At 54.2% G+C, this 495,490-nt stretch overlaps 8 protein-coding genes and 3 long non-coding RNA genes across 31 annotated transcripts; 5 read left to right on the top strand and 6 right to left on the bottom strand.

Annotated features, from left to right (window-relative positions):
- Positions 1-51,848: 51,848 nt before the first annotated feature.
- Positions 51,849-53,934, bottom strand: LOC125960526 (uncharacterized). Its single transcript, XR_007470269.1, has 3 exons — positions 53,885-53,934; positions 52,163-52,249; positions 51,849-51,995 (listed from the first exon to the last, which is right to left on the bottom strand). It is a non-coding gene; the product is annotated as an uncharacterized LOC125960526 (long non-coding RNA).
- A 25,941-nt stretch (positions 53,935-79,875) lies between these two features.
- Positions 79,876-143,758, top strand: TSPAN11 (tetraspanin 11). Of its 2 annotated transcripts, XM_033404258.2 has the most exons (10): positions 79,876-79,995; positions 81,923-82,056; positions 106,173-106,267; positions 117,677-117,868; positions 132,225-132,299; positions 133,352-133,456; positions 136,045-136,203; positions 136,536-136,622; positions 136,771-136,862; positions 142,544-143,758. In XM_033404258.2, the coding sequence occupies exons 3-10, from the start codon at positions 106,184-106,186 to the stop codon at positions 142,554-142,556; spliced, it is 807 nt and encodes a 268-aa protein (XP_033260149.1). In that variant the 5' UTR covers positions 79,876-79,995; positions 81,923-82,056; positions 106,173-106,183; the 3' UTR covers positions 142,557-143,758. The 2 variants fall into 2 exon arrangements, with proteins under 2 accessions (XP_033260149.1, XP_004279057.1); XM_004279009.4 differs by lacking the exon at positions 136,771-136,862.
- LOC125960527 (uncharacterized) lies at positions 121,553-125,001 on the bottom strand. The gene is made up of 3 exons (XR_007470270.1): positions 124,975-125,001; positions 121,793-121,877; positions 121,553-121,591 (listed from the first exon to the last, which is right to left on the bottom strand). It is a non-coding gene; the product is annotated as an uncharacterized LOC125960527 (long non-coding RNA).
- Positions 143,759-147,468: 3,710 nt separating the features above from the next.
- TSPAN9 (tetraspanin 9) lies at positions 147,469-331,449 on the bottom strand. Of its 2 annotated transcripts, XM_033404257.2 has the most exons (9): positions 331,357-331,449; positions 324,336-324,402; positions 226,457-226,536; positions 154,993-155,184; positions 154,561-154,635; positions 153,313-153,414; positions 152,565-152,696; positions 152,157-152,240; positions 147,469-150,773 (listed from the first exon to the last, which is right to left on the bottom strand). In XM_033404257.2, the coding sequence occupies exons 3-9, from the start codon at positions 226,517-226,519 to the stop codon at positions 150,702-150,704; spliced, it is 720 nt and encodes a 239-aa protein (XP_033260148.1). In that variant the 5' UTR covers positions 226,520-226,536; positions 324,336-324,402; positions 331,357-331,449; the 3' UTR covers positions 147,469-150,701. The 2 variants fall into 2 exon arrangements, with proteins under 2 accessions (XP_033260148.1, XP_004279056.2); XM_004279008.3 differs by lacking the exons at positions 324,336-324,402; positions 331,357-331,449 and having other exon boundaries at positions 226,457-226,932.
- A 16,858-nt stretch (positions 331,450-348,307) lies between these two features.
- On the bottom strand, positions 348,308-416,491 carry TEAD4 (TEA domain transcription factor 4). Of its 3 annotated transcripts, none has more exons than XM_049694775.1 (13): positions 416,427-416,491; positions 415,848-415,962; positions 387,899-388,153; positions 374,923-374,987; positions 374,510-374,572; positions 370,809-370,937; positions 369,784-369,827; positions 369,268-369,323; positions 366,904-367,043; positions 365,692-365,865; positions 354,337-354,477; positions 353,357-353,509; positions 348,308-353,196 (listed from the first exon to the last, which is right to left on the bottom strand). In XM_049694775.1, exons 3-13 carry the CDS (start codon positions 387,903-387,905, stop codon positions 353,083-353,085), a joined length of 1,086 nt encoding a protein of 361 aa, XP_049550732.1. In that variant the 5' UTR covers positions 387,906-388,153; positions 415,848-415,962; positions 416,427-416,491; the 3' UTR covers positions 348,308-353,082. The 3 variants fall into 3 exon arrangements, with proteins under 3 accessions (XP_049550732.1, XP_049550731.1, XP_049550730.1); XM_049694774.1 differs by lacking the exons at positions 387,899-388,153; positions 415,848-415,962; positions 416,427-416,491 and adding exons at positions 357,357-357,507; positions 372,123-372,181; positions 387,346-387,789 and having other exon boundaries at positions 354,337-354,473; XM_049694773.1 differs by lacking the exons at positions 374,923-374,987; positions 387,899-388,153; positions 415,848-415,962; positions 416,427-416,491 and adding exons at positions 357,357-357,507; positions 372,123-372,181; positions 374,188-374,328 and having other exon boundaries at positions 354,337-354,473.
- Positions 416,121-420,922, top strand: LOC125960520 (uncharacterized). 2 transcript variants are annotated; one of them, XR_007470262.1, is made up of 4 exons: positions 416,121-416,512; positions 417,180-417,308; positions 419,955-420,164; positions 420,713-420,922. It is a non-coding gene; the product is annotated as an uncharacterized LOC125960520 (long non-coding RNA). The 2 variants fall into 2 exon arrangements; XR_007470261.1 differs by lacking the exon at positions 420,713-420,922 and having other exon boundaries at positions 419,955-420,532.
- A 4,657-nt stretch (positions 420,923-425,579) lies between these two features.
- Positions 425,580-468,620, bottom strand: TULP3 (TUB like protein 3). Of its 5 annotated transcripts, none has more exons than XM_033404237.2 (12): positions 468,419-468,620; positions 467,788-467,815; positions 449,959-450,010; positions 440,608-440,767; positions 439,717-439,893; positions 434,297-434,430; positions 433,724-433,921; positions 431,058-431,170; positions 430,656-430,770; positions 428,667-428,765; positions 428,127-428,298; positions 425,580-427,567 (listed from the first exon to the last, which is right to left on the bottom strand). In XM_033404237.2, the coding sequence occupies exons 1-12, from the start codon at positions 468,603-468,605 to the stop codon at positions 427,434-427,436; spliced, it is 1,569 nt and encodes a 522-aa protein (XP_033260128.1). In that variant the 5' UTR covers positions 468,606-468,620; the 3' UTR covers positions 425,580-427,433. The 5 variants fall into 5 exon arrangements, 4 of the variants coding, with proteins under 4 accessions (XP_033260128.1, XP_033260130.1, XP_033260131.1 ...); XM_033404239.2 differs by having other exon boundaries at positions 467,687-467,815; positions 468,419-468,533; XM_033404240.2 differs by having other exon boundaries at positions 467,698-467,815; positions 468,419-468,533.
- LOC101272787 (rRNA N6-adenosine-methyltransferase METTL5-like) lies at positions 458,011-459,596 on the top strand. The gene is made up of 2 exons (XM_004279006.3): positions 458,011-459,147; positions 459,382-459,596. Exons 1-2 carry the CDS (start codon positions 458,664-458,666, stop codon positions 459,525-459,527), a joined length of 630 nt encoding a protein of 209 aa, XP_004279054.2. The 5' UTR covers positions 458,011-458,663; the 3' UTR covers positions 459,528-459,596.
- Positions 468,621-469,456: 836 nt separating the features above from the next.
- Positions 469,457-477,293, bottom strand: RHNO1 (RAD9-HUS1-RAD1 interacting nuclear orphan 1). 9 transcript variants are annotated; one of them, XM_033404247.2, is made up of 3 exons: positions 477,198-477,293; positions 471,753-472,004; positions 469,457-470,685 (listed from the first exon to the last, which is right to left on the bottom strand). In XM_033404247.2, exons 2-3 carry the CDS (start codon positions 471,918-471,920, stop codon positions 470,131-470,133), a joined length of 723 nt encoding a protein of 240 aa, XP_033260138.1. In that variant the 5' UTR covers positions 471,921-472,004; positions 477,198-477,293; the 3' UTR covers positions 469,457-470,130. The 9 variants fall into 9 exon arrangements, with proteins under 9 accessions (XP_033260138.1, XP_049550733.1, XP_049550737.1 ...); XM_049694776.1 differs by having other exon boundaries at positions 471,753-474,612; positions 477,133-477,241; XM_049694780.1 differs by having other exon boundaries at positions 477,133-477,241.
- A 91-nt stretch (positions 477,294-477,384) lies between these two features.
- On the top strand, positions 477,385-491,244 carry FOXM1 (forkhead box M1). 4 transcript variants are annotated; one of them, XM_033404234.2, is made up of 10 exons: positions 477,385-477,537; positions 477,805-477,881; positions 479,329-479,877; positions 480,455-480,606; positions 482,275-482,505; positions 483,484-483,612; positions 484,217-484,261; positions 484,808-484,877; positions 485,025-485,200; positions 489,275-491,244. In XM_033404234.2, the coding sequence occupies exons 3-10, from the start codon at positions 479,376-479,378 to the stop codon at positions 490,283-490,285; spliced, it is 2,316 nt and encodes a 771-aa protein (XP_033260125.1). In that variant the 5' UTR covers positions 477,385-477,537; positions 477,805-477,881; positions 479,329-479,375; the 3' UTR covers positions 490,286-491,244. The 4 variants fall into 4 exon arrangements, with proteins under 4 accessions (XP_033260125.1, XP_049550729.1, XP_033260127.1 ...); XM_033404236.2 differs by having other exon boundaries at positions 477,387-477,537; positions 482,275-482,475; XM_049694772.1 differs by lacking the exon at positions 484,217-484,261 and having other exon boundaries at positions 477,386-477,537; positions 482,275-482,475.
- Positions 491,245-491,312: 68 nt separating this feature from the next.
- TEX52 (testis expressed 52) lies at positions 491,313-494,488 on the top strand. Its single transcript, XM_033404180.2, is given in 4 exon segments — positions 491,313-491,900; positions 491,903-491,949; positions 493,544-493,862; positions 493,865-494,488. Coding segments are annotated over 4 exon segments (621 nt in total). The 5' UTR covers positions 491,313-491,878; the 3' UTR covers positions 494,098-494,488.
- The last annotated feature ends 1,002 nt before the right edge of the window (positions 494,489-495,490 follow it).

The raw sequence follows: 495,490 nt of genomic DNA, 5'->3' as shown, positions 1-495,490 counted from the left end.
AAGTTTCCAGTCCTGTAGAATCATGGCCATGACTTGGGTGGGGAAGAAGGAGATTGCACCCATGAACTACTGGACTTTCTCTAAGCAGGACCAAGGGCTCCTTTCCTGTCCTGGGATCAGAGGCACTTTTGTCTATCAGCATCTCAGGCAGGGCTCGGCTGGTGTAAGAGGAACTCCAGTATAACCAGGCCACTCCACCCTGTGTCACAACTAAGTAACAAGGGTCCAAAGTTCCTCTTCTTGAAACTTCATGTGACAGAGAATCCCTTATAGTGCCCTAGCCCCCGAAGACCCTCCTAAGGGTCTCTAGGGGACCCTGCAGGACCACACTGCGCGCACTCACGCTGAGTCTTCTTCTTCGTCTCTGCTCCCCTTGGTCAACGTCCAGTGACCTTGAACTTGCTTCCGGAGCCTTGCCGTGGCCCGTGTTGTCAACGTCCCTCAGGAAGCTGCTGATGGCCGTGGAGGCTGCTGTCTGTGCACCTGGCAATTCCCGATGTCGTGCAGAAGCTGGGGCAGATCTGCCGAGCCCCCAAGCTCACTTCTCGTGCTCTGAGTCTCACTGAGCCTTCTGGGGAAACGGCCCTTTCCGTTTCTGACCCTAACCCTTCCGTTCGTCTGCCAGGACACGAGGCCCCGCGTCAGGGTGGAACACAGATCACACCCCATCCCCTCCGCCGCCTCGGTCTCTTCGCCTGGCTTCCAATCACAAAATAACGGCACAAGCACCTCTGTTCTTCAGCCATGGATGGAAGCGCCCATGCAGGTGAGTCCCTGCAGACGATATACCTGGGGGAGCAGAGGGGACCCGCCCCAGCGTCGACGGCTCGGGCTGGGCGTACTCAGAGGGCAGATGGCTGGGCAGCCCTGTCTTTCCCTTTCAGTTTCCAAACATTTGCTCACGCCTCGGTGACAGGAATTTCCCACCAGTGTATCAGGTCATGTTCTGCCCTACAGGTAGTGGGCAGGCGGGCGGTAGCACGTATGGAAGGTCCACAACAGGGAGGACCTGTTCTCACACCAGTCCCAGCTCTGTCCTCCTGCTTCAGCGAGTTTCATATCTCTCTGCCCCGCCTTCCCCTCCACCCCTACCACCATCAGCTATCACCTCTCCTGGAGAAACAGCCCAAGCCGGTTGCTAGCTGTCAGCCATGGGTGGCCTTCCCAGAGGTATGTAAATTTCAGGAGGAGACTCTGGAAGCCGGCCTCACCTCCAAGTGACAAAGGAATGAATCTCTAATGGTGGAAGGTCAAGCATCAGTTCCACGCTGATGAGAGCATCGTTCTGGGGTGGAAGTTCACCCCGCACCCTTCCCAATCAGGTTACACCGGGGTTTCATTCTCCTGCCTGACGGTATAAGTTGTGCCCTGGCCGGCAGGCTGCAGAGAAAGCATGGAGTTCTGGGGAGGGGGTTGTGGGGGGAAGCACTGAACTGAAATCAGGAGTCTCAAATTCTAATCCCAGCTCTGCCCCAAGTTGCTGAAGACCCTGGGGAGGGAGTTATCAAGAGACAAGTGGGAGGGCGTGGCTAAGGTCTGTCCCGGCGCTTCGAGTCCCTGGCGTTCCCGGTCATCTTCCTCTGTAGAGTTTCGACGAGCTGAATCCGTGGGTCACTCTCAACTCTCCATTCTGTCGTTGGGAACCCGTGGTGGCATCCAGAGGAGAGGTGCTTCCCCAGCTCCAAACAAATGAGGAAAGGAAAGAAAAAGTACTGGGAAAGCTTGTGCTCCGAGGGCTCCAGCACGTGGGCCACAAGAACACCCAACCCTACCTATCTTCAAAGTGGTTTTTCTGTTTAAAAAACACGAAAGCTTAAATGCCACCTCTTCCCCCTGAGGATCTCAAATGCTCATGGTCTCCCAGTAGGAATCATCTGTTCTAAAACACTGCATCCAAGTGAGGCTTGCAGAGAGGGTCTCTCTAGCTGGGAATTTATGGAGAAACATGGCAGCCAGGGTTCCGCATTCTCCGTGCCCACGCAGAGCATCCGTGGACTGGGACCGCTGGGCGTCTGTTTGCAAGGCAGCCACAAACGGCTTCCTGTTCCTCTCCCATCTTCCCCACCACCGCTGCCTCTTCCTCTCTGCCCCCACTTCCACAGTGTCCTCCACTTCCATTGAGATGCTTTTAAATGAGTGGATAGTGCCTGAAGCATGAATAAAGAAACCGGAGGGCCGAACCCGACGCTAACAGGTAACATGTAAAAACATGTAATACGTAATATATGTAACGTACACAGCAGGTTCCAAGAGGCCTCCTCATTCCGGGGCAAAGATGCCACGAGACCATGTGTGTCCAGCGTTCCTCGGGGGTGGGGAGAGCCCTCAGGCTGGTCCTTCCCCTGAGCCCAGTGGGCTTGCACAGGAGTGATTTAACCTTTCTTGGCCATCAGCAAGTGAAAAGCAGGAAAGCCTTTTCAAGAGATGTCACGGTAGCTGTGTCTTTGGAGGTTTTTTTTTTTAAGCAATGAAGACAGTTATCTAAGGAAAACGGTTTAAGTCTAGTGATGCCTAGAGCCAGGGGGCAGGACATAGGGCTTCAAGGGCCCCCCACGAGATTGCACAGTCTAGGACTATAATAAAAACACTAGCCAAGTTCCTGGGGCCCTTCTGAAGACAGCCAGTTGGGCAAGGCTGGTTCCCAGCCTCCCCCAACCTGGAGAGCCAGGGAGAACCCGGGCCAAGGCCCATGCGGGTGAAGGAGTCTTGGGACCAGCTCTGGCCCACAGGGAACCAGGCCGAGCCACGAACAGCGGCCACCAGGGAAGCACAAACTCATGCTTGGAACATGAACCCCGCTTGGTTTCCACAGGCACAATTATGCGGAGGAGAGAAATTGGAGGGAGAAGGTTACTTTAATAACATGAATTTTTAAAGAGCTTCCAAGACTTTCTCTGTGGAGAGGCCTGCCAGGGGCTCCAGCCAGGACTGGCTATGCCAGCTCAGGCTCCGGGGGCCTTGGGGCAGCCCCTTACGCCTCCTCTCCCACCCGCCAGGCGTCCTAAAGCAGCACCCTGTGGCTTCGCCTGGACTTCTAGTGCCTGTAACCTCCTACAACAACGTTTATTTCCTTCCTTCGTTCCTCCCCAAAGCCCTCAGGGCTGCTTCCTGACGGATCTTCCCCCTCCATCCAGCACAGCTGTCAGTCTCTCCAACTGGCCAGGCCACCGGGCAGACCTCCCAGTCAGGCACATGCCTGATGTTCTTAGCAACCTAAGTCTGCCATCGCACTGCTTCCAATGGGTAAAGGTCACACAGGTGTGTCTACTGCCACCCAGAGCATCAGGCTGGGAGAGAGAGACTCTCCCAGCCTCATCCCCTCTGAACACTCATGGGATGGATTTGAGAATTAAGAGACAGCAAACACTTCATGGGATGCTGGCAGCCCCAGCCAGGTAGCCATGCCTCTTTAGGCTCCAGAGACAAAAGCAAAGGCTCTGATGGGGGTTGAGAGGAGATCGCCGGCATCAGGTCCATCGCACACTTTACCATGGTGACCGCGCAAAGGCAGCCAAAGACCTTCTATAGCGGCAGTTGTTTCTGTTCAGCCAGCTGTCCTGGGGAGATGATGAGTGAGTCCACTCACCCCCAGCTCGGAGCAAACTGTCTCTTTCTGAGACAGAAGTGTGTGCCGTTGGCCAAAAGGAGGTTCTTCACTCCCTCTTTTATCCTGCTTTTTGTGACCAGTTTTAATTTTTTTAGAGGGAGCCAGTGGATGGTAAACTCTTTGAATCCCTAATGTCCAAAATGACTCTTTTCCCCGACACACTTGAAGGAGAGTTTTACTGGGGACAGATTCCTGCTCACTGTCTTCCCCATCCCCGAGGGTTCATGCCCTTGGTTCCACTGCCTTTTTGCATCTAGTGTAGCCAGTGAGAGGTCTGTTGTCCTTCTCACCCTTCTCCTGTTTAGATCATCTTTTTTCCTCCCCTCTTTCTCTCTGGAAGTTGTTAAGTTTTTGTTTCTGTTTTTTCTAGTAGTCTTCCTCTAACTTTGCGGTTGTGCTGTAACTAACTATAGGTGTTTGTCACTCTCCCTACTTGGCCCTTGGTCATGCTATTTAATCTTGGGATTTTGTCTTAAATGGTTTCTTTTCTATCTCCTGGTAAATTTTCTAGCAGTGTTTCTTTCCTACTTTATTCTTTCCATTCCATCCTTTCCTTCCTTTGGAAACTTCTTGTGGACAGAATGTGTCCTCCACGTCTCAGTGTTTCTTTCCATATCTCCATCTCGTGGTCCTTTAGACCGCATGCTGCAGAGAACTCCTCCAGTACACGAATTTCTCTTCAGTTCCATCCACTCTGCTGGTCCAGCCCATTTGTTGATTTTTACATGTCGTTGTGAACATTTTTAGTATCCAAGGTCTCTGGCTGAGTTTTTACAGATCCGACAGCTGTACTTATTCCAAAGGCTCTGGAAAAGTCCTATTCTGCTTACACCGTTAGCATTTCCCTGAGTGTGAACTTTTGTGTGCTGCAATCAGTACCTTTTGCACATCTTTTTGGTGAATCCTGGAGGCACACTCATTTTTTGTATCAGAAAGTCCATGTGGGCCTGGTCAGCAGAGGGAAGGATCTGGATATATGCTGGGGCAGGTTTTACCCCAGCCTTTCCAACATCAGCAAGGGAAAGCCCCTGCTCTTGGGAGAGTGAGTGAGCAGGGAGTGTAGAAGTGGACATCTTCCTGGGTTGTGTCAGCCACCCGGAACACTGCTCTGCCTCTCTCACCCACGCATCCCAGCAATCTCTATTGCCCACTGCCTGCCCCATGGGGGTCAGATGTGGAGGTGTGGAGGGGTTCACCTGCCTGCCTGATCCTCCTGGTAACCCCAACTGCTCACCCTCTCACGTACTCCTGCCTTCCCTCTGCCCCATGTCTGCCACTTCCAGTCCCGGGGTCCATTTCTTAGTAATCCTTCTGTAGGGACATTTGAAGCCATGAGTTCCTTCATCAATCTGATCTTGACTACTTTCCACCCTTCAGGGATTCGTCCATTTCTGATGTACCAGGGACATCCTTTTTTGATTTCTGGCACTGCTTATATTTTTTTAAAGTATATATTCTGTCATTTCTGGGAGTTTGGGATGGAAGGGTGAGATTGCCAATTTTGCTGAAACCCTCACCTTGAAGCAAAGAAGTGATGTGGTCTCAATAAAGAGTGGTTAGATGAATGAATGGATTCTAACGCCTCACTCTGCATTTTATTTTAAATTTTCCTGCGTTTGAAAAATAGTTGTTGATTATTGACAGTGACTGATTTCAACAAGCTCCCCCTCCCATTCTAAGTGGATGGACAACTGGCCATCTATTGGAAGGGTCTTAGGCCCAGTTGAATGGTGGTTGTTTTTTTCTTTTGTTTTTTTTGCTTTTCCCTATTACTCTGGATTTCCCAAGGATTTACAAATTGAAAAAGGACCCTCACGCTTTTCGTCAATAACAGGTGCGCACATGAGCTGATACCCACTGGGGGCTCCTGATTCCAAGTGCAACTTTGTCATCCTTCCGAAATATTAGGGAAAGTTGGATTCTAGAGAAGGGGATGGGCCTTTGACAGCACAAGAAGGAGATGAAACCAGCCCTCTTCCTCCTCTGCCTTTGAAGCACACATGGAAGCTCAGTGATGCTGTCCCATGTTTTGTCATTGGAGTCAAAGCCGGGGGAACAAGTTTCTCTCCTGTGATTCACATTCACAATCCAGGCAGCACCTGTGGCCAGCAAATGTGCCACTGGCTCCTGTGGAACGCGGAGGGGCCCAGGTTCTATAGGATAAATCCCTGCACGGCCTGCGGGATGGAGGATGTGGCACCACGTAGAGCCTCATGAAGAGTTATGTGTACGTATCCTGAAGATATCTTGATTCCATTGGAGAGTTCAGTCTATCCCTTCTCAATAATGTAGCCGCCTCCCCTCGACTCCCCAAGGCCCCGTCCCATTCCCGAGGTCTAGCTAACTTTCCGTCCCATAAAACGTTTCCTGTGGCCTCCCAGCCCCAGGGGAATCTTTTTTTTTCTTTAAACTCTCAAAGTATTATACACCACGTCACTCACGTTGACACAGCATCTTACGGAGTTTTGTCCTACTTTAGTCAAAAGTTACATCCAGCCACTGTAAGTCTGCAGAACACAGCTTAAGGCAAGGAAAACGCTCTCAGAAGAGTACGAGAACCGTCATCGCACTGTCCCTGCAACACCCCCATCACCAAGCCAAAGCTGATCACCTTAGGTTGAATACGAGGCTCAGCTTTGCTCATTAAACAAAATAGCTTCTGTCCCTCCTCCAGTCGGTCCTCGGTCGGTAAGGGTGATGGCCGATTAGGGTACCACAGCGGCAAAGCAATAACAGGCTGGGGGACAGTCAAGGGAAGGGAAGGTTAGGACCAAACCTTTAAAAAGAGATGAAGTTGTGTTCCATGGGTTCCGTTGCCTCAGGCAGAGGGTGGTGTCCTTTTAAAGATCTCCATCAAAAGTGCTCAGATGAGATGTTTCCGAACTTAAAGGCCATAGGAATATCCCCCGCAGGGAAATCCAGGTACCCGGGGCACCCCACGTCCCCCCCTCCGGTCCAAAATGAACAAAGTGCAGCTACCTCCCAGTCTTGTGCTGCACGGGGGCTCCGTCGTGTCCTGGCCGTGCCTCTCAGTTTCCCCACCGTGAGCCCCAAGAGCACGGAGCCAGACCTTCTGTGTGTCCCCCTCTCCGTGCCTGGCCCTACTCTGTGCTGAGCACACAGAAGGTGCTTGTACACACTAGTCGAATGAATGAATGAGTGAGTGAGTGAGTGAATCAGTGGCCACACCCCAGTTCTGGCCCCTCCCCCTAACCCTTATTTTCGGGCTCACTGCCTTTCATTATTCTGGAGCAAGATTAGGAAGCAGGTTTTTTTTAAATAATTTTTGCACAACCAGGTAATCTTGTAAACAGACCCCTGCAGCCCCACAGCCCTCGCGACCCCCTTTCCCCAACCTCCTCACATCCAGCACCACCGGAGGCAACTTGGTTCCCACCTACAGCCAATCACACTCCAGGCGGACCCTACAAATGCAAGTTCCTGCAAATATACATACACGTACAGGATGCTGATTCACTCGAGATGCTGCCTGGTTTCTCCAAGACACAGGGCTGGCCTCCCTCCCCCGTCCACAAGTGGACAGACTCCAAGCCCTGTCCCTGTTTGGTTCACAGCCCTGCTGCATGCTTGGACGCTCACGTCAGAACCTGCAAACAGCTGCAGACCTTCTGTCAGGCAGAAAAGAGGGCAAGAGGCGGCCGTCAGAGCTCTAGGGCGACCATCCTGATGAACCCGGCTGGGAGGGCTCCACCGGAGAAGGCTGTTTTGCAGGGACTCATCCAGTCTGCCTCTTCTCCTGACCTGCCTGCACAGCCCTGGGCAAGAAGCCTACCCCAAGAGAGGGAGGGGCGAGGGAGGGAGAACACGTGTCTGCGGCCGAACCAGGGCTGAGGCTCGACGGGAGTCCTCCAGGGCCTGTGAGTGCGGACGCGCTCGCAGGCGCTCGCCCGATTCACTGTTTATAAACCTGCCACTAGCAGAACCTCTTTCACGCGGAGAATCAGACTTGAAAGAAGACGTCTTCATTTCCGCCCGCCTCGCCCCACAGGCTCACGTTTCTGTCACTGCACGTGGAGGAGGGCTTGTCCCCTTCCAAAGACTTTTGGAGGCGAGGACACAGGCTCCCTCATTCCTAGACACCCACCTCCTAGCAAGAAGGGCTGCTGTGTGCCTGGCCTGACCCACCCCCACTGCCGGCTGAAGCTCCCCTCAAAGTTGCTTGGCTCCCAACGGGGCCAGAAAACATTTGGGGCTCTGCTCTGGAAACTCCAGTCTTTGGAGGGAAGATTAAGGAATTTTTATTAAAATCGGTCTTAGGACCAGTGACCCAAATGAGGTCTTCCCTCTACCAACATGCCTAGGTTTTTAGCAGACAAAGCACATGACTCCTGAAGCTAGGCTGAGTCCCCAGCCCAACCCCATTCTTGGCAAATTATCAGAAAGCCAACTTTAAAAGCTCTACCATGGGAAGATATGTCTAAAACACAGAACTAGAGGCACGAAGTTCATCGCCTTTCAGACCCCCGTCCTCCACACACATCACACACCCACAGGACAGGGAAGAGAGTGATCGTTACAAACAAGGGTGTTCTGGGACACAGGGCTCTCCCAGGACTTGAGCAGAGCAGCTGCCTGTGCCTCCCCACCCCAGCATCAGCCTCCCGGGACCCCAGAGCTGGGACCCCTGGCCAGGGGGAAGAGGCAAGCTCGGCTTCCCAGGGAGGCCGGAGGGGACAGCCGCTGCTCGCCCTGGCAGGACCACCCTTAGGGAGGTTTGCGCAGACTGCTCGCCTGCATTCCACCTCCACCTCTGCTAGAGACCAAAGCAATGCGTACCCCAGGAGCGTAACAACTCGGGAGGTGGCCGCAGGCTGCGGAGCCGAGGAGGACTTGGCCGGCAGGGGGCCGGCAGCTCAGCCCAGGTCATCAGGCAGAAGGAACCCCCAGGATCCCTCGCAAGACAAACAGGCAAGTTCGCTGGTTCACCTGGTGGCAGGTGACACTCAGAGATGCTCTGACCGGCCTGAAGCCGATTTTAAAGCAAAAGCTGAAACCATTTGGGTGGGGAAAGGTCGGTCCCTGGCTAATGGTCCCCAGGTCCGATGTCCAGCGCCCTCCCAGGCACCCAGGCCTCGGCTCTGCACACCCCCCAAATGTGCTCGGCCCCATTCCCCCACTGCCACCTCTCATGAGCCGGTGCCTCGGGGACAGCCACTGGGTTTGCTCTGCACAAAGTGGGAGAAGGACGCGGTCTCCCCACGTGACATTTCCCACCTCTCCGAGGCCGGGCAGTCGGCAGTGCTGATGAGGGTCACCTGTGTGCTGACGGCACCACTCAGACAGGGACCCTGTCCTCAGGCAGCTTACAGTCTGATGGCCTGACAGCCCCTACTCTCCAGAGGAACACAAACAAACAAGAAGGAGAGCATTATAAACGATAAATAATGAAAGGGAGGATTCCAGTACCGCCCGGAGACAACTCCGTTCCACAAAGGTTTACGGACAACCTGAGGTGCCGGGCTGAGCACTAGGGATATAAAGATAACGAAGACATGATCCCTACCCTCCGGGGCTGCATCAGTCAGCCAAGAGCCCTCGAGGAGACGGGAGCTGAGGGCCTTGACGGGACGAGGGAAAGACTCTATGGAAACATCTGGGAGCCACAACTAGTCTAGGTGTGTGCAGGGGAAACTTCCAGCCGGTGATTCCCGAGAAGAACCCTAAACAGTGGTGAGGAGTGTTAAGCAAATAGAAGTGGAAGGCGCCAGGCCCCGGCGCGGGCTGCAGACAGTGGCAGTGGCGTGGAAACAAGGAAAGGATCGGATAGGGGCGGCTTCTGGGGAGGACACAGCTCAGGAGCCAGCGCGGGGGCACCGGGCGACTGTCGGGGGGGGATAAGCTAATGGTCCAGAGACAGAGCGGGCGCTGGTCCAGGGCAGGAAACAGTGGGCCCCACTGGGAGCACACCTGACCTGAGATAAAGATCAAAAGACAGCTACAGAAACAGACTCAGCCCCCAAAGAGCAGGCGTCACCTGCCCCCTCGCCAACAGCTGGACACAGAACACAGAGGCTCACAGAGGTTAAGTAACTTACTCAAAGTCACACAGCAAAAGTGCTGTCGGGACTTGAGCACCAGTCTCCGGGTCCCACTCGCCACGCTCATCAAGACCACTGGATGTGGGGGGCCTTGGACACCCTGCTAAGGAGTTTGGACTTTATCCCGGAGGCACTGGAGAAGCCGTGAAGAATTTTAAGTGGGAGGATGCAGTGTCGCATTTGTAGACGCTCATCCCGGCCACTGCGTGGAGAATGAATGGGAGGGGGCGTGGGCGGGGCACGGAGGCTGCATAAACCCCAGCAAGAGATGCCAGGGGCCTGGAGGACACCGTGGCAGCCAAGATGAAGGATGCACTCCACCGACAGGGTGAGGGCTGGGTTTGGGCGCAGAGCAGAAGGACCCACGGCGCAGAGCAGGCAGCCGGGTGGGCTGAGCACAGCTGGGTCTCGTGCAGTGGTTCATCTGGCCAGTGGGTGGCTGGGGACAACATTTACCCAGATAGGGAGCCAAGGAGGAGCAGGCTGGGCGTCAGGGAAGGAATTCAGTTTGGGGGTAGCCAGGAGGAGGTCCCCGTCGACAGGCGGTCCTCGGGAAAGACCTCTGGCCGGGCGCCCACGCCAGCTGGCAGTCACGTGTACCACGATAACATTTGAACTCGAGGAGAACATGACAGTTGGGAACGGCAGAGGGAGACACGGAGTTCTGGAAGACCCCAATCTTTAAGTGGGGTGAACAGAGGAAGAGGATCTCAGCAAGGAGACTGAGAAAGCAGGGCTCGAGAGACGGCACAGTCAGGGAAGTCAGGGCAGCAGGGCATCTCGGGGGAGGCGAGGTCAACGGCAACCCTCGGAAGAGCCTTGGAGGTACGGGGGGCCTGGGAGGGGTGTCCACTGGGCTTTATAAGCGGAGGTCAGCAGTGATCTCAGCTGAGTGGTTGCACAGCATCTTCAAGAGCAGAGGTGGGCAGTCTATGAGAGCTGGATTGGGAGGGTTGGCAGGTGAGCAGGAGGGGATGCCGGTAGAGACAGTAAACACAGACGGTACTTTCAAGAACGCTGAACTGTCAAGAGAAGCGGCGACCAGGCCCCAGTTTCAGAGGGACCTGGGGTTGAAAGAGGGTTTTGTCGTAAATTGTATAGAGCCAGGAGCGAGTTGAAACACCAAGGGAAAGGAGCTGGCGGTGAGGAAAAGATTCAGGCAGGGAGAGAACCACCAGACATGGAATAAGCCCCCCAGGCAACAGGGAGGGGACGGGACTCAGAGGCGAGGCGCGGGGCGCAAGCGCCCTCCACCAGTGTCGTGGGACGAGGGGCTGCCAGGAGGAGTGGGCAGAAGGGTCCTCCCACGTACTGAACTTCACTTTCACCTTGAAGTACAAGGTGAGGTTGCTGGGAGCTGGGGCTGGGGAGGGGAAGTCAGCAGGAAGCAGAGCTCAGGGAGGCAGCTGAGGGTTTGGGACGGTACTTGTGGGGACCAGGGATGAGGGTGTGCGGGACCTTGGGGCCTCATCAGGGACGGCACAGCTGGGAAGCCCCATGCTGGCCTGAAGCCGGGAGCTCGTGTGGCCTTCAGCCGCTCTCAGCCGGCCCAAGGAGGAGCACAGCAGCCACCCAGCGAGACTGAGCCCAAGTGGCTCCCACAGCGGTGGCTCAGCCGGGCAGACGAAGAGGCCGATGAGGTGACGTGCTTATTGCAGGAGTGGTTGACACGGCGGGTCATAGCGAAGCACGTGACAACGCGGGGGACTTACTAGGAGTCCTGGGAGGAAGACTCCCAGGCCCTTGATGCTGGGGGACTGAGGGATGAGAGGTCGGGATGCGAGAGGCGCGGGCAGGTGGGCCCGTGACGGGTGGGGCGAGGGGGACGGTGATGGGGACGGCTTGTCTCCACCAGCGCACAGCAGCCACCGGCCGCGAGGGGTTCCCCCGCTGGGGCTTCTCTGGGCTCCTAGTGCCTTTCCCCGCCCAGACCCTCCCCCCCACCGTCCGCACTGCATCACAGACTCAGACTGTAAGAGCCTGCCTGGCATCAGGCTGGCGCTCGGCGGGCTCAAGGGGCGTTCCCGGCCTCCGGTCAGAGGTCATCCTCCCGGCAGCCGGTGTCTCCCCCCAGCCCCCAGCCCCGGGGCTTGCTGTTCTCTGACCCTGCTGGCTCTCGGCTTTTCCATTTGCCCATTCACCCCCACCCCCCCTGACCCACGGCAATGGGTCTCTGGCCCCTAAGCCTCCATGGACCCCACGGCACCACTGGTGGTGTCACCCCTATGCTGGAACCAGCTCTTGCCGGGCTGGGACACGGCCCGCCCGCCTCACTGGTAGTCTAGCCCTGGTTGGAAGTGGACCGCAGTCCTGGCGGCCTTGCCAACTCCCTGGGAGTGAGGAGGGTTCCAGCGGCTTGGGACTGGGCCTGGCCTTCCCTCCCCATCCACAGACATGGCCGGGCGGCTGATTTCCTGGTGGGCTCGCGCCCCCTGCCCACCAGCCCCCTGGAGCCAGCCTGGTCATGAGCACCTCGCCTCAGGCCCTGTGCTGGGAACCCCATGGTCACGGCCATGCCCCAAGCACTTAGCCGTGGGCATAAGCCTCACCTTACAGTTGAGGAAAGGCAGGCTCAGAGAAGTTAAGTGATTTGTCCCCACGTCACATAGTTGGCAAGGGGCAGAGCCAGGATTCAAAGCGAGGCCTTTCTTCTACCAAAGTCAGACACCTCGACCCCCTCCCAGCCAGCCCTCCTTGAGGGTCTGATGGCTTTCATGCATTCGTCCATTCATTCATTTACCAAACATTGAAGGACTCACTAGCCTCCAAATCCTACTTTGGAATTCAGAAACGTTCGGTTTCGTGTAAAAAGGAACAGGTTCGGATGGGCCGAGGCGTCAGGTAAGCAAGGGCAGAGTGGAACCCGTTCCTTAGGGCAAACTGAGAATTATCTCCTGTAGCCAGAAAGAGCTCTGCAGACCTTCCAGTCGCCTCTGCTTGTTCTCACTTACAGGACCCAAAAAAGGAAGAGAGAGTTGGGAACGAGACAGCACTTCCCAGCCTCGCTCGGGGAGACCTGACTCGGGGAGAAAGAGCTCTGCGGGCAGGGCTGTCTCCCGTGTGCACTAGCTTCATAGTTTGTATCGCTGGGACAAAGTTCAGACAGGTCAAGTCTTAGGAGACCTGCTACTCCCTCATTCGACACGCCCCGCACACACACCCATCCCACCACCAGCACGAACAGTCTGCATCCACCTAGGACACCCGGCTGTCAGCTGCGATTCTGTTATCCAAGCTACAGCCGACAGGACCGGTGGACATCTCACTTCACGACGGCCAGTGTATCATTCCCAGAGGTGGCCTCGTGTGAAAGTGGCTAATGACAGGGGTCATGGTGACAATGGTCTAATCGAACTCTTTCCAGAGATTTGAATTCGAGAGAAAAGGCAGCTGGTAGTGTGACTAGAAGCTAAAAGGCACAGAGAGAGAAGCGCAAGTGAGCCTCTCGGGGCCGAGAATAAGCGGAAGCAGGTGGCTGAGAGTGGCAGAGTCAGGGCAGGGGGCCCGAGGACCAGGCGGCGTGGTCCAGGGGCTCCATCTCGCCAGAAAGCCGGGATAAGCACGACCCCTGGAGCTGCTTGAGATCCAGAATCCTGTTCACACTCCTGGAAGCCAATCTGCCCTCAGCGTTTGTGGAATCTTTCCAATTTCCAGAAATATCCTTACGATAAATCCCCATTACTGACGGTCACCCCAGAGGGCCTCTGTGCCCCTGATAGAGTCTGACTGACCCCCAAGCTCCTTAAACCTGCGGGGGGTCACGGGGAGAGGACGGAAGAGGGCTGGGGGCTTGGGAGAGTCTCCACACTCAGACGCCTGCTGCCTTTCACCCCATCCTGCCCTCCCGGACTCCTGCCCAAAGCCCAGCAAGTGGCAGGAGCCCGGGGTCAATCACTCCCCTCTCCCTCTGCCTCCACGGTCCCCTCTGAAGCCACCCGGGCCACAGCTGTCCGCCTGAGGCAGTGATTTATAGCAGTGCGCGGTCCTTCCTTCTGAGAGATACCAGTCCCAGGTGGGCCCTCCCTTTGCACCTCCCCACCTCCTTCCCCCGGAAAACCCTGGAGGTAAAGGCCCACACGGATCTCCACTCGCTGAGCAAAACTGCTGATGTAGAGCCTGGAGAACGGGGTTGGGGGGAGTTTAATCAGGCCTCCCCTGAGCGGCCCCCAAACACAGCCCCCATTTCCTGGGTCCTCTTTCCCTCCACTACAGCCTTCTGTGTTCTTGGCCCCCTGAGTGAGAGGCACACGGAGTCTTTTGGCAAAATAACAAAAGTTAGTACAACGGGGGCAGCTGCTGTGAGATCCCAGATGCAGGAGGCTGGCGGATTCGGAATACATGGGAATCACCGGGGTTACCGAGGTCTGTGGGGACGTCTGCCTTTCCGCAAACACAGTGAGCATCCCGCTTCTCTGGGAAACGAGCCATTCCACATGCCTTATCTTTCTAGCTCACTGACACTGGACGCCAGAAGTTTTCATATTTCTTTAAAAGGCTAGAGGTTTTAAAAGAAATTATTGTTTTTACAAGTTTATTACCGATGACCTGCTCCCCTGCTTCTTAAACTAAACATTTTGGAAATAAGGCAACCTTCTCTTGAGGGGCTCATCAGTACGGATGCCCACTGCTGTGTGGGGTGTCACCCCTCCAGAGCACAGGGATCATGTCTTAGTCGTCTTTCTATCCCTTGGCGCCCAGGTCCGCAGGTGGCCAACAGGGACGTGGTGTCCATTTGTGGGGTGGCCTTGGTGAAGCCGGCAGAGGCTGCAGGCAGAGCTTAGGGCTCTAGGTGGCTCTGCTTCTGAGTAAAGCTCTCCTTGTGTCTGAATCCTCCTTGCTATCACATTACCAGGCTGCCAGATCTTCTTCAATATAACATTTTTTTAATCGAAATATAGACTACCTGTCACAAAATGTACCCTTTTTTTTTTGCGGTACGCGGGCCTCTCACTGTTGTGGCCTCTCCCGTTGCGGAGCACAGGCTCCGGACACGCAGGCTCAGCGGCCACGGCTCACGGGCCCAGCCGCTCCGCGGCATGTGGGATCCTCCCGGACCGGGGCACAAACCCGTGTCCCCTGCATCGGCAGGCGGACTCTCAACCACTGCGCCACCCGGGAAGCCCAAAATGTACCCCTTTAAGGTGGTTTTTAGTATATTCTCAAAGTTGCACAACCATCACCACTATCTAATTCCAAATATTTTCATCCCCCCGACCAAAGAAATCCCATACCCATTTAATTGTCACTCCCCATTCCCCTCCCCCCAGCGCTGGAAACCGTTACTCTCCCGTCTGTCCTTCTGGATTTGCCTCTTCTGGACATTTCTGTAGAAATGCAGTCCTGAGTATCTGGTTTCTTTCATCAGCATAATGTCCTCAGGGCCCACCCGCGTCTGACCGTTCCCGGCCCTACCCCCTTGCATTTCTAACCTACTGTGAGCATGATAACAAAACTAGTTAGAATGTGTGCCAGACAGAACGGATCGGTTTTGCTCCTGTAAAAATGCGGGGCATTGCGGGATTTATTTCAGGTGCTTAGAAGCACGGCCGGCTTGCTTCCAATCTCTTGGTTGTTTTCTCAGTGGCTAAGGCTTCTGCATAAGCGACTCCCAGATAAGGAAAGTATCAGCTTAAGAATTGTTCATTTCCCTCGTGCTGTTTATTTTTACACATCCTTCCGCAGTTCTCTGTTTTGAGTCTCCCGGCAGTACTGAAGAATTGGTCTCTATGACAAAGAGAAACGCAGCCCCAGACCTTCAGGAACTGCCCTGTTGCCCACAGGTCGGCCTCGGTTTGTCAGGGGTAGGGCGGGCGCTGGACCAGGGTGTTCTGTCGGACATAATCTCCCAGGACGCCAACGTCAGACACAGTCACTGACCATAAGGGAGACAAAAGCAAGACTACTTCATTATCTGGTCTAAGCAGACGCACAAACGTCAGGCGTCTCCCCATCCTAGGGATACGCCCAAGCGTCTCAACTTCTAGGTGACAATTATTAAGATCCACGGTCAGAACCTCCCACCTGCTTCCTGATTAATATTCAACCCAGAGAGAGACCCCACCATACTGAACTACACCCTCCCCAGAATCACCCGACACAAGCCCAAACCTCAAAGTTTCTTCTGACAACCCCTCCACAGGTGAGCGTTCTTCCCCTCTTGTAACAAGTCAAAAAAAACCATTTTTATTCAATTGCAGGCGCGTTCTGGGTGGGTTTTGACTGGAGGCAATTGGCAGAAATGGAGGTTCCCCTGAAGAGTGAGCTTAGCCACAGCTGAGAAGCCTTGTTTCCTGGAACCCAGAGACTCTGTTCTCTGCTGTGGACCTCACATCCGACGCCTCCAGGCCCCCCACCAGCTGGCCCATGGCTGGAGGGGAGCTCGGCCCAAACTGAGTTCCAGGATCACCTTGAGGCCCTTTGGCTCTGAGCTCATTCTGTTCTCCTAGGAATGAGATGCTGCGGGAATTCTTGGTTGTCTGGTCAGACTTGGGTTGCTCCCTGGGGAAACTGTTGTCTAGCATTCTAACTGCTCTCCTACGTCTGTCTGTCTGTCTAATGTCTTAAGTGCTGTTTGTGGAGAAGTCGACAGGAAGAGCACAGACACAGTATCAAGTAGTCCGCCCTGGCACTGGTCTCTGGGATGCAGGAGTTCAGGAGATCTCCTCAGACCAGCATCCTTTGGGACCAACTTTATCTCAGGTTATTGATTCGAAGCCTTCCAAAGGCGCCTTGCCCAATCTCGTCTTTGTGTCTTTCTAGGGTACTGCCTTCTTTAAGGTTCCATCTGCCTGGAATCCGGAGGATTCGGGTCAGCCCCTGACCACTGACGACCAGCCGTTGGCCTCTGACCACGGTCCCGAGACACACAGCCTCCTTCCTGAGTCTTCTGGTTTTCTCAGGGTCTTTCTTCTTAACCTGAAACGACACTCTTCTTGGCCTCACACCTGCTGCTTCCACATTCTCTGTTGTCTTAACCCATTTCTCAGTTCTCTAACACAACGTGAGAGACAGTTTGGAATTGCACTGGCCACTTGGGGGAATTTTGGCAAGAACAAGGTGGTTCATTTGAGAGGAAGATCTGTCTTGTCTAAGACAGAGATTATCTCATTTAATACAGGAGACACAACCCCCCACCTTAGTTTCCATACTTTGGGGATAAATAAGTGTTGGCTTTTTACCATACAGCTCGATACAACTGTCAAGGGCCCATGCTATTGTCTAAAACAGTGTGAGGCCACTCTTTCGAGTGCATATGTCAAATTCTGCTTTTCTATATCTAACCTTCCTTAGCTCTTCACGCAGAAGAGACTTCGTTAGCCTTATAATGATAATTTCATGTTACTGGAAACCAGTTTCCTCTAATTTTTTGGTCTCTAGCCCTCTATTTTTCCCTCTCTTGGAAAACTAAAGATAACTGACCAAAAATATCCCTCAGTAGTTGTGTGTACATTCCAGGAATATCTAGAGCCCAGATGAACAGTCAAAAATGTCTGAAAGGGAAGTTATTCAGTTGTGTTTCTTTGCGTGGACGCTGAGAAGTATACTTACATAATAGTCTTTTTATTTTTACTACATTGTTGAGATACTTAGAAAAGCCTTCAGCTCCGAGGTAGAGTCTTGGGCTTGATTCAGGGTCTTCAAAAATAAGTTGCCCTATACAAATAATGTCAGCACAATATTTTGCTTTCAATGAGGCCATGGTTCAAATTCTCATGATTCAACCTTCCTAAGTTTTCTATACTGGTTTCATGATGTAAGTAAGTTCTGCCGTTTCCGTAACTTGTTTAAAAAGAAAAATTATATATATGCCATATTATATTCAACTAAATAGAACAGTGATAATGGCTCATGTAGGGGGTGTGCAAAGCCCTTGAGATTCTCGTTCATGTGCGTGTCATCTACTGCTTATCGCTGTGCTTTGCTCTCTTTGCTCAGCACGAGCTCCCTTACCTTCCTCCTCCTGCTACTTGACTCCCTATGTTCTTCTGCCACTTAGGAAAAACCAAAACTCGTGTTTTTCTTCAAACTTAGCTCTTGCTCTGAATTTAACTGATTTCTGACAAACTCTAGTAATACTTCTTTAAACACTTAAGAAGGTGGATTTCCTTCTGTGGGCCCTTCTGGCTTTTAAGTTTCTCTCACACTATTAACTCCAAATTTGAGTCTTTAAAAATTGAAATTTGCCTGCACTTCAACAAGATGTTTCTGCTGAGGTTATTACAACCCTATCAGCAAAACCTAGTTCACCAGGAAGGGGAACTAATACTGTGGCTCTTCCAGCTACAAGAGTCCATCTGTTCTTGCTTTGCAGGAACTATTTGAATCCACTCAAGGAATCTGTCCACCTTGAGGGACAAAAAGTTGGCTCACCCCTACGGTGCTAAACAATATTCTCCTAGTACGGTATGTGCCCCACGAGGGGATTACTTCTCCTGTGGGCATCATGCTTACACCCACCTGCCATCACACTAACGTACTCTATCTCTTCAGCATAGCTACTGGAGACTTTCAGATGCTTCAAGTGACCACCCCTCCAAGTTTCCCTGAAGAGTGTACTCAGAGACCTCCAAAAGAGGCAAGCACAGAGCACATCACGCACTCTGAGAGCCACAGTTCCCACGGGAGGGGTTAACACGACTGAGAAAGGTGGTCCAAACTTGTCTCTGACCCTAACAGACATCATAAAAAACAGCACCCTCTGCCCTAGAGATCCAGCAGGTCAGTTCAAACGTCATTAGCCAGAGTTAGTTCCTGCTGGATAATCACAGACCCCTCAGTTTCTTCTTAGGTAGTCAAAGAGAAACTGATGTTACAGCAAACAGGTCTTGCTATCTCTATACGTCAATACTTCAGGACAAGTAGGACAGTATCTGACCAGGTACAAGAGAAAGCCACCTGGCTCTCTAAAGCAGACCCAGATGGATTCTGGGACATGTTTTCACTGTCTGAGGTTTATCTAGGCCCCCTGGCTTTGAGACCAGTCACGAGAACTAAACATCCTTTTGTTTCCAATGGTTGCCTGTGCTGCAGTTGGTTGATATATTCTGTCCAGGATCTTTGATGCTATTCTGCAGTCATTAGCAAGTCTCAGGAGCCAGCAACTCACCTTGCAGCAAAGGAACCAGAAGGAGATTGACCCCCTAGGCCAACTACACACTACGTTCTCTGGAGCCCCTCCTAATCTTGACCTGCAAAAATTCAGCAATGGGCGAGATCTGGATGTCAGAGTTGAACGTCGTACAGCTTGGCTCTATCTCCTTTGGCCAAAAGGAAGAGTCTTTGGCTGGAGGACATGGATACATGAATTTACCCATTTTTTAGAAAAGGAAACAGAGATTAAGTGACTTGCCCAAGTTCACACTGCTGACAGATAGCAAGGCCAGAACTCGAACTCAGGTTGTAAGACCTGGCCGGGGATCTGGGGGAAAGTACACCCTGCTGAGTTGTCTTCCTCAGCACCAAAGAGGGGGAAGAGACACTTGGGGACCCCACATGCCATGCCAGAGGGACCGCAGCCTCGCTCAGTTCCATGACCCACAGAATGTCAGAGCTCAAAGGAAATTTAGAGACCATCCAGTCTAACCTCTCAGTTTACAGATGAGGAGACTCAGGCCCAGAGAAGAAAAGCAACTTGTTCAAGGTCACACAGCAGATTAGTGGCAACGCTCAGACTTGAGCCGAGATCACCAGAGCCTGGCGCCCGCAGCGTCCCTCCCCTCCCTCATCAACATGCATTCATCCTGGTCACCAGAGCCTGTTATCGTGTCTGGCTTCTGTGCCCCCCCCCCCCCCATAGGAAGAGACATCTCCCGCCTGGGGGAACCAGTTCCTCCCATTCAGCATTTCAGACACGTCCTCTAGGTTTCTCAATTGTCTATCTCGGCCACAGAGCGAATTACAAAAGAATCCAGCTCCCCTTGGTACACATGCATAGTTCTCCATGCCAAATAAAGAGACGCAGCAAGTATGACACTAGTGGGCGGGCAACCCCAAACTGCTGTTCCCTTTCAAACATTCTCAAGTCACCTTAAATCCACCCGTGCAATTATCTTCTAGGTTCATTCTCAAAACTGAGATTCCAAATTTCAGGTTCTATTTATAGCCAGACCATCCTACTCCCCTGCTCAAAAAACTTGTTACTCCTTGTGCCTTAAACATAAAGTCACAAAGCCTTAACCCATTATCCAAGGCCACCTGTGATCTGGTTTAAGCCCACCTCTGGTGCTAATGCCCCCTATCTCCCCATCAGGCACTCAATGTACCCCTAGAAGCTCAGACATACTAGAAACAACTGCGCCTTTTCTTACCCCCAAACCTCTTACCTCTCTCTTGACAAATCAAAGAGAGATGCTGGGGTGTACGCCTTTTCTTCCCCAAGGGCAGGGTCTTTTTAGTTTATTTTTGTTAATCCCCACCTAGGAGAGAGCTCGGGAGGTGACAGGTCTTAACAGTGAGTAAATGAATGCGTGTGTGCTTCGAAAAATTACATTTATCCTCCCCCACTCCACGCCCGGGAAAAAATCAACTGCTACTTTAGAGAAAACAGATAATGTCTTGAGATTTTCTCAACAGAATATAAACAGAAAGCGCAAATGAGATAGCAAGTTGGAGAAAGTGTGACGCTGCTTTATTTTTAGGGTATTTTTTTCTTTCTTAAAGAAGTACACGGAAGAAACACATTGCATTAGCAGTTGAGGAGACGGTATCGGCTACCTTTGTGGCTTGTGTGCACTTTTTAACCAGAATTCATGGCTGGGGAAACGAAAGAGCCTCTTTGCCTGTGTAATTGTGCTCCCTTCCTTTATGGCTTTAAATAGGCAGGCTGTGGTTTGCATCCTTTCACCGCTAATGTTTGCTTTGTGTTTCTGAACAAAAATAACTTGCCGGTTCAGATGGCTCTCAAAGGCTGTTAACTACCCCCTCCCCCTTGTACATGCCACTCATCCGTAACCCAGGTATTGAGTATTGCTAATGGAGGCTCCCCCAGCCCCACATCTTCTGGGATAAAGCAGTAGGTGGTAGGGCCCGGTGTGTTAAACCCCAGGTAACAGCAGCGTCCTTTAACCTATGAGAATCCTCAAGCTGGAAGGATCATCCTGCACATATAGCTGCTCTAGGCGAGAACGTGCACCAATATCCCAGGGGCATAAAGATCATCACCGTCACCACTGTCAGGTGATGACAGCTCTTTACAGTTTACAGATCTTTTTCCTGGTTGTACTCCCTCTTGACCGTTAACAGTCTCCTGCGAGATAGCTGTTACTCTCTAGAGCACCGCCCAAAATGGTGAACGGCTTGTCCTAGAGCACACAGCCTGGCAGGGCCAAGATTCAAATTTAAATCCAATGCTTTTCCCTCTATGCAGCTGCAAACCTCCACTAGAGTTTATGAAAGTCCAATTTCTTAGAGAAATGGAGAAAAAGCAACTATAACCTTCCTTGATATTCTAACCTAGCTAGCAATCTTCAGCCAGAGAAAATCTTCCAAAAGTCCAAGACAGATAGGTCCATGTGTATACCTGCAGGTGTATACGTTCACCCACCAGCCATAATCTTACATCTGAAACCAGAAACTGGAAATTCTCAGGATAACATTGTTTCAGTCATAAATCTCACTTTCAAGGGCAGTTCTGATTCGGGTTTCTAGCTCCATCCTTCCAGATGTCTCTGATTTTACCATAAGCAAACCCTGAATCCTAGGGCCTTTCTTCTGCTAATTTCACTCCTTCAACACACACTCTTGTGACCTCCACCACTCACCACTCTCCAGTAGGTACTGACCCCTACACTCATGCAGTGACGTATGCTTCGCATGTCTTTTCCATCTGCCTGTATCTCTGCTACAAGATCTCAGGGGAAAGGGCCAGTCAGATCTTTCTAACAGATACATTTCTGTGACCTCACTGGCTTAAGACCAGTTCAGCCCAAAGCGTTTTGATGTTGGCTGCAGTCAGGGGGCCGCTGACCCTCCTCGAGCACTTTAATTCCCTGGCACACCTTCTCCTTGGCTTGTCTTTGGCCCTGCCAGCAGCTCTTCCTAGGACCAGTCCTGAAACTCATACGTGAGCACACGATGGGCTTTGTCATGAGGGAAAATAAGAGGCCCAACTCCCTTCTCTGTCTGCAGCCTGGACTGCACGTGAGAGCACTTCCTGCTCCGAGACAGGAGGGAGGCTGTCTCAGAAGAAGGAGGAGCTCACGTCCGCTGAGGACGCGCTTCTGCCCAATGAGGTCAGGGCGGGGCTGTTGACAGCTTCCGTTAATTCCGTTGGGGCAGGTGAGTGGCAGCCGGCAGTTAGCGCTGAGGCTGCGCTGAGGATGCTGGGATGGCTCTGTCTCTGCGTCCTCTCTGTCGCCTGGGGCGGCAGCTCAGACACGATTGAGGAGAGAACCCCTGGTGGCCAGGTGGGGCTGCTGCCCTAAAGCCCCCACCTGGCGTGCATGGAAGCACCCACACCTCAGTGAACGGCCCTGTCTTTGTTGTGGGTGCGGGAGGATTTGGTCCAGTTTCGGGAGGGGGCACAGAAGCAGAAGTAAGGGCAGCGCCCCACCCCTCCTCCAGCTCCCCTGCTCCCCTGTCCCATCTCAGGGCCCTGGTCCTCTGGCTCTACGCCTCCACCCCCAGGCTTGGAGGCCCCTGCCCAGCCCCGCTCCAGCTCTCCCCTGCCAACCTGCCGGTGGCAAAAGGCAAAGGCGAGTGGGTGAATCATGGCTGGGTTTGGGTGAGGGACTGGGACCTAGCTTTCCCTGGCCCTGGCCTACGCCTCCTCGGATGCTAAGCCGTGAACAACTTCCTTTGAGGTGGCTTCCCTTCCTTTCCAGCCCCCATCACCCCTCCTCTAAAGAGCTTTCGCATAATGTGGTCTTTCATCAAGATTGGTGATTCACTTCCCATCAAACTGTAAATACGCTCCTCTAAAATGAGTAATCCTGGCTCTGAAAGGAGCAGCCTGGTCCCTATCTGGTTCCTGCTGCCGCCTGCCTTTCCCATTTAAAGCCCGGAGGGGCAGGTGGGAGATGCCTTGGTGCCCGGGGAGGGGAGGGGGCTGATGCAGGCGGGAGTCCAGGAGACTCAGCACCTGAGCTGGAGGCGAGGCAGCTGCTGCACTGGGCCCCCCGACAGTCCTTTCCCATCCCACTTCATAGGGGTCTAGGAAGGGCCTTTGGTGGGCACGTATGAGGACCTCTAATAACGTGGGGAAGTGTCCCTGAGGCTCTTCCCGCGCCGCCCGGGGCCTTTGACCACAGCTTGCAGCTCTCTCCTCACCCCAGGCCCCACCACGGGCTCCCCTCAAGCACGCGCCCAGATCTCAGGAGGGCATCCATAGGCCACGCCTCACATGCGGGTCACCATGCTTTGTACCCTGTGACACTACCACCCTGGCCGCAAATGTTGGACGTAGGATTAATGCCTGAGCCAACAGTGGCCACCTTGAGGCCAACCAGCGGCCCAGGACGTGGGCTTGCTGGGGCCCCAGCCCCGAGGGCCCAGCCGTGTCCTCCCTCTTAAGGACTCAGAGGAAACTTAAGGAGATACTGACAGAAGGACAGAGAACTCAGAGCCTCCGGGGGGCAGGCGGTGGCCTCAGGAGCTGAGAGAGATGCAGATGAAATGCTGGAAGCAGGAAGCAGTCTCCAGGCGAGATCAGGGGCTGGGCCCCCGTGAGCGTCCAGGGCTCCACGCGGCTGAGAGCCAGAGGTCGCCCGCCTTGGCCGTGTCCTCATGTAGCCTTACAATAAGCCCCCATTACCTGAAGCCACCTGAGCCTATCACTGCTTCCTGAAAGCTGAAAGAGCCCGTCGTAAACTTGCCGCGAGAGACACGGGCGACCCCGTCGTCCCAGCCCTGAAGACGGTGCTCCACCAGAGGCCGGAGGACCCTCCCCGCCGGGAGCCCAGGCTTGGGGGCTGGGCCTGAGAAGGGGGTTTCCGTGAACGAGAGCACCAGGGTACCACACGAGCTGAGCCACATCCGGACCTGGTCACGGTGGGCCTGATGTGAGCCGTGCAGGGTGCAGCCCAGCGGGGCTGATCTGAGCCAGCCGGGTGTGGAGGCCTGACCCAATCAGGACTGGGTGCAGCGCCCTCGGGGCGGGCTGCTTTAGGCCGGTCCTCTCCAGCTGTGCAGGGGTGGCTCCGAGAAGGGAGCTCGCTTCTAAGGATGCCCCCTGACTCTGTGCTCCCCCCCCAGTCGTTGAGCCAGACACATCACCCCCAGGCCCACCTCGAGGTCACCTCGGTGTGGAGAGTGTAGCCTCTGGCCTTTCCCAACAGAAAGCAAGGTTTCGGAAGTCAGAGGCCACGTCCAGCACCTCACCTACGGACCCTCACCCAAGAGCACGTGCCAACCACCACCCTCAGGGCGCAGCGCCAGGCCTGTGGTCCCGCCCGCTGAGGCCTTAGGCCCCAGCAGTCCTGGAGGGGCTCTCGGATCACATGAAAACATGACCCCATCCAGTTCTTACGTGTCTCCCCCATCAGGTTGTAAGCTCTGGATAGGCTGGAATGTCTTTTGTTTGATTTTTTTCTCTTGAAATGCCAACCAAGCTGCACTCTGCCCACAGATACATAAGGTTTGCTGAGCGGTCCTCTGATTGGCCCCTCTTGTACCCTCCTCGTGCCCCACCATGTCTTAGAGATGCTTGCCTCTCGGGTCTTCAGATGTTTCTATGGCAGCCTTTGGCGGGGGGTGGGGGGGGCAGCCTTCCCACAGTAACCGGGGCTGTGGCTTGAACATTCCCCAGCCCTTCAGGGGCCCCAAGACGAACCAGTCTTGCAATCCAGGGCTCCTCCACCTTGGGAAGCCTGACCCCAGAATCCCACCCTAGGGAGGCAGATGTCCTGGGAAGAGGCCCAGAAGACAGCAAGCCCCGTTCCTAAGCCTGGGGGTGCGGGCAGGCGGCAACAGGGTTGTCTATGAAACAAGGGGCTTCCAGGTCACACAGCTGCCCTTCTGGTACATCCTTGGATGTGGGCCCTCAGTTGCCAGCAGCGAACTGCAGGAAGGGACCAGCAGAGGCTACCTAGCCCCCCCTCCGGCCCTGGACAGGGGGACCCCAGCCCAGGGCAGCTTCTGAGGAGACCACTCGGGACATGAGCTCTCAGAGTTCTCTGCTGGGGAAAAGGCAAGACACGCATGGCTGGAAATAATTTTCAAGTTCCGTTTCAGATTCTCCTAAAATTTCCTGTGCTCTGGCATCTGGCCAGAGAGGATGTATTCATCCTCTCTCCGTGGTGTTTGAATGAAGCCAAGAGGAAGGGGGGCCCCATTTTCTCAGCTCAACCGCCCGAAGGCCACACAGGCCTGGCGCTTTTTTCCTAAAGAAAATTGCAGGTCACCGGGAAGATGTTGTCATCTTCACCGTCATTAATAATGTTGACTCGGCGTCCTGCAGCTTACTTATGGGGAGAAGCCACATCTATCTTCCCTACTCGCCACCTGCCGGACAGAGAAAAACGGCTACAGTTTTGTCGTGAAACGGCACGAGGCACAGTAGGTCAAAGTGATGGCTGGGATCAAGGAAATGAGCAAAAGGTCAAGGCGAAGGAGCCAGGGCAGCTCCCCCGGAAAGTGTTCCAGAGGCTTAAGTGAGCCAAGGTGCAAGGTGGAGTCCTTAGGTAATCATACTGTGATGTGACCTAATGGAGCAGAAAACTCCACAGGGTCCTCTTGGCTAATCGACTCTGAAGGGGGCGTGACTGCCAGAGCACAGAGGCATCACTAAGCCCCCTGTCCACCTGTAGCCTGGTAGGCCAAGCAACTGTCAGATGCTGCTGGGCAAAAGGAAACTTACAAAGGGACAGTCCATATGTAAGTATCAGGAAGTACGGTCACCCCGCGTTTTGCAAGCATCCTTTTGCTGGTGGACGTGTGTTAGAGGCCCCACGACTGCTTGAGAACGAACGGGTGTGGTAGAAAGAGCACTGGACTGGGAATCAGAAGACCTGGGTTCTAGGGCTGGTTCTGCCACAAGTAGCTGTGAGACTCCGGGTCAGTTACTTGCCCTCTCTGGGCCTCAGAACGCTCATCTGTAACCCGAAGGGGCTGGATCAGATCACCTCCACGGGCCCTTCTTTAGCACTTCCCCAGCACATCACATGAACAGCTCCTGTTTGCTCAAGACGGACTCCTGCAGTGGTTTCACTTCACCATCAAAGCAGAACAAGGCTGGTGCAGACCAGAGGGCATCCACTGGTCACCCCTGGCGTCCCCCAAACCCCTCAGGGCTCAAAACTACCGTCATCGTAAACCTGAGGTGCTGTGTACCTTTGCCAATGTGTTGATACTTGCACCGATGGTGCTGAGTGTACGGTGGGTGCATTGCTGGGCCCCAGGGCCAGCCAAGGCAGGGCTGGTCATTGCGGTCGGCACGGGGCGCTGAAGGTGGGGGAATGGCAGAAGAAAAATAGCTAGTTTCCCTTAGGAATGCCCTTGATGAAGCAGCAAACGTGAATTTTATTGCATCTCGACTCCTGATACACTTTGTACAATATTCTCTGGGATGCTGAGGGAGGTACCCAGAAAGCACTTGGGCTGCACAGCAGGACGAGGTGGGGCGTCAGGAGGAAAAGCCCACGTGCCGGTGAGTCGTGGGCCGAAGCAGCCGCTTTCTACACGGAGCAGTATTTTCACTCAAAAGAACAATTTATACTACAATTATGTAGACTCTGGTACTTGACAGACATTTTTTTCAAAAATCAGTGAGCCGGTCACTTCAAGAACAATTCACAGTATTTTTCTGGCCAGTGACAAAACTGGATCTTTCCAGAGGAAACTAGAATTTTGGAAAACTTGGATCTGTCGTTGTGACCTTGACAGCTACCCAGTACTTAAAAACTTTTCTAATAAGATTAGTATGAACACATATAATGTCTTTTATAAAGAGATGTGTCAACCTTGAAAAGACCTGCACAAACATTTTCCAGAGAAGTTTAATGTGTGATGTTCCAAAAATCTCACATGGGGGCTTCCCTGGTGGCGCAGTGGTTGGGAGTCCGCCTGCCAATGCAGGGGACACGGGTTCGTGCCCCGGTCCGGGAAGATCCCACATGCCACGGAGCGGCTGGGCCTGTGAGCCATGGCCGCTGAGCCTGCGCGTCCAGAGCCTGTGCACCGCAACGGGAGAGGCCACAACAGTGAGAGGCCCGCGTACCGCAAAAAAAATAGATAAAATTTAAAAAAAATAAATAAATAAAAGAATCCAGCTGTCTTCTGTAAATCAAGACATCAAAAAGATTTGCAAATGTAAAACAGTGGTTCTCAACCAGGGTGAGGTTGTCCGCACTGCCCCCGGGGACATTTGGTTGTCATAACTGAGAGGAGGGGTGCCCCTGAAATCTAGTGGGCAGAGGCCAGGGATGATGTACAATGCACAGGCCAGCCCCCCAATACCAAGAATTATCTGGTCCAAGATTTCAAGAGTGCCATGGTTGAGAAACCCCGATATAAAAATAACACTACCCCCTCACTCAAGTTTTTTGTTTCACAAAAATTTACGTGAGCATGTAATGGGCGTATTATTGTTATGTTTAATTTAATAGATTTTTTTTAATTTCACAGTTTTAATTTGTAACACAGGAACCATCAATAGATGTAACCCACCTAAACAAAAGCTCTTTGGTGTCCTTAGTGACTTTCAAGATTATAAAGGGGTTCTGAAGCCAAAACGTTTGAGGATTCCCGAGACAGGCAGGAGAGGGTACAGATTACAAAACGAAATTTGCTGAGCAGGTCTACACATTGGCCACCATAAAAATAAGAGCCCTTCATGGCAGGCCACACCTCTAGAGCGAGGCCAGGTGAATAGGCGAGTGCAGGGGGAAGGGTACCAACATCGGGGTACCCTGTGACGTGTCAGGGTTTGGAATCACTGCGAGGGAAGCGGCAAGGACTGAAATGCATTCACTGTTCCCCAAAAGCTTACTGTCTAGAAGGGAAGAGAGACACATGAACCGCAATTGTAACTAACATATGGGTAGGAAGAAGCGAAATATATGCACGGGGTTAGTGAGATCAGCGGGCAGGAGCCTATGGTTAGGGGTTGGCGTCAGGGCCGGGGAGGGGCTGGGCGGCGGTGGAGATAAAGGAGACAGGGACGGCTCCCCCGAGAAAGTGATGTCTGAGTTGACTCTTGAAGGATGAGTAGGAATTTGGTCACTGGGCGTGGGAGGGGGCAGTGCAGCAGGGGCCCTGCAGGAGAAGGTGGCCTTCCAGGCACTGGGAACAGCACAAGCAAAGGCGCACAGGTACGAAACGGCACAGGAGATTTGGAGAAGGTATGAAAGGATGAGGAGAAAACGAAACCTGGACTAGATATGCCCCCCCACACAAAACAAATGCAATGCCACCAATAAAACTAACATTAGTAAATCAAGAAAGGACAGCTCTGATAATATCAAATATCTATTTTTAGAAAAGAATCAGCTGGTTCATCACTTAGGTATTCTGATACAAAGTACCTATTTGGGAAAACAAAAATGAGACCTTGCTCTCTTGTCTAGACACAGCATAAAATGCTCTGGGCGCCCTTCACCCCCCTCACACATCCTTCTCTGTCTTTACACTCTCTCCATCTCGGGTCCACCAGGGCTCACCAGAACGTTCACTGTGGGTCATCAGATTCTGCTGAGAAAGGGCAGCCCTCACCCTCCCAGCTCATTGGCACGGACGCCCCAGAGTTCACTCCCCATTTTCCAGAAAGGGTCCTCCTGGTTAGTTTATTCAAAGACACGCACAATTGTTTTTCTTACCAAAGGAATCAGTCGAGGTGGTTGCACGTTTATTTTTGAAGCAGTAAATCAACACCATTCTAGAAAACGGGGCCAGCCCACTGCACTGAAGCACACGGAGGTGGGAGGAGGCCCTGCTAGCTGCTTAAAATAAAAGAGGAACGGGAAGAGAAAAGCACCATTTTCTAACAGCGGCATTGCCCATCTATTCCCACCAACAGCCTCCATCAGAGGCCGAGCTGATGGGAAGCGCATAGCTTCCCACTTCCCAGGCGTTGGGGGAGAGCCAGCCCTCTCCAACAGGCATTGCTGGCTGCACAGGAAGCCTCTCTGACACACATCTGGGACGCTGCTTCCAGTACAAGTCTGATTGGTCCCCCTTGAATAAAAGAGGTCTAGCCGGTCCCCAGCCCGGAGCCTCGGCTCGCAGAACCCGCTCAGAGGGCCTAGGCAGGGTGGCGCGGGGCGACCCACAAGGGTCAAACCAGGATGGGCGTCTGCCCAGAACAGCAGGCAGCCTACGCAACACGGCCAGAGTGAGCCTGTGCAGGGGGTCAGGATGGGGGAGGGAGGTGTTGGGAAGGAGGGCCGGGGATTCTACGAACAGGAGAAGGAAGCTATCACGCGGGGCAGAGGCCCAGCCGCAGCTGAGATGGGACATTTAGGGCAGACTGGGGGCGAACAGCAAAGGCGTGAGGATGCCAGCGGCGGGTGACGAGCGAGTCCCTACTTATGAACAGACAGCCTGACTGCAAGGGTCTCACCCTTAGACGCCTCGCTTACACCCCTCTGGTCAGTAACCCAGGAGTGGAGAATCACTTCTGGACTTCGTGAACATCCATGGGCCCAGGCCCGGGAGGCCTGCGGGCAGTGCGCGTGCCTGAGGAGGTGAGCTCGGCGAGGAGGAGGGGGCCGTGCATCCCCAGGAGGGCCGCGGCCCCTCCCACCATCCCGGGCCAGGATGCAGGCCTAGAGTGAAGGCTTATCAATGGAGTCTCTAAATCCAGGTGGAATCATACAGGAGCCCCTGTTGGTGGGACCAGGAGGTGCAGGGCTCAGAGGTGCTTGTCCTGAGGGACCGACGGACCTCACACCCGACCGCAGGAAGCACCCACCATCACGGGTCCCGCGGATGGACGGGCAGGCTGCACATGCATGTGTGCTGGGGCCATCGCTACGGGGGGATTCCAGGCTGGCGAGCACTTCATCCACAGGAGGTTCCAATGTCAGGTGTTAGGTCAGAACAAAGAGCTGTGTGTGCCAGCTACTATGGCCACCTTCCCCCTCCCAGCCCGTCAGAGCCATCAGACCAGCAAACAGAACCATCGGCGCTGCCCCAATGACCCTCGAGTAACCCCGAGATGCGCTCGTTTACCCAGTTTATCAGAAGCTAGTGGCTGAAACACCATAGCTGCTATAACAATAACAATGAAGGCTCAAATAATAGCTAACAGTGCCAGGCTACCACGTCGGTGCCCCTGCTCTCACCCCTGGAAGCAGGCCAGCCCATCGCTGCATCGCCTGGGTTTCTCCCTGTTTTGCTCTCTTGCCCCAGGAGATGCAGCGGCACCCACACTCTGCCCTGAACATACCAGCCTAGCTCCTGTCACTGAAACGGTGCTATTGGCACGACCTGGATGCCTAGCCCTTCCCGCCGAGGCAGATTTGACCTCTACATTTCCCCTCTGACCAAGACGTTCACTCAACACACACTGATCACAAGAAATATCTAGAGGGAACTGAGAATGTGGCCAGAAAATCAGATTTTGCAAAAAGACTAAAAGGGGGCGACTTTGGGGGAAATGTGCTGGTCTCCCTGGGACTTTGCCCTGGGAAGGTGAGCTCCAGGGCCGCCAGAGACCGTGGTCCCAAGGCTGTTGTCTGGACCAGGCATCCTTCCCCTTGTTCCCATCCCCTTAGACATCAACAGGCCAAAATAGTACAAGAAGCAAGGTGCCAGAAGGGAGAAGTGCCCGGGAGGGTGATCGCCATGAGGTCCAAGAAGGCATCGCATGTAGGAGAAGAGGGTTCCCAGCATCTGGGAATTGCACTCTCCTTGACCCAGACTGGCCGGGAAACAGAGCTCCATAGCACATCTGATACGAAAGGAAATTAACCCAAATCCTCGTCTGGGTTCCAGGCTAAGGAGGAATAGGACAACAGCCTTCTCACTCCTGGCCACTTCCATAGATGTATGGAAAAGCACAAAGACTTTGAGATCACTCTGTACATAATATATTGAAAATATCACAGGGAGATGCGAGAGTGAATGGGTGGGGCCGGGGGAGGGAACTTTGAACCGGGTTTAAGCTGAGAGCAGGCTATAAAAATAGATTCAGTTATAAGAAGATTTGGGGTAGTGTATCATGGGAAGGGAAACCAATGCAAGTCTCTAAGGTAGGAACAAAGTTGGGGAACAGAAACAAAGGCAGCTGTGGCCGGGGAGTACCAGATATCGGGGGGAAAGTCAAGGCTGACACTGACCAGGTTGGAGGGGCCGGGTTGTGTGTATAAGTCAGGAGCCCCCGGGCCAGGGAAATGGGTCTGGATTTTATCACAAGTCGGATGGACAGCACTTGGAAAGTTTTAACCAGGAAGGGTGGTGCGGTCAGTTTATGGTTAAAGATAACTCCGCATGGTAGCGCTCCTGGTGGGAAATCATGAGGGCTTTGACCAGGGTGGGAGACAAAGCTGTACCGGTTTGGGAAATGTCTTAGAGGCAGTCTGGACAAGACTTTATGGTAGATTGGATGTGAGTGGGGGGAGAAGGGAACCGAGGACGACCCCTAGGGTTTTCCTTGAGCAATCCTAGGTGGATGGTGGGCCACTTAGACGGAGGGGAAGGGGAAGCAGGTTTGGGAGTCGTCATTAAGAACGCTGGTTTTGGACATGTCGAATTTGAGAATTAATAGCTTATAAAATGTAATGCTATCATAGGACCCATAACACTTCCCTGGAGCTGCGGCTTTTTCCCTGGGGTTTTAAGGTCTACAGGGAGGAACACCTGCAGGGCCCACAGGGTTATATATCATCCTCAAGGTCATCAAACAATGGCTTTGTCCTTGGACGACTCATTCATTCATTCATTTACCCCACAAACACACACCTATGTCCCAGAGAGAAGGCCTACACTTTCCTCAAGCTTCATAATAATCCAACCCATAAAAGACTTTGGACCTAGAATCCGTCATTTTACTTTTTAAGAATTATCTTTGGTAGCAGATGTAGGCACAGAACAGTACAGATGAGGCCAAAGTATGGCCTCATATCCCCCAGTAGAGAGTGCACCCGAGGGGATTCACAACAGCTCCAGGACCCACCTTGGGATCCCAGCCACACTGTAGGTCCAAATGGGAATTTCCTCTTTCCCATCCCCCCAGCAGGGACTGGGCAGTTGACGTGCCAGGGGAGGGGAATAGGTCAGGGGTGGGTAGGCTCAGGAGCCTTGGACAGAGCTGCCACCGGTTCCCGTCTCTCCCCCACTGCACAGCATTCTTGAAGGTATGCTCTGAAAAGTCATTTTCCTCTCTGTCTTTGGTTTTTTATTCTTTCTCATTTTCACTTTTGTATTTCTGCCTTCTCTGTTTAAAAGAAAAAATAATAGCCACCCTACAATTTGCTCTTCAATTATTTTATCAAGTCTTCAGATTTTCCGAGCTCCAAAACGGTTTGTTTCAGTATTATTTCCATTGCTCTGCTTTCCTTGTGTTTCTTTTCTCCATTTCTAACTTTTTAAGCTAGATGCTCAAGTGTCCAATTCATTACCACACTTTCATTTTTAGTTTAGTATTAAATGCTATGAATTTTCCTCTTTGTATAACATTGGCTCTATTCCACTGATCTTGATATAAAGTGTTTTCACTGTCAGTATTTTAAATAATTGTGCAGTCTGGGTTTTTGTGATTTTTTTTTTCTGATTCAAAGTTTATTTAGAAGAGTTTTGAGATTTCCAGAGCTGTTTTTAGATTTCTGTGACTTGTTTTCTAAATTTACTGAAATGTGATTATAGAAAATTTTATTTTTCAAACAATGTTGAGGTCTTCTTTGTAATTCAAAGGGTAAATTCTGTGGAATGGTTTATGGTCACCCAATGTTGGACATTTGTTAAATATTTTTAATTATATTACACAGATGTTTTATACCCAGGGGAATTTTAAACTCTTTGAACAGAACCGTCTGCTGAGCCAGCAGAGCTTTGTGTGTGAGTCCTCAGGGACAGCCAACAATAGATTTTCCCCTTCTTTGTGCATTTATTCCACAAACATGGAGAGCGTTGAGCACCCACTTTGTGCTAGGACTTCCACAGGGCCCTGGGAACACAAGAGTGAGGCCTGATGGTTATGGATGGACACATGCTCACCACATGGTCATGAGTCCAAAGCCTTTCCCGGTAGAGGGGACAGTGAGAGTGTCACCCTGTGATGGAGAAAGACCAAAGCCCAGGAGTCCCTAGAAGCCTAGACATGCCAACCTTGAGATTTGGTCCATCACCCAGCTTCTGGGAATATTCAAAGCAGATGATGACTTGGAGCAAAAGGGGTAACTGTTCCAAAGCAAGAGGCAAGGTGAGCCATGCAGATGAAGTGTTGGAGACCTACAGAGGGTGACTACACGACCTTGAAGAAAAGCGGAGAAGAAGCGTTTCTTCTTCTCAAAAGCCCAATTCTGTCCAGTGAGCTGAAAGCTCTTGATGGTCCGCTGGGGGCTCGGGAGGCTGACAGACACCTCCTCGTCTCTACACAGGGGGCTGCTGATCTGAGAAAATGAGTAAGTGAAGCAGTGATTAAAGTCAAGCTCCTGGAAGTGAGTCCTCATGCATTTGGGAATCCAGGTGGAGCATCTGACAGAGAACATTACTCCCCAATCCCTGGGCACAGGGTAGAAGGCCTGGCTCCCACCCTCCAGAAGCCCCTCTTAGCTGCCATGACTTCCTCCCCCTCCCCGCTCCTGCTCCTCCTTCCCTCCACTTATCCCCCAATCCTAAGTTTCCATGGATACAAACTCAAGGAAGCTGGGTGGACCACTGCCTCCCCAAAGCAGGCTCCTGTCCAGGCTCAGTGGTTCACCCCATCCTCCCCTGGGGCTGGGTCTCCCCTGGACCCCCTCCCTCAAAACAGGAGTGAGTTCCCTCCCAGGGTCCCCAAGCCTCCACGAGGCCACACTCATCAAAATCACGAAAGACCAAGAGGACCTTAAGACACTGTTTGTTTCTCAAAACATTTTTGTATTATCTGCATTTATTTTTCATTTAGAAAACTTCTAAATGGCAATTGTGCTTTTGCTCTACTTGCATCTTGATAGAATTATAAATTTCAGGACAGTTTTAGAAAACAGAGATCACTTAAGATGCTCCCATTTTATTATCTTTTCTAGAAAATATAAGTAGTAAATTTTCATTTAATAATTCACTCCACTACTCGCTGAAAATATATAGCATGTCTGAGCGGTTCAGCAATAAAGGACATTTGAAATAGCAAAACCCGTATCCCTCTGTTAATGTTTCTGTGTTCTTCAGTGACAAAAAAGTGGAAGTTATTTGTTGATCGCAATAAATTATGATTGATCTTTTAAAAATTAATGTTAGATGTTAGATCCTGATATACCCCTCCCAAATGTTTCCTCCTGTAAATGTGGCCTGGCTTCTGAAGGAGAGCCCAAAGAAAACATCACAGCCAGAAGATTGCCCCACAATTGCCAAATTCACATCCTTACCCTTCTTTGATGGGATATCTCTATCAATGAAAATCCTGGGTCACACCCCCAAACAGGTATTTCTTTGTATATAAGTTATATGTGTGTACCTCTGTATTAATATATTTATTGTAAAGCAAACAGAAAATGCTTTTTGAAAGAATGCCATGAAAAATTTTAAATGTTCCCAATATATTTAAATTTACTTATTAATTATGCAAAATGTTTGCTCTCCTTAAAATGCTAGCCACAACCATATTTTTAGTGAGAGCAATGTGGTAGAATTTGCTTAATTTTTTTGAAAAGAACTTTGGTATTATGCTTTGACATACATCAATTCAAATATCTCAGACATCAAACTTTTAATACATCAATTCATGCTTGCTTTTATGATCCTCAGAGCTGAGAAAGGTAACTCACAAGGGCACTACGGACTCCCCACACAGTCTATGGCCATACCACCCTGAACGTGCCCAATCTCGGAAGCTAAGCAGGGTCGGGCCTGGTTACTTGGGTAACCAGTACTTGGGTGGGAAACACGCCACACAAAGTGCATCATTAGCAAGAGGAAGCAAGTCTGTATTTTTAAAGCCTAGAGAATTGGGGGACGGGGGGTTAAGTCAACTTCTTATCCAATTAGCTCATAATGATAGTGATGGAGAGATTGCTCCAGGCACAGAAGAAGGGTTGATTCTGCTGTTTTTCTTGCTGTTTTCTTGTCTTTGCAAAATCACTGTTGTCTTTAATCCATGCATTTATTCGAGGAATCTTTAAGTCACTCACCCATTTTAAGGGTTAGTTTGGTTCAAGCTAGATAATACACTTTAACGTGGCTTGGGGAAATGGCAAAACCTTGCAGCGTGCTGGAAGCTCACAAACCAGTAGAGAGGCCACTGCCAGCACCTTTGCATGATGAACCTCCTCCTTCCCTCAGCACCCTACAGGGGGCGCCATACAAGGGGCTGGCACAGGGCTCCAATCACTGTCCAGATAGATTATTTTTAAAGGTAAAATAAGAATCAACACAAGGTCTAATATCTTCATCCTGTGCCTCAACGGTTTGTGTGGGCATCCCAGTAGAGGCCACCCTATTTGTTTTCCAGATGCAGAAAGACGAGGCACATGCAAGTGATGACTTGCCCCAGGTCACACAGACATCACAGTCAGAAGAAGAGCTGGCTACACCAAACACCCAGGGCTCTCTCCACACCACATGGCACCTAAATCTTCTGCCACACCACCCTCTCCATTCCTGGCCCTGTTTGGGACGCCTAATTCCCACAGAGAACAATGAATGCTCCAAAATTAAGGCAACAATTTCACGCATGAGAGCAAACGGGTGGATGAGAGCAAGCTTATCTGGGCAACACAGAAAGCACCACTTTTTATGACTATTGGATAAATGTGAGGTCCCAGAGAGTCACCCCCATCTTTACTTCCCATGTGGATCACTCTGAGTCAGATGGTAACAGTAGCTGTCGCCAACGGAAATGATAACACATTGAATTAGTGTCTATTGGAAAGTGTAAGCGTCAGTAGCCGTTGCTGAGAATGAAGGCTGTAACCGTGAGCTAACAGTGGAGTTTTACGCCAACAAGTCAATCAGGAAAGACGCTGGGATGGAAGCTGAGAAAAGGCGAATCTAACATTTTAGAGAAATAAGGAAGTTATCAGAAAATACATCAGTTTTTGCTTTTTTAAATCGATCACAGATGACAATGCCCTCAGCTGTGTCGGTGACATCACCCTTAAATGAGGTGTGACACTGGGGCCGATGAGCCTGTTCCACTGAGACCTGCGCTACCCAGGAGAGGGGGCAGGAGAGGCTACCTAGAGCAATGTCTCCAGGCATTGGGATTTAGCAGATAAGGAAAATTCTGAAAGTTTGGGACTCCATAAAGGATTGCTTGTTTTTTGATCTGTCCAAATAAGGGCATAAAAACAAATAGGCGCGTTTCCCTGGTGGCGCAGTGGTTGAGAGTCCGCCTGCCGATGCAGGGGACACGGGTTCGTGCCCCAGTCTGGGAAGATCCCACATGCTGCGGAGCGGCTGGGCCCATGAGCCATGGCCGCTGAGCCTGCGCGTCCAGAGCCTGTGCTCCGCAACGGGAGAGGCCACAGCAGTGAGAGGCCTGCGTACCGCAAAAAAAAAAGACATTGAAATTTAAATGAAAAAATAACATACAAATTTGAGATAAACTGTAAAAGAGACTTGTTTTTCACTGCTTTATCTAAATTGCAAAATGAATATGAATATATAAAATGTAAACGACACATCAAAAAGTGTGAACCATAAAATTAAGTGACATATGACAAGCTGGGATACTTTTGCGAATATTTTCCTTAGGGGTTGATGTTTTTAAACTCTAGACTATTTTACAAATCAACATGGAAAACGTTAATGCCCAGTGGACATATGGGCCAAGTTCTTGAACAGAAAAATCACAGAAATTAAAATATCACTGAAAATTAAATGCTCCCAATTGTCGAAAAAGAAATGACCACCATTTTCAAAAGGACATTTTAATGCCAAAAAGGTAATCTCTCCATCTCAGAGGGTAAAGAACAGTCCTTGAAACTGACTGTGCCCAGTATTATGAAAACTCACCACTCTTCTTATTTTCCTTATTTCACCATGAACCAATGACGAAAACCAAGGTGGGGGCCACTATTTGCATCTCTGACCTAGAAAATTCTGAGTACGTGGCAAGCCTGTACAAAATTGATGGAGGGTCCCAAACCGCAGGGACACCCAGGGGTTGCTGGGCTGTCAAGGAGGCCACTGGGGTGCATGTGTCTGATGGCCCTGGAGCCCCCAGAGAGAAACAGTGGAAATACTCAGGAACGACCCCAGTGGCCCCAGGACCCTGGAACGAAGAGGGTCTACAAAAAACCACGTCAACCTCTTGGTTGGGGGGCAGCGGGGGGGGGCAGCCCATGAACGCAGGTGTGGTCAGGAGAATGTTCTGCCTTGAGACCTGTTTGTTGGACACAAGGGGCTGACAGCCAGACCCTGTGTTTTCTCAGTTTCTCATCACAGGAGGCTGACGGTTCGAGACCCGCTTTACGGCACTTGTCAGCTGCAGCCACTGAGAGCTGAGATAAATCAAGATAAACAACAACAGCCCTTGGGGAGAAGCACGTGACATTCACACAGGTGGTGGGAGTCACTACTGCAGCTGAAGGAGCTCGCCTGCCACGTGGGTGCCCGGCACCGGGGCTGAAGCAGGGGAGGGACCTTGCGTGAGACCCCCTCTACTTCTCTGGACACGACATACCAATCTGGGGTGATAGGGAGCCTCAAAGGTGTTCAGCTCACAGAGCAGAGGCAGGAGGCCCAGCTCCTCCCTGGGGTGTCCCCAGGCTCCGCTCCCCCAGAGGATGCTGTGTCTTTATCTGCAGGTATTAAAGGGTTGGCATAGCTAGCTCTGCATTTCCCAGACCCTGGAGAGTCCTAGCCTTCGATTACAGCAGTAAGAAATCAGGCAAGACGGACAAAGACTTCCAAACCCACAGGTACCCCTGACATATTCTGAGCACCCACACGTGTCAGGCCCTTCATGTAAGCACTTGATCTGGAGCATGTCCTGTGAACCTCACCGAATCACTTCAGGCTGTTCACTGGCCCCATTTTGCAGCAGATGACACTGAGGTTAGAAGAGCTCAGAGACGGTTCAAAAGCTCACACAGTAAACGGCAAAGCTGAGATTCACACCCAGGCCTGTCTACTCCCAAAACCCCTGTTTTAGGCACAAACACTCCCAGAAAGTGTTTCTGGGAGTAAAAGCTAAAAATAACCTGGAAGTAGATTAGAAGGAGAATGATTGAAGAAACCGTGCAGTCCCCATAGTGTAACAGGGCAGGACGCTATGGGGCCTTCCCGGACCAGACACCCACCCCCTATGTCCTCCACCTGCCTCTTGTCTATAGAAAACCTCTACCCTCCTAGGCCTTTCCTGAGTTCCAAAGAGTAAATCTAATCAGAGAAATGAGAAAATGCAGAAAGAAAGAAAAACAGTCAAGCAAGACAAAATAGTAATAGTTTAGCCATTAAACAAAGTCAAGGACCTTTAGCTCCTCCTCAAGGGCTATAGATAACATCCTGAGCCAAGGCCTTCGAGCTGTTTTGCAGATACTGAAGCCCCCACTGGGCGGGAGAAGTTAACGGTATGCTGCCCACAAGCACATAGACCCCAGACCGGTTGGAACCAGAAGGCTGAAGATGCTGACTCCCGATTACCTCATCACCAACCAATCAGAAGAATGTCCACGAGCCAATGACACATCCCACGACACCCTTCCCTCACCCTGTCTTTAAAAACCTTTCCCTGAAAGCCTTTGGGGATTTCTGGTCTTTTAAACACAAACTACCTGGACTCCTTGCTTGGCGCCTACAATAAACATTGCACTTTCCTTCACCAAAACCTGGTGTCAGTAGATTGGCTTTACTGCTCCCTCGGGGGAGTGGACCCAAGCTTGGTTCAGTAAAAACAGTGTGTGATTGTACGCAGCTATTGAACAGAAGTGAGCCAGGTATTTATGTATTAACCTAGACGCTTTGTTATATGGTTAAGAGGGGGAAAAGGAAGTTACAGAAAATACACATTGTATTATGCCATTTTTGTTTTGTTTTTTTTTTTTTGTGGTACGCGGGCCTCTCACTGTTGTGGCCTCTCCCGTTGCGGAGCACAGGCTCCGGACGCGCAGGCTTAGCGGCCATGGCTCACGGGCCCAGCTGCTCCGCGGCATGTGGGATCCTCCCGGACCAGGGCACGAACCTGCATCCCCTGCATCGGCAGGTGGACTCTCAACCACTGCGCCACCAGGGAAGCCCCATTTTTGTTTTGATAACATTCCTACACGTGTGGCTGTGTTTGCAGAGGCATAGAACCCCTACGGAAGTATACAGTGCAAAGGAACCTTGGATACCTCAGGGAGGTGGTTGAAGGGGAAGAGGACGCTTATCATTTGAATTGTTAGAACACGAATATTTAAGGTCCATAATTTAAAAGCAAAAAGAAGACCCTTGTTTTTGTGTACTTTGGACACAGTAGGAGCTGAGTAAATGTTTGCTGAATTGAATCAAGTTGAGCCGATTGAACCCTCCAGTCTGCTGGACCCCCCACCTGTGAGGCAGGCTGCTCAGATCAGGAACAGGGAAGCTGTACTCCCAGAGACAGAGGCTAGGGCAGCGGTGGAGAGCATGGGCAGCCTCACCTGCTGAATCCTTCTCTCCATCACCCGGGCCTCAGTGCTGCACCTGATCAGCGGCAAATAACTTCAGCCTGATGTTTAACTGACTCATGGCTTTTGCATTCCCAGGCCGCACGATCACATGAGCAGCCTCATAACCCAATTACGGCCGCGCACCCAGCCAAAACTTTGTGCAAAATGGGACAGCCGAGCCTGGCCTGCATCATTGCCTCCTCTTAGAAAAACCACCAGCAGCATGAAATCTTTTAGGCTATTAATAGAGATCTCCTGCACTCTGACAGTAGCAGCTCATAAAAAGAGAAAGCCGATATATGGGTTCCAATGGATGAAACTGGAATTTTGTCACAGTGGCTCAGCCCCCGGCTTACCTGGGGCTGCCAGCGTTGAAAAGATGGAGAGCTTTTGCCTTTCAAAGGCATGAACTTGAAAGTTACCCAGCGTTCCTGTGGAAACCGTATTAAGGTGTTTTAAAAGCAAGTGAGTGTCAATGACAAATGTGACGGAGCCATGAGGCAAGAAAAGCCTAGTATATCTCAGGACTTTAGGTGAACTCACTGCATAGCTGGATCACGCCCATCCTCACCGAGTCGTGACTTTTTATAGGTGGGTAAGGGGGACTCAAGGAGCCCAATAACCTTCACTCAAAGTCACAGGGCAGCGACGGCCTCGCCTTAGACCAACCTCAGCACGGTGTGGACTCTGGTCCTGGACCCATCCTGTCCGCACCCCTCCTTCCAACCACCATCACTCCTCCTAAGAAGGAATCAGTCGGATCTGGGCCTCTGTTGCCTTTCTGACACTGAGTGGTATCTGAGACCAAGCACTGGGTTCCCTACAGGTGACATGTAACGACTTGAATCCCACAGCTAGGACATGGAAAGAACCCACGAGTCTGTGAGGTTCGAGAAGGTGCAGATGAAAACGTGATGTTATCACAGGAAGGAAAAAATCATCTTCAGCGATACAGTGCCGTGCGGTTTTGAAAGCACGCTGCAGGTGGAACCTCACGAACCTTGTATGACAAGCCCCTCCCCTGTTGGGTGGCAGGACTGGCCTAATTATCCCCACTTAATACAGGAGGACATTGGCGCAGCGGGGAGGAGGCAGAGCCCAGACCAGGGACTCTGCTACTCCCTGGCCCGGCTCACTTTCTGCACCATTTACAGAGCAAAGTAAAGAAAACCTCTCTAGACATGCCTCTCCCTGGGACACCTCGGCCCTGCCCCAGAGCGAGGAATCCCACCAGCCGCAGCTGGGCTGGGGCGCTTCCCCAGGACCCCCCAGTTGGTCCTGCCCTTTCATCATGGATCACGTAAACCTCCAGACCCTGCGGAAATCGCAGCTGGAAAGTGAGCTATTAAACAAAAAAAAAGAGATTCATCCCTGCTCACCATCCCCCCAACACACACACACACACACACACACACACACACACACACACACACACACACCCCATGTCACACTGAACACCTGCTTCTATGCTTCAGTGTCTGGAAATACCTTCAGCTAAATTTTCTTGGAAGCTCCTTTGTGACCTGTCCCATTGTGAGAGGGGAAAACACGGATGAAACCACCGAGAATCTGGACGCAGTGCTACTTTATGGTGTATGTGTGGGCATGGGTGGGTGTGGGTGTGTGTGCTGGGAGGGGGAGCTTTCACTCAGGTTATGTTAAAATTAGTCTATCCGGGAAATGGCAAGGAGAACGCAGGCCTGCTTTTCATTTTGCGCACGTGAGAAACTACAAAGTGAATATGGTACTTGACAAAAATCTCCTGTTCCCTACGATCTTTCCTTGCAGGTGCCGAGTAGCCCTCGGTGAGTGGCGTCAATGTAGGGGTCTCTCTGGGGCACGTCGGTGTCAGCCTTCTCCTCTCGTCCCGAATGGGTTTTAACAGTGGTGGTTTCCTTTTTTACTATCTGGACCTCTGGGACACAGAGTTTGTCGTGCTCCAGGTCAAGACAGACAACGGTCATTGTTGTGTGTAAGGTCCCTCATTTTTCCTTTCATGCCCCCTCCTCATTCACCCCACACACTGTGAGGGAAGCTTCCATATTCTTTAACCTCTACAGCTCGTTCCAAACTCCTCTGCCCTTATGGGAAAATCCCTGCTCCTTTAGTGCCCCCAAGAGCATCCTGTGTCCCTCCTGGGTGCTGCCGGCCAGCACCTACTGCTAACCCTCATTTCTCCCAGTTGTCCCCCAGGTGTACCAACGTGCTCAAGCACCACCCCCACCCCCACCTAGCCAGCCCCCCTGACTGTGACCCTGTGCCTCTCTCTCCCTTGAGCTTCTGGAAACAGCAGACTACAAATTCTCCACTTGCTCATCCCCAATCACTCCCTGTCCCATGGTTCAGACTCTCAAGGGAAACCGTTCTTGCCAATATCACTAGTGACCTTGACTTTGTTCATTTAATTAACATCTTTCAGCCCTAATCTTGCTTGACTGCAGCCTTTGATTCTATGTACCCCTCCTTCTTGAGGCCTCATCTTTCCCTGATCACTGGGACTCCATTCCCTCGTGGTTTTAATCCTCTGGGGTCCGCTCCCCTCTGCCAACCTTTAAACTGGAGTGTTCCCCAAGTCCCAAACTTGCCCCTGCCCCCTCTGATTCTCTGAGCCTGACCTCCACGGCTTCCCCTTTCCCTCCCCCGCGACACCATCATCCCCCCCCCCACCCTCCCGCTCCACCCCCTGCGGTGAATGACGTCACCTGCCACCCTGACTCAGAGGCCTCTGCCTCCTGGAACTCTGTCTGGGTCTTTGCTCCTCCTTAAGCCCCACATTCAGAGGGTCACCAGAGCTGGTGATTCCACCTCTGCACCCTCTCTGAGGTTGGCCCCGGCCCCCTGCCCACGGGCGGGTGCTGCTTTGACCAGGCTCCCATCCTTTTCAAGCTGAGCCTCCCAACTGGCCTTGCTTCTGGTCTGACTTTCTCCCAACTCGTTCTCTGAAATGCAGGCGGAGGGATGTTTCTAGAATAGAAATCTAAGTCAGTCCCACGGACTTCAAAACCAAGTCTAAATTCCTCGGCGTGGCGCCCAGGGCCCTGCAGGATCTGGCCAGGCCTGGTCTCTAAGGCCCTAAGTCTCTCTAACTCCCCTCATCCCTCAGGATTCAGCAACCCACCCCCGGGCACCTTCCCTGCACCCACGTCCCTGCTCCCGGCTGGGTTCTCTTTCCTCGACCTCCCACCGCTCCTGGTGCTGTGTGGGATTATCCGCGCCCCCTCCACTAGGCTATAAACACCTCGTCTTTTGCTTCTGTGTTTTCCAGTGCCTGGGCCCCAGTGGTTGTTCCGGAAACGTTGGGTGGATGGACAGGTAGCTGGATGCAAAATGTTCTACTCTCTGTGGGTCAAACCCTGCCTCAAGTATATTATATTATGGTTGGTTCTTGGTGCCAAAATGGACAGGTTCAGATAAAGTCAACCAGTGCAATGAAGTGACTTGAAGCTATGTCACTTAAGATTTTTAAAGGGGTGGGAGTGGGGTAAGGGAAAGGGACCTAATATTTATTGAGTAGCTACTTATGGCTTCTTAGTGGGCACTTTTTAAAATGTGATCTCATTTAATCGCCATGAGAATAACCTGAAATCAATCTCATGTTCCTTTTCCGGATCCGGAATTAAGGCACAGAAACACCAACGTGACGGAGGCTACACGTCTAAGTGGGAAAATCCGAACTGAAATGCAGGTCTCCGTTTCATTCCAAATCCTGTGTTCTCTCCACCAAGATCTGCCCAGACAACAGTGAAGGTTGGAATGAGGGGGGAGGAGGTGGGGACCAATGACAAGACTGCGGTGAGTGTCCTGGTGAAAGACGCCAACCACCTGAACCAGCACCGTGACCGTGGGAATTCGGAGACGGATGTGGATTTAAAGGCTCCTTCGAAGGAGCATCACACAGCGTGATGCTCAGTTGGACACGCAGACGAGAGAGCGAAGAGTGGGCGTGATTTCTGGGGCAACTGGATGGACGAAGGTGTCCCAGCAGAGAAAGATCTGTTTTCTGTGACCTTCAGAGCGACATGACAGGAGTCAGATTCCTGCTCTCTACAAGGACGGACTCTCTGGCCGGGACGAAAGGGGACAGAAGTGGAGGGTGACGGACACGGGCTCGGTGCCCCTTGGCAGGGACACGGGGGACAGTGGGCGTAAGGGTCAATAAGGTGGGGCCTGAAGGGAACGCCCTTGAAGCCGTGGCTCTGATCCACTTCAACAGGTGCTGAAGGGGTTGGAAAACAGCGTTGTTTCTTCAGCTTTCCCTCAACCTGCACAGGGGTACGAGGACGGGGCTTCCTGCAGGTGGAGAGGAAGGACCTACAAGTGGAACTTCCAGCTCACAGGCACGTATGGCCCTGACTCCCTCCCCCTTCACCACGAGGCTCCAACAACCCACTTTACATTGTCTGGTTTTTTGCTTGGAAGGAAACATGCAAACTATCATATTAACTTCCTTTAAATTCAATGGTACTCTGTGTGTAATCAAACTTATTTGGTTAAAACGGAACATTTTTGGAACAGCTTCTAGGTTTTTTTGTTTGTTTGTCTGTTTTTTGGGGTTTTTTTTTTTTGCGGTATGCAGGCCTCTCACTGCTGTGGCCTCTCCCGTTGCGGAGCACAGGCTCCGGACGCACAGGCTCAGCGGCCATGGCTCACGGGCCCAGCCGCTCCGCGGCATGTGGGACCTTCCCGGACCGGGGCACGAACCCGCGTCCCCTGCATCAGCAGGCAGACTCTCAACCACTGCGCCACCAGGGAAGCCCACTTCTAGGGTTTTTGCTTCTGCTCTTATTGACTAATTATTTTAAGCCATCCAGCTGTGCTCACTGGCTGCCTCGCCCTTGGATGGTCTGATATCTGGGATGCACAGGCAGTGACTTGGCCCAGCTCCTCTTATCCATTTGATCTCAGCTCACAGCGGGTGGCCAGTTCATTTCCAGGTAGGACACAAGGACCTGCTTCCCCATCTCCCCTTGTTTATCACTGAGATAAACCCAGGCAATCCCAGAGAGGAGGCCTCTGTCCAGTGGTGGGGCGGGGGAGGGCGCAGCTTTTGTTCTTTCCAACGGTTGATAACGGAGAGACTGGCTCTGGCCCAGACCCCAGAACCGCAGCCCGGCAGTCTGACCCCTCAGAGGCTCATGGGAAATATAGACCACAAGCCATCTTTGCATCTTATCCCCTTGTCTTACAGATGAGGAAACTGAGCCCCACAAAGCTAAGGGAGAGCCGGTTACGAGCTGCTTGCACCCCCAGGCAGCCCCACGCCCCCTCCAGCACCCCAGCTCAGAGCCCATGTCCCCAGAGCCCCACCAACCCTCTGCCCGCAAAGGGCCCGAAGGCTCCACGCAGACTTCAAGCGCTGAGGACGCAGCCAGGACGCCCTGGGCAGCAGCACCCCGGCGAGGCCGGCAGAGGCCACGCCTCCCACAGAGGCAGAGACATGGGCCAGCCCCCCAGCAGCAGCCTGGGCCTGGGTCCCTGGGCTACTCCCTTCCTTTTCTGTGATGTTAATGTCTCCGCTTTCACATCCATCTGCCTGACAACTTGCTCTTTCAAAATGTAAAAAATCTGGAAATACTGTAATCAAGTACTGTGCCTTCAAAGTGCCTCTTTCCTGGAGGTGAGTTAAGGGGCATGGGTCCCTGGGGGAGGGCTCAATGGCCTGTCCTTTCTGTCCCCCGGGGCAGGTTTCGGGCTCTTGTGCCCAACCTTGTCCAAAGGGGAGGAAACGATAGCCCTGCTTTCTGAGGACCAAGGAACTGAACTGAGGGAGCTCAGGACCCTCCCTGGGCACGGGGAGGGCTGAGATCAAGTGCATAGGGGGCTGCCCCCCAGGTGAAGCCCAAGCCGTGGTGGGCAGCTTCTAAGTCTCCAGCACTGGGGGAAGCCGGGCCCTGCTGCTTGCAGGGCTGTCTTTCCGGCCTGCGCTCTGCTACAGAAAGGTGACACAGAGACGGCCACACTGGACCCAAACCTGTGAGACATGGTGTAGAAATAAATCCCTGCTCCTGGGTGCTAATGGTCTACTGAGGGGGACCCATACCGCTCTCCATTTTTTTTTCTTTTTTGAACAATTATATTTTTAAGCTAAACTGAAGGCACAGAGGAGTGGGAGGGCCCTCACTTGGTAAGATAAGGAGAACGTCTTACATTTTCCTTGGCCTTACAGAGCATTTTCACAATATCTCCACCTCCCAAAGGATGCCTGATATTTGACATGATTTTGACCGTTACGATTTCAGCTTTCTGTAAAGCGCGTGCGCTGTAATCCCAGGCCCCCACCCCTTCCCACTGAGCTGCACTCCGAGGTCACTGAGGCAGCTCCACTGAAACGTCCTGCTTGATCCCAACCACCTATGAAGGAGGTGGGGTTTTGAGCCAAGACTCTTGGTTCCATCTCCAGAAACAGACTGGCCAACAGAAGAGCATGAATGGAGTTTACTGGGAGGGGACGGTGCCGCTCCCACAGCGTTATAGAAGGCAGGGAAGAAAAGAACTAAGTTCCCGTTGCAGGGAGAGTCTGGGCTGGACACCCCAGTGACAGCCTCCGCTGTCATTGTCACTGCTCCTCCACTGCCTCAACCGTACCTGCATCTTTGCATTATTCTCGAGATCCAAAGACCAAGGCAGGAGCATCTCGCTCCCTTGCTGCCGGGGGTCGGTCACAGTAAACGGCCTTTTCAGCTTCCCAGGGAGAGGCAGAGGCTCACACAGAGGAGGATTCCCCCAAATAGAAAGGAGAAAAAGACATCCACACAACAGGACAGCTATCAGTCCCATTTCCCAGATGAGGAAACTGAGGCTCACAGCCTCATCACATTAAGTGACTAGCTCGGTGTCACACGGCCGGGGAGAAATGTCCAGACTCTTAAGGGTCCCTGTGGCCTACTCACCGAATCAGGACATGCTGCCTGGAGAGACTGGGCTTTGAGTTTGCAGCCTCCCTTTGGCAGATCCTACCCACCTCCGAGCCCAATGGCGGTGCTCTATAGGCTGAGAACACCCCACACGAAGGGATGGTTTCATGCTGTCCAGTGGTTCAGCAGAGCCTGGACCCAGGGTCCACGCCATCCTCTCTCTGTCTCCCTACAGGTTCCTGTGACCTTTCTCTGTCCCTTTCCAGCCCCCTCGCCAGAGTGCCCACAGCACAATGGGCTCAGGGGACAGAAGTGCCTTCTGGCTGGCGAGCAGAATGCAAGGCGGGGCAGGGCCGAGTCTGGAGAGACCAGCAGGGCCTGCGATAGGTCTTCAGGAGCCTCAGAGGGGCTTCCAGCAGGAGAGAGACATGGTGACACTCCAGGCAGCAGGGGAATCAGAGGGAATAAAGAGCGGGCGCAAGGAGGCCAAGCAGTAGGCTGATGTGGCTACGGGTGTTCGGAGCGGGATGGAGAGAAATAGAGGGATTTGGGAATTTTTAAACACGTGGAATTGAAAGGTTTCAGTGATGGATTAAACACAGGGTGGGTGGGGAGGGGGGAAAAGGCAAGTGGGTGGTCCATGGTGGCCCTCTCCAGGACAAGCAGGTGAAAGTGTGCTGTGAGGCTCGGAGCTGAGAATCCAGGCAGGAAGCTGGAAGCTTGAAGGTCAAATACAGCCTCTTGGTCAGCGTGGGTCGCTCCTCGCCTGCCTCCCGGGTCTGGTGTCTGAAGGCTGTGGTGGCTTCAGCGCCCTGCACGGGGCATCGACAGGCAAGTGCACGGAGCCAAGTGACAGTCCCTGCAGATAGCCGCACGGTGCAGGGGGACCTGGGATCTCCCAGCAGCTCTGCCACAAACTCGCCTTGCGACCTTGAGCAAATCGTTTGTCCTCCTGGGTCTTGGTCTCCTGGCCATCACTAACACGCCAGGCTTTCATGGATGAGTATTCCAGGCGGTGAACTGCCACGTAAATGTTTTCTGCTGATGACACACCGTCCACAAAACGTCTACGTATCGCCTGGGCAGCCCAACAGCTTTAAAAATCATAAGTGGCTCTTGTTCTTCCAATGCATCACGTCCTATGCATTTAACTTGTGGAACAAATCTAGCCCTCAAAATATCTTGGTACATTTTATACCCACCGCTTAACATTTAATTCCTCTGTCTTCCATACCACGGCACCATCTCTGCATCACCTATTGTCCCAGCACATCCTCATCCCTTTCCTCTTCAAGCAAGGAGCCCAGCACCACCCATCCTCCCTCCAGAAGAGACAAAAGCCACCAGACACACTGCGTCGCTTGGTCTGCCCAGCCACCGCCCAAAAGAGAAACCAGCAGAGCATCTAAAAGAAAAAGACCATGGGCGGGGAAGGCAAGGAGAAGTTAGGACCTAATGAAGGGAGGGGTGGGGTAGTTAGATTCACACTGGACCAAGTAAACACACACACACACACACACACACACACACACACACACACACACGAGTCTCCTTGAAGCTGCAGGATCAGGGAAGGTCTCAGTTTCAGCATCCATCTCGAGCCCTTCTGGTCACTGGCTAGATCACTGGCATCATCAGCAGTGGGGCTGGGCCAGCCTGGAGTCCCAGCCCATCCTATTGTTCATTTGGACCAGAAGCTCATCAGGAAATGACCAGAACCAAGGTTTGCACCGCTCTGTCAGAAGCATTGGCCGTAGCCTCCCTCAATCTGCACCACTTGCTTTTTTTTTTTTTTAGCAGAAACTGCCTCTAAAACGTCCAGCAACGCCACGGCATTGCAGGGTGAGCCGTGAAGGGGGCCGGAGAGCAGAGGTTCAACAACCCCTCCTAACGGATGACCGAATCCAACGTGTGAGATTTTGTTCCAATGAGGTTTCTCTTAAAAAACACTCAGCCCGGGTTTCCCTTCTCCTGTGACCTGTTTGTGGACGTGATTTTCCTTCCCCCTTCTGACTACCTTCCCCAAGTCCCCATTTCCTTTTACCAATCACAGGGGCCGCAGAGCATTTCAAGTGTCTGCAGTTGAGAAGCAGAGGGAACGTGCAGCCTCGCCCAGGCTCTGTCCCTCAGGACAGCAGCTTCCAGCATCCAGAAAGCTCGGAAGAATAATGACAGAAGTGGGGACTGAGCCCTTCCTAGGTGCAGCAGCTCTTCGGAGTGCGCTATGCATTGCAAGAACGCTATGAAGTAAATACTCTTATCACCTTCATCTTACAGATGGGAAATCAAAGCACAAGAGGTTAAAGCACCGGCCCCCAATCCCCGAGGCAGAAGCGGCAGAGCCCGGATTTGAAACCAGGCAGGCGGCTTCTACCGGGGCCTCTCTGAAGACAAACACACCTGTGTGTCTACGTCCAGGGCCAAAGAAGTCACGTGGGTGGCATTTCTGTCTCCTCGTCCCACCTCTCCCCCGCAGGTGCTGTTCGAAGCCCCTACAGTGATGGGAAGAGGATCCCGTAAGCCTCTCTCGAGTAGAGAAGGGATGAGAAGGTGGAGTGAACGCCTGGTGGTAGAGTTTCCAAGCTCGTGGCTTCTGAGAACAGGGGTATTTTAAGCTGGGGTCAGATCATCAGCCCCTTTAGGGTCTATGATGCTACTTCAGTGGCACAGTGCATCCTGCCCCAGCGCTTCTTCCCCCACCCTCCCCAAACATTTATATCCAAAATGAGACATTTAAAGCGCCCCTTTGAAAGCTACTTCCAAAACCCACAGAGTCCTTATTTGTAAATTACGTGAGCACTGGATGGTCTGCATCCCCTAATTCCCGGAATTAGCTGGTGTTGCCTTAAGGATGAGCTCCCTGAAAGTCTACTCCTTTGAGCCTCGCCTCTGAGAATCTGTCAACTCCCCCAGCCTAGGCAAAAACGAGAGTCCCTCTCTCGCCCCATCCCTGCACTACTGTCTGGCTTTTGATTGTTCCATCAGCTAATCCTAATGTGATGGACTTCAAACCCTTTCCCCCAAAGAAATCTCAATGCTGCAAAGAAGAGACCCCAAGATGCATGCACTCCAAATCTCTCATTCAAACATCCTTGGCGTACAAGTCTCCTGGACTCCCCGTTCAGTTACACACCTCTGCTCAGGCACCCAATGGGAGCCGTCAAAGATGTGAAATTTTGTGCCGCCATGATCTAAAAGAGGAAGGAAACCAAGAGAAATTAACCCAGAGTCGGGTGCCTCTCTACCCCTCAAAGCAGAAGCTGGATCCCATAAACCAGGCACTTACGAAGAGGCTGAGCGACCCGTGAGCTTTCTGCAGTCTCATGGGGCCGGTATAACCAGAATGCAGCTCCAGGGAGGAGGGGGTCCAGTAAATACCACAGGAATTCAGATGGGACCCCAAAGGGCTAGGCTCTGGTCGCAAGAGTTAACCAGACTAAAGAGTAAAGCCCAGTTTTAAACGATGTCAGTTCCTGATGGAATCAACACGACCTACCCCGATGCTGGCTAAATGCCAGCAAGGCTCCGTCCTCTCTGGAGGAAGGTAACCTCTCCCAGGACCTCAAATTATCTCTATAATCTTTTCAAAGCACAACGTTGGACAGCGAGGCCTAGAGGACTTTTAGTAGCGAGTGGGATGGAGTAGACACGGCCGACCAAGGCACCAAAGAGTGCAATTAACAGAGCAGATAAAATGCAAACACCTCGCATGAGGGCATCAGAGAGCCTGTGGGCTAGGCAGGACCCTACAGGATGTGATTCCAGGGAGGGGAGAAATGCAGAGGAAGCTGAGGACCCGCAGCTACGGCTCCTTGGGGGCCTCTGTCAATCCTGCGAGCAGGAAAAAGGCTGAGGATGCTTTGCCCAGGTGGTGCGTCACCCAGGGGACTGAGAAACCTCACAGAGCTTCAGAAGTCTCATGGGATTTAAGTGACAAGAACTGGAGACCTGAGAAGCCTTAAAAATACGCCGGCTTTTGCCCCAGTACCTTTGCCAGATTCTGTAACTGCACAGGGCAGGAGGCCAAAATTCCAAGTAGGCAATTTCTGGTAGTTTTGTGGTGCAGAGGAGACAGAGATTATTAGTGTTTGGGACCTGCCAGGGAAAAGGGGCCCAGTGAACATTCCAGAGACTCAACAGAAAACGCTGGAGGTCTGTGCCCCAGTGTCTGGAGGGAACCAGAGGTAGACGTAGCCTTCCTGAGCTGCACAGTCCTGACTCGGCCGAGTCCTTGAAGAGACCAAGGTGATCAGCTCCCACTCTACCCATCTAAGAGACGAAAGGATGAACCCCCTCTAATGTTGATAACAACTTCCAATGTCTCTAAAAAAACGTTATACATAATAGTCCAGAATTCAATAAAAAATTATAAGGCATGCCAAGAAATAGGACCAGAGGGCCAAAAGCCATGAATAAAAACAAATGAAAGGAACAGACCTACAGCTACCCAGATATTGAAGTTAACTGACAACGACCATAAAATAAGAATAATTAGTGTCTTTTAGGAAAACAGAGGCGAAGATGGTGAAAATAAAGGAAAGGATAAAGAACTTCAACTGAGAAATAGAATCTATTTTTTTAAAGAATCAAATAGAAATTCTAGAACATTATATTGAAAAAATATAATATCTGAAATTATGGACTCGATATCTGACATGAAAAACTCACCAAACTTTTTCACAGCAACTTAGACACAGGAGAAGACTGAGGTAATGAACTTACAAACACAGCAATAGGGACTTCCCTGGTGGCGCAGTGGTTAAGAATCCACCTGCCAATGCAGGGGACACGGGTTCGAGCCCTGGTCTGGGAAGATCCCACATGCCGCGGAGCAACTAAGCCTGTGCATCACAACTACTGAGCCTGCATGCTAGAGCCCGCGTGCCACAACTACTGAAGCCCGCGTGCCACAACTACTGAAGCCCACATGCCTAGAGCTCGTGCTCCGCAACAAGAGAAGCCACCGCAACAAGAAGCCTGCGCACCGCAACGAAGAGTAGCCCCCGCTCGCCGCAGCTAGAGACAGCCTGCGCACAGCAACGAAGACCCAACGCAGCCAAAAATAAACAAATATATACATAAATGAATTTTTTAAAAACACAGCAATTAAAAAATATGCCAAATAAGATAATTTTTAAATGGGAAAACATACAAAAGAGCACAAAACAACTGGGAGTTACAGTTAGAAGATTTAACATACATGAAAATGAAGTCCCATGAAGAAAAAAAGAAGAAACAATTTTTGAAAAGATAATGGCCAAGAACTATTAAAGGATGTCAACTCACAGACTCCAGAAGATATGTGAATCCCAAGAAGTATTAATATAAGTCCAGGCAGATCTCAGAGCCATTGTAGGTTCAGTATCAGACTACTGCAATAAAACAAATATCACATAAAGCAAGTCACACAAATTTTTTGGTTTCCCAATACATGTGAAACTTATGCTCACACTACTCTGTAGTCTATTAAGTATGCATTATGTCCAGATAGCATTATGTCTATAAAATGTCCATACATTAATTTAAAAATACTTTATTGCTAAAAATACTTTTTGTAATAGTAACATTACTGATCACAGATCGTCATAACAAATATAATAATAATGAAAAATTTTAAATATTGCAAGAATTACCAAAGTGTGACACAGAGACACGAAGTGAGCAAATGCTGTTAGTAAAATGGGAGTCAGCAGATTTGCTCATGCCAGTTTGCCACAAACTTTCCACTTGTAAAAGCATGATATCTGCAAGTCGCAACAAAGCGAAGCACAATAAAACAAGGTGTGCCTGTATAAATAGAACCTCGTCTAGGTGCAGCACAGGAAAGCTACTGGAAACAAAAGAGAAAAAATCTCAGGTGATTCAGAGAAAAGCAGGCACATTACCTTCAAAGGAGGAATGATAAGACTTACACATGACTTCCCACAGAGATGATGGAAGCCACAGAGCATGGAAAGCTGGCTTTAAAGTGTTACAATGAAATAACTGGCAACCTACCATCCATACACACCAAAACTTGTCCTCAGAAACGAAGGCAATGTAAAGACATTTCAGACAGAAACAGAGAATTTGTTACCATCAGACCTGCCATAAAAGAAACATGAAAGGAATTTATTTAGGCAAAAGAAAGAGGAACCCAGATGGAAATACAGAAATGTAAGAAGAAAAGAAGAATAAAAGAAAAGGTAAAAATGTGGGAAAATATAAATGAATATTGACCTTACAAAAAATAATCCTATGAACATAATACGGGGTTGAAAGTATATGTAGAATTAAAATACATGAAGACAATGACACAAAAGGTAGGAAAGAGTAAATGAAGATAAAATATGATAAAGTTTAGCATTAGTAGGAGAGTGGTGAAAATAATAGTTTGTGTTAGACTGTAAGTCAAGGATGCATATTTTAGAGTAACCACTAAAAGGACATAAAAGAATGTATAACTGTCAGGTTAAAGCAGAGAAAAAAAATGAAATAATCAAGATATTTACGTCCTCAAAAGAGATGGCATAAAAGGAAAGAAAAGGGAATAGAAAATAGGTAGTTCACATAGAACACAAATACAGTAAATGGTACACGTGAACCCAAATACGTTAGCAATTGCATTACATACAAATAGGCAGAATACTAAATATAAATAGATTAAATGTAAATATAAAAGTACTAAGGTTGTAAAAATGGATTTTTAAAATCCAACTAAGTGCTGCTTACAAGAGACATTCTTTAAGTGCACAAATAGGATGAAAAGGAAAGAGTGGAAAATACGTGCAGACATTACCAAATGAAAGCTAGTGTAGCTATTCTAATATCAGAGAAAGTAGACTTTAAGGCAAAACACTGCTTGATAAAGATTTCATCCTTTCAAAGGGGTCAATTCACCAGAAAGCTACTAGATCTATATGCATGCAATAACATAACTGTGAAATATTTAAAGCAAAACTTGACAGAATTAAAGGAGAGACAACAAATCCACATTCATAGCGAGAAGGTTTAACACATCTCTCTCAGTAGCTGACAAATGGACCCCAAAAATCAGTAAGAAGAGAGAAGATCTGAACAACATAATTAACAAATGAACTAACTGGCAAATGTAGAACACCGTGTTTCCTTTTATATAATTTTTAAAAACAAGCAAAATGATGCTATTAGAAACCATGACAGTGGCTATTTTGGGGGTGAAACAGATGGCCAGTTCCCTGCCCTCATGGAGTTTATCACCCAATGAACAATAACAAAGTAAATGAACAGGATAAATTATCTGTCGTAACAAGCGCTAGAACTCCTGCCCAAGTCACATCCTCCTGAGACTAAGAGGCATTGTGGCCTAGTGGATAGCAGTGTAGGCTCAGAAATCACACTGCCTGATTTAGTCCTGGTTGCACTATTAGCTGTGTGACCTTGGGCAACTTACTTACCCTCTCTGAGCTCCAGTCTCTTCCTATGCAAAATAGGAATCTTAGTGATACCTAATTATCTGGGTTACTGTGAGGATGAACTAGGTCATCCATGTAAATACCGTAAAACAGTCTGGCATCATAAAATGTCATGTAGTTTCAGGTTGTTGCTGACTTGCTAAGGGGAGAGGAGCCCACGGCCGTGCTGTATGAAGTCATTAGGTCAGCTCACTGAGACATCAGCAGCTGTCTCCTAGCTGGCCTGAATCATTGGTCAGCGGCAGGAACAGAAAAAAGCAGCCCAAACTTTTCACTGCCTACGTACACTTTGGTCTAATCAGCACCAAATTCCTTCCTTCCGGCTTGTGATGTGATTATTCCCTGTGCAGAATCAGATTCAGGCTTAGTCTGGAGCCCATAACTAAGTGTCCATGAGGCACTGAGCAGGCGATCACAGGGCCTCCCGCAGCTGGACAGCAATTAGTGACCTCAGGGCAATTGTGTCCCTGGTTCTCAGCATCCTCACCACTCCCTCCCCCAGCTCCCTCCCCGGTGCCTGCAGGTCAAACAGCTCTGGAGGAGCGGAAGCTCTTGTCTAAACCTTTGAACCCAGTGGAGCGATAACCTGCTCCAGGCTGTTAATGGCCTGCGGGACTTGCAGCCACACCAATGACTCCTGAGTCCCTGATAGGATGTGTTTCTGGGTCCCTTCCAGAATCCTCTCATCGCGCATCTACCAAGCTCTGCCCTGCCCTGCTTTTCCTTCCCATATTTTCTTCCCCTTCCTTGGGAGGTCACACCTGTCTCAGCAAACTCCCACACGCCCACAGAATGTCAAGGCATCCGTCCCTTTGCTGTGTCCCAGGAGCACCAGAAGAGCAATGTCACTGCAGTGCTTAATACTTAATATCACGGTTGTCAGATTGCATCCCCTGCCCCAACCTAAACCATGACCTGCTTCAAGGCTGACACTGTTTCTTTTTGCTCTGTGCCCCCTGTGCCTGGCACACAGCAGGAGGATAATAAATGATGGTGAGGAATGAAGGAACCAATGAAGGAAGGGAGGAAAGCACGAGCAAACGCCTTCCAAAAAACAAATCTGAGAAGGGAAAGGATGGGAAAGGACAGCAGAAAAACCAAAGGCCGGGCAGGCTGGCTGGTGTGGTTGACCTTGGGCAAGGGTGCAACAGAGCATAACCTTAGTGAATCTGCAGCAGAATATGCACGGAATCCCTAGTTCCGGCCCCAGATCTGTGGGTCGCCAGCTATGACCTTGGACGGTCCACTTACCGTTCTAGGGCTCAGATTCCTCATCGACAAAAGAAAGGAGTTGGCCTGGGTGATCTCTTGTAGTTTTAATATGTTACCATTTTTTTTGTTTTTGTTTGTTTGTTTGTTTTATGCGGTACGCGGGCCTCTCACTGCTGTGGCCTCTCCCGCTGCGGAGCACAGGCTCCGGACGCGCAGGCCCAGCGGCCATGGCTCACGGGCCCAGCCGCTCCGCGGCACGTGGGATCTTCCCGGACCGGGGCACGAACCCGTGTCCCCTGCATCGGCAAGCGGACTCTCAACCGCTGCGCCACCAGGGAAGCCCCATGTTACCATTTTTTAATCCAATTCTTGACTGGCAAGTTTGACACTAATAGAAAAATATATCCCCTGCATCCCCAGGACCCCTCAAGCCCCCCTTTCTGTAACCCAAGAACACCCCAGATGAGCAGTGTTCCTCTGGTGCTTAGCACATAACATCATGGGTGTTGGACTGCATTCCTCCCACCTACACTGACCCGGAGAGAAGCCCCCTGAAACAATCTTTGTGGATTTAGGCAGTGGTCTTCCTCTCCCTCTGATGGACCATTACCATATGTGATAGCATCAGCCCCAGTATGGTCCTGGCCAGCGGTCTCTCCTGGACACCACAACAGCAAATCAAAGTAGCATGCCAGAGTCCAGGGGCCACTGGACAGAAGCGTTATTTAGTCACCACGTTTCAGGTGATAGTCAGTGAAAGGTGAACTAAGAGGCACGAGGCTTCAGCAGAAAAAAAAAAAAAAAAAGCGCTTCGGGAATAAGAAGAAAGAGATGCCGGAGTTGAAATGAATTGTGTCTTATGTGATCTTAAATATCACTTTTTCTTGTCTCGCCTGGAGCAAAAGGGATGCGATATCCACCTCCGGACAGATGACTGTAGTGAGTAACAGACAAAGCATTCGAGGCTGCCGGACCTGGCTTGAAAGCCCAGCTCTGTCCCTTACCAGCTCTGGGGCCCTGAGCAAGCCTCTTCACCCCTCCAAGACTCAGCCTCCTTATTGTAAAAACAGTGGAAACAGTATCTGCCTCACAGGGTTATTATGGAAGTTTAAAAAGATCATGTACAATTATGACCTATGATTGCTAAAACCGCCGGAGTGAAAGAACTGAGGCGGGGGCGGGGGCGGTGGGGCGGTGGGGAGACATGCCACAACCTTCCAGAAGCACCCTGCAGCTTACGCGCTAATTACAAAGGAAAATAGCATCTCCAGTCTCCAGGCAAACGCCGCCCCAGCTGGCCGAGTGATCGTAACATCACCAATGACAGGACAAACTGACATTGTACAACCCCTGATGGGATGAACTGAGAAGCACACAGCATCATTTGTGCAATTATTCTTGCCAACAATATTTACCCCGAATCTTTCCCTGAGGAAATATCAAACAAATCTAAAATTGAGGGACATTTTGCAAAATAACTAGCTTGGCCTCCTGACAATGAAAGAAGAAAGGGGGCTGAGAAACTGTTCTACATTAAAGGAAACTAACAAAGTATGAAAAATAAATGCAATGGGCCATCCTTGGTTAAATGCTGGAAGGAAGGAAGGAAGAAAAGAAGGAAGGGAGGGAGGGAGGGAGGGAGGGAGGGTTGTTATTAGGAAAATTGGGAACATTTGAATAATGACTACATAATAGATAATGGAATTGTTTTAGTGTTAAATTTCCTTGGTGTGAAGGTTATATTTTTATTTATTTATTTATTTATTTATTTTTGGCTGTGTTGGGTCTTTGTTGCTGCGCGTGGGCTTTTTCTAGTTGCAGCGATTGGGTGCTACTCTTTGTTGTGGTGCACGGGCTCTAGGAGCGCGGGCCTCAGTAGTTGTGGCTTGTGGGCTCAATAGTTGTGGCTCATGGGCTCAACAGTTGTGACTCATGGGCTTAGTTGCTCCACGGCATGTTGGATCTTCCCAGACCAGGGCTCGAACCTGTGTCTCCTGCACTGGCAGGTGGATTCTTAACCACTGTGCCACCAGGGAAGTCCCATGAAGGTTATATTTTAGTTATGTAGAAGAATGCCCTTGTTCTGAGGAAATATATGCTGGTATATTTAGGACGGAAGAGTCATGATGTCTGCACGTAACTCTGAAATGGTTCAAATATATATATAGAGAGAGAGAGAGAGAAATAAAGCAAAAATGTGAAACAAAGTATAAGAAACTAGGTGTAAGAAATAAAGCAATTAGTGAAACTCAGTGTTTCATTATATATTCTTACTACTTTGTGTAGGTTTGAAATTTTTTCAAAATAAAGATTTTGGAGAAAGAATAACACATATATAGACCTCGGCACTTAATAAGAGGTCCATAAATAGTAAATCTGATATGCTGGTGATGATTATATCTTGATTTGATGGAAACTATTAAAATCTAACAGTGCCTATTTTATGCCCACATCTCAGTTCCTGACTTGCCCCGTGAGATGGCTCAGCCCCTAGGCCATTGGGAGCTTCAGTTTTTCCATCCGTAAAGCAGGAGAGACATCAGATCCATATGTGGAATACCGACAAGAAATGGGATGCTGAGAGAGAGGAGGGTAAAGATTAGACATATAATGAAGCAATCAAATTCCTCTCAGGGACTGGGATAAATCCGTCCACATTACTGCAGTCACGAGGATGACACTCTCTGATTGTTCATATGAACTCTGTCCTGGTTTATTTTTCTCTTCACACTCTGATGAAATTATTGTCTCTTTGTGCTTTTTGAATGTCCTAGGAAACTTAAAAGGGGAAAAGGAATGCCTGTTTTAGAAGGTTGAGGAGGCGGCAGGCCCTGTCGGGTGGATAATGCAATTCTGCAAACGCTGATTGAGTACCTTCCTCTGTGTCAAGCACTAGGTGTAGAGAGCAACAAGACCCTTTCTTGTCCCTGCTTGAAGGGTTCATACCCTATCAGAGGAAAACACACGTAATCAAGAAACCAGACAAGCCACATGAACTCTTTATTAAACGTATGACATGTGAAATATAGTAGGGCTATTATAAGTAGGCGTTTAATAAATCATTGGTGAACGAAAGAATAGCTGAGCGGATGGATGGATGGGTGGGTGGGTGGGTGGATGGATGGGTGGATGGATAAATGGATGGATGGATGGATGGATGGATAAATGGACGGATGGATGGATGGGCAAGCAGAAAAAGGAATGGAGAAGTGAGTCATGAATAACTCTCAACATAGGCAAAGTAGAAATGCCCCCAGGAAGTGCTCCCTTAAGGAAGTGTCTACACCAAAGCTGCCAGTGTCTGGTTTTGGTTCCTGGAAGCCTGGCACAAACAAAATAGCTTTCCAATGCCTGGAATCGTTGAGAAAATATAAACGCGTAAAGAAAGCCAAAGCTTAGATATGCAGCAATTGAAAACAATATCTGAGGAAGACAACTTATACTCACTGCCATATTTTAATTTTGTCCTAATCTTATCTTTTATTAAGAACTGTAAACCCTAGATTACAATTAAGGCATACCGTAATAGTTAAACTGTTGTTTTAATGACTAGTTTTCCTTTTAGAAAAAGCAAAATAAGGCTTCCCTGGTGGTGCAGTGGTTAAGAATCCGCCTGCCAATGCAGGGGACACGGGTTCGAGCCCTGGTCCGGGAAGATCCCACATGCCACAGAGCAACTAAGCCCATGCGCCACAAGTACTGAGCCTGCGCTTTAGAACCCGTGAGCCACAACTACTGAGCCCACGTGCTGCAACTACTGAAGCCCACGTGCCTAGAGCCCGTGCTCCACAGAGAAGCCACCGCAATGAGAAGCCCGCGCACCACAATGAAGAGTAGCCTCCGCTCACCGCAACTAGAGAAAGCCCGCACACAGCAACAAAGACCCAGCACAGCCAAAAGTAAATAAAATAAATAAATTTTTTTAAAAAAAGAAAAAACAAAATAATATGGCAGAATCGTGCTCCTCCTCTCTTACCCCTTCTCCATCATACAAAACTAGAGTAAATTTATTCATCTTCCCTCTACATTCCCTCCAACTGGTAGGGACACACTGCAATTGTGGGCACAATCTAAGAAGAATTGCCAGGCTTCTGGAGAATGCCATGCTAATCCACCCAGAATAAATGACAGCAAAAGACAACAAAGGTTTATTTTACTGGGGAAGTTGTACAGTGGACCAGCGAATCATGGCGATTCTGGAATCAGACCTCGGGCAACTTCTTTAATCTATCTAAGCCTCAATTTCCTAATCTCTAAAATGGGGACAATAAGAGTATCTATCTCATAAAGTTGTTTACAGATTAAAATGAAAAATGATATAAACCAATCAGTACACTGTGTCTCATAGTAAGCCCCCAGTGAGTATCAGGTATCACCAAGAGATGAAATAAAAGAAAAACCAATAATTGGGAAATACAGAGTATTCATCTGAACCGGTCCTGGCTTGGTCATTCACTGGATGACCTTGAGCAAATCAACACCACTCTGGGTCTCAGTGTCTTCACCTATAAGATAATTTTCATGAGCTCCAAGGTCCCTTCCATTCTAAGATTTGTTACTGTTAGAACAAGAGCACAGAGAGAAAAAGAGGTGAGCATGGTTCTCTCTCCCATTGCAGTCTGTCTCCATGTGGCCAAATTGGTGGGAAGGCTTGGAGGTACCTGATGGCAGAAAAGGTAAGTCCCACTAGATTTGGAGACCCTGAGAGAAACCATGGGGCCTCTCTGGATCCACCTGGATCCAACTATGCTTCTGGTTCCACTTAAAGATACTTCTTCCCCTCCAATGGCTGACACAGTTGGCTACCTATTCAACAGCCATCTTCTCCTTCTTCCTTGATCTCTGACAAAGTGAAAATAGGCCTTGGAGTGAATCATGATGTGTTTAAACCAACAGCTCTCAGGGGGAAGTGGTGATGGCTACATAACACTGTGAATGTATTTACACCACAGAACTGGACACTTAAAAATGGCTAAGATGGTAAATTTTATGTTGTGTGTATTTTAACACAGCTTTAAAATGGGGGGAAGGCATAAGTTTGGAAAGAAGAAAATAAAACTTGCCCTATTACATATGACATGATTTTCTATGTAGAGAATTCCAATAAAATCTACAAAAAACTCCTAGAACTAGTATGTTGGGCAATGTTGCAAGATACACAATAAACACACAAAAATCAATTATGTCAATACAAGCAACCGAAATTAAAAATACATTACCGGGCTTCCCTGGTGGCGCAGTGGTTGAGAGTCCGGCCTGCCGATGCAGGGGACGCGGGTTCGTGCCCCGGTCTGGGAGAATCACACATGCCGCAGAGCAGCTGGGCCCGTGAGCCATGGCCGCTGAGCCTGCGCGTCCGAAGCCTGTGCTCCGCAACGGGAGAGGCCACAGCAGTGAGAGGCCCGCGTACTGCAAAAAACAAAAACAAAAACAAAAAAAATTACCATTTATAATCACTCAAGAAGAGGGAAACACAACATGTACAGGTCTTGTATGCTGAAAGCTACAAAACACTGTTGAAAGAAATCAAAGATCTAAATAAAGGAAGAGACATACTGTCTGCATAGTCTGGAAGACTCAACATAGGAAAGATGTCAATTTTCCCTCCGACTTATATATAGGGTTAACACAGGTCTTACCAAAATTCCCACAAATGTTTATAGCTATAGACAAGATAATTTTTAAATTTATATGGAAAGGCAAAGGACATAGAATAGTTAAAACAATGTGTGAGATGGAAGAATAAAGTGGGAAGAATCAGTCCACTCAATTTCAACACATTGTATCATAATACATCCCTTTGGTAAACAACACTGGATGGTCTTGGTGGAGGGAGAGACACAGGGAACACTGGAACAGAATAGAGAATCCAGAAACATGGAACAGAATAGAGGACCCAGAAACAAACGTGTGCAAATACGCCCAAGTGATTTTTGACAGATGTACAAAAGCAGTTCAATGAAGGAAAGATAGACATTTTAAGAAACGGTGCTGGAGCAATAGGATATTTACAGGAAAAGAAAAAAAAAAGGTCCTTGTCCTAAGTCCTACACACAGCGTACAAAAATTAACTCGAAATGTTATTACGTACTTCAATGTAAAACTATAAACCTTTTAGAAAATAGCACAGAGAAAATCTTTGGGATCTAGAATTAGGCAAAGAGTTCTTAGACTTGACACCAAAAGCACAATCCGTGAAAGAAAACTTGATAAACTAGACTTCATCAAAATTTAACACTTTTGCTCTGTAGAAGACCCTGTTAAGAGGATGGAAAAACAACCCACAAACAGGGAGAAAATATTTGCAAACCACATATCTGACAAAGGACTGGTATCTAAAATACATAAGAACTCTTAAAACTCAACATCAAAAAACAATCCTATTAGAAAACCAGCAAAAGATACAGAGAAACATTTCAACAGAGACGCTCTACAGATGGCAAATAAGGAAATGAAAAGACACTGGACGTCACTGGCGATTAGGGAAATGCAAATTTAAATCACATTATGATGTCATACGCACTGACCAGAATGACCACAATAAGAAATAGTGGCAACATTAAACGCAGATGAGGATGTAGAGAAACGATGACTCACACGTGGCTGGTGGCCATATCAAATGGTACAGCCACTCAGGAAAAGTCTGACAGTTTTTCAAAAGAACTAAATATGCAATTATCACATGACCCAGCAACTGCACTCTCGGTATTTATCCCAGAGAAATGAAAACTTGTAATCACACGAGAAACCTATACACAACTCTTCCTAGCAGCTTTCGCCCCAATAGCCCCAAACTGGAAGCAACACAGGTGTCGTCCAGTGAATGAATGCTGACAAATTCATGCCAGGAATACCACTCAGCGATAAAGAACTACTGATACTTGCAACCATTTGGATGAATCTGCAGAGAATTATGCTGAGTGAAACAAACAGTCTAGACGTCTACATACCGCGTGAGTCCATTTACATAGTTTTCTTGAAATGACAAAATTACAGAAGTGAAGAATGAATTAGCGGTTGCCGAGGGAAAAGGCGGGGGTGTAGTGGACGGAGGGATGCAGGCATGGCCATAAAAGGGTAACAGCAGAGATCCCTTGTGATGAGATGCTCCACATCTTGAATGTTATCAGTCCGTATCCTCCACGTCCTGCTTGTGATACTGCCTATAGTTTTGCAAGATGTTACCATGGGGGAAACTGGGTAAAGGGGGCGTGGAATCTCTCTGTGTTTTTTTTGTTTTCTTGTTTTGTTTCGTTTTTTTGTTTTTTACATCTTTATTGGAGTATAATTGCTTTACAATGGTGTGTTAGTTTCTGCTTTAGAACAAAGTGAATCAGTTATACATATACGTATGTTCCCATATCTCTTCCCTCTTGCGTCTCCCTCCCTCCCACCCTCCCTTCTCTGCGTTTTTCTTACAACTGCATGTGAATCGACAATGAGCTCAAAATAAAAAGTTTAATTTTTAAAAATTGCGCCAGGGTGCGATCGACAGATCTGTCGAGCCAGGAAGCCCAGAGCCATGTGGTGGGTGTTGGAAACAGAGACTAGAGCAGGCCCCGCAGATGCATAAGAGGGAAAAAGCCAACAGCCCCATGGGGGGTCAAGACAAACACACACTGATATTCCACTTGCAGGAGCAAGAAAGGAAAGGACCGGCCATATGGGCGGACTCACAGAAGAAACCGCTTTCAGCCTGAATCCCTCTGAAGCCAGAGGCACGTCCGAACAGCACATCCCCACCCCTGGCCGACACACGTGGGCCCCTCTGACACAGACGTGGAGATCTGCTCCATTCACACCGAGTCAGCACTCTGGGACATGTGTTTGCAATCGGAGCCTTCCTGTGAGGTTCGCAGGCCCTGCATCCCATGTCTTCCGGGATCTCCGTGGTTTGGGATGCCAGCCCAGCCTGCAGTTGGACTGAATTTCTGGCTGAGCATAAGCAAGGGGTCTAAAGGTCAGTTCTCCAGCCAGCAGGCTGGGCCTTGGGGTGCAGAGGGGAGATGCTCTCAACGGATTTCCTCGGAGGAAGATCATTTATCTGTGTTCCCCTCATGTCAGAGAAGGAAAGCTCCACAGTACTGTCCCACTGCTCCCCTCCTACCTCTGCTGGGGAGCCAGAGGGTGTGGCACAGAGCCTCCTGCCCCGTTCCCACCCCCCGCCCCACGTCCTCCTCTCCAGCCTGGAGGGAAACGCTGGCAGGCAGACCACACACCGATGCCTCGCCCCTCCCCACGGCTGCCACCCCCCCACACACACACTCACCCTGGCTTCTGCACGGGGCATTTTTGCACAAGTCACACCCGGAGGAGCAATTCTTTTCCTAATGTGCTTCTTAGGCATTTCAAGGGATTCCATGAGCCGTCCTCTCAAAAATCATGTTCTAAGGTATTAGGGGGATCGATATCCCATTTAATCTGCCCTTACTGCTCTCAGCCCATTTTACAGATGGGATAATGGAGACCTGGAGAAGCTCATTCTTTCTTACTTAACTCTAACATCCTTTCAACAATTTCTCCTCCCCCCATCTGCATCAGGAAACAAAAATCAGGGCTAGGTGAGAACACGTCCAGGAATTCCCTGGTGGTCCAGAGCTTAGGACTCCAAGCTCTCACTGCTGAGGGCCCGGTGTTCGATCCCTGGTCGGGAGCTCAAATTCCACAAGCCGTGTGGCGTGGCCCAAAATAAATAAATAAATAGGTGAGAACACTTCCTTAAGCTGTAAGCACACGCTAGGCCTCCGTCCGGCTTTGGGGCAGAATCCTGAGCCCCCTTCCCCCATCCAAGGTCTCCAAGAGGCTGTCCCCAAAGGCAAAGGAAAGTGGCTGACGAATTTGCCAGCAGCTCTTCTGCAAACGTCCTTTGTCATGTGTGGCCTCTGGAAATAAATCGTCAGCCAGCCAGGGAGAGCATGAGTGTCCTCCATGCGCACATGGAAATTTCTCAAAGCCTATGCTTTTGTTCAATCGGGGGTGAGGTGGGCACAGAGGAGAAAAGTGAGAAAAAGGACAAGGAAAGCTGCCCAAATGACTAAGAAACTTGGTGCCAGAACGGTTTTCAGACTCTGAGGTCCTGGCTCTCAGGTCCCAGGATCAAACATCGTGTCCTGGTGGGTTACAGGGCAGGGTCCCCCAAAGCAGGAGGCCAGGGGCCAGGGTGTAGCTGCAGAGCTGCTGATCCGCCCTGCGGTCCATGTACACAGCAGGAAAAGCAGTGGAGCAGGTCAGGTACGGGGCAGAGTGCAGTCAACTGGGAGGCCCCCGAGTGGGCTTCCAGTGTGTGCATTACATGCTCTGCAGTTCTTTGTCCTCCTTCCTAAGATAGAGATATTAACACCCATCTCAGGAGGTGAATGTGAGGAGTGAACTTTAGGAATGTGTTTTGCCATAAATAACAGCCCGACAACCACGCCTAAAAGAATTAGGAGTTTGTTGTTCTCACATAAACCTAGAGGTAGATATTCCAGGGCTCAGACACCTGTTCAATTCTCATCGATTCTAAGACCCCCTTTCCTTTTTTTATTTTTTTCACTTTTTAACGTCTTGGGAATCTGGATGTGCTTTACAAACAAGTTGGGTTTTCATTAGCACCACTTATCTTTCCTAATGGCACTTAAATAAAGCTGTGTCTTACAATATTGATTGTATTTCAGTGAAAGACAGTGTGTTCTCAGGAGCGAAACTCTTACCCTGGGGCATTCATCCTCTTGCCTTGCCTCATGGTTGCGAGATGGCTGCCCCACCTTCGACCATCACATCCAGGTTACAGGCAGGAGGAAAAGAGACGTGGGAAGGAAATGAAAGGTTTTCTCTTCTGGAAACTTTGTCTTTTTAGTTAGGAAGCGATGCTCTCTCCAGCAAGTGTCCACTTTTATATGGTTGGCCAGAACTATGTCGCTCAGAAGGTGAGTTTTAGGTTCCCAGGCTCTATAAAAGGGGCAGGCACGGGAGGAAGAAGGTGGTTGGTTGCTGAGTGGGCCAACCTATGATGTCTACCCCAGGAGGTAAAACAAGAAGCCCAGTCTCTAGCATGTAGTAGGAGCTCCCCAAACAGCAGCTCTCTACCTCCACACGCAAACAAAAATGCAAAAGTTCTGTGTCAGGGATGAGGGAGGCCAGCCCACCAAACAACCTCACTTCTTGGAACACGACCAACACTCTCTAGGAATGCAAATGAGCTTTGCTCAGGAAAGAGTGATACACAAGCGGTTCTGCAGAACCATCTCTGCAGGCTTACACATCACTAGTTTCTGGTGCAAAATAAATAAACAAGCTGTTTTGCTTTTCTCACGGATGATTTTTTTGGGTTTCCTTCACTGAGTGAAGCCCTTTTCCCGCCCTCCTTCTTGGGTAGTCTGAGCCCGGCCGCCCCTCCCAGCTTCAGCGGGAACAAGCTGGGCTGGCCTGTATCCCAAGCATCTGGGCCATCCCGTGCACGCGATCGGCCTTCTCAGATAACCGGAAAAGAGCCGATCTCCCTTCAGTTTCTCACAGAGCAACTCACGTAATCCTCTCGCAAATCTGCCAGCAGGGTATAAGCGTTCCTAGTTGCCAAAACTACAGCTCAGATAAGTTAAGAAAATGTTCGGAGTCATCAGCTGGGAAGCAAGGAGCTGAGACGCAAACCTGGTCCGTCTGGTGCCCCTCCCCTCCCCCTCCCTCCCCTCCCCCTCCCTCCTCAGTGCTGCCTGCTATTTACCTCTCAGTTTTAGGCCAGAAAATGCAACATCAGGAGCCCGTGGAAAAGGGGAGGTGCTGCAGCTGCGGGGGCCCCCAGGACCCCGAGACCTCCGCTCCTCTGCCTGTGCTGGGCGGGTAGCAGGCGAGAGTCACAGAGACGGCCGGAGGTCAGCCGATGCAGTTCCGTCCCGAGGCCCTGAGGACTTCAGAAGAAAAGGGGCCGGGACTCAGGCCACAGCCTCTGGCCACTTGCTTCTTCCAGCTCTGTCTTCTAGCTCTCAGACCGCCTCTCCCCCTCAGGCACAGGCCGGGCTGAGAAGCTGCCCCAGCAAGTCTCCCAGGTGGATTTCCATTCGTTCATTTCACAGATATTTCTAGAGCCAGGACCACGGGCCTGGCAGTGTTCCGACGGCTGGAAATGCAACAAACAAGAGTTAATGACCCCATTCTCGCAGAGCTTCTGTTCTCTTGGGGCAGACAGAGATGTTATGCAGAGCGACCAGGGCTGCACTTTAGAACTGGGGTCCGTCCGGGAAGAGATCTCCTAGGGGGTGACACTCAAGCCGAGACCAGAATGGTGAGCAGGAAGCAACGGACGAAGGTCTGGAGGAAGAACGGCCCCGGCAGAGGACACAACGGGCGCAAGGCCTTGAGTGGGGAGAGGGTTTGGCTGTGCCAGGGAAGAAGGGAGGTCGCTGGGGCCTGATTCAGAGACAGAGGAAAGCGACCAGGCGGGAGAGGAGGCCAAGGGCAGGTCCGGTAGGGCCCCGGGGGCCGGGGAGGGGAACTTTGCTTTTGTTCTCAATACAATGAGAGGTCACTGGAGGGTTCGCATGTGAGTGCCATGAGTGCCGTGCTCTCACTTCAGCTTTGAAAAGATCATTCTGGATGCCGGGGAAAGAGCAGAGAAGGGGCGAGAATAAAAAGAGGCAGCTGAGTCGTCAAGCAGTGACAGCAGTCCTCAGGGCATATCCTCATTAAGCCGTGAACCTGGGGTTTTCACAAGGTACCCCAACTCCAGGGGTGCCCGTCACCTAATCGAAATATGGACAGCATCCTGGTTGCTTTAGTCCCTTAAGATTCTGAAAGACTCTTACGACCCTGACACAGTCATGTCAAAGGGGCAAAATAAAAACCCCTTTAGCACCATTTTTCTACAGGAAAGTAAGACAAGCCACAAATCACTCTATCTAGGACCGGATCATTAATTATGCAATGAAGTAAATAGGAGGAACCGTAAAATCTAAACTAATCTTGTGCCTTTAATTAACTCATATCCATTGGAAAATATATTAATCCCTTGGTTATCCGCCCCAGCACTTAGGAGAAGAATCACGGATGATCCAACAAATTATTTCCGTAACTGTAATTGGTTTAAACATGCACCTGATGACAAGGACTCACAGAGACACGCTGCAGCTGCTCCACGGGCAATGGCGTTTCGGTTCCTATCATTGTCCAAACTGAATCATGAATGTTCAAAAACACACAAATGGGTGGGAATGTAAATTGATACAGCCACTGTGGAGAACAGTATGGAGGTTCCTTAAAAAACTACAAATAGAACTACCATACGACCCAGCAATCCCACTACTGGGCATACACCCTGAGAAAACCATAATTCAAAAAGAGTCATGTACCAAAATGTTCATTGCAGCTCTATTTACAATAGCCTGGAGATGGAAACGATCACAGTGTCCATCATCGGATGAATGGATAAAGAAGATGTGGCACATATATACAATGGAATATTACTCAGCCATAAAAAGAAACGAAATTGAGCTATTTGTAATGAGGTGGATAGACCTAGAGTCTGTCATACAGAGTGAAGTAAGTCAGAAAGTGAGAGACAAATACTGTATGCTAACACATATATATGGAATTTAAGAAAAAAAAATGTCATGAAGAACCTAGGGATAAGACAGGAATAAAGACACAGACCTACTAGAGAGTGGACTTGAGGATATGGGGAGGGGGAAGGGTAAGCTGTGACAAAGCGAGAGAGAGGCATGGACATGTATACACTACCAAACGTAAGGTAGATAGCTAGTGGGAAGCAGCCGCATAGCACAGGGAGATCAGCTCGGTGCTTTGTGACCGCCTGGAGGGGTGGGATAGGGAGGGTGGGAGGGAGGGAGACGCAAGAGGGAAGAGATATGGGAACATATGTATATGTATAACTGATTCACTTTGTTATAAGGCAGAAACTAACACACCATTGTAAAGCAATTATACTCCAATAAAGATGTTTAAAAGAAAAACAAAACACAAACGTTTGTTCATTCTCTCATCAAATATATGTTGAGAGCCTGCTGTTCTACTCCAGGCACTGCCGGGCCCTGGAGCAAACAAACAACCCGTATGTCCCCTGCCTTCGTGGACAGACATAAAACAAAAAAAATACACAAATAAATAGTTAAGATTTGTAACAAGGCCTATAAGGGAAAAGAACAGAGAAGATAATGGGGGGGGGGTGCCTCCTTTAGATTGTAAGGGTCAGGGAATGCATCCCTACTGGACCTTTAAGATGGCCAAGGGCCACCTGGGCCATTACACCCTTCCATTACTCCCCGACCTCATTCCTCTCTCTCTCTCCTCTCTCTCTCCCTTGCTCCCTCTCTCTCTTCAAACAAATATCTGCCCAGGAATTCACTCTCTTACCCCGTTATTCCTCCCTGCCAGCCCCACGCCCCCCAAGCTCCGTGACCGCCGTGCAAGCAGATAACCCTTAGAGCCAGCACTTCACATCAAGGTGTTCTCGGAGGGACAGCAGTGAGGGGTGGCTTGAAGCAAGATCTTAGTTCCCTGCCCAGGAATTGAACCTGGGCAGCCTGGATGAAAACCAGGAATCCTAGCTGCTAGTCTACCAGGGGCTAGAGGCTAGAAGCAAAGTTCCCCTGGCTCTTGCCCCATTGAAAAATGCCTTTCTCAAGGAGGCAAAAGCAGTAAAACCAGGTACAAAGTTTATTATTAGAGACACAGCACAACAAGTGGGAGAACTCACAGGGAAACAGTTGGTTTATTTAAGACAGAAGCGAGGCAGAGATACACAGCCGGAGAAAAAGGGCGTGGACATCCCCCCTAGCAAGGAGGAGCGCAGTAAAGAGGTGGTTAAGTCATTTCTACAGGGCAGTTCTTCCAGGTCTCTGTTTACCTTTGGTCAATTACCTCATTTCTTTCCCACATCTTACCTGTCCTAGGGCCCTCCCCTATATGCACGCACAACTTTTTGCCACGATGGATTCCAGCCCACAAGCCTGTAGGAGGTTTGACAACACCTATTATGGGGTGGCGCCCCTCCCTTTTTGACCCCTGAGGAGCCTTCCTGTGTACGTGCAGTCGGGGAGGTCTCCTTGACCTCAGAAGTGGTCATGTTATCTCTTTTCCAGCAGAGCTCAGCTCCTGCCATTAACTTTGTCCTTGGACTGTCTGGGTGGGAACAAAGCTTCAGTTTCCCCCTCTCAGCAAACTCCAGCTGCCCTGCCCCGGGGCTCATCTAGCTCCTACCTCGAAGGAAGCCCGGAACTCCTCGGTCTGGTTCTCGCAGGGTCTCACTCTGTTCGTGACCTTTGGGTGTTGCCGCCTCTTCCCAGAAGTGTCAGGACCCCCATCTGTCAAGCGAAAGGAAACACAGCCCCCAGAGTCCCCGGCTGAGCCCCCCAGGATTGACTCTGCTGCCCAGACGGCCTTGGAGGCCCACTGCAGGCTGGCAGACAGATTCCCACACCAGCCTGGGATCTGAGGGGCAGACAGCATCACAGAAAAGCCCTAACTCCTGCCGGGTCCTCCAGAGGCCCCCAGCCTCAGGCAGGGCCAGACCCCACGCACAGGCTCCCCCAGTCTCCCTCCCAGCCCTGGGAGGGAGACATCTTTGCAAAGCCTGCACGCTAGCCCCATGGTGCTCCCTGCAAGGTTTCAGAAACAAACACTTAAGACGAGGTGAGGAAAGTGGAGAACTTCCATGAGTGAAGAAAAGGCGCAGATTTTCTTTCTAGGCGCTGTGTCTGACGTGAAGCCGGATGTCAGGAAGTCGGTCACCACACCCGGCTGCTCATTGGCCGACCTCCCCGTCATCTCCCGCCTCTTCATCAGCACAAACCCGGCATCCGGGTGAGGTCTCCAGACCCGGGCCAGCTCCTGGCACGGCTAGAAGGGGAGGAGGTCACCTTCTTGCCGTGCCCTGTTCTGGGTCTCTGGGCAGGCTGTGCCACCTCTTAGAGCAGAACTAGGGCATGGCCACGGACGGTGGCCCACGGCGGGGCAGTGGGGCAGGGGAAGTCTCTGGACCCGGACAGCGGGAAGGAGTAGGAGACCCACAAGTGGCCTCCAGGAGGGAGGGCTTTCTGACCTGGGTTCCCACTGCTGGTCTACCAACAACGGACTGTGTGACATCTCGTCCCCTCCAGGTCTCGGGCCCCTGATGGTGAGTGGGGTTGAACTAAGTGACCTCGAAGCCATCTTCCAGCTCTAGGATTTGTAAATTCTTGATGAGTGCTAATTCCTAAAGGCGTGCTCATCACATATGTGCTACGTGGGAGGGAGACTGGGGGATTCCTGTTTGATGGGGGGATGGGGCACTTGGTGAGTGATAACGGAGAACTGGACACAGCCCCGGCAGGGGCGGGGCTTCTGTGGACTTCGGCACAGCCGTGAAGGCTCCAGGGCTATGCGCGCTGCTTGGGGCTGCGGCGGGGACAGCTGGAGCTCACCGCATCACATGAGTGAATCCAGCCTACTTAAGAGCCACTGCCCACAGCAGCTGGATTTGGGAAATGTACGTTAACCACGTTTTAGACGAGGCCCAAATCACGCTATCAGCAGAGCCTCCTGATCGTTTCATAATTTATCCCGCAGGTATTAAGGTCTGTTACTGTCTGGCACTGTGCTAAGAGCTAGAGAAATAAAGATGAATGGAATCCAGTCCTCTCCCTGGGGCGTCCTAAGCTAGAGCACCCATTAGTCCAAATGGTACCTTTTACACAAATTAGGAAAAGGGACCCCCCCGCACCCAACCAGGCCGATGCAGCCCGTTGGCACACAGTCTGACTAGTGGGCGGAGTAGAGCCGGCCGCTGGTCTCCGTTGGTGTTTATTGGAACATAAGAAAACGTAACATGTGAATTAACATGTGAAATACACAAGAGGTCACATTCAGAGCAGCAAACCGGTATTAAAGGCGACCAAGTGACAGATAGAGTGGGAGCTATTATAGTCCCTGCGGGACCCAGTTATACCGCGGCAGTGACCGCATTGTAATTATTCTCGACTTATTTAATGTGTTTTTAGTATTTTAATGCCTTGCAGTGTGTCACACACACACAAAGGTTGGAAGCCACCAGTCTAGTGGAAAAGAGATGTAAAGAAAAGAATGCCAGCTTCCTGGCTCAGTTCTTACTGGAGACCTCAGGTCAAGAGGACGCGACACGCAGTTCTACCCAGAGAGGCCAAGGAGGGCTTCGTAAAGGAGGTGAGCACACAGACAGCCTTGAAGACCGAGAAGGAGCTTCCCAAGCAGACGGGTGGGGAGCACCTTGCGCAAAGGTGTGAAGAAAGAACAAGTTTGGGGAACGTCCTGCCTGCACGCTGTGACACGGCTGGAGGGGTAAGTATGAGTAAGCAGGGCGCAAGAGGTGGGGAGAAGCAGCTCACAAAAGAACACTAACGATGTTAGTTCTCCTTCCCCAGTTGAGCCTCCCCACCCCGCAGGAAAGGTAAGATTAGTGTGAAGACACAGGTGATCGCGCTTTCTGTGGGGTCCAGGCGACGCCACAATCCTGCATCTTTGACTCGAGTGGAAAATGCATAACACCCGCTGAGGAATTTGCAGAAATATCAAGGGCCAGACCCTGCCAAATAGAAGCCTATCTTCAGAATCGGTGACACAAAATGAAAATGCAGGGAGTGGGGAGCTTTTGTTCGAAACATTAAGAATTTCAAGACAGCATCAGCAGGGCAGTAAATGAGGGGTGAGCCCTTTCTAAGCGGGGGACCGTATGTGACTACCCAGGGTGCGCACCCAGAAAGCCAGACCTGTAGCCGAGGGAGGCCAGGAGGCCTTATTAGAGCACTTTCATCTTTAGTGGAATTGGATTTATTTCTCTGGGTAAGAGAGGAAGATGAGGTGGGGTGGGGTGGAGGGGGAGAGAGAGTGTGTGGAGAGAGACTGGGAGGCCAAATCAAGGCAGTCAAAATCCTTTTTTGACTTGGAAGCAACCTAAATGTCCATCGGCAGGTGAATGGCTAAAGAAGATGTGGTACGTATATACAATGGAGTACTACTCAGCCATAAAGAAAAGAATGAAATTTTGCCATTGACAACAACATGGATGGACTTGCAGGGCATTATGCTAAGAGAAATAAGTCAGACAGAGAAAGACAAATACTATATGATATCACCTATATGTGGAATCTAAAAACTACAACAAACTAGTGAATACAGCACAAATAAAAGGCAGACTCACAGATGTAGAGAACAAACTAGTGGTTACCAGTGGGGAGAGGGAAGGGGGGAGGGGGAATATAGGAGTAGGGGATTAAGAGGTACAAACTATTAGGTACAGAATAAGCTACAGGGAGATATTGCACAACACTGGGAACATAGCCAATATTTTATAGTAACTATAAATGGAGTATAACCTTTAAAAATTGGGAATCACTATATTGTACACCTATAACTTATATAATATTATACATCAACTATACTTCAATTTTAAAAGTTTTTAATTAAAAAAGAATGTAAAATTTCTAAGTCAAAATATCACCTTTATCTGTTTATTAGTAATCTATTAATTACTTATTAATTATATTATTCAAATCCCCTTCAGTGCTGTCCAGTAGAAATGCAATGTGACTCACACATGTTATTTAAACGTTTCCAGTATTCATGTTAAAATAAATAAACAGAACTGGTGAGATTAATTTTAATAGATTTTATTTAACCCGATATATCTAAAATATGATCTTTTCAACATGTAATCAATATTTGAAAATATTCCCAAGACATCTTACCAGATTTTTTGTACCAAGCCTTAGAAAGCCGACATGTGCTTTATACTTACAGCACATCTCAGTTTAAGGGCTCAACAGCTCGGTGGTTATTGACTCTACTATGTGGCTAGGGGCAACTGAATTGGACGATGCAAGTAATTAAATCCTTGGTTATTTTTTGTCTACTTGAGCTGTCATTTTTGCTTTATACATTTTGAAACCATGCACAAAGATTTATGAGTGGACAAGAACAAAACAAAACAAAAACCCTTTTCTCGGACCATTAATTCTTTGGCTTTGAATTCCATTCTATCTGGTGTTGATACTGGCACACCTGTTTCCTGGGGTTAGTGTTTCCTTGGTTAATAATCTTTTCCATTCCTTCACTTTGCAACTTTCTGTGCCTTATATTTTTGTATCCCTTTCAAACAACATTTAACTGAACTTTGTTTTGTTACCCAGTATGAGAGTTGTGACATTATAATGGAGACTTTGACCAAATCACATAAATTTTGAGCATTGATATATGTGGACTTATTTTGTCCATATACTTGTATTTTCTATTTACTGTGCTTTCTTGTTTCTTTTCTTTTTTGCATTTCTTACTTTTATTGGATTAATCAGGTTTTAGGTGTTATGTTTCCTTTTTCTTTATCAGTTTACAGTTTATGTATCCTATTTCTATTCTTTTTTTTTAACCTCTCATTTTTCTTCAGTAGAAGAAAGCGGACAGTTTTACTTCCAATGCTGTGTGATTGTCAGCTAACTACTTTATCTCGCCCTTTTTTGTTGTTGTTATCTTTAATTTTAACTAATGTTAAGTTACATAGATATTTTCTCCTTGTGAAAAACAAAAACGTTATAGATTTGGTCAAATTCCTCATTGATTACATCCCCAATCCCAGTCCCCTCTCAAGAAGTAATGACCAGGACTTCCCTGGTGGCACAGTGGTTAAGAATCCGCCTGATGATGCAGGGGACACGGGTTCGAGCCCTGGTCCGAGAAGATCCCACATGCCGTAGAGCAACTCAGCCCGTGCGCCACAACTACTGAGCCTGTGCTCTAGAGCCCACGAGCCACAACTACTGAGCCCGCGAGCCACAACTACTGAGCCCACGTGCCTAGAGCCCATGCTCCGCAACAAGAGAAGCCACCACAAGGAGAAGCCCGTGCACTACAATGAAGAGTAGCCCCCGTTCACCGCAACTAGAGAAAGCCTGCATGCAGCAATGAAGACCCAATGCGGCCATAAATAAATTAATTTAATTAAAAAAAGAAGTAATTACTATACTTATACTAAGTTTAAAAGATATTCTTCCAACTTTTTCCATGCATTATATTATATATACATATATGTATATATCCATAAAAATTGCGTTTTCTGCGATTCCATTTCTAGAAATTTATCATGAAGAAATAACTGAATAAGTAGGCCAAACTATATGTGAAAAAATGCTTCATAACCACACTGTGAATTTTTAAAATTAAAAACATTCTAAATATTCACCCATAGAAGATTGGTGAATAATATAACATATACAGATGTTATAATTTTGAAAATATTAAAAACCTTTTCCCAAAAGGTAAATCTTTTTTTTTTTTTTTCTGTTACGTGGGCCTCTTACCGTTGTGGCCTCTCCCGTTACGGAGCACAGGCTACGGACGCGCAGGCTCAGCGGCCATGGCTCACGGGCCCAGCCGCTCCGCGGCATGTGGGATCTTCCCGGACCAGGGCACGAATCCGCGTCCCCTGCATCGGCAGGCGGACTCCCAACCACTGCGCCACCAGGGAAGCCCCAAAAAGGTAAATCTTAAATAACATAAATGCTCCAGGAATATTTGCCATGTTTATCCAAAGGTTTCCCCTCCTCCCTGGCGTATGACCTTTGAGCCTGGGAGAGCCTATGCCCCAGTTATAAAAGCAACCTCCGAGCACTTGCAAAGTAAGAGGAGAGAGGACTAGCATTGCGTGCCATGCATACGAAAAAATTCCAGTTGTAAAGAGTCAGTGTCATTCTGCACGTCGCTGGTACATTTGCTCAGCTATCTGTCCTTATGTTTTCTGAACCCTAGGTGTGTTTTTCTATGTTTTGCCTTAATATTCTTCTGGGAAAGAAGCAGGTTGTAAAGCCCTTCATGAAGAATGCCAAGAGCATGGCAAGCAGTCTAAGCAATGCTTCTGACACTGTTAATGAAGATCAGTAATTATTTCAAGCACTAATTAGCACAACTAATGTTCGTGGTGTCATTGGAAGTGTGCCTCGCAACAGCTGAAAAACTCCTACTCCTGCTGGGACGTCTCTGTCGTGGGAATAATCCCTGAGATTGTGAGGTTTGGTGCCGCAATCATTTCGTTACCACCTCCTAAGAAGCACCAGGAATTGTTGCAAAAAGGAGTAGCTTGGTCATCAAGCTCCCAGCGAAACGCAGGCTGAAGTCAAGCTGATCCCAACTGATCAATATTTAACATCTTGTCCTTCCCCAGGCCTCCTGGAAGAGGGAGAAGTGCTGACCAGAGGCTCCTTTTCTCTATTTGTCATATGAAGAAACCGAGACCAGCCCCCACGCTCAGAGGGTAGCAATAGTCTTAAGATGAGTTGCTCCTCATTTTAAAGATGGGGAGACCGGCTGAGCCACACAAGCTATAGGATGCACACGTGGAGGGCAGTGCCTTCTACCTGGGTGGGTCCACCTGCAGGAATGTGGCTGTTCTTCCTGAGACGGGAACTCAACAGAGTCTATACAAAGAGGTTTCATCGGGGCCGCATCAGGACGACAGCTTAACCAGCAGGAATGTCCGGAAGCAGCAGCAGAGGTTGTCAAGGGAAGCTTCATGTCCTTGCAACCCTCCTGGGTACTAACTGCAAACTGTTTTGGAAGACAGGCTTGTACTTAGAGGATGGAGAAATCCAAGGTTTACATTTCCTGACCTGTGATGGTTCACGGTCCAACCTGACCGCTAAGCTGATGCGCTGAACGTCCTGGGGATGGGGATGCCGACTGTGTGTGTGTGACTGTGTGTGTGTGTGTGGAGTGTGTGTGTAACCTTCCACCCAAAACAAAGGTGTTTTCTGTGACTCCACCTCTAGGAGTGGACATAGATACCGTCGCCAGGAATTCAGGATATCAGGTCCCGTGCTGGCATGAAGGGCACCCCACGAGATCTACCCTGTACCTCAAACAATGGGTGATGGTCAGTTGAGATCTAAGGGAAGAAGTCTAGATGTTATTATTACTTTTTACATTTCTAAAGGAGTCTCTGCGAGTCCCATCCCTCCAGCATCCGCGATGCATCTCCGATGTAAGGCAGCAAATGGTGCCAGAACACAGACTGGAGGCAGGGGCTGCCTGTCCCCAGCCAGGGGCGGCAGATGTGCCGCAGGCCGGGATGAGAAGCACAGATCTCCCAGTCCGGGACTAAAACTCCTCCTTCACTGTAGCTTCCTGTTGGGGATTTCACCGGCCCTCCGTTTTTTGTTTGTTTGTTTTTTCCCCAAATGAAGGAGTACTCTTCCCATTTTGCAGATGAGGAACTGAGGCCGAGACCCAGAAGCCAAGCCCAAGCGTTTGTGACTCAGTCAGTGCTCAGAGCTGGGGCAGGGGTGGGGAAACTATGACAGTGCGGATCCTGACAATGAGATCTGTCCTCTGAATTATCAGCTCAGCCTTTGGAGGAGCCAGTGTGACCAGGAAACCATGGCCTTCCTCACGAGAACGCGGGAGGAGGATGGGAATGGAATATGTCCAACTCACAGCTCACTTCCCTCGCCTTACCCAGGGGATCCAAGCCAACCCCCAGTTCCTTTCCCACAGATGCTGGATCCTCACCCGCCAACTTCTCCAAGTGTGAAATAAAATGGAACAGATCAGGATCGTGTTAGTGGAGCAGCTCTTGGGGCGGAGAGGGGGCAGAAGGTCCATTCTTTCATAGAAGGTGCGGACGACACAAAGACCAAACTCTGGAAGTCTGGGGTTTCACATCCGTGAGGTCTGACATGGGAACACTGGCCATTCATGGCTACTGAACCCTTGCAACGTGTAAGTGCAACAGAAGGACCAAATTTTTTATTTCAACAAGTTAATTAACCTAAACTTAAATTTTTTTTTTTTTTTTTTTTTTTTTTTTTGCGGTACGCGGGCCTCTCACTGCTGTGGCCTCTCCCGTTGCGGAGCACAGGCTCTGGACGCGCAGGCTCCGGACACACAGGCTCATCGGCCATGGCTCACGGGCCCAGCCGCCCCGCGGCATGTGGGATCTTCCCGGACCGGGGCACGAACCCGTGTCCCCTGCATCGGCAGGCGGACTCTCAACCACTGCGCCACCAGGGAAGCCCTGTAAACTTAAATTTTAAAACTGATCACTCGACGTGGTTACTGGAAAGCTAAGTGTGTATAGAGCAGCTTAGGTTTATAAATCTACTTCTTCAATCATAAATGTTATGAAATCCAGGCACTCCCAACGTAGAGGCAGCATCTGAATTCAGATATGCTGTGCGTATACAATACACACAGGGTCTGAAGACTTAGTTTGAAGAAAATGTAAAACATCTCTTTAATAACTTTTTATATTGATTCATGTTGAAATGATCACGTTTTTAGATATATTGTGTTAAATAAGATGTATCATTAGAAGTCATTTCACCTGTTTCTTTTTATACATTTTTTTAAGGGGGCTACTGGGAAATTTAAAATTGCATATCACATTTCCATGGGTTCGCTACTCTCGATGTTAATGTCGCCAGGGATAGTGCTGGAGAGCGGACATCCTGGCTCAGAGGTTCATTTGTCACCGGCCCTCTCATATTGCTAAAGGTCCCTCCGGAGTACTTTGCCCTCTCCCTCCTAACTACGGTTTCAACAACACTAAGTTTCGTGAACACGCATTTCCCCTCATCCTCACCCCACCGACGGCCTCTTCTCCCATTCAGGTCTCCTCCACCCTTCTCTCCTCTACCCCTTAGAAAACCATCTTCTACCACCGTTTCTCAGGCTTTTCCTTTAACACCACCTTCTCCGGCACATCTGTGACTTGAAACTGCTTCATCAGAGGTTGAGGTCCTCCCCAGAGGTCCAGGTCCTCCCCAGAGGTCTCATGGAGGGGCCCTCACATTCTGTGCTGCTCTGGCCTCTCTCCCACCACAGGCTCGGCCTTCACCCTGAATGCGGTGCCGGGGGTTCATGGCCTCTTCTCTACCCCCAACCCACCTTTCCTTCGTTCAGCCCCCTTTCTCACTGACCCTCTGTCTCAGTCTGGATTTCTGGGAAACAGACCACGCACGGAGACGGAGAGCCGGGCGTCAATGGGAGGGACTCTTAGGGACAATGCCTGTAAGAAAGCAAGAGATGAGGGCTTCCCTGGTGGTCCAGTGGTTACGAATCCGCCTGCCAATGCAGGAGACACGGGTTCAAGCCCTGGTCCGGGAAGATCCCACATGCCACAGAGCAACTAAGCCCGTGCACCACAGCTACTGAGCCTGCACTCTACAGGCCGCGAGCCACAACTACTGAAGCCTGCATGCCTAGAGCCTGTGCTCTGCAACAAGAGAAGCTACCGCAATGAGAAGCCTGTGCACTGCAACAAAGAGTAGCCCCCGCTCACCGCAAATAGAGAAAGCCCGCACGCAGCAAAGAAGACCCAACGCAGCCAAAAATAAATAAATAAAATAAATACATTTTTTAAATTCTATTAAAAAAAACAACAGAGATGGGACTTCCCTGGTGGTTCAGTGGTAAAGAGTCCACCACTGGACTTACAGTACGGGGGACGCGGGTTCGATCTCTGGTCTGGGAACTAAGATCCCACATGCCGCGAGGCAGCTGGGCCCTCGCGCCACAACTGCTGAGCTCACATGCCTCAACTAGAGCCCATGCGCCACTGCTACAGAGAGAAAACCCACACATCACAACTAGAGAGAAGCCCGCATGTCACGAGGAAAGATCCCGCATGCTGCAACTAAGACCCAATGCAGCCAAAACTAAATAGAATAAATAAATAAATAATCTTAAAAAAATAAGTGAGAGAAATGGGACAGCAGAGAGTGAACTTGAACTGGATGCAGTTTCCCCAGAAGCTGATCCCTCAGGAAACTCCGGAGCTGGGATGGCCCTTCAGAGGCCTCTGGAGCAGAAGTAAATCACCCGATCGGGTCCGGATGCCCCCAACGAGGGGGACCTGGCTCATCCTGCCCCCACTGAGGGACCCTCTCAGAAGCCCCTGAGGAGCGCCTCATCGCCGAGTCTAGCCCCGTTTCCTTGGGCGCCCTCGTCTTCGGCAGCCCTGGAGCCGGGCCCCTGCAGGACCGCCCTCTCCTCCGTGATGCGGCACCAGGCACCGCACAGACCCCCGCCAACCGGGGAAGCTTCTTTCACCCGCCCTCTCCCTGCTTAGACCGGGTTCTGCCCTCAGCCCGGCCTGCCTGCCTGGTCCACACTCGTCCTTCATCTCAGCTTCTCGGTGCTCCTGTTGTCTCCCTCTCCCCCAGCGCCCCGAAGGCCTCCTTCCTGAGACCCTCACCCCAAGCAGCTCCGTAGACCCGCCTCTGCTGCATCTTCCCCAGTCACCCCCCATTTCAGTGCTTCCTCCCCAGGGACTATTGCCGTCACCTCCCTCAGAGGCCCCCATCCCACCTCCCCTCTGCCCCCTTTCACAGCCCGAGGTGCGGGGAGGACGGCTGGCAGCCCTGGACCAGCAGCCTGGTAAATGGGTAACGGCGCTCTCTGTGCTCAAATTTGAAAAGACCACGGTTGGGTAAGCTCGGGCCTCTGCTGCTTTGGCAGGTAACAGGAACCATGAGGCCCCACCGGTTGGATCCAGTTCAGGCAGCTTTGCCCCTGCTCTGGGCCAGGGCGGGACAGATGGGCTGTGTCGACTCTTGCTTTCTTCTCCAGTCCGGGAGGCGACCTTGACTCCCAGAGCCCAGGAAATGGAAAGCTGACGGCCCACAGGACTCTCAGAGGGACAGGGCTGGGATGGGGTCTTCCTTGTGTACGTGGGTCTGGGGGGAAGCGGGGAGGAAGGGGACGCTCTTTGTGATCACACGGGCCGGTCCTTAGAGTCCCCGCACACCCCCACGGCCAGCTTCCCCCACTACCCTGAGGGGTTTCACGCCCCACTAGGGGCCCACTTGGGGGGACAGGGAGACCTCCGGGAGGCCCGGGTAGGGTGTCTGCAAGCCGCCCGACTTCCATCCATCCACCCATCCATCCATCCATCCATCCATCCCCCCTCCTCGCAGGGACCCCGGGGCCACCGCACAGCTGCCCTGACTCGGACTGGATTCGCTTCGTGCGCTCTGAACGGGAGAAAGGCCAACCCCTAACAAAGACGGGCGGCCGGCGGGGCGGCGGGAGAAGGAGCCCGGGTATTGGAGGGGCCGGGGGTGGGCGCTCAGGAGGCGGGGCGCAGCCGCAGGAAGTGCAGAGCGAGCGCGGGGCTGAGCGCAGCTGCGGTCCTCACCCGCTGGCCCTGCAGCCCCGCCCCGGCGCCGGCGGCCTTCGCTGCGGAGCCCGCGACCGGTGAGTGCGGGCGGGGGCGCGGGAGGGGGCCCGGCGGGGGCCCGGCGGCCGCTCGGGGCTCCCGCGGGAGGGGCTGGGAGTTGCGTGGCCGAGCGCGGCCCGGCGGGCCCGGGCAGCCGGCTCCCGGGAGGATGGGGGCAGGATGGGGCGAGCACGCACCGCTGGCTGCCGTGTTCCCATCCGTCCTCCGGAGACTGCCCGTCTGCACTTAGTGTCTCGGGAGGGAGCTCGGGACCTCAGTGCGCGTCTGTCCCTCCTCCAAACGTCATTCTCTTTGTCCACCTGGACTTCTGGTGGCTCTTATGCACGGGCCCGAGGTGACAGGCCCAGAGCCATCCTAACTAGAATGGGTACAGCCCTTGGTTCCGTACCCCCGGCAAGGCCTTGCCCAGTGTTGGCAGCTGGCGTGTCTCCTGTGCGGGCACAGGATCGTTCTCGGTGAGTCCGTCTGCCTGCCAGGGTGGTCCACAAGTTTCATGGGCGCATCTGTGCATTTGGGGGAACCCGGCTCTGCAGGCCCTGTCACCTGTGTGTCCTCCCTGTTCCTGTGCCTGCAGCTGGCTGGCTTGGTATAGAAGGACAGGAGGTGTGGAAGGTTCTAGGTGTATTGTTTTCACCAGCTGTACGTTCACACACATGACTTGGCTGGAAATATGAAAGGGGCATCTCAAGCTGGGTCTCAGTTGCCGAGGGTGCGGGGGTGAGTGTTGGCCGTCTCAGCACATGGGCACCCACTGTGGGGCAGGGTGGCGTGGAGAGAAAAGGGAGCTCCTGGAAAAACCCCAAGTGCACCCTAGGGCCTAGGGTAGGTGGCCGTGTGGGAGAGACCTGGGTGGTGTTCGGCCGGAGCGGGTGGTCTGTGGTTAGCTGTGGGCAGCTGGATTAGAGGTGGAGTTGGAGACCTGGGTTTGAACCAGAACTTGGTGGAGGGTCACCACGGCAGTAGTGTGTTCCCTGCGCCTGTCCCCCTGGGACTCAGTTGCTTCGTGTGCAAAATGGGACTAATGACTGCTGTCCTGCCCACCTCGGGAGGTGTCTGGAGGCTCAAGTTGGCTAAGCAAAGTGCTTTGACAGCGGGGAGGCTCCAGGGACAAAGGGTGAAGGCCAGGCCCACGGGCGCGCCGATCGGGCTTTGGGGAATGCCTCGGGGGCCAGGTCTGTGGGCTGCAGCAGCAGCTGTCTTCATACCGCTCCCTAGAATATTCCAGAGATAGGAGTGTCTGCCCGGTGCCGGGCCTCGATCTCTTGGAGCGTGAGGTATTCGCAGGCCTGCCTGGTGCTGCCCCTTTGGTGTGGATGCTTCCACAGCACAAGAGGACAGCCGGCTTGGCAGGTCTTCAGATCATAGCCCTGGAGCAGCTCAGCTGTGCAGAGACCCTCCTCCAGGTGGGCTGGGACCTTCACAGCCACCGGCTGGCTTTTCTCTGCTTGTCACCACCACCAGAAGCAGTCAGGCCACAGTTCAGGCCAGGGAGATGGCAGAGGAGGGAGCTCTCTGTCCCTGGTCACCAGCCTCAGGGTTCCATCTTCCGGTCACAGGGCATCCTCTAGAACCAACGCTGTACCTGCCAAGGAGGGCAGGGAGGGCGTCAAGAGTCCTCACAGCCCCAGACGCCGGGATGTGGTTGTGGTTTGTCACCCCTGGATGTCACCTGTCACCAAGGCTTCTTGGCCCGTAGTAGCTGCTTCGTAAAGCAGCCCTAGAAACCCGGGTTCAGTGCAGCTCGGCTTCCTACCCGCTGTGTGACCTGGGGAAAGTCCCTTGGCCTCTCTGGGTCTGTTTCCTCGTTGGTCAAAATCAGCATCTTTCCAGATTATAGTTCTGGTCTCAGCTCACATTCCACGTCCTCAGAGAGGAGGTGACCCTCTATCCAAAGTGGCCACCTCCCGGCCTCCGTCACATTGCCCTGATCTGTTTCCTTCCTAGCACTCTCCGCACCATCTGAACCGCTGTCAGCTGCATCCAGCCACGCTGAGAGCTTTGCCGAGGAGGGACCTCCTGTTACCTGCTGGCTCACCGCACCTGGAGCCTAGTAGGTGCTCCGGAGAAGCTGTCAGTGAGTGAGTAACTCAATAAGGGAGAGGGATGCGCGTCTTTCACATCGTGCTCCTGGGAGCTTGTGAGGGGGGAGCGGGCCCATAGGCAGGGCCCTGGGCTCTGCACACCCCAGCTCGGGACTGATGTGAGTTAGAGGCTGGCTTCCATATAGGACTTCCTTTGAAGAAAGGGCCCTCCCATTAAAATAAAACTAGAAAGCCATTGCATCCGAAGACGATGGGGCCTTTTCAACTCCAAGTTGAAATAACAGTACTGGGATGGGGAGTAACGCACACTCAGCCTTCGGGGATGACCAAAGGCTATGGTTCAGACATGCAGAGCTGTCATCCCATCAACCATCACTGCTTGGCCGTGGAATTCATGATATGGTTGCTTTTTTGCAACTGGTTTAATTTCCTGAGCTTTGGGTCAAGATTAACGTGAAGAGGATTCTGCATCATGGGGTGTGCGGGGTTCTGGACCAGAAGGAAGCAGTGGACATCACAGAGTGGATAGGAGACACGCTGATACTGGTGAGCTGCCTGTGCGGGGTTCCCGTCTGCCATCATCCTCCTTTGGGTGTGTCCCAGGCAGACTGCCCAGATGCACGTGTCTCTCCCCAGTAGTTTGCTCCGCCTGGTTTTTCTCAAGTAGTTGGTAGTGGAGGACGCCCTTCTCTCTGAGTGATTCCTGAGCCTGGAGAGCCAGGTGGATGGCATGCCACGCCCTATATTGAAGCAGCCACGGAAAACATCCCTCCTTTGTCGCTTCTTGTAAATTCATTTGTGAATGGCGGGGTGACTCCCCTGTCCGGTGCTGTGCCCAGGTTTGGGGCACAGAATACAGTTCATCACCACCTTTGCTAAACCCCAAGGGCTGGGCGTCAGTAGTCCGCCCAAGGACGGGGAAGGAGGTTGAGTTGTTTGTGGGGTTGTTTTAGGTGGCTGGTTGAGGAGAGAGACGGGAGAAGTGGACAGAAGGGACTGAGTGCAGGACACAGCCCTCTGCTAGTTGCTCTGACGGTTGACCTTGCTTCTTGTACGCGTCCCTGCTGGGCTGACGCTTGTGCGTTCCCGGGTCCAGAAGCTTTAACCTTCCAAGAGGACACAGGCAGAGGGCAGAGCCAATAGAGGTGGTGGAGGGGGGAGAGGGGTTCGGGCAGGGGGTCAATATTCTCACGTTCCCTGTGTGCCACAGGCCTGAGAATAATAAAGACCCAGCCCTGACCTCCGAGCAGCCAGTTGTGAAGGAGATGAAACTCACTTCCCGGAGGAGAGGCGAGAACAGCTGAGTGCAGACTGCAGCGGGGGTGGGGGTGGGGGGTCTCACCCAGGCCACAGCTGGAGCTCAGAGAAGGGTCTGGAAAGTGCCAGGGGACAGAGAGCCCGGGGCGGTCAGCTGTCCAGCCTGGAATCTGGACTCTGCCTTCTCCTGAGCGCCTTCCGTGACCCTTCCTGCTCTGTAAGCGGAGGAGACGGTCTCTAGGTCATAGCCTGGCTTCAGGTCCCCGAGGCTTCCCCCCACCAGGCCAGCCCCGTCCCTTACCTCCTCTGGGTGTCCTTCCAACTGGGCCATTCCCCTCCCCACCTGGCTGTGAGAGGAGCTGGCTGTATTCCAGAACTTCTGCCATCCGTGCTCACTGCCCCCCTCCTCGGGGGCTATGCACATGGCCCATCTGAAAGGCTTAAGGAGCTTTGCTGTCAAATACCAAGAATTCAAGACTTGAGGATGTTACAGAGGTTGAGGAAACGTTACGGGAAGTTGCTCGGCTGGGTCCCCGATCTGCTGAGATCACGAGCAGGGTACCCAGACCCTCTCCAGTGGTAATGTGTGTTGGCGGGGGGAGGTAACCCAAAGTGGTTCTCACCTTGTCCTGACATATGGGTTCTTCCTCTTGTTTTTAAACACGGACCCCGTGTTTTGAAAGTTTTTTATCAGCCAAATTTCAACATAAATGAAAATTTGTTTCTCCATCTGAAAAAATGATTCAGAGCCACAAAACTGAAAGGGATCCACTCTCCAGTGCCCACCTTTCTGGTTTGTATCATTTACATTTTTTCAGAATCAGCTTATGTTATTTACTAACAGATTCTAGCGTGTCTAAAAGGCTCAGAAGAGAAAAAAGACAAAGGACAGGAGTGAGCTGTTTGTGTCGGTTTGCCTGAGGTCTGGAACCGATTGCAAAATTTTAATAAAAAAGCATTACCTATCCTGGTTGACCGTGTAGAGTGGTAGCTGAAATCTGAAGCATTTTTGACAGGTAAAAGCCCAAGTTTCATGAAGTATCGTAAAGAGATTTCCCTCTCAGAAGCCCCTTTACTAGACACGTACGAGGGTTCTGACGTTTGGAAAAAATGTCCCATACCCGGGTTTCAGAATGGTATACCTCACCCCTGCTGGAGGATGGAAATTGACTTTCTTTTCCTGGCAACCAGCACGAAGCTGGGCGAGCGGTAGGGGTTCAGTAAATGTCCACTGGGCGGATATTTCAGAAGCACTCCTCAGCCATGCCTAAGTCTGTGCCTGAAAGAGAAATCCCTACGCCCGCGCCCTTAACTCAAAAAGCAGGACAAAGTGCCTATAGGTACTGAAATACAAAGCTTTTTCCTTTCTTCCATGGCCTCTTTATTGACTTGTCATGATGTGGTTTTTTTACTTGCTTTTTAATGACATTGTAAGTAAAGAAAAATTAAAGTTTTGAATGACTTGCATGAATTTTACATTCGCCTTTATATTGTGCAACGCCTGTTTTAAATGTAAATAGATGCGCATTTCACTCATACGTTGAAACACCAAAATGACACGATTCCTATTTCACAGCTCGTATGTGCACGTGTATTTTGTTCCTACCAGGACAGTAGACATGGGGCAAGAAACTAACTCAGGTGTTTTTGTTTCACTTCTTGATACACACACGTTCCATCAACACACACCACCTTTGGCCTAGTGGTGAAGGAGGGACAGAAGGGAAAAGGAAAAGGCTGTCCTTCCTTTCCTCCTGTGTCATCATTTTCAGTGTAAGTGGGTGAGTAATGCAGGAGGTAGCAGAAATCGGGAAAGACAGGCTATCCCAGGATGCCCTTGGTTGTTGGCGTTTCTCAGAATGCACAGCTTTCTGTCGGCTTTGAATCAAGCTCGGGTTCCAGCAGGGAGCCTGGCCTCCCGGGCTGCTCTGTCATGGACGTGACTCCTTACCTGTACTCTCTCTGAGGCTTTCTGAACCCCGCGCATCAAGGATGCCCTGGGATTCTGTGCTCCTGGGGCATCAGGAGCACCAGGTCAAATGCGGCAGCAAGGAACAGTGGGTCCATATACTGTGTGTATCTCCCCAGCTCACATTCATGCCCACCGTCCCATGAGACTTCACTTACAAAACACAGGTTCAAAGATAAATTATTAAGAATTCTGAGATGAAACAGCCGAGCATTAAACCAGGCACGGGGCCCTGGGAGGCTAGACTTGTTTTTGGCCCAGGAAGCCAGCGAGGACCCTCCTGTGGGTCACAGTTGTGGATGGTGGCCCAGTTAGGGCAGAACTAATCCTTTAAACAAGTGGGCTGGGTAAGTGCCCTCGGATCCCTGCTTGTGATTTATATCTTTGGAAAATGCTGGAGGCTGCCGTTTCCTTTCCAGGCCTCCACCCTCCTGCTTTAAATCATTTACATTTTTTAAAAGTCAGCTTAGGTCATTCACTAACAGGTTCTAGGGGTTTTTAAAGGTTCAGAAGAAAAGAACAAAGGAAAGGAGTAGAGGTGGGTGTTGTCCATTTCGTCTGAGGTCTGGAACAGATTGGAAAGCACAAAGCCTCTAGGAGTTCTGAGGCCCGTTCAGAGACGCTCACCAGCTGCTCCGGGTACGATTATTTTTATGCCCAAACTGAGCAGATAGGTTGGGACAGAGGAGGGAGTGGCCTAGTGACCAGGGACCCAGGGCTCTCAGGGTTGGAGAGGAGGGGGAGGGGGAGAAGGGGCCACGTGCAGGTGCCATGTGACTCCACAGTTTGGAGTGGGCTTTGCACACACAGAGGCTTAGGGAAGCCAGGAATTTTATTCCAGAAGAAAGAAACTCCTCTGTCTGTGGGCAGAGAGGGTGAGACAGGAAGTTAGAACCAGGAGCCCTGGGAGAGAATGAAATACTCAGAAGGCAGTTTGCACTTTCTGACAGCTCTGAGCACGTCGCTGAGGGCTTTTAAGTTGCTGGAAACCGAAAGTTCCAAGCAAGTTCTAGGAAGCAGGTACTGGTACCGTGAGCTGGAGGAGGGTGGAAGGAAGCCCACCCGCCCCCTTTTTTTTTTAACATCTTTTTTGGAGTATCATTGCTTTACAATGGTGTGTTAGTTGTTGCTGTATCACAAAGTGAATCAGCTATACATACACATATATCCCCATATCCCCTCCCTCTTGCGTCTCCCTCCTCCCACCCTCCCTATCCCACCCCTCTAGGGGGTCACAAAGCACCGAGCTGATGTCCCTGTGCTATGCGGCTGCTTCCCACTAGCTATCTATTTTACATTTGGTAGTGTTTATATGTCCATGCAGCTCTCTCCCTTCGTCCCAGCTTACCCTTCCCCCTCCCCGTGTCCTCAAGTCCATTCTCTACGTCTGCATCTTTATTCCTGTCCTGCCTCTACCACCCCCCCTCCCTTTTTAATGTAGAAAGAAAAACTGGGTTAGAAAGAAACAGCGATGATAACAAGTAAAAGATTAGCAGGAGAAACCATGTTTACATCGTACATTTAGTCCCTTTGAATCGGTCTGCCTTCTACCTTGGTTTTAATTTACTGTATGATTAATGCTGATTGTGAGTTGCTGTTTCCATCATAGATTTAATAATTGCATAACGGGCTGTTCTCCAGGGCTCTGCAAACTGTTTTTGGATGACCTGCAAGCTGAGGATGATTTTTACCTTTTTTTTTTTTGCGGTACGCGGGCCTCTCACTGCTGTGGCCTCTCCCGTTGCGGAGCAGAGGCTCCGGACGTGCAGGCTCAGCGGCCATGGCTCACGGGCCCAGCCGCTCCACGGCATGTGGGATCTTCCCAGACCGGGGCACGAACCCATGTCCCCTGCATCGGCAGGCGGACTCTCAACCACTGCGCCACCAGGGAAGCCCCGATTTTTACCTTTTTAAAGGGCTGAAACAAACAAAAAACAAAGAAGGACATACAGCAGAGGCCAGAGGCCCGCAAAGCCTGAAACATTTGTACTGGTCCCGTGCAAAAATGGTTTGCTGGGCCATAGCCGTCAGCCCCAGGCTGTGACCGTGGACAGCTCAGCGCACCCAGGGCTCTGGATGTGGGCGCTGCGGCTGGAGGGAAGCTTAGCCTCTGAGCCAGGGTCTCTGGGCTGCTCCCCTCTGAGATCCCGACCGAGTTCACCTGGGGTGAAGCCTGTAAATGAGGGTTTTTACATTCCTTGGCGGGAGGGGTGGGGAGGGTGTCCTAGTGCAGCTAAGGTTGAAAATCACTGCCCTAAGGCAGTAATTCTCAAAGCGAGGTCTTCGACCTGCAGTGTCTGCAGTGTCAACATCCCCCAGCTGGTTAGAAATGCAAAATTCAGGACCCCACCTGACCTGCCAACTCAGGAACTCTTGGGGGGAGGCGGGGAGCAAACTGCGTTTTAACCAGCCCCCCAGGGGATTCTGATGCACCTCAAGTTTGAGACCACTGCTCTTCGGCTTGGCCTTTCAAACCTAAACCTTCCTGTTTGCAGGCGAACGTCAGAGATGGTTAGGTGGAGAAGGCAAGACAGGAGGAAGCCAGCAGGAGGAGATAGCAAGGCCTCGAAGGTTATTTCAAGGCTGGACATAACTGTAGTTGTTATTTTATACACAACCAAGGCCCTGGGAGGTGAAATGGTTGCAGGAAGCAGAGCTTGGGACTAGAATAACACTACCACCTACAACAATCATGTTATCCTTAACAGATATCATAAATAGCAATTTTAGCTTTGGGCGCTATTTTCCATTACTACAGATATGATTGTCTTTTAGTACATTAACTTATAGAAGGTACCCATTTGGTAAATGCAGGGATTTAAGCACACTTCTGAGCTATCTTGAAATCATTTAAATGAACATTACATGCCTGGGAAGTCGGAAGGCTGTATTGCTGACCATCACCTCATAACTGAGGGTGAATTCTGTTCTCCCAACCACTCCCTCAAGGGAAGGCAGATCCCCCCAGGATACTTCACCCCAACTGCTGGCCCTCCAACAATGTAGCCCATGGGGCATTTGTAAAAATGTCACAGGGATTAGAACCTACTGATGTCCTGCTATGTGCCAGGCACTGTGATAGGCTTTAACATACATTATCTCCTACAGTCATCGCAGTGCTCTTATCCCCATTTTATAGTTGTGAATGTTGAGGCTCAGAGAGGTTAAAGACTTTCCCCAAATCCCGCAGCTGACAAACCCGGGGATGTCTGGCCTCAAGATCGGTGGAAGTGGAGGGGAAGCTTGCCCACAGTCAGGCATGATGTGGCATTTCAGTAAATCTAAGCTGGGGAGCCTATGAACATGTAAAGCAATTACTCCCAGTTCTCCCAAGCCTTGCCCAGTGTCCTGGGTGTCCTTGGAAGGGTGTGATTGCCGATGTGCTATCTTAGAAAGAATTCAAGGGCCAGAGGCACACGAGCATCCAGGGATAAAGACTCCATCTGGGTTGTCAAAAATGCAGTTGCTCCCCACAGAGCTGGCTGGGTTCTTAAATTCCTCCTTCCTCATTTGGAAAATTAGCAGCTAAATTGATAGATTTTACATATTACATACTATCATCGCCATCAGTAGTAACAAGGCGTCCTTTTAGAGTTTTTGCGTCTCCAGGGCACTATACGCTCCTTAGCTCCTGCTGTTCTGGTGTTGGTGGCCTTGGTTGTGACCAGAGGCAGCAAGAGCTCAGAGATCATGACCGTGGGGCAGCGCTGTGAGTCTGCAGCTCCCCGCAACCCCCAAACTAGGACTGAGGACCAGAGATATGGGTTTGAGTCCCAGCTCTTACCTGGTGAGAGTGGAGAAATGGCCTCCACCCTCTGGGCCTCCCTGGCCAACACGTGAGGGTGAACTGGTGTCTAAGAAGTCTCTTCGCCACCTTCTAGACCTGGGACATGCGGGCAGCTTTCCAGACCTTGGGAACAATGGGTAGTGATGCTCCTGGTGATGATGTAATTGGTACCCGACTAGGGAGCCGATGTGGGCAATAGCTAGGATATTCTGATGCCAAGTCCGTTTCTATAACATCCTCCCTCTGGAACTCATGGAACTACAGTTCTTTTTTGGAAAGAATTAGGGTAACAGTGCGGGGGTTGCTGGTTAGTTGCCATGTGCGTACATTATTTCCTTGCCCAGAAAGGTCAAGTATCTCTAAAAAGACAAGTTTCTGTATGCTTGGCTCTCCTGCAGGGGGAAGATTCTAATACTTTCCAAGGTGGGGGGAGGTTTCTAAGTCCGTAGAAAATATGTTTTCACAGACCTGGGATGAAGAAACATGGCTTATTTATCAGGGAGCTTAGCAGCTTCCAAACTCTCTTTGATAAATTACATCATCTCCTGGACTTAAGACCTAGCAGATTTACATCCAAGACCCAAAGTGAAAATTGGAGTTTAGAATTGGATGCATGAACGTCCTCTCCCGCAGCCTTGCACACACACGCACATAGGTACACCATCCGTGTGTCTGGCAGAAAGCAAGTTGAAGCGGGGTCTGGATACCCGGGACACCTGGCTTCCTCCCCAGCTTGGCCTCTGCTGCATCCTTGGGGCCAACGGGGTCTCTGAGCCTGTGTCTAAGACACAGCCCTTCCCGTAGGAGTTCATAGTTCAGGTCTTATCTGTACCTACCCAAAGAAGGAACCTTAACCTTTTTGTGGAGCAAAGTCATAAACCCCTTTGGGGATGTGCTAAAGCCTATGGGACCCCAGCACGTAAATAGTAACATTTTTCCATATAGTTTCAGGGGCCTCCACGTCATAACTCCTTGGAAGGAATGGTCTTTCAGGCTTACTTCTCAGCCATGGTGTCCCGCTCCAGAGACAAGACAGGCACTGTTTTGAAAGCAAATGAGAAATTGTACCAATCATCTCTGGGAACAGAGATGAGTTTTTGTGTCATTTGGGCTTTTTTTTTTTTTTTTTTTTAATTTCCCGATGCCTGTAAAGGAGTGTCTGTGCCTTTCTGACTCCCAGGAGCAGGTTGTGAATGTCCGTAAGCCAAAGTCACGTGCACCATGATATAGGCTTCTCCAGGGCCCCTCCTGCCCGCCAGAGCATCGCCCCTGCAGCCTGGCTAGTCCCTTAGAGCCACAAAGCCTTCAGACCGCCATCGATCATCCCCTCGACGGAGGCACTGCTGCTGCTGGTGTGATGGGGGGAGGGGCAAGCTGCGCTTCACCCACACTTCCTGGCCTTCATGGTCACTGTCTCGGAGGTCCGCACCCTCTTACCCCTGGAGGGCGGAGGGGGAGACTGGCTCAGGTACTTGGGTGACCTACCCAAGGTCACACAGCTGGTACGGGTGACGTTAATTTTCCCTCCGTGTATGTGAAAGCCCAAACCAAACATCAGAGAACCATGCTGGGGGCGGGGGTAGCAGTGTCGTCAGAGCGTCCATGTCCGGGGACTTGGGTCCCCGAGTCAAGCCTGGTGGCAAGTCCTTCTTGAGTCTGAGGGCTGGGACCATTGTTAATGGGCCCCGATTGTTTCCTGCACCATCTGGACCGGTGGTCCCCAACCTTTTTGGCACCAGGGACTGGTTTCATGGAAGGCAATTTTTCCATGGCCGGGTGGGGGTCGGGGGGCGGGTGGATGGTTCAGGCGGTGATGCGAGCGGTGGGGAGCGGCAGGTGGACGGTTCAGGAGGTGATGCGAGCGGTGGGGAGCGGCAGGTGGACGGTTCAGGCGGTGATGCGAGCAGTGGGGAGCGGCAGGTGACGCTTCGCTCGCCCGCCCGCCCACCGCTCACCTCCCGCTGTGCGGCCCGGTTCCTAACAGGCCACAGCCCCGGGGGGTTGAGGACCCCTGCTCTAGACTATGAGGAGTGTGTCTTACCCCTTCCCTGCTCAGTACCCACAACGGAGGAAGTGCACCCTGGTCTCTAAGAACAGCATCACCCCCAGTTCCTCCAGCTCCATTGTGAGCCCCGAATCCAAGCTTGGGAGGCCCACAGGCCCAGACTGTCCCCCGCTTCTGCCAGGCTCACTGGAGGGCTGTGGGTGTGGGGGGGTTCCCTCCACTCTCAGGGTCATGTTCACCCAGCCCTTCCAACCTTCTCTGATTTCTACAAGGCACTAGCACCCGGGTGTCGGCTGGACCACCGATGGGTGGATGGCGGAGTGATGGGAAGACCTGCTTCCGATGCTTCCAGCCTAACCTGCACCAGCGGGGCTGGAGCAGAACCGCCTGGCTGGCATCTCTGGCCGCCGCCTCCTCTGGGCCTGTGTGCGGTTGGCAGCCTTTTTGCCCAGCCCTGGTCACATGGCCTCAGCCCCCAGGGTCCCGGTGCAGCTTCCAAAGACCCAGCCCAGGCTCAGGCTCCCTGGCTGAGTCCAGGGCCTGGACAGTGTGAGTCAGATGCACTGGGAGCCGCCTTGGGGGGAGAGAAGGGGCCAGTCCTCCTGACCCGGGGTCCCCAGGCCCAAGCCGAGGGCACGGAGCAGAGCAGAGCAGAAGCCTCCTGGCGGAGATGCTCTCACCATCAGCCGGGAGCTGGGCACGAATCAGCGAAGCCCGATGCCACGGCCAGAACTGGAGGGCAGCCCACATAGTGAACCGGCCCGGCAGGACCCAAACCAGGACGTGCTCCTGGGGGACCCGGCACTGGGAGCCTGGGCAGGACGACGTGCCACGCTGTCTGGGAGACGGGGGAGCAGCACAGGGAGTGGATGAGGAGGTGGATTTGTATTTCAGACTGGCTCGTGTGCCCCCCAGTGAGTTTCCTTGTCTGTGGGCTGGGGGCGCTAAGAGCGCTGGCCTCTCGTCCTGCTGAGAGCTGCTCACCCACTGGCCTTATTATATATCTGTGCAAGTGACCTGAGGTAGTGACAGTGGTAAAGTTTATGTTATGTGTAGTTTGCCACAATAGAAAGAGAAAGAGAAAGAGTAGGGTGGGGTTGAGGCCAACGGGGACCATCACACGCCGAACCGTCTGTCAAGTGAAAGACTCCTCAGATGATCTCGGACGTCACTTTCAGTTCTAGAAATATCTTCTGGGTCTATGATATAGATTCCTGGGATTTAGACCCCCCCCCCCGCCAGCTCTCCCCTGGCTCATCTGACCATGGACAGTGCAGGGTGGCTATGGAGTTAAAGCATAAAGAAGCTCATGCCTGCATGGTCTCAGAGAGCGCTAGAGCGGGTTTCTTTGTGGTTCGGGCTTTGGGGGAGTGGGGAGGGGAGACAGTGATCGAGTGAGCTTGGATGGGGAAGGGGCTTAACACACCCCTTCTGCCAGAGAAGCTGCAGTTTATCTGTTTTATATGTTGAGGTTCTACCAGAAAATTTACTTAAAAGAATGTCCTGTTAGAACACCAGCGTCCTCATTGTGTAGATAAAGACAGAGGCACACAGAGGGGTAGGGACCTGCCCACGTGCTGGTGCACAGCAAGGGGCACCCTGAGTTAGATCCCCTGGGCCCTGCCCTCCCCCATCTGCCGATGCCTCTGTACACACCACACCGTGTCCATTAGCGGACATTCCTAGCATCACTCTCTGCGAATCACGGGGAGGACAGCCCTCGGCGCCTGTCCCTCGCCTGGGGTCCAGGACACATGTTTTCCCCAACCCAGTCCCCCTCGTGCTGAACACCAGCCTTCCCTGGGGGTCATGGCCAAGCAGCCCCCCGCGCCTGCACAGGGCCTCACGCGTGTGTCTCCACGTGGGTGATGAAAAGAGCAGCTCTTTCTTGGTGGAAAGCTTAATCCATTCATTCAAAAAGATCAGGGAAGTTATAATATAGATCCATCTCTGAGTGTGGGAAAAATTATAGACTGTGTTCTTCGCTATAATTAAGCTGGTTTTAGTGGGAGCAGTAAGTACATCTGACAGCAGTGCATTGTTCTTTTTAAAGGTACTTTTGAGACCCAGTGTATCAGAATTAAAACCCTGCGGTCTTAGTTCAGAGCGGCGGTGATTTTCCTTGGTGGGTTTAGGGCCTCACGTCTCATCAGCTTCCGCTGCTCCCCTAGCCCGGTCCACCTGTGCGGGCCGTGGCGGCTGCAGAAGGACTGGATGAGGACGCGAGGCTTCAGACCTTGGTGGTGAAGAGAAGGGGATCTGGCGATAATTTGATTCAGGGGAACATGCGAGACCTGGGAGAGAGCATGCATAGCGATTCGGTCTAGTTTGGGAATCGTACACCTGAGATTGCATCCTGGCTCTGTGTGTATCCGATCAAGGAGGAATTTGCGGCCCCTGGAGGTGGACTTGGAACAGAATTTTTTTCTTCTTTTTCAATGGGATGTCATACAGAGAAGAGTGTCACCCCTAGGATACAATTCAGTTAGAGGCAAGGCTGAATGGCTGTATCAGACACCTCACAGGACAGTGGCTTAAAGAACAAAATGTGTTTTTCTCTCTTGGAATGGTCCAGGGTAGGCAGGCTGTCCTGCTCCATGAGGTCCTGCAGGGATCTTCTGTCTCAACCATCCCCACGCGCAGTGTGTGGTCCCCAGACCAGCAGAAGCTTGTTGGAAAAGCAAATGACCAGGGCGGGGCCCCGGGGGTGGGCCCAGAAACCTGTGTTTGTAAAAGCCTTCCAGGGGATTCTAATAGACTCTACAGTTAAAGAACCATTGCTCTGAGGGGCTGTCCTCGTCTGTGTGGTTGAAACTGGGTTTCAGGCACATCTGTGGCCCAGTTCTTGGGAGGGGGGAAGATGGTGGAGATGTGCAGGGGCAATATTTTAAGGCTCAGGCTTGGAAGTAGCATTTCTACTCACGTTCCTCTGTCAAAAACTACTACACAGCCAGATACAGCCACTTAGACGGTTGGGAAATGTAGCCACTGGTTCAGTGGCCATGTACCCAGCTCCAACTCCATTATAATGGAAGGAGGGGAGGACAGCTTTTGGTCGAACACTAGCCGTCTTGACTACCTGGTGAATCAAACTAAAGTAAGTTTCAATGCACCTCTCCTCCTCTAGAAAAAGGGGAGGATATCTGCCTACAGGTCACAGTTTAGTTTGTATGTTTAAAAGGATCTATGGGGTGGGGAGTAGTCAGGTGTACCAGCCCCCACACGTCTTCCCACCCTCACTGCCCACCCTCACGGGGCTTGGGCAGCCCAACCCTGAGACACCCACCCCACTGCCCTCCCACTGTGTATTGTGCTGCCCAGTCCCTGCCTGGCTCCAGTAAAAGTCAGGATTTCACCCAGCTGGTCCCTTGAGAAGGAGGGCACCCAGGCTTGGCAGGGAAGGAGGGTGGTAAGGAGCCTGGTTTACGGGAAGGGAGAGAGAGAAGGCAGGTGAGCAGCTTGTTAAGTGAGCAGCCGTGCACACCTGCTCGGTCCCGGGGCAGCCACTCATGGGGACTCTGATGTGTGCGGCTCCCCTGGAAGTTGGGTGACGCTCTGTCTCTGTCTCACCCCCACGTCCCACCCTCTGCTGAGTCCCGGCAGCCTGGGCTCTCAGGACTCCCTGCTGCCACTGTTCCTTGCCTTACAGATCCTGAGCTCGCCCTGCATGGGCCACCTCTGAGCCTCCGTCCTTGCTATGCAAGGCTTCTCGGGAGGTGCCCCGAGACAGGACAGGAAAGTCAACTCCGGATGGAGGTGACTTACGGAAAGCTCAGACCTGAGGAGCCCTGACCTTAGCTTCCCTGACACCACGACCTGATGTTTCGGTGTGCCAGGGGAGCCTCAGCCTCCCTGTTTATAAAATAGAGGTGATAGCACTGGCTTCGCTGAGCCGTTGAAGACCTGGCCCCAGTGAGGGGCCCACCGCTCTTCACTGGCCGAAGTTACAGGGGGCTGGGCTTTGGGGGCTGCCGGCCAGAACCTGGGCAAGGCGCTGGGGCTGGAGACGGCTTCTCTGTGCCCTCAAACGTCTCGTCTCCATGAGTGGGGAAGCACACGTTTCTGGCGCAGAGCAGAACGACCTGCCTCCCTCGGGTCTGGCGTTTGTTTATTTCATGAGCTACTTTCAGACCCAGCGCGTGCACACGCCGCCGCGATGCTGAGCCTTCTGTAGGAGGAGGGGGAAGAAGCCAGTGTATTTTTCAGCCCTGAGATCCCCCTGGGGCGGCCCTTAGGGGCTGTGGGCTTTCCCATCCCTAAGGGCTGGAGCCCACAGGGTGCATGGGGGTCGGAGGAGGGGCTGATGCTCGTTCATTTTCAAAGCCTGTGGTTTCTTCTGAGGTCGGGCTTCTCTAGGGAGCACCTGTGTGTCCAGGTGTTTCCCCCCAGTGGAACCGTCCTGGTCCCATTTGTGCCTCATTTGTTTTATTTTCAGAAGGGTTTTTCTACTTTGATGTACCATGGACATAGGTCTGTGTTTCTCACCTGGGGCTGGCCTTGAAAGATGAGGGGAAGAAGAGGGTGGCGTGGAGAGGACAGAGAAGGTCCGTGGGTGGCTTGGGCAGGACGTCCCGGGAGGCCTGTTGGGAGGTGCTGAGCCTGTGCTGAACCCTCCACGCGAAACGTCCTCCACACTCGCGTGCCTCGGGCCGAGGAAAGGATGGTGCAGGTTCTGCTTCTCTCCTTTTCATCACCTCTGACCCAGGTGTCCTGGGGAACTTGTGGGAAATATTTCTATAACTCTTGGAGCGCGCAGGGGCTTTCACGTGGCTCTCTGGTGCATATGTTCATCCGTTCATTCATTCCTTCCCTATCCCGTGACACCCTCAGGTCAGGTGCCGAGGGGCATGCTTAGGATACAGGCTGAGCTCAGGTCTTAGCAGATGCTGTGGTTAAGGGAAACACCTTATGCTTCTCAGTAGGGTTGGTGACCCTGAGTGTCAGAGCATGTGGGTTGGAGAAACCTATAGTGTGTGGAGGGGATCGGGGCAGAAAGAGTCAGGGGCTCGAGAAATATTGAATACTGTTGACACCCAATTTAAGATAGTGGTGAAGAGCCAGGACTGAATGAACATCCAAACCGGGATATTTTTTTAAGTGAAAAGGTCCCTGCAAATAGTCATGCCAAGACAATAGGTGTGAACCGGGGCTGTCCAGAGAAACTGGCATTGGGTGGGCAAAGTGGAGCATATGGTCCCCCTGAGAAGAGTCCACTTTGAAGCCAGTCTGCATGACTCTGAATCCCACCCCCTCCTTACTGACAGCCTGGCCCAGGCAGGCTCTATAACCTTTGTCTCCCTTTCCTCATCTGTCACGTGGGGTGATGCTCATGTCTGCTCATGGGGTTACTAGGAGAATTAAAAGAGGGGACCGTTCCAAAAGGCTTAGGACCATACCTGACATGTGGTACATGATCAATAAGTATTGGCCCTTGTTATTTGTAGGCACACGATCACACACACGGAGCCTCAGGTGATGCAGAAATTACGTGACAGCAGTAAGTCCTGCAATGGAGTTGCAACTTTACCCATCTCAGTAAGGGAGACAGAGTCATTGCAGTTTTATAGATGAGAAAAACTGAGGCCCAAAGTCACAGAGCAACTTAGGAAACAGAAATGGGACAAGAACCCAGGTCTCTGGATGCCAAGCCCAGTCCTCCTTAAATCCTGCATAGGGGCAGAGGGGTTATGAGAAGGGAGGGAATGGGTAGGGGCGACATCCTTCACTCTCTGGGCTTAATGACCTCATTAGCCCTGCTTTGATGGCAGAGGGCTAGCCATGCTATCCCATGGAGCCCCACCCACAGGCCCCCTAGGCAGCAGCCCTCCCCTGGAGCCCCTTCTCCCACCCAACAGAGGATGTTTCTTTCACAGCATCTTGCCGTATTGAGAACTGAGATGAGGTGCTTAATGTTCACCAAAACCCTTTCCTTTTTCCCCCTTCTTTTTTTTCCAGTAGGAATATATGTTTTAACGACATACTTAACAAAACTGGAGAGTATACACTCTTTTCAACACACATGGAACATTCACTGAAAGAAACAGTTTTCTGGGCCATAAAGCAAGTCTCAACAAATTTCAAAGGACTGAAGTTATACAGAGCATATTCTCCAGCCACAGTAGAATACGCCAGAAATCAACAAGAAAAGCACAACTAAAACATTCTCCAAATGTCTGAAAAATCAATCAACATACATATAATCTTGGATCAAAAAAGAAACTGCAGTGAGGGTTAGAAAATACTTTGAAATGAATAGTGAAAATATGACAAATTAAAATGTGCAGAAAGCAGCCAAAGCAGTACTCAGGGGGAAATACATAGCCTTAAATGCATGTATTCACTTTGAAAAAGATCATCAAGCTATACACTTAAGACCTCTGTGCTTTACTATATATTTATTAAACTTCAATATTAAAAATTTAGAAAAATAGGAAATCATCCGATTTAACAAATTCACACTAAAATACCACAAATGAGTGATAACATTCATCTATTTCTACCTTTTAAGAAAAAGGTATAGAAAAAATGATTTTTGCCATACTTTCAAGCAAAATGCCAGTACAAACTGGAAAATTTCAGATGACCAATGTAGGAGAGTTTAGAAGACTTTCAAATGAAACTTAGACCAACCCATCTAGCAGAAGGTTATACAAAAATTGCATTTTAGAGACACATTTGGGTGAAACAGAACTTAGAAAGGGAGGTATTGATGAATGATAAAAAGAAAGAGAAGACTAGGAAAAATAATGTCCAAATATATATTTTACAGTTTTATACTTAAACATGGTAAATAGACACCTACATGGTGTCAACTGCACTGTTTCTAGGATAACCCTTGGTAAAGGTCCCCGGCAGCTCTCAGTTGCCTTCTGATGTATAATCTCAAATTGATTTCCCTGTAATTCTGTAGAGAGTATAATTCTTTATCATTCTTACCTTGCCTTCTTCCACAACTGGTTAGTTGGTAGGTTCTCATGATTTTAAGGTTAATCTCAAGATTAGCCTTAGTTAAATATCATTAATATTTGTATCCGCCCTTCTTTTAAAATGACTATCCTGTCTGAACCAATCTACTTTTTTAAAGTAAGGTCTTGATCTTCTGCAGTTGAATTTTTCCTGGTCACCTGGGGACAAGGTCTCCTGTCATGGCCATCTAAGTGGAGTCCACGAGTAGGCAAGTGGGCTTAGATACAGAGGCTTTAAGACTGTATCCCCAACGATCGGATACATGGCCTCTGGCTGATGTATTCCATAGAGTTACCCACACCTTGTTCTTCATTCAAGGACCTCTTGGGGGTTGGTTGTAATAATGCCTTTACCCTGGCATGGCACTGAGGCTGTAAAAACCAGTACACACAGTTCTTGCAAATTCTTCAGCCCATTTGATCCTCACAGCCAACCTGCAAGGGAGGCAAAGTTGGACCAGCATCAGCTCCATTTCACAAAGGAGGAAGCTGAGGCCCAGAGGTCCTGTGACTTGCCCAGGGTCACGCTGCTGTAGGTGACAGCTGGTATTCACACCAGGATCTTCTGACCCACTGACTAGAACTGTTTTTGTTTGTTCACTCATTCCTTTCATAAGCACTGGGGAAGCCCTCATTTCATGGGTCAGACTGAGATTTTTTTAAAAAGGACCCAGGAAAAACAGCAGAGGGTGATACTCGCCTACAGGCAGAACTTCCAAAGACTCTGTGTATGTATAAATGTAGAGAGTCAGAAGGCAGCGAAACCACCTGCCTCAGGTTCTGAACACAGCCCTGACTAATTCACTGAATGCACGTTGGCACCTGCAAATGAAGCAAAAAATAGTCCCGTACTTAGGAAAACATGAATCTCTGGGGATAAAGACTAAGAGTTCTGGGTGCTGAGGGTTTTCTTTTTATTTATTTATTTTGCGGTGCGCGGGCCTCTCACTGTTGTGGCCTCTCCCGTTGCGGAGCACAGGCTCCAGATGCGCAGGCTCAGCGGCCATGGCTCACGGGCCCAGCCGCTCCGTGGCATGTGGGATCTTCCCGGACCGGGGCACGAACCCGTGTCCCCTGCATCGGCAGGCGGACTCTCAACCACTGCGCCACCAGGGAAGCCCCTCAAAATCCTATTGGTGGCCATGGAGACAGAAGGCCAGCTCCCTGTCCTGCCACTAATCTGCAGTGTGACTTTGGCCCCAGTGTGTCACCCCTACCCCACCCCCAGAGCCCGGCTTCCTCAGGGCCGAGCCAGGGATGCTTCCCCTTCAGCTGTCCCATTCAGAGGCCCGAGGAAGCCTCACTTCTCTGACCCCTGCAGAGGGACTCTCCACCCACCAGGAATAGGGTCTCAGGCACGTGGAAATTAAACAGAGGGGCAGGAGAGCAAAGAAGGGGCACACATGCGGGGATTGCAACCAGGGTTCACTTGAAGCCTAAATTCAGTTACGGGTTAAACCACTTGGACTGTTTTTTCCTTTCCACCTCTTTGACCGCCACACAGGCCTGGCCTCTTGTTGACCAAGAACCCAGAGGAGGAAAGTGGGACTTATTTAACTGAGGGGGAGGGTGGAGCTAGTTTTTCCACAGCAAATATACTGGCTTTGTCTTTATTTTAGAAACACCAAGCTCCCCCTCCACCCCCGAGTATGGGGCAGTCCGCCCTCAGGGCATGAAGAGGCAGGGCACCCGCAGCCTGAGCTTGTGCTAACCGGAGCAGGCAGAGAACAAGAGGTTGGTGAGAGCCCAGGAGTAGAGAGCGTGTGGGGAGGGAAAAGTCACACCGAGTGCGGCCAACCGGATTGACCCCTGGCCCCTGACCTGACCTTCTAGGATTTTCTGCTGCCGCAGTGTCCTGCCTCTGCTCATGCTGTCCCCTCTGGCTGAGCAGCCTCCCCGTGCGGAAGCCCTGCCTGTCCTCAAGGACCAGGTTTAATGCCCCCCACTCCGCCCCCATCACAACCTGGCAGGATCCATGTGCCACTTCCTCTGGGCCACGGGCAGGGTCTGGAGGTTATATGTGTGCCTGCGCCCCAGCCCCACGGCTGCTGTCAGCTCCTTAAGGGCAAACTCCAGGGGTTCTATGTACAGCTCCTGGCACACGGTGGGGACTTGATGCGTGTCTGTTGAATGAGCAAAGGATGCAGCTGGCCCAGGGGCCGACAGAGCCTCGTATCTATACGGTCAGGTCCCAGGCACCCGCCTGCCCTCTGCAGCCCTCCCCCAGCGCCCAGCGTGGTCCACTCTGCTCTGGTCTCTCCCTCTGGCTGAGCCCTGCCCTGCCCACCGGGACTTCGGCACATCCAGCCAGCCGACGGGGTTCTGCCTACGTGTCCCTCATCTTCTCTGCACTTAGAGACTCATTCTCTCGGGGGGGGGGGGGGGTGGCGAGAAGCCGTAGAAGAGACGATGCCCCCCAGGTCTCAGGGCCAATAATTTTACGTATCCGGCCTGACGCCGGTCCCCAGATCCATCCTTCACCATCAAGGCATTTGAGGCAGCCTTTCTGAGATGTCCTACAGCACAGGCCCCCAGGCCTGCTGGCTCTCCCTGAATCCCAGCTTTGTTCTGCAGTCAGAGCTTTGGCCTGGAGACCCGGCGCCCCGAGGCTGCATCACCAGGCTGTCCGGGAAATCTTCGTCCTAAATGTGGACTTTGTGTGAGAGGGTGCACCCACCCTGGGGCTCCGCCCCACCCGCTCAGTTACGTCTGTTCAGATGCAAAGGGTAATCACAGGGTAATTACACTGTGCAGGCCATGGACTTGGAGAACTGGAAGGGGCTTTGGAGAACACCGACTCGGAGTGTGGTCCCCAGACCAGTGGCAGCATCTGGGAGTCGGGTGACCACCCCCCTACTTCACTCCGGGTGGTCCAGGTTCAGCCCTGAAAGTCCAGCGTTCCGAGCAATCCCTCAGGCCTGGGCAAATCACATAGCTGGTCGTCCTGCCCGGGAGTCTGTTCTCCAGGGTCCCACCCCAGTCCTGATGAGTCGGACACCCTGGGCTGAGCTGTCCCTGTCGACCAGCCCTCCAGATTCTGATGCTCCTGAGAACGGCTGCCCCGCCCCACAGATGGGAAAACAGACACCCAGGGGAGGGGGGCTGCTTGCCTGAGCCTGGGAGACGGTGAAGGGACAGAGCCAGGAAGTGTCCAAAGTCAATCAGCCTGTTCGCAGCACAAAAAGGTACTAATAAGGACCTAGACAAACTGCTGCGGTCAGTGGGCAAGGTTCCAGATTCAGGGGCGGGCCCGGGAAGGGGCCGGGGGTGGGGGCAGCAGGCCAGTTACAAGGCCAAAGAAGAGACGTCCTTGGCTGAAATGGGGCTCATGACACTCCTCAGAGCTCAGGGAAAATGGTCCTGGAGGGTGATCCGAAGCCCTGGTTCCTCCAGTCCCTTGGTGGGGGAGATGGAGGTGGGGGAGAGATAAGGCCAGTCAGGCAGCTTGGGTTCACTTTCCCCTCTCCCGGGGCTGCCGTGGCCATTCCCTCCCTCCTACCCCCCACCCCCCGCCCCTGCCCCTGCTCATAATCACAGGGAAGGGCTGAGGAAAACTGGGGTGAAAGAAGGGCCAGGGGAGGAGAATACATGAGGATGGCTGCCTGCCAGGCCCCATCTGGAACCACTTGGGAGAAACGGGCTCTTCTGCTCCCCCCACCTTCAGCCGGTCCACTCATCCCCAGTCACTAGGCAGGAGGGTTTAGTGGTGGCTGGGAATCTTTCCCAGTGAAATGAGCATGCAAATCTCCCTTCTTTCCAATGCAAAGACACTTCTCAACCTCAACTAGGCCTTGTAGCTGCTTCCCTCGCCTTCTCATTTGTAAATATCTACCTTGGGTCTCCAGATCCCGCCCCCCCCCACCGCCCCCACTCCTGGGTTCCTGACCCGAGTCATCCTCCGCTGATGCTGCTCTGGAAAAGGTGAGCCCTGCCACGCTCTGTGATTGGCTCTCTCGGCAGCCCGTGGTGCTGTGGCCGGCCCCGCACTCGCCTGTTCTCCTCCGGCCCGCTCGCTCGTGCATGCGTCTCCCCAAGGCTGATGAGGTCTTTCCTGCTTCTCCTCCTAGCTGTACACATGGCCTGCCTGTCCATGTCTGTCCCCTGCTCTCCATCCCGCTGCCCCGGGCCTGGTTCAGACCCCCCTGTCCCCTTCTTGGACATCAGCACCAACTGTACCAACTGCTTAACTGGTCCCCAAGCACCCAGTTGGCCCCAGCCCTGTTCTGCCCCTGCCAGGGAACTCTTTCTGAAATGCAGGTCTCATCAAGGGACTGCCTCGCTGCGTGCTTTCCTGTGGTTCTCATCACTTGAGGACATGAGTCCAAGTTCTGGGGCTTAGCTGCTCACGATCTGACCCCTACCTACCTGTACACTTCTCACCCCTCCATTTTAAAGCCTGCATCAGTTGGCCCCAAAGTGGAGACAGACTATCTACTTAGAATTCCTCTTCCTAATTATTTTCATCTTAAAAAAAAAAAAGCAAAATTAAGCTTTTTGATGAATTTGATGATGTTTACCATATAGATCTATAATAGTACATGAATAAAATTTATAAATAAATATACATATTTATGGGGTGTGCTCAAAACATTTTAGTGATCGAGTGTAAAGTTAAAAGAGCCTGTGGCCACTGCCCAACATCACCACCCGTCCTGGCTGCCCCATCCTCAGTGCCCCTGCTCACGTGCTCTGGCAGACCTTTGTACCCACCACTCCATCTACCACATCAGGGTGAAGTTAGCTATGGGTAATAGAATATTCAACCATGTACCTTAAAGAAGCTACAAGTTTTTTGTTCTCTCATATAAACTAAGTCTGGAGGTGAGCAGCCCATGGATGGTGTGGCAGCTCCAAAATCATCTGAGATCCAGGTTCTTTGAACTTATTGCTCTACACTTTTCAAATCATGCTTTCCAGCTCATGCCTCAAAATGGCTGCTGGAGCTCCAGCCATTACATCAGCATTCCAACCAACTAGAAGAAGGAAGGGGTGAAGAGAGACATGCCTCTCCTCACTTTAAGGATATTTCTGATTATTAGAGACAGAGAATGACATTTACTAATGATAGAGATTGATCCACCAGGATGATATCACAACTCCAAATCTAAATGTACTACATAAAATAGCTGCAAAATATATGCAGCAAAAATGAACAGAGTTAACCAACAGTATAGCACAGGGAACTATACTCCATATCTTGTAATAGCCTGTAATGGAAAAGAATCTGAAAAAGAGTATATATATAATGGAATCACTTTGCTGTACACCTGAAACTAACACAACATTGTAAATCAACTGTATTTCAATAAAAATTTTTTAAAAGAAAAAAATGAACAGTTCAAGGATGGATATACAAATTCATGGTCCTAGTGGGAGTCTGATGTACTTTTTTCAATAGACAGTAGAACAAGCAGACATGAAATCAGCGAAGATGTAGCTGTGAAAATTGCAGTTACCAAATTTAACCTAATTGACGCCCATAGAACTCTGCTCCCTACAGTGACAGGATTCACCTTCTCAAACGCACACGAAACATACACCCAAAAATGATACCTTAAGTTGCATACACTGCTTCTGCTTCCGTGCCTTTTGCGAGCAGTTAATCCTGGCTGTACCCAGAAGGAAGAGAGGCTAGGGAGTGTCGTCTGCTCCAGGGGGCCAAGTACCCAACTAAAATGGGGGATTCTTGTCCTAATCTAGAGGGGAGAACAGCTATTAAGGAAGTCAGCAACCTCGGTCCTCCTTGCTCCCTCCCCCTGGCAGCTCTGGTCCTGAGAGCACTGCATGGTGGGTAAGAGCTTGGGCTGAGTCAGAAGCTCCTTGTTCTGTTCGGGCTTTGCCACTTACTTGCTCTGTGACTTGGACAGCTTATTTAACCTGTGGGAGCTTCAGTTTCCTTATCTTGCAAAAGGAATGGGAATAACCCTACTTCATAGGGCTGTTGGGAAGCTGGAACAAGATGGCCCGTGTAAAGCACTTAATCGTGGGCTTGGCACGTAGTAAGTGCTCAGTAAATTAGCTGCACAGAGAAATTAAGTAACTTGCTCAAGGTCACACAGCCGGGAAATGACAAGGTTCTGACACTTCTTTGGGGGCCTCTGCCAGCCCTAGCATAGGGCCCCACGTATGGTAGGGTCCTGTGTAAGGAGCACAGAACAGGGGGTCAGGCAACCATTAGCCATGTGACTTGAGAGAGGTCATTTGAAAATGAGTCTTAACTCAGACACGTATTAATTTCCTCATTCCTTCTGCAGAAGGTTGGATTAAGTGAGTCCAGAGGTTTTTGCTGACCCTGCCATTCCACAGCACCGTGGGCTTCTGTCTTCTCTACCCCTCAGGGCCGAAACTTTACCATTAGAAATATGTTTCTTTTGTTAAATCCTGTCATCTGCCTGAACTCTTTTAAAAATACAGTTTCCTTCAGAGGGTCCTGACCCCTTGGTCTGCAGGTCTAGAGAAGGTTCTGGTACATGAGTCCAGTGGGCCCCGGCTGGGAGGGGAGGGCCAGGCAAAGGGAGAAGAGAATGCAGACAGGAGGGGCTGGGCCCCAAACAGACGGTCAGTTTACCAATGGCCCCAGTGGCCCAGAGGGTCCCTCGTCAGGACCTCGTGCACAGTGACCTGCACAATGACCGTGTAATAGCTCCCGGTCCAGTCGCCTGGCTGACCCCATCTAGCACCGCTTTTTACACTTTTTATAGGGCTTCCTTTTTTCTCCTTCTGTATTTTTTCCACCACCCTACCTCTCAGACTAAATCGGAAAAAAATGGGTTTTGTCTTTTTTTACCAAGAAGACAAAGTCTTAAATTACCTTCTTCAAGGTCTGCAAATAGAAATCCCAAATAAGACAGCCACCTCTTCTTTTCTGTCTTCCTCTCGCCCTGTCTCAGGAGCCCATGAGCTTGAAATAAAACTCAGCACGGTGGCTCCAGGGGAAGTAATCTGGGCCCGGCCAGCACCAGCCGCGGAGAGGCGGGGCAGGGCAGTGGCGGGGGCCCCCGAGCAGACACTGGTGGGAATGGAGGAGAGGGAGATGGAGGTGGGCAGAACCAAGGCCTGCTTGCTCTGGGTCTGGAATAAAAGAGGTCCCCCTAAAGGGGACGGTTCCTAAAGGAGCAGCTACGCTCCGAGTGTCAGAGCGTGTGTGGGGGGGAGCCCAGGGAATGAGAGAAGCCCGAGGAGAGATCTCGGAGGCTGCTTTGGGATTTAGATGCAAACAGGATCACCGGGCACATGAACCCCCATCTTCTCATCCCACTGACGCCACGGTTCCCAGAGAGCCCACCAGCGGGCATCGGGACAAGGGGAAGGAGCATGGTTCTGGGGCAAAGGCTAGGAATTTTAGGGCTGGCGCTCTGGGTTCTAACCCCTGCCACATGTAATATTAATAGCCAACAGTATAGAGCACTTACTCCGTGCCAGGGACTGTGGTCAACACCTCACGTAGATCATCCCATTTCATCTGCAAGACAACCCTGCCACGTGGGCATCATTATTCTCTCCGGTACAGAGGAGGGCACGAGGACGAGAGGTTACGTAACTACCCACATTCTCACACACCTTGTGACAGATCAGGGTTTAAACCCCGGGAGCCAGACTCCAGGTCTTGTCATCCTACTGCCAGACCACTCGGTCTACCGACCTGCTTCCTCCTTTGGAAAGTCGAGGTGCTGGGGTGGCCTGGGGATATCGAGGTCCCTTCCAGCACAGATGCTCTGATTTGGGGCTCGTGCCTCACCTGCGCATGCAGAGGTCCTGTTCAAATGATACAGGATTCCACCGCAAGGCAGGCACGCCGAGTGCGTGTGTGTGTGTGTGTGTGTGTGTGTGTGCAGGACAGGTGAACTTGTGTCCTGCCACCCTGCTAAGACGGGGGCAGAATAAGAACACAGTAGCACAGTGCAAAGTCTGTAGGAAGACTTGCAGGTTAGTCCTGCATCAGAAGGGCCAAACCAAGATCCACAGCGCTAGAAAATTCTACGTGGTTCAGCTCCATTCTGTGTCCAGTGACCTTGGCGTTTCTCTGCTCTTTGCTTGGGGCTGCACACCCCCAGTCTGAGAGTCCCCGGCCAGACAGGCTAGGATGCCCTTTGAAGGGAACCTCGCCTGGCTCTGGGCGGGCGAGGTCGCCTCCGTGGACCCCTGGTCACACGTGTGTCTTCTTTGCAGGCCCAGCAACCATGGCCCATTACAAGGTCGATCAGGACGACTGGCTGACCATCTACTTGAAGTATTTACTCGCTGTCTTTAACTTCTTCTTCTGGGTAAGTGAACCCGGCACGCGCCACCCGCTTCTCCAGCACCGCGTGAGTCAAGCCGTCTTTGCTTTTTGTGAGTCATCTCTCTGGAGCTGATTTTTTCCACATCAGAGACCACCCAGGGGCTAATTCTGCCTACTTGAAAGCAAACGTGTACATTTGCTACTGAGGGGGAACCTAAGACTCGGCCTGCAGGTTGGCGTGGAGTCCGTACCGCACAGCAACCAGGCATCGCCATGAGCTTGCGTCCCGGCCTCAGTCCGCAAGGTCTGGCTCTCCCTCCCCTGCTAACTTGCGGCTCCAGTGCCTGGTGGGAAATGTAACGGCCTCAAATAACTGCTTGTTTTCCTCCGAAGCCCATTTGCCTTTTATGATTCACATTCTCCAGGCCCGAGGCAGAGAAACATAAGTCCTGGGGGGCCCAGGGCTGCCTCTGTGCATTGGGAATGGTCTCTGTAGCGACTCCCTGCCGGGGAAACCACCCGGGCTAGGTCATCCAGGAAGAAAAGAGTCTGTCCACTTGAGGCAATTATCCAGATAATTGGTAGCAGAATACCACCAGGTCCCAAAAGAGCCAGACACTGGAATGTGTCTGGAGAGGCAGAAGGGGGCTAACGGTGCAGGCGTTGCCGTCAGCAGAGGCAGAAGGGGGCTAACGGTGCAGGCGTTGCCGTCAGCAGAGGCAGAAGAGGGCTAACGGTGCAGGCGTTGCCGTCAACAGACAGGCTCTGCCGTAGGCAACTCACCTACGCTGGCTGAGCCTGTGTCTCCAGTTAAACGAAAGCTATTTGGCAATGACCAACCCGCTGTTTTGCCTAATATAACTTCCTTGTTCCCAGCCCTTCTGCCTAGAAAAGTCTTTCGTTTTGTATGGCTCTCGGAGCTCCTTTGCATCTGCTAGATGGGATGCTGCCTGATTCAAATCGAGTTTTGTTCAGATCAACTTAACATTTTTAATGTGCCTCAGTTTATCTTTTATTTTTTTAATTTATTTATTTATGGCTGCGTTGGGTCTTCGTTGGTGCGTGCGGGCTTTCTCTAGTCGCGGCGAGCGTGGGTTACTCTTCGTTGCAGTGCGTGGGCTTCTCATCGCGGTGGCTTCTCGTGCTGCGGAGCACGGGCTCTAGGTGCGTGGGCTTCAGTAGTTGTGGCACGCGGGCTCAGTAGTCGTGGCTAGCAGGCTGTAGAGCTCAGGATCTGTAGTTGTGGCGCACGGGCTTAGTTGCTCCGTGGCATGTGGGATCTTCCCGGACCAGGGCTCGAACCCATGTCCCCTGCATTGGCAGGTGGATTCTTAACCACTGCGACACCAGGGAAGTCCCTCAGTTTATCTGTTAATAGTGTATTTCAGAGACGCCCTGAAATGGTGTATGTGAAGTGCTTAATTCCGTCTCTGCACACAGAAGGCATTCAGTAAATGCAGTCTTTTGGGTATATTAGCTGTAGAAGGCCCCAAAATGCCAGCAGATCGACCTGCTCGTAAGGCAGGGCTGAGTCTCCTTGTTGCCATGGCAAAGGATGCGCTCTCAGAAGCCTCTCAGAAAGGCAGAGGCAAAGCTGGGCTGTGTTTGCCTTTTCAGAGTCTTCCACTAAGATTAATGAAATTGCTTAATACTGGGAAGGATCATGGTATAGTAGTTAAGGATTGGTACCCACAGCAAGGCAAGGGTTTAGAAGCGTCTTGGAGAGGGGACATACAATGCCATCTATTCAGAAGTTAAACAATCTGCCGTTTGCTTAAATGCTTTTTGCAAAGTTCCCGAAACGAACAATGAACTTGTTTTATTTGCAACTTTTCTCTTCCTGGGCGAGCGTTTCCTGGAATAGGGAAGTTGTATGGATGAAGACAGTGGAATAATAAAGCCACAGTGATATGATCAGGTCATTGTGTGGGCGTAGATAGTTTCGATTCTCAGAGAGAAATCCGGTGGGGTGTTTAAGATTCTCGCTGAGTGAGGATTTTTTTAAAAATACAGTAAGTCCCTTACATACGAACGAGTTCCGTTCCGAGAACGCATTCATAAGTCCAGTTTGTTCGTAAGTCCAACAGAGTTAGCCTAGGTGCCCAACACAATCGGCTCTATAGTACTGTACTGTGATAGGTTGATAACACTTTTCACACAGATAATACATAAAAACAAACACAAAAAATAAAACATTTTTAATCTTACAGTACAGTATCTTGAAAAGTACAGTAGCACCAGCACAACAGCTGGCACACAGGGGCTGGCATCGAGTGAACAGGCAGGAAGAGTTACTGACTGGAGGAGGGAGAGGAGGTGGGAGCTGGTAGAGCTGAAGGGTCGTCAGCAACAGGAGACAGAGGAAGCTGCAGTGTCACTCACGCCTGACGCTGATGGTGCAGGTTCTGGTTCCTTTGCTGGAACCAGATGCACGTTTGCATCTTTGAAAGCTTGCACCTGGAAGGTTTGTATGTCGGGGACTTACTGTAATAAGTGTGCTTTTCCAGCTCATAAAGTCTTATGTATCCACTAATAATCGATAAAATACTAAAAATTATAAGTAAGAAAAAATGGCCCATATCTCAGGGTATTAGGCTCCTAGGGGGCTGTAACAAAGGAGCGTAAATTGAGTTGCTTAAGACAACAGAAATCGATTGTCTCACAGCTCTGGAGGCCGAAGTCAAGTCCGAAACAAGTGTCAGCAGGGCCGCGCTCCCTCTGAGACTCTAGGTAGGACCTTCCTTGCCTCTTGCAAGTGCCTGGTGGGGGCGGGCATCGTGGGGTCCTTGGCTTTCGACAGCAGTCATCACATGCTGTCCTTCTTGTGTGTCTCTATCCTTACACAGCATTTTCTTCTTCTTGTAAGGACCCACTCATACAGGATTAGGGCCCATCCTAATGACTGTACCCTAATTAATTACATCTGCAAAGATCCTGTTTCCAAATAAGGTCACATTCACAGGTACTGGGGTTAGGACTTTAACAATCTTCCTGGGGACACAGTTCAACCCATAATACTGTCTACCCAGAAATGACCACTGTGGACATTCCTTCTAGGCTTTTCCCTGATCAGGACAACAGATGGTGGTGACCTGCACTGCGGGGGTGACAGCGAGCATCAAATACCTGGGGAGAGTCAAGGGTTTTAGGAAGCAAAATTGACAAGATTTGGTCATTAATCAGATGCTGTCGAGAGGGCAGAGGTGTCTAGGATATGTAAGTCCATCCCCGCAGCGGGAGCCCAGGAAGGCAAGCAGCGTGGGGTCAGATGGCGAGGTCACACGTTGGCGTGGTGCGTTTGAGTTGCCAGGAGACCATCTGAGCGGAGATGCCCAGTGAGAGAAGTCAGCTCAGGGGTCTGGGTCTCAGATGGGCATCGTCTCCACCCCCATGGTGGTTGCAGCCACGGGACTGGGTGAGAATCCCAGGGAGAGCATGGGGGCTGAGAATTCAGGCAAGAGAGAGATGTGGGAGTCCCAGATATCAGGGGTGCGTCCAGGGTCCACAGTGTCCCCGTTTGCCCTGTCTAAACCAGGAGAGACCAGGGTTACGATGCCTAGCATCTGAGAGGTACTGCTGGATAACGACCTTCCGTGGACCATCCCCTGTGATCCGCAGGTCAACCCTGGCGGCTGTGTCACTGTTATCCTCATGTTACAGACAGGGAGCAGGTACACCCAGTTCAGAATCCTGCCCAAGGTCTTGTCGTGGTGGTAAGGGAAGCTGGTGCTAACGTCCAGGTACTCTGGTCAGTGATAATGGAAAATCTATTCCATGGCATTTATTAGGCATGTGCTAAGTGCCAAGCCCTGTTGCGGATGCTTGGAATCCATCCGTGGACAAAGCTCCCAGCATCCACGGAGCTTCTGTGATAGGCCTTCCCTGGGCTGTGCGTCCACGCGCATCCTCCCAGCGCCCCGAGGCTGTGAGCGGCTCTGCGAGAGCCCTGCGTTACAAGGTGGAAGCAGTCTGCCCGAAGCCCCGGAGCTGGGGGCCCCTCTCTCTGACCCCTAAGCCGGTGTGCCTGGCCGTCAGCTCTGACGTTACCTGCTGCCTCCAGCTCTGAGTTCCGCGTTTTCCCAGTGTCCTGGGTGCCGGGAAAACTTGGGCTCAAGTTCAGGCTCAAAATGAGACCCCATTGTCTATTTGCCGTGGAAGATTAGGTGCTGCGGACTGAACTGTGACCCATAGGGATTGAAGCCCTAACCCTCAATGTGACTGTATTTGGAGACAGGGCATTTAGAAGGTGATTAAGGTTAAATGAAGTCACAAGGGTGAGGTCCTAATCCGATGGGATTGGCTTTACAGGTAGAGGAAGAGAGCTGTCTCTCTAAGCCTGCCCAGAGGAAAGGCCATGAGGACACAGTGAGGAGACAGCCATCGTCTGTAAGCAAAGAAGGTCCTCACCAAAACTGAATCAGCCAGCACCTTATTTGGAGGACTTCCAGCCTCCAGAACCGTGAGAAATAGAGATAAATTGCTGTTGTTTAAGCTGCTCTATGGCGTTTTATTAGGGCAACCTTGAGCAGACTAAAACATCAGGCAGATCACTCCATCTCACTGAGCGTCACGTTTTGCATACGTTAAACGGGAACATCAGTACCTGTAAGAATTAAAGACGAATATTTAGGAAAACATTTCGCACGGTGTCTGGCACACGCCTACCTGGTGCGTAGCTACGCTATTATGATTAGACTAAGGGGCACGCCTCATCTCTAACCGCTTCCTACGTCCATAGCTCTGGCTTGGCGGCTTCGGGGATCATGTGACCCAGATAAGAAGTTCATGGAAGCATAAGAATTGCTCACGTGAAGCAGCATTCACAAAGCTAAGCTTACCCTTACCGTGTGCAGTGCACTCCGATGCTTTCTCCTCTATAGCGTGGTGGTTTGGTTTGGTTTTGTTGTTTAGCACAGGTTACCACCCACCAAGTGTAGCTCACAGCCCTAAATGTTTACATCCCAAAGTTTGAAACACCCAGAGCAGTGAGATGGGGGGAAACAGCACCCCCTCCACCCCCAGGTGGGCAGGATTCAGGTGCCGGTCATGCAGTGCAAGGTCCTGGTGAGACTTTAAACCGAGTCTCCGCCAGCTGCCACCGTAGCACAGTGTGAGGGTTATAAACCACCTTACACTCCAAAATGATTCTACAAGCACTCTGTCATTACCTTCACTCCCATTCTGTAGATGATAAAACTTCAGCTGAGATGACTGGCAGAGCTCTAGGTCAAGTCTGGGCTTTCTGACTCTGCGTCTGCTGCCCTTCCCATCTCCATAGACCACTGACTCGTAACCACAGCCTTAGACCCACCACTCTGATGCCTACTTGGACTCCAAAATGTCTCCAGGAGTCAGGGTTGAACCTGGGTTAGGACGTTTTGATGGTGTGGACAGTTCAGACACGCAGCGCATGAAGATTATAAGCAGAACTGAAGTACAGCATCACACTACACACCCGCATCCTGTATCTAAGCTCTGCCCCACCTCTGGACCCCTACCCCCTACTCAACCCATGCCTGCCCCCCATCCTTCACCATTGCCCTGCCCCTGACTCCCACCCCACCCCCACCATGCAGTTCGACTAATGCAGAGTTGAACATGACCATCTCACTGGGCAGGGGCGGCTCCCTTGGATACAGCTCCGGGTCAGGAACCAAAAATGCCAAAGCTTTCATGACCCTAAAAGAAAGTGTGACCCAAGCTTCCTACGCAGCCACCTAGGAAATGCTTTACCTCCCCCTCCCATTTCCTACACGGGTCCCTACAGCTCCCATCACCCCTGCAACGTTGTTCTCTAATGTATTATTTTAATTAGCTCCTTGGCAGTGTTAATAATCAAACCTTTTCCAACCTCCCAGGAGCTACGCAGGCTGTGGGAGAGCCAGGGAAGCAGTGGCTCCCTTGCCTGGGGTGGCCTTGCCTCCGGAAGCTCTGTCCTGCCCGGGGCGCTGGCTGCAGTGTCAGCACCTCCCTCAGGGGCCAGTGGGGCTCAGACTCCAGGGGATCCCTGGGGTCCCTTAGGGGGACACGGACCGAGACAGGAGGCAGTGGTGATGGAGGACTCGCCCGACCAGGGCAGTGAAGTGGCTTGAGAGCATCCCTCCAGGGTCCCAGGGGAGGGCCTGGTAGGGAATAGCCTCGCTTACCCCCCTGCCGAGGGGAGAAGCCTTCACTCTGTTCACCATCATCCCACTGATGGTGGCCTCTGCCCACCTCCTGGGACAGGTCATCTGAGGAAGGACAGCTGAGGGGCCCCATGGCTGGCGTTTCTGCTGCGTCCCTTCTTAAGGTGCTGTGAAGTCGCAGGACCCCGTGGTGTCCGGGCATCCTGCCTCTCTGTGCTTCAGCTTCTGCTGGGGGACAGGCCCCTACTCGGGGGGATGCACATCTGGTCTGCCCAGAGCCACGGTGGGGAGACCAGTCCAGGAGGAAGCCTGTGGTGGCCACTCTGAGCCGTCGCCGCTGCAGCCCAGACACCCCTCAGCTTGCTTGGGAGTGTCCGTAGCCCAGTGGGTGAAGAGGGTATGAAGTGGACGTCAGGTTTCTTGAGTTCTAGGCCCCCGGCCGGTCACGGGTCCTTGGAAAAGTCACTGTTCTCTGGGCCTCAGTTTCTTCATCCGGAATGTAAAAGGGTTAGACCTGACTCTTTCCTCTGCCCCCTTCCTCTGTCCCTCCTGCTTCCATGGGGAGTTACGGGGCATCTGTCATACGTGGAGGGCTCTGCTGCAGATGCTCAGATGAGTGAGGTTTAACCAAGAATCTAGAGGGGGAGGCAGACGAAGTACCGAATGCAGCAAACACGCCGTGAAGCCTGTAACTGCAGAAACCCGTGCGGGCGGGGACGAGTAGGGCGGACAGGCTGATTTGCTGGGAGGGGGGCGGGGACAGTGCCAGGCAGCACCCCTCCGGGTTCTGAGCTGCGTGTGGAAGAGAACAGGTGATATGAGTCCCCTCCCAGCCCCGACCCTCAGTAAGTCCCGTGAGATGTGCCCGTGTGATGAGGAGACTGGCCCTTGCTGTCCCTGCAAGAGAGTGAGAAGTCCAGAGTGGCGACCACGGGGGTCCTGGTCTGGGCCGTGGTGGTGCCGTTGATGAGACTGGGGCGGGGGGCGCGGAGGACAGGGGTGGCTCTAACTGGGTGAACACTCATCCAGTCCCCGGTCCTTCCCAGTCCAGGTGGTGCTTGGCACCTGGAGGCCCCCAGCAAACACTTAGGGGAGTGGACTGCACCACCACCTGTGCGACCTCTGCCCCCTCCCCGTGCCACGGGCGCCCCGGCACTGCGGGAAGAGAGCACTCCTGCCCCGGGGTCCTCCCGTGTTGGGAGCCCCAGCGTCCTGGGCCTGCCGCACCGGCCGGTCCCCTCCCCGACCCCAGCCCAGAAGCCATTCAGCAGCTGACGAGGAGAGGAAAACCCTGCAATGACCTTTGCGCCCCGCCTGCTTTCCCCTGGGTCCGACAGGCAACTTTCTGGCCATGTTTCTTCTCTATAAATGGGCCGTTCCTAAAATTACACGGCCTGGGTGACCTGCCCGCCCCTCCCAGCCTGCCCGTGTCCTGGTTAGTAAGAAGGCCAGCTTCACCCTCTGCAGGGCTTTCTGCCTGATTGGCTACAGGCTATGGTTTTGAAAAATGTACTTAATATTCCAAAGAAATCCAACCCAGTCTCTGTAGGGAGCCAGATACTGTTGAATCAACTCTATGCAAATAGCCGGTGCACAGCTCAGCAGGGTCATTTGGCTCCGGCCCCAGTCGGTCTTCCGCAGGGCCTCTTCCACCGCTCTTTCTGCTGACCCGGCATCTCTGAACCGCTTGACGAAAGCCACGAGCATCTTGCTGGAGGTGTATTGGCAGATGGTCATGGGGACATGTCACCCATGTGGAAGACCTCCGAGCTTGTCATCCGGCCATTTTACAGATGAAGAAACTGAGGCTTCCAGAGGCGAAATGTCTGCACAGTCACACACTTAGTCAGGGGCACGGCCAGGGCTGGGACCCAAGTCCACTGACCCCTTCCCTCCCAAGACGCCCTCTGGCGATCCGTCCCAACGTTGGGCAGCTTTGACTTCTCCTGTCCACAGGAAAGATCGTTTCCTAAAGAGCCAACCGGGTCCCAAGCAGGACACCCCCTGAAGGACTTGAAACTCTCTTGCCCCGGATGGCAAATCCCATTGGGTGTCCCCAACAGACACTATGTGACACCCCAGGGGAGGCCTGGGGGCCCCACCGACTCGGACTCGCCTCCTGATTTCTTCTGCACGTCATGGCCAGTGTGAATTTGTTGGTTTCCAGACCTTAATCAGGACAGCGTGTCCGCCCAGACCCTCCCCTGTGGGCGAGGGCCCTGCTGCCGCCCTGGCTGAGCTGCAGCCCTGCCTGCTTTGCAGATCCCAGCCGTTCCTGTGACCGGGACATGCTCCTCTCTTAGGGGGTCAGTGTGCTGCGGCTGCATTGCTCACAGCACCCCTCCCTCCCCTGGGAGCACATAGTTTCTTCCTTTCTTGTGTAATTTAACTTTCCTCTATTTGGACTGAAAATACTGCTCCTTGTCACCCCCCTTCTCCCCCAAAGCTCCTGTCAAAGCAAACACCCTGGGCTTCCCTGGTGGCGCAGTGGTTGAGAGTCCGCCTGCCGATGCAGGGGACACGGGTTCGTGCCCCGGTCCGGGAAGATCCCACATGCCGCGGAGCGGCTGGGCCCGTGAGCCATGGCCGCTGAGCCTGCGCGTCCGGAGCCTGTGCTCCGCAGCGGGAGAGGCCACAGCAGTGAGAGGCCCGCGTACCAAAAAAAAAAAAGCAAACACCCTGATGCAGACAGGGAAGTGGTGGGAGGGGCAGTCCTGAGCTGGGCCAAGGGCCTCCAGGCCGCGGCCTCAGGGGAGGATGTTCTTGGGACCCTGCTGGGGGAGGGGACAGGACTGACCCCTGTTGACTAGGAAACTACGAGGTGGTTCTCAACTGGAACCACCTGGGAACTTAGTAAAGGATCCAGGCCTGATCCCACCCCCCGAAATCCAGTCACCTTGGTGATGTGCGGAGGTCTCTGGGTGGTGGTGCGGCCCAGCTGAGAAGCACTGCCTTAGAGGGTGCAAGGTGGGGGGGCCCCAGAGATGTCTACGCCGGGGTCATTGTGAGATGCAAGATGAGGCCTCAGCCCCCGAAGCTGAGCGCATTATTTTCCGTGGATGACGTTTCTCTGGGCAAAGCACCCCAAGCTTTTCATCAGCTTCTCAGTGGGTTCCATGTCCCCCAGCAGATTAGGTGACCCCAGTGCTGTCCACACGTACCCCTTTGGGTGGTTCCAGATGCGATGCTAAGCCTGTGGGGTTGACAAGCCTAATGGATGACGCGCCTGTTTCTATAAAGACACTACACGCGTCAACAGTGAGATCCACTCCGTGTGGTCACGTGGACTATTTCGTGCTGCTCAGAATCTCTGCTTGGTACTACCACGTGCCTTTGATTAATCAAAAATGAGAAATGAACTGTTACTTCATGCACTGCGTTTGATAGGCAGAAACCCTTCAAAACATAAGACCCGTGGGAAAAGTAATCAAAGGGGCCCTTGATGGTTATAGGTTGGGACCCACTGGCCTAACACGTCCACCTTGTTTGAGAGATGAAGAAACTGAGGCCCAGAGAGGTTAAGGGACCCTCTTTAGGTCACACAGCCAGTTATGCCCAGTTGAGACCCTCTCTGAAGCCTCCCGGGCATGCCGTAGGGGCAGAGAGATTATGTGCAGAATATTTTGCTGGAAACCCTCACTTGACACAATCCTGTTGACCCAGATGGAGGAAATTCCTCACTGGTCCTGGAGGTTATGTGGCCAGAGGTAGCCCACGCTCCTGAGAATTAGAAAGCCTGTTGTAGTCCAGGATTTCATCCAGCCTAAGATACCATCACTTGTAAGATACACCATTGTTTTCTGTACCGCAAGGCAAGAGTGTGGCCAAGCGTGGTTGTAAGATGCCATCAACCATAAGATGTGTCTGGTTTTGGAGATGTTAAAACGGGAGGAAAAATATGTGCCGTGGAATCAAAGGAGGTGGATTCCATTTGGAGCCGTGCGACGTCCTTCCACCTGGTTCCCTTACCCGCTAGAGGTGCTAAGGGGGATGAAACGCCCCTTAAAAGAAAACAGATGTATCTAAAAAGAAGGAGAGAGTAGAGGAGCAGGCCCAGCCCAGTGTGTGCGATCCCAGGACAGAGTCCCACACTGACCCTCAGCAGACCTGGGTTTGCATCTCAATCTCAAAACTCTGGGTGGGTTTCTGGGGGGCGGGGGGGCGTGTGCAGGAGGGTGTCCTCTCGAGCACGCTCTATTCTCTCCAGCCTCCATTTCTTCATATGCAAAAGAGAAAACGCCTGCTCCCACCTGCCAGCCCTAAGCCTCCCGAACTACTGTGAAGCTCGAAGAGGCGCCTGGTGCAGCCTCGTTGCTAAGGAGCTTCCGTCTGCCCCGCTGAGGTCTGCGAACGGCAAGCGGGTTATACAGAGTCATCGGGGCAGTGGGACCGAGCCCACTGGGGCTGCCCACCTTCAGCCACACTCAGGACCCCCTGAGGGAGCAGCAGCCCCCATCTGAGAAGAACTCATCCTCAGATGAGGCAGGGAAGCTGGGGGCCATCTGCCTTCCCAGGAGCAGGTGGCAGATCTGGTCACGGGTGCCGGGGTCCTGCCCCGCCGCAAACCCTGGGCCGACACCCCTGCTGTTCACCATTTGGCACCTTGGGGACACACACACGCATACTTTGCAGGATCACAGCCACAGAAAGGGTCATTCAGCCTCACTGCAGAAGGAACAGGGCAGCTGTATTTCCCAGGGTCCCTTCCTGGGATCAGGGCCGAAAGGGATCTGACGGTCGGCAAAGAGGACACCTCCCCGCGGCTCAGTGTCCTGCCGTCCCAGAGCGACTCCAGCCTGTGGAGCGTGTGTCCCTTCCTTGGGGGGGGGCAGCTCGGCGGAGCTGCAGACCCGGGCTCCGAACTGGGGCTGGCCCTGCCCCGTGTCGCCCCACAGAGGCGGCCCTCGGGCAGCTCCCCTTCCTCTGTTGGCCTTGTCCTCTGTCTGTAGAGCAGAGATGAGAAGCCCAGTCGCGCTCCCCCCAAGGCGATGAGAAGGGGGCTTGTGAAAGTGGCCTGCCAGGGAGGCAAGCCGGGGAGGAGTGGGAGGGGTTGGGGGCGGGGACAGCGGGAGGGGGTCCCCACAACTGGAGCGTCCCTGCCTCATGACGGGGACGCACGGGCATCGTGGTGGGAAGCACGGGACCGGGAGTCAGACCTGGACCCAAACTCTGTCCCTGCCTCTCCCCTCGACCGCGGGTAAGCCTCTGTTTCCCCATCTACAAAATGGGCAGCCAGACACTTCCCACGGGCTTCTCAAAGGACCAAATGAGATGATGCACGAGAAGGGCCTCGTAGGCGGTGGGTGCTCAGACCCGGTGTCCCGCAGATGGGCGGTGCCGCGGTCATGGCCGTGGGCGTCTGGACCCTGGTGGAGAAGAGCGGCTACCTCGGCGTCCTGGCCTCCAGCACCTTTGCCGCGTCTGCCTACATCCTCATCTTCGCGGGCACGCTCGTCATGGTGACCGGCTTCCTGGGCTTCGGCGCCGTCATCCGCGAGGACAGGAGCTGCCTCTCTGCGGTGAGTGTCTGCCCGGCCCTGCAGAGGGAGGGCCACCTACCCCGGGTTTCTGAGAGCCTGGCCCCCTGACCAGGCTCCACTCTGAGAGCCCCACCCAGTGACGCTGGCCTTGGTCTTGGAGGCCTCGGGAAGGCTGCCATGGTCTCCAGGTGCTTGGGACCTAAGCCAGGAGGGCACCTTGGAGGTGGCGGCAGCACTGCTCCTCCCCTTTTTTCTCCTCCTCCCCCGCTCCTCCTCTTCTTCTGTCCAGATTTTATCATGGTGATTTTCAAAAATAGGCAAAAATGAAAAGAATGTTACAATGAAGGTCCAGGTCATCACCCAGACCCACTGCCACCATCTCAGAGCCAATCCTGTCCATCTGCACCCTCCCCCGCTCCCCGCCCCACCCAAGACCCCAGATATCACGTCACCTGTAAAAATTTCAGGGTGTACCTCAAAGACGTAAGGATCCTTTTTTTAGAAGAGGTAATGACAAGACCATTATCACACCTAAAAACAATTAACAGTCATTCCTTGATATCATGAAATAATCAGGCAATTCCAAATTTCCCCAACTGACCCATAAGATGTTCTTTTTTTTTTTTTTGCGGTTTATTTGAATCAGAATCTAAATTTGTAAGGTCTGTGTATTAGAGTTGGTCGATGTGTCTCCCAAGTCACTTCTGGTCTCTAGGCTCCCCATCAATCTCTCTCTGTTTTTTTTCCCTGCAATTTACCTGTTGAAGGAACCAGGTCATTTGTGCTTTGCTCTCTCCCAGTCTGGGCTTTCTGATGCCTTGCTGGTGATGTTCTCGTAGTTGGGTGTAGAAACTTGATCAGACTCAGGTGTGATTGGGCAGGTGTTTCATGGGTGAGGTGGGCAGCACAGGCTCCGCGTCGGATGCCCCCCTGGAGAGCTGAGAGGACACCCGCACCCCACCTCTGGCTCCAAGTGTCAGGAAAGGAAGGGCTGCACTCGAGGGGGCAGAAGCCGGAGTCCCGCTCAGGACTCCCAGACCCTCCCTCCCTCCTGGGCACCTGCTGCCAGGGCAGGCTCCCTGGGGCCCGGGTGGCATCTCCCCCTTCATCTCCCCAGCGACAAGCCCGGTGCGGGCAGGGTAGGCTACAAAACACCTGGACTCAGAAAGGAAGGGCCGGGGCTGGAGTCAATCAGGCTGAGCCTGGAAAGGCTGCAGGAAGAAGCCTTGAGGGCTACGCCCTCCCTGCCCCGCTTCCCGTGCCCATCACTGACGTGGCAGCCTCGGCCCCCCGCGTCTGACCAGAGAGGGGAGGGTCCGGAGGGGCTGAGCCCCGCCGCCTCTTGCGCCAGCCGTGACCTAGCTTTTCGCTCTGAAGGCAGCAGCACCTGCGCCCAGGCTCAGCGGGACAGCCCTCCCCTGCCTAGCAAAAGTCCTTAGCTCTGCTGAGGGTCGCCCAGAGCAGGGTGCGGGCCGCGTGGACGGTGGGGGGGTGAAGGCCCACGGGGACCAGCCACCGGAGCGTGGCTTTGACTTGAGCTGTCCTTCCAGCCGTGGGACAGGGGTGCCCTGAGCCAGCCTGTCCCTGCCAACCGTCCCCAGCTCCTGAGTCCTGGTGAGCCTGCTGACACCCTCGATCGGACCCATGTGAGCTGGGTGAGGACACGAGACATGACTGAGGGACCGGGCCTGTGGTGTAGCTGGTGGTGAGGGGCAGGGGGGTCCAGCCCTCTGGGACTGAGGCTTACAGGGACCGGGGCTCCTGGGCCCGGAGAGGGCCCGTCCCCTGCATCATCCGTGACCCCCTTTGCCCTGCTCAGCCCTGGTCCTGCGGGAAGCAGGGCCTTCGCCTTGGCCTCTGGTCTCGGCCTGAGCCCTCTGGCCTGGGAGGCAAGCTGCCGGCCCTCCTTCCCACCCAGAGCCCTCCCTCTTGGTTCTAAAGGAGTCCTGTGGCCCGTGGTCCCCTGCAGCCTGGGAAACGCCCCCTGCTCTCCACCGGGGTGCAATTATAACACAATGGGCTTGGATCACGGAGCGCCCCCTTCCTCTAAAAGCAGCCCTGCAGAGTCACAAGCGTCGTAACCTCTGTGTGCCAGGCCGTTCTAAACGCTCAGGCGTGTTAGTTCCTTTGATCCTCACGCCAGCCCCACGTTTTGGAGGCGAGGAAGGTGGGGTTAGAGAGGTTAAGCCATCAGGTCTGGGTCACACTGCTGGCGGGTGGCCGTCCCCGGGCCCCTGCTCCCACCCGCCGCTCAGCACAGCCTCTAGAAGGTGCCGTTCACCCCCAGGTGAGAAAGCTGGCCTGGGAGACACGGGGCCAGCGCGGGCCGGGGCTGCCTTGTGTTGCTGCTCTGTTAGAATCACCTCCGCGTCACCTGGGGAGCCCAAGGGTGCTGGAGGGAAGCCGAGCGGGACAGCGAGTGCAGAGACACCGTCTCCCGAGTCCGTGGACACCTGCGCAGAGCAGCTGCCCTCAGAAGTCTGGGGGTGCAAGAGTGACTCCCGCGGGGCCCAGCTAGGCCCCAGGGCAGGAGACGGGGTGGGGTGGAACCCTAGAAGCCCTTGCCCTCATTATAGTGCAGAAATAACTGTGCACGGTCAGAACTCATCCAGGCTAGAAGGGAACCCAAGGGCCATCGAGTCCAACACTCCATCCAAGGGGCTGCAGGACCCCGGGGAGAGTGGGGGTCACCCAGATGTTAATGGGGGCACTCAGCGTCAGTGGCCATTTTGGAGGCTGTCAGACCATAAGCTCTTTTCCCCTTGGCGTCTCGGAGGCCAGAGGAGAGCCGAGGGGTCTGTAATTGGCCGCTGTCTGCCCGCCCAGCCTCCCCTTCCTACACGATCCATCCGCGAGACGTGTCCCGCCATCCAGGCCGAGCCATTATGAAAACACGTCCCCAGCCTCTGCAGTCGCAGCCTGACCGTCACTTGGCCTGGGGACCACCCCTGTGCCCGGGGCCGAGCAGAGACCGTGCGAAGACTTAGGAGGCCCAGGGGCTCGGTCTGGCCTGTGGGCCGGGAGCACACCTCTTGCTCCAGGCTTCTGAACTTCAGAGGGTCGACAAACAGGTGGGCCTGCTTGTCTCCCTGGGCCTGGAGGCGGGACTGGGGGGCGCAGGGGCTGCTGGACAGGCAGGTGTGAGATGCCATCCTTCCTCCCAGCCCCACTTGACCCTCCTGCCCGCGTTCACTTCTATCCCGCCCAGAACTGATGAGTTCTCTGCCCCGACATCACTAACCAGACACTAACATCAGAGAGGCGCTAACTTGAAAGTGAGGTCAGGAGAAAGCGCGTGTGTGGACACACACACACAGCCACCCGCCGCCAGCAGCGTGGGGATGAGGGCTGACAGACAGCAAACCTCGAAGCCTCGCATCTTCTTCCTTTGCTTTTCCCCGCCCGACCCCTGAAAGAACCAAAGACCAGGTCCAAGGACAGAGCACAGGTGAGGGGGCGGATCCTGAGAAACCCACATCCTGGCCCATTGGCCTCTGAATTACTGAGCATTTGAACGTTTAAGCCAGGAAGACGGCTGGAAGACTTCTCTTGGGTTAACACAAAGTAGGAATTTTAAAACCCATGCTCCCACTTAGAGGCAAGAGGGATACTTAAGTCAGTCTAAAAGTGTTCTGCGGTTCCTGGAGCTTCTTCCTTCCTGGTCTCGTTTCTTTCTTCCCCCTTCGTGTCTAACTTCCTTTTGAAATCTTTCATCAGCTAAATGGACAAATGCAGTGAGGGTAGCTCTATACAAAGCGCTCCCTAAAGAGGAAAAGGGACGATGGAAGACCAGGCATCTGAATGATGGGCGTCCACCTTGCATTAGGACGAGGGAGGGGCTTGACATCAAAAGTTCCCTGAGAGCTGCCTGGTGAGGGCGGTCCAGCTCCCTCGGGCCCCGGGGCCGGCGTCCGTCCTGGCCCAAGCCCCTCCCCCAGCACATCTGCAGTCCCTCAGACTCACTTTCTCAAGAAGCAAATGTTCATCGGGGACAGGAATAGCACATCTTCGCCGGTGCTGAAATGATGACCAGCGCGGAGCCAGAAATCTGCAAGGGGGAAAGGGAACAGGGTTTAAATTATTCACACCAGATCTTCTTTTTTAGCAGGCTGCATGAGAGAGCCAGATAATTCAGGCCATCTCAGCCCGAGGCCGATGACCAGCACAGATGTCACCCTGATCCAAAGAAAGGGATATTTGTAGCGTTTGGAACATGGGCTCTGAACACTTTTGTATCTTCAGCCAAATGAAGACTAGGATAGATGGTTCAGGCTCGACTGGTCTTTGTCAGGGGTTCTTTTCTATTTAGGGGTGGACTCAAAGGAGGGAGTTGTAGAAACAGTTTCTGAAAATGAGAGGCCCCCAAGTTGCAACACTTCCATCAGATACATCCAGACGTGGATAACCAAAGGAGGAAGGACTGCGGCTGAAAAGCAGTTCGTAGTGCATCCTGCCTGGCCTGCTCCGGGACCTCTGGGAAGTCACCCGGCCACTCCCGGCCACCGTGGTATCCCCATCCCCATTCAGGGGTGAGGAGTGAGGAGGGGAACGAGGCAGTATTTTAGCTCTTAGGAAACGAGTCACCACATTATATAAAGATCATAAAGTGTGGCTATAATTATCACTTGCATCACCATCACCAGCTCCTTTGAGAAGAAGCCTAAATAAATGGAGTTATTCTTAGGCCCGTGACTCCCAGGGTCCTCACAGCTTGCGGGACACTGTGTAGAGGCAGGGGATGCAGGCGGCGTGGAGGGTGCCTGGGTCCCCTCGCCCAGGCCTTGGACCATGTCCTCCCCGGGCTGGTTCCTCACCCACATGTTACTTTGCCGGGGCCCTACCAGCCACCCAGCCAGCTGGTCACAGCCTACTCTGACCTTTGAGTCACTGCCCACGTGCGTCAAAGGAATGGGTCCTGCAGCCAAGGCCTGGGGAGCCCCAGCTCCGCCCCATCGGAGGAGAGGACAGCTCCTCATCCGCTTGGCGTGGGCAGGAGGATCCTCGCCAGGCTCCTGGGGAAGCAGGCGCAGGTACCTCAAGAGCTGTCCTGGAGACGCTGCACGAGAGCCCCCGCGGTCACGCAGCCCGCTCTCCCAGCAGGCGCCTGGCGCACCTAGGCGGGAGAGGCCCTGGGCTGCACGTGGCTGCCTCGTGGATGTGGCCCCTTCCTCTCAAGGCCCCGCAGATCCTTCCCCTCAGCCTCCTTCTTGCTGGCCTTACTTGGGTCAGGGGCTGCGCAGAAAGGGCTGCCAGGCGGCTGATGAGTGAACTCCCCACCCTCTCCTCAGCCACAGAGAAACAGACTTGCCTGAGGTCATATGGGCCTCACCCCGGCTTGGTCCAGGCCCTTCCGCTGTCCCAGCTGGCATGGTCCCCTTTTCCTGGACGCCTCCAACACAGGGAGTGGGCACGCACCTTCTCGTGACTCGGGGCCCGTCGTTGGCATCCCAGGTGTAAAGGGAAGCAGGGAGGTGAGAACTGGGGACAAGTTACCCAGCTGCCTGCCACCTGGTCCACTGGGAAGTGGAGGGCAGGCTGCAGGGCGCTGCGGGGTGCAGGGGTCGGCTGTGCACCAAGGAAGTGCTTCAGCTGGGTTGGAGATGAGTGTAACTCAGCTATGTGTGAGTGGGTGACCACCCCGCAGTGGGGGCCGAGCAGGTGTCGGAGCAGACTGACCTCGGAGAGGCAGCGTGTGTGTGGGTGCCTGTGTCTGTACGGTGTGTTGCAGGAGGGCAGGGATGGTTGGTAAACCGCATCTATTTGCGTCCCAAACCCCGGAGTTGATTGAGGGAGTATCCTCTGCCTTTCCATCATTCGGCTTCCTGCTTCCTTTCCTCAGCAGAGTCTGGGTTTAACACGTCACCGGGAGGGGACGTGCTCTGGTCCCTGTCACCTAGCTGGGCACAGTCAGCGCCCTGATCACTGAGCCCTTCAACTGAGGAGATCCTCAGAGCAGGTGATCTGGACAGCAGATAGTCCTTCAACAAACGTTTAGAGGCCCCGGGTGTATGCAGACGTTTTTCCTTCCCAGTATCATTTCACTCCTTTTTACGTTAACATTAAACCAAACCCTATGCCACAGGCACGTGCCCAGCAAGGAAGGCCTGGCGAGGGCTGGCAGCTGGGGAGGGCTGACCCGGAGAGGAGAGGCTCCCCTCCCGGCCCCCGTGTAGGCAGCTGGCAAGGTGGTTGAGAGCAGTGAGTGTCGCCGCTCTACTCTGACGGGACTCCTGGAAGGACGTGGCTGGCGGGGGCAGGTGGGCACCTCCCCCGCTTTGCTTTGGCCCTGCAGAGCCGGCCTCAGCTCCTGTCCGCCAGCATGAGCCACGGGTGCAGGCAGGGGGCAGGACCCACCTTCCTTCCTATCAGTGAGGTGAGCGCGCCGGCTGACCCGAACCTCTCGGCAGTGGTAGCAGCGCATCACAGACTTGGGGCTGCAGGCCCCCTCCGCCACTGGGACCAGGATGGGAGTGGTGGCTGGACAGCTGTCTGGACATGCTGCCCTCATGTCGGGTCCCCGCACTGGCCTTGGGACACGGGGTGCCCTCTTCCATCTCACCGTACTTCACACGGAGGCTTTAGAGGTGCTTAGAATCAATGGAGCATAAGAGCAGGAAACAGAGAGATGGCAGTCAAATGTCATCTTTATTCCTAGTGAAGCTGATGGGAGTGTGTGTCTTTACACCTGTGTCCAGAAGCCTTAGCAGCTCCAGCTCTGGGGAGACATGCGTACATGCCTAAGAAGGGTGTCACTCAACCCACCGTGTGGTGGCGAGCAGAGAATGTGGCATCCGGAGGACAGACTGGCCCCAAGGGGAGGGAGGGAGGCCCACTAGCCAAGCAGATTGGAGTAGCCGTGAGTAAGGATGGGGGGAGAATCCGGGTGTCCTTCTAGATGTCCCTGCAGGGAGGCGGGAGGCCAGGACAGAGGAGGCTTGGCCCTGACTGCACAGACCGATGCAGCTGTGGCACCAAGACATTCTTCCCATCTTAGCCCCACATTTTATGCAGACGGCCCAGAGAGGGTGAGGGACTCCCCCAGGGTCACACAGCATCCTGTCCCAGAGGCCAGACTCCCAGGCCAGGGCACCTTGTGTGACATCACTCTCTTCTCTGACCAGCACCCTTCAGGGCTCAAGGCCCACCTTTTCCTGGGCTGCAGCAGATGTAACTGATCCCCGCCTGCTTGTAGGAGCAAATCTTCTACAAGGGGCAGTTTTTACAGCCAGCTACCTTCCGCCACCTTCTCCTCTCCAGTTTTCCGCAGCTCACGCTCCAAGTTACAGTGATGGGCCTGCCTAATTCATCCGCCTCAACAAGCATTTCCAGCACATTCCAGACTTCCTGCCCTTCTGGGCACAAGGCAGGGCGGGCAGGGTGGGCAGGGGAGAGGACGCGGAAGGGACTAAAACCCCGTCTTGGCTTGGAGACTGGTGGGGAATACGAGACGCCTGCATGAAAGGACAGAGGACCGTGTGGGTGGCTGACATTCCCATTTGGCTTGATCAGAGCCCCCGGCCTCTCTGAGCCCCCAGACTCTTCCTAACCTCCAGGCTCGGCAGGAACGCTACTCAGCCTCCCTTTCCCCCAGTAGCCAACTCTGTCCTAGAACGACCACTGCTGGGGACCCCGGCACCCATCCCACCCTGGGGTCCCTGCCACCTGCTTCGTGCTACCCCAGCCCTTTGCACAATCTCATCTGTGCCGGCGTGAGCACAGGTGCCCGCAGGCTATATGACATCTCTCCAGGGCCCATGAGCAGTCAGCCCCAAGGAACACCCAGGCCCTTTCAGGGGACTCGCAGGAGGCAGCAGTGGGTGACCTCCCCCTCCCGAGCCCAAATCCATCAGGCGGTGGCATCCCCCAAGTCCCTGGGCCCCTTACGTCCAGGGGAGCCCGCTCCTGTCCCCCCAGCCAGGCGCTGCCATCCCCTCCTGACCCTGCTCTCTCGCCCCACACAGCCGAACTCCTAGCAGTCCTAGCCTGAAGTCCAGTGGATGCCTGGCTTTGGCTTGTGGTTCTGGAAATGTGTTCTCCTCCTGTGACCCCCACAGTATGACCTTGGGACCCCCAACATTTTGGCTCGGGCATTGGATGGCCTCAGCTGCATCCTCTAGATGTGTCCCTCGAAAGCCTCCTGCCTCCGCATGGCCAATCTGCTCCCTCCTCTGCCCTCTTCCAACAGCCCCTCCCTCTGTGGACCGGCTCTCCTCTCCCCAGCCCCGGTCGTCTTCTCCGCTCCCAGCCCCTTGGGCCAGCACACAATACTGTATTAGCATCAGACACGGGCCAGAGCACACCCTGGCATCCTTTAGAGCAGCCCAGAGCTGAAGTCGCCGTGGCTGGACGGCCTGGGCCGGGAGCCCTGGGCTGGGCCAGGAGGATAGAGGCCACCTTCATCCTTCCAGCAGTGACATCTTGTTACTGGAATGGCTCAAGGCTCCAAGGCTCTTTTCTGCACGAACGGGCGGGCAGCTGCACCCTGAGCCCTGACAGCCTCCAGCCGGCGGTTAATTACCAGAAAATCACGCGCCCTGAGGTCACTGCCGTTTAAGCATCTGGCCCCGCCTTTTCCGGTCTGGCCTCTCTGGCTGCTCTGAGCTCCCGGACCCTCCCACGGCTGTGATCAGCTCACACAGCCAAGCGGGGGGCTGCAGGCTGGTCTTCTCCCCGTGACTCGGTCTCGGCTGCAGCCTGACTCTCCTGTCTCACTACCTCCCTGAGAGTAGGCTGGCTTCCCCCCGCCCCAGCCCCGCCTGCCTGGACACAGCCTGGTTTCCATCGCTAATCATGCAGAATGCAGAGCGGACAGAGAAGAGCTTCGGCCAAGCTCCCTTCTTTGCGGTAGAATCAATCCCATGGAGAAATTCCGGAAGTCCAGTGGTGTAAAGTTCTTAAAAGTTACGTCAAGGAAGGTGCCAGCTGGGCCAAGCTGTCTGGTCTTGTGGGTCCCAGGAACCATGTCCCGGCTTGGCCCCGTGCAGGGTCAATCCACCTGAAGACTCACCTTCTAATTAATCACCGTCATGTCACAGTGAGGAATAATTCCGCATGCGTCCTGCACAGCCGCTTATTAAAGAAAGTATCGGTTTGGTTCAGAGAGTCCTGTGCTGTCTCAGCTTCGTTTGGGATCTGTAGCTTTAGAAAATATCCAGCTTTGCTTCCAGTTCAAACTGTCCCATTAGAGAATTAAGGGGGAAAAAAAAAAACAAAAACTTTGGTAGGTGGTACTGGGGTGGAGGTGAATGTTTGGGTCCCGTTCTGTGCTTACCAGGCTGGTCCCTTCTGTGTCTGGGGTCCAGTCTGGTGTATTTGGAAGTCGCGTGTCCTTATGGAGGGCTCTGGGGGCAGAGGCTACAAGAGGTTTCTTTGGAATTCTCACTGCTGGTTTCTCTCCGACCAGGATTCCGGTGGTCGATTCTGGAAGGACTGGGGATGGGGCTGAGTGTGAGGCCGGCTGCTCGCAAAGCTCAGGGGGGCTTGAGGGTCAGGGGGTGTTGGCGTGGGGTGGGCTCCTTTCGCCCCGCGGTACACAGGGGCAGGGCAGAGCAGGTGGGCACACGGGGATCAAAGCCAATACACTTCCGGGAGCAGGACAGGCGTGAGGCCCGTGAGTCAGACAGGGGTCAGAAGGAAGGGTGAGGGCCGCAGGGTCGCAGTCAGGACCTGGGCATGCGGCGCGCACCCAGGAAGCCAGGGGAGCTCGTGGAGGACCTCTTGGCTCCAGGAGCGCTTTGTGGAGGCCTTGACCAAGCTCACACTTGACGGCTGTCAGCTGCACAGCACAGACGTGCTCGGAGCAGCGAACACCGGGAGGGCCCGCAGAGACCAAGGTGCAGCCCTGTGTGCCCTCTCGGGGTGTAGCCCAGCTGTGCGGCCCCCAGAGTCTCAAACGGTCAGGCCGGGCTGAGTAAAGCGAAGGGGACAGACGTGGGCGTTAGAGCTGCAGCTGTGAGCCCAGCACAGGCGTGAAGGCACAGGGCCCTTTGCTGGGGGCCAGGGAAGCTGCCTGGTTGGTGCTGAGGGCTGGAGGCTGCATGGGGGCCGGAGAGAGACCCTCCTGCGCCTGGGTTTCCCCTCTGTCTCTTGTCACCACCTGACACCCGGCATCCACCTAACCTGCCCCCCAGCCACGCTGTGAGCTCAGCCAGCCCGCCCGTCAGCCATCAGGGTGATCCAGCATGTGAGCACACAGCCCTGCAGCCAGAATCCCTGGGTCCAGTTCCAGACTCAACCACGTGCCGGCCACGTGGCCTCGGCCAGGCTGTAGCCTCGCCACACACGTGTGTGGTGCTGGCGCCCGCAGAGCACTGTGACGAGAAGGGCCGTGCAGGGAGCACCCGGGTGGGTAAGGCACTGGTTCTCCCAGGAGGGCTGATTTGGGGCTTTCAGGAGTATTTCGGTGGAAGGGATGCTGTCCACTGCTCCCACTGTAGAAGACCTGCCTTTCCTCTGTTCCTCAGAAGGCAGCACCCCCTGCGTTGGGTTATCACCTGCTAAGCCACAGGCCAGGAATTCTGGTGGTCTCTTGGGAATGGTGGGCTCAGGGCCCAGTACGTCCAGACTTATACTGAAACATGACTTCTCCACATTACTCACAGGGGATCTGAGAACTTTCTATTGACTTTTGTTCAATAATTCCCAACCCACACCAGACCGAGTTGAAAGGGGCTGGACTGCAGCTCCAGAACCTCTGCAGGCTTCCCAGAATCAGCCGTCATCCACAGACCTCAACAGCCCGCCTCTGCCCAGGGGCCTGCCCGGGGACCCCAGGGCACAGCCAGGCTAGCAGCTTCCTCTCTGCACCCCGGGTGCTAGCGTGCCCGCAGCTGAAGCCTCGTAGGCCTCCCTGATCCTTCCTTGAGTCGGGGGGAGCAACTTCCTGCCCCAAAGTTGCCCTCCAAGGCAGGTACGGGGTAAAGCCCCTCCCCTGCTTCTGTCCGTGTTGTTTCAGGCTTCTCAGGAACCACAGAACCTTCCTGAGATCTTTTCTGTCATGTCTCCAATAGTGCGTACGGGCACATATGCAAATCAAGCCCCAGCATCCGCCTTAGAACCCGAAGGTAAATGTGTAAGTCAGAGTTTCTCGGCGGCCTTGGCACTGGCCTTGACATTTAGGCCGGATCGTCTTTGCCACGGGGCCTGCCCTGTGACGGTGCGAGGCTTGGCCGTGTCCCCACGGCCTGCACCCACTAGGTGCCGGTAGCACTCCTTCCCCGACTTATGACAACAAAAAATGGCTCCAGACGTTGCCAGACGTGCCCTGGGGGCAAAATCGTGCCAGGCGGAGAACCACTGGTATAAATTAAATGGAAGTAACAATTCCACGCCACCCACGGGTCAGCAGAGGATTAAGCTGCTGCCCCCAGGCGTGGGCTGCGAGCTCTGGCCAGTCCCCCGTCTCACAGGCACGCTTAGTAAGAAGCGCACTTGCAGATCTTAATCCAGGGCTGCTGTCCGAGCATCTAGACCCAGCTGGGCACCAGGCCCTGCGGAAGAGCCGGAGGAGGCTGAGACAGGGTGCCTGTTCCCCAGAAGCTCACGGTCATCCTGGAGAGACAGCGCAGTAGCACCAGAAGCAGGCTCCTGGGAGCAGTGGGTGGAGTTACGTCCCTCACCCCGCGGAGGCCACGCCCACGCCCGGGGCTGGGATGAGGGGCGGAAGGCAGGCAGGGTGGGCCCCGGGTCTAGCCCAGGGGAGGAGAAGAGCTGGAGTTCTTGTCGGGACACGAGGCGGGTGAAGCGCTGCAGGCATGTGGCTGGGACCCGAGGGCGGGCTCGTGGAGGCCGTGGCGGAGCTGCGTGTGGAACTCCAGGCAGGGGCACAGGGCAGAGGCGCGGAGGCTGGGGGGCTGGGCCTGCATTCAGACAGCCCCCTGCACCGTGGGGCGAGATGATTTGGCTGGACCCGGGGCATCAGGGGAGGCTTGGTGGAGGGCAAGGCGGAGGGCAGAGGCGAGGCGTGTCAGAGCTCAGGGCGCCACATGGCAGAGCCCTCCAGCCCGGCCCCGGTGCCCAGGCTCCAGCCGGCCAGCTCCAGAAGCCAGGCTGCCAGGATCCCAGGGAGTGGGGACTGTCACCCCGAGCTGTGAGTCAGGGCCTCCCCCGCGCAGGTGAGTCACACACCTGCAGCCCTCCTGCCGCTGGAGCTACTGCCTGGAACCAGTGCCCGTGCCCACCGACCACCCAGCCGTCCTGTCCCTGGCACCCGCCCTCCGTCCTGCAGAGCCCAGCCCGGCCCTGACCCCCCTCACAGAGGCATCTTTACGGCCGGCCGGAGCTCCTGGGTGGGAGGGAGCGTCACAGCCTCTCGGGACCGCCCTTCCCCTCCTGACGACTCCGGCAGGTCGGGTAGTCTGTTTGATGCCTGCTGATGCGTCAGAACAGTTTTGAGGGGCTGGCAGGTATTCATTTAGCCTGCCATCATGTCAGGATGTGGCTGGGTCGCCCTCCGTTCCCATCCACCCTCTTCCCCAGCCTGGCTTCGACAGCACCTGTGGCAGCAACGTCCCCAGAGCAGCGTGACACTGCCACGTCTCCAGGACCACCCTCCCACGTGACCCGCAGCTGGAGGGGTGATGGAGAGGAGCCTCGGCCCCCGCTGCCCTCCCCCGGCGCGGCCGGCGTGGGCGTGCGGCGCGCACCCAGGAAGCCAGGGGAGCAACTGGCGGTCACTGCGCGTAGGGAGGAGAGCGGCTTCGGTGCCGGGCGGGCAGGGGAAGTGGAGGGGCCGCCGTGTCAGAGGAGCTGCAGGCCGGGCATGTGCCCCTGGATGGGGACGGACAGAGCTCGGGCACGCAGGCTCTCCTGGTGCAGCGCTGAGCCTGGGCTTGGAGGGAATGGGGACCAGGGACCTCCACTGTGCTCTTGCCTCAGGCCCGACAGATGATTAGGGCCAGCGGTCGCCACTCCTGCAGAGACTGGGAACGCTTCCCCACATCCCCGCTTCCCCACCACTAGCAGCTCTGATGCTGGGAGGGATGGGGCCCAGTAAGATGGGGGCGGGGGCACGGGATTCACTTAACTTGAGAGGAAGCCTGGCTCTTGGGTGGAAAGTTCCTTCTCTGTGCCAGCTCCCCCGTGGGCTGGGAGGTGTCCAGGCCAAGCCTGCAGACCCATGGACAGGCATCCCTGGGAACTGGCCCCACAATCCCCGCCCTGCCACTGTCTCCTTCCATCTGTATCCGCTCCTGCCCTCCTTCCTTTCCCTACCTGACAGGCCCTGAAGTTTCAGAGCTCGCCCCCAGCCTCAGCCTTCCCTGGAACCCAGTGATCCAGTGACCAGGGGCTGCGGCCCTGGCGTGGCCAGCCAGGCCCTGGCGTGGCCAGCCAGGTGGGCGGCCCTGGGGGGAAGGAGGCGGCACCAGCCAGTGCTCAGGGGGAGGGGCTGAGCGGCCCCAGAGGGCCCGCTTGCAGCCAACAGTACCTCCCTCCTCTTCCTCCCCTTCTTCCTCTCCCCCGCCCTCATCTCCATCCTCCCTCAGCTCCCTCTCCCTGTCCCCTCCCAGCCACGTGGGCCTGGCATGCATCTCCGACCCTTGGCTCCTGTAAGAGCATCCCAGGACCAAGCAGTGACACCAGGTGGGAGTGGGAGAGGGATGCAGGCCCATCCTCCTGCCGGTCACAGCCGGGTGCACAGCCTGGAAGCCAGCCAGCAGGGCTGTGACACATGTGCGGAGCGGTGGTGAGGGGAATTTAGAGCCCCTGCAGGGCTTTGAAGGCTGTGCCTTTCCCAGGATCTGTGCTTTGCTGTTCCCCAGGCTTGGCTGTAGCTGCCCAGCCAGCATCAACACGCTAAGCCTCACCGGCTCTCCCCACTCCCTGAACTGCAGCCCCCCCACCCCCGGAGCTCTCTGCACCCTCCAGGCTTCCCACGCTCTCCCCTCCACCTGGCATGTGCTTCCCACTTCCTTCACCTGGCATCTCATCCTCAGAGATGCCACTCAGGTGCCACCTCCTCCAGGAAGCCCTCTCTGACTGCCCTCCCCAACCTGGGGCCTCCTATAGTTTCTAGGGCCTGCCCCATAATAGCATTTATAACACAACGTTGTAGTCACTTACTTATCTGTCCCTTCCACCAATAATTGAGGCCAATAATTGCCTTACTCAACGATACCTGGCATACAGTAGGTGTTTAATAAACATTGGGTGGGTGGACGGATTAATGAACTGACAGCAGACCGGTGCATGAAGGGTGGAGGGGGGAACTCCAGGCCAGCAGCCGGGAGAGGCGGGTGTCCAGACCCCCGTCCAGGGCTGCTGGGAAGAGTAGGAAGAAGCTGTGAGTGATGGGAGCCCCCCTCAGCTTTGGGGAAGCATTTGTCAGAGGTCCTGAAGGGCCGGCTGCCTGCCCAGGCTTGACCCGGCCGTGACCACCTTCTCTCCTCGCTCCTAGTATTTCTGCCTGTTGCTGGCGATCTTCCTTGTTGAGCTGGTGGCGGGGGTCCTGGCCCACGTGTACTACCAGAGGGTGAGTGAAGCGTCCTCCTCGTACTTTCCCCGTCGGCTCCCCAAAGAGGGACAGCACGGGGAGGGGTGCATGGGGCTGGGGAAGCAGCGACATGCAGGTGGTCCTGGGCCTCACCCGCCTGCCTTGGCCAAGGATGCCACTGTCAGGTACCCTCCCACTGGGTGCTCAGTGACTCAAGGGTGATATTCGGCTGGTAGAGACAGATGACTGCACTGTCCTTTCACGCCAGCGCCCATACGACTGATGGATGTCCTCAAGATAACGATTGTAAACATTTTTAATATCACCTCAAAATGAAAATCAACAGATACAGCCCTCCATATTCAGGGGTTCCGGGTGCACAGATTCAACCAATCATAGATCAAACATATTTGGAAAAAAATTCCAGAAAGTTCTAAAAGGAAAAACTTGAATCTGCTGTGCACAACTTTTTTTGTGGGGGGGCGGGGGTGGTGGGAGGGGGGCTGTGCTGCGTGGCTTGCGGGATCTTAGTTCCCCGCCTGACCAGGCATTGAGCCCTGGCCCACGGCAGTGAAAGCACCGTGCACAACTATTTACGTAACTTTTACACGGTATTTACAACTATTTACGCAGCCAGCGTTTACATTGCATTAGGTGTTATCAGTAATCTAGAGGTGACTTAAAGTATACGGAAGGATGCGCGTAGGTTATATGCAAATACTGCGCCATCTTATTATACACAGGGGACTTGAGCGTCCGCAGAAGATCAGTGCTAGTCCTGGAACCACCCCCCAGGTACCGAGGGACGACTGTATTTAAAGGCACCCAGTGCCTAGCCTCCCCCGTGCCCCCACCAGCCTTGAGCTCTGGGGCCCCACCTGTCTCCCAGCTCAGCCCATCACACTCCACCTAACGCAGGCCCCCAGCCTTCGCAACACCATCTCTAGGGACCCCGCCTCCCGCCCGGGGTCCCAGTTCACTGTGTGGGAGGCCTCGGCCATAGCAACATTCAAGTTCAAGGAGCTCTAGAGTAGTGGGGGCGTGTCCGTGGGTGGTTCTGCTGACGTACCTTTCCTCTCCACCCTCCTTAGCTGAGCGAGGAGCTGAGGCAGCACTTGACCCGGACCCTGGCCCAGAACTACAGGCAGCCCGGCGCTGCGGAGATCACAGCCTCCGTAGACCGTCTACAGCAGGACGTAAGCACCTGCCCTGCGGGCCCGAAGGCCACGCAGACATGGGTTCCCATCCTGACTCTGTCCCTTCCCGTCTGTGTGACCCTGGGCGAGTCACTCAGCTTCTCTGAGCCTCACAGGGCGTGGGAGCATTAACTACGCCCATAGGTAGAAGTCCCTCCCACCACGAAATTACTTCCTGAATCCTGGTTCCTTCTTTCCTCCTCTTCTGCCCTCCCCTCTGGGTGCCTGGTGGGCAGAAAGCTGGCGGTACCAGGATTCGGCTGAGGCCCCAGAAGAGTGAACTGTGACAGGCAGAGGCATCTGAGCAAAGCCGCTGTAAGAATTACCCAGTTGCAAGCCATCGGGCAGAACTAGGGGCACAGAAAAGCGGTCTCTCCTTTCCAAGAAGAGGCCCAGCAGATCCCCGCAGTGAGGCCCACAGTCCTGCCAGAGGTTGGGCGGGGCAAGTGGACCTCAGACCGATATGGCCACCACTGGCCACACGCGGCTCCTTACACCTAAATGTAAACCTCAGGCCCTCGGTCACACTCACCACATCTCACTGCCCGGTGGCCACGCGTGTCTAGTGGCCACCAAGGTGGACCGCACAGGTACAGGGCATTTCCACGTTCCAGAAAACTCTGTTGGATGCTGCAGCTTGCAATCTCGGGGGTTTCGTGTTGGAGAATTTGAGACAATGCTCCCCGCCTGCCCTGGTGCCCCTGCTCCCTGCCACCCATGCCACCCTCACCCTGTGGGCCCTGTGCCATCCTGCGTCTGCAGTCCCACCCTGGGCCTGGGGCCGTGGCCTTTTTGCCGGGACCCCAGGCAAGTAGAGGGGAAGAGGCTGGGGGACCCTGAGCTCCGGCTGTCTTAGTTCAGTAGGGGGACGCACCTGCCCCATTTCCCCAAGACTGGCCCAGCTCCCAGGGGCTCTCTTGTCCTCCAGTGTAGTGGTGAAGGGCAGCCCTGTCCCCAAGGTGCACACACACCCGGCTGGGCAGCCCCGTCCAGCTCCGTCTGCACTTGGCAGGCCTCCCACATAGGAAGTGTGCTGGGTCGCTGCCCTGGGGCCTCTCTCAGGAAGCCCGACACCTCACAGGCCACCGCGGTGCAGGTGAGGCTGGGGGACCCTGACATGGAGAGCGGGGCCGGGGAGGCCAGCTGGGCTTGCCGGGGGGAGAGGACAGGAGGGCACAGTCTAAGCAGAGGGGGCCAGCTCTGCAGTGCTGCCCCGCGGGCACCAGAGCACATGCACTCGGGTTCCCACACATGCCAGGAACACCTAGAACACCCTCACAGGGACCTGAGGGACACTGGGCCCGGCCCGCATCTTGGGCCTAAGGACACTGAACCCTGAGAGGCAGCGTCTGGGCTCCGGGCCGCACCACGGGCCTGTGTTCACGCACGTATGGTGACCACAGGGGGCCCCTCACTAACTGCCTCCTCTGTACTGGGCTCGTGGCCAAGTGCTTTATGTGACCCGCCGCTTTCAGGCCTCACAGCAGCCCTCGTGGAGGTACCTGGCCATCCCCATGTTACCGGGGGCAAAACTGAAGCCAGGGGGGCTAAGTGACCTGTGCAGGTGGCATACGAGGACAGTCCCGCGGGATTCCCAGCACACGCCACGCTGTTCCCTGCTGTCCGTGCTGTTCCCTGCCGCCTGGTCCTCGGGCTCCTCTGCTGCCCTGCGGGGCCTCCTTGGCCCTTTGCCCATGTGAGCACCTCTGTCCCTCCTACTAAGCGATAGTCAGTGACAAGCTTGGGAAAGCCAGGAGCTTCTTACTCAAGTTCAGGCCCAGGGCCTAGCTTCACTCTTGGCACGCAGCCGGTGCCTAATAAATGCTTGTTAACTGGACTAAATGTACCTCCACCCCACACACCAGAGAGCCTCACAACAGCCGTGTTCTGTGGCCCCTACAGGGACTTGAGTCTCAGTCCCCTAACTCGGGGTGCAGGAAATAAACCGTGTCCAGCTGTCCGGCTCCCCTGAGGCCCGGGCTGGTGCTCCCCACGCCCCGGAGCCGTGTGGAAGACCCTGGTCTTGTTCGGCCCCTCTGCTCGGCACTGAGCTGGCTGTGTGTGGCCTCTGGGCACCTCTGTGTCCTGCAGGTCTAGGGGATCTGAGGCTTCGAGGCCTGGATGGGGGGCATCTGAGCCTCTGGGAAGGCTGCGACCCTGTGCCGGTGGGGGGTGTCCTACCTCCCTGGATGACCAGGAAAGCACCCCCTGGTGGTTTGGTGCTGCCCTGGGCCTGCATGCAGCGGTACACGGCCCCACTCCCTGGGGGACCCGCTGGAATCCATCTCCCCACATCTTCTCCCAGAACCTCCCTGCCCCAGGGACACCCAGCACAATCTCCTTAAAGGACGTGGGTGAACAAAAAAGGTGGTGATCGGTGTTCCTGCCACCGGCTCTCCACCCGCCCGAAGAGAAGGGCCCCGCAGAGCCAGCCTCCCGCTCCAAAGAGGGGAAGGGAAGAAATCTCGGAAGCAGAGAGGGATTGGATTAAGATTGAAGACTGTCCTGCGGCCCCGTAAGCGAGGGGCTGGAGGCCCCCGCCCCTCCCCCGGGCGGGTCCTCGCCTCCAGCCCCGTCTCTCGCTCCAGTTCAGGTGCTGCGGAAGCAACAGCTCAGCCGACTGGCAGCACAGCACGTACATTCTGTCTCCAGAGGCCGAGGGCCGCCGGGTGCCCGACAGCTGCTGCAAGACCGTGGTGGCGCGCTGCGGCCAGCGGGCACACCCCTCCAACATCTACAAGGTGGAGGTAAGTGCCCGTCCTGCCGGGGCAGGCGGGCGGCCCGGAAAGGCTCGAGATGGGCCGGGTGGAGATCATACTCACTGGCCACGACACGGCGGTGGGCCTTCCAAGGTCCCCACGAAGCCTGGGGGTGGCAGCCGCTCCTGGGAGATTCGGGGACATCGTGGCACGCCCCTGGGCCACCTGAGAAGCCCACGGGCACTTGAAAGGCTGGACCCGGCCCTTTAAGTGTCTGGCCTCCCTGAGCTGGGTGGGCGTAGCCCCCCAGCCAGCCCTCCCTCCCCATCCTCACACACCTCTGGGCCAAGGGGTGTGTGACCTGCCTTACTACCTTCCAGGGAGGCTGTATCACCAAGCTGGAGCAATTCCTGGCCGACCACCTGCTGCTCATGGGGGCGGTGGGCATCGGGGTGGCCTGCCTGCAGGTGAGCTGGAGCAGGGATTCGGGTGCGGGGGGCAGTGTCTGGAACTCTGAAGCCCTCTCTCGCTAGCTGAGGTCACAGATCCTGGCCCTCTGCCCACCCTTGCCCTGCCTGCCCCCTCCTCCCCCATCCCCTCCTCTTCCTTCTGCAGCCGAGAAAACATGAAGGAAAATACCTGGGCCTTGGGGCCACCTTGAACTTGTCAGGCACAGAGACCTGGGAGGAGTGGGAGTGTGGGCTCAGGTATGTGCATGCACTCTGTGTGTGCACGCGGGGGTGTGTGTGCACAGCCTGCTGGGGTCCGAGTGGTCCATGGGTGTGTCTGCATGCCTGGGTGTACGTGGTCGGGGCCGGATGCACATATGTGTTTAGGCGGGCTGTGCATATGTGTATATTCTCGTGCATGGACACGCGCTCATTCCTCTGCGTGTGCGTGTGCGCGTGTGTGTGATGCATGTGTGCGTGCCCTGGAGGTGTGTACACCCAGCTCTGTGCTCTGAGGATGAGCGATGCCTTTTGCTCCGTTTCACCGCTCCACACCCCTCCCCCGGCCACCACCCAGGAGTCCAGTTGCGGGTGCAGCCTCAGTTCCTCATTTGTAAAAAGGAGCTGATGGGTGACCAGAGGGGATGGGCATCGAGCACATACATCACTCAGCTCATCGCTGGGCAGACAGCAGACACTCAGAAAATGGTACCCACCACCGTTTCATCGTTTCTACGTGGGCACAGCATCTCTCAAAAGAGCCGAGTTGTCTCCTGTCCCCCTCACCCACACTCAGGTGCAGGCGCAGCGAGCCGGGGGCGGCAGGTCGGGGGCACTCACACGGCCCTTTCGCACCGCCCAGGCAGGCCTTCCGCTCGGTGCGCTGACCCCCGGGGGGCCGCAAGCCGGAGCCGGGGGAGGGATGCTCTGCACTGCGGCTCCTACTCTGCCGAGCTTCCCGGACACCTGTTGCCGACTTCAGGTGTTGGGGGCCTGCTCTGCGGACGCTGACCGGACCTGGGCCGCACTCTCCGTCCTTTTCCTCCTGACCTCTGTTCTCAAAAGCGTGAAGCTGAAGATGAAGCAGTGAGGCCAAGGGCAGGGAGCGGGCTGACCGCTGAGCCTGAGGTCAGGGTGGGACACGTCCAGCTGTAGGAGTAACGCTGAGGAGGCTGGGTCACCAGGTCGAGGGCAGGTGCCCGCAGCCCCCCGTTGACCCCCACCAAGGGCGGCTCATCCTCCACAGCGCCCTGTGGGACAGTGCTTATGCGCCGGAGAGAGTGTCACCGGGCCACCTCTGGGTCCCCATCCCCGGCCCATTTTCTCCATCCGTTCCGCTGCGGCGGCCGAGCCTCGGGGCTCCAGCGCTCCCTGCCGGCTGGCTCTGGAGCTACCACCCAGCCTCGAGGAGGGGCTCAAACCAGGCCAGCCCCCCCGGGCTGCCATCCTCCACCAGGCACCTAGCACCTTCCCCACACCCGCCCAGCCTGGCGCTTCGGAGACCCCCAGGCCCTGGAGATACAAGGCCAAGATGTCATGCCCCCCTGTCCTCAGGAACAGGGGAAGTCTTGCCTGGAGTCAGAGGCCCCCGTGGTAGACGGAGCCCCCCCTTCTGTGTGATCTGGGGAGCCACCCTCCCTCCTGAGCCTCAGTTTCTTTACCTGGAAAATGGAGGAGTCTGATGTCTGCAAGCCTTTTTTAAGCAGCAGCGATCTCTCATCCTGGAAGTCTTGCACAGGAACCCAGTTATTCAACGTGAAGCCAGAGCTGATGCGATGGAGGAGTCGGGAGATGAGCCTGGCGTGAGAGCCCTCAGGAAGCACTTGGCCCCCCCGCGATTTTCCAACTTTCTGGGAAGGCTCCCGCCTCAGTGAGACGGAGGTGCTGCCGCTTCTTGGGACGTTAGGTAGATGTCTCATGAATACTCTGAAGACCAAGCAGGAAGCAACGACAAACGACGAACGTAGCAAAGCTGATTCCAGCCAGACGTCGCGTGTGCCTCCAGGGTGCGTGGACCAGGCACTGGTCTGCCTGCAGAGATGCTGGCAGGCTGGATGGCCAGGATGCGAGGGGGGACGGGCCTCCTGGAGCCTCTGAGGGCTGCACGTTGAGGTCACCTGGCAAGCTTTAAAACGCCCCGGGCCTAGGCTGCACCCCCAGAACAATTAAATAACGCCATCTGGGGCTGGCAGCCGGGCAGCTGTGTGCTTGTAAAGCTCCCTGGTGGGTCCAGCGCGCAGCCGGGAGGAGACACGTGAGAAGGAGCCCTGGGGGCCTGGAAGTCAGCAGTGGGAGAGATCAGGAGCTGGGGGACAGGACCGCACCCTCACGGTCCTTAACGCCCCAGACAGTCCTGAGGGGGGCGGGCAGGGGCCGGAGGACAGACAGAAACGGGAAGGGGAATTTACAGGGAGCCCGACTGGAGAACTTTCAAAGAACTGGAGCCAGCCGGCAGCGTCCCTGAAGAGCGCAGAGCGCTCCTGGCTGTAGCTTGGGACAGCAGTTGGGGGCTGGTGGGGACACTGAAGGACAGAGGTCCCGCACCTGCCAGGCTGTGCACCTGTCGCTTTCAGCAAGAGCTGGCAGGGCCCCCCCACCCTCCCGTCTTGTGTGACTCCGTACACTGGATTTCCAGACCCGCAAGGTGCCCCAAATCGTAGGTTTGTAGTCCGGGAAAAACTCGAAGATTCTCTAGGCGGGTGTGTCAACCCTGGACACGCAGTAGAATCAGGTTTAAAAACTACCCCTGCTCAGGCTCCATCCGCACACATCCTGGCTGTTGGTCTGGGGCGAGACCCACGCACGGGTGTTTTCTAAATCCCTCCAGGTGATCCACGTGTGTGCTCGGGGCTGAGAACACGGCCCCACCTATTCACGTCCCTCTGGGGCACCAGGCCAGGACCCAGCTCCACCCTCGCGGCCCCTTCCGTGGGTGCGCTTTGGAGGCTGTCCACGCTGAGGTCACTTTGGAAGCTAATTGTCAGCGTATTCTGGCCAGGAAGCTTCTATCTAAAAAGGACATAGTGGCTCAGCCCCTTTTCCGACCGTCCTCTTCACACACAGAATCCGGGAGCCTCCGTCTCAGGGGCAGGGTGGGCAGAGGAGGGGGAGGGTGAGCACTCTTTGTCAGCTTTGTAACGGGAGCTGCTGTGTGCCAGGCGCCCTGCCCAGTGCCAGGCCACACCAGCCAGCAGCACGTGGTCCCCTCTGCTAGGGGCTCTCACTCTAGGGGAGGAGACACAGAGAACACAGGAGCCACGCACACAGTGTGAGCCCTGGGGTTTGGGGAGCACATAGGAGACCTGAACCATCATGGGCAATCAGGGAAGGCTTCCTGGAGGAAGTGATATATAATTAAGCCTTGAAGGAGTTTGACAGAAGCAGAAGGGGGAAGCATGCCAGGGTGAGGGGACTACACGTGCAAAGCCCTGGATGGCTGGGGGATGGGGGAGGTTTATCCTGAGGGCCCTGGGGAGCCTCTCACAGGCTCAGGGTGCAGAAGGGGCTGGGTGCCGTGGTGTTGGTCTTGTCATACTGAGTTTCAAAGAATCTCACTGGGAAGGCTCTGGACCTATGTACGGTCTGGATGTTTTCCTATTGATAGAGGGGAACTTGGGGCTCAGAGGTTATGACTGAACCCAAGGTCACAGAGCCCCAGATAGAAGCTAACCCACTCCCACCCTGACATTCCCACAACGTAGGATGGAAACCTGAGCCCAGAAACATACAGGACAGCGAGATTGGGGTCTGCAGGTCATTTAAAGGGGAACTGAAAGATCTTATCGGAACGGCTTCTTGGACCTCCCTGGCCCATCCTTGATGCTTGTAATGACAGCCGGCTGCCGTCCCAAAAACCTCACAAGAGGCTAAAAGCATGCCGGCCTCCCTGTTAAAAAGCCCGCACGCGGCAAACACCGCCTCCAGGCAGGCTACCAGGAGAGGGCACCTCTCACCCGTGCCCCACACAGGCTGAGCCCAGCAGCCTGTCCAGCCCACCCTCTGCCATCTCCTGCTCCTGCAGCCCCTTTGGCCTGTGTGTTCCCTGCTCACAGCTGTCTGTGCTGAGTCCCCCATGTCCTCTGTCAGGAACGGGACACTGGGGGTCCCTCAGGGACTGGATAGTTTGGGCCCATTCCCCTATGGGAATCAGGGTGGTGTGTGTGTGCGTCCGTGCGTGCGTGCGTGTGTGAATGTGCACATCCTCGGCCCCTCTGCATGCATCAAAGTGGTGTGTGTGTGCATGTGCACGTGTGTGTATACACGTGTGTGTACATGTGCCCACGTGTTGATGAGCACATCGTCTGCCCCTCTGCATGCATCAGGGTGGGGTGTGTGTGTGTGTGTGTGTGTGTGTGTGTGTGTGTTTGGACATGCGCTGACGTCCACCTTGCCGTGCCTTCCCCAGGGGCACCCTTGGGACACATGTCATGTACAGAGTGCGCGTGCTGGACGCTCAGCCCTCCGGGCCCTCCCCGGCATGAGAGGTGTGCCGTAGGGGATGCAGCCACAAGTCTGTGCTGGTCCAGCTGCCCCCATCTGGCCTCCCCCTGACAAGATGATCCCCCAGGACAAGTCATCAAACCATGAGGTGGGACAGGGCAGAGGGCCTGCACGCCACCTGGCTGGAATGACTGTGACCGCCACCCGCTTAAAGCCAGCGGGAGATGAGATAACCTCTTAAGCCACCTTTGAGCCCATGGCTCTGAATCAGAGGTGGATTAGCGCTGCTCTTAGCACCAAGTCTGAAAGCTGAAAGCTGTGTTCCCAGGGCGTGGGGACAGAGGGGAGGGAGGAAGGGGGCACAGAAGGGCTCGACCTCTGCTCCCTCCTTGAGTCTCTCAAAGAGAAACTAGGGTCTGCCAGCCGCACGCCGTCCTCATCAGCCTGTCCTCCTCCGTGTGCATCCGGAGGTACCCTGGAAAGATCAGGTCAGCAGCAGCCACTGGGAAAGATGGGGTACTGTTTCCTATATTTGGGAAACCCACCTGGACCCCTGTCCGCGGCACAGTCACGGGCTGCCCTCCCAGTGTCCCCTCCTGCGGGCCAGGAGCCGGAAGCCAGCAGCGCCATCTTCATCAGGGCCACGGCCCCAGCCCTGGGCCTCCTCGGTCTGACACGGCCTCACCTCCGCGTTCTCAGTGCATCCTCGCGCGTGATGGAGGAGAGGAAGAGGAAGAAGCAAACAAAGAACAGGGTGGGGAACAAAGGTCCTCATCCTCTGCGTTTAGAGACGGGCAAGTGAGACGTGGGAGGCGACTGCCCAGCACTGCCCGGCTCTGGGCAGCTCGGAGATGGGACAGAGGGGCTGGCAGGCAGGCTCCCCGGGCCTGGGGCTGGGGCCGTGTCCCGAGCTGGTTTACAAGATGAGCTGGTGACGGTCCTGGACGCTCCACTGAGGGCTTCAGTTTCCCCTCCTGCACGTCGGCCAGAGAATCGACTCCGGGGCCTTGTTTTTCTCTGGTATCTGAGAGCAGCAAGATGTAGACAGACTTTCCTCAGGAAAGACGGCTTCAGCCAGCAACGAGGGAGTGGCGGTGTCACTGTTCGGAATCTAATAAAACCAGGCCATCTCCAGAGAAGATCTGGGACCACAGAGCCGCCGTGTGGACAGGAAGCTGGTTCGACGTGCAGGCCCTCACCCAGGCCACAGAATTGCAATCTGCAGCTAACAAGGTCCCCGGGGATCCGTGACCATTCAAGTGTGAGAAATACCGCTCTTGGGTGTGGTTCTCAACGTGGTCCCCACCTCCACCCCCAGCATCACGTGGGAGCTTGTTAGAAATGCAGAGTCCCAGGCCCAGGGCCCCCTGAGTCGGAATCTGCCCCTGATCAGGTCCCCAGGGGGCACTTGGGGGTGGGAAGCCCAGCTCCAGGGCGCCCTTGGCCGGCACACTGGCGGGCTCTGATTGCTCTGTCCCTCTGCTCTTTCCACCCGGCAGATCTGCGGAATGATTCTCACCTGCTGTTTGCACCGGAGAGTCCAGCTGCATTTATACTAACGGCCAACCTTGTCCCCGTCCCACTGCCCCTCGCAAGTTCAGGGGCCCAAATGCCATCGGCCAGGCCTGCGACATCAGTATCAGCTGGCCTAGAAGCTCCCGGAAACAACCCCCACTCTGTGCCCAGCCCCTTGGGACCCACAAGTGCCTGAGACCATGGCTCCTGCAGCCCCCACCCGGGCCGGGGACCCTCAGCCCCCTCCCTGCACTTCTGTGGGCTCACCGCCAGAACCCCCAGGCCGGGGACGGAGCCTGCTGGGAGACCACAGCCAGAGCCTCTCCAGGCATGGGCTCCCGAGGACCGCAGGGGGCTGGGCTCAGGCTGTGCCCCCTCCCTGCTCCTGAACCCTGAACCAGGGCTAGAAACCTTGGCCCCTCTGCGATGCTTACGTTGGGCCCGTGACCCTCCCACCTGTGCTCAGCATCCTTCCTCGTGCCTCTGCTAGGTGTGCTTTTTCCCCCCCGGCCCAGGAAATGCATCAGGTGGGCAGGTAGGGTTGGCTCTGCCCCCAGAAGACCTAGCCTTCTGCCCACCACCACACCTTCTCACCTGGAAAGGAGTGTCAGGTGGCCCGGTTCCTTCCTGCAGGGCCGGGGTTGGGCGGCGCAGGCGGGGTGGAGCTGCCAGGGCCGGGAGCAGGGTCCTGCCTTGGGCCCCTCCCCGGGAGAGGTCCCCAAGCCCCGTCTCTAGCCATATGCCCCTCGGGGGTCTCCTGTCCATGGCTTGAATCTCAGGGTCACCGATGCCAGTTCATTAAAAGGAAGGCCAGCTTTCCAGCAATCCCAGATTGCACCAAAGCCAAAAAACATGGTGCTGCGATTATCTTTGCTGCCCTCCAACTTCCTGGGATTCGTGCATATAATCGAAAAATAACCATAAGTCCCAAGTTCTCTGCAGGGCTAGAGGCCAGGCTGACGTCACACTCTCCCGCCGGTACCGGGACCCCGGGCCACCTCACTCCAGAGTGGCAGCGTTTCTCCACGGGGACCAGTTCATTTGTCCCCGTCCCCAGATGCGGGGGGGGGGGGCACTTTTCACCCCAAAGCAAAGTGACTTCCATCGTAATTCAGAGAAGCTGGGGGACCCAGGTTGCCCAGTGTGAAGCCAGAAGGAAGTAAATGCTTCGTCTTTTGTGACAGAACGCGCTCGTTCTACTTCATTCACTCTTCTGTCTAGAAAACTTGCTTGAGGTGGGCGGGGCTGGGGTCCGTGGGAGCACCTGGGCCAGCTGGGCTTGGGTGGCCCCAAGACGGGGGTACGGGGTGGTGCGGGGGTCTGCAGGCTGGGCGCGAGCTCCTCGCCTGGTGTGAACCCGACAGTCCCATTCACTATGTGAGCCCTCCATCCACCAGGGATGTCCCTGGGGGGAGCCCGCCTTGCAGGGGAGTCCACAGCCCTACCCTCCTCCTGTGTCACGCCCGCATCTTGGTCGAGATTATTCTCTGAACAACCACGGGGCCGCCCTCCGATGGCCTGGGTATCAGGCAGGGGCTGGACCTGGTCTAGGCACGTCTGAGCACATCTGTCTTGTTGGGCCGGCATGTCTGCTCACCTGCACCATCACCATGAGCGTGAGTATGCACGCGTGTCTGCGCAAACGCTCAAGTGTGCCCGGGGGGCCGGCACACCTGCAGGCCCCTCCCCACTGCACACAAGCAGCGCTGGGGGTGGTGGGCACTGCTGTCTACACAGGCTGGCAGTCAGCGGGGCCCCGGTCAGGTGGGTGGGCAGCACGAAACCTTTGCGAAGCTGTCCGCCTCGGTGCCCGCCGGCGGGCCCGTCACCTGCCGCTCCGTGCCAGCTCTGAGGGCCGGGCTGTCAGGCTGCAGTGGCTGGGCTGCCGCGAGCTGGGCCCTGCTTCCCTCCGTCCCCCAGCTGAGAATGGACAGACTGTCAGTGGGGGCACAGGAAGCCCCGCTCCCGCTCTCCCCCTGCATCCATCGCTGGCTGAAGATGACGCAGTGGCTGAAGATGGTGACACAGTGACTGACGGCCGGCAGCGGGGCCTGGGGGAGCCTCTGGGTCAGGCCAGGGGGTGAAGAGGGTGGTCAGTAAAGCACGAACCCAGCCCTGTCCGTCAGCAAGGTCCAGACTCTGTCCTTGCACTTTGTCGTCAGCCAGGCCAGCCGGAGCCAAGAGGGCTAATGGTCCCATTGGCGCCGTTTCACAAGGTGGGAACGGTTTCCACCAGACCCTTCAAAAGCTGTAAGTGTCCCTGAAAGTCCTTATCTGGTGTTTAGGGAACCCCAGGTTGGGGACCACAGATCAAATTTCACATGCTTTCCCTGAGTTGCCAACCAGTAAGTGAGAAGGCTGAGTCCTTTGGAACCGGGTCTGTTGACCCAGAGAAGATATCTCTTGAGACTATATTGGCCCTGCAGGAATTCAGTGCAGGGAGAGGAAGGCAAAAGACCAGGAGCTTCCTGAGGCCATAGACCAGTGAGATGGCCTCACCTGTCCACACGCTGGATCAGCCTTGCTGCAGACGTCGGGCAAGGCTGGTTCCCTGAGCTCTGCAGACACCCGGAGAAAAATCTCTGGGTGGCAGCAGGCTCTACCCACCAGACCCACAGAGCACACTGGGGTACACCAGTCCCCCCTCTGCTCAGCATCAAGGGGCACTGAGGGCAGCTGGGCAGTGCCATCCAAGCGCCTCGAGAGGGAGAGCCCAGCAGCAGCGTCAACCGGAGAGCCTGGCCCGGGCACGCCCTGTGGAGGGTTGTTACCCTTTTTGTTAGTTTAAGGAGACACACTAGTCCGTCTCCATGGCTGCGTTACACTCAGCAAAAACCAGATGGCTAAATCAATAGCCTCCAATCTTTGCCGAACACTTTAAGAAGGAACCATTGCAATGCCAATACGTTTGTGTCCAAAATGACATTGACTTAATCTGACTTGTGTGGATTTGTTGAATGCTGCTACTGGACCAGCAGAGCAGAACAAGCTCCCCGGGGGAGGGGGGGAAGCTTGCCCACCGATCCCGCACATCTCCCAAGCTCTATCCCGGCTCCACACTCAATCCAGCTCCGCCCCCCAGATCACTCTCTTCCAACTCCAGCTTTCAGCCAGGGGGATGCTCTTCCTTGGGGTCCCACCTCTTGTTTGGGGACTCCTGAGGCCCCAGATTTGACCAGTGTCTTGCCAAGCACCTACTCTGGTTCAGAACAAGCTGGATGTCTTCTTTTTTTTTCAATTTATTTATTTTAATTTATTTATTTTTGGCTGTGTTGGGTCTTTGTTGCTGCGCGCAGGCTTTCTCTAGTTCCGGCGAGCGGGGGCTACTCTTTGTTGCAGTGCATGGGCTTCTCATTGCAGTGGCTTCTCTTGTTGCGGAGCACGAACTCTAGGCGCACGGGCTTCAGTAGTTGCAGCATGTGGGCTCAGTAGTTGTGGCTTGCAGGCTCAGTAGTTGTGGCTTGTGGGCTCTAGAGCGCAGGCTCAGTAGTTGTGGCCCACGGGCTTAGCTGCTCCGTGGCATGTGGGATCTTTCCGGACCAGGGCTCGAACCCGTGTCCCCTGTATTGGCAGGTGGATTCTTAACCACTGCGCCACCAGGGAAGCCCTGGATGTTCCCCCATCCCGCTGGTAACTCCCTTCGTTCTCACGCTGTAGCCAGAGGCATGGCACGCAAGGGCAGAGCTGAGCCGGTCCCACGGGCTTCAAGCCTCTCAGCGGGCGCCCACTGCTCTTAGCTTAAAGTTCAAACTCACCCACCGGCTCACAGGCTGTGACCCCTGCCCAGCCAGGGCAGCTGCCTCTCACAGCACACCTGGCAGGAACCCAGCGCTCACAGTGCGGCCGGGATGCTCTAGGAGCAGACAGCACAGGGGCCAGGTGGCATCGCCGTGGGGCGCCCACGGGCTGGGGCAGGAGTAAGAGCAGGATGGCAGGGGGAGCGGCCCCACCGGCGCTCCTCTGACTTGGTTGGTCCTCAGCAGATGACGGAGGGTCACCTGCCCTCGGCCCCAAGGTCCCCCGGTAACTGTCCTTGGGGAGGCTCCCAGGGACCCCACTCCACTGGACCTTCGAGAGGGTCGCCTCAGACTCCTCAGTCCTCAGCGAACCCCCGGGGGCTTCGGGGCACAGCAGCCGTGGGAAGGGGTGCCAAGGTGGGTGCTCAGGACAGTTCGTGCCAGCCTGGCCTCCCCCTGAGGAGGGGGGCAGATCTCCACGTGTGGAGGGACTCAGGAAGACCCCGTGCTGTACCTACCCTTCCTTCCCGCCCAGCCCGCCCACCCACCCCTCTCCTGTTCCTTGTCACTGTGGCGATGACAGCAGAGGAAAACCCACAAGCCAGAACCCCAGCTGAGGGAGCTGGGAGCCTCCCGCTGCAGCTGGCCGGCAGATCAGGGCTCTCGCGCTCCAATGCCGCCCTCCGTCCCCGCCGACCATCTCTTGCTGACAGGTGCTTCCTGCCCTCTGAAAGCCGTCCCAGGGCCACCCTCAGCGGGTGCGGCCCCCTCAGTCCTGGGAGAGACGCCAGGCCCACACGAACCCCAGGAACCTCGCAGGGACCGGGGAGAGGCTGTACCTAGAGCTGACAGCCCCGCCCCACTGGGGGCCTCTGAGAACTTGTTCCTGGCCCCGCCCTCACACACTTACAGGACCCCAGGACTGGCCATCTGTGGCGGGTGGCGGACACTGAGGCGGGAGCTGGCCTCTCGCGCGGCCAGGCCGCCGGGACAGGCCCCTGACCCCAGAGACCCCTCCCCACCCAGCAGATCTGTAGCCTGGGCCCGAGGAGGTGGGGAGAGGTCCTTGCTGTGGGCTGTGCGTGGACAAGGCAGGCTGGTCCCCACAGCAACACCTCGTCAAAAAGCCACAGTCGTGGCTCAGTGGACACAAACACCACAAAGAGACAGGCTGAGTGTGCTTTTGACACGTTATCAGTTTTTATTTAAAAACATGCTAAAAACATGGCGTTCCGTAAGCCAGGACCAGGAGGAAGGAAGCGCACAGATACGGCATCGCAAGCAGAAAAGTGCATTGAAAACAGCACGCGTGCACCCCCGCTCGGCCATGCTGCCCCAGCGGGCAGCGTGTGGGCACAAGCCCCAGGCCTGGGCCTCGAGGGGCCCGGTCAGCGTGGCGAGGCAAGGACACGGCCTGGACTTGGCCTCGTGGCGGCGGAGCGGGGGGATGGGAGAACAGGAACGCAAGAGGCCGGCCCTAAAGGGCCGAGGGGCGGGGGGACCTCAGGCACCCGGCTCCCGCTCCGTCCTGGCTGGGTCGCTGCTGTTAGCACCTCCACCAGCGGTGGGCAGGGGCCGGAGAGGCGGGACATCCTTTCCATCCACCTGGACCACTCTTTGGCCACCAGAGCAAGGACGGACGGCCATCTGGTCCAAGTGAAACCAGAACACCTGCACGAGGGCCTGGGGTGGGCCAGCAACCTTTCCAGGTGAGGGGCCACGACGCAGGCCCACGCTGGAGGGGAGAGAGGAGAGGGCCTCCAGCGGGGGAACAGGGGTCGGCACCTGCTGGGGTCCCCAAGGGCCGTGCTCAGCCCTGCTGGCTCACCTCCCTTGCGAGACGGCTGCAGAGAGAGGCCGAGTGGAGACAGGCACTCCCCTGACGGCTGCAGGACCTTGGCCTTGGGAGTCAACTCTGTAAACCGCCTGCATCAGACCCCACTGAGCTAACTGTGACCTTGGCAGGGGAGTCGCCAAGGAGGGGTTTCCCTCAGGTAGTGCTGCCCTCGAGAGCAGGGTCGGGAGAAACCGAGCAGGTGCTGGGCCCCATCACTGACGTCACACGGCGCGGTGGGGACCGCTCTGCACGGTGGGCGAGGGCCTGGAAGGAGCCCCCCCACCCCCGTGCGCGGACTCGGCCGAACCACAAAACAGCCAAGCACAGGGTCAGGCGAGAAGGCAGTTTGGGGAACTGTGGACAAGGCTCTGTGGACAGACGGACGGGGCAGGGGCTGGCGGGAGGAGGGAGCCGGAGGACGCCCCTTGAAGCCCCAGAAACATAAGATGCTAGCGAGGCCATACACCACCAAGGTGCTAGGCTTTCGCTGCTGATTTTAACAAAAATTTTACATTGCATTGATAGGTGTAAACCCCCCCCAAGATAAACCCATTACGCAGCAGGGCCGCTGTGCCGCCCGAATGCTTGTTTGTGGAGGGTCCCTCGCGGCGGAATGGTGGTGCGTCCTCTCTGGGCTCTGCAGACCTGGGCTCCCGGGAAGGCAGGGCCAGAGGGCGGGGAAGGCCCGTCCCCTGTGGCCTCCACCCGCGGCCCTGCCCACGGGCTTTCCCATGAGCACCCCACTCCCGTCTCAGGAGGTGGTCTCTGCTCTGCCCAACCCGCTGAGCGCACCCTACTCTCTGCCGCCCGCACCCAGAAGCTCGACTCCCGCGCACACCAAAAGCTCTGTACTGGTCCCAACCGTCTTGTACTTAAGGGAGAAGGGGGCTGCTGGCTGGGTGGCCAGGTCTCAGCTCTCGGAACAGACAGGTGGAGGCTGGGGAGGAGACAGGGCCCCCCAGGAGGTCAGGGCACCCATCCAACAGTGCAGAACAAAGGCAGCGCCCAGGTGAGGCCCACCTGGGGAAGCACCAGCTGGTGGGGAAACCTTTCCAATCTCAGCCCCATGGACTCTTGACTTATTTTTTTAACTGCACAACTTGCTTAGACCAGCATGAACCCTAGTCGGGGCACCCCGCGGCAGTCGGATGCCCCCCAACTGTCCATCTCCAGGCCCTGACTCAGGCTGCTCTGTCCTGGGGCGACCGTAACAGGATCCCGTCTGACCTCTCTTGGGTCTCGGTACTCTTCCTTGGGGTCGCAGAGGACGTGATCACCAGTCACCTCAGCATCGATGAACCCCAGGGAAGGAGATGAGGTCCTGGGACCCGGTGGACGTCTCTCCCTCCCTCCAGCAGGGAGTCAGCAGCTGAGCGACTCTGGCTGGAGCGACCACGGCTCCGCCTCCCCTCTGGTGGTCGTGGGTCCTCTGCCGCTGTCTGAGCAGCTCCTCGGAAGGACCGCTTCCCCTTCCAGAAGCAACGTGAGAGGGTAAGCAGCGTCTGAACTAGAGAGGTATTTGTCCAAGAGTTTCTAGCAGGAATGTCTGTGAAATAACGTGTTTGCAGAACCTGTCGCGGGAATGCCCGCAGGGGTGGAAGGGGAGCCTCCCGGGCCCACAGAGGGCAGGAGGGAGGAAGAAGGGAAAAGGAACTGCTCATCAGTGACGCATAAGGACCCACGACCGCTCGGCCTCGTTCCCAAGCAAAGCACCCGCAGCCCCCAGAGGACCCCCGCCCGGGCCTCTCACGCGGCCTGGGCCTCGGCAAACGCTGCACCCTGCAGGCCTCGCCCCCGCACGGCCTCCTGCGCCTCCGTCTCCCCTGCCCCTCCCAGGCTCCCTGCTCCCCCACCCTCAGTGCATCCTGGCGAGAGCCTCCTGAGTGTGCACAGCGGCCTGTCCTGACAGAAACCGGGTGGACACGCCCTGTCCCTGCCTGTCCCCACCCTCAGAAAGAAAATCAAACCGTTACAGAAATCAACGCAGTAAAAAGTTATAAATCAGAAAGCTAACCCTAAACTTATCCAAGAGATAGTATTCCTGAATAATCGTAATCAGAGTAAAATAAAATAGAAAAGTTACACTGTAAGGTATAAAAAGCCTGGGCGAGATGTTTCCAGGGGCCCGGCCGGGAGACGGTCAGCCCCGCCTGCGTCCGCGCACCCGCTCTCCGGGTGGCCGGGGGCACCGGGGCCTCCGCCGCGAAGTCTCTCCACTGGGAGGGAGCCCTGCGCCTCCCGCCCCACGCCACGCAGGGACAAAGTGTCAGCGGAGGAAGGACAGGGCAGAAGCGCACTGGTGCCGGGGGGCTCCCAGAGCACACCGCCTGCCCACCCTGTCTTCTTTGGCAAATACACAGGCATCTGGGCACCCCGGCACCCCGAGGTCTCTGCACCTCCTCCTCCCTGGCCTCCGCCCGCCGAGAAGGCTGCAGCGGGCGGCGGGGAAGCCAGGCCGGGGCAGCGGGTGCAGGGGTCAGCAGTCTGGAGGGTGCGGGCAGGCGACACAAGCTGAAGGCCTCTTCCCGGGCGCAGTGTCTGCGGGGCCGGGGCGTTCGGCCGGCCCGCTCAGGCGTCATATTTTTTCCCAGTCCGGTGGATGTGCTGGAAGAGGGTCATGGAGAAGGCCATGCCCAGAATCTGAAAGAAACAGGGAAGGCCTCAGATGGGGGCCACGGGCACCCAGAGCGTGTGAGGCAGCCCCCTGCAGGATGCAGATGCTGGCGGAGTGAGAACGATGCAGAAAAGGGGAGGCCGCACGTGGGGACCTCGGCCGCTCAGACTGTCCGTGCGGGACGTCACCGAGCTTCAAGGCCCAGAAACCTGCCGTTTCAGAGTGCCGCGGTGAGGGCAGGACCTGACCCTAAGTGGCAGCCGACGGGGAGCTGGGGGCGTGGGGGTAGCGGCAGGACGTTGACAGCCCCCCGCCTCACTTCCGCGGGGTCCTGGGGTACATGGCGTGGCGTCTGACTGCTGCTCCGCTGGGAGGAAGTTACCACTCATCTGGGTCCCCTCGGCCCCCCAATCCCGAGCGGAGCAGAATGTGCAGGAAGCCAGCCTGCGGCCTCCCAGGCACCAGCACTCGCCGCGAATCGCGCGGCCAAGGACACCGTACTTCCCGTGGCACTCACACTCAAGGTCTGCCCGTGACCTTGGAGACCGAGGGGCCCAGCCTGGCCCCGGCGTCCTGGTCCAGGCCGGGCTGCAGGCAGCCCCGAGCCGAGCCCCACTCTCGGCACCGGAGAGACCCTTGCTCCCATGAGCCCGTCTTCCGTCAGAGCCCTGAGCAGGGACAGTGGCTTGTCTGCTAAGCTCGGAGGCTCGCAGATGACCAGACATGGTCCGGCCCGCGGGGTTTAGGGAAGAAAGGGGACCTCGTGCAGGAGCTCATCTCCCCGTGATGGACCAGTCAGGGTCAGGTGGTCACCAAGGGTAGGAGTTATACACAAGTGGGCAAGGGGGAGCCCATAATGCTCCCCCAGAAAGGCCGGGGGCTCCTGCTCTCACCACGTCAGCCTTCTCTTCAAGGAGGGAGCTGGGGGCCCCTGCGAGTCCCCCTCTGTCACCCACGCTGGGCCTTGCACAGCACGACCGCCCGCGAAACGCTGGCTGAGGGCAGCGAGCCCTTCCCGAGCGCCTCCCCAGTGCGACGTGTCGGCTATTAAACTCACATAACGCTCAGAAGCGGCCCATGATCACGCACACTACGTGGATGTGTAAACGAAGGCACAGCGGCTCAGCCACCTGCCAGGCCGCACGTATCCCACGGGATGGGGCAGACCCCGCGGAGGCGCCTGTAGGCCTTGCTCACAGCTGACGCCTGAGGACTCACCGCCGTTCAGTTCAGTCACAGGGTAAACGTCCCCGTGCTGTGGGGACAGGCACGTCACAGGCAAACCCATGGCGGCTTCCTGCGGGCTCACACAGGCCCCGGGGGCGCAGCCCGGGCGGGGAGGGCCCCCGTCGGTCCTCTCTCCCTTGGGCTTTGGGGCTGGGCTGCGCGAGGCTGGACGGCCCCCTTACCTGCACGATCAGGATGCACATCCCCACCGTGCCGAGCACGTGTTTATTGTCATCAAACCACATCTTCACCTTCTCGTAGCAGCCCTGGGGAGCGAGGACCAGAGCTTCAGGCGCCGGCGTGACCCTCTCTGCGCCTCTGCCCCTGCCCCCGGCCCCGGTCCTCTTGCCTTCGAGCATCTCCCCCAGGGGATCCGCCTACAAGGCCCCGCCGCACAGCCCCAGACCCCATTCCCTCCGACCTCCGACGCCCCCAGATGTGGGCCCAGATCCCCCACTGCCCACCTGCCTTCTGGCTTCAGGCCTGTGCATCCCCGCCCGCCCGTTAAGTCACCTCCTTGGTGGCCCGGGCCACCGTCCCCAGGCTGTCCACCGCACGGACCCCTGAGGTGGGGTGGGGTGCAGCCTCACCGTCCTCCACACGGGGGCGCTGCTGTTGCGCCCACAGCCCTGGGAGTTCTCCATGCAGCAGCGGTCGGGAACCGTATTCTCCCCCAGCACCGGGTACCAGTCTGTGTAGTCGGTGACACCACAGCACCGCATCTGCAGGGGGAGGGGCCCAGGGTCAGACGGGCCACACCCGGCGTCCCCGTTGGGCTTCCCCTGTCACCCGGCCCCCAGGGGAGCTGCCGCGTGGAGTTCAGCCTTCTTGTCCCTTATTTGGGCCTCAGCCGGGCCCAGGGGAGGAAGTGATTGCTCCTTCCTGGAGGCTGGATGGGGAGAAGGCAATGTCACCTGCCCTCTGAGCTGGGCGCTGGGCGCTGGGCAGGCCGCTCGGCCCTCCGCTCGCCCACCAGCCCCCTGGCTCTTGGCTCTGTGGACCGTCCCAAGCTGGCTGTAGCACCCTGCCCCCTCGCGCTGTGCTAACTCGTTTCCTCTTAGAACAGAACCTCTTGAGTCATGACAAGGGAGGCAACCCTGCTGCTAAAATAAGTTGTCGTTCGTGCCAAAGCTTCCGAAAGGAAGGGCTTGGACGAGGTGCCCTCTCGATCATCCGTCCTTCCCAGCTCCCTGGGCCCCGCAGCTGCAGGTCCTGCTTGCCGACCCCCTCACCCCTCTGCGGCTGCCACACGGTGTCTGATCCAGAAGGCCAGGGTGCCCAGCCGGGTCCCAGAGTCTGAGGCCAGGCCCCGCCCCCCCACCCAGCACGACCCCGCACCTCGGCCTGAATGATGTTCCAGGCGTTCTTAAGCCCCACGTTGTTCTCCGAGTTGTACAGCAGCAGGCCTTCCTTCAGGTCCTTCCTGGCGTTCTCATTCACCTGACAGGTGAGGGCAGACTCAGTCGGGCGAGAGCAGGAGGCCGCCCCGCTCCCCAGCTCTCCCAGGTCGGCCAGAACAGCTGGCCACAGCTCTCCCGGGCGGGGGAGGCCCGCCGGGGGCCGGGGGGTGACCCTGGAGAGCCGAGCTCTTCGGGCCAGAGCTGTGACACGGAGGCGGGGACAGCCCAAGCCCCTCAGCTGCCCTGGTCCCAGGACCAGCCCCGCACAGGCCACCTGCCTCCAGGCCACGACACCCCCCAAGGCTGCCCCTGTCGGGACACACCCTGGGAACGCAAGGTGCGGATCAGCCGTCCTGAGCGTGGGCCACCTCTGCTGTGTCTGTGAAGCTGGAAAATAGCCTCTATCTCTGGGACTGTGAGAGCTAGAGGAAAGGACTCCCGTAAAGAGCTGAGAACAAGGCTGGCCCGCAGGGATCTCGCAGTATTATCGTGCCTCCTTTTCAGAGATGCAAAGGAACTACTGTTACAAATCCTGAGAGTGCCTCTCCCCCTCAGCGTGGCCCGGTCGCCTCCTTCAGGACCCAAGGAGAAGATGGTAACACGGTTCTGGGTACAACGCACCCAAAGGGCCCACCGAGCCCGACGCCCGCGCTTGGCCAGTCGTTCCTGGTGGCCCCAGAAGAAGTTCCCCAACTTTGCAGGGAACCGTCCAGCCTGGCGGGGTCGCCAGGGGTCCCCGCTCCACCCTCCTGACCCCCCGGGGCAGTCTGGGAGCAGCTGTCTGTCCCCAAAGGTCTCTGGACGTGGAATCACAGCTGCCTCCACTGTGAGCCCTACGCACTGTCACCTGGAAGCTTCCCCTGTGTTACCAATAGGTTACCCTCCTATCACCCAGCCCAGGCACCTAGTGAGCCCTGCATCCCTTCCCCACAATGTGTTTGAATACTCCCAGTGACGGGGAGCTCTCTGTGCCAGAGACCGTCCGTGGCATCCCGTGGTCATTAGCGGACTCCACTTCCTAAGACTACGCTAGGTAATGAGCCCCCACCAAAACCTCTCTTCCAGGCCCTTCTTAGCTCTCCTCTCCTCACAAGTATGAACTGTCACTGCTTTTCCTCCGGCTTCCCAGACCCAACCCCAGGGGCAAGGAAGTTCCATACGCCCCCTCCCCTCCTGGAAGGCTTACCTTGTCCGTGTAGACAAAGAAGAGGATAATTAAGATCAGCTCCGCCAGGAGGGTGATCAACAAGACGATGAAAAACTGCAAAGAGAAGGTGCAGGCGTGGGCACGTGGCAGCGGTCCCGGCCGGGGACGGGGTGCAAACGGGGTGGCCGGGGACAGGTAACACCTAGACAGGACTTCCCAGGTACGGGAGAGGCCACGGCTCCTGAGGACTCCCAGATGGGGAGGGCAGGGAGAGGAGGCAGACACCAGTCAAGGAGTGGGAGGGGCACCTAGGGCAGGGGCAGCCAATCATGAGGAAGAGGGGTGGGGTCAGGCAAAGACCATTCTAGGAGCTACTTCTCCGGGCTCAGGCTGGGCACCCAGGGGGCTCAGGGGCTCAGATGCAGGGCGATCCAGCGTTCGGAGGGCTGGGGGGTCTGGGGTCCAACTTACACTCAGAAGGAGGCACCTGTTCTCCTTGACGGCGCCCAGGCAGCCGAGGAAGCCCGTCACCATGACGACGGTGCCTATGGCAATGACGAGGTTGGCTGCAGACAGCGATGGGAAGCTGGGGGAGAAGGTGGCAAAATTGCCTTGGGACACGGAGAGCCAAATGCCCACTCCAAGCAGTCCACAGCCACAGAGCTGGAGAGAAAGGGAAGCCTGTTAGCCCGGCACTGCTCTGGTATCCGTCTCCACAAGACTCAAAGGACTGCGTGTCCCTCCACTGCCCCCACTTCCCCCGGCCCCAACCGTGAGACACGGACAGGGTGCAGCTGGGTGGTGTGACCTGCACGAAGCCCCCAGCCCCTCTGCGTCAAACGGGATGGAACTAGCTTCTCGAAGCTCAGAGGGTCACGTCAATGAGGACAAATTAAACAAGGCGCAGGGAAAGCACGTAACAAGTACGGAAGGTCCTAGCTGCACGTGCGTGGCCATGGGGGTCCCACTCAGTAGAGGAGGGCCTGGCGCTCCGGAAGGAGGCGGGGAGGGGCCACATGGTCATGGAAGCAAGTGAGGAGTTTGGGAGGGAACCGCCGAGCCAGTTTCTCAGAGCCAGACCCTGCAGTGACTGGGTCCCGCTGCCCTGACCGGAAGGGCCACCTGTCCATGGTCCTCAGGAGCTGGAAGAACAAATTTCACGCATATGGAAACAGGAAGGGGCTCCCTGGCCTGGCTGAGGGGCTGGCCGACGTGCAGGGCATGGGTCCGCCATGACCTCACCATCCATCCCAGGGAGCAGCAGCCGCCCCGGCTGGAACCCACTCCACTCCACGGCACCCCTGGGGCTGCGATGCCCGCGGCTGCAGTTTCCCACTCCCCGGGCTGCAGGTCTGCACAGCAGCCTTGTTTTACACTCCATAAGCTGACACCCCCCCCGCTCCCTCCAGGGGCTCAAGGATGTCTGCGGGGTCTCGGGAGCTAGTCAGTCGGTCGACAGGTATCTACCGAGAACCTACAGCACAGAGGAGCCACAGCCACGTTAGGGACCTGCCTTCCCAGGGCCTCGGCTCGGACCAGACGGGAGCCAGGGGAGGGCAGCATCCACCCCAGGCCGTATGCACGGGGGCCAAGTAAGTGACGCAGAGTTCAGGTGGCAGGGGGAGGGGGCAGCCCCTCAGGCACGTGCACGGGGCAGGTGGGGAATGAGACACTACCACTCCCCTTCTGGACCGTTGTGGGACTTGGAAAGAAAGAAGGCCCGTGAAGAGGGTGAGCAGGGCCGGGCGCCGGCCTCCGGGAGACAGGTCCCGAGCCGGGCGCCATGCTGCGGCCCCCAGGATGCAAGCCCGTCTCTGCTCTCGAGCTGCCCCCACTCCGGGGAGCGGACACGTGGCAGCGAGGGCGAGGCGGCCACACGCAGGCGGACAGCGGGAAGGCCGGGCACCGGCAGAGGCTGCCCAGGAGACGACTTCCTCTCTCAGCTGCTCCACGAACCGGAGTGGAGCTCCTACTCGTTAAAGCCGGGCCCTGCTCTAAGCATGGGGCAGCGGTGGCAACGGCGCCGGCAGAGACCCGCCCTGGGGAAGAGGGGACATGCAAGCAAGCACACGACAGGCTTCCCGGTGCCGTGAAGAGAAACAGTCAGGATGGGAGGGAGTGTGGGGCAGGGGCAGGGAAGGCCTCTCGGGAAGGTGGCACTTGAGGAGGAACCCACAAGAGCGGAAGTAAATAAGCACGCAAATAAGCGGGGGAAGAATGTTCTAGAGGAAACAGCAGTGCAAAGCCCTGGGGGGGGGGAGCCTGGCCAGCCGGGGACCAGAGGTGACAGAGTGACAGTGGTGGGGGACCGGCGGGTGGGAGCTCGCAGGCATCGGGAACGAAAATGGTGGCGTTCTTGATGGGATGGGAAGCCCGGGAGCAGGACAGGGACGTGATCTGTGGTTTCAGCAGGTCACTCTGGCTGCTGTGTGGAGAATAGGGCATCGGAGGGCAAAGTGCGATGGGCGAGCCATCAGGACGCCACTGCCGTGACCAGGGGACCAGGCGGGGCTGGAGGGACCTCCAGCGGGAGGCTGTGCAGGAGTGCCGAGAGACAGTCCAATTCGAGATGTACTTGGAAGGGCTTGCTCGGCTTCGACGCATGAGTAGGATTTTGATAAATGAGGAGACGGAAAGGCAGTCCAGACGGGGCATGCGGAAAGAAGCGAGGCTATTCCCGCGCGGCACTAAACCGGAGACAGCTCCCAGGGCTGCAGATGGAGCCGGCCGAGCGGAGCAGCTGCTGGGGCCCCACGCCGTGGACAGCCGCCCTCGCCCCGTGCCCTGCGGCAGCCCCGCTGCAACGGGGCCGAGTCCGCGGTGTGGGCACACCAGGCCCAGAGCGGCCCCCCACGCAACGGGGCATCCACCCAGCTCAGCCAGGGACTGGGTGCCACCCACACCCGCAACCACCAGGTGGCGCCCCAAGCCGGGTCAGAGCTCTGGGTTTGCAGGGAAGCTCAGAGACTTATCCAACCTGTCACTGACTCTGCTCAATCCGGTCACTTTCTGTGCTGCCGGCTCAATTTTTCTTTCATTAATCACACCATGGAAATTCATGCTCTCCATGCTGAAGATTTATGGCTCTAAAAGCCAGACCCTGGAATAAAAAAGAGGAGACCCCGGGCTTCCCTGGTGGCACAGTGGTTGAGAGCCCGCCTGCTGATGCAGGGGACACGGGTTCGTGCCCCGGTCCGGGAAGATCCCACATGCCGCGGAGCGGCTGGGCCCGTGAGCCATGGCCGCTGAGCCTGCGCGTCCGGAGCCTGTACTCCACAACGGGAGAGGCCACAACACTGAGAGGCCCGCGTACCGCAAAAAGAAAAGAAAAAGAGGAGACCCCGCTGCTGCCAGGTCACTTGCTACAGGCTAGGTCGCTCGCTACAGGTAGGGAGCCTGGCCTTGGGACCCTGGAGCCGCAGGACGCCCTCCCACCCTGCGCTGGAGACACCGGGCCCCTCGGGACCATCCCTGGCCCGGGAAAGTCCTCAGGGTACTCGCACCACTTTATATAAGGGACCTTAGCATCCACGGATACCAAGGGACGACTGTCTGGCTCCCTCCCAGCAGCGGTTCCCACCGGGAGTGGGCCCGGGGGGGTCCCCTTGTGCCTCCCCTCCCCGTGTGCCTCGTGGACAGGGGCCCCCATGTGGGAACTCCCAACAGCTCAGAACCTCCAGGAGCCAGTCACCTCGGTGACTTCAGGCCCCCCAACCTCTGACCTGCTGTGCCAGCTCCCCACAGCCCGCCGGGGAGGACGAGCTGCTCCCCACACCTCTGCTTCCCTCTCATTTCCTGTCTGAGGTCACCCTGCCCCGGGTAAGTCTCAGGTAAGGCCTGCTGCGGACAGCAGGGCAGCCTCCACCGGCAGCCTGGACCCAAGTCCCGCACCTTCTTCTCAGAGCCACACACGCGTCCCCGTCCCCAAAAGGCCACTGCTGAATGAATGAGGCCCTGCAGGCAACGAGAGGCCCTGCTCACCCCACATCCTCGGCCTCCTGCTGAGAGGGAGGGACCCTCTGCTCCCGTCTCTGACCCCAAACCAGCAGAGCCCCCAGACCCTAAGTTCACAGACTAGGACATCACACTGCCAGGCCCAGCCCGGGACCTGGCTGCCCGGCATTTGACACAGAGCCCCGGCGCCACCCCCGCTGAGCCCCGACGGGTGAGAGGCGCCAGGCCGCTGCCTCAGCCCCAAGCCCAGGTCCCGGCCACGCGCCCCTGCCTTCCTCTGGCCTCCGTTTTTCAGCCCAGCCTGCAAAGACCTGCCTGAATCCTTTCCCTAAAATGCCTCCTTCGTTACGCTGCTCCCGTGTGACCCTAAGGTTCTTTCCCTCTCTGCGGCCCAAAGCCCTTTAAGATGTGGCATTTGGACTAGAGAATCTCCGAGCCTGAGACACGCTGTTCTCACCCCGGTCCGGTGGTCCCACCAGAGCAACTTTACTCCCAGGGGACATCCGGTAATGTCGAGTCTTTTTTGTCACAGCTTGGGGCGAGGGTGCTACTGGCACCTGAGTGGGCAGAGGCCAGGGACGCTGCTAACTGCCCTACAGGGCACAGGGCAGCCCTCACGCAACAAAGAGACATCTGGCCCCAAATGCCAATAGAGATGGAGAACCGCTGCCCTAGCCCCCTGCCCAAGCCAGGTGTCCACCCCCCAGCTACCAACTCACAGAGAAGACAGACACCCGAGGAAGAATTGGTGTGTCCCTCCAGCGTGGGGTGCGTCCCTCCAGCGTGGGGTGCGTCCTAGCTCGGAGAGGGACACGCACGGGAGGACAGTGCTGGTGAGGGCCGGAGAGGGGCTGATGTCTGGGGGGGGGCAATGGCAGCAGACAGGGTTTGTTGGGCGGGAGGGCAAGAGGACAGGAAGCCACCTCTGAAGCCACAGAAGGGGCAGGGAGGGCGAGGGAGGGATGGGAGGGACAGGGGGGAAACCACCCCACACGGGGGGGGGGGGGGGGGCGCCCAGCACAGGAAGGAGGCGGGGCCTGCAGGGGCACAGCCAGAGCTCAGCGCTGGAGAGCTCAGCTGGTGGCATTCGGGGACACTGGCTTCCCAAAGCAGAGGGTTGTCTCAGACACAACCAGCTAGATTCAAGCCCCCCGGCAGGAAGAAACCCCGGGGCGAGGCGGGGTGACTCAAGCACCAGGACCCAGCCAACTGACCGACCCAAAGGCACCAGCCACCCTGCTGCGGTCCGGCACTCCTCTCTAAGCAGAGGCAGGCCCAGGGGCCACCCTGACCACCGAGCCTCCCTGCCCCTTGCCCCTCTCCCAACCAAGGGCACTTCCAAGTATTTTCTACTCGGGCTCCAAATGAACCCCCATCCAAAGGTGAGCAAACCCTTGGCATCTGTCCGTTCCCTGCTCTCTACAGGGACCAGGACCTGGTCTGTATTGTCCGTTACTAAATCCCCAGGGCCTAGAACAGCGCCTCCCCTTGGCAATGCCCATGGGTCTCCCTCCTCCAGGCTCTCTCTTCAGAAGGGAGAAGGTGCGGGACCCTTCAGGGTCTCAGCATCTTCCTCATCACCCTGGGCCCATCCAACAGATGCACAGCGTGCAGACTGAGGCCCGCAGGCTGTGGCCTCATTTATCAAGTCTGCTGTAATTAGCCAATACCCCATGGCCTTTCCCCGTCTTCAGCTGCAACCACACTGATCTGTGGTTTTAATTCATGTTTCTGCCATGTGTCCTTATGTATTTTTCACACAGCACCCCAGTTCTCCGGGAGGGAAACCATAACCTCCCCTGAACAAACCTCCCCTCTGAGCTTCCTCCCTCACTTGCTTAGAGCCAAAGGGCAGCCACTGCCTGTGTCCCCCACAGCTGCCACCATCTCCCCAACGTGTAGGGAGGCCCTCCCTGGGGTGACCTCCTGTGCCAGGGCTGGACATCCCTACCTGGCCCTCTGTGTAGACGCACTGCCCATCTCCACAGAAACACCAATGCTCCCAGGCCAGGTTCACGTCTCAGCCCCCTCTCTACCACCGTGGGGCCCAGAACATGCCTGGATACTGCAGAAATATTTGTTCCATGGATGGATGGATGGAGGGATGGGTGGAGAGAAGGATGGAGGGAGGGAGGGAGGGATGGAGGGAGGGAGGGATGCATGGATGGATGGAGGGAGGGATGCATGGAGGGAGGGATGCATGGATGGATGGAGGGATGGAGAGATGGAGGGAGGGAGGGATGGAGGGAGGGATGGAGAGATGGAGGGAGGGATGGATGGAGGGAGGGATGGATGGAGAGATGGAGGGAGGGATGGAGGGAGGGAGGGATGGAGGGAGGGAGAGAGGGAGGGAGGGAGGGGTGGGAGGGGTTGGGAACAGGACCATAGCCAGACACACAAACCCACCTGAAAAAGAAGGCCCCCTTTGCACCCTCTTCACCACCCCCGTGCCAAGTTCCCCCGCAGCTCCCCTATAGCCCCTGTTTGCCTGTTTAAGTCGCCTTCTCTACCTGCCCCATCCCCTCAGAGCTCAGCACACCCTCTGGCTACTTTCATCCCCGAGGCCTCTGTGTCTCTGCAGCGCCCCTGCCCCCCACGCTCTCTTTGCTTTGCAGGAGCCCCTCAAATCCTTGGCCTCAGCACGCCCCCGTGTTCTCTGTGAGTCAGGGCCAAGTGCAACGTTTAACAGCATTTAATAAATTAGTGGATGTGGAGAATAAAACAGCAAACAGAAACGACTATAATTTCACAGCCAGTGCGCTGGCTGGTAACGATCCTGCCTGGCCCTGGGAGAAGCCGGCTGCTAGGAACTTCATCACGCAGAGAAGGGGGAAAGGTGTCAGCGCGAGGACTGAGGGGGCGGCTACATCGTGTTTCAGCCACCCTCGCCTCTTGGCGGGGAGGTGGGCTGCAGCTCATTCAATGTCACGGCCATAAAGGGAGATGGGGGCCTCCAGACAGAGCTTCCAATTCCACACAGAAGGGACAACGTCACAGGGACACCTTTGCCAAAGCCACCCGGAGACAGAAGGACCAGGGCACGGAAAGGGGTGGGCGCCCGTGAGAGGGCTCCTCTGTGCCTGGCCCCAGGGGTCCAGCCTCCGCTTGAGCACCCCGGGGTCCCGGTGCTCACCTGCCAATAACACACTCTGTTCCTTTTTTGCACAGCTCTGATTGGTCAAGAGTTCTTCCTTATTAACTCAGGAATCCGCTTCCCCAGGGCTAACGTGCGTCAGTCCTAGTTTTGCCCGCGAAGCCCACCGAGATCCAGTGTGGCAGGACCTGAGGTTCTTGAAGGCCTGTATCTAACAAAATCCTTTCCCAACCTTCTCCTGGCCTATAAAAGTGCTTTTAGGGCTCTCACCTCTGAGTCACCCTCCACTACCAAAAGTTAGGTTCTAGCTCCAGAGGGACCAGTGCAGAGTGCAAGACACCACTCTCCCCTCCCGTACTCTGAGCTCTATACCTCTGGTAATCCAGCCTGTGCCGCCCCTGGCTGGGCTGGGAGTCACAGCACAGGTGTGGTTCACACTGAGTTTGCACGTGACTCAAAGCCAAACAGCATGGTTCCTCGGCCATTCTATTTTTAACCCCACACTTTCTCTCTCAAAGCCTCCAATTTCTTCACGACTTCACAGCCTCCAATATCACCAGCTTGCAGAGGTGATAGGGAGATCACACCCATATTTCCGAGCCGAATTTTCCTCCGAATAAACACGACATAAAGCATTTGCGTATCTAAAACCCAGTCACATTTTGATTACTGCAGAATGTGGTTATTTGTCTATCTAAGATGGTTCTAGGGGAGAGCGTTTAAATGTGGCCAAACTTCGGGGATGCTGTATTTGGGAGCTGTTGAGTCTCTGACGTTCACAAAGCTCTTAAGTTACATGCTTCCCGAGCCCACTTCTCTCCAGCGAGCTTTGCAGGGACATCGGGAACATGGGAACCACGCCCCCAATTCACTGGCATACCCCATCGGTTGAGAGGGGCTCCTGCTACAATACCTCTTGCTATCGAAGACTCTTAAAAGTGCTGGGGATGAAAGAGCTGAGACGGGGGGAGACCCCTCTTGAGACCGTGAGGCCAGCCCTTCCTCCCTCCAGTCAGTTAGGGTCCTGGGTAGGGGTAAATGCAGGTACCGCAGCCTTGGCCCCAAGCTGGCTGCACAAAGGGCCTGGCATCCTCTGACCCCACTGGAGGCAAGGGAGGAGACTGGCTTTGCTGAAGCACTGCCCACCTGTTTGGGCTTCCTGGCCTGGCCTCAGTACGGAGGGCACCTGCCCTGCCTAGGGGCTCACACCAGCCAAGGCACCTGTGGGACTGCAGGGTGGCAAGCCCTGTGTCTGTCCCTGGGCCTCAAAGGCCAGGGCAGGGGTGCCAACAGCAGGCCCAGTCTCCACGACAGCTGATGCCCAGGGAGCAAAGGGCAAGGACTAGAACTGGGGAAGGGGGTCTACCTTGGGCTCTCCCAACACGGCCCCTTTAAAACTCTGGACTTCCACACTGTTCCTGTCTGGGAGGAAGGCTTGCAGGGCAACAGGGCTCACCTCCCCTACGGGCACCCGCACCCCAGTTCCCAGGCCATCTGGGCTCCTCAAATCGGACAGCGGGGCCCAAATCGACTTTCTCGGGTGCCAGCCACGGCACCTCAGTCTCGGACTGGCCACAGGCCTGCTCACTCGGTGGGGAGACGGAAAGAAAAGGAGGTGGGAAGCAGCTCAGAGCCCCCAAGGGGGCCCAAGGAACAGGCCCAGATGGACCACAGGCTGATGTGTGGTGAGGAGGCCAAGGAGCAGCGGGTGCTACAAAGCCCCTGCCAGCCTTGTAAAGGGGGCGTGACCACTCATCAGTCTGTCCACACTGACCCAGGCTAAGTGGCGGCCCTTCCAGGGCGGGCCCACCAGGCTGGCAGAGCTGCACATGCTTCCTGTTCAAGCTGGGGTGGGGTGGGGTGGGGTGGCTGCAGGGGAGAAGGGACACGAGGGGAGCATTGTAACCCAGGGTTCCCAAGCTCGCCCCACGAGGATGGAGCCCCTGGATGGCGGGGTTCTGCTCCCCTCGGGAGCGCACACAGCTGTGTTCCACCCCTGCTCTATAAAGGAGAGGAGATGGGCTAAAACAGCAGGGGGCAGGCTTGGGAAGAACTTCTCAGATGGAGGAGACAGTCGGTTGTCCCGGCTCCACTGGACGCTTCTGTTCCCTGAGCCAGTGGGAGGACTGCCCTTCGCTGGGAGAGTCGGGGAAGGTGACCCCAAACTCCAGAACTTGTCAGCACTCAACAGGACACAGCTTGGCGCATCGGGCCACCCAAGACTAGCAACTCTTGGGCAGGTGCTAGTGCGAGAATGGATGCCCTGTGCTGGGGCAGGGGTGTGCACGGAGCCCTCATCACCTGCGCCCCAAGCGCCACGGCTCTGGAGCCGGGAGGGAGCCACGGGGAGACAGCCTGGGCCACAGCAAGAGGCACTGTCTGAACTCCCAAGGTCATGGTAAGCTGGGAGGGAAAAGCGCCAAGGACTCAGAATACTTGTCAGAGGAGTCTGGAGAAAGGATTTCCCCACCACAGGCATATTTTTTCCCTTCCTGCATTTGTTTTACTTTGTGCATCTGGGAGAAAGGCACTCTTGACGGCATCGAAGCACAGAATAAAACATGAAGCTGGGGCTGCCTTGGGAGTCAGGGATGGGTTTCAGAGACCTATCTTCAAGGCTCATGTTGAAACTGGGGCCACCCGGGCTTCCCCGAGAAAGCAGAACCGTCCACAGCCCGCATCTCTGGACATGGAGCCCCAGGGGACAGTAATGGTCCAGCCGCCTTTCTGGGACGTCTCTCCGCTGAAAGACCGAGGGAGAAAAATACACCTCCCCAGCACTCGGGGACACAGAGGATGGATAGGCTTATGCCTGCCGAGCCCTTTGTGTTCCTCGGAATATAAATATGGTACAAGGTACTGTGCTATTATTCAGACTCCTTGGAAAATGCAGGGGATACCTTGAATTCACATCACATCTTTCTGGCAAAGAGCTCAAATGATCTGGGAGACTATAACTCACCTTGCAGAATGGGGAGGGGGTGGGGATCATTCTCCCTGTTTGAGGAAAGGTGCCCCCAGCCCCCCTAGAGAGGAAGAAGAGTCACGCCATGAAAATACGTCCACTTCTGGGTGCCTCTCATTCGTCAGGGCTGCCTCCATTCAGCCTGTCACAGAACGGAGGCCCTTTAATAATGTAAAGGGCACAGTCTTCCCTGGCTTGAGCTCAGCAAATAACACTCCCTGATTACATGTGTAGATATTGGGAAGGATCGTGGTGGACAACCAGCTCCAGCTCTGGCCCCAGGACAGCCGCCCACACACACTTCGGCTATAAGCCTCGGAGGCGGCCAACACGATTGGTCCTCTCTCCAGGGATGCTCTGCTCAGAGCCGGATTATTTACACTGCCAGCCGGGAGCCGTGTCCACCCACGTTGGGATCTGACATTTCTGACATGTTCTGTGGGGGACACGGGCTGGTTAAGTTCAGGTTCCTCTGCCAGAGATGGTCTCTGCACCAACTTCACGTGTCAGCCTGAGACCCCCCTCCTCGCCCCGGCCCTGGGCCGACGCTGTCATCTGGCAGAACGGGAGACCCTGGCCCGCCTTCTACTCCTTGAGGTGCCCACTGCCATCAGGTTACTCGTTGAAAGCAGCCGGGCCACAGCTGGGCAGGCGAGCGCGCCCAAGGTCACGGAACTCATTCAGGGAGGAGCTTCATGCCTTGTCCTCACCCACCCGGCACCTTCCCTGTCTTCACTGCCCCCCCGAAGCTGTGTTGCCAGGGACCCCAACCATGTGCCCGTGGTTCTGAGTGCTTGGCCGCACCTGCCTCACTTAATCCTCCCAACCCAATGGTGGGGACAGGGGGAGGTCATTCGTCCTCCCGTTCTACACCTGGAAGGGTGAGGGCACAGAGAGGTTAGGTGGTGAAGGAACCCAGGAAATCTGCCTCTGGAAACCATGTTCTGACCCACCAGACCCCACCGCTTAGACCTAGGGCGTCCCAAATACATCAGAAAGGAGTCCCTGGACATGTCCATGCTTGGAGAGGGGAAGGCCAGCCGCTGCGTACAGCGTGCCTGGGACCCACCTGTAGACTAAGAGGGTGGGGGAAAATGCAGGGATGGTGACAGTTGATGTGGTGACAAGGGTGGTGACGATGACAATGATGATACTGAGAACACGGATGAGGAAGCTAGCATCTCCTGACCGCTGATCCACGCCAGGAACGTGTCAACCCCTTTCCACAAAAGCCAGACAAGGTATCTACAGACAGTAAAAGCTGGAGAGGGTGTGGAGAAAAGGGAACCCTCCTACTGTGGGTGGGAATGTAAATCAGTACAGCCACTATGGAGAACAGTATGGAAGTTCCTTAAAAAACTAAAAACAGAACTACCATATGACCCAGCAATCCACTCCTGGGCATATACCCGGAGAAAACCATAACTCCAAAAGACACATGCACCCCAGTGTTCATTGCAGCACTATTTACAAGAGCCAGGACACGGAAGCAAGCTAAACGTCCATCAACAGATGAATGGATAAAGAAGATGTGGTACATATTTACAATGGAATATTACTCAGACATAAAAAGGAATGAAATAGTGCCATTTGCAGAGACGTGGATAGACCCAGAGACTGTCATACAGAGTGAAGTAAGTCAGAAAGAGAAAAACAAATATCGTATAATATCGCTTATATGTGGAATCTAGAAAAATGGTACAGATGAACTTATTTACAAAGCAGAAATAGAGACACAGATGTAGAGAACAAACTTATGGATACTAAGGTGGGATAAACTGGGAGATTGGGATTGATATATACACACTATTGATACTATGTATAAAATAGATAACTAATGAGAACCTACTGTAGAGCACAGGGAACTCCACTCAGTGCTCTGTGTGACCTAAATGGGAAGGAAATCCAAAAAAGAGGGGGTCTACATATATATACTCGTATAACTGATTCACTTTGCTGTACAGTAGAAACTAACACAACATTGTAAAGCAACTATACTACAGTAAAAAATTTTTTAATAATTTAAAAAAAACAGACAAGGTAGTTCCTACTGTTTCCCCCAACTTTGCAAATGAGAAAACCAAGGATCAGAGGTTAAGTATCTCATCTGAGCTGGATTTTAATCCAGTCTGATGCGACTCCAATCCTTTGACTGAAGCCTCTGTATGCCTCAGACAAACAAACAAACAAACAAAAACCCCAAACTTCATTTTATTAACATTCTCCACTGTAGCCCAGTCTGAGTCAAGGGAGGCGGGGAGAAGTGCAGGGGTCCGGGACACACCCCAGCAGGCGCAGCTGGAAGGAGCGGCAGGTGGTCTGTCCTGCGTGCCGGCTGGGCGGGTAGAGGCGAGGAACAATCGTTAGGGGTGCCCCCCGCAGGGAGGGGTGCACGGAGTGCACATGTGTGGGGGGCAGACGTCCAGCCAACCTGCACTGCCCACTTTGCTGATTTCACCAGAGTTGCGAAAATTGTTGGCCATACCTCTGCATGAGGAAGCAAGCAGGAGCAAAATAAATACTTTGGGGCTCGATGGACCTTCTTACTGTGCCTCCATTTCCACAACCAGAGGAGCTGGTGGAAACGATTCCCCGCCCTCCCACCCCCGTGCTGCGTTCTTCTGGAGGGGGCTTTCACACGCGCCACTCCACACGCTCCCCACAGACCCCTGGACTCACTACCCCACGTTACAGATGAGGCCGCTGCAGCTCGCGGGGGCCCAGGCCCCATCTTTCGAAGGCCCGTCCCTGCCCGGCGTGGTCAGCAGCCTCACGGGGACATCCACTTCTGACCCACCAGGAAACGGAGCTTCAGAGGAACGCTCAGAAGTGACTCGGAGAACTTCCTGTCTTTAGAAAGGAGCGACAGGGAGGCCTGATCCCCACTCCTGACGCCCCTCAGCCCAGTCCCTCCGCAGGGGCCTCAGTACCTGCCCTGAGCCGGGCACCCTGCTGACCACGGCCACCCAGGAGCAGGACACCCAGCTGGACGAGCAAGACCAGCCAGACAGGCAGCCACGACGCGGAAGAGCACAGGGCCAGTGGGAGGTCTGGGTCGGGGCTACAGACGGCTCTGGCCTTGGTTCAAGTTCACGGAGCCCTCATGTACCAGCGGGGGGGCGGGAATCTCAGAAAACGACTTTCCAGGGCTTGTTTTTTAAATGGGGAATTCATGGTTCCTACCACACAGAGTTGTAGTTGGGACTGAATGAGAAGCACGAAAATAAACTTCCCAGCGTAGCGCCTTTACAAAGCTATAAACGAGGGTCATTATTAGCACTTATGGCCTGCGGCCCTCATTCATCCTGACTGCTAAGACGCGGCAGAGCGGCTGTTAGCCAGGGTTCCCGCCGAGGCGGCAGCCCCGCGCCCCCAGCTCCCAGCCCCCAGCGCCGCGGGGCCCCCCCACCCATCCAGGCCGCCGCACAGTCAGGCCGGATGCGCGTCCCTCACTCTGCCGCCCCACCCTCCCTTCCCCAGCCACCCATCTCCCGGAGGCAGCTCGCTTTCCCGATTGGCGAGCATGCTTTCTTTTGGCAGGGAGCTGCTGCCGTCTGTGCTCTGGACCGTAAAACAAGTTTTCATCAATAAATTAAGATAAGCGGAAAGCCAGCTCGAGAGGAGGTGGGCCGAGGCAGGCAGGCGGCGGCGGGCGGGAAGTGGCTCTGTGACCCAGAAGGGGTCGGAGTGAATCCAAAGCAGGACTGGGCTCCGTGCCTCCTGTCCTTGGATCCCAAGGGCCCCCTTCCACCGGGCTCCTGGCGACGGGAGGCTCGGGAAGTCCCCCGCCTCCCTCCGGTCCCTTCCATCCTCCGGCAGGTGAGCAAGCGGCAGTGACAGGTAGAGTCAGGTTCTCAGCAATGCTCTGAGCCAAAATAATGATCGCGATCGCTGTGTCCGACGAGCTAAATCTAATCAGACACGCCCAATCACTGACACTGAGACCCAGCCCTGAAAATAAAACGTGTTTGGCCAGAGCCTCCCCACTCCTCGGCGGGAGCCCTCGGGTCCCTCACTGCACCTTCCACACCACTGTCTCCATGCCTGTCTCACAGCACCCCACCCACCCAAGAAACCTTCCTCTTCCCCCTTTGCACCATTCTCAGTCCCACCCAGGGCCCTCGGGTCCCCGCTGACGCCCACCTCCTCCTCCAGGCTGGCCAGCCCTGCCCTGACCCCCACCCAACACTCTGCAGCGGCTCTGACCGTCTGACCACTCACCAGCCCTGGACCCTTCTCCCACCCACCAGCGCTGCCCTGGCCGGTGATGCTCCAGCGCAATGGCCGCCCGGGGCGGGGCGGGGCGCCTCCCCTCATACCTCTCTGTGTGCATCCCTGGCATCAAGCTGAGCGTTGGGCCAGGTACGGATGGAGCAAGCACAGGGAGGGAGGAGTGCGGGGACGTGGAAGCAAGGCGAGTGCCCAGCTCCGCGACAGAGCGCCTCCCTGGCCCTGGCGCCATGACACCGAAACAGGCCAGAGCATATGGCAGGAGAAGGGCCACCTGTCCATCCAGCACCACACGTGGGGAGGCGCGGCACCACATATGTTCAGGACCTAACGGACAGGTGAGCCCTCGGGCAGAGCGGCAGGGTGAACCCCAAACGGCACAGCGCACTGGCCACGCACCGCCAGCGGCTGCAACCCCCGGCACGCCTCTCCCTCCTCTGAGCCTCAGCCCCCACCTTCCAGAGGAGAGGCCGAACCTCACAACATCCCAACTCCTCCAGCCCTGAGGTCCTGGGCTCTCACCTCTGCTCTCCCCTCAGCCTGGCTGAGCAACAAGGAAGATGGCTACATCCACTGTTAGGTGAGGAGGTGATGTCTCTGAGGTTGAATGATCTGCCCCGGAGCTGGGAGGCTGGAACCCACCCCCTGCCTCCCCAGGGTGAGCCCCTGTCCCTCGGGGAAGACAGCAGGAAGGAAAAGTGTCAGCACTGCACCGGACCTGAGAAGTGCTGTGTGACTTACCGCCCCCGTGACCCAAATCCCCCAGGTAAGGAGACAGATGCTTGGAGTTGAGACTTGCTCAGGGCCCCATGGTCAAGGGCCCAGGCTGACGCCAAGACAGGAACTGACCACTCAAACATACACACACAGCAGGAGGGGCTGGCAGGGCTTCAGGCCATAACGATCAAGACGGCTAATTATACCCCACTCTGGATGTACACCAGAATCGATCACTTCTGAGTCCGGGCACTTCCCAAAAGCGGAAGTAGAGGAGTGTGAGTTCTTTGACCAAGTCCAGGCAGCGGGGAGGCATCCCTCCAAGCAGATCCCAAATGGCTCTCCCTCTCTCCTCCCAGCCCCCTCTTCTGCAGCGCGCGCGCACATACACACACATACACAGGCGCGCGCGCACGCAAGAGCGGGCGCACAAACGCTCCCCGCATCAAGACCTGGAGGGGAAAGGATGCCACTTCATAAACAGCAAACAGAAAAATAACTTAGATGTTGACATGTGAGATGGCAGGAGCCGAGCACAAAGTTCAATGAACGGAACAGAAACATATTGACAATAGCAAAAGGAAACAATTACCACGCATTTTCACACGAGATCCCATCCCCAGGAATAAATGTGCTCTGGCTTTTGCTTATTCGACAGAAAAAAACGAGCAGTAGCCGGAGATGGATGAGGACCCAGCACAATGCAGACGCTTGCATTTTGTGGCTCCACGTTTCCCTGAAGCTCTCAAAAGAGTGTTTTTTGAGATGCAGGCTGACCCGGGAGTCAGAAGAAATAGAAGAAATAACATTGTAAGTGGAGAGATTTTAGGGTGCTGCCTGCAGGGCACCCACTAAACAGACACCGTCAAATTACCATGGAGAGGGGCCGCTCCCGTCCACGTGGCAGGTTTGCACCTCGGGAAGTAGACGTTACCAAAAAGAAAAAAAAAAAAAAGATTTTCCTTGGAGATGGAAGCTTCCAGGTTCATGGTACCAGCTGCTCAGGGGAGCCAGAGCCTGGCTTCATCTCAGGAAAACTCTGACTTCTTCTGCACAAGAAAACCTAAGGCAGTCCTACAGAAAGCGGGTCACCGAGGCCCAGAAAGGCGGGGACGAGTGCTGGGGAAGGGGCACGACAGGCCTGCAGACCACGTGTCATCCGCCTGTGGGCCTGATGCTATGGACACTGGACACACAGGACTTGGGGGAGGACCCTGCCGCCTGCATCAGGATGGGGGTCACACTGACCGTGCAGGTACCACACTGCCTCTCGGGTCGCAAAGGGCCCGGGGCCCTTTGCTTGCCCCGACCGTCAGTATTTCATCTCCGTGGTGTCGTATGCTCTCTGAATGACGTCTTCTGAATCAGGGTGTCTGTCCCAGTCTCTGGAAAACATGCCCCTCCACCCGTGTCCCCATCTCTTCCTCCATCCAGGAATCAAAACTTGGATCTGGGGCCAGCAGTTAAGAGCACAGGCTCTGGAGTGAACGCCTGGGTTCTGAATCCCAGCTCTGCCGCTTCCCCAATGTAGCCTCATGCCAGTTGACCTCTGTGACTCTGATTCCTCATCTGTAAAATGGGGATAATAATGCTAATTCCCCCAAACTACATGTAGTACCTACAAGGTTTGTTGTGGAGATTAAAAAGGAGAAAACTGGGCTTCCCTGGTGGCGCAGTGGTTGAGAGTCCGCCTGCCGATGCAGGGGACACAGGTTCGTGCCCCGGTCTGGGAAGATCCCACATGCCGCAGAGTGGCTGGGCCCGTGAGCCATGGCCGCTGAGCCTGGGCGTCCGGAGCCTGTGCTCCACAACGGGAGAGGCCACAACAGTGAGAGGCCCGTGTACCTCCCCCCCCAAAAAAAGGAGAAAACTTCTAAAGCCCTGAGAACAAGAACACGGCATAATATCATAAACGATGGACACCACCGCTGTTACCCTTCTGCATCTCGCCCATTCCAAATCCTCCAGCCACACCCCTGCAACTCTCCTGCATCCACCTGGTCCTCTCCACTCCCACGGCCCAGGTCCTGGTCTCATCCCTTCAGCCAGAACACTGAGAAGCACCCCTGTTGGTCACCCCACCTGCCCCCGCCGTCACCACCGCCATCTGAACACTCCACCTGGGGTACATCACGCCTCACCTTCCAGGCCCCAGAGGGCTCCGGCAACCTGCAGGATGCGGCTGACGCTTCTCAGCACGGCGTCCATTTGAGACCTCCTGCAGGCTCATCTTTTCATTATTAGCCTGGCAGTATCCCCACAGTCCAGGGCACTGGTCCCTCTGTGATGCACCCCAAGCCTTTGCCTGTGCGCCTCCCTGCCGGCTCTTCCCCGCCAGCCCTGCCCCTCCTGCACCCCAACCAGTCAGCAGTGCCATCCTTCCCGGGAAGGGCCCATGAGCTCCACCCTCCCCATGCCCCCTCTGTGCGCTAGAAGCACCTCCCACTTCCCTCCCAGCACCCAACACCCTTCGCCCTACAAGGTTCATTCCTTGTTGGTTTTGCCAAAGTTGACTCTTATTTGGCATATCCTACAGTGCCTCGCATATAGTAGGCTCCCAAGAGGTATTTTTCAAGTTTTCACAAAGGCAAGCTCCCGGCAGCATGGGACTGAGACGGTACAACTGTGCAGCCCCCAGCGGGTCCCCTGGGGGAAAGGGTACCTGCCCTTACACTGTCAAAGACCATGAGGGTCAAGCCTTTCCGTGAATACCAAGTATACGCAAACCCCTCGGTGGTACAGAAATGCTGTTGTATCTGATGCAGCTGCATCCCCATCCCCGCTTCCTCTGTGTGACTCAGTCATGCCGTTAACTTGCTTCGTTTAAAGGCCATTATTAAGCACACACTACGCCAGGAACCACACCCCGCAGAGCTGGGCCCCCCACAGGCTCTCAAAGTGTCCTGAGGGACTGCTCCAACTGACTACTGCCAGGCAGAAGTGAGCGGCCCCTCCCTGGGCTCAGACTTGCGCACCCACGTGCCGACCGTGACCTCCCCTCAGACGCCTTCCAGGCAACTCAAGCTTAACAGGGTCACACGGGAAGCTTGATGCGCAAGCCACAGGGAACCCGTCACCAGCAACTCCTGCCGGTTCTACCTCCGATTTTTGACCCCAGCCCACCCATCTCTCCCCGACTCCACTGCTACCCCAGCCTCCTCCTTGAACTTCTGCGATCATTTTCTGTTTTCCCAGCTGCCACACCTGCCCCTCCACTCCTCACTCTCCACAGAGCAGCAAATTTCCAGAGGTTCCCCTCGTATGCAGAACAAATCCCAAATCCCCTCCCGTGTTCTCCGGGACCCTACACGATCCAGCCTCTGCCTTGCCCACCTCCTCCGTGCCCTGGTCCCGTTCACCGGCCTCTGCTAGCTCCCAGGCACACCATGTTATTCCGCACTCGGGTGTCCCTTGTCCAGAATGTTCTTCCTTAGAGACTCGTGGTTTCATTCTTCTCCTTTAAGCTTCCTTTGCTCCCCATCTTGTATGAAAACCTATTATGACTTTAAGTGTTTATTTACTCTTGTCCATCTTCCCTGCTAGAATGTGAGCTCCATGAGGTCAGAGATCCCTGACTTGTCCCTTGTGTGTCCCTCGGGTGCCAGGTTCATGGTAAAGGCTCAATGAATCTCTGTGGAGGGAGGAACAGAAAGAGGGGGGAGACCAGGACTCAGGAACCTCCTGTCCTGGGGAACGTACGCCTTCAGCATACGTGGAGTAAACTTCTCGGGCGTCACCGAGAGCCTGGGAGTGGCAGAAGGGTGGTTGAGCTCAGCACAGAGAAAATGCTGCAGGATGTGAAAAGCTCTGGTGAAAAAGAACAAGAAGGAGCACGGGCTATGAAGTTCATGGACTCGAGGGAGTTCAATTCCCTGCCCCTGCTGTGCAACGTTAGAAAAGCAACTTGACCTCTCTGGGCCTTAATTCCTCATTTACAAGACGGAGACAACACCACCAAACTCACAAGGTTGCATAAGCACGGTGCCTGGTACAGAGTGATGCTCACAGAAAAAAGTCTTTTTTTCCAAGGATGCTGGGGGCTCAGGCCACACACTCTTTCTAATTAAATGAGTCGTCCTCCTGCTTCCCGGATGCCAGGCTGCCTGGTGTCACCACCACTCATGTATCAGCCACCTCATCTCAGGGTCTCACCTAAGAGACAAGGGGCAGTGAGGGGGGACATGGTGAAGCTGGGCATACACCATGCTGTCTGCTAAGATCACGGACACGCTGGCACGTGCGTTCAATTCCAGTGAATCTCTGTTGGGCGTCAGCAAGGAACGTCTGCTCCCAACCAAGCCGTCATTTTTGACCGTGGCTTGGGGCCAAGACCCTGGGAGCAGGTACAGTGGTGGGGCTGGGCGGGGGGCGGGGACATGGCCCGGTGCCGTTCAGTACCGCTTGGTTCTAGGGTCATCCCCAGCTCCTTGCAGCCTTGATGGGAGGGGGAGACGAGAAAAAGAACCAGCTCACCTGACGTCTTGGTATCAAATGCCAAAGAGCAGCTCCAAACCCAGGGAAGGGGGGAAGGCTCCCTCTGCCTTTAGCCGCTCCCTGAAGGAGACAAGCCACACGGCCCAGGCCAGAGATGCTCACAGTGGAGTCCCTCCTTCAGAAGTCAAGGGCCTGTGCTCTCCTCCCCATCCCAGAGGACAGGACACCAGGGAGATTTCGAGCCCCGGAATATCCCATGGATGGGAGAACACGTCCAGGCCAACAGCACTCAGATCCAAAACGAACCTTGCGAGGCTCTCCTTTGCTGAACCCCCAAAGCCCGTGGGCTGGACCACCAGGGTGCAGACTCAGCCCGGGACAGAGCAAGGCTGCCTGCGGGGGGCTCAACACTCAGCTAGCCAGCAGCACCCCAGCACCCCTCTCCTCCCTGCCCTGCGAGGAGCCCACGCCCCCTGGCCTGGCGGTCAAGTTCCTCAGGAGCCGGCCGCGGATCCCCGCCCAGCGTGCCTGCTGGGAACCATCTGACTCCGGCAAAACGGAGAGGCCAGCTTCGTCGTCATCCAAATATCCCCTGTTCGTGAAAGGAGGGCCCTCCTTCTCCTAGCTCACCCTGCAAGGGCAGCTAAGGGCTCCTCCCACAGGGCATGGTTCTCTGACAAAGAGCATGAAGAATCCGAGGGATGAAGGCCTGTCCTCTCCACGTCTGCGCCCCTGCGGCATCAGCGCTCTGCGCAAAGTTCCCGACCTGGCACACGCAGCGGCCAGTTAGAGAGAAGATGTCGCCCCAGGCGGAAGGGACATGTGGAGGACGACAGAGGCGGGAGGTTCCAGAACCCCCGCTGAGATGCTGGCGAGAGGGGGGCCGGGGCCACAGCAGAGGGGCCCGGAGAGCTCGCTGGGGTAATCTATTCCCGTGGCGCCTCTGCAGGCTTCGGCTGGGTGAGCTGAGATGGAACGAGCAGCGAGCGCCGTTGTTCTCGGACGCCTCGGCTGTGACGGGGGTGAGCGCAGAGCGACAGTGGCCATAAAGCAGAGGGCGGCCCATGGGGGGTGCGACACTCCACGGGGACCAGTTTCACGGTCCTGGAAACAGGAGGTTCTGAGAAGCTCAGAAGCACGGCCCATCCACAGCAGCAGGAGATGGAGGGGGACCCCCAGCCCCGGGAGGAAGGGGTCAGGCCGGAGGAGAAATCCAGGCTGGAAGCGGCACTTGCGGGGGAAGCAGTGCGCACCTCCCACGAGGCTGGCGGCCGAGAACTGCCCACCCGCCGCCCCCACAGACCCCGGAGGGGCAGGCAGGCTACAAACCTACCCTCTCTCTGCAAAAGGGTGAGGGTTAACGCCTGCAGCAGACGGGGCGGGAGCAGGAAACCCCCAAAGCCTAGAACTGTAGTGGGAGAGCTTCCTGCTCTTATGCGAGGCATTGGAAAGTGGGTCCTAACACATCAGGCCGTGGGGGGAGGTGACAGGACCAGGAGGGGGAACCCCTGACCTTCAGTGGTGCTACCCACTCACCCCGATACTCAGCAAGGCAGGTCCCTGGGCCTGAGCTACTTCCCAGGGGGAAGTGCACCGTCTCTGTGCCACAGGGCTGCCCCAGGACATCCTCCCACAGGACGGCCTCGTCAGAAAGACAGTCACACAGCAGAGTCCGCTTTGCACTTCAGGCACCGGCCCTCCCCTGGATGGACCCTCTTGAAGTCCGGCTCCACGACGGCTCCGGCTCTGTTTTGGACAATGTGGAGTCGCCACAACTTTGGGGGTCTCCTGCAGTCCCCCCAAAAGAGTTAACCTGGCCTCAAACCTGGCGCCTTAAGCAGGCGCCGCCGTGGAGCTTATCTGACCTCCTGAAGGGATTAGCACCCAGCTCAAGAAATGCCAATCGGCCAACAGGGCCAAACTTGACCTCAGCCATCCTCCCACCCTCGCCAGGGCACTCTCAAAATCGGCGATTACGCTAGAGGCAGCTCTCCCCACAGCCTGTCATCTGCTGTCAACTCGCTCGCCTTCTGGGAGGAACCAGACACCTCCCGTCACAGCGAGGCACCGAGACTCGGCCACCAGGCCGCTGCCGCCCAGGGCCCTGGAGGAGGCGCTCCTCCCAGGCCCCGAGCCGCCCTGCCCCGTCTTCTCTGCTGCACGGGCCGAGTGCACCTCTGCCAGGGCCCTGCACTTCCTTGTGCAGACTCCAGGCTGAGCACCAGATGCGGCTCTCCCCAGCTCACCGCCCAGGCCCCTCCAGCTGCTGGCTCCCCCGGGGCCCCTCCCTCTTCCTCATCCCTTCATCATTCTGTGGTCCATCCAGACGGCGGAACAGTATTCTGTGCTGAACAGAAATGAGCCGTCACGCCATGAAAAGACATGGACGGACCTTCCACGCATATTACTAAGTGAAAGAAACCCACCTGAAAAGGCGACACACTGTAGGATTCCAACGATATAACATTCCAAAAAAGGCAAAACGATGGAGACAGGACATTAATCACTGCGTGCCCGGGTTTGTGGAGGTAAAAAGGTAGAGCCCGGAGGATTTTTAGGGCAGTGAAAATACCCTGTATGATACTATAGTGGTGGGAACAGATCCTTATACGTTTGCCAAATCCATAGGATGTACACCACCAAGAGTGAACCTCACGTAAACTACAGACTTTGGGTGACCATGACTTGTCGATGTAGGTTCATCCTTGGTAACCAGTGTTGCATGTGGTGGGGATGCTGATAATGGGGGAGGCTGTCCACGTGTGGGGTGTATGGGACGTCTCCTGTACCTTCCTCTCAATTTTGTTGTAAACCTAAAAGTGCTCTTAAGGAAAAAAAAAAAAACTCTTTTAAAGAAAAAAAAATGGTAGGTGACAGCAAACAGCCCTACAAGGATGTAACTAGCAAAAGAAAGGCTCTTCCACTCAAGGACGCTAACAAAAGCAGGTGTCTGTCCCTCAGAGACACGAAGGGGGTCCAGCTTTGTTCCCACAAAGGAGAGGCCTGAACCACAGGCTCATCTCCGGACCTGAGAGATGCCAACCCTTCCCAGCATTGCCATACGGTCGAGAGTCCGTTTACTTGTTTGCACAAGGACTTCATCTAAAAGATGCTGCTTCATTCTAAGGGTCATCCAAAGAGAAAGGCTCTCTGGCTTCTGGGCTACAGGTGAGATGTCCCAAGAAGTCCTTTCTGAAAGCCAGGCATTCTTCTACCACTGAAGGTGGTAGGAATCCCGCTGGCAGCTCCACGCCACTAAAACAGGCCCCCCTGCCATCCTCCCTATACAGGTCACAGCGGCCACATCCCTTTGGGGTGGCACAGGGACAATCTCTCAAGTACGGTGGCAAAGGGCTGAGTGGGGAGAAAGTGCTAGAGAAAAGTTTAATAATAGCTGGGTTGGGCACGGCCCGTTTCCTTTTTCAGCTCCCTGGCGGACTGCTCCCATTACGCGATGTGGCTGTGGGCAGAGCCCGTCAGCTGCTGCTGAGACTCAAACCCAGGTCAGCCCGGGGGCCACGTCTCCTCAGGCCACCCCGGTGAAGGGTCCACATGCCGCAGTCAGATGAGGGCCACACACACACTTGCAGGGCTCACCTAGCGCAGCTTCGCTATATAAAGCCTGGAGCTGGCGGGACAGACAGGGCCAGGCCACGAGCCTCAAGGTTGACCATCCTGCACCCACCAGCCCTGCAGCCCAGCCATGCGCCCTGCTCCCCATTGCCCCTCTTGACCACAGACTGCTATTCTGGGCTCTGGGGGGCAGAGGGGAGCTGGTGACCGCAGCAGGAAGCCCACATGGCAGGCAGGCTGGCGTCAGAGCAGCTCTCCCGGCAATGGTGCATCTGCTGCCCTCTGTCCAGCCTCTCCCGTCCCCTGGAAACCAACAAATAAATACACCCGACAGTCAACACACGTGTGCACGGAGCATCCACCCTGCGCGGCAGCTACAGACCATAGAGGGAAGTGTCCACGGGAAAATGTGCGCTACGTGCTTGTCGCCATTGATGAGCTATTAATGGAAACCGATTCGGAATCAATATTAAAAGGACAGGATTAGGGAACGGCATGCCTGAAAACACAGCGCTTAGCAACACGTGGTCCATCTGTGACTCATCTTCCATATCCGTGAAATGGGTTTACGAATAGTACCTCCTTCGGAGCTGTCATGAAGCTAAAATAAGTTCAAGTACGAAAAGCGCCTGAAACAGTGCCTGGCACTGAGTAAGTGTTCTACAGGCGCTGGACAGTGCCACCACCATCATCAGGATGGACAAGACAGACCCAAGTCCTTCACCTTCGTCCTCTTTATGGAGAAATGCCCTGAGCACTGGTCTGGGGCCTGGAACTCGGGCCCAGGCTGGGTTAGGAGGCGCCTGCGAACCTGACCCAGGGGCAGCCCAAGCCAAGCACCAATGTCCAGTTCTCCACGGACCTGCAGATGGTTCTCCCCGCAGCCTCTAAAACAGGAACCACCACTCCTGCATTTAGGCCTCCAATCTGGGGATGTGGGGAGGGGAGGGGTGAGGGCAAGGAAGACGGCCCTCAAGCCCGGAAAAGGTCTGGAGAAGAAGCTTGAGACCCTGAAGGCAGCCAGCCCCTGGCCCAACAGAGGAGGGGCCCCCGCCCAGCCGGTGTTTCCAAGTTCACTGTCACTGCCACCACGCAGGGAGTGGGGCCTGTGCACTAGGCTCTGGGCCGGGTGTTCCAGACCCACTGTTCCATGTAACCTCACACCAGTCCAAGAAGGTGGGCACTGTTGTCCGAGACTAAGCAGCAGGGCCAGGCTGAGTGCCCAGCTCTGTCTGCCTCCACAGCCCTTACCCCACTCCCCTGCTGGGTGTCAGAATCACCGGGAAGGACTTTGGCATTGCAGCTGCCCAGGCCCCCACCCCAGATCTGCTGAGCATCAGAATCTCCGGAGCTGTAACCAGCCAGCTTCCCAGCCAGGAGTGGGCTCCGCTGGGCTGAGGCCCAGCGGACATAAATATCCCCAGGGAGGGACTTCCCTGGTGGCACAGTGGTTAAGAATCCGCCTGCCAATGCAGGGGACACGGGTTCGAGCCCTGGTCCGGGAAGATCCCACATGCTGTGGAGCAACAATGCCCGTGGGCCACAACTACTGAGCCTGCACTCTAGAGCCCGCGAGCCACAACTACTGAGCCCACGCGCCACAACTACTGAAGCCCGCGTGCCTAGAGCCTGTGCTCTGCAACAAGAGAAGCCACTGCAATGAGAAGCCCGCGCACTGCAACGAAGAGTAGCCCCCACTCACTGCAACTAGAGAAAGCCTGCGCGCAGCAACGAAGACCCAACGCAGCCAAAAAAAAATAAATAAATGAATTTATTTTGTAAAAAAAAGAAAGAACTATCCCCAGGGACATGCTGCCCCTTGAGGCCAGACATGCTGCGACCCCTCCCCACATCCCCTGGAGAATGAACACCCTGTCACCACCACCCTGGCATCCCACCCCCTAAGGCAGGGCTCCTGGGGGCAGTCACCAGACTCCATCCGACCCCTGCCTAGCACGCCGTGGACCCTGATGGGGAGGGACTAGTTTTCCACCGAAGCTGGTCCTGGGCCGATCGGCGTCATGGCAGGTACCCTCTGTCTGTGATGGGGTTCTGGGAAGGTCACAGCAGTGGCCACTGCAGCGGCCGAGCCATTCAGCACTGACTTGCAGCACGCACCCGCCCTACAGACCATCATCTTGGTGCTACACCTACGAGGTGGACATCATCATCACCCCTTTACCAATGAGAAACCGAGGCTCAGAGAGGCTGAGGAATTGCCCTGTGACAGGCTCGGCAAGCCAGACCCAGAACGCAGGACGTGAAGCACAGGCCACGCTGGGTCCTGCACGAGGTGCCGGTGATTATTTCATTCACTGGGCCGCCAGCAGCCTTCTACGGAGCTGAACAGCCTTTGTTGCCTGTTTCCATCATCTCTTTATTTGGTTTTCTTGGAAACGTGTGTCTACTGAGAGAGGCTTTGCCTGGTGGGGAGACTGACTTTGGCAAATGAAGCGGGAGGACAGGGGTCGGCAGATCCCAGAGGAGCTCATAACAATTCTCTGAGGTCACGAGAACGCTTTGAGAGGCAGGGCAGAGCCACGTGGTCCCCATTTTCCAGGTGGCAAGGAAAACAGGGTGGCCAAGCCGCCTGCTCGAACACGGCGCCAGCACCACCGAGGGAGGGAGGACGGAAAAAGCAGACTCCCGCTGCCGGCCCGGGGCTCACCCACCGTGTAATCGTACAAACCCTCTTCCAGATGGCCCTGAAACAGCCCCGCCTCCCACCCCCGTGTCCTCCCCCCAGGACACGTGTCCATGGGCCCAAGGAGGGAAAAGCAACCAGCCCCCAGCAGCCCCGCGAGGGAAGGGAAGGGTCCCAGGCTCAGTGCAAGAGGCACTTCTCACTGCTCCCTCCAGTTTAAAATAGGCCGTGAGGATGCCTGCCAAGACCCAGTGCGCTCCTGGCAAACAGGAGGGTTATATTTCTGGCTGTGCACCGTGAAACACCAGGGAAGGCTTCCCAAACCAACAGCTGACTCGGGCTGTGATGACAAGACGATCCTGAGAGTTGCTGGGGCCCAGCCAGCAGAGGCTCCCCGAGTGTGTCCAGCGGGGGGGTCATCCCCACCCGAGCTCTGGGAGCAGGGCGGCGGCTATATAAGGGAGCCCAGGGGGCGGGGAGTCCTCTGGCCCCGGCAGCAGCTCACACTCACGCGGGCCTGTGCACACACCTGCCGCGGATAAACATTCCTGCGTGCCATTCCCTGGCCTGGAATGGGCTTCCCCATCCCGCTGCCATCACCATCCCCTCTCACCTGCTCCCGGAAGCCTAGCCAGAGGCTCTGCCTCCCTCCACGCTGCCCATGAGGAACGGGTGGGAACTAGAGGGGGCTGGGGGCAGGGGGCGGGGGGAGCGGGGAGGTGCACGGCTGCAGGTTTGAAGTACGGGCAGCCCTGCCGTGGCTCACGGTGTCTGGACTTATCCCACGAGGCTCTGGAGGGCAGAGTGGGGACCAGGGTCGGAACCTACAGGTGAAAAACGATCCGACAGCCTCACTCGCCCAGAGACCCGCAGCTCACCAACACAGCAGCTGCCACTAGAAGTCTGGGACCAGACCCCACGGCCACCTGCCAGGAGCCTCTGCTTTGGTGCAGGGGCTGTCCCACGAGCTACTGGGGTCCCAGCCACTCTGCAGGAAGTCCCAGGAGCAGGGTCCTCCTTCCAGGGGGCACCCAAGCCTGGGCAGAGTGGCTGCCCGGTTCCCAGGGTCAGCCAGCTAGGGCTGACGGCCAAAGTGGGAGGCCCCAGGCAGCCCAGGGTAGGAGGGCTGGGAACCCACTATCCACTCAAGGCATCCTTGGCAACAAAAGTCTCTCCTCCCACGTACACACCTGGAAACTCATCAAAGGTGAGCAGAGGTTAGCTCGGCATGGCAGCACGATGAAGCTAAAACTTTAATTTATGCTACTTTTCTACCTCTCTATTCTTTCCAATACTCTCCAATGACCACATACAAATTTTATCATCAGCAATAAACTTGTTTTAAAGAAGAACCCACTTCCTTCTCCCCTCAGACACCCCCATCAGTAGCGAAGATGGACCACCTGGAAAACTCTATCCTCCTCTTTCCCGTACCCTCTGGCACATTCACACACACCAGGGGAGAGTGTCACATGCAAGTGGATCTCGTCTCTAGGGCAACTCATTGCTGGGACGGTCACAGCACTCGACTTCCCTGCTTTTCAGGTGCTAGACGCCTGTGTGACAGCAGGCGTACCCAGCAGGTGCACGTGGGGTGCGATTTTCCTTCCTGTCGCGGAAGTGGTCTCTGCTGTTCCCAAGGCTCCCTCACCACCTCCAAAGACGGCCTTGGATCTTTTTTTTTTTTTTGCGGTACGCGGGCCTCTCACTGTTGTGGCCTCTCCCGTTGCGGAGCACAGGCTCCGGACGCGCAGGCTCAGCGGCCATGGCTCACGGGCCCAGCCACTCCGAGGCATGTGGGATCTTCCCGGACCGGGGCACGAACCCGTGTCCCCTGCATCGGCAGGCGGGCTCTCAACCACTGCGCCACCAGGGAAGCCCCGGGCTTGGATCTTTAATATGCCTGCGACCTCTTTAAGAAACCCAGGCTGGCATGAAGCCCCAAAGCAGGAGATCTTCAGAGCTCTGATCTCAGGCTGGGATGGTACCACCCACGCCCATCCCCGTGGTGACTCCCAAAACATAGGGGGGAAGGAAAATGAGGAAGAAAGGGAGCTGACCAGGAAGGGGAGGCCACAAGGAGATGAGAGAGTGCCTGGGCCAGAGCACAGTGCCACCAAGTCCACCTCGGTCCGCCTGCGACCCCTCCCGGCCCCGAGCCCCTCCTCCCAGCAGGTCATGCCCATCATTGCCACTAACCTGGCCGTCCCCAGGCCTGGCACCCGTGATTAGCACAGGAGGCCAGGAGCCCAGCTCTGCATGCCTCCGGCACTCCGTCACAGCACCAGGAAAGGCTCTCCTGTCACAGACACGATGCAGTGAGCCAGCAGGCCTGGGACGGGCTGTATCTGCGGCCGCTGCTCAGCTGACCTCAGCATGGGCGGCTGGGCCTGGAGTGGGAGTAGAGACGGGGCTTCTCGTGGTGTGTCTGTGCAGCGGGGAGGTGTCCTGTGCATGCCAGCTGTGGGAGGATCTGGGGAGGGGGTGGCCCTACTCCAAGGGGGAGACTCGTCCCCACATAAACACACCAGATAGACAGGAAGCAAGTGAGAACTTGAGACATGAGGGGAGATTCCTAAGAAGCTGAGACCTCCTCATTCTGGAAAAACAAAGTCGAGGGGGATTAGACCAAAGTTTGCAAAATCACGAAGGACAACGAGAAAGCAGCACAGACCAGCCCAACAGAGCCCGAGACAGAACAGCTCAGAGAACCTCACGATGACAGAACCACAGGGGGCCGTTCAGGAAGCAGGGGTGTTGGGGGGCGTGGCCCTCACCGACGGCCAGCCCTGTGGCCAGCATGGGTGGTGGTCACGTGCCTCGTCAACAGGTGTGGGTGAGCAGAAAGCGCGCAAGGTCTGCTGTCAGATCCCAGCTCCGTCACTCACTCGGAGGCTTTGAGCAAATAACACCCCTCACTGGCCATTCCTTCATTTGTAAAACACAGATTAGGATATCTCCCGTGCAGGAACCCCGAGGACAGGGCCTGGTGTGAGGGAGGTGCACCAGGGGTCCCTCACGAGGGCCCGCGTTCACCGCGGGGGTGACTCAGACGTGGTTTGCCCACAGGCATGGCGGACGTGCATTTGGGGAGTGAGATGTAACCCAGCTGTGGCTCAGTCCTTCCGTGCCTGAGCTGTATCGTCCAAAAAGTGGACGGACTCTTCCACTTCGCAGGCCGATTGCTTGTAAAGGCGCCCTGCAAACTACAAAGGCACCTGATACACCTGAGATGCTGTGATCAGAGCTCGCAGCTGAAACCAAGAGGCTGGACAGGTCTGCCAAGGGAGAGAGAGGAGGAGAAGAGAGGGGGAAGGACCAGAGGTGTCACTTCCAAGGCCATCAGCTCAAGGCGAGAAGCAGCCATGGAGAAAGCAGAGAAGCAGAAGGACAGACTAGGAGAGCACGCCACCTCCAAAGTCAAAGGCAGAGAGCGGTGCCTTCAGAGAGGAGCTGTACGGAGTCCTCTGCAGCGCACACTCTCGCCCCAGGCTGCCAGCCCGGCCGACACCGCCCGGCGTCCCACAGGCATGACTCCTCTTCCTCTCCCCGAAGAGGAGGACAGTTTCAAAGGTAAGGAAGTAACTATTGCAGAAGTAACCAGGGGCTGTGAGCATCCCTGTGCGGGGGACTCATCAGAGTCCTCGGGGGCAGACCTGGCCAGGAAGGAGGCATTCAGGAGCCATTTGCGCCCTGATGAAAATGAAGAGCCTGTTAGGGACTCCCCCGGTCCAGCGGTTAGGACTTGGGGCTTTCACTGCCGAGGGTACAGGTCGGGGAACTAAGATCCCGCAAGCCGCACGGCGCAGGCTAAGTAAATAAATAAATAAATAAAAATTTTTTAAAAACGAAGAGCCTGTTGCTCTGACATGCGGAGGTTGAGCAGATCCAGGGGAGATGGGCAGGAAGACAGGCCGACCACCGTGAGACCAAGAGGCAGTCTTCTAACCCGCCCCCCTCCGGGCCCACCACACCTGCCCACTGGCACGTGCTGCAGGGCACGCCGCCCTGTTCTGGGGGGTCGGAGGGTGGGGGGAGCCCATCAGAAGGAAGAGCCCAGAGGGAGAGCAGTGGAGGGGGCCAGGGCAGACACCAGCACAGTGGGGTAGAGGCGGAAGCTGGCCACGGCCGCTCAGCGGGTGCCCTCTGGGGTGTCTCTCTGTGGGCGGAACACGCAGCCCCCCCAAGGGGTCTTCCCCAGCCTGCCTGCCCTGGGGAGGCTCCCAGCCCTCGCTGTCATTTTGGCCTGACACCTCTCAGGCCTTCCTGTGCTTTGTCCTGCTCTGCAGACAGAGACACCGAAGCAGGAAGGCCTGCCAAGGGCTTCTGTGCCGTCCCCCGGCTCCACGCGGGCCACACTCCGGCATCACAGACGCCTGGCGACCACAACTCTTTTTTTTCCAGGCCAGCAAATTCCATCAGCCATAGCCAGAGTCAGCAAACCTCCTCTCCGACTCTGCCCCGAGCACATCTCACGGGTCTCTGTCAAGTCACTTCTGCTGTAACTTTGATCGCTCCTGCCAGGCCTCGGAGAGGCTCACAGGCGTCCCAAGACACTTTCCCTACGACCTCACGGCTTCAACACGGTACGTTTACAATCAACTTCCATGAGTCCAGCATGCAAGACACTCCTCCTCTCCGCCCTGGACAAACCCACAGCCTGTCCACCCACCCCTTCCTTCCATCCACCTGGGACCGCGCTCTACCCTCAGTCCAGGAGCTATAAACACACCACAGACTGGAGACTGCCCGCACTTCACCCAGGCCTCCACTGCCCACTGACCGTGCTCAGCCTCCCTGTGCCCCTAGGAGCAGAGCCCCACTCAGCGCCAGCCCAGCGCCACCTTTGTGAGCCTCCCTGAGGGCTGGGCTGCCAGGACGGCCGGGCGGCGCACGGAGGGGGAGCTGGGAGCGTCGCCGGGGCTGCTCTGAACAGCCACCAACAGGGCTTTGCTCAACCCTGCCCGGAACAAGGCCATTATTAGGCCCAGGAATTGGAGGGTGGCGGTCCAGAAGTATGCGGGTGCCGTGACCAAGATAACGTGGGTCTGGAACAACCGGGCTACTGTTCCCTGGTGCCGAGAAAGGCACGGGCTTGGAACCCCAAACTTCTCAGGTGGGAAATTCTGCCAGATGTCCATTTGCCTTTCGTCTCCCCTGCAGGGCGCGTCCTCGGAGTAAACGGGGCTCAAGCCCTTCTGCCAGAAGAGCTGCAGTCCCCCTGCCCCAAGGGCCCTAGGGAGGGAGGCACTGGAGCTGGGAGAAGGAGGGGACGTCAGGGCAGGGTGAACAGCCCTGGTCCTCCCTGGACTTTGAGGAGACTGTCCAGGTCTGCCCAGCAGGGACTGCAGCCCACGACCCGGGTGACCTCCCCCAATCACAGGAGTGCACCCACAGACACAGAACTGCCCGTGCCGGCTGCACGCCACGGTCCCATCCCCTGCACCGTGAGCAAAGGATGTTTGGGGGTTGGGAGAAGCAGCCTAGGCCCCCATCACCCCTCATGACTGTTCCAGGGGCGCAGGTTCCACCAACACAGCGCAAGGAAGAAACGTGGAGAGGACAGGCGACAGCCAGCCCTTCCTTCCCGGTTACAGGTGGTCCACGGTCACCGGGCCTCACCTTACTCCCTTCGCCTCCCACACAGCTAGGCTCCCGCTCTACGTGCTTCCCTCCTTAGGGACATTCAAAAGAGGTTTGAGAGAAAGAAAACTGGAAAGCGTTTCTCTCTCTTGGCAGGAGTCCACCTTGCCTCCCCGTTTTCAGGGTGGGGCAGCTTTGAGAACATCCGTCTGTCTTTGCTGCACCTCTGGGCGCCTCCCTCTGGCAGTGTCCCGAGAACGAGAAACGGGCCTGGCACCTTCTGGGGCTGTCCCGCTGGCTGGCAGGTGCGAGAAACGTGCCTTGGTCCAGGCACCTGCTCGCCGGCTTGGCCGCCCCGGGATGGTCCGGTCAGAGCGGTGCCGAGTTCCAGAACCGGGCGCTGCCAGCGAAAGGCAGAGCAGCAGAGCCTGCCCGGCTGGAGGGGGGACTCGGGGAGGTCTGTTCTCCCTCCATCCCAGGAACTCACACCCAGGTGAGCTGGGCTGCTGTGCACAGACCTGTCTTCTCCAGAAGCCTGGAAAGACTGGATGCCCATGCAGCTGGGAAGCGAAGCCCAGGGAGGGGGAGGCCTGGCCCCAGGAGTGTGGCCGGATGCCGAGAGACAGAGCTGGGTCGGCTGACCTCAGGAGGGGGAAGGGAGGAAGAGCCCAGCCACACGCACAGGGAGAAGGTTCCAGAGCCTTCTCTGCTGTCCAACCGCAAGATTTGGCTCCTGCTACCCCTTTCCCCTCCATTACCCAAGCTCTCACACCCATGACTAAAGAGCCCATCAGCCAGATGGTCCCCTTCAGGGAGCAGCTGGGGGCTCACCATCTGGTGGGACCGATGCCGTGTGCCTGCTGCACCGGGGACAGCAGGGCTGGCGCGGCACGAGAGCAGGGTCTCCCAGAGTGGACGTCGCCAGGTGCTTATGACCGACCAGCCAGGCCTGGCCAGCAAGGCTTCGGCTCCCAGGAGGGCAGAACCAGAGGGCACGCGGGGACAGCGGGGCCCCAGGACGGCCGACGAGGGTAGCTCAACCACAGAAGGCTTCCCAGAGGCAGCGGTCTTGAGCTCAGTCACCTCCTGCCGCCCTACCGCCCCTTAGAGGCCACGGGGCCTGAGAGCCTGTATCAGAGGAGACAGGAAATCAGTGGGGCCTTCGTGTCCCTCCTCAGCCAGGCCTGGGCAAGGTGGCCAAGGGGAGGGAGTGGAGGAGGGTGGCAGAGGCAGGGCCTGAAGCCTGCTGCTCCCCTCACTGCCGTGCCCCCCCAGCCCCGGCTGGCTGTGACCCAGTGCGGCGCTAAGCGGCTTAGCCGAGCGCCCTATCTCCTCAGCTCAGGACTGGCGTCTAGGGATGCGGGAGCAGGGCGGCCTCAGCCAAACAGCTGGTGCGGCCATCAGTGAAGCCAAGCTGGTCCCTCAGCTCCTCTGAGCTTCCTAAAGAAGGACGAGGGCAGCCCTTCCTCCTGGTTGTGACGGGGATTCGGTGGGGCCATAGGAGCGAGGCCAGCTCTGTGCCTGGCCCACAGGAGACCTCCACGCAGGGGCCCGTGACAGTGGCGTGGAAGCACCGCGGGTTAGACCAGCAGAAAACGAGGTGCAGAGCTCAGCCACTAGGCAGTAACGTAGGCAGGAAAAAGGTGGAAAAACTCATGGAAACCTAGAGCATCCCTAGGACAGGCTTGAGGGATGACTCTGTATTGGGTGATCTTCTCTACTTTGGGTTTTAAGGCCCATCCTGAGCCCTCATCCCCCGGCACACCGGTCCACCCACAGCCCAGTGCCCTCTGGCTGACTCGGAGGTGGGGCCCGGAGCCCAGGGACTCTCTGCCCCCTGCACTGTTCCCACCATGGTCCCGCCTCTAAGGACACCCTCCCACTGCCCCAGGAACGCGGGCAGGGTTCAGGGAGCAGCCACCGCAGAGGGACACGGGATGCCCAGCTGTCAATGCTGCTGGATATTCCAGGAGGGAAGAAGCAGCGCAAAGGACCAGCGCAGGGGATCACACGTACACTCAACGAGGGCCCCCGTGCCCTTGCGGCACCTTCAGGGTGACCAGGGCACCCCCGCCGCAGCCTGCCCCTCAACCCTGCTGACCACTAGAGCCCTTGTTTGTCCTGTGCCGTCAGCTGAGCACAGAGAAGGGCAGGGACAGCCCCGTCCTTGGGACCTGGTGGGCAAAGGAGGAGAAGACACCTGGCCGTCCAGGCTCCACCCAGAGCTGACCGTGGGAGCCGAGCAGCCATGTCCCCGTTCTGGGGGCTGGGAATGCACGGTGCAGGGGGTGGGCAGGGGGCTCAGCGCAGAGGGGCAGGGGGGCGGCAACCCCGGAGTGCCAGGCCACCAGGCAGGAGGCACACCCAGGCCTCAGGCCTCGGCCACACTCACCCCAACCAGGCCACGGGGAAGAGCCCCTCCCAGGCTGCCCCCCACCCTGGCTCAGGGCTGGGTAAGAGGGGCTCTTGATGGGGCCCCTCCCTGCCTGCTCCCAAGCGGTCCCATCCCCAGGGGACCAAGGAGGCCTGAGAGGGAGACCCCTGAAGCTGGCCTGGGGACACCAGAGGGGCAGGGAGGCAAGAGGGCAGGACAGCAAAACGCTCTCTCCCTGGATCAGGGCTACTCCCTGCCCAGAGGAAGAGGGAGGTGTCCGGGTCTAGAATGGAGAGCCCCTCCTGCCCCAGGCACAGCCCCCAGCCTGCCAGGGCCCCGACTCAGCAGCTGCGCGGTGGCCACGGTGAGGAGGGGGCAGGGGACGGGACTCTGCCCTCCACAGCCCGGCCAGCAGCATTCCATTCTATCCTGAGTGAGTGACACAGCAGGGCCCCAGGCTGGCAGTGCCAACTGCCTCCCAGCCCTGCTGAGCACACTGGCCAGGCCAGCCCTTCCAGGAGGGCCAGGACCGGGTGAGATCACTGGTGTAAGGTCAGAGTCCCGGCGCCCGGCCTCCCAGCTACAAGGAAGAAACCCAGGCCCTGATGGCGCAGTGGTTAAGAATCCGCCTGCCAATGCAGGGGACACAGGTTCGAGCCCTGGTCCAGGAAGATCCCACATGCTGCAGAGCAACTAAGCCCGTGTGGAGCAACTAAGCCCGTGTGGAGCAACTAAGCCCGTGCGCCGCAACTACTGAGCCTGCGCTCTAGAGCCCACGAGCCACAACTGCTGAGCCCACGTGCCACAGCTACTGAAGCCTGCACGCCTAGAGCCCATGCTCCGCAACAAGAGCAGCCACCGCAGTGAGAAGCCTGTTCACTGCAACGAAGACCCAACACAGCCAAACATAAAAAATTAAAAAAAAAATTGTTCAGAACTCACGCAGCCCATTTCTCCTGAGCCACTTCCTTGGTTCGCCTTTTTGGGATGTCCCTCCTGTCATACGCAGTCATACACGTATGCATACATATGTTTTAAATTTAGGAACTGACTGTGTACACACCGCGGTAAACTATTTTTTCTCTCTTAAAATTATACGGTAGTGGTAGTTATGTGACTGCCTGTATTTGTCAAAACTCAGAACTGCACAGCAAAAAGAGTAAATTTTACTCTTGTATGTAAAGTAGACTCTATTGTCAACATTTTTCCCCATGTCATGTAATAATTTCCCAAACTCACTCACCCACAGACGTATCGCACGTTATTTAACGCTTCCCCTCCTGGAGGACATGCAAGTTGTTCTTAATTCTCCTCTGTTACAAACTGCTCTTTGGTGAGCACCCTGACAGATAACACACTGGACAGCATTTCAGGTTATTTTCTCAGGATGGATTCTTGCAAGGGCCGTCCCAGGTCAGAGGACAAGGCCGTTTTTAGGGCTCTCAATACCCTGTGCAAAGTTGTTTAGTGCGAAGGTTGTGACACTGTTTCCTTCCCCCCAGAGCTGTATCAGAGGACTCCATCGTCTTGGCAATTAACAGCTTAAAAATCTGTGCACATTGTGAGGCTAGAAGACAGTACACTATTATCGTCATAACTTGGGTTACTTTTATTACTAGTAATGTTATGCATTCCTTCTCATGTTTGTTGATCACTGATATTTCTTCTTACACAAATCTAGTTAGCACAACAGCTGGCAAGCCACAACCCTCAAACATCTGTGCCATTATAGTGTTACTGTTATAATATGTCGAATACACGTGAACCCACAGGAGTTAATAGTACGCTCGTGTTTAACACAGCAGCACAGCGCTTTGGCAGGGGTATTGTGAGGAGCACCAGGTTTGAATCCTGGCAGCCCTGGGCTTACACCCTCACGTATCAGCTGTGTGTTGGTGGGGAAGTTACTTAACCTCTCTTAGCCTCAGTTTCACCTGCCGTGGAATTAATTATAAAATGGAACGACAGTAACTACATTGCAGGGCCCCCATGAGAACCAGGTGAGGCACTCAGTGTAGGGCCACACCCCTGTGGAGCTCAACAAGAAGCAACGATGACCACGCGGATGCTACCAAACGGCTGCTAGGCAAAGCCCCGGTCCTGAGAGGTGGGAGGAAGGAGGGGGACTGCATTGCTATGACATCATTGTGGGAACGGACTCCATGACCCTGGCTTTCCTCCCCAGGAGACAAGAGAAGAGTTCAGAGTCACCATAAGCTTCAAAAGGCGGCAGGACGTGAAACAGGTAAACTCTCTCCTGCCGAGGGGGTTCCAGCCCCGGTGTGGAGGGTTCAGTCCTCTGGGACAGAGCAGCAGGCAGGAGACATGCCTGGGGAGGGTGGCCTCAACCACCCGCCAGGGGAAAGGCCAGGGCTGTGGTGGGCTGGGGCTGTCTCCAGCCACAGCTGCTGAGAGAGGAAAATCATCAAAGAACCCCCAAAACACGGCCTCTCCCTTCCCTTCTCGAAGGGCTGGCAGTGGGCTCCTAAGATCCAAGGACGAATCGTTGAGCCCCCGTCTGACTCCAGCCCTGCCCTACCCTGCAGTGACTGTGGAGAAACCGCCACTCAGGGCACAGCAGCGGCTACCTAACCCTCTCTGGGGAACCAGGAGAAAACGCAGCAGGAAACTCCCTGGGGATGGAAGTGCCCCTGGCACAGGGCAGCCCGCACGCCCAGGGCCAGTGGCCGTCAGCGGCCCAAGCTGGCCAGCAGCTGAACGCTAACTGGTCCACCCAGTGCTCCACTAGGGACGGGGCTTTGAAGCGGTAGCAATCTTCGCCCCATCTCCTGAGCGGGCAAATGAGGGCATTCGACTTGGCCCAGAGCAGGGGGAAGGGACAGCTGTCTTTGGGGTCTAATAGACCCAGGAGTCCCCCTCCCAGCCAGGGCCCTCCCACGAGACATGGCAGGGTTGACACAGTTTTCTGGGGAAGAGGACTTCGGGGAGTTGGGCTTTGCTGCCAGCTCAGAAGAGGCCAGCCCCGTCGTAACTCAATGACATTCACGAAGGGCACCGTGGGAACAAACAAAAGCCACAAACCACATTCAGCACAAGGCAGGCTGGCCCCTGGCAGCTTCAGACTCTGCTCAACCCCACATCCCCAGTGGGGCTGGCGGGGACTCTGCTCGGGGCCCAGGGAAGGCATGTGTCACGCCAGCCAGATCGAGGGAGCAAAGCCAGTTGAGAACAGCAAAGGACACAGAGTCAGGACTAGGGACCAGGGCTCAGCTCAGCAGCCTGGAACCATCAACCTCTGGCCTGGGTCTCTCTGACCCTCCATTCCTCACCTGTAAAGTGCGAATAACGCATCTTCTCTACAGGAGAGGAAAAGTGCTGCGTGACCTGCAAGCAGCATGCAGAAACGAGGGAACATTCTAGACTTCCTCTGGAGGATGAGAGGGGAAGGGAGGGGACGGGAGGTGGGAAGGCAGAGGAGGTAGGAGGGAGCATCCCCAAAGAGGCTGAGATTCTGAAATGCAAACTGCTGGCTTTCCAGGCAAGCCCTCCATCATCACAGGAACGCTGACCTGCAGCCAATGTACGCCGAGCTCATAAACATGATGAAGAAGGCTGTTTGCAAAATTCATACAGTGGGATGAGCTACAGATGCTGGCGGTGGTGCCCTCCACAGCAGGAACAGCTGGCCGTGTGGACTCAGGGCCGCTGCAGGGGAGCCCAAGGGCCGTGCCGACCTGCCCTCTCTGCGACTGGGGACAGGGAGACCCTGAACCATAAAGCAGCCATTCGTTCCAGAGACATCAATCGATCAGGTTTCGATTTCAGCCCCACCAGGAGGGCAGGCCAGACCCAGAGAGAGAGGAGTGGGCTGAGCCTGCCTTGCGGGGGACCAGCCCTGGAGTGTCCTTGGTGAGGGAGTAGAAAGAGTCAGCAGATCTGAGGTCTCTCCCTGGTATGAGGAGACGAGGTGGGAAACGCAGGGACTGGAGCCTTCTCTGCCGCTCACGGCCCCGCACAGCCTGTAGGTCACGTTCACCCAAGCGGCATCAGGCCACCTGCCTTTGCCAGCGAGCCGCCAGGAGACAGGTCCAGGACCGGGCGTGTCATCAGTTCCCAGCAGGGCAGCCCACATAGGATGCTCTAATAACGCGACGAAGGGGACAACACTGATCAGGATAATACAACGAGCTCCTGGCCCCAGGTCAAGATGCCCTTCCCCCTCCTGGCCACACTCTGCCCCTGCTTCAGCAGCCCCTCCGCTCCAGGAAGCCCCCCTGCTGAGTCACCCCCATCACATCACATCTGAGGGAGCAGCCCCTCCGCAGCGCAGCACACGTGCCTCGGCACCTGCTCCCGTTACACCCACACCCCCGTGCGTGCCCTGAGGCTGCGGGATGGCCAGGTGCTCCCTCGGGGCAGGCCCATCCGCATGACAGTTCTCAGGTGTCCCCCGTCGTCCCAGGGACGCAGAGGGCACCCCAAGACGACGTCCACGACTGGGCCTGGGCCCGCAGAACTTCCACAAACCCGCGGAATGAGCTGAGTCCCGTGCATCATGACCCGCCCCACGCCTCCTGCTGAGCTCGGAGGAGTCATCAGGCTGCCGCCAAAAATACAACGCCTGCGCTCTCAGAGCGGTCTCAGAGACGTTCTCAGAGACGAAGGTGGGGAGCACAGACCCAGCTTACCAGTCTCTACCCCCACCCCCATTCTCTCCGGTCCCCAGAAAGCCCCAGCTAATCTCTCAGGAATACCACAGGCCGTGTCAGACTCAGATCCAGCCAACCGCGTGCCAGATGCTCTTCACGTGTCATCTCATTTACCAAGAGGAGCAGCACGGCGGTGGTGGAGAGCACAGGCGCCCACCGGGTGCCAACCGGCCCTGCGACCACCAGCTGTGCGACCTGGGCAAGTTACCTAACCTCTCTGATCTGCAGCTGCCCCTCCATAAAACGGAGGTCTCGGGGGTGTTGCTGAAATGATATCTGTAATGTGTTGACACTCTTGGAAAGCACTCAGTAAACGGCCATTAGTGTCACATGACTGCATCAAGCCCTCAAGGTAAGTATCACTGTCTTCTCGCTACCACGCAGGAGGTGAAGCTCAGAGACGTCAGGCAACTGGTTCAGAGTCACACAGCTGCTGCTAAGGAGACAGAGATGGGGATTGGAGCCCAGGTCTTCTGACCTTAGGGGCACTGTTCTTGCAACAGGGGCTTGCAGAGGACGTAAAAGGATAGAGGCAGCAGGGTGTGCCCTCAACCCTGGGGAAGCCTCAAGTCACGAGGACCAAGGAGCTATGGGACCCTGGGTCAGATGACTGACCCCCTCCTCGACGTCAGCAGTTCCCCGGGAATCTGGAAGATGAGGCATGGCCTTAGCAAGTCTCTGTCTGAGAGGACTGGCTGGTGTCCCCAAATTAAGTGCTGTTGCAGCAGCGAGGCAACCCCCACCCCCAAAGCTAATCGGACTGGCACCTGCTCTCCCCACGCAGGCAGACCGGGAAGGTGCCACTGGCTGGAAGCAGCCGGCAGGCCTCACACGCTCTAGCGCGATGGGAAAGCAACCATTTGCGACGTTCTGGCTGCAGTGCAAACCCAGCTTGCAGGGGAACCGCCTTCTCCTTCAGCAAACAGCCAGCAGTCACCAAGGCTGGCAGAGAGGATCCATGGGCACTTTGCAAATCATAACCCACTCGATGGGGAAACACACATGTGCCCATCACAGCCAGTCTTCCATCCACTGAGATCGGTTACATCAGACGTGAGGGGAGCAGGCACCTTCCCAAACGTCATCTCCTTTGGCCTCCTTGGCCACCCTGGGGAAGGACATGCTTCTGCCCCATTTTACAGATGAGGGACCTAAGAAAACATTAGGCAATTTTTCCAACGTCATACAAATAGGAAAATGCTCGCTGCAAACCCCACGCCTTGGGGCTCCCGGCCAGGGTTCTCTCTGGTGCAGCCACTGGCTGTTTGCCCTCTCATTCATCCATTCATTCATTCACCCTCCACTCATCCCTTCATCCGCTCACTACATTTTTTTCCTAAACAGCTATAATTCACTGCCCTCTGGGTCGCTTGCCTCCTGCTGCCCAAGAAAGCCTGGGAGACCAGGACGGCATTTTTCTTTCCTGCAGGACTGCCGGGAGAGCACCTCTCCAGGCCCTCCCAGCAGAGTGGACACGGTGACCAGCAGCAGATCCCAGAGCACAGCCCATGCCACACTCCTGCCCGGAATGCAGCCCTGGCCTAGAATTGCCCCTCCACTGCACAACGAAGCTAAAATCCTCGTAGAAAACGTCTGAACCGCCCAGGAATACGGTTCTGGGAATGTCCTTTTTGGAGGGGACACGCGGTTAGGAATGGGAAGGACAAAGGAGCCCGTCCCCCAGCTCACATGCAGGGGCACGTGGCTGGCGTGGACCCAGCCAATTAAGTAGTCAGTTAACGACAGTACTGACTGAGTGGCCTCTACCAGGCCTGGGGCCGCAGGGGGCACTGTGGAGGACGAACACAGGCCCTGCCCTCAAGGGGCTGACGGTCTGGTTGAGGGGAAGAGACACATCTGGAAAGAGAACTGTCTGGGCAGGCAGGAAGCACCGCGTCTCGGCTACCGCACAGACCCTAAATGCTGCCGAGAAACTCAGAGGAAGGCAAGGTACCTGCTCCGGGGAGGAGAGATCTCATCCCGACTGTGGGAAGTGGGGCAGATGTGGCCAGGCTTAAATCCGGGACGGGGACCACGGCTAACACAAAAGCCTGCCTTCTGGTCCTTTCTTCCCTGATCTTAGCTAAATATTCATCTTTTTTATAGGCACACGGCAGAGGCTCCAGGACGGAAAAGCAGGGCAGTAAATTAGATCTGTGAGCGCATCTCAGCCCCAGATGCATGCTCACACCCTCCACTCATCCCTCCTCTGCCGTGAGGTGGCCCCGCCGCTCTCCACAGCCTGCGTGGGCTCAGGCCTGGGGCTGCCGCTCAGCTTGAGAACCTCCCCCTGCAGAGACCTGGCTGCTCCCCGGGCCAGTCAGAGGAAACCACACACCGGCCCCGGCCGGGCCAGGAGCACGGCTCTTCTTGCTCTGAGATCTGATGTATTTCTCAAAAGATGAAACCGCCCTTGCCCCACGGCCCGGCAATTCCACCCTGGGAAATGCCCTGGAGGGACGAGATCGTCCAGACGCCCACAGAGGATCTGTCCAGGACAGGCAAAAATGGGCAACAAAGGGCAGATGCGTGCACTGTACTCACACAATGAAAGATTATAAAGTAGGGAAGATGAATGAACCACAGCTACAAACATGACACGGATGAACGTCAGAGAAATGCAAACTACGGAAAGCTACACAGAGCACACGGCACTGCATGTGGCTCAAAGCAGGCACAGCTCCAGAGCACGCAGTTGAGGGCCACGTATGAGCGGCAGCATCGCAAAACCAAGGGGAAAGAGGGACAGAACACAACCAGGAGGGGGGCCCTCTGCCGGAGGAGGCCGGGGTGCACAGGGATGGCCACAGGAAACGTGCTGGGGAGGGCCCAGCCTCAGGGTGGGCCGCGGGTTCAGTGGGGTCCCTTCTACTATCCTTGATACCTTGCACGTATCTTCCATACCTATCAAACACTACTTAATGAAACAATTTAAGGTGCTTGCTAAATGAATTATTAATAATCAGTAATTAGGCATGGCTGAGGGGGCTGAAGCACTCCATGAGGACCATCTGCTGAGGGTTATTGGCAGAGACTGAAAGGGATGAGGCGGTGGTGCCGTCGGGGGAAGAGCTCACCCCTGGCCCAGCCAGCGAGCTTGGGGTGCCCCGCCCCACTCCTGGCCCCTCGCCCCTGCCCCCCTCATGCTCTGCAGCAAGGGGAAGGCAGCTAACAAGCCTGAGAAGGGGCAGGGGTGCGTAGACCGGGGAGGACAGGACGGGCGGGACCCCGGAGAAGGGCAAGCACAAGCCTTCTGTACAGCTCCGGGGGACAGACAAGGGCCCACGAGAAGGAACTTCCCACAGTTAAGCACCCCCAGCGGAGCGGGCAGCCCAGGAGGCGTGAGTAGCCACTTCAGATGGCCACCTGGAGAAGCAGGAGCTCGGTGGCCTCAGCTGAGAGGGGAGAGGCCGGCGCCGCACTAGGGCACGTGGACCGAACACCAGCCACAGGACCCGGGGCGCAGGGGCTGGACGTGTCGGCATCACCCGGGCGCTTATTAACCAAACCGAACCCCAATCCCCGCTCCTGCCCCGGGGTGGGAACTACAAGCTTCCCAGTGACTTTGATGCACAGCCAGGCTCAAACCGCCAGATTTAATGTCCTCTGAGTGTTCTCTGAGTTCCAGATTCCGGGCACCAAAGGCAGGGAGAGGAGGTGTGAGAGGGAACACATGAGGGCAGGGGACGGGCTTCGGGTTCCCAGGACTCTGAAGACCCAGCCTAGATCCTGTTAGCCAAGTTCTCACCCCACTTCCTCTCCCTCGTCTCTTATTGAAAAAAACTTAAAGTGGCTTCACATCCTCTGCTTATCGGAAGGATTTAAAAGTAAATATATAAGTAAAGCTCACAGTAAAAAGAGAAACGAGCTGACCAAGGAAGCTGGAACTCGGGAGAGAAAATGTTCTGGGAGGAGACTGCACGCATTTCCCAGGATTTGATTTGCTGTCACGTGTGCCGTGGGGGGGGCGTACCTGTTGACACAGGGAACCCTGGTAGCTGGGAAGCCTGTGCCCGCCTCACTTCCAAGGCTCACCTTCCTCTGTCCCATAACAATTGTACCAAAAAGAAGATCCAGGGGTGCACCCCACGACAGGACAGAAGCGACTTCGGGAGAAGCAGGGGCTGAGGTCCCGCAGGCTCCCGGTTCCCTGCAGGGGTGCGTGCAACTTGGCGGCTGCACCCGAGACGCCCAAGATGCTCCCAGGGAGAGGGGAGAAGCTACCCTGGCCGACCCGGCCGTCGGAGAGCCAGCCCCGGGCTCAGGGAGCTCGCAGCACCGGGCGGAGCGGCCGACACTGGCTGGGCCCGCCTGCCAGAGCAGGTGAAAAGATGGGAGGAAAGTGAAAGGCCCTGCCCAGAGCCAATGAGAAACCCGACCCGGGAGCTCATCTGAAGCTGCCGCCCGCCCACGGCCTGGAGCAAACCCCATCCAGGCTCCAAAGCCAACATGTGTTGCCCTGGCACCCAGGCCGGCCAATTCCACGTGAATTTCCACCCGCCCCGCCCCTGCCAGCTCCACTCTTTGCTGACCTCCTTAGGGTGGGCCTAGCACGGGCACAGGCAGGGCAGGTCGTCATGCGTGGATCTAGAGAGCTCCCCCCAAGCCCTTGCCCACAGCACCTCTCCCTGGGGAAGTGGGGCGAGGCCAGGGTCCTAGTCCCAGCCGAGGCCAGCGCGAGGCCCGGCCTGGAGCGCCATCCTGTGTCCCCATCTCAGAGCCCGCTGGTGCCCGCGGTCGGGGCAGCAGAACCGGGATCTTCCACCTGAAGGGACCCGGAGGGTCAGTGCGCCGACAGGAATCCTAAGGTCCAGATGGGGGAGGTGCCCGGCCCTGGTCAAGGAGCCGGGGGACCTGGGACATTCCTGCCCCTCTACCCCTGCCTGCCTCTCTCACGGCTGCACCTGCTATCCCCCTGCCTCCTGCAGGGTAAGAGGGCAGAGAGAGAAAGAATGTGTGGCATTCTTGGCAAGAAGTTAAAATCACTTTTAAAAGCCCACAGTCCTTGCACACCCAGGCACGCACTCTCTTGACCAAGCACTGTCCCCAGTGTGTGGCGTCCTTCCCTCCCGGGCAGCAGGCTAATGTAGGTCATGGTGGGCCCTGAGAGCAGCCAGCCCCCCTGCCCACCCCATCACTCCAGGCGGGGAGGGCTGCACAGAGATCCTACTGGCTGGGGCTCCAGACGGGGGTCAGGGAAGCCCCGTGGCATCCTTAAGGGGTCTCCAGGGTGACTGAGGATTGGACAAGCCTCCAACAAATCGGCACTTCCTCAGGGAGCAGGGGACCAGGGGTAGCGGCTGACCGGGGAGCTCGGGACACGGGGGGAGAGTCGGAAACAGCCAGGAGGACATGCCCCTGCTGGTCCCCAAAGGAGCCGGGAAAACCCCTGGGGTGTGAGGCAATCTCCAAGGGCTGAGAAACCTCTGTTCCACCCTTATTTTAGAAGGCTATGCCCCACAGTGTTGAAGAACATTCAGTAGGCACCACCTGTTTGCAGAGGTGGCTGCAAAGTGAGTGCTTTACTCATCTCTGGAAACGCTCAGTCCCAGGGCAGGGAGGGCAAGTCCCCGGTGGGCACTGCTCTGCAACAGAGGAGACCACCTGGTCGGTGGAGGGACAAGGGCTCGGGGTGGGGATGGGGGGAGATGGTGAGACAAGGATGGGGAGAAAAAAGCTGGGGCCCAGGACCAGGCACCAGGGAAGACATTTGCTTTCCCACCTGAAGCAGATGTCTTCTGGAACCGACCCTGCCTCCTGACCTTCACGACCCTTCATCCCCTCGGATAATCCATGACGCCCACCACCTCTGCCCAGGTCCCAGGCAGCTCCAAGCACAGCCCAGGGAGGCTCGGGCAATGTGGGGGGCAGGTGGGGTGGCTTCTGTAAGGGGATGCAGGGCCCCAAGGGCAGTGCTGGGATGTGTGGGAGGGGTGGGAAATGTGGGGAATGAGCTGAAAGGACAGGAGACCCTTGTCTCCCGCTCGTGCAGCCCACACAGCAGCAGGTTCCTGAAATGTCTTCGCAATAGAGGCTGGGGCAGCAGTGCCCGCCTGCCCGCCAGGGAGGAGGCTGCCGGCCGGACCTGTGAGGCCGCAAGGGGCTCCATCTGCATTCAGCCCAGGTGGTACCTGGCAGGACGGCGATGCCAGCACAGGCCCACTTCCCCTCTCTCTCGAGTTCAGCAAAACCCAGCAGGGAGACAGCCCACAGCTCCACCTCTGGGCAATCCCCCGAAGCGCCCACCCCCATCCAGCACAGCGCACCCGGCTTTCGGGCTGGCAGCAGCCCTCCCTGCGTAGACAGGTCCTGGTGAGAGGCCCTTGCCAGCAAGCTCCAGGCGGGAGCGCTGCAGAGGCACTGTGGTCAGAAGTCAGGAGAAAGTGTATGATCAGCAGAGAGGAAGCAGGGGGCGCCCGGGGGATTTGTCAGGAGAAGGCGAGGCAGGAGGTCAAGAGAAGAGCAAAACAACGCAAGGTGCCTCCCCGTCCCGAGGCTCAGAGTCTACAGACAGAGGAGAGGGGAGAAAGGCCCAAGGCGGGGCGTCACCATGCTGGTTCCGCCGGCTGCCCCTTGCTGGGAGGGCTGGCACACATCCCTGGCCCCCACCGCCCCCGGGTCTGAACTGGGACCGACTCCTGCCGCCTGAAGAGGACGCCTGGCGTCGTGGGCTGACGTGCCCACCCACACCCTAATCCCTGGAACCTGTGAGTGTGACCTTATATGCGTGTGTGATTAAGTTAAGGGTCTCTTGGATTAGCCCTAAATGCCATGACGAGTGTCCTTATAAGAGAGAGGCAGACACACAGAGCAGAGTGTGACCGAAGGCGATGCAGAGATGGGAGTGAAGGGGCCAGCAGCCGAGGAGCGCTGGCAGCCACCGGGATCTGGAAGAGGCAGGAAGGATCACGGCCCTGCCGACACCCTGGTGTTGGACTCCTGACCGCCAGAACTATGGAGAATACATTCCTGTTATTTAAGCCACCAAATTCGTGGTGATATGTTACAGCAGCCACTGGACACGAAACAGCCTGGAAGTGAGCTGCAGTGAACCTCCACCGAGGAACCCGCTTGGGCATCAGCTCGTGCCCCGGGCTGGGGACGGGGCGTTGCTCTGCTGACAGCCAGAGCTGGTGCTGGGACAGAGCCGCACCCTTCCGGGCCTGCTGCCGATGGGGGGCCCGGAGGGTTGGGGTGAGAGCTTGGCCTCTGGAACCCATCTGCTTGGGCAGCACCTTTGTGCCCTTGCTAGCCAACCTCTCCGAGCTGCAGTCTCATGATGGGTAAAATGAGATCACGTTGGTACTGTGTCCCAAGGTGATGGTGAGGAGGGAATTCTTTTTTTAATTTTTATCTTATCCTGGCGTCTAGTTGATTTACAATGTTGTGTTAGTTTCAGGTGTACAGCACAGTGATTCAGTTATACGCATACATGTATCTATTATTTTTCAGACTCTCTTCCCATATAGACTATTTCAGAATACTGAGTATTCCCTGTGCTATACAGCAGGTCCTTGTTGGTTACCTATTTTATATATAGTAGTGTTTTCATGTTAATCCCAACCTCCTAATTTATCGCTCCCCCGCACCTTTCCCCTTTGGTGACCAGTTTGTTTTCTAAGTCTGGGAGTCTGTTTCTGCTGTTCATTTTCTTATGGCTGAGTAACATTCCATTGTATATATGCACCACATCTGCTTTACCCATTCATCTGTTGATGGACACTTAGGTTGTTTCCATGTCCTGGCTATCGTAAATAGAGATGCAATGAACATTGGGGTGCACGTATCTTTTCAAAGTATGGTTTTCTCCAGATATACGTCCAGGAGTGGGATTGCTGGGTGATATGGTAATTCTATTTTTCGTTTTTTAAGGAACCTCCATACTGTTCTCCATAGTGGCTGCACCAACCTACTTTCCCACCAACAGTGTAGGAGGGTTCCCTTTAGGAGAAAAATTTTTTAAACACACATAAAGCATTTAGTGCAGTGCCTGGCACATAGTAATTGCTCAACAAATATTAGCTGCTGTTGTTACGTCCTTGAAAGGGGCCATGGGGAGCAGACTAGAAATGTTTATGAAGGCACTGGCTAAACAGTGCGGCATCACACAGGTGTCAGTGGTCCTTAGTCATTATAACTCACAGAAGTCAAGATTTTCGTCACCCCAGCCCACGTGAGGGGGACCGATCACCCCTGTTTATGAAGCATCTCCCCACCTCCCCTTACAAGGCCCCCAAGGGCACCAGGCCCCCCGCCTCACACAGGTCTGGGCAGGGAGGGCCCTGCCCAGCGGAGCAAAGGGGCGATCAGAGCAGCCGTGCGAGGGGGCGAGGAGGGGACCTGGGGTAGTTGCACAGTCTCTCACCACACCCTTCCTCCATGCCCACCAGAAACAGCTCTGTCCCTCCGGGCATCTGACCTTGGTGGCTGACGGAGTCCAGGGGTGTACAGGCCACGGAACCACCCACAAGATGGGCTGCCCAGAGCTCCCCACAGAGGCCAGCCCTCGTCAGGAGGCCACAGCAGCTCTCTGAAGCCTGCGCCAGCAGCACCAACAAGCCAGACTGCACAACCCTGGGGGACACACTCAGGCCCCGAGAACACTGGGCACATGTGGGGCAGACAGCTCCCAAGGCTGCTCTGGGGCTCTCGGTCTTCCTGTGCTGGTTGAAATGACTGCTGGCTTCAGCTCTTGCATTTAATTCTTCACCACTAAACACTTGTTTGGATTTGCCCACTGAGATGCTTGTCACTGGTACATGGACAGAAGGTGCTACAGGACTCGGTGCATCCACAGGCAGAGGCATGGGGACAAGGGCTCCATTCTGGCCTCCGCGCCCCCCTCCAGACATGCCTGGTAAGCACTTGGGTCTCCCGTCTGCACCTCAGTATCTCACTAAGCAATGGGCTCTGGCCCTCTCTGCCGTCAAGGCTACTGCATGGAAAGGACTCGGGTCACGTGTGAGGAGGGAGCCCTGAAATCTGAACACCCCTGGGGAGGCCTGGACTCTCCATCCCTAGGAAAAGAGTTAGCGTTCCACCCAGACAGAGGGAAAGAGACCAGATGGCCCCTAGGATCCTCATGGCCGGAGGATTTGGGGACGGGCCCTCTTAAGGCTGCTGAGATGTCATCTGGCCCTTCCGGAGCTGAACATCCCCTAGGAAATATTCCAGCCAGTCTTCTTGAACTTGTGGGCCAATTAGGAATGTTTCTCCTTTCAAAGCCCCAAAACCAAGAATGGAAGGTTAACTTCTCTGGTCTTGAAAGAAGCTTCTCCCGCTATGTGCAATTCTGAGAATAAGAAATAACCTTCCAGGCTTCCCTGGTGGCGCAGTGGTTGAGAATCTGCCTGCTAATGCAGGGGACACAGGTTCGAGCCCTGGTCTGGGAAGATCCCACATGCCGCAGAGCAACTAGGCCCGTGAGCCACAACTACTGAGCCTGCGCGTCTGGAGCCTGTGCTCCCAACAAGAGAGGCCACAACAGTGAGAGGCCCGCGCACCACAATGAAGAGTGGCCCCCGCTTGCCATAACTAGAGAAAGCCCACGCACAGAAACGAAGACCCAACACAGCCAAAAATAAAAATAAATAAAAAGAAGGCTCAACATTAAAAAAAAAAAGAAAGAAAGAAATAACCTTCCTTTCCAGCCCTGCTCTCCCCCTCCCCTGCTCCCCTCATCACACACGCACTCCCCAGCTCCAGCGCTCAGCCAGGGCAACCTCCCGGGCCTCCATCCCCCCAGTTTCCACTCTGTCCCCCCGCAATCCTGACCGGTGGGAGAGGCGGCAGAACAGTGGCCCTGACCCCTCTCCCACCTCGTGCCAGGCCTGGGACGTTGATGGGCCCTGTGAGCTCGACTGTGGTCAGAAGAAAGGCAAAACGGTCTCCAAGTGGGTCCCAGCTTGGCCCAGCAGGCAGAATGAGCACAAAAGAACGGTCCCTCTGGGTCCTCCTGGCACAAGCCCGTTCTTCCAGCTAAGAAAGACCCCGTCCAGCTTTCTTGGGAATCAGCCTGGAGGCTCGGGGCTACGGGGTGGCCATGGTCATGCCCCTCTGATGAGCATGATCTATTTGGAAAGAGTCCCTTCTGCTCCCCAGATTAAGCCAATGACTCTGCTCCTTCCTCCTGTCAGTGTGGCGGGGCGAGCTGCTCTCCCACCTTCCTAGGCTCCGGAAGCAGGCATGAGTCAGGCAGTGCGCAGGGATGCATTGCTCATCTTCCCGTGAGGATGCGACATCGGGCCAGCATCCCACGGGGACCTGCCTGCTTGCAGCTGCCTGCGAACTGCCCCCGAGTAGCACCAGCGTGCACGTGGCTCCTGCTGTGCTCGGACACCCGCCCCCCCAAGAGCCCTGCGCCTCCCACCCGGCCCTGGGCATGAAGCCTCCCCACCACCGTGCCCCCTTCCGCGGGAGGTGCAGAAACTGTTACCGGCCTCACTGCTGGGCTCCTGGTGGACAGGCCTGCAGGCTGGGGGCAGGCGGAGGGACGCCAGGAGGCAAAGCCCTGCCTGGCCTGAAGCCCCTCACCTCCGCTCACTGTGGGTGCAGAAGAAAGCCTTCCCCAGGCCCTGGCTCCAGGCGTGCGCACAGCTTCTGTGTTCACCCCACCACAGCTCTTAGCGTGCCGGGATGACATGGAGCCCATCTCTTCACCAGAACGGAGCTCTCCGAGCAGGGGGCTGTGCCCCACCAGAGCCCCTCTGTGCCCCGCCCAGAGCCAGGTCAAAGGTAACACTCCCGGTGCAGTGGCCGAGTGATGGTCTGACCACCGCATGGGGATGGGCACCAGCCCCCATGGCCGCCTGTCACCCCGACCCTCGCTCTGCTCCCCCTCCCCGGGGGGCTGGTCCATCTGAGGCAGACCTGCTTTCCCCCAGCAAGAAGTACGCAGCTGCGGCAGCCGAGCTGACAGAACTGGGGGATCTGTCAGGGGCCTGCACTGGTGTCAAAGCAGACCTGACAGCTGTCGTTCCCCCAGCCCGGCAGGCGGCCAGCCTGGCGCAACGCGTGCGTCTGGGAGCCTCGCCGAGACGCGGGCGGCTCAGGGTCCTCGCTCGCGGGGGTCCTGCCCCCGGGCTCAGCCTCACCAGAGACAGGGTCCAGGGCCCACTTCTCCCAGCTGGGGCTGCCACGTGTGGTTAACGGCCCTGATGGGAGCAGGCCTGGCCTTCCAGCCTGACCTCTGCCACCAAATCACTGTGATTTGCTGGCAGAGTCCTCTCCTACGTGGGGTCCCTCCTGTATAAAAAGAGAGGGCCGGACCCCTTGTGCCCCTCCCCCCAACAACCTGCAGATCCCCGAGGGCCCTCAACTCCACTGCAGCAGCCGGGGAAGGTGCCGGCAGGCCGTGCAGCACGTAGCACAATCCCTGGGGGGCTGCACTGCTCTCCAACGAAAGCCTTACTGTCCCGTTTATGAGTCGGCAAGGCCTCCGTGCTCCCAGTGATGACATGCTGCCTGCCACCTTCCATACAGAGAGACGGGGCCAGCCACTCACGTCCAGCCAGGGGAGGATTTGAAGCAGCAGGGAGTCTGGTTAGATGGAGGCCTATCAGGTCCCGCCTTTTTTTTTTTTCGGAGATCTTTAACATCAGTTAGTATGGGTCCCACCTAGAGAAGCACAGACCCATCTGAAGTCAGAGAAATGGACCAGATGGCAGTTCTTAGCCCTGGTAACACGTGCATGCGAATCCCTGGCCCGGGGCGGGCAGGCAGGGGGCTTTTAACATCCAGATGCCCAGGACACAACCCAGACCAATTAAAGCAGGATTTCGAAGGATGGAGCCCAGCATCAGGATTTTGTCTTAAATCTACTGCGACCCCACTGTGCAGAGAAGAGTGACAGCTGTCCTGCTGCCTGGCCGCCTGTCGGCCCTGGGCTGATCGCTCTCCTAACAGTCTCCTGCTGCTGCTGCCTCCGGTTCACGCTCCAGCGTCCAGACACCTGGACTCCCGTGCCCTGCCCAGCACTTACACCAGAGGGTGAGCAGCGAGGAAACGGGGGAGCTGACAACAGGAACTGCTGGGGAAGGGCAGGACGCACGAGGATGGCCTGGCCTCAGGGGTACTGTTTTTACTCTAAGGCAAGAGGGACACACACACGTGGGTGTGCACACAGACACGCACACACAGGCACTCACACAGAGCACCACACTCTGAGGCTCTCAGGGCCGTCACACCAGGCCCAAAGTGTCCGCGACAGCAAACCACACTTCAAAAGCCAGGGGTCTGGAACAGGCAGTGAAACAAACTCGGTCTGGCCCGACACCTCCAAGGGACGTCAACGTGATGGTTCCTAGCCCAACTCCTGACAAATCCATTTGAGACACATCTCTGTTCAGGGCTGGCCGTGCCAGGGAGGCCTTGGTGGAGAGCTGTGTTCCAATTAGCCGGGGAAAGGGCGTGCAATTTCACTGTAATTGGTCGTGTTTGTTCCAAGGATGACGACTACGGCACATTTCTCATGTTAATGTCATCCAGCTACCCGTGTACTGCAATTACTCCACATTGATTTTAAAGCCGATTTAGCACAATAGCGGCTTCTAATTTGTAAGCAAAACCGAGGTGGCATATATCAAACTGTTAGAGATAACGCCACAGCGCATGCTAATGCAGAGTTAATAGACGGGCCGGGAAGGGCCAACCCCCCCCCCCCAGCCCCGGGGCCGGGCCTCCCTGCCCACGCTCCACCCATCTGTCCACGTTGGCCTCCACGTGCATTTCCGGTGGCGGTTCTCCGAATCTGGATGGTCAGAGCTGTGATGAAACCCACAGTGTAGGACAAAACCCGCAGTGAGGAGAGGTCCCGCATGAGGCCTGGGGGATGATTTAAGAAGAGAGCTATAGGGCTTCCCTGGTGGCACAGTGGTTAAGAATCCGCCTGCCGATGCAGGGGACACGGGTTCGAGCCACGGTCCAGGAAGATCCCACAAGCTGCGAAGCAACTAAGCCCGTGCGCCACAACTACTGAGCCTGTGCTCTACAGCCCACGAGCCACAACTACTGAAGCCCGCGCGCCTAGAACCCGTGCTCCGCAACAAGAGAAGCCACCACAATGAGAAGCCCGCGCACCACAATGAAGAGTAGCCCCGGCTCACCACAACTAGAGAAAGCCCGCGTGCAGCAACGAAGAACCAACACAGCCAAAAATAAATAAATATATTTTAAAAAAAAAAAAGAAGAGAGCTATAAATCGTGGGAGAACAAGGACCCGGAGGCCAGCACCGGTGAACCAGAGTCTCTGGTCCTCAATTGCCAATTACTATTTCCTGAGGGCCCACCGGAGAAAGGGCCCTGGACTCGGCACGCTCTTGGCAGGAACGTGGGTGACAGAGCCAGAACACGAAGTGAGCCATAAAGCAGACGAGGCCCCACACGAGCTGACCAGGATCACCTCTGGGCGGCATCAGGCTCGGGAAGGACTGCCAAGAGCCAAGACCCCTGTGACTCATCCAGACGTGGCTCCACGGTGCTGGGAGGACCTCTTCACCTGGCAAGGGGAAGGCCCAAGGCGTGTGCTGGACCTGGCTCCCTTCCCCCTGCTGCCGTCACAGGCCAACCCAGCAGGGCCCCCGAGCCCGCCAGCTGCGGCCGTTCCTGACTCTGGAAGTACCAGTTCCGCCCAAGGCCAAGCAAGCTTCACCTGGGCCGGAGCCAGCACCCTGTGTGCAGGAAGTGGGGATCCCGTTCGCACCTCCTCTTCCCAGGGCTGTGCCCCGCCCCCTGCATCCCAGCGGGGCACAGCCCAGAGCTGTGTCTGGGGCAGCCTAGAAGTTCGATAGCCGTTTATTGGAAGAACTGTCAGGAGAAGATGGCAAAGGGCCCTGGGCAGCTCTAAGGAAACAGAGCACCGGAGACGCTGCTGCTTTCTTTCCAACACACTCTCATTTGGTGTGTGATGTCCTTAAACAACGCGTTTCACCACGTCCGAAGGAAAGCTTCGCGTGTATAGGTAGAACACAGGGGAGTTTTAGGGCAGTGAAGCTATTCTGTATCATACTGTGACAGTGGATACCTTTCATGGTACAGCTGTCAGACCTACAGAATGTACAACAACAAGGGTGAACTCCAATGTAAATGATGGACTTTGGGTGACAAAGGTGTGTCAAAGTAAGTTCATTGATTGTAATAAGTGTACTGCTCTGGGACACTGATAGTGGGGAGACTTCATAGGGTTGGGGGCAGAAGGTATGTGAGAACTGTCTTTAACCTTCCACTCAGTTTTGCTGCGAACCTAAAACTGCTCTAAACAATGTCTAAATGTCCATCGACAGAGGAATGAATGGATAAAGATGTGGTACATGTATACAATGGAATATTACTCAACCGTAAAAAGGAACGAAATTGGGTTATTTGTAGAGACATGGATGGACCTGGAGACTGTCATACAGAGTGAACTAAGTCAGAAAGAGAAAAACAAATATCGTTTAATATCGCTTATATGTGGAATGTAGAAAAATGGTACAGATGAACCTATTTGCAAAGCAGAAATAGAGACACAGACGTAGAGAACAAATGTATGGACACCAAGGGGGGAAAGTGGGGGAGTGGGATGAATTGGGAGATTGGGATCGACATATATATACTATTGATACTATATATAAAATAGATAACTAATGAGAACTGACTGTATAGCACAGGGAACTCTACTCAATGTTCTGTGGTGACCTAAATGGGAAGGAAATCCAAAAAAGAGGGGATATACGTATACCTATAGCTGATTCATTTGCTGTACAACAGAAACGAACACAACATTGTAAAGCAACTATACTCCAATAAAAATTTTAAAGGAAATGTAATAATAAGTGCATTGAATGGCCTAGTGATAATGTTATTAAATTAAGTTTTATCAAAACTAAAAAAAAAAGGGACGTCCCTGGTGGCACAGTGGTTAAGACTCCATGCTCCCAATGCAGGGGGTCTGGGTTCGATCCCTGGTCAGGGAACTAGATCCCACCTGCATGCCACAACTAAGGAGCCCGCCTGCTGTAACTAAGGCCCGGCGCAACCAAATAAATAAATATTTTTTAAAAAACTTAAAAAAAAAGGGAAAGCTTCGATCAGTTGCTCAGCCTTCTTTAATATTTCCCTTTAATACAAAACAATGTCTCCGGGTGTCAAGGCAGTCTGGTCATGACGAGACAAGGTCTGTGTCTCATCCCTGCATAAGTAGGTGTTTGAATGAAGGCATGAATGAACAAATGAACGAGGGAAGGAGGAGTAATGGATGGGGTGAGAGACCTAGCGAGTGGTCCTGATGAGAGGCCTTCCCCCGACCCCAAGGCCTGCCACCAGGGAGCCCTGGGAAGCCCCACCTGTGCTCGCAGTGAAGCAGCCCCATGACCTGTGTTGTCTCCCCTCCTCCCACCAACAGCCAGCAAACCTGCAAAAGGTCAGCCCGCTGACCAGTCCCAGGGCTCTCCTGTCCCAGAGCCATAAAAGGCAACTTGAAATATCTCTCTGCATCTTAGGAAAAAATTAGGAAAAAAGCAACAGGTGAAGGATGGCTCCAGAGCCGGGAGCCACGGGCAGAGGCCAGCACGTTCCTTATCCAAGATCTATGATGAGCACGGCCTGTCCTCTGAAGGACAAAACCCTTCCCACCTGGGCCCCTCCGCCAGCAGCCTGGTGTGCTCGTCCCCAGGGGGCAGGGAGTGGTCCCACATCACAGGGAGGCAGTGACCCCACAGGCCAGGACAGCGGGGCTATGTCAGTCCCAGGAAAACACCAGCATCAGATTCCTCCACAGACTGCCCCCCCACACTCCCCACTCCCAGCAAACGGCCAGGTTCAGCCTGACCACCTCTGCCTGCTCCAAAGAGGCACCTCTGCCCACATCTGCTGAGCTGCTCTGTGCCGTGCACAGGCCGCCAGGCCCAGCCCCTGAGCTCCCACCAGGAGGGTATGCGGCGGTGGGACTTGCCGCCTGTCGGCCAGGGGCCGCCCACCCACCCAGACACCTGGAGGGGATCCGGGAAGAGGCCCAAGGTCTTGCCAGCCCTGAGAGCTTCACGCTAAGTCACATGCCCTGGTCCGTCACCAGCCTGGGACAGTAAAGGGCAACACAGTGGTCAGGAGCATGGAAGGCTCTGGAATCAGCCAGACAAGGTTCAACACAGGTGGGTGCTCAGACCAGGGTCCAGCGTGGTGGGAGCTCCCAGAAGTGACAGCTGCTGTGGGTACCTCGAATTCGTCCCTGCCACCTCCCCCTTCTGGGCTGTAATCCTAGATCCCAGAGCGAGATGTACTAACCAGCCTCTATAGCCTTAAGAGGGGTCTCCGTTTAAGAGGCTGCCGGCCTGGCTGCTCCTTTGCTCCCGCCCGGCAGAAGTCAGGACGTCTCTCCCGACGCCCGCCTCCGGGAGCTCAGTCCTGGTCAGGCGCTCAGCCCAGCTCAGGGCCTGAGGCTGAGCAAACAGAGCGGCTCCTCATCAGAGACAACAAAATAGCGACAACCAACCACGCAGCAGCTCCGTTCCTCGTGCGGTGCCAAGACACCCCCTGCAGACCCAGCCGACAGCCCCCGAGTCGGCCGAGCCGCCTCGCTGGATCACAGCGTCTGACCCTGAGCCCACGCTCGCGGCCGCCACCACGGCCGCCAGTGGGAGGGGAAACCCCTCATCTCCAGCACATCCCTCTCCGTTTGGGGCCTTCGCTTCACAACCACACAACTCGGACAGTCAGCACAGCGGCTGCCAGGCTGGCTGAGTGGCCCTGACAGCCAACACGTCCACCGTGGCGCCGGTGCCTCCGGCCCCTCCTTGGGGTCCCACCTCCACTCCAGTGCACGGGCTGCCCGAGGTAAAGGAAGACAAGGAAGGCCAGGTTGTTTTTTTGATGACCCAGATCCAGCCACCCGCGTTTGTTACTGGCAGCGGAGAGCGAGCGCCGCTGAGCACAGGCAGCTGGTGACGAAGACGTGTTCACCACCGCGCAGAAGAACGGGCAGCAGACATGGCCCCCGGCGATCCTACCTGCGGGCTTGGCCCGCGTCTGCCCCGCCCGGCCCGCCCGCAGGCCCCGCCCACCGGGTGGCCCCTCCCACCAGCCCCCTCCCCCGCCCCACCCTGGCTGGCCGGGGCCTGCTCCGTCCTGCCCTTCTTCCCTTTCCTCTCCTTCTCCCTTCCCAGGCCCTGCTCTCCTCTTTCGCTCGGTCTCTGCTGAGACCCTCAGTGGGGCGCCCAGTCTCCCCACAGGCAGGCTTCAGCCCCACCGTCAAGGCCAGGGGGGCAAGCCGCTGCCCATCCCAGACCCTCCCCTGCCCACCCAGGTCGCAGCTGCTCCGGCTGATGCAGGCCCCAGGGCCTCCTCCCGGCCCCCCTCTCAAGAGCTCAGAGAGGTTTCAACTCCAGTTTAAACACTGAGTCCCTGGAGAGCATCCTAAAAGCCCAGAACCCCACCTTCGATTTCCTCCGCCTCTCAGAGCCCTGGGCGGCTGGACTCACTCCTCACCTGGCCTCGTCCTCCCGCCCTGAAGGAGCTGGGGGAGGGGTGGGAGGCACAGAATGACGCCCCTCATGCAGCTGGAGAGAGTGCCAAAGCAAAGCCTAGAGTTAAGGAGGGCCCAGCTGGGGAAGGTGGCCGAGAACAGCGACCGGGCCCCCCAAACCAGTTCTGAACATACGCTCCCCACGTCGGCCAGCTGCCCACACACACCCCACCTGGACCCAACACGCCCATCGTGTGCGGGACAACGGGCTGAGCACTCTTCAGACAGTGTTTCGGTTACTCCCGAGCCATTTGACAGATGAGGAGGTCAGGTTCGTATAAACAGGTGGCGGTGATGCCAGGAATCAAACCCACCTGTGTGTCTCTGAAGCCGGTGCCCTTCCCACCATGGTACCTTTTACCTCCACCTGGGCAGCTAGGGAGGCCTGGAAGGAGGGGAGGGGGATAAGTGGGTGTCGGCGGCAGGCGAGAAGGGTGGGCACAGGGATGCGGGCAGGAGACAGCTGAAGCCAGAACAAGTCCCCCTCTGTGTGTTCTGACTTTTTTCTCCCCACCCCCAATTCCCTGGGGCAAGGGAAAGAGAGAGAAAAGTGTCTGCACGGGCGTGTGAGGTCTGGAGCGGCGGTCACCCTTCACCCGTCCCAAAGACCAGGCCACCCACCCAAATGGGGCTCCTCACCGCTGCCTCGGTGATGCGGGAGACACCAGAGAAATGGGCGCTGGATGTGGTGGGGTCACTGCCTTCTCCATCACCGGGAATGCAAGACCTAAGTCGTCCCCAAGCTGGGCAGTGGGCATCTCCATCAGGGGACCCAAGATGCCTTCCCAGAAGGCTCCAGGTCTGCCTTCATCTCGGTCCCGGAATTCCAGCTCAGGGGTGGCACCAGGGGAGCGTGGAGGCTCACCTCCCAATACCTCCTAACATCCAGGTGATAAGAACCCAGAGGGAGGGCTTCCCTGGTGGCGCAGTGGTTGAGAGTCCGCCTGCCGATGCAGGGCACACGGGTTCATGCCCCGGTCCGGGAAGATCCCACATGCCGCGGAGCGGCTGGGCCCGTGAGCCATGGCCGCTGAGCCTGCGCGTCCAGAGCCTGTGCTCCGCAACGGGAGAAGCCACAGCAGTGAGAGGCCCGCGTACCGAAAAAAAAAAAAAAAAAACCCAGAGGGAGAAAGGCACGAATAGAAGTTTGGCAACACCAGACAGAGAAAGACACAGAAAAATAACTCCAGCAAGCTAAGCGGCAAGGCAAGAGGATGCCCTCTGCCCCTTCCCCTTCCTCCCTGCCCTTCCTCCAACCCTGGTTCAGAGGCGCATTCTGGCAGCCTAGCCATCCCCCAGGACAGTGGGCCCTTGGGGTAGCGGCCTGGCCTGGAATTTCACAAGGATCCAGAATGATCCTCAGAGCCCCCTGAAGCAAGGGGCCATGGGTGTCTGTCTAAAGGCTGGAGGTCAGGGCCTTGGCAAAGGAGGTCCACGTTCCCCCAGGACGGCCGCAGCTCCCTGGAGAGACCGGCCCAGTGGAAGCAGGCAAGGGGCAGCAGCTGACCCCTCAGGGACCCACCCACCCTGGAAGCCAGGCCACCTCCTGACCCACCTAATACACTCGGGTTCCGTGCCTACTCGGGTGTGGTGCCAGTGGCTCCAGCGCAGCCAGGCGGGCTTCATTTATTCCTGGTGTGGCCTGGACCCCTGACATGACACCTCCCCTACGACTCAGCCTCCCTAAAAGCAAACTAAGGCCTTTGATGCTCTAAGGGGAAGACGTGCTTCGGGTGCCTCCAAGACACTACAAAACGGGGAGGACGAGCTTGGAGAAGCTGCCCCCTGCCCCGCCCCACCCCCAGACCCACCTGCCCTGGTGTGAGTGCCCGGGGTGGGAGGGAAAGGGTCCTGGTCCCCTCGTGTGGGTCCACAGTGATGTGGGCGAGCATCCTGCCCCCGAAACCCACCTCCACTACCCACGGTTGAAGCACAAGCCAGTGGCTCTGTCCAGCAGAGGACAGAAGCCCGGGTTGCACATCCCCAAGGGGCAGTTAAAGCCAAGGAGCAAATGCACCCAAACTCCCGCCAGTCCCAGTGCAGACTCAGGGCCGCCAGAAAAGGGCCTGCCCGGGAGGCTCCTCCAGCAGCCCTGGGTCACAGGGTCCATGCTCTGTGATCCTGGGACACACAGGGTATCCCACTGTGCTCTTAGGACCCCTGACAGCAGCCAGGAGCCTGAACCAGCGTGACAGAGCAGCTCTCTCCGGCGCTTGCAGCTGCTCCCGGTCCGGCCCACCTTCTCCCCTCTGACCCAGCGCAGAGCCTCGGGGAGGTCACTTCGCGGGTAGCCTCGAGCGGGCTCTGCTGAGGTGTCAGCCTCCGTGGGCACCTGGGCAGGCGGCCTGCGGGAACCAGGACCACACAGTGAGGCTGCCTGGAGGGTGAAATGCCTCAGGGAACACCCACTGCAGGCCTTCGGGCCCACCCTGAAATGGAAACACGGACACAGCACCACGGGAAGTTACAGAAAGAACACGACAGTCATCCCAGTTTACATCAGCATCTCCCTTTACAGACTTCAGAGACCTTCCCAAACACCTCAGTGTGTCCTCTGGACAACTCTCCCCGGCTGGCCAGCCAAGAGTCAAGGTTTATCCCCATCTTGCAGATGAGAAGCTGAAGTCCCCGCAGGAAAGCCAAGGCAGGGCTGCGAGGGGAACCCGCACTCCCGTCAAGCCTCTTTCCACGCGAGCCCGCATCCCTCACGACAAAGTCAGAAGGACAGAGGAGGGGCTGAGAGGAAGGGGAGACGCCGCCAGCGGTGGTGGACGGCGGGAAGTGAAACTGCATGTGTCCTTTCCAGTGGGGGAGCAGGACAGTCCCTGTGTTCACAAGGAAGGGACAGCATCACAGCCTGGAGCCATGAGTTGGTGGGGGGATGTTTGTTTGTTTTCTCAAAGGCAGCGGCTGCAAGTACAGCTGGACGGGGAGGTGCCGGGGCTATGGAAGCGTGCAGAGGGAGAGACGGAGGCTGGAGGCGGAGGCCTGGAGGAGAAGGGGCTGGGGAAGCACGAGGGAAAAGAAAGCCCTTCCTAGTGCTGGCGGGTGCAGTCTTTCTAACAACAGGAAGGGAGCCGCACAGCGCGCTGGGTGTCAGACGCGGCACTGGGGGCGCTGAATAAAGCAGCCCGCCCCTCGTTACCTGCTTGGTGGGGACAGCCCTCCCAGGCAGGGAAGCGGGGGCTGCTGTGGCTCAATGCCCAGCCAGACTCCCAACTCTTCCTGCCCTCAGGTGGGCCATGGAAGCCAGAGCCCCTGTGCCTGGGCCCAGCTCGCGGCCGGGAGACCCGAGGCGGAGCAGAACCTGGGGCAGTGTGATGAGACTCAGAGAGCAAGTTCCAGCACAGTCCTGCCTGATGGGTCCTCCCTCACTGTGGCCTCAGTGTCCCCACTTGTGAGATGTAAAGAGCTCCATCCCTGGTCCCTCACTCCACCCAAGGGGAAGAGGAAGATAGAGCATCTGAAGAATGACCAGCTCTCTGTAAACACAAAGGGAGCAAAAGAAATGAAGAAAAACCACAGATGTCACAGCCCGCAAGGGGCTCCCAGGTGAGCTGGTCCCAGTCTACCATCGTGCAGATGTGGAAACTCAGGCCCAGAGAGGGTCACACAGCCAGTTAGCAACTGCTGGGGCTAGAACCCAGGGCTCTGTGACCACGCGCTGCTCTTTCCCACGCTCCCACCTGGACCCCAGGTGCAACGTGAAGAGCTAACTGGTGCACGTCTTCCGTGAGAAGCGGAACTCGGCGCTTCTGTTGTGGAACGGGGAGGAAACGCAGGCTTGGTGGCCGGGCCCACTAGGATCTCGCAGGCTGCTGGAGGGGCTGCCCCGCCCCGCCCACCCAGCCGCAGTAAGATGTGAGGCGCCTCCACCCACGAGGGAGGCGAGGATCCTGCCGGTCCTCCCACAGCTCTCAGCTCCGCGTGCGCTTTCCACACAGATGCCCCTCCTCCCATCAGGCAGGCTGAGAAAGGGGCAGGCAGAGGGGGGCTCGAGGCGGAGGGGAGGGGGCGGGCCTGCACCGCTCTCTTCAGCTGCCATAAATGGTAACGAATCAAGCACCTGGTGCGCTCAGCTCTTCTGACTGCATCCACGTTCCTTCCCCCGGCCCCCCGAGGGTCCCCAGGCCTCAGGGCCCAGTCAGGACTCGTGTCCTAAATGACTCAGACATCAAAGGTCTCTCGCCCAGGGCCCAGGCTCATCGGCCTGACAAGCTGTCACTCGCTCTTGCCCACAGGCGGGGAGCACAGTTGGGCCTGGGAACACACATGGCTGCCCCCAGAGAGAACCCTGGGGCCGCCGCTCCAGCACAGAAGGCTCGGGAAGGTCCTGCCAGCGGCCGCCCTTTCCTTAGAGCCCCCTGCAAAGGGGCGTTGGAGTCTGTGGGCCAGGCCACATTCACCTGTTCTCCAAACCTGCCACCTGCAGTCTCTGCCGTCCGCTGGCTACCATGGACTGTGCCAGGGAGCAAGTCCTTGCCCATCACACTCTGCTTCAAGCCCTATGCTTTAGCCTCTTCTCCGTCTTCCATACCACCTTCTTTTTTTTTTTTTTTTGCAGTACACGAGCCTCTCACTGCTGTGGCCTCTCCCGTTGCGGAGCACAGGCTCCAGACGCGCAGGCTCAGCGGTCATGGCTCACGGGCCCAGCCGCTCCACGGCATGTGGGATCTTCCCGGACCGGGGCACGAACCCGCGTCCCCTGTATCGGCAGGCGGACTCTCAACCACTGCACCACCAGGGAAGTCCCATACCACCTTCTTTTTCCTGCCCCCTCGTCCTCCATGCTCCCCCCGCCCCCTCTCGTCCAGAACCTTCTCGTGACTGTCCTCCTGCCCTGCCTTCTCCCCAGCAGTACACCTCCCATCCTCCGGGTCCTGGAGCCCTGTTCTTTCTGGCCCTCATCTACTCCGAGACCTGCTTTCTCCGTCAAGCCTGCTGTGCTCAGAAGACAGACGGCAGGGGCTGGACACGGACACGCTGACACCGCCCACCAGGGTCAGGAGAGCACCCAGCTCCGTCCCCAGACACGGCAGGCACTCAACGCAGGGTCCCCTCCCCCATGAGGGGTGCCCGCAGGCAGGCACCCTGTGGAGGACCTCCTCCTCCTCCATGCTCCCCTCCTTCCCAGGGTCCTGCTCCAGGTTTGCAACCTGCTGGCTCGGGCCCCCCTTCTCACGTGCCTCCCCCTCGTCCAGGCCAGCCTGAGGGTTAGCGAACCAGGGCCCATCACTGAGGACACATTTTGGGGAATCCAGGGACTCAGCACCGAGGAAGGTCAGGACAACCCAGGGCAGGGCTAAAGGAACAGCACGGCCTGGCAGGCATACCCCAGAGCATCGGCTGGCCGGGCCTCTGCCCGGTGGTGGTCACCGGGGAGGGGTGTGGAAAGGGGCTGACTGGCTAGGATCCAGGAGTGTGCTTTGCTGGGAGATGCCCCGAAGAGTGGCCTCCTCTGGGGAACCCAGAACACCTACCCCTGAGCGACTCACACACACCTGGGTGGCACAGCCAGGCGCTGGGCACACAGAGGAGCACCCAGGCTGCCCATCTCACCAGCAGAGGCAGTTGGCGTGGCCATGTGAACAGAACCAGGGCTGCTGGACGGGGCAGCAGCTGCTCCACCGCCCTGGGTCTCGCTTCCCCACCTGCTCCCGCCCTCTCTCTCCAGGAAGTGGGGCAGGTACATCTCAGGGGATGAGCAAGTCCCAGCAGCAGCAGCATCTGGCATTGGGGGGCAAACACTTCATCCACCATTTTGCCCTCCCCTTCGTTTGGTATCCGCATCCGTTTTTCTTGAGGATATTCTCCTCCTCCCCAGTGCAGATGGCCCTGTCCCGTCAAGCAGGGTGCTCTGCTCACCCCTGCCCAAGGGCTGGGCTCGTGACCAGCCAGACTCCCTCCCAGATCTTGAGTCTCTTGGATCTCGACGAGTGAGATCCACGGGCCAAAGCGGCAGGAGCTGACGCATCCTGACGGAGTCCACGGGGTCAAGCTCACCATCGTCCTGGTACCGGACCCCCGGAGCACCCTGGTCCCTGGCCCATGTGTGGCCTGCGGCTCAGCCTTCCCTCCTAGCCTGTGAGCTCACCTGGTATCCTTCATAGATACTGAAAGACGCACGGAGAGAAAAACAGGGGTGCGGGTACCCAGAGAAGGGAAAAGAAAGCTGGGCCGGCAAAAGGAAGAGACGTCTGCTCAAGTGATTTGCCCCCAGATGCCACTGACACTGCTGGGAACTGCTCACAGACAGAGAGATAGATGGGGAACACTGCTGGGAACTGCTCACAGACAGAGAGCTGAACGGGGAGATACAGTCTGTGCTTCTGAGTTAGCCCGCCTGGTGTGTGGTGCTTGCAATCTGGGAGCCTCAGCTCGTACAGAATCCATCTAGAACGTGAGCTGCTTAGATGAAGATGCCAGCTTACACCCAAGGTCACACACACTTGGAGGGAATCTCTCTAAATACACATGTTCATGTATGTATAAATATATACGCACATACTTACGCTACAAATGTGTTTTGCCTGCTTACATAGTCACGCGGCATACACACACGTTTGTACATAAATACCGCATTAGGTTTGTATACACACGTGCGCACATACATGCATACATAACTGTGTATGTGTGCGTATGGGCGGAAGCTCTGAGAACCTACAATTTGGGTACCTTGGGGAAGATGCAAGCGCAGAACCAGTCCAGTGGAACACGAGGACATTTTAAAAACCCTCAGGGGAACCTCCCTGGCGGTCCGGTGGTTAAGCCTCCATGCTTCCACTGCCGGGGGCGTGGGTTCAATCCCTGCTCGGGGAACCGCATGCCATGCAGTGGGGCCATTGTAAAAACTCTCAGGAACTTGCCCCGCCCTCTGTGCTATCACAGCATCTTCACACAGAGACAGACACACACCGGCTGCCCCCTGCCCCCACCCCTTCTGCTTCTACTCTGGACCACAGGGTCCTGCGCTCTGAGACTTCTGAAAGGGCCTCCCTGCCCGGGGGGAGGACAGCAGCTGGAGGGAGGCACGCACACCCCCGCCTGACTCAAGCACGGGCCACGTGGAGCCCCTGGACAGGCACCAGGGACCGAGTGGTGTTTGGTTTTGGGGTTCCCTCAGCTCCTCTTCTCCCAGAGGAGACTCTAACCCTACCTTCCCTCTTTCACTGTTCCTTTCATAGCCGCGGCCCTGTCATCCCTCACACCAGAGCCACCCGTGGCAAAGGATGAAGGATCAAAAGTCTGCACTCGGCGGAAAACGCGTAAGACCCTCACGGAGAACATTAGAGGCCTAATACGTGGAGTAAACCACGTCCGTGAACAGAAATGCACGTTGAGAATACAATTTATATTCATGAATGCAAACACAAAGATGGCGATTCTCCCCAAGTTGATCAAGAGATTCAATGAAAGGACAATCAAAATACCACCAGGGCTGGGGGGTGGGGTTGATGGATTGATTTTTGGTGAAACTAGACAAACTGATTCCAAAACTTACACAAAAGAACAAAGGGCTGAGAATAGCCCAAGCATTCTTGAAAAGCATGAGATGAACGGACTTGCCTTAACCACTTCTGGAGACTTGTTATAAAGTGGCCGTAATTCAGACAGTGTAGCACAGGGAAAGGTGCAAGGTGCCCACCAGTGGGGGAGAAGGGGCCTGGCCAGCTGGGGGGGGCTCAGGCAGCTGCTGTGACAAGGGGAGAGAGGAGTCGGGGCCCCACTCACATCGCACGCAGATATACATCCCAGAGCTACGAAGCACTTAAATATGAAAAGTAAAGCCTTCAGAAATAAATACAGGGACTCGTCTTTGATCATGCGTTCGTTCATTCAGACCCTCATGAATATGAGCGTCTATTATGTTGTGACAAAAGCACTGTCCTATTACCAGGGACATAAAGATGTCCCTGAGATGTTATGTCAAATAATACATAAAAAGTACCATCTCACAAAGAAAAGAGACTGATAAGTTTGACTACATTCATTTAAAGAAGTTGTTTATCAAAAGACCTCTGAAGAAAGTGAAAAGACAAGGTACAAACTGGAAGCTGTCAAGGGTGTTTGTGGTACACTTAGCGGACAACGGATGAGTGTCCAGAACAGAGATAAAACTCCTAAAAATTAGGAAGAAAAAGCAAACAACTCTACAGGAAAATGGACGAAAACATCAAGCGGCATTCACAGAAGAGAAAAGAATGGCTGATAAACCTATGAAAAGAGGTTGCCTAATAATCAGAGAAATGCAAATTGAAAACATAACACAGCATTTTACACCCACCGTGTCGGAGAATGCCCCAAACTTTCCATTTTCAATTGCCAATCCACTGGGGGAAGTGTCAACTGATGTTTCCAGTCTGGAAAATAATCTGTCATTCTCCAATAAAGTGGAAATGCAAGTATTCTGAAACTCATCAATGCCAATCCTTGCTGTCTCCTAAAGCAGCTCTCCACGTGTGGCCCACGGACTGGCTCAACGCTGAGGAACTTTATAGCAGTTTGACATGGCCAGAACATTCAAGTGCACGATCAACAAGCTCGGGGATGCAGTGGGGTCACCTCCGGCTGGAGCTGGGTACCGGTCACGCACAGCAGAGCCCTGTCCAAAGACTGGAAGGAAAGAGCTGCTCCTCCAGAGACACGTTCAGAAGCGAGGCCCTAGAGACGCTCTGGCATATGTGCACCAGGAGGCTTATTCAAGAACGTCTCCAGAAGCATGTTTGCAAAGAAGGAAATAACCCAAATGTCATCACCAGAAGAATACACTGCTGCACACACACGTAACAGAATCCCATGGAGCAGCAAAAATAAACGCACTATCATCACACATATCAACACGGATGAATCAATAAACGTAACGCTGAATTTTAAAGATTCAGAAGGCTTCCAACTACCGAAAGCTTAAAAACAAGCCAAGCCAAACGATGTGGAGTTTAAGGATGCACACACATGCGGGAAAGCCGTAAAGAAACACACTGAACACAAGACGTAAGGAGAATGGTTCTCTCCAGGCAGGATGCGGGGGCGGGACCAGGGAGGACCACACAGAGGCTTCGCAGGTGCAGATGACGTTTCATTCCTTAAACTACATGGTGGGCACATGTTCATTATATACATCTTTATATGAATTTAAATATGATATATTCTGCTATTTGAAAAAAGTTTTAAGCGACCATTTTTCTGGTTAGTAAAGTGACCTGGAGGCCCTAGTTGCCTGTCTTTTGTCAGCTCAGGTCACAGCCAAGCTGCCCAGCAGAGCCCAACCCGGAGTGTGTGCCGTGACCTGCCCTTGGAGCGCCCAGGGCAGAGGACCATGGGACCCTGCCATGTGACCACAGGCCCAGCCGGCCCGATTCATGGCACCAGGAACAAAGGGAGGCAGGGGAGGGCGTGGCCCAACCGAGAAGAGTGCAGTGTGGCAGGGCAGCTGCAGGCCCCAGCGTCCGAGACCCCGGCCCTCCCTCACTGCCTTCCACCCCATCCTCTGTTCCCACAGAGCCGCCTCCCCATTTCTACCACGTATCCCTGAGACCAGAGGACGTGGTACTCACCCCAGCCTAACAAGACATCTGGAGCTCCGTCCAGGCTCCAAAGCCCCGCCCAGCACTGTCACGCCAGCCCTGGGCACCTGACTCACTGTGGGGGGCTCCCTGGGGGTCCATGCTGTCACTGCAGGAGGGCGGTGACAACACCTGCAACCACTGGTCACTGAGTCCGGCGTGCCAGCATCCTGCTAAGAAGCGGACCTGTGTCATGCACACACCGCCTCACCTGGGCCCCTGGCAACAGCCCTGCAGGACAGGTGATACTGTCACACGTGAGGAAGCCCAGGCACCAGGAGGGGTAGGAACGCTTCACAACACAGGCCTCATTCCTGCGCGCTCCGAGTCAGTAGGTCGTAGGTCAAGGGGCACGGTGGCCTCTGCCCGTGTACACAGCTGCCTGGGTGATTCGAACCTACACCCTAGGGAAGAGCCCCGGAACGGATGGGAAGCTCCCTGAAGGCAGTCACCCCCGCACCAGCCACCTAACCCGGCCTCCTGCGTGGTACTGAGCTGCCCACACTCGGAAGAGGATTTGAAACCCTGTGGCCTTCCCTTCCAGGGCCTTCCTGCAGCCTCTCAGGAGGCCTGCCAGGGCGCGAGGGAGGAGACGGCAGAACCCAACCAAATGGAAGCACGGACCGACCACGTTAAAAGAGATTTCAGGCCCCCTGAGGTCCCGGGGCTGGGGGAGGAAGAGCGAGGGGTGGGGGGTGAGAGCCCCTTCTCCACCCCGAGCTGCTCACCCCTCCACGTGCCACTTGTAATGTCCCTGCCCCAATGCCCCCCTCCCCCCCCACCCCGACTCCTGCTGGCAGACTAGCTTTCACATGCGAGCAGCGACAAAGCTGACTCAGAAGACTTAACTCTGCCCGACGGGTTTGCCTCAGCCTCAGAGCTTGCTAACTGGAACCACGGACGCAGGTACATGGCAGCCGAAGGGGAGCGGCCGGGCGTCTCCGTAAGCTGCATCAGCGACAGCGACAGCTTGCAGCCCGAGCGGCACCGCAAGACCTGTCTCGGGGGTCACCGCCCGAAAAGCAAAGCATCCCGTTGTGCAGAGCCCCGGTGACAAACCTAGCGGCAGCCCCAGCACCTCGTCCTCGGAACCCAGGCCGCAGTCACCAGGAAGCCGCCCTCGGCTGGCACCACCAGGCTCACACCGCCCTTTGTTTCCTATGTTCGGCTCATTGCACACACGCAGGAGGCTCAGTCTGGATCACCCTTCTCCCCGGCCTGGAACCCCATCCGCATCTATCCAGCAAACTCCTATCCATCCTTCCAAGTCCAGCTGTCACTGTCATCTCTGTATCTCGTCTCTATTAAGCAGTATTAATTACTCTACTTAGAAGCTCGACTGAGCACTTACTGCCCGGAAGTGTCATTATCTGTTTATGCACCTGACTGCTCCCAGGGACCTGGCTAACAGCAGGTGCTCGATAAATGCACCTAGCGCACACTAGCCACAGAGCGCCCACTCAGCCCTTTCCGTAAGAAGAAACAGAAAAGACACAACTCACGAATTCTTTTTTCCAAACTCAGATGCTCCTAAAAGAAACAGGCTGTTTTTCCTCCCCTTTATTTCTGATGGACGCAAACATTTTAGAGGGAGCGAGACAGCCATCACACGGCGTGGGGGAAGGGAAGGACAGGTCAAGTCAGGGCCCCAGGACGGACGCTGAGTCCAGGCCTGCCGCTGCCCCGGCCCAGGGTGCTGCGGAGGGGGAGGGGGGCTCCGTGTTCTGGTGCCTGGGGGAGGACGGGCCAGGTGACCTCCCCATCCACGACTTCCTGGCCCGGGAAAGCTGATCTGCCCTGTGCGAGCCCAGTCAGCCGGTCCTCAGCGCTGCAGGCTCCTGCGCACGCAGCGGGCATTCAGGAAATACTTGTGGCATGAGTGAAGCGGCTCGATTGGGACCCTGCAGCCCAGTGAGGCCCACAGCCCGCCGCCAAGTTCGGCCCAGGGCAGCCAGGCACACGGAGGCAGGGGAGGGCGAGGCCCCATCCTCCGCGGAGGCCGGGGGAGGAGGCCTGGGGCTTTTTCTGTGCTCCTCAGGACAGCGGGAGGGGGGGCAGGCCTGCGGCCCCTTCCCCACAGGGGTGACAGCACTCCCCCCCGTTTCAGCAGAACTCTCTCTTCCCTGCCCTCCTCCTCCCCACCCCCTCTTGACTGACACCAATGCTGGCTCTGACATGATTTAAAAATAGATATCAAGACAAGGAAGTTTAATTTTTAATGCTTTGGAAAGGAAGCGAACACAGAGCCGGCATTCCCTCACGGCCACATTCCCGGGTCTCGGGGCATCAGCCCCCCTCCCCGAGCAGAGCCAGGCCTGACCCACCCCAAGGATCAGGCCCCACGTGTAGCCGCCCTCTGGGAGCCGGCCGGAGCCTTTGGGAAGCCTCTACGTACGTGCCTCTTGCTGCCCAGCTTGGCCTGTATCTCCTGTTGGGACTCTGTTCTGAACCCTCAGCCCACTCACGACTTCCGTTCCCAGACAGAAGGCAGCCCACAGACTCAGGACACCCCAGGCCGCCCAGCCCGGATTGTACCAGACCCTATCCTGGGCTTCATGGACACAGGGCGGCTATGGCAACCCCTGGCGGCCAAGCCAGTACCAAACGCGTGCCTCCAAGGTGGCTGGAGAGCCGTGACCATGCTGCCCGCACCCAGAGGCAGAGTGAGCGGCCCGAGAGGGGCCAGGCCGCGAATGCCTGCCCCCACGTAGGGGAAGTTAATCAGGGTGCCCGCCCGACACCCGGCACACGCAGCCCTGCGCCAGCCCTTCTCCTGCCCCAGCAGGCACCCTGAACGCTGCCTCCTTGGCTAATTGGCCTTTCTTAAGAGACCAATCCACAAGGAATAGACTTCCAGGTGAGGCCAGAATGTCACTGCTCTGCCAGCCATGATTTAAAGTGATGGGACAGCTCTGCTGGTGAACATGCAAGGTGACCATTATTCTGAGTGGCAATTACACTAGCCACACGAGCCCTACTCCCAACCACTGCCCCCATCAGATAGGAGCCCAATTTGGGTTGGGAGGAGGTGGGATGGGATCACGATTTGCCGTCCCGAGAAAGGGACAAAGGCCCCCAGCACTCCGAGCTCGCCCCGATACTCAGAGTTGAAAGCTCTGAGCCTTCTGTGCCCTCCTTGAGGGGCTTAGCTTCGCTTAATCTCTGCCTGGAGTATTCCACCAGATGGTCCCGGGAGGACTGAGAGATGGGGCTGAGACGAGGAGAGATAGCTGGGGCTGCTGGATTGCTGGTGGACAGGCCCCTCAGCATGGGGAAACTTCTGTGCCAGCTCATTTCGCACCCACCTGGAAAGCCAGCATTCTCTTTGAGGATCCGGGTGGGGCGTGCATGGGCACAGAGGAGGTGGGGCTCATTCAGGCAGGCTGACCTCTACCCCACTGTCTATGTCAGGCCCTCAGAAACGCTGCCCTGGGCGCCAACCTGGCTAGCACCAGCTGGCTCTAGGCAGCAGTGCCAGGGGCAGACCTGGACGCCGTCCCCTCCCCCCCACAGTTAGGCGCCCAGCAGCCTGCAAGGCACCTGCCCTTTCCTTTGGAAGGGGGTGGGGGGGAGGCCAGCGCACAGCTCCGCCTCCATCCTGCCCCCGGTGATGTCACCCGGGCCCCCGCCAACACCAGTACCCTAGAAGCTCCACCCAGTGGCAAGGAGCCAGGCCCGCTCAGGCCTGCGAGGGGCTGCAGTGTGAGACAGCTGCACCTCTCCTGGCAGCAGGACTCCTCCCAGCGGGCTCCCGGGAGGCAGGCGGTGTGGCCACAGCAGTGGGTTTGGAGAACGACCAGGTAGGCGTCAGGATCTATGGGGAGATCTCAACCTACTGATTACAGGCCTCAGGTTCAACTCTAATGCCTCAGAAAAGCCTCCTTTTGGGCTCTGAGCCATGACACTAGAAAGTCATGGCTACATAATTCCTAACAATTGCTCTGGGTCCCAAAGGGCTTGGCGCTGACCCTCCTCGCACCCACCCTCTCACTCATGTCTGTCCTTGCCTCCCTGGTGCCCTGGGAAGCAGCAGGGGTCTCCAGAGGTCCTGCCTCACCAACACCACCACCCGCCTTCGCTCCTTCTCTTCCGAGTTGGCTCTTCCCTCCACTGCTCCTTCTATTTCAGGCCCAAGCACCTCCCGCAGGAAGCCTTTGCTGGACTGGGGTACAGGGACGCGCAAGCCCAAGCCCTGGCTACACCTGTTCGTCTACCTGCCAAGAAACGCAGTGGCCAACACTCTCACACACACAAGCATCCGTCTCTCTTCTGCTGAATTTTCCATCTCTCCTAAGGTCTAGGCCTCATTTCATCATCCCATACGCTACAAGCATGAAAGAACTGGGTCTTTGAGACTCAGAATTTTTCCCAGCTCATAGCATGTTGTGGGAATTCTGAAAATATTACGTAGCCAGCAAAGTCAGAGGCTAGAAGAAATCGAGTCCTTGCCGGGTAAGAGAGAGGGGGTAGGTACTTTCTTATTAGGAAGAGTAAGTTCTCTCACTATAACCAAAAAGGAAGGCCATTCCACTGACCGGTTCATTAACCACCGGAAGAGAGAAAGTCGCTCGTCACCCCACAGCTAAGGCGCCAGGACAGCCTTCATCGCTGGCAAGTTTGAGAACTAACTTCTCTTTCCTGTCAGGTGGGATTGGGAATCCCTACCACATGTGTGGGTTTACTGCGCTGACCCTCCCTTCATTCACTCACAAACACACAACCAGTGCCTTCCATGTGCAGGGCACAGACCACAGCACCAGCTAGCGCGTGGGGAGGTCCCCAAACGCCCGGAGAAAAAAAGAGGCGGCACACGCAGTTATACCTACTCTGGCCAGCAGGTGGCGGGGTGGGGGCGGGGAGGAGCGCGTCTGAGTGGGAGGTACTGGCCAGGGCACCGAGCATCCCAGGAGGGTCTGTCTAGTAAGAGTGGGGCGAGGCAGAAAGGCAGAAAGGTAGGCGGAGACTGTGAACAAGGACAGAGAGGGAAGCCGTGCACAATGAATGGGCAGCATTCATGGAAATCCGCAGGCCCCAGACAAACACACACCAGTGCTTGGCTGACACGGATGCTGGCAAACGAGCCAGAGGGCCAGGAGGACTTGCCCAGAGGCAGCCACAAGATCGTTCTTGACATTCCAGCGGATCTGCCCCAATTTCCACAAAACCCTCCCCACAGGACAGGTAACATCTTACCAGCAGTGGCCCAGACCCAGACCTGGGGAAATCCTACTCAAAAGATCTCAGACCAGGCTCCTCGGAAGAAAAGGGAAGGGGGCTCCCTCCCCAGAGAGAAGGTAAGGAGGCAGGACGTCCCATAACTAAGGAGGCGAGGCTGTGAGGGGGACCATCACGACCGCCCCCCACACTGGACTGGAAAGGAAACCCAGTCCTTAGGGATAAAGTGATTTGCCCAAGGTCACACAAAGAGCTGATGCGGAGCCAAGGCCAGAGCCCCGTCTCCCTCCAGCCCAGGCCTGAGCTCTCCCCTTCCCAGGGAAAAGTCACCCACCCATACACACCCATGAACGTTTCTCAGTTAAAGTGGGTCAGTTCACACAAGCCCTGAACACCAAAGCACGCCGCACGCAGCCCCCCCACACTTGGTGACTCTCCTGCCCCATGCTCCTCCTGGACCATGGGCAGTGGACAGCCTCCACAAGGGAGGAGGACAGCCCTGGGGCAGGGCCAAACATCTGTGCTGACTGCGTCTGGGCTCCAGAGAAGAAAGGCAGAGGCAGAAGTTGGGATGACGGAAGAGTTAGATACGCATTTAAGAAGTTTTCAAATTCGCCTAGTATTTCTCGTGCACAGGGGCACACAGGGGCAGAATAACAGGGGACTGAGCACAGTTCCGAGCTGCCCCACCCACTGGCACCTTCTCTAGAACCTCCTCTCTCACCAAGGATAGGGCACTCCCTTTGTCCCTTCCAGGCTCTGGGTCCCATGGCGGGAGCACATGGCCGGCCTGCTCCCTGCCCAGTCCACTGCAATCCCTCAAAAGCAGCTGCGGCCACCCGATGGCAGCATCCCTCCCACACCCGCCTCTCCACACAAGCCCTAACTCGGGGGCAGAGCTGCAGGCCAGCGAGCGGGCCCCTCGGCCTGGGATAGGGGCTCCTTCTCCTTTTCCTGGGATTCACTGAAAGGATCAGGAGGGCGTGACCTCTACCACTCCCCCCATCTCACGCCCATAAAGTGCCGCAGACTGTGTTCGTGCATGTTCAGGAGGAATACAAGAAGAAACTCGGAAAACCTCCCGCACTTCTGCTTGAATTCAACTCAAGGTCACAGCTGCTAAAAATTCCGACACCACACCTATTTCTACACATTTCCCAGTTGGGGGCACGGGTTTCTTACAGGGGGAGAAGGTGGCGGCAAACTTCAGCAGCCTCCCAGGAGTAGAACAAGTCTCTCCTGGAAGACAGGCAAGTTGCAGCCTCCACTCAGCCACCAAGGAGAGAGAAGGGAAGAGAAAGATGAATGAAAGTGGGGGCGGGGGGGCGGGGGCCGGGGGAACGGTTTTTTAAAACCCACTTACCGCTGTGCAGAGAGCAGAGCAATGCAGCTCTGAAGGGAAAGAGGGTATCGTGCTTAAGCAAAGAAGAGAGGAGACCAAGGAGAGATACTGGGAAGGACTTACCCAGAATATCAGATTGAAGAGGAACATCGTGTACTTCAAGCAGCAGAGGCAGCCTCTGGCCATGTTGCACTTCTTAAATTCTAGGAGGAGAACAAAGGACAGGTCCAGGTAAAACACCACGTACTTGCTGCCTTTGGGCGCATTGTACTTGTCGGTCTTCACGCCAGCCTCGGCGCGGCTCTGGCCGCGGGAGCCCGCGGTGCCGTAGAAGGCGCCGGCCGTGAAGCCGCGGCCGAACGGGCGGCCCGAGGTGGACGGCTTGGCAAAGTCCGAGTCCTTGCTGTCCAAAGATGGACTCCGGTGGATCGAAGAATCCTCGCTACTCGACTTCTCCATGCTCGCGTCGCTCCCGGGGGGCGCGGGGTGCGGGGGGCATCGCTCCCGGAGTGGCACGGAGGGGGCGCCCGAGTCGGGCGCGGGCTGCGGGCGGGTCGGAGGAGCCTCGCACGCCGTCGCTCAGTCCCGGGGCGCACTGCCGGCCGGACCCCGCGCTGGGGGTGCCGGCGCCCCGCTTCTCGCCGGCCGGCCCGGGAGGGCTCTGCGGCGCGGCGCGGCGCGGCTCCACGCGCGCTCCCCGGGAACCGGCTGGTCTGCGTAACTTAGAGTCTTTAGGGAGGCAGCGATTTGCTTGCTCGCTCCCGAGCGGCGGCTCGCCTCCCGGGCGCACCGCAGCTCCACGCGAGGCACCCGGGCGCCCGGCTCCGGGCTCCCCGGCACCCCTCTCCCCGTCCCAGCCCGGCCCGGCCCGGCCACTTTGCGGGCGCCCGCCTCCTCTCGCCCCGCGACTTTGCGGAGCTGCCCCCGGCCCTGGGCTGCACGGCCGCGCGGCGGGCAGTGCCGAGGGATCCGCCGCAGCTTCAACCGCTGGGCTACCCCTGCGAAATCCCGGCCCGACTCCCGACTCCGAAATCTCCGGAGCCCCCTCCCCGGCCCTCGGCCCCGCCCCCTGGTTTGCATTCGGCCAATGAACGCGAGGACTGCGGGGGGCAGCCTCCCTCCCGGATGACACCACAGCTTTAATGGGATTAGCGTTCTGCCTGGTGCCTACACCAGTGCGCCGCGAGCCTCGCTAAATGTCAAGGGCTCCGGAGCCGGGGTGAACCAGAACCTTCATCGCAAGGTGCTGGCCTCTTTCCGGGGAGAGAAGGGGGCGGGAGGGGAGGGGAATGGCTGGAGGTACCACGACCCAAGGAAACCTCCCCAGAGGAAAGTGCTGGGGAAGACTGGAGGGGAAAGAAGCGCGGCCGCTGTCCAGCTGGCCGCCGCCCCCTGTGCCCACGGGGCCTGTCCGACCCAGGCACAAGGTCTGCCGGCTACACACACACAGGCGCGCGTGTCTGCACACGTGGGTCAGGCTAGGGCACACGGGGAGCTGGGACCGCAGGGGAAGCGCGAGGTGTGGGAAAGGCCCTCGCGACCCGCGCCGCCCGCCCCGCCCCCTCCGCGCACGCGCGCACGCGGCTCCGGAGGCTCCTGCAGCTGCGCAAGCCCCCCCCCAACTCCTGACCTGCGTTCCGGTCGGGACCCCCCCACCCGGCTGAGAAGAGTAGGTGGCCCAGGTAAGGTCCTGCCTTGCCCCCGCGAATCCTGCCTTGCCAAGGGTGGTGTCGGAGCGCGCTGGGATACCGGCGCTCCGGCAGGGCTGGTCAGGGCACAGCACCAAGAATGCTCTCGCTAGGAGCTTGGGGGCATCCAGAAGGAGCCCTTCATCCTACCATGAAACACCACCTGCGTCCCGGGCTTGTGCAGAGGTCTGCGCTGCCCAGTTGGCAAATAAAGAAGACCAAAAGACAGGTGGGGGGCGGCACCTCTGCCACCAGCAAGAGGGTGCTGAGAGCCCCAGAGCAGCGCCACGTCTCCCCTGGCCCTGCATCCCACACCTAACAGCGCGCTCGGCCGCCGGGAGGCGCTGGGCAGGGCGGCTGGATGGTGTGAGTGTGAAAATGTCCTCCCGGGATCCCATCAGACGTTTACTCCACACCTGCTCTGTGCTGAGCGCACCAGGACCTGGGGAAACAAGGTATGAGGTGTGCTGCTCCCTGCCCTTCAGATTCAGATACACAAGATCTAGCCAGGAAGACAGAAGGACATTAATCACCAAGGCCATGGGCAGGAACAGAGCTACCACATCCGCTCTGGCCGAGGGGGACACTCATTCCGACCAGACCCTTGTCACAGATCTTCTGCGGGGCCCTAAGCTGCTGAGTCTGCACCTCAGGGCCGGAGGCAGGCCTGCATTCCAGGGGTGCGGGCGCTCTTTCTGAGGGCAGCCCAGCTTCTTTAAAAGGACCAACAGCGGCGCTACTATTCTGAGCCCCTCCCCCACTCAGATGGCAGCCCAGCAACGAAAGCCAGTGTGTATCACAGACACGGCACCCTGCTGTCTCCTGGTTGGGCACAGCGGTCCCGTGGGTGCTGTGCACACATGAGGGGCAGATGTCCGGCTGGCTCCTGGCAGATCCCACGGCCACCCGACTGGAATGCCTCTTGTCCTCTTCAGCCTGGACCGGCTCCTGAGGGCTCGCGGCTGCCACATCACTTCTCTGATGCGGGAGAGATCATACCAGCTGGACTGAGAGTCAGGAGACCTGTTTTTCACTCTGAGCTCGATCTGAGGTCTGTGATCAGGGCTAGGTGGTCCGCCTTTGTGAGGTGCTATCTCCTCCTCTTTAAAATGGGGTTCACAGAGCCCAGCCCCAGAGGAGTCGGCCTGTGTGAGAACCGTCTGAGGCCCCTAAGGGCTGAGCCAGTCCCAGGGGTTGTCACTACTAGTCTCCGACGTGGACTTGGAGTCAGCCGGCACCTCCCAGGCTGGCCCCCACTCCCCACCCCGCCTTCTCCTTTATTTTCATCTCTCTCTTCTCGCCAGCTCACACCTTGTTCTGTGAGAACAGCCTTCCCACTGTCCTCGATCGTTCCACCCTCATTTCTGACTACACGTGGATTTGTGCCAATAGCTATTTCCTCAGCAGCTGAAGCCCTGGGGGGCCGGGGGTGCAGGACAACAGGCAGGTAGGAGAGGAAGAGGGGCCGCCCAGTGTAAGCGCTCTGCTCTGCTCCCTCCTGGCCACGCTCATCAAAAGGGCACTGAGGTCCCACTCCGGTGAGGGCTCGCTCCCAGCTTAGTCGATGATCAGAAGCATAAGAGCAACTCCTATTTGCAAGTCCCCAGTGTATCCCAGGCACCAAGCATCACCCGCAGTAACTCACAGAATCCTCAGGGCAGCCCCACAAGATAGGTATGGTTATTATTCCCATTTTACAGATAAGGAAACCGTGATTTCAAAGCCCATGTTCTTTACTCTCTTGGGCTCTAAACCTAGTTCCTGCCCTTGGGAATCTGCCAGTCTAACAGACAGAATCTAAAAGCACAACAGGGAGCCTGATGAGGTCATTAGCAGAAGGAGCTGAGTAAGGGGCAAAGGGGAGAGGGGTGGTCAGGGCAGTGCCGCTGGACCTGTGGTCAGCAAAGGGGAGTCCCCCAGGAGATGGCCCTACATTATCGTACAGCGGGCTGGAAGAAGGAAGGGTGAGGGGAGAAGGTAGTTTGCAAGACAGGAACTGAGTCCCCGATAGGAGGCAGCTCAGGCAAAGCCAGGAGACCAGCCAGGGGCAAGCAGTTTCAGCCAGAACGTCGTCCTCCGCTGCCACCATGAAGAGACCACTCATGCGTCATAGACAGTTCATCGCGGCGGGACAATGAGCGGGGGCACTGGGAGAGACAAAGGTGAGTGAGACACGGCCGTGGCCCCAAGGGGCTCGAGATGCAGTGAACAGACCATCCCTGGAGAAGCCCACAGCAGAATGACAGAGCGCACACGTGCCACGACAGGACGGCACGGAGCTGGAGTTTGGCCTCCCCTTGGAGAAGGGCTGGCTGGAGTGGGCGTGGCAGGGACAGAAGAGGGGGGAGAGCACGGCTAGGGGAACTTCGGGGGCAGTGAGGCTGGGGGGCCACAGTGAGCCACCTGTGAGGCCTCGAGTGACACTGGGAGTCTGAGCTTCATCCCGGGGCTTCCCAAGCAGTGGGGCACGTGACAGAAGCAGGGCCCTAGGTAGCCAGGCCTGGCAGCAGGGCGGAGAGGCAAGGTCAGCTGCTGTGCTGCCTCAATGTCTTAGACTTTGGGCGCAGAAGGAACCATCAGAGAGAGAAGGTGATGTGAGACACCATCTCTCCCCCGTGATGGTCCGCATCTACTCGCCGGGCTCAGGGGAGCCGGAAGGTACAGACTGCCCTTGAGGATCTCAGAGCATGTGAACAAGGCAGAGCTGCCTTTTTCTTTCCTTTTTTTTTCTTTAGACAACAAAAAAAGTAAGCAGGTACAGAATTCCCAGAGGGGAGGAGGAGATGCGAATCCGTGAAATCAACATGCAGCATCTCTGCTGCCTGGCAGCTGGGGAGATGCTGCATGTTGCAGCTTCAGAGTAATGCCAAGCTCTTGGCCTCTCCCTGCGTCTCTCAGGCCTTTGGGCTCTCGCTAACCTGCACACAGGTGACGGGCCACACAGATCCCCTTCCGGTCCCACACCGAGTATCTCTGTATCTGACAACGTGTGTAGCTCGTGAGGCATCCTGGACCTCCGAGGCTCAGGCAGGGCGGCCCCACCAGAATTCAGGTGAGACAGAGGGGCCCTCGCAATCCAGAGGGGCCACCGTTGCAGAAGGGAGCCTTATTCACCTCAGCTTAATTCTTAAACTCCCAAATTGGGATCCTCTTCAGCAATATAGAAAATGCTCTGATTGCTACGCAAACCATTTACCGATGGTGCCAAAAGGGAACCAGGATGGACGATGGATGAATATAGATAAAGAAGACGTGGTGTATATATGATGGAACACGACTCAGCCACGAAATAGACAAAACCCTGCCATTAGTGACAACATGGATGGACTCACGGGTTAAGTGAAGTAAGTCAGACAGAGAAAGACAAATACCGTACGATTTCACTCACATGTCAGATATTAAATACATAAACAAGCCAAACCAAACCAAACCGAATCCGTGGATACAGAGAACAGAGCAGTGGTTATCAGAGGGGAGGGAGGCAGCTGCAGGGTGGGGGCTGGAAACCACACCCTTGGTGGTGAGCATGCGGTAGAGTATACAAAAGTCAAGATACGATGTTGTACACGTGAAACGTACATGATGTTATAGACCAATGTCACCTCAATACATTTTAAAAAGAAAGAGGGCAGGGGGAGAAGGATGGAGCGGTGCCTCACGGGCCACACCCCAGGATGTTGGCATGAAGGTTCACTCTGCAGGGGGAGATGAGGAGGGTCTGGGGCAGGGGGCAGGGGTGGGCCTCCAATTTGCCGTGGAAATTAAACAGCTCCAGGGCCACGAGTAACCAGACTTGGCCAGGATTCACAAAGGACGGTGATGATAGTAAAAGGGCTGGGGTAGAAAGGAACTAAAGGTCATTGTGTTTGTTATTTGTTTAGTTTCTGAGACCAGTAAGGAAAACAAACAAAGAACTGGGTTTGGCTGCAGTGGGAGGGGCGCCCTTAGAAGGAGGGATGTGTTGCTCAGGACCTTCTACCAAGGGCGGCACCTCCTTCCCTGGGAAGAGGTTTGCCCCTCCTCCTTCAGGCCCCCAGATCTTCGTCCAGACATATTAGTTTGTCCACCTGCCTCTGCTCTAGTCACTGGGCTTCTCAAAGGAGGCAGGGGCTGTGTCTTAACCATTTCCTCAGCCCCGGTGCCTGCCCCTGTGACCACCTCAGTCAGGGCAGGTGGAGGGCCAGGAAGCCCACCAGGCCTAGGCCCTGAGTTCTCCCCACGGATCACCCGGGGGCCCAGGTTCACTAACCAGAGGGAGGGACCCAAACCAGACGTGTATGGGGCCACTCCTGGGAAGCAGGCTATCGAGGGCATCGGGACCTGGTGTGAGGACCATGTGGTCAGCTGCCGCTCACAGCCACGTCCCCAGCATGTGGTCCAGCCTGAGACGGACGGACAAACGGACAGACAGGTAAACACACAAACTTACTGAGCAGAGAGGAAGAGTCGGAAAAGGTAGGAGGTGGGAAAAGGAGAGGACAGAACCCCTCCAGGCCCTCCCCGCCCTGGGGAGCCAACCTGGTGGAGACACCCACGTCCAGCCCCGAGTCCCCGGTGGGCCCATGCAGACTCCCTCCTTCCATCACATCTCCAGGCCCAAGAGGTGGTGGCCACTCCTGCCTACAGAGGGAGCACGCCTGTGAAGAGACCTCAGCTTTGTGTCCACACCCCTGAGGGACGGGTGGGCACGCACGTCAGAGCACGAGCTGCTGATACTGCGGACGCTTAGCTTAGCTCCAAGGAATCGCAGTCACAGCTCCAGACCAGCCGTACCACTCCTGACCCGCTCTCAGGGAGGCTTCTGGATCGAGGAACCAGGTGAGGTGAGGAGGGTCCATCCCAAAGCCAACCCACTCGGCACACTCCCCTAACTGTGGGCCAGAGGGGCCCAGGTCTGGGAGAAAGGACAGCATACGCTCAGACACCTGCAGTGACTGCCGTCCGTACCCACGACCCGCCCCGACCACAGAGAACAATGTCCTGCAAACTCCGGGCTTTGGGACTGGACGGATCTGTGTCCAGATCCCACCTGCAGTGAGCTACCCACGTGCCGGGTAACCTGGAATGACCCCCTGCCTGCTCTGTGTCTCAGTTTCCCCAACCGTGAGATGGAGATGATAATACACACCTCCCGAGCAGTGTGCAGAAAGACAGAGACTGGAGGTTAGGAATGTGATGCACAAAGCACAGTGTAGGACACAGAGTGTTCAGTGAATTGAGGCACCGTCATCACTACCAACAAGCGTTACTATAGTAAATATGGTCCCAGTGCCCATCCAATCATAGGGTGATTGAACAGAGAAAGATACAAGGCAACACATAATTGATGCAAAATGTCCTGTGGCTCAAATTCTGAGGGCAAGTGCTGGCAGGTCCTCCTTCGGGGGCCCTCCTCCCCTCTGCCAACACTCCTGCATTCGCCACCCCATCTGTTCCAGGGCCGTCCACATGCTGACGACACCTAGAGGTTTACCTGCACCTGACCTGTCTTCTGAGCCCCAGGCACGCACACCCAACCCCTGCTTGGCATCCCCACACGGCTGTCTCGCAGCAGCTCCCGCTTCCCGTGCCCCAGAGGGACTGACCTTGCCCGTGCCCTGCTCCCCTGGCAGCGACCCCCTCCTCAATAAACGGCCTAAACACCCACCCCATTGCTCATGCCAGAGAACCAAGATTCATCCTGACTCCCCATGGTCACGGGCCCCCACCTCCTCTCAAACACAAATCCCACCCAATGAGCTTCCTTCTTCTCACCGGCTCACGGCCACGGCCCTGGTCCAGCTCCTGCAGCATCTCGGCCAGGGCTCTCCTTCCCGCCCCCGCCTGAGGCCCATCTTCTCACTCACACTGCTCTCTTACCGCCCTCAGTGGCTTCCATTCTGCTGAGATTATGGTCATGTGTATGTGTGTGTGTGCGTGCATGTGTGCATGCGTGTGTATGTGTGTATGTGTGTGTGTGTGTGTGTGTGTGTGTGTGTGTGTGGTATTTGCTGTTCTACTTTTCTATTACAATCCAAATTCCTTAAGCCACCCTGGAGGTCTGGAAGGACTGGCCCCTGCCCACCTCTCCAGCCCACTGTGCTCCAACCAGTGAACCCACGGAGCTTGCCCTCCTTGGAGCCTTTGCTCATGCTGTTCCCTCTGCCTGGAATGCTCTTCCTCGACCCACCACCTGACGTACTTCTTCTCACCCGAGTTCTTGTGAGTGCTTCACAACAGTCTCTTCTGGTTTTGTGGCTCCCCTCCCACCCCGTCTAAATTAAAGCCTAAATTCTCAGAGCTCCACTTCTCCTGCAGCACTTGTCCGTTTGGAAGCACATGCTTACTTGAGTGACAGTTTGCTGTCTGGCTCTCCTACCGGACCATAAACCCCAGGGCAGCTGGGGCTGAACCCAGGACAATGCGTGACCAACAGCGGGACCAGAGAATGCTGGGTGAACACGAGAGGAGGGGCTCAAAGGAGGGGGGGCACGGGGGCTGGGATGGCAGCACCGCCAAAGAAGGGCTTCCTGGGTCGCCTGAGGGACGAAGCCTCAGGACGCCGATTACCTCCACCTCCTCGACTACAGAACAGGAAGTTTCTACTGGTCCTACCTTGTTTCTTGGGAGATGGGCAGGGCCAATCAGGGCAGCAGAAGGAAGAGCATGCTGGTGGGAAAAGGCTGGGCGAAGCCAGAGGGAGACGAGTGCCCAGGACGTCTGGGGAGGACACGTCCACACACCCAGCCAAAGTGAGGTTTTGCGGCAAGGGGACTGGGAAGGGAGGCGGGGGTGAAGCACAAATGACCCTGGATGCCAGGTGCTCTCCCGCCCCCGCCCTTACCTGGCTAACCTCCCACCAGAACAGACCTCCCACGTCTGCCTCGCCCCCAGCCGTAGCACTTGCTGCTTCCTCTGCCTGGACCTCCCTCCCCGCACCCTGAATGCCAGCGTCCACAGCCGCGCTCGGGCCTCTGCTTGGAGCGCCAACGCACCTGAGTCCATCCCACCACGGAGCTACCTGCTCGCCAACATCCTGGCCCCAGACTGTGAGCCCCTTCAGGGCAAGGGCTGCGTCCGTCATCTTTGTATCCCAGCGCTTGGCTCAGAGCCAGTGCCCAGCGCACAGGAGCTGTGAGATCACCACCGAACACACGCGTGCAGACAGCGGGCCTCGTGGGAGCCTCGAGCAAGGTGACAGCCACTCTTCAGGAGAATGGGCCTTGCCTTTGGGAGGGGAGTGAGGGCTGCCACGCCTCCTATTTGAGCAGGTTTACAGGATGCAGGGCGCCCACCCAGGGAGCGGCACCCCCTGGGCTCACAGGCCCTTTTTTCCAGGCAAGACCCAAACGAGCCCCACCTTTCACCCCAAGCCCAATCAGCCTCCCTGTGAGATGCCCCAGAAGGGCCTGCTGTGTGCGGTGGGCACACACCGCGCCATCCACGCCATCAGCTGCCGGATGCCCAGGAGCAATGAAGCACCGTGATTAGCGCTTATCAAGGAGGGCAGGCAGCTTGCGGAGAATGAGATAAGGCCCGGCAGTGGGCCCAGGGAAGTGTAATGAAGCCCGAAGGTAACTGTCATGCACCAGTGGAATTTCCTGACCCAGCAAATCTAGTATTCCTCAGCCAGTCCATGGAGGGCACTGACCGCCGGCTGGGACAGCGCTCTCTGACACAGTGGCCAGCCTGTGCGAGCAGCCCATGCGGCTGGGGCCCTCCCGCCGATTCAGGAGCTGCTGCCTCTTCCTGCCTCTTCCTGCCTCTTCACTGAGGCTGGAACCACTGCAGGGAGAACAGCAGGCACACAGCATTTGTAGATGCTCCAAAGAAGACGGAGAAGAACAGTGGCCGGGACCCCGTCTGCTCTGAAGCCGTGGGGGAGGGGAGGCTGCACACGGCCTCCCCCCCGCCCCCCAGCAGAAGGGAACGAGAGGCGTGGGGATGAGTGGTGGGCGCATCTCTGTTGGGTAGAACTGGGCTGTCTGAGGACTCGGCGGTCTCAGTGCATGAAGCCTTGTGGTCTCTGAAGCACTGGCCACTCTGTAAAGTGAGGCTCCCTCCCCTGTGCCCACTCAGGCTGCCCCACGTCCAGGAGGCTGCCATTCAGGCTGCCTCCTACTGAGGGGCCTCAGAGGAGCGTCTGGGCCACCCCAGACCTGAAGGTAGTCTGCTGTTGGTACCGAAACTCTTAGGCAAGTTCTTTCCACAGTGTCTCTCTGGTTGCTCTAGCAGAGGGTCGTTGCTGGTGGAACCCGCTCACACACGATGGGGACCCAGCTTGCTCAAAACCTCCCAGGATGCAGGCGGCACACACAACCCTGAAAGCAAAGGCTCCTGCTGGCCCAGTTCTCCCTCCCGGGGTCCCTGCTTCAGTCCCCTCCACAATTAACCTTGCCACCAGCTGCCACATAACTATTCTGAGACAGAGCCCTGGGGGTGCCACGCTGCCCCTCTCGCCAGCTGAAAACCTTCCCTGGCTTCCCAGGGATTTGACACAAGTACTCGAGCGTGGGGTCGTGACCTCCAGCGCTGTGCACTGTCAGTCCTGACCTGTGCCCTAGCTCCCACCACGCGGAGCTCCCCACTTCTCTGTCTCCGTCTGGGGCTCCGTGCCGCCCTCCACCGCCGCCACCCAGCCACCTCTGCCTTCAGTGGATGCTTTGAGGCGCGTCTCAGATGCCACGTCCTCCACGAAGGACCCCCTGAACTGAGAGGCCCTCTTCTTGTCCCTAACCCACCTCTCTTCGGGGCGCTGATTTCACTCTGCCCTGTATCAAGGTTGTTTGCATGTCTTCCTACGGGAAGCCCCTGAGGGGATGAACCCACCGAGTTTCCTCTCGCAGGATCCGTGCTGGACACATAAAAAATCTGAAGGGCCATTAACTGAACCCTCACGCAGAGCACACGGCCCCCAAGCCTCCCTGCCTTCACTGTGTGTACTCACCTCACGCAATGCACACGGCCCCCAAGCCTCCCTGCCTCCCCTGTGTGTACTCACCTCACGCAGTGCACACGGCCCCCAAGCCTCCCTGCCTCCCCTGTGTGTATTCACCTCACGCAGTGCACACGGCCCCCAAGCCTCCCTGCCTCCCCTGTGTGTACTCACCTCATGCAATGCACAGCCCCCAAGCCTCCCTGCCTCCCCCGTGTGTACTCACCTCACGCAGTGCACACGGCCCCCAAGCCTCCCTGCCTCCCCTGTGTGTACTCACCTCATGCAATGCACAGCCCCCAAGCCTCCCTGCCTCCCCTGTGTGTACTCACCTCACACAGTGCACACGGCCCCCAAGCCTCCCTGCCTCCCCTGTGTGTACTCACCTCACGCAGTGCACACGGCCCCCTAGCCTCCCTGCCTTCCCTGTGTGTACTCACCTCACGCAGTGCACACGGCCCCCAAGCCTCCCTGCCTCCCCTGTGTGTACTCACCTCACGCAGTGCACACGGCCCCCTGGCCTCCCTGCCTCCCCTGTGTGTATTCACCTCACGCAGTGCACACGGCCCCCAAGCCTCCCTGCCTCCCCTGTGTGTACTCACCTCACGCAGTGCACACGGCCCCCAAGCCTCCCTGCCTCCCCTGTGTGTATTCACCTCACGCAGTGCACACGGCCCCCAAGCCTCCCTGCCTTCCCTGTGTGTACTCACCTCATGCAGTGCACACGGCCCCCAAGCCTCCCTGCCTCCCCTGTGTGTACTCACCTCGGCCCATGCACTGGACGCCCCCCAACACCGCCCTCAGCCTTGCCGATGGGCGCGCATCTTGCCAGATCACCACGATTTGTCCTCGCCCTGGAGGCCCCCTCTAGGGTCACCGGCCAGCCTCGGTCCCCTCCTGAACCCTGGGGGGCTCAGATGTCCAGCCTGGAGCTCAGAGAATGTGGCTGGGCTCCGCGAGGCCTGACGCATCTGGTTGACTGCGTGTCACTCATCCCCCAGGCTCCGGCCCCAGGGGGTGCTTCCATATCCCATTCGGGCTGGGCGCCAGGGCACACCTGCTCTCCCCCTCCCCCACACCGTGGCCGGAGGAAATGCCAGCCTCGGCCGGGGGGTACGACACAGCGGGATCAGGCCCTGACCACCGGCGCCGCCCCTCCTCGCCTCACCCGGCATCCCTCCGTGGGTGCCCGCTCGTCCTAACGCAGCACAGGGCACACGCTCAGACTGCAGGGAATCAGGCCCAGGCCCAGCTCTGACACTTGCCACCTGTGTGACCCGGACCAGAGACGCACAGCTCTCGGAGCAGCGTGCACGTTTTTTGAATGAATGAACAAAGGAGTGAGCTGTTTCCATTTCCTCGTCTGCAGAGTGCGGTTAGGGAGGACTCCAGGGAGCAGAGAGGCACTTCTGGGAAAGGGTTTTACTAGGTGGGCCGTCTACACCTCAGAACCTTCCATCTACACACACAACCAGCCAGCACATTCAAGGGCTCCATACGAAGACCAAGGACACAGACAATCATTACCAGTCAATAAGACTCCCCAGGTACCCATTGTGGGCCGCCCTGGGCTCGCCGCTGTGGCTGTGACCGAGGAGCTTGCGTCCACGCAGGGGAAGAGCCGAAAACTGAAAAGGCAGCTCGAGCATGAGCCAGAGTGGGTGGTGTGAACCAAGGGCAGGGAGGCCTGGCCTATCCGGGAAGGCTTCTTGGAGGAAGTGGGAGCGTGTTGGGCTGTCACCCCCACTGGAGGCGGGTGGAGGAGGGGCCCCAGGTGCTGCACGTCGAGTGCAAAGGCGTGACCACGGGGACTCAGCTGGTTCTCACCGCATGCGTGTGTGACACACAAGCAGGGCAGTCATCCCAGTCATACACGAGGAGACTAGGCCCGACGAGCAGAGGGCTCCTCTGAGCTAGTTAGTGGCGGAGCTGGGGCTCCTCACTCTGAACAGAGCCCTCTCCTTACGCCTAGGTTCTGCCCGGGCCTGGTGCTGGACGCTGCTCTTATGCACAGAGGCACAAAGCCGTCCCACACACACAGAGGGGGCAAAGGGAAGGAAAGAAGTGGGGTGCGAGGGCCCTCAGGACCACGCGTCCAGGAACAAAAGAGAAGCACCCCGTCACCGGCCCATGGGCGTGCTTCGGAAATCCGAGGGAACACGCCAGCACCACCCCACGTCACCCCCCAGCCAACACGCCCGCTGCACTCTGACCTCGTAGAGCCTGAATGCTGGCGTGGGTGCCAATGAAAGCAGGCGGAGGCCCCGCCCCCCGAAACCCCGGCCCAGGGAGAGTGGGGATGACAACCAGGGGTGGGCTGTCCACGTTTACCAGCCAGCTTTCCGGGGAAAAGCCGTGACTCGTCGTGCTCGCCACTTGCCACGGTGCAGATACTCCCACCGCGGCCAGTTTCTAGCTCCTGACGGCAAATCTCCCGACTCTTTACTAACAGGCTCTTGACCGCCAGCACGAGCAGCCTCCGGCCAACCACTGCCACGGCCCAGCTCCCTCGGTCCAGGAGAAACTCCAAGGCAAGGAGAAGAACCCAGCACCCTGCTCGTCCTCCCAGGAGAAGTCGCACGTTGGGGGTGGGGACAGGAATGGAGGCTGGACACGTCATGGGGAGGGTCTCCCGGGGTCCCCCACAGGTGGCCTAATAACCAGAGAAAGACCGCTGACATTAGCTCCCGTACAATGTAAGTCAGGCCAGGTCCCTGCTCTTCTCAAAACCCTCGAGCGGGGGACTTCCTGGCGGTCCCGTGGTTAGGATCCCACGCTTCCATTGCAGGGGGCACGGGTTCGATCCCTGGTCGGGGAACTAAGATCCCACATGCTGCGCGGCCAAAAAATAAAAAAACAAAACCCTCTAACGGCGCTCATCTCTCCCAGAGTAAGAGACAAAGCTCTCGCAGCATTGTCACCGTTGACACACACACGTCCACCCCACTCATCCCTCCACTCCGGCCACTCGGTCCTTCCTGCCGTTTCTCACGTGGGAGCCTTTACGCCCGCTTCTCCCTCCTCTGGGTCACCCCTGCCCCAGGTGTCTGCTCTGCCAGCTCTCACTCCTTCACAGCTCCACCCAAAGCCACCTCCTCAAGGGCTGCCCCGCTGAACTCTGTACCTCCCCCAGTGCGCCCAGTGTCAGCCAGCTCCGCTCTTTCCACAGCACTTAACCCCAGTGGACGGTGTAATTTGCTTTTTTACTCATTGATTGTTTAGGAGCTCTCTTATTCACCAGAACTAAGCTTCATGAGGGCAGCGTTTTGGCTGTGTTTCCGTAGCCAAGAACAGCTCTACACGTGGTCATTAGTCAGGAAATACTTGTTGAGTGAAGGAAAGCCCAGAGAAGGCTTCTGCCCAACCCAACAGGCGGCAGCTGGGGAGCGAGGGGCCCAGTGGTCAGTGCCCGCCCGGCTGGGACTCCAGGTGCCCGTGACCTGGCACCCCATCTCTGCGTCTCATTATCTCTTCTCATTTAGGCTGTACGGGACCCTACATGGCTAAAGGATGCCGGGTCTGAAGCCCTCTGACTCTACAGCAGGAGGCCCCAAGGTCAGGTTCGAGGCCTTCCCTTAAAAGGTCTTGGGAAAGACAAGCTCTTCGCGTCCCCTCTGCACCAGCCACACCTGAGCCCCCAGCCACACCACCCCCTGTCCCCCAGCCCTGAGATCGGGAGAAACTCCCAAAGAGCACTGTCCACCCCTGGGTCAGGGCCACTGGCGCCCCAACTCCAGGCAGCTGCCCATCACGCCCCGTGGGCGCCCCACATGCAAAGCGGCCAGCTCACCCAGCTATTTTAAGCCCTGCGGGCCCAGCTGCAGCTCGTCACCACAGCGGGCTGGTGGCCCAGGGTGCAGGCAGGAGCAGCCAGCTCACAGAGGAGCACTGACCTGGGGAGCTCCGAAGGGGGCCGGTCATCCTTTGTGACCGCAGCACTCCTAGGAGGGACCGGAAACTCCCGTCCACGCCCTCAGATCCACCAGCCGTGGGAAAGTGAGTCAAGGGCTGCCCTGGCACGCCCAGATTCCACTGCTGAATGTGACCCCTGAGTTTCCACATCAGAATGAGTCCTGGTCCCGCCCTGCCCACCCCCAGACATTCCAACCACGCTGGAGCTCCCACTGCACCCACCCTCCGGGGCCTGACAACTCGAGACAGACCACGATGTAGACAGAAGACCTGGGAACGGCTCACTCACTGGGCCCCCAGCCTTTTCCCCTCTCGGTCTCCCCAGCGACTGCACAGTGCTGGCTCACAGCTACGCTCAACAAACCCTTGTTGACCAAATGGTTGTTCTAAATGTGTTCTGAACCACATGTGACGGAAGCGGTAGAGGGACAACTCAGTCTCAAGGGCTGTTATCAGTATCAACACTACTACGGACATTTCTGCCGACCCCACTGGGCACCAGACCTGAGGATAGAGACCATAGAACCAAGGAATCAAGAGAGTTCGGTGACAAAACAGGGGCGCCCCAAGCTGCAGCCCTTTCCGGGAGGGCTGCCACCCCCAACTCCGGGGGGACGGTTACACTGTGTTCTCCGGGAAGACGGTTCCCTGAAGTCGTTCGACGCGGACGCCCTGCTCCAACCCACCCTCCTCCGTAGGACCTCCAGCAACCAGGAGCTGCCTGGAGAAGCAACGCACAGAACAGAAACCCTGGGTGTGAGCTATTCCCACAGCCAGCCTCCTGCCGCAGGACATCAGCAAGCCCAGGGCAGACAGGTCACACATGCCTGAGGCTCCCAGCCACATCCTCTGGCTCTAATTGCTCCGTTTAAGCACCATCAGCACCCCGGGGGAAGAGGGAGGGAGATCCAGAAGGTGCTGTAATTAGGGAGCTCTGCGACCTACCCCCTCGCTCCCCTCGCTCCCCGTCTACCTCGAGAGGGAACCTGCCACCCACACCTTAAAGAAACAGACCCACCACCTGCATTAGGGGGAGGAAGCGGGAAATTCCTTGAATTTCCCTGTTGGAGGAAGATCCCAGAAGCTGAGGGTCTTCAGAGACCATTCAGTCCACTCTCCTCCCTTCCCCTCCCCTGGCTTCCATCATTCCAGACTCTGCTGAACATTTCTATTATAACTGTAAAAGCAATGACAGCAGCCTGCGTTTACAGAAAAAAAAAAAAAAAGGTACATTGTTGAAAGGGATTTCACACAAGTGACTCTCCCCGAAGTAGGTGCAGAGAGCATCGTATGGAAAATGAGATGACCTGCACCAAGGCCTTCACACCGCCACCCAGTCCCACGCTCCCGCAGCGAGCCGCCCAGGCCCCCACTTCGGAGTCCTCAGGCGTCGGGTACCAAAGTCAGAATTTCTGAAGCCAGGGCTACGATGACGTCCTCTGTTACTGACCCCCCTCCCCGCCTTGAGAAAGTGGTTCACTGGATCCACTACCCAAGCAGCAACTCAAGTCCCACCACCTCTAGGAAATCTTCCAAAACCAGAGGATCTGGGGGGTATGAGACCCCCGCCCCCCGCCCTGTTTGGTGCGTCTCCTGAAGAGACATCTGCACACGATCACCAAAGTGGCGCTGAGACATTTCAGTCCGTAATCTGAAGTCACACCAGCTGGGGAGGCACCCTGGCCAAAATCTCCCCCTCCAGCAGGGACAGATCTGCCAAAACCACTCAGTCAGCCGGAGCCCATCCTCACAGACGTGCCTAATGCAGGGGGATGGGGGGGGGGGGACAGAACAATAGGATGAAGTCACTGCAGGGCTGCCCCTCCCCCTCGTGCTGTAGAGTCAATGCTACGGGTTCTGCCTTTGTTCACCCTCAGACAGGCCCTCACCCCGACACAGCTGCACAGCACAGACACCCAGGGCTCCCTGCACCCCCCTAGAGATGGCTTTCGATCCGCCCTCCACCCACCCTGACCCTGAACCCACCACCCTGTCCCAGCCTCGGGGAGGCCTGCGGGCCTGGCTCAGCTCTCTCCAGCTGCCCCAGTTCCAGGCTTCCGTTAGCCTCCCCCCTCCAGCCTGGGGGCTCCTCGGGCCTATGGCCCAGTTACAATCCCCCTTCTCAAGGCCCCCCCGCCCTGTCGCCCCCATCACGTGGTCTCGCTGACTCAGCCCGAGCAGCCGCGTGGTCAGATCACGTCTTGGCCAGCGGACTCTTGGCCTCGGGAGAGCAGAGCACAGTCGGATTCTCGCCATGTCCCCTCAGAGCTTCCACCATGTCCCAGTCCCGAGCCAGGGATCCCATGAGCACTTGTCGAATGAATGAACGATGTCTGGAAACCTGGCCCAGCTGGCTCTCCTGGTGGCATCTCGTGTCAACAGAAAAATGGGGGAGGAGAGGGAAGAAAAGCCCAGGGAGAGAGAGAAAAGGAAAGGAAAGAGGAGAGCTCGCCTACAGGCGAAGACCAAGGCCATCGCTCGGGGTGTGTGGGGGCGGGGGCAGCCACAGGCCCAGGGAGCTTAGCAGGCACTCAGACACTCCCCAACCCCCCAGGGCCCCGTCAGGAACCAGAACTGGCCAATTAGCAGCTTCCTCCTTCCATGGCAGGGCATCTCCCAAGCAGAGAGCCTGCCTGATCTGGGTGAATTAACTGAGCAATTAACTTCCCTAATCTGCTGCCTCGGGGCCCACCTTTCAGAAAGGACGGCAGCGCAGGGGCCTGCAGGGGGCAGGGCAGAGCACCTGCCCTTCAAGATCCCACCGCCTTGTCCACCAGCCCCGCAGTGCCAGGAACTCCAGCCTGCCCACGCCACATCACACACAGCCCCAAGACTTCACCGCCCGCAGGGCCTCCACGACACGCACACGCGTGCACACACACTGGCTGTGGTAACCTCTCCACCAGCCAGGGTGCTGGCCGTGGCCTCCATGTGGAGCCTGGGAGTCTGTGGGGTCCAGAAAGGAGCAGGGGAGAACAGGCGCAAGGAAGCCCAGAAGGCAGGACTGCGGGGCGGGTTTGGGGGGCAGAGCGGGCGGCCGGAAGGGCACACAGCGTGGGGGGATCAGATGACCCAGGCTTGAGTCCCGTCTCTCAGGGCCTGTGTGACTCTGGGCGAGCCACGTAACGCCTTGAGGTGCCTGCAGTCTGCCTGTCTGCAAAATGGACATAGAGCCTACCTCCCCCGACGGCTTCCTGAGGATCCAGGGAGCCCAGAAGAGTTACTCGCTTACCTCCAATCTCCTCCCCTCTGCAGAAACCCCCTGGGGAGACCCCCCCCCACCCCCGCACAGACAGGCTTCACCCGCTGCTTGAACACTGTCACCAGGCAGCTGTTCCCTAATTGAGCCCCACCTGCCCACCTCTAACTTCTACCTGGGCGGCTTGGCCATGGAATCAGCCTGGTGACAGGAGCTCTGCCCCTTCACATGTCACTCGCTGCTCCATGAATCATGAGTATGTGCACGGAGCCCATGCGTGACGTACACACCGTGCCTGCTTTAGTGCCCAGCACGTGCTGCACTTAATAAAGAGTAGACGATATTTCTTTTCATTAGCATCATCATCATTACCCTGGCTAAAAGATTTAGTTCTTCCCTCTGGAGCGGTAAATCGGAGGCCGAATTCCTCTCCCAGGTGCCAGCCTGTCACACATAGGGAGACAGTGTCAAGTCGCTCGAGCCTCCCTCTCCAAGCAACACACCCCCTTCTCAGCAGCCTGCAGGGCTTTGCCACCCGGCCCAACTCGCCTTCCTGCCCTCCCTGAAACGCAGTGCCCTGAACTGCTACGTCTGAGCCCCTGGCACATAGTAGGGGCACGGAATCGTTTGGTGACCAAGCACTGGATGAATGAGCTGGACACTCTGCTCCATGGAATCTGAACATTGCAAGTGGCAACAGGCTGGCTGGCTGTGGACGCTCCATCCCCACCAGTGCAGCCTGGTACCACCTCCCTTCACACTGTGACCATCGGAGACAGAGCCCTGAGCGGCACCGGGGCCTGCCCGCTGTCTGACCTCAAGCGCTTCAAACCAAAGCTCCCCGATCAAAATTCCTGCCTCTTCTACATCTAAGTAACCCAAGTAAGGACTTGAGCTACAGGGGCAACTGTAAACATCTGCCCACTATCCTTCATCTTGTTAGTTTTTCTCCATCCTTACAGACACTAGTGATTTAAAGCCCCAGTTCTAACATCCAGTATATTGGTAAATTCTCTCAACGTTCAGAAGATCACAGAATTTTTGCCCTAGAATGCACGTAAGAGATGGTCAAATTCAATGCCTTCCATATCCACATGAGGAAACTGAGGCCCAGAAAAGTGATGTAACTTGTCCGAAGACACCTGTAATTTTCTGGCAAAACTGAGATGTGAGCCCTGGATCCTTCCTCTCAGCCCACATCACTAAGAGTGATGCTATAGCACTTTGGAGTGCTTGCCTTGTGCCAGGATGTTAATATCTGTTTTCTCCAATCCTCATTACGACCCTGCAAGATAAACACTGCTTCCCCATTTGACGGATGAGAGAGCTCAGGTCCTGGACCACACAGACCAGGAGCATGTGGCCAAAGAAGGAAGAGAGGCTGCTCCATCTTACTCCAGATGCGCCCCCCACCCGCCCCCGCCTCCCAAGGTCACTGAGCATCGGAGCACCTCCAGCCAGACGTCCGACAGAAACGCGAGCCCACAGATCTAAATCTAAATTCGTTATCTTCTCTCTCCAACACCTACCTGTTCCTCCCTTGGTATTTTCTACTGTTAATAGCATCACCACCAATGTGGTCACTTAAACTAGAAACCGAGAGAGAGATTCCTCAGACTCTATTACTTTACCTCTTCACCCCACAGATGCAAGCCAGCTCCCAGGACCTCGAACCCATCCATCTTCCTCTCCTTCATCCCCTTGGCAAGGCTCTTCAACCTCATCCTCCTTCCGAAACCTACACAAGACTATCACCAACACCTCTGCCTGGTTTCTCTCTCCCCATCTCCATCACCTGAGCACTTTTCACGTTTGTCCTCACAATCATCTTTCTAAAATAAGCTGATCTTTCGTTGCCCCAACTTAAAAACTTGGCTGGTTCTATTCCAAATTTCTTTGAAGAGCAGACCAGCTCCTTCAGCACAACCTGGCAGACCTTCCACTTGAACTCCTATGCATCCTGCAAGACCCAACTCAAACCCCATCTGCTCCTCGTCTGGCCCCTGCCCTCTCAACCTCCCTAAGGCAGTCGTTATGACTCAGCCTCCGTGAATGCCTCTGCTCTTCACTGTGTTTCCTCAGCAGGTCTCTCCCCTCTCTTTTGGAGGTGAGCTCCTTGAGGGCAGGAAGGTGGCATTTCTGAATCCCCAGCTCCAACTCACGGATATGCTCATTTACTCATTTGCTAATTTACTCCACCTTGAAAACGCTCAATGAAAATGGTTGAGTAAACTAGCAAATTCATAAAGCAGGGCTCTGTTTATAATTTTATTATAAAAAATAATCTTCTCTTCAATAAAAACCTGTGTCTTGAGTTAAGATCAAATTTATTTCAGAAACATGATGTTAAAATAGTGACTGACAAGGGTCCTTGTAAAAATGCACGAAATTCAAGCTTCCTGGTTGTCAGGCACTCACTTTGGAGGCATCAGTGACAATAAAGAGTAGAAAAATCCAATTTTGAGAAATAAAGAATCTGAGCTATAACAGGTATAACAGATGTGTGACTGTGACCCAAATGAACTAATTTGCTAATTGTTTCCATTTGCTGTCATCTGTAGGAACTCCCAGATTAGCGCTTTTCATACTGTGGGTGGGTCATTTCTCATTCGTGGGTTATAAAATCAGTTTAGTGGGTCAGGAAGAGTATTTTTTAAAAATTAAAACAAAACAGAAAATACCAGAATGTATCTCACACAGCAGTTTTGCGAAACATTTTTTTCAGGGTGAGCATGCACGTATATATACACACACACATGCACACACTGAGTCATAAAGTTTGAGAAACACAGCCCTGGGTCTTTCAAGGTGACATGTGTGGCCCACGAGAGTCTCAGAACATGGGCCAGCTGCCCATGAGAATATGTACTTTCTAGGCACGAAATTCAGAGCGAGTTACTTTCTGCAGGGGGCCACCCCAACTGCGGGAAGTACACTTGGATTCACCCTCCGAGATGGAAATGTGCTTAAAAAGGATGCCAACAAGTTACATGTACCGTGAGAAGACAGTCTTATCCTAGGGAAGATGCGTCCCTGAGTCATGGGATCCAGCAACATCATCTGCTGGACAGAACCCTGGCTGGGAAAGTGGACGCAGGTTGCTGGCCTGCAAAACAGGAGATCAGTGCCCACGTCACAGTGAAGCAAAACCTCAAACGGACCATGGATAACATGGACTCTATTCGCGTATTCCTCTTTGATTGCTGAAACAAATCAAAGTTGGTTTAAAAAATGCATGAAGTTAGCTCAGCACAGAATTATACCTTCCTAACCCATTAAACTAGAGAAAACCAATTCTGAACCGAGCCAATATTTTATCCGCTACAAAATCTACTCAGCTGTCTGCCTCATGTGGCTGAAGGAAACACCACCTCCCGCGGGTTCCCCAAAACAGAGGGAGAACATCGGCCCTCGTGCATCCGAAGGCTCTTTGCTGAGGACAGTGGGCTAGGGTCTTGTTTCACTTAAGGCAGGATGCGAGGAATGGTCTTGAAACACAAGGGGAAGCCTCCAGAAGAGAGCTGTTAAGGACAGGGACAGGTGACCGGAGCAGGTGCTCACCACCACCCTGGGCAGGCTGAACCCCACCCCACCTGGAGCCCGGCTGGGCCACGTCGTGTCGGGCATGTAATGCAATGCACCCGGCATGGGATCAGCCCCGTCCCTTCCTTCCTAGATGACTTTGGGAGGTGCCTTCCTGTCTGCGGCATCCCTGGTTCCAGGATGAGAAGCGATGGTGACCATGGCGTTGCCACCAACAATGGGCCCTCCGCCTGGGCCCCACGGCCTATTTCCAGCCCCCGATGGTTCCTGTCTAATGCCAACATCAACTGAGGAATCCAGGGCATCCCGGGCCCAGCATTGTTCAAATCACACATTCCTCTGCTTAAAAAGCTACTGAATAACTCTCATTCCTCCACCTCCCAGGAGAAACCACATCAGAGGACAAGCAACCAGATCCCTGTGTGTGATGGGAACAAAGGGAGACGGCCACAGGGTGTCCCCTGCCCAGCAGCTCCCCGGCAGCAGGGGCAGACCTGCCCAGAAAGCTCACCCTCCCCTTCCAACAGAGCACCTGCCAGAGCCCCTGACCACGGAGCCCCTGCCTCGGAGCCCCTGACCACGGAGCCCCTTCCCACAGAGCCCCTGTCACGGAGTCCCTGCCACGGAGCCCCTTCCCACAGAGCCCCTGCCCGCGGGCCTAACCGACCTCCAGTCACAGCAGCCAAGAGCAGCTGTGAGCAGCCCGGGCCCCACCTGTCTCCTCGGTCCGGACATGCTGCCTCTGAAGTGTCCGTGTCTCTACACCACCTATCTCCCTGGCTCTTTGTGAAAACTGCAACGAAACCCTCGGAGAAGGGAAGACGATTGCTGATTGTTCCAAAAGCCTCACTCTCGGGCACTGGGTTTAGCACTCGGGTGAGAAACCTCCCGATCCCTATGGGTCACCAGATGGAGACGGAAATGCAAATGGAGGGAAAAGACCACAAGAAATATTACGCTGAGCACTGCAGGGAGGGAAGAGGAAAGGAGGGGAGGAAGGGAAACGGGCAGAAACAAAGAACGATGGAGTCTGCCGTGGGGAGAGGATGACACTGCCCTGTGACCTGGGGCACGAGGTGAAGACCCCGCTGTCTTAACCCGCTCGGAGAGGTCAAGCACGACGCGAGACTTGCTTGCGGCCCACGAGGAGCCCGTCATCTGACGGGAGGCCAGTCAGCGGGCCAGACCCCTTCCCGGGGCAGAGCTCGCAGAGTCCCACACCCCAGGCAGCACCCGCACCATCCTTCCCACCAACCACGTAACCAACCGGTGAGGTGGGTTCTGTGTGAATAACTTCTGCCATGAGGAATTTCACTACTTTGTTTCTTGGCTGTAAGAAACACTTGGAACACGAAAAGTCACGGAAATACAAATTAAAACAGCCAAGCTATCGCCGTTCACCCCCCAGGTTAGTAAAACATATGCATCTGGTTAAGCAAGGCCGTCCGGTGCTGGCCAGAGTGGGGTGCACCTCCTCGGTCCCTCCCAGCCTCCTCTCCGGGAGGCGGCCGGCCATCCTCCTAACACTCAGGCCCGCTCATTTCACTCACCTGCTGAAACACTTCAATGGCTACGATTTTAAGGCGTGTTTGAAGAACAGCCCTGGTGGGTACCTTGGGGCAGACTGGACAGGACTCAGTAGGACCTAAAACACGCACAATTCATGGCCTAGTAGGGGAGGGTGGGCCGGGGTGTGATGAAAAGATGGGACCTGGGGTACCTTTTCCTTGGGATTTTCCCTGACAGTGACCTGACACCCTCTCGCCTGTGACCAGGCCCCAGAAAGGGGTCCAAGTCACTGGATGAAAAGGAAGGAAGCCCTAGTGGTGGTGAAGCTGCTTAGTCAACGGCTTAGTCTCCTTTTAACTAACTTTTCAATTGTGACCAGGCCAAGGGACAAAATACTTTAGTCAAGCAGCAGACACTGACAGAGCATCCTCTGACCCGTGGGGGGCTAGCAGGGAGGAGTGGAGCGTCACCTGGTTGGGGCTGTCCACTGGCCACGCTTACACGCACGCCCTCCCTTGGCCACGCTCGGCTTTCTCCGTGAAGCCCGCCTCCCCGATCCCAGGCAAAACCGGACCTTCTCTTCTGCACTCGGAGCCCTGGACTAAGGCTCGCGCTGCCTGCCACCCTGCGAGTCTCAGTGCTCAGACGGGGAGGAGGGGCAGCGGGGAGGGCTCCTGTCCATCCTGGGATCCCAGAACCTAGCACGGCGCCTGGCCCCTAACAGGGGAAAATGAGCGAACGAATGCATGAACGACCCATCGAACAGACGCACGGCCGGCAGAGAAGGTCCACAGAGGTGGGGTAGACAGATCCAAAGCCCTGGAGGGCGGGGCTGTAGGCAGCGGGGGTTCCAAGCAGGCAGGGAGCAGGCACGGGGCCAAGCAGAGTGCCGGGCGTCAGCGTGGGTCTGGTTAAGATGCAGTGTGCAGAGTCCCAGAAATCAATGCTCAGTTTTAAAACACTGCTGCCTGGAGCCACCCTCCCTGCCTGATTCCAGGCTCGGGTGTTAAGTATCTTTCTATTTATAAAGCGACTCCCCAGAGCGGTGCAATGCCGGTCCCACAGCGGCCACAGGGTGGGGCAACCTGGGCCGAAGCAGAAACTGAGGCCTAAGAACAAGGTGCCGGGAATGCCCTGCGGGTTCCAGCCCGAGAAAGGCTCCCCCGACCCCAAGGTCCTCACCAGCTGGAAGGCGCTGCCCTTCCCTGGGGCCTCCACGACCACTGCCAGGTAGGCCGGGCCTTCCACAGTGAGTTCTCTGAGCGCTGGGGACAGAGCCCAAGGGGACATGAGCACGGGAGCCTGGGTTCCGGAGTCCAGGCTGCTGAACTCGCTGCACCCCATCACACACCTTCCCCGGGGCGGCCATGCTGCAGCTCAAGGGGCGGCCTCCTGGTTCCTTGTCTGTCTCTCCAGGCCCGACACCTCCAGGGGCCTGGACACCCGAGGCCTTCATGCTCGAGGCCAAGGAGGAGCGCCCGACGCCGCCCTCAGGGCGTCTCCCGCCCACTCCTGCTTCAGGCTGAGGACTGTCCTGCTCCCGGGGCCCAGCGCCTGGCTCCTAAGTCCCTCAGGACCAGCACATCACAGAGGACACCCTCCACTCGGCAGGGTGCACCCACAGAGCCCTCGAGAAGTCAGAGGCTGGTCCCACACCGCACATCACACGGGGCACAAAGCTGCGAGCAGGGCCTTGTGAGCACTCCTGGCCGGCTCAGCAAATAAGGAAAGATGAGGGGCCGGGCGGGGGACGCTCGAGACCCGGCAGCGTGCGCACCCCCAAATCAGGAGGCTCCTGAGGTCCCGCTCAGGTTGACAACACGGCCGCACAGCACTGTGCGCTGGGCCTGTCCCCAGGCACCTGGGGAAGGCCCTTGTCGAGGCACGCAAGACACACGCTCTGCGTCTCTAACACAAAACTAGGGAGGTTAGAACTGGAAGGCGACCTAGAAATCACTCGGGTGTGTGCCCTCTTTACACCGGAAAAAAAATGAGCTTCCAGAGGGAAGAATGAATGAATCCAGAGTCATCCAGCAAGGCAGTAACAGAAGCAACACAAACCCCAGGGCTCTCGACTCCATGGTCAGGCCTCTCCGCCAGGGACACCTGGGCCGACCCAGCGGTGAGTCGCACCTGCCGGCCTAGCAGAGGGGGAGGAAGGGCATCCCCGTCCCAGGGGGAGCTGACGGCACAGGCGAGACCCAGAGGCTGGACAAAGGTGACGGGATCACGGCGGGACAAGAAGAGCAGGAGGGCAGGGCTGCAGCCTGTGGGAGCCTCGAGGGCAGGGCTGCAGCCCCACTCGGGGCCCGCGAGGCCGCGCAGAGCCCGGCTCTGCCCCCAGGATGACCGGCGACCACTGCAGTGAATCCCCCCGGGCACGGTGCACATTCCCCCGGCGGCAGGCACAGGCACCGAGGCCCACGGGCACGGCCGCCCCGGAGCTCGGTGAAGACGGCTTGAGGGGGGCTGGATAGGAAGCTACTCTAGGGTTCAGGCAGGAGCCCCGGAGCATCTGCACTGGGACAGGGGGATGGAGAGACAGTGAGGAAGGAGATCACAGAATGTGGGTGCAGGGTCGGGAGAAAAACTGAGAAAGACTCCCAAACGACTAGCAGGGGAGGTGGGGTGGGCAGGGCCGCCCTGCAGGAGACTATCCTTCTCCGCTGATAGATTCCCCTGCCTTTGGTTAGTCACCTCTGGTACCTACACGCCTATGGCAGCTCTGTGCTCCCAATGGCCGCAATCAATACCTGCAGGCAGACGTTGATTACAAGGCAAGCGCGACTCCGAAGATGATGGAATCCAGGCTAAGTGACAGTGCTGATGGATCTAGTGCCAGAGAGGGTCACACAAAGCGGCCCATCCCACCACCTAACCCATCACCCATCTCACTCTTCATGTGTCCCGTCGATGGTCCTGACCAGGAGCGCCCCAGCAGGGGCCCAGGAAGGTGAGAGGAAACACCCAAGACTAGCCCCCTGCAATGCTGACTGTGCGCTAGGGCGGGACTCACGAGCTGCTTTTAAATTCCCAGGTGACGCAGACGCTCGCTCCAGACTAAGAACCACCAATTATTAACCCCCTCGTTTTAGAGATAAGCAGGCCTGCAGAGCTAAGCAGTGGTGCACGGCTTTGAATAGAGAACGGCCATGGTCCCATCTGTGCTGGCTTCCCAGGGCCACCCGCAGAGCTGGGCAGGAAGGCAGAGCTGCGGCACCTGCATCCCAGGACCAGTCTGCATCCCTCCTTCCACAGCAGTGTGCTGAGAGCAGGTGGGGATGGGGGAGCTGTGATGGATGGGTCCTGCTTTGCCGGCTGCTGCCAGAGGGCCAGGGAGGAAGAGGAGAAATGAAAAGCAGCCTGGAGATTTTTTCCCTGTGATTTGTGCCGGCTAAGATGTTCTGTAGCAATATTTATCCAGAGGCTCTGTCCCACTTTCATTTATTATCCAGCTTAGCCTGAGTTATCACAACAGGACAGACCTGTAAACTAGCTACCTGACACCATCGGGACCGTGAAGCATATTTTAAAATCTCAGGGAGCAGCTTCCACTCTCCATGGAAGTTTAAAGGAATAGATGCACTCCTCACCCTCTGGCGACTGTGGCCATTCTCAAAGCAGACACAGGAGCCCCGTCCCTCAGCCACCCCTCCCAGCGCTGCACCATCCACACCCCTCCACATCCCACCAACCAGTGCAGACCACCCTCTGCCACTGCCTTGACCAGCCCGTAAGGCACACCTTCTAAAAGCCCAGATCATCTCCAGGGTTGAATTTTAATCATCTGTCAACAGCAATTCATTAAAACATTTGCCAGTAAAGGAATGAAAAATGGGGGCTTCCCTGGTGGCACAGTGGTTGGGAATCCTCCTGCCAATGCAGGGGACACGGGTTCGAGCCCTGGTCTGGGGAGATCCCACATGCCGCAGAGCAACTAAGCCCGTGCATCACAGCTACTGAGCCTGCGCTCTGGAGCCCACAAGCCACAATTACTGAAGCCCGCGCACCTGGAGTCCGTGCTCCGCGGCAGGAGAGGCCACTGCAATGAGAAGCCCACGCACCCGCTTGCCACAACTAGAGAAAGCCCGCATGCAGCGGTGAAGACCCAATGCAGCCAAAAATAAATAATTTTTTTTTAAAAAAAAGGAATGGAAAATGAATTTATTGAGCCTCTTCTATTACACAATAGGGCTGTGTTGGGCAAAGGGGCTGGGGTATAAGACCAGGTCCTCAATCATCTTACCTACCAGATCTACCCATACAGAACACAGGGCCGGATAACTAACCATTCAGGAAAGACAGGCGTCTGCCAGGGGGAGGGGACAGGACAGCAGGGAGGCCAGAATGTCCAGGGCAAGGGACCCTCAGGGATTGGCGCTGGCATCAAGGAAAACATGACAAGAGGGTGGACAGTAATTTCCAAACTGACAGCAGTTTCTAAAGACCACAGATTAGTCATGCAATCTAGTTACTAGGTTTATGGCATTGCACAAAACCAGAAGGAAAACAAGACCCAAAAATCCCTGCCCTCATATGGCTTACATTCTGATTTGAGGGCAAGGGGGTGACAAAGAAAGACAATTAAGAAAGAACTAAAAAATACGTGTCTGATAAGCTAAGTAGAAAATAAAGAGGGATGGGGGAGACCATGAATATATGGGGTGCGGAGTGGGCAGCTATTATAAATAATGATCAGGGAAGGTCTCTGTGGTACCTTTGAGCAAGGGCAGCGGTAGGGAGACACCTTGGGAAGTTTTATCAAAATCCAAGCAAGAGATGATGGATGTTGGCTCAGATCGGGGCCGTAGCAGTGGAGGGAGTAAGGAAAGCTGGATCCTGGTGCTGTAAGGAGGAAATAGGGTAGGGAAGCCAAGGGGGCTGTCAACACATTAAGATGTCTATCGGTCACCTAAGCAGAGAGGCGAACCCACAACTTTACGAGCCGGAGAACTTTAGAAACAGGAGACACTTCACAGAGGACAATCTGAGAGTCCTCGCCCAACAGGTAGTGACGTGCTGGTGGCCCTGGAAGCCTCCCCTGCAGCCCTCCCAGCAGGGGCCGTGGCCATGCTGGCCGCTCTGCTCCACTCTGGGGTCCATGTCAGCATCCCCAGCATTGCTGCTTGGCTCACTGGAGAGGCCTGGTCTCTGCACCCTCCTCATTCTACAGGTGAGCTACTCTGAGGCTGGGAGAGCCAAGTGATGGGGCCGAGGCCACCCCCGCCGGCAGCAGAGGCCGCCTGCGTGAGCCCTTCTCTATGCCGCCCACATCCACAAACTAGATTTTGTTTCCAGGTATGTGATTTTGATGACAAGGGAAAGACCTCTGCTTCTAGAAGTTTTCTCATAAAGTTGCTTTTGAATTCTAATTTCTTTCCTATGAACATACATTACATGCAAAATCCACGCTCCCTGATATCTGGAGGCGAACTGGACACAGACAGGCAGGTCTGACACAAGAATATAGGTTATTGGTATGACATTGGCACAGTTGCAATGTCTGTCTCCACAGAAAGGAAGGAAAATACTGAGCCCTGGCCTGGACCGGTGTGCATGTGTCAAAAGGCTCTGGAATATTCTCAGCAAATGCCACAGACGAGATGGATGGGAGAGAAATTCAGATTTAAGTGACATTTATTGAGCACCTTCTATTTCCAGGCTGTTGTATGGCTTCACTCAATCCTCACAGCGACCCTGTAAGACAGGTATGATGATTCCCAGATGAAGGAAGCGGAACGTAGACAGGTAAGGGACAGGCTCAAGGTCACAGCAGCCAGAAAATGACAGACGGGGGATTGGGGACGCCTCGCCCCCCCCCACGACACTCTCCTAAATCAGAGCCCTCCCACTGCTACACAGCTCCCCAAAAGGAGGGCAGAAGGGCCCCCCCGCGCAGGCCCAAGGGGATGGCTCCGTCTGACTCGGGGAGCCGGGGTCTGGGCTCCCTGCATTCTTCACCTCCTCCACCCCCAGGTGGCATCTTGCAGGACCGTTACTTCTGCCACCGTGATGCCTGACACAGTCTTCTTCCCTCCTCCAAATACTGTTCAAAGCTGCCCCTTTGTCAAGGGCTCCAGGCTCTCTGCCGTGCTCCAGCCCCTCCAACGAGCTCGGGGACTTGGGAGGACCTCACCAACACCCAGCTCTGAACTGCCTGACCTCGGCCCGAGGATACACAGCCCTTCCAGCTGCAACTGCTCACGACCCCATCAATACCTAGATACCTACGGCCTGAGTGTAACGACAACAGCACTTGTTATCAGCAGTGACGTCACAGGACTTCTGCACTGCACTTCTCCCAGGCGGTCACATGGCTAACACACATGGTCCTTCTCACGACCCTGGGTGGTAGGAGGGCAGGCATGCATATCATCATTTGACGTGTGCGGAAACTAAAACGTAGGGGCCAGGGGACCTTTCCAAGGACACCAAACTAATTAATATCTGAACCAGATCTAGAAATCAGAGCTGCTCATTTCGAGGCCAGAGGTCTTTCGGCCAGACCCTACGCACTCCCTCTCTCTGCCCCGACGCCCTGGAGTTGAGTCCTCCCCGTGCCTCCACCACGTCCTCAGAGAGCCCCAGGGCCAATAAACCTTCCCGACAGCCCATCCCAAACCGCCGGAACAGACGGAGCGCCTTCTGCTCCCTATGGGGAGGGCAGAGCGCTTTACAGAGAGAACGCAGCGCGGGTGAAGGGCCTGCGCCCCTGTCCGATGCTCCAACGGGCATGAGACCCATGAGTGGGTGACAGGGCAGCCAGCGTCCGCTGACTAGCCTCCGTGGAGAGTATGTCACCGGATCTGGGCCGAGGAGGGAATGACGGAAGACGCAGGTACCCACCCCTCGTGTTCCTGGCTCCATTTAATGCCACATGAGATCACCCCCTTGAATTTCTCCTACCTTCCTCCTGAGTCAGGTCCAAACCTGAGCTTATACATCCGCACGCCAGTCCGGTGCCAGCCAGAGAGGGGGCGGGCGGGTGGCCACGCACCACCTCCCATCCAGTCATTTGCTCCTCGGGTGCTTTGCTGACGGCGGGGGCGGTGGGGGGAGGTTGCCTTGGCTTCCCGAGGGACGGGGGGCCTGGGAGAGGAGCTGAGATTCACCCAATCCTCCCCACCCACACCCTGTTCTTCCCCGATCCCTCCAACCTCTCTGGAGACATCTGTCCGCAGAGAGACGGGATGCAGGCGTCATGAGTGAGTAATAATGCTTCCCAGACGGAAAGAGACCGGGAGGCAGGGGGATGGGCGGGGGTGGGGAAGAAGCAGGAAGTGAGTACACGCCTCTGCCGGGACCCCCCCGAGTTCTCGTTACTCTCACACCCGGTCCTGCACGCATTACTAGTGTCCACACACCCTGCTCTTCATGCTACACGCTGGGCAACTTCGGGGGGGGGGTCAGGGGTTTGCCCACCCAGCGCCCCCGAGCACTTGGCGCCCCCAGAGCACCTGGCGCGCATGCACTGGGGACACACGCGTGCTGCCCCCCTCTTGGTTTTGAAGTGAAGGAGGCATAAAGAAGAGGGGCCAGAGAGGCAAGTTCACGAAGGCCTTATCAACCAGAAGGTTTGAAGCATGTGAAAGGAGTTGGTGTAGCAGAGAGACGAGATTTTTCTGATGATAAAGAAGAGAGGACAGTTTTCGCTGAGGACAGTTGCAGGGCCCCTCGCAGGGAGCTGAGCTAAAAGGTGTGCGGCATCTGAGCTTCTACAGTAAGTTCTGGTGCATTATTTCTGACAGATGGCTGCCCCGGGGCTGCTCTTCCCCTGTAGCCCGGGGGCTGCCCAGGGCCCTACACCGGCAATCACCCCGGCCGCGCCTTCATCAACAAAGACCTGCAGCCGATGCCGACCTTACTCCCTCGCAGGGCATCTGCCCACAGCCTGACCCTGCAGAATCAGGCCTAGAGCTCCCAAAGAAGCCAGAGGATGGGCCCAGCAAGCACACTGCCCCAGACAGGGACTCTGCAGGTCCAGTATAAGGTACTCCCAGCCCCTGTGCCGGCCAAGGACCCTGGAGGAGACCCACCGCCTTGGCCCCTGCATTCCAGGTGAAGGTCCACATCTGTCGCCCACAGCTCCCAGCTCCTGCCATCCCAAGCTTGCAGAGGGACCACGGGGGGCTGTGCTCACAGCGCTTAGCCAGCAGCTGGCAGAGCAAGAGCCGCATCTGAGAGGCCTGTACACATCTTGAATCCAGCCCAACCTGGGCTCCGTAACCCACACCCCCGCAGCACCCCCCATCGTGCCTCTCCAGCTGAACCTTGAGTCTATGCCGTCCAGTCTTCACCGAGCATTATCCTCACCACCAAAGGGGAGGCAGGTGCCAAAGGACACAAGCCACAGCCCTAGCCTCAAGGCGCTTGCAGCCGTTTCTATTCTAAACTTGGAGCTCTATGTTTACTTATCATCCCTGAAATGTGTCTTCTTCTCTCTGGGTCCTCCTTGGCTGGCAGAGAGTAACTTCCTTGATGATGGAAGAGCTAAAAACCCCAGTCTGTGCTCAAAACCCCATTTCCAGGGCTCAGTGTCACCGGTCATCAGAGAAATCAAATAGAAGCTGCAGTGAGATACCACTACACACCCACCAGAAGGCTAAAACAAAAACAACAGAGAACAGCACACGCTGGCACAGACACGGGCCCTCCAGAACCCTCACACACCGCTGCTGGGAGCAAAGGTCAAAACCACCACTTTGGAAAAGTGGTCACGTCTACAGAATTGGAATTTACCCATATTCCACGTCCCAGCAGTTCCGATCTTTGCTATAAACCAATAGAAATGGGTTTCGATGAAAAGAAGATGCATAGAAGTACGACTTAAAAATAACCAAAATCCGGAGGGAAAACGTTGATGAAAAGGAGTCAGACACAAAGGAGCACATACTGTACGATCCCAGCGATGCCAAGTTCAAAACTATTCTGTGCTATCAGATGTCAGGACAGCGGTTACACCGACCAGGGTAGCGGCTGGAGGGGCAGAAAGGGGGCTCGGGAGGGCTAGTAATGTTCGGTTTCTTGATCTGGGCTCTGCTCACTTTATAAAGGTCCTCTGAATGCTACCTCTTTGTATATGTAAGTTATACTTCAGTAAGAAGTTAGGAATGTTCCCATTTCTCTCCACTTATGCAGCCCTGCAGCCCTTTCATACTGGAAGGACAAAGCTGCTCGTGGAAAAGGAGTCGCTGATCGTGTGCGAGCACATGTAATAACCTAGTGTTTTTCCATCTCCAAAATGAAGGCTGTGAGACGATCTCTAAGGAACCCTCCAGCTCTAGACAGTATGATGCTTTGATCCTATTCTTAGTAAAAAAAACCTCATTAATCAGTAATAAGAAATCATTCTCAAATTAATGAAAAGTAAAAAATATGCAGCATTTGTTTAAAGACGACAGGGTGACGGCTTTCAAGAACTAAGCATATTACGAATTAAAATGTAAATGTCCACTAAATTGAAGTTAATGAAAAAAATGGCAATATACATTAGACTTAACACTACTTGAATATTATTAAAATTCTGTGTCTTGCTCATGTGAGATCCTTATTTCAACCATTTTAATCGAGAGGAGGCATGAATGCCAAATGACTGCATCTGCTGTAAGACAAGTGACCAAATCAGAGCGTCCTGAGGGTAACACAGGTGCAGACATCACTGACTCCCAAGCCCGGCCCTTCGCTTCCTGGCGTGAGACCCTCCCGCACCTGGGAGAAGCCGAGCCCGGTCTGAGCCCCGAGCTGACCCCCTCCTTGAGGACCGTCCTCTGCATCAGGCTGCCTTCAAACACGGATCACTTGGGAGACTTAAGACGCCCCCGGGAGCTGGACAGCACCAGTGATGGTCACAGATTCACGCAGGCAGCAGGACGGGGACTCGAGGCGTCCTCATAAATAAAACCTCTGCACGGTGGCCAATCTCCCGGGCACCTCGCAAGTACACGAACAGATCCACGAAGGTCCGCAGCCTCGAGAGCTTCTGCCCGAGGCTCCTGCCCACCTCCGCCGCCTGCACAACCACAGCATTGCAGGTCCCTCCCCCCAGGGCCTCGGTGTCTCCCTCCGCAGGACGGGGGGGCACCCGCTCTGTGCCCCTCGCCCTGCTTTGCAGACACAGGAACTGATGCGCTTGGAATGTTTCTGGGCTCCCTCAGCACCCAAGGGAGCAGGGGGAACACAGCTCAAAAGAAGTCACTTCCTGGGGCCACGATGAGACTCAGAAGGGCAGGTCTGCCCAGGGAATTACACCTGAAGGAAGTCCCCTGAACAGAGGGCGGGTGGACCTGGACCCCCAGCCAACGCACCACGGTCAGCTCTCCTTCCCCACCAGCCGAGGGTGAACCACGGGATGGGGGCCAAGTACTTAACTCACGGGGTTCAGCTCCTCTGCCAACATCTAACCACACTGAGGACCCGGCCTGAAGACCTTCAGTCCATCAGAAGGAAGGGCAGCTGGGCTGGGGCTCCCTTCCCCCGGCCCTGGAGCGGCCGGCGAACTCCCCCTCCTCTGGGCTCCACCACCTGTCTCTGGACCAAATTCGGATCACAGAGAGGCATTTCCTGAGCTCTGCAAGCCTGCTGACCCCGGAGGTTAATCCGACCCCTCCACGGCCAGGCCGCGTGGTGACGAGGGCCCCCTCCCCAGGCAAGGGAACCGCGGAATACTAGCGTTTCAGGGACCTGAGGCATCGCTGTGTTCCAAATCCAGAAAACTCTGCTTGTGTGTCAAATCGACTCTTCATTACCGAGTGCCCACTATTTGTCTATGGGACAAACATGCGTGAAACACCCACTGTGTGCAAGGAACGGTGTGGCTTCCTACCCAACTGACATCCCAGGCATGGGAGCCCGCCTGACCCTGCCACTACCCCTTCTCTCTGCAGACCTGGGCCTGAAGACAGAGCTAAGAACAGCTCCCAGGATTGTTGTGAGACTCAAACCTGGAAATCCACGTGAAAGGACATCCCTTAGGAAACAGAAAGCCCGTCAGCGCCGATGGTCAGATTGCTCCCTCCCTCCCTTTTCTCTCTTAGGGACAAGGTGCCCATCCAGCCCGGCGTCCCTAAGGCCCTCCTCAGCTCAGTGCCCCAAGGGGCTTCTCCATCCCTGCTGCGGCCTCTTGCCCCACTCACCCCACCTTCCAGGTGAGGACTGTGGGGGGAGGCGGGGTTCCCACAAAGAGGAGAGAACAGAGAGGGCAGCCCCATGGACGGGAGGGAGGAGGCCTGCAGCAGCAGGTAAGTTCCTAACATCCAAGGCAGCAGCTCACTCAGAGGTTTTCTGTATCCTCCAAGGCAGAGCAAGGATTATCACTGATGTGTTATCTGCTCCAATTCTTCCTGCCAGGAGTCAAGTATAATACCTCAGTAATGCGGCCGCCCGGATGGTCTCCACACAGAGATATGTAAATTACACACAACGGACGGCGGGCGCGACTCACGCACGCATGCCGCCGTCTGTCTCTCGCAAATCCTTCCTCCTCCAGGATGTGAGGCCCGGGAAAATCCTCGGGGCAGCATGAATCCGCAGGCAGGACAGGAGCCTGTGGGGCAAGGCCCAGCCCCAGTAACCCGAGGCCCAGACACTGTGACTTGAGCAGACTGTTGAGTGGCAAACTCTGCAAAGCCCCGCGCTGGGTGTGGCGGAGAGGGAACGAGCGGACACGCGGGAAAATACAGAATGAGAAAGCACGGCCCCACGCCACGCCCTGTGTTCCACTTCCGGGGTGAAGACGTACACGCAAATATTTTACCACAGGACAGAGTGTGGCAAGTGGCAAAACAGAGGTAGAAACATAAAGAAGGGAAGGCTCGGAAGGGAAGAGATCATCATATCCAACAAGGGGGCAAGAAGGGGTGGCAGGGCTTTATGGACAAGATCTTCAACCCGGACTCTGAACAGAGACGCCAAAGGGCGATGGGGAAGGAGGGAGAGGATAGCTTGCGATCCAGGTGGAAAAGCACGCGTTCACCCATCTGCTCATCCAACAACTGTCTGTAGCACCAGGCAGCTCGCCGTGCTGCAGACGCGAGGTGAGCAGGACAAACGAGCCCGGGAGGGGTCTGCGTGACCCCAGCAGGGACCATGGAAGAGGATGGGAAGAGCCTGGGAAAGAGAGTTGGGGGTCTGCTGGAGAGATTCGCCTCCCCGTCCCAGTCTGTCAACAGTGGGAGGAAGGAGAAGCCCTGAGCCCTCTGAGGGACCCACTGCCCTCCACCCAGCAGGCTGCCCAGTACCTGGCCGTCTGACCCAACTCTCACGGTGGGGGAGATGGAGCTTTGAGCCTTGGCCCAGGAGGCCTGGGGAGAAAAGGGGGACACATAGCCTAGAGTCTGGTATAACCACAACTTGTCTCACTAACTCCCCTTAAATCCACCCGGGGGACCTATAAGAGCTGCTGAAACAAGTGTTGAGGGGGAAGAAAATGGTCCTTGCCTGGCCTGAATGCAGAGTTGGATTAAAGGAGCCAAAGAGCTGAAAATGCCCTCTTTCTTTTTTTCACCAAACATCCATCACCTCTGGTCTCAGTTGTCACTGTCATCTCCTTCCCAGCTTGAGGACGGGCCTGCCAGGGTCCCATCACCTGGACTCCGGTAGAAGCAAGCTGATGACTCCTCTGCTGTTGGTTCCAGTGGGTCTCATGAGGCAAGGACAACCTTGCTATGATGGCAGCCCCCAGCCTCCACCATCACAGAATCAATGATTTAGCACCCAGCTGCGCACAACACTATTCTGGAAGTTGTTAAGAGCAAGTTAAACACACAAAGAATGATAAAATCTCAACACAAAAGACTGTCCAGGACTTTCCCGGAGGTCCAGTGGTTAAGACTCTGTGCTTCCACTGCAGGGGGCGCGGGTTCAATCCCTGGTCGGGGAACTAGGATCCTGCATGCCACACAGCACAGCCAAAAAAAAAAAAAAAGATTGTCCAGCAGGGGCTGGAGGCTGCATGTGGGTGCTGGTGCCCAGAGCATTTTCCCTGGGCCGGTCTCCACACTCCCCAGATGGCAGGCTGCCCCAAATGAACCTTAAGATCCCATCCATTTCAACAAACTGTGCTGGACATCCACAAACCCACACACACACACACAATGAAGCTGGACCCCTACCTCACACCACATACAAAAGCTAACTCAAAAGGCATCATGGCTATACATGGAAGAGCTAAAACCATAAAACTCTTAGAAGAAAACATAGGAGTAAATCTTGGGTTAGGCAATGGTTTCTTAGATATGACACCAAAAGCAAAAGTAATACAAGAACAATTAGATAACCTGGGCTTCATCAGTGTTATAAACTTTTATGCTGCAGATGACACCACCCAGAAAATGAAAATGAAAAGACAACGCTTAGAATATGAGAAAATATTTGCAGATCATATATCTGATAAGGGGATATATATATAAAGGACTCCTACAACTCAGTAATTAAAAGACAACTCATTTTACAAATAGACAGTATATTAATAGATATTTCTATACAAATGGCAAATAAGTACATGAACAGATGCTCAACATTATTAGTCCTCAGAGAAATGCAAACCAAAACCACAATGAGATACCATTTCACACCCACTAGGAGGGCTACAAAAAGACAATAACAAGTGTTGACAACGGTGTGGAGAAACTAGAATCCTCTGTGTGCTGCTGGGGGGAATGTAAAATGGTGCAGCCACTGTGGATAACAGTATGGTGGTTCCGCAAAAATGTTAGACCTAGAGTTACCACATGACCCAGCAATTCCTCTCCAAGGTACATAACCACGAGAAATGATAACATGTCCTCACAGGAGCTCGCACACAAATGTTCACTGTGGCATTATTCATAACAGCCAAAAAAATGGAATGACGCAAATATCCATCAAGTGACGAATGAATAAACGAAATGTGGCATACACATACCATGAAACTTCGTTGAGCAGTAAAGAGGAATGGAGCACCGCTACACGCTGCAACGTGGATGAACCCTGAACCATCATGCTAAGCAAAAGAAGCCAGTCACAAAAGACCCCACTTATAAGAAATGTCCAGAATAGACAAGTCCATAGAGATAGAACATCGATTAGTGGTCACCCAGGGCTGGGGGTGGAGTAAGGGCTGGGGAGAAATGGGCACTCTTTAGGGGGTGATAAAATGCTCAAAAATAGATAGTGGTCATGGTTAAACAACTGTGAACATACTAAACCACTGAGCTGTACATGAAACGGTTGGATTACTTTGTTCGTGCAGCAATAACCAAGTACTACAGGCTGGGTGGCTTAAACAACAGAAATGTGTTTTCTTCTGATTCTGGAGCCTAGAAATCCAAGACCAAGGTGGTGGCAGGTTCGGGTTCATTCTGAGGCCCCTCTCCTTGGCTTGTAGATGGCCGTCTTCTCCCTGTCTTCACATGGTCCTTCCTCTGTGTGTGTCTGTGTCCCGATCGCCTTTCAAAGGACGCCAACTGTACTGGCTCATGACCTCCTTAAACTTAGTTACCTCTTTAAAGATCCTATTTCCAAATACAGTCACATTTTGAGGTCCAAGAGGTTAGGACTTTGACATAAGAACTTGGAAGGGCCACAGCACAGTCCAAAACAACGGGAGAATTTTATGGTACGTGAATTGTATCTCAATAGAAGTATCTTTAAAAATCCCACCACGGGCTTCCCTGGTGGTGCAGTGGTTGGGAGTCCGCCTGCCGATGCAGGGGACACGGGTTCGTGCCCCGGTCCGGGAAGATCCCACATGCCGCGGAGCGGCTGGGCCCGTGAGCCATGGCCGCTGAGCCTGCGCGTCCAGAGCCTGTGCTCCGCAACGGGAGAGGCCACAACAGTGAGAGGCCCGCGTACCGCCAAAAAAAAAAAAAAAAAAAAAAAAATCCCACCACAGCCCAGAGACCGGCTAATCCAACCCCTTGTTTTACAAATGGGGAACTGGGTCCCAGAGAAGGGGAGCTACTTGCCCTGAATCCCAGCTGGTCAGAGGCCGAGCGGGCAACAGAACACACGGCTCCTGCCCCAAGTCTAGGGCTCGTTCCACCAAACCCTCCTGCCGTCCTAGCCTCCGGGACTCGTAAATTGAACAACGATGGGGAAAGTACGAAAACTTTAAACTTAAAAAGAAAAATGCCCAAGAAGTTAGATCATGTGCAGTCAAGGAGTAAACACGCTCCACGGCTTGTGGGAAAAGGGGACAGACAGCAAAGCTCCGAGGAGGCCCTGGAAGAGACCTGCGGAGGCCATGAGTGAGTTCGACATTCATTCCATGTCTGTTGTGTGCCAGGTGAAACAGGGGCATGTTCCTGAGAAAGAGGTCGTTTCCAGAAGAGTTGGCACATCAGCTAATCCTTGAAACATGGCCCTGATTCCACGGGGCTGAGGGCTTTACCAGCCAAAGGAACTGCGTGACCAAAGGCAGGTAATTTCCAGACCTGCTCAGGAAACAGCCAACTGCAGAGCGGTGGAAGCGTGTGCTTTGTACCAGGAGCAGCGGGGACACCCAGCAAAGGTAACGCTGAGGTCAGCTTCCGGACAGCCCTGCACGCTATGCTCAGAAGCACAGACCTGAGCTGGTGACAGAGCTGCGGAAGGTTCTGGGGCAGGGGTGGGACATCACCTGAGCCGGGCTAGGGGAAGGGGGCTCACCCACGGCCAGAGGACGGCTGGGGCCCGCCTCACTAGCCCTTGAATGAGGCATTCACAGGATGGGGGAGGAGGGTTCAAAGAGAGCCGAAGGAAAGACCCAAGGGGAGCCAGAACTGGGAAGCTCCTGCTTCTAGGGGCGCTCTCAGATTTATCTTAATTAAACTCAGGAAAGCGAGAAGTTGAGGGGACTCTCTGCAGGCACTGAAAAGCCGCCAACTCCTGGAGCCCGTGTTGTGATCCGGTGCTGACAGCCCTTCATCTTTTCCATTTCTTTTATTTTTTTAGGAGGTAAAGGGAGGGGAGGGGAAGGGGAGAGAGACACAATGGAGTTGCTTGGTGAACAAAAGCCCCGGTACGTTTCTGTTCGTTTTCATCCGAGTGCGCTGCTCTGTCAGCACCCTATAATCAGAGCCAAGCAGGGACACAGCCCGTAACTTACAATTCAGGCATCAAGGCAGCCTGGACGGCGCGGGGCCTGCCTGCCGACGTCTACCAAGCCTCCATCTCGTCAGGGATGGGGAAGGAAGGGCCGGGGACTCAGAGAACCGGAGGACACGGCATAAGAGGTCGGAAGAGCTTGGTTCAAGTCCTGGCTGCTCCCTCACCAGCTCTGCAACCTTGAGAAGACAAGACCTCTCCAGGCCTCCACTTCTTGGTCCACACCAATGACATCTGCAACTACTATTAGTTATTCAGAGTCTACTCTGTGCCAGGGACGAGTTTAGGTGTTTAGCCTCTACAAAGCACCCTATGAGGGAAGTATTAGTCTCCTCATTTCACAGATGGAGAAACGGAGGTCCAAAGGTTAAATCGTTAATCAAGGTCAGAAAACTAGTCGACCAGCTTCAAAACCCACATTCTTAAACTATACCACACTGATGTGAATTGAGTGGAAATAACCCTGCTCTCCCCTCCCTCACCTGCTTGCTGTGAGGCTCAGTGGGGAGAACTCGCACCAATACTGCAGCGTATAGCCTTTATCAACACCATCGGCCTTCAGTATCTGCAGGATTCAGTCAACTGCGAGCCAAAAATATTCAAGAAAGAACTCCAGAAAGTTCCAAAAAGCAAAACTTGAATTTGCCGTACGCCGGCAATGATTTACATAACATTGACATTGTATCAAGCATTATAAGTAACCTAGAGCTGATTTAAAGTATGTGGGAAAAAAAAGTATACGGGAAGATGTGCATAGGTTATATGCAAATACTACGCCATTCTGTATGAGGGACTCGAGCATCTGCAGATTTTGGTATCCCTGGGGGTCCTGGAACCCATCCCCTGGAACCCATCAATCAGCTACACCCCCCCTCAACTGGGGCTCCAGAAAGCTCTCCCAGCTGGTCCAGCCCTCGCTCCTCTGCTGACCCACAGTCACGTCCCCGTCATGCTCTTGGTCCCTGGATTCCACGGGACTCTTAGAAGCAAAGCCCATCTCACCCCGATTCCAAACTCCAGGAGTCTGTCCTCTCCGGAGATGGCGGGCATCTCCATCAGCACCCATTCCTGACCACTGTCCCCGACCCCGTCCTGGGGGGCATCATGTGAGAGGGTGCAGAGTCCCGGCACAGTGCCAAGCACTGGGTCCACAGCAGGCTCTGGGCCCAGCCACCAACTCCACAGCCTGACTCTCGTCCTCCTGGGGGTCACCCCCGACAGAGGAGCACCCAGACACATCGAGAGCTCCCGACACAGTGGGAAGGACACCGACCTGCTATTAATACAGGAAAACTGGACCTGACACTGTCAGTGATCTGAAACCTCCCAGCTGAGGGAAGCTTTGTTTTTTCAATAAATGATGAATAACACAGGGTGTTTATTTCCCCAGCAAGTCGTATTTCTTAAGTATCACTAGGCTCGTACGTCAGGGCTGTCATCTGGGGAAAGCAGGGACGATGCAGCGTCTTCAAGCCCTTCTCCTTCCTGAGGAGTTCAAAGCACCTCACGCAGAGCCCCCTCTGTGGTCCCTGAGGCTCTCAGCGGGGCTGGGGCCAGCAATCTGCCTGCAGAGAACACCCACTGACAAGTCCTCCCTGCCCAGCTGGGAAATGCAGGGGCGGGGGGTCCCCCAGAATCCACCTGGTCCGATCCCCAGTGCCCACTCTGCGGCCGACCAGGGGCCTGGAAGTGAAGATGTGGTCTCTTGCTCAAGACAGACAGACAGACAGACAGACATCTCCGTCTCATCACACACCAGACAGTGTACAGAGAATACGTCCTTCAAGACAGCTCGGTTAGTTCTAACCCCAGGAGCGGCCTCCTCAGGACGACCGCCTACCCCCTCAGGACAGGACTGTCGTCCCCGCCGGGCACGTTCAGAACAGCGTGTCTCTGTCTCACGCATGTCACCGATCACAAGATGCTTCCTGTGTTGTGTTCTGTGTGCAAGTTGCTGCCCTCCCCATGATTTGTGGTCATGTTATAGCTTTATGCTCCTGGTACCCCTGCAAGGTGCCCAGTGTAACAAATGGCCCAGACACAACACAGAAAGCAGGGGCCACAAACCAGCACCCTAACCGCAGATACATTCCGTTCCGTCTGCATCATGTTTTAAATATTTTTAACTAGTTGCCAACAGATAAAGCTCAGGAGGTTTAACCCCCAAATCAGGAGAACGGAGGCTCCAGCAATACCAGGCTATTTCTGGTGTGGCAGCAGTCGGCAGGCCCTGCACAGCAGGTGCATCTCAAACGGGGCGTGGCCTGTCTCACGCACCTGAGTCTGCAGCTCTGTGTCCAGTTCGGTTGACGTAATCGAAGGTGCACTGTGCTCGCTTCAGACCATGAGCTCCCTGAGGGTGAGCCCTGGATCTACTTCTCTTGCTGTGAATGGGGTCAGGTGAGGCAGTGCCCTTACGGATCGCTCAAACAGTTAAACATACACAGTGGAAACCTAGGCACCCTGGCCAGTGGCTCCAACAACAAGCCTTTAAAACAGGGACTCTGCCTCCTAACTCACTGCCCAAGGCCACACACTTAGACAAAGATCTGAGTCCTGTGGCTGCCCTCGGGCACCTGACTTCGGGTCGGCACTTCACAACCCAGAACGAGCTCCCCCATTACTCTAGGAAAGAGTGCCTGGCTGCGCGACTCGTCCTGAGAAATAATACAAAAGGCGGAGAAAGAAAGGGAGAAGGAAAGGAGAGACAGAGAGAAGAAAGACAGAGAGAAAGGAAGGACAGACACACACACACATAGACACACATACAGTATTAATATACCTATGCAGTTTTATTTAGAAGTAGTATTAATGCATTATTATTTAGATCTGTTAAAACCTGAACAAACTAAATTTCCAACAATGGAAAAATTGATAAAAACTCAATGACTACTATGTAGCCATTTAAAAGTCTAATTGTGATGATTATGTAGCTTGTGGGAGAATATTAAAGCAAACAGAATGCAAAAGTCTACCTGCAGGGGCTTCCCTGGTGGTGCAGTGGTTGAGAGTCCGCCTGCCGATGCAGGGGACATGGGTTCGTGCCCTGGTCCGGGAAGATCCCACATGCCGCGGAGCGGCTGGGCCCGTGAGCCATGGCCGCTGAGCCTGTGCGTCCAGAGCCTGTGCCCCGCAACGGGAGAGGCCACAACAGTGAGAGGCCCACGTACTGCAAAAAAAAAAAAAAAAAAAAAAAAAAAAAGTCTACCTGCATTATGACTATAACCACGTAAAAATTATGTTTGCAAGGAAGTACAGACTGAGGGCATCGTGGAAAATGGAAAGTTGATTTGTCGTGGTGGCGGGTCTGTGAGGCCCTTTTTTTCGCTATTCCTTTGATTCATACTCTTTCTTCCTGCAAAGCATTATTTCCGTAAGTATTTTTTTAATACCCAGCCCGGCCCTGTCCCCAAATTAAGTGCATGCAACTCAACCAGACAGCGATGAGGTCAGGCAGGCACGGCTCCTTTGCACGCGAGTCCCTCGGTGGGGGGTCAGGTACCAGGTCCAGGTGCGCATAGCTGGGGGCTTCAAAGGAGGCTCCCCCCGACCCCCCCTACGCACTGTAAAGGGGAGTTCAGCTCTCCTGGCCCAGGAGACACCTCGGGGCCCGCCCTTTGTGTGGCTGGCCCTCTGCTGCTCTGTCATCTGGTCAGTGGCTTCAGGGTCTGTCTCTGATGCCACATGAGGAAAGGAGAAGCCCTGGGGCCTCCAGGCGGGACGTGGCCACGCCAGCGACCTGTCCGTCAGTCGCTCTTTTCTTTCCAATACACATTTCATCGTGTCCCTCTCTGGAGACTCAGGAACCAGGTCTAGGGAGGGGGCTGCTTGTCAGAGGATGGGAGACACCCAAGCACCTTCTAGAAGGTGGGGCTAACATGGCAACAGGCCAGACACCCCGGGGAGCCGCCAGGCGAGGGCAGGGCTGAGGGTCCAGCCGCGTGGACACCAGAAGAGCTGACCCCACAGTGGCCCGGGGGGCGGGTGCTGCGGGCTGGAGTGGCAGCTGCTTCATTGTTTGTTAACTGTGACAGAGAGCCGGGGCCTCGGAAAACAGAGACATTTCCTTACATGCACGGTCCAAACGATCACACTCCCCAGGGAGAGATTTCCTGCTCTGAATTCCCCATGGGACTGAGAGCCGGGAGAAGGAAAGAGCCTCCTCAGCTGAGCCGGGCCCCAAATCACACCCACATCCAGCAGGGCGCCCCACGTGCAGGGAAATTCACTGAAACTCGACTGTCGGGCTTCTACTTCTCAATTCCTGAGACTGGCTTCATTTAAATTAAAAAAAAGAAAAAAAAAAGGAAAGGAAAGAAGGAAGGAAGGGAGGAGGGAGGGGAGGAGGGAGGGGCGGAAGGAGACTTCCCTCACTGCCGCCCTATTCTGTCCAGCACCTGGGGTTGGCAGGGCAAGTCCCCAGGGATGGGGCCACAGTCCCGACAAGCGAGGGTGGGAAAAGGGCAGCCAGCTGGTCAGGTCATTGAGCCCACGGACGGGCACTGGCAACCCTGGTGCCTGCCCAGCTGGTGGCATCTGCCCGGAGGGGAGGTGGTGAGGATGGACTGGAGAGGCCCGGAGGACCAAATGCGAGGCTGGTGGCAGGCGGCCCGCCCCTTCTGTAAGCAATCCCCCACAGGGTTATTTCCAGGCACTTTTTCCTGTGAGAAAAGAATGGGAGGAATGCAGCCCAGCCGTTACCCAAATCCACCCTCCTTGGCTCCGAGCCCATGACGTACAGAGGGGGCCCCCAGCGCCTGTAATCAGCAAATCCGTTTCAGAAACTCCAACTGGCAGCAGAGACCAGGGACATAGGCAACGCCAGCTGAGGGCGTCCCGGAGGGAAACGCGGGCCACGCCGAGAGGGGCCAGAAACACTCCTGGACGCTTATAGCTCCTCGGGGACCTGAGCTCCAGGAAATGCTAGCAATTGCAATCCAACTGTGTCCCTGGCCAGAGGAGCCGACTGGAGACTGAGACTGTGCACAGGCAGGAAGAACTTCATTGGGAAAAAATGTTGACCGAGTTTAATGTGAGCGGAAGGACAAAGGCTTGGATGCAGGAGCCTTCCTGAGAAACGAGGCACCGAGCGCTCCAGCAATTTGCACGGGCCTGTGCAGGGAGTATTGGGTTCAAAGGCCCGGGCCGGGGGCTGGACTCCCCTGGGCAGGGCCAGGCCCAGGGCGAGGAAGGGGTGGCAGGTGCTCCCCTGCAGTGCCTGAACTTGGCACCCTGAACCCCGCCCTGCAGTGGAAACTTGCTCCAGGCCACCCCTCCCGCTGGAAGGAGGGCTCAGAAAACTGAGGCCAAAAAAATACAGTGTCCTCACTCAAGAGACCAAATAAAATGGTGGAGAAGAAACCCCAGCATCTCCTGAGCCCCTGGCATGGACCAAGCACACGGCCCCTCTAGGTCTAAGAACCTGCAGTAGGTGGGTACTACAGGCAAGAACCTGGGAGTCCTGGAGATGGACCCTCGGCGCGTGGCTGGAACCAAGCCCGACGCCTCGTCTGCATGCATCTCCAGGGTCCAGAGAGACCACAGTCCACCTGGGGCTGCACGATGCAGTTTCTCCTAAAGGAAACCTGGCCCACTCCAGACGCCACCTTCAACAACCAGCGTGTAAGCGAGCTCACTGGGAGGCCTCAGTCAAGCCCCTTGGTCCCTGGGGGCCTCAGAACAGGGGCGACCGAGGTCCCTTCCTGTTCAATAGGTGCAGGAAGGGTGGGTAAGCCTCTAACTCTGGCCAAGAACCCAACCAGACTAAGGGAGCTCCATGGGATTCTGCTGCATCTCTCTGCCCAGAGCCTCTGGCACCCGGCAGACCCTGGGGCAGTGTCGGCGGGCCGAGTGGATGGCTCCGTGAATGGACGCATGAAGAAGTGTCCTGAAAGTCAGGCCCGCTTCGGAAGGAAGCACTGGGAATATCTGTTCACCAGACTTCTCCCCAAAGGCGGAAGAGTTGGACCTTCCCAAACCTCACTTTGCATTGAGATCATCTGGAAAGCTTGTCAACATACAGATTCCTGCCCCACTGACGAGTGTCAGACCCAGAAGCTCTGGGCTGGGGGCCCAGGAGTCTGAATTATTCAAAAGGTCCCCAGATGTCTCTAACTCAAGGCCAGGTCTAGAATCACTGACGCATATTACTTGGCTAACACCCGTTCGGTCCTGTGCTGGGACCAGATGAAGGTAAGAAATCAAAACAAAATAAGTGACTCTCTCTAGAGCCTTTTTTCCAAAGAGCTCAAATCGTTTTATGCCAAGATGCTGTTACCTGTTGGAATGAAACAGGGTGGCAATTCTTCTCCCCATTCTGTAGGTTGGCAAACTGAGGTCTGCCCAAGAAAGAGTACTAATTCTGCTTTTCACCGCTGCCTTTAGCTCCTGAAGAAGGCAGGGTATTAGACCTATATTAGGGTATTAGGGACTCAGCTAAATTTCATAAAAAAGAGAGGGCTTCCCCGGTGGCGCACCGGTGAGAGTCCGCCTGCTGATGCAGGGGACACGGGTTCGTGCCCCGGTCCGGGAAGATCCCACATGCCGCGGGGCGGTTGGGCCTGTGAGCCATGGCCGCTGAGCCTGCACGTCCGGAGCCTGTGCTCCACAACGGGAAAGGCCACAACAATGAGAGGCCCGCGTACCGCAAAAAAAAAAAGAGAGAGACCAAGGCCAGGCACGTGTTTGGCTGCTGCAGGAGGTGCTGATGTCAGGAAGGACACCTCTCCTCCTCCTGCCCACACTTGGAGGACAAAGCACACTTGTTTCTTGATGGCTCACACACCCCAAACACAGAGTCCCACCAACATCAAACCGTCAGGCCAGAAGGAAGGAGACCTGCCCCCTTCACCTCAGGCGTGCACCCATCTCCCCGTCCTGGAGGTGATGGGGGTCGTTCACTGATTCATTCATGAAAAGGACAGCAAAGTAAGCAGTGCTGAGCACAGCAGGAGAGCTAGGAAGGCTCGAGTCCCCATGGGCGTGAAGCGAGAATTAACTTTTCCTGTTCTTTTCAATTAAAGAGCAGCCCTGCTGGAGGGACGAAAGCTGAGCCACCCACAGCCCGCAGCTTACCCAGGAGTGGAGTGGAGTGGGCGGGGAGGGGGGGGATACCCTCCCAGGTCCCTCCGTCCCTCCCTCAGCAGCTGGAGACACTGCTCAGAGGCAGGGGCAGAGTCGCCTCGGCCGGACACGCCCAAGAGGCCCCCTCTGCCCCCAGCCCTGGATAAGATTGATGGAGCTGAAGCAGCTGCAGCAGTGCGGGGGGCAGGGGGGGAACAGCAGCTGGACAGAGGGAGGGCCCTCCCCCCCGCCTGGGCAGAGTCCAGCCGGAGCTGGAGAGCGAGGAGAGAGACGGGCCTCGTCCAGGAGCAGAACGAGGGCCTTCGGCCCCCTCCCACCGTGAACCCTCCCCCACCATCCAGGTGGGTAGCTGTCCCCAGATCCCCCAGGAGCAGAGCTGCTCAGCAGTGGGGTCGCACACCCGGGGCCCTGGGTCAGGCGGCCCACGCTGCCCCAGCCGTGCTTCCTACAAACCTACCGCACGCCCCACCCGCGTGGGACATGAGGCCCCACCTCCACTGGCTACCCCACAGGCCACTGTGCCGCAGGAAGACGCCCGGGTCCTACCCCACCCAGCACGCGGGAGGGCGACACGATGACCCGGGGCACGGAGGGCTGGTCTGACGATCAGTGGACGGGGGTTCTGTCATAAACGAAGCATGTGACTCCTGACAGACTTGGGGTCCATCTCGGTTCCACCAAAAACCTTCGTGACTCTGATTCCTGGTCGTCTGTCTGCAAAATGAGTATGATACTATCTACTCTGTAGGGTAGTCCTTAGATGGAAAGGAACCATATCGTGGCCCATCATAGGCACCTGATATATGCTGGGCCTCACTTTCCACATGGGCGAAAGGAGCAAGCTAGACTTGCTGGTCTATGGGTCTCCTCCAGCTCCTACGAAACCCACTCAGCCCTTTGCCCAATAACCCTGGGAGGTATCTCCTTCGTCCCTTTCCTCTCAAGAGAACAGCTGCTCAGAATACCTTCCCTAGTCCTGCTGTGTCTCCCAGATAAATGGGGCCTTTGAGATGTTGCCCCTCCAAGCCCCCCTTCAGACCCTACGACTCCATCTCCACAGGTGTCCACATCAGACTCCCAAGGGCCACCCTTCACCTGCCAAGCTGTGCCCCCCACACGTGTAGACCACCCACACAGCTCGGGAGCTTCTTACCAAGAGCACATCACCACCCACAGCACACCTCACACACCAAAGGCGACCCCCCGGGGGGGGCAACACTGCAAGTGGAAACTGTCGGTGTAGCACCGTCCTGTCCAACATGGTGGCCACTTGAATTTAAATTTCAGCTACTTAAAACTAAATAAATGTAAAAATTCAGTTCCTCGGGTGCACCAGCCGCATTTCAAATGCTCAGCAGCCGCGTGTAGCCGGTGAGTGCACCCTGGGCAAAGCACTGCTCTAGAAGATGTTCTCCCGTCCCGGGCAGAACAGGCCCAGCTGGCTCAGACTGAACCTGAAGGAAACAGGGAGCGCGAGGGAGGGCAAGCCTAGAGGGAGAGGGGCCGTTTCCCACTGCTTCGGCTGGAGACACCACCAGGATGGGGTTGCAACAGACCCACCAACTCGGCAAGGGTCTCCCTGGCCCCGGCACCTGGCAAGAGGCAGCTGTTACCCACGCTTCATTTGGGAGATGCACGGGACGCCTGTCATTCTCTCCAGGCCCTGGTGGACTCCTGGCCTTCCTAGCTCAAGATCTGCACCTTGTCCCAGAGCAGAGGCACCCTCCTGCCATCGTCCTGCTGCGCAGCTTCAGCTGAAGAATGGCCTGCAGAGGACTGGGGCCCCTCTGCTTCCACCCCCAGACTCAAAAATATCTGGCTGCAAACCCAAACGGAGGAGAAGGAAGGGGCAAAAGCTAGTTTTAATCAAGCACCTACTATACCCAAGGTACCACCGAGATACTTGCATTTGATCCCCCAAAACTGCTGCAAGGTAATGGTTCGTAAACCGATTTTCCAGATGAGGAAGCTGAGGCTCAGAGAAGGTAAGCAACTCATGCGAGTTTGTAAGGGTCACAGTCTGAACACAAACCCAGGATGTCTGACTCCAAAGCCTATGAGCTATTACCCTTCAGAGGTTATGGGGTCCATGGCAACAGATGCAGGAGGAGGGGGCCCCGCCACTCTCCTCCCCCAGGGAAGTCCCCAGGCACATAAGCATGAAGGTCAAGACCTAGGGTTTCTTGAGTTTCTGGCCTGAGAGAGCCCAGAATCTCTGGAAGGTCTTGGCTTTGGAGAGATGAAGAAAGCCATAGAGCAGGACAAGGAAGGGGAAGGAGGAGAGTGGAGGGAACAGAAAAGTAAAGTCAGGAAGAGAGGCAGGGCATATAGAGGCATCTGAAATTATTCCCAGTGTCACTATTTCTGTGACTGTTTGTCTAATGACTATCTTCCTCAGTTAGACCTCAGGTCTTGAGAGCAATAGCCTCACCTTGTTCACAGCTGTATTCCGAGCACTAGCACAGAGCCTGGCACACAGTAGGTGCTCAATAAGTACCTGCAGGAAAGACAGATGGGTGGATGAAATGATAAACAGAATGTCCAGGGACTACAGAGAGAGAAAAGTCCTCTTTTCTGCCTTTTCAGAGGCCACTTCCTCCAAGAAGTCCTCCTGACTGCCGGGCCAGCTCAGCTCTGAGGGCTGAGACTTCGGGTGGGGAGGAGCTGTCCTCCTCTATCCTGGGCCGTGTCCGCCCCTCTGCATCAGCCCCAACCCTGTCACCACTCTCTGGGCGCAGAGACCTCAAAGATCATCTGGTCCACTGTTCCCATGTTACAGATGAAGAGACTGAGACCCAAGCAGGGGAACTGTCCTGCCCGGGGGCACAGCTTCTAAGTAGAGAAAGTTTCTCGTGCCCATGCCAGCAGGAGCTTGATAACAGAAGCTCACGCTAAGCCCCGAGGGCCTGCAGCTCGCCTGCGGGGCCAGGCCTGGTGCCTGCGGCCCATCTGTCTCTCCAGTCTGCCAAGAGGCCTTCCTTCCCCTTGTGCCAGTGTGGATGACACCTACCGCAGGTGACTTCAGAACATTGCACCATGGGGAGGTGTTGCTGGCCGTAGCACCAGGCCTTTAATTTCCGATTGCCCAGCCTGACACCCCTAATGTCCGAGCCCTCTCTGCTCTGAGCCCCATGTGGTCGTACATCACTTTGGCTGGTGCCAGCCATGCCTCCCCCCAGCCATCTGGACACAACAATGAGGAAAGAGCAGGACAGGATGATCTTGGCAGAGAGGACAGATGGGAAGCTAAAGACACCTGGTCCCTACCCTTCCTAACCTCGCTATACACGTGCCCTGGGGCTGCGGGGTGGTGGGCGTGGTTCTCTTTTCCCGGGACTCAGTTTCCCCATAAGCAGTGGGGAATCTTCAGCCCCAACCTCAGCAAGATGTGTTGAGATGGGAGTTCCCCTACCCCCAGATGTAAAGAAGGAGCAAATCCAAGACAAACCCGAGTCGGGCACCTTCCGGCTGCGTACGCTCTCAGTCAAGATCAGTGAGTCAAAAGAAGTTCACGTAAAAAGGTAAGTTCCCGAATGAGACACTGCCAGGTGACGGCCCCAGGGCAAGGGCACGGTTAGGAGGGACACGGCACGACTGAAAGACGGGTGTGACCTCAAGCAAGAGACAGGGGTTGCTGAGCCCAGTGTGAGCGGGGTCCGTCCTGCAGGTCCTTGCTGTCCACGCAGTGAACACACACGCCATCCGCCCCGGCAGCCCAGGGCCACTGCCGTGCACTGCGCCCACGCCGGGGACGGGGAGTAAAGGCGCCTTCGGGATGAACTTGACGTGAGGAAACAAGGAGGAACATTTCCCGGGACGCGACCTTGAGCTACATGAGGAAGCAAAGGAAGACAAGACAGACTTTAGGTCAAATTAGACGCTAAGAAACACAATTTGACAGTCAGACTCTCCTTGTAACATAAATGCTCTGGGTACAGGGGGAAAGGACAAGTACCATCACCAGATATTGTTCAAAATCCAAACGCTTTGGGTCTTAATGTAGCCAAAACACAAACTTCACTGAAGAGGGCGCCCTGACTGTGGCTGACGTGCTGATGAAACCTGCGCTTTTTACCTGGGTGACAGGGGCCACCCAGGGGTGGGAGAGGAGGACCAAGCAAGGAGCCATCCACATCTCAGCAGAGGCTGGAAAGCAACACCCACCGGAAATGCCACTGCATGAGTGCCCGAGGCTGGTACAACCAAGCACCACGAACTGGGGGCTTCAAACATCAGATGTGTATCGACTCACGTCCTGGAGGCTGGAAGTCTGAATCAAGGCACGAGCAGGGCTGTGATCCCTCTGAGGGCTCTGGGGAGCATCCTTCCGTGCCCCTGCATGGTTCCAGCGGCTGCGGGCAGCCCTCAGCTCCTGAGCGCGTGGCAGCCTCACTCCTATCCCGTTGTCACGTGGTGCTCTCCCTATATTTCTATATCCAAATTTCCCTCTTCTTATCCTTCTTTCTTATCCTTCTTATAAGGATATCATCATCAGATTGGGGCTCACCCTAATCCAATATGACCTCATCGTAACACGATTACACGTGCAAAGACCCTATTTCTGAACAAGGTCACGTTCACAGGTTAGGGTAGACACGCATTTGGGGGGAGGCGCTAATCAACAGAGATGCTTGTCGCAGTGGAGAGACATTACCTGGAGACATTACTTAACAGTCTTGAGTTCTAACCCCAAATCCACCTCTGACTGGGCAGGTCATCTCAGCGGGAATGCCAACCCTCTCAAAGACTCTGTCCTCGAGGGGAGAATTTGGATGTGATTCCCCAGGTTCCTTCCAGCCCCCAAACTGCCAAGTTAAAAGCAAATGAAAATCCATACAAACTCATGATTTTTAAAATCAGACACAAATAAACCTAGCTATGTAGGTACATAGATTTCCCAGCTATGCTCTAAGGACTTAGAAGCAGTGATACTCCACTAGCAACAAACACACTCAGTGCCTAGATCCTGGTCTCTAAACACCATTCTCCAGCAAGGGACCCAGAGCTCCTGAGACAAGTGATTGATTCCAGGGCTGAGACAGGAAAAATATAACATGAGTCTGGAGTATCTTGTGGTGCCGGAAAGGAAGAAAGTGCTCAAAAAACAAAGAGGAGGGCCTCGCAGAAGGGCACAGGAGCCAACCTGCAAGAGCTTCCAGAGGAGCAGTTTCAGCAACAAAACAATGGTGTCAAATTATAACTCTAATCCGCAGGATAGAATACATATCCGTGACCTCTATTATATAACACATACCATGCATTTATTATATATTATATATTTCATAAAATAAAATTTGTGACTCCAATGATAAAAATTACTAAGTAAGTAAGCAAATAAAGGAAGGAAAGAAGGAAGGAAGGAAGGAGAAGGGCCAGCTCTTCCTTCCAAGAGAATTCCAATTAACAAATGTAGAGGAAATGAGGGAAACAGAAAATGACCATTAGCCAAACACCACAATAATAACTACTGCAGGAAAGAACCACTGATGGATGCTAAAATTAGTGAGTAAATGTTTGAGGGGGACTTCCCTGGTGGCGCAGTGGTTAAGAATCCGCCTGCCAATTCAGGGAACACGGGTTCGAGCCCTGGTCCAGGAAGATCCCACATGCCGCGGAGCCACTAAGCCCGTGCGCCACAACTACTGAGCCTGCGCTCTTGAGCCCGCGAGCCACAACTACTGCAGCCTGCACGCCTAGAGCCTGTGCTCTGCAACAAAGAGAAACCACCGCGTACACCGCAACGAAGAGTAGCCCCCGTTCACCGCAACTAGAGAAAGCCCGCGCACAGCAGCGAAGACCCAACGCAGCCAAAAAAATAAATAAATTTATTTTAAAAAGAAAAAAAAGTTTGAAGGAAAACAGGATATTTGTATAGTCTCAGAGTACCCCCCCCCACAAGACATCTATTCATTACCAAGAGAAAAAGAGTAACTTCATAGAGGAGATACCCGGCCAGCATCACCTTCTCCAAGCACTGAGGCTGACATACTGATGCCATTTACCCCGTGACACAAGCGCCGAGGACGCAGCACCATATCTGTGGCATCCTTGCCAAAAATGCATAACTTCACCCCAATCACAAAGAAATGCTGGCATCCTACAAAGTGACTGATTTGTCCTCCTCAGCACCGTCAAGGCCACAAAAGGCAAAGAAAAACCAGGGAATCTTCACAGGTTGGAGGAACCTAAAGAGACAGGACAACTAAATGCAAGGTGGGAGCTTGGAACAGAAAAAGGACGCTAGTGGGAAAATCCAAAGAAAGCCTGCAGCTGAGTTAATAACACCATACCAATCTGAATTTCTCGGTTTCCACAGTACACTATGGTTACATAAGATGTTTACAACAACCCAAAAAAACCAAAAGAAAAAGGGTGTTGGTGTGTGCGTAGGGCACACGGGTGCAGGAGTGCCAGCAAGTGTGCAGGGGTGGGGGGAGGGGAGGGAGGGGGAGGGAGGCGAAACAGGCTCCTGCTGTTTGAGGCACCGTGCTGAGCATGGGGTCTGATTCACACAAAAGGATTACTAGATTACATTCTTTACTGCAGGCAGCTGTCCCTGTCAAACAAATAATCATCGCCTTACACGTATATATCACCTCTCACCCTGCAGCCCTCTCCTACGCAAGGACCAGCCTGGGGACCCACTCAGCCCTGCCCAGGGAAGGGGGGAAGGGAGAAGTGGGGGAGGGGGCCAGCCCACCCAGAGGAGCCCAACCTGAACCCCACCTGGCTTCCAAGAAACGGGGGGTCGGGACCCCTGTCAGAGAAGAAGGGAAACTCAGTTGTTAAGAGGAGAGGACGGTGTGGGCGGGAGGGCGGGTGGGATGCTCCATGAAAGGGTGGGCAAGGGACAGAGCAGCAGGTGGCAGGCTCCCGAGAAGGGCACGCGGCGGAACAGTGTCAACCCAGGGGCAGGGGGCGGAGCGGTCACCAGCCCTCAGCCTCCAGGATGCGTGTGCCGTCGGGCACGCCCTCATCCGCGAAGCACGTCTATGACGGGATCCTGGAAGCAGCCACCCGCGTTAAGCACTTAGCATGACCTCTGACACCGCATCTTGCTATTCACCTGCCAGCCACGTGGCCAGGGCCAGAGCAAGGGCCAGATGGAGAAAGTGGGCGTCAGGCGTGGTGGGAAATACGGGGGGAACCGCTGGTCCCAAGGAGAGAGGCCATGAGTCCCCCAAGGGGCTGACTGTCACAAGCCCCGCGGAGCAGCAGGGGCGGGGCCCCTGGGTCCGAGCTGCTGCGCAGGTGGCTTGTTCACGTGCAGGGCTGTCCCTCCGAGAGCTGCCCTGTAAGGTCCGCAGAGCAGGCCTGGGCCAGGCTGGAGAGGAAGAGGGGCGTGTGAAGGGTGGGCCCCCAACTCAGACTGACACCTTCAGACGGGGGCCTGTGTCTCCCAAGATGTGTGGGACCCCAAGGAGTCGAGACGGGGCAGGAGAAGGGGAGACTGGCACAGACACCAGAACAGGCACAGCACCTCCCTGGGCAGGCAGGGCATCCTCACCGCCGTGGTGGAGGGCCGGGTGGGCTGGGAAAGCCATTTGAAAAGGGCCAGGGCGGGTGCTCTGAGCTAAGCCCCCCTGTGAGTCCCCTCGGCATGGGCACGGCTGCCTTTGCGTTGAGAGAGCTGGAGAGGCTGGGCCAGGGAAGCTTTTGGCACCAAGGAGCAAGTTTTCAGGGGACACGTCGAGAGAGTTTCAAAACTTTCTCATGACACAGGATACTTGCGAGCTGCCGGAGCCTGGGGAAGCCTGGGCCATCCTGTGTAACACAAAACCCAGATGTCGCCTTTGGCAAGGAACCCAGGACCCCTTGGCCCCCATCAACGGAGTCGCATGGCCCCCCTCGGCCTCCCGCACAGCATCCCAAACCCCCCGGCCTCTCCTATGAAGCCCGACACCCCCAGCGCTTCCCTTTGGCCTTCTCCAGCCTGAAACTACCTCAGTCCTTACCAACACACATCCAAATTTCCTTCTTGTCTCCTGAATAAAACCCCAAATTTCTCTTCCGCTCTTCCACGAAGCACCTCCAAACTTCCACAGGCCCACACGACTAAACCCATTGCTCTCTCTGTCCTTTCCAGGAACCCAGTATTTTCTTGTGTCGTCACCCATGAAACCTCAAGGCGGTCATCCTCCCTCTCACCCACCCCGACCCCAAACTATCCCCACATCCTCCCAGTGCAAACCCCACACTACCCGCTAACTTCCCATGCCTACAACCTTCCTCGTTCAAATTCCCCCCAGAAATCCTGAACTTCCCTTGAGTCGTCATCATCAAACCCCAAACTTTTCTCAACTTCCCATACCAAGTCTAAATCTGCAGCTTCTCCCAAGAAACCCCCGAAGTTTCCCTCTCGGGACTCTTTGGTGGTGACAAGTGCCAGGCCTTTGATTTCCCGTCCATCCTGGGCCCACGGGTGGTCCTGCTCTGGGGGACGATTCTGCCTTTCACCCCGGGTGAACTGCCTGGAGATTCGAGCAGCGTCCCAACTGGCCGACACCCTGTTCAAAGAGACAAGTCCTTCAGCTTCAACGAAAAGTCCCAAAGAGTTTGCATGCTTCCAGCCACGAGAATCCAAGACTCACCTCGCGCTTCCCTAGGAAACACCACACTACCCTGAGGCGTCACGGCCAGTCAAATCACTGCGAACATTGCTAAATGCCGACTTTCCATTTCTGTACCCGCCTCGTCGTCATGAGCGCTGGCCCACGGGCCGCACTTTAAGTAGCACTAGCCTAAACCCTCTTAGACTGTCCAGTGACTGCCCTGAGATGCCCTTCCGTGGCCCAACAAGTCACTTCCCCAGGAACGGATAACCAAAAGGGGCAGGTGGTGCAGATGCCCACGGGACCAGCTGGAAGCTACTGTCCCCTTGCTTCTGGGGGATGTGGGCAGAACGGTCTGAGCCCCGGGGGGTCGGCGGCGAGGCTGGAGGTTCACCCCCTGCAGATGGAGAGCAAATCCACCTGGGGCTGTGCCAGGGCCCCCGAGGCTGCAGACCCTGTCGAGGATGTCAAGGGGGGCAGGCCAGAGAGAGTCCCACTGTCCCCAGGTTGTCCCACTACCAAAGCCAGGCCCCCGGGGAGGAAGCCCCTCCTCAGCAGGATGGCTGAGCAGAGGAGGGAAGGTGTGAACAGAGAAGGGAAATCTAATTACAACTGGTTCCTGCCCAGACACCTGCCAGAAACCAAGACTTGGATGGAAGGATCCCTGACAACAACACGGCCCGAGAGTCTCTCCACTGCCAGCGTAGGGAGGGAAGGACCAGACGAGCCTCCTCTGCCCTGAGCCCCCAAGAAAGGGACTCGTGGAGCTGAAACCCGAGCAGATGCCAAGGGGCAACAGGAGGCGATGGGCCCTGGGGAGGGCGGGGCCCAAATGCACGTGTGCACGGGGGAGGGGCGCAGAGGCCCCAGGGAGGGCTGAGGGCCTGCAGGGCTGGTGGATCCAGGGCCAGCAGCCGAGGGCAACGCAAAGCAAAGGGAAGGAGGCAGACGGAGCAAAGCCAAAGGAGAAGCCAGGAGGGGCCAACCCAAGGAGGGGCCAACCCAAGGAGGGGCCCACGGGAGCGCAGCACAGGCTATAAGCCGCGGGCTCTGCCTTCCAGCCCATCCACCCCTAGACTGGCTCCTGCCTCTAAGCCCCGAGACTGCAGGAGGCGCCGAGTGGGAACCAGCCACGGATCAAAGCTGCCTTCCCTTCTCGGCCCTGCACCTCCGCCCCGGGGCAGGGCCTGGTCTTCCTCGACCCTGACAGGGGTGCCAGCCTCCCAGGCTCCTGCCGCACCAGCCCACGCGCCCCAGGTGGAAGGGGCGGCCCGGGGCAGCAGCAGTACAGGAAATTCACTCTATGGAGCCCGCACGCTCAGGACAGAGTCTGCACTCCAGAGGGGGAAGGGCGGGCACTGCCCCCCGCACCGCTGCAGATGGCAGGTGTACCCAGAGAGGGGGAGGGCCGAACCCACGTCACACAGCAGTGGGGGAAGCCAGGCCCCAGAAACCTGATGCCCAGCTGCACCCTCTCCCCACTCCCAGCACTGCCTTCCTCTGGGCCCCAGTTCAAGGAAACCAGTCGGCCCTGTCTCTAGAGCATCAAGGGGGTGGGATGGGAAGCAAGGGGCAAATCAAGCCCCCTAGAGAACTGAATGCAGAAATCCGTGTGACAGGGGGTGGAATTACTTCCCCTGGAAAAAATTAATACAAGGCCCTCCCTTAGCAGACCCCAGGGGTACTTGGCTGGAAGCTGACATAATGTGGAGAGGCGAGCGCCACCCACCCCAGCAAGCCGCTGCCAGGAGCACAACAGGGAGGCTGCAGCTGGCGCCGGGGGCCCGGAGAGGTCATGCCGAGCAGGATGCTGGAGCCCAAGACACGGTCCTCGGCGTGCGGCTGGCTGGGAGGCAGAAGCCTCTGGTCTGGCAATCTGGGGGGCAGTGCTCCCTCGGGGCCCAAATCCAGGCATCAAGGGAGCTGTGTCTCCTGGCAGAACCCGCTGGGTGTGAAGCCAGGTAGGAGGGGGGAGGCAGAGCTCTGGAGAGAGGGACAGTCGGGACAGCGCCTCAGGTCCTCCCGGGAGGAGCGGTGGGGCCCCCGGCAGCCCGGGGCAGGGGCCTATCTCCCCATCCGCGCCCATCACTCAGCTGCTGCCGTTCTGACAAAGCCGACCTGGCCATAACGGGCCCTGCACCCGCACCCGCACCCAGAGAGGCTGAGGACCAGGATGGCGAGAAGACCCAACCTGGAGACGGGAAAAGACGAGGAGCCCAGGAGCGGCCCCCACTGCGGCCCCGAGCTCGGCAGGCGCTGCACCAGAGAGGGTCCAACTGGAAAGGGGGTCCCAGCAAGGCCCCCGGCTTCAGATGAGCTCAGAGCAATGCCGAGAGCTCGCAAGGCCAACCGGAAGCTGATTCCAGCGCAAGAACACCCCCACCTGGCCCAGGCCTTCATGGCACGACGGCCAGTTGAGGTTCCGGCAGCTCCACAGTGCAAAGTGGGAGTTGGAGCAGCATCCCAGACCAGCCTGCCCCCCACCCCGCCCCCTGCTCGGGGTACACGATGGGGGGATGCTGGGAGGAGGGGGCAGGGCACAGCGGCCAGGAAGCCACCGCCCCATCTCATCTGCCCTCTCCCTCCTCCGGTCCCTGTTCCTTTAGAGGCTGGGCTGCCAAGGCACCTGCACACCCTTCCCTCTCAGAGGGGTGCCGGCTGGTACTGTAAAGTTACAGCACAGGGGTTCTAACAGTCACCCTGATCCCGGACGGAGCGAGTGCTTCTCCCAACCCCACCAACCTCCCCCCACCACCAGCATACAAACTGCTTCACTCCCAAGAGAGAGGCAACACGGTGCGGGCAGAAACAGAAAAAGCCCCCGGCCTTGGAAGCTACTGTGCGGGGCCAGTATCCTGCCCCTGAAGTGTGGGACACACCTTTCCTTTCTCTGGGCCTCAGCCTCTCGCCTGTGAAAGGGGGCCGTCCCCAACACAGGGTCACTGGGAAGACCGAGGGGGGCCATGGGAGAGCAGAAGAACCCGTAAACTGCAGGGCGTACTGTTGAGCAATGTGCAAGGTGGACGGCCACCATCAGCGGCGTGTGACTCACACCAGAGCCAGCCTCGGAGTCACGGTCTGGCCCAAACGCCCGCACACTGCCAGCCGCCTGTGAGGAAAGGGTTCTGGCCGGGAGAAGGGGAGCAATCCCCGCTCCAGGAGCGCTTTGTATGGGCCACTGTTCATGTGGCACATGTCCTGGCCTGTGCTGTGTCCCCACCATCACCACCACCGCATCCATCCATGTGAGCACAAGTGCCACGCCGGGAACCCTGCCAGGAGCAGGTGGACGTCCTCAGGGACACTGGGTCTCAGTTTCTGGTCCCTCTGAGGCACGAACCCTCAGCCTGGGACATAGGGTAAGACCTTCTCAGTAGCAGGAGCAGTGCTGAAAGAGTCTGGGTCACACTGAGGGCTCCTGAAAAGACACCTCTAAGCACAGGACTGTCCAAGCTGATGCAGTCACTTCTCAAGGACGTTGCGGGAGAGTCGGACGCTAGGCTTCATCCCAGCCTTTCCTCACACCCATCCCGGAACCAGTGAGACCTGGAATTTGAGAGTCCCTGTGCCATCCAAGAAGCGACGCTGATCCAGCCCAGAGCAAAGGGCTTGACCTAAAATCCACGCGGAAGAGAAATTGACAAGTTTCCTGCTGCCATCTAGTGGCCGACACAAATAAGAGCAGGCAACGAGCCAGAAGGCCTCCAGCAGGCCTCGGTGACCAGCGGTCAGCCTTGCCCGCCTGGACCAGAGTGAGCGACCAGCTATGTGAGGCAGAACCTAGCAGAAAGGACTGGGGAAGGACTAGGGTTCACTCATCCAGCTACTGGTCGCATCTACAGAGCTGCATGGCCAAACCACATCTCAGAGCCCCAAATGCTTCTCGCCTTCCCTCTTGGAAGACGCAGGGCCCCAAACCTGACAGGCCAAGCCCCAGGGCCACTATCCCTAGATCTCCCTCCAACCCTCCAAAAGGCCCATCTGTCTGCTGGCCTGTCCATGAGCCTCCTGCCACAGGGGACCCTCCACCACGAAGCAGCAACCCTGAACAGAGGCGGGCAGGCCCTCCCACATACTGGGCTGGGTGTTCCCGTCGGATGGGCAGAGCACCAGACAGAATCAGGAGACCTGGGCTCCAGCCTCAACTGGCCCCTAACTGGCTGCAGGACGCTCCTGGCAAGCTTCTTCCTTCCCCATCTGTATCATGAAGGATCAGTTCTTGGGTCCCTTTCAGGTCAAAAAACTCTATGACACTAATTCACACTAACGTGTCAATGACCAGTAACAGCTAACTGTGTGACTGTTCCCACGAGACCCTCACCCTGAGAGGGGGAAGCCTCAGCCTGTCACCCATTCATTCATACGTGACCGCCGCCCAAGCACTGGTGCTGGGATCACTATTTTTAGCTCTGCGACCTGCTTAGCTCTGCTCTGGCCACAGGCAGAAAGGCCGAGGAGGGAGGTCAAGGGCCGACGCTGAGCTGACACAGGCAAAGCGGAGGAAGGAAAGCGGTCCCCGAGCCTGACACACAGCAGGGACCGACAGCCAAACCCCCCACCGCACCCTACGCAGGCCCCGTTTCAGGACTCACCCCTCACTACAAGCTAGGAGTTGACTGTTTTATAATTGGTGAAACTGGGGCTCAAGGAGGTTCAGTAACCTACACTCGCCCAAAGGGACACAGGCAGTAAGTGTGGAGCCAGGACTGGCCCCAGGCAGCTAGCTGTCTGGCTCTGACTCTGTGCACCAGTGGCCGACATATGTGGCAGGTCCCTGTCCTGCCCTCGGTCCATCTATTTTCAGGGTGTCTGCCTCCCAACATCCTCCACCTCCTCACACAAGGTTTTCCTTCCCTCTTATCCTTATTCAAGTCCCACCTGGGGAGGAAAAATCCACCTGCTGTCCACCTCTTAAGAAGCATCATTCTAGGGGCCTCCCTGGTGGCGCAGTGGTTGAGAGTCCGCCTGCCGATGCAGGGGACACGGGTTTGTGCCCCGTTCCGGGAAGATCCCACATGCCGCGGAGCGGCTGGGCCCGTGAGCCACAGCCGCTGAGCCTGCGCGTCCGGAGCCTGTGCTCCGCAACGGGAGGGGCCACAGCAGTGACAGGCCCGTGTACCGCAAAAAAAAAAAAAAAAGAAGCATCATTCTAGAGAACATCCGAACCCATTTTGTTTGATACACTCAGCCTAATGGTGTTATTTATTTTGGAGCTGCCCTTAGATGAGAAAAATGAATGCACCGGGATGAAAGGCCTGGAAGGATCCAGAACCCATAGCAAGTTTTACCTGCAGTTTCCCCCGGGAAGGGCACTGGGGGAGGGGAGGGGTATGGAGGCGGGGTCTCACATTTACTCTATTACTTTGATGTTATTTTATTTTCTGCAGCAACCTAATTTTCATATAATAATCGAGTCATCATTTTAAAGTAAACACCGTACGCGGACAGATCCATTGCATACGACCACACCCTGCCCTTGCGAGAAAAGTGCCCGGCGAGGCAGGCCGGGTCTCACCAGCCGGGGCCCGGGAGCAGGAAATGAGCCCAGTCTTTTTCCAGGATGGGTGGGGTCTCTCACTCAGAGGCAGATGCTGGAGTGGTTTCTGGAGCACAGAGACGAACTCTCTGCCCCCCAAAATACCCTATCCATCTGCTCATTCATGCCTGAAATTCCATCCCTGAGGAGCAGTCTTTGATTCCTCGGTCAGAAATAGGCCTGAAACCGTAAACCCACCCCGGAGACACAAAACGGCGCCTTCGAGTCACACTTGGAGGGAGCGAGGTTACCGGACTGGAGGAAGCAAGGCTCTCTGACGAGGCTCTCAGAATAGTCCTGCGGATGAGACGGGGACACTGAGGCTGGAGGTGATTAGTCGCTGCCCACAGGTGAGACGGAGCATTTCTGGGCCCGCGTGTCCTCACCCTGACCAGGCGGGAAGAGAGAGCCGGCGGGCCAGGAGTGGGAAGCACAAGGCTGAAACAGCTGTGACCGCCTGGGAGGAAAGGGTCGGAATCTGAGGAGCCCCAGGAGCCAGAGCAAAGGATGGCGCCGTCCAGAGGACACCGGGGAGAGAAAGCAGCGGATCTGGAAAGAGTGAAGTGGGCTCACCACACCAGGTGCGTCCCAGCCCAGCTGGAGGCCCGCCCTGGGATCTAAGCATTTTGAACAGGGCCTAGACAAATGAGGCCACGTTTCGAAAACCATGAATAGAATGGTGGAAGACCTGAGAACTGGGTCAAGAGAAAGTGGGACTGTTAAAACCAAAGGAGAAAGTTCGATGTCACTTGTCATCAGGAAAATGCAAATCGAAAGCGCAACGAACTACCGCCTCGCATCCACTAGGACGGTCAGAATTTTTTTTTTTTAATGTAAAATAACAGGTGTTGGCAAGGATGTGGAGAAATTGGAGCCCTCATACATTGCTGGTGGGGATATAAAACGGTGCAGCCTCTACGGAATAGAGTTTGGCAGTTCCTCAAAATGTTAAACATAGAATTACCAGATGATCCAGCAATTCCACTCCTAGGTATATACCCAAAGGAATGGAAAGCAGGTGTCCAAACAAAAACTGTGCATGTATGTTCATAGCAGCTCTATTCACAATAGTCAAAAGGTGGAAACAACCCAAACGTCCATCAACAGATGAACGGATAAACAAAATATGGTATATACATACCACGGAATATTATTTAAGCCATAAAAAGGAATGAAATACTGATACACGCTACCACGTGGATGAACCTTGAAAATATTGTGCTAAGTACTGAAATAAGCCAGACACAAAAGGCCATATACTATATGATTTTATTTATACAAAACGTCCAGAATGGGCAAATCCATAGACAGAAATCAGATTAGTGGTTGCCAGGGGCTGGGTTTTGGGGGGACAGGTGGTGACGCCTAAGGGGTACAGGGTGTCTACTGGAGGGCAATGAAAAAGTCGAGGGACTAGGTAGGGGTGATGGTTGCACGATGATGTGCATGTCCTTAATGCCAATGAACTGTACACTTCAAAACGGTTAAAATGGCAAATTTTATGTTATGTGTATTTTACTGCAATTTTTTTAAAAAGGTTTAAAAGATGGAGAGGACTTTGGGAGGGACAGGATACCTGATATCAAATACCCAAGGGCCCGTGCAGAAGTGGTCATAAGGCTTGCTCTGTGGGTTCCCAGAGTCAGGCCCCTCAGGACGTCCACCTCTGACAGGGGCTCACATTCCCTGCACATTCACCACACACCAGGCCCACGGCTTCACCAGCACCCGACGTTACTGTCATCCCCATTTCCAGGTGGACAAACTGAGGCCCCCAGCCTCACAGTGAGTGGGGAGCGGGGCATCTGTGCTGCTGGCCACCAACGCAGAGAGTGTACTGTAGCTTCACAGAGTCCAGCCTTAATCAAGCACCACTGTCCCCTTCTCATGTGTGACATTTGGCCATTTACTCAGCCTGCCTGTGCCTCAGTTTCCTGCCCTGTGAAAACTGGCATAACACCATCACCAGGCTCCAAGCCTGTTGGGTCAAGGAACTGAGACCAGGAATGTGCCTGGCGGCTCCTGGCACAGGGGACTCCATACAATTGAGCTCCTTTTTCCCCGCAAAGTGGAAAAAATTACAAAGATAGAGGGAACTATGTCAGCAGGGAGAGAGCTCTGGGTCAGAGGAGGTGAGGAAAAGCAAAGGTACCACTCAGCCAGGACACGTATCAGACGGGGACGGGCCCAGATGCCCTTGAAGCTTCCTGAACCCTGGCAGGGCTACAGCGTGAGACCCTCCCCAGAGTGGGCTCCGCCAGAGGAGAGAAGGGGACAATTCAAGGACGCAGGGATCTTGGGGGGATCAGGGCTGCCCCCAAAAGAAAAGGTGGAGAGAAACGAATGGCTGGGAACAGCAAAAATAACGTTTGCCAATAAAAAAAGCAGTAACTTACTCTTTCAGAGCATCCGCACGTGTGCCAGACGCTACGCTAAGCGTTTCACGCAGATTATCTCACTGAGGCCCCACATCTCTGCAGGCAGACGCTCTTATTATCTCGTCTCACTGATGAGGAAGCTGATGCTCAGGTCAAGAAGCGTGCTCAAGGTCACACAGGTGCCGCCGAGCCACGGGCCAGTCCTGAGAGCCGGGCCAGAGAGGCCCGTCACCTGACCGGAGGGGTGACCGCCTTTGGACGCCACGTGCCGGCTCCTGCCCTCTGCTTTCAAGCAGAAGTCCTCCAGAGTCGAAAATCAGCAAGGAGCCCAGAACCTTCTCCCCGCCTCCCCACGGCCAGAAAGCTGAAGCCAGAAGTTGATGTAAGAAGAAATTGTGAGAGGAGGCTGTAAATATTTAAGACATTCTTGTTAAGTAGAGGAAAAATAAAAAGAGGAACTTCTGTTTTCACCAGCTCCATCAGCTTTAGGAGAACACAGGCTGAATCACGTGGCTGCCGAGCGCTCAGCAGCCCCCGTGGGTGCCCAGCAGGACTCAGGCTTCCCAGGCGGGCCACAGGCCCACAGCTGACGTGCTCCTCGGAGGCCTGGGGAAGTGAGCCTCCGGCCACCACAGCAGCACATCCTGCAGGAGCCCAAGAGTTGGTGTGGTGCCCAAGGCCTCCCCTCATGTCCGAGTCCACCCCTAGGAATAGCGGCCCCTCAGGAAAGAGGCTGAGGGGAAGGTATCCAAGACGACCGGGGACCACCTGAGGGGAGGAGGAGGCGGGTGTGGGGAGACAGTTAGGGACCCGCAGAAAGTGGGCTCCCACTCTACCTGGTTCTGCACGGTCCCCCCCTCCAACCTTTGGGATGCCGGTCCACAGCAGGGGACCCATCCATCTCAGCCTAAAGCCACCTCTCGAGGAAACTGAAGACGAAAGAGGCAAATTCTGAAAGGGGTGTTGAGATCATACTGTTTTCTTAAGCTAACATTTAAGGGCTTAGAACGCATCAGAGATGGTGCTAAGCCCTCAACATGGATTATCTCGTTTAACTTTCCTAACGGCCCTACGAGGCAGATACCCCATTGTCACCACTTCAGCGTGGACAAGCTGCGTGCCGAAGGGTAAAGTGACATATCAGTGAGGCTGGAATCAGGATGCAGCCACGCTGTCTGACCTCACAGCCCACACTCTAAACCACGAGCCTCTACCACTTCCTAAATCAGACTCCCAGGCCCATTCAACCTAGTTCCCGGCCTCAGAGCGTGTCCAGGCTGACGAGGGAAAAGGATAAACGGATCCAATGCACAGGAAAATGACCTGTGACTGTATGTGCACCCATCATTTCAACGGTACCCTGTGTGCATGTGTGTGTGTGTGAGCATGTGTGTGTGTGAGCATGTGTGTGTGTGAGCATGTGTGTGTGTGAGCATGTGTGAGCCTGCATGCACATGCACTGGAGAACCACTGGAATGACTGGGAAGGGGGATGGTGGGAAGTTAATGTTAAAATACGATGATGCACAGTAACCAAAAGGTGGAAACAACCCAAATGTCCATCAGCAGATTAACTGGATACACAAAATGTGGTCTATCCAGACAACAGAACATATTATTCAGCCACAAAAGCAAAGCAAGTTCTGACACACACTAAGACAAGGATGAACCTTGAGGACATGATGCTCAGTGACAAAGCCAGTCACAAAAGGACAAATACAATGATTCCACTTATGTGAGGTTCCTAGAGGAGTCACAGCCATAGAAACAGAAAGTGGAAAGGTGCTACCAGGGGCTGGGGGGAGGGATGCAGGGAAGGCATCCAAGAAGACCAGGGACCTCCCGAACACAGGGCACAGTTAGGGACCAGCAGTAAGCGGGCTCCCACTCTGCCCTGTTCTGCACGGCTTCCCCCTCTGACCCTTGGGACTCCAATCCACAGCAGGACTGGAGGGGGAGTTAGTGTTTAAGGGGTACAGAGCTCCAGTTTCGAATGATGAGAAAGTTCTAGAAATGGCTAGTGGTGAAGGTTGCACAAGAATGTGGAGGTACTAAATGCCACCGGTGAAGGTAAATTTTATGGGTCAACTTGATTGGCCGTGAGGTGCCCTGATTAAACCCTATTTCTGCATGAGGGTGTCTTGAATGAGATTATCAGGTGAACTGGTGGACTCGGTAAAGCAAACGGTCCTCCCCGATGTGGATGGGCATCACCCAACCCACTGAGGGTCTGAATAGGACAAAACGCGGAGGAAGGAGGGATTCGCCCCTCTTTTTTTGCCTCAATATTTGAGCTGGGCCATCCCATCTCATCTTCTCCCGTCCTTGGAGTAGGATTTACACCACCGGCTCCCTTGGTTCTCAGGCCTTTGGACTCGGACCGAATTTCACCACCTGTGTCTCCAGCTTGCAGATGGCAGACGGTGGGACCTCTCAGCCCCCATAATCACATGAACCAACTACTTGTAATAAATAAATATATATGTCATATATAGACATAAGTCACCATGCTGGTGGGCCAGGATCTGAATCTCTCTGATCCAAAATCTACTCTCTTAACTGCTACAGGAGACCATCCTCTTTGTACACCTGAATACAAGTTCACAGGAAGTCGCACTGTTGAGAGCAAATGTTGCCGTGAAGGCCAGTATTTATCCAAACAACATGGGTGGGGCCTTAAGTGCCACGTGATATGCCTCGTCCCGATCAATAGCCACAAAACACAAACACAAAGGTTGCTCTGAGTCAGGATCACAGGTGTCACAGGTGTTCTCCGGGCTCGCATGGGGGTCAATTTCAATCATATCATCCACCACAAAACGCTGTCAGAACTGCAACCTTCGCCCTCTCAACTCCTGTGTGCAACGGGGCTGGACCGCTACTACCTAACAGGCCGTGGCAATGCAGCATCATTTTAAATTGGGCTTTCAGAGGTCATTTGAGGCAGCAGCAGCAGATTCATCTATCGGACAAAGTCCATCTAAACTACAGCGAAGAAAAATCAATTCGGATCGCGTGAGTGGAAAGGAACTTCAACTAGGGTCTTCTTTCAACTTAGAGGGAGAAGTAGAAAATGCCTCCTTGTCAGGGTGCTCAGGACATGCGACTGATAAAAATAATACATATTTTCAAATTCATTCTTCAGTTATAAATTTATAGCCAATTAAGGGAGAAAACTGGAGGGGCAGAGTGTGACCGAGAAGGAAGGAAGAGGGACCCAGGGTAGAGGCGCCGCCCTTGGGGCCCATCGCTGTCCTCGGGAAAGTGCTGGAGGTCTTGGGTCACAGGGCAATACACACCCCACAGTCCCCAGACACTCAAGACTTTTTTATTGCTGTTACTGTTGGTCACTAAAGAAATTTTAGAAATCACAGAAGAACATAAAACAGAAAATAAAAATCACTAATAATCACTACCATTATTAGCATTTGGGGTACATTTCCTCTTGTCTTTTTTCTTCACACTGCAAAAAAATTGGAATTTAGAATATATACACTTTTACATCTTACAGTACTTGCTTGACATTTTTCCATAAACATGATCTAGAATCATTATATATAATTTTTGAAGACATGATTTTTTTTTTTTTTTTTTTTTTTGCGGTACGCGGGCCTCTCACTGTTGTGGCCTCTCCCGTTGCGGAGCACAGGCTCCGGACACGCAGGCTCAGCAGCCATGGCTCATAGGCCCAGCCGCTCCGCGGCATGTGGAATCTTCCCGGACCAGGGCACGAACCCGTGTCCCCTGCATCGGCAGGCGGACTCTCAACCACTGCGCCACCAGGGAAGCCCAAGACATGATTTTTTTAAAGGCTATACAGTTTGCTGTCCTATAACCGTATCAAAATTTACATAACTAATCATCTATTGTTGGGCATTTGGTATGTTTCCAATTTTTAACTATTGTAAGTAATGTTACAGTGAAGATATGTATGTATATACACATATGTATCTATGTCTGTACATATATACATATATATGACTAGTTCCTTAGTATAAATTCTAAGGAACAGGGACTTCCCTGGTGGCGCAGTGGTTAAGAATCCACCTGCCAATGCAGGGGACATGGGTTCGAACCCTGGTCCGGGAAGATCCCACATGCCGCGGAGCAACTAAGCCCGTGCACCACAACTACTGAGCCTGCACTCTAGAGCCCGGGAGCCACAACTACTGAAGCCCGCATGCCTAGAGCCCGTGCTCCACAACAAGAGAAGCCACCGCAATGAAAAGCCCGTGCGCTGCAACGAAGAGTAGTCCCCACTCACCGCAACTGGAGAAAGTCCGCTCGTAGCAGTGAAGACCCAACATAGCCAAAAATAAATAGATAGATAGATAGATAAATTTATATTTAAAAAAATTCTAAGGAACAGAACTACTGAGTCAGAGAGAATGAATATTTCTCAGGCTACTGATACCAATTTACAAGTGACTACTGAAAATAATTCTAAGCAACACTGCCTTTTTGCAACTCTAGACATAAATGGCACTTATACCTCAGTGTTTTCTACGTGGACCAGTTTCAACCGTGCTGACAGCTGAATCAGTCCTATGGGCCAGGAATGTCCCACTTCGGTTTTGAAGTGTCTCATCTGCTACTTGCTCATATGCCAGCTGAAATGCGGTTCCAGATCACTCTGGCAGCCCCACCGTTAGCACCAATCACACTGTGTCTCGCATCCGAATTGGGTGCTAACATGTCTGTTCCTCCACTCTGCTGTAAACTCCAGGAACGGGGCCCTGCTCACCTCTGAATTTTTGGGGGGGCCGCGCCTCGCGACTTGCAGGATCTTAGCTCCCCGACCAGGGGCTGAACCCACCCCCTTGGCAGTGAAAGTGCCAAGTCCTAACCACTGGACCGCCAGGGAAGTGTCACCACCTTTGCATCCTCCCTGCAGAGCTCCCTTCAAATGTTCTATCAATGGTTCTCAGGCTGTTCTTTCACATCCCTCCCTAGGAAGTCATACGTCACAGCACTTTCATGTGAGGAGGATCTGAGGTCTTGGGCAAGCCCCTTACCCTCTGGTGCCTCAGATGCCTCATTTGTAAAACGGGGGTAATGATGCCTCCCTCAGAGAGTCACTGGAAGGATTAAGTTGGATAAGTCATGAAAAGTGCTACTAAGCAAGCATGACAGGAACCTAAAAAACACTCAAAAAAACGATAGCTTTTGTTTTAAAAAAAATCATAATACACAATAACAAACCCACCAAAAAATTGCTTAATCCTCTACCCACTGGAGGAGATTAAAGAATCCTACAGCTGTCTTTCTCATCTGAAGCTCATCCAGGTCCTGGATGCCTGGGTAGAGACTCAGGACCCCAGGGACTACACCAAACCCACAGAACCTCAAACCAAGGGTGAAGGAGGTCTGGCAAAGCTGGACTTGGAAAGGCAGGCGGGCAGCTGGTCAGCACGGAGCCACAGAAGCTCTGCACCAGCTGTGCACAAAGAGGAAGGGAGGAAAAGCTACCGGGAAACCAAAGAGCAACAGCCTAAGGCCACCCCAAGCCGGACAGGACCCTGGGACACCAAGACCCAGCAGGGCAACGGTTCCCTCCCAAGTTGGAGCCTGGAAGCCAGCGACCGGCACAGGGCCGCTCCCTAGCTGACCCTGACAACTCTGCTATTGTCCATTGAGGGCGGTGGGAGTTGAGTCACCACAGCATTGTCCGACCGCTCTATCAGGAGGAAACAGCTGGACAGACCGACACCAAGTGCAGGAAACCTCCACCTCCACCAGGGCTCCCCTCGGGGGCCCCGCCCTGCTTGGGAGGCCCAGCATCCTGCCTGCCTGTCCCCCCCCAACCCCAGGGACCCCTGGCCAATCCTCATGCACCCACAGCCTGAGCAGACATCTCTATTTCCTGACCCCCCTTGCCTGGGGCAAAATACAAGCTCTTTGTGTGGCATTTTGGCAACACTTGTGGGGGGGCGGGGGGGCGAGCAGGGAGGTGGGTCTCCCAGGTTCCACCTGCCAGTAAACAGAAAGCAAGGTGCAGGCAGACAGGCAGTAGACAAACAATAATCACGCGAATTTGACAAGGACACACCTTGCGGCAGGGAGATGGCTTCTCTCCGGACTGAATGTGAGCAAGCGGACACCAGCTTACTACCACAGCCCAGGACACGGCTGGGGACAAATGTCCCAGCAAAGGGGAATTCTTGCCAACTTCCTCATCTAGAGGTCTGACCGGGGGGCTTCTAGGCTCCAGCAGAGGAGCCCAGAATCCCTGCCGGGTTTGGAAATAGCTGGGAAAAGCAGCTGGGTGGTTCAGGGTTGACAGTCAGAGAGCCAAGCCTACATCCTGCCCCTCACACTGCATAGCTGTTGACCTAAGGTGTGAGTTACAGCACGTCCTTAAAGCAAGGTTTGCAAACTCAAACCTGCAGAGGCAGGTAGGACGTGTAAATGAGCAGCTCTGGCCAGACACACAGGCACGTCCCCTGCTGTCAAGACTGGGGGGCGGCGGGGGGGAGGGAGGGAGGGCTCGGGAATGCACAGGTCCCACCCAAAGGTGATGCCTGACACTCAAGCAGCCAGGGGTTGCCTCCTGGCTGGTGTGGGCTCCAGGCAACTAGTCCTCCTCTAATCTCTAAAAAGCCAGAAATCTCTAAGATTGTGAAATCTCTTCACTGTTTAAACATTGGCTCTAACAAACAACAACATCAACGGGGCAAACAAAATACATCTGCGGCCGGATGTGACCCAGGCGCCAGACTGTAACCTTGGCTCCAACGTTAGCATGTGTAAAGTGGAGGCAAGAGCCCGGCGTGGGGAGAACCAGATGGGGTTAGGCCTGACCCCTGCCCCGTGACCCCCAGAAAGCACCTGACAAATAGCGGTTGTCCCGCAGCCAGAGCTGGAAAGGCCTTCAGGAAGAACCACCCCAATCTGCTCCGTCTCCTAAAGAGGAAACCTCCAGAGGCCCTGGGGCCGAGCCAAGACCCACAAACACACCAGCGGCAAGAGCCGGGCTGGCCCCGACGCTCGGGCTCTCGCCTACGTCCCACAGACTCCAGCAGCCTCTCCCGGCTCCACTCGGTTTGTCCCAGGTGTCTCCATAACTGTCCCTCACGGGTGTGGCCTCACCAGCTGTGATGGGCAGCTCCCCCCAGGTAAGCACGCTGTGCACTCAGCCTCACGCAGGTCAGGGGCCCGGTCACTGTGACCCGACCAGGTGACCGGTGGCCATGCTGCTTCCCCTCCCCTGCACTCCCGCTCACACTGAGCGGGCTCCGCGGGCTGGCCCCGCGCCAGGCGCTGCCCCTGACCCACCCCAGCCCGAGCTGGGGGGTAAGGGAGGAGGGCACCAAAGGATGGGGTGCCGTCAGCAGGTAGAAAGGCTGAGGCTCAGGTGACGCCTAAGCACAGAGGAAGGCAGGCCAGAGGCCAGGAGCATGCCCGGGGCCAGAGCTGGGGCCGGGGCAATGGGAGGAGAGAGGACAAGTGGAAGGAGCGGGTGCCTGGGCTCTGGACCAGCTGGGTTTCTGCCACACCAGGGCACTAACTGGGCAGCTTATAACCAGCCAGCTTTAACTAGCCGGGTCCCAAAGCACTTGCTGTGTTCGCTGAGGTGAACCAGGGTTGCATCCTGTCCCCGGGCCCTGGGGGTATCCTGTCTGAAGTTGAAAACTTCCCGGCCCTGATGTCCAGGGGAATGGTCCTGGACCGTCTCCACGGCACACACGGGAGCTTTCCAACCATCAGCAGCAGAGAAGCACACCTTAGCCTTAAAGAGGCAGTGGGGAAGGGGAGCGGAGGGGCCTGGGCTCCGGGCTTCCTAACAGAGGTTCCAAAGAGGGGAACTGGGAGGGCTGAGGGGAGCTGAGGGGCCACCCGGGACAGACGCCTCACGTGGCAGCCAGCACCAGGCCGTGCCCTTTGGAGGCTCCCCGACTCCCTGCATCTTCCCAGCTGGGAACCCCACATTCACCTCCCCAAGGGTCCCGGAAAATCATAACAAAGCCCAAGGTCATCTGCACCTTGCAGCTCAGTCTCTCTCACCTGCTGCGGCTCCCTCTTCTCTCCAAGTCTCAGGGGGCAGGGAGAGAGGGCGGGGAGGCAGGGGACTTGTGGTTAAACACCAGCCAGCGAGGTGAGGGGTGGGAGGGGCGGCAGAAAAGAGAGCACACAAACATCACGTGTTGAGAGATTTCACAACGACGGTCCAGAAAGTCAGAGAGATTTGGGAACTCCACCTCTGGCTTTCCCCACCTGGAAAGGACACAGACTTTGGAATGCCCCAGATGGGCATTTAAATCCCTTCTCTGGCATATTCCACCGTGTGACCTCGGGGTGGGGGAGGCTCATGAGCCCCTGGGGGCCTTGTTTTCCTCATTTCACACAGCAGCTGCCTGGTGCACGAAGGGAAAGCAGCGAGCCTCCTCCTGCCGGTAAACCCTCCTCCGCCCCTTTGTAAGCATCCTGAGGGCAGAAAGCATAGTCCGGTCTGGGGTCAGAGAATGAGCACCTTTGTGCTCACTGAGAACATTCGTCCGTGACCAACTTTCTCAGCAACATCTCACCTGCTCCAGTGTGGACGAGACCACCGAGTCTGCTCACAGCACCGCACAGAGGGCGCTCAGCTCCACTTCCAGACCACGCGGACCCCCGAGGCTCGGCCCTGGGCCCCCAGCTCTCCCACACCGTCAACCAAGATTCTGTCCTCCTAACCGCTTACCTCGCTTACTAAATGCCACCTGATACCGTTCACACCGTGGAGGCGCTGGCACAAGGAAAGGGAGGGGTGAACGTCTTCCCACAGGTTACAGATGAGGAAACAGGGGCAAGGAAACCAGACTGTCTGCTGCCACCTGGCAATCGGACCAAGGCTGGCTCTCACCGCGATGGCAGGAGGGGGGAGTGAGTGGGCACTAAGGAACCTGAGGGCAAACGCGGTGGGGTTGAGCTGAGGCCAACGTTTTCCCATATTTGTCAATAAATACAGATGATGGGCCCTGTTCTATAAAAAAAAAGAAAAAAAAAGGAGGGATCAGGTAATACCATAGGAAAGGTCGGCGAGCACCCTCATCGCCGCCACTAACAGCTGCAGTGCTTTCCATCCGCCTGGCAGGTTCTAGACGCTTGACCTGTGTTAACTCACTTAATATTTATAATAACCTTGTGAAGCAGGTCCTTTATTATCCCATTTTACAGAAGAGAAAAGGTCTTAAAGAGCCTGCCCAAGGTCGCACGACTGCGGAGGGGCGGCCAGGGTGTGAACCAGGATGCACACAGCCCTAACCGTCTCCTGTGGTACCTCTCAGCACACAGGCCCACCCCACTAACCGCCCAAGCCCTGAGCTGCCCCACTGGCAGCCGGCCTGCAGGCCCCGGGGTTCTTGTACCTGCAGCAGCTGCCCCCAGGCTGCTCCCTCCAGCGGCAGGAGCCGGGACTCATATCTGCAGCATGGGCTCCCCTGCTGCCTCTGCTTCCAGGCAGGGATGAGACCCAGGAGAAGCCAGGGGCCAGGATGCTACCCGGATATTCTGTTCCCACTGACTCAGAATCCCAGGAGAACAGACAGACGGGGGAATTTCTGAATGAGTAACTAACCACAGAAGAATACAGTTATGTCATTCAGCCAGGAACATAGTTAGGGATGGGCTTTCAAACAACCAGGCCCAGGGAGTGGGAAATGCTGCCTCATTGCTGCCGCCCAGGGCAGAGCTGGGCCACTTGTGGGTTTCCAGACGCCGCTGATTACAGAACTGCAAGGTCTGTACTCCACGGGCAGCAGCAGAGGGACTGATGGACACATGTAGATTCCTCCCACCAAGAGAAGAGAGACGCCTTAGAATACAAAAATCAGACGGACAAATGATGGAGCGCTGATTCCTCTCCCTTCCCGTGTTGTTTTTGCTGAATTGCTTTTATCATTGGGCTTTGATCACCATCTCCCTCCAGCAGCTTACAAAACCAAGCCCAAGAAGTGTATCAATGGCTCTGCCCCGTTAGGACAGACGTGGTGACAGGAGAGGCGACAGTGGGGAAAACTCAAACTCCCCAATCACAAACCCTTTGGGCAGAGCGAGCTGCCCTGTGACACCCATCAGGGAGCCAGATGCTGTAGGTGGCCAGGGCTGCCTTCCTGGACGGAGCTTGGAAAGCGGGATGGGGAGACCGGGCAGGCTTTGGCTGGAATTTTATTTTTTCCATAATTTAGAATGAAGTTATCTTTCCCGCTCGAGCACTTCCTCCCATAAAACCGTCCTCCCGGGAAAGGTGAAGATCTGTCACCCTCTAGGCTTACAATTCATTCTGGCACTGAGTGTGTGGATCTCCAACTGGGAAGGCTCGGGCCAGGCCAGGAAACAACCAACGGCTGGGATGCGGCCAAAGGCGGCCACGGGGCTTTGGGGTCTAGGGATGGAGTTATCGGCGGGACAGCTGGTAGAACTGGAGAGGGGACGGAGGGTAGCTGTCGTCCAATGCTCCCGCGTTGCCATGAGGACGAGGCGGCAGGCTCGTCCTCGGCTCTGCCGGCAGAGGCATGGCCATAGCACGGCTCCAGAAAGGCAGGGATGAAGACCAGACTGTCCAGCTGTGGGCTGGGGTGAGGGGTACTCATCCCTGTCCCAGCAGAGGCTGGAATCCACCAGACCGGAGCCCAGTGCGAGGCGTGAGTGGGGAGGATGACATGTGAGGACCCTCCCTCCTCTGAGCGTCCCTGTGGTTACCTGGCAACAACCGTGCACCCTGAGGAGCTGCGTGGCCTCAGGAAGGGCAGGTTCTGTTTCCCGGGTTTTATTATTACCATTTATTAAGTGCCTGGGATTATGCTCTGCACTGCACGTGCGTCACCCTGTTTAATCTCCACCATAACCCTGAAGACAGATGCTATGCCTGCCACACAGTAGGTGCCCAGTAAATATCTACTGAATGAATGATGAATGAGTGAATCCTTTTCCCCAACGAGAAAACTGGAGCCTAAAGAGGATAAGCATCTTGTCAAGGGTCCAGCAGCCGGGCAGCAGCAGAGCTGTCAGTGAAGCCTGGCTGAGCCCCCAGGGTCTGCATCCTGAGCCACTGCACTGTTCCCTGCGGCCCCTGCCTCGGTCTTCAGAGACCCTTAAAGAGTTGGTAGCTGTGACCAAATGTGACAAGTGCATCACTAAGAGGCATCAGGTTTTGTTTTCCAAATACGCTCTAATAAGCATGCACTGCTTTTACAAAAGAAAATAACAAAACTTACCAAAATGCTCCTGTTCAGCCCACAATCTCACAACCAAAGGTGGTGTGTCCATTTAAGAACTAGTTGGCCAGTCAAAAAGAAAGTTAAAAAAATGTTCAAACAATGCAAATAGAGTTCTCTGTGAGGACGGGGGAAACTGGAACGCCCGCACATGGCTGGTGGGAGTTGTCTGTGAGGACGGGGGAAACTGGAACGCCCGCACATGGCTGGTGGGAGTTGTCTGTGAGGACGGGGGAAACTGGAACGCCCGCACATGGCTGGTGGGAGTGTGAATTGGTGCAGCTGCTTTGGAAAACAGTCTTGTGGTTCCTTAAGACGTTCAGCATTCAGTCACCATGTGATCCAGCAATTCTACTCCTAGGTGTTTCCCCAAGAGAAACGAACACACATGTCCACACACACACAAAATTGTATATGCATGTTCATAGCAGCATTATTCATAACTATCAAAAGTGGAAACAACCCAAATGTCTGTCAACTGATGAACAGATAAGGACAATCAAAATGTGGTATGTCCGTGCAGCAGAATATGATTCGGCCTTAAAAAGGAATGAAATTCTGATACCCGCCATCACGTGGATGAACCTTGAAAATCCCACGCTACGTAAAAGAAGCTAGTTACAAAAGACCACATAGAGTACGATTCCATTTCTATGAAATGTCCAGAATAGGCAACTCTATAGAGACAAAAAGTACATTAATGATTGTCTAGGGCTGGGGAGCGGGTAGAAACTGGGGGGAAGAGGAGAGATGCTAATGGGTACAGAGTTTATTCTGGGGGTGTTAAAATGTTCTAAGATTGATGGTGGTGATGGTCACACAATTGAGAATCTGCTGAAAGCCACTGAACTGTACACTTTAAATGGGTGAATTTTATGGTAGTGAATTATGTGTCAATAAAGCTGGGGTTTTTAAATATTTATTTATTTATTTCGCTGCACTGGGTCTTAGTTGTGGCACGCGGGATCTTTAGTTCTGGCATGTGGGATCTTTTAGTTGTGGCATGAGGGATCTAGTTCCCTGACCAGAGATCGGACCCGAGCCTCCTGCACTGGGAGCGTGGAGTCTTACCCACTGGACCACCAGGGAAGTCCCTAAAGCTGTTCTTTTAAAAAAAAAGAACCAGTTGCCTATCTTCCTTAATTTTAACAGATTACAAGGAATCTGATAAGGGGTAGAGATCATGACGTTAACTGACTGGAAGGCCACAGCTCGTAATCTCACTACCTCTTGCCCACGGCCAAGATTTCATTCAGTCATTCAACAAACATCTATCAGTCAGTCATTGAACAAAATCTATCGAGAACCTACTATACGCCATGCATCAGGCTACATCGGAGGTCAATAAACTGCAGCCCACAGGCTGAATCCAGCCTTCGCCTGTTTTTCTACAGCCTGCAAACCAAGAACAACTATAGCATTTTTATGAGGTTGGAAAAAAATCAAACGCCAGATAATATTTCCCAACATGTAGAAATTATGTGAAATTCAAATTTCAGTGTCCATAAATAAATTTTATTGGAACGCAGCCACTCTCACTAGTGTTCGTGTAGTCTCTGGCCACTTCAGAGCTAAAGGGCAGAGGTGAGCAGCTGCAGCAAAGACAAGATGGTCTGCAGAGCCTAAAGTATTTACAACCAGGTCCTTTACAGACACTATTTACCAGCCCCTGCGCAGATGCTGGAGATCTAGGGGAGAGAAGAGAGGAGCAGTCACGGTCAGGGCCTCTGTTCTTGTCTGTCCATGGCCCCAACAGCCAGACAGCCGGGCTCTGAGGACCACACACTGAGTGTGTGCGGTGAGCACAGAACAAGGCGGCCGACCAGGCCTGCTGCAGGCAGGCTTTCCTGGGAAGGACTGGCCTCTGAGACCAAGAGGAGCAGGAGAAGTGGCGTGTGCAAGGCCCTGGGGCAGGGGCACGCAGCCCACTGAGGGTCCAGACGAAGGCCGCTAAGGCTGGGCGCCGAGTGGAGGGCAGGGCCTGCAGGCAGCACCAGAGTCTGTGCTCCCCGAGGTCCATCTCCTCCCGCCCCTTCTCCCCTCCCTGCTCCTCCTCTCCCCTCTCTCCCTCTGGCGCCTCTTCCTTTCTCCCCCTCCTTGCCCCCTCGCGCCCCAGGCATTCCCTAAGCCGTTACCTGGCTTAGCTTTCTCCGTGGCACTTAACTCTACCTGCTACACATGCATTTGCTTGTTCACCAACCAGTTCTTACACTAGAATCCGAGCTTTATGAGGACAGGAACTTTGTTGTTTTTTTTTCACTGCTGCATTTCCAGCACCATGACCTGACCTAGAGTCGGCTCTCATATAAATATTTGCAGAATAAATGCAAACACACAACTCTTAAAGAAAATTTAAGGGCTAAATTCCTTGGTTTGCAACCTTGGGCAAGCTATTTCTTTAGGGCTCGGTCTCCTGATCTGTAAAATAAAAATAATAAAGGTATCTACTTCACGGTAAATAAGGTAATGCACATAAATGTTGATTATTACTGTCATTATCGTCCTCTTGTGTTACTTGTCTATTTTGTGTCACACGTTAAAGGGGGAGTTTTTAAAACCTATCTCATTTAATTCTCATATAAGCCCCATGAGATAACTTCTATTACAAATTCCCTCTGGACAGATGAGGAAACTAAAGCTCTAAGACACTAGGTCAGCGGTCCAAGGTCACACAGTAAGCCACAGAATTAATATTCAAACTAGCACCATCGGGCTTCCAGGGCTATGCCCCTTCCTCTATACCCAGCTGCAAAGTGAAAATGCCCGAGGAGGCTGGGGAAAGGGAGCCAGCATGTCCTGGAACAGCTGGGGAGCCCTCATGAAGGAAGCACCCTGTTCTGAAGGACTAAAAGGACGCACATGAGCAGAAGAGTGGGTGAAAGTCATTCTAGGTCAAAAAACAGAAAAGGCGGTGGGGGCAGTTCTTTTCAACAAGAAGCGTACACTGTCCACTGTCGTAATACAAACAGGAGAGGACAATGGTGGCCTCACAGGCTGGCACTTGGGTGAAACCTTAGATGCACCTGGTCGGACCGCTTGTTTCACAGAATGAGAAACAAAGGCGCGGTGAGTTGGGGACGCCGTGAAAGCTGTGCCCACGCTGACACTTCATCCTTATTCCTACTCGTCTCTTCCCTTCAAAAATCACAGGAGTACACGCTCACTACAGCCGGAGAAACACTCCAAACAAGAAAAGTGTTCCCTGTGTCCCCACCACCAGCCACAGCTATGTCAGTTTCACATCCACCAGGCTCAGGGTCACAGGGATCAGCTCGCATCTCAGAACAGAAGGGAACCTGCGTGAACTGTGCTTCTGTTTCCATTTCTGTTACCAAGTCTGTCTGCAGTTCGTCCATTTGCTCACTCATTCACTCAGCCGGCGATTACTGAGGGTCTCACACAGACCCGGCCCAGTTCCAGTTACTGGGATTCTGCAATGGACACACACGATAAAATAATCTTTCATTCCTTCCCCACGAAGGCTGAAGACACTGGTTTGTTAAAAACAAGTGGGGGCGGGACTTCCCTGGTGGCGCAGTGGTTAAGAATCCGCCTGCCAATGTAGGGGACACGGGTTCAAGCCCTGGTCTGGGAAGATCCCACATGCCACGGAGCAGCTAAGCCCGTGCACCACAACTACTGAGCCTGCGCTCTAGAGCCTGCGAGCCACGACTACTGAGCCCGCGTGCCACAACTACTGGGCCCGTGAGCCACAACTACTGAAGCCCACACGTCTAAAGTCCATGCTCTGCAACAAGAGAAGCCACCGCAGTGAGAAGCCCACGCACCGCAAGGAAGAGTAGCTCCCGCTTGCCGCAACTGGAGAAAGCCCACGCGCAGCAACGAAGACCCAACGCAGCCAAAAATAAATAAATAAACAAACAAACCAACCAGGGGGCCTGATGAAAAGTCTGCTTTGGGAGACCTCCCTGGCGGTCCAGTGGTTAGGACTTCGCGCTTCTACTGCAGGGGGCACGGGCTCGATCCCTGGTCAGGGAACTAAGATCCCACAAGCCGCACAACATGGCCAAAAAAAAGTCTGCTTTAGAAAGAGCTCCCCCCGCCCAGATCTCCTCTCCCACACCATCTGGCAGGTGACCGTGGCCGTGCCGCCCCACCCCGGGGGGGTATTCTTTGCAGGGGCAAAGGCAGAAGGTCTGTGGACTGGGGACACCCAGCACAAGGCATTACGTTGAAAACAGGGGATTCAGCTGAAGCGCAGAAGGCCGAGATCCCTGCCCTCTTTCCATTAGTTCCCAGGTAGGTTAGAAGATTCTTCTCTAGGGAATCTAACAGCTCAGGAGAAAATACCGAAGATGTTAACTTACTGGGTTCCTAAATGAAACAGGCCAACCAGGTTACCCTACGTGAGGCCCAGAGTCCACAGGATCCTCCTGCCACAGACACACACACAGACACAGACACAGACACAGACACACACACACACACAGATGTGCACGCACACATACACGCACGCACACACGCATACATACACACATGTATACACACGTATATACACGCACACACGTGCGTGCGCACAGATGCGCGCATACATACACGTGTGCACACATAGATACACATACACATGTGCGCACACATGCATGCACACCTTAATGCCCCATTAAGGTATGCATAGACATACCTACACACACATACACACACACACACCTTAATGCCCCACACACATGTAACCAGACTACAAGGATCACCAGACTTCAGGAGAAAGCCTGTCACAGGAAAGACAGAGAAAAAGCACACACACACTTTATAAGAAATGGTGAGGAAGAACCCTCCCATTTAGTCTTTTTTTTTTTTTTTTTGCGTTACACGGGCCTCTCACTGTTGTGGCCTCTCCCGTTGCGGAGCACAGGCTCCGGACGCGCAGGCTCAGCGGCCATGGCTCACGGGCCCAGCCACTCCACGGCATGTGGGATCTTCCTGGACCGGGGCACGAACCCGCGTCCCCTGCATCGGCAGGCGGACTGCCAACCACTACACCACCAGGGAAGCCCTCCCATTTAGTTTTAATGAATAAAAGTATCATTAATAGCCTCAGAGAAGTAAGAGGCGATGCTGCATCCATGAAAACAAAACAAGATGCTATAAAAACAAAAAATGTATATTTAGAAAATATAAGAACTCTTAGACATTAAAAATATACTAATTAACATGAAACCCTCAACAGAAGCCTAGAAGATAAAGCTGAAGAAATCTCCCAGATTTCCCTGGTGGTGCAGTGGTTAAGAATCCACCTGCCAAGGCAGGGGACACGGGTTCGATCCCTGGTCTGGGAAGATCCCACAAGCCATGGAGCAACAATGCCCATGGGCTACAACTACTGAGCCCACGTGCCACAGCTACTGAAGCCCACATGCCTAGAGCCCATGCTCCGCAGCAAAAGAAGCCACCACAATGAGAAGCCTACGCATACTCTTGTAACGAAGCGTAGCCCCCGCTCGCCGCAACTAGAGAAAGCCCACGCGCAGCAACAAAGACACAATGCAGCCAAAAAGCAAAAAAAGCAATCTCCCAGATTTTGCAGGGGTTGGGGGGAGTGCAAGTAAGGAGAAAGAGAAAGACAATAAAATTGTAAGACTAATCCAGGAGATTCAATATCCAAATTCTAGGAGCTCCAGAGGAAAGAAGAGAGAAAACGAAAGGAGCAAATCAATGAAGTCATTCAAGAAAATTTCTCAGCACTAAATAATGGGTGTTTCAAGACTGACAGGTTCCAGGGAGCCCTGGATGGAAACATATCCACACTGAGTCATGTTACTTCTGAAGTTTCAGAACAGCAGCCAAAGCGGAGACTTTTACACGCAGAACACTAGAGATTCCAGAGAGAAAAACTGTGTTACCTGCCAAAGATTAAAACTGGAACATCAGACAGTAACCTTGGAACTTAAGCAATGCTTTGCACACAAAACAGATCCCTAGCCTAGAACCCTACAGCCAGCCACAGGATCAGTAACACGCAAGTGTGGAAGGAATATTTTCTCAGATCCATGAGGCCAACGAAGGTTCAGAGCACCTCCTGCGCAGCGCATGCATTTACCTTGCGGGGCACGCACTGGATTACCACCGGCCCATCCCCTAGACTACCCAGAGGCTGTGTCTTATTCCTCCCCGTAGCCTCAGCACAAGATGTTATGGGGTTACCCAAGAAAGGGGGAGGTGGGGGGCACTTAGCGAAGGGAAGTGACCCTAAACAGAATCCTCGGGGATAAGGACCCACAGCACCATGCGGTCCGGGCAGCAAGAACACAGCCAGGGCTGGGGACCCGTCACAACCCATCAACTTGCTGGCCACAGACAAGAGTTCTAGCTGGCAGGGGAAACTCAAGCCAGGAATGAACAAATCCACGCGCAAGTAGCGCTGGCGATGTTACCAGGTATCTGGGTTTGTTTTAATCAGCTTTTCTGGAACAAGGTGATATATGAGTCGATGAGATACAACCAATCTGAGCATGAAGAATGGGGACAGTGAGGCAGAAGCCTGGCTCCGGGTGTGACCTAAGGGTCCCTGGAGCAGTCTGGCAGCCCCACAGGGCACAGGCCACCAGGACACCAGTGTCTGAAACACAAAGGGGAAGCTGGACCTTACAACAAGCACACGGAAGCCCCGGAGGGAGGGCACCTGGGCCTGGGGGCTGCCCTGGGCCAAGGAGGCCCTCTCTCCTCACCCCTGCCCGTGAAAGCCAGAGCTCGGAGGCTCAGAAACATCCAGGCCCAGAGACTGGGAACGGAGGCCCGGCCACCTGGCTGGTCCGCCCAGCCAGCTGGGAATCCAAGCCCCGTCTCCAGGCCCCTCCCACCCCTTCAGTCCCGCCTGGCCAAGCGCAGGTTCTCACGAGGATGTTCCCTTGCTGGATTTCCAGGTGGGAAGAAGTCGCCATGGAGGAGCCGCAGCCTGGCACCTGCTCCAGGCGGCTTTTGGGAGAGGCCCCCTCCCCCATGCCCGCCCCGAAGGAGGCACCAGAGCCTCAGTGGATTCCCACGGCCCCTCGACGATTTCCTGCTCTGCAGCAGTGGCGGCTCTGAAATAGAAATAAAGTCAGGGGCCTGCCTGCTTGGCTTCTGAGGCTGGTAACCCGCTGGGATCCGAGCAGCCAACAAGGAGCCTTTCCTTCCTGAAACAGCCCCGGCCCCGAAAGGGCGCTGAACAGGGCGCCCTCCTCCCAGCCCCACCGAGGTCTGGCTCTGCCAAAGGCGTACGTTCAAGGTGGGGGACTGGGGGGTGCGTGCAGGGGGCCCGGCGGAGGGGCCGTCTCCTCCCCTTCCAGAGTCTCCCCTCTTCCCACGGCCAGTCCCCTCCTGGCTGGTTCTACAGGGCCTGTTACTCATCACAGACACAGCACCTCCCAGCTGAGGCGTCCCCTCTGTCTCTCCAAGGTGAACTCGAGGCATGAGTGGAGAAGGCGAAGGGCTGGGGCTGTGAGGACCCGCTGCTGTCACAAACTCTCCTGCCAGATCACCTGCAGCTGGGGTCCAGCCGCTGACGTGCGCTGTGGGCAAGCACGTGAGCAGGCATGCAGGTGCGTACAGAGCACGAGTGTGAACCAGCACGTGAGTAAGCCGTATGCAAGCGTGCGCGTGCATGCTCCGTGTGAGTGTGCATGCGGGGGAGGGTGCAGACAGTGAGTGTGTGAGAACAGGAGACGTGCGTGCACGGGGACCTGTGCAGAGAGCGGGCCCCGAGTCCCCGAAGCACCGCTAGGTAAGGGCAGGGCGTCCCACCCCAGCCCCCCTCCCCCAGGTTCAGACACCAAAGTGCAGGGTAAACGCAAAAGGAGCGGCCTTCCCCCAGTCCAGAGCCCCCGTTTCCCACCAGCTCACCTATGCCCTCGCCCCTCCTCGAGGCCAGCTGCACCCGGCCTGGGCCTCTGGGTTCCCTCTTCTGCTCCCACACCAGCTTTACTCTCTGACCCCGATTTTCCACCCTGCAGCATATTTTTTTTAAAAACAAGGAAAAATCCCCCTCGCTTCCTTCAGGAGCAATAAATTAGAGGATTACGGAAGTGACATTCTGAAAGTGATCTGAACTACTCAGAAGACAAGAGATGGATAAAATACAGGGCATTTTGGCCCAGATTCACTCAGAAAGAGAGGGAGGGTCTGCCTCCAGGGAGGGGGGACCATCTGCAGTGGCCGCCCGCCAGCCTCGGGCTGAGCCCTGATCGGTAGCAGAAAGCCCAGGCCTCTAAGTCACAGGGCTTATCTAACATGCCAAACACAAGACACGGGGTCCCTGCGGGCCCAGAGAGGCTGCTGTCTAGAGTCGGGGCACAGACGCCACTCCCCAAGCTGCCTTCCCTCATCTAGAAGCAATCTGTCCCACCCTCCAGCAAACACTGAGGTAAAGGGGAGAGCCTGCCCCACACCCCTGCTGGCTGGCCAGCTGAACAGCTGAGAGAGGCCAGAGAACAGGCACAGGGCAGCCTGACCCTGACCCCAGACGCTTGTGCCGTCCTCCTAAGCAATCTGTCCCTTCACCCCTGAAAAGCGGACAACAGTCGAGAGCACAAGCTTTGGAATCAGGCTGTCCCCAGCTGGCAGCTGCTCCAGCAGCCGGCTCTTGGTTTCCTTCTAAGGAAGATGCAGGTAACGTCGGTCGTCGGAAGGATCCAACGGGACGTGCACGCCCGGGGTCTGCCTGGTGCCCAGCACACAACACGCACTTGATAGACAACAGTTACTGCTGTTCCTTCTGCTGCACACTCAGCTGACTACACAACAGCCACCACGGTCCTTCCGAAATGAAACGCAGGTCCGTCTCCTTGATCTAATTCTTCAAAGGCGTCCACCTTGCCCACCATAAAAGCGACAGCCCTCAGAATGGCCCCCAAGCCCCTGTAGGGTCTGAGTCCTGTGACCTTGCCCTTGCTCCCTTCACTCAGCTGTACTGGGCTCCAACAAGCCTCACACGCTCCTGCCGCAGGGCCTTTGCACCTCCTGTTCTCTCGGCCCTGGGATGCACCTCCCCCAGATATCTCCAGGACTCACCCACCTCTTCTTCCCTCTCTGATGAAATGTCACCTCCCCAGGAACGCCTTTCCTAAGGACACTGTTTAACCCATAATACCTGCCCCCCGCCCCTTCCTCCCACCCCCTTCCCTATCTCACTCTGACCCATAACATTTGTCACTATAGATTTTAGTTATTTGTTTATTGTTTGTCTCCCCCTCCAAAACATAAGCTCTTGTGGTCATGGATTTTTCTTCACTCCTGCATCCCCAGAGCCTAAACAGTGCTGGCCCCCAAACATTTGTGGGATGAATGAGTCTCAGGACATTTAGGACAGCCCCACTCGGGGGTTGCCAGTCCTTTAAGGCTTAGTGGCCTCCTCTAGAAAAAAAACATGCTCGTTCTAGCCACTTCTCAAGGTCGTTGTCAGGAGGAAACGACAGGTAAGATGATTTCTGGGAATATTCTTTGGTGCTTTCACAGTGGGGCGCCCTATAAAAATGGAAGACCCCAAAATTATTTATCCAGCACCAACTGAATAATTACTTATTCAGTCCCGGGGTGCGGACCCTGAGTGCTAACAGGACACCACAGAGAGGGGTTTACACAGACAGTCCTTGCCTCCAAGGACCAGTCTGAGGCCCTCGGACCCGCGGGCACGCATGGTGCTGTTCACCACAGAATCCCTTGCACACGGCAGGTGCCCAGTAAATGCCTGGCAGAGCATAAATGAGAAAGTCCCACATGGATAACCACACAGAGAATAGAAAGATCACCCACACAGAAATCCTCAGTAAAATATCTGTTGACCTAAAGCAGCACGTAGACAACAGCTACCACAGATAAGACTGACAGAAATATTGAATACATTTTTGTTATCTTCACAGCAGAGGCAAATGTGTTCCAAGGCAGAAGTCAGGAATTGATGCAAAAAGCCACGGGGAATGGAGAACAAGTTCAGGGAACTTCTTTCTAGTGAGTGCATTTCAAGAATTAGGCCAAAATCCTGCAGATCATGACAGAATGCGCTCCATCCATATTAGCTGTGATTATGCCATTGCTTGTTTTTTTGTTTTTTATATACCATTGCTTTTATTATGGTCTTGGCACCCTCCAATGGAACAAGCAGGAAACGAGACAGAACACTCAGGTTTCCCATCGAACAGTGAGAGGCCCAGGCGCACCGCTTCCCGCTGAAGCACCTCTGCACTGCAGCGCGGCCCAGCCATGGGGATGACGGGACGACTCCATTCGGTCATCAAGGGCTCCTGAGTGCCTGCTTTGTGCCAGACGCCGTCTGGGCACGGGACAGACAGAACGCACACAGAGTGATGCACCTCCTCTCCCCGGGCCCCTTTGCAGGGCGCGCGGGCTTTGTGAGCCCGAACGCAGGCAGGTGCCAGCGCTCCAGGTACACCAGTCTCCAAAGAACATTCCCTCTCCGTTAAGGGAGAAAGGATGCTCATTCACAAAGGTTCTGAGCACTGGCTGAGGAGGAGGCCAAGCCCACACTGCTCGGGTTGGTGAAAGCTGCTCTGGGGACCCGGCAGCCTCGGACACGAAAGAAAGTCCTGCAAACGGGCCATCCTCCAGCTCCCCGGAGAGCCACTGTTCCTCCCATCTCGCAAAGTAAGAAACGGAGCCTCCTGCAGGTCAAACTGGTCTGGAGGCCAAGGCTAAGAGGGCCAGAAAGTCCCCAGTTCAAGAGCGCTCCTTATGCCCATGATGGTGCCTGGCTCGCCCGGTGGGGGAAGGGAGCAGTGCACCAGGAGAGAGGCTCCCGGAGCTCAGGCCTCTCACTCGGGGCACAGCCCAGCACTCGGCTGCCAGGAAGATCTCTCTTTCTTTCTCTTAAGAACTCTCTGCAAAGCCCTTGCCCCAGAGCCTGCCCAGCTGTGACCGCTTACAAGCGACCTGACCGGGCTCCTTCCGTGCAGAGGTGGGACAACAGCCTCGGGGAAGCAGGAGACAGGCCCTTGGCTTAGGACCCCTTCTGAGCTGTCCCCCTCCCCTCCCCCAAAGCCACCAAGCCGCAGCCCCGCCCGTCCTTCCTGGGCTGCATCCTTAGAAAGGGGAAAAGGCAGGTGCTTGAGGATTCCCTTGAGAATCTGCCGGGACCACCGTTAAACAGGCCTCCCCAGCATCTTCAACCTGGGGGTGAAACCTCCCGGGCACTTCCAGTCCAGGGAGGAGAGGCCCCACGGAGGAAGAGACCCAAGACCCAGAGCAACAAGCCAACGAGCAGGCAAGAGCGGAGGTGCCTGTGCAGAGCCACGTTCACCAGCACGGGAAGGGCTGCAGCAAGGCCGCCAGGCTTCACTGTGCGGGAGGCTCACAGTCACCCTGCCTCAAAGGCACTCTGTCCAGACACAGGAGACAATGGGACGAGGCGCTGACACAGGGCCAGCCCGGATCAATGCGGTGCCAGGCAGGCTGAAGGGGGATGACGGGGCCCAGCACCGGCAGCGGGAGGCCACTTCCGCAGGGGCCCCAGACGAGGCCCGGCGATGGAGGCTGCAAGGAGTTTCACAAGAGTAGTAAGGAGCATGTTTCAGGTGTGTTTTCTGAACACGCTTGCACAGGTGCGTACATGCGTGCGTGCGTGCGTGTGTGTGTGCGTGGGATGCAGAGTTGCGAGGGCGGATGAATCAGGGGCTCAAAAGGAGGAGTAACATTTAACCTCATTGAGTAGAAAAGTATCTTAGAGGGTATCTCGTGTAACACTGTACCTACTCTTCATCCCAAACAAAATCCCGGGTCACTATCAGTCTTTGCTTAAACCCCAGCAGTGATGGGGAGCTCACTACCTCCCAAGGTAGCCCATTCCTCCTCTGCCGGATGGCTCCAGCTGTTAGGAAGTTCTTCCTGGAACTGGGCCCACGTCTGACCTCCCTGAATCCCCTCCCCCATGGGTCCTAGGCACCTGGGTATTTAGGCTTTGAAGCCACAGGACATGTTTACACCCTCCTGTCCACATCAATCCTGCCCACGTCAGGAGGCCATTACTGTGCATCCCCTCCCTTCCCATAACACTCCATAAAAATAACTTCCAGACAAAAGGAACATTCCCAAACCCTTCACCCAGTCCCCATGTGGTGTAGTTTCCACCATCTTAGTCACCCTCCTCTGGATGAATTCAGAGTTGCCAGTATCCCAACCAGAATTAACAAAACCCAGATGCAGATGTGCTATAAGCTGCACAGAGCACAAAGTGTAAACCTCATACCCAGGGCAGCATTGTTTTTCTTAGCAACCACACGGCACAATTAGCTTATAGTTTCTTCCGATTTATTCATTTGGTCCACAAACAGGAGCTGTCTCCTATGTGCCGGGCACTGGGCTAGGTACAAAGGATGTTAAGGGAAATACCGTATCACCTTTGTGCTCAGGGAGACAGCCTGTGTGGAGAGATAAAAAAACAAACCAGATGAAACACGGGGGAAAGAACACACAGCTAATGGGGTTTTTCCCGTAGGAAGGCTGACTAGAGACACCTGCCCCAGAGGGTAACGATGCCCAAGGTGAGTGTTCCAATAATGCCAGCCTCAGATTACAGCCACGGTGAAGTGACAGGGACTGGCTTCACCCTTGCCCCTTAAACGACTAAAAAGCTGGACAGAAGGCACGAAACAGCTGCTTCAGACACTGGACAGCAGGCAGCACTAGACTGTAATCCGTGAGAGAAGGAAACACAAGAGGGAGTCCCATGATGGCCAAGCTTACTGCCCGGAGGCAGCATCCACACAGCAGCTGAGGACAAGGAATCCACACGGGGTCCAGGGGTCCCACCGAGTTGAGGAGACAGAAATTGGAGTTCACAGAGATAGAATTTTTAGGGCAGAACTTTGGAGAGAAGGGGACTGCACAGAGAGGGTGCTCTAGAGAAGAGTCCCCTGGCATCTCCAGCTGACCTACACAAGTGTAGGGTAAAACACCACAAGCCTGGGAACAGAACCAACAGAAAGCAACGGGCCAGCCAATCTGCGGAGCTCACTCAGGGCCACATTCCCACCAACGAGAGCAGAAGAGCTCACGACACACAAGGCACTGGGTAGAGTCCTCAGAGGGTGGTGCCTCAGTAGTGAAGCTACATTAGCCCTAGCCCGAAGGCTGGACGCACCCTAACAAAGCTTACAAGCAAGCCTCGGACATATTAAACCAATCCCAAGCAGTTAAGATGCATGCCAGAATAAAGGCCAATACTATTTGAAGGAATGTAACAAAATCCAGCAACGCTCCATTGACAACGTCTGGCATCCAATCAAAACTTAGCAGGCATTCACAGAAGTCGAAAACTATGAGCCATAACCAGGAGGAAAAGCAGTCAATGGCACAGACGCAAACATGACAGATGATGAAACCAGTAAACAAGGGTGAAAAAACAGGACAGACGCAAACATGACAGATGATGAAACCAGTAAACAAGGGTGAAAAGAAACAGTAATTGTATGTTCCATAAGCACAAGAATGCAGAGGAAAACATAAGCTTGGTGTGAAGAGAAATGAAAGATATAAAAAAAGACTCGAATGGAACTTCCAGAGATGAAAAACCCAATATCTGAAATGAAAAATACACTGGATGGGACTTATTAACATTGGATTAGACACTGCGGAAGAAAAGATAATTGTACTTGAAGATATTAACTCTAGAAACTATCCAACACGAAGCACAGAAAGAAAAAAGATGGAAAAAAATGAATGGAGCTTCAGCAACCTACAGGACAATATCAAACAGTCTAATATACACATAGTGGAAGTTCTGCAAAGAGAGGAGAGAGAAGGGGGAACAGAAAAATACTTGAAGAGGGAATTCCCTGGCAGTCCAGTGGTTAGGACTCTGGGCTTCCACCCAGGGGCCCAGGTTAGATCCCTGGTTGGGGAACTAAGATCCCGCAAGCCGTGCAGCACAGCCCAAAAAAAAAAAAAATTCTTGAAGAAATCATGGCTGACTGAGTTTTCAGCTTTGGTAAAACAATGCTCATAAGAGAAAAAAACATGCAGGATAGGAGGGGAGTTCCAGGCCAGGCAGACAATGACAAGAACTATGGGAAATGAGAACCCGTGTGGAGGGCGTTACACAGACAAATGGGACATAGTGGCCCCAAGTGGGGAGCAGTGAGGCTGGACACTGCTCCAGGTCACTGCAGACTCTGCAAGCCTCACTCAGCCCCTCGGACCTCATCTTGTAGGCCAAGGGGCAACCACCTCAACCTGGACAAGGGCAACTATTTTCTTAAACCTAAAGTCTGACTTTGCACAAGCAGGAGGGTCCAGAGAACAGAAGAGAGGTTTGAGGCCCAGCTGTGACATCTGAGCCCTCAGCCTGTCCCCATGGGGATGACTCAGCTGAGATGTCCACCCTTGGACCACCCCTTTGGAACAAAGAGCGGAGGCAACAAAAACATCCCACCCGTCTGAGAAGGGTCTTCCTCCCCGCGACTCCTGGAACCAGGTAACTCTCAAGCCAGAAGGGACTTGGGGATCACAGACTCCTCACTCTACACACGAAAAACCCAGAGAAGTGACGTGACTGATCCAGGGCCAGCCAGGTGTCCTGACTCCCCGGGGCTGCTCTTTCCACTGACCCCTCACCTGCTATGATCCCCACCGCCCTTCCAGCACCACGGACGGCTCCGGATGGCATCATGGGTCAGTGCACATCTACACGGGTCTCTATACACCCATGCCGGCTCCTCCAGGGCAGAGGCAGATGCCTGGCATCACCGTGCTCCTGACCTGCTACCGGATGGGTGCTCAGCACGCGCCCCCTTCACGCGCACTGAGCAAAAGGGCCTCTGGGCCTGACTCTGGGGAAGGGAGGGAGAGATGAGGCTCCCCAAGATGGAAGGCCAGAGCTGCCCCGAGCTGCCTAGGTCCGAGGGGGACAGAGAAACAGAGCAGAGAGATCAGAGAGAGGGCTGCACTCACCTGGCCAGTGGGTGCTACCAGGCGACCCCCGAGAGGCAGGGACGAGCTGGTGTGGGAGGGACACTCCTCCGGCTCCTTATCAGACTGGCCCCGAACCAGCCCTGAGCTCCCACCTGCTCCTGCCCGGAAGAGGAGACTGTCTGAAACCTTCCTCCTCTTCCCCTACCCTTTCCAGCACCTCCTTCAGCCCCAGCCTTGCTGTGGGCTCTGGGCTGAGCGGCACCTCTTTACAGGGGTCACGAATGAGCAAATTCTTGAGCTATTCCTGGGGCCTCGATTTTTATCATCCTTCCATTCTGGTCAATTCTGAGAGGCCAACGGCCAGGAATGCCAGAGAGATCCGAGCCCAGCCCACCAAACCCAAAATAACCCCACACGTGCCTCTCTCAAGTCCTCAGGGATTTGGCCACTTTGGGTGCATGTTTTCCTACAAAGCTGTCCCCCTGGCCCTGTGAGGTTACCTCTGAGGCACCCCTGGGGGAGCTGAGGAAGGTGGGAGCCGGGGAGGGAAGGGGCGGGGGATAAGAGAGGCAGAATCCAGGCTTGGGATCTGCAAAGGCTGGCTCCAGCCTCCTCCACTCGACTGCCTGGAGCTCCTGGGGAAGCCAGCCTCAGTTTCCTCATCGTGAAACCTCCAAGCAGTGGCCTCCTCTTGCCCAAGACTTCCTGTCCGCCCCTTCGGGAAAGGCAGCGATAAGGCCCCCTCCCTGAGCTGCAGACGCCTTAATAAGAAGCTCCTGGTTTGAGAGTCCTGCGCCCTCCCCAGAGACATCTCCCACCCCTGCAACTGTGAAGATGGGGCGGTTATACATCAGGCAAGTGCTCCAAGTGTCCAGGGAAATGGGTAGGATGGGGGACACGTTTCTTTCCACGTCGCAAATGCAGTATTCACGCATTCAAAAACGATCGGCGTGCCCACCAAGTGTTGGACAATGAGAAAACAGGCAGAGCATCAGTGGAGGGGAAAATCCAGGCCTCTGCTCTTCAGCAGAAGTAGAGACAGAGATTGAGGCGAGTGGTCAGAAGTGCCCCTGCCTGGCAGAGAACCAATGCCCAGAGGCTGCGCGAGTCCTGAGTCGTCTGAGTCCTCTGGCTGCACGAACACTGCACTGCTCAGACTGCAGGGCTGGCGGAGGGGGAGGCTGCAGGGTCTCAGAAACACCGGGGTCGGTGGAGACCGGCCCCCGGTCCTCTGCACCGCCGGGTTTAGGATGTGCAGCACCGAATGCTTTAGTTCCTGACATGAATCAGGAATGTTAAAGAGACTTGGTTTAAAACCACCACCATCATAAGATAGATATACCCTCTTAGGTATTTCTTCAAAGCTGCACCGCCCCTCCAGTGAATGCCCTTGAGGACGTTTCGGCAATGAAAATGTAATTTTTGGCAAACTGAAGATTTAGCACTCTCTGGTGGGGGTCCCAAGGAGAAAGGGCCCACAGTCTAAGGAATCACCTCCCCTTTGCCCCAGAGTCAGGGTGGGGCTCACCTCCCCAGCCTAGCATCCTCCCTCACCCCGGCCCACAGACAGAGCGTCAGGTCCCCCCACTTCGCTCACAGGCACGGCACCATCAACCATCTGGATAAGCAGTGATGAAAGTGGATGATGAAACAGAGGTAACATCGCTTTTCATTCCAGATGAGGTGTGACTGTCAGGCATGAGGCTTCAGCTGGTCAGGCTGGCTTCTCTTCCAAGCCCTACATTGAGGGCTCTGGCTACAGCAATCCCATCCCTTCCTACTCGGCCTCCAGAGCCCATGCCCGGGTGCCATGCACGCTGCGGGGCCGAACCTCAGGGGGAAATGGGAGGACATGATAAAATCGAGAAGGCCTTTGGTAGCTTAGAACAGAAAAGGTGTGGGACTCACCTAAGCCAACATTGGCTGAAGCTCTTACCACACAGAGCACCAGGGCTCAAAGATGCCTCAGACCCTCGCAGAGTCAGAGTGGCCAGCAGTGGGACTTCCCTGGCGGTCCAGTGGTTAAGGCTCCACACTTCCAGGCTTCCCTGGTGGCGCAGTGGTTAAGAATCTGCCTGCCAATGCAGGGGACGTGAGTTCGAGCGCTGGTCTGGGAAGATCCCACATGCCGCGGAGCAACGAAGCCCGTGCGCCACAACTACTGAGCCTGAGCTCTACAGCCCACGAGCCACAACTACTGAGCCTGTGTGTCACAACTACTGAAGCCCGGATGCCTAGAGCCCGTGCTCCACAACAAAGAGAAGCCACTGCAATGAGAAGCCCGCACACCGCAACGAAGAATAGCCCCCGCTCACCACAACTAGAGAAAGCCTGCATGCAGCAATGAAGACCCAACGCAGCCAAAAATACATAAATAAAATAAATAAATTTATACAAAAAAAGAAAAAAAAGACTCCGCGCTTCCACTGCAGGGGGCATGGGTTCGATTCCTGGTCGAGGAACTAAGATCCCGCATGCCAAAAAAGAAAAAATCTCCTGTTCCTTTCCTAGACTGTGTTTCTCGCCCAAGGAGTTAGACATAAAACGAAGTGGTCATTCACTTGCTGATGAAGTGATATTATAACTCTTGATGATATGGAAGTAAGAATTATCCTCGCAGCCACAGGGAACCAGAACTGGGGGGTGGAGGCATGGGCAGGGAAGTCAGGAGTCAGAGACAGGCCTCTTGGGTCTCCGCTGATGGACAGTTTACCTACCATCCGCCTCAAAGCAGCAAACGCTCAGCTGGCACAGGCTGAGGACCTCCGTTTAGTTTTTCCAATTCCTTGGCCAAAAGGAGCGGCTGAGGTTTCTTGTCTTGCTTTTGATGCCAGACTTCTCCGAGGTCTGCAGCGTCAGCTCTGCACGTTCTCCTCAACACTGAGCACCGGGATACATTAAGCCCGTGAGCTGATCAGATATCATGCACCCTGCCACGGTAGCATGACGCCGGCGCCCCCGGCACCCAGGGAAGCATCAGGGCAGCTGCAGCTGCTGGCTGCCTCCCATCCTCCAGTCCCCACCAAGCGCTGTCGCTGAGCCGGGTCCATTCTCTCCCGGCACAGCCAAGGAGGAGAATGGCCAAGAGGCTGAGCTGTGCAGCGTGGACTGTTTCACAGTGAACCTTTCGGCCACAAAACATTTCTTTTCCAAGAGGGGCAGAGAGAAAATAAAACACCAAGGGGTTTTCAAATGCGAAAGCCCTCTCAGCCTTTGTTCTAGTTTGATGAATGCACAAACCACCAGGCAGTTGACAGGCAAAAGAACAAGGGGCGGGCGTGTGAGGAAAGCGCAGTTCATCAAGGCCAGCCTGGGGGCTCCAGGGAGAGGGGAGTTTGATGGATGTGAGTCCCAGGGAGGACTTCTCCCCCAGCGGCTCCGTGGAAGCATCCTCCTTGAAACTGGAAGTGGCACTCCTTAATGACCCGGAGCTGGCTCTCCCCGCCCCAGTGTTTCCTCCTGTCTCTGTCATTTGAGGCATTTCCCAGGAAAGAAGAGCTACCACGCATGGCAGGTGATGAGAAAACTATACAAACGAATACGTCACAGGGAGTCAGAATGTTAAGTCCATTGTGAGTTGTCTGGGAAGTGAAGTCTGATCCTGCAGGCTGGGTCTTCTCACTCCACCTCTGAGGGTAGGAGGGGATGGGGAGAAAGGCTGGAGCACAGGAGGTGCCCTGTTTGCTGGGCAAATGAATGAATGAGTTCCCAGCAGAGGCCTGAGTCTAGAGTGACTGGCTGGCTTCACTCACTGACGCACATTCTTCGGAGATGCCATGAAAATTAGCAGCAGGTACCGAGCAGCGGAGCTGCCAGCAGCTTCCAGAGGGCAGGCAGGCTCCCGCTCTGCTTCCACAGCCCGCGGGCCGGAGAAGCCGTCCATTACGAGGCCCGTGCTCTAGCTCACTCTCACCTCCGGCCAGACAAGCCCCTCACACACATCCACACAGAATCCACCTGGAACGACACCTCTAAGCCAGCAGGAGGATGAAGCATCCCGCCTTGCCAGTTTCCCTGGGTGACCCATCCGGTCAGAGGGGGCTGAGAAGGGACCGAGCCTGGGCTGTTTTCCAAAGGTCTGTGGCGTCTAGCCCCCAACATTCTAATCTTCCTGCTTCTGGGCCCGTGCAGGGGCTGCACACCCCTGCCCTCCCACCGCTGCACACACTCGCCCTTGACGTGCCTTTGCCAGTCCTCCCATCAAGAGGCGGCGTCTTTGCCCCAGCCCTGGAGTTCCAGTGGGTGCGGTGACTTGCTCTGACCAAGCGGCAGGTGGATATACATTGTGAGACCTCAGAGCCTGCATCTCAAGGGGTCTTGGAGATTCTGTTTTCACTTAAAAGGCCAGTTCCCTTGAGAATGAGAAATCACGTGGGGAAGAGAGGCCCAGCCAAGAGCCAACACCAGCCCAACACGTGCCCAAGGGGCTCCTGGACCATCCAGGCCCTGCAGAGCCACCAGGTGGCTGCCACCGCGTTCACAAGCTCAGGTGATGGGACCAGCTGAGCCCCGCCCAGTGCTATGGGCACGGCTGCGGGAGGATGGAAGAAGTTTCCAGTTAGCGTAACACAATGCTATTTACGGAAATGGATAAGATAATAGGTAGACAGCTGGATACTAGTCTATCATTAAAATACCCACAAGGAATATAAGTCAAAGTGCTAACAGCGATTGTCCCTGAGGGGCAGGATTACAGGAGGCTCTCCTTTTCTACCAGTTCGGGAACACTTGACGGTTATAAGGAGTTTGTATTATTTTTGCAACAACAACAAAATAAAAGCACTTTAAAAAAATTCACCTTGGGGCTTCCCTGGTGGTACAGTGGTTGAGAGTCCGCCTGTCGATGCAGGGGACACGGGTTCGTGCCCCGGTCCGGGAAGATCCCACATGCCGCGGAGCGGCTGGGCCCGTGAGCCATGGCCGCTGAGCCTGCGCGTCCGGAGCCTGTGCTCCGCAACGGGAGAGGCCACAACAGTGAGAGGCCCGCGTAACACACACACACACACAAAAAAAAAATTGGATTCCGTGACAAGCTTATTTTTCCGAAAAATCTGTTTTCATCCTGTCATTCCCCTGTCCGGGGACCAACACCAGCTCCCCACTGCTAGTCTGCTGAGGTCAGTCTCCTCTGGGGGACATTTCAGGTACCCCAGGTGAAGAGGCCCCACCTTGACAGCTTGTTCCTCCCCCTTCCAGCCCAATCACCAGGCCACGCCCAGATTGCCATCCACCCCTGCATCCCCGTCCCTCAAGGCCCAGCCCCATCTCCCCTGCGCTCCTCCGCCGGTCCTCAGAGAGCGGTCCACCCAACCCTGTCCTTGATGGGCCAGTGTCCTGTATTAGTCTCCCTGCACTGTGGGGAATGACTGCCCCTCATAGAAGACATTCACGGACACAGGCCAGCCAGCCACCGCCAGCTCCAGCTTCTCAGTCTGCAGTAGGCGGGGGGCAGAGCCCAGACGGTGGTTCCACCCCGACTCCCTCTCTGCTGTCCACAGCCTGCACGGTGGGGGGTGGCCCTGGACCGGCACTTCCTCCCCACCCGGCCCATCTCAGCGGCAAGCATTGGGAGCCCCTTTGCCATGGCCGCTAATGCAGAGTGACTCTGGCCTGGGGATGCTCCGAGAGATTCCCCTCCCCCCGCTCCGGCCCCACGTGCTGCAGAGCTGAACTCTGGCTTCAAACCGACCTGCCTTCCTGGGGGACCCAACGCTCTTCCTCACGCAGGACTCTGCCATCTGCGTGTCCGGACTGTAAACAAAGCTGTTTAGAATCTTCCAGGATGGGACGAGTGGAAAATGGCAAGCCCAGACCTCACCTCACTTTCGCTAAAGCAACATGTGTCATTCTACGCATGCCCAGCCCCCCACTCCCACCCAGCCGCACGCTGCTCCTCTGAGCCCTTCTACAGGGTGGGGACTCGCTGGGGCAGGATGTACCCCCTCTGCCCCGCACGCCCCCGGGCTTGCTGGAGAGCATGGGGCCGAAGCCTCAGCCTCCGCACTGGGGCAGGCGGCCAGGTGCTGTGTTCGTTTCACACTCCCCTCCAAGGAGGGGGCATTCACGACACAGGTATATACTGACCCGTTGAAAGGGCTCAGGTGGGCCTCTTAGCTGAGACAACAATGTGGGAGAACTGCCCCACACACAAACTTGCTAGGACAAGCACACACACACTCACCGCCACACATGCGCACTAGTGCATGGCCACACCCTGTCCCAACCTTGCGCTGAGCATCCCCGAGACCGCTCCCCTCATCTGTCCGTCCACTGTTCTCAGAGGCCTGTTCCTACCCCTGGCCCTCTCCCTGACTCTGAATCTGACACCCTTTCCTCCCTGGGGGTGAGAGGAGCACAGGATGTGCTGGGATGCAGCACAGGTACTGGGCCGCCGCCCGCCAGGGCTCTAGAAGGCCGGCCCAGGCAGAGTGGCACGTTGTTCAGGCTTTACAATAATTTGCTCGCTCTAATTTTTCTTGTTCACCTGAGGAAGGGCATTTTTGGACTCCGCACAAAGGTGCTGTGAGGGTTGGCAGCGGCCCTGAGCTGCCAAGGCCAAGGCCAGGAACATGCCAAGATCCTACACAGGAGGCTGAGGGACCCTCGGCCTTCCTGCAGTGACAGCCAAGCCTCCCCAACAAGCGGGAGGTTCCAGGAGACTGGCTGAGCTGCCTGACTCTCCAGGCGCCCTGGATGGTCCACCACCCCCATCCTTTCCTGTTTCCAGCACAAGGTCAGATATTTTAACAAATGCTGACGCTGGGTGTAGAAATGATCACGAGGCTCTTGGAAAGTAAGCAAGTATTCAAAGTGCAATAAATTTCCAGGCACTGGAAGGGGAGTGGGGAGGAAGGCAGAGTGGGGAGCGGGTGGTAAACTCAAAAGCACAGGTAGTATTAAACAACAGACACTCAAAAACCATCTACACGTGGCTGCCGAGTGGGGCCCAAAGTGCCACGCTGACCGGTGAGCCCCCCCAGACGTGTTCTTTCCGGCCGCACCTTCCGGGAGCCCGGCCACTGCGGGCTGAGTTTGGGTTGTGTTTTTTGGTTCGAGGGGAGGGCGGGTGGAAGCTGGCCTCCACCAGGCAGATATTCTCATTTCACCAGGCTGGGGCTCTGACGGAAGCTGAAATTATGAACTCGTTGGGCTCGGGTCCAGCGATGGGGCCTCTCACTCCCAAGGGCGTGGGGCTGGGGCAGGAGGCAGGCAAAATGAAAGGGGCGGCAGAGACCCTGCCGCTAACCAGACCGGCGCGCATCTCTGTGGACAATCTCCGCCCCCCCGCCCGGCTTCCATCAGGACCCAGATCACCTGTTCACTCATGAACCTCACCCCTCCCTCCTCCGTGCACCTCGAGACCAGGGGCAGAGGAGGTTCTTGTGAGAGGAGGGCGGTGGGGAGGTCCCCAGACTGGAAGCGGAGACCCAGGCAGGCCTTCGTCCACTCAGAAACCACGTTCACCAGCGCGAGAAGGCATCTGAGCGAAGGCGGGGAGAAGACCGGCCTGAAGAACCAACCAGCCCGTCACAGGGGACCTAACCAGGAGAGGTGGGACGAGAAGCTCCGCCGGGAGCTGGTCACCATCCCACAGGCGCAAGCGCAGGACAAGAAACGGCCAAACCAAAGGCTGTGAAGGCCAAGGCCTTCGGAGAGGATAAACTTCCTGTCCGGAAAGGCCTTCACGCAGGTCTCCCTCACTTCGCCTTCAAACAGACACACAGGAGGACAGTCGTCTGGCTAGCAAGGGCTGGTGACGCAGGCCCATCTGTCTCCTCCCTTGAGGCCCCCCAGGGCGGGCCCCGTGGGTCTCTGTGACGGGGTGGGACGTGCCATGAGCCGCGAGGACCCTCACCCACTTGTCCTCAAGTCCCTCCTCCCTGCCACCTGATTCTCAGCAGACTGGTTTCCCTCGTCCTGGCCTCGCGCCTGGCTGCACAGCCAGTCCTCCCGTAGGCGGTGCCCCAAATCCCAGGGCAGCAAGATTGAAAGCAGACACCCCCCAAGCCCCGGGGGGAGGGGGGAAGACTTAAAATGGGAGCCCTGCATCCCAGCTGCAACAGACTCCAGACTCCAGGAGGGATGGGAAGCAGATTCCTTGCCGCAGGTCTGCTGCGAAGGGCAGGGGCAGTGGGAATCAGATGGCCTGGGTGTGAGCCGCTGCTCTCCTGGCACTAAAGACGTGGTCTTAGGCAAGTCTCTGACCTGCACTCCACCTCAGCCGCTGTCACTGTGAAACGGGGGGAAATGATAGCTACCTCACAGGACTCTCATGAAAGCTAAATGAGAGTTAAATTAAGATTTAATACGATTTAAATTAAATTAGTTGTGGACATATGTAAAGAGTCTGAAACTGTGGCCAATGATGACAATGACAAATATGAATCCCGGCATGAGTATCCTGTGCAAGGCACGGGCAGGCCAGCCACAGGTCCGCAGCCACTCCCGGGACTCCAATTAATCTCCGCTGGGACTCAAAGAGGAGGGAATCTTTCGGCAAGAAAAGCTACCAGCCAGCACCCTCCTTCTCACCACACCACCCCACCACCACGCAGCTGGGTTCTTGGAAGGTAAGAGGTTTACAGATCACCCCCCAGGAGGAAGCCACAGGATAATACACACATCAATTAAAACATTAAAAGACCCAGGTCTGGGCTTCCCTGGTGGTGCAGTGGTTAAGAATCTGCCTGCCAATGCAGGGGACAGGGGTTCGAGCCCTGGTCTGGGAAGATCCCACTTGCCGCGGAGCAACTGGGCCCATGAGCCGCAACTACTGAGCCTGTGCTCTAGAGCCCGTGCTCCACAACGGGAGCCGTGACAGTGAGAGGTCCGCACACCGCGGTGAAGAGTGGCCCCTGCTCGCCGCAACTGGAGAAAGCCCTCGCACAGAAACGAAGACCCAACACAGCCAAAAATAAATAAATAAATTTAAAAAGACCCAGGTCTGTACGCAGCACCCCCGGAACCTGAATTGGCACCATCCACACCACCGACCTGGGTAGCTCCTGCCCAGCTCCAGCTCCACAGGGGCCTCGACGCACAGGTGCTAGGAACGATGAAGCTACCAGCAAGACCCCTGGAGCCTGCAGGAGCAGAGACGGGGACCCCCACTGAGCATCCTGGCAGCAGGTGCCCACCACCGGAGGGCCAGGGGCATTCCTGCAGCAGCCAGGATAGAGGAACACACACAGGTGGGATTGGTCTGATTCCCACAGATTCTTTTCTGGCCGGCTGGTGGGAGGAGACAGGAAGCAGGAAGTTACAGGCCTCTCCTGCTTCCCTAGGCTCCCTCCCTACAATAAGGGTGGTCAAGAAAGAAATTAAGAATACTGCCGGCCACCATTCAGAAACAGTGGGGAGGAGGGAATTCTCTCCCGGCTCCCAAAGCCCCATTTAAGGAGCTCATCAATTCAACGTCGAGAGCTGGGGCAGAGAGACAGCTAGAAGATGTCAACATCCCACTCTATCCTCCCTCCCCAAGCCACAGTGAAAGGGCAAGAGAGACTCTGGCTTTAGACAGTTTATAACACGTAGACTTTCAGAGGTCCCAGCACACAGAGGACCCAGACCAGCACTGACCTGTTTTCCTTGAATTTCCTGCGAACACCTTGGCTGCTGACAGATCAGAGAAGATCCCAGGATATTCCTGCAGGAAAATAAATGAAACATTAGGTAATCATTTTGCTGTGAAGCCACTCCAGGGTGAATTCTGTCCAGCAATGGCCACTCTTCGGGCTGCAGTCTCCCATCGAGAACCCAATCATTCAACAGCTGGAGAAGGCCAGAAAGGGCAAATGGATTCCAGCTGCTGTGCAGTCCACTCAGCTGGTGGTGGCTGCTAAAGCATGATGACAGAGACCAAGCCCTGACTCGATGGGAAAGACAGCCATGATCGACTAGTGATGTCTGCTACGGGTCATTCTAACAGTAAGTGTATCCGTGCCAGGTATTTGCCATCTCTGGGGTAGACCCTTGGCATCCAGGGATTTAACATTTGTAATTTTGACCACTCACAAGTGAGACAAAGTTTCAAGATATTGAAAAGTGTGTAACTTTACTGAGATGTGAGTTTGATTCACACAAATCAAAGGAATAGACAACTGAGGCTGAGGTAAGGGAATAGACAACTTTCTTGTTTCCATCTCTGCCACATCTAAAGTTACTCTTGAGGAGCAATAAAAACTTGGTGGGAAATGGCCATCAAGTGAGAGATAAAATTGTAGCAGAAGTTGAAAGGGTAGTTAATTTGGGGTGCGAAGATATATACAGGAAACATTTGGCTCTCTGCGGAAACATGACTCCAGAGACAGCCAGGCCAGTGTACAAATACTGCCGTGGATGCAAACTTGGGATTCTAGAAGGTGCAAGATTCAGTTGTGTTTTTTTTGGGGGGGGGCAAATGGGCACTTTTTAAATTATGATATAACTGGCATATCACATATTCGTTTCAACATAAGGATTGGATATTTGTACATATTGCAAAATGATCACAAGTCTAGTTAACATCCATCACCACACAGTTACAAAATGTCTTTCTTGTGATGAGAACTCTTACAATCTGACTATCTCAGCAACTTTTTTTTTTAATATATTTATTTTGGGCTGCATTGGGTCTTTGTTGCTGTGCACGGGCTTCCTCTAGTTGCAGCGAGCGGGGGCTGCTCTTCATCGCAGTGCGCCAGCTTCTCATTGCGGTGTCTTCTCTTGTCACAGAGCACAGGCTCTAGGCACGCAGGCTTCAGTAGTTGTGGCTCGCAGGCTCTAGAGCGCAGGGTCAGTAGTTGTGGCTCACGGGCTTAGTTGTTCCACTGCATGCGGGATCTTCCCGGACCAGGGCTCGAACCCGTGTCCCCTGCATTGGCAGGTAGATTCTTAACCACTGCGCCACCGGGGAAGGCCTCAGCAACTTTCAATTTATAACACAGTCTGATTGTTAACTCCAGTCACCACGCTGTATGTTACGTCCCCATGACAAGATGCGTTTCTTGCGGGCTTCCCTGGTGGCGCAGTGGTTGAGAATCCGCCTGCCAATGCAGGGGACACAGGCTCGAGCCCTGGTCTGGGAAGATCCCACATGCTGCGGAGCAACTAAGCCCGTGTACCGCAGCTACTGAGCCTGCACTCTAGAGCCCACGAGCCACAACGACTGAGCTCACGTGCCACAACGACTGAGCTCACGTGCCACAACTACTGAAGCCCGCGCGCCTAGAGCCCGTGCTCCACAACAAGAGAAGCCACCACAATGAGAAGCCCGTGCAGCAACAAAGACCCAACACAGCCAAAAATAAATAAATAAAATAAATAAATTTTAAAAATAAAATAAATTGTCAATTAAAAAAAAAAAAAAAGATGTGTTTCTTGAGAACATCCAGGTCCACGCTGAGCCTATTCTGTGCTCCTCGGAGGTGAGTGAGGGGCCGAGGAGAACACAGGGGCAAAGAGAATCTATGCCCTGAGGGGCTTCCAATCTAGTTGGAGGAGCGATGATGCCGCCCTGAAAAGAGCGAATGGCCCTGCATCCTCACCATCACCCAGCCCAGAATCCCCTCCAGTCCCCCTGCATCGTTTCCTCTCCACCCCATCCCGTCAATCCATTGATGGTCTCAATCCTACTTCCAAAATGTCTCAGGTTTGTTCCTCACAGCTGCCCAGCCACTCTCCCCACCATGATTTCCTCTCTTCACAGACCCCATACTCGCCCTCCATAGGCCTAGCCCTGCTTCTGCGACCCCTACTCAAAAACCGGCAAGGTTCCCAGGCCCCCCAAGGTTAACTGCAGTCCCCCCAGCACCAGCAGGCAGCGCATGGGAGACACTTAATTTCAATGCATGGATGGAGGAAATTCCTTGGCTGGACATTTGAAGCCACCCATAATATGGTCACTGTCTACCTGTCCAGCCTTTTGTCTCTCTGGTTCCTCCCACACAACCCACTCATTGGCCCGACTGAGCTATTCCAAACCCCAGCACTTTCTTAATGCCATTCCTCAGGCTGACCTTTCTTCCCTTCTGTAGAAATGCAAGCCACACTTCAAAATTCGCATCCAACACCACCTGCTACACGAGGTGGTCCTCTAGCATCAGGGTGATTTATCCCCCTGTTTGAAACCACATTCTACTCTCATAAGCTATTCACCTTATATTTTTAATTGTCTTTTTTTGGGGGGGGTGGGGCCACACCACGTGGCATGTGGGATCTTAGTTCCCTGACCAGGGATCAAACCCGTGTGCCTTGCAGTGGAAGCGCAGATTCTTAACCAGTGGACCACCAGGGAAGTCCCTGAATTGTCATTTTTTGAAGCCCTTTCTTAACCCTTTACTGCGTTTTATGCCCCATGAAGACAAGGACATTCACCATTTTCATTTTTGCATCATCAGAACTCAGCGCAGACTCTTGTACTAAGATATACATACTAAAGGATCTGGACCCCAGGCAGTGTAGAAAAGCCAGGAGAGATGAAGACATAAAATGCCAAAGGGGTTCCAAGGAAAAGGAGGTTCTTTGGGGATGGGTGGCCAGGGAAGGCTCCAAGAAGGAGCTCAGACATGAGTAGGATCTTCAAAAGAGGGGAAGGAGGGAGTGGGGAGGAGCATTTCAGGAAGGTGGAACAGTATGAACTAAGGGACAAGGAAGGAACGAGCGAAGCATGCTCGGAGATGAGTCTGGCCGGCATCGGGGGTCCCTGGGGGAAGGGGAGTGGGAGGTAAGGCTAGACAGGCCGGCCGGGATGGGTAGGGAGGATGTGCAGTGCCAGGCTAAGGCACCTGGATGAGATCCATTCCCTCAGTCCGTGGGATGCCCACCGCAGCAGGCCTGGGCCTTGATGGTAGAAGAAGTCCTATCCTCTCTTGTTAGTCTAGCCTCCTCAGCTAGGTTATAAATAACAGGCACCGTTGACTGAACACCTGCTGTGTCTGAGGCCCTAGCTACGTGCTTCACATACATTATCTCACTGCTCCTTCCAACAGCCTTGAGAGCGCGGTATTGTTATCCTTGTTTTGCAAGCAGGAAGCGAAAGCTCAAAGAGGTGAAGGCCCTTGCCCAGGCCTCAGCTGCTCACTCTTTTTTTTTTTTTTAAGTAATAAAAACTTTAATTAGCATTTATTATCTTCTAAAATCCGTGGTTAGTTTCTTGCATATACTAACCAATTTAATCCTTATCTCTCTATAAAGTATGTACCACAATATGTACATTTTACAGTTTGGGAAATTGAGATGTAGAGAAGTTAAGTAACTTAACCAAAGCCATCGTCTAATAAATGGTGAGATCAGAATCTAAAGGAAAGCATCCTGCTGTTTGCAACTCATGACCACTGCCTAGTCTCACCTGCTCACTCTTTTACTGAACAATACGGCCGGTGCTAGAGGGCCCGTGCCGGAGTTACATTCACAGAGATGACGACTGGCACTCTGGTCAGCCACCCAGACTCGCCTTACTCACTCCTCAAGGGCAACATTAATTAAGGACATAGTAGGAGCTTAATAAAGCACACTAAGTAGAATGGAGGTTGCCAGGGGCTGGGGGGAGGGGGAAATGGGGAGTTGTTTAATGGGTGTACAGTTTCAGTTTCGCAGACGAAAAAATTCTGGAGATCTGTTGCAGAACAATGTGAATATACTTCATGCAACGGAACTGTACATTTAAAAATGGTTACGATGGTCATTTGTGTCATGTGTTTCTTTGCCACAATTAAAAATAACAAATAGGAATTCCCTGTGGCGCAGTGGTTAAGAATCCACCTGCCAATGCAGGGGACACGGGTTCGAGCCCTGGTCCGGGAAGATCCCATATGCCGCAGAGCAACTAAGCCCATGCACCACAACTACTGAGCCTGCGCTCTAGAGTCCATGAGCCACAACTACTGAGCCCGCGTGCCACAACTACTGAAACCTGTGCACCTAGAGTCCATGCTCTGCAACGAGAAGCCACCACAGTGAGAAGCCCGCGCCCCACAATGAAGAGTAGCCCCCGCCCGCCGCAACTAGAGAAAAGCCCACGCACAGTAACAGACCTAATGCAGCAAAAAATAAATAAATAGATAAATTTATTTTTAAAAAATAACAAATAAATAAAGCACACTTATTAACTGACTGATTGGCTGCTGATAGCATTGTACACTGTTAAGATATCCAATGCTGAAAGAGACTCTAGAAATTTTTTTTTTTTTTTTGCGGTACGCAGGCCTCTCACCGTTGTGGCCTCTCCCGTTGCGGAGCACAGGCTCTGGACGCGCAGGCTCAGCGGCCATGTCTCACGGGCCCAGCCGCTCCGCGGCATGTGGGATCTTCCCAGACCAGGGCACGAACCCGCGTCCCCTGCATCGGCAGGCGGACTCTCAACCACTGTGCCACCAGGGAATCTCCTAGAAATATTATAACCCAATAACCCTCCAAAACAGAGAGCTGGTGAGGGGAGGTAACTTGCCCAGGGTTAGGTGATGTTAGGACTAAGTTCGGAGCCTAGGTCTCCCAGGCTCAGCAGTAAAGAATGGCAGAGGCAGCTGGGCGTAGTAGAAAACACAGCATAAGAGGTCAGAAGCCATGGGTTCAAGTTCTGCTTCTTTTTTTTGCGGTACGTGGGCCTCTCACTGCTGTGGCCTCTCCCGTCGTGGAGCACAGGCTCCGGACGCGCAGGCTCAGCAGCCATGACTCACGGGCCCAGCCGCTCCACAGCATGTGGGATCCTCCCTGACCGGGACACGAACCCGTGTCCCCTGCATCGGCAGGCGGACTCCCAACCACTGCGCCACCAGGGAAGCCCAAGTTCTGCTTCTTCCACTTACGAGTTCTGTGACCTCAGGGAAGTCATTTATTCTTTCTTAGCCTCACTCTCCTAAACTATACGGAGACAATTAAAAATAACACATGCGTTACAACATTATGTGTGAATCAAAGAAAATTATATACAGCTAATGTGCAGAGAAAGCACTTGGCCAACTACAAATTACTTTATTTATTTATTCTCTTTGGCTGCACAGCACAGCTTGTGGGACCTTAGTTCCCCCTCCAGGGATCCAACCCACGCCCTCAGCAATGAAAGCACAGAGTCATAACCACTGGACCACCGGGAGATCCCCTACAAATTACTTTATAAACACTAGTTACTGTTATTCATATTAACTATCACTTTATAGATTGAAAGATTAAAATCTGAATAAGTCAGACCAAAAAAAACTCCCTCTCCATTCTGGTCCACTCTCAGCCGTTCCAGGCCTTGCACACAGCAAGTCTTCAATGAGTGAGTGTAGGACTGAATTACCCTTCAAGTTTTACCCACCTCAACCCTCTTCCTTCCCTCACCCCACAACCCACAGCTCAGCTGCAACAGCCCTGCCAGGACCAGGCGGAGGGTAGGAAGCCAGTGTGAACCTCTGCCTCCCTGGCTGCATTCCTTAGCTAAATATAAATGATTTGTCCAGTCCATCATTTGAAATTGTCCATAATACCTCTCCTCCCCTTCCCATTACTTAGGGTGACAAGCTGACTGCACATCTTTATAGCAGAACATACATACAAAACATTCTCTATGGCTATTTTCAGTAAAGAGAGGGAAGCTGGCTGGTATACAGGGATCAGAGCATGAGTCCTCAGTTTTCTCCACTAGTCCAGGAAAGCTTCCTGGAAGAGGATACCTGAGTCACCCCAGGGAAGGGGACAGCTGCCTGTCAGAAGGGCATCCTCACATAGTGAGTTTGGTTCTCGGAACCAAAGAAAGGTGAACTGCTGCGGTCTTATCCTTGTTTGGGGGATGGGGAGAAAAGATCTACCCAGCCCAGGGGACCCCATACTACCCCAGTGCTTCAAACCTCGCCAGACACTACAGGCATTTGGGAAAGAGGTTGAGAAGGGACCAGTATCTTTTTCAAAAACAGGCGATCCAAGACTCCAGTTCTGAAATACACGAGTACAAATACTGCTCTCAGTAAGAAGCCAGTTTCTTGTTTGGACTTTTTCATTTTTTTAACCACAACAAAGTTTTTTAAAGTCCCAAACTTGGACGCACAGATGGACTACATCTCGGACCTCGGGGCGTGCCAAAGCCCTGTCACTCTGAGTACCGATCTGCCAGCGGTGGCGCAAGGAGTGGTCGGGGTGCCGGGGGGCTGCAGTTAGTATCCCAGCCCTGCCCGAGCCCCCGGCCCTGCCTGGGGGCGCTGTATGGACCTCCCCCAGCCGGTCCACTGGGTCACACAGTCAGAAACCCTTGACAGCTCCGGGGCTCCCCCTTTCTGCTGCATCCTACAGACCCCCATCCCTTCGCCTGGGATTCCGCCGTCCACTCCCGCAGCCGCATTTCCAAAAGGTCTTCCTCGAAACCTCTCCCCTTGCAGACTCCTCTTCGCCTAGCTACCGGGAGCCGCGCACACCGTCCCCTTCGGGCCTCCCGCCCCCTCACAGGGCGCTGACCCCACCCCTCCCTCAGCTCGCCCACTGCCGCCCCCCGACACCCCTCCCAGGGGCGCCCCGGGCCGCTCGCCCCTCCGGGGACCGGGTCGGGGGCTTGTGGGCCCGCCTCCAGCCGGCCGGGGCCCGTAACCCGGCACGATCCCGAGCCTCCGGCTCGCGGCCCGCCGCCCCACCCGCCCCGGGCCGCACTCACCGAGCTCCCAGGAATGCGGGGTCCAGCTCTCTCGCGCTCGCGCGTCGCCGCCGCCACAGCAGCAGCCAGCGGAAACAGGGGGCGGGGCCTACCCTGGACCGCGAGGCCGCGGGGCGGGGCGAGGCCGCGGGGGCGGGGCCGGACGAGGGGGCGGGGCCGGACGAGGGGCGGGGCCGGACGAGGGGGCGGGGCCGGCCCGGGAACTGGAAGGCCGTGGGGGCCGGATCCGCCGCGCGAGGGGTGCGGGCGGGGACTAAAGCCGGGAGCTGGCGTGGGCACTGCGGGCGGGACAGCGGGTACGGAAGGGGTGTGCGAGGCTGAGCACGGGGACTGGGGCCGGGGGCCTCCAGCAACCCCTGGCCGGATCCCCAGCGTTGGAGCTGGAGGGACCCACGGGCAGAACAGGGCCGTGCTGGGCGCGGGCGTCCCGGGCCAGATGTGGCTGCCCTCCGGGAGTCTTCCTCCTTCCCCGCCGCCTGGATCGGCCGCTCCTCCCGGGCGCTGGTACGACCCCTGCCCCTGCCCCAGGGGCTAGAGCCGCAGCAGGACCAGAGTGTCTGGGGTGGTCAGGGCCTGGGAGTTCGCGCCTCTGCTCTCGGCGACCAGACACCGGCCCAAAGCCGTCCGGTCCCGGCCAGGGTCGCAACCTTGCCTCTGTGGCCTCCCGCCTGCCCGCACACCTAGGCAGGCCTTCCCTGGCTGTGTATTAGGGACCGCCTCCCCGGAGAGGCTATTGGAGGACCCGCTGTCCACCTCCCCAGGAGTAACAGCCTCCAAGTGCTGGTAAAGGGCACCGTGCGTCCGGAGGACCTGAACTGCAGTGGGACAAACTCAGGTTACGCGTCTCCCGCCCAGGGCTTCCTATAGGCCTTCCTTTCTGGGCCTGGACTCCCTTCCAAAGTGACCACTGCACAGCCACCTCTCCTCTGCTTCATTACTGTCATGCAAATGTGTTCTGTGCTTCCCACCTGCACCATCCTGCACTAAGTGTGATTTGAGACAAAGGTTTTTAACCTGACTAATCACCAGGGTCCCCTTGGCCTTTCCTAGCTGGATGGCACTTTCTGCTCATCTCTTGGGCCCCCTCCTCTCATACACACACAATCTTGTTTTTGTCTATTAGACTTAACCCAATAATCCACCCCCCTGACTCCTCTTTCTTTCCTTCCAACCCTTGTTCAATGCCCCCCATAAAGTCTTCCCAGGCTGACCCCTAAGCCCCATTCTCTCCCGTCACTGTGGAGCCATTACCACATGCAACTAACCCTGCCCAGCTTCCAGAAGAGGAAAGTGAGACCCAGAGAGGCGAAGGGATTTGCCTGTGATGTCCGCTGTGGGAGTCATCTTACTGTAAAAACACTGGGAGGCAGCCTCACGTGGTAGGACAGGGCTTTGGAGCCAGCCAGACCCGGGACTGAACTCTGGCTCTGCCTCTTATGGGCTGTGACCTCTCTAGGCCTCAGTTTCCTCATCTGTGAAATGGGGTTTCATAATACGAATCCCACAGGGTTAATGGGATGGCCAAGATAGATGACTGAGGCAAAAGCACAACATTTGATGCATGGTGGGTGCAAACATTAGCCTCTCTCTGCCCTTTAATGGGAGATAAGCAAATCTGAAATAATAGGACAATGGAGCCTTAGGGTTGGAAGAAACCTTAAAAGAATCCCCTCAATAGAGCCACAGATGTAGAAAACAAACTTATGGTTACCAGGGGAAAAGGTGGGGGGAGAGGGATAAATTGGGAGATTGGGACTGACATATACACACTACTATATATAAAATAGATAATCAACAAGGACCTACTGTATAGCACAGGGAACTCTACTCAGTACTCTGTAATGACCTATATGGGAAAGAATCTGAAAAAGAGTGGATATATGTAAATGTATAACTGAATCACTTTGCTGTAGAACTGAAACTAACACAACACTGTAAATTAACTATATTTCAAGAAAATTTTTTTAAAAAGAAGAAGAATCCCCTCAGCAATAACCCAGAAAGTGGCCACACAGCTCACCCTCCTTCGACACATCCAGAGATGGAGGGCTTGTGCCTCTGAAGGCGTTTACAGCTGGGAGAAAAGCCATAGAGGATAAGGAAATATTCAACATAGAGGAGGGCAAGGTGCCTCGAGGTCTGTGGGGCAGACACTCTCCCACCGTGTCCACCGAGGACAAACTCAAACAAATGACCTGACAAGGAGGCAGGACACTCTTAGGGCAGAAAGACACCTGTGGGAGTTAAGACACCCCCCTAAGCACAATGTCACAGTTTACTGTACTGGGCTCCTTAGGAGTTTCTGTCCTGAGGATTCTGAAAATGATGAGGAAAACCCCCCATAGATGGGGTGTCCATGTCCAGGATCTTGGGGTACATCCCATGTACTCCTCTTGTCCTGGCACCGTTATTAATGGCCCCCCTTTCACTCTCAAAATACCTTGGTTTGGACAATAAATTACGTGTCACATTAACTCTGGACAAGGGCAGCACTCCAAAGAGCTTCTTCCAGCCCTGGACGTCAGCAACTCTTCTGGAATTTCTGGATCCCCAGATACTTCAAGAGATAGTGTGTTAGTTTATATCCCCTTGAAATCACCAAATCAAATCAAAAATGATAATAAGCAAAAAGTCAAGCTAAGGGACAGGCAGGACCTGCTGAATTGCGACCCCTAGTGGGGAGACTTCACACTGCTGCTGGCTGGGTTTGGGGGATACTCCATGTTTGGCCGTTGGTCTCTTCAAGTCAGCTGGTAAAGCAAAGAACAACAGCTAACATTCGCCAAGTGCTGTGTGCCGGGCACGGTTCTAAGTCCTTCACGTGTTCTGATTCGTTGAATCCTCATAACAGCTCCATGATGTAGGGGCTGCCGTCATCCTTCCACTTTACAGAGGAGGAAAGTGAGGCTCAGAAGGGTTAGGTAATGTCTTCCAGGTCATTTAGCTAGGAAATGGGCACAGGACTGTCTCCTCATCCAGTTTCCATCAGCTAGATGCTAATTCAGAGGCATCTCCCATCTAAGATGACTTCAACCATCCCTCTGACATGGAGATGATACAAAGGGACAGTAAGAGGCAGAGTGCAGGGATTTCCCTGGCAGTCAGTGGTTAAGACTTCGCCTTCCAATGCAGGGGGTGCGGGTTCGATCCCTGGTCAGGGAGCTAAGATCCCACATGCCTCGAGGCCAAAAAACCAAAACATAAAACAGAAGCAACATTGTAAAAAATTCAATAAAGACTTTAAAAAAAAAAAAAAAAGAGGCAGAGTGTACCAGGAGGTCTATTTCCACATCTACCAGGAAAGAGTGGTAGTTTCTGCATCTACCAGGGATTAAAATCAGGGCGTTAAACCGGACAAGAAAATGTATAAACCATCCATTAAATGCACAGTGGAGCTGCTCATTTAAAGAAACACTTTCCAGCATGAAAAATGAAACAGCTCCATCCCTCCCCATCCCCTTCAACAACATTTGCTCATGAAATGTGAAGAGTGGTTGCTGGTCACTGCAGCCTGCCAGCTGCCCCCAGGGGACCCAAACCCAAACCTCCCAAGTTCTTACAGTGAGGAAGGAAGAAGTGACCAACGACTTTCTTCTGCTTCCTTTTCACGCTTTCTCTTGTAAAGGACGCAGATCATCCCCAGGGCACCTCCTTCCTTCAAACTTCTTTCTCTTCCCAAGCTAAAGTGAGGCAGGGGTGGCAGGGCTGAGGGAGCCTTAGACCACAGGCGTCTTGTACAAGCCTTTGTTAGAAGGTTGCCAGGTGATATTTGGGACATGCTTATTCTAAATGAAATATTCATCACTTATCTGAAATTTCGTTGTTTATCTGAGTGTCCTGTACTTTTAACGGCTGAATCCGGCAACTCTACTTTGTTATTGATGGTTGCTGAAGCAGTTAGAAGACGTAGACAGTCAGAGGTCTGCGAACTTCTTCTGTAAAGGGCCAGATACTAAATATTTTAGGCTTTGCAGGCCATACGGTCTCTGCTGCAAGTACCCAACTCTTCCACTGTAGTACGAGACTCAGCCGTCGACAACACAGAGTGAGCGAGCATTTAGTGTCCCACTAAAGCTTTATTTACAAAAACAGGCATCAGGCCATAGTTTGCCAACCCTTGGACCAAATTAGGGCCTTCAGACTCCGGGCTACCTTCAGATGTGTTGTAGGGGCGAGAGTGGCTTGTATCCGAGTTCTCAGTCATGAAAAACTAAAAGAGACTGACCAAAATCACTAGCATAAAATAGACACGTAACTCGGAGTGGGTGTGCACACAGGCATGTGTGAGCCAAAGTGGGTCGGTGCCTGCAGAAAGCATGCACTTCTAGAGCAGGGTTGGTCTGGAGCTGCCTAGGTTCTGCGAAGTCTCGGTCAGCCCCTGTGTGAAGAAGTGCAGCTTCTCTGCTGGAATTCCTGGTGGTCAGCACGCACTCTGTAAAGACAGAAAGGCACAGGCAACACTGTGAAATCAGACAGAAGGTACAGAGGCCAAGAAACGCAGATCACCCCTGTGGAAGGCCTTCAGGTGAGCTAAAGCCCTTTGCATTTGCCCACCTGATGTGGCGTACGGAGAAGCACATGGTAACTGTCCGCCTGTGTGTGTGTGTGTGTGTGTGTGCGCGCGCGCACGCGTGCCACATGGACACCAGCTATCTGAACAGTGTGAGGAGCACCTGAGGAATTTGCTGGTCTGTTGGAATCAATAAATGTAACAGTAGTAGCCATACGTTTGTATGGCCGCATTTGTGTCAACTTTCTTAATGCTCTTCGAATAGTTCCGTATGCTTTCCAAGGACAATTCCACGATTTAAAACCACACTTGAAATTCTGCCCTGCAGACCACAATCACATGTGAAAGGACTGTCTAGCTAAAAGCATTAAACCCAAACGTGAATTGGCCACAGCACAGGAAATGTAATGTGTCTGGGACAAGGGAGTTGTGGAGGTCACAGCGCAGGGTTAGGGCAAAGCATCACACAGGCAGCAGACTATGCTGGGTCACGCGAAGGATTTTGACGTGCAGGTATGTCCGAAGATAAGTAAGTCATCATTGGAGCCTTTCAGACAGGATCAGATTTGCATTGTGAGACTTTCCCTCTGGCTGGAGGGGAGCAAGAGGCTTTAGCAGTGGTCTAGGCACGAGGTGAAGTTAGCTTGGTCCAGTCGGTGGTGGTAACAAAGGGGGATGTGGATAGACTTGAGAGAGACCTTGAGAGAGGCAGAAAGCGACATGCACAGAGTGGATCTGAAGGACTAGGGGCGGGCGGGGGGGAAGCTGTCGAGAATGACTGTCAGGTTTCTGGCCAGCCTCACAGGATGGTTGGCGGAGCCATCACGGAGATGGGCAAGAGGGGAAGAGGACTAGACTGACGGGGCAGACGGTGAGTTCAAGGAAGATGAGGGTTAACAAGCATCCAGCAGGGACTTCCCTGGCGGCCCAGTGGTTAGTACTTGGCGCTTTCACTGCCACGGCCCGGGTTCGATCCCTAGTCCGATCCCTAGTCGGGGAACAAAGATCTCACACACTGTGTGATGCAGCCAAAAAAACCACAAAAAATACCCATCAGCTATAGTGAGTTTAAGGTCCCTGGGGGTCTTGGCAAAAGCCATTTCTTTGCAATAACGAGGCAGAAGCTGTGCTGGGGAGAGTTGAGAATGGGATGGAGGCTGAGAGAGGGAGATAGTGAGACAGTTCTTCCCAAAATAGGCTTCTTCCCACAGGGAAGAGACACAGGGCAGGGGACTGAAGGAGGTTGTAGAGCTTGGGAGGGTTTGGGGAATTTAATGGGAGAATGGAGCCTCTGTAAAACCTTGCGGGAAGAGTCCTACTTCTGGTGTAAAAGAATCAGGTCCTAATAGAGCAAACCTCCCACAAGTAATATCTATACACCCTGGACAACATACAAAAAAACAAAGCCAAAAAAAACACACAAAAAACGCAACAAACAAAACCCAAACAACACCCGCCGCCCCCAAACCCAACTACCTGAAGGCTCTGGAAAGGGAACCCAAGCAGGGAGATTTTGGAGGGGATTCAAACGTGGATGAAGCAACTGGCATGAGGTGGTTTCTCAGTAAAATAAATTTTTCTACCTGTGCTGACCGCAGTCACTCTGCAGCATAAGATGGATAAAGTTGCAGCAGAAAACCCACTGTCTTTCTGGCAGGAGGAACCGGAGGATGGAGCCCAGAGCAATTAAGGTTGCTGAAGAGTGAGTCCTGGGAAGGAGAGAGCCAGAGAAGAGGAATCCAGAATTCCCTGTATAACAAACTCTGCCCAAGTCTCCCGACTCATGCCTGAACCACATCTGAGCAGGAAAAACGAAAGGAATCCCGGCAAAGATAAGAGAACCAAACTGAGACTTGAGTAGTTGCCTGCTACAAGGAAGACAATGTTTGTAGTTGACAATACCCAAGTTAATTACCTGTCAAAGGAAAACAGCAATGCTTTTCTAAGGGATAAAATAGAATCCAGGGCCTCCTCAAAATAACCTTCAAAATATAACCCAAAATTCTCGGCATACAAAGAACCAGGGAAATGTAACCCATTCTCAAGGGGAAAACAAACAGAGGCCAATCCCAAGATAACTCAGATGCTGGAATTATTAGACAAGGATTTTAAAGTAGCTATTATAACTGTGTTCAAGGGTATAAAGAAAAATGCATTTATAATAAAAGAACAGATAGGAAACCACAGCAGAAAACCAAAGTAGAAAATATAAAAGGGAACCAAATGGAAATTTTAGAACTAAATACCTGGAATAAAAATATTTCACTGCGTGGGCTTAATGGCTAAATAAAGATCCAGGGGAAAGAGAACATGAACTTGAAGATAGATCAATAGAAAGTAATGAATCTGAAAGAAAGGGGAAAAAATCAGAAAGGAAAAAGATGATAGAGTGACAGGAATCTGTGGGATAATATCAAAATGTCTAATATATGGGTAATTGGAGTCCCCGAAGGAGAAGAAAGGGAAAATGGGACAGAAAATACATATACATATATATTTAAAAGCTTATGGAGGTGGGCTTCCCTGGTGGCGCAGTGGTTAAGAATCCGCCTGACAATGCAGGGGACACAGGTTCGAGCCCAGCTCTGGGAAGATCCCACATGCCGCGGAGCAACAAAGCCCGTGCGCCACGACCACTGAGCCTGCGCTCTAGAGCCCGCGAGCCACAACTACTGAGCCCACGTGCCACAACTACTGAAGCCCACGCGCCTAGAGCCCGTGCTCCGCCACAAGAGAAGCCACCGCAGTGAGAAGCCCGTGCACCGCAACGAAGAGTAGCCCCCGCTCACCGCAACTAGAGAAGAGCCCGCGCTCAGCAACAAAAGACCCAACTCAGCCAAAAATAAATAAATAGATAGATAAATAAATTTAAAAGTTTTTAAAAAAAGCTTACGGGGGGGATCCAGTTGAGACAAAGAGCTTGAATCTATGGGAAAGATAAGAGACCACAACTAGTAGATGTTTCCATAGAAGGAGGGAAGGAATTATAGAAGTTAAGTATAGACACTTGGTCTCTTCATTAGAAGCAAGTCACAGGTGCGTGCGCTCAAGGGGAGGCGTGAACACCAGGAGTCAGGGATTGGGGGACACCTTGGGGTCTGTCCTCCCAGAAGGGAAGGGGATTCGGGGCATTGGCTGGGCACTGTGGTGCAGTGTGCTGGATGGAGGTGGCCGCTGGGTGAAGGCAAAGTGGCGAGCACTGGAGGGCAAGGGTCTGGCTGGGGATGGATGGGGTATTGGGGAGAGGGGCTTAGACTTTGATGGAAATTGTGTTCTCTGCCTTCTTCCATCATACGCACTATGAAGAAGAAATCTGCTTACCTACAAAAATATGTTGTGTCAAACAGGTTAACTTTGTTAAGTATGTATTGATTTTTATTTCCTCCCAAAGGCTGACCTCCTTAAAAAGCAGATGGTTGAGGTGCACACACTGAGACAACCTGAGAGAGGAGTCTTGAAGATAACAGGGAGAAAGAAAATGACAGCCCATCTCCAGCATAAAAGGCCGAGGAGAGCCAGAAGGCAAAGGAGAAAGGAGAGCGTCCCAGCTGATGCTTTGAAATTGGAACCCAGCCTAGTGAATTCCATAAGGTTGCAAGAGATGAAATTGTGTGACTGTCAATAAAATGCCCAGAGGACGGCGGCTGATAAGACAGGAGGATCGTACAAGTGAAGGGGGGTGCACCGGCAGCCCTAGCCAGGACGTCCAGGATCCAAGCTGATGTACATCCATGTGTGACATGAAAAAATTCATTATATTAGAATTAAAATATGTATAGCATGACAGTAAAGAAGCAGCAGCAGCTGGTCGCTAAAAGCTGGAATTTAAAGGGGGGGATCAAATGAGAAGCTCTCACATTTAAAGTATATTTTCTAAAGGACAGAGCAAGGTTGGAGGTTATTGGACACATCCATGTGAACTCACTTTCCGGCTCTCTCACTGGAGTGGACTGGGAATGGAGAGTCCTCCCTCTGTTCTCACACGGATAACGCGATCTGCACCACGAGTGCCCAGATATTGGTCACTTATAACATTCACCACTTAAAGAAACCAGGCCTCCCCGGAAAGCAGCAGGTTCCACGCCTCGGGGCAGAAAGGTCAAAGCAGGCCTAAGTCTGCTAGATGAGGCCAGAGCACAGCATTTCAAAGGACACGTGAGGCAGTGTGAAAAGGAAAAGGGACACAGCAAAACAAGGCAAAGCGGACGATCTGAGTATCAGAAAGGAATCAAAACTTACAAAAAGCCCGAGTCCCTAATGATACTGAATCCAGATTGCACTAAAAAAAGGTGTATGTGAGTTCCCAAAAATGTCAACTATTCCAGCAATGTGCACACCATAGCCAAGTGCTGGTTAATAATTAAGCTGTGAATTTCTTGTGCTGTTATCCAGGCAGTGAGACACCCAGGGATGAAGGAGGCACGGGGGTGTCTTTTTTTTTTTTTAAGGTGAGGGTTTTAGGAATTTTGTTATTGTGGCAGGCAAAATTTGACTGCAAGAAGCCACTCCCACAGATAACTGCCAGGCTGGGTGACGTCCAGACCCCTCTCCCAGCCTCACCCAGTCTCCAGGTGGGCGAGTCTCCGTATCTGTAACAGCATGGCAGCTCCAAACACGGAGCTTATATCCCCAAAGTGTAAAGTGTATCCGAGTCCTAACCCTTCACTGCAGTCACCTCAGCACACCTGTGAGGCTGGTTCTACTTGTCTTGTTTAGATAGAGGCTTGACAATAAATATAAATGTGACACAAATATATATTAAAACTTTTGTGATGGGTTTAAGGATGTGTGTAACAGTTAATTACTGCAACCATTAGGGTAATTTAATTTATATGTTATCTGGGTTTGGAGAGTAAGTTGAAAAATATAATTTATTTTCTGTTGCGGTTGGTTGGCCGCGCCGTGCAGCGTGTGGGATCTTAGTTCCCCAGCCGGGGGCTGAACCCACGCCCTCGGCAGCAAAAGCATGGAGCCTTAACCCCTGGAGCACCAGGGAATTCCCTAAAAATATAACTTAAAATTTAAATGCTTTTTAAAAATTCACATAACATGAAATTAACCATTAACCATTTTAAAGTGAACATTTTTTACCTGCTGTTTACAGTGTTGGAAAAGTATAGAAGTATGTGATATATTCGACTTGTGATGCTAGTTTAATACTGAGGTGGATTAAGTGTGAAGGTTAAACACCTAAATAAATCTGATTAGATCTTAAGTTGAGACTTGGTACGTTTCGTGAACAGCGTTTAAGTTCTTAGTGTTAAATGCTTAGTGGCTAAGATTTTGTTAGATTTATAAGTCTGCCTTGTTAGATATCTGAAGCGCTTAATTATAGTTTAAATAGTCTAAGCTAATTTAATTAATCCAGTTTGTGAGAGTAAATGTTTAGAGAATTTGTAAGGTAACCGAACATTAATGAAAGAAAAAGATATTTAACAAAAAAATGACTAGCCTTCTGAACCAAACAGCAAGATTTACAAGTTGAACTTAATAAGATCAGGCTTTAAATTTTACAACTTTAATCAATTAAAAAAAACTTAAAATACACAAATAACATGAAGTATTCTTTTCCATGCATAAAAGTTCCCCTCAGACATTAAAAACTCCATTGATAGTGACTTAGTAGTTTATAAACTAATACAAAGGTATAGAATGATATTTATTTGTTGAAATTTTGACAGTTGAAAATATCACGTCAAATGAAAAGGAAGCACCCTTTTTTGAAGTTAATTTTTAAGTTCTATTTTTATTGATATTATTTTATTTATAGTAACTAAATCAAACAACGATGAGTGTGTTGCTCAAATGCATACCTTTGCCAGGGGAGGAAGCCCAACACCTGCTCCACCTCCAAGGAGGAGGAATGATCACAGATTGGTCCCAGTTGGGGGGCGCAGCTTTTCTCTGCACCTGGTCAAAAAGCCTAGCCTGTTGCTTCTCACACTTTGCTGTGCATAGGAGTCACCTGCAGATTTTGATTCCAGTAGGACAGGTGTGTGGGGTGAGAACCCCTGGGTTCCGGGGATGCAAGGGAACCACACTTTGAGCCAGGAGGGCATGCTTTCTCCATGTGAGCACATGTGGACATGGCTCTTTTCCGGGGTCCCAGTTACCAAAGGCCAACGCTGCTCCCTCAGCCGGATCGGCCACGTCTATCTCTCTGTGGATGGGACAAGCGGTCTTGCTGTCATACGGTCGCGGGAGAGGGGAGCCACTGTCTCCTCTAAGGAGACATGGAGGCAAATGCCCTCCGTTGCCCTTGACTCTCGCACTCCCCGATTCACAGAGATCGTACCCTAGACTGTCTGGGTACGGCTGTGGTGGGAGAGGGGATAAGCAGGACAGGAGGCCTGGCGCAGTTTTGTTTATTTGTCGTGTGATTCCCCCACTGCTGTGTAAGCTCTCCCAGGACGTGGACTTTGATTCTATTCACTGCTGCATCTCCAGGAGCCAGAACCGTGCCGGACACATCCTAGGTGCTCAGCAATTATCTATGGGATAAATGAGGCCTGTTTGGGTAGTAGGCGTTCAGGCCAACCCTTCTAGAATTCGACATTGGGGTCCAAGCCTCACCTGATAAAGACAGTGGTACGTGCCTGGCTGAGCCTCTTGCAGGCATCTCTCTCCCTCGAGGGGGAAGAACTGTGACCGAGAGAAGGATCTGGGTCTTCTTAGGCCCCTGGCCACAGTGCTATCTGAAGGCGCTTCCATCTCCGGCCCAGGCCAGGGGCAGGGCGCGCCTCACTCAAGTCCAAGAGAGGACACAGACCAGAGGCAGGAACAGGGCACGGGGTGAACGAGAAAACCCGGGGCCCAAAAAGCTACAAGGGGAATGTGATGAGTTGCCAAGTCTGAGGCAGCAGCAGCAAATATCAAAGCCAGGGACCACGGCCAGGAATCCAAGATTCAGTGAGACGAAGGGGAAGGGCAAGTGGGCCTGTGGTACGTGGGGAGGGGCCGGGCCGTTCCCTGGAGCAGGCATGTGAGGCTCGCTTTAATGTGCCTCCAGCAGTGGGGCTGGGGAGGGTCTGGGCTTCCCTGGTGGCGCAGTGGTTAAGAATCCACCTGCCAATGCAGGGGACACGGGTTCGAGCCCTGGTCCGGGGAGATCCCACATGCCGCGGAGCAGCTAAGCCCGTGCGCCACAACTACTGAGCCTGCGCTCTAGAGCCCACGAGCCACAACTACTGAGCCCACGCGCCACAACTACTGAGCCCACGCGCCACAACTACTGAAGCCCGCGTGCCTAGAGCCTGTGCTCTGCAACAAGAGAAGCCACCGCAGTGAGAAGCCCGCGCACCGCAATGAAGAGTAGCCCCCACTCGCCGCAACTAGAGAAAGCCCATGCGTAGCAACCAAGACCCAACGCAGCCAAAAAATCCAATAAGTAAAATAAATAAATTTTAAAAAAAAGATTAAAGGGGGCCCTGTGTGGGACGGACAGAACGGCATTTCCCGGGGACTCTTGGTTTTCTAGGAGGCAGTGTGTGGTCTTACAAGTCCCAAGGCTGGCTTCAAGTTCCAGCTTGCACTTCCCTACATAACCTCAAGCAAGTCACTCAAAGTCATCTCAACTTCGCAAACCCTTAGGAAGGTGCAACCCATAATCAGCTTAAAGTCTGTATCTCCCCAACAATCGCCAAGCAATCAGAGGCATACACCCGCCACAAAGGGTCTACATCAGGATCAGTGGGGATTTAGAGAGAGAAATTGGAAAGAAGTCAGCAAAGTAATGACCGAAGAGGAAAAGCAGAAGGAGAGAAGCGTGCCCAACTTCAAAAGTGCTGGGCTCGGCCTCTGGAAGGGAGGCTGCAAAGAAAAGCAGATCCCCTTTGATACCGAGAAAACATTTCCACAGTCAGAGGACGCTCCGCAGACTCTTGCTCTGAACGTCTGACTGCTACCCAAGTACTTCCAAAATGGGATTGCTCGCCTGCCAGCTGGCAAACACATTTCCCTCCAGTGTTGGTGGCTGTCTGATCTTTACTTCTCTAATTATCCAGCACAGTCTCCACCCCTGTGGAAATAGACACATTTTCCCTGAGAAGTGAGAAAGCTTTCATTGCTGCCCTTGAAGGCCAGTGTCTCCCGGGGCCTTCGGGGCCAGCTCTCTGCCCAGCACCAGGCAAGCTCTGGGGCAGAACCTCCTACACATTCACAACCCACTGTCCACCTACGGTCACCAGCACCGATGAGGGGACAGAGAATCCAGGTCGAAGTACACGATCTGCGATGTAGTAACCAGGCGACACGAGTGATTTCTCTGCGCCTCAGTTCCTTCATCTAGGAAGAAAATGTCTACAGCATCACAGAGCAGCTGCAAACGTCAAGCAAGACAGAGGGTTTGAAAGTGCTCTGGAAACTGAAAAGTGCTATAAAGAGTCAGGGGTGGGATTATTCCTGTTGTTGTTGTTACAGCTGTTCATGCTTCAGACACTCTGCCTCTGTGTTTATCACCAGATCCCAGGATGTATCGATGAGAAATAAGTTTGGCTGCGAATTACAAAAAAAACCCCACAAAATACAAGTGACTTAAAGAAGATAGTTTATTTCTCTCTCATATAAAATCTGTCCAGAGCTGTAATGGTGGTCCGTGGAATCAAAGACCCAAGAGCCTTTTATCTCGTTGCGTTACCACGGGTAACTTCCATTCTTAAGGTCATCTCAAAGTCCAAAATGGCTGCAGGAAATCCAGCCATCACATTACACCCCAGTCAACTGAAAAGAAGGAGAGGTGAAGAAGAGCGTGCCCTCTCCCTATTAGGACACTTCTGGAAACTGCAGCTCTGTTATCTCCATTGGTCAAACTTAGTCACAAAGCCACGTCTAGCTGCAAGGGAGACTAGGAAATATGGCTTTTATTCTGAGTGACCATGTGCCCAGCTAAAAATGGGGGATCCTATTACTCAGGAAGAAGGGGAAACCAGGGCGTATCTGTCACAAGTGGTAATTTCTCTGTCTTCACCTTAATCTACGCGCCAGTAGCATTTCACCGCTGCCCTGGAAATGCTTTCTTCTCCACTACTGAGAAGAAAACCACTCTCTCCTGGTTTCCCCTCTCCTCTCCTCTCCTCTCCTCTCCCCTTCAACGTTGGAGGGACTCAGGGCAGTCCTGGGGACACCTCCTCTCCTCCTAAGTGCTCTCATCTAGTCTCAAGACTTAAAATACCAATCCAGGCGCCCGTGAATCCTAGACCGAGCCCTGACCTCTCCCCTTCATTCCAGAATCACACAGGCAGCTGCTACGGAAGGCTCCACTCAGAGGTCTAACAGGGATCTCAACTCAGCTCTGATCTCCACCCACATACTTGCTCCTCCCCAAGCCTCTCCCACCACAGTAAACATGTGACTTGAGCCAGGAAACATGGAGTTAATCTTGCTTCCCCACCTTCCTGCCCTCCCTGCACCCAAAAGCCTCAGGAAGTCATAGTGACAATCTTCAAAACACATCTCAAGGTCACTGGCTTCCTTTCCTCTCCATCACTAACCCGCGTCCAGGGCACGTCGCCTCCCTCCTTGACTTTGCAGTGACCTCCTAACTGGGTCTCCCTGCTGCCACTCACCCCTGCCCCTCCCCTTTTCCATCACAGCCAGAGCGACATTTCAAATAAGTGAGTCAGGACAAAGGTGGTGGATTCAACACATACATCTATTTTGATCCCTCTTGAAACCCTTCTAAGATGACCACATAAGGATTTTTTTAAAGCTATAAATCCTAAAGGACAAAGAGAACAGGAGGATAGGAACAAAAATTCGGAAAACAGAAGGATGGGTGCCAGCTGACTTAGCACACCAAGAGAGCTGAACCTTACCCCAGGGACAGCCAGAAAGAAACATAGTTTCTACCAACGAACTCGCCAAGAGTCAAGAGCTGACAGCACCGGGCGTCTCTGGAAGCGGAGGTGGGGACGGGAGGGCGGCTCCGAAAGAGGTGACGCTCTAAATCCTCTCCTGACTCCACATGCAGCTGGGGGGTGCCCCTCCCTACGCAGGCAGAAGCTGAGAGTTCTTTCCCTTGGAGAGGATGATACAGAGTGTCCCCAGGGTGGGGGACACCAGGTCCAGGGGAACACAAGAGCCCCGTGCAGAACAGGGGGTCCGTACTGAACACTGGGGGTGGGGGGGCAGCACTTTTCTCCCACTTGGTTCCCAGGATGCTGGTGGCCGGATTGTTCTCCACAGCAAGAAACCGGGGGAGCCCTTTCCATGGAATCTGACCCGGCCAGGAAGCCCTGCCCTAAAGAAATCTGCATTCTAACACGAGAGCCCTGCCAGGTGGCCATGGATGCAGCCGGCCTCCCAAACCTGCCGACCTGCTCTGAGTCTCCCATGAGCGTCAGCTTAAGTAGAGACAGACGACCGATGGTGACCTTCTGAGCAAAGGCTCTGGCGCAAACGACAAAGGCCAAAACAGACCCAGAGGAAACAGATCAGGTTGGGAGGAGAACCACGTCCCTGAAACCATTGCTACCCGCAGGTCAAGCAATGAAGATGTGGCCCATGAGATAGGGATGGGACGTTACCCCAGCTGCACCCCGGTCCCTCCTGCCCCTATTCCCACCTCAGCGCCCTCAAAGTGGAGGCTCGCTTCCCTGGGTCGTCTCGTGGCTACTCTTGCTGTCACCTCGGAGAGGCCTTCGATGGCCACCCGCTCCGAGGAAGCCCCCCCCCCCCGCCGCCGTCACTCCCTGACTCAGGAGTCCGGGAGCTTTTCCTGGAAAGGGCCACCATGAGCCAAGTATGGTTTCCGCTGCCACCTCCCAGCCCTACATCGTAGCTCGAAAGCTGCCACGGACCCCGGGTCACAGTGACCATGACCTGTTCCAGTGACACTCGATTTACCGACACTGCGACTGGAACCGCAGACCACTGTCACGGGTCACAGTGCTAGCCTCCTTTGGATTTTTTTTTCAACCATTTAAAAACATAAAAAGCATTCTTAGCTCCCAGACTCTACAAAAGCAGGCCCGCTATGGCCAAACCCTGTTCTAAGACATCCTCCTGTTTTCCCTTCATCAAAGCGCTGCTTCCTGCTCACTTCCTTTTTCTTGTTGCTTACTGTTCATCAGTCTCTCGGACCAGAACGGAAATTCCGTGAGAGCAAAGACCCCTGCACACGCCTGGTCCCACCTGCCATGCTCACACCCAGAGCCGTGCCTGGCATACAGTCTGTGCTCAATAAATGCTTGCCGTGGGCCACACCAGCCGCCCTGCACCTGCGGGACAAGCTCTAGGGGACAGCCGGGCACTCCCAGCCCGGCTCGCCCCTCACCCCCTCCTTTCCCAGTCCTTCCCTCTCTCCATCCCACACCCTAAGCCCCTCGGTGATGCCAGGACTACCCACAAACCTGAGCACCACGAAAAGCCCACGGTCAGCGCTGTCCCTACAGCTCCCTGGCCTGAGGGGAGGGCGTAGTGTCAGGTGGCTGGCAGCCGCCACCTTTGGGATGAGACTGGTAGAGCAAGGCCCCCGTGGGCACCACTCAGAGGGAGAGAGCTGGGGGGATTTGCTCCGGGCTAAACAGGGACGCACAACGATCCCCTATGAACCCACAACCAGTGAGGATGAACGGAAGTGCTCGTTAGGGTCTGCGGGATCCCACTGGCCGAATGCTCACAGGCATCACAGCTTCTCAGCACCACGTGCTGGGACTCGTGGTGACGGAAGAGGGGCCACCTCTTACCCAGAGAAGAGGACCCGTCGATCCTCGGATGGGAGGATTCAGGCGCCCAAGGTGCAGACGGGGCCTCACACGCTCACCACTGCTGGCACTCGGTCCTTCGAGGTCACTCACGTCCCCGCTTGCACAGACTCACCAGCCACCGTCTGCGGGTGCCCTGGCTTCCTGGAGAGGAAGGGCCCCCAGGAGGAGGGCAGGTGCTGACACACGTGCCCTGGGTCCCGGGTCCCGGGAGCAGCGCTGCTCAGGCGAACTGGTAAAGTGGGTTTGGGCGCGGCTCTGATTCTGGCTAGCCAGGGCCGTGGGCCCACCCACTCCCGGGTCAAGGGCTAAAATCAAGTTCCTAGGGGCCAAAGTAGGGACCACACCCTGCCAGGCGCGGCCGGACCTCCTGCTTTCGTGGCTCTTCAAATCCAGGGGCGTTGAGTCCAGTTGTTGCTTATTCAGCACCTAACGCTCTGCGTCTGAAACTGCGGCGCTCACAGAACCCGGAGCCTCGCAGGAGCTGGGAGGCGACTGACTGGCTCGGATGGCAGCCAAGGCACATCCTTCCAAGGGCTCGGACGGGCTGGGACGTCACCCCGCGCGCGGCCCCTTCTCCCGTCCTCTGGGGAGGAGCCGTCAGCTGGTGGACGGCTCTGAGACGCTGCTCCCCCGGCCTGGTCCAGACTGGACGGCTCTGCAGCGGCTGCCTTGTGCTCTACCAACAGCGCCTGGGGCTCCTTCATTTCCACACAAAGAAATCACTCGCACAAAAGCCTTTGTGTGTGCAGCAGACTTTACTGAAGATGTGGAGACAGAGGGGGTTTACAGAGCAGAATACAAAAAACTTAAAGTTGAATCAGACATCCATGAGCTCAGAGACACGGTTTTCTCCCGCTGGGCTCCAGCCTTCCGCAAAGGTGCATGCCCACCACACCCGTCCTGTCTCAGGAAGTAACACAGAAACCAAATTCGGGACAGTTTCTTATTCGGAGTGGCTTGGCCCTCCCTTTCGAGAGTTATTTTCTCAATGAAGAACACCTGCTCCCCTGTTTCTGCCCCCCCCCCCCAAAGTGAGGAGGAAAGTCTGCCCGACCCGGAGCCCCGAGGCCTCCTCTCTGCCTTTCGAGGGGCATCGGAGCAGAGCTTTTGCCTCTCTAACGATGAGCGTGTGTGTGTGTGTACGTCTATGTGGTGAGTGTGTGTGTAGGTGTGTGGTATACGCGTGTGTGTACGTGATGAGTGTATGAATGTGTGTAAGCGTGTGTGTGTATACACTGTGTGTAGGTATGTGTGGTGCATGTGTGTATGTATGTGTGTATACAGTGAGTAGGTATGTGGTGAGTGTATGAGTGTGTGTAGGTGTATATAGTGCATAGGAGTGTGTGTGTGCGCCTAAGTGTGTGTGTGTGTATTCAGCGTGTGTGAGTCCTGTGTGAACACATGAGCGTCCGTGGCCGGGGTGGGATGGTCCTCTTCGCTGACTCGCTGCCCCGCTGCGCCCCGCGGGCCAGGTGGGCCCGCCCCCTCACAGGTGTGGACCCCTCCCCTCACAGGTGTAGGCCCGCCCCTCACAGGTGTGGACCTCTCCCCTCACAGGTGTGGGCCCGCCCCTCACAGGTGTGGACCTGCCCCCTCACAGGTGCGGTCACCTTCTTCCTCCCCACAGTCAGCCTACTTTATTCCCATTTCACACACGAGGTTACAAAGGTTCCCGGAGGGTAAGTCACTCGCCCAAGGTCACACGACTTGTAAGAAGCCAACTCAGTCCTGGAGCAGCCTGGCTCCGGGGCTTCCGTTCTCAAGAACAACTTATCCGGAGTTACCTTCTCGTTTCCTGTCTTGGGCAGTAATGTCAGAAGGGGTCAAACGCGGTGACCTCTGGGATGAGGGGGAAAATCAAGCCCGCCCCCGCTCCAGCTCGAGTCCCTCCTCCAGGCAGGTGCAGCCCAGGTGTGCACTGGTGGTCCGGTCCCTGTGGGGCTCCCTGCTGTCGCCACCCCTGCTAACAAGGGACACCCGGGCCCTACTCCACCCCACTGCCCTCTGAGCCCCGTGGGCGGGCCAGGGAGCAGGGGCCCCAAGCTGGTACACACAGCCCCGCGCTCCTCAGCCTGGCTCCGGTCCCAGAAGGGCGGGGCCGCGTCACACGCGCCTCCCAAACTCCTGTCGCATGCAGGTCACCCACCCTATGGAAGGTCATTGGTGGTCACTGGGGCACTGTCTGCTGGGCCATCGGACCCCATGGGTCAGGCACCCATCCTGGTTCCACATCCCCGCCTGCTGACTCCTGATGTCAGCAGAGTCCTATCCCGCAGGCTCGGGGACACCCACCCATCACCCCTCCCAGGCCCAAAAGGCACGGGTCACACCTTGCACACGGGCACCCTTCAAACGCTCATCAGGCACCTGCTGTGTTCCAGACATGGGTTCAGGTTACAGAAAGTGACAGAGCAGGGCAGCTACGGTCTCCCCAGCCAGATGCTGAGCCCAGGGGGCAAGGCTGACTCGGAAGCAAGGACGCGCACTGCTCTGTGGTCCACGGCCACCAGTGCTGCTTCCCAGAAATCAGACCCGACAGTCTCACTCCCTTGCTTAAAACACTTCCAGGACCTCCCATCACACGCAGAAAAAGCCGAAGCCCTTCCCGAGCGCGGGGCAGGGCCTGGGCGGGATCTGGGCCTGCATCTCTGGGTTCCTGCTGTGGCTTCCCTGCTGTCCCCGGGACACGCGTCACGCCCGCCCCCAGGCCGCGGCCTCGGCGCCCTCTCCTCCTGTCAGCACCCGTCAGTCTGCACGTCCTTCACCCGCTCACTTTGTCTTCCCTCCTCAGTAAAACGCAAGCTCCCAGGGACCCCGTCTGTCTCGGCCATCAGTACGTCCCGCGCCTGGCACGAAGCAGAAGTTCAATAAACGTGTGTTAAGCGAGTGAATAAACGCATTCAGCCTCAGGCGAGTTAGCCGGCCTCTCCAGACCCCACCTTCCTCATCTTTAAAACGGGGAGAGCACAGCGCCCCCGGGTGAGGATGGAAGAGGTGACACAGGCCCTCTGTCCAGGGACGCGTGGCAGGTGCTCTGACGGGTTGTGAATGGAACGCTTTCTCCACACCAGGACAGGAGCAACCTGCCCTTCTGCGGGAGAAGACGTGGCTCCATGCTGGCTCTTGAAGAATGAGTGACAGTTCTCCAGGGCCAGAGCCGAAAGGCGGGGAGGGGCGCAGGGGGGTGTCAGATGAGGCTGCAGGAGAGGCGGGCCCGGGTCAGGTCTCCCATTTGCGGGCCCCGAGGGTCGCGGTCTGCACGACACCGTGGGGAGAGGCGCCTGCACCTGTGTTCTCCGTGGCTGTGACCGGTTTGGACTTTCCAGCTCTAAGTAGGTTAGTGTCCCTTAGGCTACTGAGGTCAGTTCCTAAAGAGAAGGGAAGACGCACAGCCAACACGTGGACCCGACAGCTGCACTGGCAGCCCTCACCCACGATACAAAACGAGGGACCTAGTGTGTGCATCCGTCCCAGGGCCCAGAGGCTGCTCACACACGCTTCTCAAGCCCTTGCTGGAAGGTTCAGTCGTGCTGGGAGGGCAGGCGTCACGAGCTCCCCTTATTCTGACAGCCCCGGAAACAGGGGCTGGGAGGGGGGAGGGCGGGAGAGCCTTAGCAGACACTAACCAGAGGAGGACGTGTGAGTGCTTCTCAGGGACCCCAAGGCCCCCTCCACATCACATCATCCACAAGGGGGAGCTGGGTCCCCGCACGCACGAGGGTCACACAACTTGGCATGGAGCCTAGCAGCCGTCCACAGGCTGCTTACCTAGACGTTGCCCCTCTTTCAAGGGGCAGCCCCTCTCAATTTCCCCCTCATCCCCGAACCTTCCACGCCCTGCCCCCTCCCACCTCTGAACTCCAGCTGCTCTGAGGACCGCTCACCCCACTTAAGAGTTTTCCAGGTTGACTTCTCAGATTGCAAGGAGTCAGATGCTATGAATAATAACGCATATGTATCGAACACGCTTGTGTGCTCGGCACCGTGCTAGGCACTCTGCATACACGAGGTAGGTACTGTTGTTATACCCATTTTACAGACGGGGAAACTGAGGCACAGTGAAATTAGGTAGCTTGCCCCAAGGCCACGCAGCTAGTCTGTAGCGGAGCACCAGGATTCCAATCCTAGCAGCCTGACTCCAGAGCCCTTGCTCCTAACTGCTCCGTAACACCTCCTCAACGTCGTCTTACTCGCTTCTTATCCCCATACATCTCCCTGAGTGCTGGGCACACAAACCACCTGCAGGTTGAATCTTGTTCCCCTTCGGCCCCAGGCTCCTGGAATTGCGGTTCCCCACCAGAGGTGATACCAAATGGCCGCTAGATGGCAGCAAAGAGCCGGGCCCCGAGAGCCCCGAGGGCAGGGATAAGGGGATGATGATAATGTTTACTGTATCTGGTGCATCTTGCACCAGGCCCTTTACCGACATGATCTTTCCTCCTCACTGCGCCCATCCCCCTTTACAGGGAGGAAGGACACTCACGCTGAGACAGCTCGGGCAGCAGGGAACACGAGGACCGAGGCCAGTTCCCAGGAGAAACAGAGCAGGGAAATCCCTCCGCGGGTCCCCTCCAGGCGCAGCGGGGAGCGGGGCACAGAACCTGACCTTTGGGGAGGGAGTGGACTTAGGGACGGCGTGGACGGCCTGGGCTGCTCCAAGGCGGCACCGGCAGGCTTCTTGGCTGGGAGGGGTTTGCGGTGAGACTCACAGACCATGCAGACTGCGTGGTCTCAGAAACCACTGGTCCACCGCAGACCTCTGACCAACTGTCTTGGCCTTCCCACCACAGAGGAGGCCGCGTGACTCTGGCCTCACCGCCCACACTCAAAAGCTGGCTGCACCACTGCACTCCCACACTCGCTGTCTCAGGCTCCCCTGACCTGGGACCCACCCCACCCCGGGCAGCCAGCGTGGCCACGGAGCCCATGCCTGGAGACGGATGAAAACTACCTAAAGAGCTCTGACTGCGTCTACTTCCAACCTCCCGAGAGTTCAGTCACCTCCACACCTGAAACCCACCCCCCCGGGACTGGGCCGCGCCTCCCTGCCGGCTGTCCTGGGGCAGCAGCAGCAGCAGAGGTGGCCAGGGCGGATGCATCCGGCACTCCCAGGTGGCCGAGGACCCACGCCCCCCGCAGGCCTCCCAGCGTGGCCGGCAGCGGCTCCAGTGCAGCGCAGGGGCTGACCCATCTTGAGCTTCAGCGTCTGGACGTTCCTGGCCGAGTCCACTGGGGCCTTGGCTTCAGGACGGCACCCCGGGGCCGCTTCCGCCCGTTTCCCAGCCAGCCGCCTGCTCCCTCAGCCCCTCCCGGGGCTCACACAGCCGGACGGGGCCTCTGAAGGTGCCCAGGTCTTGCGTTTATTGGGCTTAGGCACTGCGGGTTCACGTTCCTGGTAGAAGAGTCATGACCTCCACTCTCCTGGCGCCCTGGGGGGGGCTGCCCCCGCGGGTCCCCACCCCGCGTCCCTGCGCACACGATGTCTTGCCCCCCTCCCTGCTCCCCGGTCTCTTATTCCTTCACCAGCCGGTAGATGTGGTGCTGAGCCCCGTGCTCGCTGGCCGACACCTCGAAGACGTACGCGACGCACAGCAGCGTCTCCTGCGTGTCTCTGTTGGTGACCACCTGCAGGGGTGAGGGGAGGAGGGGGTCGGGCCCAGGAGACAGCATGCCACCTTCCCTGCCCACCGCCCGCTCTCACCCCCACCCCTGCGCCCACCCCTGCGCCCACCCCTGCACACACCCCTGCGCGCACACACCCCCGCGCACACCCCTGCGCGCACACCTGCAGGATGGTGAAGTTCTCCAGCACGCTGTTCATCATGTACTTCTCGGGCAGGTGCTTCAGCTTATGAATGAAGTTGATCATGTACTCGCAGAGCGGCGAGCGGTGGATGCGGTAGGAGTAGTGGCCGTTCTCGTAGCGCGCGTACTCAGTCTGCGGGGCCCGGGGACAGTGGGGCTTAGGAGGCCGCCGCCCACGGCCAGCCTGGCCGGCCCCGTGAGGAAGCTCTACAACCCGCCCGGCCTTAGGTGGGAAGGACGGGCAGAGCCCAGGGAGCCCTCGAGACAGAGCACCCCCCACCCCCTGTGACCCAGACGCCGGGTATCGGAGGAAGGAGCTTCAAGACGTGGAGACGAAGACGGAATGACAGCTCAATCCCGGCCGCACGTGGGGGACGGGCCACAGGGACCTTGTGGCCACGGAACCGTCACGTATGGGTAGCTACACATCTGGGCGCACACACACAGGCATGCACACAAGTGAGTGCGTGTAAACGGACGGAATCTGCCTCGGGTTGGTGGGCTACGTCGGTGTCAACAGCCAGGTTACTAATGGTCCACTCTAGGTATGTAAGATGCTGCCATCGGGGCAACTAGGGAAGGGATTACCACTGCACGTGGAGCCACAGCGACCTCAAAATTAAAATTTCGCTAGAAATAACTAACTCAAAGAGCTTCTCAGAGACCGCTGCTGTCCGGAACCACCCGAGAGGTCGTGGGTTAAGAGCCGTAGGGGAGCTCAGCTCTGGGGCGCTGGAACGGCTCCCCGTGACCTGACGGGCAACAGGTGAGGCCCACCAGGATGGGGAGGGGGGGCAGGTGCTCTGCTTGTGTTGGACGGGAGGTGGGTTGTCAATGAAGAGGCACGGCGAGGGTCAGACTGCATTCATTCAGACATATCTGGGCACAGAGGTGAGAAGCCCGGGCCGCAGGGGCGCGACGGTCTGGCGCCCAGGCGGGCGAGCAGCGGCGCGTGCTCACCTCCAGTTTCTCCACCACCTGCTTGCCAAAGGAGCAGACCTTGGTGGAGCAGGTGATGGTCATGTTCTCAGGACTCTCGTACTGGCTGGACACCCCGTAGAAGGAGCTGCCTTCGTCCTCGATGTTGGTGTTGAGGTCTGCCTGGAGGGAGACAAGGGGAGACCAAGGAGGGGCGGTAACTCAGAGGGGCCCTGTTGGGGGCGGCACCGAGGAGGCCTCTGGGGCCACAGCCCAGGCCCCAGGGCCAGGACGCCATCAGGGGGCTCAGAAAACACGTGGACGCAGGACCTCGGAAAGCTCCCTCGTCCATCCACACGCAGGCCTGGTGCAAAGTCAGGCCGTGTGCCCCGAACAATGGTAAGAACCTGGGCCTGCATCAGCTCCCGGCCCTGCTGCCCACCGGGTACCAACAGCCCAGCAGGCGGGGCCCCAAATCGGTCTTTAGAACATTAGGGCCCTGCCAGTGTCCCTTCCGCAGTGGCTCTGGGGGCCTGGCCTCCCGCCATCTCTGGGGCACCGCGAGCCCGGCCACCCTTGACCTTCTGCATCTCTGTTCTGCCTCCGGACCAATCTCCCCAACACCGGCCTCCTTCCGCTGGGCTCCTCTGCAGTTGCTCTGAGAGCTCTGTGCCCGACAGAAGTCTGGTTAGCACCCTCTCATCGAGCCCGTTTGCCAAAGGGAACCCCTCCCCAGGCTGGCGTGGGAGCCCCCGGGCCTCTGATCAGCTTCGCGCCTGAAGGCAGGGTCCAGGACGCCTCCTGCTGCATGTTGGGGCGATTTGAAGTTGCCCCCCCAAGGAAAGGTGGGTAATAAGACTCATGACTTCACACCCACTCCCTGCGAGGGGGACAAGGCAGGACGGGGGCCTCAGTCTGATCTCAGGCTCCCCGACCGCAGGCCTTGCCCAAGGCCACAGAGCGGATGAGTCACGGGCCCTGGGTCCTCAGGCTCCGGCTCTGCTGCTTCTCCCGCCCAGACGAGAGACGCTGGGTGAGGCTGTTCGGTGCCTCGGCGAAGCCCCCAACCACTGAGGGGTCCCCACTCTGGAACCTGGGCTCCACAGCCAATCACCCCGTTTGAGGTGCTAACAGAGCAGCTTCAGACTCAGAAGCAGTGTGCAAACATCACAAAAGGCTTACTCTTAGGGGGAAGGCTCTCCTCCCATCCACACAATGCGTCCCAGATCCCTGCCCAGCGGGACCCAGAGTGCAGCCCCACAAATGCAGGGGAGCTCCTGACCGCGGTAAGGATTCTGAGCCCAAGGACTCTTCTGCACAAAGTTACAGGGAGCCCCAGAACCCTGGGAAGTTTCCAGCAGGATTCAGAGCCGGGCCCCGGGCTGCTCTGCCCCTGGCCATCAAAGTCGTTACTTTTCTCTCCTTTGGGGAAAGATGTTTTCCAAGAGCAAGAAGACCCTCTAGACTGGCAGGGGGGCAACTGTCTTGGGCACAGCAGAAATATTATAGAGCCACACACCGTGTCGACAGGGACCTGTATTTACTATTGTGAACTGACTACAACATAATGTTGAACGGAAAGAAAGAAAAAAGCAGGTCATAAAGCAGAACGAGGATGTGTTACTTTTTTTTGTTTTTTTGCTGTACGCGGGCCTCTCACTGTTGTGGCCTCTCCCGTTGCGGAGCACAGGCTCCAGACGCGCAGGCTTAGCGGCCATGGCTCGTGGGCCCAGCCGCTCCGCGGCATGTGGGATCTTCCCGGACCGGGGCACGAACCCGCGTCCCCTGCATCGGCAGGCGGACTCTCAACCACTGCACCACCAAGGAAGCCCCGAGGATGTGTTACCTTTATGATGAAAATAAAGGCTGCTTCCGTGTTGACCTAGATGGCATACATTTCAGTGTGCCCAGCAAGGGCTTTCATGGGGCCGTTAGGAAGAAAGAAGAAAATGAATTACAGGGACTTCCCTGGCCGCCCAGGGGTTAGGACTCTGCACTGGCACTGCTGGGGGCCTGGGTTCAATCCCTGGTTGGGGAACAAAGATCCCACAAGCTGCACGGCGTGGCCAAAAGAAAGAAAAGGAGAAAAACCAAACTCCAAAATGAGCAGCAGTCTCCCGCATCTGTGGTGGACGTGGGGCGGGGCAGGGGGCGCCCAGGGGCCTGCGGAGGTGGGCCAGGCCTGCGGTGGGCTGGGAATTAATTGCTGCTGTGACGGGCTGTGCAGTTAAACCTGGCCCCGGGGACAGCACCAGCTCTCTGTCTCCTGTTCTCTCTACTGAGCCACACGCTTCTCCTCGGAGACCCAGTTCGTCGGACGTCCTCAAAAAGGCCTGGGGGACAGTTCGTGTGTGCTTGAGACACATGAGCGCAGGGCAGGAACGTGGACCGTGCCTGGAAAAGAGCTGGCAGGGAGCCCGGCTCCTGGGGAGGGCAGGCGCCCGGACGAGGGGGCGAGGCCAGGACGTGAACTGATGTCTCCCGGATGCAGCCACTGCCGTCCTCCCCCTGATTGATGCTATTCACGTCCCACTCCCCACACGCCCCACTCCGCCCCTAACGGTTTCTTTCAAATCACCTCATTCTTATTCTAAGCAGTCATACCCATGACATCAGGGATTCTGTTTCTCCTAATAGACATGAAAACAGTCACCTAACTGTTGATGAGGAAATGTGAATCCGTGCACTGTGCCCCGGGCTTGGGCAGGGCTGGCATGGCCCCTCCAGGCTCTCCCCAGCGCCCCGCGGGGATGGGACGTGCCCGTCACCACCCTGTGCTGGCAGGGCCTGGCCTTGCCCCTTCCAGATGGTAAGCACGCTCGAGGCGGGAACCAAGCTCTCCCAGGGCTCGGGCCCGGCACGCGGGGTGCCTTCCACAGGGTGGCACGCGGGGTGCCTTCCAGAGTGACACGGGGCTGTTGAAACTCTCCCCTGTCGGCGGCTCTGCGTGCGGAGTGGTCCTGTGCTCACAAGGGGGGCCTCCACCCCCTGCACCCCTGCCAGTCCTCGGAGCCCCGCCCCGGCTCAAAGACACTCCAGGGGCTTCTGGCATCGCCTCCCACTCGCCTGGTCCTTCCAGTCGCTCCGCTGCCCGTTTATCCTGCCTGGCCCAGCATGGCCGGGACAGGGGGCGCCCAAAGAGGCTGCAGTGTTGTCTCTGCTCTCATGGAGTGTGTGACTTTTGGGGGAGCAGGTAGAACAGGTGAGCTGGTGCTTGAGAGAGAGAGAGAGAGAGAGAAGGAGATGGGGCGGAGATGAAAGTCTCAGACGCCTCATCTGTCTCAGGCGTTGGCGGTCCAATGTCTGCCCCAGAACCGACCCTATGGTCCCACTGCTCGGTCCCGGGGGACCCCGGCCAGCGAGAAGCACGCACCCCACAGCACCTCACCATCCTCGGTGCCGTCCTAATTACGACCCACCACCTCCTGCAGCCCCACCGCATACCCCCCAATCTGAGAACCTCCCCGCACACGCTCAGCGCCTCTGCCTTCTCAGCCTGAGAGCAAAGCTGCCCCCCACGCTACCCTGAGAGTGCCCCCGCGGCCCCCGGCCCTCCACCCTATTCATAGCTACGGTGCGGTGGCAGCTCCCAGGCTGGGCCTGGAACAGGTGCAGCGGATCGGGTGGCTGACAGATGAGCCGGGACAGCCGGGCCTGGGGGCCAGGGGGCTCAGCTTCATTGTTATGGGCTGGTATGTGCCTGGGAGAAATGTCAGGGCCCTCCGACGGAGGAAGGTCTGGGCTACTGTCCTCCCTGCCCGGCCTCGGCCCAGCTCTGCCCAGCATTTTCAATCTGCAGACTGGAGTTCACGGCCATCAGTGTGTAAGAGTCCCCTCTCCCACTGCCTAAGGACAGAGGTGGCCTCTGCTGGTCCCACATGTCCTGGGGGAGTTGGGAGCTTCTCAGCCCCTGCATCTCACATCCACGGAGCACAGCCTGACACCCAACCCCTCCTGCCCCCAATGCCACCGCCAGCTGGAACCGATGAGTCCCGGCGGCCCACGAGCCGGCCACTTACTACCCATCCCCACCAAAGAGAACAGTACCATCGGCAGGAGGGGGACAGGAGGCCGAGCTGGGACATCAAAGTCCTCCTCCCACTCCAAGTGGGCTCTGACCCACTCCGCAGCCTGCGTGCCCGGGGCCTGGGGCCGGACGAGAAAACCGCCAGGCTTTGGGGCGGGGCGAGGGGTGTGTGTGGCGACACTGTCCTCTCCTGGCAGCATCCCTTCCTAATTGTGTGGTCAGTCTCACACCAGCTACAGGCCAGGACGCAGGAGAGGAGGGTTCCAGACGGCTAGGGCGCCGGGGCTGCCTGGGAGGACCCCAAGTCCCGTGGTTAGCACGCAGGAGACCTTCCTCTCCCACATCCCAGGTCTGTCCTTCCCTGGCGCCTCTACCTTCCCCACGCAGGAGGAGAGGGACCGGATGACAGCCAAGGTGCCCTGGCCGCCCACGTGCCCACCCTCCCACCCCCAGCCGACCCCACTCATCAGGGTCCTCGGACACAAGCCCCTCGCAGGCCCTCCGGAACAAAGTACTGACTTTTCAGGTGGAGAAACAGGGCCCACAGGAGCCGAGACTCCCTCGGGACACAGCTCTCCAGCTGGGCCCTCTGCTGCCTGCCTCGCTCTCCTGACACGCTGGGAGGGCTCACTGGCAGCCCACCCCCTCCCACACAGAGCAGGCAAGACCTGCTCTGATTCTCCCACTCGGAACGCAAGCTCCTATCGGGTCCGCACGGCACGGGCTGTGTGCGCAGCCTGTGGACGGAGCACAGCGGCCCGGCGTGGAACCTGCCCAATCACACTGCCCAGCACCACCGTCTCCACCTTCTCTCCTCCCCTCACCCCCACCTCCAGCCTCCCCAGACTCAGGAGGAAGCAGAGGACGAGGGCCGCGAGCCAGGTAGGAGAAGGATCCTCTGGTCCTCCTTTCCACCTGCCAGCTCTGATCTCTAGGCAGGACACCCCTGCCCATCTCCTGGAAGGGAAGCCTGGGCTCTAGAAGCCCCAGGAAGCCCCAGTGCCCGGCTCGACACTGAATGCACAGCTGAGACTGCTCTCTCCCTGCCCCCACTAGCTGCCCTTCCTCGGGGGCGCAGGGCCCTTTTTAGGCTACCCAGAGCCTTCTCCCCCAGAAGCAGGGGGAGCACGGGGCCGCACGGGGGACCCCAGCCACCCGGCAAGGCAGGATGGTGCGGGGTGACGGTTCCGAGCACACTCCCAGAGCGGGGCTGGCTGGCACCGATCCTGCTTCTGTCACTGCGGACTGGGCTGCCCGGCACATTCTTTCAATCTCTGTGCCTCACCTTCCCCTGTACGGAACGAGGCTGTCAGCTGCACCTCCCTTCAGGGGTGTGGCAAGGATGAAACGTGCTAGTACAAGTCAGGCTGTGAACAGTGCCTGGGGTGACCTGCCGCCGACTGCCTTGATCTACCTCGGCGTGTGCATCACAAGAAGGACTACAGGAGCAAGGCTTGCCCACGCTGGGGGTCTCAGAGCCAGACCCTTGCTTGCTCCATGCCTCAGTCTCCCCATCTGTGAAATGGGGGCCTAGGATGGCTCTCATCTGGATGGTGGCTAGAAGAATACAGAATACTGTCACCCCAGTATGCTATCTGCCACGACCAGGGTGGTGCTCCCATACGCCTCCTGCCAGCCAGGCCTCCCTGGTCAGGGGTCGCCTTAAATTGAACCCTGGGGTAGCTGAGCCAGGGTCGTACTTGCGAGTCAAGACTGAGCCTGGACAGGCTCGGGGGGTGGGGGAAGGAGTGGGCGACAGAGGGCGGAGGCTCTCCTAAGGAAAGGCCAGGAACCTCCCTGGACACACGCAGGAGGTGGGAGTCGCCACCGCTGGCCGGATGGTGCCCGTGCTAGTTGGCTGCTGTGGTTCCAACTCCCACGCTCAGGGCTGGAAGGGAGAAGAGGGAGAAGAAAAAGGGAAGTGAGATGGTTTAAGCCCTTCCTGAGAAAAGGGAGCCTGGCATCCTGCCTCGTACATCAGACTCTAACGCCAGCCTCTCCACCGAGGCCCTAAGGAGGCTGAGGTCTCCTTCTCGGCCTGTATTGCAGCTGTCAGTCTGGATGGCTAATGCATGTAACCAAGCACAGCTCTGGCCATGCCCCATTCAACAACCTTCAAGGACTCCTCATCACCTAAACAACGGGATGGTAAACGTGTAGGCAATGCACACTACCCTCCCCTGCTGCACCCATGGCAGACATTACCAGTCAATCCAGGAAGGGCTCCCTCCAGATCTTCCTCAACCCAGCGCTCCAAACAACTGCTACCGATCCATTAGCGGTGGCCCTCGCTGACCTCTGGTTAAAATGGGAGACTGGGGCTTCCCTGGTGGCGCAGTGGTTGAGAGTCCGCCTGCCAATGCAGGGGACGCGGGTTTGTGCCGCGGTCCGGGAAGATCCCACATGCCGCGGAGCGGCTGGGCCTGTGAGCCATGGCCGCTGAGCCTGCGCTCCGCAGCGGGAGAGGCCACAGCAGTGAGAGGCCTGCGTACCGACAAAAAAAAAAACAAAAAACAAAAAACAAAAAACGGAGACTGACCGTACAAGTTCACATTTCCCCGTCCAGAGAGCCAGCAGGATGAGCGCAAAGACCTTTTTTAATGCGTTGTACCACACACACGAAGAAACGGAGGAAGACCAAACGGACAGGAGAATTCAACAAATTCCAGGGGACTGACAGCTGATCTGAGCTAGGATGGCTTCTGCGGGGAAACGGACGCAAGAAGAGTTACAGCCTGAAAGTGCCTCAGAGGGGTGCCGGGTGGGAGTCAGCGCCACCCTCGGGACGACAGGGGCCCGGACAGTGATGGCCAGGGGGCGCAGGATATGACACAAGGAACCGGCTGAAAGGCTGTACACCGGGTGGTCAGGCCTCCGGGCCCCCAGTCTTCACACATCAGGAGAAGAAATTAAACAGGAGGGCGTCAGGTCTTCGGGCCCCCAGGCATGTCAGGAGAGGGGGTGGGAGCCAGGGCATGAGGTGAACGCTGCCTGAGAAACGGTCGGCTCCCCTAGCCCTCGCCCTGCCCCACTGCTAGAATGTTCGTTTGTCCCTGCCAAGGGGTGGGGGGACAGTAGGAGTCTTCTTTGGAGAAACTGAACCACTTCAGGAAAGGAAAAGGTCCAGTAAATATGCTGACATTTACTAGCGTCCTCGATAAAGCAGCTGGTTCCCCAACCCTGACCACCTGAAAGAGAAGCCCAGCAGGTAACAAGGCCCACACCTTGTCCACAGAGTTCCCAGTCACTGGACATGGACAAAAGGCCCGAACAACAAAAGGAAGGATACACTGGACTTCATCAAAATGGAAAAGGTTGTGCTTCAAAGGACACTGTCAAGAATGCAAAAAGAGGGGACTTGCCTGGTGGCTCAGCGGTTAAGAATCTGCCTGCCAATGCCGGGGCACAGGTTCAAGCCCTGGTCCGGGAAGATCCCACATGCCGCAGAGCAATTAAGCCCGTGCACCACAGCTACTGAGCCTGCGCTCTAGAGCCCGCGAGCCACAACTACTGAAGCCCAAGTGCCTAGAGCCTGTGCTCTGCAACAAGAGAAGCCACCGCAATGAGAAGCCCACGCACCACAAAGAGTAGCCCCCACTCGCCGCAACTAGAGAAAGCCCGCACAGCAACGAAGACCCAACGCAGCCAGAAATAAATAAATACGTAGTGCATGTGATCCGGCAATTCCATGCCTAAGTATCTACCCAAGAGAGATGAAAAGCTATGCGCACACAAAGACTTGTATATTAAGTTCATAGCAGCATTATTCACAATGGCCCAAAGGTGGAAACAACCCAAATGCCCATCACTGATGGATGAATGGATAAACAAAATGTGGTCTATCCAGACAGTGGGATATTACTCAACCATAAAAAGGAATGAAGTCCGGATATGGGCTATAATATGACTAAACCTTAAAAACATAACATTAAGTGAAAGAAACCAGTCACAAGACTATATATTGTAAGAGTCCATTTATGTGAGATACCTAAAAATGCTAGAAAGACAGAAAGCAGGTTAGGGTTGCCTAAGGCTGGGAGAGGAGGTGATAACGAATGGGTTTGGGGTTTATTTGGGGGTGATGAAAATGTTCTAAAATTAACTGGTTGCACAACTCTGTGAATACACTAGAAATACTGAATTGTACACTTTAAGTAGGTGAATTATATGGTAAGTGAATTACATAGCAATAAAGCTGTCAAAAAAATAAGGACCAAAAAATCTGGCCAAGAATTATAGACATTTGAGAAAATCCTCCAACTTGAAAGACAAAGACCCAGACAGAAAATGGGACGAAAAGGAAACAAAGGGAGCAGAAGAAAAGTTAAAAAATAGACATGAAACAAGATCAGGATGCAATCAAAGAAGAAGAAGGAGCTCTTAAAAATTAAAAACGTCATGGTCAAAATTAAATATTCGATACAAGGGGCGGGGTGGGGGTGGGCAGAGAATGCCACCATATTCCGTTAATCTGTTTCACCACTAAATGTACAATGCACCAAGATTTTACAAACAATTAAGAAAAAAATGCCATCAGTTAAACTACGACACATCAACAGTTGAAAGAGTCGTTCATTTTCTATAGTAACAGAACCCTGATTTTATTCAGAATGGCAACTTACTCAGCTAAAAGAGTACACTTCCCTGGCTCCTTTGCAGCTACATGCAAACAGACAACTAATTGAGAATTGTGTGGGACTTCCAGGAAGGCTCCTTAAAGGGAACTAAGTTGGCTTTCCCCCTTCCTGATGCCTGAAAAATGGATGTGATGGCTGGAACCCCAGCAGCCTTGACCTTAAGGACAGAAGCCACACACTGAGGATGGCAGATAGAGAAAAGTAGGGTCTCTGGTAATTTCACGGAGCTGCTGGACCAGACCTGGACACTCTATCTCCAGACTTACTTTACATGAAAGAAGAACTATTCATTCATGCCAATGTTAACTTTGGGTTTCATGGAATATTCACTCAGATTCACTCTTAAATTAGAAGATAAAGTTAAGAAAGTCTCTAAGAAAATGAATTGGAAAATAAATAAATGGTAAAAAATCAGAGAGGATAGGTCCGGGATATCCAACATCAGACTAACAGGGGTTCCTGGAAAAGAACACAGAGAAAACAAAGAAAAAGAAATAATATAAGTAAAGTTACCGAATTGAGAGACTCTCATCTCGCTGCCTACCAAGTACCTGGCTCAAAAATAGGAAGAAAAACAACACAGATCCCAAAGGTCATCAATGTGAAATTTAAGGAAAGGAACTGAGAGGAAACGCAAAACTCCTAGAGGCTAAAAACAACCGAGTTACGTAACAAAGAACAGAGAATTAGAATACTACCGGACTACTCTCGTTAAGACATCGGAGCAACCAAAAAATGATTCTTGAAAACCACTTCTAGGGAAAATCATTTACGATGGAGATTCGGTACCCAAACTATGAATCAAGTACTGAAAAGAAATGACATTTCAAACAGGTAGACTGAGAACATTCATCTACCATGCACCTTTTCTTAGGAAGGGACTAGAGAATGTATTCCAGCAAAATGAGGGCGGAACACCAAAAAAGAGAGAAATAGGAGATCTAGGAAACTGTAGATTCAAAACAGAGGAGCAGTAAACAGAGGTCTCGGGACAGCTGTTGAGCAGGCCTGGAGGAAAACCGGTTCAAATTGGAGCAGAACAGAGGCATCCAGAAGGAGAAAGGGACAAAGGATAAATTCTCTGAGAGGCCTGAGCACTGCGTGAAAAACAAGTTTTTAAATATTATATGTTGGTTATGATAGAACAATTTGTAAAATTTTAATAGTAGGTTTTTTAGAAATGTGCACGCGAAAGAGCCATTTATTTTTAGGAAAAAACAAAAAGTTGCACAAGAAATGACATGTAATCATCACACACTCTGGTGGCCAATCTACGCTGTCACAAAATCTAAACACTTTATTGCTTTGACTAAATTACATAACCTACTGGGATGATGAGGGGGAAAGTGCTATAATACAGCCAGTGTTTTTCTACCATAAATACACAACACATAGTCGTGATATCAAAGTGTAGCAATATAAGCAGATATTCAGAACTAAGGAGATAAAACCCAGAATAAACAGTGACATTTTACAGTGATTGCCTCTCGGGATTGGGCTTGGGGTTGGGAGGAGGCGGACGACAACCTGACGGTTTTCATTTATAAGCCTTTTGGTATTAATAACAATGAACGTGCACTGATTTAAAAATAAGATAAAGTAAAAGAAACTATTACCTATTTTTCATCCCAGCAGAGAATCAAATCCAGACCTTTGTAGGATCAGGACCTTCCAGGATCAGACTCACCTCTCCTGTTTTACTTTCTGCGGTTCCCTCTCTTACACGTTTACCCATGACTAGCCCCCCTGGAGGCCCTTCCCCTTTTCCGCCTAACTCTGCCCATCCCTGAAGGCCCAGGGCCAACCCCCTTCGGCTCGCAGAGCAAGCTGTCCTGCAAGGGCAAACACTGAGCCTTGTCGGGATCCGGGCCCTGGGTCTCCGTTCCTGCCTTTTCTGTAGACAGCCAGCCCCACAGATTCAGTTGCGGATGAGGGCTAGGCTAAGAGCTCCTAGCCAGGGACCAGTAAGCCACCTGGAACTGCATGTACGCTTTCGTGTGAATATGCCCACTTCTAGGAAGAGCACAGCTTTCAGGTTATCAAAGTCCGAGACCAAATAAAGGCCCAGCTTCCGGGCTCTGAGACGATTCGGAGGCTCTGACCACTAGCCAGAAGGATTTCCTGCACTTCCTCCCGCTGGCTTCTCCTGCCCTGTCCCTCTTCCCGGCATCCCTTTTCTGTGGGTGCTGGGCCCCTGGAAGAGGTCCTGTGCCTCCTGGTCTTGGAGGAGGTTTCGAAAGAAGGAGGCTCTACCCACACAGCACCCATGCAGGGGTGAGCTGGGGAGGGCGGCGGAGGCCGAGCTACAGGCTGAGCTCTTGGAGAAGCTCGGTGTTTCTTTGGGGATGACCCAGCCTAAGCCTACCGTCCACTTCTCCAAGCCCCACCCAGCCCAACGGCTGCCCTGCTGCGGGCCCGGAAACCTTGGCATTGAAAGCCTTGGGTGACTACCCCTCAGGTCTCCTGTAGGTCCTCTCTGGTACTACAGACCCCTTGAGGCCGCACTTCTGCCCGGGCGTGACCATCACCCGCCATCAGGAGGGGGCCTTGCTCTGCGGCACCAATGGCCCCATCTGGTCTGAGCTCCCGGCACCAGAGGGCCGCTCTGTGCTGGCTCCTCGCTCTTGTCCTGCGTGTCCCAGGTCCCGCCGCCGCCAAGGCCCACCCCTCCTCCTTTCTCCCTGCGGTCATCGACGTGCTGGGGTGGGAAGGAGGAGGTCATCCAAGGCTTACCCAGAACTTCACGAGGAAAAAGGCGTTGGAGGGTCCCCGTTCAAAGAGCTCCTTGAGACCACCCTTCCTCTCGGGGAACTTGTCGTAAATCTGGCGGATGTCCACGGCTTCGAGGTAGGGGTCGCTGTAGCTGGGGCTCGACTGACCGATGTGCACGAACAGGTGCTTATTGTACTGTGGACAGAGAAGAACTGGTCTGAGGGGCCATGGGGGCGGCGGGGCAGACAGACCAGACAGACCGGGGCTCGGAGGCCGGCCAGTGGCCCAGAGCAGGGACGCCACGGCGGGGGCCTGTTTCCCCTCTGGTAAAGCGGAGCCGGTAGAGGGGCTGAGTGCACAGCAGAGTCGGCGGGTGCCCAGCACCTGGGGCAGGGTGACCCCCGCAGGCGCCTGGCACTTTCTGGTCGCTACTTGTACTGAGTCTTGACTCTGTCGCCAACACCCTTAGGCGACTCATTTTCTATCTCTGGACCCCCGTGATCTCGTCTGTGATGGAAGACCAGCGGCCCATACGAGGGGTGCTCCCCCCGGAGGCGGCGGCTGTGCTCCCTCGCTGCGGCTAAAGAAGAGCCGCTTCTTTCGTGGTCCACGCTGGGTTCCTCATCTAAACCATGAGCTTGAACATGTCAAAGTGAAATGGTCAGTGAAGTCCCCACGACTCTGGCATCCTGTCCACCTGGCCAGGTGCTCCTCTGAACTTTGCAGGTGACGCCGGTCACCCAGGACGGAGACACTGAAGGGGGCGGGATGGGGGTGGGACATGCTGCTCCTGCTGGCGTCCCCGAGGACACGGGGCAGACAGGAGACTCCTCAGAGCCACAGGGCCTGCGGGCAGGACTGGGACCAGTGCCTTCAGACGGGGAGGTGGCCGGACCGGGAAGAAGGCGGACATGGTGGGAGCAGGGAAGGGACAGAGCCTCGGGGCACCGGGATGGTACGCAGGAACCGAGAGAGGGCTTGGGGTGGGGAGCAGAAACACAGCCAGGGACAGAAGGAAGGTCCAGTGAGAAGGAAGCGGGGAGGGAGAGGATGGAAGGATAAGGGGGGATGGAAAGCAACAAGGACCCTAAGCTCGGCCCCAAGGTGGAGCGGGGCAGAGAGCAGGGCGAGAAAGCCAGAGCCAGAGGAAGAGGAGCTGGGGGAAGCAGGGGAGCCGCCGCCCCAGGAATGAGCACCGGGCGGGAGAGCGGCCAGAGGGAGGCCAGGACCTACCGTTTCGGGGTCTTGCTGCCGCTCCAGGAAGGCAGAGAACTCCAGCATCCAGAGCTTGGGGCTGGCCACGCTGCGGCCCTGCCACGGGGGTGCTGGGGGCGCGGAGGGCGACGGGGAGGCTCCTGCGGGAGACTCGAACCCTGCACACAGTGGAAGGCACATGGGAGCCAGTCCACAGGGCCTCCCTGCCGCACCCTCCGCCAGGCCCCCGGACTGTCTGCCTTACCGGGGTCTCCCAGCCGGGGGGGTGGGCAGGCAGAGCACTGGCCAGCGGTCCAGGGGCAGCCCTGGCGGGGAGCTCAGCCTGGAACAGCTCAGCCCCCTCGGGCCCCTGCGTTCAAGGGGGACTGGATGCTGGCTGGGGTTGGGGGTGGGATGGCTGCTGGACCCAGGGCTTCCAGGGCAGCCTCAGCTTGGTTCTTGCCCTGGAGGAAGTTCTGGTCCAGCCAGGGAGACGACCGGACCAACTATCACAATGACATGAGTGTCTGCTGTCCAGCCCCTGGGACAGCGCCCGGCCCAGAAAAGGCACTGGCTGCTGGCTGGCGAGTAAGCGAAGCAATGAACGTGAGGAAAACAGACAGGAAGGCGCCCAGCACAGCAGGGGAGCGGGCCCCCTGGTCCACCTTGAAGAGCGTCAGAAAAGGCCACCCGAAGGTGATGCTGAAAAAGGTTGCGGGGTAAGAGTGGGAGGCAGCAGGTGCAGACAGGGGAAGGGGGCTCCAGGCGGAGGGCACGGGGCCGCGAGATGCACCGTGAGCTCGGAGGCTCCGTCTGGCAGACGTGACGGGGAGGGCGGGTTTGTGCCGGGGCTGGAAGAGACGGGCCCTGGCTGCTAGGTAAGGGGTCCGGGATTCAGCCTGAGCTCAGGAGAGCAATGGGAGGATTTTAGGCGGGGCCGAGGAGCGACCGGCTGTGCGTTTCTGAAGATCCTGTTCCGACTGGGGGAAGGACTGGGCTGGGGCAAGGTGGACGAGAGGCGCAGGCCTTGTGGGTTCTTCCCAAGTGGGAAAATGAAGAGGGCAGTGGAGTGAAGAGAAGGGGACACAGGAGGGACACGGAGGGAGCAAGACCCCCGGGCTTGGTGGCGGACGGGACAAGGGCAGTGAGGCAGGTACGTCAGAAGCCCGGGGAGGAAAGAGACAAGGGACGGCGGGGGGCGGGCGGAGGACCATGCTGGGCACACCAGCTGGCATTTGACGGGTGAGCCGAATCACTCGTTCATTTGTTCACGTGTGGCGTGCACACCGGATGTGACCCGACGCACAGAAGACAGACACAGACACCAGCCCCAGACGCTGCCCAGGGCACACAGAGTGACAGTTAAGCTTAGATTGTGTCCTGAAGGCACCAGGGAGCCACTAACAGATTCTAAGCTGGAAGCAGCACGGTGAGATTGATGCTTTAAAAAGATGATGGATGGACTTCCCTGGCGGTCCAGTGGTTAAGAATCCACCTTCCAATGCAGGGGACGCGGGTTCGATCCCTGGTCGGGGAACTAAGATCCCACACACCACGGGGCAACTAAGCCCACGCACCACAACTAAGACCCAAGGCAGTCAAATAAATAAATATTAAAAAAAAAAAAGATGACAGGTGAGTTACAGAGGGTAAGAGTGGGGATGTGACTGCAGACGGGGTGGGGGAGCCGTGAGGAGAGAGCACGGACTAGAGGGCGTGGGAGGCCCCCAAGCAACCGTCAGGAACCTAAGGAGGGTGGCAGGGCCTGCTCTCAGAGCAGGAAAAGCCAGGCCACCGGGCAGGCAGGAGCCATTCCCAAGCCAGGAAAGGAGGGTGAGGGCGAGGATCCTATCTCGCCCTGCAGAGCGGAAGGTGGAGGGACCTTCCTGAGAAAGAGGCAGGGACAGAGTGGGTCACGTGAGCGGGGAAGGCGGGAGCTCCGTGATGCCCAGCTGGACCTCCATCTGCCTCATGCCAGGAGCCTTCCCTCTGCTAACCAGGGGCTCCGGGCTGGAAAGCCATGCTCTGCTGTACCCTCGCCTTGAAGGAGAGGATTACAGTGTCACAGAGGGAAGCCATCCCAGAAGCCAAGCAGGAAAGGGCGCACATGCAGGTGGAGTGGCCACCCCGGGGCGCAGGCACTGCCCCTTGAGCTGTGCGCACCCTGCCAGCCTTGAGCCTCGCTGGGGAGGGGCTTGGGGAGGACGGGAAGCCCTGGGGGCGCAGGGGGCTTGGCTCCTGGAAGAGGATCGAGGTGGAGCTGGGAGCTGGGGTGCACGGTGCGAGCACGTGCCAGGGCAGCATCTAAGGGGACTGCCAGGGGCGTCTAGCAGTCAGGGCCTGGGACCCGGAGCAGGAACCACAGGGGTGTGGTGCATGAGGGAGGCAGAGCTGCTGACCCACCTGGCAGAGGCAGTGACGGCTGGACAGTGTAGGTTTGCTGAGAGAAAGGTTTCACACTGTGGGAGACGAGAGAGGACGCGTGGGCCTGGGGGCAGGTGGCAGCCCTAGAGCCTCGGTCAGGCTCCCACGCTGTCTTCAGTGAGGCAGGCCCGGGTGGTCAGTGGCTCTGGCCTCCCGCTCCCTCGGGATTCTGGCCGACCCACAGAAGCAGCGGGTCTGTTTGGAAAACCCACCCCTCCTCCCTCCCTCCCAGGCCAGCCACAGGGCTGGTTCCTAGCCTGCTCCCCTCGGGGTCCTGAGCTCGGGTTCTGCTACGCCCCGGATAGACTGGGGCTTCAGCAAACGCCACCCCAGGGTGCCCGAGAGCAGGAGAGCCTCATCCGTAAGCGCAGGGCCATCCGGAAAGGCTGACCCCAGGCTGCGGCTCTCCCACACTCAGGCCTGGGTCAGCGGCACGAGTTCACGGGCCCAAGCACAGCCCAGGGAGCAACGGGGCAGCACGGTGGCCATACTCACTCGTGGGACGTTCCGGCGTGGCCCGGCAAAGCTCCTTGCCAAAACTGAGGAGACAAAAGCACAGAGTCAGCAGAGCCCAGCGTGCGCGGCCAGCGGCGTCGAGAGACCGGGCAGGGGCTCAGCTGGAGGGCGAGGCCAGGGCCTGGGCCTGGGAAGGGTGCCTGCCTAGAGCCAGGCAGCACGGCGTCCCCGCGAGCGCTGCAAGGACCTCCAGCCTCTGGAACGCCTGCCGATAAGGGGCTCCCAAGAGAAGCCCCCAGGCTTGCAAACACGGCACTCGTCCCCTTCCTCGGGGACAGATGCCTGGTGACAGTGGCACGCAGGACTCTCAAGAGATCTGGAGTCAGGCACCCTACTGAGACTTGAGTGCCCGAGTCACGTGTGCACTCGTTTGTCCCGTCGTCCTGTCCACTCAACGCCCTTCCGGACTAGCGGCCTCTGGACACACTCGGAAAAATGCTGGACGAGAGCCTCCCCGGACACAGGGCCTGGGGCGGTGCGTCAGTCCCAACAGCCTACAACACCCAGGGAGGACTCAGCCCCGGGGAGGAGGGGCGTCTCTGGACTGTTCTTAGAGCGGGACCCACGTGGCCACGGCCAAGAGACCCATTCTCAGTTTAAAATTCGAGAGGACTTTGTTCCTGGACATCAGCCCTTTACCTGGAAGGAGCCCCTGAGGGCGGAGGGGGGACGAGGCTGAGCTGGGGGCGGGGCAGAGCGGCTCCTCAGAACATGCCGGCGCCGCCCCAAAGCCCGGCCTCAGCCTCCTCTTCTGTAAACGGGGCCAACTCTGCAGAGCCCCCAGGTGGCCGTGTGACGGGGCAGCTGCACCCTTGTCACTGCCGAGGCCCCCAGGAGGGCGGTCCCAGCGACTGCATGGCCCCTCGGTCCTTGGTCTCTCCTTCCCCGGCTCTCCTGGCCCGAGAGGACTCAAGTGAGGACTCTGGTGTGGCCAGTGCCTTGGAAGGGGGAGGAGTGAGAAGGACGGGGCAGTCCAGCCTCCGACTCCAGGCAGCCCCACTTACCCCTGAGACCGCCGGGTAGCCTGGGCCCCGGGTGAGGGCCATTTTACTGTGGAAGGCTGTGGCAGAGATGATCTGGGCGGACGACATGGCAGCCATGCTCTGCAGGGCCTTGTCCTTAGCTGCCTGATCCTGGGGAGACATCGAGGGAGGCCTCAGTGTGGGCACCGTGGCAGGCCGGGAGAGGCGGGGCCAGCTGGTGACAGGGAAGTCAGACCCTGGACTCGGCCCTGGGGACCAGGCTCACGTTCCTGCAGGGCTGGGAACCGGTCCTGTGACTGGAGTAAGTCACTCAGTGGCTCTGATCACCCTCCTCATCCGTCAAGGGGCACATCGCTCGCCCTGCCAGTCTCATCAGGGTTTAAAGAGACTTGGAGGCCACCTGCCAGACCATGGCGCTCCTGTTACCAAGCTCAGGGACACAGGGACCACCCAGGTGTTGCTCACCAGGGGTGGCTGGGGCCTCACCTGGCCCTCGGGAGACGGTGCATGAATATCTGTTGGGCAGGGGTCATCCTCGGTCACGTGGACGGTGACAAGGGATGGTCTCCCGCGGCCCCCGTCTTAGCCCTGGCCTGTGGGTCTCTACTGTACCACGGGCACCCATGGCTCCCGGACCTGTTATGTGTCAGGATGCGAATACCAACCATCTGCCCTCTATGGGTCCCCTCTATGGTCCAAAGACCCCCTCCAAAAGGGGTTCACCCTGCAGGGGCTCTGAACAAATCAGCAGTATGACCTGCTTATAATAACAACAGTAATAATACTTGGTTACTACTTGTATTAGCCAGTGGTCCCCCATCCTGAGCTCTCCAATCCCAAAGGTCTTCAAAACCAATAAGACAACATACTGTGTGTCAGAAAGCCTAGTGGGTCCAAAAGAAGACACACATCCAGACTGAACAGCAAGTATGATTCAGTATGGGTAGCATCATCGGAGACAAAAGGTTGGTTTCTGTCAACTCGGGAGCTCTGATTAGAAATTCTGTATCTTTATGATGAATTACTTTTTAAAAGGGAAAAATAAGTGGGCCCTTTATTTAATAATCAGATTGGTGGACCCAAATCTGTCCTGAGTAATAAGCAAGCTAATTGCTGAGGGAGGTCCTTTCAGCCCACAGCTGGTTTTGCATATGACTTCACTCGCCCGGTGGGTAGCATCACCACGGCGTCAGGCCCGAAGGGTCCAGGTGGTGCGCCCGGCATCCTGCGCGATGAGGTCTGGGGCCAGGCCCTTCCACTCGGCTTCTCAGGGACCCCTTACGCTCATGCGGCACACACGAGACGGCCCCCGGAAGGCAAAGAACGCTGTCTCACTTTGGTTCTGAACATCTCAGCACCCCCGTGAGGCTGGCAGGACTCGTAGGCTCCCCATTCTAAGATGAAGAAACTGAGGCTCAGAGGACTTAGGGGCTTGGGTGTTGACAGGGGTCACGTGACAGTTGCCCCTTAAGGCCCGTCCGGGATGGCGCATCCGTGACCTCTGACCTCTGCAGGCCCGGGGGGGCTGAGCAAACCAAGGAGGGGGCACGTCAGGACCTGCCGGCACCCATCCTCAGCACAGAGGGCCCGGGAGGCCGCGCTGAGTGGTGGGACTCCCCAGCCCACTGTCCTTTTGGGGCCGAACTCGGGCCTTGCTCTGACGCTGTCTCTGATAACCAAAGCATCAGGCTGTCTCTCCCCAAGGGCTCTGCTGATGTCGGGAGGGAGATGCCATACATGCCCAGGCCTGCTCCCTCCAGGACACGAATGGGGTGGCAGGCCACGCCCCAGGAGGCCCACAAACCTCTGTTAACAACTGCAGTGGTGGGAGGGCAGAGAGCTCCAGCCCTGTGTCGGCAGCCTGAGTCCCTTCCTCCCGATGGCCAGGGACCAGCGAGTGGGACAGGAATCGGGTGGGAGTGCGGGGTGACAGCAGTGACCAGGCTACTGAATTTTGCGGCTGGAGGGGACCTCAGATACCACCTTGCTCAACCCTGTCATTTTACAGGCGGGGAAGCTGGATGGAGCTCGAGGCAGGTGGGTGACATGGCAGAGGGCCCACGGCCCAGGGCAGAGCCAGGCCAGACCAGACTTCTACCTAACCTTGCCATCCACCGGGGAGCTTAACTACATTGGGCCCCAGACCCTCTGGAGAATATGACAAAATCCTCAGACCAGTCTTCGAGAAATGCACATACGTGAAAACGTGCATGTTATTGAAGGGGTCCATGGCTCCCCTCGAAGCCTGTCCGGCGGTCCACAGAGGCTGTTCCCAGCCCCACGTTAGAGCCTGTGGACAGGGACAGGTTCCGTTCCTCGAGCACACATGAGCCGTACAGCCGGCCCCCACGGGAATGCAGAGCTCCCCTCGATGGCTCTAAACAGAACCCTGGACATTCGGCTCTCCACCCGGTCCCCTACCAGGCCCTGGCGAGTCACAGGCTGACCAGAGCGGGGAGTGAGGGGCAAGTGGGCTGCAGGGCCGGGGATGTCCGGGCACACATGTGCTGGCCTGAGAGGGAGAGACCAGCAGCTGCGGCCCAGCCAGCTGTCCCAGGGACAAAGGAGCAAGGGCTGGGCCACAGCTGTGAGGGGCGGGGGACAGCTGGGCTGATGCAGGAGGAATGGAACCTCCTGGGAGTTCCCACCCACACCATCAGAGCCTCCAGTGTCAGGGTCACGGACAACGGGGCCAGAAGGGGCCTCCATGGTCCTCTAGTCCAGGGGCTTTTAAACTGGGTTCTGGGATGCTTTCGGGTTCGAGAGTCATGGGGGCTGAGAGGTGACTAGCACGAAGGGTCCCTACCCAGCTTCTCGCCAACCTAGCTTTTGACCAGAGTAGCTCCTCTGATAACGGATCGGGGTGATATTTAATTTGGGAGAAAAACGAAAGGGCTTCCACTGCTTTAAAAAATGTTTGTGGGGAATTCCCTGGCAGTCCAGCAGTTAGGACTCCGCGCTTTGACTGCCGAGGGCCCGGGTTCAATCCCTGGTCGGGGAACTGAGATCCCTCAAGCCGCACAGTGCGGCCAAAACATAAAAATAAAAATAAAATTAAAATGCCTGTGATTTACTGGTCTCAGCCCCGAGTGCTGGCTCCTCCTACCAAGCAGCCAGACTCTTCTGTTACACCCACCGTGATGGGTGGCCTGCTCCCTCCCAGGGTCCAGCCAAGGGCCCCTGGGTCCAGGGTCCAGGAGGCCCGAGTCCCGTGGCGAGGGGACTCCCACCAGCGGCTGGCCCCCCGTGTAGCAGTCGCCTGTTGGCAGACAGGCCTGCAAGGTGGGGCTGATCCAGGGAGCCCCTGGAGGCCTGCCACCCACAGGATCTGGGTGACGGCAGTAAGGGGCCACACGGTCCACAAGAAACGGGGTCTGGAGGGCAGTCCTGCTGCTCTAACCATGGGACTCAGGGTGTGCCCGGTTCCTCTGGGCTGCAGGGGGCAGGGAGCACAGCAGGAGACTGGCCTGTATCTCCCAGGATGCTGTGAGCCCGGCCATTCACACACAGACACATAGACACGGCCCCCAGTCAACGTCCTCTGTGCAGGTGGGAGAGAGGTTACAGGCTGAACCCCACTTTCCTCAGCACTGAGAAGCTCACGGCTCCACACGTAAGCAGCCAGCCCCCACACCCAAGGGAAGACTTTTCCTCCTGGGAGAAGAGCCCCAGCCCCGGGAGGCTGGCCCACCCGAGCCCTCCCGCTGCGGCCCTGGCCTTACCTTCAGCTTGGCCTGGATCTCGCGGGCTTTGCGCCGAGCCAGAACCTGGATGTGGCTGGACACCTGTGGCGGGAAGAGGGGTTCCTGTCTCCCCGACGGCCGGCTCCCCTGACCCTCGGCCCTCCACAGCCCCCCATCCCATCACAGACTGAATGGACGAACGAATGAATGAAAGGCTCAGTCACTGATGGGACCTCGGTCCCACCTCTCCCAGTTAAATACAAGTGCAGTCGGATGGGGAGGGGTCTCCTCCCAGGCAATGGCAGAAGGGACCCCAGGGAAACTGACCATCTGTGGCACACCCAGCAGAGGACCCCTCCCACGCTGGCCCCCAGAGCCCACACCCAGTCCTGCGGAGGGCCGGGCCCACCCTGGGAGCCGACCAGTGCCAGGGTACCTGCCCCAGGGCCCACCTGCTTCCTGGTGCGGGTCTTCCCTGTCCGCAGCTTGATGTAGCGGGCGATCAGCTCATTCCGACCTGCAGAGACGCCAACATCCACTCAGCGGGAGGACCATGACAAAGACAGGCGAGCTCAAGGGCCCCTCACCGGCCTTCCCCAACCTGAGCGGCACTTGGGGTGAGGATTCTGCGGGGCCCCTCCCGCCCTCCTGAGAGCCCAGGGATCTCCCAGCAGCAAGAGGAGGCCGAGGCCTCGCTGGGGGACTGCTAACCTGAGAGCAGGGTGACAGGGCTGTGGATCTCTGGCCGGTGGGCGCACAGCTCGGAAAGCCCCCTCAGAGACTCCCCACCACAGCCTGGCAGCCTCCTCCTTGGCCCTTCCCCCGGGCAGCTCCCACGGTCCCCACCACCTCCATTAATGAGCAGGACCTGACAGGACGTCTGCCCTGTCTGTGGGCAGCAAGGGGGACGGGGGATGCAGGTGCCAAGACACAGAGTGTCTCCAGAAAGGAACCCGTGGCCCTAACCCGGACACAGGGAACCCAGCCAAGCACAGCTCCACGGCTCCAGCTAGACCGTCAACGGGTCACACGAGTGCTTGCCGTGGGCCCAGCCTCCTAGAGGTGATGCTGCAAGATCCCCCAGGACGACCAGGCCCCATGTCCTCCCTTACCGTAAATGAGATCAGGACAAGGGGTTCTCTGCTTTCCAGAGCTCACCCCCCGGTGGAGGAGAGAAGTGTGCCCACATGACGGCCCTGCGGGACCATGCCACGTGCTCAGAGGAGGGGCCAGCTCAGGCTGGGCGGCCAGGTGAGCCTTGAGCTGCATTGACCACGGGTAGGAGTAGACCATAAAGAGGGCACTGGTGGGGAGAGGCAGAGCCAGAGGGTTTGAGCGGGAGTTATTACCTCCTTTTTCCACCTCCGGGAACTGCCCTGTCCTGCTGGGCATGGCTGAGCCCAGAGGGCCGCAGCAGTGGGAGTGAGGGAGCTGCTGATGCAGGGAAGAGGCGAGACAAGTGGGCTGTCAGCCACCTGGGCTGTAACCAGAGAGCACGGCCAAGGCCACATGGGGCCCCCAGCTGACCTCTCCCCACTGCCAAGGCTGAATCAAGAGGCCACCCTCAGAAATCCTGGTTCAAGATGGCGGAGTAGAAGGACGTGCGCTCACTCCCTCTTGCGAGAGCACCGGCATCACAACTAACTGCTGAACCATCATCGACAGGAAGACACTGGAACTCACCAAAAAAGATACCCCACATCCAAAGACAAAGGAGAAGCCTCAGTGAGATGGTAGGAGGGGCGCAATCACAATAAAATCAAATCCCGTAACTGGTGGGTGGGTGACTTACAAACTGGAAAACACTTACACCATAGAAGTCCACCCACTGGAGTGAAGAGTGAAAGTTGTGAGCCCACATCAGGCTTCCCAACCTGGGGGTCTGGCAACAGGTGGAGGAAATCCCAGAGAATCAGACTTTGAAGGCTAGCAGGATTTGACTGCAGGACTTCGACAGGACAGGGGGAAGCAGAGACTCCACTCTTGGAGGGCACACACAAAGTAGTGTGCGCATCGGGACCCGGGGGAAGGAGCAGTGACCCCATAGGAGACTGAACCAGACGTGCCTGCTAGTGTTGGAGGGTCTCCTGCAGAGGCAGGGGGTGGCTGTGTCTCACCTTGAGGACAAGGACACTGGCAGCAGAAGTTCTGGGAAGTACTCCTTGGCATGAGCCCTCCCAGAATCCGCCATTAGCCCCACCAAAGAGCCTGTAGCCTCCAGTGCTGGGTCACCTCAGGCCAAACAACCAACTGGGAGGGAACCCAGACCCACCCATCAGCAGACAAGGGGATTAAAGTTTTACTGGGCTCTGCCCACCAGAGCAACACCCAGCTCTACCCACCACTAGTCCCTCCCATCAGGAAGGTTACACAAGCCTCTTAGATAGCCTCATCCACCAGAGGGCAGACAGCAGAAGCAAGAAGAACTACAATCCTGCAGCCTGTGGAAGGAAAACCACATTCACAGAAAGACAGACAAGATGAAAAGGCAGAGGGCTATGTACCAGATGAAGGAACAAGATAAACCCCCAGAAAAACAACTAAATGAAGTGGAGATAGGCAACCTTCCAGAAAAAGAATTCAGAATAACGATAGTGAAGATGATCCAGGAGCTCGGAAAAAGAATGGAGGCAAAGATCAAGAAGGTGCAAGAAATGTTTACCAAAGACCTAGAAGAATAAAAGAACAAACAAAGAGAGATGAACAATACAATAACTGAAATGAAAAATACACTAGAAGGAATCAATAGCAGAATAACTGAGGCAGAAGAACGGATAAGTGACCTGGAAGATAGAATGGTGGCATTCACTGCTGTGGAACAAAATAAAGAAAAACGGATGAAAAGAAATGAAGACACCCTAAGGGATGTCTGGGACAACATTAAATGCACCAACAGTCGCATTATAGGGGTCCCAGAAGGAGAAGAGAGAGAGAAAGGAACCAAGAAAATATTTGAAGAGATTATAGTTGAAAACCTCCCTAACATGGGAAAGGAAATAGCCACCCAAGTCCAGGAAGCGCAGAGAGTCCCAGGCAGGATAAACCCAAGGAGAAACACACCGAGATACATAGTAATCAAACTGACAAAAATTAAAGACAAAGAAAAATTATTAGAAGCAACAAGGGAAAAATGACAAATAACATACAAGGGAACTCCCATAAGGTAACAGCTGATTTCTCAGCAGAAACTCTACAAGCCAGAAGGGAGTGGCATGATATACTTAAAGTGATGAAAGGGAAGAACCTACAACCAAGATTACTCTACCCGGCAAGGATCTCCTTCAGATTCAACAGAGAAATCAAAAGCTTTACAGACAAGCAAAAGCTAAGAGAACTCAGCACCACCAAACCAGCTCTACAATAAATGCTAAAGGAACTTCTCTAAGTGGGAAACACAAGAGAAGAAAAGGACCTACAAAAACAAACCCAAAACAATTAAGAAAATGGCAATAGGAACATACATATCAATAATTAACTTAACTGTGAATGGATTAAATGCTCCAACCAAAAGACACAGGCTTGCTAAATGGATACAGAAACAAGACTCGTATATATGCTGTCTACAAGAGACCCACTTCAGACCTAGGGACACATACAGACTGAAAGTGAGGGGATGGAAAAAGATACTCCATGCAAATGGAAGTCAAAAGAAAGCTGGAGTAATAATTCTCATATCAGACAAAATAGACTTTAAAATAATGTTATAGGAGACAAGGAAGGACACTACATAATGATTAAGGGATCAATCCAAGAAGAAGATGTAACAATTTTAAATATTTATGCACCCAACATAAGAGCACCTCAATATGTAAGGCAAATGGTAACAGCTATAAAAGAGGAGAGCGAGGGGCTTCCCTGGTAGCACAGTGGTTAAGAATCCACCTGCCAATGCAGGGGACACGGGTTCTTGCCTGGTCCATGAAGATCCCACATGCTGCGTAGCAACTAAGCCCGTGTGCCACAACTACTGAGCCTGCACTCTAGAGCCCACGAGCCACAACTACTGAAGCCTGCGTGCCTAGAGCCCGTGCTCCGCAACAAGAGAAACCACTGCAATGAGAAGCCTGTGCACCACAACGATGACTTGCCCCCACTCCTCACAACTAGAGAAAGCCCTCGCACAGAAACGAAGACCCAACACTGCCAAAAATAAATTAATTAATTAAAAATAAATAAACAAACAGTTTTGGGAATTCCCTGGCAGTCCAGTGGTTAGGACTCAGCGCTTTCACTACTAGGGCCTGGGTTCGAGCCCTGGTCAGGGAACTAAGATCCCACAAGGCATGTGGTGCAGCTGAATAAATAAATAAGAGTTTAAAAAAATATAAAAGAAAAAGTTTAGGCGCCTGGAAGGGGCCCACGCAGGTGAGGGGCCCCGAAGTGTGAGCCTCACTGACGTCACAGGAAATCCGACCTCCCCCACAGAAGGGCAGGCAGGTGGAGAAACTGAGCCCAGAAAATCCCACTCGGATGGGCCACCGGCAGACCTAGGGCTAACACCCGGGTCTGAGTCCTGGCCCAGCCACTTGGAAGTGGCACAGGGCCTGGCGGAGAAGGTGATCGGTCCGCAGGAAGTCCACTCCCAGTCCGGGCGGGCCTCCTGGCTGGACGCGGTGGCGTGTCCTCTGTAGCACCCATTAAACAGCAGCTGGGAGGCCCCCGCCCAGCCCCGGCTGAGACCCTTACTCCACATGTCACAGACGACCCCCATGTCATGAGGACGGAGCCCCCGCCCAGCCCCGGCACCACCTCTGCCTCTGCCACAGGGTCCAGGAGCTCTGCCTACAGACAGGCCCTAGGCACGGCCCGGGCCCTAGGCACGAGGCCAGCAGTGGGGTCACAGGAGCCAGACCCAGGGTCCCAGCCTGGCTCGGCTGTCTTTGTACGTTGGAAGTTGTGCTTCTCTCCTCTCGGGAGAGGCCTCCTCCTCTCCCTTGCAGGCCCCTCGGACCGTATTCCAGCCAGGCCCGGCCTGCTGCTCAGCAGTGGAGGATCCCCTGGGTGGGAATGGAGCCCTGGGTTTCTCTGCGTGTCTGCAGCCAAGGGGGGCAAACAGCTCCCTTCCTGCCCCCTGAGGTCGACCCGGCCATTCAACTGCCTGCAAACCAGCTGGCCTCTAATCCAGGCCTTATACAGACACAGGGAACTGCTGCAGTTTCTTTCACTCTCGTGATAACAGTAACAATAATGACCGTCTGTGGAGCACGTACAGGCACCCGTACAAACACAGAGTGAACACAGTAGGCTTTACGTGTGTGCACACGTTCGTCCTCACAACAGCTCGTGCAGCTGCTCTCATCTTCAGTCTATCCGCAGCGTGGTCCTAGAGTCTATCTCCTAACTTCTCTTTAACACAGGATGGAGGGGATGGACCGGGGGCACCAGGGGTCCTAGGTAGCCTAAGCGAGAAGAAACTAAGGCCCAGAGAGGGAAAGTGATTTATTCAAAGTCACATGGTTTATTACTGTCCCAAGGCCACAGGAACATCCGTTTCTAAGGCCACACCCAGGGCTTCACAATGGCTGCTTTTTCCCCACGGATGTCTCCCCTGGCTGGGCTGGGAGTTTCTTCTGCCAGAGACCATTCTGCTCTGCCTCTCTGGACCATCCACACCCCTCCCACCCCTGGCCGATTCCCTGGGTCTCTGCGTGAAGTAAGTCCTTAGTGATGTCTCACTGCTCCTGGCCCTGACCTGGCCCTGGCCCAGGTCCTGCAGGGAGAGCCAACTATTTGGACCAAGAGCCGGTCCACCTGTTTTTGTTTTAATATTTTTTTAATTTATCTATCTATCTATCTGTCTGTCTATCTATTTATTTATTTAGGCTGCATCTATCTATCTATCTATCTATCTATTTATTTATTTAGGCTGCACCAGGTCTTAGTTGTAGCATGCATGCGGGATCTAGTTCCCCGACCAGGGATCGAACCCAGGCCCCCTGCATTGGGAGCGCGGAGTCTTACTCACTGGACCGCCAGGGAAGTCCCAATGCCCATGTGTTTTCACTCTCTCCTGGACAGCGGTACTCAGAGCCATAGGAGCCAAAGTGCCCTGGATGACTGAGACGCCAGGAGGCTCCCAGAGCTGGGGGAGAAGCAGAGAGATGTAAGGAGTGTGCAGAGCCGTAAAGCCACAGTGAAGGCAGCAAAGAGCAATGGCAGGGGAGCTCCCTGGTGGCCCAGTGGTTAGGATTCCGGGCTTTCACTGCCATGGCCCAGGTTCAATCCCTGATCAGGGAATGGAGATCCCGCAAGCCACACGGCGTGGCCAAAAAGAAAAAGAGCAACAGCAGGAGGAAACGAGTAGAAAATCCAGGTGAGCTGGTGGGAAGGCAAGAGCTGCATCCTCGTTCCAGCTCTGCCACCAGCTGCGTAACCCCGGGCCTCCCACCCTCTGGAGGTTGAGATCCCGGACCGGGGCAGGAGGCCAACCTGGACCACGTGGAGGCCAGCTGGGCATTGCAGTGTGGCAGGTGGCCTTGGCCAACCCCAGAGAGGGCCTGGGTGGGACTGGAAAGGACACCCCACCAGACTGTGGCCCATCTGTCAGAGGACATGTGTCCAAAGTCCCCAGCTCACACCCACAGCCCCACCCACCATGGGCTGAAGGCGGGGCACTCCCAATGCAGGGTCCACACAGAGTGACGACCACCCTTCTCCAAACCCCACACCCAGGGTCACACGTGTCCTGCCAGCCACCCCAGGCTCTTTCTTCCTCAGTCACACAGGAGCACGAAAACCCCATCTGCTAAATCCTGTCTGGGACAGGCCTCTTCTGTGTCTCATTTCCTCCCTGTACCAGCCCTACCCCAGGGCCGTAAACATATTCAGGGTTTATGCCCTTTAAGAAGGGTCATCAGAGACAGTTGTTTTGCTAACATTGTTGATAAGGTCCTATTAGAACTAAAGCTATTAGTTTTCAAAGTTGAAAAGGGCGTGAGCTTCCCGCAGGTAGACAGATCTTCGCTTCAGCAGAGGCCTCACAGGGTGCCTTTACAGCAGCTGACATCTCACCCCTGCAGGCAGGGCTGGGGAGGAGGCCAGCCCCCGCCAATGCCCACGGCCTGGCCTGGGGGCGCCCTGGCTAGGGATCAACTGAAGCTATAAACACCTGCAGCTGGAGGAGAAGGCTATTTGTGGAGAAGAAACTTTTCAGGCCTGACACCCGAGCTGTTACCACCATTGTCCCTGGAGGGCTCTGAGGCTTCTGGTGAAATCCTACGCCATCTTCAAGGCCACTCCCGCCTCCAGCCCTGGTGCACAGGGTCTGTGCCTCCCTGGGCTCAAGTCATTTGAACTCCTTAAGGGCAGGAAGAGGTCCCCTCCAGCTCTGCAGCCCCACGCTGTTCACTGGTACCGCTGTCCCAGCAGCTACACTAAAGATGGTGTCTTCTTTCAATTAGTACATGAAAAGATGCTCGACATCACTAACCTTAGGGAAATGCAAATCAAACCATGAGATACCACCTCACACCCGCTAGAATGTCTACTGAAAAAAATAAATAACAAGCGTTGGTGAGGATGTAAAGAAATTAGAACACTTGTACGTTGCTCGCAGAATGTAAAATGGTGCAGCCACTTGTGGGAGGTAGTCTGGTAGTTCCTCAAAAAGTTAAACAGAATCACCATATGATCCAGCAATTCCACCTCTAGGTATATACCCCAAACAACTGAAAGCAGGGCCTCAAAGAGATATTCGTATACCCAGGTTCACAGCAGCGTCATTCACAACAGCCAAAAGATGGAAACACCCACATATACATCAATAGATAAATGGATCAACAAAACGTGGTCCAGCCACACAATGGAATATCGTTCAGCGATTGAAAAGAAGAATGAAGTTCTGACAGAGGCTACAACATGGATGAGCCTTGAAGACATTGTCCCAAGAGAAATAATCTAGACGCAGAAGGGCAAGTACTATATGATTCCACTCCTGTGATGTACCCAGAACAGAAAGTAGATCAGAGGCTACCAGGGCCTGCGGGGAAGGGGGAACGGGGAGTTATTGTTTAATGGGTACAGTTTCTGTTGGGAAGAATGAAAAAGTTCTGGAGATGACGGTGGTGACGGCTGCACAACAGTGTAAGTGTACTTAATGCCGCTGAGCTGTGCACTTACAAAGGGTCATATGGTGCATTTTAAGTTCTTCATATTTTCCCACAAAATATATAAGTTGGGCTTCCCTGCTGGCGCAGTGGTTAAGAATCTGCCTGCCAATGCAGGGGGACACGGGTTCGAGCCCTGGTCCAGGAAGATCCCATATGCTGCGGAGCAACGAAGCCAGTGTGCCACAACTACTGAGCCTGCGCTTTAGAGCCCGCGAACCACAACTACCGAGCCCACACGCCACAACTACTGAAGCCCATGTGCCTAGAGCCCGTGCTCCACGAGAAGAGGAGTCACTGCAATGAGAAGCCCGCACACTTCAATGAAGAGTAGCCCCCGCTCACCGCAACTAGAGGAAGCCCGTGCACAGCAACAAAGACCCAACACAGTCAAAAATAAATAAATAAATAAATTTATTTATTTTAAAAAAATATATATATATATAAGTAATAAATAAATAAAACCAAAACCCCGCAAAAGGTAGTATTATTATTATCCCCATTTTTCAAATGGGGACATTGAAGCTGAGAAGAGGTAAACAACCTGCCCAACTGGCCACTGGACAGAGTAGATATGAATAGAGGCGCCCATCGTCAGGCCTCCAGAAGCAGGACACCAGGGCTCCAGGCCAGAAGAGAGGGACACGAAGCACAGGGCAGCGGAGGGCCGAGGACCACGGTGAGGAAGGGGCAGCAGAAGCTCGGATGAGGCTCCGTGACCTGTCCCATCGCCTCAGTGACCAAAGCCCGACCTGGTCCAGCCCCTGCTCAGCCTCTCGTTAGCTAGTGACTCACCTCTGATGGTCCCTTATCACAACATTTGCCCAGATCCCCACGGGGACCCCCAAACCCAGCAGGCAGAGCCCCGCCTCTGGACCAAGGCTCACTACCCCCCGCCTTCCTCTGCCTGGCCAAGCTCCACTTCCTCCCAGAAAACTTCCAAGATAAGCCAGCCCTCCGCTGACTGGCTACATACAACTTAAGGGCCCTCAGTTTACTTTCCAAAGATGTTCCTCCTGTCTCTCCTTCAACCACAGAGAGCAGAGACCACGGCCCCAGCCCTCGATGAGAACCGCCCAGCGGCTAACAGGAAACGAGGCGCCAGGGAGACAAGGGAGAAAGGAGAGGGCAGAGACTTAGGAGATTCAGAGCAACCTCCAGGAGAGCCAGGGCCCTGGCGGGCAGAGGGGAGGAACGCCCAGAGCAAGACAGAGCCGGCCCCGGGCCGCGGCAGCCGGAGGGGGAGCCAGGCCGCCCGGGCCAGCCGGGAGCCACGCTCACCTCCCGCCACCTGCCGGGGGGCAGAGCCAGGCTGGGCGACGAGGTCAGAGAGACCGGCAGTGCCAGGGCGAGGGTCACACTGTGACGGGGCAAAACCGAAGGCTGCCATGAGCCGGGGAAGGGGCAGCCTTGGCCCGGGAGCCGGTCCACGGGCGGGGAGGCTCAGTGCGGATCTGTCCTGCGCCTGCGTGTCACCTGCATGTCTGCTTGGCCCTGGTGGGTGACCCTGCTCTGGGTGTGTGGGGGCCGAGCTGGGGGCAGGACTGACCCCTTGTCCTCAGAGACTCCGGGGCTCAAATCCTCCTCTGGGCAGTTTGCTCTTCCTGCCTGAGGCCAGCTGCCCACCTGGAGACCAGCTGAGGCCTCTGGATGTGGGGCGCAGGGGAGGGTAAGGACCAGGGCTCTCGGGGCACAGAGGATGGCAAGGGTGGGTCCCCGAGAGAAGCAGCGGTGGCAAGCAGCCTGAGGGAGACCAAGTCTGAGCCAGCTTGGCGGCTGGTCCCTCGACCGCCCCTCCCCCGCCCGTCCCACACCCGGGCTGAGCTCAGAGCTATATATACCCCCCAGCAGGGCTGCTCCGCTCCGCCGAGCCCCCGTCCACTCCGGCAAGGCCCTGCCTTGGCTCTGCCCCTGAGCCGGTAAGACGAGACGGGGCTAAGCCAGCGTCTGGACCCCAGCGGGACGTGTACTCACAGAGGACAGGTGCCATGGGGGCTGGGTCGGTCGCCAGACTCCGCGGGGCGCCTCCTGGTCCCCCTGTCCAGAGCCTGACCCACCTGAGCTGGGGCCAAGCAGGAGGCAGGCTGGCTTCGCAGAGCTCACCAGGGCCACTCGGGGTAATGGGGAGCGCTGACCACTGCCCCACCCGGCCCCCACTCCCACTTACTACCTGAGCGACTCTGGGAGAAGCTCTTGGCTTCTCTGAGCGTCTCTCTCTGCATCTGCACAGGCTGTCACCCCTCCCCCGTCACTAAGAGGCTCCTGGCCTCGGCCCCTCCCCCGTCTCTCAGCACAGGGAAGGAGAGCCGCAAAGGACGCTGGCAAGGCCAGGACAGTTTGCCAAACACTGTTTTCATCTTGCTTCCCTCACTCAACGGCTCCCCTCCTGCCACACACAGTTCCACCCCAAGGCCTGCTGGAAGTGCACAGCCTTGCCTGTCCCAAACCCTGCTTCAGTCACAATCGCCAGGGGCCCCAAGATCAAGTCTCTTAACCCCTATACCTTCCTATGTGAATACGGATAGAAATATCCACCCTTAACGACTGAAACAAGCAAAGCCACCCAGATGTCCATCAACTGGGTGAACCGATGAACACCATGGCGTCCATCATACGACGGAATGTGACTCAGTCTTCAAAAGGAAGGACTTCTGGGCTTCCCTGGTGGCGCAGTGGTTGGGAGTCCGCCTGCCGATGCAGGGGACACGGGTTCGTGCCCCGGTCCGGGAAGATCCCACATGCTGCGGAGCGGCTGGGCCCGTGAGCCATGGCCGCTGAGCCTGCGCGTCCGGAGCCTGTGCTCCGCAGCGGGAGACGCCACGGCAGTGAGAGGCCCGCGTACCGCAAAAAACAAAACCAAAAAAAAAAAGGAAGGACTTCTGACACCTGCTACGACACGGAGGAAGCTTGAGGACGGGATGCCCAGTGAGACAAGCTGGACACAGAAGGACAAACACTGAGCGGCTCCACTTACGTGAGGCCCGTAGAGGAGTCACAGCCATAGAGACAGAAGGTGGATGGTGGGCACCAGGGGCTGGGGGAGGGGGAGTGAGGGGTAATGGGGACGGAGTGTCAGCTCGGGAGGGTGAGAAGATTCTAGAAACGGATGGTGACGATGGTCTCACAACAACGTGAATGTACTTAATGCCACTGAACCGTACACTGAAAAATGGTTACCACCACACACAAAGAAACAGCTGGCCCACGGCGTCACTCAAACACTGTCTGCTGGCTCTCCACGGTCAGCGCCTCCTGGCGCCTTCCCCACACGGCAGCACCCTCGGCTTTCTCCCTATGCTGAGCGCCTCTTGCCCACCTGTGTTTGCCAGACCATCTGTCCCCTTAAAGCAGGAAGAGGAACCCTGAGAGGCGCCTGGCCACTGATCACCGCGCCACCCAGGGACAGGACAGCTCTCCAGCCACACCCGGGACCCGCCCTACACACCCCTCCCCCTCACACCTCAGCTCCTGACCAGCACGCACCCCACTCCCCACCAAAGCGGCGGGAAGAGCCCAGGATACCAGAGCCCCCGCCCGCCCAGCTCCATCAGCAGCCCCACCCCGGACACACAGGTGCTCCGTACACGGCCGCTCTCTCCTCCACGAAGCTTCCGTAGGGAGCAAAAGTAAGAAACAAGCATTAGAGCAGGAAGTAGTTAAGCAGCGAGGCCTGGGGGCCCGAGCCGGGGCGTGGAGGCCCACAGAAGTGGGGCCCCAGCAGAGCCCCAGCAGAGGGGCTGGTAAGGAAGGATGAGAGCTTTAACTGCTGACCAAGGAGCAGACCCAGGGTCTAGCTCGAGAGGACCCTGCTTCCCCAACAAGCAGGAGAGAAGGAATCCCTTGGCCCTGCAGGGAAGGTGTAGGTAAAGGATGAAGTGGGTGGGGCTGTGCAGCTCCACCAACTCCCCAGACCAGTAACCAAGCAGATTTGAGTTTGGTCCATTGAACTGTGCTGCTGTCCCCCCAACATTCACGTCCACCCAGAACGTCACAACGTGGCCTTATCTGGAAACAGGGTCTTCACAGACGTCATGAGTTAAGATGAGGTCATGCTGGATTAAGGTGGGCCCTGAATCCAATGACTGGTGGCCTCGCACAGGTGTCGTGCGAGAGGAGGACACAGACACAGAGAGGATGGCCACGCGACAACAGGGTCGGAGGTGGGGGTGACACAGTACGAGCCAGGGACACCAAGGGCTGCCATCCGCCACCTTAGCCAGGACGCAGGCACGGAACGGATCCTCCACGAGGAACCAACCCCGGGGACCCCCTGAGTTCAGACTTCTGGCCTCCTGACCCCCGAGGATACATTTCTGTTGTGCAAGGCACCCCTTAAATTTGTGGCAATTCTTACAGCAGCCCTCGGAGATGAGCTGGGTCAACCCCCATGGGCCCCCCACACAGCTGACAAAGCATCTGCGCTGGGGGAGGGGCACCCGTGAACGGGTGGTCGCCTGGCCTGGAGCCATCTCATGGGGGGGCAGGGCGAGACCCTCTGCTGTCAGGGGCTTCAGCCAGTCAGAGACCCCCTCAGCTGCCCAAGACCCACGTTTCAAGCTGAGGGTCCTGGCGGGCTTTCCAGTGTCAACGGGGGCTGACCTGAGCCTCTCAACAGCCGTTCAGTGTTCGTTTTGCTCCCCCAGATACCCTCTCTTCCATCCAAAAGTCAACACAGCCCCGGGCAGACCGCTCAGTCCTTCCCACGGGGCTGCTGGACATTGTGTCTCTGTATGTTCCCATCCTCAGCGGCTCAGGAAGACTTCGCCTTACCTGATGGCTCTCGGCTGGAGAGGACCGTCCCTGAGGGAAGGGTCCTCAGCCTCTCCGGGGACACGCCTGTCTGCCTTGTGTACAGTTACGTGTGTGCTCACCCTCACCGAGCTGTGAGCAGGGTCTAGATCTGCCCCACCCTGCCTGACACACAGTAGGCTCCTGCATGGGGAAGGGAGGGAGGGAGTGAGCCAGGACAGCCTTCCTAACCGCCTACACAGCCAAGGTGGGAAGCTGGGAGAAGATGAGGAGATGAGGCATTTGCCTGGGGGATGGCTGGAGGGACTTACCCAGCCTGCCCCGGGGGGATGTTCTACCAGTCTTCCAGTACCACATTCTCACCATCCTCCACATCCACCCAAAGGCGTCTCCTCCGAGGCCCTCCCATCCCTTGGGAGCCCAGGACAGAGTAAAGCAGCGTCCACCTGTGAGGAGCCCCAAGAAGTCACCCCGCTCCGTCACTTGGCAGGAGCGTGGTTGCTGCGCTGAGGCTGTTGCCAGGCCTGGACCGTGAGCTGGGGGGCGCTGCTGGCCAGGCCCGACGCCTCCTTACCATACATCTTGCCTTCGTCTGAGAGGATGATCTTGCGCCGACCGCAGGGCGGGTAGATGGCCAGGGCCTCCTGGAAGCTCTGCTCGATGTCGGGGCTCCACACGCCCTCCGCGTCATTGTCGATGGGCTTGTCCAAGGCCTGGCTGCCCCCAGAGACGTTGCTCCCCTCGGGGGAGTTGGGAGAGCTCCACTCGTTGGAGGTAATGGTGCCGGCCGTGCCCTCCAAGGCTCCGCTTGGAGGAGCGCCCGTTGGACCTGTTTGGGCAGAAACCACGGCATTGGTGGGTGAATGTGTGGACCAGGGTCGGGGCGGGGGGGAACCCAGGGAGCACCACCCCCAAACCAGGTGCTCCTCCTTTCCTGATGATCAGGGCACAGGACCTCAAAGGGAAAGGCCGGGGATCCCAGGGAACGAAGAGTGAGGTGGAAGATTTGGGGTGTCAAGGGCAGGTTATCTCCCATCCATAGACCTCAGCTTCCCACCCTGTCAAAGGAGCTCAGTGACCAGGCTCCCTCTGATCATGGCTCTAAGAACCCAGATGCAGCTGAGAAGTTGGAGACGAGGACCAAGAGCCAGGGATGCTCTACATTAAGTCAAAAAGGGGCAAAGGGATGCAAAATACTGTGCACCGTTGGTGGGAACAGAAAATGGGGCAACCACTAGGGAAAACAGTATGGAGGTCCCTCAAAAACATCCAAATAAGAGCTACCATATGATCCAGCAATTCCACTTCTGGGTATACACCCAGAAGAACCAAAAGCAGGGTCTCAAAGAGATTATTTATACACCCATGTTCACAGCAGCACTATTCACAATAGCCAAGAGACAGAAGCAACCCAAGTGTCCACGGATGAATGAAAGCATAAACCAAATGCAGTATCTATATACAGTGGAGTATTACTCAACCTTAAAAAGGAAGGTTGAATAACATGGTTGGACACGTTATAACATGGATGGACTTTGAGGACATTATCCTAAGTGACATAAGCCAGTCACAAAAGACAAATACTGTGTGATTCCACTTATATGACATCCTTAGGGTACTCAAAGTCATAGAGGCAGAAAGTAGAATGGTGGTTACCCCGGGCTGGGGGAGGAGGAGGTGGGGAGTTGCTGTTTAAGGGGTATAGGGTTTCGGTTTTGCAAGATGAAAAAGTTCCGGAGATGTGTTGCACAGCAACGTGAATATACTTTTTTTTTTTTCTGTTTTAAGTTGACTTTTTATGTTTTATTTTAATTTTTATGGAAGTATAGTTGATTTACAATGTTGTGTTAGTTTCAGGTGTATAGCAATGTGATTAGTTATACATATACATATATCCACTTGTGAATATACTTTTAACATTACTGAACTATACACTTTAAAATGGTTAAGATGGGGCTTCCCTGGTGGCACAGTGGTTAAGAATCCGCCTGCCAATGCAGGCGACACAGGTTCGAGCCCTGGTCTGGCAAGATCCCACATGCCGTGGAGCAACTAAACCTGAGTGCCACAACCACTGAACCTACACTCTAGAGACCACAAACCACAACTACTGAGCTCACGCGCCACAACTACTGAAGCCCACGCGCCTAGAGCCCATGCTCTGCAACAAGAGAAACCACCGCAATAAGAAGCCCACGCACCACAACAAAGAGTAGCCCCCGCTCGCTGCAACTAGAGAGAGCCTGAGCGCAGCAACGAAGACCCAACGCAGCCAAAAATAAATAATTTTATTATTTTTTAAATGGTTAAGATGATAAATTTTGCACCATAAAATTACGGTTTAATTTCAACCATAATTAAAATATGAAACATGCAAAGTAAAATTCAGGTCACCATTCTCTTACTCCATCCCAGCTCAGGCTCTTTTCAGAGGAAGATTCTAGCCCTGGCAGATTCTCACATGTTGGGGATATGGCAAGGTTGAATGGCTGGTACCTCCAGAAGGTGACAACACAACCTTATTCTAGTCACTAGCATGAGACAAACCCAGTGATCTCTTGGCTCCAACTGTCCAAGCTGTGAATTTCTGGACATGATTCTCAGGAGTTTGGGAAGAAGCAGTACATACTAGTACTCGTAAGGCAGCTTTTGGATTATGAGTACCAGGTGGGTACCATTTGCCTCCCAAAGCCCTCCCAAGGTCCCAGCATCCCTCCTCTCCCAGCCACCAAGCGCATCTGCAAAGGAGGACCCCCTCCCCATCACATATGTCACCCCCTCCCCCATTAGCCATGAGGAGCAGTGTGGTCCAGCAGCCCAAACCCAGGGCCAGGAGTTGAAACACGAGCTCCCACCCACCTGCCTCCAGGACCCTCTGGGATAAGACCTCCCCAGAGCACCCCTCACTTTCTCTCCCTTCCCCAGGCCTGTCAGAGGTACACATTGTTCACAGATAGGTGGGTATGAGGGTGAGCATGGTCAAGTGCACAAGGAGGAGATGAGTGGGGGGCAGCACATCCTGGGAGGGGCTGGAGGTTCCAAGAAGCTTGTCCTGGCTGCTGGCACAGACATGCAGTCGGAAGGAGGTTAAAACCACTGAAATGCAAAGTATGAATCCTCTCAGCTTGAGGATGGGGACACTGAGACCAGAAAGGCCTAGGGACGTGCCCGAGGTCATGCAGCAAATCAGTAGTGTAGCTGGGTCTGGATCTGCGCCCTCCAGGGTCCCAGGTCTTTTAGCATAACAAATGTCAACTTCCTCTCTGTGGCCAGTTAAAATAAGTTTTTCCTGAAGTGTGTCTGAGGGGGTCACTTGATCTGGAAGAAACTAGCTTATTCTCTACCAGAAATTCTGGTCTTGATCCTATTGTGAATGTTGAAACATTTTTCTGTACCTTCCAAAACAAACTTCTTTAAAGAGTTCCTAACTTTAATTTCTGGCAATACGGTAGATGAGATGGTTTTTAAAACTCACTCTGTAAAAGAAATCTAGAAACGATAAGACATAAGAAATACACTTTTAAATACACAGCTGACTTCAGAAGAAAGTAAAGAGGCCCCAAATGAGACAATTCACACCTAGAACAATAGGCAAATGAGCTGTTACTACAACCCCAGGAAGCAGAGGATGAAGCTGATCTCAGTCATGAAGACACTGGGTTTTAGTGGCCACCCAGAGACCTTACACCTGAGAGACACAGGGAGGTTGGAACTGCGAACAATACCTCAATCCTCAGAGAAAAGCTAGCCTAGTCACAAAATAGACTAGGAAGATTGCCTGTCTTGGCCTAAGCCCTAGGTATAAAAAAGAATTTTCTTTCCTAAGAATTTGTAGCCAAGGGCCTGCCTTTAAGTGGATTTGAGATCTGTATTTTATATTATGCAGGAACCCCCAGCCAATTCACAAAACTAAATAGTGATCCCAGGCTGAAAATCTCTGAGAAGACAATCTTAACTCAGACTGCAGAGATCCAAAGACTCGCTCAAGAATCTCAAAATCCAAAATTACAAATTATAAGCGGAAACAGTCCACCATGATCAAGATTTGATGGGATTAGATCCCCCAAGAACTATAGATAATTGAACAATCAGATAAGACTATTATATAATTGTATTTAAAGTGATTATTGACTTAAGGAATTGGAAAGATGAGAATTAGACACTATCAAAAAGCACAAAGCAGACTGGGAAAAGAACCAAATAGAATATTTAGAAATAAACATTTTAGCCACTGAAGTTAAAAACTCAACGACTGAGAGTAACAGCAAATTAGACACAGCTAGAGAAAGAATTAACAACCTGGAAGATATATCTGAGGACATTATTCATAAACGCGTTAAAAAGAATGAAGATAAAGAGCAAGAAGAACACAATAAGGCAGTTCAACATACCTTCAATTAACATTTGAGAAAGAGTATAGAAAATGAAATAGAACAACATTTGAAAATATAATGGCAAGGAATTTTCCAGGATTAATGAAATACATGAATCCTCCAATTCAGGAACCATACTAAATCCTAACCAGGATAAATTCAAATAAAATGAACAGATATTATAGAGACACTGAAGAATACCAAAAACAAAGAGTAGATCTTAAAAGCATCCAGAGTGAAGGGGCAGATTACCTACAAGGGAAAGATTATCATACTGATTATATATATTGATAGTGAACTTGTCAACTGGAAAACCCATGATAACATCTCCAAATTATGGAGAGAAAAATAACTGTCAACCTAGAATTAGAAACCCAACCTAAATATCATCCAAGAATGAACATTAGGGCTTCCCTGGTGGCGCAGTGGTTGAGAATCTGCCTGCCAATGCAGGGGACGCGGGTTTGAGCCCTGGTCCAGGAAGATCCCACATGCTGCTAAGCAACAAAGCCTGTGCACCACAACTACTGAGTCCACATGCCACAACTACTGAAGTCTGCGTGCCTAGAGCCCGTGCTCTGCAACAAGAGAAGCCACCGCAATGAGAAGCCCGAGCACCACAACGAAGAGTAGCCCCCCCTCGCTGCAGCTAGAGAAAGCCTGCCCACAGCAACGAAGACCCAATGCAGCCAAAAATAAATTAATTTTAAAAAAGAAAAGAAAGGAAAAGAATGAACATTAAATAAAAGCATTTTCAGACAAAGATGGAGAGAATTTAGTAGTAATAGACCCTCACTGGAAAAAAACAAAAAACCAACAGTTTTGTTTCCTTTAAGAGGTATCTTTAAAAAAAAAAAAAAAAAAGGAACTGGTATGAAAAGATATTACATACATGGAAGAATAGTGAGCAAGGTGACTGGTAAAAATGAGTGAATCCAAACCGTACTAACTACATAAAAACAATAACAACAGGGGCTTCCCTGGTGGCGCAGTGGTTGAGAGTCCACCTGCCGATGCAGGGGACACAGGTTCGTGCCCCGGTCTGGGAAGATCCCACATGCCGCGGAGCGGCTGGGCCCGTGAGCCATGGCCGCTGAGCCTGCACGTCCGGAGCCTGTGCTCTGCAACGGGAGAGGCCACAACGGTGAGAGGCCAGTACCGCAAAAAAAAAACAATAACAACACTGAGGATCACTAAGTTTGGCCACACAATACATACACACATGCGAATGCAGAAAAACCATATTTCTGAACCATAAGCTCAGAAGACGCATTTGATACAAGACCCATTCACAGTAAAAACTCCTAGCAAACTGTAGAAACAAAAGGAACTTCCTTAATCTAACAACAGATTTCTTCCCAAAACCTATTGTGATATTTTGATTTATAAGAAGTACACATTTGGTCTTTGTCCTGTTTCTGACACAGAGCCCCCAAAATCCTTGAAATTTCCTAAGTGCTGAGAGCCATAAAGGTATCTTTTGTTACAGGAATGAGGTGCACCTGAGGATGGGGGCTGGTGGCCAGGAGAACCACCCAAGTGATTAGAGGGTGGAACTTTCAGCCCCACCCACCCGACCTCTGGGGAGGGGAGAGAGGCAAGAGTTGAATTAATCGCCAACAGCCAACGATGTAATCAACCATACCTCAACAGTGAAGCCTCCATAAAAACACCAAAGGAGAAGGTTCTGAGAGATTCTGAGTTGGTGACCATGTGCAGATATGGGGAGAGTGACTGCCAACAGGAAGGGCATGGAAGTTCCACGCCCTTTCCCTACGCCATACGCATCTCTTCCATCAGGCTGTTCCTGAGTTACATCCTTTTACAGTAAACTGGTAGTCTGGTAAGTAAAATGTTTCTCTGAGTTCTGTAAACCACTCAAGCAAGTTAACTGAACCCAAGGGAGGGATTTATTGGACCCTCCAATGTATAGTCGGTGATAACCTGAACTTGCAGGGGTTCAGTCTTGTGGGACTGAGCCCTTAACCTGTGGGATCTCACGCTACCTCCCGGTAGATAATGTTAGAACTGAGTTGAATTGTAGGACACCCAGCTGGTTGGTGAGGGAAAAAAAACCGATTCACAGGTTGAAATTGATGACCAAAACTTTTAATGATTAAACACTAAAAGCATTACATTTAAAGTCAGGAATAAGAAAAAGAATGCTGAGTTTCAACACTGAACACTCACACTGTAATAGAAGTCCTAGCCAACACAGTAGAACAGAAAAAGAACTGTGAAGATTGGAAAGGAAGTAAAAGTGTCATTACGCCAAGGAAGGATGATAGAAGATTGAAAAGATGCTACGGACAAATCATTAAAAAGTTCAGCAAGACCAACATATCAAAACCAACTCCATTCTTTTATGCCAGAAATAAGGTGTTAGACAACATAATTTTTTGTATTCCAAATACCCCATTTGGAAACCAAAGCCATAATTTATCTAGTAGTGATCACAAAGATTTGTCACTTTACAGAGAAAATGGTAATTTCTTTGAAAGACGTACAATCCCTACATAAATGGAAAGGAAACTGTGTGTTTGTGGATGGGAAAACCCATCACCAAGAAGTTGAACCTCTCCAGATAAAGCATAAATTCAATGAAATCAGGAATAAAAATCTCACAAGGTTTTCCACAAAACTTAACACTGATTCTCAAAACACACGGAAGCCCAAGACGGTTGTCAAGTCATCTAACGGAGCGCCTTCACCTTGGGTCAGACCCTTCCCATACATGTCTCCCCATGGTTCCGACCTGACCTCTCCTCTTTAAACCCTGAACACACCCCTTGGGTGGGGGCAGGGGCGGTCCTCACCCATGGCTTACCCCTCACTATGATCCCCAAACCTGAATCTTCCCTGGGTTTGGACTGCATAGCAACCAGTCACCGATCCCCAGACGTCTCCAAAGCTCTTCCGACTCAACACGGCCAAAGTCCCGTCCTTCCACTTGTGGCTGAATCTTCCTCCTGCCCCGTCTCTCAGGAACAGACACAACCGTCCACCCAGAAGCCAAAAAACCCGAGGAGTGCGTTTTGACTTCTCCCTCTCCTCTCCCATCAGCGATTCACGACCACACCCCGTCTTTCTCTCTTGGAGCGCTAACCCAGAGCTTCCCCAGGGCTCACCTGGACGACCGGCCAAGCCCCGTCCAGACGCCATAATCTCTTCACTGCAGCCAGCGATGCTTCTACCGCACACGATCCTTCCCCTTAAAATCTTCCCAGGGCTCTTAAATAATGGGATTTTACAGGCCCTTTATCCGCCGATTGCGGCTCTCCATCCATACCTTCCATCCGTCTGCACCCCTCTCTCTCCTCCCTCTTCTTTGCACCCCCCTCCCAAGCCCCAAACTCAGTTGCCCAAATGATACCACAAAATGCCAAGCTCTTCCCCCGCACAGGGCAGAGCTGCCGGTGACCTTCCTCCCCAACCCCCTTCCCCCGGCCAACTCCTACCCATCCTTAAGGTCCAGCCAAAATCTTTTCTTTTTCTTTTCTTTTTTAATTGAATAGCTGATTTACAATACTGGGTTCGTTTCAGGGGTACAGCTGTTTCAGCTAAAATCCCCCTTCCCCTGGGAGGATGACCCCAAGCTCAGTCTGGGTGAGGCGCCCTCTGCGCTCCGGCAGGTGCTTTGGGCACCTCAGCGCCAGCTCCCAGGGTGACTGGTCCCCCTTAGCACACTACAGACCCCACGAGGGCAGGGCTGGCCGTCTTTCTCAACTAAATCCTCCGCATGCTGCACACGCCGGGGACAGAAGGATGAACAAATCAATGGCTATTTGGTGTGCATCTGTGAAGTAATGATTTCTCTGTGGGGAGTATGCACTGTTCTGTGTTTAGTGTTAGGAAACAGAAGGAAATCTCAGTAAATGTCTGGACTTGGGCACAGCAGAGGGAGAGCTTGAGTTGTATGTAAACCCCTTCGGGGTTTATTCTGGAGGCTGGTAAATGAGAAGGTGACGTCTGGGAATCAAGACGCCGTTTCTGGCTCCAGGTCTACAAGCCGCTGTGACCGTGGACGAGTCCCTCCGTTTCTCTGGGCCTCAGCCAGATCACCTGTGAATTCTGTCCCTGGCAGGTCCCTCCTGCGCTGGCAGTGCCTGCGGCTCGCAGCCCAACCCCCTACTCTCCCAAGCGGCCTCTAAACATACCTTGCGGACTCTCGCCTGCGGCTTTGCTCAGAGGAGGCTGGAAACCGATCTGCCTTGGAGAGGCGTCCATGCGACGGTCGGTAAGACCAGATGTCAACTGCACGGGGCCTGACCCAGAGCCCGTGCTCGGGAAGAGCTATTCACGTCACCCTTACTATTACTAAGCTGCACGTAAAGCCTAGAGCCCTAAACAGACCAGTTAGATCCATACACCTTAAACCCTAAAGCCTAATAATAATTAATACTAGCTAGTTAATAATATGAATACCTACGGTGTCGTGCCTCCTGGCTTCACCTAGATTTTCTTCTGGGATCTGACACTAAACACAGAAGGTGCCCCAGAGGCCAGAAAGTTAGGAGATGAAAAGGAGGGTGCCCCAACTTCCCTGACTCCACGTGGGCCCCTCGGAGAGCAGGGCAGGGCCTGTTTTCCCTGGGCCCTTCCTTCCCCCGAGCTGGGAGCTGGACTGAGCTGCGAGCTGGGCTGAGCTGAGAGCTGGGCTGGGCTGGGCTGGGCTGAGCTGAGCTGAGAGCTGGGCTGGGAGCTGGGCTGGGAGCTGGGCTGGGAGCTGGGCTGGGAACTGAGCTGGGAGCTGGACTGAGCTGGGAGCTGGGCTGGGCTGGGGGCTGGGCTGAGCTGAGCTGAGAGCTGGGCTGGGAGCTGGGCTGGGAGCTGGGCTGGGAGCTGGACTGGGAACTGAGCTGGGAGCTGGGCTGAGCTGGGAGCTGGGCTGGGCTGGGAATTGGGCTGGGCTGGGAGCTGGGCTGGGCTGGGAGCTGAGCTGGGAGCTGGGCTGAGCTGGGAGCTGGGCTGAGCTGGGAATTGGGCTGAGCTGGGAATTGGGCTGGGCTGGGAGCTGGGCTGGGCTGGGAGCTGGGCTGAGCTGGGAATTGGGCTGAGCTGGGAGCTGGGCTGGGCTGGGAGCTGGGCTGAGCTGGGAGCTGGGCTGGGCTGGGAGCTGGGCTGGGCTGGGAGCTGAGCTGGGAGCTGGGCTGAGCTGGGAGATGGGCTGAGCTGGGCTGAGCTGGGCTGGGCTGGGAGATGGGCTGAGCTGAGCTGAGCTGGGAGCTGGGCTGAGCTGGGCTGAGCTGGGAGCTGGGCTGAGCTGGGCTGGGAGCTGAGCTGGGAGCTGGGCTGAGCTGGGAGCTGGGCTGAGCTGGGAGCTGGGCTGGGCTGCGAGCTGGGCTGAGCTGGGAGCTGAGCTGGGAGCTGGGCTGAGCTGGGAGCTGGGCTGAGCTGGGCTGAGCTGGGCTGGGCTGGGAGATGGGCTGAGCTGGGCTGGGCTGGGAGATGGGCTGAGCTGGACTGAGCTGGGAGCTGGGCTGAGCTGGGCTGGGAGCTGAGCTGGGAGCTGGGCTGAGCTGGGAGCTGGGCTGGGCTGCGAGCTGGGCTGAGCTGGGAGCTGGGCTGGGAGCTGAGCTGGGCTGGGAGCTGGGCTGGGAGGTGGGCTGGGCTGGGAGCTGAGCTGGGAGCTGGGCTGAGCTGGGAGCTGGGCTGAGCTGGGAGCTGGGCTGAGCTGAGCTGGGCTGGGCTGGGCTGGGCTGGGAGCTGAGCTGGGAGCTGGGCTGGGCTGGGAGCTGAGCTGGGAGCTGAGCTGAGCTGGGCTGAGCTGGGAGCTGGGCTGGGCTGGGAGCTGAGCTGAGCTGGGCTGAGCTGGGCTGGGCTGGGAGCTGGGCTTGGCTGGGAGGTGGGCTGGGCTGCGAGCTGGGCTTTGTGGGCAGGGGGAAGCCGGGCCCAGACCCTGCCCCAGGAGGCAGGTTTGCTGAGGCCCCCGCACTGGGTCCGCCCGGAGGAGAGCTGGGCAGAGGGTCACCCGAGGCCCTGGGCCACGGGATCCATTACCGAAATGGAGCTGCTCCCAGCTCCGTGTGGCCTGCCATTCCCAGCCCACAACCCTGCCCGCCTGTCCTGTCCACAACCCCCCCTCCGCCACCCCCGCCTGCCCACAGCCGGGCCTGGCAGGTGCTTCCCTCCCCAGGCAAAGCTCCCACGCACGTGGCCTCTGCCCGCGGCTAGAAGGGATGGCGGGTAGGGTAAGCCAACAGCAGCCCAGTGAAGGGTCCCTCTGCGCCTCCTCCTGGTCCCCCAGCGACCCTCGGGGGCCCTGCCAGGAGGGGCTGGAGGGGACAGATGGCATCGCTGAGCCCGGGCCAGGTGCCACGAGCAGAGGAACAAAAATAATCCCTGACTTGGCTCCAGGGCTTGCCCTGGAGGCCTCCTGCTCTGCCCCACCCCACCTAAAAGCCCACCCAAGGCCACACAACACTCAGCTCCATCCTAGGGACCGCTGATGCCAGTTACTCAGGACTTTTCCAAAGAATTGGGAACTTACCCTGGCTTTTATCAAGACCTTTCTAATAATGAGAATAATAAGCTTCTCAAAAACACCTTCAGGGGCTTCCCTGGTGGCGCAGTGGTTGAGAGTCCGCCTGCCGATGCAGGGGACACGGGTTCGTGCCCCGGTCCGGGAAGATCCCACATGCTGCGGAGCGGCTGGGCCCGTGAGCCATGGCTGCTGAGCCTGCGCATCCGGAGCCTGTGCTCCCCAACGGGAGAGGCAAAAAAAAAAAAAACACCTTCAGGACAGGAAGGGAACTGTGATCCCCAGGTTATAAATGGAGAACCCAAGTCTCAAGGAGGACCAATATCCCACCCTGAGAGAGTGACCTCAGATCTAGTCCCCTGCCTGGTCCACTGTGGTGTCCTCAAGACTTGTCTCCTGCTCTCAAAGCCCACCCCTTTCGGTAGCCCTCCACGGCCATCGGTGATCACTCAGCCCCCCCAACTCCCCCTAACACCTGGAGCCCCCAACATGCCACTCAGAACGCGGCAACACCTGGTCCTGGAAAAGTGATGGCACCTGTGCCCACCTGTTTCCCCTGCTGGCTGTGAGCTACTTGAGGACGTGATTTTCTCCTACATCCATATCCCCCACCACTCCTGGCTCCAAGTTGGGGACTCAGCAGCACACGGCATCCTTAATTAAGGAGTCAATTCTTCCACTGATCCCCTTTCCTCGGTCAAGGACAAATCTACTACTCGTTTCCGTTTTATCACATCTCTGACTCGTTGGGCGTCAACACATGTTATAACCTCTCCATGGCCCTGCCCCCAGACTGGAAGTGATGGAGACTGGAAGGAGCTAGGGAAGTTTATGGGACTTGCCTGGCGTCATCCAGAAAGTTAGGGAGGGACAATGAGGACAGGGCCTGAGGCTCCCGCCCAGTTACAAGATCAAGAGCTCGGGCATCCAGGCTAAAGGTTCCAGCCACACAGGACCCTTGGGACGGGGTTCTCACGTCCTGCCCACAGAGGCCTCAGCTCTTAACGCTGAGGGTCCTCTCCTGGAGGCCTTTGGAAGAACCACCTTCTTCGTCCCAACAACCCCTATAACTGAGAAGCTGTAAGGAAAAGAAAACTTGGGGTTTCCTTCCAGGAACCCGTCCCAATCTTCCAGATACGTGAAGATGTGGGATATGGGATATGGTTGGGGGGGCGGGGCGTGGAGACTAAGTAATCTGGGAGGAAGGGAGTGGGTCCCCTTCTGCCTCAACCCCAGAACGGGGATCCTTCTTCAGGCTGCAGGACTCATCTATGAGGTCCGGTTATCAGGGCAGGTGGGGTCTAGTTTCTGAACCCCAGGTGCTTCGCCCAATCTGACTTAGTTGTTACAGAACCCACAGAGCACTGCACTGGACAGTGTGGATTTTCCTCATCCAACAGACTTCAGAGCTGGGACAAAAATGGCTCTCCCATCATTACGCTGGCTAGTCTCACCGGACCAGACTCTGGAGATTGGATCCAGCTCTACAAGGACCACAAAATACTGCACACACTGAAGCAGACAGAGACCTCTGGGGTGCCAGGGTGGGGAGGGCAGGGGCAGTCATCTCTGAGCCTTCGCTGGCCGGACCTCATTCCTTAGACAAGAACAGGAAGGGAGATCAGGAACAGTGGGCCCCAGCCTCCCTCCAGCCCCGTCCCCCTCTTCCCTCCAGCCTCTGAGTTCACGCACATTGTTTTCCGGCTGAGGCCAGGCCTCTGTACTTAATTCCCGACACCAGTCCAACCACAAACATCTATGGAGGGCGGAGGGAAATGGAAGAGGTCCGTAAAAGGGAACAAAAAAGTTCAGCTCTAAGAATAAGGTCTGAGGACTTCCCTGGCGATCCAGTGGTTGGGACTCCACGCTTCCGCTGCAGGGGACACATGTTCGATCCCTGGTCAGGAACTAAGATCCCATGTGCCACGCTGGGAGGGAGGGAGGGAGGGAGGGAGGGAGAGAGGGAGAGAGGGAGGGAGAGAGAAAGAGAGAGAGAGAGAGAGAGAGAGAGAGAGGGAGGGAGAGAAGGGTCTGAGGTCTAATGTCTCACATGGTGACTACAGTTGCTGAATGTTCTCCCACACACACACAAAAGAAAAACATGTGAGATGAGAGATGTGCTAATTAACTAGATGGAGGGGACCCTTTCAAAATGTATACGCACGTCAAATCACCAGACTCTTGAAGTATCTTATAGTTCTAGATGTCAGTTACGCCTCAGGAAAGCTGAAATTACCTACTATATGCCAGGCTCGGGGTATGAGGTCACTAGGACACGGTTCTGTACTCAACATACTTCAGTCTATGGGTCCAGGGGTCCCTGCAACGATGCAAGTACAGTCTACCCCTTATTATCCACAAAACCGTCACAGATTCCGTGTTTGCAAATTCGTTCACTCACTAGAATCCGTAACCCAAACTGACACTGGCGGTGCTTCCCGGTCACTCGGACGTGTCCCTGCGCTGAGCGGCCATCACCCGTGGTCCACCTGAGGTCAAGCCAGCCCACCCTGCCTTCCAGTTTCAGCTCAGACCCCAAACAAGCGTCCGTCCTTTTCCCGGTCTATTTAGTGCCATGCTTTTCCCATTTTTGTCTTTTTGTTGTTGATCTCACTGTTTAAAATGGCCCCCAAGTGCAGTGCTGGGGGGCTGCCTGGTGTCCCCAAGTGCAAGGAGGTCGTGATGTGCCTTATGGAGAAAATACACGCGTTAGATAAGCCTCGTCCAGGCGGGAGTGATGGTGCTGTTGTTCGTGAGCTCAATGTTTATGAATCAACAATCTATTTAAGTTAGGTGTCTCTGAACAGAAACACACATAAAGCAAGATTACGAATTAAATGGATGACAAAAATGTTGCGACCAGAGGCTCACAGGAACCTAACCCGTGTCTGCCCTCAGAACACTGGTTCAGTACCTGCTAATTCACGTTCTCGGTGACTTTATAGGAATCAGGAATGACAAGAATCCAGTGCACCAGGGAGAGTAACACGTTAAACCATTACAGGTAAACATCTTGGGGGGAGGGGGAGGATTTCAATAGACACTGAGCTCAAGACCCTGGGAAAATCACACCTGGTGGAGAAAGACATGCCCCAAGGCAGCCAAAAGGTGGAGACAACCCAAATGTCCTTCAACAGACTAAGGAATAAACAAAAGGTCATCTATCCATACAGTGAACTATTATTCAGCTTTAAAAAGGAATGGGGGAGGGCTTCCCTGGTGGCGCAGTGGTTGAGAGTCCGCCTGCCGATGCAGGGGACACGGGTTCGTGCCCCGGTGCGGGAAGATCCCACATGCCGCGGAGCGGCTGGGCCCGTGAGCCATGGCCGCTGAGCCTGCGTGTCCGGAGCCTGTGCTCCGCAACGGGAGAGGCCACAACAGTGAGAGGCCTGCGTACCGCAAAAAAAAAAAAGGAATGGGGGGGGAAAAAAAAGGGAGTTCCCTGGCGCTCCAGTGGTTAGGACTCCGCGCTTTCACGGGTTCAATCCCTGATCGGGGAACTGAGATCCCAAAAGCCATGTGGCACGGCCAAAAAGATACAAAAATTAAAAATTAAAATAAATAAAAATAAAAAGCAATGAAATTCTGACACATGCTACAACCTGAATGAACTTGGGGACATTATGCTAAGTGAAATGAGCCAGGCACATAAAGGATGAATATTCTATGAAACACCTGAAACAGGCAAATCCATAGAGACAGGAAGTAGACGACAGGTTATGCGGGGTGTGGCGTGAGGGGGAAGTTTGTAATGGGACAGAGATTCTGTTTGGGGTGATGAAGAAGTTCTGAAGACCGATGGTGATGGTAACACAACACTGTACTTAATGCTACTGAACTGTACACTTAACAACAGTTAAAATGGTACATTTTAGGGCTTCCCTGGTGGCGCAGTGGTTGAGAGTCCGCCTGCCGATGCAGGGGACACGGGTTTGTGCCCCGGTCCGGGAGGATCCCACATGCTGCGGGGCGGCTGGGCCCGTGAGCCATGGCCGCTGAGCCTGCGCGTCCGGAGCCTGTGCTCCGCAACGGGAGAGGCCACAGCAGTGAGAGGCCCACGTACCGCAAAAAACAAAAAAGGTACATTTTATGTTGTGCATGTTCTACCATAGTTTTTTAAAAAGGGCCACCAGGAGACAGAAGGGGAAAAGAAATGGATGGAGGTGGGAGAGGGGGTCACTCCAGGAGTCTGGAGCCCAGCATACAGGAGAGAAAGGAAGGTGGCCTACGTATAACCAGAAATGCAGAGAGAGAAGGCGGGCAAAGCCCCGGGATGGAAGGAAGGAGGGGAAGGTTAGAAACAACACACAGGTAGTGGATGGGCTGGGCAGGGCCCAGCAGCCAGCTGGAGAAAGCTGGCCCCCGTGTGACTCAGAAGGCCAGCCAGGGCTTGCTGGAGGCCAAATAACGAAACCACCCAGAACCTGAGGCCATGAGGCCCAAACACCCCACCGTCCTTCGCGCCGGGCAACGCCCCTTCCTCTCCGAAGGCACACAGCTCTGGGAAAGCTGGGTGTCAGGCTGTCTGGTCTATCCTGAAGAAGTTCAGGGTCACAGGACCTGGGTTTTGTTGTTTGTTTGTTTAAATATTTATTTATTTGGCTGCGTCGGGTCTTCGTTGCAGCACGTGGGCTCAGTAGTTGCGGCACGCGGGATCTTTAGTTGCGGCATTCGGGATCTACTTCCCTGACCAGGGATCGAACCCAGGCCCCCTGCACTGGGAGCGTGGAGTCTTAACCACTGGACCGCCAGGGAAGTCCCAGGACCTGGGTTAACGTCTGCCTCTGAGCCGCTACGCATTCACCTCCCGAAGCTCCTGTTTCCTCATACCTCAAACTGGGAGCAGACACCCTTTGCGGAGCGATGATGGAGGACCAGCATGATGAAACAGGCAAAGCTCTGGAGGGCAGCAGCGCGTCCCTCCCTCCCCTTTCAGTGGGGACGTTGATCATACCTCTCGACAGGACAGGATGGGGAGGGGGTGAAAGCGAAGAAGGCAAAAGGAGGGGACCCACAGTCCTTCCCAGTGTGAGCGCCTGTGGGAACCAAAGCCACAGGGAGCCGGGGCAGCCGGGAGGGTGGCGCTGTGCAGCCCGGCGCCAGAGGCCTGGCTGGGCCTCACACCGGCCGGGGCATTCCACTCTCTGGGGCTGTGTCCTTGAAGATACTTGCGGGATGATGGAGGGATGACAGAGGGGTGATGGAGGGATGAGGGAGCGGGACAAGGACAGTGTGAAGCATCCTCCCCTGGACAGTGGGGAGGTGAACAGCAGGAAGAGTGAGGGGCACAGAAAGGAGGAAATCGGTGAAGAGGGAAGCAGGCCAGAGGGACAGGTCAACAGGGAGGGGCAGAGCGCGCCTCAGAGAAGTAGGGGGAGATTAGATTCCTGAGCAGATACAGGCCCCCAGCCCATCCCTCAGACACCCACCCCAGAGGGGCGGCAGGGGTTAATGAGGGCGGGGCTCCAGCGCGGTGGGGCTCCAGCGCCCCACCCCCCTCAGCTCTGTGAACGGCCAGCCATCCTCCTACTCCCAGCCCAGCGGCCAGGGCTGTGGGTGTCTGTGGGCCTAGCCCTAAGGCATCCAGGAAGTGCCTGTCCAAGGCCCTCCACCTCCGCCCCACCCACTGGGGCCACAGAAGCCCCTCTGATCTCACAAGGAGAAGAAATCAGGTCCCACGTTCAGCCTTGCCATGATTCGTGGGGACACTTTCCCTCTCTGGACCTCGGTGTCCCCACTTACAAAGAGAAAAGGCGGGGAAAGGGGAAGCTCATTCACGATGAAAAAGAAATGAGCTCTCAAGTCAGGGGAAAACTTGGAGGAAACTTAGAGGCATATCCCTAAGTGAAGCCCATCTGAAGCCGCACGCGGAAAGGCTGCAGACTGTACGACAAAGACCACACAGCATTCGGAGAAGGTGACGCCATGGGGACAACAGAAGATCAGTGGAGGCATGAGCAGGTGGGACGCAGGAGTCCCAGGGCAGTGAAGCCACTCCTTCTGGGGCTGAAATGCCACCATGACATGTGACGAGACATGTGTCCAAACCCACAGAACACACCACTCACACAGCGGACCCTAATATAAACTGTGGACTTTAGTTAATAACATATCAATCCTGGCCCAGCAAGGTAACAAATATGCCACACAGGGCAAGGTGTTCCTAAGCAGAAAGCGGGGAGGAGGGAGGGTATTCTGTGTAATTTCTGCTCAACTTTTATGTAAACCCAAAACCGCTCAAAGTAATAATAACAACAAACTGACTTAAAGAAAAGGTGGAAAAGACTGTACATATGTATAACTGAATCACTTCGCTGTACAGCAGAAAGTAACACAACATTGTAAATCAACTCTACTCCAATAAAATACATTTAAAAAATAATAATAAAGTAGGCAGTTCCCTGGCAGTCCAGTGGTTAGGACTTGGCACTCTCACTGCCAAGGGCCCAGGTTCAATCCCTAGTCGGGGAACTAAGACCCCACAAGCCGCACAGGGCGGCCAAAAATAAATAAATAAAGATAAATATGCATTTGGGGAAGCTGGAAGAAAAAAAAAAAGATGGGAGGAGTAAGCCTTGCATTTATTTCTCCTCTGGGCCCTTCCCAGGATTCTAAAATAAAACAGAAGTCACAAAAGTACTGGAGGCCAAGGGACCGCACCAACCCGCTGGGCTCCCTCTGGGCAGGCCTGTCCTGTGGAATCCAGATCTCACAAGACATCAAGGACCTGGAGCCTTGGAAACTCCTCACAAGGCGAATCCCCAGGCACGGCCTGAGCAAGCTGGGCCTCCCCTACACCGCTGCACCCGCAGAGGGCAGGACCGTGCCCACGTGCCAGGACTGGGGCTGTGCCCGCACCAGTGCCCCTGCAGCTCAGCACCCCCCCCCGCCCCCGCCAGGGAGGAGCCCTCCGGGGCCCAGGGCATCAGGGAGCCACGGCGGGGCGAAGGCTCAGGGGGAGCCCCAGGGAGCAGCACGCAAGCCCCATCCTCAGCTCTGCCCGCTCTCTAATCACCTCTGGGAAAGGCCTGTCCAGGAGAGAAAAGACCCCTGCATCTGGCAGCACCACGGCCCCCAGGACACAGGCGAGGGCCAGGCTGGACGGAGGTTAACAGAGAGGCAGCACCCACCCCACCCTGGGTCATTTTCATAGGAATGTCCTTCTGTCTCAGAGCCACCCTGCCTGCACCGGGGTAGAAGTTCCAATGGCGCAGGGCCCTCAGACCCCAGGCTGAGGTCACACCAGCGAAGACCCACCCTGACCCAGAAACCCACCCCACTGACTCCGCTCTGCACCAGCCACACCCCCGCCCAGCCCTTACTCCGGCCACCTGGCCAAGTCCCCGCCTCCAATTCCAGAATGCACGCTAGCCCAGTTTGGAAACAAGGCCACGGAAGCGGCTGATACCCAGGCTGTGCACAAGCGTTCCCTGTTCTGATGGGCCTGGCCAGCCTGGCCAGCGAGACACCACCGCGGCCTCCTGCTCTGAAGCAGCTGCTGCGCCCGGAAGACCCGGTCCCTTCATCTTTCCCGTAGGTCTTTCTCTAAGGAACCCCCATGTCCCACCTCAACCCGGTCCCACCTTTGCCCTGAAGAAAGGCCAAGGCTTAGGACACCAAACTCTTAGCCCACACCTAGCATCTTCTTTTGGAGATTTTCTCCTTAAGTGAACTTCCCCCAAATTTGTAAATCACACGTCTGACAGGGGACTTGTATCCAGAATATTAAAGAACTCTCATAACAGAACAATCGAACGAAAAAAACAGGCAAAGGATTTGGACATACCTCTCACCAAAGAAGTTGTATGAATGGCAAATAAGCACCCGAAAGGACGTTCCACGTGGTGGCCATCAAGGAAATGCAAATTAAAACCTCAAGGAGATTCTACTCCACACCTCCGTGGATGGCACAAACAGGACAGAAAGGAACCTGACAGCACCAGCGCTGCTGAAGACACCGAGTGATGGAGCCCTGACGCTCTGCCGGGAGGAGGGCCGAACGGTGCGCGTGGCAGAACGGCTCGGCGGTTCCTTAAAGCTTAAAACATACACGCATCGCGTGACCCAGCAATCCCACTCCTAGGTATTTATCCAAGAGAAATGGAGACCTGTGTTGGCACAAAAACCTGCACACCAGTGACGACAGCAGCTTTACAAAATCATCAAAGTCTGGAAACCAGGCCAAAGTCCTTCAACCAGCAAATGGCCAAGCACAGTTTGGGACGCCATATAACGGGGTCCTTTATTTTGTATTTTTTGTTTTTGGGCCACATCACATGGCATGCAGGATCTCAGTTCCCCGACCAGGAATTGAACCTGTGCCCCATGAAGTGGAAGCTCGGAGTCCTAACCACCGGACCGCCATAAAATTCCCTATGACGGGGTCCTTGTGACTCAGCAATGAAAGGGAACTAACTTCTGACCCACACACCACCTGGTCGAAGGGGGCATCCAGCTGAGTGAAGTCAGCAGAGCCCAAAGCTACATGCTGTATGATTCCACCTGACATTCTAGAAGAGGCAAGACCACAGCAGTGAGAACAGATCGGGGAGGGCAGAGTGGGCATGGGGCAAAGGGGCTGCAGCGTTGAGGAGCCGTCTGGGGAGACGGTCGGTTGTGGACCCTGACCGCGGTGGCGACTGCCCAACTCCGTGCATATGTCAAAGCTCATAGGACTACACATCACAAGGAGTAAACTTGGCTGCATGTAAATTAAAAACGAAACTTTTAACAAGTCCTCCTTATTCTACCCAGAGTACCCGGAAAAGGGACCGTGTTCATAAAGTCCCTCCTCTAGTCATTTCATGCCCACAGCCCTGAAATCACTACTTTTTCTGTCTTCTCACAGATATTTCTCCTGCCCTCTTCCTTCCTCCCTCTCTCCTTCTCTCTGTCCCTCTTACACATGTACACACTCAGCTGTCAAAAACCTACCCATCCTTCAAAGCCAGCGCAAGTGGCTCCTCTTCCACGAAGCCTTCCCTGACTGCTCCCAGCCCCTTCAGGATGAATCCTCTTTACCAGGCATCCCCTCTGCACTTGCCTGTGCTGCTGCTTCTTTCCTTCCTTCTTTCTTTCTTTCTTTCTTGGCCGCACCATGTAGCACGCAGGATCTTAGTTCCCCAACCAGGGATGGATCCCGTGCCCCCCGCAGTGGAAGTGCGGAGCCCTAACCCCTGGACCGCCAGGGAAGTCCCTTGTCTGTGCTTCTCATTGGCCCTTCAAGCACCCCGCAGGCTCTCAGCATTCGTTACTCAGTCCGTCTCCCCTGCTGGATCGCACGCTCCTTGAGCACCTGCCACGTGCCCCCTGCTGCACCTGGCACAGGCCGGGCACACCGTGGGTGCTCTGTGACCACTGAGGGCAGGTGCAAGCGGAGGAGGCTGATGCCAAGGAGAGCTGGCGCTGCTGCGGCTGGCGGAGCTCCGCGGGGGGTGTCGGAAGCACTCAAACCTCCAAGTCGACACGAGGTCACGCGATTTTCCAGGACGCTTTTCTTCCTCCTTGCCACGAAGCACAGCTCCGAGCCCCGAGGAGACAGAGGCTCAGGACACACCTGTTGAGGGACAGGACGCTGTGCCATCATCGGGGGCTGGCATTTCTCTCCCAGGAGGTGGCCCCCTGTGCAGCAACAACTGACCAGCCCATCTGATCTGAATCCATTTCACTCTGTAGAACTACGGGCACCGGCAGGGAAGCCCAGGGACCACGGGGTCCCTCTATGGCTGGGCTTTCCCAAGCACAGCACTGCCTCTCCAGGGGTTAAGGACCAGTTATAGGTCATTTACCTGATAAACACTTATACAGTGTTTAATATGTGCCCGGCAAAGAAACCAAGCACCTTACAGATATTGCCTAATTTAACCTTCACATCAACCGTATGGGGGTGGCACTGTTATTAGTATTGCCCCCATTAATAAGCGGGGAAAATAAGGGACTTCCCTGGCGGTCCAGTGGTTAGGACTCCACGCTTCCACTGCAGGGGGCACGGGTTGGATCTCTGGTCGGGAACTAAGATCCCACAAACCACGTGGCTCGGCCAAAAAAAAAAAAAAAGTGGGGGGGGGAATAAGACACACTGCAGCCTGGAAACTTGCCCAGGGCCACATAGCTGAAGAGCAGCAGGTAGGGGCTTCAAACCCAGGCAGGCAGGCTGGCTGTGAAGCTATACTGCCCAAACACTGGCCACGGCTAGTGGGCACTTGAAGCGTGGCCGGTGCAACAGAGACGTGCCGTTGAGTATAAAACACGGGCTGGATCCCAACCCTTTTTACGAAAAACAATGTCAATTATCTCATTAATATTGTTTTACTATTGATTACACGTCAAGCGATAATATTTTAGACACTGTAGTTTAATAGAAAATATTATTAAAATTCATTTCACTAGGGAAGGGTGGGGGAAGGGACAGTTAGGGAGTTTGGGATTGACACGTACACACAGCTATATTTAAAATGGATAACCAACAAGGACCTACTGTATAGCACAGGGAACTCTGCTCACTATTATGTTAACAACCTAATGGGAAAATGTATAACTGAATCACTGTGCTGTACACCTGAAACTATCACAACATTGTTAATCAACTCTACTCCAATGCAAAATAAAAAGTTAACAAAAAAATTCATTTGACTAGCTTCTTTGCGCCTCTTAAATGCGGTTCCCAGCTCACATACAATTTCACATTCCCAGCGGACAGCACCGGCTCCGGAGTCTGTGCTCGCAGCCGCTACCCGACGCCGGGGCATCTTCCCCTGACCCTGACGCCCGTCCACTCAGCTTGCACAAGGGTGACGCGGGCCAGGCAACGCCGCCCACACCTCCCCGTGCTGCATCCTCCACCCGCTGGGACACTGCTCCTTCCCCCACATCTCTCAACCTCGCCTCCGGCAGGATGGATCTCCCCGAGGGCCAAAGTGGGAAAACACCTCCCTCCTCGCCTAGTGGGGTCCCCACCTGCCACATGTGGAGAAACTGAGGCCAGGGCCATAAGGGGGAGGCAGAGGCCCCAGAGGTCATCTGATCCCACCTCCCATCCAGCGCAGAGATGTCCGGCGAAGCATCCCTAACCAGTTCTGCACAGAAACAGAAATTCTGTGTAGCTCCACCTGGTCCTGCCTCCTGAGATCACGGATGGATCTGCTGGTCCTGCACGGAGGGCTGCCTCCTGGGAGAGAAATGCCAACACCCACCCCCGCTCCAAACTCGGCTGAGATGCTCGAAGCTCAGTGCTTCCTAGGTCCGGTGTGTCCAACCTCCAAAACCAGAGGAGGCTCCCAGTGTGGCCGGAGCACTGCACTGGACTCAAGCCTTTCTGACGCAGGCTCCGCACACCACAGGGCCCAAAGGGAAGCGCATGATGGACCCGGGTACAAACTTAAACCCCGCATTAATCTCTGTGTAGCTTCTTCCTCCTCTGTAAAGGAGAGGTTCAAAAAATAATAACAAACCCCATCTCGCAGGGCTGCTGTGAAGATTAAAAGAGAGATGTCGAGAGAGATGTTTAGAATAACACCTGGCATCCAGTAGGCACTTAATAAATGCTCATTTCCCTTCCCCTTCCTTCATCAACCAAAAACCCCAAGTTTTTTTTTCCCCCACAAGAATGGACAGTAAGTTCCTATTCTATATAATTGATATTCTGAACTTAAATGCAGGATTTTACACATAAACTTTTTAGGTTTCATCTTGAGATATGAAGACATGTTTAATATCGCTAGATGTCAAGTTATTTTGAATGGCTAAAAATTGAAAACAATTTTTTTTAAAGTCCAGTACAGCACAGTTAAATAAGGTATTGTCATATGACAATATGACATATGACATATTGTCATATGACAATACTTGTAATATTATTCAGATCCTTAAAATTATGGTTTTCAATAATTTATATACTCACTCTATAGTATAGAGTAGTTAAAAAAACAGAATAGAGTATAATTGCAATTATGTTAAAATATATAGACTTGCATGAACACAAGTTTGGAGGGACATATACCAAAATATTAACGGTACTCATCCCTGAGTTGTGGCACTATGTACCATTTTATTTTCTCCTTTATACATTTCTTTATTTTCCTGGTGTTCTATAATGAGCATGTATTAATCTTAACTGAAAATTTATTTTAATTTCAGGGTTCTGCTTAATCTCAGCATTTTAGTCAATTGAAAGGATTTTGAATCCTGGTTCTGTCATCCAATAGGTTTGTTATCCTGAACACGCACAGAACTGATAGAGGACAAAGCCAGAAAAGATGTGACATACATCACTAGAGACCTCGCCCCAGGGTGACGTGAGCTCAGTACCCAGGGTGGTCTTTCAACCGGTCACAAATCCATCTTAATGGCGGCCATCGGCCAGAACACACTCAATTCTCCTGAACCCAAATTAGGTTATTTTCCCACGACTTGGTAGAGTGAACCCATGTTGGCCACTAGTTACCTCAACTTCATTTCTGATGTCCCCACAGACTGTATGTTCAAATATCTGACCTGGAATTTGGCCAGGGATGGATAAGAAGCTTACCAGCCGGCCATTTCAGGACCCCGGTCTTGCCCCCTTGAAGAGATGAACCAGGACAGCATTTGCTATCCTGCCGTCCTCACCTCCTCCCAGATCCCAGAAGCTTCTCTCAGGTCCCCAAAACGCGATCTGTGAGAATCTGGCCACCTGAGCTCAGGAAACGCAACTCAAGTGTGGTCCAACGCACTCGTCCAAGGTTGGCCTTCGCCCCTCTCACAGGTCTGCTCTACTCTGACAAAGATGAGGGCGTGGTAAGGGCACTTCACCTGGGAGAGCATTCCGCCACCTGCCCCCCAGCCTGTCCCCGTTGTCCTCCTGTTCTGACTGTAGCTCAGAAAAATCCCTTTCTGTTGTCCAGCTGACCCAGGCCGGCTGCTTCCCCACCTGGAGCTCTGCCCACGGCCCAGTCAACTATTACTCAACGCTCAACGCCAAGATGGCCATCAGCCAGGGAGGAACACGAGCGGTCTTTTATCCTGGGGGGTTCACGGGACAATGCACGCAAACATCTCGGGGGCTTGAGGGAACGCAGCGCAGCTCTGGCAGGGGTGGGCCAGGCCAGCAGACACTAGACACCTCGGCTGAGAAGGCAAAGCAGAGGGTTCAGCCAGAGCATGGGCTTCAGCAGCTCAGGCTTCTCTGAGTCAACAGGGCCCCTGCAGAGGAGAGGCCCACCCTGTGTCACCGGCCCCTCCCCAGTGCCCTTCGCACTGCCCCCAACACCCTGCCTTTCCTTCAGGCCGGATATGCATCCCCTCCCCCACGAGGGTCACCCAGCCTCCGCACAGCTCCCATTTCCTGCCCCTGGTGACTCCTCTGAAGTCTATTGTTCGAGTGAAGTTTGGGTCAAAGGAAGCCGAGTCCCCACCCATGGGGGCCCGCCCACCCTCGCAGTCCGCACTGCAGGGAGCCGGGCCCATCCTCCTGATGTACTGAAGGCCGGAGGTGGTTGGGCAAGGCCCTTGGGGGCTGGGATTCTGGTGGAAATGCTCCCAAAGGGCCAGTCGCTACAGCTGAGGGCTCCCAGCCCATATCCCTAATATCTACATGGAAAAACCAAAAGCATGCGAAGAACTGTCACTTCAGAAGCCGTCAAGGCAAAGCTGGAATGAGAGCCTAGGAGCTGGAGACTATGCCTGGCTACACAGCCCTGACCCACCTCCACCTGGGCCCCTGAACTGGCCACACCCTAGGGGGAAGGGGGGGCCCCCCCAGACAGCAGCTGTTCAGCTACAGTTTCAGAGCCTTAAAGAGAGCTGTGGTCCCAACTCCTGCCAGCAAAGGGTCACAGGGGGCAAAGGAAGGCAGGAGGCACAGTGCGCCAGCCTCCACGCCTGTTAGACGAAGGTGGCCAGGAGTCTGGGCATTGGGACCCACAGAGCAGGAGACGGCGCAGGAGACAGAGTGGACCAGAACGGACCAGGGTGGACTCCAGTCCCAGCTGTGTGACCTTAAGCAAGCTACTGTCCCACTAGGGCTTCAGTTTCCCATCTTTATTTTTATTATTTTTAAAATTTTTATTGAAATATTGTTGACTTACAACATTGTATTAGTTTCAGGTGTACAGCAAAGTGATTCAGTTATTTTGTGTGTGTATGTATATATATTCTTTTTTAGATTCTTTTCCATTATAGGTTACTCCAAGATACTGAATATAGTTCCCTGTGCTATACAGTAGGTCCTGTTGTTTATCTATTTTATATAGAGCGTGTATATCTGCTAATCCCAAACTCCTAATTTATCCCTCCCCCACCCCCTTCCCCTTTGGTAAGCGTAAGTTTGTTTTCTATGTCTGTGAGTCTATTCCTGTTTTGTAAATAAGTTCTTTTGTACCATTTTTTAGATTCCACATATAAGTGATATCATATGGTACTCTGTCTGACTTACTTCACTTAGCATGATAATCTCTAGGTCCATCCATGTTGCTGCAACTGGCATTATTTCATTCTTTTTCATGGCTGAGTAGTATTCCACTGTATATATGTACCACATCTTCTTTTTTTGTGGTACACGGGCCTCTCACTGTTGTGGCCTCTCCCGTTGCGGAGCACAGGCTCCGGACGCGCAGGCTCAGCGGCCATGGCTCATGGGCCCAGCCGCTCTGCGGCATGTGGGATCTTCCCGGACCGGGGCACGAACCCGTGTCCCCTGCATCGGCAGGGGGACTCTCAACCACGGCGCCACCAGGGAAGCCCCCCACATCTTCTTTATACATTCATCTGTCAATGGACATTTAAGTTGCTTCCATGTCTTGGCTATTGTAAATAGTGCTGCTATGAACACTGGGGTACATGTATCATTTCGAATTACAGTTTTCTCTGGATATATGCCAGGAATGGGATTGCTGGACCATATATTTTTAGTTTTTTAAGGAAGCTCCATGCTGTTCTCTGTAGTGGCTGCTCCTCACCTCTAAAATGAGCGAGTGGGCTTCCCTGGTGGCACAGTGGTTGGGAGTCCACCTGCCGATGCAGGGGACACGGGTTCGTGCCCCGGTCCGGGAGGATCCCACATGCCGCGGAGCGGCTGGGCCCGTAAGCCATGGCCGCTGAGCCTGCGCGTCCGGAGCCTGTGCTCCACAATGGGAGAGGCCACAGCAGTGAGAGGCCCGCGTACCGCAAAAAAATAATAAATAAATAAAAATAAAATGAGCGAGTTAGGTGCTGACATTAGAGTTCACTAATGTTCAGCGAGTTCACCCTGGGGTCAAGGCAAAACGGTAATTAGAACATAGGAGTTGGAGACCCTGTGCTCTGCGGTGACAAAGCCAGGCTCCCACCTCCACCTGGGCCACTAGCGACCCTGGTTCCTAAGTCTGAGGGAAGAAGCCTGTAGGGCCTGGCGTACAGCAAACGCTCAAGCCATTTGGCTAAATAAACATGAATGGCAGGGCAGGGTTTAGCAAAGGGTGTTCAGAGAAGTTCCCAGGAAAAAAGGGGTTCTAGGCTGAAACAGGCTTAGGAAACACTGGCTGCTGCGCCTCTGGCTGTGCCAGGCACGGTGCGAGGTGCTCTGCAAACACTGAATTTTCACCACCAACTTTTCCGATAGATACTAATGAACTCCTCCCATATTACTCATCAGGAAACCAAGCCTGAAGCCTTAAAGGTAGCGAGTAACTGTCAGGATTTATACCCTGGTACGTGTGACCCCAAACCTGAACCCGCTCTACTCCATCTTTAGACCAGACGCCCTCGAAGCCCCACCCACACCTGGCCTGAGCCGGTGAGCGGGGAGGTGGCCCCCAGCAGCACACCTGTGTCCTCAGGGTGCGTGGAGGAGGGGCGGCGAGTCCCCACCCCCTGGCAGTGTCTGGTCCCTGCCTTTCAAGAAGCCATAAACATTATGCCCACAGCATGTGGCTGTGAGAATGAAGAAAGAACTCGATAAGGGGTCGGCCTGCGTTCACCCCGCCCATCCCCACCGCGCTGTCAATCTTACACTGCGGCCAATCTCCTGGGCATTGTGGCTCTCGCCCTACCCAGCTCCCTCCTCTAAAATGTTTCACATGGTGAAACCCCAATGGAGAGAAAACAGAAAGCAAAGCAGAAAGGAAGAGATGGGGAAACAGAGATACCCCACAAGATTCTCCTCACAGGTCAACCGGCAAATCAGAGGCAGCCTTCCCTCCCAGGCTGGCACGAAAGCATCTCTGCAATGCTCAGGACAGTGCCTCCTGGTCTAGCAAGTCTTCAAGGAGGGGGATTCTTCCTTTTGACTGCCCCGGCAGCTCTAAGGAGAGCTGGACCAGGAGAAAGTAGTTCGATTCCTCCTTGTTCTTGGGGCCAAATTTAAAAGCACTGTCTAGACAAATACTGTGTGATATCACTTACGTGTGGAACTTAAACAACAGACTAGTGAATATAACAAAAAAGAAAAGGACTCACAGATATAGATATGAGCAAACTGGTGGTTGCCAGTGGGGAGGGGGCGGGGCAATTTAGGGGCGGGGGAGGGGAGGTACAAACTATTGAGTGTACCACAGGCTACAAGGATGTGTTGTACAACACAGGGAGGATAGCCCATATTTTGTTGTAACTGGAAATGGAAAGTTACCTCTAAAAACTGCATAACATTTTTTAAAAGTTAAAAATAAGTAAAGTAAAGCCCTGTTTACACAAATCTCAAGATTCGAAATGGTCTCTTTCTGGGGGGGTCCAACCCCACAAACATCCCCAAATCTCACTACCGTCACGAAAGGCAAGAATCTCAACTTCCCTTAACTTTCTGCCCAGGCAGAACAAAACCGACCTCCCTAGAAAGACAGCTGCCTGGAAGAGGCAGGTGTGGACAGCTTCCTTCCAGCTCCGCGGGTCCAGGGCGAGTGGAGCCTGGGGGCCACACACTCCCACAGCCAACTACTCCCGTACACACACCACCAACGACACTGTCTCCTGCCCCCGCTTCGGCAGGGAGCAAGGACAGTCTCGCCCAGGAACAGCATCCTCGCGGGGAAAACGCACGCTGAGAGACGTGGCATCTCGCAAGTGCTCAGAAACACTCAGCTCTCAGACAAACAGCACTCTTCTCGAGTGGAAACGCGCTCCCGCTCAACACAAACAAATCCGCCTCCTGGAAGCCAGGTGAGTCATCTGTGAGCCGGTGTCACCCTCACATATACTCGAAGCTAAGGAGGCAGGACAGCCAGACGCCACATGAACTCATCACTTACCCTCCGGGTCTGGCCCGAACCCCCTGACACACGAGTACACGGAGGCGCGAGTCCCGGGTCGGCCCACCCGCCGGGGAAATATCCGCTTCGGGGTCCGGGAGCTCTGCTCCCCAGACTCTCTGGTCCCCAGCGTAGAACGCACCAGGCTCCTCAAGCGCTGGGGAGCGGGGACCTTTTGCCGAGGTCCCCTCCGCTGTCGCAAAGCCTCGGCACTGCAAACCGCCAAGGCACCCACCTCCAGGGCTCTCCTTCCGAGCCCGAGAGGCGCCCAGCAGAAAAGAGGCGCGGGTGCCGGGTCTCTCCTGCCGCCGGCGTCCTCGGCTCCGCCTCCGGTCCTTTCGGCTCCGCGCGCTCCCCTTCCCCGCCCCCCGGCCCTCTCGCCCACCACGGCCCTGCGGTCGGCGCGCCTCCACGTGCCCGACTCGCCACCTAGTCCGGTCCCGGGTGAGAGCTCCTCCCGCGCCGCCGCCTTACCGGTCCCAGGGTGCGGGGAGGTGGGCGGGCGCGCGGGGCCAGTCCCGCGGAGTCCGCCCCGGCGCCGCTCTTCCAGCCGCGGCTCCGCTGAGGTCCCGGGAGGCCGGCGAGGGCGCTGCAGGGACAACGGGGGGTCAGCGACCGGAGACCCGGGCTCCGGAACCGGGGCCGATCGGCTGGGCGGGGAGGAAGGCGGGTCGCGGGACGGAGCCGACCCCGCGCCGCCCCGAGCCCAGGTCGCCGCGCCGGCGCGCGGTACTCGGTGCGCGGTGCCCGGTGCACGGTAGTCGGTGCGCGGGGTCCGGCGCGCGGTGGCCGGTGCGCGGAGCCGGGCGGAGCGGGGCTCGCGGAGGGAGGAGTTTTCCCAGAAGGGGACTGACGGGAAAGCACGGGCGATCCCTATTCCTGGCGGGGTGAGTCAACGGGAGAGGAAGGGAGCCGGGGGAACCGAGCGCGCGCAGGAGGGCGGAAGGGAGGGAAGTCGGAGGGGGGGCAAGGCGGGCCCGGAGCGCAGGTCCAAGGCCGGAAGAAGAGAGCGCCAGGGGAGCGGCAGAGGGGCGCGGCGCCGGGGCCACTCACCTGGGGGACGCGGCCGCACGGCGGAGCCGGGAGCTGCGGGCCCTCCCCGCCCCCGGCCTGGGGTTTGAAAGGAGGAAGCCTGGAATGTGAGGAATGAGGGCTGGAATGAGATGCGCGCGGCCGAGGGCGGGAGCTGGAGGGAGTGGCGGCCCGGCCCCGAGCCCTCGGGGAGGAGACTGGGACGCGGGGAGGGGCCGCGGGCGCGGGGCGGGCGGCGCCGGCGGGGGGCGGCCGCGGGGACTAGGCTGCGACCTCGGCGTCCTGCTCCAGCTTCGGCCGACGCCCCGCACACGTGCTTCCCCTTTGATCTCGGCCCAGACTCTCTTCCTCCTCCCCTGGCCCGGCTTCCCGCCGGTCCTGGCCAGCCCCCCGCTCTCGGCCGAGGCCGGAACCCTTCCCCCTGACCCGCGGGCCGGCCTCTGGCCTCGCGCCCGGCCGCCAGCACGCCTCTCCCTCCGCGCCGGCCCCAAAAGGACGGTCGAGGGCGGACGTCCGGCGCGCGGGCAGCTGCTCCCTTCCCCGCGGTGCCCACCTGGGACCCCGCTCCCGGGCCCAGGACGCAGGAGCTCCGCGCACACATGCGTGCCCTCCCCGCACGTTCCTTTCAGCCGTTCCCTTCCGCCCCGCGCGGACCTGCGACGCTGTCACCGCGGAGAGCGGCGCACGTGGGGAGAGGATGCCCGAAGTGACGGGCGTGTGGCGCGGCAGGAGACGCGTCTAACACTTATCCCACATCTGTTATGCGCCCACCAGACACTGTGAAAATAGTGAAGGAGAAGACCTCAGCACCTGCCCTTCCAGAGCTTTCCATTTAGCTGGGAAAACTCGGTCTGTGGAGGAGCATCGCCAGAAAGTGGGGAGTCCGGGTCTTAAACACGCCAGGTGGGTTTAGTCTCGTGATGGATTACAACAGCGGTGCCAGTTGTGGAGATCACTGTATCGCATTTGGGCTGTATCACTGGGCTTCTGTTTGGAAGTCTTCAGAACACACTGGCTTAATGCAGGGTGTAATCACATACCCCTGTCAATCCACCTTGTTGGGAAGTTGAAACCAAAGGACTTCTGCCCTTTTCCAAAAATCAGATCCAACCTCAGCCTTATCACTTAACCCTGTATTGTCCTGGGGTCCAGATCTTATCTCCCTTACCAAACAGAAACTTCCTTGGAGACACAGTAAATGTCCAATTTATCTTATCTTTCACCCAGCTCCAGCTTGGTGCCTGGGATAGATAAATGCGTAATAAATGTTAAGTTAAAACCAAAAAAAAAAAAAAAAAAAACAGAAACCTACTACCACAGAGGATCTTGAAGTGCTATAAATGCTGAAGTTGTTTCCAAGAGGGGTGTTCCAAAGGTGTTTTGAGTGATCACAGCATCACTGGACAAAGTATCCAATCTCTTAAGGTGAAGACTGAAGGAAGCAGGTCTCATTTGGATATAAATTCTGGTCTGCTTGTTAAATGATGGGTCTCGTCAGGGCTTGGTCACACCTCCTCCACATGAAAAGTCTGCAGCGCAGGACAGTGTGCAGGCACCGAATGACACACAAACAGTAAGCACTGGCTACTTAGTGTAACAAAATTTGTTGTGTCCGTGAGCTTTGAGCACCATAGGGGAACCCCAGGAAATGCACAGTGAAATCCAGGTTGCAGAGGCGACGTACTCTAGCTCTTGAAGGATAAATGAGAGTTTGCTGAATTGAGTCTGGAAGACTCACTAAGGCTGGTAGCCTGTACACTAGGGGAGTTTAGGAAAAGTCTAGTAAGCTGGTGTGGCTGGAGAACAGGAGGCGGGGAGGATGAATTACAGCAGCAGTGCCAGTTGTGAAGATCACTGTATCCCGTGCTGAAGAGGGGGCATCCAAAGGGCCCTTGGGACACAAGTGTGACAAAATCGGCACCTCCATCAGAAAGACCCCCCTCGACTGGACTGCAGGTGTTAGGGCTGGATTGGAGAGTCAGGGTAGTGGTCCTGAGGCTGAGGATGAGGGAAGGGGTCCAGGAAATAGTCCAGAAGCAAAGTCAACAGAAATGGTGACTAAGTTGGCTGTGAGGTGAGAGAGGAGACAAAGATCACAGAACTTTGACAGCTTAACGATTGGTGGTACCATTAGCAAAGATAAGAACTCAAAGAAAGACAGGACTATGTTGGATTGGAGGGTCAGTCCAGCTGGGCTCAGAGCGGGGGGGGGGGGGGGGGGGGGGGGGGAGGAAGGTAGGACGGAGTCCCTTGGAGACCGGAAAGCAGCCTTCGGGCGGCCCGCTCAGCACACACTGCTGACAGGGTATCTGGAGATCAGACCGGCTTATTCCCTCCAGACCCTAACTATCAAAGACCATAAAGGATCAGAACCTCAGCCTCCCACAGGCTTCTAGAGAGCTCTGTGCCTTTAGGTATCTCCCGTTCCCAAGCTGTTGAGGTCACTCTGGATAAAGGAAACTTCTTAGAAGTCCCGAAGGTGAAAGACAGACAGTGATCTTACACACGTGCCTGCCCTTTCAGGGATATTTACATTTCTCAAGAGACAGGACTCATTTGTTGACCTTCAGGAATGAATCTCTTGGTGGAAATATTTCATGTCTGGATAGAGCTAGAGAGATGCACATGGCTCCCCTCAAATTACACCATAAAATCCACACCTCACCTCACCTCACTTCCTCGTGATCCCAGCAACTTTACCCTGAACGACAAATGGATCCTGGTCGAGCTTCATGAAAGTTGTGCAGAAAGAAGACGGCACGGGTGTGGTCAGAGCTGGGTTTGATGTGTGGAAGCTATTTGTGTTGTTTATTCTCCAAAATCAAAGTCAAAAATCATATTAATTACTTTTATCGTGTCGTTTGGTATTATTTCCATTCCTTTAATAAATTTTTTTCAACCCACATCATCATAAATTATCCATATGATACCCTATTAAACAAATTCAGCCACATCCACGTGATAGAATTCTTTAGAGTGATTAATAAGATTTTAAAAAATAAACCAGACAAGTGTGCATGATATAATAAGTGGAAAAGCAGATTTTAAAAACAGTGTAGGGCTTCCCTGGTGGCGCAGTGGTTGGGAGTCTGCCTGCTGATGCAGGGGACGTGGGTTCGTGCCCCGGTGTGGGAAGATCCCACATGCCGCGGAGCGGCTGGGCCTGTGAGCCATGGCCGCGAAGCCTGCGTGTCCAGAGCCTGTGCTCCGCAGCGGTAGAGGCCACGACAGTGAGGGGCCTACGTACTGCAAAAAAAAAAAAAAAAAAAAAAACAGTGTAGGGCTTCCCTGGTGGCGCAGTGATTGAGAGTCTGCCTGCCGATGCAGGGGACACGGGTTCGTGCCCTGGTCCGGGAAGATCCCACATGCCGCGGAGCGGCTGGGCCCGTGAGCCAAGGCCGCTGAGCCTGCGCGTCCGGAGCCCGTGCTCCGCAACGGGAGAGGCCACAGCAGTGAGAGGCCCGCGTACCGCAAAAATAAATAAATAAATATAAATAAATATAAATAAAAAATGTATACAGGATGATCCTGTTTTATTTATTTATTTAGGCCACACCGTGTGGCATGTGGGATCTTAGTTCCCCCACCGGGGACCGAACGCATGCCCCCTGCAGTGGAAGCACGGAGTTCTAACCACAGAACGGCTAGGGAAGTCCCAATCCTGTTTGTTTTTTTTTTAATTTTTATTTTATATTAGAGTATAGCTGATTTACAATGCTGTGTCCTGCTTTTGAAAAATAAATGGAAAAGAATCTTACAGTGAGTATCTCTGACAGGTTGAAGATTAAGGGGCCTTCTTTCTCATTTTTTAAAAATTAATTTTAAAAAATTAATTAAATTTATTTATTTTTGGCTGCGTTGGGTCTTTGTTGCTGTGCACAGGCTTTCTCTAGTTGCTGCGAGAGGGGGCTACTATTCGTTGCGGTACGCGGGCTTCTCATTGCGGTGGCTTCTCTTGTTGCGGAGCACGGGCTCTAGGCGTCCGGGCTTCAGTAGTTGTGGCACGCGGGCTCAGTAGTTGTGGCTCACGGGCTCTAGAGCACAGGCTCAGTAGCTGTGGCGCACGGGCTTAGTTGCTCCGCGGCATGTGGGATCTTCCCGGGCCAGGGCTCGAACCCGTGTCCCCCCTCTTGAAATATCCCCAAAGCATGCCCCCTCTTCCTGGGCTTCAGAAGTAGGATGCAGCTGACTCGGTGCTGGGGTATGGTCACTGTAACTCCAGGTCCTGTTCTTTTCAACCCACGCACGCTGTACTTCTTTCCTTCTTTCTTTCTTTTTCCGGCTGTGCCACACAGCTTGCTGACCAGGGATTGAACCCACGTCCTGGGCAGTGAAAGCGCAGTCCTAAGAACTGGACCGCCACGCAATTCCCTCTATTTGCTTTTTTTTCCTTAAGAAGACTCTTCACTCCATACCATCTGAACTGCATCTTGTGTTTTGAACGACAACACAGACCAACCTTTATCAAAGCTGGAGTCTTTCATTTCATCTATAGAATAAAAGCAGTCTGTGATTTGAAAAGCATCATATTAATTGTTGTCTTCATCCAAGAGAAATGTGGACAAGAATAGACTCCAGGTCTACCCTCTAGGGGGCAGTGTGTGCTGGGGCTGACCTGTCCTCCTCACCCCACCCCCCAATGCCTTATGTTGAAGCCCTAATCCCCAGTACTTCAGAATGTGACTGGATCTGCAGATGTATTAAAGAGGTGATTAAGTTAAATTGAGGCCTTTAGGATGGGCCCTAATCCAATCTGCCTAGATTAGGGTCTACCCTAATCCTCCTTATAAGAGAGATTAGGACACAGACTTCTCACAGATGACACAGGGAGAGGATGGCCATCTGTAGGCCATGGAGAGAGGCCTCAGGAGAAACCAAACCTGCCTACACCTTGATCTTGGACTTCTAGCCTCCAGAACTGTGAGAAGTAAATTTCTGTTCAAGCCACCCAGTCTGTGGTACTTTGTTATGGCAGCCCGAGCAAACTAATTCAGTGTATTTCCAGACTGACACAAAACTCTTGGTTTCTGGAGCCCAGAGGGTGAAGGCTTCTCCAGACAGTTCTCAGAATTTCTCTGAGGGTCCCAGGGGGTCTTTAGGGTCTGGATATCCAGGAGCTTCCTGGAAAAAATCAAAAGGGGGGAAAGGCTTCCTCCAGTCTAATCGTTAAAAGTTTCATTTTCAGTGACTCTGATACAAAATTTTGAAAATGAAAGTTAACAAAAGTCACATATTATGTCCTTACTGGGGAATTAAACTAACCCAGGTTCAAACAACAGCTCAGCCGATACTAATTATGACCTTGGGGACCCTTAGAGTCTGGGCCTCAGTCTCCTATCACTCATGTTTCCATCCCACGTTGACTGAACATGTGTGATGTCCTTGGCACTGCGCCAGGTAGGTAGGCACTAGGGATGAACAGAAAGGTCACAGCCCTGCCCCCAACTACTGACATTCTGATGGGGAAGTGGGACAAGCACAACTTCCCCAGGGAATGACACCTGGTGAGAAGAGGGTTACATTTTTGGAACCCAAAGTTGAGATTTCTGTGGACCCACGTTCTCCGACAGAACATTCTGGAATGATGAAGTGTTCTTTATCCGTGCTGTCCATATGGTAGGCATTAGCCACATATGGCTTCTGAGACCTTGAAATGCAGCTAGTTGACTGAATTTTAATTAATAGTTCCATGTGACTAGTGGCGATGGTGTTGGAGAGCACAGCTGTCGACCATCCAAAAGGAGATGCTTGGCAGGCAGGTAGATAACACCTGCGAAGGGGCGACCTGAGGACTGTGGAGACACCAAGCATAAAGGTGTGGGCATTCCCTGGCGGTCCAGTGGTTAAGACTCGTGCTTCCACTGCAGGGGTGGGGGCTTCATCCCTCGTCGGGGAACCAAGATCCCACGTGCCACATGGCACGGCCAAAGGAACAAAAAAAAAAGCAAGCTACTGAACCAAGTATATAGTATGCTACCTTTTGTGCACAAAGAGTGGGAAATTAGAAATACATTTTTGCATAAAGAAATACTGGAAAGATACATTGGAAACGAAAAGTGGTCAACTCTAAGAGTACAGGGCAAGGGAAACAAGAAGGGGACAGATACGGGAGGAGGCTTTAATTGTATAATCTTAAAAAGTGTTTTAAATAATATGAAATTATTACTATTTAAAATCTGCCTCTCTCTCTCTCTCTGATACAGAATCACAGGAGACTGACCAAAGGCAAAATCAGGACGTATTTTTAGGGACATCCTTCTATCTTACCCTGATGGAGTCTGTCCTGAGCATGCATCAGTACCCTAAAAATTGCATTTAAACCCACTCTTAAAATCTTGATCTAACTGCCAGCCTCCCTCTGCCTGTCACCCTCCTTTCGTCTCAGACTGTCCTTCCTTCCTGACCTTCCTGCCCCCAGACTATGGCAGAGAGAGAACTACTGATTATTCTTGGAGGCCTTGAAAATGACAAGGGATGGAATCTGGGTAGATAGTGCTTAACCAGATGTTAAAACCCTGAGGCTTGAGAAGCACTATATTATACCAAAATGTGTAATAAAAGGTTGGAACAGACCAGGAAAAGTCCCACTGCCACCCTGGCCCACCAGCTCCACCATCTACGTGGCACACTCTTATTGCACCCGGCCTCCCGGGCCTCAGCCTTGCCCTGTGCAGAGGAGCTTGGGCCTGATGGACCAAAGGACCTGGCAGAGCCGGAGAAAAGCATGGAGGCGCCTTTCATATTTGGAACATTTCAGAAACTTCCATTAACATCAGGGCTACTTTTCTTGTTGTTTTGCTTTGTTTGTTTGTTTTGCCTAGGTTGTCCCTTCAAGTAGGAAAGGAGAGATGGGTACAAAGTAAGGAAGGTGAGGTAGGCTCAGGCCTGAGACCAGAACGCAGGGTATGTTTAGTTACCCAGTAAAGCCATTTTGTTCTTCTTTCCTCTCACCAGAGTCCCTGGAAAACCACCTTAAATTGCTTTATGAGCATTTATAAACCATTTTGCGTAACTGTATGGCTAAAAAAGTCAACCGAAATGCATTCTCCCATCTTAAAACATTAATAAAAATAATATTGATATTTGCCCCTCTCCTACACCAAATGCCTAGGCATTTGGGGCCAGAGCCCACGCGTTCTGCCTGGAATTCCTCCACTTTCTACACTCCACAAATACTACTGTTCCCAGACCTTCAAGAGAGTCATGACAACAGGGGCCACTGTGAAGTCGCCTCATCTGGGTTGCAGAACCTGCGCTCATCGTGTAAATGCACTTGTAATGTGCCCCCTGGGTCAGTAGGTGGTGCCAGGGAGCTGCCCGCGGTTTCGGGAGAGCTTGCCTGAAAACCGCACTGACCGCGGCATCCCCATGCCCGCACCCCGGTTTTTGGAGAGGGAAGAGTTGTAGGACCTGTGAAGGGTACACACTGACTACAATAGCTAGGAGACCGAAGCGGGGAGAGGGGCAAAACTAGCCCACATGCACCTGGCCAAGAAATGTGTGAGGGGCGGGGCAGAATCTAACCAGTCCCGGGCGAGCCCCCGGCGGGGATCTAAGCGGGGAAGTTTAGGAGGACCAGGGGCTGGAGGCGTGGCACACGTGGCGCGAGCACACAGGCAGGAGCCACTCTGCGGAGGGGGGCAGCTCGCAACGCCCCCAAGTTTTCTCTGTGGAGCAAGATGCAGCCTGCGGTTGGGAGGGGCGGCTTCCTCAGCGCGGCCACGCCCTCCCCCGGGGCGCGCTCCCGCCATTCCAGTCTCCCCTCTCTAGGCCCTTGGCTCCAGCCTCCAGGGGCTCCTCCCCAGGCCTCTCCAGCTACGAACAGCACGTAGCTGTCCAGGAGAGAAGCAGAGACCTCGATTCAAAACACACTCGGGGGGCTTCTCTGGTGGTGCAGTGGTTGGGAGTCCGCCTGCCGATGCAGGGGACACGGGTTCGTGCCCCGGTTCGGGAAGATCCCACGTGCCGCGGAGCGGCTGGGCCTGTGAGCCATGGCCGCTAAGCCTGCGCGTCCGGAGCCTGTGCTCCGCAACGGGAGAGGCCACAACAGTGAAAGGCCCGCATACCGCAAAAAACAAACAAACAAAAAAAAACAACACACTCGGGAATTCCGGGTGGCTGCCAGCACTCTTATCACTCAGGAACAGGAGATCAGGTAACTCAAAACCTCTCCATCTACAGAGGGCGCACGTTGGCAAATCACTGGCAGGAAAAGGGCCAGAACCCAGGGACTCTGAGTTGAACCGTCACTTTATTTCTGCACCCGTGCTGCTGTCTAAAGGAAGGGATATTGGGAATTCCCTGGCGGTCCAGTGATTAGGGCCCTGCACTCCCAATGCAGGGGGCATGGGTTCGATCCCTGACTGGGGAATTAACATCCCACAAGCCAAAAAAGAGAAAGAAACAGAAAGGAAAGGAACTGATTCTCATTCATTCCTTTTTCTCACCTACTAACCTTCTAATCAAAAAGAGCTTTTTGCAGTCCTGTTGCTTAGACGTTGAAACACCACTTGCTGGTGTCTTTCGTATCAACGACCATTGATATTCCTGGCCACTGAAAAGTGTATGAAACTGTGTTGCAAATAACCTGTCTGGCCATAAAGAATCACGTGGAAGAGAAGCCAAGCCACAGAAATGAGACCGACTCCGGCTCTCGTCCTGCCCTTTGGGCTCTTCCCGCTTCCTTCCACGCCACTCGTCCATCCCCGTGACACCGAGAGCAGGAAGGCCTCAGCAAGACTTGTGAACACACTTTTCTCGACTTGTCCGTATAGGGAAGCTTTAAATGTGAACACTTAGAGGTAAGACGTGGGGTCTCTGTCACTATCAGGTATTTAATTTGCTCTGCGGCTGAATCAGGAAGCAACACCAATGCAGCTGACCCAGGAGGCTGACCGGTGCAGGAGGCTGCCCTCTGGCACCCCTGCTCAGCCTCAGCTCCGTCACCTGCCCAGGACACTCTCAGCGTCGCACACGGTGAGTCTGCAGTCTCCAGGACGCAGATCCCTGAGTCTGCAGACCCTGCTTACCTGGATGAAAACTTCGGTGATACCCACTTGGCTTCAAAGAACTGACTGGTTCGCTGCTGCCAAGCGATGGAATTATTGTGACAGAACATGACGGTAGGAGGCATGCGAGGGACAGGAGTCTGAAAGAAGAATGGCAACACTCATGTTTTTATATAAATCCCTTTTATTTCTGTAGCGTACAAAAGGTATAAATATGATTCATGTGAAACCGGTCACCTGCACGATCAAGCAAGAAGGATGTGAAGCCGGGGTGTGTGTCTGCACCAGAGCGGGCAGGAGGAAGCAGGGCCAGATCCAGTCCCCCCCGGCCCCCCTTCCCCAGACACTGCATATTCTCCAACAGGAAACGAGTGAACAGCCTTCCATTTTCAGTGTCAGGCCGGTGGTCCCGCGCGCCTGGCGGGCACCTGATGAGTGAGGCACTTGAGGGGAAGCAGCCGTGTCAGGGCAGAGCGGGTGGGACTTACCCGTGGGGTGAGCCGCGGGTCTGCTCATCCCCCAGGTCTCTCTCCTTCCCGCTGCTATTTGATGTGGAGCAGGGATAGGAAGCAGGGACAGGAAGCAGGGACAGAAAGGAAGTCCACAGAAGGGACGGGCCGAAGCGCAGCCGCCGATGCCTGGCCCCAGGCTGGCAGACAGCTTGGCTGGCGCACGAGGCCTGGGAGGTGACCGACGCCGATGCAGAGCTCACGGTGTTCCTGGGTCCTCAGGACTCGGATGCACGCGGAGGCCGGGAACTAGCAGCAGAGCCGTGTGATTTGTGGGGAGAGGCTAACAATCGGAACGACTTAGCAAAACTCTTACAGTCTGTGAGGAAAAGTGACAGGACGTGATCCGCCAAGGATGAACCGGGCCTCAGGGGCTGATGACACTTAAGCCAAGAAGAGAGGCCCAAGCTCTGCCAGCCAGGCCCGGTCCTCACCGCTCTGGGCAGCGACAATGGCAAGTTGCACACACACTGTTCCCTCCCCTCCCACGCGGGCTGCAGGTGAGTCTGCACTAACGGCTCCACAGTAACCCAGCGGGGACGCACTCCTGGGCTGAAGGTGGTGAAGGCCTCTGTCAAATCCCTCTCAGTCGTAAGCAGACTAGGCCACCTCTAGAGGTTATGCTTGCAGCCCACCCTGCGATTAAGACAAGTACGTAAATTGCTCGCATCACTGATCACAAACTGGGCCAGAGCCACTCTGAGACTGCAGCCAGCCAGCCGGCCCTCAGGGAAGGGGGACCGTGACACGGTGCCTCCCGAGCTGAGGGACAGTGGCTGGCTCTGGGGAACAGGCACCACACTCCCCCACAGAGACGGCAGAGAGGAGCGCTTCTCCCAGGGCCCCCCCCCACCATGGGTGAGGAATGGTCACCAACGGTAAATGACACTCTGGAAACCACCGTGGCCAAAGCAAAGACAAGGCTACGTCACAGCGCATGAGGCCAGGTGCCGCTTCAGATCCGACCTGCAGGCCTGCACTTCCTGGAGGCACCGTCCCCACTCAGGTGCTCTCACGGCACGGCCGTTCTGGAAGATGGCCAAGCCCACAGGGGGCAGAGATACCCTACAGCCGGGACCGGCCTGCCGCCCACTTACAGAAAAACTCTGCACACCTGGAGACTAAAGGTAATTCAAGGAACGTCCCTCTCTGAAAAGTTCTGCAAAAAAAGCGACCCAAGTACTGAAGTGTGAGAAGCTGCCTCTGGCTGCAAGTCTCCAAGCACGGGATTCTGACCGCTGGGCGGCGCCTTCACAGTCACCGTGAGCTCTGGACAGGCTCTCACCCGAGTCAAGCTGTGACCCCGACCAGGGCCGTGAGACCCCGAGAAGGGTGTGTGTGTACAGATATGTGTACACACACGTATGTGCATCCGTGCACGTGTACATACATACTCTCAGGGACCATTCCAAAAGGGGGGCCTGTCACTCTCCGTGTCCTGGGCAAGCGCAAGAGCGGCGGCTAGTGCTCCAGAAGCTCTGCAGAGAGAAGGCCCGGCGCCTGCTCGGCCGTCACTCACAGGCCAGCTTGCTGTCGAAGCTGGAGAGCCCGATGGCAAAGGCCTGGAGCGCGCACAGCGGGTAGCTGTAGTCCAGGGTGAACACGTCGTCGGCCACACGTCCAAACTGCATGACTATGTAGTCGGCTAGAGGCAGAGAGAGATCGGGACGTCAGGAGGTAAGGAAGACAGCCTCCAAATAGGTCTCTTTAAAATGGGAAACCCTTAGAAAGATGGAAAAAGGCCTGACCGAGAGTGCCTACCGAGCACGACCAAGGCTCTACTGCGACTCCACTCGGCTCCCTGCACGGACCAGCAGGAAAGGGCAAGTTGGGGGGCAGCGCAAGCTCGGGGGGGGCCGGAAGGGCAAGGGGGGGCAGTACAAGCTCGGGGGAGCCGGAAGGGCAAGCGGGGGCAGCGCAAACTCGGGTGGGGGGCCGGAAGGGCATGAACCTTTCCTGAGGAAGGGCCTCTGCCTCTGCCCCCCGAGCAGCACCCCCAGGACTCCTCCGGTTGCCACAAGAGACCTCACACGCTCCTGCCCTCAACTCAGCGGCTCAGACGGCTGACTGCGAGACTGTAGCTCTGTCTTTCCGAGGAGGTCATTTCTTCCTTAAATCATGCTCTCCTGAGTATAACTTCCTACCAATGAAGGGCAATGCTCATTTCCGAATCCTGTCAGAACACCTCTCTTCCTGGGGCTTACGGTCATTTTCGTGGACTATCTGGAAGTTCTTCACAGAGGCCTGAGTGACCCGGCCGTGGAAGTTCAGGACGTAGGACTGGGTGTCATCGTTCCAGACGGGGGACTTGTTGTGCAGCTCGATCAAGTTCTCCATGGCTTTGTCCTGCCACTTTGAAAGCAGGCTCTCGCGGTCCTGTAGGAGAGGGGTGTGTGCTGAGGACCATCGCAAAGCGCTCACCCTCAAGGCTGCTGAGGCAGGAAGCAGAGCAGGGGCCTATTTCCTCCGTTTCAGCAAGTAAAACAGAAACAGAGCCCAAACTAAGCCGGCTTTGTTGGATTCTTATAGAATAACTAGCGTTTCTCTTTGCAGACCCAGTGGTTGCAAGTCAACCACGTCAGCAACAGCACCTACCCCGAGGTCTGGAGGGCTGGCTCTCCTGAGGAAGAGTGGCCACTCTCCAGGCTGGGCTCGGGAGGAATCAACACTGTTTGCTATTCATCTTGCCTGTGTCGCAGTCTTGTTGTTAGAGTCCTCTGTTGATGAAATATGCTCTTACTTACATTTCGTGGCTGAAATGGGATTCGTTCATGATTCATATTCATCCCTGGGATGATCACAGACATTTTCCGCGGGCCTTTAAATCCGAGTACATTTGTTTCCTGGAAGAGAGGGAAATAAACAGGAACTTGAAACAGAAATGAAGACGAGGCCTCATTCTTTTTTTCTTAATACCATGCATTTCCTTTCTATCGATCTACCTATCTATCTATTTATGGCTGCGTCTATCTATCTGTCTATCTATCTATCTATTTATTTATGGCTGCACTGGGTCTTCGTTGCTGTGCGTGGCTTTCTCTAGTTGCGGCTAGTGGGGGCTACTCTGTCGTGGTGTGCGGGCTTCTCATGGCAGTGGCTTCTCTTGTCGTGGAGCACAGGCTGTAGGCACACGGGCTTCAGTAGTTGTGGCACAAGGGCTCAGCAGTTGTGGCTCGCAGGTTCTACAGTGCAGGCTCAGTAGTTGCAGTGCATGGGCTCAGTAGTTGTGGCTCGCAGGCTCTAGAGCACAGGCTCAGTAGTTGTGGCGCATGGGCTTAGTTGCTCCGTGGCATGTGGGATCCTCCCGGACCAGGGATCGAACCTGTGTCCCCTGCATTGGCAGGCGGATTCTTAACCACTACGCCATCAGGGAAGCACACAAGACCTCATTCTTAACGCAAGGCCCTCCTGGGCATGTAAAACGGGGACAATATGGAGAGCGCTCAACACTATTCTATTACTTCACTGTAGTTAAACAAAGAGAGACGGAGAATCAAGCCCAGGAAAATAAGACTGTTTCCTCTTTTTAAACCTAATTTGAACATTTGAATTTAAAACACTCTCTAGGCTTGAAACCCTACTCTTACTCTTTAACTTTAAGTGAAATTTCAGACAATTATGAGCAAACTGTCCAATTTTGTCATCTTCAATAAATATATATTTCCCAGTGAGGACATGGCACTATATGATATAGAATGAGAATTACAGTTTAAATTAAATAGGACCTGTATCTGGAGGTAAAAAAAATCAAATGCCCGTCAAACCAGGCAGATTATATATGAGTAAAATAAGTATATTAAATACATGGATATATGTGTATTCATATACATACACACAAAGTCATGCATAGGTAAAATATTTAATTGATTCTGAAGCTAAGAGAAAACATCTATACATTATAAAGTGTTAAGTCAAATGATTCTCAGTCACTTAGATAAAATCTCATGGGAATCAAGTGATGAGATTAATTCCAACCGATGGAAAGCTGAGACTTTGGGATCAAAGGAACAACTGAGTCGGGTTAATTCCTTCTTGCTTCTTTGACTCCACAACTTCACATGCCCACTACGCGCCAGGTCCGTGTTCACGTGGAAACAGCAGTGAATGGGACTTTACGAACTGGTAGAGAAGGATGGTGCTGAAGAAGCAGTCTGGGGCACTAGAGAAAGCGCGGGGAACCGAGGGGAGCACCAAGCACATCTAGTGTCGGGAGAGACCCCTCTGCTGACGCTGGTGGACAGGCAGAGGCAAGGAGGGGCAGGGCAGGCTCTCAGGTGGGGCGCAGGGACGAGAGGAGCCGCTAGAATGACGGGAACGCACAGGGAGCGTGCCCCCGGGGAGCCGGAAGGGAAAGGTGCAGTGTCCAGGCTTGATTCTGGACTCAAGGGGCAGCCTGAGAGGATTTGGAGCAGGACAAGAGCAGCACGAGCTGGAGCTGGACCGCTCAGCAGCGGCTGTACAGGATGAACCAGGTCGAGAGGGCGGAAAGCAGAGACCGGCTTCCAATTTACGGTAACCGCGAGCCAACGGGTAAGGGGTAACAAAGGCCTGCGTTAACATGGCGGCATTGGGAAAAGAGAAGAGGAGATGAGTGAGGGCCGGCTGAAACAGTAAATACAGCTAAACTTGGCAATTCGTAAATAACTCGAGTATACAGAAACAAGCTTGGGAGGGGGACTGCAAGCCCAGGGCTGGGACGCCAGGAGGCTGAGGAAACGGGAGGCGGCACTCACGTAGCAGACGGCGGCCAGCTCCTGCCGCACACAGGCCTTTTCTACCAGACCCTGGGCCTTGGCCGGGCTGACACCATGGTCATAAACTGTAAACTTGGTCCCCATGAGGTTGGACCTAGAATCAAGAGAAAAAGCCACCACAATGATCTATATTTTTCTCCCTTACAAACACAAGCTAGGAGAGGTATGGGACAGCCTCTCGGCCCACTCTCCAAAGGTCAAGGGGTCACCATCGCTTTCTCAAAGATCTAGCCTTAAAACAAGGAAGGGCCTTAGACTTTCTATTAACTTTACTTTTTTAGATGACATCGACCGGCTCATTGTAAAACCGATATGGACTGTTCTGAAACTACAGGAGTCACACCATCAGAGGAGCAGGACAGCATGCAAGGCTGCTCTCACCTGAGTTTGCCAACATAACTTTCCCCCTCACGAGATAGATCTGTTGGGTCAGTGGAGATGAGGTAGTTGGATGTTTTGCTCTTTTTCCGCTTTCTACCTGCAAGAAGAAATATCTAGAAAAGGAAAAAAATTTTCAGTAAAAAATGCACTCAAGAAAACTGCCATGTTTGTCCTACCTATTTAGTTAGCAAATATTTAGCAACTGCCTATCATGTACCAAGCAGTCCATCTCTGGGTCTTGTTTTTTAAAAAAACAGGTTTAATTCACTTTGACTTTTCTTGCAGAAAAACGATGTGGTGGCCACAGCTGGAGCCTGGGTCTCCCGCATGCAGACTTGGTGTGGGTCATTACAGGATGCTCAGTGAACCCGTGACAGGGACAGTCAGTGAACATGGTCTCCCTCCAGAGCTCGGGGGTGAGGCAGCCCAGGTCTTGGAGACAGCACAGAGGTGGCCTTGGCAAAGCTGCCCAGGGCAGCGGTGCAACCCCTGGCCAAGGTGCAGCATCGTCCACGCCGGCCAGCACCAGCTTCTCGGGCACAGCGGCTGGGATGACGCCAGTGTCCAAGGGCAGGATGAGAGGCACCGGCCCAGAGCCACAGTGGCCGGTCAGCCTGCAGGGATAGTCTGGGGCTGGCCGATCCTGTTCCCCCAGTAGCCTCACCACATGAGGACTACGGAGAACTTGGCCAGAACGATGGCCTCACGATGGCAGTGGTGATCTCCTTGAAGCACTGAACACCCAGACCAGCATCTGTCCACTGCAATCCCCAATAGCAACAAACGCCTTGACCGTGGGCCGCAGGGCAGAACGGGTTATGCTCGCATCATTGTCAAAACCTCATCCTTGAAGGAGGGATGCTTCCAGGGAAGGGTCAGTCGTCTCGGATTCCCAGATGGATGAGCAGAAGAGAAGGGTCTCCTCCAGAGCCCTGACCAGGCGGCCCAGATGGGTGAGGGGTAGCCAATCCTTGCCCCCGGCCCTGACCCCGCGAGCTCTGTGGCCTCGGGCCCCTGAGGGGCCTCCATGCCCTATCGTAGCACCAGTGTACCTGCCATTTGGGGTTCTCTGGGAGAAGACCAATCTCTGGGTCCTCATCACTTTTTCTAATCCTCATAATGCTTCTCAGAATTCACTATCAAGGTTTCCCTCCTGTACAATTTTTCTAAATTCACTAGCTTGATTCTCCATATCATTATTTACAACTTTATCCCTAAAGCCTCCAGTGACTTTTTTAAAAAGCTTCATCCAATTTCATGAGTAAGAGTCTTTCCACCTTTGGAAGAGGCAGGACCCTGGACCCTGTGCTTCCCATCCTCCCTGCAACGGCTTTCCTGATGCTTCTTGCTGCATTTTGTATGTTGTTGTTCTAAACTCCTGTGACTTCCGTGATATGAGTACTGTCGTATTTATGCATCCTTCCCAGACACTCCTAGACTTGGACAATAATAAGGAAGCAGGAGAGGGCAGTAACTAAGGGGAGGGGGCACTTTGGAATCAAACAGATACAGGTTTCAATCTGGCTCTGCCACTTCTTAGTGTGTTCTGGGGCATTCCCTAAGCTGGGATAAGAAATCCTATCTTACAGCGTTGTCATAAGGGTTGTAGGTAATAATATACATAAAGCATTTAGCACACACCTGGTAATTGTAAACACTCAGTAGATAGTGGTTATAACAACATTAATATCTACTATCATCATCTCATTTCTAGGCTCTTTTTTTTTTTTTTTTTTTTTGCGGTACGCGGGCCTCTCACTGTTGTGGCCTCTCCCGTTGCGGAGCACAGGCTCCGGACGCGCAGGCTCAGCGGCCATGGCTCACGGGCCTAGCCGCTCCGCGGCATGTGGGATCTTCCCAGACTGGGGCACGAACCCGCGTCCCCTCCATCGGCAGGCGGACTCTCAACCACTGCGCCACCAGGGAAGCCCACATTTCTAGGCTCTTAAAATCATCCACTTAGACCTGGTATTACAAAATACATTGTTCATTAGCAAGTATTAACTGCCTCAAATTTATGTATAAAGTAAATTAGAATTTCTAGGATGAAAAACAAGACATTCCACTTGCATGTTTTCTGTTTTTCCAATTCCTCCTATTCCCTAAACCCTTCTTTCTTCCACACTGTCATAATCAAAATCAAAATCAAACAGCACACTGGAAACTCCCCCACCCCAAAAAAGGGATGGAGCTAAAAATAATTACATTCAAATAGTCTCTTCCATCTTCTTACCTTCTGGATAAAACTTTCTCTTTGCGGGGTGGGTAGGTTTTGACTATTAGACTATGACCTCTTTGAAGACAGCGAGAACACAGCACTTGGGAACTAGTAAGTACAACCTAGTTCCTGTCGAATACCGGTGCTCCCCCATCCCCACCCCCCATCGTAAGACCATCAACGACCCAGCCCACAGCACTCTTCCCTCCATCTCAAGATCTGTCTTAAGAATCACTTCTCAGGACTTCCCTGGTGGTCCAGTGGTTGCGAATCCACCTTCCAATGCAGGGGACGCAGGTTCGATCCCTGGTCGGGGAACTAAGATCCCACATGCCTTGGGGCAACTAAGCCCAGTGCCTCAACTACTGAGCCCACACACCCTGGAGCCCACATGCCACAACTAAGACCTGACACAGCCAAAAAAAAAAAAAAGACCCACTTCTCATACCTTCCGATTTTCGTCCTTTTCCAAGTGCATATAGTAGGTAGGGAAAAGCCCCCGATCCATTCCTTTTTTATCCCGAGTTATCCGACACTTCACTGTGACGCCTCGAGGGGCAGGACTGTATGCGAAGCCTTCTAAATTCTCTATTTCTCCCAGCTGATTATCAGTGTGCTGGGCTGCAGTTCCGGAAGCTCCTGTATCCTGAAAGAACAGCCCCATGTGAGCAGTAGGCGGCTGGGTCAGGAAACCTCATATTCTCTTTGAGAAACACTTAAAGGACAAAATAACTTACTGATTTACCCATATGTCTCAGTCTTCTGACAAGGTAGGGAAAAACTCTGAGAAGTTAAATAGGTGTACGAATATTGGGAGTAATGAAGCAGCAAAGTATGAAAATGGGATACGGCTTCACAGAAGCTGGTTCAAGACACAAGAAATTAGGGAGTCGTGTACTTTAAGTGTAACTTCCAGCTTAACTCTTTGAAGCAGCCCTCATCCAGTAACGGCATTTAAATTCCGGAGATGTTTAGGAAGCAGTGAAATTAGCTCAGAGGAGGACGTTTCAGAGCTACATACTGTGGTTGGCTTCTGGCTGGATGCAGAACTGGGTCTCTCTGCCTCTGAAGAGGATGAATGAGATCTTAGTTTTTTCCCTTCTCCTTCCTCCCCATCAGTCTCCTCCTCATCAAAGTTCAAACTCCCTGAGATCCCTGGCAGAAAGGGAGAAACTGTCAAAAAGGGCCAGAGACCTTTGAACCAAATATAATTTTAACTTCCTTGCTTAAAAATTCCAAGCTGTTCTGACTTAAAACATGGCTATTTAATCCAAATTTTGACAATTCTTCCTTCATATTCTCACCTAGATCCATCCCTTGTTTTCCCTGCCTGCTGTTCCCTTCCCTAATTTATCCTCTTTTGCAAATCATATATCTGATAAACGATTAATATCCAGAATATATAACTCAACAGCAACAAAAACAAACCCAATTCAAAAATGGGGGAAGAGGGCTTCCCTGGTGGCACAGTGGTTAAGAATCCGCCTGCCAATGCAGGGGATACGGGTTCGAGCCCTAGTCTGGGAAGATCCCACATGCCGCGGAGCAACTAAGCCTGAGTGCCACAACTACTGAGCCTGTGCTCTAGAGCCCGCAAACCGCAACTACTGAGCCTGCGTGCCATAACTACTGAAGCCTGCGCTCCGCAACAAGAGAAGCCACCACAGTGAGAAGCCTGCACACCACAGCGAAGAGTGGGCCCTGCTCGCCACAACTAGAGAAAGCCTGTGCACAGCAACGAAGACCCAACGCAGCCAAAAATAAATAAATAAATATAAATAATTTTTTTTAAAAAATGGGTAAAGGACTTGAACAGACATTTCTCCAAAGAAGATACATAAATGGCCAATAAGTACATGAAAAGATGCTCAACATCACTAGTCATTGGGGAAATGCAAATCAAAATCACAGTGAGAAACCACCTGACAATCACTGGGATGATTATTATAAAAAACAAAATCCAAAAAACAGAAAATAAGTGTTGGTGAGGATGTGGAGAAACTGCTGGTGGCAAATGCAAAATTATGCAGCCACTGTAGAAAACAACACAGTGGTTCCTAAAAATATATATACAGAATTACCATATAATCCAGGAATTCCACTTCTGGGTGTATACCCAAAAGAACTGAAAGCAGAGACTCAGACAGATACTTGAACAACCAATGTTCACAGCAGCATTATTCACAGTTTTCAAAAGGTGGAAACAACCCAAATACCCACCAACTGATGAATAAACAAGCTGTTGTATATACATAAATAGAATGTTATTCAGCCTTAAAAAGGAATGCAATTCCGACACAGGCTACAACATGAATGAATCTTAAAGACATGATGCTAAGTGAAATAAGCCAGACACAAAAGGACAAACACCGTATGAGTCCACTTACCTGAGGCCTAGAGTAGCCAGATTCATGGAGACAGAAAGCCGAACAGAGGTTGCCAGGAGCTGGGGGTGGGGCGGGGGATGGGGAGTTGGTGTTTGATGGGGACAGAGTCTCAGTCTGGGAAGATGAGAAGGTTCTGGAGGTGACAGTGGTGGTGGCTGCACAACAACGTGAATGTACCTGATGCCACTGAGCTGTGCACTTACGAACGGTTAAAATGGTAAACGCTACACACACGTTCCCGCAATAGATGTCTCTATCAGTTACTTCTTTGTTTTCCTACATTTTTTTCATGGTTAGTCTTGTGAACTAATTTGAGTTGGGAATGTTGTTGTTTTTTGCGGTATGCGGGCCTCTCACTGTTGTGGCCTCTCCCGTTGCAGAGCACAGGCTCCGGACGCTCAGGCTCAGCGGCCATGGCTCACGGGCCCAGCCGCTCCGCAGCACGTGGGATCTTCCCGGACCGGGGCACGAACCCGTGTCCCCTGCATCGGCAGGCGGACTCTCAACCATTGCGCCACCAGGGAAGCCCCCGAGTTGGGAATGTTTGAAGTACTACTACCTTGGACCTTTTACAGAAAACTTCAAACTATTTTTTCATTTTATCCTCACATTTATATGAGTTTGAGGAGGAGGGACTGGCAAGTCGTATTTTTTGTTTTGTCTCTTGCTTGTTTATGGGACACAAAGTGTGCTGTGTGTTATAAAAGAAGCACGACACTCAGATTTACACGTGCGAGGATGATGCTCCAGGAGAAGCACTTCTGCCCAGGAGAAAGGGGCAGAGCTATGGGCGAGGCCCACCTCGCTGTTCTCTGAGGTCTACAAGGTAAAGCCACTCCTCATACAATAGCTGGAAGAGCCCCCAAGTCACACATGACAAGGAGACTGAACAACAAGCAGTGCTGCCCACATTCATCCACCTCAGAGGAGGGACAATGATGGTCTGTTTTACATAGTTCACAAAATAAATGGTATCAAGTTTTTCTCAAGGACACCCAAGGATAAGACTAAGGCCAGTTAAAAAATTAATCTCAAGTGAAAACATATGTCCATACAAAAACTTATGCGTAACTATTTATAGCAGCATTATTCGTAACAGCCAGAGCGGGAACAACCCAAATGCCCATCAACTGATAAAGGGAGGAACAAAACGTGGCTTATCCATACAGCGGACTGTGATCCAACGACAGAAAAGAACGAAGCACTGACACAGGCTACAACATGGATGGACTCTGAAAACATGATGCTAAGTGAAAGCCAGGCATAAAGGGCCACACAGTGTATGACTGATTCTGTTTATATGAAACACCAGAATAGGCAAATCTGCAGAGACAGAAAGTAGACTGGCAGCTGCCCAGGGATGGGGAGTTGGAGGGAAATGGGAAGTGACTGCTAACAGGTATGAAGTTTCTCTGGCGTCAGACAACATTCTAAAATTGATCGCGCTGATGGCTGCAGACCTCTGTGAATATACTAACGAACCAATCAATTGTTCACTTTACATGGGTGAATTGTATGGTATGTGAATTATATCTCAATAAAGCTATTATTTTAAAAATTCTTTGGTTTGTGAAGGGTATTTCTTTCTTTCTTTTTTCTTCCTAAAACGTTAACTTTTGGGGACGGGTAGCAAAACGCATAAAACTCTAGGGATCTCACTCTCATATGGATATCTTCACTCAGTCCTACGTTTTCTTCTTTTTTTTTTTTTAATTGAAGTATAGGTGATTTACAATGTTAGTACTATGCTTTCAAATGCCATATTTGTACCAAGAACTCAGTTTATGTGAATACATGTTTTAAGATGGAGATCAAGGATTTCTCCCAAACTTGTAAGACAAGCAAACTGGATCCCCACTTGAGGAACGTTATCTTCCAAACTGACACTTCTTAAGTCTTAGTCAAGAGAGCACTTCATGGCTTCTATGGTCCAGATGCAACTTGTTCAGACTCAAAAAGGCATTAACCCATCTGGTCCTGAAAGGCCAATTCTGAGAAAGAACACAGCAGTCATTTAACAGGGCAGAGTACAAGGGACAGCTTGGTATTTACAGTAAGGGATCAAGAGCTTGACTAAGACTCAGAAAATCTAGGTCTGCCGCTATTCAGCTCGATGACCTGGGGTAAGTAATCTAGCTTTTGGTTAAACTGAGAGTTCTCCTTGCTCTGGCTCCTCCACATCTTTCACTGTCTCTTGTTATAATAACGATAGGAAAGTTACAGAATTACCACGGCCACATTCATGTTACAGACAGGGAAACTGAGGCAGAGAAAAGTTGTGCTGCTTTCCCCTTTACCAGCCAGAGGTGGCAGAGCTGAGACTCCAAACCACGCTGGCTGGCCCCAGAGCTGAGCTCTAAAGCACGCCACACCCTGCCCCAGTTTCCGCAAATACATCATGCTCTATACACCTGATGCCTCTGCTAACGTCATTTCTTCTGCCCAAGTTTGCCACCTAACCAACTAGCAGTGTGATCTAGAACGAATTACTTAGCCTTTCTGAGAGCCAATTTTCTTACATGTGAAAAGGAGAGGCTGGCACGTGTAACCCCTCACAGTACCGTCACAAATACTGAGATAAGGTATGTCAAGTGCCTGACAAGCAAAAGACATTCACAGTGTCAGTCTCCAGCCACTCCTGGGCTGACAGCTGTGCACAGGAGCACACGCACCCCTCACGCCTCAGCTTAGTCGCCACCTCCTTCCATGTGGTTCTTGTCCCTCTCACTGCCCCACAGTGGAGTTGTATTTCTCCTGCTTTCTACTCTATACACCAAAATACAGCTCGAGATCAGGCCATCAGCCAAACTATCTCATTAGCCTTCCTGCTTCCAGACTTGCCCACTCCAATTCATTCTTCATAGTGCAGATTAATTTTTCTACAGCCCAAATCTGCTATCACTCCACCTTAAAATCCCACATAGGTTCCTGTTACTCTTCACAGGAAGTCCACACCCTAGCTCGGCCTGTAACACCCAATGTAATCGGAGCCCGCCCACCCCGCCAGCCCACGTCTCTCCAGGCCCCTTCCCACCTGTCACCTCGCGCTCCGCACTCCAGCCCTTCTGAGCTGCCGGCTCGTCTTCCCGCATCACACTCTGGCTTAGATGTCACCTCCGGATCAACTCTGGTTGGGCACCCCTCTCCCCACTCCCTTGGCTATTTAGGTCCATGAAGCCTCAATTTAGGTGCACGAAGCCTCAATCAGAATAAATGCTCAATGAGGGCAGGAACCTCGTTCACAATTGTATCCTAAGTGCCTAGAACAAGGCCTGATATATAGCGTATCCTCAATCGTGTTTTCTAAATGAATGAATATACGAATCCATTTGAATGTGCATCTATCCTGCCAGTCTGTGGTAGAACCTCCTGACTCACATATCCCAGTACCCAGCAATGCCTATGACAAAGCAGGTACCCAGCAAACATCCAGGCATTACTGGCCGTCAGTCTTCTCATCTGAAAAGGGGATGCTTAATTCCTTCTCGCTATAAAATTAGTTTTCCAAGAAGGAGAAGACTACAGAGGACCTCTGAAACGTACAGGAATACTTATGAGAATAACTCCAACTGGCAGAAAGCAGGCTCTCATGGAAAAAGTATTATTAGTTTAAGGATATTCTGATCCAATTTGTGTTTCCACTAAGCTGGCTATTTATCTCTCCCTTATCATTAGAGGAATATAAACCGTGAAACAGAGGCAGGGTAGGGTGCTGAGGGGCAACTCAAAGGAACAGGGTGGGGATGACAAAAATAAAATGTCAAAAGGAAGGAAATAGCCGTAATAGTAGCTAATGCTGCTGACATTACACACACACACACACACACACACACACACACACACACACACACACACACACACACACACACACACATTTATATATGTATTTTGGCTGCATCGTGCAGCTTGTGGGATCTTAGCTCCCCAACCAGGGATCAAACCTGGGCCCTTGGCAGTGAAAGCGCACAGTCCTAACCACTGGACCGCCAGAGAATTCCCTGTTTTATATTTTATGTAACTAACTCACTGCCTGAAAACTGTCAGCAATGCTCACCATGTTTCTGGAGAATCTCCTGGAGATCTGGCTTGGAAGCAAGGTCCCAGGCGCCATCTCCATCAGCACCTCCTTCAGCATCCTCCTCCGCGGCAGGAGATCCTACTGAGAGGACGTGAGGTCTGGTCTCCACGTCCTGAGCATCTGGCTTCAGGAAGGCAGCGGGACCGTCAATGCCTAGGGGCCCAACAGAAAGAAGAAAGAAGAAAGCATTGTCCACTATTTGGCCGGATGGTTTTGGTGTATGTGATCTAAGAAGCACCAAACCGTTTCACTCCTCCTTCTTTAACATCCACGAGGACATCTGTTAACAGTGGAATCCATTCTATGATCTGTTCATTTTATCAACACGCCCTGACTGCCACTAAAGTAAATGTACCTGATGCTGTGCTTTAGAAACTTAAGAATGAGACTGAAAGCCAAGTGGGTCCTCCGAAGTCCATCCAGATCTCGTCCAAACCAGGAGCCGAGGGGGCTAGCTTTAGAGTTGTTTAACCTGGTTCCTCCTTCACCCCGTCGCTGACTCAGATGTCCCTCTGAGTCCGGCTACTGGAAGAATGCGTGCTCTCTACCTGCTCCTGGCTTCATGGTTAACTCTGCCAGGAGGCAACAGTCGAGCCTGGAAGCTCCTCAAGTGGGCAGTTCCGGACACTTTCATTTTGCATCTAAAACAACGGTTCCAGGACGGCTGTGAACTTTAAGGTATCCTCCACTGATCAGACCACTGCTTTTATTCCAACTCAAAGGCCCTGAATGGGATTATAAAGATAAACGAAGGTACCTGGTAACGATGCTAATATTGTCCCTTTGGTCAACCTGAGAGTCCTCCTGCCTCCCCCAGGTTTGTGAAAACCACGCAGCAGCAGGCAGAGATGCTGCCTGAGTACACACCGTGCAGGATGACGCCGCTGCGCGGGGCCTGAGGCTCCACCAGCGGAGCGCGCTCCTCGCTTCCCCTCGGCTTTGACCGACGTGGCCGGGCTTCTGGGTTCGGCTGCACCATGAGTGGCTCCAGGCGCTTCTTTCTCTGCTTCTTCTCCAGCAGCGCTCTCTGGGGAGAATTGTGATAGTACAGCCAGGAGAGTGATGATGAGATCTAGCTACTTCAACACATACAGTCTTTCATGGATCCTTACAAAACCTCTTGTAAATGAAACTTTCGCACTTAAGAAATGGGAAAATTGAGACACAGAGAGAGGTAAGGATTCATTCACTTCATTTAATAAATATTTACTAAACACCTATAAAAGATCTAAAATTATACAAATGTATTTCTAGCAAAGCTGAGACCATGATCTAAGTATATTAAAAAGATATAGTAATTAACATATTATGATCAAAGCACAATCAAGTTTAAAATATATGAACACATATGAATGGGAGAAAAGATGAAGGAATGGTGATTTCTCTCGGTGGTAGAATATGGATGATTATTTTTCCTTTTCCTAGTTTTCTTAATTTTCTTACTTTTGTAACTGGAAGAAAAAGATAAAACTTGTTATCAAAAACAAAAAAAACTTGTTATCCACCGGGTGTGGAGAAAAGGGGACCCTCCTGCACCGTTGATGGGAATGTAAATTGGTGCAGCCACTATGGAGAACAGTATGGAGGTTCCTTAAAAAATTAAAAATAGAACTACCATATGATCCTGTAATCCCACTCCTGGGCATATATTTGGAGAAAAACGTGGCTCGAAAGAATACATGCACCTCAATGTTCATTGCAGCGCTGTTTACAATAGCTAAGACATGGAAGCAACCTAAATGTCCATCGACAGATGAATGGGTAAAGAAGATGTGGTACATATATACAGTGGAATATTACTCAGCCATAAAAAAGAATGAAATAATGCCATTTACAGCAACATGGATGGACCTAGAGATTATCATACTAAGTGAAGTCAGAGCAAGACAAGCATCATATGATATCGCTTGTATGTGGAATCTAAAAAACAATGATACAAATGAACTTATTTACAAGACAGAAACAGACTCACAGAGAATGAACTTGTGGTTACCAAAGGGGAAGGACTGGGGTTGGGGGAAAGGATAGAATGGGAGTTTGGGATTGACATATACACACTACTCATATTTAAAATAGATAACCAACAAGGACCTACTGTATAGCACAGGGAACTCTGCTCAATATTCTGTTATAACCTAAATGGGAAAAGAATTTGAAAAAGAATAGACACATGTATATGTATAACTTAATCATTTTGCTGTACACCTTAAACTAACACAACATTATTAATTGACTATACTCCAATATAAAATTAAAAATTAAAAAAAACTTATTATCCTCTAAACCCCAAACTATTTTCATGTTTTTGTTTTTGTTTTTTTTGTGGTACGCGGGCCTCTCACTGCTGTGGCCTCTCCCATTGCCAAGCACAGGCTCCGGATGCGCAGGCTCAGCGGCCATGGCTCACGGGCCTAGCCGCTCCGCGGCATGTGGGATCTTCCTGGACCGAGGCACGAACCCATGTCCCCTGCATCGGCAGGTGGACTCTCAACCACTGCGCCACCAGGGAAGCCCTATTTTCATGTTTTAATCAGCTAAAAAGCAGTAAGTTTTGCTTTCTTGCTCATTTTTACATAATTAATAATCCAAAAAATTAGCGCCAAGGATAAGATGGGAAAAAAATGGCAGTTGGAAAATTCCAATTAAAAAACCATCAACTCTATGGATAAAAGCAAGAAAGAAGAGTAGGGTAGCAGGAAGTCAGGAAAAAAGCATGAGAGACTATCAGAAAAAAATCCAATGAGATGAAAAGGAAGGTACCAGCATATATATTATTTTTAAGCCTTGGCAAATAAGAGCTTATAATACATAGAAATTAACTATGGATCTGGGACGTCTCAGAACAGGAGAGTGTCAAGCCCCAAGCTAAAAAATTAAGCCATGATTTAAAAGCAAAGATATATAACCTACTTTACTGTTTCTCAGGCAAAAAGCCAACTGTTTACTTTTTTCATTGATACTGCTTTTAAAAAGTGCCACTAGGAAGAAGAGTTAATCTAAGGTGTGAGACTATTAGTAGGAAAGGAACTATTTTTTTCCAGAACTGGCCTGATGAATGCTTGCAGATAAATTCAGAAGACAAGAAATATACCTATTCTTTTTTACCCAACCTTGTGCATAAGGAAAAAGACTAGGGATGCTAAAATAATATGCCAAAGGGACTATACTGTCAAGAATGAAGAGAGAGCTTAGAGCAAGTTGGGAAAGAATAATTGGGGTTTTTGAGGTTATTTTGAGATCCATAAATTAATACGCACAGGTGGACCTTAATGTCCCAGGAACACTAAACACAGGAGGTTATAACGAGGTTCTCCCCCTGGAACTTGCTGATAAGATTCTTCTAGCAACTAAGAAGTCTGTATAATGGATAAGAAGTAAATTAACTGCCTCAAAGAGATGGTAAACATGAAGTATAAAGACATGAGAAACTGTCGCATATTATCCATGTGGCCACAGCTATTTAGTCTCAAATAGTCTCATAACTGTGAAACAACTGGGACTTCCCTGGCGGTCCAGTGGTTAACACTCCGCTCTCCCACTGCAGGGGCACAGGTTTGATCCCTGGTCCAGAAACTAAGATCCTGTATGCCGCGTGGTACGGCCAAAAAAGTGAAATAAAATAACTGTGAAACAACTGATGAAACAAGAACACGAGCTACAGCGAATCCACTTTATTAACATATGTAAAGAAAAAACTGTGGTACAGAAAAGGAGCATTCTGCTTGTGGTCTAGAAAAAAGCAGCCAAAGAGCAAGAATCTGACAGAACATGTCCATCGTGTCCGAGAAAGAGAGATACCGACTCTGGCAGACAAGCGCACCCCATCTACTGGGAAAGCTCCCTCTCTCTGAGGACAGGAAACTATCCAAGGCTTCTTCATGGTCTTGTTGAGCGAGCCCTCAGGACTATCTCCTTCTCTTTCCTCTGACTCCTTGCTTACCAATCAGCCTTCTCACTTTCAGTCTAACTTCTTGTTCTTCCCAAGAACAGAGCATCATAAACAGTAGCAATGGATACACACTGCATGAGTACAGAGTCCTCACTGTAAATGAGTAAACTGGCATCTGGCTTCATGACTGAGTGCTGTAAGTTTGACTGGTGTGCATCTGTTCCAGAGGACAATGCTGCCTGTGGTCTAGAAAAGGGGAACCAAAGAGCTAGATGTTACATCTGGGCTCACTGACAAAACCAGGTTCTGAGACCTGCAAAGGGTAGACTAGATCTGTGGCCACAGTGATCCTATTAAGGTGTCTGGTGAAGCCCTTCTCTATCCAAGTCAACGCTAGTCATACCCATTCAGATGAACAACTTAAGAAAAAACAACTCTAGATTCAAACTGTGAACCTCAGGGACACAGCTGCTATATTACTGCACTGAACACACCCTCCTATTGTCCAAGTTTGTAAATAAGAAAAAACCCCGCAAAATACCCATAAAAGGGCCAACTGCCATCTTGGTCAAAGCTGTCACCTCACTTAGCATTCTAATCAGCCTCACATAATTCGGACGGAGGAGGAGAGACGTGGTTGAGTTTCAATGTAATGGTGTCAACTTATTTATGCTTTACCCTCCCTGAAAAGCTAAGAGTGCTTTAGATGAGGCTATGTAAACAAAGGACTCCCTACCTTTGTAAGGGGAAGGTCAGGGCAGTCAGAAAAAGAGCCAAAGGTGACTGTTTGATGCCTAAATACAATGGAAAATGTTGACTTCAGGACTTTTAAGTATCACATAAACTAAACCTTTAAATTTCCCAGCTCCCTGGAAACTGAGCAATAACTCAAAGAATCCATCTTCTCCAGAATCTGGTGGTAGGTCCTACTATCATTCCCTGAAGCAAAATATTGAATGTTAATACCAAAATAAATGAGGAAATAAAGGAGATTATATTCGGGGGAGGGGGTCCATCAAAGGACTCTATCCAATAAAATAATAAATCCCATGCAAGCCTCAAATTAATGATAGCTTGAGACTCCACTGATTCTCAATTTTCTAAGGACTCCCAGAGATAATGGGTTGGTTACTTTATGACATTCTTGGAACGGACCGCGTAACCGCAGGTACAACCACCAAGATCACAATGGTTGCCAGAGGTCTATCGGTTTGGCTAAAAATAATCAACCTTCCTGGCACACAAAGAGAGATCATGGGAGGATGAAACTAAAAGTTTAAAATTGGACTTTTTTTTTTTTTTCCTGTTGCGGAGCACAGGCCCCGGACGTGCAGGCTCAGCGGCCATGGCTCATGGGCCCAGCCGCTCCGCGGCATGTGGGATCCTCCTGAACCGGGGCACAAACCCGCGTCCCCCGCATCGGCAGGCAGACTCCCAACCAGTGCGCCACCAGGGAAGCCCAAAATTTGACTTTTTTTTTGGTCACACCAAACGGCTCTGGGGATCCTAGTTCCCCGACCAGGGGTGGAATCCGGGCCCCTGCAGTGGAAGAGCCGAGTCCTAACCCCCGGACCGCCAGGAGTCCCTGAATCAGACTTCTTCAAGGACCGATTTGACGCACTGATGGCTGCCTCCCTTCAAAGGGTATTATCCATAGATGGGGACCCAGCCCAAAGGGACTGTGCTATACTCTAATCCACTGACTGCCAGATGGCATAAGCATTCTCCACCTAATGTGCATTCCCGTCTGAGTAACATCCCTGAAACAATCTGAAACTCTTTACACTCTGGAGCTAGCTAAGGTGTCACATAGCCCGAAAACATGAGTATCTAGTGACAGTAGTAAAAATAAAAGCAAAATATACTCAGTGGGAATAAATGGTGGTGGGACAACTGGATATCCACGTGCAAAAGAGTGATTTTGGACCCTGCCTCATACCATATAAAAAGATTAACTCAAAACAGATCATGGCAAGTGTAAAACTCTTAGAAAACAACACAGGAGCAAGTCTTTGTAACCTCGTTTAGGCAATGGTTTCTTAGATGACACTCCAAGTGCAAGTGACAAAAGAAAAAATAGGTAAAACTTTTGGGCTGAAGATGATACCATCAAAAAAGTAAAAAGACAACCCTCAGAATTGGAGAAAATGTTTACAAATAATATTTCTGATAAAGAACTTGGGTCTACACTATATAAAGAACTCTTACAACTCAAAACCAAAAAGAAAGTAACCCAGTTTAAAAACGGGCGAAGGATCTGGATGGACATTTCTCCAAAGAGAACATACAGATGGCCACTAAAAATGCTCAACATCACTAGTCAGTAGGGAAACGCAAATCAAGACTATAATGAGACTCTACTTCAGACTCACTAAAATGGCTCTAATCAAAGACAGACAATAATAAGTACTGGCAGGAAAGTGGGGAAACTGGAAGCCTTATACACTGCTGGTGGGAGTGTAAAATGGTCAGTGACTGTGGAAAACAGTCTGGCAGTCCCTTGAAATGTTCAACACAGAGTTACCATATGACCTGCAAAGCCACTCCTGTTACCCAAGGCATATTAGGTATATCTTGGTATACCTATACTTGGGTAGATCACCCAAGAGAAATGAAAACACTTCCACACAAAAACTTGTACACAGATGCTCAGAGAAGCATAATTTGTAATGTGGAAACATCCCAAATGTCCATCAACTGATGAATGGAGAAACATGGTCTGTCCACAAAACAGAATGTATTCAATAGTAAAAAGGAATGAATTCCTGATACATGCTACAACATGGGTGAGCCCTTTGCTAAGACAAAGAAGCCAGGCGCAAAAGACTGTATATTGTATGGTTCCACTTACATAAGATTTAAAAATCATTTGTGTACTGTAACTGAGCATTAATAATATGTGAATTACATTTCAATAAATCTGTTCAAAAATCTGTATAGGACAAAAACAGCCATGCGTAAATTATCTGAAAGTCTAGGGTTTTTAAACATTCAATTCTAAGATGAACTATCAGAAAAACAGCATAGATATGAAGGAAGTGAATTTAATCAAATCAATAACACTGTAGTGGATGATAAAAGAATACACTGAGAGAAGGGAAATGGTCTCTGTGGAAATAAGGTAAGTAGAACTGAAGAACAGGATTCACCCTGAGTCTCTAGTACGAATGATCCAAGGCAGGGAGTGTCCTGGCCAGATATCATGTATCTCATTCTGGGCAGGTACATCCCTTTAGTAGAGGTGAATTAATTACACCATCACACAATGATATTTACAATAAAACTCATTTTACAAACTCCACTTGCTCTGATTTCGAACTCACCAGACTCTTCTAATGGGAAACCGATGACCTGATGATTCTGGTATATGGTTCACTAGCAATTAATAAATTAATCCCGACTTAGATTCACTGCTTATGATACTGGTTAGTATGAACCAATCCTCACGAGACTGATTAACTCTGGTTGCTCTCAGCAAACTACTTCTCAAACTCAGACCAGTAACTCTCAACCACAGGGACATTCCCACAGCAGAATTCCCACACAGCAGGCGGGGTGGGGAGAGGGGGGGTCCCCAGCCCCTCCCAACTCCACTGACACTCACTGTCACGGATGGGAATGCCCCGTACCCCTCAGAGGTGGGGGGGTGGGGGGTGGGGACTGGCATGCCCTGGACTGTGAGCCTCCCACCAAGAGGCTGCCAGCCTGGAGGCCACAGTGAGAGCTACCGAGCCCTCCTCAAGGCACCGCCATCCACCCCAGCCCTAACTCCCACACTCTAAGATCCTCCCCAACAACCTGTTATTCTACCCAGTCTGACCTCGCTCCACACACAAAATAACTGGGGTTCACAGAGTTTGAGGATCTTCCTTAAAATCACACCGCTAATTAAAGGCACAGCTAGAACGGGAACCAAAGTCTGCTTCTGGGCCCAGCGCTGTATTCAGTATGTGGCGCTGCCTTTCCTGCTATAGGCTGTCTGACGGTGAAGTCCCTGACCCCCTGCTCTTCTGTTCATGGCAGCATTTCAGGGCTCGCATAGGATTCTCATACACTATTGAGCAACAAAATGTATACATCAGGTCCAAAGAGATCGCTTTGAATCTTTAAAAATTCCCATAAAATTTTACGTCTTTATATTCACTGACTATCTCTGGTAAAGAACTAGCTAAGTAGAGGGAGAAAGACTTTTCACCAAATACCTTTTTTGTATTATTTGAATTCTTCTTATTTTATTATTTTTTTAATTTTTTTGGCCATGCGGCAGGCGGGATCCTACTTCCCCGACCAGTGGTAGAACCTGTGCCCCCTGCAGTGGAAGCACTGAGTCCTAACCACTGGATTGCCAGGGAAGTCCTTCATATGCTTTTATTAACTATGTAAAACCATAACTTAAAAATGTTTGTACTACAGAAAGGCTCACAAAATCCCCAAATCCCAAAACACCACACACATACCACACCACATGCAGCATTCTCACTGAAAAGAATAAAAATTACAAAATAGTTGGGCCGTCTTTTTAAAAATCCAGAAAATATACCTATACACAAAACTCAAAAACTACACAAAATTTAAATCTTACGTCTTATTTCATTACTTGGTAGATGACCATAGATTTCATTTCACGTTAGTAAGGGATGCACCCCTGAGCCTTATAAAAATAAATCAAAGATCTAAACAAAATCTAAAATCTGTGGTGTGTCTCCCTAAATACAGTCTGCCATGCAACGGAATGTAAAAGATAAAGGGCTCATCGAAATTATTCTGCTCTTGGGCGGGGGGGGGGGGGGCACGCTGATAAATCTCTATCTAAGCAGGATCTCCCTCGTGACCCCAGATTCGTTTCCTTCCTGTGTTTATCTGTCTTCTCAGCACTGGGAAGAACTGTTTGTCTCACAGGCTCGGCAGCAGCTTTACGCCATCAGCCGCACAACCCGAGCCGGCTCCCCTGCTTAGAGGCCAGACGCCCTGCGCAGGGAGATGCAGGCAGCCTCCTGCAACTGCTGAGACGTTTGTGGCCACTTCCTACCCTGCTGTGCAACGCCAGATTAAAATGTGCCCCGGCCTCCTTAAAGGATGCCAGCAGTGGTTGTGAGGGAGCCTGCCTGTCCGTGAAGCTGCTACTGCCGGGCTCCCTGGGCCAGGACACCTGGAGGTGGGCAGGGCGAACGGCGCGCACCACCACCGAGCCTCGTCCAGAGGCGGTGAGGCTGAGGCCATGATCCAGGCCCGGGAGGCCGAGCCCAGCCAGGGAGGAGGGCAGTGGGCAGAGCAGGGTGAGTGGTGCTGACCACCAAGGCGACTACCGTCACCTTGAAGCGGAGGGTCCCTGAAGACCACTGGGCCACGCTCCGTTCCAGGCGCACATGAGAAGGCCTCCCAGGTGGTGGCCTGAGAGGCGGTGGACTTGGTGACAGGCCCCACAGAGGCACCATGGACACCAAGGGCTTGGGAGGGGCCCTGGAGGCCAGATGGTCCCAGGCGCATCCCCGTGGAGACCTCATAACTAGTTTGTAGTGATTCCACCTTTAAAGTAATTTACTACACTCCAAGTCCTGTTACGAGGTCCAACAGCAACATAAAAAAGCAAGACAAAACTCTGGAGGTATTTTTAGTCACCCACCACTCTAGACACTGACTGTTAAGGATCCTGCATCACAGCCTGGACCTACGGAATTTCCTGAATTAGAAAACATTCATATGGAAGTAATATATGTTGGGTGTAGGTTTTAAACTGACTAATCATTATGATCACATCATGTAACAGTACAAAACTGTTTATTTATTCCTTCCTTCATTCAAACATTTAATGAAGGATTACTATGGGCCCAGCCCTAGGCCAGGAACTTCTGATACAATGGTCATCATTAACAGACTCAGTTCCTGTTCTCATGGAGCTTAGTCTAATGGAGGAAATGAACATAAGTCAAATCAGTGCAAAAAAAAGATAATAATAATGCGTAAGTGAAAAGTGGGACCAGTGCTGTGAAGAAAAGTATTCTGTAGACAACAGAGGCTTTTAAGCAGCACAGTACCATTTTCAGATTTGCACTTTAAGATAAGGAAAAGGTCTTGTAGCTACATGAAATCACAGTGCAGAGAGGTGTTTAAGGCAGCAGGATCAAATTAACTACACAGAAATACAACACTAACGTTTTCGTAATTCTTATGACAGCTGCCAAGGGAGCTTCAGTGATTGTAAATCCAAGGCCAGTTTTAATGCTGATGTCCTCAAGGCATGTGGGTCTGGCCAGAGCCCGAAGTCCAGACCATCAGCTTCATGGTCAGTATAGCTGTCCTCGCCTTTCAAGAGAGGAGACTCTGCTCACCTGATTATCCAGTTTCAGCTGCCGAAGCTTCATGGTCTCATCCTCAAAGGCACTGTTAAAAAAAACATGAAAAAAAAGCATGTAAAGAGAAAATCCTTATAAAACCATGTCAATCTCATCTTTTCCATGTATCTAGTCCTTTGGGCTATTTGGAACCAATTAATTCTACCTTAGGGAAAGCACAGGTTTCTAGATGCTGCCCACACTGACTGCAGGTGGACATGCCATCCTTAATGCCACACATAGTCCACAGAGGACCTGAGGAGACTGAAATACCCAAAGGATAAGAAAAAGGCAGAGCACAGACCCCCATGCATGCGGGGATTTTTTTTTTTTCTCTTTAAAACCATATACGGGGGACTTGCCACAACTACTGAGCCTGAGCTCTAGAGCCCGCGAGCCACAACTACTGAGGCCCGCATGCCTAGAACCCATGCTCCACAACAAGAGAAGCCACCACAATGAGAAACCCGTGCACTGCAAGGAAGAGTAGCCCCCGCTCGCCACAACTAGAGAAAGCCCGTGTGCAGCAATGAAGACCCAATGTGACCAAAAAATAAATAAATGAATAATCTATAAACAACGAATGCTGGAGAGGGTGTGGAGAAAAGGGAACCCTCTTGCACTGTTGGTGGGAATGTAAATTGATACAGCCACTACGGAGAACAGTATGGAGGTTCCTTAAAAAACTAAAAATAGAATTACCATATGACCCAGCAATCCCACTACTGGGTATATACCCAGAGAAAACCATAATTCAAAAAGACACACGCACCCCAATGTTCACTGCAGCACTATTTACAATAGCCAGGTCATGGAAGCAACCTAAATGCCCATCGACAGACGAATAAAGAAGTTGTGGTACATATATACAGTGGAATATTAGCCATAAAAAGGAATAAAATTGAGTCATTTGTTGAGACGTGGATGGATCTAGAGACTGTCATACAGAGTGAAGTCAGAAAGAGAAAAGCAAATATCGTATGTTAACGCATGTATGTGGAACCTAGAAAAATAGTACAGATGAACCGGTTTGCAGGGCAGAAGTTGAGACACAGATGTAGAGAACAACGTATGGACAGCAAGGGGGGAAAGCGGTGGGGGGTGGGGATGGTGGTGTGCTGAATCGGGCGATTGGGATTGACATGTATACACTGATGTGTATAAAACTGATGACTAATAAGAACCTGCTGCATAAATAAATAAATTAAATTATTTAAAAAAGATATAAGCAACAAGGATATATTGTATAGCACAGGGAATTATAGTCATTATCTTGTAATAACTAATATAATATTGTAAATCAACTATACTTCAATAAAAAAGGAATATTAAAAGTTAAAAACATTTGCTAATTTGATAGGTAAATTGGCCTCTTGATTTAATTTATGGTTTTGATGACTTTAAACAATTTCTAAATAATTTTTCATGTTTATTAATTACTTAATATAGTGAGTTTAAACAATTTTTCATATTTATTAATTACTTAATAAAGTGTAGTTAAATAGGGACTACATTACAGTCTTGCATTTTCAGAAATAATGCTGAAGGGAATTCAGCACTATCTAGCCTCAATCTTTCATTTCATAGATAAGAACTAGTAGTTAGTCCAGGGAGGTTATATGGTTTGACCAAAGGTAAGACAGAATTATCACTGATTAAAAAAAAAAAAAATACTTAGCACTGTGTCTGGAATATAATGAGTTTTCAGTATTTTTTTTTTTTTAATTATTTATTTATTTATTTATTTTTGGCTGCGTTGGGTCTTTGTTGCTGTGCACGGGCTTTCTCTAGCTACGGCGAGCACGGTCTACTCTTCATTGTAGTGCGCAGGCTTCTCATTGCAGTGGCTTCTCTTGTTGCAGAGCACTGGCTCTAGGCACGCGGGCTTCAGTAGTTGTGGCACACGGGCTTAGTTGCTCCGTGGCATGTGGGATCTTCCCAGACCAGGGATCGAACCCATGTCCCCTGCATTGGCAGGTGGATTCTTATCCACTGCGCCACCAGGGAAGTCCCAGTGCTAAGTATTTTTAATGTATTATTTTATTTATTCCTCAAAACAGTCCTATGAATTAGGTACTATTATCTTTCACACTTTGAAGATAAAGAAACAGACCTGGAGAGCCATGCAGAAGCAGACACTAATCCTGGTCCCTTTGCAAAGTCTAAATTACACCTAAAAATCAAATATATTCTACTTCTTTTTTGAAGCTAGCTCTAGGAGACAGAAAGTTAGCTAGTCTACAGCATCTTACTAAGGCCACTGACTTCCTTTAGATCTAGCAAGTCATTTAACTTCCTCTTCAATAAAAGAATTAATAAAACACTGTGCCAGGGAATTCCCTGGTGGTCCAGTGGTTAGGACTCCACACTTCCACTGATGGGGGGGCGGGGGGGGCCGTGTTCGATCCCTGGTTGGGGAACTAAGATCCCGCAAGCTGCGTGGCCCAGCCAAAAACAAAACAAAACAATACAAAACTCTATGCCAGTCATCACAGTAGACTGCAAGTACGGATGAACAGACAAGATTTAATACCGTCAGGAGACAGATTTGCTTGACTGACGGAAGTCCACAAAAATGGAATCAAATGACTGTCTTCAACTGATAAACCAAACCCTTCTGAATGTCTTTAAGCTCTCTCGAAAGTCTTTTCTATTTCTGACAATTTCCTAATTTAAGATTTTGTGACTCTTCATTCTTAGAAACAGTAAAGTATAAAACAAGGCAGAAGTGGTTCTCAATTATTTGTACTATAAATTTTTTACTAAGAGTTGATTGCCAGAAAAAAACTATAAATACAAAATCTTATTTAATAAGACAAATTCCATGGCTACAAAGGGAAGAATGGCTTTCCAGCATTTGTGGTAAACACCCCAAAGCACTTTCGTTTAACGGTTAACCACCACATTCCTACATTTTAGAGGTTTTATGCATTTTAATAATGCATTGCAACCTGGAATTTGTATACGACGTCCAAGGCTCTTCCTGACTACTAACGTGTAAGCAGATTTAATAACCCCTTAGATATAGATGTGGAGGTGCATTCTGGTTCTCTGACAGTCCCCTCTATTAATTCCTTTATAACCTTTACGTTTTAGAATAACAACAACATGGGCTTCCCTGGTGGCGCAGTGGTTAAGAATCCGCCAGCCAATGCAGGGGACACGGGTTCAAGCCCTGGTCCAGGAAGATCCCACATGTCACAGAGCAACTAAGCCCATGTGCCACAACTACTGAGGCTGCGCTCTAGAGCCCATGAGCCACAACTACTGAGCCCGCGTTTCACAACTACTGAAGCCTGCGTGCCTACAGCCCATGCTCCTCAACAAGAGAAGCCACTGCAATGAGAAGCCCACGCACCGCAATGAAGAGTAGCCCCCACTTGCCATAACTAGAGAAAAGCTCACGTGCAGCAACAAAGACCCAACGCAGCCAAAAGTAAAATAAATAATAAATTTTTTAAAAAAAGAATAGCAACAACAACATTGAGTGTTAAATAAATTTTCTCGTTTTTCTCCCTAATTTAAAAGAGTGACAAACGACAAAAATATCAGATATGTTATGTTTCGCCTCGACTTTGTGGGCCCCTATCTAGATATGCTCTGGATTTACTTACTGTTTTTAATCCTCATTCACGTATTTTTAAACCAAGCTTTATGTATACAGTGATAGATTATTAGTATCCAGTGAACATTAGTATACACTTGAAAAAGTCCTACATAAAATAACTAAGACAAAAAGTAAACTCACTGTAATGGATTAGTATTTTCAACAGCTACTGCTATGAATCTGCTTTTCCTCCAACTCACTTGGTCCTCTTCACTAAACCAGAACTGTGAGACCCTCTAGCATGGAAAAAAAAATCATTCTATCCCCCCTTAAAATGCTAAAACCTCTTCAATAACTCTAAAATCTGAAACACAACTGAAGTCCTCAAACATTTCTCTTAAGACCTCTAACAGTGAAGAAAACAGGTGTGTCTTTAATGCCTTATCCTGACACCACTAATTCCTTTCATCAAGCCTGGGCAAGATGAACAGTTTACAGAAACAGGGTGGTACAATCAAAGCATCTGACCGGAACAGAAGAGGCACTAAAAAGATGCTATATAACTGTTGCACTTAGGTACCTCCTCTAGATCAAAAGTTACACTTTCTCTGTGCTCTAGTTTTAAATTATAACTTAGCAGAAATAATAAAGATATTTTATGTACTTATAATAAATCTGAACTAGCATTTCTAGTCAGACTGGAATATGATCTTACGAAACTTGCATTTTTTCCTCTAATAGTGTCTTTCCTTCATTTGAAACAAAGTTGTTGAATAGCAAGCCTAAACAAGCCTGGTTAGTAAATCCACACACAACAAAAAGCAGTCCTATAGAGTAACAGAAATGAAATTACCGTTTTTCCTCCCATTTTTCTCGTGGAAAATTTCCTGTTTAATTGGTACAGGAAAAACCTTAAACATGTATCTTTGAGTAACACAGATCTATCACACAAGTGTGGCCCCTGGGAATGCCCACAGAACACCATTCTCTTGGACTGCTCTCCAGTTGCTGATTAGCCACAATCTAAACTGAAGATACCCACAAGGCTCTGCTGCAGAACACACACAGAGAATTTTCTGAGAACGTGCTCGACCTGCCCAACTTTGTTTATGGGCACCAATCTCAAAATGGATCAAAGACCAAAATGTAAGAGCTACAACTATAAAACTTAGAAGAAAACATAAGAATAAGTCTTCATGGGACTTCCCTGGTGGTGCAGTGGTTAAGGATCCGCCTGCCAATGCAGGGGACACGGGTTCAAGCCCTGGCCCGGGAAGATCCCACATGCCGCGGAGCAACTAAGCCCGTGCACCACAACTACTGAGCCCACGTGCCACAACTACTGAAGCCCGCGCGCCTAGAGCCCGTGCACCGCATCAAGAGAAGCCATCGCCATGAGAAGCCCGCGCACCGCAACGAAGAGTAGCCCCTGCTCACCACAACTAGAGAAAGCCCGCGCACAGCAACAAAGACCTAATGCAGCCAAAAATTAATAATTAATTTTTTTAAAAGGCAATGAATCTACGTGAAGGGCACAGGTTATCAACTGTACTTTTCTTGCAACTTTCCAGAGTATTTAAATTTTTTCAAAATAAGAAATTAGAGGAAAAAAAGAAAACAGACATTTTGCTAGACGTCTATTTCACAGTCATGTACTGAGTACACTTAAAATCCACACGTCCTTTATTCTAGCACCTCAATTACATATGCAGTATTTCTAAGGAAGGCGGATGATATGAAACAATAAAGAAATGTGCCCAAGATCAGATATGTGAGAAACTCAGAGCCTACCTTAAAACATTACTCATTCGATTGCCGGTCCACAGCTGTACCTAACAGACCATGCTGCCAAACAATTTGAAGCATTTAGTAATGTATCAGTGACCTGCTAGATTCCACGATTATCCTACACTTTTAACATTCCTGGCAAGTTCTCTCAGCCTGCAAAAAATAAATAAATTTTTCTAGCTGCCAATAACAACATTCATTGCTGCTCTACAGTCAAGGAGTACTTCTTGCTGTATCCTACACTGTGCCAGATAATAGGGATGCTGTAACCAGCATCTAGCTGCAATCTGGCCCCTGATGCGGGGAGCTGAACAGGCTTCTTCTGTGGTTCTGCAGGAAGTCAACACTAATCCTGCCAGGAGTGCAGCAGGAAAAGACTTGCCAGATGAAGGCTGTGCGCAGCCCATGGCTTTCCTAACAGCAGCTTGAGTGAACACTTCTTTCGCTGACTATAATATTGCTTCACAACATGACAAATGATACTTTTCAGTCTCAGAAACTAGTTACAAGAACTTCCCTGGTGGTCCAGTAGCTAAGACTCTGCGCTCCCAATGCAGGGAGCCTGGGTTCGATCCCTGGTCAGGAAACTAGATCCCACATGCCGCAACTAAAGATCCCACGTGCTGCAACTTAGACCCGGTGCAGCCAAATAAATAAATATTAAAACACTTCTAATACTCAAAAGAAAAGCAAAATTACCAAAGAAACTTACAAACCTCAGCACTTTCTAACGTCACCAACATTACTAAGGGCGTGTGGTGCCTAGAATGTGGAGGATGTAAAATAAATGTCTGATGGATGAACTTTATAAATTATTCATTTATTATTTATTTTTGGCTGCATTGGGTCTTCGTTGCTGCGCGCGTGCTTTCTCAAGCTGCGGCGAGCGGGGGCTACTCTGCATTGCCGTGTGTGGGCTTCTCATTGTGGTGGCTTCTCCTGTTGTGGAGCACAGGCTCTAGGTGCACAGGCTTCAGTAGCTGTGGCACACGGGCTCAGCAGTTGTGGCTCACGGGCTCTAGAGCGCAGGCTCAGTAGTTGTGGCGCACGGGCTTAGTTGCTCCATGGCATGTGAGATCTTCCTGGACCAGGGCTCAAACCCGTGTTCCCAGCACTGGCAGGCAGATTCTTAACCACTGCATCACCAGAGAAGTCCCGTGATGAATGAATTTTAAAGGTACATGAAAAACATTCCTCTTACTTATGACTTAATGAAATACTCTAACTAATCATCCCTTGATTTGACTTTGAAGTAGGTAAAAGATATTATCATCCCCATTTTATAGCTGTATGACTATGGAAAATAATTAATAAAATTTTAAAGAATAACCCGTTACCTTGCCTAATTATGAGAAATAATTTCAACAGTGGTTACTGTAAGCCTAAAATGATTTTTTTAAAGGAAAAAACTGTTACTGTTTTTTAGTTTTAAGCCTCAAATGAACCTTTCACAGATTTAATAAAATAGAACCTACACTACTGGCTGAACACATACCGTAGTCTACTATCAGAAAGGTAAATCTCTTAGAGGCACAATCAATCCAGTTGCTGGGATGATAGAGCCTTCTGCTCTGTTCTTTTGTTTTCTCATTTATTTTCCTCTGTCAGTTATGTGTTTCATTGGGACAAAGTTTCAAACTATACTGTAGTATTGGTTATATCATATAACAGACCTTTAGTCTGTTTGCTGGCCAGAAATAGTCAGTCTGAGATCATTATTCTATATGACAAAAGCTGGCAGCAATGATTTTTAAACACATCCTCAAATTTGAACTCACTGCACTGTTCATTTCTTTATCAAAATGCATTTGACAGCCAAATGATTAATAATTGTAGCACCTCCAAGGTGGCATATCGTCCCATTACACATTCAACTATATTTTTCTAACCAGATCTCTTGCACTTGTCAATCAAAATTTATTTTATTATATACTTCTGATAAAGTTTTTGTGGCAACTCCCTATTACAATTGCCAGAAAATCTTGGACTCAACAAACAATAAGCTTTGTTTCATCTACAAAGAATGATGCTCTGTTTGCTACATAATCTTGGCTACCATTGTTCCTACTTTGATACATCAATTTGCTGTTAGCTGTTGAATACTGCTTTAACCCTTGAAGGATGTGAGGGTTAGAGGTGTCGAACCTCCTCAAGTCAAAAATCAGTCCCAAATCTGACTACAACCTTACAGCCGGCCCTCTGTATCTGAGGTTCCCCATCCTAGGATTCAACTGACCACAGATCGTGTAGTATTGCAGTACATATTTATTGAAAAAAAGTCTGCAAGTAAGTGGACCCACTCAGTTCAAACCCATGTTGTTCAAGGGTCAACTGTATATTCTTGCCTTACCTGATCAGCTTAAATTGACTCTGATCCAAATTGCAAATAGCCCCTCCGTTTTACACTCATCTTTATCACCTGTAAATATTTACTAGGCGCCTACTGTGCACTAATTTTGTACATACAAGGGACTGAGCAACAAGAATGGACAATTGCTCCACTTCAAAATGGGCATTCATCATCTGTTAAAGAAAAACTTTATAACCTTTTTGGAGGGAAATTTAGCAGCCTTAACCAAAATTTAAACTCTGCATCTCCAAACATACTAAATTTACAAAATACTCGGCCAAACATACAAAGATACATGTAACAACAAAGATACATATAACAAGCATTACTGTCTGTTTTCAAAAGGAAAAAACTGAACATAATATTCATGTCTGTCAACAGGTGAGCAATTAATAAGATACATTTATGAAAAATGATACTTTGTGGTCATTAAAAAGAATAAGGTGAATCTAAAGTACTGAGTTGTAAAGCAATCTATGACACCTGCCTGACACCCTGCTCAGGCAGGGCTTCCCTGGTGGCGCAGTGGTTGGGAGTCCACCTGCCGATGCCGGGGACGCGGGTTCGTGCCCCGGTCCGGGAAGATCCCACATGCCGCGGAGCGGCTGGGCCCGTGAGCCATGGCCACCGCTGAGCCTGCGTGCCCGGAACCTGTGCTCTGCAACCGGAGAGGCCACAACAGTGAGAGGCCCGCGTACCGCCAAAAAAAAAAAAAAAAGGCTCAGGCAGAGACGCGGCGTGAGGAGCCCTCAGCGACTCCAGTCCAATCTCGGCCCGGGGTACCCTGGAGGAGGGTCGAAGGCTGGCCGAGGACTCTGCCCACCGCTGGCGCGGGGAGGAGAGCGAGAACCGCCTGAGCCGGGTGTACTTTTCGCGCCCTGCGTTCCCAGGCTGGCCCTCAGCCCGCAGCGCTGAAAAAAGGGGCAGGGGATCAGAGTTGGCAGGGAGATCCAGGTGAAGTAGGTTCCTCTGCAGATCCAGCGCTGTTAAACCCTGCCAACGCACACTTTTTAAAACATGAAGAAATTAAGGCTTAGGGAACTAGACAGTCACCTGCAACAAGTGGATGGATTCGAAAAGTCCAAGCTCCTTCTAGAACAGCATCCAACCAGGCCGCACATTGCAGCATGTATGCTCTATACAATTCATAACACACATGATGACACTGAAAATAAAGTCGTTGCAGATCTAGGATGTGGCTGTGGAGTGCTTAGCATCGGAACTGCAATGCTGGGAGCAGGGTTGTGTGTTGGATTTGACATAGATGAAGATGCACTGGAAATATTTAACAGGAATGTAGAAGAGCCTGAGTTAACAAATGTTGACATGGTTCAGTGTGATGTGTGCTCATTATCTAACAGAATGTCCAAGTCATTTGATACAGTAATTATGAATCCTCCCTTTGGGACCAAAAATAATAAAGGGACAGATATGGCCTTTCTGAAGACTGCTTTGGAAATGGCAAGAACAGCAGTATATTCTTTACACAAATCCTCACTAGAGAACATATTCAAAAGAAAGCTGCAGGGCTTCCCTGGTGGCGCAGTGGTTGAGAGTCCGCCTGCCGATGCAGGGGACGCGGGTTCGTGCCCCGGTCTGGGAGGATCCCATATGCCGCGGAGCGGCTGGGCCCGTGAGCCATGGCCGCTGAGCCTGCGCGTCTGGAGCCTGTGCTCCGCGACGGGAGAGGCCACAACAGTGAGAGGCCCACATACCGCAAAAAATAAAATAAAATAAAATAAAATAAAAAAGAAAGCTGCAGAACAGAAAATCAAGATAGATATTATTGCGGAGCTAAGATATGACCTGCTGGCATCATACAAGTTTCATAAAAGAAAATCGCTGGACATTGAAGTGGACCTAATTTGGTTTTCTTTTTAAAAGCCTCCAAAGAGAGAAGCAGCTTAAAATCTAATTAAAATGAATAAAAAATGTTTACTAAAAAAAAAAGGGCTCAACAGTTTTTCAACAAACGGTCCTAGGGCAACTGGATATCCACATGTAGAAGGATGAATCTGGACCTCTACCTCACAGCATACATAAAAATTAACTCAAAATGGATCAAAGACCTAAATGTAAGAGCTACAACTTTGAAACCCTTAGAACACAGGAGTAACTCTTTGTAGGCTTGGGCTAGGCACTGACTTCTTAGACACGACACCAAAAGCAAAAGGAATGAAGCGAAAAATTAACTAATTGGACTACGTGTACATCAAAATAAAAAATATCCACATGTCAAATGACACTATCAGCAATTGAAAATACTATCTATAGATGAGAGAATATTTGCAAAACGTTTATCTGATAGGCACTTGCATCCAGAATATATATACAACTCTTACAATTAAGTAATAAAAAGACAAATAACCCAATTAAAACTGGCAAAGTAAATGAATAAACATTTCTCTAAAGATACAGGAGTGACCAATAAACACATGAAAAAAATGCTTCATAGGGACTTCCCTGGTGGTGCAGTGGTTAAGAATCCGCCTGACAATGCAGGGGACACGGGTTCGAGCCCTGGTCCGGGAAGATCCCACAAGCCACGGAGCCCGTGCGCAACAACTACTGAGCCTGCGCTCTAGAGCCCGTGAGCCACTACTGAGCCCGCCTGCCACAACTACTGCGGCCCGCACACCTAGAGCCCAAGCCCTGCAGCAGGAGAAGCCACCGCAATGAGAAGCCCGCGCACAGCAAGGAAGAGTAGCCTCCACTCGCCGCAACGAGAAAGCCTGCGCAGCCACGAAGACCCAACGCAACAAAAATAAATAAATAAATAATTTTAAAAACCCTTCATATTATTCATCGTTAGGGAAACAAATCAAAACCACAATGAGATGCTATTTCACATCCACTAGGACAACAATAATGAAAAAGACAGATGATAACAAGCATTGGTGAGGATGCAGAGAAACTTGGTGGTGGTCCCATAAACTGCCGCAGCCATTCTGGAAAGCAGTCTGATAGTTCCTCAAGCTGTAAAACAGAGTCACCACATGACCCGACAGCCCTACTTGTATGTATACGCAAGAGAAGTGAGAATACATGTTCTCACAAAGACCTGAACACGAGTGGTCATATAGCAGTATTACTCGGTATAGCCAAAAAGTGGAAACAACTCAAATGCCCATCAATTAACTGAATGGATAAACAAAACGTGGCATAGCCATACAAGAGAATATTATTCAGCAATAAAAAGGAATGAAGTACTGATATATGCAGCACATAATAACATGAATGTACCGCAGAAACATTTTGCTAAGTCACAGTCACAGAATCCAGTCACAAAATACCACGTATCGTACAATTCCACTTATATGAAATGTCCAGAGGAGGCAAATCCGTAGAGGCAGAAAGTAGATTAGTGGCTGTCTTGGGCTAGGAGTAGGGGAGGGGACAAGGGAATGACTGTAAATGGGCAGGTTTCTTTGGTGGGGGGGTGTGTATGATGGGAATGTTCTAAGATTAGATTTTGGTAATAGTTGCAAAACTCTGCAAACACGCTAAGAACTACTGAATTGCATACTTAAAATGGGTGTATTTTTCAGTATGTAAATTATACCTCAATATAGCTATTAAAAATAAGGTACAGTAATATATACTGTATTTTCAGTATATAAAGATTATATTTTTCCAAGTGGGGGAAAAAAAAAAAGATGTGTGTGATGTCCACAGGCACAGAACTCCAGGATATACACAAACTGTCAACAAGTCGCCTCAAAGGTAGGGTATCAAAAAAACCTTCTTTTCCAAACCAGACATTTTTGAGAGTAAAAGAGTATGAGTAATTATACATTTATAATTATAATTAGTAATTACAACAGCAGCTGTAATCAGAGACAAGAGTAGTGAAACAGGAAAGCTTTCCATACCCCACGTTTTACTTTTGTGATTTCACAGAACCAGTCACTAGTCATTACTTCCCTCCAACTTATGGACATATAAATAGCCTTTAGAGTCTAATTTTATATCTAATAATCTATTATTGGCACACTGATGTTTATGTCGCTTTGTTCAGGCAATATTTCCATCAAAGTGCCTCTAACAGCCGAAGAGAGTGATTTCATAGGGAGAGGAGGGGAAGTATAGCCCAAAGAAACCATCTACAATACTCTATCTTTAGAACCTCAAGTTTTACCCTGAAAATTAATTTAACTTTGCATTCTACATTACATTATTACTGGCTCTATTTTAACAAAAACTCCACTTCTGTCTTATAATAATATTCATAATATGAATAAATATGACTGTCCAGGAAGAAACATCCTTATCTTGTGACTCAGCACAGGGGTCTGCAAACTACAGCCTCTGGGCCAAATTCGGCCCACTGCTTATGTCCGTATTGCCCGTAAGCTAAGAATGTTTTTTTCATTTTTAAAAGGTTAAAAAAAAATCAGAATAATAGTATTTTATGACATGCACAAGTTATATCAAATTCAATTTTACTGTCTATAGCTAAAGCCTTTCTGAAACAGCCACACCCTTTCATTTACTGCACATTCCTTTATGTATTCCCTACAGCTGCTTTTACCCTAGAACAGCAAAGCTGAGTAGCTGGGACAGAGACCGTATGGCCCACAAAGGACAAAATATTTATCATTTGGTTCCTTACAGGATAGGTTTGCTGACCCCTGGCGCAGACCAAACGAAAGGGTCAAATTCCCCATTTAGGGAAGCACGGGTCTGTGGTTAGAGTGGTTTCTAACACAACTTAACCTCATCTACAAAATGAGGATAACTGAGCACTAAATCAGAAAGTTACTATGAAGATTAAATGAGATTTAGCCCATATAAGCACTCAATAAATGCAACGACTGCTATCAATAAGGTTTTTGCTCTACAACTTTTTTTTTTTTTTTTTTTAGCCACACCACATGGCATGCAGGATCTTAGTTCCCTGACCAAGGATCCAACCCGTGTCCCCTGCTGTGAAAGCGCAGAGTCTTAACCACTGCACCGCCAGGGAAGTCCCTACAACTTTTTTAAGCCTACAAACAAATGTATTACCTTAATCTTGTCTTCACTGACAGGACTTTAAATAATTTCACCATGATATTACCACCTCTTTAAAACTTCTTCATAGCCTTTCTAATGCTGGAAACCTAAACATTTCTAGATTTCTCCTTGTATTAAATAAATCTTCAAAATTTTGAATTTTTATTGATATTGAAACATTAATACGTTGTCACATTGCCAGGTGCAGTACAGTTCCATTTAGTAAAGAACTACTGCGTGCCAGAAACTACATTAAAAACTCTACATACCGTCTCATCTAATTCTCACAATAAACCTACAATCCCATTTCACAGGTATCAAACTCAGAGCGGAAGCTATCTGCTCAAGGTCAGACAGCAGATGAGTGGAAGAGCTAGAATTCAACCACAAGTCCCAGTGCCACCCGCCTCAGCCTGCAGACCTGCACCTCTGGACCACAAATATTCAAATGGTCAGCAGAGAGTCCGGGATTTCATTATTATGGTATTTCAGTAAGTCTCCCAAGAATCTTTTCAGTCAAAATGCCAGTTCACTGGTATTTCCCCACCCCCCCCACTGGTATTTTCAGGCAGCAGAATTTCGAAGCTAGTGAATGGATTTTGAAGAAGCCCTTGGGAGCAGTTGATTACGGTATAAATACTATTGGAAAAGAGTCATCAGATTTCATTGTGTCTGAACTGATTACAGTGTCAGGTAGTTGGGTCAATAGCTATTAATAAAGGAGTTTTCTCTAAGTCAACTGACAAATAGATTCACCTTGTCCAAATCCCAAATGTCAATATAGGAGGCCATATTTTCACATGCACTGAGACCTAAGAGCACATCTGGCTGGAACAAAACATTGTGTCTGGGAAAAGGCACATAAAGATCAATTAGAACTGCCAGAAAGACTCCTTAGAAATCTAACCTCCCGCATCAGCAGAGAATTGTTAATATTCTAGGCTCAGCTGTCTTCTACTTGAATGACTGCCACAATCTGGAGCTAACTTAATTGAAGCTAGAGAATGAAGATCCATTTCCGAAGAAGCCCATTCAGTAGAGACAATCAGAGAGAAGGGAGAATTGCTTGGGGAGAGAGAGGCAATGAGAAGGAAAACTTGGCAACCGATCAGATGATTCATTTGGCCCCAGAGAATGCAGCAAGGAAAACTGCTTTACATGAAGCCCTCTCCATTTTGCATGTCGCACGGAGCAAAAGCAAAAAGCATTCTTTTAAGCGAGCCAAACAGAAAGGTTATTTAAAATGAATGACTTGATCCAGAAGTTCAAGAACCCATTTATTCTTTTTTTTTTTCTTTTTGGCTGTGTTGGGTCTTCGTTGCTGCGCGTGGGCTTTCTCTAGTTGCGGCGAGTGAGGGCTACTCTTCGTTGCAGTGCGCAGGCTTCTCACGGCGGTGGCTTCTCTTGTTGCAGGCTCTAGGCGTGCGGGCTCAGTAGTTGTGGCACGTGGGCTCAGTAGTTGTGGCACGTGGGCTCAGTAGTTGTGGCACGTGGGCTCAGTAGTTGTGGCACGTGGGCTCAGTAGTTGTGGCACACGGGCTTAGTTGCTCCGCGGCACGTGGGATCTTCCCGGACCAGGGCTCAAACCCATGTCCCCTGCATTAGCAGGTGGATTTTTAACCACCGAACCACGAGGGAAGTCCCCCCATTTATTCTTTATAGATTTAAAAAAGGACATTACTCAGAATCACAGTGCACTCCACCTTTTGCTGGATTCTCCTTTCCTCAGGGGTTATAGTTTCTCTCCAGTAATGTTACTTATTTCCCTTCTCTCTTGTGTAAAGATGAAAGTACACTTTTTTGCCTAACAACACCAAATAAATATTTCCACTCCCATTCCATTGGATGAAATTAATACTCATTTGTACTTTGCTAAAATGTCCAATTTCTTCAACTGTTTGCCCTAAAAATAATTACTAGGATGTAATCAGTATCAGTTGCTGTCATTTATGTGCACAAATGGCATCCAGAAATATCTGGAACATATTTTGATAATAATTGAGAAAAAGAAGAGAGGAGACTAGAAGTCAAAAGCCCAGTTTTACTTCTAGATTTTAGTTTTGATTACATCATTTACTTGTCTTGTAACTTAGCTATATCACACCCTTTCCCAGCCTTAATTTCCCTATCTATAAAACAAAGATAACGACAGGGGCCGTGCTCTCTTCAGAGTTGTGAAGCTCAAAAGAGATCATGTACATGAAAGCTCTAAGAACACTGCGAAGGATACACAAATGTAAGCCATCATTATTGATCGTTTCATCTTGACAGAGCTCCCTTTTTAAAAGCACAGCTTGCCAACTGCACTCAGTCAAAACATCTCCTTCTACTTTGCCCCTGGCTTATATGACATATCAAATTGCCGTAACAAAATTACACTGAAGTTCAATTGGAAAACAAGTCAACCCTCTATAAACTTGCTTCATTCTAAAACCTAAAATCAAAGGCAAACTATATATTTATTGACATTTCTTCCAGCAAATCTAAGAAGCAATGATTTATTTTTCAGGAAGGTTGGCTGAAAAATAATTCTTGTTTTCTTCCTACAAGGCTTATTTTCTACACATTAATTATCACAGAAAAAAAAACCTGAAGGAACTATAGTTCACAGTCTAAAAATATATCTTGCCCATGACGAATGCAGATATCAGAGTTTAGATTATCGTATTCTACCCTAAAACTCAAAATCATCACTTTTTTTTTCCCCTGGTACGCGGGCCTCTCACTGTTGTGGCCTCTCCCATTGCGGAGCGCAGGCTCAGCGGCCATGGCTCACAGGCCCAGCCGCTCCGCGGCATGTGGTATCTTCCCGGACCGGGGCACGAACCCGTGTCCCCTGCATCGGCAGGCGGACTCTCAACCACTGCGCCACCAGGGAAGCCCTCAAAATCATCACGTTTTAAGAAGAGGAAAGGAAAATGAAGAGATTACTTAATATACAGAATACCTTTGGAAGATCCCCCTAAGAAACCTGCCAATGAACGAACTAAGTGACACAAAGACAATGAGAAAAGACATACTTTCCACTGAATATCATTTTGTACCTTTTGACATCTGAGCTATGTGCAGTTAAAAATATGTTATTTTATTAATTCAGTATAAATCATGGAGGGAATCTGAAGAAGCCCTATTATTCCAGAGGAGAAAACTGAAGCCAAAGAAGTAGATGAGTGCTTCAACATCGCACTGCTGGACAGTGGAAAAGCTGGGACGAGAGCTCGGGAACCCAGTGGAAGCCTCCAGCGCTTCCCCCTCACCACAATGCCTTGTGGTAAAACAGCAAGGGACCTGATAAACAACTCAAGTACTAATGCAATCCCCTTCAGAACTGTGGCCTTCCAGGGGTCCTCGCGACTTCTATGATACAACGATAATCATTAACGTTGTCACAGAAGTTCTACAGCAAAGGGTCAGAGATGCCAATCCTCATTATCAAGACTCATAACAAGTACGAAGAGTTAATAAAGACAGCACAGCCATCGCAATGTGGACAGTGTGTCTCTTCTCAGGCATCAGCAGATTCAAGCTCTAACCGGGACAGGAAAATGGTGCAGCCTTTACTAACAGTAAGAAAGTCTGATGAGGCAGCACAGATTTAGTACAAAGAGCTTCTTCCTAGTGAACTGCCTCAGAGGAAGTAAAAGCAGACCACAGGAAATTTTAGTTGGAAAGAAGCCTTAACAATTCCACTGAGAACTACTCTTGAATAGAACTAAGGATTATCAAGGCCCCTTTCAGTCCTAAAATCCTCAAACATGGAGAAGCAAGGCAGCTTCAGCTCCTCTTCTGAGTAACTCAAGCATACTTTTCCTCTTGGTAAGAAGAAATGTTAACTTCTTCTTTCAGTGGGCACAAAGGCAGGGAAAACAGCAGCATTTCCATAGGAAAGAATAAGAGAAGCCAGAAATGAAAAGTATTCCCAAAACGTCTGAGTCTGTCTGCATGGAAAGGAAATTTATTACAGGGATTCTTCTTTCCTTCCTAGGTCTCTATGTAGCCTTCGTATTTGAAGAAATACATGCATGTTAGACGTTATTAGGCTTTTACTGTAGCTTTTGATATCTGCCAAACATACTGTAGTCACGTATTAGTTAATCTAAGTATTTTTAAGCACTGGGTAAGTCTGTCTGCCAACAATTAGTTCATCTGATGAAGCCTTTGAAAAAAAGAGAACTTGAGAGAGGATAACAAGCCTGGCCAAGACATAACCTCCAGCCATCACTGCTGTTTGTATTTCTGAAGAAAAATCATAGCATATGGACAAACCATGCACTAGGACTTTCTCAGTCAACCCTGGGTCACAAGGTCACATCACGCGGAGAAGTCTCTCTCATCACATCTTCAATCCCGTATCAGGAACAGAAGGCCAGATAGGCTCAAGTTCCGGCAACTAGCTGACCACTGTCATCTCCAGGGGAATCTACAATGCAAGCACCTAACCTCAGCAAGCATCTGAGAGTGCTGTTTCAAATTCCATCTCCAATTTCCACTAAATATTTCAGATACAGGAAAAAGGTCTGAAGTAGTGTTTGTTCATAATTTTTCTACTTTGTTGAAAATAACTCTGCCTCATGGGAAAATGGTCTCATCATTCAAAGAAGAAAAAAAAAAAAAAGTCACGGGAAACTTGAAAGTCAGATGCTATCCTTCACACTGAAAGGTACTAATACCAAAAACTCTATCCATGTATTTCATCAAAAACGTCCTAAACACACAACCGGAAGCCAAAAAAGTCAGAGACATTAATTCCACTCCCTCTCGGCAACAAGTCAGTTAACCAGTGATTGAACCTACAGCAGAAGAAACACTTGGTGACTCACACATTCCCCTTTGAGGTCCATTTTAAAATTAAAGAGCAGGTTTCTTTGGGAAGAAAAAGAGGGACAAACTTTAAAATTATCCATTGAAACTTCAGGTCCAAAAACTTAAAATCCTCTTTGCCTCCCGGTCTCAATTTCAAAGTCAATTCCATTTTTCCTTCCAAAAATCATGAGTCACACCATACATCTGGTAGCCGGGAAATTTACTGCCTTAAATTCACTCACTTAAGACTGACCGAATGCCCACAAGTGAGCGAGCACCATCCGAATTCAACGAGGATGCTGAATTTTAACGGGATCTCCTCCTGGCGCTTCCATATTTATACCTGGAAACGCAGATTCTTCTTCTCTTGACTTCAGGGAAAAGAAAAAAAAAAAAGCAGTAAACCAACTTCACAGAGCGCTGCTCTCACGTAAATAAAACCCGATGAAAGAGAAAAACGGGTCTTGTCCGCGGCAAGGCCACCTGGGCGACAAGCTTTAGAGTGGTTTTCAGCTGCTGACCCGCGACCAGGCGGTACCGGGCAGCAGGCGGGCGTGGGCGGCGTGTACGGGCTCGGGTCCAGGCGAAGCCGTGATTCCACCCCACCCGCCCGCATCCACGCTTCGGGATCCCTGCCGAACCTACAGGCCCGGCCCGGCCCGCGCTCACCCCTCCGGAGCACTGGCCCTGGGGCGGGATGCCGCCATCACCACGGCCCCTCCGCTGGCCCCCGGAACCACCCTGCACCCCCGGCCCAGGCGGAGCAGCCCCTGACGGACACGTTCTGACGAGGCCGGACCCACCCCGCGGGTGCCGGCGCGACTGGACACGAGCCGGCCCTCGACGCGGGCGGCCGCCTGCCCGCACGCCGCCCCCACTCGTCTCCCGCCGCCCAGCCGCCCGCACTCCCCTCGACTCCCAGCCCGGACCGCCACGGCCCCCTTCAGCCTCCGCTCGTCGCCACCGCTCCTGACCTGTCCCCGCAGGGCGCCGGACGGCGGCGCGACGCCTCCATCCCGCTGCCCCGAGAGCAGCGACCTTGTCCACACCCGCGCGGCGGCCGCTGGGGGCTAGCCTGGCGCAGCGGCCCAGCCCCGCAACAGCACTTCGCACTGTCGCCGCCGCCCATTGGCCATCGCGCTCCCGCCGCTCCGCATCCATTGGTCCGCGCGCCCGCTGCTCCCCACCGCCCCCGCGGGTGGGTTGCTAGGGGCGGTGGCGGCGCCGCGGGAGGGTTGCTACGGACGGGTTGCTGCGCGCTGCTTGCTACGCGCAGCTGGGTTGGAGGAGCCGCCCAGCCCCCAGTAACCGCCGCGCGCCCAGGCTGCCCTCACCCAGCGGTCCATACCCGGAGGCCTCCCACGGCGCTTCATGGGGGCCGCCCCCTCCCGACCCCGAGGACTTCCCGGAACCACACTTGCTCGCCCGGCAGCCCTTCCCAACCAAGTGCGTCTGCGCCCCCTCCCCTAGTCCAGCCCAAGCTTTTAGGGCGTCCCCGGACCTGTCCTGCACACCCGCCTGACGACCTTTTCCGTCTACCGCCCTCGGCAGCCGACCGGCCGTCTTCGAGCATCAGTATCCCATAAAGAGATCCGCTGTCGGATCCAGTAAATCTTGTCCCCAACTTATGTGCAGCATTACAGTCCCTACAGAACATCCCGTCAAAACTCATCGCGTGTTGACTTTGCGGCCTTCCATTCCGAGGCCAAAGTTGTCCCCACACTGGTTTTGAGCCTCTAAAAGGCAGAAAATTTGGCACAAGCTAGGAGAGCCGAGCACTGCTTTCTCTGGTCAGCCTCCACTCACTGTGTGACCCCGAACACGGTTATCTGTGTTTCAAATCCCCATCTTTAAAATAATCCCTGCTTGTCTAGCTCGGGCTGGACCTGACACAGACTAGGTTCTGAAGGCTGACGGAATGGAGTTGAATGAGATGCTACTTGTATGGGTGGAAGGAAAATTGAGATATTTTGTTGACCAGGCAGTCCTTCTACATGAATTCCAATAAAAAGTAGTATTTGAAAAGATTATATATTTATTTACATACATTTTAAACAGTTACAAGAAATCGTTTTCCCACCCTATTTAATATTTACAGATTACTACAGTTGGAAACAAAAATTCAAAACATAGTAACCCTAAGTAACCTATGTCCCCTTTATCTCCCTTGGTCCCACTGACTCATTAAAACAGGCTTGCTGCCCTTTCTTCATCCAGCCCTCTCAGCAGATGAGCCAAGATTGCAGAGACAGCAGCTCAACTACAAAAAGTCACAGTTTGCTTCGAGTTTTTCCATGCATCTGGTCACAGAGGAAGCGGTCACTGAGTCGGTACTCAGACATGTGGAATGAATTAGTTTGAATGAAGTGTTTAAAAGGATGAATAAGCAGTGGTTAAAGGGAACAATTAAGAAAGACCATTTGTAGAGGGGGCAGTACTGCTGCATTAGTGACAGAAGCAGCGTTCTCTAAAAACTTTCTGCAGCCATTTATTTACAGACTTTTTAAACAGTTACAAGATATTTAAAATTTTTAAACAGCTAATACAAGGAAAATACAAAGTGAACTGTTTATGACACTAAAACTGTTTATGACACAAGATATTTTAAAAAGCAAATCTGGGAATTCAATTCCCTTTTGACTCCAGCAATCAATTTCTTGAGACCACGGATGTCCGAGAAACCCAGTCAGTTTTTCACAAGGAACTGGTTTCTGCTCAGCTTCCCCCTCTCCCTGAGGTAAGTGAACAGGTGTCGTCGCCTCCTCCATGTGACCTTTATCCCGTACTTCTCCTCAGGAGTGTCTTTAACCAGAACAGGCCCAGGCTCTGGGCTCTTGGGCGTGCTTGTGTGAAGGGAGCAGCTGGGAAGGCTGTTTTCCCTCTGCACCGAGGGAATGGGCCCTCCCTGCCCTGAGGACTCTGGGCTCTGGATATCCGGTGGAATGAACACATAAGGGAAGTTCTGAAGTGCATGTGCTGACAGCTCCCCGCAGCTTTGGGGGCTGAGCATGGGAACCAAGGGCCTTCCAGAAATGTCCTTTTCTGGTTGACCGGGACAGTCCCTGATTAGGGGGATCCCAGGTCTGGCTGAACTGGCAGAAGACTGTGGACTCTCAAATGTTAGGTGTGGAAACCTGGAGCTGGTAGACTGTCGACCTGAACGCCTTGCCTGGTCTCGGCAATGACGTTTCCTGTTAACCGGGAACCAGCTTTCTGTTGTTGTATCAAACTGAGGTGATACCTAAGGATTCCAAAAGAAAAAAAAAAAAAGTGAAGAGCGCCAACTACCAAATACAAACCTAAGGAAACTGCATCCCATGACCAGAATCCTAAATGGGGGCCCATAACAGCAATGGACACAAAACAAAAGCAGCTGTCTATTTGGATAACAGTATCCAAGGGATACGGGCTTTGGGCAAGTTACTCAATCTCCCTGGCTTTCAGTTCCCTCCTGTGCACGAACAGGGACAATGCCTCTTTCGCTTCATCATACCATACGGCTGCAACACGCTTAACTGTCTATGTTTCAACTCTGAGAGCGGGCCCAGCAGTCTTATTCACCATGGATCCCCAGCCCTAGGCAGAGCACCTGGCACCAAGAAGGCCCCAGTGAAGGACGGAGGGCTGAAGGAAAGAACGGGGAGTGAGATCAGGCACGGAAAGCAAATAGCAGGGGGCGTGGCACATAGTGAGGACTCGATACATGTTCACATGTTCATTCCTCCTCATCAACAGGGTTCTAACATGTATGTTTCTTCCCCAGTCCTGAAGCCAGGGCTCTGGTTCTCCCCAGCAATCGTGGGCAAAGCACACTTACTAAGCTCTCTTAGGCTTTTGTCTGGCTCTTTTGCTACACTACTTCCCTGACATGCGGTAGCTGTGTTCTCTTCCCAGGGCTTTTAAACTGTCAAAATAGAACATATGCCATTTCTGAGGATTCTTCTTCAACGTTTGGTCATTTAAACAGTAAATAGAGTACTTAGCTAAAAACTCCACGTCTCACAGGAAGCTCAGGGAACAATCTCATTTTTTACTCGTTCTGACATTTCTCTGGCTTTCTCACCCAGCTACTGGATAGTGAAACTTTTATACTGAACTCTTACAGAGGAATGTGGGGCGCGGGAAAGACTCCAATTCCAATCAACCCACGCCTCAGTCTGAACTCAGAAAAAAAGATAAACCAGAGAACATGGCTGAGGACAGACAGAAGGAGTACACCACCTCCTTGTCCCTGCGCCCACGAGTCTCCACATGGCAGCGTGAGAAGCCTGGCAGAGGAAAAGTCAAGGCAAGAATCCCATGGCCTACCCAGGACGTGATGGTGCTGTCGTCAATGGGCTTGCTGGGCACCTGTCTAGTGTGGGTGATAGGAAGCTGGGGAGACCCATAGCAGTGTTTGGGGCCCTCCAGTGGTTGTTGGCAGAATAGCAGCTGGGGTTTCTGGGAAATTTGGCGGCGTTTTTTCCTGGGAGGCATCAATAGGTGAGGGTAGGGCAGTTAGTAACTGCATGGTGCTGGTTGTGGTCAGGTCCAGGGAGAGACTCCACTTCCAACCCATGCCTGTGGAGAAGAAACAAAAGCTGGGAGAAAACAATCTGCTGATTCCCCAGCTCTTCCTCACACTCTGCCAGCCGATTCTGCTAGCAGCCAGCAGCCCTACCCCAAGATTGTGGGGTGGTACACCCACACCACCAAGGCAATACACAGTAGTTTCACGCTCAACAACATTCGTTCAATGAACACTTATCGAGCACGTGTTAAGCACCATGCTGGGTGTCGGGAGTTTAAAGATGAATAACCAACCACTTATCCCATGATCATTTACTGGGTGCCAAGCACTTGTAGAGACACAGACTGCCCCTGTCTTCAAAGAGCTGAGAGGCTAACAGGGGGAGACAGACAATTACAATAATGAGAGCAGTGCTCCCTTGCACTCCCCCCAGGGGAGGCCTTCTGGAGAGGGTGATACCTGATCTAGGTATAGAAGGGCTAGGAAAAGCCAAAGAATGGGGAGTGGGGGGGGGCGTTCCAGGCTGAGCAGCAGCACACACCAGGGCAGAGACAGGAAGGAGCACTGCGAATCCAGGCACTCAGCCTCCACGGAGCTGGACACAGGCATGAAAAGACAAAAGGCAAGACCTGAGGAGCGACGTGGTGTCAGGCTCAGGGCAGAAAACCAGGCGGACCATCTGAGTTTGGACTTTGGCCTAAGTAGTCACTGAAGATTTTCCAGCGGACAGATATGACCACACTTGGATTTTTTTTTTTTTACTTTTACCCCAGATAATTTCGAACATACAAAAAAATAGTCAATAATATAATGAGCTCCCACGTGCCCATCACCCAGCTACAACCATCAACCCACGACCGATCACATCCCATCCACACCCCATCCACTTCCCCTACCCCTTTATTATTTTGAAAATACTATGTTCCCAGTCATGATATCATTCCTAGTAACACAATTAACATATATAAATATACATATTTATATAATATACATTAATATATATTTATATGTGTAAATTCCTTAAATAGTAAATATCAAATATTCAGGGTTGAAATTTTCAGTTGTCTCCTAGGTGCCATGCTTGGTTTTTGTTTGCTTTTGTCTTTTAGACAGGTCATCCAGGCAACAGTGTGAAAGGCGAGATCAAGTGCCCCAGAAGCAGGGGGACCAGTGAGAAGGTAACTGTGTTGCCTGAGAACCGATGAAGCCGGAACCTGGGCAGTGTCAGCAGAGGTGGGAGGCGGGAGGCAGAGGCAGGGCCAACAGGACCCACAAAGGAATAACAAGTCTGAGAACGCGTCCAGTGGGTCTAGCCCCCAGATCAGTTTTAATAAGGGTTCTGTCAGTGGGTTGGTGGGACGGAAGTTTGAGTCGAGAGGTGAACGGGTGGTGCCGGCATGCTGGAGGGAGAGGCACAGCAGGGCAGACTGGTTCCGTTATACAGCGTGATTCCTTCATTCAGTCAACAGCAGCAAAGCAACATACTCTGATTTATGTCACTGGGCAGTGGAGATACATGTAAAGAGAAATCAGGACGAGGTCTCTACCCTCAAGGAACAAACATTTTAGGGAGAACACAGGTAATGAATACATCCATTTGTTCATTCATTCATTCAGCAAATATTTACTGAGTGCCCACTGTGTTTTGGGCACTGTTACGGGTGCTAGAAATATATAGCAGATTACAAAATTAAATCCCTGACCTCATGGCGCTTACGTCTAGTTGGGAAGTGATTAGAGGTACAGAGAAAAGTGAAGCAGTGTAAGGGGTTGAGCTGACCCAGTGCTACTTTAGACAGGGTTGTCGGGGAAGGCCTATCTGAAAAATGATATTTGAGCAAAGACCTGAATGAAGAAAGGAGAACAAGCAGACAAGAGAAAGATGTGAGAAAGAATGTTCCAGACTGAGAGAACAGTTAAGTGCAAAGACCACAAGATGGGAATGTGTCTGACTTGTTCAAGAAGCAGTAGGGTCAGCATGGCTGAACTGGAGAGTGGTAGGAGGTGAAGCCAGTTCACGTGACACAGGGTTAAGGCAAGGGTAAGGACTGGGCTGAATTATGCTTAGTGCAAGAGGAAGTCACCGCAGGGCTCTGGACAGGGAAGTAACACGATTTATACTTTTCAAAGATAGCTCTAGGTGCTTTGTAGGAAAGGTGGGTTGGGAAGAGGGGGGACAGAGAAAGGAGGCAGAGAAGCGAGGGGGAAGGCTCTTGCAGGAGCCCAGCGGGGAGATGACAGTGGTAACAACCACTCCAGGGAGAAGTGCCGAAGTTCACGCCTTGCTCAAAGTCCCCAGCCTCTTGGGGACACCACATTGTTCAGCAGTCCTACTGTGTCCTTGATCAACTCATTTTCCACAAAGGTTATCTTAAAACTTTCCCACTGTCTTAAAACTTCGGAACTCTTCTTCTCTCCAAACCAACCGCCTTACTTCCTACTTCACAAAGAACACAGGAGGCATCAAAGGAAACACTCTCATCTTCCAGAAGGCGAGCTCACAAACCTCAGTACATCTGCATCCATCCTCTTCCTTTCTGCTGTAACTAGAGGTCAGTCCCTTTTGCTACTGTGGCCTCTCCCTCTGGCTGGGCTTTGGAGCCTTCCTCACTCCACACGCCTTTCCCAGGCATTGTCTGCTGACATGTCAATAACCACCTGGAAGTACACGAGTCAAGCATTTCTATATTTGGCTTAGAATTCTCCACACTCAGGACCCAAACATTCCACTGCCTACGCGATAGCAACTAGATGTCTCAAATGCACCTCAAACTCAAAGCATTTACACCCGAATTCATGCTCGTTTCCCCTGCACCCCCCTCCGTAAAAGTGATCATCTTCCAGGGCCCTTGCTCAGGGAATGGTATCATCATTCATCCAGCTATGCCACCAAAAACCTTGACATTTACCTTTTCCCTCTACCATCCAACCCAACATCAAGCCCTGTCAACCCTATCTCTTAAACATGTCTTCAAAAATACCCCTCTCTCGGGCTTCCCTGGTGGCGCAGTGGTTGAGAGTCGCCTGCCGATGCAGGGGACACGGGTTCGTGCCCCGGTCCGGGAAGATCCCACATGCCGCGGAGTGGCTGGGCCCGTGAGCCATGGCCGCTGAGCCTGCGCGTCCGGAGCCTGTGCTCCGCAACGGGAGAGGCCACAACAGTGAGACGCCCGCGTACGGCAAAAAAAAAAAAAAAAAAAAAATACCCCTCTCTCGAGGAGGGCAGTTGGGGGGAGGTCGCAAAATGGATGAAGGGAGTCAAGAGGTACAAACTTCCAGTTATGAAATAAATACGTCATGGGATGTAATGTACAGTGTGGTCACTATAGTCAATATTGTATTTCAAATTTGAAAGTTGCCAAGAGAATCTTAAAAGTTCTCATCACAAGAAAAAAAAGGTTTTTGTCACTCTGTATGGTGACAGATGGTAACTAGACTTACTGTGATCATTTTGAGGTGTAAATAGGTAATCATTATGTTGTACATCTGATACTAACATAATGTGTTATGTCAATTATACTTTGGGGGAAAAAACAGATTTGTGGGTTTTAGCGACAGTTCAGTATTAAATGTGGGATCAGAATCAGTGGCAATTTTTGAGACTTACTCAACTCAAAATTTGATAAAAGCATTCCTCCTTTGTGAAAAATAATAATCTTACCCTACCCCTCTTTCCCTCTCTCCACCACCCTTCAAGTCCCAACAGTTCTGACCCAGGGGTAATGCAATAGCCTAACTGGTCTACCCTAACCTCTGGCACCCCCTGCAGGGGGACCTTTTTAAATTGCAAATCTGATCTTGACTCACACTCCTGCTTAAAATTTTTGAGTTTTGGGTAAGGACCAAACTCCTAGTGGTGGCTGAGGTCCTGTGGCTCTGGTTCCAGCTTCATCTCGCACACCCTCCAGTGCAGGTCTCTTAGCTCAAATCCCTCAGATATTCTTCAGCCTTTGTGCCGCCCACGCTTCCTCCTGCGGCTTGGCCCTGCACACCTCATTCCCTTGGCTTGGAGGGTCTCCCTCCCGTGTTTGCATAAAGGCCTCAGATCTCAGACGAAGCTTTAGTTCATCAGAAATGCCTTTCTCTTGGGAATTCCCTGGTGGCGCAGTGGTTAAGAATCCGTCTGCCAATGCAGGGGTATGGGTTCGAGCCCTGGTCCAGGAAGAGCCCACATGCCGCGGAACAGCTATAAGCCCGTGTGCCACAACTACCGAGCCTGGCTCTAGAGACCGCAAGTCACTACTGCTGAGCCCATGCGCTTCAGAGCCCGCGCTCCGCAAAAAGAGAAGTCACGGCAATGAGAAGCTCCCGCACCGAACCGGAGACTCCGTAGCCTTTGCTCGCCCCAGCTAGAGAAAATGCCCCAACGCAGCCAAAGATTAATGAAATGCCTTTCTCACCTACCATAAGGCAAGATCCCCTCATTTACATACTCAAAAGTTATCCCTGAGCTCTAAGTTATCACTTCGCAGCTGTAATTCTCCACTTGATTAAATAAGCAATTCGCTGCGAATCTGTCTGAGCTCCTCTCTGCTCCCATCAGACCGTAAGCGCAGAAGAAAGACCCCGTCTTCCACTGCATCCCAGCGCGGCCCGGCACACGGTAGATGCTCAACTAAACGTGTTAACTAAGTAGATAAAGTCCTTTACTACAAAGAAAAGACTGCGGGGGGCGGGAGGAGATCAAAACTCGAAGATTCAGGGTGGAGGCGGGGTTCACCGTGTGCGAATAATTTTTCAGGAGGGAACCTGAACGAGGTCGTAACTGCGCTCCAGGAGCCCTCAGGCCGCTCGGGGGCCCGCGGGCCCGCGACGGTCGCTGGTCGGAGGTCAACGGAGGACAGTGCCCCCAGCGAGGGGGGAAGAGCCCGGGGCGGCGGGCGCAGCGCAGCCGGGCGCGGCGGCCCGGGGTCCCCACTGTCCCTGGGGTCCCCCGCGCCCCACCGCCCCCCTGCGCTCTCCCCACGAGCCGCCCGCCTCGTCCGCCTCACCCGCCGCCGATCCGCCCGCCCGCCCGCCCGCCAGGCCCGCACGCCGCTCTGTCTGCCTCACCCGCCGCAGACCAGCCCGCCCGGCTCGCACGCTGCTCCGCCCGCCTCACCCGCCCAACGAGGCCGCCGTTCCGCCCGCCTCACCCGCCCGGCTGGGCTGCCTCGCCAGCCGTTCCGCCCGCCTCACCCGCCCGGCTGGGCTGCCTCGCCAGTCGTTCCGTCCGCCTCAATCGCCCGGTCGGGCTGTCTCACCTGCCCTTCCCGCCGCCGCCCCGCCCGCCTCAACAGCCAGGCAGGGCCCACGCGCCCGCCGCCGCCGGCGGCGTCCCGGCTGAACGCGGAGACAGGGCCGGCGCTGATTGGCCACGCCCGTCACGTGACCTCAACGCTCCGCCGGCGCCAATTTCAAACAGCGGAACAAACTGAAAGCCTCAGAGCGGGACCCCACCCCCGGCCCCGGCCCCGGCCCGGGACCCCCCCTCCCTCCCGGGATCCCGGGATTCCCCGCCCCGCAGCCGGGGTCGCTACCCGGCCTGCCGGTGGGAGCAGCGCGGAGCCGCCCGGAGCCGGCGTGTCCGGCGGTGCAAGCGAGGTGAGTGGGCGGCGTGCGAGAGGCCGGGGCCGGGAGTACGCGGAGGGCTGGCTCCGGACGGGGCTGGCGACGGTGCGCGGCACTGCTGCATCCAGCCTCCCGGCCCTCCTCACCTCTCCCGCTGAGTGCCCCCGGCCTTCCCCCGGGAGGAGGGGCGGCCCGCTTGCTCCAGCAGACGGCGGCTGGGGTCCCTCTGAGCTTACTGCGCTGGGAGCCGAGGCCGACCTGCTCGCACGCTCCCCTGAACCCCGTTGCTCTCACCTCTAGGCCTCCACTCCGCCCTTTCCCAGGACCCTCCTTCGGGTTCCGGAGACCCTCGCAGCCTAGCCCTGGTCTGGATGTGGGTGAGTCCCGGGAGCCGCTCCGGAAGTCTCCGGGCTAGAAAGTGTTGGCAGTGGTAGCAAGAGGCTGGTCAGAGTAGAAGGGAAAATTAAGCTTTAGACCAGGAAGTTATCTTTTGCGGGTGGGGAGCGACTACTAGTATCTACTGGTTGATGGGTGGAGGGAGGGAGGCCGGAAGAGATAGGAGGTGGAAGTAAAACTGAGATTTGAAGGTAGAGGAAACCTAGATATACAGGAAAAGGAGGCAGAGTGGAGAGGGTCTGTGGATTCTAAGCAGATGGCAAATGTCAGGCGAGTGTGACAGTCCGTTTTAGGGAGAAGGCAGATATCCTAAAATAGGGATAGCCCATTCCTCTGTCGCTCAGAGTACCTCTCACTAGAATTTCACAACTTTACACAATGGTAGAGTATTCCACAGATCTGTTAAAATCAAAAAACACAACTTTTAAAAGATAAAACAGTTTTCCTTAACACTACAAAACCACCTTAGCACACTGAAGATAGCACAGTCTGTTAGTCAGAAGACAGGGATAACAGTCTTGGTTCTGGAAGAGAAATTAAGCGATACAGTCACATGCTTAGAAAGTCAAAATATGAATAAGCACATGCAAGTACTAAAATGTCACTATATAAATAGTTTGCAAACTGTAAAAGAAAAATGTATTTTTTTTTTTAAGAAAGGCAAGGATAATAGCCTGTGAAATGATGTCACCCCTTAGCGTTACCCTGGGCCTTGAGTAGAGCAGTTTCCCCCTTATCTGAGGTCTTGTGAGCTGGAAGATGATTTCTTCAGTGGTGTGACAATAATGGTACAATCTGCCTTTTTCCTCTGATTTTGTGGGCTCAGATCCTTTAATTTATAAAGTAAGTTGGTATAAAAAATATGTGGTCTACGCTAGAATGGATTATGGGATCAGAGTCTTGTCAGGATGTCCTATTCCATCATTCCCGTCCCAATAGTCACTGCAAGGGATCTGTGTTACAGTAGGAAATAAGAGACATTTCCACATTTTTGTAGCTTCCCTATTTATTTCTGTAGCTAAACATTCTTTTTTGGCCACACCGCGTGCCATGTGGCATGTGGCATCTTAGTTCCCTGACCAGGGATTGAACCCTCACCCTCGGCAGTGAAAGCACCAAGTCCTAACCACTGGACCGCCAGGGAATTCCCAAAACATTCTTAAGCTCCTAGAGCTTTGACTATGTTGACCTACAGCCAACCTAATCCCACTTTCCCCCTTTGAATTTCTTCTGTTTGCTTCAGTTTTAACTTTTGTCAGTAGAACTCATCTCCTTATTGTCTGTGGTCTTTACAGAGCCCCAAGGAGTATTCACCTGGGCCTGTGGGCTTATGCTCCTGGTCATGTGATGAGGAAGACCCCTCCCTAACAGAACCTCCTTCTCAGCCTAATAAACCTCTGACCTCCTGCTGCCCCTTGTGCTTTCCAGGGTCCATGCTTGTCATTCTCAATGGAGAGTGAAAGCACAGATTCATAATGAAAACCAGCCCCCGTCGGCCATTGATTCTCAAAAGACGGAAGCTGCCCCTTCCTGTTCAGAATGCCCCAGGTGACACATCAGAAGAGGAGCCTAAGAGGCCCCCTGCCCAACAAGAGCCTGCTCAACCGCAGGCCTCCAAGGAGGTGGCCGAGTCCAACCCCTGCAAGTTTCCAGCCGGGATCAAGATGATTAACCACCCGACCATGCCCAACACGCAAGTGGTGGCCGTGCCCAAGAATGCCAATGTCCAGAGCATCATCACAGCGCTGACTGCCAAAGGAAAGGAGAGTGGCAGCAGTGGGCCCAATAAATTCATCCTCATTAGCTGCGGCGGAGCCCCCACTCGCCCTCCAGGACCCCAGCCTCAAGGCCAAGCCAGCAATGATCCCAAGAGGACAGAAGTGATCACCGAGGCCCTGGGACCAAAGTCTGCATCCAAGGACGTGAATCTTCCTAGACCAGCTGGAGCCCTTCCCGGGCAGAGATGGGAGAACTGTGGTATGTGGTCTGTAAGGCAAAGGGCTGGGGAGCTAGCCTTCCCTCTCTGGTGGTGAGGACTGCAGTCCGCCACATTGATGCTTAGGACACACAGGCGTCTGCCCGAACCGGGGGAAAGTCTTGCCTTTCTTCATCCTAAAACCTTGACCCGGATCCTTTGGGCACTGTCAAAGGGGTTGCAATGTAATTTAGCATTTCTACTCCCTTCTTTACATTGGAAAAGGATTTGTTTATCGTTTCTAGTTATCCCCTGCATTGACCACATAAGGAAATAGGAATCTTTCTCCATCTTAATGAAGGAGAAAGCATAAGGAGGAAAAGTGACTTTCCTTGTTGAGATGCTCAGTCATGCTTTTATAAGGTCGCCTTGACTGAGCTCTAAGGCTCAGTGTGGCTCAGACTGAAATGCAACTTGAACCGTGCTCCTGAATTTCTCCCGACATCCTAATGGGGCGGAGTACCCGGGATGTGTTCCCTGTCCCTCAGGGCAGAGGTGATCCCTAACTGCCACCTTCACCGGGCCTGCTGGGCTCGGGATCAGGCAGCTAAGCGGCGTCTTGGGTTGTTTCCCCCGTAGCTGGCGGCGAGGCAGCCGGCTGCACGCTAGACAACAGCTTGACAAACATCCAGTGGCTTGGAAAGATGACCTCCGATGGGCTGGGCTCCTGCAGCATCAAGCAAGAGGCGGAGGAGAAGGAGAATCGTCACCTGGAGCGGAGTCAGGCTAAGGTGAGCTGTCCCGTCACTCACTAGGGCAGTCAGAGCTGGTGCAGGGAATTTCTAAGACGGGAAATCAAGCGGCCTGTGGAGTAGAATTTCCAAGTTCTGGTATTAGCACTCACTTAGTGTGACTCTATATAATTTGGAGCTCCCTTTCTACCTGGGATCTTCCCCCCCGCCCCCGCACCTCCCTCGCTCCTATCTGTGAAATTTCCTTGAGGACAGACTCCTGTGGCTCGCTCTGTACCCCGTCAGCACTGGGTTTAGTACTGTGCCCTTAGTAGGTATTGAGTAAGTATTCAGGAAATAATGAAGAGGTCTCAGTTTGGAAAGCCACTTGAACTTTAAAGAGGTATCCCAACAGTATGAAAGGAATACAGCATTTTTAACAAGATTGTTTTATTAGAAGATAACTTAATAGCAAATAAAATGAGTTAGTTGTGAATTTTAAATACCTCTCCAGCAATCAAAATTGATTTGACCCATTTGTGTAGCCTGGGTTTGTTCTTCATGGTTGCCCTTTGTATATACCCTTTAATCCATCATTCAACAATATTTATTTTTTTATCTTTTTATTTTTTCCTTAAATAATTTTTATTTTTTTAACATCTTTATTGGAGTACAGTTGCTTTACAATGATGTGTTAGTTTCTGCTTTATAACAAAGTGAATCAGCTATACATATACGTATATCCCCATATCTCCTTCTTCTTGCGTCTCCCTCCCTCCCACCCTCCCTATTCCACCCCTCTAGGGGGTCACAAAGCACTGAGCTGATCTCCCTGTGCTACACGGCTGCTTCCCACTAGCTATCTGTTTTACGTTTGGTAGTGTATATATGTCCACGCCACTCTCTCACTTCATCCCAGCTTCCCCTTCCCCCTCCCCATGTCCTCAAGTCCATTCTCTACGTCTGCGTCTTTATTCCTGTCCTGCCCCTAGGTTCTTCAGAACGCTTTTTTTTTTTAGATTCCATATATATGTGTTAGCATACGGTATTTATTTTTCTCTTTCTGACTTACTTCACTCAACAGTTTTTAAAAGGGAAGATTTACGTGGATGTGTACATAGGTGGAAACTGAGCTGTTCACTTAGAACTTGTGTACTTTACAAAGTTATAGCTCAATTTTTAAAACATGGATGATCAGATCTTTGCCTGCGACTTAGCCAGATGTGTGCCCTGCTGACATTTGTCTGTCCCATACCCTTGGGAATATTTCTCTTGTACAAACATTGAAAGGAGGTGGGTTTATTCACATCACATCAGGAGTAGAAATCAGACTAAGACCTAAGTCCCTCGACGCTCAGGTCTGAAAAATGGGTGTAGTTTTAACATACAGTTGATGCTTTAAGAGTCATAACATGTACCCAGACTTTCCTGAGAGGTTTCAACTGACAAAGACTGGACTTCTAATTATTATTGGGCAATATCTTCAAAAAAATGACTGACGACAGAGAAGTGGTTCTATGTTTGGAGACTGGATTAGATCACCTCTAAGATTCTCCCTAACTCTAAAATTTTATTCCATGGAATAGTGGTCTCAGGTGATTTGTTTCCAGTACAATTCTATGGGATAAAATGTTTCTCTAGGGGATGTTCTTTGGGGTGGGGTGGGGCGGGCGAGGTCTTGTGAACTCTCCGTGTCATCGCCTTTTCTCTTTCCCTTTGGCTTCTCAGAACGCTCAGGTTGAGGGGCCCCTGGGAGCATCGGCAACCTGGCCGGACTCCGTGTCTGAGCGGCCACCCTACTCTTACATGGCCATGATACAGTTTGCCATCAACAGTACGGAGAGGAAGCGCATGACCCTGAAAGACATCTACACTTGGATCGAGGACCACTTCCCCTACTTCAAGCACATCGCCAAGCCAGGCTGGAAGGTACCGTGTCCTGTAACAGCCACAGTCAAGGTCAGTCCGGCCCAACAGTTTGTCTACACGGAAGGGCAGTGGTCTGTGTCAGGTGCAGAGGGAGCAGTTAAGTGCCAAGGATGCTAGAACCTTCAACAACCATATCTTTTGGATTGGGACTCGATCCTGCCGAATCCAGACAAAAGCATCACTAACAGCCCTGTAACCACGTCACCTGTCGTTACCCTGGGTTGATGGAGACTCCAGTACAGCACAGAGCCCTCTTCTGTGCTACACTGAACAGCAGCTGGAGTGACTTAAGTAGCTTTGTGAAAATATATTAATGAAAAAAAAAATCTGTAGGCCTCACGATCCAAAGATTCACCTTCTATAAAGTCACATTTCTTCTCCAGAAGGCGGGGATCTTTTCCTCCCGCTCACGGGAACACAGATGCCTGGGAGCCATAGCTCACATGGGACTCAGAGCCGCAGCGTAGGTGCCCCAACAGATGCTCTGTCCCAGGCCAGCGGGCTTTTGTATTGTTTTCCCCACAGCAGGACAGTTAACCTCACACTCACCTCAACTGAATTCCCCAGCAGCATAATTTTTCTTTTTTTTGGCCATGCCACGTGGCTTGTGGGATCTCAGTTCCCCGACCAGGGATTGAACCCGGGCCACAGTAGTGAAAGCCCAGAATCCTAACCACTAGGCCCCCAGGGAGCTCCCTGGCATCGTAATTTCTTCACTCGCCTCTCTGGCTACTGGTTGCCACCCACAGCCTCACTCCTCTTTCCCAGCCCCTGGCAGCTGTCCAGGTCTCTGCTTTATCGCCCCCTCAGGAATGGCCCCAGTCTCTGTCCCTACTGGGCAGATGGGTTGATGGCTCCGGTTGCCAGCTCTGCCACGCGGAGTGTCACAGGAGCTGCCAATAGGCACGGTTACGAGGACACAAGGCCTGGGCCTGATTTCCTTGGGGGACGTCGGCGGTGGTGTTTGCAAAGCCAAAGTAGCTGATGAGTGGCATCCTCTACTTTCAGAATTCCATCCGCCACAACCTCTCCCTCCACGACATGTTTGTCCGCGAGACGTCAGCCAATGGCAAGGTCTCCTTCTGGACCATCCACCCCAGTGCCAATCGCTACTTGACGCTGGACCAGGTGTTTAAGGTAAGCATCCAAATAGGCCAGTGTTGGAGGTCATGAGATCCATCGCGAAAGGAAAGAAGTCCTCTTGGGACGAGCTCATCCGATCAGGGTAGAGTTAAAGGCCAGCCAGCCCGTAAGGGATGGTACACTTCTCTGCTAGACCAGGCCACAGAGAGGACTCTCTGATCCAAACACGGGACCTCCTGGGGCAGTGTTGCCCTGTGATGAGAACTGCCTGGAACACTTGTTAAAATACAGCCTCCTGGGCCCCTCTCTTGGGGCTTCTGACTCAGTAGGCCTGGGATGGCCCCAGGAATATGTGTTTTTAGCAAGAATCTCAGGTGATTCTTACAGAGGAAGTCTGGGAAACCTGGTTTTTAAAAAGCCCTTCTTTAGGCCGGAGAGCAGAAACGAAGCCCCCTGAATCTCTCATCAGAAGCGACTGCTTTGGAGTTTCAGAGCGCCGACAAGGGCGCCGCTAGCTGCCCTCGTCCTCCCGGGAGGGACCGTTGTTGAGGGTGGCCCTCGGCGTCCATCAGGAATAGGTTTATCCGGTCTGGTCAGCTTGACTGCACTGGTGGTAACTCCGTCTTGTTTCTCTCCCACGATGCCTGACCACCACCAGCCACTGGACCCAGGGTCTCCACAATCGCCCGAGCACTTGGAATCAGTAAGATTCTTTCCCTCCCGCTCGGGGCTCGGCCTTGCCTCCTTTCCACGCTCAGCATGGCTTCGGTGACAGGGACAAGACATTAGCAGGAAAGGGAGCCTGTGGCTGTGTGCCTGCCAGCCCTGAACGCAGGGCACCTGAGCTGCTGGGTGTTCAGGACACGTGACCTCCACCTCCTTCTGCTCCCGTGGGCTCATCACGGTGCCCCAAGCAGCGCGGCGCGTGGCAGGAGAACCCGCCATAGTCTCCCTGCAAGATGGTGACCACGGTGCATGGCACGGGCCTGGAGGGCGGCCGTCTTTGCTCTCACTTCTCTACCTGGCTTTTCTCTGCCCCTCATAGAGCTCCGTGCTTTGCATCCCGGGGGTGAGGACACCTGGATGAGGTGGTAGGACCGCCCACTGCCGTGTGTCTGTGCCACCACCTGCCCAGGGCCAGGCGGTCGGTTCGCTCCATGCCCGGTACCGGAGCAGCTGGTGGGGTCGCCTGCCTCGTCCCCCTGCGTCTCTGACCTGGTCTCTTTCTCCCCCTCTCTGCCCCAAACAGCAGCAGAAACGACCCAACCCTGAGCTCCGCCGGAACGTGGCCATCAAAACCGAACTCCCCCTGGGTGCACGTTAGTATGGGGGAGCCTGGTCCCGGGGGGCGCACCTGTAGGGAGCAGACTCGGGGGTCCCAGCCCAGGGAAGGAGAGCAAAGATCCCGTAGCCTGGAAGGGGCCTGTCCCTGGGTCCTGCTCCTGACCCCTCCCGGTCCCCCCCAGGGCGGAAGATGAAGCCTCTGCTGCCGCGGGTCAGCTCGTACCTGGTGCCCATCCAGTTCCCAGTGAACCAGTCCCTGGTGCTGCAGCCCTCGGTCAAGGTGCCGTTGCCCCTGGCAGCCTCACTCATGAGCTCAGAGCTCGCCCGCCACAGCAAGCGAGTCCGCATCGCCCCCAAGGTCAGTGCCTCGGGTTCTCTCTGAGCAGAGAGTCCAGTCAATTAGAGATTCTGCCAAGTGTCCCTTGAGAAGCTTATACGTCTAGTTGGGACAAGGCACCGGCGCATAGGAAAGTGCAACAGCATCATAAGAGCTAACAAGGAACCTGCCGTAGGACGTAAGGGATGTTGGAGGGCCCACCCATGCCTGATGAGTTTACAAGAGCTCAGACAAGGGTGATTATAACAGATGGGCTGGGACGGTTCAGGAGGAGTTCACAGGGAAGGAGGTTTTACAAAGTAGATTTGGGCAGCAAGCAGGTGTGGAGAGGGCCTTTATTTTTTCTTTTTTAAATTTTTATTTATTTATTTTTGGCTGCACCACGCAGCCTGAGGGATCTTAGCTCCCCGACCAGGGATCAAACCCTCATCCGCTGCACTGGAAGCTGGAAGCGCGAAGACTCAACCACTGGACCGCCAGGGAGGTCCCTGGAGAGGGCTTTATAATGGGCATGCCCTGGAGGCCCCCGGTAACCATGGTCTAGTGATGGGCCAGTCTAGCTCTGGGTTTCTCAGCCTCCATACAGCTGACATTTAGGGCTGGATAATTCTTTGTTGGGGGTGGAGGGGTGCTGCCCTGTGCACTGAAGGGTGTTAGCAGCATCCCTAGTCTCTCCCCACTAGATGTCGGGGGCACCGCCTGGTGTGACAATTAAAATGTCTCCAGGTGTTGTCAGATGTCCCCTGGGGGGAGTTGCTCCTGGTTGAGCATCAGTGGTCTAGCCTCGAGGGCTGAGGACAGTGAGTGAGGACCGTGCCGTGATGCAGAGAAGGATTTGCGAGCAGGAGCTGGCCTGTAACAAGTACAGGAAGGGCCCCTGTGCCCCTTTCTCTGAGATGGAAGTAGTGGGGGCTCCAGATAAAGAGTCTTGGGTTTGCTCTTGTTTTTTGTTTTCGTTTTGTTCTGTTGTTTTTGGTTTTTTGGTTTTGGGGTTTTTTTGGCCGTACCACACAGCATGCGGGATCTTAGTTGCCGGACCAGGGATCAGACGCCTGCCCCCTGCAGCGGAAGCATGGAGCCTTAACCACTAGACCGCCAGGGAAGTCCCTGTTTTTGCTTTTGTTTTTTTAATTTAAAAAATATCATTTTAGGGCTTCCTTGGTGGCGCAGTGGTTGAGAGTCCGCCTGCCGATGCAGGGGACAAGGGTTCGTGCCCCGGTCCGGGAAGATCCCACATGCCGCGGAGCGGCTGGGCCCGTGAGCCATGGCCACTGAGCCTGCGCGTCTGGAGCCTGTGCTCCGCACCAGGAGAGGCCACAACAGTGAGAGGCCCGCATAACGCAAAAAATATATATATGTATCATTTTAATATACATAAAAGTATACCTACGAGCATAGATAATTTTACATAAATGCATTCCTGTGGTTGTAGCATGTACACTGTTTTCGTTTCAATGCAGTCTTTTCCATCTCCTTTTCTTCTTTTTGCTTCCCCTCGCCTCACCTTCACCCATGTCGCCCCTGCTCCCCGTGATAAGCCATGTTGACAGTTTAGCATGCTTTCTCCCACTTGTTCATGCTCTTAGTATACTCTGCATACACCGATCGCCACAGCCATGTTATACACGCACACACCACACACAGCGTTGAAAATGGGATCGTATTACACTTTTTTTTTTTTTTAATTTATTTTTGGCTGTGTTGGGTCTTTGCTGCTGTGTGCAGGCTTTCTCTAGTTGCGGCGAACGGGGGCTACTCTTCGTTGTGGTGCGCGGGCTTCTCATTGCAGTGGCTTCTCTTGTTGCAGAGCACGGGCTCTAGGCGCACGGGCTTCAGTAGTTGTGGCTCACGGGCTCTAGAGCTCAGACTCAGTAGTTGTGGCGCACAGGCTTAGTTGCTCCGCGGCACGTGGGATCTTCCCGGACCAGGGCTCGAACCTGTATCCCCTGCACTGTCAGGCGGATTCTTAACCACTATGCCACCAGGGAGGCCCTACACACACTTTCTGCCCCAGGGAAATTCTCCCAAGTCACTTGGCATCACTTTAATTTATTGTTTTTTGTTTTTTACTTTTTTGAGGGGTTTCTTTGTTTTTTAATTTTATTTTTTGGCCGTGGCAGGCAGCATGTGGGATCTCAGTTCCCCAACCAGGGATAGAACCCGTGCCCCCTGCAGTGGAAGCGCAGAGTCTCAACCACTGGACCACCAGGGAACTCCCTAATGCCTTTTTTTTTTAATTTATTTATTTAATTTATTTATTTTTGGCTGCATTGGGTCTTTGTTGCTGCACGCGGGCTTTCTCTAGTTGCGGCGAGCAGGGGCTACTCTTCGTTGCGGTGCGTGGGCTTCTCACAGTGGTGGCTTCTCTTGTTGCGGAGCTCGGGCTCTAGGTGCGTGGGCTTCAGTAATTGTAGTACACCGGCTCAGTAGTTGTGGCTTGCAGGCTCTAGAGCACAGGCTCAGTAGTTGTGGCGCATGGACTTAGTTGTTCCGCGGCATGGACTTAGTTGTTCCGCGGCATGTGGGATCTTCCCGGACCAGGGCTTGAACCCGCGTCCCCTGCATTGTCAGGCGGATTCTTAACCACTGCACCACCAGGGAAGCCCTGCATTGTTTTTTAATGGCTACATAATATTCCATGGTGTGGCTCTGCTGTACGTTTTCCAACCATTCCGCTTTCACGGGCACATTATGTTTCTAGGTCTTTTTGCCCAATGGCGAACATTGCAATAAATATCTTTGCAAGTATCTTTCTTACTAGTGTTTTTATTTCTGTGGGAGAACCAGACATGAGATTGCTGAGTGAACAGTTATTTTAAAGTTTATTAAATATTGCAAGATTGGCTTCCAGAAAAATCTGTGATAATTCACACATCCACCAACAAGACCTATGTTTGCCAGCCATGGGTGTTATCAGTCTTTTTAATATTTGCCCCTCTGTGGTGTATGAAGGACAGCTCCTTGTTTCATTCTATCATCCTTTGCTTATCGGTAAGTCAGCACCTGCTCACTGCGTTTGGTCACTGGGAATTTTTCACTGTGAGACGATTATTTATGGACATGGCCCATCTTCCTATAGGGTTTTGCTAATAATTTGTGATTTCTTTGTTATTAAAATATTAACCTGTCTTTTAAGATTTTTTTTTTTTTTCTGTACGCGGGCCTCTCACTGTTGTTGCCTCTCCCGTTGCGAAGCACAGGCTCCGGACGCGCAGGCTCAGCGGCCATGGCTCACGGGCCCAGCCGCTCCGCGGCATGTGGGATTCTCCCGGACCGGGGCACGAACCCACGTCCCCTGTATCGGCAGGCGGACTCTCAACCACTGCGCCACCGGGGAAGCCCCGATTTTACATTTTTATGGAGTCAAGTATGTCTCTCTTCTCTTTTACAGCCTCTGGGTTTCCAGTCTTGGTTAAGAAGTTTACCCCCTGCCCCTCAGATTGTACATGTAGTTTCCTAGATTCTCTTTCAGGATTTGTGTGGTTTTAATTCTTCTGTTTAAGTCTTTGTATATGGTATGAAACAGCCATTTATTTTCTCTCAGATGGATACTAATTATGCCAGCACCACAGGAAACGCTGTCTTTTTTTTTTTTAATTTTATTATTATTTATTTAACTTATTTATTTTTGGCTGCGTTGGGTCTTTGCTGCTGTGGGTGGGCTTTCTCTAGTTGCGGCGAGCGGGGGCTACTCTTCACTGCGGTGCGCGGGCCTCTCATTGTGGTGGCTTCTCTTGTTGCAGAGCACGGGCTCTAGGCGCCAGGGCTTCAGGAGTTCTGGCACACGGGCTTAGTTGCTCCGCGGCATGTGGGATCCTCCCGGACCAGGGCTCGAACCCGTGTCCCCTGCATTGGCAGGCGGATTCTTAACCACTGCGCCACCAGGGAAGCCCAGGAAACGCTCTGTCTTTTACCCCCAGAATTGAACTACCACCTTCATCACCTAGTCTCATGTCTAATAGTCTTGAAGACTTTAGAAAGACAAAAGAGGATCAGTACCCGCATGTCACTTGTCTTAGTCATGAACTTGTGTCCCACCCGCTGCCTGGTTGAATCTCCAGACCTGGCTTTCACCTTAACCTGCTTCCCTTCCAGGTGCTGCTCGCGGACGAGGGCGTCGCCCCTCCGCCCACGGCAGGACCAGTGAAAGAGGAGAAGCTCCTCCTTGGAGAAGGGCTGTCTCCTCTGCTTCCAGTCCAGTCCATCAAGGAGGAAGAAGTGCAGCCTGGGGAGGAAACGCCACACTTAGGGAGACCCATCAAAGTCGAGAGCCCGCCCCTGGAAGAGTGGCCCTCGCCCTGCCCATCTGTCAAGGAGGAATCGTCCCCCTCCTGGGAGGATTCGTCCCACTCCCCCATCCCCAGGCCCAAGAAGTCCTACAGCGGGCCCAAGTCCCCAGCCCGCTGCGTCTCTGACCTGCTTGTCATCAAACGCAGGGAGAGGAGGGAGATGAGCCGGTCTCGAAGGAAACAGCACCTCCTGCCCCCCTGTCTGGACGAGCCGGAGCTGCTCTTCTCCGAGGGCCCCGGGACTTCCCGTCGAGCCACAGCAGGGTCCTCGCAGCCTGCCTCCCAGCTTGGCTCCTCCCAGGAGGAGGGCGGGCCTTTCAAGACACCCATCAAGGAGATGCTGCCCATCTCCTCCACCCCGAGCAAATCTGCCCTCCCCGTGACCCCCGAATCCTGGAGGCTCACACCCCCGGCCAAAGTTGGGGGGCTCGATTTCAGCCCCGTACGAACCCCCCAGGGTGCCTTTGGGCCCCTGCCGGACTCGCTGGAGCTGGCGGATCTCAGCGCCACCCCGCTGAAAAGCGTCCCCCTCTTTGACTCCCCCCGAGAGCTCCTCAATTCCGAGCCCTTTGACATCACTGCTGACCCCTTCAGCGGCTGTCCCTCCTCAGATATGGAGGTCCCCAAGCCAGGCTCCTCCGAGCCGCAGGTTGCCGGCCTCTCGGCCAACCGTTCTCTAACAGAAGGCTTGGTCCTGGACACGATGAATGACAGCCTCAGCAAGATACTGCTGGACATCAGCTTCCCCGGCCTGGAGGAGGACCTGCTGGGCTCCGACGACGTCGGCTGGGCTCAGTTCATCCCCGAGCTGCGGTAGAGACAGGACCACACCGCTCAAGCCGGCGGCTCTCCGGGCGCTCTGCGCCAGGACAGCAGGCGGGGGCCGTCTGCTCCTCCAGCCCACCTGGCCTGGTGACGCCAAGGCAGGCGTCACGCCAGAGCCGCCACTGGGCCTTCTGCAAGCCGCGAGGTCCTGGTGACCAGTCTCCGTGCCACCCACTCCCCAAGAGAATCTGATTCCTCCCTCCCTACTAGGAGCTGCGGGTGGGAACAGCAAAAACAAGGGTGAAAAGAGATGAGGAGCCCCCCCCCCGCCCCCGACTGTTTGTGCCTGTGCCCAGCCACACCCCCACCTTCCCTGCTGCGGGCAGGGTGGCCCTTGTAAATGGTGTATATGTTCCTAATTATCCTCTAATTATAAACGTAAACCTATCTCCTTAGATCATTATCTAGAGACTGCCAGAAGGGGGTCACGATAACCAGGAGGTTCAGTTCGCTTCTGTTACTTGCTTTTGGTTCCTGCAGTAGGAAGGGCTGCAGTGCACAGTTCCTCCCAGGTCCCTCCCTCAAGGGTTCCTCACTGTAGGTGCCCTGATACGTGAGTCAGCCTGCCAGGATCCCTCCTACTGCCACTGCCTCCCACCTGCCCACGTTTCCAAGTCAGCTTTCCTGCAAAAAGAAATCCTGGTGAAAGGGTCTCTTATTATGGGTCAAGAGTGGGGCGGGGGCAGGGAGGCACCTGGAGCAGAGTGGGTGCCCAGATGTGCCCGAGAGACATTTCTCTGATAAGGTCCCTGATCATGCCAGAGAGACGAGTTAGGAGGCGGAGGCCGGCTGGCCTGTCTGCCTGCCTGTCTGCGCTGGTGCCGCAGCTTTGCAGAGAACCCAGCTTTGCAGAGAGCCGCCCTGGGCCCCAGCTGACCGCGTGCACAGCCCCCAGCTCCAAAACACTACTGTAACTACCTACTCAATAAAGCCCAGGGGCACATGCTGGTCTGTGGCGCGCTGGTGTCTGGTCCCTACGGTGTGAGGGGGCTTGGGAAGGAAAGTGGGTGACGATGAAAATGGTTGTGACAGGGAAGATGCAAGGCTTGAAGCCAACACGGAGCCCTGGAAGGAGAGTGCAAAGGGCTGTGGCCCGGTCACCTCCCTCCTCCGCCCTGGCACGTCCTCCCAGCTCAGCAGTCAATTGGCAGTTTTCCCAGTACCGGGCCTGCACAGCCAGCCTCTTTTGGGGACCTCTGAACCTGCTGGGTCACTTAGGCCTTCCAGGGCTCCCTGAAGAAAGGCCTACCCAGGGGCACGCGCCCACCAACATTAGGGAAGGATGGGCCCAGTTACAGGCGCCTCATGACCACCTCCACCCCCAACCGGAGGCCTGGGAGCCAGCCCGCCCTGCTTTTCTGCCCCCCACCTCGAAGCAGCTCCTGTTACGAGCCCTATTCCCCACCTGCCTCACCTGAAAGGCAGCCAGGGCCCGAGGGACTGGTGAGCCCTCCCAGGGAGAGCTAAGGGCCTCCTCCCTGCGTCTCCACCCAGGAAGCATCACCATGGCAACCCCAGCAGCAAACAGTGCTGGCAAGAAGGTCTTCCCTACAAAGCTGCCCCTCCTGCAGGGAAGCCCAGGAAAATGGCCAGCAACCGGCAGAGATCGCCCTGGGGGCAGCGTGACCGCCCCGCATCAGAGAACCTTTTCTGAAGGCGGTGGGCGGGGCCGCATCTCTGCAGCTGCCTTTCTGTACCACACTGGGTGAGAGGCTGTCCCCAGCCCCACCCCCCCGCCTGCCCCCTGCCTGCCCTGGGGTGGACCATGCTTTCTCCCGGGCAGCAGAGCTCTGGGCCCGTGAACCCTTGTCCTATGACCCTGTGAACACGGAGCTCAGGGCAGAGGAGAGGAAATGTCTGGTTATGACATCCAGACCCACCCCTGCAGTGTGCGTGTAGACATGACTTAGGGGACTGGGCCCAAGCAACAGGTGAGTTTTGGGGATCAGAAAAGTCCTGGGACTTCCCTGGTGGCGCAGTGGTTGAGAGTCTGCCTGCTAACGCGGGGGACACGGGTTCAAGCCCTGGTCTGGGAGGATCCCACATGCCACGGAGCGACTAGGCCCGTGAGCCACAACTACTGAGCCTGCGCATCTGGAGCCTGTGCTCCGCAACAAGAGAGGCCGCAATAGTGAGAGGCCCGCGCACCGCGATGAAGAGTGGCCCCCGCTTGCCGCAACTAGAGAAAGCCCTCACACAGAAAAAAAGACCCAACACAGCCAAAATAAATAAATTAATTAAAAAAAAAAAAAAGTCCTAGCGGCTTCCCTGGTGGCACAGTGGTTGGGAGTCGCCTGCCAATGCAGGGGACACGGGTTCGTGCCCCGGTCCGGGAAGATCCCACATGCCGCGGAGCGGCTGGGCCCGTGAGCCATGGCCGCTGAGCCTGCGCGTCTGGAGCCTGTGCTCCGCAGCGGGAGAGGCCACAGCAGTGGGAGGCTCGCGTACCGCAAAAAAAAAAAAGAAAGGAAAAGAAAAGTCCTAGTGGGACGCAGAGGCATTTGGAGGAGCCTGGTGTCCTGAGTGGCACAGACTCAGTGCCGGCTCTGCTGCCCTCACTCTGTGCCGGGGGCAAGTTGTTCACCCTCACGTGCCCTGCTTCTTGCGTCTTTGAGATGCAACAAGAACACTTACTCGCAAGGTGTGAGGGTTAAATGAGATGAGGATAAGTATTTCGCAAAGTGTCAGGTATATATCTGCCACTGTTCATTTCACGGGGGGTGGAGGGGCGCCAGAAAGGAAAGGAACCCACATCTGGATGCTTCCTACACGAGGGGGATGTACCAATGACAGAGCAGCGGGGGACGGGAGGGGCGGGGCAGAAAAGCTCCACCCCATTCCCTGGAGAATGGTTTCCCTTCTGCACTCTGCTTGGAAGGGGCGTTTTCCCTCACACTACCTCAGGTCCAGTGTGCCTGGAGAGGAGCGCCAGACCCCAGGCAGGAACGGGGGCCCCAGGACGGGGGGATGGTGAAGGCAGAGTGAGGAAAGAGAAAATGTCAGCTGAGGAAAGAGCCTGGGAAAACACAACCTGATAGATGGACAGAGGGCAGTCTATGAGGACGCGTGCAAATCATACCAAGCGGCCACGCGCTCTGGACAAGAACCGAGAAAATGTCCCGTCCTGTCCCAACCCCCCGCCCCTGGCCACCCGGTCCCGATGAGAATCTGGGTCTGGAGGCCGCGGGCAGCTTGTCCGCTCCAGCCGAGGAGAGGCAGAGGGCTCCCAGGCTCCCTTGTCTCTCCCTAGATGGTCCACGCCCATGAGACCCTCCCGACGCCCCACACGTGGGCTCAACGCGAGTTCGTCCTCCCCAGGGAGTCCTCAGAGCTGCCCGGCCTCACCTGGCAAACCTACCACCAGCTGGCCCTGAAGCTGCCACCCTGTGTGGAAATGAAGGCCAAGGTGCGTCATCGACTGGCCTGCCCCTGGAAGGATGCGGCCCAGCACACCTGGGGCTTCCACACGTGGCTGCATGTGGGACGTCTGCCGGCCACCTTCCCTGCCAGGCCTGACAGGCCCTATGACAGCAATGTCTGGCACTGGTTGACGGATTCCAGGGCCCACCGCCACCCCCGGCAGAGCCCCCGGTGCCCCCTCCGTCCTGGATGGGTCAAAACAGCTTTCTGACCTTCATCTCCTGTGCTCCTCTCTTTCTGGACGCACAGAGGAGGCACCAGGTGATTCTCAGGACAGTGAAGGAGCTGAGAGAGGTGGGGAAGCTCACGCTGAGGAGTGAGGTCAGGGCACCCCTGCTCGATGCCAACGGCAATGTCCTGCCCCCGAAGAACTTCAAGAAGTAAGAGGAGCTCCCTCCTCGGGGAGCCCACCCAACCCACCCGTGCCCAGGGGACCCCTCCCTCTTTCCGATTCCTGTTTCTGACATCTTACCGTCCCTCCTCTGGTCACCTGAAAACTCAACTCTGTCCAAACATAGCTGGAGGGACCAGGTGGAGGCCAGGGAATGACAGCCAGGGGCGGGGCTTGATTACTTAACGAAAATGTAGGGGAGACAGCTGTGTATTGATACTTGATGCCTGCCAGGACCCAGGGATACAGAGAAATGTCATTCAGTCCCTGCCCTCAAGGAGCTTCTGAAAGGCAGGTACCAACACACGTGCATGGAAAGACAGCTCTCAACACCAGCCCGCGTGTGCCAAGTACCCAAAGCGTGAGACAGACAACGGGTGTTGTGAGGACGTCAATTATTAATAGAAAGAGCCGAGAGCCTGAGGCAGAAGCTTGGATTAAACTCCAGACTGTGTCACTTTGGCAAATGGCTTAGTTCTTCCAGACTCAGTTCGATGGTTGCTGAAAGATGGGTGGGGAAGGGGGGAGTGGTGAGTGCTGTGCCCACCTCACTGCGTGAAGATAAAGTGGGTGAACGGACACATAAAGTCACCATAGCAAACACAGACGTTATTACAGAAATTCAGAAGGGGGGGGTGTCGTCTGGAGCACCGCCCCAGGAAGGCTTCGTGAGGCGGGCTAGAGGGGTAGAGGCTGGGAGAGGAGGAAGGCTTCGGAAGCGTCGAGAGGAGGGGTGGCTGGTGTGAGCAGAGGCAGGAGTGTGGAGGGACTCTCCCTCCCTGCCCATTGTGGGTATGCACGGGGCGTCTCCATTCCGCTGCCCTCTAGGCTCTGGGCGTGGGTGGCAGGAAACAGGGAGAGGAATGCAAAGCGTGTCTCAAACTCCAATCCCATTGACAGAAGCCCCAAGGGACTGGAGTGGGAGGCTGCGGAGGTGTTTAATCTTTAAAAGAAAAAGCCAACAGTTGGTGATTTTGAGAGACGATTACTAGGACCTCGACTTCTCTCTGCTGTCTCGCAACGCTGACCACTGACGGCTACTCCGTACTAACTCTGGACACACGGACGTGGGGAAGACTCAGATCGCTGCTCAAACACCTCACAGCCAAATGGTTCTAATCACTTTACTATATTACTTAATCCTCCCACTACTCCCTGAATAGAAACTACTATTATCAACCCCCTTTTACAGATGGGGCATCTGAAACACAGAGAGGTCAAGTATCTTGCCCAAGTTTGCACAGCCAGTAAGAGCAGAGCTGGGATTTGAACCCAGGGAGCACAGCTCCAGGGCTTCATTCTTTTTTTCTTTTTTTTTTTTTTTGCGGTACGCGGGCCTCTCACTGCTGTGACCTCTCCCGTTGCGGAGCACAGGCTCCGGACACG

The sequence above is a fragment of the Orcinus orca genome, chromosome 11 (assembly GCF_937001465.1).
Source record: "Orcinus orca chromosome 11, mOrcOrc1.1, whole genome shotgun sequence".
Taxonomy (NCBI): domain Eukaryota; kingdom Metazoa; phylum Chordata; class Mammalia; order Artiodactyla; family Delphinidae; genus Orcinus; species Orcinus orca.
This window is presented reverse-complemented; position numbering and strand designations above follow the sequence as displayed.

Bases quoted from the DNA above. Each gene is read 5' to 3' on its own strand.
- TSPAN11 (XM_033404258.2), top strand. From the start codon at position 106,184: ATGGCCCATTACAAGGTCGATCAGGACGACTGGCTGACCATCTACTTG. The intron at 132,300-133,351 runs GTGAGTGAAGCG...CACCCTCCTTAG, and splicing joins CCCACGTGTACTACCAGAGG to CTGAGCGAGGAGCTGAGGCA. The intron at 136,204-136,535 runs GTAAGTGCCCGT...ACTACCTTCCAG, and splicing joins CCAACATCTACAAGGTGGAG to GGAGGCTGTATCACCAAGCT.
- TSPAN9 (XM_004279008.3), bottom strand. From the start codon at position 226,792: ATGGAGAAGTCGAGTAGCGAGGATTCTTCGATCCACCGGAGTCCATCT. The intron at 154,636-154,992 runs GTAAGTTGGACC...TTCTCTTTGCAG, and splicing joins ACAGGTGCCTCCTTCTGAGT to TTTTTCATCGTCTTGTTGAT. The intron at 152,697-153,312 runs GTGCGGGGTCGT...CTCCCCCTGCAG, and splicing joins GGAACATCATTCAGGCCGAG to ATGCGGTGCTGTGGTGTCAC.
- TEAD4 (XM_049694773.1), bottom strand. From the start codon at position 374,287: ATGGCCGGGCTCACAGCATCCTGGGAGATACAGGCCAGTCTCCTGCTG. The intron at 372,182-374,187 runs GTTAGAGCAGCA...TCTTCATCTTAG, and splicing joins GGCACACCCTGAGTCCCATG to AATGGGGAGCCTACGAGTCC. The intron at 357,508-365,691 runs GTAAGCCTTGGA...CTCTCTCTCAAG, and splicing joins TTTTCCTCGTGAAGTTCTGG to CACCAGCTCACCTGTTCTAC.
- LOC101272787 (XM_004279006.3), top strand. From the start codon at position 458,664: ATGAAGAAATTAAGGCTTAGGGAACTAGACAGTCACCTGCAACAAGTG. The intron at 459,148-459,381 runs AGAACATATTCA...ATAAAATAAAAT, and splicing joins TTTACACAAATCCTCACTAG to AAAATAAAATAAAAAAGAAA.
- TULP3 (XM_033404237.2), bottom strand. From the start codon at position 468,605: ATGGATGCGGAGCGGCGGGAGCGCGATGGCCAATGGGCGGCGGCGACA. The intron at 467,816-468,418 runs GTCAGGAGCGGT...TTTTCCCTGAAG, and splicing joins CCGGCGCCCTGCGGGGACAG to TCAAGAGAAGAAGAATCTGC. The intron at 450,011-467,787 runs GTATAAATATGG...TTTTTTTAACAG, and splicing joins AGAAGAATCTGCGTTTCCAG to TGCCTTTGAGGATGAGACCA.
- RHNO1 (XM_033404247.2), bottom strand. From the start codon at position 471,920: ATGCCTCCCAGGAAAAAACGCCGCCAAATTTCCCAGAAACCCCAGCTG. The intron at 470,686-471,752 runs GTAGGCCATGGG...TGGAATCCTTAG, and splicing joins ACAGCACCATCACGTCCTGG to GTATCACCTCAGTTTGATAC.
- FOXM1 (XM_033404234.2), top strand. From the start codon at position 479,376: ATGAAAACCAGCCCCCGTCGGCCATTGATTCTCAAAAGACGGAAGCTG. The intron at 482,506-483,483 runs GTCAGTCCGGCC...CTCTACTTTCAG, and splicing joins CTGTAACAGCCACAGTCAAG to AATTCCATCCGCCACAACCT. The intron at 484,262-484,807 runs GTAAGATTCTTT...TGCCCCAAACAG, and splicing joins CGCCCGAGCACTTGGAATCA to CAGCAGAAACGACCCAACCC.